The sequence below is a fragment of the Meleagris gallopavo genome, chromosome 3 (assembly GCF_905368555.1).
Source record: "Meleagris gallopavo chromosome 3, MGAL_WU_HG_1.1, whole genome shotgun sequence".
Classification (NCBI taxonomy): Eukaryota; Metazoa; Chordata; class Aves; order Galliformes; family Phasianidae; genus Meleagris; species Meleagris gallopavo.
The window spans coordinates 81,342,406-81,919,121 of NC_139406.1; the positions used below are offsets into that span (position 1 = coordinate 81,342,406).

Here is a 576,716-nt window from a genome sequence, read left to right on the forward strand (position 1 = left end):
CAAATATGAAGCAGATACATTTTGCCACGCACACAGTGTGTGCAGGCAGAGAGAAGCGCAATGAGTGCACGATCAAGGTGTATCTTAATTATGAGTTGCTGCAAATGAAAACCCTTCTTGGACCTCTGCAGAAGTGGCCTTGGACTTGTTTCCATTCTGGTGTTTTTTTCCACCAGCAGCGCTGACAAAGGGTGCTCATGACCTCGCACTTTCCATCTCAAAGACTGAATATTGCGAGAAGCGCTTTTCAGCCCCCAGGAATTCTGCGCCGCCGTCGCCGGAGGGACAAAGAGGTGCGGCGACACGGGGGCAACGTGTGAGAGCGGCCCCCGGGCCGCAGGTTGATGTGCAGGGAGCCGAGCGGCGGGAGGCAGCGGCGAGGACAGCGCGGCCGGGGGCTGCTCCGCGCAGCCCAGAGCCGAGCCATGGGGCACAGCGCAGCCCCCCCCGCAGCCGCTCCCGTGCCGGGGGCTGCCGGCGCCTCCCTGCCGTGTGACAGCCGGGGGGGGCCGCTGCTGCCTCGGCGAGCCGTGCCGCGGCGGCCGCAGCCATGTGTTTCTCTCCCCGCCCGTGACACAATAACACGGGAAGCGGGGCGGGTTTTGGAGGGGGTGGGGGGCGGGTGGGGGGAGAAGCGAACCGAAACGGCGCTCCGTCTCCTCCAGGTGAGCGCGGTGGAGGGAGGCTGCCGGTGCCCCCGGCCACGAGAAGGGGATCGGGGCTGCAGCGGCGGCAGCTGCGGCCGGGGCGGGGGGGGGGAGGGAGCGGGCCGGAGCCCGCTCCCCTCAGCTCGCGGCGCTGTGCCCGCAGGCGGCGGCGATGGAGGAGGGCATGAGCAGCATGCAGCAGAAAGCGACCGAGCTGGAGCACATGGCCGAGGTCCTGCTGACCGGCGAGCAGCTGCGGTAAGCGGTGCCGTGCCCCTGCCCGGGCTGTGCTGTGGGACCGGGGTACCGGCGGGCGGCGGGAGGGGTGGGAGTGAGGACGCGCCCCCTGGAAGCCGAGCACCTGCCCCGCTGCCCGCCCGGACGCGGCTGCTCGCAGCCCGCAGCCCCCGGACCGCTGCGATGTCGCGGCAGATGAGGGGATCCCCGCGGGGAGAGCGGGGCTGTGCGGCGCCGAAACTGTTAACAGCAACTCAGCCTGACTCAGTTAATTTTTAATTTCTGGGATGTATTCGGTTCAGTCTGAACCCATCCACTACGGAGGAGACTAGGAATTGCAAGGCTTTCGGCTTGTCAATGAATCTTGTGATTCAGGAGGAAATATTCCATTATTATTACTGCGTGTTAGATGTGTAACTAGAAAGAGAATGGAAAAAGATGTGCTCAGTAGCTTTTCCTTGAATTTTCTTTGAACTTTTTGCTCAGGTGCCGGACAAACACTGCAGAATGGTAGCAACGTTGCTTGATTGGGCAGGTGCCATCCCTGCTGCTGCTAAGGCACTGACATTGGTACTGCTAGCATTGACATGGCAAGCACCGTTGGCACTGTGCAATGCACAGCAGTGATAGCCGTATTCAGGCAGTACACATCTCTGTGGTTTGGCTCAAGTACTTCTCCATACTTGAGATTCTTCATCTGAGCAGCTTGAAATGAAACCTGGAGTGAAAGGATCATAAAATCATAGAATCATTAAGGTTGCAAAGACCACTAAGACCTATTCTATCCATCAGCCCATTACACCGTGCCCAGTAAACCATGTCCGTTGGTGCTACATCTACAGGTTTCTTAAACACCTCAAGGGATGGTGACTCCACCACCTCCCTGGGCATCCTGTTTGGGACACACCAGCATGCAGGCTTTGCAGGACGGACTTGGTATTAAGAGGTTTGTTAAAGTGCTGACAAGATTCCTACAACTTCCAACTCACCTCACAAAAAGCTGAATATTCAATTGTAATACAAAATTTCTATTGAGATCTACTTAAAACCGTCTGTATTCCTTTGAGTTAAATGTAAAAACAAAAGCTTTGCAATCATTCCCAAAGGAGAGGATGGAAGAACTTCAATAAATCTGGCTCCCACAGTCAGCTTATTACTGTCACAATCAAGGATGACACTTATAATTTCATAGAATCATTAAGGTTGGAAAAGATGTCTAAGATCATCTAGTCCAGCGTTGACTCATCACCACCTTGCTCTCTAAACCATGTCCCTAATTTTATTAAGGTAATTAAATGTGATGCTATTTTTGGCCAAGATCATCTACAAAATAATTATTCCCCATCTTGGTCCCATGAAGTTACCTATGGGCATGCCCTTATGAGTACATTGGAAGTGCCCTAGATCACACTGGACTGGGTTGATAGCACAGCCTCCATTAACGCCTAGCTACTGCAGAAGAGATCTGCTTTCCCTTCCCCTTCCCCTGCCCATGGTTCTGTAGTCCTATGCAGTACCAGCTCACATCCTTGCACCTTTCCATTGTGACCACCTAGTGAGCACACTGGTTTTGTGAGATGACGACTTCCAGCATCTCACAAAACGGATGAGGATGGTTGGTGGGAATATGGAGCCAGAAGGAGGGAAAGGAGGTGGTGGGGAAGAAGCAGATCTCCCATTCTGGCAGGAGGGATCTATTGGATCTGTCCTGGAAAACTGCACCCTAAAACATCTATCTTCCCCTACCTCTGGTAGCTTCGTTCTGTTTCTCTCTTGGGATGCTCTATGCAAGGGTTTTCCAAACAGTAACAGCTGCAGAATAGATGACAGAAAACTGGCTGGTAGACAAGTTTTGGCTAACTGTGCATTTAAAGTTTCCCTTTTCTTGTCCAAGATAAGTGTATAATTGTTAATGCTAAATGAAAACATGGAGTGCTTTCAAGATCAAAGTTTGGTTATCTCAGAAGCCTCTGGGGCAGACAAACAGACGATAGAAAACCAACACGGTCGCGCATTCAAGGAAACGTACTGTACTCTATTCTTAGTGATTCTTGCAAATGCTAGATAAGCTCTCTTGGGAGTGATGCAGCAGGACAAGTGACTGTGTGTATTTGGGTGAAAGTGCACATGGGCAGGTGTTGCATGCTGCAAGACAAACGCATAACTCGGGAGTAAAGTGTAAGATGAAACTGAACATGGTGTTGCTTACATATAAATAAGAAAATGTAGGTATAAATACTCTTCTACTAGACTAAACAACATGTGTCTAAACGCAGATGCTTGTGATAGTTGCTTGATTAAGATTCTTTACAAAGTCCTATTGCTTGTCTCAGCCCAGCCTCATGCATTGTCTCACTGGCCCATTTGTGTGGCTTGCTTGCTGTGTGACCCTCCTTGGTTGTGACTTCCTTATGCAGAGAGGGCTGAGCTCATTGCAGCAGCACCTGGTGCTGGCACTGGGCTGTCACACAGCAGCTTCCAAAAGCAGGAACTCATGGGAGATGAGGCTGTGATGTAAATCCCGGACTGTGGTTCATGGGTGAAAAATAAAGGACCTTGAGCTGTAGGTTAGCTGATATGGTAAATTTTCACATCTGATAAGGTCCTCTGCCTCTAAAGCCAGCAGCTGGCTAAGCAAATACTTAACCAACTCTTTCTGTTGGTTAATAGGAACAGATTTTTTAAGGTGAGGACTTCTGAAGTTTGGGTCTTGATAGGCCTTTTAGTTACCAGACTGGTGACCATGAAACAAAGCTGAAGACTCCCTGATCACAGCAGTGTGGCCCTTCAGGACAGACCCTATAGCAGCCTCAGAAGACTAGAATGAGAAGGTCAAGTGTTTGTATGGGCATGGTCTGGCTGAGGGCTCTCCAGGCACTGATAGCTCTGTCAGGGGACAGACCTCTGGGGCTGCCTAAAAGCACCAGCTCCCCCTACATCAAGTCTTCCCTGACTCAGCTACACTTTTGGATACCCTATAGCTATTCAGTGGTGCGCTCTTTCATTTGAGAATGGTTGCAATATGGATGTCCTCAATAGGTTATAAAAGATCTGAAGAATGATCTCCTGAAGAAACTTGTGCTCAGAAGGAGTGTGTGGTGTTTGTCTTCCTGCAGACATGGTGAGTCATTAGAAGCCTCAACCCAGCTGAGTCCCCACCTTCAGACAGCTGCCTGGGTGCAGCCCTGGGGACTGGGCATGCAGTACATCCTCCATGGATGTGCCTGAAGGGAAGTGCCTCAGCTATGGTACTTTGAGTACTCATGTAATCCTAAGATGGCTTGTCTTGGAAGGGACCTTGAAGATTATCTAGATCCAACCCCCATGCCACACACAGGGTTGCCAGCCACCAGATGAGGCTGCCCAGGGCCCCATCCAGCCTGAATTTGAATATCTCCAGAGATGGGGCATCTACAACCTCTCTGCAACCTGTTCCATCTCCTCACCATCTTCTGAGTAAAGAACTTCTTTCTAACACCTAACCTAGATCTCTCCCCTTTTAGTTTAAAGCCATTCCCTCTTGTCCTGTCACTATCAGACTGTGTAAAAAGTCAGTCCCCTTCCTGCTTGTAAGCTCCCTTCAAGTACTGGAAGGCTGCAATGAAGTATCCTTGGAGACTTCTCCAAGCTAAACAAACCAAACTCCCTCAACTTTTCTTCACAGGAGAGGTGCTCCAGCCCTTTGATCACCTTCATGGCCCTGCTCTGGATCCGCTTCAACAGCTCTGCATATTTCTTGTGCTGGGGGCCCCATGCCTGGATGCAGTACTCCAGGTGTGGCCTCTGAGGGCAGAGTAGAGGAGGACAATCATGTCCCTTGCCCTGCTGGTCACCCCTCTTTTGATGCAGCCCAGGATAGTCACAGCTAGACATGTAATCCATGGAAGGTGTGTAACAGCACTACTGAAATTGATCGTGGTTTTATCTGAAGCAGGGCAATTCTAGACTCATTTCCCTGCCAGCAGAAGGCAACATGTGGTGCCCGTTTCAGCACTGCTTGGCGGAAAGATTAAAGTCTTGCCAGCACTGCAAACCAGAGTACATGCAGAATGAGGATACAAAAGAAGAAAAGGCACAGACAGTTCGGAAGGCACCCTGCAGAGAACTGGTGTGGTTCATCACAGGAAGCTCCCTCCCATAAAAGAGCCACGCCTGTCTTCTATTCACGCAGCCAAGGATGGATGGACAGACCATGGCTGCAGGCAGAGCTGCCACTCTCCCACAGCAAGATGCTCCAACCTGACTCAGGGAAATTTCCAGTAAGTTCAGAAAGGCTTCGAAGGAAAATCACAGCCCAGCACAACTGGGGGTAGCAAGGCCCTACAGAGAGATCTGGACAGGCTGGAGAGCTGGGCTGAAGCCAACGGGATGGGGTTCAACAAGACCAAATGTCGGGTCCTGCACTTTGGTCATAACATCCCTAGGCAATGCTACAGGCTTGTGGCAGAGTGGCTGGAAGACTGTAGAGGAAATGGACCTGGGGGTATTGATTGATACTCGTCTGAACATGAGCCAGCACTGTGCCCAGGTGGCCAAAAGACCAATGGCATCCTGGCTTGCATTAGAAACAGTGTTGCCAGCAGGAGCAGAGAGGTGATTGTTCCCCTGTATTCAGCACCAGTGAGGCCGCACCTCGAGTACTGTGTCCAGTTTTGGGCCCCTCACTGCAAGAAAGACATTGAGGCCCTGGAGCGGGTTCAAAGAAGGGCAACAAAGCTGGTGAGGGGTCTGGAACACAGGCCATATGAGGAGAGGCTGAAGGAGCTGGGAATGTTCAGTCTGGAGAAGAGGGGGCTCAGGGGAGACCATATTGCTCTCTATAACTACCTGAAGGGAGATTGTAGTGAGCTTGGGGGTCGGCCTCTTCTCTCATGTAACTAGTGACAGAACAAGAGGGAACGGCTTCAAGCTGCATCAGGGGAAATTTAGGCTGGACATTAGGAACTGCTACTTCTCTGAAAGAGTGGTAAGGCACTGGAATGGGCTGCCCAGGGAGGTGGTGGAGTCGCTGACCCTGGAAGTGTTCAAGGAACGTTTGGATTTTGTGTTGGGGGACGTGGTTTAGTGAGTACTATTGGTGATAGGTGGATGGTTGGACTGGATGATCTTGAAGGTCTTTTCCAACCTTGGTGATTCTGTGATTCTGTGACTTAGTTACAGCTGGCAACCAACAGTGGTTTTTCCACCAGGGATGTTTTGATGTACTTGCTAACTGCCTGTCTTACAGCCAGAGTTGACTGATACCTCACTCAGCAACTAATTATTTCTTGATCCCAGATTGCTGTTGAACTCTGTTGTATCTTCTGAGAGTCTCTCATTTCTCTTATAAATGTACGCCATCATTCAGGTTGTCTTCAGGCATCAGTTGACTAAAGAGCAAGATTTTAAAAAGCACTTATTTTTTATTTATATTTTATTAGAAATAGCCTTTGTATACACGTTGCAGCTCTCTGAATTAGGTGTAACTGTAATGATATTTAGTGCTTCTTCTCAGCAGATTTTTAAATGTGCCTTTTTCACAAGCCTATATGTCAGGCAGCACCTTCCTAATTCACACTTCAGTTAATTGTTTTAATAAATAGTTAGGAAGCTTTAGACGGGCTTTGTGTGAGTAGTACCCATAGTTCAGCGTCTTCTTTCTTTCTGCTTAGGGAAGAATGAAACATGTTTCTTATATACTTCTTGGAGAGACAAAATGTAAGATATGGTTCAACAGAAATTTGTTTGCCTTATTATCAGAGTTTGCATGTGACTTTTGTTTTACAAAAGAGGTTTTACATGATAAACAGATGTAAATTTTGAAGCTGAGAGAGAAACTTCAGTATCAGTTCTCAGTGATCTTCCATGGGTCTTGCTTCATTATCACTTATGAAAACTTCTTAATACATCAGTGCATAACTGTCAGAGTCATTAACTTCTGCAGTATGATAGCAGTTACAGGTTCATAAACTTTTTTCTTATTTGGAGCAGTAAACAGTCAACCTTTTTCACTCTGATAAGGGTCAAAAGTTCATTGGCATTCGAAGATGCAATTAACCCAGTGGTGCATAGCAGTAACAGTTACTAGAGAAAGCAATCAAGAGATCATGGCATTAATGTATTGGTGTATCACAGAAATATATTAAGCATATAGTTACATAATTTATCAAATGCTATCACTGTCCTTAGAACAGCATTAATACTCCAGTGATGCACAACTGTGACAGTATAGAGCTGCACTAAAAGGAGGTGAGGAGTTAAGATACAGAACTACCCATTATCACTTCCCCTACAGACAAGTCCAGAGTGATCGTCAGATATTAATCAGCCTTATATGCCACTTCTGGAGATAGAATTTATTGAGATTAGATTTTGTGATCTTCCTAAGCCTATCTAATACTGTATGTACTTCTTTTCCCCCTGCCACGTTTATGCACCAACTTTAGTTCTCCACCAATTGCTGCATTTCCATTAGCGAAGAGCTTCCTAATTGGACTCAAAACTGACCCTGAAAAAATAATTTTCATTTGTCTCACTTGAGAAGGCTCATATCTGCTTACTTCTTCAGGGCACATAGGTCATGGGAGGTTATATCATCAGATCTTTGTGGAACAAAGTCCTCCAGAGCTTTCTGTCCAACTAATTTAACTAACATTAATTTGTTTTCCAAAATCAAGTAGCCAAAAAAATGGCAGTCTTCTCTGTGAAATTCCACCAGAGGAATGCCCTGAAAGGAGGACTTCAAAGTGAAGGTTGGGAAGATTGCAAAACAGAGTTATTTGAAATCAAGAAGCTTTCTGCTAAATCAGTACTGTCATAACACATGTAGTTATACATTTTAACTCAGGTAAATTAATTTTATAAATGTATACATTCAGTTTTTTTCTAGGATCTCTGATATCCGATGTACCTTCTCACGTCTTTGAATCTTGCATGTTTGTACTAACTTTAATTATGTTGGTGGTGCCATATACGTATATGATTCAATGGTCAATAACTTATGGATCCCTTCCAGTTCAGGATATTCTATGATTCTATGATACATGTGAGCATGTGCATATACATACATACACACACGCACACACACACACACACATATATGTACCTAAGGTTCCTGGGCCAGGAATGTCAATTTCTCCTGTTTTTCTGTAAAATTTCTGTTTTTTCAGCATTTCTGTAAATTCAGATGGAAGGCTGTCATTTGCTCGACTCTTTCCCTTAAGCTGTTTCAATAATTGAGTTGCTCCAGTCAGCGGCTCTGAGTTAAAGTAGCTAACAATGCATGTGCAAACAGCGATCACTCTTGCTCTATGTACACAGTAAGGCGGATGTTGTAAGAGTGGTTTGGGCTGTATATTTTGTGTATTCCATTCCAGATGGAGTGAATCATTAACCTCTGTTTCAGGTTAGCAGAGATTAGCAGGGAAGCAAAGGGTACTGTATGTGTAGCGTGTGCAAGAAAGGGTTTTATTTATTTTAGATTATAGGAACTGCCTATGTACAGGTAAAGGAGACTGTTCTGATGTCGATGCTTGTGCAAGGAAGGAAGGATTAATATTCCATAGGCAGCCTCACTTTGCTGTGTGCTGCGCTTAGTGCACAGCCCCAGCTCCTGTGGGGGCAGCGGCCATAGGCTGGCAGCGTGACAGGGGCGCTCCTATTGCTTGTTGTTGTTATTTACTATTTGTATAGCGATAGCGCCTAGGAATTCAAGCTATTCATCAAGTCCCTGCAGGGGTAGGCACTGTGTGCTCAGAAGAAAGATAAAGCTCTTGCAACACAAATCTTGGCCACAGCTTGTGGCAGGTTTTTGCAGCAAACACAGAGCCTGAGAGTGACATCCCCAAAGCACAGAAAAAAGTACTGCTGCAGTGTGGAGATGCAAAACTTATAGTGCCTGTGATGGGATGGGATGGGATGGGATGGGATGGGACGGGATGGGATGGGATGGGATGGGACGGGATGGGACAGGACGGTGTGTGATGAAATGGAATGGGGCTGGATGGGATGGCGGAAACTCTGGGGACAGTGTTTGAGGAAGAACCCACTCCTTTCCCTCTCTTGAGTCACATCTGTAGACTAAGACTTGGCTGAAGCCAAGAAAGAGGTCAGCCAGCTTTAGCTGTTGGATCAATGGACAAGGACGAGGCAGTGATCTGTGCACCGCATGCCAATCAAACTATTCCTTTTATCTGTATACTCTGGTGCTTTTTAAAGTGTAAAAATGTAAGAATTTCAGTGCTTTCTGTGATATAAAATTTAAGAACTTGAAGGATACTGTCAGAGCAGCAAATATGAGCTTCTTTGCAGTCCAGTTGACCTCCTGCCATAGGCTTCTTCATCCCCACTATCAACTGTCCAAGCGCTGAGTGCTGGCTTGGAGATACCTCCTGGCTTAGGGCCTGCTCTCAGAAACAGGCAGTCCCTCCTGAAGGGCCAGACCCTTCCACCTTTCTTACTGCTTATTCTGCTGTTTATGTTTGAAACCTCTGCTTTGTGGTTGACTCTTTTGTCTCTCTCTTCCTGGCACAGCATGTTTTTGTGGCCACATTTGCTGTTAATTGTTCTGTGTTGAGCAGGGCTTAGAAATACACATTCTAAACAATTTTGATGTGTAAACCATTGGATTTAAAAACAACTTAAACCTTAACAAGAGTCCTTACTTACAGAGGTTTGACTCAGACGTAGTATTATGAATAGTATGGTGAGGCAGTTTTGCAAAGGCAGGTTGCCTCAGCAGAAGGAAAGGTGAGGAGTTTTTAATCAATTTCATATCAAATATGAGCAACAGTCATGCTGGTTTGTTGTTGTTGTTGTTTTTAATTGTTTGCAGGATTGTCCTTTGTCCTGAACCTCACTTTTTTCTTATGGCCTTAAGAAGACATGTGAATGTGCCTTTGTTTCTTGCAGCAGAAAAAATAGCAGTGATCTTAAAGAAGGATAAAGTATTTAAAACTGCACTGCCAGGAGAGTGCTCTATACTGGGCATGAAAGTATAAAAAAGTGCAGCTGTGGTCCTTCATTTTTGGAAAATTCTGAAACGTAGAGGGGGAACAAGTTTCATGGAAGCACAGAGCAAGGGAGGAGGTAGCCCAGAGGCTCACTCAGGCTCTGAAGGAGCCCGTGAAGTTGGAGAAGCCTCCAGAGAAGGCAGTGGGCATCAGTAGTGCTGGTTCCCTGCTTGAGGCTTCACTTCATTCAGACTGGCTTAAACATCTTTGGACCGTCCCCTGCCATGGTGACCTGCACTGTGGCAGTGATCAGAAGGGCTTTTTGTTGGGTTTTCAGTTGGGTCTTCACAAACCGATTCACCACATGACCACATAAAAGCTTTCTGGAGAAGCATGGGGGGAGAAACAACCTTACACCATTTCACTCAGCTATGGTTTAAGGCTGTGATTTTCTGATACAGCAGATCTTTCTGAAGGCTGCCTCTGCCCTGCTCTTATTGCTTCCCTTGCACTTCTCACTGATGTTCATGGGATCCAAAGTTCAGGGAACTACATCAGTTGCAGAGAAGTGAGAAAAGATTAACTTTCTGAACAGGCTCAGCACGCAGTGCCATTGCTGGGGTGAGGAAGCAGACAGAAATGTGTGGTCAGAGACAGAGAGAAGGCACCATACAGCCACTGCTGGGTTTGGTTGGCCACCCCCTCAGTACTTCATATGCCTGCACACAACCGAGGACAGATATTTGCTTGATTCCTACCTCCTAACTTCAGACTCCTATGGAAGATGGACTATAAAAATAAGGTTGAGTTTAAGTGCCTGATGGAAAGAAGAAACAGGTGGCCCGGAAGCCTCTTATTGGCACTCTGTTGGGTTTATTTCTCATTCAAGGTTTTTAGCTTTACTTCTGTGCTCCTGTCAGGGTGTTGTGCATGAACAGAGTCAAATGTTGATGTATGTATTACAAATTGAACTATGCAGTTTGTAAGACCAGCACATCACAGTGCTACCAGTATGACAGCACCGCTTCAGAATGCAGCTTCCATCTTAATTATCAGCTCTATAATTTTGTAGTCTTCTTAGTTTATTTCTTATGAGTGCCTCAATCCAGTAAATGCTTTCAGGTATCAAAGGTGCACTTAACAAATAATTAAAAAATGTGCCTGTTTCGGCTTCGTAATTCAAAGCAAGTACAGAAGCTAGTTTTTGCATAAGGGAGCTGTAATTCTTAATTTCCTTGCAATTGTGTGGGTGATAACATGAGATACCGCAGCTGTGTCACAGAGTTTTGCAAGAAGAGAGCTCTCTGGTTTGTGTGGAACACCAGGGGCTGTTGGCAGTGGGTTTTACAGCAGAATTGAGCTGGTGTGTCAGGCTGCTGCCGCAGAAAAGGGCAGCGGAGTCGGGCTCCTGCTCTGCTGGAGGGCTGCACTAGTGCTTATTTGACCCTATGGTGAGCAGCCTGGGGAACTCAGCCAGGCTGCAGTGATCTCAGAATCATAGAATCGTTAAGGTTTGGAAAAGACCTCTAAGATCATCTAGTCCAACTGTCCACTTACCAGCAACATTGCCCACTAAACCATATTCCTATGTACAACATCTACACCTTTCTTCGACACTCCAGGAATGGCAACTCTCCCACCTCCTTGGGCAGTCCATTCCAATGCCTGAACATTCCTTCAGAGAAAAAGTTTTTCCTGATATTCAATGCCAATGACAGTACAAGGGAGAAATTCAGCTGGCCTGGAGTCAGAGGTGAGCAGCTCCATAGACTCCACAATCCTATTGACTCCTGATGGAGTTGAACTGTGATACAGCTGTGCCAGGCCAGGAGACCCTTTTCACTCTTTTTGCCCATTTTTACCTTGCTATGTCCTACTTACTTTGTGCCATCTTGAGAATTCATTAAACCTCTTCCTGAGTGCATTTCACTTACTAGCTTGGCAGAGGAGACCAAGCAAGAAGCAAAGATTGTTGCCAAAAAACGCTGGAAATATACCTGGAATCAGAGTGGGACCTTATTTTGCTATGTTTATTCTGACAAATAAAACTGTGCACTTTGCAAACCAATGAGTTATCCAGTCACTGGTAGTAGCTCCCTATTACAATTAGAACTTAAAATGCTAAAATGCTTAAGGTGAGATCCTCTGTGTAGGCTCAGCTGCTTTGTCAGAACTTTCCTTGAACATGAGGTTCCATATTTGATTTGTATGCTTCAAACAAATGCCTGCAGCTGGACAGACATCTTCTGGTCATGAGACACTACTGTTGGATGGACAACATATCTTTTGGCCTGTCTTATCACTGGGCTGCCAAAAGCCACATGCTGCTGATTTTCAGTACTACAAAGAATAAAGAACCCATTTATACTGGGGATCCTGAAGATGACATCCCAGAGCAGTGCAAAACACAATGCAGCAGATGGAAAGATGGCCTCGCTCCCATATTGCTCATAATCCAAGTGTAAAATAAAGGGGTAGCAAATGGATACAGGTGCGTGCAGAGAGAACATGACTTGTGAAACTGCTGGTTATTGTTCTGGAAGTACAGCTTCAGTACACCACCTGCTTAGTTGTTACGCTTTTTGGTAGAGATCACAGCAGTGCTGGGTAGGATTTGGGGCACTGCATCCAGATATCTCTGTGGATGTTTGGGTGGGAGTGTCTCCTATTGGGACAACAAGCAGAAGCTTCTTGCTTGAAGATTTAAAACCTAATGGCAAAGATGGAACCAAATGGCCAGCTAGAGCAAAAGCCAATATTGCTTGAGAGATGGTGATAGCAGAGATGGGATCTCGAAAGTAAAGATAAGCGCAGTAATATAATGTTTGATGTAACAGAAGAGGAGGAGGAGGCAATGGAAGAAGTCAAGGAGATGGGCAATGTGATTGAGATGAAGAGCTGAGGAAATTATCTTTCCAAGGGCATTCCAGCTAGATAAGAGCCAAACAAGATGACGTTTGCCAAGGGCAAAGCACAGAACAAGTCTTGAGGTATGAGATAATAGGGAGAAAATGGAACTACAAATGAACATTCTGGGGGAGAACTGTGGTTGTCCCAGAGGTGAGAAATCCAAAGGTCTTCTGATGAAAAGCAGCACTAACACTATCGTATCTATAATTTATGGATCTCATAAAATCTACCTGATTTGGAAGATTCTCCCATCCTTTAGGAACACAGCTGCCATCTTGCACAGAGGTTTTTCACCTTGCATTGTGGAGTTTTCCCTGCCTTTATTTCCTTGTTTGTCTCACTGAGAGCTATTGCCAAAACTGGTGTATTGCCATAATGTTCCCATTATTGTTCAGCTGAATTGTTGTATGATCTGCGGGCTCTGTGTTTGCACCACTTTCTTGCTATATTGGGCCAAATGTGTTTATTGGCAGGAGTTAAAAAGAAGTATTTGCATGTTGTATCTGTTGCTCCTCACATTGTGACTTGTATCTTCAAAGCACTGGGAATTCTTACAGCAGGCCTGCTCCTTTGTGTTTTCACAAGCCATTCTCAGCTCTGATGTAGCAGGCAATCCAAACTTAGGGCATAATTACAACAGGGTTCATAAAAACAATTATTTTTAATTTAATTCAAATGAGCATTGCAGAACACTCACAGGAAAGCTGAAATTGTGAGAGCTTGTCTGAGGAATCAGAGCCCAACACTTACGCACATCCACTCTGGGAAGAGAGTCTGATAGCACATGGCCAACACATCACTCAAAGTTAGGATCGCAAATAAAGGAAGTGACTTCTGAAGAGATACTAGCTAAGAATTATTTATAGTGCTGATTGTTTGCAGCAGAACAATTTCCTTTCATTTCTTGCAAAAAAAAGATCCTTCTCTTGATAATTGTACATCCTTTTCTGCAAAAGTGTAAAACTGTATAGTGTAGAAATCAAGGTGATATAATAGAAAGCTGTTAATTGTTTCCTGATTCTCAGGATGTAATTAGCTTAGACTTTCCTCTAGCTGAAATCAATTTTAATAAGACATGGAAAGAATAATTTCTAGCTTAAATTGCTATTCTGGTGCTCAGTCAGAGGAAATAGAGTGAGAGTGTGATATGAAGAAGGCATAGGTAGCATTATCACACACAAATTCAAAAAGTGATTGTACAAATACTATTTTGAGAATTATTTGTTAGGTGCTATGGGCTGCACCTATGTAAATGAAGGGTAGTAGGGAAGACAAGGAGACAGACTTCTTGGAGTTGCACAGGGATAGGACAAAAGGCAGTGAGCGCAATTAGCAAAAGGAAGTCTCATAAGATGTCTGAAGAAAACTATCTGCCTGAGGATAGGTCAAAAAATGGATAGGGACCTGGAGAAGTTTTGTAGTTTCCATCCTTACAGATACTGAAGTCTCAGCTCAACTTGTGACTTACTCTTGAGTAACTTGTACTAACTAAACCTGCTTTGAACAATGGTTTGACCAGATGACCTTGAGTCCTCCCTTCCAACCTGAATTACTTTCAGTTTCACGAAAACATGGCATGATGTCATATTGTTTTAGCTGTAGTAAATGATATTATCAAGATTTTGTTACTGTTTAATAACGAGTGATTACCATCCTATCCGTTGTACTGGTGGGAGGGCTTGAGAGAATACTTCCCGAGTGGAACATCAGTGGGGTTAGTTTGTACAAGTGATCTAGTGGTTGACAGTACCATTTCTTTCACTATGTCCAGCTTTTCAAGCAAATTTAAGGGCTAGAAAAAATCCAATTCCAAACAAACATTCAAGAACTTTTGAAATCTCTCAGTCCCCAAATCTGGAATTTCGTGATGAGTTTGAAGGTGATAATGTGGTTTCATTGACTACGCTGTCTTAATTCAGGCCAGGATTTTACCCCAGATTATGTGAGATTCATGAGGTGCCAACATTTCAACTCATTCCACTACCAAGAGAGCTTTTCAAAGTGAATATAAGTTTATCTTTACAACCATTTCTTGAGAACTTAGGAGTGGAAATGAAAGTTCACATACTTTGGGCATACTTGTTTTATATCAGTCCTTGAAAGATAGAGAGAAGAACAAGGGCTATATAAGGAATAATACGTGCTTAAAGGCTGAAACATCACCTTAATGCCAGAAATCATGTTGTCATGCTGGCATTACAAGTAGAGCAGTAATCTCAGGGCAAACCACCTGCTCCTACTGTCTTACTACCAGCACAACAATGGGACAAGAAGATCAAATGCTCTCAGATCATCTAATGTAAACTTTGTATAAAAGTGCCAATTCACTGTTTTTGTGCATGAATAAATTATTGCCTTTCCATAGTCCTGCAGTGACAACTTTGCATGTGGAACATGGAATTTCAGTCTACCTTAAAGGTAAAGGAGGTATAAGAGCTGTTAACACTTTCTTCCCTTGTCTCATCTGATAATATGTTTGCAAAGTAAAGAGACGTATTCCTTAGCCCTTATGGATACAGTGAAAAGCCTGTAAATAAATCAGTTACGTATCTCACCATTATCCTGGTTACTTTTTAAAAAATAGTATTTCTCTCAACACATGGAAAGTAATGAGATTTGTCTTTTCCTCTTTGTACTGTTTTTCTTTATCACAGTGACGTAAGGACTAGATCCTTTGAAATATTTCATGTTTCCTATAAAGTGGTGTTTTTTTCAAGTGCTGTATTTTAGGCAGACTATAATGAATCCAGCAGTGGTGTTTGCAGGATAATTGCTTGCATTCACTCTGTTTGGCTGCAGCGGGTCTAGAGCTGCTCCAAATGAACATATTAAGAACTTCATATGATTTGTTTTTTAATCTGTAAATCAGCACCAGATGAAACATTGTATTCTACATAATTTCATATGAAATATATTTGTGCTTCATGTTGATTTCTTTTCTGATGAATCTGGAACATCTGATTTTATACGAGGCCAGTAACAACAGTACTCTTGAGAGACACATTACTGGGGCAAAGGAGGAAGAAAAAGGGATTGCGTAAACTGTTCCGGAGAAAAATAATAAACATGGAAAGAAAAATTTGCTTAAACTTATAGTAGCTGGGAAAAACTTCCAGCGGACTGGAATTGAGACATTTTGTTGCAGGCTGAAGGCTGTATGCAAAAAAATCACTACTCCACCTCAGGAAAGGGTAGACTGTGGAAAAATGACTAAACCATGGCATGCTTGTTAGTGTGTCCCTGTGAGTCTGGGTGGCTCTAGTGAGATGTGCCTATGACCTACCTGCCCTGCTGTGGTCTTCCTACCATCTGGGAGCAACCATCCCCTGGCTGCCCACAGATCCTGCCTTTCTATAGGACAGGCGATGTCAAATCATAGAGGGATCAAATCATAAGGGTTGTGAAGGACCACTGAGATCATCGAATCCAACCCCAACCCATCCCCACCACGTCCACTAACCATGTTCCTCAGTGCTACATCTCCACATTTCCTGAACACCTCCAGGGTCGGTGACTCCCATCACATCCCTGTGGAGCCTGTTCCAATGCCACATCACTATTTCTGAGAAAAAGTTTTTCATAATATCCAACCTTGCACTCCCCTGGTGCAACTTAACACCATTACTTCTTGCCCTATCACTGGTTGTCTGAGATGACCTGAATAAATAAATTGGATTTAGGAGTAACTGGGCCATTCACACTCACAGTGAGCGAATATCTGAGTTTGTGTCAAGGCGGAGTGCAGGCCCTGACTTCTGGCTTGTTTCGATCTTCTTGCCCATCTTGAGGTCTATTCCAAATTATTGGCTTCAAGGCCAGATTGGATGGGGCCCTGGGCAGCCTGGACTAGTATTAAAAGTGGAATTTGGTGGCCCTGCCTGGGAGCAGAGGGGGTTGGAAATTCATGATCTTTGAGGACCCTTCCAACCTGGGCCATTCTGTGTGTGTGTGTTTCCCAGTATTGTTTTGGATTCAAGTTCAGGCCTGAACCACAACTTGGAGTACATTGTAAACATAGCTGTATTTTTGTAATCTAAATCTACTGGCATTCAACTATGGCTGAGATCATACGTACAGCCAGTGCTGTTACTTGGTGAATAAGCATCAAGGTGCATGTTCTGAGCTATTAAAGCAATAATAAGTCACAGTTTAAATTTACCGCCAGAGCACATGAATACCTGTTCACTGAGCTTTCTGCATGCATGGAGAGATTATTTAGCCTGGAATGAGAAATGCCAAACACATGGCCCACCAATGAGAGCAGGCTGTTTGCTGAAGCAAGCAGAACTTCTCTAGGCTCCTTATGTATTTATTTACTTACTCATTTATCATTTTAAAGGAAATTTTCCATTTAATTTTAAGAGCAGAGGAAAAATGCTTCTCTAATGTTTATCTTTTCAAAGCTCATCAACTTCTGAACATTTAACAAGGCCTAATCAAGCATGACAAGATCCTTCATAGCAGACTGACAGAAGGAACTGCTCATAAAGAGTGGTTATGCAGCAGCTGTTTATCTGCTTGTGTCAAGTATCTGATGTAGAAGAGTGCTGAGCTCAAAGCAATCCTGAGGCTAGATTTTTGTAAAAGTAAAATCCTTTAAATAGAACTAGTTTTTAAATTAATTGTTATTAGTACATTTTCCTTAGTGATAGGGGTCTTCATTAGCCTGCCAGAATTTAAGTCCATAAGTAACTTTTGTCATTGACTAATTTCCTTAAATTCACAACCATAACTGTTCCCTCTATGTGCTTGTATGGCCTAGATAAAGAAGGTGATTTAAACCAGATAGGAACATTCTTTATCATTGAACCATTGTTTATCATAATATGATCATTTCTGTTTTCAAAAAATAAATGCTGCAATGTTATGTCTCAGAATTGTTGAGTAAAATTATTGCTTATCATTTGGCAGAGATATGTTTGGAACGAATTCAGTGTACTCTGGAGCAATCAATAGTTTTCCAACACATTTTGCATTCTTCTCTGTAGATGGAGATAAATTTCTTCTTCATTTGTCACTTCCTGTAGAGCCTTGTGAAATATTACAAATTTCTCTTTGAAGAAAAAAATATATAAATGAGCAGAATGTTAATTGGGATTATACTGCTTTGTTGCCTCTAGCTGGCAGTGAAGGTCATATTTCACACTTAAAGCAATGTTTTTCTTAAGCAAACATGACAACTTAAGAGAACTGAAAAAGGCTGTAACATGAGTCTCCTCAGGCTTCTATCCCATTTTGATATATTTACTTTAATAATTATACACTTTATATTATTTCAGTAAATAAAATAAAAATTCATATGACACTATGTAAAATGAGACAAATTCCAGGCTTAAATAGAGCAGGGTGACAATGACTCTACAGCCAGCTAGCTATTCATGCTAGCTTCTCAGCCGAGGGCTGAACGATGCCTACAAACCCTGTGATCCGAGTCTCAGCAGGATGAGTGGGTGTTGTATGTGGAGGCAGGAAATCCAACAGGATACAGAGGCTTCACCCAAAGATAAATGAAGATTTGGGAGGTGGAGAGGGCAAAGTGATCCTCTGCCATGGCTCCTGGCTTCTCTGCTTTGATTTAACGAGAATGCAGACCTGCCCCTTGGTCATTACAGATGCTGCTGCCCAGCTGATGGGATTTCCTCACAGCAGACACCCAACCACTTTTTCCACACAGTTGTATGTCACAAAGGTCATAGAATTTTCCTCAGATGTTGAGGGAAAACATGCTACAAGTTTCATGCTGACTATAAACTAATGACAGTCCAGTTTAATACCAGTACCTCCAGTCAGCTATCTAAGGACCAGTGCATATCTGCACAGTAAAAATTAAAACCAAGTAATACTCTGCTGCAAAAACAAGGAAGCTTGCTTACAAATGCGGACATCTTTTGTCATACTGACAACTTGAGTGCTTAAGCAGGAATGGCAGGTGTCAGTGGTTTATGTGGAAGTAATATGCAAAACCCTCAAACACAACCTGTTCTCTCTTTTAGAGCAGTAAAGCATGTTTTTGTGAGTTACGTATGACTACATACCTCATCATGCACACTTCATGTATATGGGTTGTTTAGTCCATTGAGTAATGCTGCATTCACATCATTGCACAAAATCAAGAATGAAATTTAGATAGTGTGGTGTGTTATTAGTATTTGCCATGGCTTCTCCCTTGCTGTCTCGCTCTCTCTCTCTCAAGAGGTAATTCCCTGGTACACAAACCCAGCCTCCTGCGTGCACACTTCAGTTTATACACTTAGCAATTAATGTGTTATAAGCTAATTGCATCTATTAGTCCATTAAGAGAAACCACACGCCCTTACTTATGTAAAAGCCAAACCTCTATGACTTGTTTCCCATGGAATCCAGTACAAATTCTAGTGAGCCCTTTCAAGATGGTTTCCGTCTATTTATCTACATAGCCACTTCTACTTAATTTAATCACCAAATGCCTCAGAATAGGCAGGACTTGAAGTCTTTTTCCTCAGTGGAAACAGGACTTCCAATAGGCCATAATTCCTGGTATAGAGCATTCCAAGATATTCTTCTTACCTGTAATACTCCCAAGATTGTTTACAAAAATCAGCACAAGTCCTGTAAGCATAAAAGACAGGACTGAAAGGTCTTCTGACTGGATCCTTAATAACATTTCCTCAAAAGGTTGGTAAATTATTACTTCAAGTAAGAAACTAAAAATTTTGCTTCCAAACTTTGTCTAATTTTGACCTTAGCTTCCCTCAGTATCACTTAGGTAGATTTTCTTGCCCTCTGCTTTTAACTTACCTGAAAGATTACAGACAACAGTTATCTTCCTCTCCTAGTTTACTTCAGTAAGGCCACACTCATGTGTCATTGTCCTTTTTTTTTTTTTTTTTTTTTTTCTCACGAGACTGGTGTAAGATCAATACATATACAGATGTTGTAAAGTATCATGTAATAAATTAGCATACAGAGAAGTTAGGCTAGTAAGATTATCACATTGGAAAGATAATCAGAGATAAAAGAAAAGAGCTCATTAGTTTTGTAGACTCACAAGAAACTCCATGAGGAGCAATCTCCAGAGAAAGATCCTTCCTCAGTGGCAGTCAGCCCTTAAATGGGATCTAGGAGAGTGCAGCCAGGCTCCACCCCTTCTGGTCACACATGTGAATTGCCTTCGCCTGTGCTTCCCTGTCTGACTCAGTGCTCGCCTCAGGTGATCAAGCAGAGGTTCAGGCTGTGATTCAACTGTTCCAGTATAAGTGGCTAATCATTTCGATACCAGAACAGCACTGCTTCTTTGAGTCTCTTCGAATTTACAGTTCTTGAATGATGATGGCATGTAGGACATACAGTATTTAGATGGTGTCTTCCAGTATCCCATACAATGACAAGAACAATTTCCCGTCATTTTTGGAAACAACTACTGCAACCTATGAGTGCAGTTGATTTTTGTGTGGTCTCAGAGTATGTACAACTTGTAGTCAGCAGCAGTGCATCCTTCTGTGTATTCCACTGTTTATTATTCTCTGTTGCATCAGTTAAGCTTTATTTTATAGGTTAGTGGTCAACCTCTGGATTTCAACAGACTTCTGGAGGGCAGTGGAGAAAAAAATCACTTTACTCATGTCTTCTTTTAGGGCTGCAACCTGTATATTGCAGAGTTGCCAGATGTAGGAGATTAAAAAAAAAATAAATGCATAAATAGGTATAAAAATATAGTAAGGATTTTTTAAAAGAAATTTAGTTAGAACGCCATTTCTATTCGCTATTTTTTTCACTTAGTGCTTTCACAGCTTCTTTCAAAATAAAAATAAAGCCCAGTATGCAGTTATACTAAACGTGAAAAAAAGGAGGCCATTCATTTATAATGTGAAGAGAGAAACAGAATGTGATGATTTTAATACAACATAATGTATACTGAAAGAGTATTGCTTCTGTGGTTATTTTAAGCTGAATCTATTTCTATATTTCTTGGAAGTATATACGAAGTCTTGAATCATAGCCTGAATATAAAAATCTGATTGCTATCAGTGGTACATAGCACTAAGTCTTTTATTACTCTTTTTATCACCTGTCAGGTACTGGCTGTTTATGCTTAATGATGTTCATGATTACACAGCACAGTAATTGGATACCTCATTGGCTGCTATTTAGAGTTTTGTAGAGAGAGGGAAGAAAAATTGCCAGAAATTGAAATACTACAGCAGTATAACTTACTATTAACGATGGAGGCAGAAAATCTTTTGCTTACTTTCAGCAGCACTACTAGGAACTGCTAAAAGGAGTGCAAACAGCTAGTGCCCCTCTGAAGGCAGAACATAGGGCAGCCATTGGTCTGCCCACTGTGCCATTGAGGAGAGCTCCTGTAGGTCTGTGTAGCTCAGAGTGGGAGCAGCCTTGCCTGTAGGGGCTCTGAGAGCAGGGGTCACCCAAAGCAATAAAATCTCTTGGTAGAACTGTTTGTCATTCATTGACAGGGTGGGAGAGGTACCACAGCTGCACCTAAGATGAGACTAACTTCATTTCTACCACAGAGTTCTTGGATTGCTTCTGGCAGATAACAATACTTGCACGGGCTGCAGTACAGATGTGTTCGGTACCGATGGGCTTTGTGGGTGTTTTGGGTCTGCTGTTCCTGGCAGTGGGAGATAGGTGCTGGGAGGACCAAGTTTTTTGTTTGTTTGTTTGTTTTTTTGGGGAGGTCTGAAGCTTCCTGGATGCAGTAAAAGAGCACAGCAAGGTCATGTTCATCTTTTCCCCGTGAATAAGTGTAAAAAAGACCTCAGCTTTGGTATATAAGGGATTGTTGCTTTTTGATTCCCCTTGCCCATCAGAATGCAACAGGCTTCCAAGAGAAGGATTACAACCCAGCCATGTATTCTTGCACCCACAGTCCCTTCTGTCCTATTGACTCCAGCAGCATAGCCCTGCAGTCCAGAATCCTGCTCTACATTCTCTGATCTGTTTCTGCAGGTTTCTGAGAGGTAGTGATAGTAGTAATAGTTGTAGCAGGATGACATAGGCTGTTTAACCCAAATTTGCCCTATTTAGCATTTCAAAGGGTACATTCCGTGACACAGATTTCACTGTTCGTTTTTTTTTCTTCCCCACTGACCTCCCATGAATCTTACGTTGTTCCTTCCTTAGACTTCTGTCTGTGAAATATTTTCTTCATTGAGAGTGACTTTTGGCAAAGGTCCATGAGAATTGGTGAGCTTTTGATTACTCACAGAATCATAGGACTATTAAGGTTGGAAAGTGTGCTAAGATCATCTTGTCTAACCATCACCCCACCCCTGCTCTAAACCACATCCCTTATGTGACATCTACCCTTCTATGGAAGACCTCCAGGGATAGTGATTCCACCACCTCTCTGGGCAGCCTGTTTGATACTTGAGCACTCATTCTGAAAAGAAGTTTTTCCTAAAATCCAACCTGAGTTTCCCCTGGTGCAACTTAAGGCCATTACCTCTTGTCCTGTTGCTGTTATCTGGGAGAAGAAGCTGACACCCACTTCACCACAGCCTCCCTTCAGGGAGTTATTGTGTTAACTCACCAAGAGATGTCTATAACAACAGTTGTCCTATGGTTCCTGATCTGAACATCGAAATTGTGGTGATTTCCCTCTCAGTTATGGTAGAAATCTTCAGTTTAGACTTAGAAAGATAGTTTTATCCCCCAGAAAATTAGTCTCCATTTACTTTTAGATGTAGTTAGTCTAAGAATATCCTTGCAATGGAGACAGACTAATAATGTGAATAAAACCTAGTTGGTGAATGTAAGCAAAGATAGCTTGTTCTAAAGTGAAATGTGTACTGGTTCCCTTGGGAATCCACATAGCAGTATCACATGGATCTTGACCTGAATGCATTATTCCCATGCATGCATCCCACCTCATCTGCACAAGACGAAGGGGGTAGCTGATCTCTAAATGTACCTGAGAGGAGGCTGCAGCAAGGTGGGTGTTGGTCTCTTTTTTTCAGAGTTTAGCTTAGACATCAGGAAGAATTTCTTCTCAGAGATGGTGGTGAGGCATTGGAACAGACTGCCTGGGAAGGTGGTGGGTTAACCAGCCCTGGAGGTATTTATGAGATGTATGGATGTGGCCTTATGGAGGTGGTTTAGTGGTGGACTTAGTAGTGTTAGGTGATGGCTGAACTTGATCTTACGGGTGTTTTCCAACCTAAGTGATTCTATGATTCTACGATAAATGCAGTTAGATTTGACCTTCTTATGGAGAGGGAAGTCTGTGAGCTTTTGAGATTTAAGAGCTTCCATTCCAGCTAGGGTGGAGCAGGCAGATTTCCCTTTCCTTGTGACCGAGGCACGTGAAATAACTCACCTACACTTCATGTTTTTCTTTCTTGTTTGTAAAACCCAGTTTCATGCTTTTAAGTGAGGCAGAGGTGTTCAAGGCTAAAGTGTGCAGGCAGTTAGAAGCATTAGTTGTGAAAAGTGAAATGCAAGTGAAACGACTTGGCAGGCAGGGAGATTAGCAGCTTTACAGCTTCACATCGACATGAAGAGAAAGTATCATTAGAACTGTAGCTTTGCCGGATACTGAGTTTCCCTGCTTCCCTAAGAAGAAAGGAGAGGTGATTCTGTTGAACTATCTTCAGGCATGGTTTTATCACAGTGTGAGTAGAAGAGTAAGGGAGTCAGCAGTCCTCTCTACACATTCCTTTACCTTATAGGGTCAAACCAAACAGAAAAGCCTACGTAAGTTTTCCCAAATTTGACATAAATTTTATCTACAAAGCATATTTACATTCATTGTTTAAACAAATCAACAATATTATGATGTGCTGTTTTAAATGAAGACCAGGCACAAGGTCAGATTATTGCACCTTTGAGTTTTAAGAACACAGCTTTGGTTTTGTAAGCAGTCTTCAGTTTTGTGACAGATCGAGACAAAAACACACAGATTGCATTTCCCAGACACACAGTCTGGAATAATCACTCTGGGTCTGAATTTCTGGATTGAATCTGTGGGCTGAAAGAGTGTCTCCAAGAAATGCCATGTTGATTTCATCCTAGACCCTGCACCAAGCCAGCATGGGATCCCCAGAGCTTGTTTTGACCTTTGCCCATGTCAAAGGGCATAATGAGTATTTGGGACATTGCTGTGCACTCTTGGTGACCTTATTACCTTCTCAATTCATAAAAGAGGCAGCCCCAAATGCAGATTATTGTTTCTTTGGAAGCTTTGGGCTTTCCTCCTCTGTGTGCCAAGAGACAGTTTTTATCTGAGATCCCTATCTGGCTCTGTGCTTTGGCTTCTCCTCATGTTGGTTGTATGGCTGTGGGCACAAAAAGCAGAAATAGACACGGTGATAGGAACTGATAAATGGAGATTCTTTGAGGATCCCCTCTCTAACCCTATTTCAGATGGTAGTTTCTTCTCTGCCACAGCTACCAAATTAGAAATATGTTCATCTTATTTCCAGGACAACCCTGTGTTGTAAAGCGTGTTTTAGCTCCTATGAATATCTAGTAACAGAATTAAGTGATTGCAGAGCTGAAGCATAAATAGAAAGAGGAACAGCAGCAAACTGCTGACATTTCAGCTGAAGCTTGGCAAGCCCATCTGGAAATGCTTGTCCCAGCAACACAGATCACATCTGCACAGGACCTTCATGGTTGCCTCTGTGTACAAAGTTTACATCATCACTGACCTACTTCTTTTTTTATGCTGTCAGTGAAAAGGCAGAAGAGTAATGTATAGGGAATTATAATTCTTAAGTATTTCATGTTGTTCTGTATTTTCCCGTGTGTGTATATATACACAGACTTTGCCATATGCTCACTTACTTTGTATGAACAGAGTCTGCAGGTGACCTGTGAGTGCTAACTTCTAATGGGAATTACACTCCTACGTCACTGAAGCTCCTTGTAAAATGCCATTCATGAGTAAGTACCTACACTGCGCTGCAGACAGGTCATATGCTGATGTTGAGAAAGCACCTTCAGAAAAATGTCAAATTTAGTGACTTTTGAGATACAAAACTTCTCTATTTTCAACAGAAAGATTTCAACAGAAATATTTTTAGTTAGGTTTGCTAGGATAAACCTAGGATCTGCTCAGGGACATGATTTAGAGGAGAGTTGTTAGGGTAGTATGGTTAGGTCGTGGTTGGACTTGATGATCTTTAAGGTCTTTTCCAACCTGACTTATTCTATGATTCTATGATTCTATGACAATGTAGGATGTACCAGAGAATGGCAGATGAATCGTTCAGAAAATTACCAAGAAGAGCAGCAGGCTTTTTGTCTTTTCATGCTTAGAAATCAGGAGTGGGTGGTGTTCTGAAAGATATTAGCCAAGTGCAAGCTGCTGACCAGATGGAAGGAGCTGGGTGAAAGGTTTGGATTGTTGGTGACATCGCTGCTGTCTTCAGCCACACTGGCCTTCTGTGGGATTTAAAAGCAAGGTTACATTCATGTACAGTCACTGCCTTTGCAAAATCCCATTTGTTCACAGAGAGATGCAGTAGACTTCAGAAAGCATATTTCTCCTACTGAGAAACAAAATGCAAGTTTCATGTAGCTGTGAGAGCAGTTTCTTCCCAAAGGAGCTCCTGAGTCTTCCTTTCTTAAGCAAAAATTTTAATTTTTCTGTTATCATGACTTTTCAGACAGTTGGTAAAGAAAATGCCTAATGGCTTCTAAACAAATAACACTGTTTCTGGCTAGCTCTGAATACACACTCTGTGAAATGGGAGCTCAGTGCTCTGGGTTAGCCTTTTCCAAGCTACACAGAAAGGAGACACTTTCATTTGGAGCAAGAGTCCCTGCATGTTGTTCATTAGGAACAACTACTGCTTAGACAGGGCCCTGAGAAAACTGTTCTGGCATGCATATATGCAAATACAGGATGTCTTTATTTGTTGCAGGCATGAATATGAACCATCGATATCAATCTGTAAATACTAAAGGGTTGCATGTGCCTATTTCTGTTCACAGTTCTCACATTGAGTTCCATAGGTAGTGTAGACTGTGGTCTCAAGTGAAAATCTGGCATCTTACCTTGAATACCATAGGGAGTTAGGTAGGGATGTTGTACTGGTGTACACCAGATTCTTTTCTGGAGTTAAGCTCCAGACAGTAGTCCAAAGGCTTGTTGAGCCAAGATTTCCCCCATCATTCCCAATTGCTCGCTCCTCCACTTCTGCCTCCTTTCTCCTCAGACTGCTCAGGTTTGGTAAGGGAGTTAATTTTCCTAAGCAGCTCTTGAGAGAAACTTCTAGCAAGAGAAGTATGTCTGATGTCAAGTGATGTCTTTTCCAGCTATAATGTGGATGAGCTGACAAAATGTGATTAACGTTCTGTAGAAAAAATCCTGAGATCTTCTGATGAGAAGCCTCTTTCCAGATGCTAAGGGGTAAAGAATTTACCATTTCACTTGATCCTTGGTCCCAGTGTATGACTGTGTTTTCTGCCACAATTTTTTCTCCTTTTTATCCCTTTTGATTTGGCTCCTGATAAATATGGCTGAATACTGACATATTTATAGAATTCCTTCCTAAACCTTTGATTTATGTGCTGCAGTATTAGCTCAATAACTTAATCTAAGGTTGTTATATTGGTACTGTACACTAGGCACAATTTTAATTTATGGAACTACTTCTCCTCCATAAAGTTTGATTTTTAGCTGATTCATAGAGGTGAGGAAGCCCTAGCAGAGAGAAGGGTGTACACAACCAGGGAGAGTATAAGTTTTTCTTTCTGATCTTTATTAAAAAAAAAAAAAAAAAAGGAAATAGTCCAATAGGGATACAGTGGCTATAAACTGCAGAATAATTTCCCACTTCCATTTGGAAATTGTGTGTAAATATATACTTTTTGTGCTATCTTGAGGCTTATGTGATCATTTGCTGTTTGGCTTAATGATTTTGTAACCTCTTAGCAAATTTGGAACCACGTTAGCAAGTGAGTGAAGATAATTAAGAGAATGAAATTTCTGTGAGCTATGGGAATATAAGCAGAAAGGTATTGAGGGAGGCACTGTAATGCCCAGAGTAAGGAAGAAGGCTGTAGTGAAATCATGTATCTTATGGCGTGTTAGAGAAGTTAAAATAGATATGAGTCCACCAATTGAAGGAAAGTGTTTGGTCAGAATTTAAGACAGAAATACTCAGTTGTGATGCTCTCGTCTGCTGGCTTGTTTACGGAATACCATAGCCCCCTTGGCACACTCTAGCATAGAGTTTGTGCAAAGAATTTAATAGAACAGGTTTTCCCTTTTGTGTCAGATGAGCCCCGTTCATTCATACTTACAGCAATGACTGAAAGATAGGTCAAGCCATCTACATATGTATTATATTGCTACTTCCATATTATTGTTCTTCTATTGTGTGGCATATGAATTGATGAACATTAAAAAAACCTGAAACATATTTAAAATGGAAAGCTCAGTCAGAAATAATGATAATTGCGCATTCTATAATTAGAGCTGTGTAGGCTTTTCTTTCTAATTATGGCAACAGCTGCTAAAGCACATCTGGAAAATATTCTTTAAGCAAAGATATTTTAGCTCAGAGAATTTCACAATGCATGTGGCGTTTACCAGTACTTCTTTCCAGAATCCGAATCTGATTTATTAGTGTTTTTAATATAAAAGTATTCATTTTTTTAATGCTTGCAAAGTATAGTTTTGAATTTCTATTATTGATTGGACGTTCCAGTACTCAAAGCCGAACACTGCAAAACAAAAACATGGCTATTCTACTATTTTTAGGTAGAAGTCTCGTCTACTGCCATAATAACATTGTCTTTGCCAATTTCAGCCAAGTAATTTCCTTTTATTGAATTTTAAAGAGAAATGTTTGTTTCATGCTGGAATCACAGGGAGAGGACAACTGGTCTCATGGCCGGACTCCTCTGTGCTTCCTTAGACTCAAGTTGACACTCTGCTCTACTTTCCAATTTGGAAACCAGAGATAGTTGTAGTCCCTACAATTATTACAGCATTACTTGGCACTTCTTTGAAGTCAGCAAGAGTATTTGTGTGATAAGACCCTGCGCACTTTGAAATGAGTGACAGCATTTCTCTTCATGGTAGAAGTCCAGGAATTGTGGTTTCCATGTTTTCTTCATAACTGAGGAATATACAAGGCACGCAAAAATGGAATTATTAAATTTATTAACAGAAAATGAAAAGAAACAAGAAAACAGAAAACGTATTTAAACTTTAAAAAATTTATATCCATTAATTTATTGATAAAGATATTACTCATTATGTTTATTTGGAAAAAAAAAAATGGCTGAAATAAAAAGATAGAATCATAAATATTTGAGTTGGAAGAGACCCTGAAATGTCATCTAGTTCAACTCCCCTGCAGGGAGCAGGGACACCTACAGCTCAGTCAGGGTGCTTAGAGCCCTGTCCAGCATGAGCTTGCATTTCTCCAGACCCTGGGCATCCACCAAATCTCTGGGCAACCTGTGCCAGTGTTTCACCACCCTTACTGTTAAAAGTTTCTTCCTTATATCCAGTCTAAATCTCCTCCATTTTAAAAATAAAGATGTAGAACTCTAAAGGCATTACTAATCTAACCAAGGTTTTGCGTTCTGACGCAAGCATCTCAAAAACAGCCAATCTACTTACTTTGAACATGATGATGAGATTTTGCAGATAGATAGCATTTACCAACAGTTTGCAGAGTGAGATATCAGTTTCCCTTAATTATGAGTAGGAGGCAACTTTTTTATGCTAAATAACATTGTGTTGAAACAGCTTTGTGACTGAATTTTAAATCTCAAACGCTGTGCTTGTGCAGCTGGAGGCAAAATGCAGTTACCCAACCAATGAAGCAACTGAAAAAATGAATGGTGTTAAAAAAATCTGTGGCAGTGATACTGAGTGACATGGAACATATTAGTGGTAATGTGGGAAAATTAATTCCAATTTATTGACAGTTTAATTGGCAAACAGGAAGCATTTAATGGGCTTTGTATGCTCTGCTGTTCTTCATTTCCTAGTCATTTCCACTGGACAGAAATACAATGTTCTCAAGTGTGGGCTTTGACATGGTAACAAATGTTTTGTATGGATTGCCTGGCATGGATGGAAGGCTCTGTGATGCTGCACCCAACAACTGCAGAGGATTTCTGTGGAGCAAGGCCTGGGTGCGCCATCTAGGCTTAGCCCTTTTCCCAATCTCACTGGTGGCGGAAGGTCTTTGTACACCCAATTCATGGGTTGATTTTGGACCCACAGGCTCCGACTGCATGAAGAGAAGGTCATCAAAGACCGGAGGCACCACCTCAAGACGTATCCCAACTGCTTTGTTGCCAAAGAGCTGATTGACTGGCTGATTGACCATAAGGAGGCCTCAGACCGAGAGACAGCAATTAAACTTGTCCAGAAGTTATTGGATCACAGCATTATCCATCATGGTAAGTGCAATATCAGCTCTAAGCTAAGCAAGCAGAAATCTACTTTATGTTCTTCACTCAAGTATAAGACAAGTAGGTTCTGATCCCTGCCAGGAAGGGGACACCTGGCTTGAAGGGTGCTGCCCCACAAGGCCCCCTGTGACCCCAGGGACACCGAGAGGCAATTAGGGTGAAGGGTTGTGTTCCCCACGTGGGTACTGGAGGGAAACCCCTGCAGACTGTGCTGTTGCTTCTCTGCCTCCCAAGCTTCCTAAGCTGGATCCTGCCCTCACCAGTGCCTTCATCACCACTGCCTGCCCTTTCCTCCCCTCCCTGCTCCCCCTGCACAGCCCCTTTCTCTCTTTCCAGCTGAAAAACCCATCTGAAAAATAAGCCAGCAAAAAAACCCGTCATCTTTCTCACAGGGATTTGTTCTCCAGCTCTCTTCCTCGCACCAGCTGCACAAACATTTGTGCTGCTACAGCTGCAAGAGTTAGATGTCCGACTGCGTCCTGATTAATTTTCTCCTAAACTTGTTGTGTGTTTGAGACCTGTTCCATTCAGCGCCTTGAATGACAATTTACACTTATGAAAAGGAGGCTACCAAATCAGTGGCAGCATTTAGTTGCCTTTTAGTGCACAAAGAGGCTGGAAAGCACACAAACAAAGAAGATCCAAGTCCTCTATTCCAGGCGCATAGTATTGCCTATTTCAAGAAGACAAAATGTACCATTTGTTTCTTTTTAAATAGAAAATAGAGCAACTGCTAGCAGATGACTGTTGTATTTGTGCAGGGGTCACTGTCTGTGCAGGAATACTGCTGCTATCAGCGGTGCATTAACAACACCTTAATTAAAGGAAGAAATGCACATACTGAACGTGTGCCACTTCTATAGCTTCTGCTCAGCTATTAAATTAAAATTCCGGGTTGTTATGGAAACTGGGATTCACGATAGATAGTTAAAGAATAAAGTAATTACAGGGTATTCAAATCTGACTACTTAATCCTCTATTGAGAAAATGTCAGTGAAGAGTCGCATGGATGCCTGAGTGGCTTAATTTAATTGAGCGATAGATATCTTACTGCTGAGTGCTTGTTTAAAACTTTAACAGCCTTCAAATGTTCTTTGCTTTAGAATCCAATTGCACACTCTAGCTTTGATATAAATTATGTATATGTGTGTGCGTGTGTGTAACACACGTAAAGGAGGTGCCTGTTGAAAATAATCATCCATTACTCTCAAAGTTAATAAAATGGTTGGTGAAGTGAGTGAGGGCTCAGTCAGGTAGGTTTAATCAGTTCTCCAGGATGCTCAGAGCATCCTTTCCGTACCAATGCCAAATGGAAGCAGTGCCAGCCACTGCTCCTGTGCCTGCAGTGCAGCAGGCAAGCCCAAGCCAGTAAGCTGACAGCTCTTAGCAGCACCTTGCCTGGGCAGCCTTCCCTTGATGCATGTCCTTGCTTCTGGCATTTGTAGGAACCCATTGACATCTGCTTTCTTGTAAATCCTTACTTACTATTTCTCAGTGTGTTCCTATTGTACTTTCCATTTGCTAGCTGGCTTGACAACGCAATAGAGATGATTTTAAGAGGGCAGAAGGCTTTGGTTCTAACTGATCCTGCAGTGAATCTCAGCTTTCCTGCCACATGGTTTAACTAATACAAGTAACATTAAGCAGTTTGCCAATCTTTAAATTATTGGCTGATCTACAGTGGTATCTTTTAAACAGTTTACATCAAAAGTTTTTCCAGTTATCTAGCAGATGGATGCTTTGTTGCTATTGGTGTCCACACTAATACTCATGAAAGTGATGAACATGAATCCCTTATAGCTTAAAATTTTGTTTTTTTTTCTGAAAGCCTTCTTCAGTCTTTCATCATTTATTAGAACTTAAGGTTCTAATTTATTTAGGTTGTACAACCTAATGTATTAGGCTGCATCCTAAGCACAGGGAGCTGGGATCCAATCATGCTTGCTTTGAAGTTCACCAGTGAACCTGTTAAATGGATTCTCAACCCTTTAACATCCCTATGAAGATTTTTTTTTATTTTATGTTTCAGTTTGTGATGAGCATAAAGAATTCAAGGATGCCAAACTATTCTACCGCTTCAGAAAAGACGATGGGACATTTCCACTGGATAATGAGGTGAAGGTGTTCATGAGAGGACAAAGACTGTATGAAAAGTACGTTGCATTCAGTATCCTTCAGGTGTCAGTAACAGTGCTTCAGGGGGCAAATGGTGTTTGTTCATCTGATTTTCATGGAATAGAATCATAGAATTTTGAATATCATGCAGCAGTGGGGCTGTGCAATCCCATGGCTTTATTTTGTAACCCTTCTTTCTTTCTTTCCCATATCCCTTTCGGTTTTCTACCATGTTCACTTAAGGCATTTTGTTTATAATGAAATGACATTTTTTAATGTTCTCATAAAATGCCGTAGGAAATCACAATGTAAATTTAAGTCCTTGCACTATATTTTATAAAAATAGTCACAAATGACTGGCTCTGTAAAACTGTAATCACAAACCCCACAACTTTAGTACATCAAAATGTAATGAACAAGTGGCTGAATATCTGTTTAGACTTCACTGGGAGGAATGATTTTATAGTAAGTGAAATTAAACTTCACTGTTCCAGCCTGCAAAGCTTCTGCATCAGAGAGATTACACTAAAAACAGTTGCCTGAAAAAATAAGCCAAGAACATCTAATTAAGATTTGAAATTAATGATTGTTCTGGGATACTGAATATCTCAATGGATTACTTCTGTCAGATAACCAGGCAGCTGAACTATACTTCCCAGTCTATAATAAATGAGTAAGCAGAAGGCTGATACCACAGCTATGAGCCCCCACTGCACAGCCCCGTATTGCTAGTGTGTCCCAGGGTTTTCAAACCAATGCCTACCCCTTCTAGTTTCCCTGCACAAGAAGGCAGGTGCAGAACAGGGGAAGGCTGCCAAGAGCCAAGAGCTCAGAGCTGCCAGAGGATTGGGTGTGTTGTTGGAAGTGCCTTCCAAACGCTTGGCCAGCTCTGCAGCTTTCTGAAACTGGGGGCTGGGTATCTTTATTGGAGCTCTAAACGTGGCACCAAGATAACGCCAGGTTTAAAAGCTGATGATAAATGGTGTTATCAGGTTAGAAGGCTCTAAGTGGCAATCTGGTCAAAGAGCAATTAATCTGAAATATATATTAAAAAAAGCAATTGTAAATGTTGCTCCTTTTGTTGTATCTGCCATGCAGATTTTCCATAATTGTGACTATTAATGTGAAAACAAATCAGGCAAAACACAAGAAAATACACTGCTGGGAAAGATTACTCATTGGATACACAGAATCATCAGTTGAAACGCCCTTCTTCAAAATCTCCTGTGCTCAACGTAGCACAGCATTTGCTCCTGCAGACTGCAACACTCTGCCCCCAGGCACTGCCCCTGCTGTGGAAAGTTGATTGGTGTGTCTAGACTGCAACCTTGTTTTCAGTTTTAGGTTTTTGTGAGCAAAATAGTTTTTTCTTGGTGAGGCTGCTAACATGCCTTGCATGAAACCAGCCAAAGCAGGAAAAATTGTTCTGCCAGAGTTTCTACTTCCAACCCCATTTCTCTGTGTGAGCAACCATCCCCAAACCAGCACAGAGTGTCCAGCTTGCCCTACATCACACCTGCAGAACAATGTTTATAATGGTGTTCATCTTGGAAAAGGAGCTAGTGCCAAAAGCAGCACCTATCTAAGTATAACTCATCCTCATGAGGTAGTTGCTCCTAAGCAACATATCTAAAAGGTTTTAAAACTTTTAAAACCCATCCCCAGTGCTTGACATAGTGTAGATTAAAAAACACATGGCACTTCAGAACCAGTTTGTGACAGTCAAAACTAGTAAAAATTTACCATGGATCATTGGAAATTTTTGTTCTATTCATGGGAGATAAGGCTGCATATCTGGGCTGTTTGGGCTTCACCTTAGCTTATGTAGCAAAGCCTGTTGGGCATTACACTGATTTAATTATATCCTTTTCCATGCACACCTATTAGAAACACGTTTTCAGTTTCATGGATCCATTTTAAACTCAAAATCTGATGCTGAAAGTCAAACTAGTACGGAAAGAGTTTTGCAGTGAAGTATAGGCAATACATCTTTTCTTATATTGTTAGGAAAGAAAATACTAATGTAGCATAATTAAAACAGTAGTTAAAAGGGAAAAACAGGAGAAAGTGTTTATGCACAGATGTGAAATCACTTACCAGCATATTCAACTTATTTATCAAAATACCCATAGGTCTAATTTCAAGAGAAATGTGACAAAGGAAATCTGTCTGCATAAAACATACTTTAGGAGTGTGTCTCAGTCTTTCAGTTATTGCTGCCTTCATTAGGCTTTGCTCATCTAAGATAGGCATTGTAATACTGTTTCCTACACTTCCCTGCCCATCACATCAGGGCTGGAGTACTGTTACATTCAGAAGCCAGCATTTGTGCTTGCCAAAAATTGCAGATGTTACTCAACATCATTCATGCAGATTTTTACCCTAAATGAGTAATCTAAACAAAAATATTTAACAGGAGCAGCAGACTCTGTTACATGGATAGAGGAGCAGATGGCAGGTTCCTAGCATTCAGATAGCAGTGAAGATGCCCTCTCCTCTCCCTGGGACATGGGACACCAGGTCTGTCCCCCAGACAAGGAGCAACCTTTCCCTGTACCCCTTTTGTGTGACCATAGAAGTCCTTGTATTTTGTACTCTCCTCTTCTGTGGCATCACCTCCTTCACCTATTGTGAATGTCTTCCATGGTTGTACTTGTGTAATTAAAAGGTTTAAAATCAGTCTCTGACTCCATCTTCCCCTCATTTCCACTGAAAACCATAGATAGCTCAGATTCCCTGCACATAAATGCAAACTTTGGTAATCCTTTCTGTGAACTTGCTTTGAGCTTTAAGTTTGTAACTGGAGATGAAACATACTGGGTTTCCTATTGCTTTAAGCTTTCCTAAAATTCCCTGAAGAGTTTATTAGGTCCATTGACAATATCAGTTTTCATATTCTGGAGGACTGACCAGAGATTGAATATATAACATGTCTCCTGATTGGCAAAATCCTGCACGTCTTAATTAAATCCAACACAGACTTTTCATAGGTGTTTTTTTTTTTTTTTTTTTTTAATCAAGTTGTGCAGGCCCCATAGTTTGATTATGTTTGCAGTTCTCACAGGTGTAGGCCAGGTGCACAGGACTGATGTGTTTCTGGTGCAGTCAGTATTAGGAGCTACACATCATCTCATGACATTGACTTAACTGGTATTCTCAACCAGATTTCACAGTGAAAGAAATGAAATTTTATGCTTTTGGTTTCAGGAAGTCATTCACATAATTCTGAGACTGCATTCTTGACACCATTTTCATTTTACCTCTTCAGTGGCTGACTCAAATTTAAATAAAACTAAGTTGTTTTTTTTTTTTAATTAAAAAAAAAGGGTTGAATTTCAGTGTTTGACAAAGTAGATTGCTTCCATATAGGACAGCACAAGTTTCAGCAAATAATATGCTTTGACATGAACGGACTCACAGCTGTTTGAAACATGAGAAAATGGAAGAGATGGAGGCAGTTTCCAGTTTTGACCAATGAAAGACCAGGTTTTTGGCTGATGGAAATTGGTGCCGTTTTGTTGACAGCAGTAAAGTTACAGTGATTTACTTCAGTTAGCAATGGATTACTGTTTCTGGGTTTGTAAAACTGTCAATTTGTCGTGTCTGTTTGTTCACAAGCCCAAATCCTTTGCAGTGCTATTCTGGGCACACACAGAAGAGTGTGAAATGTCAAGCTGAGTGTTTTTCCACTTGATATTCTTCCAGTTTTCTTCTGTGACTCTGTAAAAATCAAACAATTAGCATCTCTTTTTCAGTGATCTTCATCTGCTGCTTCAATGAGCTGGTCAACTAATTATAGACTCATCAAAGAACAATTAGCACAATCCTCAGGATTTTTTGTTAGGTGCCCACAGAGTCTCGGTAACCAGCTTTGGGTAACCATGCAGCAGATGGTATGAAGAGGCACGAGCTTTGGGTTTGCATTTTTTCTGGGGGAAAAATGCTGGGTGAGTGAGAGACAGTTAAAAATGGACCCTTGGAGCTCTCTCTGTGTTAAATGTGGTTACTGTGGGAGAAAAAGATAAGTTTTCCATGGAAGGCATTGCCCACTTATGGACCTACAGGAAATTCAAACTTCTGATCATGATAAGGGTCAAGATTGAGAGCTTTTTAAGTTTTCATACTGTAGGTAAGTTGTGCCTTTAGTTTCCAAATACTTGGTGAGGGGAGAAGCCTTGCTAGTCTTACATGGAAAAAACCACAACCATGCCATTCTTGAACTATTATTCTGAAAATCTTACCATTGGTCTATAGTAAATAGAAAAATTAGGAACAGGAATGAAATTAGTGAATAAGGAATCTATGTTGCTCAGTTTCCCAACAACAGAAATGTAGATTTCTATATTAAAAGGATGATTCTCATTTCTTTTCTTCCCAAATGTTAACCTTACTTTTGCATTAATAAAATATTGAGGCTTTTGTTTTGTTTTTATATTGCACCATTTGTTTACATAACTTGAATGGAGAAGAAATTTCTTAGCATATTTAAGCTACATAACCTGCCAGTTGCTGGCACATACAATGTTCCTCTTCACTCTTGTGTTATGCAGAGCAGATTGAAGCATGGTGGCTCAGATGTGAAAATGTTTTCAGGTGTGCAGCTTCGCTGGTTGCAGCTGCATCCTGGAGTGCTGGAAGCCAAACATTTACCAACCACCCAGACCACAGAATTACCCTTTCTCCTTCCTCTTCAATTTTTCTGCAGCTGTTGTAAAGCTTAAGGGGAGGATTTTCAAAACCATCTAAAAGACTTAGGGGTACAGTCCTGCTACCTGTAAAAGTTAATTAGGAATTTCTGAACACATTAGTTACAATCTGGTGTTTTTAGGTTGATTTTATTTGGAAATGGGTTATATGTTAACTTTCAGAAAAGCTAAAGAACTAAATATGGGAAATGTGAAACTGAAACCCTTTATTTTCATGTAGAGAAAAAAAGGAGAAAGCTTCAACTTTGTACAGCAGTATAAAACCTTAATTTCTTGTCTAAGATGCTGCAATTCACATCCTAAGTTTAGATTGGTAGCTTGAGGAAAGATTTAATAAGTCAGGGAGAGATTCACATCTCTTTGCTTATGAAATTCTTGTGAAATTTGCCAGAAGGGATCTGGAGGAGGTTGTTTTGTTTGTTTGTTTTTGTTATTGTTTTTGTTTTTTTGTTGTTTTGTGGTGTTGTTTGTTTGTTTGTTTGTTTGTTTAAGCATCATTTTCCTTACCAATTTTTTCCCCTCCAAATCAGGTTGATGAGTTCTGAAAATACTCTTCTGCAAGCCAGGGAAGAGGAAGGGGTCAAGTATGAGCGAACCTTTGTGGCATCAGAGTTCATTGACTGGTTGATCCAGGAAGGAGAGGCCACGACACGGACTGAAGCTGAGCAGCTTGGCCGCAGGCTTTTAGAGCACGGGATTATACAGCACGGTGAGATATTTACTGCTAGGTAGCTAAAGCTATGCTTTTTGTAGTTCTTTCTTCAGGTAAAGTCATGTGAAGGTGCTTTTGTCTTGCTGGTCATATATCCAAGTTCTAGATAATTTCAAGTTGTTTAATGAAAGGGTGGATTTTTTCTAAAGCTCTTTGTCTTAGTTCTGAAAATTTTATGTCAAGTACAGAGGAAAACTAGAGTTTGGGGATATATAACAATACCAAGGATGTGGATGAAAATAAACACTTTTGTAGTAGTTAATGTGTAGAATTTGTTATCAGCAGTAAGTCTAATCGAGATAAATTGCTTTCTGAGGATCACACAGTATTAGAGCCACAAATAAGCTACATTCTCTGCATAGAGTGAAAATGACAGGTTTTGTGTTTCTTCCTGCTTAAGGACAGAAGCAGAGCACTGGGATCAGAAAACAAGCTTCTCTCTTAGTCATGTTGTGTAATCTTTCTGGTATGCTTGGGTGAAACAGAAGGTATCGCTTTCAGCTCAAGTGTTATGATGTTGGTCCTGAAGGCATAACTCCTCTGACGCATGAATCTGATACTTCATTATGGTCCAGCACAATGTGACTGCAAGTGTACTTTTATCAAGGAGGTCCCTCTATCAGTGGTGGAGGAGAGTTTTCTCACTGTGTGTCTCTGATAGTGAAAAAATGAACACCCTTGGCATTAAAATCTATTTATCTTACTGTCATCATCTATTCTCAGTGCAAGCTGTACTTCTTTGACTAGACATTTTCTCCCATAAATGCCCCAGCATCACCCACAGGAGTGATGAAAGGGGTGCTCAAAGACAGCAAAACAGACTGGTGGAAGCTGTTAGCAGTGCTGTTTAGTGCACAGCAGGAAAGTAATCAGATCCTGATGTTTTCAATGTTGTCAAATCAACACTAATTCTGACAGAGAACAAACAATTCACAGTATTAACAGGCTGATAAGTTACAAGATGCTAGATTGACTCTGTAGTCGGTTGCTTTGTGAGACAACCCAGTCTTAAGGAATAGAGAAAAGATGGGGTATAGTGGCCTGCACAGCTCCTTCATGGTTGTGATCATGCTCACGTTATCTTTGGTTTCCGATTACTGGGAGCTACTGCTGAATGTTTACAGTAATCAGCCTCCAGTTCTATAATTACCCTTCTGCTTCCTATGATTTATAGGGTGCCAACTGCTTGGGGCTTGTTGAAGAGGAAAGGTATTCCACCTCTCCTTGTTATAGCAGCAATGATTTAATTCCTATTTTTACTGGACTGTTTTCAGTGTATTATACGCAAGGTAAACCACCCTGAAAAAGATAAAGAATAAGAAAGACAAGAGTGAGGCTGACACTGTTGTTGGCATTTTTGCAGAGGAAATAAAGTCAGGACTTGATACATAGTGTGAAGCTGGATTCACTTTTCTATTGAAATCTTTGCAGAGCTAAGAAAGTCAGGATGTGACACTCATTGCAGATCAAACATTGCTCTCATTGAGCCATTGGCAGGGAAGTAGTTTTGTCTCTGTCACACAGGGTTCCTGGGGAGACTTCTGACAGTGCTGGCCTTGCTCATCATATGGGACTGCCCTAACCAGTTTTGAAGTTTTATTGCCTGCCCATCCTCTTCTAATATCAACATCATGTGCAAAGCATCCTGCTAGATCTGAAAGTCATGATGTGACGATGACAAGGGGCTCTGGGAACTATCTGACTGACTGTTGAAGGAAGTCACCTTCTCGCCCTGCAGTATTGTTGTCTTCCTCACTCAGCTGTTAATGGGCAGAGGCAGCTCAGTGGGACCAGCTGAGGAAGCTGGAAGCGTAATAAACCTGAGCAATTTCCCTGAGATTTCTCTTTAGTAGACGTGCTTTGTGCACATTTCCAAACAGATTTTGTTCTCTGCATTTCACAGAAACTTCGTCTAGGTAGCATTAGAAATATTGGTGACAGAGCAAGCTAAATAACCACTGAGCTTATGGGGGATTCACCTGACCAAGAAGATGTGATCTGTGTCTTTTGAAGGTTTATACAGTGTCTCCTTTCTCTAACAGAACTCCAAATGAGACCTCACAGTTCTCAACTGGGGATGTAAACCCTAACATGGCGGGAATGGTATTCTCTTTTCTCCATCTCTCTGAATTCTAAGGCCAGTTACCAAAATAAAAATTGTATTTTCTGTCTCTGAGTGCAGCAAGTCCACTTCACCATACTGTGTTCCTTTTGTTGGGTATTGCGTCAGCAGTCCCAAAAATGTTACTTGACACTAATTGGCATCCTTGTTGGCAGAGCCAGCAGAACAGCTCTTGACAGAACAGGAGTGGAGAATGAAACATTTTTCTGCCCTAAGGGTAATCTTTTGCTAGCAGGATTGTTTGATATGCACAATGTGGAATAAAATGAAGCTTGCTCTACTATTCTTATTAAGTATTTATTACCTTACCTAATGCAATACAAAGTAATAGAAACAGTTGTATCAAGTTGCCAGTCTCCATAGTAATTTTCCAGCCACAACTGCATTGTGCAATTTATTTTTAGTGATCCTGACTTTCATTTCAATTACTCAGAAAAGTTGTATTTTGCAGCTGAGGTACTGTATTCAAAGCAGTTTCCTGTGCATTTGCCTTCTCTTTAATTGCTCAGACACCAACCAGGTTTCACGCAGGAAACAAACAATGATGCTAATTTTAAAAAGGAAAACATTGATTTAAGAGGGCTTGTGTAAATGCTGTAAAAACATCAGAAGTTTTGGTTTAGAAATAATCCTCCTGATCTCTTTGGGCATGTATTACTACACATATTTCCCCTTTCACAAATGAAAATGATGAAATGTGCTTAAGAGCTGAATTGTTTCCTTCGAGAATTCCACTGGCACATACAAATGGTAACCCACAAACTGCTGTTTTCACAAATAGGAGCCAGATGTCCTTTCCTACAAACTGATACCCGCAGGTACCACGGAATAAAAACTTTATAGGTAGCAGGGCATTGTGCACTGTACGTTTCTTGATGGCTTGCATTGACAGTGTAATTGCCAGTAGTTATTATTCTGCATTTGTGAACACTGATGGTCTTTGCCAGAATACAGGAATGAAGATTGTGGGAGGAATTATAAACATGGCTTTGTGCTTCTGACAGCAAGGACAAAAGGGGCACAGAACACGTTTGGCAACTGTATGAAAGCCCACTTCTAGTATGCTGAGGTACACAGAGCTTTTCAGTGTTAACAGGAAAGAATTCCCTCTAGGAAGGTGGATCTTTCCTTGTTCTTCTTCAGAGAGAAACAGTGGAATGGATTAACTGCTGTGGTCAAAATTCACATGCAGTAAAAGGCAAACTCTCTGCCAGCACTGGGGTCGATTAGACAAAAGCAAGAGTGGGCTGGAGTAGGCAGAGTGTAGCAGAACATAGCACAGGCAATCCATGCACAGTCACAGCTCTTGCTCAGTCTGGAAAACAGAGACACTGAGATGTCCAAGGAGGAAAGAGGATATGCTTAGGTTTCTTTCTGGCATCATTTCTGGGTCTGTGCCAGTTGTTTATGGCGTCTTCTGTGGCACTTACTCTGCACCTACAGCCCCAGCTGCAGAGAAGTGATGATGCAGACAAAGCTCTGTGGTCCTCCTTCCAGGACTGACTGGGTGCAGACCCTTGGGAGGGTAAAGAAACATCTGCCTATCTTGCAGAAAACTTTTAAGATCTGGAATATCAAGTGATCAGTACTTTTCCATTTTTAAAATCTGATTAATAACAATGAGAGGGACTTAACTTATCCATTGTTAGCATCTTCACAAGATGGTTAATTACATTTCCCCTGTAGCAGCCACCAAACATTTTGATACCCTTTTCAGTATTTTGTGGTGTTTAGACACAGGGTGCTTATCCTGCAGGGTGCTCTGTGCAGCGTGTGCATGCGAGAGGTGCATGGTGGAGCAGCAGTGCTCATCCTCCCATGCCAATTCACATTCTGTCTCTTTTGCTGTTGCTGTTTTCTAAGCTGCTTCTTGCTTTTGAGTGCATGCGCTTTGTGTGATTTCCTCTCTGATGCACTGGATCTGACGTCTGCCCAGCACCTTCCCTAGGCAGTGACTGCAGCATGGTTTAGCAGAAGTGGTTTGCATTGCCACTCCCTACCTGCTGTAAGTCAACAGCAGGTCTAAATGCAGCTTCCCAGCCCTGGACCAGCAGAGGAACACATTTGATGGGTGTTGGAAAAGACATGGTCTTTGCTTTCCTGAATGACTGAGGCGTGGGAAGATCTCTTTTGGAGGTGACTGGCTAGCAGATACCTTGCTTGAAACATCTGATTATTACTAGGGTTTTATGATGATAGTAAATGTGTGTTAAGATGTCCCTGGCATGATATTCTCTCCCCCCCCAATAACAATTCCTTTTAGATTAAAAAAGTTTAATTGGACTCACCAGCCCTGCATATGTAGTGCTTAGCACAGAAGCAGGTGCTTGCCTCCTCTGAAGCATTAATCCTTTATCAGCAAAACTCCACTGTGCAAATTACTTTCAGAGATGAAAACAAACATTTTATAGTGGCTTAGTGAGAACAGTAAATATTGACATATGCTATCTCTCTGTCTCTGTGGAAAAGTCTTAAAGCATGTGTTGGACTTTCTCTATTCTTTGTGAGGATTGCATACCTTTATACCTTTATTTAGGGGCAAAATTGCCCCTAACAAGTTGATCACAGCATTTAGTTGTAAGCACCCAGATGTATGTTAAAAATTGTTTAAATTGTGAAAGTGGATTAGATATCTAAAAATTTATTATTTCTTTTACTCTTGCTGAAATGCTCACCTACAATTTCAGTAAATTGTAACAAGTCACATCTATTTTATATGCTCTTTTGCTTATGATTAGTCAACATTTCTTATTTCATTATTGAAAATTTTCCATGTATGCGAAACATAGATCTCTTTCTTAATTTGTGATTTCACTTTGGAACCCCTTTTCTTGAAATTACTAATTTTTGTGAGCAATTCTAAGTACCACTGAACCATCCTACAAGTTCTTGATTTAACTGGCCATAGATTTCCTCCCCCGGTTAACACGTGGATTTTTGTATATTTTTTTCAAGTTGATCTAACACCTGGAGCCTAGCAGATGTTGTATTCACACTATACAGTCCTGAAGGCATTCAGCCTATATAGTCTTTATCTAAAGCTGGAATGTGTTTGTTTCTTTGAAAAAGGCACTCACGTGTCTATATGCTACAGAAATAACGTATGAAGATGCCTGTTCATATTGACTACCAAATTCAATCTTTCTGTCAGAGAATGGGTTTCAGTTTTTAACAGCTGCAATACAAAAAAGATACCCAGATGGGCCTTTTCATCTTCCACTTCCCTTGCCACAGCCTGCACTTTCCATACTTTATTTGGAAGCAGAGAAAAGCAGTTGGCTATGTTCTGTAAACTTGCTAAATTAAAGATGATAAATCCTCATACACAAACTGAAAAGGCTGATGAAATGAGTGTGATTCAACAGCGGCTTTCCATTCTAGTGTAAGGAGCATGTATTTGGAAATAGACTGCAAACCTGCTGGAAAGAGCAGATGTATATAGAAACATTTTTTTGCGTACCTATTTTAAGGCAGCTAAAATAAGATGCTAATGCACTGAGGAGAGCACACAGCTTTAATAGAAGCCGGAGACTTCTATTTCAGCCCCCGGGGGATTTTTGAGACCTATGTATTGTAATCCTGATGTTTTGAAGGCAGCTTAAAAGTTGCCTAGATATTTTATTCATTGCATGAATATACCATATTTCATTGAGGCAGTTCAGATGGTTTCATCACTTTGTTTTTCTGGACACTTGTCACTTGCTTGACATGCTCATTGCCTTCACCCTTAGCTGGGCTGAGCTGGAACAGCTCTCTGGATTCCATATTTCAGCAATAGAATGAGCCTTACAGTTTTATACTTACAGTGGATGCAGTTCAAACTGAGCTCCTGTACTCTTCATAATCCAAATGAGAAAACAATCCCACGTAGTACAGCTGCAGTACAGGGAGCTGGGAATACAGGGTGAGTGCGTTCACTTGTGGGCTTAACTACAGTCTGCAGAGTGTGTGTACTTTGATAAAAGATGGAAATGCAAGTGCTGTATTTTTATGGTGCAGAGAATCAGTGTCACAAGGCTGCCTGCTGGCTGGGCATCATGCTGCCTCTGCCTTGACTGGAGGGAGTTCCAAGCAGGTGGAATTCATCCATGTGTAAAAGGAGACCAATATGAATAGGTGCCTTTATTAAAATGGATCTGCAGAAATCAGATTAGCTTTAGGAAAACAGGAAGAGGGGTGGAAAAAGCATTGTCCAGTGTAGAATTTATTCTCCCATCACATGTGTGTCGGTGCAGGCTGATGAGCAGCACTGGGGCCGGAGCAGCTGTGAGGCCATGCTGGCAATGCTGAGCCAGGTGAGGCTAAGGCCGCAAGCTCGGTGCTGGGCAGATGGCCTCATCCAAGCCTGAAGGCTCCCCGAGCCAAAGTGGATGTACACCTCCACTGCTTTTCTGCTAAGAGATAGAATCATAAATAGAATCATAGAATGGCCTGAGTTGAAAAGGACCACAGTGATTATCTAGTTTCAACTCCCCTGCTGTGTGCAGAGTCACCAACCAGCAGACCAGGCTGCCCAGAGCCACATCCAGCCTGGCCTTGAATGCCTCCAGGGATGGGGCATCCACAACCTCCTTGGGCAACCTGTTCTAGTGTGTCACCACCCTCTGTGTGAAAAACTTCCTCCTAATAAAAAGCTCTCCTAATAGAAACTGAGCTGATTTGTTTCTCTCCCTTCTAAACACTGCATCTGCTTAGGAGAGGGGAGTGAGGAAGCAAAGGCTGCAGGGCTGGAGGTGAGTCCTTGCCAAGGGGAAGGGCAGGGCATAGCCAGGACCTCCCTCTTGACAATCAGCAGCCCCCACTCCTCCCCATGGCCTGTCAGAGGGCTTGGTGTTGTTTCATACCATTCCACATTTTCTCTCAGTATGATGGGATCTTTTGGGGTGGAAAGTTGTGTGTTCTTAGAGGTCAAAACTGATGTGGTCTTCTGAGACATGCAGTGGGAAAGGATAGAGCACTGGAGTCAGTAGCGGGGGAGGACCAGAGCGGTCTCCTGCAGCTTCAGGCTAGGTTTATTTCCACTTTAATAGAGCAAACTGTCTCAGTGGAAAACTAAAATCTACTTCAGGATAAACTGGAATTACTGTCTTATATCAAAGGACTTGGAAGCGTGCTGTGTGCTGCTGGGAAGGGTTCAGTGCTTCTCGTGGCTTGCTTAACTGTGTCCTCCGCTGCACTGGGGAGAGCAGCTCAGCAGCTCTTCAGCTCCTCCTCGACATGAAGGAGCCCTGTCCCAGTTCGAGCCATGGGCTCAGTCACTGACAACTTCATATTTCTGGGGACAAGCAGAGCAGTTGGGTGCACTGCAACATGGGGTCTGCTGGAACTGCAGCATTCGGCTGGTAGAAAGCATTAATCACCATGCTGGAGATGTGTGTGGATTATCAGCCCTTGAAATCATGGAGAACTGAGGTTGTGGGAGGGATCTGGGGAAAGAGCCAGTTATCAAGATGGTTTGATTTTTACGGCATGAATCACACCATTTATTAAAATAGGGTTTTGTACTTTCTTAAGTCTCCTCAGTTCCATGCAATCAACTTAAAGCTAATATTTTTATCTCTGCTGTGTATCAGTCTCCTTAGAGAAGAAAAGGCCATTTGGGCCCTGTGTAGATCCCTGGATTTCATTTTGGAATCAGAAGCTGAATGAAGATTTGCGTGTACATTGCAGTTTATAATTCAAATAGTTGGACAGAAGCTGCAGAGCAGCCAGGCACAAGGACTGCCAAAGTTGCAACATCAGGTGTTCACAGTCTGAGAAATGCCAAAATAAATAGTGTGATTTTTCTCTTCTTGACGGTAATGCAAATATGGAATGGCCATCTAAAAACTTTTCTGATGAAATTTGAAAACTATGGATAAATGAGGCAGCATACAAATGATTTAACTCTATTAATTAAATGGTCAGTATTGGTCATTATCCAAGAAGAGGTTCATTTTCACGTAACTCAGTAGAGGGTAGTTTATAGGAAATGAGAATATCAGCACTGCTTGTTGGTGTGAGACAATGCAGTGCAGGGGAAAAAGGATGCACAGGGCACCTAGATGCATTGTTCTGAGTCTGTGCTTTTAGATGCATCGTTCTGAGTCTATGCTTTTAGCACAGTGTGATTGTAGTCACCATTGCTAGGGACTGAGGTGTATGAAAGGACAACTATAAACAGAAGAAGGGGAGTGATGCTGTAAGGATGAACATTTTGTAAGATCTAGGTTTTAGTTAGGATAAAGGAGCTTTGAGGGGAACTGGAGGAAGAGTGAAAAATTAGCCCTAATTTAAGGGGCAATCATAAGTGATTCATCACTGTGAAGTGATGAAGGAAATCAACGATATGTTTGAGAGTTGCTTCATCGCTTCACAGACTTCTTTACAAAGTTTTCCAAAAGGACCTTATGTAACTTTCCAGCAAAGATGTTAAATTCCAGGGATTAGAAGCTAAATGTGTTCAATCTTGAGTTAAGTCTTTATTGCCTGGCATGGAAAGTTATGAGAACTGCTCATGAGTAGCCATTGCAGGCTGCTTCAAAGGAAGATTAAACTGTATTTTTGTGAGATTAGAAGACAGTTTTTTAATTCTGCATCTGGGAGAAACGTTGTGCCATGTGTATGCGGGAGATTAGACTAGTGAGTTGTGACTGAATCTCCAAAGCTTGCCAGCTGTGACCATGAATTAATGTTCATACCCTGCTCTCTTGGACCATTTTTATGATTTTGGAGGTTGCCAGTCACCATATATTTTTTATACTCTTTGGTACAATTTCTTTCTGTTTCATAAAGGGCACATCGTAACATGAATGTGTTGACACACGAGCAGTGATGAATTAAAATGGAATGAAAAAAACCGTGAAATCACCCCACACCTTTCTCTTTACATCACCTTCTTCACGTACAAAACCAGATATTGATATTTTAAGACAAACCAGAGTGGGTGTGGGTTTCTCTGTGCTGCACTGTCAAGGGCAGCAAGCTAACTGAGGAGCAGTTAGATCAGTCTTTACCTGGCAGCAGCAGCTTCCATGGGAGACGCAGGAGCCTGGAGCACAAGCCTTGTCAGCCTCAGTAACATTATCTGCTGCTGCCTCTGAGTCAACAGTCGAGGTAACAACCTTAAAATTACCTTTAAAGAAGTCCCTTCCAAGCAAGTCTGTGCAGCCCTCCAAGCTTCCTGCAATCAGCTTTGAAAATGTTTCCACTCCCACTTTTCTGTGCTGATCTCAGCAAAATGCTGGCTGCTGCGGCAGGGAAGTGAGCACCCCTGCCCACTCTGCTGCCTCTTGGCCAGAGTGTACCAAGCCCAACAAAACCAGCCTTCTGTGCTCAGTGTCCAGCATTCACATACGTGGGGCTTGTGCCAGTTGCTTTCCCCTAAGGCGAGGGCATGCACGTGTCCATCCAGGAGCACTTCAGAGACAGCACTGCTGTCTGCCTCCCCCTCCTTGTGAATAAGTCAGAAAGCTGGCAATTCACACGCATACAGAAGTTGCATGGGTCACACCAATAAATTTTGGTGAGATATTTTATTTTATGTTGAAGTTACAACGTTTGAGTTAAGTATGCCTGTTTATTTTTTAAGATTTAAGTATTACCTTGTAGTCAAGGAATGTGCATAGTTACATAGTGCTACAAATGCATTATTTGCTCAAAATGAGGCTGCAAGCTATGTTCCAACATTCTCATATGAAATGTGAATATCAGTAGAAATGAAGAATTAAACTATGAAAATCAATGAGTGCTCCACATTGATATTACTTGTCATAAGCACTGGGGCTACAAAACATTTGTCATGCAAATTACATACAAATATACTACAATACAGAGTAATTGTTCTCATCTTTTCTACTTACCTTCGTTTACTGCATGAAAATTCACCCTTCTGTGGAGCAAAGTAGTTATAGAAGGAATGAATTATGTCAGTGTAAGATCTAAGCTTCACTGTTCTAAGTATGTAATGTTATAGTACTTGAGTCAAAACAGGTATTGTTATTCCAAGATATGCTCCACTGTCACAGCATAAAATAGACTCTGTTATGTAATTTCAAGGTCAATAAATATTCTTGAAGTTGAGTGCTTTATTATGTCTGCAACACAAGTGTGTGTTGATCTCCAGTTATCGTAATTTCTGAAGACTGTCAGAGCACTTCAGTGAATGGCACAAACAGAATTGAACTGTTTTACTTAAGAGCAGTGGTGTCATAATATCCAGAAACCATACTGATACTTGTCAGATGGCAGACAGCTGGTAGCAGTAATTGTGCTGCCAGGTGAGTGTTTGTATGGCCCCCTTTCATTATGTATTATGAACCCAGTATCAGGCTGACTGTGTGGTGCTTGTTTTTTAAAGTTTCGGGCAACTCTTTGAGATGTCAGTATAAGAAAATAAGAAAAAAAATGTGTTTTTTGAAAATTTGCATTGAGTTATTCTAATACTGCAGTGTTGTATTAGTAGAATACTTTTACTTTTTGTGTCAGTGGTCTGAAAGTGAGTGTTGGCTGGGAGGACCTTGTTATTAACTCTGCTTCTGACAGCAAATCCTTTTGTGGATGTAGGCAAGTCTCCAAATCTCTCCTCCTCTATTTCCGTTCTTCAAAAATAGTGATTGTCCATAAGTGCTGTTTTATAGTACTGTATGCTATGTGTGTCCAAAGCAAGGAGCACAGCGGCAGTGTGTGCCTGCAATAATTAATTAAGGTGTCAGAATGCAGAAATCAATTGCTTCTAGGGGTAAATGGACTTAGTGAAGCTGTGTGGCCCCCAGAGGATACAAATGGCTGATTTGAGGAAACAGCAGGTTCAGCCTTGAAATGAAGCCCAGTAAAGCCATGTGGCACTGGCTGTTCTGATGCTCTCAGAAGGAATGAGCCGGGCTAGGTACTCCATTCTGTTGTGTATGTGGTGCTTGAAACATTACAGTTTGGCTGCCTGGCACATCCTTTTGTCTTTACTCCTGAAACAAAGGTAGAGCTTCAAAAGAGGAGCAAAAGCAACATTGCTAAGAGCTATGTGCAAACTGCCAGGCAGCCTATGGCACAGACTTGGGCAGAAGGTCACTGTGGCAGCTTGGACACGAGCACATGCCATTTGGAAAGCTCCCGTGTCCTGATAATTCTTTGTGTCCCAAAGGCACAGCATCCATCTGTGCAGTGTCCTGTCTCTGGCAGTGGCCCAGGAAGCAAGAGACAGGCTCCTCTAGGCTTCTCTGCAAGATGGACTTACAGTCTGACCCCATATGGCAGCTTCTGTGTCCGTATGGAGGGCTGAGCCCTGAGCGCCACAGCAAGGTTTGGCCTCTTCTTTCCTGTCTGAGTCACGATAGCTTACTTTGCTTCCCTGGCATGAATATGGTCTCTGAGACCAGAAGCTGCTGTAGACGTCTGGGCTTTTTGCTCTTTGAGCTGTTCCTGCAGCTCACAAGTGTCAGATGATGTACTGGCAGTGCATGTCTAACTACAGCCCTTTTTCCAAGGCTCTAACGTATGTAAACAAAATTTTAAATTATTGAGAAGGGATGAATGTAAGAAGGAGCACGTTGAAGAGTGTAAAAGAAGGGATGAGCTCAGACAGCTGAGAGCTGTGGGCTGGACATCTGGTGCAACACCCTAGGTTTTGCTGCCTTTGGAGCCCAGATGCTAGCCAGATCTGAGAGCAAACTGACAGCATAGTGTCTGGCAGAAGCTGAGGCCAAATGGCTTAGTCTTCTTCTGCAAGTGTCAGGCGTAGCTGACCTCCGAGCGTGTACCTATGTTGTTGTTTATGCATTCCATGTAAATAAATACCTGTAACCCAGGTATGTGACTCCATGATTCTGTGACTCTGTAGATCCAGTATTGGAAGAGATGCAGTTTATAAACTGGGTAAATCCAGAATCTAGATGAAGTGTGTCCAACTCACAGCCTATGGGCTGCATGTGGCCCTGGGGAGCTAGTAATGCAGCCCCACACGATCATCAGCTTTTAACATTATTATGTATTTGATTAGTGTGTCTGCCAGTTCCAGGAGTTCCTTACAAGTATGGATGCTGATTTTGGGAAATTAATTGACTTTTCTGAAGTAAGTTGGCTAAGTTGGGGTAAAACGCTAAAAAGATTTTATGATTTGCTAAATGAAATCAAGTCATTTATGGAATCAAAAGGAAAATTTACACCAGAACTTGAAGATGAAAGCTGGCTCACAAATCTAGCATTTTTGGTGGATTTGACTGCTTGTTTAAATGACTTAAACATGTGTTTTTAAAGTGAAACTCAGTTTATCTGTGCCAACTTTCAAACCATAACGGTGTTCAAAATGATACTAAAATCACGACAAGCTCACTGTATGGCAAATAATTTTATGCATTTTGATACGCTTGCTAAACACAGTCTTGGGTGCTGCAAAAAATAGGCAGCTGTGCTTTCCAGTATGGTAAAGGAATTTGAGGATAGGTTTCAATATTTCAAAATATACAAAAACATTACTGTTATACTGTGTATATTATTTACTCCATTTCATAGAATCATCATAGAATCATAGAATGGCCTGGGTAGAAAAGGACCACAATGATCATTGAGTTTCAACTCCCCTGCTATGTGCAGGGTCACCAGTCACTAGACCAGGCTGCTCAGAGCCACATCCAGCCTGGCCTTGAATGCCTCCAGGGGTGCATTTTCAGTCAACAAAAATACATTACCTGTGAATTTTCAAATGGTACGCATAGAGTTGCAATCAGGCATTCAACTCAAAGAAAAAAATGATAATGTTTCTTCACCAGACTTTTATAAGCCCTTTCTTACCAGAGGAAGATATCCCTCACTTCACAATCACTCCTTATTCAGAACACCACTTTTGGCTGCATATACATTTGTGAGAAACTGTTTTCAAGGATGAAGAATAGGAAGAGTAAAATTAGGTCAAAAATCTCTGATGAACACCTTCAGAACTCACTAAGATTGTGACTACTACCATCAATCCAGATACTAATGCATTGGTTTCAAAGAAACAGAGTCAAAATGCCTCTAACTTTATGGTTTTGTTGCCTTCTTTTTTTTATGTTTTAATAAAAATATCTAAAAAATATATATTTTTAAAATGATATACATTGACTATATTATATATTGTATATGTGGCCCAAAACAATTCCTCTTCACTCATCGTGGCCCAGGCAGACTAGAAGGTTGACACCCATGATCTAGATCCTTCATGGAAAAAGTCAACTGTGGGAAGTCATTTCTGTGGAACAAGGAGCTGAATGAAGGTGGAGAAAATGCAGCCAAAACCTCTACAGCAGCTGTGTGGGATCCTGCAGCAGTAATGCAGGGAGTGCTCAGGGGAGCTTTTCCACAGTTCAGCACTGGAGCAGGCAGTGCACATTGGGACCCGGACCAGCTCCATCCTGCTGTTGCATTTCACACCGCTATTAAGAGGCAGCTTCAGATGTTTGTGCTGCTGCAGGCTGCAGGCACGCTGTGTTCGCCAGCAACCTGGGATTTGCTCTTGGTGTCAAAACAGGTTGTAATTAAGACTTCTGTTCATTATGTTAGAAATGATTTTTGGCTGAGTGCCTGTTCCCAAACTTCTCGTATCCGGGCAAAGGAGAGGAAGCGAAATGCAGGAAGCGTCTGGGACACCGTGTCTGTGGTGGCTGAGACAGAGGAAATGCACAGATCTCGCTTTTCTGCTGCCCATGGCTCTGAAAGACACAGGCAGTGTCTTTCCAAGACTGAGGCATTGGCACAGATCTGAGTGAGGGAGCTAAGTCTGCTCTAGGGACCAGCAACACCCCATGGCATACAGGATTGATGTGTTCCTCTTCTGAGCCTACAGCAGGGACAGGAGAGGGACAGGATGTTTGGATACGAGTGTCCAAGGCTCACTGCAGACGGCTATGCTCAGATTTCAGTCTCACCAAACACCTCTATTCTTTCCTTTTTCCAGTGTCCAACAAGCACCATTTTATGGACAGCAATTTGCTCTACCAGTGCAGGATGAATTTCCGCCGGCGGCGGCGGCTGATGGAGCTGCTCACTGAGAAGTCTCGCCTGGTGCCAGAAAGCCACGACAGCCCCTTTTGCCTGCGCAAGCAGAACCATGACAACAGAAAACACACCAGTTTTCTGTCAGGTGACTCATCAACCGCACTGCTCTCTGTAGAGTGACTACAGGGGTGTTAAACGTCCTCCAGCATCCTTTCTGTGCAAGGGGTTTCACTGTTAATATAAAAACAGTCGTGTATCTCTGTTTGCAGGGATTGTCTCAATTTACCCAATATTTAGCTCTTGGCGTAGCTTTTGCTCTGATATCAATAGCACCTCAGAAAATAGCACCACTGATCAAAAATCAGTGTCCGTGAGCAAGCAGAATGCATTAAAATCCCCGCAAACCCAAAGTAATTTGCCCTGTATATTCTATGCTGGTTTTGAGAAAGATAAGGGGAAGGGGGCCTGCAGTGTTTGCTGCACAGAAATATCAAGCAGGAACTGAAAGAATAAGTGGGAAATGGAATAATTTTTTTCCTATATTGAAATGCCTCCTAGAAGATCTTGCAGTGGGAGCAGTTCGGCCATCGTGTTAGCTAAGGTGTTACGATATTCATGCAGTGACCCTTCTGTGTGTAACACGTTTACCCCTTAAGAAGGTGAAAGCATGGCTTATTGCTGGTGTTTTAAAGAATCCGAAGAATTGTGTTCAGTAATTGACACCGGCTCCCTTTCCCCCTGCGTTTTTGCAGTGAGCCCCACCAAGGAGATAAAGATTGTGTCGGCGGTGCGGAGGAGCAGCATGAGCAGCTGTGGCAGCAGTGGGTACTTCAGCAGCAGCCCCACGCTCAGCAGCAGCCCCCCGGTGCTCTGCAACCCCAAGTCAGGTGAGCACCAACATCAGCTTCTGATGCACGGGAGATGGATACAGGCATCTGTTAGGGAGAAGGGGATGTGAGAAATGCTCAGCGTCTCGTCTAACTTTATCTTTCCAAGGGTAGATTAAAAATTCACTGCATTGTGAGTATGAGGGGGGACTATTAGCATCACTCAGCCTTGCTGAATGCAAGCCAGACGTCTGCCTCCTGTAATCTCAGCACCAAGCCCATAATTGTGGCTGGAGCTGCAGTTTATCTCCTAGGAGGTTGTCCTAGCCAGACAACCAGCTTCGCCTCTGCACTGCCAAGCCCTGGGCCAACCCAAACCTCCTCCTTGAGACATTCCTTTGGCGTAAGTCATGGGAGTGTTTAACTGTCCAGTGGCCACAGGAGTTGTTATGAAATAACACAGCTCAGAACACAACAGCATCTAGAGCTGGAGGAAGTGTTATTAGTGCCTGTCTGATGCCATTGCAATGCTTTCCTTTGTTTAGGTCTTACACAGGTCTGTTTGGGAAGGCAGAAGTAGTGGTGAGGCTTGCTTTCTTTTTGAAAGGATTTCCTACCCCACAAAGGAAGGTTAAATGCACCCATTCTTCCACAGCTTGGTTAAAAATGTTTCTCATTGTACATCTGTGAAGGGGAAAACAGAGTGCAATAGATTTTGTTTCAACCCCTCTGTTTCCCTCAGAAGGAGCTCTGAGGTTCAAAGCCCATGCTGCTCTTTGTGCTCCCTGTTGTTTTGGATTCAGTATGAATGTCCCCGGTCTGCTCTGAGTGGAGGCGAGCACACAAATGGTAGGCAGGAGGTCATTTTGGGGCTTACTGTGTGTTTGGATGTGGGGACACTTCTGTCACTGTGTGAGGCATTTGGGGGTTGGTCTGTCCTACAGGAAGTGGGAAGGCAGGGGTGTTGCATGGGCAGAAGCATACAGTGAAGGGCTGGCTGCTGCATCGCTGCTGAAGCAGTATGGGGAGCGTTGTGCACAGGGAAAGGCTTCATTGAATGCACATCTGTGTTACCTTCAAAGGAGTGCTGTCATTTAAAGTCACTGCTAACAGTAAACTGCTGCTGGACATTCAGTGCCACCTTTCCACATGTTTGTCACTCTATTAAAAGTGACACAGCATTATGTCTTGGCAAAATATCTCTCAGGTATGTTACCAGAAAGGCTGTGACAGTGTTGGTTGTCTGTACCCTTTGGCCGCAGTACACCATTAATTACATCCTGAAAACATTTCTGGGACAGATAAAGCAGCATTCATGTGCTCTCCATAAATGTGTGTGATATCTGAAGCATGTCAGCTATTCCATTCACTTATGGCTTAATTATATGTGAAGTGTCAACCCATGCGTAGTGAGAACAAGTTTATTTTAATGCAACTGATTCTACAGAAAGAATCAGAAAGAAGAAAAAGAAGCTGATGTTGCCCTTTCATAAATTATTGGTTTTTTTTTTTAAACACAATCTGCTTCAGGGTAAATCCTCTTGTAGCACAAGTACAGATCCACACATCACCTCACATAGGTTAGCATAAGGCTTGCAGATGTAAATGTTATGGAGGAATTCTTAATCCTCTGCTGGTGTATAAAAGACTTTTTCACCGACAGTTTCCTGCTACCCAGGACCAGAGCATGTTGCTGAACTGCATGTTAATAAATAGAAAACAGAGGCGGCTTGTCAGATGAGTTCATTGCATGGAAATCCTTTTATGAAAACAGGTCATGACTTGACCAGTCATGTAGGAAAACAATTACCAAACAAGATTTCTGAGAGTATAATGAAGGAAAGCCGCAAGGGTGTCCTGAGTGGATGGTTTATCTGATGCTGATTTGTTGACTCAGGACAGTCATCCAGGCTTTTTAAGTTGGATGGAACATGCTTTGTAAATTATAACTGGCTAAATGACCACTTGCCAAGATCTATGGGGAAGAAAAAAATGACATATTGGTTTGTACACAGTAATTCTTCCTACTTCCATGAACATCATTAAGAAACTCATGAATGTCTCAGAATACAATCTGGGAGAAATTTTAACTTTGACCTGTGGCTTAAAAGGCAGGCATCATCAATATCATTAATTACTATAGGAAATCAATCCTAATTTGGAAGCTGAGGTAGGCAGTGAACTATTTATGTCTTTCCATTGCTTTCCATCTTGTAAAGCACGTGCAGACAGATAAGAATGATATGCAGAATGGTATTGATTTGATTTGACATAACTTAACTGTTAGTTTATTTAGGGGAAAATTACACTATTGCACAGTGAGGTAGTGCGGAATCACTTTCAGAAAGTACTGGTAGATCACAGCCAGCAAGAGACTGACTGGGCTCTGTCTGGATAGGAGGGCATTGGATATCTGTGCTTACAATTGCAGAAACCTCTTTGTTGGGATAATTCCTGAACCAACCAGCAGCAGTGCTGTACAACAAATCCAACATTCCCTGTCTTCTGCCAGGGAAAATCCCCTCTCATTCCTAAATAAAACAAACAAACAAAAAAAAGGTTGGTGGAAAAAGTAGAGATTTGGAAGTGACAAGGACTTTTTGTTTTGGGAAGAGAAGGACAGATTACCAAGCTTTCTTGCATGCAGTATGACCAGTCTGAATTTTCTTGTTACTGAATTCTGGAATTCCAAACTGATTCAGATGAAATGTGTGAGAGAGCCTATAAGAAAAGCTGCTTCATGCCGTGGAGGTTGGCTACTTGTTTCAACACTGGGCACAGGAACAACCGCTTGTAATGCTTGTGGTCGTGTTCAGTGGATGCTGATTGCAGACAACAAAGTTTGTTGCCTGAACACCCCTGTTTTCCAAAGATCTCATCATTAGGTGCTCAAAGTTATTCTGCAGACTTTTCCTTGGCTCTTCTGCCTATTTCAAGTAAGACTTCAAGAACTGAAGTGTATATTGAATGTGGGACAGAAGGGCATTATGTTTCAACATTGTGTCTTATTTATTAGGAGAAGCTCCAGATGAATGTTTATATTGAATATTTATTTATGTATCCCTACAGTATTAAAGAGACCGGTGACTGCTGATGAGCTTTTGATGCCTGGAGCTCCATACGTCAGGAAAACTTTTACAGTATGTCTCTGGTCTTTGTTTCTACGCATTATGTGCCTAAAGTAATCCAAACAGACATTTTCTGAAGGGATAATTAGTGCTTATTTGCACTTGCTAAGGTTTGTACTTTTAAGTCCTGAAATGTGTTATCAGTACTGCCACACATTTCAGGTCTGATTCTGTACTTGTTTATCCTGTCATTGTAGTACTGCTGACTTAAATGGGTTGTGAAATTACATAAAGACACTAATATTTGTATTATGCAAACTCATCTAAACTTTGTGCACCTGGTACTACATCCACTGTAGGTGTGGATTAACTACCCAAACTGAAGTTTCTTACTCAGATGTACTTTTTCTTAGACTGCGATGGGAAAGAAATTTTGATTCAGTATTAGAGAAAGTCTTTGCAAAAAGACGGTTTTGTACCTGGTCAGTCATTGGAAAGCATTGCATTTTGCAGCCTCCTAGTTCAACAAAGGAAAAGTATGTTGAAAGCAAAAGGCATAGTGCCTTTCCCATATCTTATATAAGAGACTGTACACAGTTTTTGATAAAATATTATCATACAGTGTCCAATAAAAAGGAGTTGTCCTGAATTTAGATGTATCAGAGTGCTAGCAGTGCTCACCTCCTTCTTTTCTCTTTCAAGATCGTTGGCGATGCAGTTGGCTGGGGCTTTGTGGTGCGGGGCAGCAAGCCATGCCACATTCAGGCTGTGGATCCCAGCGGGCCGGCAGCTGCAGCTGGCATGAAGGTGCGTGCTCAAAGAGGGATGCTTTACTGTGGTGTTTGGGCTTCTTGGTGAACGTCTTGGGCTGCTTGTATTTGGACAGTGGGAGGTATTCTTGTTTCCTGGGCTGAGTGCCTTTCAGATTTAAGTGTTTATAATCATTCAATTCAGTTGCCTTTTACCCTCTTCATACTTCATTTTTTCTGTCCTTGAGGTTCTTCATAGAATCACAGAATGGTTTGATTTGGATGGGTCCCTAAGATCAGCTAGTTCCAACCCCTCTGCTGTGGGCAGGGATAACTTTCAGTAGAATAGGATTTTCCAAATGTCCCATCCAGCCTGGCACTGAAAAACTCCAGAAGTGGAAAGTCTTCAAGTCACTTTTCCTTGTGAAACTCAACTCTTCTTTCCAAGTGGCTTTCTTGATCTTTTTTTCTTTTTTTCTTTTTTTTCTTTTTTTCTTTTTTTCTTTTCTTCTTTTTTTCTTTTCTTCTTTGCTTTTGTTATTTTTACCTCTTTCCAACTCTGTACAGATTCTTGTCTCCCTGACCTTTACTTATTTTCCTGTATACAAAGATGGAGCCAGAAATACAAGAAAGAAGGGGAATGACTCTTTAGCAGGGTCTGTAGTGAGAAGACAAAGGGAATTGGTTTCAACCTAAAAGAGATGAGATTTAGGTTGGATATAAGGAAAATGTCTTTCACAGTGAGGGTGGTGAAGCACTGGAACAGGTTGCCTAGAGATGAAATGGAAGCCCTGTCCCTGGAGGCATTCAAGGTCAGGCTGGACCAGGCTCTGAGCAACCTGATCTAGCTGTGGATGTCCCTGATCATTGCAGGGGAGTTGGACTAGATGACTTGTAAGTATCCCTTTCAAATCTATGGATTCTCTGATTCTACTCAAATAATTTCTACACCTACTCCAGTGTCCAGGCTGCAGTGAGCAACTTGCATCATGTTTTCTTGTATCATAAAACTGAAAATGAAGGTTTCGCATGTACTCCATGAGTAGCTCAGTCTCCCCTTAATTTTATCCTGCCTTCTAATCCATCTCCTTTTCCCATCTCGCTCACTCATGTATTCCCACTCATTTGGCATATGCTTCCTGATCTGCTCAGTGCACAATGCAGGACGCACCATAGCATCCTCTGTAAGCAATGTACAATGGGAGTTTCTCCCCTTTGGGTGCTGATTTTTTATGAAACTTGCAAGAATGTTCTGTCTTTGGAGGTTTTACTTCTCTTGAATAAGGGCAGCGAAAACCTTTGGAGGCTGCAGAGCCTGTTGGTCCAGGCAGCAACTGATACATTCTGCTGGCAAACAGCTCGATTCATAAGGGAACTGGATTTTTCAATATGTTTTATAAAATACATAAATTAAACATGCATTTACAATTTTCATATGAAGGATATTGTTTTTGAAAAGTAATCTTGTCTAAAATATAGAGGGCTTAAATTTAAAAATGGTAAATGTATTCATGTGTGTGTTCTAGTTTCTGAAATTGGGAATATTAGTAACTTACATCACCTTCTAGGCTCAGAATTTAGGAGCCAGCACTAGATTAGATCTGTTGTGAAACTTGACTCATAAAAACGACACTGTGGTGCCTTAGGTATAATCTTAAAGATTTTGCTTCTGAACTTTGCAGCTTAGAGCTACATTGGGAACTGAATATAGTTACTGTACTTTGGAAGTGTTCAAGAAACATTTAGATGTTGTACTAAGGGATGTGGTTTAGCAGGAAAATATTAGTGGTAGGTGAATGATTGGACTGGATGATCTTGGAGATCTTCTCTAACCTTGATGATTCTATGATTCTATGTAGTGGGCTTTGGGTTTGTTTTTGCTTTTGGTTTTGTGCTGACAGCCCTGTAACTATGCAGTAGCTGGACATTTGAATTAAGCCAGATTTTGTTTGTGTATTGCACCTCTGGAATTGGTTTTATTTGACAAACCATAGAATCACAGAATCACTCAGTTTGGAAAAGACCTTAAAGACCATCGAGTCCAACCACAACCTAACCATACCACCCTAACTAACAACCCTCCTGTAAATCATGTCCCTGGGCACCACATCCAAATGGTTTTTAAACACATCCAGGGATGGTGACTCAACCACCTTCCTGGAGAGCCTATTCCAGTGCTTCACAACCTAAACTTACCCTGGCACAACTTGAGGCCATTTCCCCTCGTCCTGTCACCTGTCACCAATGAGAAGAGACCAACCCCACTCTTGCTGTAAGCACCTTTCAGATATTGGAAGAGAGCAATAAGGTCTCCCCTCAGCCTCCTTTTCCCCAGACTGAACAGCCCCCGTTCCTTCAGTCTCCCCTCACAGGTCATATTCTCCAAGCCCTTCACAAGCCTTGTTGCCCTGCTTTGGACCTTCTCCAGCCCACTCTGATGGGATTACAGCTCTTTACCTGATCCACTCACAACATACGAATGTAGAAGACTGCCCTGTCCTGGTGGTAATAAATGGTATTTTAGACAGTAAAACTGGTGTATATCACCCTGATTTTGCATGAAGGGTAGATCTGATTATTTGCAAAGGTGCTATCTTTGTATAAAACACTTTGTGAGAACAGAATTGTGAGTGGAACATTCTGGCCATGTATTAGAAGACACCAAAGTTGATGTTGCATTTTTAAAAATGCCTTTAGCCCCTGACAAAGATATGCCAGTTTTCTTTGAAAATTAGTTTTTTTTTTTTTTTTTTTTTTATTTAAAGTGTTTCAATTGCAGTAGATATGTAAATTATAGTTCAGTATTTGCTTTTTTTAAATCTATGTCTCTTAGTCCATCTGTTTATAGCACTCTTCAATCTGGCAGATTTAAAGGAGTCGTATGACCATGACAGCTCCTTAAACATCAAACTTCCTTTGGGTGGAAGCTGCAGCTGGGGCACTGTGAAGACAGGCTGTTGGGTATGGTAACTCCTGGTGGCCTGAAGTAGGAGGCTTTTGTCTGCCAGTCCTGCTCTGAGCATGGCACCAAGGAAGCTCTAACACAGAAAGTTGGCTATGATGAAAGGGCAAGAATTTGAAGAAGAGCCAAGTCTTAGCATTGCAGTTTGTAGAAAAGTTTTTGGCAGTAACAGCTGGGTTTTTCCTCCTAAGGAGATGAATTCAGTGTAATCATTTCTGGAAGCATCTTTGTTTGTAAAGCTTGTGATTTTTTACTTATCTCTCTTGGATAGCATTATATTCCTTTCTTTGCATTATGCTGGACAAATTGTTCCAAGAGGACTGCTGCCTGCCATCTCATTGTAGCATCTCACTTTGTGCACTTTAAAATTCACTGTAGGTTATATAAAGCAGTAACTGTTCCAGGATTAATCTACCTGAAGTACTCTGTGGTGTCCTGCTTTCAGTCTGGGCTTGGCTGGGATCCCGGCCTGTTCCAAAGCTCTGTGAATGGAAAGTATCAGCAGAAATTTCAATGAGATTGGGTTAGAACACTTAGCCACATGCAATGATCTTGTGTTCCCCATCGGGCAGAGTGGCTGGGATGCCTGGGTCTCCGTAATCATAGAATCATCAAATCACAGAATATCCCAAATTGGAAGGGATCCTTAAGGGTCATCAATTCCAATTCCTGGCTCCATACAGGACCACCCGAAAATAGAATCACAGAATATCCTGAGTTGGAAGGGAGCCATTTTGCATACATGTGCTGGTGAGGAAGCACTCAGCACCATGTTACAGCAACAGCCTCTTCAGGGTCACTGTTAGGGCAATTTAACTCTGAGAAAATTAGAAGCACAGTCTACTGAGGAGGTGTGAGCAGATAATAGCTTCGTGATGTTAAGCCTTTACAGGCTTCTTCTGGGCCTGTAAAGTGGGACTGCCTTTTACAGCTTGTGGTTACAAGTTTGAAGCAGTGCAAATAATTTAATAAATATGTTGTCAATTATCTTTATAAAAGTATTTTTAGACCTGATCTGTTGCAGTGCAGTTGCCTGTGGCAGCGTTGGAGGAGTGTAACGGCTGTAAGCGCATTAGTGAGCAGAAGCTGGAGGCGATATGGGGCTATGAAAAGAATCAGTGTTGCAATGCACACGTCCAAGTTATTTGTAGCTCTGTTTTACTGTCTGCTGTCGTCAGCAGACTGAGAAGGGAAGACAGGAACAGCAGGGGTTCCAAGGTTGCTTTAATGTTCCTGATTGGCTGGCTGCAAAATTCAGGTCTTTGCTAAATATTGCCAGCTGTTGTGAGGAGAACTCTTGTCCCCCTTTTCTCACTTTTATTCTTTAAGCTAATCTCTCATTTTAAGGTTCAAGTATTTTTGAAAAGCTATTTTTGAAAAGGCTTGACTTCAAACCGATGACTGAAGTTGTACGTTACACACTGTTATTTGGTGTGCCATCACTGCAGCAGAGTGTGAGCTGTGTAGCAACCCAAGCGTGGTGGGTGGCCTAGGAAGAAGACAAGTTTACTGTTAACTTTGCTGATGGTCTGTTTGTCCTTTTGGCTGGAGAAATCACTGACCCGTTTTAACTTTTGCAGAACGCTAAAGAATATCTAACTGCTTAGATCGATAATAAACAAATAATATTTATAGGTGTTACACGTAAGGTCTTTGTATCACATACATTTCCAATGGCCACTCAATCCTTTTTACCCTACTCTAGTTCTTCCTTTCAGTTAGTAGCAGGAGGTTTTGGGGTGTATGTGTTAGTTGGTCACCAATACTGCTTCTGCTTGGAGGGTTTTGGGATACGGACAGGGTCGTTTCAGTCTGCTGCTGATCTTTAAAAACTGGCAGAGTGAAGAGGTCATCCTCATAAATTTCAGTCTGGGCCATCATCTTTTACATTCTCAAGTGATTATTTCAAGGCCGTGTTCTCAAATGAATTCATTGGCAGGCTAAGAGCCAAATCTCAAGTGCTATTGAGTAACCACTGTTTTGTGGAATGTAATTGCTGTCAGGGTCTGTTGGGGCTATCAAGTCCATTACTCAGATAGGCACTGTCTGATTAGTTTTCAGAATCCAGATACTGCCATGGTAAAAAAAATTCACAGGTTGCTCCGAAAGTAATGCCTTCCATTTATTTCCATGGAAATACCACAGATACAAGGAGGAAAAGAACATTGGTAGAGTAAATTCTCAGCTACAAAACTCTATTTTTCAATATAGTCACCACCACCATTAGTTGTGCATTTTCACCAACAATGCAATCTGCATGCTGCATTCGTAGAAGTCTGCACCAGCGGAGATAACTCACTGTTGCTGTCACCAGTGCTGAAACGCACCACCCACCTGCACCACTGTGCTCACGTCCACTGTTTGGTCTCCATGGATGTCCAGCAAACATTGATAAATGTCAGTGGATGCTCTTTTTTTTCCACATGGAGGGATTCAGTGAAATCCCTTTGCATCATATGCTCTTACATGTCAGAGGCCATTTTTTCAACTTGCCCTTGTGACACAACAACAACATGTAATGGAACACTTGGGAGAAGGTTCAGCCTCTATTGCTATATTGTCAACATTCACCTCTGATGTTATGGACCAATGTAATAAAATAGGAGGCATTACTTTCAGAGCAGCCCTCGTATTACAGGCCTGCAACAAAAAGAACTAAAAGTTACACATTATAAGGTGCCAGCTTAGAGATGAGTGAAAAGCATGTGGCATCAGAGGAACTGCCAATGTCTTCTATTCCTGCAATAGCAAGAAATTTGAACTGTGAAATTCTCAGCATGTTGAATGAACTCTGGGCTGTCAGAAAAACACAAAACCTGCTCCATGGCCCTTGCCAGCCTGACCTCAAACTGAAAAGGTGATGGCTCAGCTATTTGACAAGATAGCCAGTCTAAAAATTCTAAAAATTGCCACTGTTTATTCCCCTTGGAAAAAAATAGCCCATCTCTGGCTGTGGCCAATCTCCAGTGTTTTACAGAATAGTGGGAAAAGTGAGAGAGGACTGATATCACAGGTGAGAAAATTCTTCATAACTCCCGAAGGCAGCCTGGTAGGAGCTTGAAGCTAGAGAAGCTTACCTTCTGAAAGGAAGCTACAATGAACTTGCCTCCAATTTAAACCTCTCCATGAAACCTAGGAGAGGAAGAATACCTTGGTGTTTGTTGCTGTGGCTCTAACCCTTTAAGCACCAGGAAGATGCTTCAGCACTAATTTAAGGTATCCAAAGGGTACTTCTACTATCTCATGTGACTGAGCTTTAAATGAGAAGATGAAGTAGATTTGGATAAATATTTATACTGTGCACTAACATATGGTATTGTTGAAGCAGATGCAATTCAGTCTAAGAATTCTTATCTTATCCCAACATGTTACTGGTTGTAGAAAAGCATAAATTACACAAGCTGCCATCTGTTTTCAATTACAGCATGAAAACACTGAGGCAGGTTGGTATTTTCCTTCAGTGGTTTTATCAGCTAGCTGCTGAATTTGATAATTAGAATCATAAAATCATAGAATCATAGAATCACCAAGGTTGGAAAAGACCTAAAAGATCATCCAGTCCAACCGTTCACCTATTACCAATAGCTCCCATTAAACCATGTCCCTCAACACAACATCCAGTCTTTCCTTGAATACCCCCAGGGTCGGCGACTCCACCACCTCCCTGGGCAGCCCATTCCAGTGCCTGACCACCCTTTCTGAAAAGTAATACTTCCTAATGTCCAGCTTGAATCTCCCCTGCCGTAGCTTGAAACCATTCCCTCTGGTCCTATCACTAATGACACGAGAGAAGAGGCCGACCCCCAGCTCACTACAACCTCCCTTCAGGAAGTTACAGAGAGCAATGAGGTCTCTCCTGAGCCTCCTCTTCTCCAGGCTGAACATTCCCAGCTCCTTCAGCCTCTCCTCATATGGCTTGTGTTCCAGACCCCTCACCAGCTTTGTTGCCCTCCTTTGAACACGTTCCAGGGCCTCAATGTCTTTCTTGCCGTGAGGGGCCCAAAACTGGACACAGTACTTGAGGTGCGGCCTCACTAGTACTGAGTACAGGGGAACAATCACCTCTCTGCTCCTGCTGGCAACACTGTTTCTGATGCAAGCCAGGATGCCATTGGTCTTTTGGCCACCTGGGCACACTGTCGGCTCATGTTCAGCTGAGCATCAATCAGTACCCCCAGGTCCATTTCCTCTACGCAGTCCTCCAGCCACACCGCCCCAAGCCTGTACTGTCGCCTGGGGTTGTTGTGGCCGAAGCGCAGGACCCAGCATTTGGTCTTGTTACACCTCATCCTGTTAGCTTCAGCCCAGCTCTCCAGCCTGTCCAGATCCCTCTGTATGGCCTCGCTACCCCCAGGCAGATCCACACTTCCAGCCAATTTGGTGTCATCTGCGAATTTACTGAGGGTGCACTTGATGCCCTCATCCAGGACATCAATAAGAAGAGGACAGGCCCCAGCACCGACCCCTGGGGAACACCACTCGTGACCGGTCACCAGCTGGACTTAATTCACCACCACTCTCTGAGCCTGGCCCTCCAGCCAGCTCCTTACCCAGCCAAGAGTGTACCCATCCAAGCCTCGGGCTGCCAGCTTCTGCAGGAGAATACTGTGGGAGACAGTGTCAAAGGCTTTGCTGAAGTCTAGGTAGACCACATCAACAGCCTTTCCCTCATCCACCAGATAGGTCACTAGATCATAGAAGGAGATCAGGTTGGTCAAACAGGACCTGCCCTTCATGAACCCATGCTGGTTAGGCCTGATCCCCTGGTCATCCCGCACATGCCGCATGATCTCCCTCAAGACAATCTGCTCCATAACCTTCCCTGGCACCGAGGTCAGGCTAACAGGCCTGTAGTTCCCCGGATCCTCCTTACGAGTTTTCTTGTAAATGCGAGTCACATTGGCAAGCCTCCAGTCTTCTGGGACCTCACCAGTCAACAAGAACTGCTGATAGATGATGGAAAGCGGCTCGGCTATCACCTCCGCCAGCTCCCTCAGCACTCTCAGGTGGATCTCATCTGGTCCCGTAGACTTGTGGCAGTCCAGTTGGAGTAGTAGGTCTCTGACTGTTTCTTCCAGAATCACAGGGAGGTTAGTGTGCTCCCCAGCCGAGATTACCAGGTCAGAGAGAGGAGTATCCAGAGGATAACTGGTCTGACTTTTAGAGACAGACGTAAAGAAGGCATTCAGAACCTCCTCCTTTTCCTTATCCTCAGTGGTCACATTCCCAGCCTCATCCAGCAAAGAGTGGATATTCTCCTTTGTCCTCCTCTTACTGTTAATGTATTTATAAAAGAGTTTCTTATTCCTTTTCACCCCAGCGGCCAGGTTAAATTCAGGCCTTTCTTCAATGCCTTTCTGATTTCACCTCTACACATCCTAATGACTTCCTTGTATTCATTCTGAGTTGCCTGTCCCTCTTTCCACAGGCGGTAGATTCTCTTTTTCTCCCGGAGCCTCAAGAATAGCTCCCTATTCATCGACACCGGTCTTCTTCCCTGCCGGCTCATTTTGCAGCTCAGGGGGACTGCCTGCTCCTGCACCCTTAAGACTTCCTTCTTGAAGAGCAGCCAGCTCTCTTGGACCCCTTTACTCGCTTTAGGTTGATTGAAATCATGAAATGTTTTCTTAACAATCCTGCTTTTCCCTTGTCAGTGGGAATCCCAGTGCAGGACTTGATGAGCTGCTAAGCAGTCTGTCTTCTGTCTCTTTACTGCACCAGCTGCTTGGTGTGGTTTATTCCTTTTCTGTGGTGGAAGAAGTACTCCAGTGTTGCTCCGACATGATGTAAACTGCAAACTTCCCTGCACAAATGAGAAGAGAGAATTTTTAATGTGATTCTCAGTTCCGTTGATTTTTAGTCTTGCTTTTGAAGAACAGGACCCATGTTAGTCACTTTGGAGACACTGTTAATCTACTACAAGAATTAAGAAAACGGGAATTACTATGTAAAAGGAGTTGGTTTAGCTTTTTTTCAGTATAAATTTCATCTTTAGCAGTAAATTTCCTTTTTCCCCCCTAACTTACAGGTTTAGTACTGGCTTACCCCAGATATGAATTTTGGTCTACAGAAATCATGAGAAGTTATTACATTTCCAATAACTCTGTTTTCTTCTAAAGACTCTTTTAACACAGAGAGGGAGTTTCACTACGTAATAAAATACGATTCTTTTTCCTTAAAACAACCAAAACCTTATGCAAAATATGGAAAGTTTCATAATATCTCAGAATTCTTTCTTCTACCTGAACACTGCTGGAGTTAACATTAGCAGTGACTGTGTTCGTAGGCTGGTGACCTAAACTGCTGCTGGGCAACAAGTGACCTACTGTACTTGCATCTGCACATTGGCTTCTTTTCATCAACAACAGATACAATTCAGAAAAAAAATTGTGTATAGTTTCATAATTGGAGGTCAGTGTATTTTCTAAATGTAGTCACACTGATAAAAAGTAGGTTTAAGAATCCTTTTTTGGAGTAAGTGGAGTCTTACGGCAGGATAAGACACCATATCTGAACACCATGCATTTATGATAGTGCTTCCTTGATTGTTTCTGAAGTCTTACAGCTGTAGCCATTCAGACAGAGAGAAAGCAGCCTTGGTTTCAGCTGCACGGTGAAACAGTGCTGTGCTTGTGTTTTGATACAGCTTTCAAATTCCAGCAGGGTCTATAGCCCATTTAATGGTGAGATTTAGTGCCAGCCAGAACATCTATGATCTTACCCTTGCTGGAGCCTTCTTAGGATCTTGCAGGTTACTCCTAGGCAGCCAGGGCTCTCTGAGGAGTGGACTTATCTCAAAAACTTAACCCACTTCTGGGTTCCTGCAGAGTGGCTAAATTCTAAAAGAAAGGCTTTTGTAAGCCTATAAAAAGACATAAAATAAGATCCCAGTACAGCAAAACATTGGCTTTTTAAACTCCTTTTTCTCTCATAGTAAAGAGCAGTTTATTGGGTTTGGTGGCAATACCCTTTCCCACTGGGGCCTTGAAGAGGTCCTCTGATGATGCTGCACTGACTGTGCCATTGCAGTGTTTGTGCCTGGCTTCTTTGGGGTGTGCAGCTGTCTTCCTTGCCCTTCTCACTGTGCTTTTTTATTCCTCTTCATGACACAAGCTGGCTTCCTTTATTGCTGTAAGCAAATGATTAGGGAAACATGTTGCGTTAAAGCCGGGGCTCTGTTTAGCTAGTCGAACACATGGAGAAACAATTGCACTGTTGTCCATGAAAACAGAGAGCAGCTGTTTGCCTCAAATGGCGCCGACCACTCGTGTTCATTGCAGTCCCACTAAAGGAGGGTGCGACGAATACTCAACAGATCTACTTGCCCTTCATTCCTTTGTCTGGCTGAGACTGGGTCTATTTTTGTTTAATGAATATGGGCCCTAAACTAGCTATGCTCGGTCTAACATTTGGTCCAACTACATTTGACTTTGCAAGTAAACTAATAAATAAAGTTTTTAACTCATCAAATATTTTTTTTCTTCTAGCTCTGTAGCTCATCTATGCTATACCTCTAGAATAAGTGTAGATATCAAGGTCACGTAGATATAAAGACTCAAGCATAAAAAGAAACTGTTTCTAAGCTAAGACATCCTATGCTTTTGCTAATGACGCAGTCTTTCACCCAGACCTGCCTTCAGCTGTTGAGTTATTTAACATTTTCATGGCTCGTCTGGTAAAAATGCTCATGAAGTTAAGGATGCAGTTGCTGGTTTGCTTTGCTTCTGCAGCTCGGTCCAGCTCTGTTTCATCCATGGAGATGTCCTGCTTGGACTCAGGCTGGATTGGCCATTTGCCACCACTGTCTAATTAGGGCCACTGATTAGACTCTAAGGATCTGCACTTAAATTAGTTTTTATATCAATGTTGTTTAATTTCTGATTTTTTATACGAGTTGGGAATGCTATAAAAAATCAGGTCCTTTTTCCTGTTTCCAAAAAAGCGTTATGCTTTCTGTAAACATCCCACTAGAGGAATTAATCTGTAGGTAGCCTGTAGCTTTGCTCAAGCAAACTATCCATATGAACAGCAGCCACAGATGGAGGTGCAGAGCCAGAGTTACATGGTTCTGTTTGCAGTGTTATAATGTGGTTGGTTTTCTCTGCCATGTGCCATCTCATGCTCTCCTGGTAACCAGTTTCTTTCGCAGTGCTGGGACAGAAAGCCAGCTTAACACTGGTGTAAGGATTGGAGAAGAAATGTGTCTCTCTGGAGAGAAAATCCCGTGTTTATGCAAGGCCTGGCCACTTGCCTACTCCCACACAACCCACTCTACAGCCAATTACATATTTGCTAGAGATATTTGCAGAGCAGAGCACACAGCTGCAATTTGTTCTGTTTCATACCATAACCTCAGCCATGTTGAAGAGGATATTGCGCTCTTTCTTAACCTTCCGGTGCCATGCAGTCATATCTGAAATGTTAGCATCCAGATTTGGTTCATTAATTCTAGCAAGAATGTATGAATTCCTAAGAGGAAAAAAAAAAAAAGACAAAACCTAAATGCAAATGTAGGACCTATGATTTCCATCTCTTTTCCTAATTCCTGTGTCCCAATGGAAAGGTTAGTGTGTGCAATATGTCAGTGCCATCTTTGTTTGGTTATTGAGGAGGTGAGTCGCTTTTGCTCTTCCATGGCAGCAAACTCAGCATCTCCACAGGCTGGGCTGTTTGCTGCACACAGCTATTCCTGTGCTTGGTGGTGCAGGATGAGCACCTGTACCAGCACCTATGCAGGCTGTGTATGTAGGGCTGTAAGAGAAGCCCAAACCCACGTGTTCCACCATTGCTCTGTGGCCTCAGACTTCCCTGGAGTTAATCCTCCTGCCTTAGCGTGCATCTGCCACTGGTTTCATTGGTTCTTAATCCTTAAATAAAGGAAATCTCTTTCTTTGGTGATGTTACCACGTGTTTTGTGTACCAAACCCTGGCTGTGTGCTGGGAGATGATAATACAGTAATTAGCTCAGGGGGTTATTCAAGAAATCCACTGACTCATGACAAGCCTGCGTGTTTTCTGCTTGTAAATAACTGGTTTTCAATGATGAATGCAATAAGTGAAAACAGTGTCACATCTTGTTCCTCTGTGACAAAATAATAGCTTTAGATAGCCTTCACTTTCCCTCGTTTTGCAACTCTTTTATATTTCATATCTAAATCTGATTTAAAACATACATCTTGTTGTCCATTTGCTGCTCAGGAGAATGGACAGCAGGAAGAGATGGGAGCTCCCAGCATCCCTGGTGGAGCTGGGGCAATGCAAGGGAGGGAAAAACACATTTCAGGCATAGCTCTGGCTTCAAAGTGTTGGAAACATGGTTGTCCCCTTCTGCCTTGCTGAAGGCTGAAATGCTGAATTCCAGATGTTGTGTGCTCATGGCAGTGAAGTGCTCCTGCTGAAATCTGTCAGCAAAACAACAAAAGCGAAGGAGGATCTGTTGCCTTTTTAAACAAGTGAAGTAAAGAATATATTTTCTTTTTTACTTAGCTTTTTCCTTTCTGGTTCAGGCAATTTTTGCAATAGCCTTTGGTGTAAAACAGGAATCAGCCAGGAAGGCTTCTATCTTAGGACTGGGTTTCGAGTTATTAAAAGTGACTGAGAAGCATCAAGAGCTTGATTTGATGGGCATCCTGCCTAAGACATCCATATGCTTCTGACCATTGCAAAACGTTGCTCCTTCAGCCACAATTTATTTAAATGCCAGTAATGAACATCACGTCCATTGATGACATGGACTGAGACAAGTACTGAGCTGGGCTCACCTACAGATTGCACATAGTTAATGCATGGCTTTCCCAGTTTTTCCCAAATTATTCTTCTGGAAGATCACAGCAAGTTGCAGAATACCATCATGAAACAATTATAAGCTTGAACTACTCAAATTGGCCAGCTGATCCTGGTCCCTGTAGGATTGGTAGCACAGGAAAAAATAAAGCATTTATTTATAGTTATTGAGGATATCTCTATAACAGAAATTTAAGCTGGCTATTTCTTTAATGGATTTGATTTTAACTTTCTTTAGCAAGAAGAAAAGCACACCCACCTCCGTTGGACTAATTTTTTTCATTCTGAAATAGTTACATTGTAAATTCTGCTATCAATTTTATTCTGTAAAATTGTCAAAATACACTTTTCTTCAGACAGCTCTGAAATAAGTTATATTTAGAAGCTTTTATTTTAGTTCTCAGGAAAATTGCTTAAGAATTTTCCAGGCTTGAAACTAACTCCTACATTTGCTTGAATTCATCATTTGTATTTGATGCTAGTAAAGTTTCAAAAACAACCCTAAACCCAACACGTTTTTCCATGTGTTTTGGGAATGGTTCATCTCAAAGCTATCTGTGTGACACTGGTGTCACCTCAGATCATAAGAAGAAATAAAAGGCAAGCATGTCCTAAGCTATCTGACACTGAAATCAGTGTGCTTACAAATCATGAGCGGAATGTTAAATCTGATAGAACATACAGTTAATGTGACTGTAACCACAGTCTTATCTGACTGATTTGAGATATGCTAACACTCTGACAGTGGACTCTGTGTGGCTGCTACTTGCTTTGCCATTAGTGATTTGCAAATGCTCTCACTGGATCTGTACAGTTAAATGCATTTTTTAGATCTATCCAAAAGAGCTTCACAATCTTCAGCCAAATTTCGAGTTCTTCATGATGTTAGGGACATGGTGTAGTGGGCAATATTGGTAGCAAGTGGACATTTGAAGTAGATGAACTTTTCCATCCTTTATGATTCTATGATCTTTCCTACTGCCCTCTAATTGTACCTAAAATAATAAAGGATTTTGGTAAGGATATTTCTTTAAGCCTAGAAATCAAGGCCTCGCTCCACAAGGACAGATGACCATACTCTGTACCACAAACAGCCCCTGAATATCTGGGGATCTAGGTGACTGCTGGTCTTATGATAACATTCAGTAGCATTTATAAATATTAAGGTCATCCTGTGGCAGATGGTAAGAATTACTGACAGCTATACTATGTTTTTATTGAATAATTTGTTTAACTATTTTGTCCCAGCTTGTATATGTCCATTGGTCCAAGCTTCATGTGTCAGATCCCATTCTCCAAGCTGCTCTCTCAGGTCTCTGACATCCGCCTGCAGCATCTCATGGTTCTTCTCACCTCAGCTTGGCACAACCAAGCGTGGGCTGACAGCCAAAGCATACCATGGAGGGAAGACAGGGAGGGTTGTGCAGCTCTCAATACAGCAGGATTCTCACTCCATACTACCATGCTTAAAAATTATGGTAACAGTAATTATAATTCCTCTTTTCACTATCTTTAGTTTGTTGCTGAATGACATGTCATATCTTTGCTGGCTTCTTTAAGCAGAAAGTTTCTAGATCCTTTCTGGTCAAATTTAAGTCCAAAGCTGAAGTTTTTCTTTTCCTGGAAACATCTAGATTTGGTTCAATCTTCTGTATGAGCCAGTGAAAACACACAGGAAGACAGAGGCATAGGTACCTTTCCTCCTGTCCATACTGCTGGGGGCTGGTGTATGTCAGGGTGGGAAACAGAAATAGGTAACAATAAATGTTTATTAATGTAAAATTTAATTTACAAAAATTAAGTCTTTCAATTTCAATTTTACCTAATTTAACTACTATTGCTTATCTGTTTTTTTGTGTTATTACATCCTGACCAACAAAATGGTTGGAATTTACTCCAGGCTTTGTCATTTCTTGAAGTCTGAGGGATAAAAATGGATGCTTATCTCCTGTCAGGCTCCTTGGAGAGCTATAAGGAAATGAGCAATAAAAGGCTCTTTGAGACTCTTTTAACTTCAGTTTATCATCTATTATAGTTACTGATGTGTGGAAACTGACAGAGAAATTGTACATGTTTGTATTTACAAAGCCCTTAGCAGCTGTAGTTATGAGCTGAGCACTTAGAGCTTTTTGAAATGTGTTTTTAAAAATGCAGCATTAAATCATTGAGATTTCCTAAACTGGCTGGCTGCCTTATGAAAATTCCTGGGATAGTATTGGGTTCCATAGTCAGCTGGACTGGGTATCACTGCTTTTGTATCCCTACCAAGAGAGCAGCACACTGTGCTGTCTTGCTTGGGGCAGGACTTGTGGTAGCTTATGTGCATGAAGCTGTGCTGGATTGCATTTCCCATCCTGGCTGCTGCTCTAGATGGACAGCTAAGATGGGAGAACACAGTGGGCTGAGTTGAAGACACTGCTACCTTCCCTCATCCTTAAAGTGTTCGGGATTATGAAAACCTTTGTCCCTGTCCTGGCTGTAGGACCTAGCAAATGGATCCACATCCCATGAGTGAACTGGAATGGGCAGATTCAGCCCTTGAGAGAAATGATGGCCATGGAGAGAGCTTTCTGTCCCGAGGGTGACTGGCTCTTTATCTCGTGTAATTTTAGGGCAGATGTGCTGTCTTTTACAACTTTTGCCTCCTTTCTACATTTCTCATCTGGCTTGGGTGGACTTTTTTGCATCTAAACCTATCTGTTAAAAATAGTGAAACTACAAGTACAATGCCACTTGGATCCAGTACAAAGGATGGTATGAAGAACACTGTTCTCAGCCCCTACAGCCCACTGCCATACTACTGTTAAGAGCATCCATTAAAACAAACACACTGGGAACGAAGCCATGTCAACTCTTGTCTTTTGCAACTCTTTGGCATTTGGATTGCTGTTCTTTGCAGCAGTGCCCATCCATGTTTATACAGTTTCAGCCCTGGTGTGAGACTCGGGCTGGTCTGAAAGGTCTGCTCCACTGCCAAGAACCTTCCTGAGGGCCCCTGAGTACCCCTCATACGATCCAGAATGCAGATTTATCCATCACACGCCTACATGCCTGCCCCTGGCCAAACACGAGTCCCATGCATTAGGATTCCAGTAACTCGAGAAGTCTGAGAATAGGCAGCAGCAAAACAAATATCAGCCACTCAATTTCCAAAACCTGCATTAAGCCAGAAGAGACAATGTTATTTCTGCAGGTCTGTTTTAAATCAAACAAAATATTGTTTCGGAGCCAGAGCTATAATTCAATAAAACTTGATACAATCTTGGAAGGTCATACCAAAGCATTAGGAAATACTGCTGGGAGCTGAGACACCTATACATATTGCAAGAATTTGCATTTTAAACTAAATAGATGCATCTCAAATGCTAATTGAGGCACCCTGAAGTGGGTGATGGGTTGCCTCTTCAGTCAAAAACCTTAAAATTCAGAAAACTTTGTATGCATGCAAAATCTGAAGTGTTTTCCCAGTGCTGTTTGCAGCTGAAATGGCATGGGAGTGCATAGGAAAGATACAGCCATATTGCCATGGAAGCAATCAAGTGGTAGAACTGACTGCCATACTCTGGTGCTTGTTGAGGCTACCAGGAAGGTGGACTTCATATCTTCAGATCTGCTGAGCAGTTCTGTATTTGATGGAGTGAGGTGCAAAACAGAGGTTTGCCATCCCTTTAGGGGCTGCTGCTGCTGACCCTGTACATAGGCTTAAAGGAGCGGAGAGTAAAAGCATCAGTAGCACTTCAGATGAAACATTTTTGGATTGGCCTTGCTTCCTCTATAATTTTCCTTAAGTGGAACACTGATAACTGCATTCCGTACATTTTGCAGAAATACAAGTTGAATTTCACCACATTAAATCCTTTTTACTTGAGGAGGAAGGTAGCTGATGTTGCACAAAAGTTAAATGAGATGATATGGGAAAGTCTGGCTTAGGGCTAGCATCTAAGGTGGCAGAGATGTTTTCCACCTTTCCCTCACTCATTTCTGTGTTGCATTTCTGCCTAAATATAAAAAGTTAAATTATAAAATATAAGAATTCCTCTAGTGAGATGCTGCTCATGACTTCCTTTATACAGGCTTGAGATCACTTAAGATAATCTTTTAAGGAATGTATTGTTTTCACTGAAACATCAGGATGGTATTATTATTTGCTTTAGGTTCTTTATTTTTATCATTAAAAACACAGATCTAGACTTCACACACTTTTGACCTTTTAAATAAACACTCTGATATTATGATTAGAGCCAGAAAAGGCTCAATGTTTTTGAGGAATAAGTTTGGATATCTTTCTTTTCCTTGATGCCTTTTTTTACAATATTGATATCTGGGGAGGAATATCTCCCGAAATTGACAGTAGCGTTTTAATCCATCTTAGTACTGACTTAATTTTCCATGGTATTATATCCTGGAATTTGGTTCCTTTGGGTTCAGTATGCACTGGTGGAGGATCTGACACCGTCTGGTGACCCAGGCTTTGCCCTGGGCCTGGGATCATGGTGCACGTTTAGTGGTGATTGTCATGAGCTGTCCAAATCATTTCAAACTAGAGATAGCAGCCTGTTTGCAATGGCCAGAGCTGTCTTGTCTGTAGAGGATAGTGTGGGGTGGATGTTCGGTCCTCATAGAGCAGAGTGATTATGTTGTTTGCATAGCACAATATAAATGGCACTGTTATCAGAAAAAAATAAATGATGTAGGACTTCAAAAGCCACAGGATTCAAAGCTGCAGTAATATATATATTAAAAAAAGAAAAAGAAGAAGGAAAACTAATTCATCAAAGTAACTCAAGGGGATACGTTTTTCTTAAGAGTACTGAATAAGACAGCACAAAGAGTTGTGGAGATTTTGCATGCCCAGCAGGGAGTAAGGCTGATGTGTAAGTGTGTAAGTAACCAGACACAGAAAGTACAATATGCAACTTTTGCTGCTTGTCTCTCTCCATAGGTTTGCCAATTTGTTGTCTCTGTCAATGGTCTCAACGTTCTCCATGTGGACTACAGGACAGTGAGCAACCTCATCCTGACAGGCCCGCGAACGATTGTCATGGAAGTGATGGAAGAAATAGAATCCTGAGAAGAAGAGATCTTTACTGGACGTTTTTGTGGGAAAACAGCCAATCACAAGGCAGCATGACACACAGAGGCACCACTTTCTGTGTCCAAGTAGATGATTTTGCTTTTGGGGAAGGGGTTTCTCTTTCATTTAACAATAATAGCCCTGGTTATTATGCTAAGAAGTGAGCGATAGATACCAGCATATTTTCACTAAGGACTTGTCTTTGCTTGTCAAAGACAAAGGAAAGGCCCTTGGGTTGTCTCTCCAGCCAGTCTGCATCCGTCAGAATGGTTTCCCACCTAAGAGGCCATGCAGATTTCCTCACAGTCCACCACTGGATCAGACACTTCAGAAGATGAAAGAGCCACATACATTGTGAGCCAGGATGTCACAGACGGTGTGTGGGACATACTGACGTGGGTAAACATCCTCTGGTCGTGGAGAGCTGGGTGACTGCTGGCTTTATTGCCACTGAACACAAAGGAGCTGTGAATGCATCTCTGTGAAACAAATGTGTTCGTGTTCTGTAGAGGATACTGTGGGGTGATGTTCGGGCCTAATAGAGCAGAGTGATTATTCAAAAAGAAAAACACAACACCATGCAAGTGTGAGAGCATGTGCTACTTTTACAAAGAAAAGCAATCTGGCCTTTGAAAATCAGGCAATTTGTGTAGATGCTGAAGCACAGATGTAGGTACTCAACTACAAAATGTTGATTTTTGTTTGTTTGTTTTCTTTATACAGAAAGGAAAGGTGTCTCAGTCTCATTGTTTGTCACTTTGGAGAATTTTCAGACACTTTTATTCCTAGAAGAAAAATAATATTTAGTGGGGTGAGGTGGGAAGTTCGCTGTGTTAGCATTAGCAATGACACATCCAGGTGCTCCAGTAGAGAAATTACACTTCAAATTGAAGCTGTGTACATCAATGTACATTAAGCTCATTAGCACTTTCAAATCATCAATGTTTTGCAAGCTACAAACTTGCCACAAGTTGCATTTGACACTATTACTAATAAAAAATAGTATTTAACTGACTCATTTTTAAACTGTAGCATTTCTTTGTTGATGAATTTATGGAACAAATCTTTAAAAAAATAATATATAAAAATTCTATGTTCTGCTGAGCGAGGTGACTTCTTAACCCTGTGGTGATTGGACTCCATGGACATTCTTTGACCTTTGAGCTGAATATGTACATCCTTGTCCACACAATTCTGGGTATACATTGCAATCTTTCTCTGCTGTCTAAATTTTGCAATTAAAGCTTGAACTTCTACATGAGTATACCAAAAATCTTTCATCTTGGGCGGGGGAGGAGAGGAAGTATTTTATTTTTCCCCCAAATAATTTTGACATATATTTTATATTAAAAATTGTTCTCACTGAATACATTGCTCCTGCAGTATGTTTTTCACTCACTCAAACACTTCTATGTAATTCTTCATAGGTACAGTAAATCTTCAAAACCACATACGCCTGCAGCTTTGAAGGTAGAAGTCCATGTATTCTTTGTTTCAGATGTAGTACAGCCACGGTTGATTTTTAACCAGGGAAACTCTTCGTATTCCACTAATATGTCCCCTTGCAGGGAGTTATATAAATGAAGCCACTGAGTTGATGCTTACCAGGCTCAAATGTGCTTGGAAGGTCCTTCCAAGTTGTCATTTAGCAGTTGTTTATTCTTAGTGCACACCCAAAACTGTTGTACACATTATGTAACCCTTATCAGATTATATTATACGGTTCATCTAAAATAAATAGTTCAGCACATCACGTTACATGAGATCGTAACAGCTGTCTACCAAGAAATGGTTGAGAAAGGTACTTTGTCCCAGAAAAACACCAGCATGCTACAGGTTTTTGGTTTTGCGAATCCAGTAGTGCTTCCCCAAATACTTTTATTTTCTCTTTTTCCTGCGTTGTTTTGGTGGCTTGGTTGGAATACTCTTTGTACCTCTCTGAAACGTAAATCCTACAAGTTAGGCTAGGTTAAATATTAAAACATGAACGATTTTCTTGGCAAAATATTACTAATTCTCTCTAATACAATCGTGAATTCTCCTGTCTTATATCTCTTGCCTTACTTAATATTCTGCTGCAAGTTCCCCGTAGCTTACAGATAATTAAGAAACTGGGTCAGAATTTAGCTTAATAATGCATTACGGAGTACACTTTCAACTTCAGTAAAGAGTGGCAATGGGGGCAGGGAGAAATCTCTGCATATCATTGTATTGCAGATTGGATATGGCGTTTTCATTTGCAAGACACATTAGTCTCTACCACAATCTGAGCACCATTACTTGCCTGCTGTTTAATGGGAATTTTCATATTGTGTTCTCAGCTTGATTAGCAATCTAGGATTTAATTTGTTTTTTCCCTCTTCAGTATGACAAAGGTATTCAAATTATCTGTGCAATGAAATGTTGTGTTTTGTAAAAAAAAAAAAAAAAAAAAAAAAGAAAAGAAAAGAAAAGAAAAAAGGATGCAAAGTTAGTTATTGAATGGTGAAATGTATCATTTTCAATTAAACTGCAGTTTGTCTACACCCAGTGATACACACCCTGCAAGACATTCCATAGCAGCCAGCACCAAATTCTGATGCATTTCAGAGGGCACAGTTTTGCAAATAATAGAAAATCATGTTCCCTGCAAAGGACATGTGGAAATTTAAGTATTCACAGACGTAAGGAATTTCAAGACATGACCATGAATATAACCAAGAAGTCAGGAAAAAAAAGAAGAAACGGCAACAACATGAACAAAAATAAATAAATAAATCCGATTTTAACAGAATAGCTTTATTTAGAAGATTTTAGTAAGACTTGCTTTCATATTTGTAGCTACAATGGATTTTGTGAGATCTTTTAATAAATCTCTGTGCTTTAATAACATAGATTAGTGCCACTCCTCTGCACATGCACATTTGTAATTCATTTATGGAACATCTTCAAGCAGTATAACAGTTAATTAAGTTCAATAAGTGTTTAAACTAATTGGAGCATTAACTCTATGCCATATTTCTCCTTTTTTGCTACAAGATGGATAATTTTGATTACCTTCATCTAGATCGAATGCCATGTGTGTACTGTTGGACACAACCTGTCCCACTGTAGGCACTGAACTCATGAAAAAATGCATTAATCAACTTCAGGTGTATTCAGGTGAGTGTGATTGCATGCTTTAAAGTCTGCACAGAAACCGAAAATAGAATTGTCAGCACTGAGGTGACATAGTGGTGCCATCTGCAATACCAGTGGACTTGTCCTGCTGCCCTCTGTTATAAGATTACATCCAGAAGGAGGTTTGAGAGGAAAAAGCCATCCTGTAGGAATATTTCTCTTCATGCGTTCTTCCTTCTGTGGTTAGTCTTCACTAATTACCACAGTGCTAGGGATGTGTCAAACAACTGCCCCGCAATGAATGGCTTAATGGTTGGCACCCATGAAAACATTGCCAGAGGACAGCTGGAGAAAAACACAGGTCCAGAGCTGAGTTTGGAGGAGTGGGCAGACTGCTTTGAGCCCCTTGGCTGTAGTTCCAAAGAGTGGTCCCTATGCTGATCTGATTTGCTGACACAGACATTGCCAAGGAGAGTATATGGGGGAGCAGGAAAGAAAGGAATGAGTGAGTGACTGCTTTCTTCATCTACACTGACTGCTACATGTGCATGGAGGTTTCTTTTTCTCTGTGGATGAAAATAGGATAGTCAGATTATGGGGAAAGGCTCTCATAATTGCAGATAAAACTGGAAATTGAACACTAATTTTTAAAAATAATTTTGCTAAGTATTCCGAATTTAGAGATAGGAAAAGATGAGGTAATACGGTTTGCCAAAATGTTTGGCTAATCTAAGACAGAGTGGGAAAACAATTGTTGCCAGTATGAGTATTTTCTTCCCAGTGTATAATTAAAACTTGTCTAAGTGAAAAAGCATGTGTACGTCACATGTACAAGTACAGCCAGACCACACTACCCTTCAAAGTGAGAGAACTTCCAACCTTCTACAATTAAACAGTCACAAAAGATTTCCATCAATCGTACTTCTTGATTTATTGATTGTTTGTCTTCCTTCATCTGGTGAGCAATTTGGTCTGTATTTCTTACTTAGACATCTTCCTTATGAAAAAGTAACTGCCAATGTAATAATTCCTTTAGTGTATGCAAACAGCAGATAAAGATATCGTTGCCATTACAGAGACCATTACATTTCTCTATGAACTTGTATGGAAATAAATATTTACACATTTATTTTTAAACTGAACCATTGCTGCAAGAAAGAATCTATCAGTGTCAGAGAGTCGACGATACAATGACTTTATGCCACAGAGACACTCTCTGGTGTATCTGCACTCAGTTTTTATACTTGCAATTCCTCACCAGAATTCACAAAGTATTCAGAAGGGAGCAGCTGTAGCTGTCAAACTGAACGCCGTGAGAAAAATGTTGTTCTGCAGTCAGATATCTGTGCACACATTGTCCATGGGGACTGTGCATTGCATTTCCAGCACTGCTGGAACTCCAGTTGCCCAAGCACACACTTACACAATTAAATACTTGGCTCCAAGAGCATGCATTGCAAGCAGGCACTGTATGCTAGGTGCACAAATGGACACAAGTTGTCCCCTGTGGAGAAATGCTGCCAGCACACCCAGCTCTACCATCCCGCAGTGCTGTAGCTCTCACTGGACAAACAGCACACAGTCACCTCCTGGTTTTTGTGTTATCTTGCCAGGCAATCACTGTCACTTCTCTACTGAATATGTGAATATTATGAATATTCATGTCTGCAGATTCATGCATGTCGCTGATGCAAAGAACACCACAAGGCTGCCTTGCTTCTGCCAGTGATGGATGGACGTAATTAATTTTCTCTCCTTTTCTTCCACTTCTTCTGCCACATGGCCAAAATGGTAATGCTTTCTGTCCCAGCTTAAAAATGGACTCCTGAAGGTGCAGACAGCCCTGCTTTCTTTGTCTCCTCATCCCATGTATGAGCTAATAAAGCCACTTTGCTCCTCTCCTCTGAAAATCTCCTTTGCAAAAAAAGTGAAGGGAAATGTTTCTTTTTCCTCCTTACTTTTCCAGTGACATTTGCAACTGACAGAACGCATGCTTTCCTGTTTGTAGCCAAGCATAACTCAGGGCTGAATAGATCTTACCTGCTCTTCTTTGGGAAACCTCCATTGCGTTTCCCTGGGAAAATTTTAACTGAGCAAAAGCTGCAATGTGGTGTTGTTTAATCAATGGATATACAGATAGTATAGATATATATCCAGAAGCTTAGCTAATAGAATTTATATTGGAGAAATAAGAGAAAGTCACTCACCCTGTCCTGGGCTCACAAGATGAACTCCTGATGGAGCGGATCTCCAGAGAGATCCTTCCTCACTGGCAGTCAGCTCTTAAATGGGTCTAGGAGAGGTGCAGCCAGGCTCCACCCCTTCCTGCAGCACAGGTGATTTGCCTTCACCTGTGCTCCCGTGGCTGACTCATTGCTCGCCTCAGGTGATCAATCAAAGGTTCAGGCCGTGATTCAGCAGCCCTATACAGGTGCCCATTGCAAGACTGCAGCTGGAAAAGACACTGTGCACACCAACTGTTGTTTTTGCATAATGCTAACTTAACAAGTTTTAAAATTATTGCTAGTGGTTTTAAATTGAAAGTGAAAGGAATACAGAATTTAGAAGAGCATCCATCAGAGTGCTGGAAACTGCCCTGCTGTGTTCCTTAACAGCATCACAGAGCAGAAAAATATTGTAGTTTTATGGCTAAATTTACAGTTTACATTCTTAACCCTGTGTTTCAAATAAACAGAATTATAATTATTATTTTTTTTTTAATTTAGAAAAATTCAGGCATAAAATGCATACAGTAGATAAGAACGTAGTGAAGATGCCTGTTTGTGAAATACATGGTTGGAATTTAAAAAGCCACCCAAGACAAAACATCTCCTTCCAAAAGAAAATTTCATTTACATTGTTTAATATGACTTATTTTCCCAAGAGTTTCAATTTCTATATCTCACTTTAAAAAAATTCATACATAAATTTATACATATAGAAATTCTGCATTTTTTTTTACTGAAAATTAATACTCAGAGAAGTGGGGCTGACAAAACAACCATGTCTTCAATGGAATATGGTTATGGAGCTAAATAGAGACCTTCAGTTTTATTAGCAAAGCCTAGGAAATATGAAGTGAGTTCACTTGGGAGAAGTGCTTAGCAGTTTGCAAGATCAGGAATCCATTTAATTGTGTTCTTAAAATGCCCTTATATCCATGCTTTACCAACAAAGTATTCCTGGAAGCAAGATAGCATTGTTTTAAAACTCTTTTAAATATTGCACATGGAACTCATTGCATTTGTGGGATAACTTGGAAAGGAAGAAACGTGAAAGTCTTTAAGATCTTGATGTTACATTTTCCTGTTGCTTGTTTTTTTTTTTTTAGGAATTGGCCTGAATCTGTGGTAGGCAACCCTGCCCATGGAGGGGGGTTGAAGCTCAAGGATCCTTAAGGTCCCTTCCAACCTAAGCTGTTCTATGATTCTATGAGAGCATTCATTGTCAGCTCAGCTGCTTTTTGAGGGTAGCTTAACGCACACTTCTAGATGTGTGTGTGCTTTGTTTACTTTTTCTGAGTCAAAAAGACAGTGTTGAAAATTTTAAAAACTTAATAATTTATTTTCCATCGCACTCCAGCAGCCAAATAGTCCGTTGCAAAATAGACTTTAAGGAAGCCTTTACAAAAGTAATGCTTATACTTCATGATAAAATCTGCATTACACTTGAAAGAAGTGTACTGGGCTATCCTCTTTAATATTTGATTTTCATGATAAAATCCACATCACACTTTTCAAAAATATGTTTCATTACCTTCTGTGCATGTATCTATACAATAGCCCAGCATGAGAAGGACGAAGAGCTATTGGAGTGGGTCCAGGGGAGGGGCACAAGGACGATCAAAGGGCTGGAGCATCTCTCCTGTGAAGAAAGGCTGACAGAGTTAGGCTTGTTAAGTTTGGAGAAGGCTTTAGGGAGACCTCATTGTGGCCTTCCAGCACTTAAAGGGAGCTTATAAATACTTTCTACGGAGTCTGATAGTGATAGGAAAAGAGGGAGTGGTTTTAAACTAAAAGACAGGAGATTTAGATTAGATATTATTAGGAAATTCTTTACTCAGAGGGTGGTGAGGCTCTTGCACAGGCTATCCAGAGAAGCTGAAGAGGCTCCATCCCTGGACACACTCAAGGCTGGATGGGATCCTGGGCAGCCTGAGCAGGTGGGTGTCAGCCCTGCCCATGGCAGGGGGATGAAACTTTATGGTTTTCCAACTCAAGCTATTCTATGATTCTATGAAGGGCAAATTGTCCGTATTTTAAAGGTTAGTTGATGATACTTCCTTTCCAGTAGTTATAATGATTAAATCCTAGAAATGAACTTATAACTGCACAGATAAGCTTTGGCATGGAGTTTAATGCACTGTTCAGTCCCCTGATCTGCAGATAATCTATCTGAAAAAGCACTGCAGCAGTGTGGTGGCATCTACTTGTATTTACTTCATTGGAATCTGAACTCAGGAACTAGGGGCTCAGTTCAGTTGCATACATGTAAATAGCAAATAACACTGAAGATGCTTTTGGTGTATTTGAAAGGATCCTATGAGGCAGAGAGGACCTACGAGAAAAGCCATGCTTCTCAAAATCTTTTCTAGAGACTAAGTCCATGTGGGTGACTTAAAAACTTCAAGTGGCATGAGACCACTGAGTGTGAACAACTGAAAGAATCACATCCCTAGTAACAACCTCTTAATATCAGCTAATCCAACTGTCTTACTGCTGGCAGTTTTGCTGGAGTTACCCAGCTGGATATTCATTCAGTGCTGACGATGGAAAAGAACTTCCTGGCCACCCAGCCAATTCTCTGGGAAGTTGTTGCACAATTGTATCATGCAGGGATGATGATGATGGTGATGATGTGCTATTACTAAGTGTCCAGTGTCTTCTTTTCCTCTTCTCTTACACCTTTTGTCAAGCTGTGGAGTACCCTCCCACCCACGTATTACTTACTTTTTGAGTTGCCTGTAGCCTGTCAAGAAGACTGGAGCCATTTCTCAGCTGACCTGTAGTCTGCATATAAATGTACAAATCATCACACATAATTACTCTCAGCATGCTTCAGCAGACTCTTCCTGCTTTGTGGCTGTTACTGTTCTTAATTGTCCTGAAAAAAAAATCATTCCACTCAGAGTCCCAGCTAGGCAGCATCCTGCTGCTGTTAGAGAGACAAAAAGAAGGAACTGGCACCTACTGCAACAAGATGAGACCAGGGGGAGAAGCAGTTGTGTGACCAATAAACCTGCATTTTGTTCCACTGCTTGCGATTACGGCTGGTATTGTGGCTCTCGGGTGCCCTGAGGTACTTACATATGCCCCATACGCTTCAGTGATTGCTGTCCCTGTGTCACAGTCAGTCAAATACCTGAGGATGTGACTGCTTAGTCTTTGGCACAAGGGGAGCTTCTGGTGACCCCCTGTAACAAAAGGGGCACAGAGGTAGTGACCAAAATTGCATAATGAATTTAAACTTAAATTTATAGACAACTTGGGAGAGGACATAAAAAAAACCCAACAAACCAGCCCATTAAAAGTACCTGCTAAGCTGCAGAGGTGTTCAGAGGACCACCACTAAAGATACCGCCTGTAGTTACTCAGAGCTGTGTGTATGTCTTACCAGCTTCCTTAGAGATCCTCGTGTTCAGTGGGTTTTTCAAATGGCAGCAAAGCCACAGCCTCCTCATTCCCACATCTGTTGTTCTCTGAGTGTCACCAGATAAATTCCTAGATCCACAGGAGGTCAAAACCCTACATAGCTGCCTGAATACAAAAAAGTCATCCCAGAATTCTGCAGAGGAGCAGAGCTGGAACTTACTCTGCCATGCCCTTAATCAGTCCATGGCCCACTGGAGTAATCTTTGCTCCATTGACTCCAGGTAGATATCAGGGCCTCTTCTGCTTCCTTTTGTGCAGAAAGGCAGCTCTCACCCATATTGACTGCAACCCTCAGGCTCTGTAGCTGTTGCAAAATATTACTTTTTCTGTACTTTAAGTCTTCTGTAGCCATAAAGTTGTTATTTGCAAGCCCACATGCTCAGTTTAGGCAGACTTTTATCCTGCTTCATCAGACACCTGTCACAGATAATCAACCTGCATCCTCAGCTTGGTAGCCCTCTCAGAGTTCCTCTCCCTTCCAGTCTTCTCAAGTGAGTAGCTCCCTTTGGGCAAGAACCAGTGCTGAGCCCTGCAGCTGTCAGAAGAGCTCACTGAGATCTGGATTCAGCCCTGGTGTTGTGCAATGTAGGTAATGCCATGCAATGATTGTGATGCTCAGCCAGATTAAGGCCCAAAGCCATAGAGTCCATAGGGACTCTTCTGTGGTCACATGCAAAACAGCAGCATGCTAACTGCAGGGCTGGATTAATACCCCACATTCCTGCACATTGCTGAATCATCAGACTTTTCCAAGGAATACACTGCAGCTGAATCCTGGATGTTGCTGGGGTTCACATTATATTTTTTTTTAGGAAAATAACCTAAATAAATAAGGAGGTATGCCAGTTCAGTACCTTTTGAATCACAGAATCATAGAATCATAGAATCACAAGGTTAGAAGCAACCTGCAAGATCATCCAGATCAACTGTCCACCCACTACCATGGCTACCACATCACTAAACCGTATCTCATAGCTCCTCATCCAGACAACTCTTGAACACTGCCAGGGATGGCGACTCCACCACCTCCCTGGGCAGCCATTCCAGTGCCTGACCATTCTCAGAGAGAAAAAGTTTTTCCTTATGTCTAACCTAAACCTCCTCTGGTAAAACTTGTGGCCATTTCCTTGGGTCCTGTTTGTTGTCTGGGAGAAGATGCCAAACCTCTCCTCATCACAACAATTGAATGGAGGTGCTAGCTGACAACTGGCTGAGGCAGCACATGAACAGAGAGCCAGCAGTCTGCCCAGGTGGCCAAGAAGGCCAGTGGCATCCTGGCTTGTATCAGAAATAGTGCAGCCAGCAGGAGCAGGGAGGTGATCAACCCTCTGTACTCATCACTGGTGATGCTGCACCTTGAGTGCTGTGTTCAGTGTTGGCCCCCCGCTACAAGAAAGGCATTGAGGCCCTGGAGTGTGTCCAGAGAAGAGCAGCAAAGCTGGGGAAGATCTGCAGCACAAGTCTTATGGGGAGTGGCTGAGGGAACTGGGATTGTTTAGTCTGGAGGAGGCTCAGGGGAGACCTTATTGCTCACTACAACTGTCTGAAAAAAGATTGTTGTGAGCTGGGGATTGGCCTATTCTCACGTTAACTAAAAATAAGATGAGAGGGAATGGCCTCAGTTTGTACCAGGAGAGGTTCAGGTTGGATTCTAGGAAAAATTTCTCCTCAGAAAGAGTGGTGAAGTGTTGGAACAGGCTGCCCAGGGAAATATTGGAGTCACTGTCCCTGGAGGTGTACAAGACAATAGATATGGCACTGAGGGATGTTTAGTCAGCATGGTAGTTGGACTTGGTGATCTTAGTGGCCTTTTCCAGCCTTAACAATTCTATTATTACAATTCTATGAATTAGAACGAATGTAAATATGGGTTTTTCTCATGTAAAAATTACAAATTATGAAGATTTCAGATGCGCAATTTTACATCCATCAGTAATTTTAATTTTAAAATTGACATCAGTCACATATAGAGAGCCAGGTAAATCTTAGATGGTAAATAGTCAAGTGAAGAAAATTAATGGTCGTTTAACAAATAGTGTTGAACTCTTTGAGGATGCAGTTGAGCAAATGACAGTAATGAATACTCATGTTTATGGAGAGATTCCAATTTGTTTACCTAGTTGAGAATTGCATTAACTGTACAAAAATGACACTTGAATGTAAGAGAAAAACAAAATTACAATCTATTTATTAGCAGAAAGACAAATATTTAGGAAATTATTTTATAAATCTGAACCAGACTTGCCCACGAATGTGGCCTTAGTAAGAAGCAAAATTCAGTGTTAAGAGCACAGCTTTGACCACAGTGATTCTCTACATCACTCTTGGAAAAAAATGATGACCAAAAAGCAAGTGGGTGCTCATTGTGCCTATTGCCAATACAGAATTTGACTGTTCTATTAAAGCCCCAGCCTTGTTCAGGCTCTTATTTTAAAGCATTATTTTAAATGTGACACATGAAGCTTTGAGCTAGTACTGCGAACGCAGAAACAAAGCAGTGCATGCTCATGGTGTTCATTTGCTTGCTCCTCAATTCAGAAAAATTTATATACCATGAAATATTTTGAAAGTTTTATGAGGAACATTTTTGAAAAAGAACAGAATGTACAGAGCAATCTGAACTTATCTGCCCTGCCTTCTGCTTGTAATACTTTCTGAACGTGGCAAAAGGCCAGGGGTGGAACTTCTTTACAAAGATAAAATGTATGAAAATTGTAGCACACTGAAGAAACAAAGTTCTTTACTTTTTCGTTTTTTTTTTTTTCTTTCTTTCTTTTTTGATTTCTTTTATACTGAGGGGAAGAGCAGAACATGATTTGATGAATTAAATCTTTGTAATTCACAGGTGATTTCAGTAAGAAAATGAATTGACACTGCTTGTTCCTCTTCTCCCAACGTAGTACAGAAAGAGCTAATTGACAGACATGCATGTAGAGGGCTCTATGTGAACTGGTAGAGAAGTGCTCGGGGAAGCAGCCATCTGTGAGAAGCTTACCGAATTTCACAAATGCTCATGATTTTAACTGAATTCTTTCAGATTCCAAGTTGCATTTATCATTAAATGGATTCAAATCACCTTCGTAGATTCCTATGGTTTGCATAGCTTACATCAAATTCTGTTTGAAGATCTGGCCAAAGAACAATGGTCCTACTATGGAGCTTCTCAGCGAGGCTCTGCAGGCTGCAGTTGGAGCAGTAAAGGAAGGTGGGGACAATAGAGGGAAAGCTGAGCTTTCACAATATTAATGCCAGCCAGAGCCTAAGCTGACTCTCCTTAAGAGGTGGAGATCAGTCATTTTTAAATGCTACTTGTGTGGGATAAGATACTGGGAGGAGAGATATTCACCTGGCTTGTGCTGGGAAGAATAATTGAACAAGATAGAATAGGATCATGATGCACCTTTAACTGCTGTCTAATTGCCTAGATCGCTAATTCTCTGTGTTCTAGATCTCTTACACACACTAATATTAGATCTAACAAATCAATGTATGCAAAAGCAATAGTGCCAACACACTTGTTGTTACAAGAACTTCAATTCTTATTCTGTATATGCTGCGTGCTCAAAGCACTCAGAGCACCAGGTTTAAAAACTGACTCTCCACACCAAACCTTCACAATATTTAAAAGATGGCAGACAATCCAAACAGCAGTAGCTCCTTTTTGTGTGCTGAAGTGTTATTACTATCAACACTGCGAGATGCCCAGCAGCCTGAAGCAGGGCTTAGGCTCCAGGTGCAGCAGCTAGGAAATTTAGAGGCATTTTCCCCCAAATTCTTCTTCAAAGACAACAGGAGAACAATGTAGCCTATTCTTTCTTCTCTCATTACCTTCCATTCTGCATTGAGTGGCAAAGATGAAGTGGTGACTTGTTCTAGCACAGTAGCACTGTATTATATTGTGCACCGCGTTTCACTGGAACAGCAGTAACCCAACTGCATGTACCAGTCCTGCAGCGTGTCCTGGGGTGCCGAGGGGTTACAATGGGAGCAGGGCAAGATGAATCTTGTGCTCCTGATGAAGCTGTCTGAGGAGGCCTATGCTAATCTGCAAGGAAAAAATACTTTTAAATAAAGCTAACAACAGCTACTACCGTGCCAGGGCCTCCAAAACTATAATAAACATTTTGCTCTTCAAGGCTTTAGTTGTTGCAAATGGACTTACCTTAAGCACTGTTAATTTAAACAGTGCCCAGGACAAGTTTTTTTTTCCATGAACCATAATTTAAAGAATGTTACTGTGGGCAGTGCCAGTATTACAAGAATGTTTAAATTAGAATTTATGAAAGATGGCATCAGTAAATTAAAGATTGCTACAGGCCCCTGGACAATGGATAATCTAATGGAAACAGCAAAAAGAAAAGAGATTACACGCTGAGTATTTTGTCAAAGAATCTGAAATGAAAAGCCAGTCACCACAGTTAAATAAGCAAAAGCTGGAAAATGGAGCTGCAGCATGCATGGTGTGTGGTTGAACATCCTATTTGCATGGGAGTTTTGTGAAGTACGTGGACTGAGGAGATGCTCACTTTATCTAGCACATGATTCAGATGCTGCAGACGTGCACAAGTGCAGCAAATGTAGCCTCTGAGTGTTCAGGGTGAGGGAAAAGCAAAACTAACCTCAGAAGTTTCAAGATGCTATCAGCTGTTTGTGGTCTGAAACTACTGCCTCTCTTTATTTTTTCAGCTTTCACATTTTTTGTCAATGCCTCGTAATACTTTAAGTCAAAAAATCAAATGCTTTGGAGCACAATCACTCCTGGCTATTTGTCTAAGACTAGTAACAGAAGCATGCTTTCCTCCTGTGTAGCATCCAGTTGTTTTTGTCTTTGTATTGAAGGCACTTAGACCACATTTAAAGAGAAGTGTCTCAGCACTTCTTAGGTGCCTATGCAACACAGAGTCAGCTCTGCTAGCAAAACCAAAACTGCACCTCCCTGGCTTTATCTCAACAGTCTTGGCAAATCCTGAGCCAGCAAATGGCTACGGCAGCCGTGGGAGGGCTCGTTGCCAACTGTCACACAGATCCTTGCAGTGCAGATCCCACTCAGCGATGTTGCAGTAACCCTGAGCAGCACCACAGCCCATCCGTCCCATGGTGCCTGCTTCCAGGAAGGAAAGCTGCCCTGGCTCTTCTCATCAGCACTACAGAGATCTGTACTCATCCAGGGAGAGGTGAGGGCTAGTTGGCTTTGGAAGCTGCTTGTTAAACAGGGCACAGCTTACACAGCCAGATTCCATCCCCACTGATCAAAAGATGAATAGGCCTGAAGAGCTTTGCAATGATTTTTTGCTTTTTTTTTTTTTTTTTTTTTAATTGAAGCTTCTTCCACTGAGAGGAGTCATTCCACAAATTGCCTTGGGCTGAGTGGAGCCCTTTTGCTCGGGAGCTGAGTAATACAGGTCTTTGTAACTGTTCATTCCTTGATGCTCACAAGAAAGATCAAAACAAGGAGAGTACTGAAGTGTTGTCTTTAAGGGACTCAGTACTTCAATGCAGATACTCAGAAGCAGAAAGATCGAGGCACGTTAACACACAAGAGAGATTTTTGTCCAAGACTGCCCCCATCTGTTATTGCTTGCTAAATGAGAAAAAACCAACTCAACCAAGCAGGTTAAAGCAGTAAATTCTGTGATAAAGTGAGATTTCTAGGATACTGATATTTAATATTGACATTTATTGGAATAATGAACTGATATTTATCTCACTTGCTTGGATGCCTTTGAAATAAGAAAGTGGAAGGCACACTGAATCTCTTCTGTGAGCATTTGAATGGGGCAATTTTATTAAACTGCTTTCAACAAATGGAAGTATTAATGTTTTTCTTGGCTCCCTCCAATTTATTTTCAATAAATTTACTCTGAAACATGAGCTATATTTCTTTAGTAATAATAGCTTCTTCTCTGGCAAATACAAAACAGAGTGCCACTTCTCTTTCATAAACTTTCTGCTAAGGTCAATTCAGTATTTTATTTGGAAAACCAGTTTCATATGTTTAACACATGCTTAAATAAGTATAGGATAAGCAAATCTGTTCTTGAAAATTCCAGTTATAATTCTTAAAAATGTGTAAAGGAGCAAAAAACTCAGCTCTGAATTTTTTCATCCACCTTCAATTCCAACAGCAGTAAACAGAAGCAATTGTTTAGAACTGAACAAAACTCCCCCCACATTTTTGGGGAATAAAATTGGTGAGCAACATAACTACTGTATTAAAAGAGAGTTTTGCTCAGGAGATCATTCAGCCACAAAATATAACCACATGTTGCCATGTGATACTCTTCCAGGGGAGCCCTAAGTAATTATTTTTAAGACTCTAACAAACAGACTTGCTTTTCTAAAAGTCACAAGTTAAAAACCTTTGAAAATTCATAATGTTTTATTAATCAACAAGATGGAAAAAGATAATTGGTCAACATTTAACAAATCTTGCTCTTCTTCTTAAGGATTTCTCTCTTGTGGCCTTGTACTAGAAAAAATACTTAAACTGAAACAGACCACAGATGTGTAATTGTAGTGGCCCAGAGTGCTTAGGGCAGGAGCTCAGACAAGAAGCTCAGCAAGACATAGGCAAGAAGCTTTGCTTCTTTTAGCTTAAGATACGTGTTATTTGGAAAGGAATTCTTGTTCCAGACATCTCTTGTATTCATAACTCGAGGTATATATTACAGAGACCACACTGGTATTGCTTCCAGCTTTAAATACGCATTTCAGCTTGGATTTCATTCCAAACAAAATTACTTTCAGCACAGACAGACAGAAACTGTTGGTGTTCTGCTTATTCAGTAAGACATGGGGAACCCCTCACTCACTGTGTGAGATTGTACCATCAGTGGTCTGCAACTTAATCTTCACCATGGCATTATCCAGTGAAAGGAAATCTCTGCTTGCCTTGCCAGCCTAAAGCCGTATCTCTGCCTGCCTATTTCCAGCTGGTGATAGATCCAAACATCACAAAGTCTGCTCTGTCTTCTTTCCTCCGCATGCCCCTGTCTCAGTACTGGCAGCATCCTAGGTTTTGCCCACCAAGGGCAGTGCTCTCAGGCTGGTCGGTGGAGTCTCAGCACTCAGTCTGAGAGCAGATGGAACCAGTGATTATACATCTTGCATGCTGACTGCAATGTCGTTTATCTTGACTTTAGTAATGCTTTTTGACACTACCTCCCATCATGTCCTCATTATGGTGATACAGTGGTGAAGTATGGACTAGAAAGGTAAACAGTGAAGAAAGCTGAAAGCAACTGCACTGCTGGGCACAGAGGATTGTGATCAGCTGTATGAAGTCCACATGGAAGCCAGACAATCGTGATGTACCCCAGTGGTTGATGTTGGAGATAACACTTGAAAAAATTCTTATTAATAAACTGTTTGATGGTAAATTTAATAAGTTTGCATATAACAGATGCCCCATGCATAGGGAGGTGGAGGGGCAGGGAGCTGGACTTCTAGAGACATGGATAGTGGGTAATATTATGGTAAGTGAACAGTTGGACTAAATGATCCCAGAGGTCTCTTCCAACCTCAATGATTCTGTGACTCTGTGATAGACAACTGGGAGGAATGGCTGATAAACCAGTGTTGCCAATCTTATCAGGCTGGAGGAAAGGACAAACAGGGACTTTGTGAACTTCAGCAAAGGGAAGCACAGTCCTGCCCCTGTGGCATCAGTTCACATTGGCGGTCAATTGTCTGGAAAGCAGAAAGCAGAAACTGTTCATTCAGACAAACTGCTCCTTGTAATCTGAAGGAGAATGAACACACATGAGCCTTCCCTTGTCCCGTGAGGTACAGTGGATTTCTACTGTATGAGCACATACACACATCAGAGAGGGTAATGTCACTTCTCCTACAGACTGCCTTTTCTCTGCTGCTCTGGGTGCATGAATTAGCCGGAGGGATGCCAGTTTCTCTGCAGGCTGAGTTCAGCCTTCCTGCTCCCTGGAACTGTAGTGTGTGGCTGATCCCTCGAGGTATTGGAATGAGCTGCACTTTTCAGAGGATAGGAAGAGAGAACTTTTAGCTCCTGGCCACGTATCCAGGTTTATACTCAGCTGAGGTGTTGAAGTGTAAACTAAGGACAGATGAACCTCGCCTCATGAAACTATGAGTATCTGATTTGACTGCAGAATTAAAAACTAACTACGAAACACTGAACTCTTTGTGCTTCCCATTACTTTCTGGAATCTTCATACAGAAAAACATGTGACTGAAAAACATTTGTATTTTTCCACATCCCTGTGCTCATCTTTTCCCAGCTTTTCTCCCTTTCCTGCACATTTGGAGGAACAGAACCATTTGTAATCATGAAAAATTACACTTCAGTACATATCCCTTTCACTTACCTCATTATGTGTAATAAACATTAGATGAATAAACCTAGCAGCTCACTAACATGCTGAAATCTTCTAGAAAGTATCAAGGAAATGAAAATGACTCATCAGACATGCCAACCAATAATGAAGCCAAGCTGGAGTACCAGGACAGTTTCTGCCTGAAAAGAGAGCTGTAAGAAGTCGTATTTGTGAGGCTGATAGTAGAGAAACACCTGTTGCGCAAAAAAAAAGTCACTAGAAAAAATATTTCATAAAGAATAGCTAGCTACTCTTTTCAGAGGTCACTTCATTACATATTCGTATCACAAAATAGCTATGAAATAGTCTTAGCTGCTAAAGACAAGAAATTTCAAGAAGCAAGCATGGCTAATGAGTTAAAGATAATGTATCATAATTACTTTTGTTGCTGTTGTTGTATTTTTAATTTGGGAAGAATACAGCCCTAAGTCCTTCTCACATTGTTCAGCATATGAATTCATAAATCACTTAATTATTTCAGGTGTTGACAGACTGATCCTGGCAAAGCACCTTCCAAAGAACATTGTATGTGCCTTCAATAAGGACTATAAAATTTAAAACAAAACTAAGTTTTACTTCAAGTGTTACCTCTGCCTTTATGTTCTTCTGTTCTTTCATTAGCAAAACGAAATTCTAAGAGCTGTTGTTAGGCTGAGAGAATTAATCTAGGCACACAAATGGATATTCTCTAGCCAACATTTGTGAATGTAACTGAACTTTGTGATTGCTGCAGGAGAGAGCATTTAAAAATATTAATCTCTTTGGTTTACATTAGGAAATAAAACCCTAAAATGTTAAATGTTAAAACATCTTTGTAATAAAATAATACAAGATCTAGTTAGGTTTTCATTATTTGCAACGTAACAAAAGCACACAAACTTGATATTTACTGAAATTTTTGTGAAAAAAAATGGCACAGTGATTAAATTGCAACCATTACTACGTTGGGGGAAAAAAAAAAAAAAAAAAAAAAAGCCAGACAAAAATTCCAAAGAAGTCCTAAAAAGCAGAGGATCATTAATTAAAGTAATTCTTCCCCAGGACCAACAAAGTTATCCATCACGTTGGTTTTCGGTTACGTTCCACAAATAATGCTGTCGGTGATTCCTTACTAGCTTCACTTGTACAGTCCTTCAGCTCAGTGCACTTTGAGCTGACCAGTCGATAATTCCATTCTTTCATTCTTTGTTTGCACTTAAGTTGGATTCACAGAACTGTTTCCAGCTGTGTTTTCAAAATAATTCCCCATGTTATCCTATTGATATAAATGTTGTGGAATTTATACTGGCCAAGCAAAGGATGTTCACATCATGTCAGTTTGAATACTTTTAAAACATGCTGGCTGTAAATCATTGTTGCTCTTTCCAAATCACAGAAGCGTGGCCAGTTCAAAATAGTGGAAGGTCAATCCATGGTACTAGTTCACATGTAGTAAATATCTTCTCAAAACTGTTTTTTTGTTTTGTTTTGTTTTGTTTTTCAGAAAGAGGACAAGAAGGAAACATTGGTAAATCACTTGCATATTAATATTGTACGTATGTACTGTATTTGTAAGTATATTTCCAGATGTGCAGCTCATATGAACTCTTTCAAAGAAGCACGAGTTCTTCCTTGTAGCTGCACAAGGATTTCCATGGTGCTTTCTAGTGCAAGCCGAGTAAAGCTCAGTGATATCAAGCATGATATACTCTGAAAGGAGGACAAATGGTGCAAAATATAAAATAGTGAATAAGGAAAATAAACTGATACAAAAAATTCAGAAGAGTTATCCTTGAAATCGTATGCTTTACATAAATGTAAAATGCTAATTTAATTCCTGATGCGTGGAGGTGGCTCAGAGTTAAAGCATTCATTCGTTTGAAGGCTGGGGAGTTCTGGGCAATGGGATCCTCCAGACTTTGTGTAGCTCCCTGCACACTGACTAGATGCAGCCACAGGATGGAGCTCATGCACTTTGTATGCTGCACCATTCACACAGGGAAGAAAAAAAAGAAGAAAAAAGAAAAGAGAAAAGAGAAAAAAAGAAAAAAAAAAGAAAAAAAGAAAAAAAGAAGAAAGAAAAAAGAGAGAGTGAGCAAGACTTTCCCTTTGGCAGACTGCTCCTTGTCATGCCCTGAAGTACATGAGCCAGAAAGTAGTCACGGATGAGACTGATTGATCTCTCTATGTTTACCAAGTCTTTATGAGTATTTCACCTTGGCTTATCCGTCTGCCTCCTTGGCTTCTGGTTACTAGTATTTAGCTAAATCCATAAATTAGGGGCTGGAAAGGTAGAAAATGGAATGGGCTGCCCAGGGAGGTGGTGAAGTCACCGACCCTGGAGGTGTTCAAGGAACGTTTGGACGTTGTGTTGAGGGACATGGTTTAGGGAGAACTATTGGTGATGGGTGGACGGTTGGACTGGATGAACTTGTAGGTCTTTTCCAACCTTGGTGATTCTATGATTCTAAAATGTATCCCATTTATCATGAATGAGCTGAACGCTTCATTGCTTCAGAAGGAACATTATCTTGTAAGTGACTCTCTTGTTAACTGGTACGAAGTGTTCATCACAGCACACATCTGGTGGTGCCACAGAATGCTTGCAGTGAACAGGATGTGCTGGGTAGATCTAGGAATGCTCCTTTACCTTTGCTCTAGGAACCAGCCAGACTCAGAAGAGTGCCTCTAAAATTTAAACATTTCTGCAGCTTCAGCAGGGAGATACTGCACACAGTGACTTGCGATGAGAGCTGCAAGACTGGGGCCCAGCCCAGTAGCAGCAGTCCTGCTTTGCTGCATTCACAAAGCATGCATATCCCTTTTCTCTCAGTTCTTAACTGCAATCCTTCCACCATTCCATTTGTAACTTCACAAGGAGGACAAGGCACATTGAAATGAATATTTTCCCCCACCTTTTAAATTCTCGGGACTTGAAGACCCCATGAGTAGTACCTCAGTTGTAAATTCAGCAGGGCCTACTGTAGGTAAGCCACAGTTTTGAACGAATGCAGGTTCTGCAATTCCACTTTCCCTTTGCTGTGTCTATATAGACAGTAAAAACGTGCTTATGTACTACGCCGCTTTTAATCAAGGTTTATAACAAAGCCAGACAAGCACTGGAACACTTTTATATAAATATTTCCCCGATGAATCACTGATCGGCACATCACAATGAGCAGCACTGGGGAAATACATTCCTTACAGCACCGTGAAGCAGGCACCTTTTAAATCATTTTAAATCATTCGCAAAGGAGTGAACGAGCGACTCAGGAAAGAGGGGAAGGAGCTGAGAAGAGCTGAGAGGAGCAGCCCAGCACCTGCGCACCTGAGGACCGCCGGGACCGGAGCGGGGGCGGGCGCTGGCTGCCAGGCTCCGCGCGCCTCTTTCCCCCCTTCTTTCCACCTTCTGCTCTATAACTGCCCGCCTCCTCTCCCGTCCCTCTCGCCTTATCGGACGCGGCGCTGTGAGGGGAAGAGCAGTCGGAGGGAGGGGAGCGAGCGGCAGCACCCCCGGCCCCGACTCACCCGCTGCTGCCCGCCCAGGTCGGTGCGAACTCCGCGTCTGTGCCTCGGGGGCCGGGGTGAGGCGGGCAGGGCTGGCTGCGAGCGGGAGTGCTGTGCGGGCACCTGCGAGGTGCGGGGCGAAGAGGGGAAGAGGGAACAGAGATTTCCCCCCCCCCCTCCCCGGAGCAGCCTCCCTCCTTCCCGCGGCTGCTGCGGAGCGCGCCCGGGCTCATCGCTTCCCCAGCGGCTGCCGTGGGTGTGAGCGCGTTGCCCGGGCACGCGCGGGAGGGGATTCCCGCTGGCTCCGACGGGATCCCGTGCCTCAGCTCGGTAGAGGGAACGCGCTGCCCCGCTGTTGTGCGAGTTGGAAGGCGCTTTCAAACGGGGTGCTCGTAGGAGCCGATAGCGGAGAGCGCCCCGAAGAGAGTCAAGAGGCGGCGAGGGTGGGGCTGCAGGTGGATGGCGCCGAGCCGCGGCCCCTCGCGGCGGGCTGAGCCGCGCCGCGAGGGCTGCAGGAGACGAGCGGGATGTGGCCGCACAGGGACTGCCGGAGCCGGGTTGTGGCGCCCTGCCGAGCCCCCGCCGCCTTCCCGCCCTGCTCGTGCGGGGGCGGCCTCCATGGCGGCGGGGCTGCGGATCCCTCAGCACGGCGGAGCGCTCGAGCGGGTCACGCTGCTCTGTTCGCCTGCGGGACGTCGACCCCACGGAGTCCGCTGCCGTTCCCAGGCCGCGGCTGAGCGCTGCGTCGGGCTGCTCTGTGAGAAGCTACCGCGATGTAACCCTGGTGGCTCGGTCCCTGTTCCTTGGCTGTATTTGAGTAGCAGCCGGAAACACGGCACTCCTCTGGCAGGTCTTGCCTACGGCACGTGGACGTACATCAGGTTTCTCCCGGACTGAGAGGCCTCAAAGCCACCACGTTCCGCTGAGGAAGGTGCCCCGTTGCGAGGCGTGTACAGCCCGTACAGCCCGGGCAGCCCGCAGCACGGAGCGCGTGGGGAGCAGCAGTGCTCGGGGCAGGGATCTTGGCTTGGCATGGGGACTGGAGTTTGGTCTCTGCTGCCAGAGCTATTCGTATAACTCTGTTACCGAATTGTTAACAAAAGGAGAAATGTGTAAAAAGCTGGAGGTTGTTTCTTCTCGTTCCCAGGTGATGTCAGTCACGAGGTGGCTGCAGACTCGTCTCTGCCTTTGTGGGCCACTCCTCCTCAAGTGCAGAAGTCAACTCGTGCCTAGGTTGTGTTTTCTCCAGCACCGGTTGCACTTCTGTCAATAAATCTTACATTTCTCTGTGCAATGGCTTTTCTCCTACAAAGTGCAGGAGGGAGTATTCCTGCACAGGATTACATGTCAGTCAGTATTTATAGCTGTTATTTGAGAGGAGGTTTTATATCAAGTCTAGCAAATGAGGAAGTGAGCCACAACTGTGTGTGAATATTTCAATATCTGGGTTATTACATGAGAAGAAATCCACGCGTAATGGTGGCTGCATCAAAGAATGAGCTGCAAGCTGTCCTTTGAAGAGTCAACATTTATGTGTTAAATGCTGTATTTCTAAGGTGAGGAGAAGCCTCAGTATTCAGTGTAAGTTGCACAAGGGATGCAGATTTTCTCTTCCTTTTTCCTACTGCCTGTCAATAGGCTGACTGTACTGGCTCATCTGGCTCCAGTCCTTGGATTTGTGTATAGGAAGCATGGGCATCTTATTTGGCTTCTTGAGGGTGATGGTGGAGTCGCTGTCCCCCTGGGGGTGTTCAAGAAAAGGGACGTTGTGGCAATGAGGGACACTGTTTATTGGGTGTGGCGTTGATGAGTTGATGGTTGAACTAGATGATCTTAGTGGTCTTTTTCCAATCTCTGCGATTCAGTGTAAGAGATGGATTCAAAGCATGGATCTAAGTAGTGCAGATCTTGTTGATAATTTGGCTAAAACTTAGTTAAACTCCTTTGGAGTTAGAACTTCAGATAATCAAGCAGACTATGTATTTCTAGGTGGTATACCGAATGTCCATGACTGATATTTGTGACATTAGACCTACCAAGTGCATGGATAACTAATGTGAATTGTAAATGTTTGGAGAGAGAAGGACATACATGTCTGTCATCTGTTGGCTGAGGTACCTCAGTCTGCCTCTTGTATTCTTAGATAGTGGTTGGATCACTTGTGTTATGCTTTCCTTAGAAGACAATGAAAATAGGGAAGGTAAATTAAATGGTGGTATTTTGAAAATATTAGAGAAAGTGACGTGGGAAGTGAAATGAAGGGACTTGCAAAACAGAAATGCGTAAACCAAAGTTTACCAAAGTAAACTTTCAGATGCTGAGTCTTTGACAGCAACAGAATTAGTGTTACTAAGCTTAGTTTAATTCTCCAGTAAAATACTAACAGGAGAGGGCAGCAAAAATTTTTAAGAAACTTGACTAAAGCTACTTGAATAGTAGATAAACATGTTCATAATATCATGTTTTTAAGTGTTTATGAATCTTCAAAGGTACATCTTTATATGTTGAGTAATTCAGCTGGAAAGTATTGAAAGTTGATGTTTGTAATGCATTGAGTTAGAGTAAATAATTTTGACCACGGCATTGCCTACACATAGAGTTAGTACTTACTCAGCTGATACCCTGCATGCCTTCTGGATAGTATCTGCTTTAGTCCATGTAAGTGCCAGATAGTACAACAGAGAATGCTGAATAAGATAAAAATAGGATAAACAGGGTAGGCTCTAGTGCACAGTGAAAAGAGAACTTGTTTATTCGGAACAAAATTCTGCCCTTTTTACAGCTGATGTATGAAATGGCTTAGTTGAACTGACTAGTAAATTAAGTCACTGGGGATATTATATATACTTTTGATATTTTATGGTAGTCTTTTTAAGTTCTGCTTTATCTAGGGATTGAGAATTCTCTATCATAGGTATCTTGTTAAGGGGCTTGCAACACTTGATTGTGTAGAGATGCCCATTTTACCTTGTTATGCATACATAGCGAGCACTACTTCCAATACTAACAAGCCTTGCAAAAAATATTTTCTCTTTGCATGGGACCAATTTTTAGGACTGTCCAGTGCTCCTCTGTCTTAAGCAAAACAGTTTGATTAGTAGCTGTTCTCAGGATGTAATCTTTGCTTCACTGATATCCATAACAAACTCCTAGCTGTACTGTGTTTTTTTGTTCAGTGGAATCAGTTTTTGGCTACACTTTCCATTGAAGTGTATACCTTAGATTTACAGGTTCATTAAATATTTCTCTTCTGTGTTCTCAGACCGGCTGATACTGTATACATCAAGTGGGAAAAGATGCTGTGTTGGAATGAGGTACAGAGCTGCTTCCTCTTGGCTTTTTTAGCTGTTGCAGCTTACTCTGTCAGTGACGCCCAGGGCCAAGGTAAGCAATCAATAAAAAGACGGAGCTTTTTACTAGATAACTCTGATGTGCAGAAATAGACTTCTTTATTCCAAATGCAGGTGTTGCTTCCTTCTGTTGGGATGTTGATCTGATATTACTGGAACAAAGCAGGGGTTTTGCTGTTGATCTTGGGAAGAGAAGAACTTTGAATTCGTGTGTACTTCTATTGAATCTTGTATCTGAAATATCATAAATCATTCTGCTTGCAAGCTTGGGCATCTCTTGTAAATAAGAGTAAAGAAAGTGTTCTGTATAACTCATTTTGAAACTACTTGTCAGAAATTGCTGTGACTGCCCTCTATGTGATCAAGAAAGTTTGAAGGACTGGCCTTGATGTTAAACTCATAGAATTTACTTTTTGTCTTTGTTGAAACAATAACTGAAGTAACACATCGTATAGTATCACACAGTACTGCTACTGCAGGTTTTTCTTCAATCTCCTTTATGAATATTAAAAAAATACTAGTGAGATTTTTAGGCGTATGTATTTGTTAGATCAGATGGATAGTGGTTTGATTTCTAGGGAACTTATCATATTGCACGGGAAAGGAGGGAGGGACAATACCAATGGGTTTCTATGATTTCTCAAGAAATAACTTTCTCTCAAAATTACGTTTATGTAATCCCTTTGATTGAGGCTGCTGAGACATAAGTGGGAGCAGAATTTGATCCTGGGGCTCTTCTAGGGCTATTGTGTACTGCATTATTCATGAACACACTCCAAATGGTGGCAACCTGAGGCTTTCTGACTTCTGATTAAAGCACGTAGCTGTGCTGTCCAGTCTGCGTGGCACTCGGGCACTGGAGAAGCATACTGACATAGATGTTTGGGCGTCTGCAAGTGTTTTACAAGCTTCTCCCAGAACTTAGGGACACGTGTTAGCAGTAATATTAAAGTGGTGATGTGAACTGAATGAAGAAATATGCTTTCCCAATGCTCAGTGCAGTAGGTCTGGTCTGAAATAAGGCACAGAATGTTTTTGAGTTGATGAGCCAGTAAAACAAAGCATATGGTCAGTATTCTCCTGTCTCTGAATTTCAGTCCTGATACATATGGTTAAGATTCGTGAAACAGGATTGAGGTTCATCTCCATGCAGTTGTATGTAATTTCTTGAACTTGAGAAGCCGTGTTCTTCCCCCTGCTTTTTTTCCAAGCTTTGGTTTAATCAGTCCAATGAGATGATGGTCAGAGAGGCTTTTTTTCCACAATCACTGCACCAGCAGAAGCCAGAGTTGGTGTACTTGCTGAGTAAAGAACAATACTTCCCTTGTTCTTATATTCTTTCAGCAAGCATCAACTACTGAATGTTGTCAGCAGTTACATACTAAGCTAAGTGGAGTATTGCTTTGGCCCAGAATGACTGTGGTGGTGTTGAATGAGGTGATATGAAATCTCTAATCCATTTTCACAGAATAAAAACGTCTCTTCTTACAGTGAAGTTAGTAAGATGTTTCTCAAATACCTTTTCTTAAGATTGCCACTCCTTATAATAACTCTGGCCAGCTATTTACAATTTAATGCATCACATACTGTATGCTTGTCTGATTTAAGAAAATGCAGGCTCTGCCAAGGTATAGGAAGAGCTGGTATTAGTCCCAGCTTGTTTTCCTCCTTTTGCAAAGATGATCTGTTAAAGGTGTGTAACTTGGTGACTTCTTGGAAAGAAGAAAATGTTTGGGACTTGCAAGTGAACATGCCTGAAGCTACAACTTATTCCTTCAGCTGAGGAGTTACTATATTGAGCTACATGGTTTTCTCATTTATTGTTTGAATGCCATATATACTATCATATTCAGTTTTCCTCAACAATGGTTGTTCTTTCATCACTGCCATTTCTTTCTTCACCATAACGTCACATGAACAACAGCCACAAAAATTCCATTTTTCATGTACTTAATTTTTTATATAGTACACAGGCAAGAGAAAGCTTCAGAATTTTCCATTTATTCATAAAGTAACTTTCTTTAGGTATTTTCCTTCTTAATTTAAAGATGGAAACTTGTCTGCTTAGCAATAATTTCCATGTGTTACTAATGTAAATGCAATGCATATTAACTTGTTCGGTTCAATTCTTAAGATGAAAGTACATTGGAAGCTGCAAGGTATAGTTAACATCCAGTTTTAGAGTATTGGATGTCCCTGAGACAGCTGCAGATATGCAGTTCATGGTGTTTTTCATTTGCATTAAAATGCTGAATAGTTCAGAACTCTCTTTCCTGACTTGTCCATAAGAATAATGCATTTGAAGCACTGATCTATCTGGTTCCATAAACCGAAGCCTTGAACTTGTCTTTAGTTTTCTCTTGGGTGACTGCTCTGATGTTGCTGACGGCCATTCACTTTTGCATTCCTGTAAAGCCACTTAACAAGCTCTAGCTACTGATTTTTATCAGTTAACTGACTCAGCTTGGATTAATTTTTTTTCCCCTCTCTGCAAGAAGTGAGATTTTGTTCCACAGACAATAAAGGTCCAAAGAAATAAAGATATCCTCTTCAGGTTGGTGAATGTGTAGTAATTCCCATCAATATTTCGTTGTCTGTTCAAGTGTTAGATTTTTAACTTCCTTAGCTGTATGTACTTCTCTGTGCCAGAACATTAGTCTTTGCACAGCTATGACACAGCTGAATTTGTTTCAGTTTGGTGAAAAATTCTTTTTTCCTTATGGTTCATTGCTGTATGGGAATATGTATTCCTCTGCAGTGCCACCCTTGATGCAAAAAAATACCCACTGAAAATTGGCTAGTTATGTAAAGACTATTGTGGCACAACTTTTCTAGTCTTTCACATTATAACTCTGTAGTAAACAGAAAAGCCTCTGGTGATTGTGTCCTTCTTTTCTTGTAAGATCTGTGATTGGTTTTTAGGGGTTCCCAAAATTTACTGGGTTTGGTGATGGCTAATAGCAATTAGGCCAGGACTATGCTTCTTTGTTAGAAAGTGCTTTCATCGATTAAGTTGAAAGCAGGATGGAATGACAGGGGAAGGAGGAAGATGGCAGAGGAAAAAATAAAAATAAAAACCTGAAATCCAAAGATGTGAGGTTTGGTTTTCTTTGTCAGTACGTGTTTTTTGGTTATGATTGCTCTCTACTCTGCCTCTTAAGCCCCATACAAATTTACCACTTAATCCTAGTGAAACGAATGCAGACAGTATGCAAGTGTAAGAAGTTTATTTGATTCTTTTCTCAGACAAAATAAATATGAAAGGAATTGCATATTTTCCAAATTTCTAGGTATGGTTTGTCACTCTTGTTCATTCAGCACCAATTCAGTATGACTTATGTATAGTTCAAAAGATGGAATGAATCTTGAGAATGAATTAAAAGCTGTAATCCATAACTGCAGTCTGCTTGGCTTTCAAAACTTTTTGCCATAGTCTCTGTCATTTTACTACAATTATAGCATGCTGAATATTCTTGCAGAAGCCTGCCCACCAAAATATTTTTGCAGTACCGGGGCCAAATTTTCAAAGAACTGATATTGCATTCACAGTGATTCCTGCACGTGCTCCTACTTGCAGTCTTTCTTCCAAACCCCTGGGAGGTGGCAGGCAGTTTGAAGGCTAGTCTGACAAGATTGTGCCCAGCAAATAAGGGAATGGACTGTTTGGGTATATGCCCAATGCTGCAAATCAGAACAATTTTGCATATATGGAATTGATTTGCTACCTGCTGCTTCTGTCCCCTTGCCTCTCTCCTGAGCTTGTTCTTTCAAATCTTTGGGAGTGCTGAGATGTTACTAAGCTGCTCTTGATGCTATGTACTCAACTTTTTCTGTGTTCTGGTGTGAAATCACTCAATGCAGAGAGGAACAGAACAAAGCTTTCCCTTATGGATTGGTGGGTTAGCACAAATATCTTGTGCTAAAGCTCCAGACTTCTAGGACACAAAATATTTTTGTTAGATGACATTTAAAAATCCCCCACTTCAGATGTCAAAAACATTACAGCTTGCCTCTTTCCTTCTCCTTTCTTCTGCAAGCTCTTGGAAGAAGAAACGAGTCGGAAAAAGTAATCAATTAAGGAGAGGTCTTTGGCTGCTGCTGTTGCCAGACCTGCATTGACTGCAGCAGGTCAAATGGAGAGGCCAGAGACTCCTGGATAGCACGTTCTGCCTTGTAGACTCAGATGCTCCATATGCTGTAGTTCTTAAATCTCAAAAATATTGTAAAAATTATTGGCATATTATGTGTAGTGCACCAAAAAACGTGGCCGTGGGCCCGGTCAGTTGAGAGCTCTATTGGGCTCTAAGGCAAAGAAACTGGCGCTTCTCCCAACTCTTTCAGATAATTTTCCTTCTTTTTTCGATGTGCCAACAGAAACCTTAAAGATGGTAGTGACAAGAGGCATGCATAAAGAGACTGAAAAATAAAGGAAAATGTTTTGTGGGCTGTGGAGGTAGTAGGAAAAGGAGGGGTAATGTCTGTGAAGGACTTAAGTAAGCTTTTCTAACCCTTCTTATTGCTCAGCCTCCAGATGGCTTCCCTGGCTGCCTTTCGCTTTAGATCAGTTAGTTCTGTATGAGCCCAAACCTATTCAGAAGTATAAAGATTCACCCTTATTGGCAGCCTTGAATATCACAGACTGCACAACTAGCAGCTGTGCATTAGTTGTCTGCTGTGAAAGGGGGATGTGGCTCCCTGGAGTAGAAGAGAAATACTCTGTCTAACAATTGCCAAAGTAGAAGGATGCTCACAGTGAGGGGCCAGTTAATGTACATGTGCACCATACTGCTGATATTGCATAGCAGTCTAGGGTGGATTTTCTGTTTGTTCCTCTGTGTGTTACTTCACTGAAATGTCATGTCTTTCATGCTTTTATTCATTTCACCTGCTCCTTCTGATTGAAACCCATGTGATGGCACAAGACAAAGGAAGGCCAGATTTGTTTGCCATTTCCAAAGTGCCCCCTACCTGAATCTTTACTATCCTGTGCATGTTTTCTGGTGATGAGACCAAAGCAGTGTTTGCAACTGGGCAAATGTTTGTCCCTGTGGCTAGGTTTGTAAACTGGGCAGCTGATGCTCCTTCTGCCTTGTGCATGCCTGTCTTTCCTCTTGGTTACAGTGCCTTCACAAGGCTTTGAAAATTTGGCCCTGAGTGACTTCAAATGTGGGGCAACACCCACAATGATGTGAAGTGAAAGAGGCTGTCTATGTAACACACACTGTCAGCATAAGCAGGGAGAGCAATTTGAATTCCGTTGTATTAACAAAGAGCATTTGTATTACCAGCTTTGCCTGCTAAACTAGAGTCTTAACATCTAACACTGTTTGTTTTCCTGTCCTCTGCTAAGTTGTTAGCTTGTTTTTGTAAACAGTTAAATAAAAGGTATGTCTGAGGGAAGTAGTGCACCTGGGGACGTCGTTTTACAAACTAATAAACTGATATGTGACATTTGGAATAACTTGCATCCTTTGTTAAAAATTTTGTGTCGTCTTCCTACATGTTTGTTTTAATGTTTAAAATTGATGATTTCCTTTATTTGAATTTAAACGTTGTTTTCTTTCCCCACTTGCAGTGTCCCCACCAACAAGGCTAAGGTATAATGTAGTCAATCCTGACAGTGTACAGATCTCTTGGAAAGCCCCCAGAGGGCAATTCAGTGGATATAAGCTGCTTGTCACTCCAAGTTCAGGTAAAATGAAAATCTGTATATTCTCTTGTAAGGTAAAATGACTGTTGGCATCTAGACCTAAGGTTAGGCAGCTTTCCTGAGGCTAATGTCACCTTTTAGGGATAAGGAACTGTGAGCAAACTGTGGGTAAGAGTATTGGCCATTCAACAGAAGAGTGAAATTCGTTGAAGCACAGGGTAGTCCTAGGCACAGAATATGGGAACTGATGGTAGCTGTACTTCATATGTAGTCCTTGGGATTGTCACTGCTCAACTTTACCTTTCTTCCACCGGGTGTAAGGAAGACTGTAGGAAGTGCTTGAAGGAGAACACAGGAATGCTATTTCAGTCAGAGCTTTGAGATGGATCTCCCTGGGCCTTCTCCCATGGTAAACTTCTCAGAACAAGATTTTAGAACAAACATGAGCATGAAATTATACTTTCAGGTTTTCATTCAAAAGCATTTTTAAAAACAGAAGATGAAGTGGCTATATAAGGCTATCTTATGGAGGTACTACTTCTATATGTATTTACATTTAGCTAAAATACCTCTTCTTGTATAAAGTCTCCAAAAAAAGGGGCAGAATGGAAGTCTGTGAAACAGCTATTCTGCTGTGTGCATTTCCATATTATTTTTCATTTTATTATGCTTTATGAACCTCATCATCAGACAGCATGTTTCTTAATGGTATCATATAATACTTCTCTTGGATGATGGGTGAGACCACCTTCTCAGCAAGTTTTGTATCAATTTGGAGGGAATGATTGACAGGCTAGAAGTCAGGGTTGCTGTTCAAAAGGATCTGGACAGCTGAGAACTGGGCTGACAGAAACCTTACAAAGTTTCATAAAAGAAATTTATGAAAATCTTATGAAACAAGTGCAAATTCAAATTTGCAGAAACCCCTGAAGGGAGAATGGAAAAAAAAGTAACTGGGTTGTTCTTAATGGTGCCCAGTGCCAGGGCAAGCAACAATATGCATGCACTGCAATGCAGGAGGTGTTTCATCAGGAGCATGAGGAAGCACTTCTTTACTGCGTGGGTGACCAAGCACTGTCACAGGTGGCCCAGGGAAGCTGTGGAGCTTCTTTCCTTGGAGGTATTAGAAAGCTGTCTGGATGTAGTCTTGGGCAAGTGGATGCAGGTTGCCCTGCTTTAGTTGTACAAAATGAGGCCTGGAAGTCCCTTCCAACATCAACCGTTTTGTGATTCTGAGAAACCTCAGAGGTTCCTTTCAGCTTGCATAGTTCTGTGATTTCATATCATTAATCTTTAGTCTGTAATTTTTGTTGCAAAAAGTACTTTCCTGCTTTGTGAGCTGATTATTTGATTTTTTTACTTTTAATAAAGTGTTTCGTCTCATTGCCCAAATACTTATCTGACACTACTATTAGAAGAAAAATGCTGGCTATTCTGTGAGACCTAGATACAGATGCAAGGACTGACTGGAATGTTTGTTGGCTGATTGGTTGATTTGGAATCTAAAAACTTGGTTTCTTTCTGGTCAGGCTGTGTGACTTCTTGCTTTTTGGTGATGTCATCTGGCCTAGTCTAGTCTGGATAGTTCCAGAAGCGGACAATAAAGTACACTTGGGTCTTAGGAGAGTTTGAGGTGGTTTTAACTCACTACATTTACCTTTCTACAAAAAAGTAATTACATCTTTGCTTTTTTTTTTTTTTAATCTTTTCTGTTACAGGTGGAAAAACCAATCAACTAATTCTTCAAAACACTGCAACCAAAGCAATTATTCAGGGTCTCATTCCAGATCAAAACTATGCCCTTCAGATCATTGCGTTCAGTGATGACAAGGAGAGTAAGCCAGCCCAAGGCCAGTTCAGAAGTATGTATCTTTAATACCTGACATGCAGAGTAGATCAACCATTCAGCCTAATTTATGAAGCTGTAACAAACTGATATTTAAAGTAATAATGGAAATACAGTTTCTTCTGTTGGTAAAAGGTTGTTTGGAACCACAGACTTCATCTGATACAGCTTCAGTTGGAAGCCTGAATTAATGCAATTGCACAGGAGTTTCTTGCTTTGGACTATCTTTGTTTCTTTTGGTTTGGAATGCCTGTCTTTGCCATTCCTTTATGAAATTAGCCAGTGTCTTTTGGAAGAGAATCTTCAGTGAGTGGAAATGAGAAGGGAAGTGTAGTAATCTGATATATCAGAAAGTTTTCCTCCCTGCTTCCAAATGTTTTTATTAAAGATTTGTGTAGCTGTACCAACTGACAAATAGTTAGTTGTTCTATGATACTATGAAAGGCTAAATTCTTACTGGTCTTAAACTGTCAAATATGTTTACAAACTAAGCTTAAGGCTCTTATCTGACTTATTCATGTTCTTAATATTTCTATTAAAGTGAAAATATAGTGTTATTAAGAAATTCAAACAAAACACTGATTTGTCTTCATTTGCATCTTAAGTAGCACTGTCAGTTTGGTCAATGAAAAGAAAAATGTGTCAGTTTGGAGGTGTAGTTGAAATCATGCTGAATTAATTCCCTTGATGCTAAATGTCTTAATAACGGTTTGTGGAGGATGTTGCTTGCTCTGATTGCTAAATCACTTTACTCTTAAAATGAACATGAGACAAAATATGCTGACTGCTTGATGTGCTGTGTATCAGAGTTTTTCTAGCTTTTTATCATTGCTACTGTGTATTTATTCTTTTAAGTACCATCCCACTTAGGAAACCCACAAAATCACAGATTACTTCAGCATTAAACCCTCAGAAAGCTATACCAGCTTCTATAAGATAGGTGTGGTTCTATTTTAAACTAGCTCTATTCCTCAGGAAATGCAGAGCTGGCAGCTTGATTTAACAATGTGGAAGTTAAGTTCTGTTTAGTATACTCCTTCTCTGCTGCCAATGAAAACATATAAAACTTAACAAGATGGGAATTTCATTTGCCCATATGAATGATGCCTTACATAAATAAAACCAGGAAAGATGCGTATACAAAAACTTCCTTCCTCTTATCCTGTATTCCATGTTTTTCCCCTTCTCTGACAAGTGGTCGTTGACTCTAAAGACGAGAAGAGAGCAAACAAATTCAAAACTTTGAGAATATCCTGGATTTTAATGCTCTGGAAATGTGTATCTTATGCACTGGAATTGTCTGATGAACAAAGAGTTCTTCTTGATGCTACAATAAAATTTTATTGTTAAGAGTATTCCTTTTATATAGTTAGATATGCTTTCTTCTTCTGTTGTTGCTTGTAAATTATTATGCAAGATCACTGGGAGATTTCTTCTTTTTAAGATGCATCTGTAAAAATGTAGTTGGTAAGTTCATTGCCTGTGTGAACATGTAAAAAAAAACCTGATGTCTTTTTGTATAACTTTCTTATGCATTCAGATTGTTGTTATTTTGATGAAAGGGCTTTCCCCAACCAAAAATCTGTCACAATGTGACTGACTTATCTCCTGGGAGAATTTCAAGACTTCTGTTCCATTTCTCTACAGACTCACTCCTCTGCAGTATTAGGATTAGAAGGGCCATCAGCACCTCCCTAGTGATGTTTGCTCGTAGTCATTATTTAAAGGAACACTCTTACTTGCTAAGCAGTGGTGTCCTTTTTGTTTAGTGCTTCTCTGCCTATTTTACCTCTTTTATTTTAATTAGAATGGAGTTTTTTAAAAAAAAAAAGTTACTTTTTTGACCAGTATCCTTAGTTCTGTATCTGGAATGATGATGTTGTTAGTTTTGGAGAGGATTTTCTTATTCAGAGATTTGACAATGGCTTGTTGTCTTCATAAGACCTTAAGATGGTCTTGTGATTGTATTTTGGATTGAGACTTGAGAGAATGCTGTTTCAGATACTCCACATGCAGTTGGTTTAAATCAGTGTAATCCATTTGGCTTTGGTTTCACTTCTGTAAAACAGAATACCCGTGTTGTCCTTTTTATATTGTGTGTTTCAAGAGATAACAGATAGTCTTTCACTTTCTCACAATGTTTTGGGAAGAACGTAGCACAGAGTGACTCTGATCCAGGCTAAGATTTGGTGCCTACTTGAATGAATGTTGGTCCTAATCCAGGTCTACATAAGCTAAGGTTTTTAACTGGGGTAAAATTTTGCTTTCTATGAAATACCTTTTTTTTTTTTTTCTTTTATTTTTCCCAAGCTGTTCCTGGCCATTGTAGATTGCAGGGATTTTGACACCAATTAACATTCAAAGAAAATTCTGTATTTATTCCTCTTATAGATAGATAGATAGATAGATATAATTCTTTTCAGTAGTATATGACTTTTGCAGTGATTTTTTGCAAAATCTTTCAAACTACATTGGAGTAGGGAGATACTGGCTATTAATAAAAATATTAAGAATAGCTAATCAAGCTAGATTCTGCTAGGCTTTTATGAGAAATCTAAGACCTAAAGAGGGAGGTATCCTACGCTCTTGAAAGACAGGAAACTATTGAAGTGTAAGCTTTGGAACAACTCTGCTGTTGTGGGAATACTTGGTGCCCTGAACACAGATTTGGGCATGGGATTTAAACTGATTTTTGCAAAGAAGATAATGTAATAGCTGGCTTATGTGATCCTGTGCTGGATGACCTGCAGTAGAACTTTGCAGTACTGGACTTTGCCCAACTAACTTTGCCAACTTCTGTAGTTATATTTCCAGTGCTGACTCTTATTATAGGCTTAGATGCTGATGTCACTGTATTTGGACTCTCCTGAATGAGAATCACTTTTGAGAACTTTAATGTCGATAGAAGGGAGTGGGGGGCAGAATCATGAAGTAATAAACCCAAAGAGAGTGAGAGCAACAGTCACTTATTACTAGGTATACTGCAAGATATTGTGTGAAATCTTTATATTTGAAAGAGGAAAACAACGTGCTTCCATTGCTCTGTTTCTGGTTTTATTGATTTATTTTTCCCCTTATTTTTCTAGTTAAAGATATAGAGAGAAGAAAAGAAACAAGTAAATCCAAAGTGAAGGATCCAGAAAAAACAAACGCGAGTAAACCAGCTCCAGAAGGTCAGATGTGACTTGGGTGATATTCTAATAACAACCAGCTTCTTTGTTTAACTTGGCCACTGCATAGATTTTCTTTAAATCGTTACTTCAGATCTTGTTTCCAGAGTGTTTGGGTTGAACAGAAGGGAAAAATCAGTATCTCCATGAATATTGGGGAGTTTCTACAACAGAGGGATCACTTCTAGTTCTGTATTCTGTTTTATCACTTTATACAGTAAGCACTAACTACCACTATGAATAGCATAAAAGCAGGCTTTGAACCTGCATTTAAAAAAAAAAAAATAAATCATACTACCTTTACATCCCCACTGGGTGCCCTAGTTAAAAAAATGAAATAAAATTGTGTGCATGTATTTGTGTGGGTGGGTGCATATTTAAATAGATCTTATTTCATATGACTGTTTTTAATGCATTTATCTGTGTGTGACATCATGTCATCTTGCCTGCAAGACAGACATAATTAGTGTTAACTCCTAACTAAAATGAAATGGATATTCTTCTGTAATTGTGATATCATAACTTATCTCTGTCCTAAGGAGGGTCTTGTATTTGAAATAATTTGAAATACTTCAATGGGAAAAAAAGCTTTTGTCTAGTTGTGAGGAGTTAATCTTCTGGCAAAACGTAATATTGTTTATCATGAGAAGCTCATCTAGAATGGGCAGCAACATCTATTTCAAGCTTTAAATTATTTGGTTGTGTCAGTGTAGTTTGTGTCAGAGCAAAATACAGTTTCATCTAGCACTTGTGGGAAGCTCTTGCCATTCACTTATTGTAATATTTTTTGCTAGAAAACTGGGAAGGCAAAATGTCTCAGTCAATGAAGTTGACAAAAAGGAGGTTAAAAAAAAAAACAAAACAAAACAAAAAAACAAACACCAAACCCAAAACCTGCCAAGAACACCAAAACCCAATTATGCTGATTTGTACGAATCCTTGCTTGTGTTTAAACTCAATCACAGCAATATTGAAATGCAATGTACTTTTTTCCTACTGTCTGGCTATTGCATATTTCTTCCTTATGCACAGCATAATGATTCACCAAAGTGATGGAGATTCCAACTCAATGACTTCAGGGAGAATAGAGTGAGAGTCCAGGCAAAAAAGTTGTGCAGAAACAACAATGTCAGCAAAAAATGCTTAGCAGTGAATTCAGAAATGAAGCATGAGCAATAATGGTATCAAATTTTTTCTAGCTTAATGTATAAGGGCTGGTCCACCTCAAACTGAAATTGGATCATTGAATTAAAAACAAAATAAATCACAAAATGTCTCTGAAAGAAATAAAAGCAAAATGTTATGGTAAAACTGTGAAGAATAACTTGATCCTCTGCAGATGTTTGACAGGAAATGATCAGAGTGTGACCTAAAGAATTAATCACTTAAATAGACCTAAAGAATTAGACACTTAATTAGTTTCATAACATTTTGATATTATGTCTGTATTTGATGCATTTAATAGCATCTCCAATACATTCTATGGCTGAGTTATATCTTTAGTTCAAGCTAGTGATGCCATAAAAGTCAGCAGTACAAAAAAACCCTCCAACAATGGGGTAGTATGATATATTACCTGAAAATGGAGCAGTCTTTGCCCACAAAGCAAATTGAAAACAACTATTGTCCAGACTGGTATTGGTGGGACATGGTCAATGCTTCCGTTCTTGTCTTAGCTGGAAGGGTAGCAAAAGCTTATTTAACCATTTCTGCAAGTACCAGAGCCAAGTTTTGAAGTAAGAAGGTGCCTTCTTACTGAGAGATGGTTCGAAAAGATGAGACTGGATGATCTTTGCAGGCCTTACAAAGGCAAAAGTCATCATTCATTCTTCTGCCTATGAAGAATTGTCTCTCAGAATTCTCTGATGTGAATGTTAGAATAGGTTTGGCATTTTAATAGGTCATGTAATCCCAACTCAGTGTTTTGGGGCAAAACTAACGCATAGCAATAAACTTGTTAAAATGTACAGAAAGTGTGTGAACGCAGTCCATAATGTCAGTGTGTGTGTTAAGATAGCTTTACCAGTTGATCCATGTGTATCATGCTATTTTTCTGAAGGGCACCAGGGGTGCCTTAACTAATACTTAACTAATAACTTTCTTCAAGAAACTCTGTCAAGTGGTTTGTGTGGCCCATGAGAAATTTTTTCAGCAGCTCTAGTAACCCAGGTTAAAATTTTCCATGTGTTTGTCCTGACTGTTCAGATAGTTTGGAAAGATTTATTTCTTTCTTTCCTGCTCAAAGTACTGTGCTCTTATCTCAAATAAATCTGCAGTGTATATCAGTAGTGTCATCATGCCAAATTAATACACCTTTTAATTTATACATCAAATATTAACGGTATGTTTGATTTCTAGAAAGCTCCTCTGTTTCTTCTGTACAAATAATTTCAAGTGTTGAATCTTCTTCCTGTATTTCTCAGAACCTGTCAGTTTTCAGCTTAGTGATAGATTTATCACTGCTGCACACTCAGTAACATCAGAAGCCTTTTTTCTTCCTCTCTGTTGAGATAAAGTTCACGGACTCACCTTCATTCAGCATGCACTGATATTTGAGTACTTGTACCTTGGCACTTCTCCAATTCTATCATGTACAAAGCTCCTTTCTTCACAATGAAAGGGATTAATACGTTCCTTGCCTTCTCAGATGTTTTATAGTTTTTTGAAGAAATACTAGGAGTGATTCTGTAGTCACATCCCTTTAGGGAGAGAAGAATCACAGTGTTTTGACTGCATCCTGTGGCAAGTACGTGACTGTATCCTTTCAAGTGCTTTAGTTAATGCCTGTAAAGTTCTCAGACAATGATTTTAATGATAACAACAAAACACAGAGGGACAATTTTATTTTTTTCTTGCAAACTTTATTTGGGGATTTTTTTTTTTTTTCTATGAGAGTTGTTGCAGGTTAGCCTAGGCTATCTGCCAAACTCTTACTTAGTTGCTTTCTCCATGAGGGTAGTGGGAGAAGATAGGAAGAACAGAAATGAGAAAGTGTTGTGGCAGGTAGCTAAGCACTGCGTGGTCATTTGTTCCCTTCTCCCTGTCTCCCAGTGGGATGGGGAGAGAATCGAAGTGGGTGGAAAGCAGAAAAAGCAACAGAGTAAACTTGTGAGATGATATCATCACAGAATGGCCAGGGTTGGAAGGGACCTCAAGGATCATGACTCTCCAACCCCCCTGCCACAGGCAGGGCCACCAACCTCCACATTTAATATACAGGCTGCCCAGGGCCCCATCCAATCTGGCCTTGAACACCTCTAGGGACGGGGCATCCACAACCTCTCTGGGCAAAAAAATATAAAATCTGTTTAGTAGGATAGAAAAGGAAGTGTGGGTGAGAATCTATAGTAATGATAATTAGATGTATGAAAATTAAGGGATGTGCAGGCAATTGCTCACCTCCCAGTCACGAATGCCCGGCTGGACTCTAAAATCAACTTTGTCCCAGCTGAAACCAGGACAGAATGCTCATGGATTGTTTGCCAGATATCATTACAGGCAAATCAGACTAGACTTGACTTGAGGAAAAAAGTACCCCATTTATCACCAGTTAAAATAATAATTAAAAAACAAAGCAAAAAAATAACAAAACTAATTGGGGAGTAGGAAACAAAACTACAAGCATTAAAACAAATTTGCCTTCCTCTCTTTCCTGAATGTGTTTTTCATATTTTTCTTCTTCCAGTGCTGTGTAAGTAATACAAAGTGCATATAATTCCTTAAAATATATTGGCGTATGAATCTGATGTTTGGATTATAATAGCTCTTGCAGTAACATCACGCTGGTCTTTAGATGCTGATAGAAATGAGAGGTGCAGTAAATTTCAAAAACACTCGGGTTTGTTTTCTTCTTCCAATACTGCTATTGCCTTTGCAGGTAATCCTTAGCATTCACCCTGTAGCTATCAAATGGCACTGTGTTGCATAGTGTAGAAATAAAATCCAGAGAAGTGTATTAAGATGCTGTTCAGCAGAAGAGACTAATGATCTGATTTACTAATTAGTCTGTTTAGTTAATGTCAGCTGCTTCAGTATGTACTGCTAGATAGTATGAAGTCAGTGTTGTGAAGTATTTTACTTAGCTTCAGGAATGAATACTTTCTGAGATACTTTTCTGTTGGCTGTGTTTCTTAATTTACTCATTTCATCCTGGCTAGCATAACTGCAGATGTTGGTTTTAGTTTCTTTTCTATGGTATTTTTAAAAATTACTTGCTGAATTGTAGGCTACAGAACTCATTAATTATGTCTTTGTTCAACCTATAATTGGTTGTATTGACAGTGTTTCACTGTGCTTTCTGCAGGGCACTTCAGCTTTTGCATTATGAACGAGCAGAAGAAAGAAATCACGACTGTTTTGCATGGGCATATTTCCCAGTGCCATTCTGTTCTTCCTAAGCACTCTGTCATCTGTTTGTTTTATGTTAGTCTGTTTCTGCAATCTTAGGCTAAAAGTAAAGGTTATTGGAAAGTACTTTCCTCTCACTGTCAGTTTGAATTCTTTTGTCCTATTTAGTGACTGCACTAAATACTACAGTCATTCAGTACAGTCAGACAGGTTTGCCATATCTCCGTGCCTCCATATTCAACCAGCAGCAAGGCTGAGCGTGTATTCCTAGTTAAGTGTTCTCAGATGCACGAACGTGTTTGGCCACAAAGATCAGCAGACTCACTCAGGGTACACACCAACAAAAACATCAGTGGCCTCTTCCTGTTTACCTCTCTAGCTGATTGGGATGAAAGCCAACAAGTGGGAAATAAGATATGACCCCTTCAGTAACTGACTCTTGGATCCCCTTGTGTCTAATTGTGTCATGCAGATAAATACACAGGCAGACAGGTCTCTCAGTTGACTTTCACAGCAGAATCTCTCCAGGCCTAGATGTCCTAGTCTCTCTTGTAGCCTACTCCTCCAGCTGTCTCATAGAGACACACAGATATTTGGCCCAGGCTAATAATTGCTTTGATACCTGGCTCCCAAGCTGCTTTCCCTATTTCCAGGTAGTTTGCTTGATATTCATTAGACTTTATATATTGATACGTGTACCCTTGCTTCTCCTGTTTCTAACATCATGGATATGTGAGAGCTCATGAATTGTCATCCCCGCTGCAGTTGCTGACGGTGTAGATCTAACTTGCTCTGGTTGTTATCACAGGCATGTGAGCTTGTGTCAGTGACTTTAGTTGCTGGCATTCGGAGCTACACACATGTACAGAGAGTATTGTGCTTCTCATGCAGAATAATAGCTACAAAAGGAATTTAATTAGAAGATGGAACAGTGTGTGATTATTGGGCATAGGAGTTTTATCTTTTTATTTTCCTATGCTAATTCTTCTACAATTACCTTGATCTCTCCCTTTCCCAACCTTTGGTTCTTCCACTAAGCATATCACACTAAGGCTTAGACAATCTTCATTCCTGCGTGAAATGTTAGGATGACTTGGGTTGGAAAGGGCCTAAAGAATCATCAAGATCCAACCCCCCGCCACAGGCAGAGCCACCAACCTCCAGATCTGGTATTAGACCAGGCTGCCAAGGGCTCCAGCCAACCTGGTCTTGAACACCTCCAGTGATGGGGCGTCCTTCTCTGGGCAGCCTGTTCCAGCACCTCACTGCTCTCTCTGTGAAGAACTTCCCCCGAGATCTAATCTAAACCTTCCCTCTTTGAGTTTAAAACCATTCCCCCTTCTTCTATCACTACCTACCCAAGTAAAAAGTTGATTCCCTTCCTCTTTAAATACTGGAAAGCTGCACTGAGGTCTCCTCACAGCCTTCTCTTCTCCATGCTGAACAAGCCCAGCTCCCTCAGCCTGTCTTTGTAGAGGAGGTGCTCCAGCCCTCTGATCATCTTCATGGCCCTCCTCTGAACCTTCTCTAACAGCTTCACATTTTTCCTGTATTGGGGGCCCCAAACCTAGACACAGTACTCTGGATAGGGCATCTCACAATAAATCTTATCCTCTGAGTGGTAGCCCTATCAGTCTGTAAAGTGGGAATCTTTCCTTTGACTCAGCATTACAGATGTCACTCCTGGAGCCTGAGCAAATATATGCCTTCTGATGGACTTGGGAGTAATCCTGTTGTTTTTTTTTTAAGAGTTTTATTCAGGTTCTCTCAACTGTCATTGTTCCTCTGTGCTCCTTTGTGTACAAAGGCAAGCATTTTATCGTATAACCTAATATAATGTAGGTTTGCTTGTATTTTAGCAACTGCATTATGTACCTCCCTCTGAAGCTGGATTGGGTGCCTATACCAAGACAGCAGAAAATACGGGTTTATTGTATGAGAGTGAATTAAAACTCCAGAACAACCACAGCAAATGGAGGAAAGGCACTTGCATTTTTTCACTGCACTATTACTTATGAGTTGTATTTCTTGAATTTGTTGTTTAATGTAGATGACTTCTTTTCTGTCTTTTCATTTTTTTTTTATTTTTTTTTTCCTGCAATCTTACAGTCTGCGAGGTGATTTTTATTTTTTTTTTGGTGATTCTAGGATTAATACTATGGCAGAATTTTGTTTAAAATGCAGTCTCCCACTCTGGATTTAACTGTTTTGCAGGTACCATTTATTAGCTCATGTTTGATATTTCTTTACAGGTCTCAAAATATATTAATTTAATATTAGACCATGTCTGATGAGCTACAGTCAGAACAATACAGAAAAAAACATGATTTTTTTGGAGGTTTTTTATTCCTTGATGTGCCATGTGGATGTTGACCTCCTTTATGTTAGAGCAGATAGCAGACCCAGAGCTGTGCTGGGAGGTGCTATTTTTCAGTTTTGAATGCTTACTCTAATATCTAGCGCCATGGAGTAAGTACAAGACCTGCTTGTTTTAGCGTATGCTATGATATTAAAGGCAATATTAACTTAAAAATGAATTTATCATCCCTGTTTCTTTGTGGTGTGGCCTCAGATCCCCGTGTGTCCCTTGAGAAGACTGGGGAGTGCTTGGATCATGCTGTAACGTACTTAAAGCATTCTGGACCGCCACAAAACCTTGGCAAGCATGTATAATTATGCTTCCCTCAACATACTCTTCTGACTACTCTATGATGGCTCAGCCCTAGGGAAAATTTATAGATCCATTTTGGTTTCAGACTCTCTCACTTTTATACTTGGCTGCTTTCTGAGGCTTTTTTTCTATCTAACGGAGAATCTGTGTTACGTTTATCTCAGCTGCCACTAGTGAAAGCAGCACCTGATCATCAGACTTTGCCAGTAAGCTTCTCACTTGAATCCAGGTGTGTCAGTGGTTTCCTGACGTAGTACTAAAATTTCTCCAATTTCTAAAGGAAGCCTATAAACAGGAGGTAAGCCAACACTTTGAAGGGGTAGATAATGCTAGGATAGGGGGAAACAGTTTTAAGTTGAAGGAGGGAAGATTTAGGTTGGATATCAGGGGGAAGTTCTTTCCTATGAGAGAGGTGAGGTGCTGGAACAGGCTGCCCAGATTGGTTGTGGATGCCTCGTCTTTAGAGGTGTTCAAGATCAGCCTGGTCTACTATTAAATGTGGAGGTTGGTAGCCCTGCCTGTCGCAGGGGGGTTGGAGCTTGATGATCCTTGGGGTGCCTTCCAACCCAAGCCATTTTATGATTCTCTGTCTGGAATCCATTTAGAACTTGCCCAGCAGATGTATCTGCAGGCCCCCAACCATACTATGTAAATGAGGCATGGCTTCTTTTTTGATAGTGATTGTTTTTCACCCGTGCTGTGCAAGAGATGACTTCTTCCTCAACTTCAGATGATGCAAATATCTGCTTAAAAATAGGACATGAAGAAGACTTAGCTGAATACATCTTTGACATACGAATTTAGGATATCCCATCCAAGCCAGGTGTAACTTGATGAGAAGTGTTTGTCAAGTTTCTATGCCAGTCTATAAACCTGTGAACCACCATAGAGAGCTTTGTACATTGGGAACTCCTTGCTAGCTACTGGATGACTTCCAGGAGGACTCTGTTGCAAGGAAACTCTTGAATAAACTCCCTCATTGTTTGGAAAGTTTAGCTCATTGTGTTTTGGATGATCAGTGCTTATTCCAAGAGTTCATCCTATGAATTTCTCTGGGGTGGACATAGCTAAACCTTTGAATCTTTTGACTACTTGCAACTTGGATTTCCTTTTTTTCGATGGCAGTGTTTTTATGGATTTGGCCACGATCCTTCGGCACACTCCTGTTTCCTGCCTCCCACAACTGGAAAACCTGATAGGATGAGTCAATACTGAGATGAACAGAGCTCTTAAATGCTTTCTCTTTGCCATCCTTCTTAGATTTTGAGAAAACCAAACGTGCTACTACATTTACAGATTTTAGTAATATATGTTTCCCACAGTTGTGAGACTCTTCTCCAGTATCAGATAAATAGAATCAGGGCACTTATCAGACCTTGTCTGTCATTTTGAGTACAGTACCCTGGATGACTTTGCCCAGGCCATTCTATGATTCTATGGTTACTGTCTTGACAGAACCCAGACTCCAAGGTCCATTGAATGTGTGATTGTAGCCGTGCATGCAGCATCAGGTTCTGTAACACCATCATCATTATGGCCACAAGAACCTTTAAAAATAGGCTTAGAAGAGGAAGAAGAACGGAGAGTTGTGTTGCCCATAATCCATTGTAATGATTGTCATTCTATGCTATTTCTGCATATTGGAAGTCTGTATGAATTATGTTTCTATTAGCACAGGTTTCTTTTGGCCACTTGGAAGGAAAGGTATGAAAGAGGGCAATTTTTATTTCTCTTCACGTCAAGGAGAAAGAGTATGCTAGTGACCCTGAGATATGGCACCTTTCAACATCTTTATAAAGAGGTAAATGGCCATGAGTTTGCCTGTAAGTGTGTTGCAGTCAACTGAATAAGAGAGAAGTATGTTCTTGAGAAAAACCAAGACGCTAGCTGGAGATTCAAAGGTTTGTTTAGGAAAGAAAAGCTTGGTATTAGAAGGTGTGGTCAGTTTCTGTTCTTCACCTAGGATTCTGCTTAACTCACGGCTTCTTGTCCTAGCTCTGTTGCTTTTCTTCTGTTGGCGTGTTATGATCAGATACATGTTTATTGTTGTGTATTACCTCTCATACAATGTTCCACACCAGTCAGAAGCTGAAGATTGGGCAGACTGCCTTTCTGTTATTTACAGTCTCCCTCTTCAGAAACTCTCTTTGAACACACCTGCTTTATGAAAAATAGACACAATGATGATAGATGTCTACAGAACCTGTAGCTCAGGAAAAAAAAAAAAAAAAGTGCAATTTATAGCTCTCTTTCTACTCAACCAGTGTAGGTAAAAACAACCTTTCAGCTTTGTCATGAAACGATCCAGCTCCTAATATCAGTGTGTTCAGTTTGTAACCCTTGAATTACACAATCTTAGGTTAATACCCCTTAGTTTATAAGCTGTGTATCCTCATATGTTAGCACAGGAAGGACTTCTTGGTGAGTCTGAACTATTTCCAATTGAACACCCTCCCCCAGCCCCATGTGGGCTCTTTGGGGTTTTCTGGTAGTTTTTCTCAAGGTACTGATTTCTTTGTGTAATCAATTCTTACCTGAAATGGGAGATTGCTCTCATACTTGAATGACTGATTAATAGAAGCCCAGGTGAGTGAACAGTCATTCTTTTCAGATTGCTTTTCAGCTCTTCAGGTTATTAGCTGTTGAGCATCCATCCAGTTGTCAGAGTGCGCTGGCATGGTTTGATTCTGCTGGCAGCAAGAGACTGTTACCTTAAGTCAGATTCAGAGTCTGTGTTGACATGTTTCATTACTTAAATACTTTCATTGCTACTGTGCAGAGACACTCCTTAACAGTTCTTAATCATGTGGCAGCATGAATTCTTTTTACTTCCATTTGAAGTCTGTAGGCTTGCTTGTGACTATGTGCGTTCTAGGTGAATACCTCTGTACAGCATAAATGTTGATTTTCTTTCAAAGAAGACTCTACCTCCTCTTTGCAACGGAACCTACATAGTAGTGCATTTAAAATTTGTGTGTCACTCTTGGAAGGGTGAGCCAAAAAAAGCAATGGTGAGGTGGTAAAAGATTGCAACAGCACCTTCTGCTGTATTAATAAACACCGAGGTGGAAGACTGAGACTCTTGTAAAGAAGCTATAATAATAAAAGACTGATGCATCAACACATTAATCTGTCACAAAGCAGCATTGTTTTGTGCTCTTGGCAACAGCACATGAGATTAAGACTAACATTTGGTATCTGTTCTCTGGGACTGTGCTCTTTGAGATGGCCTCCTCGTGAATGCAGCTAGAAGGTACTAAGTCTTTCACTTTTGTGCTGTTTTGCTGTACAAGTTCCTTTTAAGGGATGCTCCTTACGCTTTGAGAGGGAAGTCTTGTTCCACAGTTTGTCTCATTCATCTGATACTAACACTGTTGATAAACATTAGGCAGGAACTTGTAGTGAGGAGGGGTGAGTTCAGGGTCATTTCCACCGTCACTACTTATTGTAAAGGTCTTTGTGCTCATTCTGGACCTGTCAACTCTGATTCTGGCTTTGTTATCAGCACCTTTTGCCTGGTGCCCTGTATGCTTAGTAAGCCTTGGTGTTAAGCTACATCTCTTGGTATGAAAACTGTTCTCTAGTTGCTGAAACAGAATTTATTCACATGGCAGAGTAGTCCTTGTTTTCCCTCTCATAGGTATTCTCTCTGGTCTTGCCTGTCTGGTTATTGGTACTGACTGTACTTGTCTGTCAGCACATAATGAGGGAATCCTTTTTCCTTATCCAGCTGCTGGGTTTTGTATGTGTCTGTTTGGCTCATTATTCTCCAATGAATGGATCTGTGGTATTCTCATACCTTGCTCTCCTGGAATCCTTGATCAAGCCAGTGCTCCTCTGGAGTGCAACCTTAATGTCTGAGCATATTAGGTTACCTTGTATGCAGGAAGTTAGCAGAAGGAGGTCTACTGAGTGGTGCAAGCAGTTATTTCAGGAGCAAATGTTAGCTTCAGGGGGTCTTTGGGATTGACTTGTTTATGTAGTACTAAAAATTTCTTGTCTTTTGCACTGATCTTTCATAAGAATGATGAAGGGAGTAAAGCTGTAAATTTCGTGCATAGGATGGTAGCTCCTTGGAAAAGAATAAATTGGCTGTAGCCTGTAAAATATCACCCGTATCTCATCACTCCTGTCCCAGCCTCCAGCGTCTCTCAGACTCAACATTCAAGTTTAGCTCAATGCCCAGGGGGCAGACAGGTGGTGTCAAACTATGGCAGATGTTTCTGCCTTAAGTTTCGTAATGTTTAGTGTTTCTTTGTGCTGTTAAGAAGTAGCAATAAGCATCGGTTGGAAGCAATGATAATGTATCTGTCAGAGCTTGGTTGAGTTACTTTTGTGACTTAGGTAGGGCAGTTCTGCTTCCCCCTGTCTTAAAAAAAGGAGAATGACGCTCTGAAGCTCGTGTTTTGTCTCAACCAAATGGGAGATCCTTTGCAAGCCTAATATTAATATTAATATTGTATTAATCTGAGAATGGAAAACAGATGGGTGGTGAGAAACCCTAAAATTTATGGAATAGAATGTAATTATGTCTTTATGATGCAGTGATTAATGGGGGGAAAGAAAGAACAACTGAACAATTATTTATTGAATATTGAACAACTGTTGTGTTGGGAAAAAAAGTGAAAGAGATCCTTTATTGAGCTCCATAAAACTACTTGAATAACTATGAAATTTTAATTGTTGCCTTCACCCTGCTTTTCAGACTTCAAACACTAAGGTGATTTAAGTATTTATGTGCATATTGAAGAACAAACATAGTTTTAGATAAGGGCCAGGAGTTTCATTTTGATTACAGCCAAGTAATCTCTTTTCTACTACTTTACTTGTAACATTAAAGCTGTATTTTATTTACAAGCTCAACAGTAGACCAGCTCTCTATCGTGGTTTAGAGGAATTAACACACACAACTTAATTAATATTCAGGATTTCTGAGTACTAATTTTGTCTGCAGTCCCCTGATTAACTACCCTCTAGATAGGCAGAGAAAATGGTCTCAAAGATTTTATAATGCACTAAATCAAATGGAAAAAATAACCCTTAAATAAGAGAGTATTTGCTACATAGGAATGTGGATAACATAATAATAGAAATGCATCATTCTCTGTCTTAAAAAGTCATTAAAGTCATTTAAAACATTAATGCAGTCAGGTGCAGAACTGAGAGCAAACAGGTATTCTGTATTCTGCAGAATAGTTTCTTTAGTTTCATCTACTTTTGTAGGAGGGTTTGTGGAACATCCTCAGAGTAAATGATTGTGACTAAGTGGTCATAGCATCTTGTCATGTTGAACTTCAGTTTCAGGAAAGATTTCAGCAGTATGCTTTGTTCTGTATTGCTGTTGCCTCGTTGAAAGAGTTCTTAAAATAAATACATTGAACTCAGTTTAAATGCAGAGTGGTTTTAACATATTTTTTCTTTCTATGTACACAGAAAAAGGGAGTTTGTTGCTGGTATTTGGAAAGTGCTTCTGTGCTATCAATCAACAGTGATCTGTCAGCAAACATTAGTGTTTTGTTTCATAGTTATTCTTCACATTTATTCTGTCCCTCAAGTAAATTGGAAAGCCAGGGTGTAGGAAGAAAGTTCTAAGGCTTTGTAGGACGAAATCCTTGAACTTTTCAATAAGCTGGGGCTTGCTGCAGAAGTACAGCTGTTACTCAGTGTGTATGGACAGATGCATAGAAAAGAGAAGTATGACAGTCGAGAATTATTACTACTAAATGGAGACGAACATATTAATGTGTTTTATCATTTACTGCTAGTTAGTTTTGTGGCTTTATATTCAAAAGGTATACTTTCAATAAGAACATTTGTTTATGGCTGTGTGCTTCATGAAAGAAGCAAAATACTGTTAAGTATACACAGCCAAATGTGCATAAAATTTTCTAAGCATGATTAGACAACAGATTCAGGAAATGCTAATGTTGAAACTCTCCAAAATAACAAAACTGTGGGGCTTCCAATTTGGCTATAGACGTGTTCTAGAACAGAACATGGTGCATGGGAAAGGGCTGGCTGCTTTATTTTTTTGGGGATTTTTTTAGGGAGCAGAGATGAGCTTCTAACCTCATTGGGCTGCTCTTTCAACCTAATAATGTTCCAGCATTTGAGCCTTTCAAATTCAAGCCATGTTTGGATCTAGTTCAAAGAAAAGCAGCTATGTTGTATTCATTTGTCTGGTCCATAGCCTGACATATGGGATCTGTTAAACTGAGGTCTAAGTGCAATGATGATATCACCAGCACAGTGCAATAATATCAGTGTCAGAAGCGTGAACCAGTGAGCTGCTGCATTTTGGAACCGAATGCTGTCTTGAATCCCTCTATTTTTTAACCCTTTTCAAGAAAAAAAAAAAAAAAAAAGAAGTAATAATTAATTAATGTAGAATTATATTGCCCTTTTCCTCACTTGTGCTTCTGCTTGTTGGCCATTGTAGAGGACTGACTTTTCTTTGTTGGTCATGCTTTATTCACAAGGTATTTTTTACTTACTTCTATCAGTATCTTGGCTTTTGCTCTTTGTTACCTCATGAAGGAGTCTCCCCATCATACCTTGTTATTATTGACCTCCGCTTGAACTTTCTTCCTTTACATTATTTGACTTTTCCACTGTGACAAGGAATAAGAAAGGAAAAGAAGTATTGCAGACTCGGAAAGAATTATAGTCTTAACTTGTCCTAGCAGAAGTGTGTGTTTTGGCTCTTGAAAATGAGAACAGTTTCATACCAAAGGGAGGAAAAATATCAAATGTGTTTCTGCAAAATATATCATAGCTACATGCAAATGGAACTGGTTCTTCTAAGGCACTGAATCGCCCTGTGTGGCAGTGCCTGTATTTGCTGCTTCTCCCTTTGTTTTTCAAAGAACTTTCAAAGATTAGTAATATTAACTCCAAGCATCAAAGAGCCACTATGACCTAAAATCATCATTTTTCTACTTGTTTCTGATTAAGGCTTTTTGTTTTTTGACATTGCTTGTAAACTCATGGAATGCACGTATGAAAAAGATAATAATAGCAGGTTGAATAGCCATGGAGGGGTAGTTGGTAGTTGTTTTCAGAAGCTTGCAGACCCTGCTTTGTTCCATGTATCCTCACTACTGTCAGAACCCTTCCTAGTCAAACTCTGTACTCCATTTCCTTCATGGGATGTCTCAGGGGTCACATTTTGTAGACTCCAGTAACTCTCCATTTTTTCAGAAGGATCAAGCTGGATAACTTTCTCAGCATTGCCATCATTGGCTTCAATGGAAGCCAAATTCTGACATGAGTCTTGGTAGTGCAATTAGAACTTAAACAGTGGAATTGCAGGCAAGTGAGTCATCTTTAATGTCTGGAGCCTTGAGGGATCAAAGGAAGGAAACTTTATTTGGTAGATGCAAAATTATTTCAATGATGGCTATTCTTTGAAACATTTCCTTGAAACAAAGGCAGTTAAATTCATTTTTTCTAATGATGATGACATGACTGTGGGCAATACTGAAGAAGGTTTTGTGCAAATAACTTGTCTGAGCACACAAGCCTTGCAGTTCTGAGCTGGTGTCTTTAAAGGTGAAATGCTAAGCCTCTTAAAGTTTTTCCCTTCATTCTTGAGGAAGTGAGCAGATTGAGCTCCTTCCTCTTCAGTGAACTGCTTGACAGAATGGTAAGTTCCTTTTGCCAAGTAATATCAGGAAGACTGTAAATTTGTTATAGAAGGATAGGGAATTTGTTACTTTCTCCTTGAGAAACTCCCCCAGCTGATGCACTGGAGATAGTTGCTATTGTAAAATAGAGAAGCCTGCCTTCTGACTTCTGGTTGTGTCATTTCCATCATTTTCCCTAATTGAAAAATTGCAGGCTCTATTACTGTTTGGTGTGGATTGCCATACTTGAAGTAGAACTAGAAAAATGCTGTCTGTGTAAGATTAGGAGACGTACAGGATCAGGTAACAGGTCACCTCCCTACTGTCCTGCTCTTGGAACTGGTGTTCTACTAGTTTTCTTAATAAGTGGGTGAAAGGGAAATGAATAACACAACCTGATCACAATGACGATGTTTGGAGTGCACTGAAGCACAGGGTTTTGAGATAATTTTTATATGAAATTATATGCTTTCATCCTTGTTCAAGAGATGTCTTTGAGGAAAATTGCCTGTTAAAGTTATGTTCTGGTATTTGAAAGGTTCATAATTATCCTCAAACACTATAAGAATCCATAACTATGTATGGTTGTATAAAAAGATTATTGGAAAAAGACTTTTGCTGGAACTGGTAATGGAAACTGGCTGTTCTCAGTGGGGTGTATAAATTAGCCGCTACACTGTGTGTCTTTTAGAATAACTTTATAAGCTAGGATGATATGTGGTGTTTTTATTCCTATCAGGTTATGAAAATTTCTGACAGGATGTTATTCTATTTAATATCTCACTGTTGTTTATTCCATTTTAGGGATCTTTCTACAGTTCTTTTAAGTACAACAAGGAGAAAACATAAGCAAATAGTGGGTGTACAGAAGTAACAAAACCTAAATGTTTTATGCAGAAAAGATTCAACAAGTATCTCCTATCTACGAAGAACGAATCATATTTTCACATTGCAGTACAATCTTGGATCAAACCACACATGCTAACAAAAAATAATTGAATGATGCTATTTACACTGATCTGATGATGTGGAAATAAAACATTGAAAGGAATGCGGTTATTGTTTTCTTTATTCTTCGATCTTTGCTGCACTGAATGGATTTACTACAACCAGTAAAGAGTTCTGTTCACAAATCTGTAACAGCAGTATTAAACTTTGCATGCAAAACTGGTTGATAAGAAAATAATACAGCTTGGGCTACTAACTGGGTTTCACAGTTAGCATAAAATCATAGGAATTTTGAAGGGTTATGCAGCCACACAAATCCTGCTATCCTCACTGAGCTATACAATTCAACTGCTGGGATCATACTGAAAAGATACATCTGTGCTGCAGTGCAGCTGCTTGGATGTGCGTCAGGGGCTCATTCTTACTGGTGCTGAGTAGCATTTTACTTTGCCAGTAGTTATTTGAAGCTTTAGAAGCTAGTCAGGGCCAGTACAAGAATGGCATAATTGAACTTTATGGCCAATGGAGAGAAATACTTCAAGTAAGGCAGGCTCATTAAGAGGAAGTTTATTTGGCAAGGATATTTAAAACACAGATTTTGCCATGACCAGTAAGTTCCAATTAAATCACAAAAAGGCAGATCTCAGTCCCACTGAAATCAATGGGAGTTTTCCTGTTGTCTTCAGTGATAGAAAGATTTGGACCTCCTTTGGATTTATCTTCCAATTTAAGATTTTTCTGATGCTTACTAAATCTCCCCCAGTGTTTACATTTTAAAATGTGTTGCCAGTTCAAATAGCGTTGTCTTGTACTGTAAAAACTAAAATAAAATATTTATTTTGGCATCTTTGTAAGTGGAATTTTTGTCATGCGTTTAGAACTCATTCTACACTGCTAACTGCACGTAGGAAATGTTCCTTTCTTGTTTAAAGACATTTTCAGTACATGTTTAAGACATTAACTGTAACTGTATGGATTGTGATTCCCATTAAGTGAATTTACACTACAGAAAGTATCTAACTCTTAATAATTAGCAATTTGTAAGTCCTTCTGCACATCAGATTATTTTTGCCTATGAGATTATTGCTTTGCTTTTAATAATAAGATTGTCATTAATAATATGATATTGAAATGTTGGGTTGCTAGCTGTGTGATTAATTCTCTCTTTAACAGGAGCTCCTCATGAGTTAATGCTATGCACCTTTTTGATAATTTCTCACTGAATAATTTTTTTTATTTGCAGAGCATCTGCTGTCAAGATCAGCTTGTTTCTAATAATTCTGTTCTCAATTGATCATTGCTGTCAGTACCACCCTATATGTTAGCATCCTTTGTCAACCAATTTATGTAATAGGCGCTGATGACAGAAGTTGAGATGCAGCTTACTTCACTAGTCAGCATGGTTTTTGTTGTTGTTTTTTCTTTCTGTGTATTATCATGCATGATATCTCTTATGGCAAGCTTGACTTTGGCTTTTCTTCTTCCGTCCTTATTCTGTAGTCAGTCTTGTAGGTGGTTTGCTGTTTTTATATTTCAAACATAAGCTCTGGTTTGACATACCTGTGTAACATCATTCATACGTTTTTCCTCCTTCCACTTCAACCTTACTTTCAGCAACCTTACTGTTACAGTAATGCAGCCACTTCTGTGGGTTTTGGCTGTTCTGTCTGAGATTATGGAAAACATTCCTCACACACTTCCATGGTATGCATTCCAGTTCTTTTCTTTCCAGTTGTTTTCCCTAACTGAATATGGTAACATTTTCTTAGGCTTCTCAATTTGTTAACAATTCATTTCTCTAACAGCTGCCTTATTAATCTTGCAGTTTATGTATAAACTCTGATCCCATTTCCTCAGATTTCTCCATTGGTTAGCTAAACCATAGAGACTGTTAATAGCATCTCTACTGATTTTCATCAGGTCTTTTCTTTTGATTTTTTTATTGTCTTTTTGTTTACATTTTCATACATCCATAAGAGGCATCAGATTAATCATTATGTGGTACTAGTTCATATAGAGTTTGTGAATTTGTATTCAAAGTTATTGTATTTTACTTTTGCTGTATTGAATGCATCCTCCTTCAGTTTAATACAGCTTATTCAATTGGCCTTCATTTTTACTCTAGACTCCAGGGGTGAGATTTACTTAAGTTTAAAGTCTCTAATGACAGCTAAAGAAGTTTTCTTCAGAGTGGTTGAGATGAACTATGCAAATACCAGATTTTCTATACTGACTATGAAAGGAGTCTAGATAACTCCTTGGAGCTCTCTGCATTGTCCAAACTTAAAATTAAGTGTCAGAAATTCTATACGGTGTGTATATTCTTGTGAATGAAAATGAACAACTGGTTTGGTTGCATTATATGACAGTTATCTTTCTCTTTCTGAAGTACTGCATTTTCAGAAGCAGCATTTCTTTCTTGTAGATCTCCAAAGAGTAATTTTGAACAGCTGAATCAATAATGGCTGAACTATTCTATTATGGAACTTAGGACAGATACGTTTAGTGACTTTGCTTTTTTCTCACTTTGCCCCTGGAAGACAACTTAGTAGTCTAACTGAGAAGAAGAATGTATAAAACTCTGTAATTACAGTTTTATTATTTAATTAAAGATTTTGTTTTCATCTTAATGATTTACAGGAAACCTGTTTACCTGTAAAACTCCAGCTATTGCAGATATTGTGATTCTAGTAGATGGTTCCTGGAGTATTGGCCGATTCAATTTCAGACTTGTTCGACTGTTCCTAGAAAATCTCGTTTCTGCTTTCAATGTGGGATCTGAGAAAACAAGAGTAGGTAAGGTATCATGCTTTTTCATGATATTTAATTACCTTAGCACTTGAAAAGAAAGATTTTGAAAGTGAAAGGAGTTGCCATTAAGAACAACATTATACTACTGTTTTTTTTTTTAGCATCAAGCAATACAATTTTCCTGTTACAGTTGCAAGCTATTAGTAACCACATATGTATAGTACAGATAATTGAAAAAAATTGCTTTATTTCTTAATGCAGCACTTTTCTTTTGGTACATCAGGTCTTGCACAGTACAGTGGTGATCCCCGAATTGAATGGCATTTGAATGCCTATGGCACAAAAGACGCTGTATTGGATGCAGTCCGTAATCTACCATATAAAGGAGGGAATACACTAACAGGTACAGTATATGTTTTAACTTCAGCACTTTATTAAAATAAAAAAAAGTCCAGCTGCACAAACTGAGAAGTTTTAGATCTTTCTATAAAATGGATGTTTGTTTTGCAGCATGCTAATGGCTTCATCCAATGTCTGTTTAGTATTTCTGAAGTGCTTATCTTACTGGCTCCACTTCTTTCTAGTCAAGAAAAGGTCTCATAAAACAAAATATACATGAACTATTTGTGGGCGAAGTGAAATCTGCTACCTGTGAAGAAGAAAGTGCAAAATTTATTCATAAAGTTCTTGCACAAAGTTTTGTTCTGAGAAGGAAAGAATGCTGCTTTAATATCTGACAACTGGCAATAGTAACTATTCATATGTTTAGCTGGGGCTTCTAGATTTCTATTGACCTTATTGTAGTAGAGCACTAAAGCCCCAGAAGACACTCAATGTTGGATAAATGGAGACCTATCTACCTAGGATAAATACAGTTTCAATACAACTCCAGTATCATCAACAAAGCTGTTTCACTAAATAAGCTATTCTTTCATACTCATTCTTCATAGAAAGGTTTCTCAGGATCTGTAAACTGAGTGGAGATATAAACATTGTGATCTGAGGAAAAAAAATGGATATTTTTCTACCCTAAAATGTTTCTTTTTTTCAGGTCTTGCATTAACTTACATTTTGGAAAACAGTTTTAAGCCTGAAGCTGGTGCAAGGCCCGGGGTATCTAAAATCGGTATATTGATCACTGATGGGAAATCCCAAGATGATGTTATCCCTCCTGCTAAAAACCTACGGGATGCAGGCATTGAGCTGTTTGCTATCGGTGTGTATTCTGCCACATCTATATATAGTGTGCCATTAAACTTCGGTGTATTTGTATCTGTTATCCTGTATATTAAGTAAGTGCTATTTTATATCTATATCCAGTCAGTATAATCATTAATTTAAATCTTCTTTAGTATGTTTCCCAGCACATTACAACTGTAACTGGAATTTACTGGGATACATTCATTGAACACTATCAAGAGACAGTTGGGAAAATGCCAGATATGCTGGCAGACTTCAACATTTTGAAGTAATATCTTAACAATTAAGTTGTAGTTGGTTATTAAAACAAATAGAAATAACTGGATTTTATTAATTTTTTATGAGTTTCTATCAAGGCAAGATGTTTTTCTTTTGTGTTTCAAATATTCTCTTTGTTTTTGTTTTCAATGAAAGGTGTGAAGAATGCAGATATAAATGAACTCAAAGAAATTGCTTCTGAACCTGACAGTACACATGTTTACAACGTTGCTGACTTCAACTTCATGAATACTATTGTTGAAGGTCTTACCAGAACAGTGTGTTCACGAGTAGAGGAACAGGAAAAGGAAATCAAAGGTGAATAAGAATTAATCTAACTTGGTATCAACTTCCAGCTACAAATCCTTTTCTGAATATCTGCAGTTCTAAGCTGGCTTTGGGCATTTGAGTCAAGCTGTATATTCCTTTGCTCACAAGAAGGTAAATTGTCAGGGAAGTTATCTTCCCAGCTATGTTTTATGCTTGTTTTGATATCTTTGCTCTTTGGCTCTTTGATTGTGCTAAACACTATAATATTCTGTAGTAAACAAGCAAACAAAAACAACAACAACAACAAAACCCAAACCCATTCATTCTGCTATATTTATCTCCAAGTACTGAGCAGGAGGAAAAAAGTAATAATACACAGCTTTGGAGGTGAATTGCTTTAACAGCTGTGCATGGAATTATTGCATCTGTGCTGTTCTTTCCATCTCTTAAATTGCTATTTTTGTTGCCTAAGTTTTTGAAATTTGCAGGTTTTAAGATTGCTTTGTACCTTCCTGATAGTCGTTTTTCTTACTCATTTAGTACATTTCTCAAATATATTTTAGAGTGTAAGAAAAGGTGGTGGTGGATAACACTGTTCCTATATTAAAAAGAAAAAAAAAGCCTCTCCAATTTCAATATTTTTTGCTTTTCTGAATGAAAGAAATGTTTATGAGAAAATGCTGGAATTTATCAGAGTAACAGTCCTATCTGAGAAAATTCTTTCTCTATGGCTTCAGTGGAATTTGCTCATATTGCTTGGTTTGTGATTCTGTGATATCACAGAAATGCTGAATAATTTTTCAATAAGCTTCTAACATTTATCAGTATGGAAAATTGTCTTTACCACACTACCTAATTCAGTCAAAAATGTATATTAGTGTGGTTTCACTCTGTTTTTCAGTTTTGGTTCAACTTGAGACTGGAAGAAAATATTAGTGCTGTCTTGTGAAGGGAACGAGCAGTAAATTGAGAAAATGAGAGGGAAATGATGGAAAAAGCATGAATAGATGACATCTTTGTGGAGAGAAATGATTGCTGGAGAAGATGGCCATTCAGTATATCTTTTGAGTGTGCTGACAGCCAGCATATCAGTTTCTGACCTGCAGAAGAACACAGGAGATCACAGCTGTTTATGTACATGGATGTTTTTCATAACTGGGAGGAAGACACTTGGGGAGGGAAAAAAAAAAAACAGAAAAGAGGCTTGAACGTGTGGTAGGAGGAAGGACAGGAAGGCTTAGTTTTGTGTTTTTTCCTATTTCATAAAGAGCTTTTTGCAATATCAGAGAGCCTTAGTTCTACTAGGAACTCCATGTGCAGCGTTCATTATTATTATTGGCTGTTTGTTTCCATTGCAACTTACCTAAATAAATGCACAGTAGCCAACCGTTAGATTTACCGATGAGGAGAGATCTTTGCAGCTTCAGTAAATCCAGCAAACCAAATAATTATTTTGCAGAGGAGAATAAGAAATTTCTGTTGTCTGTAACCTAGGAACAATTGCTGCTTCACTTGGAGCTCCCACAGATTTGGTCACGTCTGATATAACAGCTAGAGGATTCCGTGTTAGCTGGACTCATGCTCCAGGCAAAGTGGAAAAATACAGAGTTGTGTATTATCCCACTCGAGGAGGACAACCTGAAGAGGTAAGAGGACACAAGCTTCCCAGAAGGTTTTAATAGGAAGAACTAACCCGACAGAAAATCCATGGCCTGATTTAAACCTACCACAAGATTGCCTGTATGGGCTTTGAGGCATACTATAAATCTGGTCATGTATGATGAGGCTGAAGGTCAGTGGCTATGTTGCATTTCTGTCATGTATTATAAAGTAAATGTGTTATAAATGTGTGAGCACTTTTGAGGGGAGGGGTGAATTGTGCCTTCAGTAAGGTGCCTATATTTTTATTTGCACATATAGATATTTGAAACAAACTGTAGCAACTTCCCCTGTGCTATTCTGTTTGCAAAAACAGAAGTATGAGGTGATGGTAAGCCGGATTTTGGGTTCTAAGTACAAATAATTCAGAAAAGGAAGAAAACATGGGTCTACATTTTGGAATGTCTACATTTAATCAATGAAAATGTACTGAGATGCTTATTTACATAGGAATTAGAGGCATTCTGGAGGTGGGCAAAAAATGCAGTAGAACAAGATTTTGGCTTTGGCTGACACCTCACGAAAGTAAACGGAAACATAGAAAAAGAAAAGGATTTTGCTAAGGATATATTTAATCACTTTTTTCGTTAGAAAGATTGGATTTAGCATGGGCATGCATCAGTCAACTGGTAGTACAGTGTTTATGTATGTAGTACTAAAGGAATATTTCTGATAATGTTGTAATTTCGTTAAAAAGTGACCAATACACAAAGTTAAACTGCATTGCATACAATCATCTAAGCAGCATCTTTATTCTGAATGACTACTTCCATCAGCTAAACATTTGAATTATACACATACTTTTTTCAGATGCCTCACTGTACACAAAGGTAGCAAAAGCAAATTCATTATATGAATTGGATTCGATAGCTATACAGTTAATTTGCCATATGCATATTTAGTTGAACTTTCTTCTAAACAGGTTGTGGTAGATGGAAGTTTATCAACAGCAGTTTTGAAAAACCTGATGTCTTTAACTGAATACCAGATAGCTGTATTTGCAATATACTCAAATGCTGCTAGTGAGGGCCTCCGTGGAACTGAAACTACACGTGAGTATCCTAATCATGTTTGCTACGGGTTTGACTGTCTGTACTTAATCATACTATGTAAACATTAGTCTTTGTGAAGAAGAGCTAGAGAAGGGAGTCTTTTTAAGTTTAGCTCCTTTTAATGCATTTGTTTTAAATTAATTTGTTTGAATTAATTCTGGGCTAAGTTCCTAGTCCGAATGCTCTGCAGATCTTTAAACACTGAGCATAGTTTTATTTATCTCTGGGCTGAACTTTGAAGTCAGTTGTATTGAACACTAAGTTAGAACACTCCTAAGTTTTGGCTGTGGGAACCAAGCTTTAAAAACAAGGTTCGTAGCTGAAAATTATCTTATGAGAGGATTATTTGGTGGGACCAGACATAACTGCATGTGATTCCCATATTTGAAGGTAACATCTGTATGTTACTTTCTCAATGATTCCGTTGATTTTCTATCAGCATAGGTTTATGAAGGGGAGATCATGTTTGACCTCCTGAAGTTCAAAAAAGGCAAGTGCAAAGTTCTGCCATTGGGCATGCATAAACCCAGGCACCAGTAGCTTGGTAGAGAAGGACCTGATTGTCTTTGTCAACAACAAATGAGGCATGAGCCAGCAATGCACCCTTACAGAAGTGCCTCCAGGCTGTGCTAGGCAGAGCTTTGCCAGCTAGCGATCCTTCCCCTCAGCTCAGTACTGGTGAGGCCACATGTGGAATGCTATGTCCAGTGCTGGACTCTCCAGTAAATGAGAGATGGGGAGTTACTGAAGTAAGTCTAGCAAATGACCGCAAAGGGGATGAAGTGATTGAAGCATCTTCCATAAGATGAGAGGCTCAGCCAGCCATGGCTGTTCAGCCTGGATATTAGAAGACTCAGGGGAAATCCTAGGAATGTGTAAAAATCCCTGTTGGAAAGGAATGAAGAAGAAAAAGCCAGACTTTTCTCAGTGGTGCCCACTGACAGGACAAGAGTCAATGGGCACAAATTAAAAAAACATTGAAAGAAACAAAAGAACAAAAGAAAGCACTGCTTTACTGTCATGTCAAATGCTGGATGAAGTTGTCCAGAGACTGTGGTGTCTACATCTGTGAAGATATTTAAAACCCAACTGGATGTGGTCGTCAGCAATGTGCTGTAGCTGAGCCTGAGAGAACAGAGAAACTATACTAAATGGTCTCAAGGGATATCTTCCATCCTCAATAATTCTTTGATTCCCTGTAAAATCTAATCTTGCCATTTTGAAAGTAACATAAAAATGGATCACATAAAATTATCTGAGATTTGCATTTTTGTCTCAATCAGAATTTTATCTCCAGCTGTATTTTACCCCATAATACAGTGTTAGGAATTGTTTAATTTATCGAAGCAGAGACATTTACTGAGCTAACAGGGTCATTTCCTATTGCACCTGGTATTTCTTTGAAGTCACTTAGTCAAGTTCTGACTGAGCCCAGCCCTGCTGACTTTGAGATCTGATCAGATCATGCCCCAAGGTCATGTAGCATCAAGAACCATTTTGATAGTGGGTTAGAAGTAGTAGTTTGACATGTGCAAGTATTAATCATTTCAGATGATAGAAATCACGCAGTTTAAATGTTTGTTTTTTTTTCTCTATCCTGATAGAGAACTACCAAAATTATGGTTTGCCTTCTTGCCTTTGTGTGAGAAACTGACAGGTTAAAATTGGCTACTCATATGAAGACTAGCCCACTTGCTATAGAGAAGAATAAAAATGAGTCATAGGTGTGTGAAATGTATATAGCCGCACAAAATATGCATAATGCTACTACTTAATATTTAAAAGTGACTTAAGAGACATTTCTAGCTAGAAATAAATATGAAATGCAATCACATTTTAATTTGTTACAAATATATTCTTATCTGTTCTAATTTATTCCAGTTGTTTTTCACTATACCTGTGGTTTAGTTTATCTCCAGAGCTTTATGAGGATAACCTAGAAACTGTCTAAGATGCAAATTGTCATTCTCTAATTGTTTATATTTCAGATTCTGAGTACTTTAGCTGAAAATTCCAGCAGAAAACACCCCTTGTTTAATTTCCAGTCACTGTTAATTATTATTTTAATGACTATTTATATTATAATATTACGATTATAATGCTGTTTGTATTATTAGAGTATCTAGGAGTTCCTGTTAAGACCATGAGTTATAAAGAGAATACCTCTCTTGGAGATACGTACAATCAAAATAAGCAGTAATACAGGTGGTAGTTGCTGTTTGTATGACTGTAGCAATCTGAACAGGAATTAGACAATGTGCTGGAAAGCACCTTCAGAATGCTTTATTATTTTCTTTCTATAGCATATCAGAGATCTGAGTAGACATCTAAGGAATGAAACTGAAGTAAATTAGAAAATGTTTGTGGGTAGTTTCTTCTTATAATGAAATGTAGAAATATAGAATATGAGGTGGAGGTAGACTTTAAGAGTCTAAGTATCAACAGCAGGTAGTCTGAAAAGTTTGGTAGTGAAGGTAGGTAACCTGAAAGTGGAAACCTAAAGAAATGCCTGAGCTGAACCTTTGTCCAAGTTTACCAACAAACTGTGTGAACAGCCACAATGCAGAAAAAAGGATGACACTGGTGTATGTTGTGTGCAGGAAAATATGCTCTCTGTTAGAGCTTGTTGAACATAATCTAATAGGTGTACACCTCTCAGAAGATGTAAAACAGACAGGCTACAATTTTTCTTTACACAAGGAGATTGAACTATTAGAATTGTAATGAGAATTATTTGCTGAATACGTGTTTGCATACCAGATTTCTCAGAAAAATGCAAGGTAGATTTTTCTGGAACCTTAACATGCAATTCCTTGTAGACTCTTTGAGTTTCTAGTGGAAAGGAGTAATATCAATTACCAATTGTCTTCTTTACCTGTCAAACCCTTTAATTCATTTCAGGGACTATTTTCAGTGTTTATGTTCCAAAGAAGCAGATGAAGTTCTCTTGTATCTATCCAATGAGGGGAAGAAAAGGAGGACAGTCAGAGAAAGGCTACCCTAAAAAGTTACAGATATACAAAGAAATAATCAGGGACATGGTTTAGCGCTGTGCTGCTTTACCACTGTCATAAATCCACAAATAAATCTCATAATAATGTTTGAATTTCACTCAGCCTGCTTAGTCATACTCACTAGTTTAGCATTCACCAAGAGTTGTGATGGATGATTTTGTTTGTCTTATGTGATCCCACTGACATAGACCTGGGAGTCAGTTAGTACTCTCCAGGATTTAAGCACATAGCAGCTTGTGGTCATCATATTTTGCTGTGTGCAATTTACTCATTCAGGGTTTCCTCCAGGGTGTCCTACATCAAGGCTGTTTCTCCCACACCCTGGCTTGGGAACTATTGCTGTAAAAAAGCCACCTCTGGGGGTTTGTTCATTTTAGCAACCTTGCCCATTCGTCAGTAGCAAGTGATTGTCTGAATACAAATCAGGGAGGAGGGAGCGTAAGATCCGAACAGAATGATTTGGTGCTTAAGGAACAGAAATCCTCCCACTTGAAATGTTCAAAACCAGCTAAGACAAAGAGCTGCAGTGATTTGTAAAGGCTAACTCTGCCCTTTAGAGGGCATTAGAGTTGGTTAGGTCATAATTTCCTTGTTTCTATAATTCTGCAGACATTTATGTACTAATTAACTCTTCATAGCTGTGGGACGCAGACAGCAATTCTGTGCTTGGAGATAGCCAAATTCCCTTGTGTTTTTTGTGATAAAGTAAACTGAAAACTCTCTGGTCATCCAGGTGAGACAACTGAAGTGTCTGTCTCTTTTCTTCTGTAGTTGCCTTGCCAATGGCATCAGATCTGAAACTGTATGATGTGTCACACAGCAGCATGAGAGCTAAGTGGAATGGAGTAGCAGGTGCCACAGGTTACATGATCTTGTATGCTCCCCTGACAGAAGGGTTGGCTGCAGATGAAAAGGAGGTAATGTGTAGAGCTTTCATCTGAATAATAACTATTGAAGAAATAAGTGTTCTAAAGAGTAAAATAGGTACTTGGTCTTTAACATTCAACTTTATGAGCAAATACTTTATTTTTCCATTACTGCTGTAAGTACTTTGTGTTAGACTTTATGAAGAGAGGCCAAGTACAACTGGTTATTTTTGTGTGTCATTGTCATAAAAATGCAACAATTTCAGCTAAATTGAAGTGATGCTCTTGAAATGATATATGACATAATACTTTATCATCTTATAAAGCAAACACTTGGAAGAAAGAAAGAAAGAAAGAAAGAAAGAAAGAAAGAAAGAAAGAAAGAAGAAAGAGTGAGCAAGACATTTCCTGTGTGCTATCAAAAGAATATGAAGTTTATCCTTTGATCTCATGGAAGTGAATTGAACTAGAAAATACCATATTTATTGCTTTCCTTTTAGTTGTGTACTGTTACTTTTTTAAATTTAAGAAAAATGCCTTCCCTCAGAAGTGTACTTTTATCAGGTATCTTTAGGAGACAAGTACAGTCTTCTTCTGTGAGTAAAATACTAAAAGCAGTAGACTAAAAATAGTTTCTAGTATAGCTCCAATGCAACTTTTGGGGCAGAATTTAAAAAGTTTTTATGCTTAAGTTTCCATGTATATGGTTATATATAGAAACTCTGTTCAAGAAAGAATGCTGCAAAGCATTCCAGGGCATGCAAACTTGTGGAAAGAGTGCAGCATGCTACCAAAAACGCACACACTTGTGCTTTCTGCTAAATGAGTATCTCCCTGAAACCTAATTGAATCAGGAGGTTGGAGCCACACCTGAGGAAAGACTTTTTTCCAATAAATAAGTCAGCTGTGTTTCTGTGTCTGTCACTGAAGAGGTAGAAAGTGATACACACCTTAAATAGCAAACAGAAAATCTGAGCCTTTTTGTGCGTGGAAATAAATTTAGTTTCTAAAGGACTGAAAATGAGGTAAAGTGTAGCTGGAAGTGAAGGGGCAATAATGGCTGCATGTTCTAAAGAGAATTATTGTGTCATTGCTGATGAGACAAGTTAGTTGCCTCTAAAGTCCTTTAACCTTCATGTTTTGGGCTTTTAACTATTTTGTTCTTTTGATTATTCTGCAAAATTCTAAAATGTAGGCCAAGTACTAAAGGCACAGCACCAGGAAAGTGCTCAGTAAAGCATTTGATCACATGAAATTTAACTTAATGTGTGGAAAATAGTATTCTTTACCATCATGAGCCATTTCAGAAATATTTCTCTTTTTCTTTATGGTGTTTTTAGATAAAAATCGGAGAAGCGTCAACTGAACTTGAACTGGATGGACTGTTGCCAAATACAGAATATACGGTCACAGTTTATGCCATGTTTGGAGAAGAAGCTAGTGATCCCCTTACTGGCCAAGAAACAACATGTGGGTAGTGCATACCTATAATCTCTTCAGTGTTGATAAAATTTTAGAATAGTCTTTGCTCATATTAGAAAAAACATCTGATTTTAAAATCTGATTTCAATAGTCCATAGGATAAGGCCTTAACTGTACTTTTATTTGTTAATGTGAATGCTGTGGATTTAAAGAAGCAGAGAATGTGAGTTTCTGGAAAAAAAAAGTTAGTGGAACGAAATTGTGAATTCTCTTCTCTTGTTGGTAATGGTACTATACTATGGCTATCCCTGTTCATTCAGTGGAACTAATGATAGTTTTCTGAGCTTGCTGAAGGTGAATGAAAGTTACCTTGTAAAGCTAAACTGAGACCACTGTTTAGTCTCCTACAGCCACAGAACCAGGTGTGTCTGGGGGGGGAGTATGCTCAGATGGAGAAATTCTTTCCTCTGGCTCAGCAGTAGACAGTACAGATGGAAAAGAAGCAAGAAGAGATTTTTGTGCAACCCCCACTGCCTAACATCTGGTAAATGAGGGATTGGAAAGTGCCTGTGCACTCATGATAGATGATGTGTTTTTAATAAGAAGTGAGATTTTTGCCAGCTAAATTCTGTCCTTTACTAACTGTATACAGCACTGTATGTTGGCTCTCTAAATAGCTTCAGCATTTGAAAGACAAAAGGATTGAAAATAAACAATTGTGCTGCAGGAATATCTCTGGGACTGCATTGAGTGATGCTTTTATTATTCCCAGCAGGGGAGTGATTACTTCTTGTTTTGTGTTCCTGGCTTGAGTAGGACAGTGTGAAAGTGACTTATATGCAGTAGGTGAGAGAAGTTCAGGCATGTGAGTGCTAAGATAAAGAAGGTCTGGAGCAATGGCCTTGCAGGGTCAGTCAAGAAGCTCCAGGAGTGCTGTGTGAGCTCAGTCATCTCTGAGAGTATCAACCGTTTTGGGCCGATAACAAAAAAATAAACCTATGACAGAGAGGACAGTTGAAGACAGACAAGCACAGAGAGAAATAATTCAACTTGAGTATGTTTGTGGGCTTGAAAAGAGCTGGAAGATTTTTAATGCATAGAGAATCAAGTCTTTGACTTTTCTATCTGTGTCCTTCTCTCTCCTATTGTTTGATTTCCATTCCTTCTCCTTTTTTTAAATTTATTTGTTCCTGGTTTTGATTAATATCTGCCCAATATCTGTTTTTCATTTATCCTGAACAGTAGTTTGTGTAGTTTGTGACTGTGCCAGTCTGAATTCACTTCATGTCTCATGATCTTGGAGGCTGCTCAGCTCTAAACCTGGCTAACATATTGGAAGGATGATCACATATAAATTCCAGATACATTGGCAAGAGCTGAGAATTCATGACCTCAATGATCACAGGAGCTAGTAACATATGTTAGTCAGACCATCATCATTGCTGTTACCCAGACCAGAATAAAAACGTGGTACCCTGCAACCTTCATTTATTTTTAATGTGACTCAGTGAAGACAACTTGTCTTTAGCACTTTAACAAGAAATGAGATTCATTCTAATCTTCTGTATGCAGCTATTCAAATAATCTTCTAACAGGCTTTGATTGTTCAGGCATTTGTCAGTCTGTGTGAAATGAAATCTCTTTATGAGCTCACCTCTCACAAATGGTCAGTGTCAAGTGATAGTGTCTTCTCTATCTTTATTCAGACTTTAGCAATTTTTTTTTAATTACTGGGATTATTACTGTCTTCCAACTAAAGAACAGGCTACCTAGTATTTTCTTCCTGGATCATATATATCTGCCTATAGAATGATCTGGCTAATTTGCAGCAGCATTACATTTAATATCAGATAGTCTGTATCTATTAAAAATATAATTCTACTCACTGTGTCATCTCAGTGACTGAAGTGAAGCCTTTCTTTGTGGCAAACATATTCTTATTCTGAAGTGGAGTTTTTTCAGGGGTCAGAATTTATCCAGCTGTCACTGTAAACATCACATTATTCTGGTGGCAGGACTGCATGTCTGGTTGTGAGCAATGTTGTCAGGCAATTGTGTTCCAAAAACAAAGAGCTGAAACTAAAGCATTTTGTGGTACGTCCAGGCTGGTGAAATGAAGTGAATTCCATGATTGACAGGAAATAGAAACAAAATTCAGCACATGATATTCCCTTCACTTGACTCAGAGGAATATATTGAATGCCAGAAGGTGTGGCAAATCCATCCAGTATAATTCCGGTCTGTTCCCATCTTCTCTTTCCTCATAGCCAAGTTGACTTGACAGTTCCTGAGGTGGCTAGGCATTTGATTGCAGATTCCAAGTCAGTAAATACCAAACCCATATAATATTTTCTTTCTCCCATGTGCTTTTGTATGAGGGAAACCACTTCCAAAGTGATGATATTTATCTGTCCGTGTGGATTGGTGTGGAGTGTGTGTGTGAAGGCAGGATGGATAGAGACAAATTTCACAACTCAGATAAAATTAACAGATGTTGGAGTAATACAGAGTAGCAGAGACAACCCAAATTACTTCCTTTTGCATGACGGGAAAATTAAAGCAATCTGAGTCTGTTGCCTGACTTTGTTTTCTTCCAGCTCATTATAGTCAATGAATGCGTAGTTTATAAATATGATTTTAACTGAGATTGCTGTTAAGAAACATCTTCATCCAAATACAGCCTTCACAGAATCACAGATTCTACATAGAGAAGGTATAAAAAGGGGGAAAGGGTAAGCAGATGATTAAAAAAAAAAAAAAAAAAAGTTTCTACTTTAGAAATCTTCTAAATGAGATATGCTTTTGTACAAACTTGTTTTTATGTCAGAGACTTTTATGTTCAGAAAATGTTTTGTCAGAAGGTTCCTGACAGGAAAACTTTTGATGGAACACTTATGGAAAACAACAGCATATGGGGTACAGATCTAGTAGAGTTACACTGATATACAAATATAAACATAAATGTGTTTATAAATATTGTGTAGATTATATTCATTATGAGCAGGAGCATAATTTCTTTTTCAGTTTTAGTTAAGATACACCTGTCATGGTTCCACTTCAGCAAAGAGCTAAACCATATTACCTGATTAAAGCACTCATGTTGCTCCACTGATGAAGAGAAGAATGTATCTTTTAATTAAAATTACCTTTTTTTTTTTTTTTTTTTTTTTAATGTGGCTTAGTTTAAAGATAGGAAAAGTTTCGCAACTAAAACCATGTATCTTTCCTTTTCAAGTACCTCTAAGTCCCCCATCAAACTTGAAGTTTTCTGATGTTGGACACAATAGTGCTAAGTTAACATGGGATCCTGCTTCCAAAAATGTGAAGGGCTATCGCATCATGTATGTTAAAACAGATGGAACAGAAACCAATGAGGTAAATTATTAGTTCCTCATTCTTCTTAACCAATTTCAGTCCTCCATAGACTTGTGTAATTATAATGTGTAACCTTTGTAAACAAAAACTACTTTGTGAGCTGTAACAAATGCTTTGCTGAAGAATTCTGAAAGTTAGTGCTATTAAGGGTTTGCTAGTCTTGAATTCCATTTGGAAGGAATTGTGTGGGACGCAGTGCTTCTTACATATGAGGGTAGTCATTGCTGATGTATTTTAATGGAAGGAAAGTGAATGAATGAATAATGGTTTGTAGGATCAGGACCTTGACTGTATATTTAGTAAGGAAACATTTATTCTTGATTTGGTCCAGATAACAAGATTTTCAATGTCATATGGCATGAACATAAGGTCATTCAAAAAGCTGTCTGAAGGCTTCCATATATTTTCTTAACATCTACTGCAGTAATTATGTTTTCAAAACTTGCTTCCTAGAAACAGAATCTGACTTGGACAGAATGATGGTAACAATTTTTCTAACTTAAATTTATGCATTTTAAAAGTTATGCAATAGTTAGTTGTCACTAGTTACTAAAGGTGCTTTATATTATCTTTTAACATCAAGAATCATTCATTGAAGAAATGGAAGTGAGGGATGGAATTATATTAATAGAGAAATCCAAAAGAATGCAGAAAAAGTTTTTTAAAGATCACAGTAAATGGTTCTGATTATTAAGACAGGCCAACTCCATTACGAAATAAGTGGTAGTGTATAACTTAAACCTTAAAAAAATTCTTGTGTGTCAGTATGTAATCATGTTTTCTTCCAGGGCTTATCTGGTCTTATGATGCTTGTGGGTCCCTTTCACCTCTGGATATCCTATGGTTCTGTGATAATTGTTTTGAATATATTAGATTTGTGGTAATATAATTTATAATGTGAAAATGTTCAGTAGGCTTTTACTTAACTTTCAGCTATTCCTTTGTGTTTGTTTAAAGAGCAGGTGGCAGTTCTTTTGTTTGTTCTACATTGGTTGCATTTCTCCTGTGGTGCTAAGCAAAGCTATTCCTAATGTGTGATCAGCATGTATTGCATATTCTTCTAGGTGGAAGTCGGTCCTGTTTCAACACATACTTTAAAAAGTCTGACAGCCCTTACTGAATATACTGTTGCTATTTTCTCCCTGTATGATGAAGGACAATCTGAACCACTTACTGGCAGCTTTACCACAAGTAAGTATGTCCAAACTTTTGAAGGCAAGAACAATTTTGATGCTCTCATCTTTTACTGGAAAACATGGCCAGTAAGAGCAAGTGTCTATGACTGTGGATTCACATACATGGGATGTTTTCCATTATTTTCACTGGAGTATTCAACTTCGTTACTCCTTTACTGTGGGTCCAGTTGCATCCTGAGTCGTGGGAGTAATGTGACATCATGGAAGCATTAGTGTTAATAAGGTTTATTTTTTCAGTCTTTTCAAAATCAGCCATTTTAAAGTATATTTCATTGCAATTAGGTAATAAGGCAGTTGTCTCCCAGCTTTCTGAAGTATCATTCAGTGTGATGACATTTGGCTATCTGGCTGCAGTGTGATGAATTCTGAACAGTATAGTTAGCCATCGAATTATCTCTGCAATTAAGAGTAGAAACTTTTACATGCAGAGAAAAACTCCAACACCAGTAGAAAGAAATGTAAGAACTGTAAAACTCCTGTAGTCTTTTTAGTACAGTTGTGGTTTCTGTAACAGTTTTCTGCAAATTGTGAATTAAACAAGTGGCTGATGGCACTTACTAATGTTTTCCAGCATAAGAATAGGAGAATGACTTTGAGGGAGGAAAGAGAAACGTGAGGTGGAAGAGAAAGGAGCCCATACATATACAGAAAAAGAAGCTGGTACCTACATGCAAATAACAAATGGAAATGGTGTGACAGACAGTGTGTGGAAAGGACAGAGACTAGGAGTGTAGTTTGAGGTGGAGATAAAAAAAAGGAGCATGGCAAACAGAGGTCTGGGCAAAAGAAAGGAGTTAGGATTGATGGAGCTACTCCAGTGGAGAAAGGATTGGGAAGCTTTACAGCTGGAGAAGATAAAGAACATATATTATGTGTATTTCCCACTCTAATTACAAAAAAAACTTCCCCAAGTGTACAAGTGTGCAAGGAATCTGCTATGCATTTGTCATCTATTTTCAAAGTTTTAATCTTTGTAAAAAACTACAAGTGAAATGGTGCATTCTTGATGTTGCTATGTAAGTTTCAGAGAATAATTTACTTTCACTTTTCTTTTGCCTAATATTTTTCAGGAAAAGTTCCAGCTCCCCAACATTTGGAAGTTGATGAAGCATCAACAGATAGTTTTAGGGTCAGCTGGAAACCCACCTCCTCGGATATTGCTTTTTACAGATTGGCATGGATTCCTTTGGATGGAGGGGAATCTGAAGAGGTGAGTTGCCTTGACTCTTTGAGGATATGAAACAGGACAAGAAACTTGATTCTGAGGTCCTTTGCATCAACTTTTGCTGATTAAGCCTGACCAATTGATTTGGAAAAGGATCTGTCCTGCTACAAAGCATTCAAAACTATAATCAAAGCAATATTCCACTTTATTTTTGAAGATGAAGTGAGAATATGTCTTTTGTGAATAATAGCCTATATTGTGCCACTTCCATAGAATTAGCTTTGCTTTTTGATGCTATTTCAGTTTTTAGAGGTTTTTATTCTTCATTTTGCCAGAAGATAGTGGTAACTCAGCTAGAGCTGTGATATGATCATACAGGATCCACGTTTGTCTAATAAGATGGTCACATTACAATTGACCACCAAGCCTTAGTTACAAAAGGTTTGAAAGGTTTATCTGTTTATGTTGTATTTTTTGCTATGGGCCCTTGTGCGTCTTCACAATAGTGCCATTTTCAATAGTCTAAAGTATTAAATTATTTTTCCTCCTATTAGACTGTTTTTTGTTTTATTATCCTTTTCCAAGTATTTTGCAACAGGCAGTTTATCTCCCTTACCAAAATCTCTGTTGTTTGTATTCTGACTGATTTTGTCTCTTTTATTATCTGTTCCCTCATAGTATTTGCTTCTTTCATGCTCTTCCATCTTTTAAAACGTCTCAAACACCCTGCTCTGTTGGCATAAACTCTGTGAAGAGAGGCTAGGTCTGAAAACAGTTGATTGAGGTAGAAAGCATGCTGGAAAAAGATGACCTGTGCCTAGATTTCATGCATCATTCTTTTCATCCACTAGGACACTTAGGTTAAGTGTCATTTGCCATAGATTGAGTTGAGGTCCATTATTTGACCCAGCAAGAGGTAGTCCTGCAAACTGTTGAAAGAAATTACAGGAAGGAGCGGGATAAAGAAAGAACTGGCAGGTGAGAGAGAAGGCACATTCCCTTGCGTCCTCCTGCAGTATTGGTTTGTTTGCACAATACTGAACTGATATGTTTCTGTTAAGCTCCAAAGAGTAGTTGTCAGTGAAACCCTTTAAACCTTGTGATTTTATTGGAAGGGTGAGATTAGTGGTGTCTGTGGTGTCCTTTGAGTGTGAGAATTACTAATCAGAAAACAGTTGAACTTGTATGATTTCACTTGTTCAGTGTATTAATTAAGAACTGCTGGAGGCCTCAGTAGTTTTTCTGTGTTAAAATATTAAAAATACTCAAGCTGCTTTCTTGTTCTCCTTGCATGACCTTTCTAATGGGGTCGTGCCTAGGATAGCACAATACCTCCAGGCTGTTGCCTGCCTTTTTAAGCTTCTTTCCCAGCTAAGTGATCAGTCATGCAGAGAAAAAACATGCACTCCCTCCCTTTCTCCCAAGACCCAACTTGCCAATTAGCTGAGTGGGGTCATGGAATGGTGTTGAGAATTACACACACCTCAACTTACTTCACCCACACTGCTGATGTATGAGGAGAGTATAGTGGGATGTTAGCACAAACAAACTGGAATACATTATTTAAAAGTAACCTTTTATTTGTAGGTTAAAGTAGGAAATGTATCAGGAACTATTCCTGTATTTGTTACTATTTTTGCTTCTGTTATTTGTCCTCTCCACTTGAAAGTTCAGCTCTTTGTGTTCTTTTTTTGTGTGTTCATCTCTGTGGGCTGAATTAGCAGGGAGTGGAGAGTGCTAGAAGCTATGCTGCAGAAAGTTTGCCAAAGTTATGTGTAAGATAGTTGCTATGTGTAGGATTTTTATGATGACACATATTACTGGAAGATCTGGAGAATTAGAATGAAAGACATTACTTATACCTATTTAGAATACAGCTAGACTCACTGAAGCTGATTTCTGAATTTTTCCCAGGAAAATAGATGCTAGAATGCACAGTATGGGCTGCTCAATTCATTATCTGATAGTTGTAGAAGACATGAGCCCAACTAATTTTGTTTTCAGAAAGTCTATTATTAGTTAATGAGTCCCTCTTCCCAAGATATATATATATTTTTTCCTGAACTGTGCCTATTTGCCAACCTAGGAATTCTGGGGTCGTGGATAGAATGTAGTGTGGTTTAGTATTTCTGCTAGCTGTAGTAGATGTTATGCAGCATTTCTACATTGTTTGGTTTCCAGTGTCTTATTTCAATTTCACTTATATAATGGCCACCTATAAAAACTTGTCCAAGAAAGGTTGTTTTATGATAGTATTTATCTGCATAAGCTAGTGATTATTCCCCCAAACAAGTCAACAAATTTCACTGGAATTATTGCACAGTCTCCTCCTATTCTGCTTCACAGTTCCTTTAGCTCCAGTTCCTACCCATCTGTTGACCCCTTCCAATAAAAATCTATGAAACACGAAGTCATGAGGAAAAGCCGCCTTCTTACAGTTAACATAGCACATGTGAATCTTCTGTTGCTGTCATAGATAGAAATAAGGAAAATTACTTTTTAAAATGCCATGACATATAGCCAACTTCTTAACATAAATCTCCAAGTCAGCTGCAAATTTCTTTCTGTAACAGCATGCAGTCTGCTTGATTTCTTTGGCTATGGACATTCTTTCTGGATCCAGCTTTGTTAGATGGAAAAATTACACCTTCCACCAGTTTGCCACCAATTTTCTGCAACAGATCAGCATCTCATGTACTCACATTAAATCCGTCAGTGATACTGGTTGTATGAGCAGTCCCTCACCCTGCTCAATCATTACAAAGCAGACCTAGTGAAAACAGTGAAAAGCCTCTGCTTAAACTGTCAGAGGTAACCACATTCATTCTTACAAGTGGTTACCCCAGAATGAGCTGATGTGCTGTCGCTCTGTGGCAGACTGTAGTGATCTATGGCAAATAGGGCTTGGTGGAATTAGTAAAGACCTTTTACATTTATTGCAGCTAGTTACAGAATGCATTTACCTGTATTCTTCACGTAGCATTCAAATGCATGGAGTCATAACTCAGATTATAAGACTAATACAGAAACAGCATTTTGTAAAGCTACAGAAATACTAAGCATGCTTGTCATGACAGTGATTGAATGGTAGAAATGTGGATGAAAGCTAACTTACACTGTTATATTGCTTTCCATGAGGAATGTTTTGAATTTTAAAGTTTTTCAAATGAAATACATATGTTGAGCTCTAGCAGTTCATCAACTGTATGTGAAAGAGTAAGATTGCATGTTAAGGTAATCAAGCCAGCCACAAATCAATAAACATTTTAAATTTTCTTAACACTGTTTTTTTTCCAGTCTTACTTTGTAATACTTTTTATTTTGACATAGGCAATAAATTATTTGGGCATACCTGAGTGTGGATTTATGTTGTTTTAAAGCAGAATTTATTTTCCTTCTTTGACTTCAGTGACTTTGTGTAAATTAATCGAGTGATTTTCTTTAATCTTGCTTTGCTACTTAGGTTGTCTTAAATGGAGATGCAGACAGTTATGTTATTGAGGGTTTGTTGCCCAACACAGAATATGAAGTTTCTTTGCTGGCAGTTTTTGATGATGAGACTGAAAGTGAAGTTGTTGCTGTTCTTGGAGCTACATGTAAGACAAACTCTTGAATATCATTTTTAGAGACATTTAAATTATTTAAATTTAATGTATAAACCTAATACTTAAAATACAGTCTATTTTTGGGTTGCTTTAATAATGAAGAATGTGTTGGTTTTACACCAGGACCTTGCCAACAATATTTTTCTCTTATTTAATATTATATGGTAGATGGCATTGAATCAAAGTGATGGTTTGGCTCTGTTTCTGAGCAGTGGTATAAATAACCATAGGATCTGGAAATTTATTCTTCCATCCTACATTTCAAATTTAGTCTTAGAACACAGTTTTTCATTAAGACATATATTAAATTGAGGGGAGGCGATAAATATTTTAATGTTAATACTTAACAGGAATTTTGTTGAAAATGCTTGGTATTTATGGTATGCCATATTCTTTCTTATTTACGTAATTTATACTCACTGGAGAGGTGTTCACTCCTGGTTTAAATAAGTTGAAATAAGTTGAAATTTTACATGGGTATCCTCTGAAATTAATATGGAAGTAAAAAAGATAAAACTTATATACAGTGTAAATTATAGTTGTAACCAAAACGGTAGCCAGCAATTTCATTTAGATTGCTGAAGTCTTTGATTCAGTGTCAGTCATATATTTAGGACTCACTTAGCCATATGTTTAAACCCACTGCAATTTAGTAAAGTATTCTTAACGTTGAGCTTCTATAAGTAGAATTCTGATTTAGGCCAGAAAGCCTGGATTCATCTTCTGCACTTGATGAACCTGCTAGAATAATATGAGATAAAATCACTGCCCTGAAGATTTTCATGTGTTTCTGTCCTCTGCAAGGAACTGAAAATGTATTTATATTTTAAGTCTATTTCTGGAGCAGTGTACCATTTGTGGAAATTTGCATTACTCAGTCACATGGATTAAAAAAATAAAAGTGTCCTTTCTCTCTATATCAGGTACTGGGAGATATGAAAAACATCTTGAACTTAGCTGATGGCTTTGTTTTTCTCTAAGAAATGAGAATTTTGTAGGTTTACTATAAAGATATGGATTTTTTTTTTTTTTTTTTTTTTGCAAAAGGAGGCTCTTTGAAGGTTATGGAAGAAGTATCTACTCAGTAAATTTTTTTCTGGCTTACAAACAGAGTTTTTATGGGGGATGATGTTTGATTTTCTTATTTCTAAAGTATCGGTAAATTTCCATTGAAGTACAGCTCAGGATACTCTTTAAAGTAGGAAGTAAAGGAAAAAATATTTCTTAAATTCATGTGTAGATTCTCCTTTGATGGATAGTGACTTGGTGTACTTTATTTACTTATGTAAAGTATTTATGTACTTTATTTTTCATGTGTAGATTCAAAAATATAATCGATTCTTATTAATTGCAAGCTTAATCTTCAGTCCTCTGTTAAGACGTCATTGCCCATCCTAACAATGCTGGCATTGCCTATTGTTACTGAGCATACACTCAGTTTTTATTTGGACAACAGTAAACACCTTTACAGAGTGCTCAGTTCAGTAAATGTGACAACTCTAACAAACCATCGAAGTGGAGGCCACTATTGTCAGCTAAGTCAGAAATGTGGAAGACTATAGATATCCTTGTTTAACTGTACAATTTATAATCATGTCATACCTCTAGACCTAAGGACTATTCCTGCACATCCATGTGCCTAAAATAAATAAAATAAATAGTTCCCTTGTAAGTCTCTGAAATGCCTGAAGTGCGTGGGGTATTTGTAGGTCAGAACACACCTTTTTGTTGTCATAGTTAGAAATACAAGATTAATAATGTGGCTTATCTTGTTGAATTGTTTGTGAGCTGAGTATTGTTTTCCAGTTGCGGGAACTACAGCAATGCCTACCACTGTAACTACTACTACTACTACCACTACCACAACTCCTAAGCCCACCATAGCAGGTAAATGTAATTAATGTAAACAGTTTAAATGCTGAAGGCAAAGAACTGAGGCTTTCTGCAACCTAGCACACCCAGATCTAGGGGCAGTACTATCAGAGAGTACTGAAGGGTGGTAACACCAAATCCTCGTGGTTTTTGTGGTCAGCACACTGTCATGGAAGGTCTTGTTGAGGTGTAGACTCCATGCGAGCGACATCACTGATGAAAGGTGCGTGCTGTTGTGCTCCTCCACATGCTTCTCCAGCTTCCTGTACATGCCACATGTGGGATAGGAGCCAACCTGTTATGCTGTGTAAGAAATTTGAATGGTTCCGGAGATGCTACATAAGACTACTGAAACTGAGTCTAGTTTAGAAAACTTGACTCTCTTGTCTCTTAAAAGCATGAACATAAATACGAACTTGAATATCTTCAGAATTTTGTTTATTTTTGAGGGTTCTTTGTCTACCGGGGCTTAGATAACTGAAGTTTATGAATACCAGTTCTGTGGTATTTTTGGTTTGTAATATTCTCTGCAGTTAGTATTTGGTTATTATAATGCTCCATAAGCTGAATAATATAAATAAAGCAAGTGGAATAATACATATTAATGTAAGTATAGTAGTTATCCTGTTGTAATAGCTATTATTTAATTACATTGTTAATGTATGTGGTTAAACTCAAGTATGACTGAACTGAATGGGTTTGTCTTAGAATAGACTTAGTGATAATTAGCACAATTTTAAATCTAAAAATAGAATGGATAAAATGCTAATTAAATTACTTCTGGCTTTAGTTTTTCGAACAGGAGTCAGAAATCTTGTTATTGATGATGAAACAACCTCAAGTCTGAGGGTGGTGTGGGACATTTCAGATTACAATGTTCAGCAGTTCAGAGTGACCTATCTCACAGCCAAAGGTGACCGTGCCGAGGAAGCGGTAAGAACGGTCTGTATTGCTTTTTGTGGATGGCTTCATAAACTTGAAAAGGTTGCTTAATAATTTCTAAGGCACGATAGCTTCTCACAAAGCACTCCTGTTGCAGTCAGGAAATGATTTGTACTTGGTTTTGCTTTGAGGTAGAACTTCAGAATTATAATTCTCATGGCACCTGATTCATGACAGATAAACAGTCAAATGCAGGATCAAACCTAAGAAGGTTTAAAGACTGTCTGTCCCCTTCCTGTATTTTTTTTAAATGTGTACAAGGTTGTTGTTTTTTTTAAAATTATTTATTGATATGCTTTATGTTTGTATGTTTTAAATCCTAAGCCTATAGTTTTGTTTTAATATTCAATGACTATTATTTTAAAACAAAATTATAACTGCAAGAAATGGTAGTTTAATTCTGGCTATCAGAAGGAATGGTGAATTGACTCAAAACCTCTTAGTATTAGGTAGGTGCCTTGGCACTAATTCCACAAATTATTTAATTTTAAGTACATACTCAAGTTGTATAATCTTTGGTCACAATTTAGTTTCATTTTTGAAATTAATCACATGCATAAGTACTTTACTTAATAAAGAATTACTTAAGATCATAGTTAAAATTAAGAATATTTTAAACTGAAGAGATTTCTGTCTTGTGGTTTCAAGCACCTGGGAGATGCAATATAGATGTGAAAAAAAAAAATAGTGTTCATATGTTTAACTACATTTCTTAAACAGAACCCAAAATTTTTGTGGAATTTGAGCTTAAATATACTGTAGCGTGACAATTCTATGGTGGATACTTAGTTTTTTTGGCTCTGGTTTCCAATTACTCCTCCCTCTCCATAAAAATATTAATAAACTTTTTAATCGTTGATGCAATTGGCTGAAAATCAAGGAGAAAAAATGTAATAGGATTCTTTTCCCTACAGAAGAGTCAACCCCTAAATTACATGTTTGTTCTTGGGTTTGCTGGAAGGATCACATTTTTTTTCTTCCTTCAAGCCAAGAATTTTTCAAACAGTTAAAAAGCATGTTGTCCTGTGGAAGATCTTGTTGTGAAACATGAGGATTTTCAGTGCTTGCATCCCCTCTTCTAAAAGCCTAAAATCTTGGTGGGTCTTTTCAGAAACTTGGACTGTAGGTTTGGAGTATATTTACAGAGGTCCTTAACATAGAAGGTCATGCACGTGTCTTTAGGTAGTTCTGTCCTAATATAATTTACAATTTTGGAAAACAAATTAAGTATTTCTTTGACAAGTCTCAGCACCTGGGATTACGAGATTAATGTCATTCTGTGTATCTCTTGCCAAAATTGGAAATAGTTTAAATGTGTCCTGGAGCATGGGACCTGATGAGGACTTTCTTCTTTTCTGAGTATCAGCTTCAGAAAATTTAGATGCAGCATCCTCAGGTGCATCATTTCACTTAAAAATAACAAAATACCTGGAGGCTCACTTTCTGCTTTTTCATCTTGATTTGACATGGCTTATTGTAGGTCTGTCAGCTTCTTGCCATGTATGTGAGGTTGCTAGTTCAGGTGATATTCACACAGTAGGCTTGAGATGGTAAGGGTTCAAAATAAGAGTTTGAACCTTGGGACAGTTGCTTCCAATCATACCACTTCAAAGAACAGGTTTGGTACAGGAAATACCAGATCATATTCTCTTTATTTATTTATTTTATTTATTTTTTACTGGTCCTCATGTGCCAGATAGCTGCCATTCAAGCTTCTGAATCTCTCTGAGATTAAAATGTTAGTGACAAGTACTAATGGAATCACAGTTCACGTATGATATAAAAACGTTTTGGCCCTAATCATTAACCTTGTTTCTGGTATCCTGACTATCCAGATAATGGTGCCTGGGAGACAGAGCACCCTTCTGCTTCAGCCTCTGCTGCCTGATACGGAATACAAAGTTACAATTACTCCAATTTATGCTGATGGCGAGGGAGTCAGTGTCTCAGCTCCTGGCAAAACTCGTAAGTGTGAACTTTCTGCTCTTCTTGAAGCAGAATATGTATGAACAAAGGCTCTTTCTTTTGGTCTTTTGTCCCTGACTGTACTGGTATATTTTAGTATAAACATGGCCTTACTTTGCTTGATGAATATGATTTAAGAGCTTTATATTAATCTCAATTTATTGGCTTATAAGCAATCAACCGCTTCTAATTGACAGACTGAATTTTAAATATAGTGAATCTTCAGAAAAACTTAGTAGTAAAGCTGATAAATTCTGGAGAGATAGCTCACAAAGGACAATCCAGCAAATGTAGAAAATAATCTGTGATACTGGGATAGATAGCAAGCTATTGTACTGTTAATGTGTTAATTTTTGTGGGTGTGTGTGAGATCATTACATCTATAAGGTCATTAGAAATTAGAAACAAGAGCAGGATTTATACTTGGAAAACTTCAGTGCAGTTGTGTTGAAATAAGCTATATAAATGAAAGAACATTATTTCTGAGTTACATTAGTTATTTAATTACATTAAATAAAAAACCTTGTGAATAAAGTTGGGAATTTATCTGGAAATTCATGGTTTGTTGAACAAAGGTCTTAATTAGTTCTTAGTATAACTTGATAAGAGTTTCTGAAGTACGCTGACATTAATCTATCAGCATAATACCTAGGAGGAATTTGATATAAAGCTTTCTTTCTGGCAGATCTGCCCAGAAATTTGAGAAAACTGAATATTTCATGAATTTCATGTACATGTTTGAGTTTTATGCATGTGTTTGTACAAGTCACATTTGTAAAGGCTCGATTTCATTTCCTTTTAGAACCCTTATCTGCTCCTAGAAATTTACGTGTCTCAGATGAATGGTACAACAGATTACGTATTAGTTGGGATGCCCCACCATCACCAACTATGGGTTACAGAATTGTCTACAAATCTATCAACAGTGAGTTTTTAAACTGTTTTTTTAAATTGTCATTTGCTTTTGACAGTATGTTCTATACTTTAATGCAGTATTTTTCTGAATTCTGTACTAAATCTAATAGTCACAGTTACCTCTTTAAAAAATGATGTTAATTTGATGTCTCAGTTTTTTAATATGAGAATTTTGTAGTTACAGAGTGATACAGGTTTTTGGAGATCATTCTTTCTAGCTCCCTGATCAAAACAGAGCCAACTTGGAAGGAGTATCAGGAGGTCTTGTTCAGTCAAGTTTGTAATATCTCCAAGAATGGAGAGGGAGATTTCAAAACATCTCTAGGCACTTGTTTCAGTTTTTGACTGCTTTCACTTCGAAATTTTTTTTTCCTAATATCTAATCAAAATTTCCCGTTTCAAATTTTGGCAGTTTCCTCTTGTCTTCTTCCTGTTTGCCGCAGAGGAGAATGATACATCTTTGCTTTCCCTTCCCATAATGTAGTTGTAGGCAGCAGTAAGATTCCCATAAGATTTCCTTCATAGTGTTGATCAAACCTAACTCTCTCAGTTTGTCTTTTTATGTCATTTTTTTCCTGATTCCTGTTTACTTCGGAAACTGCATTTCTTCTTTTCCTGTACCTCTCTTCTGTACTTCTCCTGTCCTCAACTTCCATCCCCTTACAAGACAAAGCTTTCATTTCTTTGACTTACTTCTGCTGCCCTACTTGTCCCAGATAATTGCCTTTTTATTCATGGATCATTTTGTCTATACTGCATCTGACCACCTGCACATTGCAGCTAGACAAGGCACCTATTTTCATTCTGAGTTCTTTAGAAAAATGTCCTCTATTGATAGCAAATAAAACTGTGACCGTTAAGGGACTAAAACTATATCTAAAGGCAATACTTTTGTCTGGCTTCTGAAGTCTATCCAGAACATCAAGGAGAGGTGAGAAAGGAGCTGTTTGCCCTTCTGATTTGGTATAGTTTTATTCTTTTCTATTTTCATTATCATTTTTGCACAGTGCTAAATGATGCTATTGTGTTAAGAACCCCTTAGGGACTGCTCTGGCTGGTGTCTGCTGTCCCCTGTTGCTCCTGGCATGCTATCAAACTGAGGAGATCTTTGGCACTCTATTTAGGGCAGTAGTAAGTCACTGAAGCAGAACAAAAGAGTTTTTACAGATGCCAATGTCTAGCCCTGCCATAATGAATCTCACTGCTGAATTTCCCAAGTGTGTTGTCCATACAAGAACTGTACTGAGCAGTGTCTTTGTCTTTGTGCATGACAAAACAAACAAACAAACAAACAAAAAAAATGGTAACTTTAGGGCTTCATCTAATTTTGGATAGGTCTTAAGATTTGTTTTTACTACTTGTTAATTGAGTGGATGAACAAGTGATTTTCTAATTTTTTTTTTTTCTAATTTTTTTTTTTTTTTGCAGTCCCTGGTCCTGCATTGGAGACCTTTGTAGGAGATGATATTAATACCATTCTCATTCTAAATCTCTTCAGTGGAACAGAGTACAGTGTGAAAGTATTTGCTTCATACTCAACAGGCTTCAGTGATGCCCTAACAGGCGTAGCCAAAACCTGTAAGAATGATTTCATGCTATTCAGATCTCTGCAGACTGTTTCTAACTATAAATATAGGTTTGTGAAGCTCCTTGAGTAAATTTTCACATGGAAGTCTTTTCCAGTTGTGTGAAAATCGTTTTATTGAAATTGAAGTCTCTTTTCTTATTGAAATACGTAATGCTTTATAATCTACTGGACATTAGCAAAATTGGAGTCTTAAACAGATGCTATTATTTATCAGCCAAATATTTTCGTAGAAATATATGCAAATCTCTTTAATGGAAAGTATAGTTACTCTTTTTTTTTTTTTCTTCCTGTAACTCCCTATGTATAGTCTGAATTAGTCTTTATATATCTAAACCTCAATTTAAAATAAAATTTGTGACAGATGTACTGCTTTTATAATGACATTTTATACTGATTTGTAGTGACTGATTTTTTAGCAATGTTCATTATTTAATCTTAGCTCCAAACCTCTGATCTAAAAATGCACTTTTTCCCCTTCCATTTTTGAGCTTTATTGTCATCATATTTGTAAGCTGCTCTTGCAATTAAAAAAAAAAATAAATGTGTTATTGGATCCCTTTAGTACAATGCTTTATCATAAATAAATCAAGTTAATGCATTATAAGAAGAGCTATTAAAGCCCCTTATTGCCATTATAAAATACAATAGTTATTCCCCATACATAGTGGCTTACAGTTAGGGAACGTGAGCTCCCTGCAGCTATGTTACAGCTCTCTGAAAACAGGGTGTTGTTGCTTCCACAAGAGACAAGGTGTTTAAAGAGATGCCAGGAATATTTGGGGCAAAATCACATCTGGGAGCTGTCTGTGTGTTGCTGTTCCCTGTGCAGCCCCTCCCAGCAGAGTGAGCGGTGGGGCATCAGCACCTGGTGAGATGCAGTGGGTTCCAGGAGCCACATGGGAAAAGGGGCAGACGAAGAGTAAGAAAGGCAGCACACTGAGCTCTTATGCACAGGGCTAACAGCAAGGGCTGCTCATATTCCTTGCAGATTGAATGTTAGGAGAAAGTTCTTCTCTGAAAGAGTGGTAATGCCTTGGAACAGACTGCCCAGGAAAGTGGTGAAGTCACCATCCCTGGAGGTGTTCAAGAGCCATGAGAAAATGTGGCACTAGGGGAAATGTTTAGTAGGCATGGTGGGGATGGGTTGGCAGACTGGATGATCTTAGAGATCTTTTCCAACTTTAATGATTCTATGATTCTCTTTTCTCTGTAATTCTTTTGCTACTTTTCCTTGTATGTCATGACGGAGGAGTAAATCTTGTTTCTTTTTTATATTTAATTTTCAGTGTACCTGGGTGTGACAAATTTGGATACATATCAAGTCCGCATGACTAGTCTCTGTATTCAGTGGCAGCTTCACAGACATGCTACTGCATACAGAGTAGTTATAGAATCACTTGTGGGTAAGTTACTAAATCATTAGATATGAATTTACAGCCTAAGCCAGAAGGATGAATTGCATGAGTTAAGAAATTGTATGTGATCAGGTTTGTAGACTGGCTCCCAAAAGAATGGAAATGATGAGCAGATGAAAGAGTTGTCTACACATTGAAAGTTTCAGGAGTAGGAGTAGCATTTCCATCCTTTTATATCAAATAGATGTTAATTTGTCCTTTTCTTTGGTTGGAATTTTTTACTTACCAGTAGAAGAAAGATGATTACATGAGATGTTCATGGTTATGAGGAACAAAAGATGGGTAAAAGATGAACAGAATGCGTTTAAGATTGTGAATAAACCCATTAGTGATTGCAGTGATTAGGGGAAGAGAGTAAAGTAAGAGAGAGCCCTCAATGAATCCATAGAACCGCAATATATCCTGAGTTGGATAGAACCCACAAGGATTGAGTCCAGCTCCACACAGGAACATCCAAAATTCAAATCTGATGCCTGAGAGCATTGTTGAAATGCTTCTTGGGTTCCAGCAGGTTTGCTGCCACGACTGCTGCACTTGAGGAGCACGTTCCAATGCCCAACTAGAAAAGACTGTGCTCAGTGTTGGAACAGGGTCCAGTTTTGTCTGATCTCATTGAAGTTATTGTTAATTATACCTCATAGTAATGTTACTCATCTAACATGAGTTAGATAAGCATGAGATATTTTTATGTGGCAACATGTGGTTGATGCTTTGAGCACAGATTATATAGACATTGATGTCTCTTCTTTTTCACTGTGTTTCACAGGTGTAGCCAGAAGAGATTTTAGGAAGTCATATTTTGTGCAATTATACTCTTATCCCCATTACATATCTTTTGAGTGGTGACAAATTAGAAGCTTGGATAACCTGGGAGAAGTGTAGTTAATAACATTTAATGACATTTATTAAAGGTATCTTGAAAAGTATTACTAATTTGATCATAAAAGATTAATGACTTTCTGTGCAGCAGTCTTTGCTGGTAAAAGACTACACAGATTTCCTATCTAGCTAGTATTCTACATTTTTGGTACCTTGTTCCTCATATTACAGAACTTCCAGAATTGTTTTATCTGAGGCAACAGAGCTTAAGTATGAGCAGAATAAGCTTAAGTGTGAACAAGTAGTTCGTATTGACATCTATCATGGAGAGTTTTGATAGTCAGGGTATTTGACTCATTCAGAAAGTCATTTATTTTCATACTAATCCAACACCTCCTGACAAGCATCAGATGTTTTTTCCTTGGCAGTGAATGGTTGGCATTTTGTGTTTATACTCTGTAGAATGTGAGATCAGTTACTTACATTTTGCTGTAATTCTTTCTGGTACAAATTATAAATTTTGCTGACAACTTGTTGTTATTAAAATGCGCCATGTGCTATTTGCAGAACCCAGGCTTTTTTCCACTGTGAGCTTGCTCCCCAGTTCAGAATTTAATAGACTTTATCTGAAAATCCTGTAAAACTCGCTTTCTTAACCAACATTTAAAGTGGTTAATGGTGGAAGCAGGAGTACAGTGTGTACTTCAGACTCTCTTGCAATTACTAAGCATGTTATATAGACTCTGAGAACCAGAGGCATAGACAAAGGATGCCATGGAATTGCATAATGCAACAGTTCCTCATTAGACTGATAATTTAGGACCAGATCCAAAGCCCATTGATGACAGTGTTAGTGTTTTTGTTAACTTCAATGAAAGGGGCAAAATTCATCATTTTTCCTGCAGATGTCTGACATAGCCTTCAGCTGCTACTTTATACGAAGGATGTATCAAAAATGTCCCCCATAGATCACTGCAGAGAGATGAATCTCAAAAAATAAGGCAGTATATGGTTTATAAGTTTCTGTCAACTACTTGCCCTTTGTTGTCTGTCAAGTTCCATTCTAATTTCAGACTTATGTTATTTGGTAAAACTGCAATGGAAACTGTGTTTTAATGATTTCTTTTTTTTTTAATTCCAGATGGGAAGAAACAAGAGGTAAATCTTGGTGGAGGGACACCCAGACATTGCTTCTTTGAGCTTATGCCTGGAACTGAATATAAAATCAGTGTCCATGCACAGCTTCAAGAGATAGAGGGCCCTGCTGTAAGCATCATGGAGACTACATGTGAGTAAAGCAGATATGAGTTCAGCCAGCAGCAGTACTGCTTGTTTCTTCTACTTTTTTTCGATTGCCTACAAATGTGGTATTCCTATGCAGTTTCCTTTAGCTGAGGTTGTTTTTTTTTTGTTTTTTTTTTTAACTACATTGTGACTCCTCCACAGAAGTGCACAAAAGGCTGCTTTCCCCAGAGGATTCTTATTCTACTGTTTTGTCTCATTTATGAAGTCACATTCCCCAGTGCTACTGGACTTTTTAATGAGAGTGAAACAGGGATGGTGGGTTAGGGGAAAAAAAAAAAAAACAACAGAAAAATAAAGCAAACAGAGAAGGTTTTATATGCTTCAGTTTTTGTCATTTAGTAACATTTTCACCACTGCAAATGAAACTTTGATACCCAATCTACTTATAGACCTAAAAAGAAGGAAAAACACCCTTTTCTTGTGTTATTTTCAGTAACATGAGACAAAAAGTCCCCTTGCGGGTGTTTCTGAAGGCAGGACCCTACTCTTGTGAGTTCAAAATACCATGAAACAAAATATGGGATTAGCAGAATTAAGTAAACATATTTTAATGTAATCTTTCCTTCTTCAAGCCTACATTTAGTCTAGATGATACACTTCTCATACTATATTGCTAAATAGCACAGGACTGTTACCCTTCTCTCTCAAATCTAATGAGTTGATAACATTTATTGTTGTGCTCTACAAGTTCACCTCCCCATACTTTGGGTTCTTATATTTGACAAACTTACACAGGTGCATGAGAAATGCATTTTGTATGCTCTGCAATTCAGGGAAGTTAGTAGGATAAGTTGAGAAGAGGACACTTTGGCCTGTATGTCGATTTCTCATGCAAACAAATTACTATATCACATCAGAAAAAGACATTGTTTCAAGATGCAATCTACCTCAGGTGCTGTGAGCAGTGCAACTTGTGGCTCCTTCTACATGGAAGCTCCTGGCCTGTGTCTATGGAGGTCCTGGACATTAGTCTCTGCTCATTTCAGAATCTTGGTCCTTTTTCCTGTTGAAACCACTGGAAAAACATCAATTTCAGTGGGGGTAAACATGAGTGTGGACACGGGGCTTGTAATGAGTCCTGTTTGCTTTAAGCATTCCCAAGGATAGATGTCTTTTGTGAAGGTGTTGTATTTAACTCCATTTGCTGCCTATTAAAGATCACATACGTTATGGCAAATACTAAGTAGTCTTACTTGCAGGCATAAAGTTTTTATGTCCTCTGTTGCTTCTTATGATTGACAAAAATTGCAAAAAATGCTATTGAGCCAAGGTGTAGAAACTTTTCCTCAGCTACTGATATCAAAGCATGTGGATGTTACATCTGAAAATTCAGCCAAAACTATATCAAAATGAACTAAATGGAGCTCTTACACGCAGCAAGGCTTTCAGCCAGTGATCATCATGTGTTTAGGTAGGTTTCTGAGAGTCTGTCATTCCAAACCTTATTTTTAGGAGCAAGTGAAGACAGAGTAACCAGTTTTCCGTATGGCAACCTTTACTAAAACTTTGCTGCAAACACTGAAGCCACAGTCCTGCAGAGTTATGCTGGGAACTGCATTTCTAGCTGTAAACATAATAAGGTGTTTCAGAGAATTCAGAAAAATGTGGCTGTGCTTTGCTCTGGATGCAGACACTGGCTTGCTCCTGCACTGTCTTGATGTTTTGGATAGCATAACTAATCTCTTCTTCCTTTCAGTGTGGGTGGAGATAACCTTCTTGATTAAGGACTAGATGTTATGAGAAAGGAACACTGACATTTTACGAAATAAATTAAGCATAATATGTCATTAATGGGGCTACCGCATGGTCTGCTACACTGGGGAACACGGAAATGAACAGTTCCTGTTGTATTTCAGCAATCTGTTGTCATTCACACTGGAGTGCACCCACTAACTGCTTTCTAGGACAGTCCTTTTTCAGGTGTCCACCACAGGAAGACACACTCACCTATCTTTCTGTCCAATTGCATTACTAGTTGGTTAAAGATAAGAGTTTGGAATGTGGAGATGAGTAGAAAATGCTCTGTTTAATGTAAGCAAAATAGGTTGGGCTTCCCTTTGAAGCATTTTTACATTCCTTTCTTTTGTTCTTCAGTACCATTTCCAACTCAGCCACCAACTTCTCCTTCAACAACACCACCACCACCTACAATCCCTCCTGCAAAAGAAGGTAAGTGCTGCATGTATGGATTTATAATAATTTCAAGATGTTTCATGATTTTCTGCTTCTGACACTACTTCAGACCTGTGGAGATCACATGTCAAAATGCATTTGCTACGACTACACTGTTAAGGCAGCTGGCTTAAATTTAATGGGCCAAAAATCTGACATCATTATTGTATTGTTGAAATGTACAGAAAGGAGGGTTAGCATCTGTGAGATTTTCTTTTTCCAGAACTCTTAAACCATACATATTTTGCAACTGAAGCAGATATCCTAGGGGTAATTAAACTTCTAAAACAGCACTATTTAAAAAAATATGTCTACTTCAGTTAATGACAAAATTGTTGGCCATGTTGTCCATGTTCAGGTTCTTTATATGCAGGCTTCCTTTTGTTTATCAGTTGAACATGTAGTGTCTTGTACAGAGTCACCTGAGTATTTCTTTGAGGGGGATTGTTACTGTTGGAAAACAAGGATCAAATCTGTTTACATCAATTGAGAATTTAATCCCTAGGTACAGGAAAAAGAGGATTCTTTTTTTTTTTTTTTTTTTTTTTAATTAGTCAAGGCATAATCAGCAGAAAACTAAACACAGATATTTATCTTTCTATTCCATTCTCTGGATTTAGAATAATTATTTTCAAGATGAAATATGCTAAAAAACTAAGCTTGCTATATTCTGATCCTGAGCAATAGAATTGGGTTCTGATGTGCTCTGAAGCTTTCCAGATCTTGTGAAAGAGTGCACAACTCATGTGAGCATGTTTAAAGCTCTGCATGCTATTTTGCTTAAGAACATGTTAAAATAAGATGATTTGGGGAAACCTGCACTGCACCTAAATACTACGGTTAAGAGGAGGAGCTAAGGTGTGGACAAGATTCCACAGAGAACCTCAACAGTGGAGTACACATTCTTGCTATGTCATGCAGAGTGCATGTATGACTTTATTTAACAGCCTAAATAAAAATTGAAGTGGCTACCTAGATTTAAATAACTGTTATGGCCTTAAAGTGTCTTCTGTCAGGGCAGATCGTTCACCTCTTGCAGAGCTCAGCTGATACTGCCCTAACACTGAAATCAATATCAGCAGGTCACTTTCCTAAAGTATTATTAACATTTAAAAAGGACTTTTCATGTCAGTTATATTTCTAAAGTGATTTTTGAGATTTTCAGAGGAGTTGAGATATTGCTTTGCCTCCAGAATACTTGCTTTTTTTTTTCTTCAGTATGCAAAGCAGCCAAAGCTGACCTGGTGTTCCTGGTGGATGGGTCATGGAGTATTGGAGATGACAATTTCAATAAAATAATAAGCTTTCTGTATAGCACAGTTGGAGCTTTGGATAAGATTGGCCCTGATGGAACACAGGTAATCAACATTTGGAGACAGAGGGGGCACCAGAAGTGAAATGAATCAAAATGTTATTGACGTAATTTCACAGTTACATAGAATGTATAATCTGCTTCATGTCAGAAATTATTTTAATGTCTTATTTTGCACACATTATATGGTAAAATTCATGGTATTAATTTTGCAAGCTTGAAGTATCACATCAGTCACCTCTGAATCAGTCTAATGAGAATTTGTTTTGTTAATGTTATTGCATAAGTGTTCACTGTGGTGGTTATATCTAAATAAGATAGAAATGTGTTGATAAGGAAAATGAAAGGTTCATTTAGTTCATTTATTGCTCATGGTGCTGCCGAATCTGATGCTCATGCTTAGTTTAAGGATGAGAGTAGCTTCTTTCACCTGAAGAGCACCATTTAGAGAATATGGAGTTTAATACGTTCTGTGTGTTGTAGAGATTTAATATACAGTTTTGAAATACAAAGTCTTGACTCAAGCATCAACATATATCAGAACGTATTATTGCACATTTCTATTGCTTGCTTCAGTGTTGCTGCCCAGCTCTAAGTTGCTTTTGTGCAGCTATTCATTCATGGAGACTGAATAAAGTCCTTGCAGTTCTGTGTGCTAGTAACTGTACACATGTGAGTATCCAAGTAGGATTTTACTTTTGGGCTGAATTGAGAGTACTTTTGCCAAAGTGGGTATTACTTTTCTCATTCTGTTTGTTGCAAAATGAAACCAGAAAGTATTAAGTGGTTGCCAAAGTTTTGGAGAGTAAACCTTATTTTTTGAGTGCTTTTTAAAAGAAGAAAGTTCTGGCTTCAATTTAAAGATGAAGCAAAATTACATGATAAATCCTTGTTTTAAATGCTATAATTCACTTGCCTTTTGCATATACACACTGGATGGTGCTCTAATAATAAACACATCTTCTGTATGCACAGGTGGCAATAATTCAATTCAGTGATGATCCCAGGACAGAATTTAAATTGAATGCATACAAAACAAAAGAGACTCTTCTTGAGGCTATTCAGCGAATAGCCTACAAAGGAGGAAATACAAAAACAGGTGAGAAAGGTCATGATTACGATGCAGATTTTGTCCCTGACTCTCTCTGTAAAGCATTTAGCCTCAGTAAGTGTGGTGAAACACTAGAACAGGTTGCCCAGATAGATGGTGGATGGCCTGTCTCTGGAAGACATTCAAGGTCAGGCTGGACAGGGCTCTGAGCAACGCAATCTAGCTGTAGATATCCCTGTTCATTGCAGAGGAGTTGAACTAGGTGACCTTTAAGGGCCCCTTCTGACTCAAAAGATTCTAGGATTCTGTTTTATTTTCCATTTGCTAAATGTTTTAAGACATTAGTGTACAAGCAGTGAGAATGCGGTATCTCCATACCGGAGATGAGAAGTTGGGCTTTGAAGTTAAAAAGTTTACAGTTTACACCCTTCACCTTCTACTGCTGAGCATGCACCCCTCTGCCCAACACAGATAAACAGTCAGGGAGGGTGGGAGGAGAAGAGGAGAGAGTTGAGCAGAAGTAAATGGCTTTTGAGATCATGGAAGGTGAAATCAACTTAGCAAGTGGAAAAGAGTGAGGGAGGGAGAAGGTGGGAGGGAGTTTGCAGAGAATATTGGGAAATAGTGGGCAAAGTGGAGGGTCTGCTTGGTTATAAGCCAGGACAGTTAAGCCTCAGTGGTATAGTTAAGACTGAGCTGGGAGAACAGGTCACTTAAGTGAATGCAGTTACGTTTTAGTTAATTTAATTCCCATCTCTCTGATGGGAAGAAATTAAAGATGAGTACTGGAAGGGTTAAAGTTTAAGTTGGAAACCATATGTTTTATTATTCTCAGACTGCACAGAAATTTCTTGCAGCTGTTGCACTGCATCAAATTTCAGTAGTATCAAAATGACACGTTTTCAGTTTACTCAAGAAAATGCTACCATGGTACTTTCAGTTGTTAACTAGATGTGCCCCTACAAGCCAGAAGGGGAATTTATTGTTACCTCTAACCTGGACCAAATACCCTTTTTCAAAGATGTTCTTCAACTTCACCTTCTGGACTGAAGAAACTAATGATTGAGGCTGTGAAGTTTTCAAAACTTATGGTCAAAATTAAACTTCTAAATCTCTATTTTAATACCAACAGAATGTACTATTTTACAAACTGCCAAGGATCCAACAACTCCTGTCGAAATCCATTTACAGCAAAGCCGTCGGCTTACTTCAGTCTCATGATAATTATTCAGGTCTTAAAATATACATCTGGGCAGATATTTTTGAGACAGAGCATATGGACATTTCTCCTTTCTTTGATATCTAACATATGATATGAAAAGCCATTGGATTTATGTCACAGAGAAAGTATATTCACATTTTTTTCTATTTCAGGCAAAGCCATTAAACATGCAAGAGAAGTCTTGTTTACTGGAGAGGCAGGCATGAGAAAGGGCATTCCAAAGGTTTTGGTTGTCATTACTGATGGGCGATCACAGGACGATGTGAACAAAGTCTCCAGAGAAATGCAACTAGATGGTAAAATGTGTAGTTTTAAAAACTATTCATATTTTCTTTTTTTTTTCATGAATTGTAACTACTTATATTTAGAGAAAAAATAGGGTAAATTTTGTTCCAGAATGTTTTCCAGCTTTAAATAAAACAGCAAACGTAGCAGTTAATGAAATTACTCCCATGGCAAAGAATTTAGAGAACACGGTCATATTAATCTGTTCTATTGTAAATGAAACGTAGTCTTATAGTTACCAGCAAAAATAGCTGTTTTATTTTGTATACAGGAGGTTCTTTGAAGTTCTCCAATATGTTCTTTTGCTGATTCTGATCTGCTCTCATCTTACAATCATTGTTTTTTTTTATTACACCAATTTTAAACAAAGAGACACACAATGTTATGTGCCTAGAGGTAAAAACAGGGTTGGATATATAGAAATGACTGAGGTTTGTATCGAAATCCTAAGGACACCAAATGTCACATAGAATGAAGCTAAAGGACAGAAGATAAAGGCTATAATCATTTGGACGTGAGGAGGTCTAAGAAGAAATTAAATATGTGCTTTGTAATTAGTCTTTAGGCTTTGGCAGCTATGAAAATACCAGTGGATACTACTGATTCCTGAAATCCAATGTAGTCATTTGAACTTAGTTGTCTGCTTGCATCATTCTTAGATGGTGAATTCGCTGCCTTTTTAAATAACATGTTACAAAATATGGCATGGATACATTGTTTTAAACAGCAATCAAGAAAACAAAAATGATATTTGACATTAAATTGGTGTCTATGCCTAATCTAAACAAAAAAACATTTATCTATCATGTAAGTTTTGCAGTTGTCTACTACGTATTACTTATATTACCTGTTAAACTGGTCATGACTTACAGAGGAGAAGGCATATGATGGGGATTCAGCTGCTGACTACTTATGTCATCCCAATTACCTTGGACAAATAACCTCCTGTCTTCCACTTCCTATTGCATGTGGTCTACTTAGACTTCAGATAAGTACAGACTTATCTGTGATAGAGACAGGCAGGAAGAGGTGGTGATGTTGGATGGAACATGTAGATGTTGTTATAATATATTAAATCTAAGTTTTGTTATGCTAAAAGTTCTGTAGAAGGTAATAAATGTCCTGGGCCTCATTCAAACTTAAAGAAAATATTGTTTGACTAGAGTAAATTTGAGCTAGAGATGTACAAGAACAGTATGTCCATCAACAATATTCAGCTTGATCTAGACAAGGTCTTTCTTTATCTTTAATGGAAAGGAAAATATAGAATAACTTTTGCTTAATTTGCTGCTCTTTGAAGATGCAGGATATGGTTCTCATTTCATTTAAATCTTTGAAGCCCAGCTCAAAGATTAGAATATATATTCATGCAGGTTGCATAGAACAGATTTGATCAGTGCAGTTAAATTACTGATGATGTAAGAATCCATTTTAGTGTTCACTCATGAAACAGTGGTAGCTTGAACATTCTGATTAATATATGGCACAGAACAAAATCTGTAGAAGACCCATAGGAAATTAATTTTTGTGCTTTGTATTTCTGATATACTTAATATGTTCTTCCTACACTTTACCTGAAGTGAGTGGAAATGTTTATGGGTGATACAGTAAAGTATTAAATTAAAAAAGAATTCAAACATATGCTAAAACTTTAAACAATTGTCTAGCCTTTATGTCTTCAAGAGAACACTTAAGCATTAAGGTTTAATTAACTTATGAAGCATAAATAGCCGAAAGTAATATTTCACAGAGAATGTATCACTTTTCTTTTTGATCATGTATGAATTGTCTTGTGTGATTGAACAGTAAGAAAACTTCCACTACTGTATTTAATCAGGAAAGGAGCCAGTGCAAATCTAGCTGTGTTCATATTTCATTTCTGTTCTTTAAATGAGTGTTCTTTTTTGTTTTACAGGTTTCAGCTTTTTTGCTATTGGAGTTGCTGATGCTGATTACTCAGAGTTAGTTAATATTGGCAGCAAGCCTAGTGAAAGACATGTCTTCTTTGTGGATGACTTCGATGCCTTTACAAAGATTGAAGATGAGCTGATTACTTTTGTTTGTGAAACTGCATCAGCAAGTTAGCCATTTGACTTATACTTATTTCTAAAATAAGTGCTAAATACTATGGTTTTTTTTTTTGTAACAATTTCCTATTAAGAGATTTATGAAAATGGATTTTCTGAATATAATTTCAAGCAGATATTGTAACTGCAATGTTATTTCCATAAAAAATAAGGAGATGGAGATCTTATAATTTCAGTATAATTAATGGTTGTTTGCTAAAAGTCTAGAATGGATCCATTGTGGGAGGGGAAAAAAAGCTTTTTCGGTTTTAAAACAGGCTCAAATTCTTAGAAATCTATCAGAATGCCACAATTGGGACTCTTTATGAGACATTCTGGAAAAACATCTGATGGTTACAAATTGATGATTCACATGGCTCTAGGTGTGTGCCCCCAGTATGTTTTCTGATACATAAACCAGGAAGTAGGCGTATATAGATGATATGAATCACTTGTGACTCTAAAGAGTATGGGAAGCAGGCACTGAACTGATGGATGCAAGAATGTTGTTTGTGTCCCTTCAGTTCTTTGTTTTTGACCAGTATCTACTTTCAGTGTTAGAGAGAGCTTAGAATGTTGAGAATATTCAACAGTAGTATTTATTTGTCACTTGTGTTTGTATTCCAAAAGCGATCTCCAAATGCAAGTGCTATGGGGTGTCATATTTGACACTTTGCATGTAGACTTATTGCTTTCCTAGGGCACCTTTCCTGAAGGAGATTAGTGTGCATTCTTCCCTTCAAGAAGAGAGATAAAAGAAAGTGATAAACAGTTATTAAATATGTGTGCATATATCTTAAGGACTGCATACAGTACTGGTCTCTCACATGAAAGCTGTGTGTGGAGTTTGAAGAGGTGCAGAGAATGCCTGCTAATGTAAATTGAACTTGAGGTAGAGTTAGGTTGAAGGGCACAGATAGAGAACTGGGGACGTTTGGTTAAAGCATAATGTAAGACATACTTTTTTACACAGCAGGCAGTGAGTTTTTGCTACAATAGGTTTTGGAGTCAGGTTCTTGGAAGGATAGAACAAATTTATGGACAACAGTTGTATAAATGTGGAACGTTCAGGGGTGTGCCCTTTGACATCTTTACTACAGCCATTGTGGATCCTGAGGAGCAAAACTGAATGAGTGGAAAGTAGCCAGACTTGCATGCTTTCCTAGACAGCATCTCCTTTTGCTATTTTTGAAAGTAGAGTACTGACCTGAGTAGACAATGTTCTGACCTGATGGGACCACACTTGTCTCCTTAAATGTATCCTTTCTTTTCTTTTCTTTTTTTTTTTTTTTTTAGCTTGTCCACTGATATTTAAAGATGGTGACAACTTTGCAGGTGAGCTATTTTTGTGTTTGGTTTTTGTTTCAGATTTATGATTTCTTTTTTTTTGTTACCTACTTTTCACAATATAAGCAATAAAGTAACCTTTATGTTAACAACTGTTTTACAGATGGTGATAGGAAACTCATTAATGCAACTGGCTTTGTCCTTTTTTTTCTTTCCTATAATGTGGTGTTAATTTAATTTAAATTAATAAGATATATATTTTGGTGTCTTCCAGGATTTAAAATGATGGAAATGTTTGGCTTGGTTGAAAAGGAGTTTTCAGCCATTGATGGGGTTTCAATGGAACCTGGTACATTTAATGTTTACCCATGTTACAGACTGCACAAGGATGCCCTGGTGTCCCAGCCTACAAAGTATGTATTAATATATAAATATTTGTAAGAACACATGAAGTTAACTGCCCACTGCAGACAATTATTCATTTTGAGGGTTGCTGTTTTTATGTCAGATGAGCAAAGATGCTAGCTCATATCTACATTATGATAATTAATAGAGCATTTGGTCAAAATTCAACTAGTCAAAAGTCAACTGGTTTCCTTCAAAAATAATAGCTGTAGGAAAAAGTAGATAAACTCAGTGGCTATTTAGGGTTTCCTATATGAGCCAGATTCAGGTACATGCAAGTTTGGCATCTAGCAATTTCGTGCAGGCTTATATCAGTAGTGCTTTGTGAAAGGTTAAGGTCTCACAGAATACAGAATTACTTATTTTTAGGAAAGTTGTTTGAAATTATTGTTAATCTAGTAAGGTTTATCTTCCTATGCTTTGTCTAAAGTGAGTGGAAAAGCAGAGAACTTTTTTCAAGTGTGAGAGTAAGAAGCTGCTTTAGGTTCCTTTCTGAGTCAGTGTATGTATGTATTAAGTACAGAGAAAGATTATTCTCCTTATGCTAAAATGAGTCTCTAAACACTTTACTGTACCTTCCTGGGAGTCAGGGTGTAGTTCAGTATCAAGGACTGTGTTCTGGCAGAGGCGTGGAAGAAACCTCCCATAGAACCTACCTTTGGTCCTCAGAGAGGAAGTGATGGGAAAATCTTCATTCCTTCTCTCAGCAATGTGTAGGTTATATTTAATTCCTTCATGTCCAGTTCCCTAATTTGTGTTACATGGCACCAGACAACAGCAATGGCTTTGCTGTATTAAGCATGAGAAGAGTTAACACTGCATTATCTTAGCTGAGACAAACAAGAAAGAATAACACTGTGAAATGATTTATAAATGTTTTAGTAAAGTTTTCTTATTCTTGTTGTGTGATTACCCTGTTGTGTCCCAGTTGGAGCCATCCTTCTTGGACCTGTGTCACATTCTACTTGTTAAGTTTCCTTCTGGCTCTACGCTGAGTGGAGATTAGAACTGCTCACTTCTCTTTCCTTTCCTGCTTCTTTCTGATTGGATCTGCTGCATTTATGTGCTCTTCTCTGGCTGCCACCTCAGCCCAATCCAGCCCAATCTTGCTACTTTAGGCTTTCAGTCTCTTTTGTTGTTCAGAGAATGCCTTTCTCTTGATGATGTACAGGTACGTCTGAATAATACTGCTTTTATTTTCTCATCTCATATGTCCACCAAGTATCGTTAATGCTATTCTCTTTCTTAATTTCTGTATCCCCAATCCTGGTGTTTTCCCCATCTGTTTATTGAATTTTCTTTTGTTGTTTCTTTTATAATGGACACACTTTAAGGCTTTGTTCTTATACCTGTTAAATTATCTCTCTCTTTTCTCTCTGGAGAAAATGTGTAATATCAACTATATATCAACTATAGTTATCTACAGACCACTGTGGGGAACATATACATTGTATATCATATTTAACTCTTTTTCCATCATGTTTCTTATCAATACATATTAAAAGTGTCGGAAAAACTTTAGATGGAAAGGATCATATTTTGAGAAAAGAAATTTATTTAAATGAGCCTACCGGGCTTCTTTCAGATCCCTTTAGCATGAATTAAGGAATCAAGCTAACTAACATTTTCAAAATACAGGCAGTCATTTCATTTCTGGTATTTTTGTCCTGTGTTGGAATTTGAGAATGAGAGGTGAAGTTAAATCATAAGGCTAACTAACAAGCTTCAGGAAATAAAATAAAATAACATGCCGGTTTTATATCATAAACTTCTGTATCTTCTGCAAGAATTCTAGGAGATTGTATTTCTGTAAGTATGGTCTCTTCTGACTACAATTTGTCGTAAGTTGCCTTTGGAATGTATAAGCTACGTACCCTATGGTTTATAAACCATCCTGTAACAGTCTTTGTTCATAATTCCTATCCATTAGTGATTTTTGATGGATGTAGATTGACATTAGTTCTTCCAAGCTACTTCCATTTTCATTGTGTATTAAACCAGACAATAATGAAGATATTGCAAATGGCATTTAATTTATTCTAAAACTTTTTAACTTGATTGATTTCAGGTTCACTTCAATCTGACCTCTGGTTTGATCTTCAAATTTATTTAAAAAAAAAAAAAAAAGAAAATTAACGGCATCTTTGTAAATTTCAAAGGAAAAGATAAACTATCCATTTTCCATGAGCATTCTTTTGATTTAGGACCCAAGAAAACAGCCACAAGTTGTGCCAGGGGAGGTTTAGATTAGGTATAAGGAAAAATTTTACTCTCAGAGAATGGTCAGGCTCTGGAATGGCCTGCCCAGGGAGGTGGTGGAGTCACCGTCCCTGGCAGTGTTCAAGAGACATCTGGATGAGGAGGTGCAAGATATGGTTTAGTGCTTGTGGTAGCAATGGTGGACAGATGGACTAGATGATCTTGTAGGTTCTTTCCAACCTTGTGATTCTATGATTCTATGATAGTTATCTAGTTGAACAGATTTTGTAAATGCTTACTCATATTGTTACTCACTCTTGATTTCCAAAGACAGATATAGATTTGTAGAAAATGTGTTAAGTGAACACTTGATATGTAAATCACATGATTTTATGTTTGTTTTGGTTTTAAAAACTTTACTTGCTTTACAGATATTTGCATCCTGATGGTCTCCCTTCAGACTACACCATTACATTTCTCTTTCGTATACTTCCCGATACACCTCAGGAACCATTTGCTCTTTGGGAGATTTTAAATGAACAATATGAACCACTGGTTGGAGTTATATTAGATAGTACGTATTTTGATTCTGTGATTTATTCCTTAACTGTATGAAAGGTTCTTTTTTTTTCTAGGTTGATTATTGCCAATGTTTTAATCTTCTGCTAGAACAACTGCCTGAATCTCTGAAGGTTGTGGTTTCTGGTGGATATTTTATAGATTGAATGTAATTGAGCCTAATTTGGAGTTGGGAGTAAAATTTTGAGTACACTGGTGTAAACTGGGATTAATGACTCTGAAAGTGTTGTTAACATTGTCATTTTTCCACATAAAATTTTGACTTTTGCACTAGTTCTTCCTGTAAGTAAATTTCAAAATGTCAAACAAAATGGAATTCAATTTTTTAAACAGTTCTAGAAAAAACTGTTTGCCTGTGGTGTTTTTTTGTCTATGTGGCTTTTTTTTTTTTTTAATATCTTCTCTTAGACAATGGACATCTTTGATTTTTTTTGTTAAATAAAAAATTAACATTTTCAAATAGTGTATCAGGCCTTTTCTTTCTCTAACAATGAATTCTTATTCTTCCTCTTCACAGATGGTGGTAAAACTCTGACTTTCTTTAACTATGACTACAAAGGAGATTTTCAAACTGTGACTTTTGAAGGTCCTGAAATAAGAAAGATATTTTATGGGAGTTTTCATAAGGTTAGTAACACTAATAGTTAAATAACAATAATAATAATAATTTCCCATTCATTCTGGATGAGAAATTTTTATGCTTTAAAATCTTCCTTCATGTGATCATCCACCACAAAAAGAAATGTATTTTGCATGTTCAGAACCATTTACTAAACTTAAGTCTCTTTGCTATATTGAATCAACAAATAAATCAACAAATAAATCAACAAATAAAAACAAATCATTGTTTTTATGATGAAAATGATGTGGTCAATTTCAATCTCATGCTTTATGCCTATGTTTTAGAGTTGATTAAAAATACCTGCCTCTAGAATGTAGAATGTAGAAATTAATTGACTTTTGCTTTTAAAGTTTAGGTTTAGGAAGTGTCAACCAAAATGTAAAGAAAAAGTAAAGCAAAAAAAAGCTATCCTTCTTTTGATCAGAATTGTTATTTTTAAACATATTTTAAGGGGTTATGATGTGTTGAACTTGTCTTGGCTGTAAGAGATCTTGTAACATTATTTCCAAAAGCAAATGAGGTAATGTTGGGATTGAAGCACGTTTGTTGCAAAAGGTATTTTTGTGGTTCAATTTTATTTCTGACTTCTGTATCTTTCTCTTAAAAAAAGAAAGGGGGGACGACGACGACTATGGATTGTGGGATAGTACCCACAGAGCTTAATTTCTCTTTAACAACTCTAGACTTCTTTTTTACATGTGAGAGCAAAAGAAGAGATGGTAGGTCAGAGCAGAAGTCCAACAATCACTTTTTAAAGTCTTGCTTTGGAAGAATGTGTAAGATTATAGCAAAATTTCCTCTTAAATATTTTCTACATTTTCATTGATGATCCTTGTTATATGAGTTTGAAAGATATGAGACCAAACTCCGTGCTCCTGCTGAGCCCAGAGCAAAGCAGTTGCAGGAGTCATTCATGGATTTCTCTCCTCCACCTTTGGTTCTGAACTTCACATAGTGTACTGATATGGAGCAGATACTACATTTTTACCAGCTCTTCATCTGGACTCTCCCATGCCAGAAAATTTCTATTTCTTTTGCCTAACTGAGTTTTGCCAGTGACAGGACAATTGTGACAAGTATTGTTCTCTCTGCTGGGGATGTTTTTGCTCATCAGTGATGGAGAGCAGAGTGCAAGTCAAGGCAGAAGGAAGAAAGTTTATATGCTCAGCTTTTCTGTAATGTACTTGATGGGATTTGATATTCTTTCAGTGTAAAAACTTCACTGGTTTTCCTTTGTGGTGATATATAATATACAGAGCAACTTTTACTGCTTAGTTTTGGCTTTGCAAGCAGCTATAAAGGTGAAATCCAATACTATGTAGAAGGATCATACAGGGCCCAGGAAATATTACTGACTACAAAAATCAAAGGTTCTGAGAGATCTGGGTGATTTGTGAACCTTATACAGTCCTTTTGTCAGTGGTAAATTATTTTCTCCTGAGTAAATTAGGGAAGTTGCCAGTTTTTACACAGATGTTCCTTAAGCAGAGAAATTCATTAAGCAGATTAGAATCACGGAGTAATTCAGGTTGGAAGGGACCTCTAGAGGCCATCTACATTAGTTGCTATGGATTAGTCTCAGTTTGGTTAGCAAACATGAAATTAGGAACTCATTTCAAAAAATGCCCAGCACGTTAATATGTTTATATGTGCTCCTTTGCTATGTTAAACCATATTTTCTTTTCTTTAGCTGCATGTTGTTATCAGCAAGACTACAGCCAAAATAATTATTGACTGCAAAGAAGCAGGTGAGAAGACCATTAATGCAGCAGGGAACATTAGTTCTGATGGCATAGAAGTGCTGGGAAGAATGGTCAGATCCAGAGGACCAAGAGACAACTCTGCGCCAGTGAGTAGAATAAGAACAATTTTTTAAACCATTTGAAAATCCTAAAAACAAGCATTTGGGATCTTTGCATTTTAAGTTGAAGCAGAATGAACTTGTATTTGAAACAGAAGAACTCCATAATTTCAGAAATTCTACAAAAGCTTGCAACAGTTCTGAGCTTGAGTAAAAATTATTTATAATATTTTACATCTCATCAGACATTCTCAAACACATCCACAAACACAGTCAAATATATTTGGTTATGGCTTTTGTTCCAAATTGTATTGCACAGAGAAATATAATATATAAATCACTTACCTGGAATGTTTGAACTTTATTTTTAATAATAACTGTGCCGTGTCCCTTATCACCTCCTACTTTTTGTCCCCATGCACACTTTCTGTTCATTAAATAGTTCAACTTATTTGACACATACTGCCCCCAGAAGCCTCTGCCTTAGTATATCTATTTCTTAATGACTTCAATATCTAAATATTAAGATATTTAAAAATGAGAAAGATTCTCCCCAAATTATGTCTTTAATTCCTCTGAAATTGTTATGCTAGAAAAAAATAGTCTTTTTTTTTTTTTTTTTTTTTTTTTGCATGACAATTCATGGGATTCTTTCCATTTTGCCTTAGATAACTTCAAGTTTTGTTTGGTCTTTTAGGTAGATTTAATTGCTGAGGGAGAACTGCCAGGCTGGTGAGAATCTTGGGAAGGCTTCTTTGCTGAGCAACATTGTTTGCTGATTTTCTTTGAACTTTGTTGATTCTAGAGAGGGGTTAGCATAGAATGTGAACCTTGAACTCAAGGCTTGATTTGAATAGGAATGAAGTTTCAAAAACATATTGACTTGTTATTATATGCAAGTGCTCTTCTAGTCAAAAATGAGCCCTCAAAATACCTCTCTGTGCACAAAAAAAAGAGCCCTTAGTGCTCAAACTTGCAGATAATAATTATATCAAGTCTGTAAAGACAATTATACAGAGAAACTTTTGTAGTCACTTCCCAATAGAAACAGAAAAAGGGCAAGCTTAGAAAAACTTGGAATTAAAGAAGGCTTTGTAAAGAGAAGTGGAAAGAAATTGTGTCTTTTGTTAGAACACAGGAATCTATAAAAGATAATTTGGATTACCCACTCACTGAAAAATTTAGTTTTGTTCACATGAACAGTAAAGCTTACGTAAAACTAAAAATGTGTAGTTGAAGATGTAATTCCTATACTCTGTGCAGCTGTAGATGCCTTGAAGTTTTACTAAGTTACAGGCAGGTCAAGAAAGCATACAAATAATATTCTTTAAAATCTCAGTTCTGCACATTGTGTTCATCCTGAATAGAACTTGTGTGGATGGTTCATATTTAAGACAAGAATGAAGTGGTATCTTCTTCAAAAATTAGAGGGCATCAAAGGAAATTAGTAGGAGTAGTAGTAAGAGAGTGACCCTTCACACAACAGGTATTTATCAGTGCTGCTTCTTTATGTAGAATTTTGTGTATGCCAAATATTAATAATTTTGGAGATGTCTTGACAAATTAGTGGAAAGGAAATAGTGGTGTTACTAACTGTGGGGAAAAAAACAAATGTGGGGCAGGGAATCCCTGATCTGAATGTCTTGGGAAGATAGTAGACTGTATGGGAGGCTTAGATCTTTGTACTTCATTGGATTTCACATGTTCCACTGTTGAAAATGGAGTACTGGGATTTAGTCTGTCCCAGTAGCTTCATAGTTTTAAGGGGCTTATAATGTCATGTGTATAACAAAAATAAAAATTTTGAAAATTGTTTTAATTTGATATGAAAATTGGAATTTTTGAATAGTTCAGTGCTTGCTTGTGACCATGTCTACGTAGAATAGTTTAACATTTTTAGAATGGTTTTAGTGTGTTTTTTTTAATCAATAAAAGCCAATATAACTGAAGCCAACAAAATAATATGAATATTGAAATTCTGAATGCTGTCCAGCAGCACATTCATAATATGATGGGTGAATAATTGACTGGTTAGGCTCAAAAGGGTTATAAGAAATAGAGTTACATCTGGCTGGGGTCCAGTCAATACTGGAATTGTGCAGAGCTCCACTTTAGGGACAGTTCTCTTTAAAGTTCTCTTTAATATTTTCATAAATTGCATGAACACAGGACTTGAATGTATGCACAGTAAGGTCGCAGGTGACACTCAACTGGGAGGAACTGCTGACTGCCTCAAAGGTTGAGAGGCCTTAACAAATTGAAGGGGTGGGCAATCATCAATCACATGATATTTAATAAGAGCAAGTTCTATATTGTGCATCTGGGATAGGACAGCCCTGGATATATGTACAGATTGGGGGATAAGAGGCCAGAGAGCTGTCTTCTAGGACCAGAACTGGGAGTTCTGGTTGACAGCATGTGAAATACGAGTCAGCAGTGTGCCTTGGCAGCCAAAAGGGCCAACTGTGGCATGGAGTGCATGAGTCCAGCCAGGACTCTGCTCTGCACTGGTGAGGCCTCACCTTGAGCACTGTGTGCTGTTTTGGATGCCACAATAGATAAAGGACACAAAATTAATAGAGGAAGTCCAAAGAAGAGCTATGAAGATGGTGAAGGGTCTAGAGGGGAAGATGTATGGAGAGCATCTGAAGTTACCTGGTTTGTTCAGCCCAGAGCAGAAGGGGTAGAGGGTGGGGCTTCATGGTAGCTTACAGCTCCTCACAAGGGGAGCAAAGGGGCAATGCTGATCTCTGCTCTATGGTGACAGCGATAAGACCCGAGAGAATGGCATGGAGCTGTGTTAGGAGAGAGTCAGGTTGTGTACTGTGAAAAGGTTCTTCACCAGAGGGTGGTCAGGCACTGGCACAGGCTCCCCAGGACAATGGTCTTGGCACTAAGCCTCTTGGAGTTCAGGAAGCATTTGGACATGGCTCTCCAAAATAAGGTTTGATTTTCATGTGGTCCTATGTGAATCCAGAAGCTGGACTTGATTATACTTGTGAATCCCTTCCAAGTCAAGATATTCTGTGGTTTGTCAAACAATTTTGAGGGAATATACCCCAAATTAGAGTTTTTTGTCCTGCTGATGAGTGTGGTATGCTACAGTTCAATGAACAGACAAACATTTATCTGAGACAGACTGAACAGAAAAGGAATTAGGCTAAACACGCATAGCCCTTTCAACAGCCCTTAACAGTGGGACATCTCTGGGTTAGAAGTTCCAAACATCTAGAGAAGAGAAACCTAACCTTGACAAGAAGCAAATACTGTTCTTTATTCCTTCAATGGGATTGAATAAAAAGTCTGGCTTTAAAACAGTTTACTTACAAATCACAACTTTTTTTCTTTACTCATGCTTCCTTTTCATCAATATTTGTCTTGTTTTACCTCCACGTGTGTGTGATGCTAAAAGAATTAAGATTTGATGTTTTCTTTTGTTGGGAATGCTTTGCAGAACTGTACCCTGATCAGATAAAGATGAGTAGACTTTTCTGTATTACTGATTTTGCTTGCAGTATTGGAGATCTAGAAAGCAAAATTTATATGAATACTCAGAATTATGAATAAAAGGCTAATGGTAGCAAAGAAAGCTTTGTTGAGTTATTTAGCTTGAGTCAGAGCAACCCACGTAATATTTTAAAATAGCAGTACTGAGTCATTCAACATTTGAATGGTGAATACAACAATTCAGAGAATGTCTATTTGCTCTTTATTTTACACCAACATATTCTATCACTATGGATCTCTGGACTGTTTGATCCAGTATATGAATGTGTATATGCTCCTGTGTAGGACTGCATAAATTTAACCAGTTATGTCAGACTTCCATTGTTTAGGATATGAGAGTAGCTTGGGACAGACTGATTTATGGAAAAAGTGGAAATACTGCTTACATCTGACCCTGAAATGATTTCTGCACAACCAGCTGAGGTGTTTCTGCAGTCCTTTTCAGAGATGTCTGATCTGCATAAGTGTAGTACCATGTAAATGCCAAAGGTCATTCTGAGTTAAGCAAATTAATGAGTCTTCCTGGAATTAGTAGCCCTGAGATGTGTAATGGAGAAATGTCTAAGTGGCTCCACGTGGAGCCAGCATGGATTTGAAACATCCAGGGACACAGAACTTTGACTCAGGCTAGATCTTTGTAGACCCAACCTATAAATGTTCAGAACTTCCCTTCATGCTGCACTTTAACAGCTAATCTACTGGCAAATAAGGAGAAATTCTATGTATGTGAAAGTATTCCTTTGTTTAAAATACAGTAGTTGACTTATGTAAGAAAAAAATGAAGCAAAATCAAAGGTACCCATTTCTATTTTGTTTTAACACCTTTAGAAGCAATGAAGTTTTAAAGCTTTTCAAATCCTTAGCTTCATTCCTCTGTTCCGGTTTTAAAATAATGCCACCAAAAATAATAATTTACAATTACTTAAATGAAAATAATAGCAAAACTAAAGATCATTCTTCTATCTCTAGCCATTCCTCAATATTTTTAACATATGGGGCTAATTTAATGGGCTGTTCTGTTCTGTTCCCTTCTCTATTCAGTATGCAAGTAAATGACGCATGGAGAAAGAATAGAAATAGAAACTGAGTAAAGCTTCATCTCTCTAGACCCATTTTTTATTCAGATCAAGGCTGTAATGGAGACACTTGGTTTTACCATTGAGTCCTATTTAGTATATTGCTTCTGACTACCTGGCAGCTGTAATTTTTACCAAATGTTTGTGTTCCTGTAGATTAAATTCTTGTCCATAGCATGTTCCCAGACATGAGGTGGGAATTTTTCTTTCTGACCACAGTTGTCATGCAGCAAGCTTTTCATTTGTAACTTTTCACTGCCTGAGGATAATATGGATAAAAGCAGGCACATTCTAAAATAAAATAGAACTGGAGAAGATGATAAATATTATCTGTGGCTCAGTTCCAGTGTAAGTAATATGCTACAGGAGATCTTGTTCCAGATAAAATCTGAGAACCAGACAAGTGGAATATTTTGAGGAGTTGAGCTCTCTTACACCTGTCTCTTCATGCCTCCTTTGCAGGAACAAAGTATTGGGAAGCACCATTGGACAAAACCAATGGGTCGGGGAGGTGAAGACAATCAAACGCCTACAGCATTTCACACTGAACAGCTTTGCTCAATCAATATCATATCTGATAGTTGGACACGTGAACATAAGCCCTTTTACAGTCTAAGTTAGCATATTTGTGACTAGCTGTTCTAAGTTGATGGCCATTTCTCTGTCTAGACTGAGTACTTGAATTAAGGCAGTTTTTCTTGCTGATGGCTCTATTTTGTGCTGATCTTACAACTAACAATCATCTTGTATATCATCCTTATTTTGAAACAGTTGCAATTGCAGATGTTTGACATTGTTTGTGCTACCTCATGGGCCAATCGAGACAAATGCTGTGAGCTTCCTGGCTTGGTAAGAAATTTATTTCATTAACTGTACAATTTACTTCTTTTCTTCCTTTTATTGAGACAAATGTTTTAAAGGAAATGTTTGGTTAAGTATTTTCAAAAAAGTCCAGGTGTACTTGGATTACTTGTCCTACTGAAAGGACAAAAATATTTCTAAATCAAGTAAGCTGTTTTAAGGCACCTGTGTATCATTATTTTTCAGTTTATAAAATTCTTATTTCTGAAACAAAGTTCTGTACATAAGTCTCATCTATTCTTGATCTTTCCATAGAGAGATGAGGACAATTGCCCTGCCCTTCCTCATGCCTGTTCCTGTTCAGAAGCTAATAAGGGTCCCCTGGGACCTCCAGGACCACCGGTAAGACTTTATTCAGGCTTCTAGCCAACTGTACCAAGTTGTCCATGTGCCACCTTTATTCCAATGTAAACATACTGAAATTGTGTAACTAATAAGATTAAATTAATTTCAAGTATCTTTAAGGTGGTACATTGACATTCTATTTAGAGTAAAGATACTAAGGAAAAAAAAAAACAACTTCTCACTCAGTCAAATTTCTAATAGTTAAGAAGAAGGCCCGAAGCATTTAGGGAATTGGAAGTTTTTCTAGCTTGTCAGTGAATGATGAGTTATACAATCTTAAAACTTCCCTGTACTTTGTGATGTTACTTTGCTAGTGTTCTTCTCAGCATTTACTGTGTGAATGTTCAGCAGGTGTTTTATGTTTCTTATGTAACAAGTAGAACTAGATAGTCTCATCTAGAAGACAAATATTTTACTTTCCAACTCAGTTGTAGTATCTTAGGAAGTATCTTAGGAAGAGTAAATCGTTCTTTCTCCTAGCTTATGGAAGAACTCAGATAATAGATCAGACTAGACAATTGAGATGTGGGTGATCTGAATTCAGATAACTCAATCTCACATCACATGGCTGATTTTTGTCAGTTTAGAAAAGTTGTTTGTAGAACGTTCATGTGTTTTTTCTTTCACAAACAGATTACTAACTCTGATTGGCATCTTAGGGCTGCTTGCTAAACTAGCTTGACATAAGGCCCTCTTATGACCAAATTCTATCTTCATGTTTCTCTGCTCATAGTCTTCTGAATGATATAAGAGCATGTTTTGAAGGGAAAGAGACAGTGAAGAATGTAAAGGAAAATAAATGTTTTGAAAAGATTTTAAAGTTCACAAATTACATAAGATCAACAATTCAGACATCACATCTTTTTTTGCAAGAACTGTGCTTCAAGGTTTAGGTACAAAAACTTGAAAAAGAACTTGAAAAGGAGAAATTTCACTGAAGATGTGTGTCTTGAACAAGGGAAAAATTACTGTGTTCTCCTATTCGAATATAGGTTATGAGTCAAGTATGGATTGAGATTTTAATTCCTTTATATAGTTTCCAGTGTGTTTCTTTACAGGGGGATAATTCATATGAGTCCTTTTACCACGTTTCTCAGAAAAATAAAAAATGTTTAAAAATTATTTGAATGGAAGGATGTGTTGTAACAGTTCAGAATGCATATAGGTCAAGAAATGCCAAAGCTTAATTCAGCAATAAATAATCTGTTTTTATTTATTGTATCTAAGATTAACAATAATTTGATTAAGATAGTTCCCTACAACAGGAGGTTTAAAATCAAGCAGAAAAGTCACAGAATCCTAGAATTGTTTATGTTGGAAGGGACTCTTAAAGGTCATTTAGTCCTCTGCAATGAATATGGACATTTACAGTGAGATCAAGTTGCTCAGATCTTGGTCCGGCCTGACTTTGAATGTTTCCAGGGAGGGATCAACCACTACCTCTCTGGGCAACCTGTTCCAGTGCTTCACTACCCTTACTGTAAAAAAAAATATTTTATCTTATCTCCAATTTAATTTCCCTTCTTTTAGTTTGAAACTGTCTCACCTTTTCCTATCACAACAAGACCTTGCAGAAGAGTCTGTCCCCTTCTTTCCTATCATTGTCTAGGCAGGGGGAGAATGTAATTCTAGAATTCAGCCTCTTTTGAATGATTTTTATTTATGTATTTATTTATTTATTTTTGCCAGACAGTTACATGGCATATGGCTCAGGAAATATGTATGAGGTCTGCGAAAAAGCAGAGCAAGAAAAAACAACTCACTGTTCTTTTCTGAGCTAACCAAGAGTCAGTCACATTGCTTTGTCTGGTCAGTAGGTCAGTACTTCTCTGGGTCATTAAAACATCATGTGACTTCTCACAAAGCCAGGGATTTTTCTGTTTTAGGGATCAGAATTCTTCTATGTAGCCAGTTTTAGATATTGTACCAAAAAAGATTCACAATAAAAGGCTTCCATTTGTTTGGGACTGTATCTCTGGAAATATTATTTGTGATTACTTAGAAAGTGGATCATTTTAGATCAGACAAAGTATTGTTTAGAGTTAAGATTATCTGGAAGTTTTCATTATGGGTTACAGTTTTTATGCCTTAATCTGCCAGAATTTGATCATGCAGTCTGAAATTCTGCATGTAGAACTAAGATAGCACACAAACCTAATGTCTGCATTGTGTAAGGAGAGCTGCAGAACTCGAGAGTGAAGAAGGAGACACAAAATATTATTGGATCACTTGGAGAAGTTTAATTGTAATGAAAAGCTTTCAGTACTTCATTGGTTTTAACTAACCAAAAAAGCTAAAGAGTTGAATTCATAACGGATGATTAAGAGTTGTTTCTTGTGGAAGTACTGACTACAAAGAAGTTTTTTAACATAACAGAAAAGACATAACAAGAAATCTTGGCTAGAACTAGAAGTCAAAGAAATGACAGATTTGATATTATTATACAATCTTATTAATGCTGGGATTTAACCACTAAAACTAGTTTATGGGAAAAATAAGGGAAGCTCTTATGATGTTTTCAACTTAAATCAATGCTTTTCTGGAATTTGTGCTTTTGCTGTGCTAGGATTACTAGGCTCAAAACCAGACTCATTGTGAATCTTAAAGCATATGATTCAGTTACAATGCCTAGTTGTACACAGTCCTTTTTGACTACAAAGAAGGGCAGTCTCTCTGTAATGCTCATATCCCAAGAGATAAAGGAATACACTCAAGTGAAGGAAGAGGGAAATTGACCTGAAAAAATGTGAAAAACAATCTTTATGCTGTCCTGGAGGATAAAGCACATCCAACATGTATATGCAAAACACATTCATGGCAGCCATCCATAGGTATATGCAACTCCAGTGTCTCAGATGATACTAATAAAAATGGCAACATTGGATTAATAAATGATTAACAGATGTAGGCACCACTGAAGAAAATAAAAAAGACAAAAATAGGCAAAATATTATTTGCCTAAGTATAACACTAAATTTGGCCATAGTAAATTTAGTAGATACTGGAGTTGTCCTTGGTGAAAAATATTCCTTAGGAATTGAAACTCACCCTTTAACAATGATCCTGAGGAGAATGGAGATATGCAGGAGGTTTCAGCAACTGAAGGGGAACCCATGGCCACATGTATGCACTTCTATCCCTATTGTAGCTTTCAGTGTTATTTTGATACTTAGTGTGTGTGCTTTCTTGGCTCTGAAAATTAGTTACATCTGCATTTGTATCTGCTCCTATGTATGACCACACTGAAGTATGTTCTTAGTTTAATTACTCCAGTGAAAGGATCTGGACAGCATATTCACTATGATTCAAGAACAGGAAAGAAACGTTTGGGCTTCTCTAGATTTTGTTTTTATTTATTTGATAGTTTTGGTTTGCAGAAAGTCCTGTGCTTCTACTTTACAGGGTGGTCCAGGTGTCAGAGGTGCCAAAGGTCATCGTGGAGATCCAGGTCCAAAGGTACAGCACTTTACAGTTGTCAGATACACAGATTCTTGGTTTATTTCTGCTGCATGTAAAACATGAAATGAATCCCAGATTCTCTACTGTTGCTGGGGAAAATGCATAGTGAAATGCCATTGGTGTTTCATGTGTCTCTTTTCATAACAATCACTTGTCATGTGTGCTTCTTGATAAAAGACATAAAATTCAGAATGCTGCTATAGTAGCATAATTTATTTATTTATTTATTTATAAAGGAGCCATGCCTTTTTAAAATGGAACACTAACTGTTCACTCAAATGCTAACTCATATTTCAGATGTTTCTGAATCTATCAGTACTTAATTCTTCAAACAGAAGCTGCCTTTGTCCATATGATAGGAGTTTAACTTATGTCCTGTGCTACTTTAGGGACCAGATGGACCTCGAGGTGAAATTGGTGTTCCTGGACCTCAAGGACCTCCAGGACCACAAGGACCTAGTGGACTTTCTATTCAAGGCCTTCCAGTGAGACCTATAAAAACAACAGGGTTTTTTTCTGTGTTTTGGACAGCATATATCTTAGATTAGACCAAAATGTCTTTTGGTGTCCTGATCAGAATCTGCATTTCAGTATTTGAGGAGAAGTTGCATATTTGCGTTTAACCTACAGTGGGACAGGTTTAATGCCAGCATTCCAGTTTGCACCTGGAGATGAACTTCTGGTTAGCTGGAGGAATTTAATCAGTTTGGTGTGACTCAGGTATGAGCCTTGAGACAAGTGAAAAAAGAATCGTGGTAGGGGAGTAACATGGCCCCGTACCAAATTGTTAATATTTAATCTTTCTTCTAGTTGTGGTATTGCTCATTGCAGATCAGTTCTGACTTGAAAGGTATTCCTAAGCAAGAACACTGTATTTGCTGCCAAAACTGAGCAATAGTATTCACTGCACTTACAGAGTCTGTCATCACAGGAGATGATTAGGCCTGGAACTTGCAAAGCTCTTGTGAAATAATATCAGAATTTCATCATAAACACAATTGGCAGAACAATGAACCAACAGGACAAATTTATTTTATATCCATCTCCAGTAGATACATACACACAAGTCCTGAAAGATATCGTAACTTTTTTTTCTGCTAGTCTTGTTTCATAATTTTACTGTTATAATACCCTTTCTTTTTTCTACTGCACTACAATAAAAATATAACAAAGTAATTTCTTAAAACTACATAATCTTGATGCTGTCATCAGGGAGTAATACAGAATACCTTAATTATAAAATCAGTTTTTTTCATAGAGGAAATGTGTTATGACAGAATTTAGTTAAAATTAGCTTATTATCTGGAAAAGTGTACCGTTGTCGTACATGTATTCTGTAGAGATCCAGTGGTTTCATCATTAGTGCTCCTGAGTACTGAAATGAAATAGATTTTGAACAGGAAAGAAAGAAACAACTACATTTTTGTGACATAATGGCTATACTTCTCTCAGCTTAATTCCGAAGTCTTTTAAAGTAAATTTCATAGTCTTTGTTTTTTTATATTTGTTAATTTCGTTTAAATTTTTTTCAAATCAAGTTTAAAGGTTTGCTTTCAGCTGGAAAAGTAGCCTTGTTTTCTGTTTGTTTGTATGCTTGTTGGTTGATTGTTTTTTTTTCCTAAAGATGCTGATAAGAACTATTATAAATAGGAAAGTAACCATATATTTGAGTTACTATGGGTGCTTCTTAATCTGCAGGGGCCACCAGGTGAAAAGGGAGAGAAAGGAGATCTTGGTTTTCCTGGCCTGCAGGTATTCTCTGTTATTGTTTGACCTGTCGCTTAGTAAGTTTGTGTTGAATTGACACCATTGTGAGTTTAAGGCACATATCCAAAACTGCTGAGAAGTGTGTTGTCATGGTAAATTCCAATGGATATTTAGAAGCAGGAATCTAGGGTATGCTGGTATGCAGTGACCAAATTGTTCAGGGTCTGAAGAACTGATTATTTTCTCGACCTTCTTAAACGCTGAACGTTGGGTTTGTAGCAACTTAGAAACTATTGACTTTTAAATTCCTGTTTATGTAGTGAATTATTGGTAACATCTGCTTATTTTCACTTTAAGAATAGTAAATTCCTCCTGGAATTATATAGGAGGACATATCAGGCAGTTATTATTTTTTTTTTAAGGTATCATTCACAAGATCAGCATATTAAAAACTGTAATTTTCAGTGAATCTTAATCTTAATTCATGTCTAGTATTTAGAAAGGGCATTCCAATTGATTGCTGCTTCCCAGGATCACTTTTCTTTTTTCAAACAGTTTTCTTCTCATTATATCCTTCCAGTATTTGTTGGTTGTTAACAGGTTCCCCCCTCTTGTTCATATATGTTAGGGACAGTAAACTCATGCAATCTTTCATAAATCAGTTTTGTCAGCCTTCTGGACCACCACAGTAATGGCTGCTCTGCTGCTTTCATGAGCCAGAGAATGAGATTTCATTTGAACAACGTGGAGCTGTGCTGGACATAATTTGTAATCATACTTAGGCCATTTCATATTGCTACAATGACTTCAAACAGTATAGTACCAGGCTTTGTTTTAGAAAAGAGAAGTAGAAATAGCATTTATGCCTTCAGGTTAAGATACTGATTCATGCAGTAAGAGTCATACTGACACAACACTGGAATGATGCAGATTTCTTTACAACTTAGCAGCGCAGGAAGGCTGATGTGACTCCATTGTCAGTGTTCTTAACAGAGGATTGTAGTGAGGGAGTGTGAATGAGTGTGCATTTTAACAAAATGTATTTAAGCATCCCTCATTTCACAGAAATACCTTCATTTCTGAACTAACTCTTCTATGGCCCCATCCATTATCAATTTTCTAGTTCCTCTCATTTGTGAAAAAGCATGCCATACAGTTAAATTGGAAAGTGATTTTGTTGCATTCTGTTGAGTTGATCTCATCATTGGTTCTCCCTTTATAATGCTTAGGGTGTCCCAGGAGCATCAGGTTCACCTGGAAGAGATGGAGCTCAAGGTCAAAGGGTAAGGTAAAATAAACTTGTGTTTGTTTTAAAAGATGCCATTCCATAATGGATATGTTTCCTAGCATGGCCGATTTATTGTAGCTTATGTCACTTAAGTTCTGTTGTTTCTGGAGACCTGTATCTCTGTGCCAGAAGAGATGGCAGAGATAGGGTGGAGTATTTTTCATCTGCTAAATCAAGGTTGACTAATACTAGGTGAGCAGTGCACCGTGTCTGCACCTAATGCCTTTTATAGGAATGGACGTTGCTTGTGTCCAGCACCACCAATTAGCTTCATTTGCTTATATGTTTAAAATTAGATGGTGGATAAGTGTTACACAATAAGCATGCAATCAAATGATCTAGCTAATTACTGAATAATGAAGACAATTGCAAAGGCATCTTACATTGAATGTGAACACATGTTGAAATTACTGATGAGAGGAAAATTTGAATAAGAATATGAAAGTTTGGTCAACCTCATTCTGCCTCTAGTAGAACAAATGAAAATAAGTCTGTCTAGGAATCAGTAAAAGACAAATCTTCATATTTATGTGTATAGTTAAACTATAAATTAAACCTTTCTGCTTGGGAAGACTTTCATTATTAGTTAGGTGCTAGAAGGCGATTGTTAGCATAGAACAAGGTTACTGTATACAGCAGAAGGTCACTATTAACTATGACTTTTCAATTACCTTTTTTCGGATATTGTAGTATAACTCATTTCTGGTAAATCTGAACCTTCTTTGGATTTCTGGCATTTACCTGTGAACATGTTATAAAAGTACATATGTATCTCTATAATTATATGTGTACTTGAGTTCATTACTGTGAATTTAAACATGTGCTTAAATACTTTCACTGTTGTGAGTTTAAGCAAGTAATTTAAGTATGTAAATTATTCCACTGAATTTGCTGTAGTTTTTAAGCAATGCATGGATGTTTTTCCTCTAAAATAAAGAAATTAATTTTATTAAGATAAAGACTTGCACAGCATTATCTTCGGATGAATAATTTTCTAATCAGATGAATAGACTTATAATTTTAATTAACTTGTAATGAAATATGAAGATAAATGTATTCCTTTTCCTACTTTATCGTACTGTAATGCTGCCTTCTATAGAGAAGCTCAATTTTTACATGATTTTAATCTCTTCTCTTTGGCTGTATTGTATCTTTTCCCCTAAGTTCCCTTAGCTTGGTATCACCTATTCATCTCCATGTTAGTAAAGATTTGGAGCCTGATGGACATTTGGATTTTTGCCACAGTACTTGGCTAATCTTGGTCATAGCCAAGTTGAAGTGATTTTGTTCTAGAAGTTGTTTATGTGAGTGACATGTACCCCCTCTTTTTCATTCCTGATCACTAGTTAAACTGAGCGTTTTGCAATTCAGGATGAAAAGTACCCAGAGTTTTTACTTTATGCTATAGCTAGCATCATTGCAGTAGAGTCACTCAGCCCTATCTGTGTTAGGCAGCAGTTCAGAATTAACCTGGTTCTCCTACGTATGGATCTCAGTGGGTTGATACAGAGAAATTATGTTTCTGAGAAAAGCATGGGGTAAGACTAGTGCAGCAAACATTTTTGGTGCAATCTGGAAGGGGCATGCAGTGCTTATTCTGTAGAAGACCCCAGCGTTGTCTACAATAAGGAATGGCAAGTAAATAAATAGCCAGTTTTTGTGGGTGAAATAATCATGCTTGGCTCTTGTGTTCATTTTCTTCTGGTGTTCATCAGAGTAGCTGGATAAATAGCTTAGGTCTCACAGAAATAGGTCCATTAACCTCTTATTGTATCTGTGTGACCTTATGCAATGTTGTGCAGCGGTAATTATTTCTACAGCAACAAACAATGGTGTTTTATTAATTTTATGGTGTTGTAACTTATTTGATTACTGTGAAGTTATGACAACATAGAATTGCTCTTGATGAGTGAAGATCCAAGCCAAAGATATTACCAAAGTCTCTTTGAAGACCAAACATTGGAGAAAGGCTTAATTCTGAAAGGCATAACTGCAGCAAAAGCAACAGGGAACTGGAAAATTCCTAAGGAGTAACTTGCCTTTTTGTATAATGTTCCCTTTGTTGGGCTTCCTCCTGTTAGCCAAGATGCCAAACTACTTTGCAGCTATTATAACTACTAGAACTGAGATTTTATACATTATTCTTAGCTTAGCCATCATTTCCTCATTAGTGTTTTTTGTTCACTGAAATATTTTAATTATAGCATGGAACCAGTGCCACAGAGCACTTAAAGAAATGACTAAATCACATCAGTTATAATGGGAGGTAAGCATGGGACTGATATTTATTGGGAGATTTCTGAAAGCTTTTTTGAACTAGGGATAATGTGATAAGAGACTCAAGAAATCCTGCAGTCAAGGATTTTTTTCTTCAGCTACTTCACTTCTATGGTACTTTCTTTTTTCTTTTGAATTCTAACATTTATCTATGTTTTTATTGTTGAAATCAATTCAGAAAATGTCTTTATTTTTTACTCTTCATATTTTAATTCAGCAGTTAATCTAGAGAAGTACTTTACTGTGTTTCTGAACTGCTTTTTAATTCCTGTTTAATTTTGCTTTTCATGGATTTTAGTAACTAGTTAAAAAACTAGAGCATGTCCACTGTCTGCTTTGTGAGCTCATACAAAGATTATTTTTATAATGAAACACCCTCTCTACAAAAAAAAAAAGAAAAAAGCTTGATGTTATAAAAATACCATGTTAAATTTGAATCAGAGGAATAAATGTGTTTTCTGATAATGAAGCAGACTTTCTGAATATTCCTGATAATATTTGTAACCCTGTCTGGTGACTGGTTTAAATGTACATCTCAGATTCTATAGTATGAGCATTCTCCTGCCCTCTCATCAGCTTCAAGTTATAGAAGAGTGATATTAAAGATTTTATAAAATACACAAACATTTCTTTTTTTTTTGTTTTTATTTTATGGCTAGTTTTGTGGTTGCTTAGTGTGCTCTCTTACTGTCCTATATTTGTAGCTGGCAATATACAGAGGTTTTTATTAAAGGGAACAGATTGTGTTTCTCCCAAGCATATCTTATTGAGAGATACAGCTTGAATAGCACGCTGGAGAATCCAAACTGATGTCATGCATCCTAGTGAATATGTAGGCTGTAATTAGATTCTCTTGTGCTTTTTGTTCGTCTTTTTCAGCCAAGAGCAGAAAGTCTGGAAACAGACTGACACTGACCCTTGTTTAGATGTGTAGGTAGAGATGGGAAAAGTCTTCTCTTTCCCATATCTCCATGGCTACTATCCAAGGTGAAGTCACAGTTGCAATCCTTGTTATTTCTTGCGAAGTTCAGGCCATTCAAGAGGACAGATCTACACAGCTGCGACAAGGGAAGTCTGATCACACAGTCACAGAACGGCTGAGGTGGGAAGGATTCTCTGGAGGCCATCCGGTCCAAACCAGTGCACGTTGTCCAAGACCATGTCCAGGTAGCTTTAGAAAATCTCCAAGGAGGGAGACAGGGAGACTCCACAACTTCTCTGGTCAACCTGTGGCTGTTTTCCACCAACTGCACAGTAAAAGAATTTTTCCTGTTGTTCACACAGAACCTCTTATGTTCCAGTTTGTGCCCATTGCCTCTTGTCCTGTCACTGGGCACCACTGAAAAGAGCACTCTCCCTTCAGGTATTTTTACGTGTTGATAACATTCCCTTTGAGCTTCCTCTTCCCCAAATGGAACAGCATCTCCTCATAGGACAGATGTTCCACTTCTTTGATCATCTTCATAACCCTCTCCTGCACTCTTTCCAGTATGTTCATATCTTCAGAACTGGACATAGTTCTCCATATGTGGAGAACTCACCAGTAATGAGTACAGGGGAAGGGTCACCTCTCATGACCTGCTGGCGATACTTTACCTGATATAGCCAAGAATACCATTAGCCTTCTTAGCAGCAGGAGCACGCTGCTGACTCATGGCCAACTTTGTGTCTATGAGGGCACCCCAGAGCCTTTTATTTCAAGCTGCTTTCCAGCTGGAGTCCCCAGCATGTCCTGGTGCCGGGAGATGTTCCTCCCCAGGGACAAGACTACAGTTCTTCTTACTGGGAAACAGCATGAAAGGCTTTGCTGAAGTCTGCAAAGACAGTATTCATTGCTCTTCCCTACATTAGGTTGGTGATTTCATTAACATAAACTTATGAGGATGGTCAGGCATGACTTGCTGTTGGTGACTCTGTGCTGACTACTTCTGATGATTTTCTTCTCCTCATGTGCCTAGAAATGGTTGCCAGCTTAATATATCATCCTGAGTGTCTGTCATGTTCTTCTTGATGACACCTGTTCTGAATGCCAAGTTTGCATCTCCTGTGCTTGTAACATTGTCACTACTCACAGCTGCCTCATAGGTGTCCTCTGCTGGGCATCTCCTTGGTAAAGTGATAGGTGTCTTCCTTATCAAGTTAGTATGTACTGGGGGAAGCTCTGTTGGATGTCTGCTGAAGGTGGGACTGGAGAGTTGTATGAAGTTATTGATTTTCCTTGCTCAGCTGCTGCAGCTACTTTGGATTCCAAGAATATTGACCAGTGCTACTTTTCCCTGCTTGCAGATATTTGTATGCAGTGAGATACATCTAACTGATAAGGAAGATGATTCAGCATACCAGGATACCACTGGCCCTCTTGACCACCCTGGCACACTGTCAGCCATTTCATTTCCAGTTTGTGTAAACACTGATTGAGTGAGAGTTAGAGAATCATCAGATTAAGGTTGGAAGGGACCTTTCAGAATTCATTTGTTCACAGCTCAGGTCCATGTTAAGTTTAATCTTGAATATCTCCAAAGATGGAGACTCCACAACTCTCTGCAATCTGTGTCAATATACAACCACTTCATTGTAACACTTTTTTTCTAACACCTAATTAAAACTTCCCTCTTTCAACTTGTATCTTCTGCCTTTTGTCCTATCACTGTGCACCTATGAGATTATTCTTGTCATGTCTCTTTCTTCCGATTAGGTAATTTAAACAGTAATAAGATTGCCCCTTAATGTTTTCTCTTCCAGGCTGAGCAAACCAATTTATTTCAACCTCTCTTCATATGTCCTGTGCTCCAGACCCTGACCATTTGGTGACCCTGAATTGGACTTGCTTTAGTATCTTAATCTTTAAGAAGACCAAAACCATACACACCTGCTGCTGAACCTGCTGGCTGTGCTCGATTTAGGTTAGATGTTAGGAAGAAATTTTTTTACTTCAAGGATGATGAGACACTGGAAAGGGGTGCCCAGGAAGGTTGTAGATGCTTCATTTCTAGAGGCATTCAAGGCCAGTTTGGATGGGATCCTGGACAGCCTGATTTAGTGGTTGACAACTCTGCTCATGGCAGTGGGGTTGGAACTAGGTGATCTTTAAGGTCCTCTCCAACGTAAGTCATTCTGTGATATTTCTTTCACGGTCACAGCAGTTTTTTTGTTTGTTTGTTTGTTTTTGTTTTTTTTTTAACAAGAGGTATTTTTAAAATTTTTCATCAGAAAAAGAAAAAAAGTAGAAGTAAGTTAGTCATAAGTTGCAGTTTGCATTTGGTTTTTAGACATATTCAAAAGCAGTATGTGGAAGTCCTTCAAGCCTCAGTAGCTTCAGTTGAGATTTTGCCAGTGTTTATCCTACTTGTAAAACCACTTCTCCGCAAATACCCCAAACAAACTTTGAGCTGCCAAAAGCTGAAGTGTTTCTAGTGAAGCCAGCAGCAGTCTCTACTGTCTTCATCAAGATTAAAATTTTACGGAGATTTAGATGGTGCCTATGTTCTATGGTGCCATTTGTATTCTAGCAAATTATATTTCTAATTAAAAGAGCAATTGTAGCTACTCTGTTTCTCCATTGCTCTTTTTCATGCTATTATCATAGCATGCTCCAATTTAAGATGACTATGCAAAACAATATTCATCTTGATTCTAAACTGCCCTCCATTTCAGGTCATACATCAAAATGCTCTTGATCGTGCACTAAGGAGATTCAGTTGGTGGCTCTGTATGCAGTTGTTCCTATTGTGGCTTTGACTGAATAAGGGATGAAGAGCTGTTGTGCTGTGCAATTCCTTCAGGCATTCTGGGGATAGTGAAGCAAAGAAGAAATTTCAATAAATAGAGTGAATTATATCTTTAAGGCTTCTACTCTGAATATAGCTTGTGAATTCTCACAGTACTCTATTTTTTTATACATTACGTAGACAAAAAATAATGGGAAACAAGAGCCAGAAGAAATACATTCCCAGTCTTTCTGCCAGTTTCCCGTTACTTTAGTAATCTTCCCTGCTCCCAAGTTCAGAACGAGTATCAGATCCATTCTGGTTCATTAGATGATCTGAATAATGTCATTGAAGCATAAAACAAATATTTTTGGTCTTTAACCTACATGAGAGAATAGGTATTGCCATACTCACCCTTAAATGCAACCTCTCTTTGTCTTAATTTATAAAAATCAATTTTCACAGTTAACAAGTATAATAGGAAGTGATTTTATGCGGCCAAGAGATACACGCACAGTGCCAGGAGAACTGAATCCTAGGAACAGATAAGAGTTGGGAGCAACCAAAAGTAAGAAAATTGCTCCTAAGAAATAAATTGTGAATTATATTCAAAGAAAATGTGATAGTTGTGATCATTCTGTTAGTTCTACACTTTCACTTGGATGGGAGAAGTACAGTGTTATTTTTATGCTATATTCTAGAAGTCAGAGGAAGGCTCTCCAATTCCTTCCCCAGTAGATAAATTAAGCCCTCATCAATGTCCAGCTAGTTTTCATCTTGCCTTAGTACTAATCAAAGATAAGTGCAGATTTAAAATCTTTGCTTTAAAAGGTGAAATATATTTTAAACATGAAGATACCAATTCTCCCGGAGGTGATACTATTTACAAAAACAAGGAGTTATATTACATAATCTTCCATGCTATTATAAAACTGAATGACACCCATCACTGAATTTTTCAAAACCTTATTCATGCAGATTCTTTCTGAGTGTCAGAAATCCTATTTCATCATTTGTAATGCAGTTCAAAGTTCCTTCTGCCATTCTGTCTCTTTAGAAATAACAATTTTGAAGAATGAATTCACTTCCCTTACTTAGCAAATGTATTTGAATTGAGCTGGATTTGCAACCTTTTCTCTGTGTAGGTCTTAAAACTATTGTGATGCAGTAACCTTATTTCAATGCCACTGATTTTTTTTTTGCTTTTGTGATGGGGTACCTGCTTTGTACTTTGAAACATCAGAAATCATCTGGCTGAATTATGAAATAGGAAAATAGTATTTCCTTATCAATCTGAAAGATGCATAAATGACAGAATACAAATTGATCATAATGGCTTATTTTACCATCATAACACTTCTGGTGTATTTTTTTTTAAACAATCCTTTCTAGGTACATGACAGATGATATTCCCACACCAGATTTTTTATTCCATATGAAAGCAGTTTTTAATCAGTTTCCAAATCATATAAAGCATGAAACAACTAGTTCATGCTATACTAACTACTGAAACTATGTCAGAAATAAAATTTCAGAAAACAAGAAAGAAACATCTTTTTCTGTAGCTTTACAGAGTAGCTCTTCTTCTATTGAGAACTAGAATGTTCTCTGTGTGTGAGCATGAACGCTTTAAAAACCTCACTTTCCTTCTACTCTTACCTCCATATTCTTGTCTTTAGCCAGTAATAAGATCATATTTCCCCTTTTGAGTTTGTATAGTAATTAAATAATTGTCATATTACTAGGCTGTTCAGAAATGTGTTTTATAGTACGTGGGCACAAAATGTGTATTTTGGTTAATTTGCATGAATACTTTAACGATAATGTATTTTCTTCTACATCTGGTCAGCCTTTCTTCTCTGATTTGCTTGCTTTCTAGTCTCCAAGTTATCTTTAGTTTCTGGCTCAAATTCTGGAAGCTCTGAAGCACGTTCATAATGTAAACCACATGAGAATCCCTATCAAACTCTCATTATGCTGCTTCCTGAGTCAGGACCTCTGTAATAGCTGGTATATATGTACAGTGTTGCTGGACAGAGAGATACATGGCAATTAGAGTCTTTCAGCACTTAATCCATGGGACTATGAACAGTCACAACCAGTGAGAACAGACCTGGAAGTGTGACCCATCCTGTGGGAGACAAGTTGGACAGCAAACCCTCATTATAGCAGCATTATAAGTGAAATTTGCTTAGAAGAGAAAAGTGCCAGTACAAAGATTTTTGCATTACTTTCTTATTTCAAAAGTACAGTAAGATCGTGGTTGGATTTTTTAAAATACTGGCTACACTGTAGCTCCTTTTAAGAAATAAACTCTCCCCAGAGCAAAAAAAGAAAAGAAAGAAAAAGCTTTCTAGAAGAAATTGAACAAATTAATAACTTATGTATAAAAAGCTGATAAAATTATATACATTTTTCTTTTCTAGGGCCTTCCTGGCAAAGATGGACCCACAGGCCCACAAGGACCTCCTGGTCCAGTTGTGAGTATTGCCCATTGACATTATTACTGTAAAGATTGGCAGAACTTTGGGGGACAGTAGTTCACTCTGTTATCTAGGAAAGGCCAAAGGTTCTCCCTGGAAGCTCAGATTCTCATGACTCACAAAGTTGGCAGAAAGCTGCTTATCCAGTGTTATTTTTTTCCATTCTCACTTAGCTCAAGAAAAAAAATGTCTCCCCTGGAGAGAAGAGAGTTGTTCCATCATTAGGTTGATAGTTTGTTCCTAGCTGAATAATGGCACTACGTAAGAGAAATTAATGTTGTTACTGCTTGGGATAAGACTTTCTTTCTGAAGAAGTTCCACTTGGGATTATTAGTTGAAGTGAATTGCTCAGTCTGCTATGACTGGAGGCTGAAGGTGAGTGTGCATATTCAAATGCTCTCATAGAATAATCAAAAAAGACAGGAGGGACCTCATTCAGCCTTCAGCGCAAGATGTAAGTTTGCTTCCAAAGTTTCATACTTCTCAGCTAGCATGGTTAGGCAAAGTTAATGTCTTTTTGACAGATTTATATTAGATAAAACCACTGATGATGTTGAGTGTTCTCCATGCAAAGATTCATAGAATTATAGATATCTCAAGTTGGAATGTACCCATGGGGATCATTGAGTCCAACTCCTGGATCCACACAGGACCACCCAAAATTCAAACCATATTTTTAAGAGCATTGTTCAAACTCTTCTTGAACTCCAGGAGGCTTAGTGCCGTGACCACTGTTCTGGGAGCCTGTGCCAGTGCCTGACCACCCTCTGTTGAAGAAACTTTTCATAATACACAGCTTGTCTGTCCCCTGACACAGCTCCATGCCATTCCCTTGGGCCTTGTTGCTGCCATCAGAGAGGAAAGCTCAGTGCTGCTCCTTCACTCCCTGTGAGGAACTGTAAGCTCCCATGAGGCCCTCCCCTCAGCTCCTCTGCTCTGGGCTGAACAAATGAAGAGACTTCAGATGCCCCTCATAAATCTTCCCCTCTAGATCCTTCACCATCTTTTTAGCTGTCCTTTGAATGCTCTCTAACAGTTCTGTTACACATTGTGGCATCCAAAACAGCACACAGTGCTCAAGGTGATGTTGCACCAGAACAGAGCGCGACAGTAGCTTCTCTTTTTTTTTGGTCCTTGACTGGCAGAAATGTCTGTGGTTAGGAGATGTAACTAGCTAGCAGGTTGTCTTGCTGAAATGACGTTTCTCACTATGTCCTCATGACGTTTACTTAGCTCATATTCAGTCCAATCCTTGGAAAAAAGATTCTTTATTATTCTCATGCAATCTGAACAAAAAATTTCTGTCAGCCCAACAATTGATCTGTGTTGGAATTGCCCAGTCTGTGGTAACCTGTTGAAAAATGAAATATAGCTGAAAGATTTGTAGCAGAGATGTATTGAGGCATAAGCTATTTTGTTTGTGATATGGAATATTTAAAAGCAACACCCAAATTTCTGCTGAATTTGTGTATAGCGCTTTTCTCTGTAAGTAGGTCAAACAAAGTCCAAGAGCATCTGAAAATAAGGGTGTCATAATCCATACCTGAAATTGCAGTTTTGTTGTTGATGTGTGTACACTTTAAATTCAAATATTGAATTATTTTGTAACAGCTGACTAGATCAGGAAGCAAGACAGTTTGCACTGATAAAAATAAATCAGTATTAAAAAGTAAAATCCAATATACAGCATCTTGATTTTTAATCTCCTTCTGAAAAATAAATTCATACATTTAAGTACTAGTAGCCTCCAAGTTAAAAACAAACACCACACACACAAAAAAAAACAACAAAAAACAAACAAAACCAGCAGAAAATGGTTCTGTAACTGTAAAAGACTTACTTATTTTTTGAGTTCTGAATGGAAACCACTCGTAGAATTATAGAACTGTAGAATGGTTTGGGTTGGGAGAGACCTTCCACACTAGACTTATTTATGAACAGCAGGCAGGAGAAGAACAATACTTGTTCTGCTCAGCAGCTACCTTGATTGCTATCAGATAACTGAAACATTTTCCATGTCCATATTTTTAGTAAGAAAGTAGAGGATGATATTTTTTTCTGCTGCAGTTAAATTACACTCATTTCTGGCATCACATAAATGTAATTAATTCTTAGTGTCTTATTTTTTAAGTTATACAACTTTGAAACACTTCCCAATTTTTTTCTACATCATTCCATCACTACTTGCATAGAATAAGTAGAACTGAAGGCCTAATGTTTGGTTCCTAGTATCTGGCTCCTTTTAGAGTAGGAGGCCAAAGAAGTCAGCTAGCAGCTTTAATATTTTTTTTCAAATTCAGAAATTGAACTTTTAATCTGTTTTTTAAATTTTGTTGACTTTTTCTTGTCTTTGCTTGCTTGTTTTGGTGATGATTTTTTTTTATTCTGTTTCAGTAATGCTTAAAAACAGAAACACAATTTGTGACTGTTTTCTACTATTTGAGTCATTGGCCGTTAGTACTTTGTACAGGATCACACTTTGCCACAAAATGTGTGTAACCTTTCTTCAAAATGTACCTGTGCTTAATAATGCAACTCTAAATGCCCTCTGAATTCTAAGTGAGGAAATATTGGACTTCTCCTGCATCATAGCTCTTGCTCTCAGCAGGCCTCATGGATGTTGATTATCATCACTAAAATTTTCTTTCTCTTTTCCATATAGGGCATACCTGGTGCTCCAGGTGTTCCAGGTATTACAGGAAGCCAGGGGCCACAAGGTGATGTTGGAGCTCCTGTGAGTATCATAAATTAATACTGATATATTTGTTATTTTGCATTCATTGATTTCTGATCCTGGCTTCACTGTTTTCATAATTCCTCAGTATTTATAGCTCATGATCTGTTTGCAGTTAGTGGTTAAGCAAAAGGTCTTTCTTTGTTTGTTTTTCATATTTAAATGTATTTGTTGATCTTGCATACCATGTTTGGAATATAGGAATTAGAGAGTCATAATTAAAGGTTAAAGTGAAAGTAAAAACATAACAGTGTAAGATCTTGTAGTCTGTGTGCAATTACTTTTTTCTTTTTTCCTTTGCTTTTTAAGTTAAAATATGCCTTTTATTAATCTCAGTATTTCAGAAATAATTTTATTCTTATTATCATACTGTAAAAATATTGTAGGAAGTTACTTTGGATTTACATCAGAGGAACTCTTTAATGATAATGGCTTTTCCTATAATGGAATTATAAATTTCAGTTGCAGGAAGTTTGACCAGCAACTTGATTGAGTGCAAAATCACACCCTTTATACCTAAAATTAGTATTTGGACCATCTAGTACTAAATTCAATGTTCAGATATTATTTCCTTTTTTATAAAATAAAACGGTTTAACTAGAAGAATCTAATCTGATTATAAAGTGAGTGTAGAAGCTACATGAAAGAGCTAGAAGAATTACAGTGGACCTCTTCTCTGTAATAATTCAGATCATATTTTACATTAATATTTTAGCATTTCATTACTTGGTTAATTATAAAATGTACTAATTTCTTTGCACATATCAAACTGAATGTTCTCTTTAATTCTTAAAGACACCTGGATGTGACACTGTGTACTTCTTACTTGATTTGTAAAATAGATTTGTTTTTTTCAAAATCCAATTTGCTTTGGAGATTAGTCTAAAGCAAGCATTTTATTTGGGTAAGTGGGAATTCAATAACTGATAATATGTAAGCAAAGGTAACAACCTAAAGCACAATTCTGCATGGTTTCTAAGTGCAATCCTGAAATCTACTAAGGAGATTTGATGAGCTATGGAAATTATTACTGTCAATGTGTTAGATATTGCCCATTCAGTTCATTCCCAAACATGTGTTCCAGATATTGAACTAAATCTCCTAGAATGTAGATATTCCTGTGAGTCATGTAAGACCATTACTACAAATGTTTAAACTCTAATAGTTCTGAAAAAAATAGCTAGATGTGTGAAAACTAGTTGAATTTCAATAACTGTCTTTCCCCATGGTAGACTTACATAAAATAGACCTAAAAATAATCTTTCCATTTTTGTAGGAGTTTCATTTTTCCTAGGATAGGAGGATAAACTAAGCTTTAGCTAGGAATTAGTCAGCAAGTTAACTCTTCACACAGACGTTAATGTGTTTCAGGTGTACCTGAGCAGAAGTCCCTGCTTGGCCTACCCTAAAAGCCTCTGCTGGCAATGTTGTAACTGCCCAGATAACTTGTTCCAATGCTTAATCATCCTTACCATTATCACAGTGTTACCATATCTTTAGTGTCATACTTAATTTTCCAAGCAGTTTAATTCCTTTGCTGTCTGTTCGTTGTTCATTGCTGCCAAGGTCTTCATGCAGCAAAGAATTCTTTTTTATCCCATCGTCCTTCTCTTTTTTGTACTCAGTACTACTGTTAGACATATTTCAGATATCAAAAGTCACCTTGGGGCCTGCCCTTGCTGCCATTTTAAACAAGATTTTTCAGTATGTGACAACCCCCAGAGATGATTACATTCTCCATGTAATTGTCCTTGTTCATTTTACCGTGATGTTGCAAGGGAGACAGTATTTAGGTTTTAATTTTTAAGATATAACAAAACAATTTTTTAAGATATAACAAAGCAATAATTAATTTTATATTGAATCTTTTTGTAGGGTGCTCCTGGACCTAAAGGTGAAAGAGGTGAACGGGTAAGTCTGTGTTCACAGGTTAGTTGTCTTTTTTCTGAGGCTGTGTATCTTGTAAAAAGCTTTCTCCATAATTTATTGTTCTTTTTGTTTACAAGAATAAAGAACAATAATTTTCTCTGTGCAATCAAGCAAACTTACTTTTTTTCCAGACATTGCCTTGTATATAGCAACACAAATGTTTGAAGGTGAGAAGAATTAAGCATGTCCCCAAATCTTGCTTGAAGGTTTTATTCTCAGACTTCTATTTGCTTTCTAAAAACAGCAATGGGGACCAATGAAATTCCCAAACTTCTTTGGGTTTGTTTTCGTCTGTAAGGATGGAATCTCTCAGTTAGAATAAATGTATTTCATTGTACTGAACACTTTTAAGACAGAAATGAGTAAAACAATAAGACACTACTTGCTTTTGTTATCCAGGGTGATCTCCAGTCCCAAGCAATGGTGCGTGCTGTTGCTCGTCAAGTGTGTGAACAACTCATCCAGGGTAAATACATTTATAGTACATAAGCTCCTATCTCTAGAATAGATCTTTTCTTGCAATAGTTGCTTATAAATATGGTTTTTCAGACTGTCCAAGTGGATCTGTTCATTTTAGGCTGGACTGTCAGTATTTATGATCCAGCTGGATTTATCTTGAACTAAAGTTCATTAGCATCAGGCAGCTTAAAAACAGCTTGTATTTTTCAGATTTATTAGAGTGTACAGAAGCTTCTGCTGTAACAATTTTAGAGTTTTGCAGATCTCAAATGCAAAAAAAAAAAAAAAAAAAAAGCAAACCACGAAAGCAAGGAAATGAAATTCTGCACAATAATTGTCCTTATTTTCTGTATACTTCCTAAGCCAGTGTTTCTTCACCAACTTCATGTCATTGAAGTTCCCTAGCATGGCAGACCACAGCCTTGAGGATCTGCTAGTGCTCTGCTCAAACTTAGCTGAATTGGATTCTCCACTGCATATTAAAAATGTTGACATTTTTCCTGACAGGTCATATGGCCAGATATAACTCCATTCTGAACCAGATACCAAGCCAGTCTGTCTCAACGCGAACTATTGCAGGACCTCCTGGGGAACCAGGTCGGCCAGGGGCTCCAGGGCCACAGGGTGAGCAAGGATCTCCAGGCATGCAAGGGTTCCCAGGAAACCCTGGTCAGCCTGGAAGACCAGGAGAAAGAGGTAGGCTTCATAATTCACTAATAAAAAATAGACCTTAATATCTTTATACATTTTGAGGTGGATTCTGTATTCTGTATTAACATTCTGTGATGATAGTGTTTTCTCTTTACTTGATTGTTGAGCTCATCACAGACCATAGAGAAAGGTCTGGAAACTCTCAAGTCACAAAAGCAATGTATACATGTAGATTGACAAGGTTATAGAATATCCCAGGTTGAATTTGACCTATAAGAGTAATCATGTCCAAATCCTTGAATAACTAAAAAAAAATTAAATTAAAAAATAAATAATAAAAAACATAATTAAATCATAAATTAACATAATAAAATAATAATTAACTTCTACTTCAAAGTCAAGTTAATCCACCACACACCCCATTTCTTTATTAGAGGCACCTGGACCAGGCCATAACCAGCAGGATGTTTTGGCTCAGCCTGGCCAAGCATACCTGGATAAGTGTTTTTCTGCCCACACTTTAAGGTGTGTTGATCTAAAGACTTCTGAGTTATGATAGTCTGGATGGAGAAAGGTTGATCAGAGCAGAAAAAAAATCATAGTTTATGAGTGGTTAAAGGGATCAAAGACAGGATATGGTGACATCAGAAGGAAGTAATGCAATTAACTGTTCAAGAATTCTCTGTATTCTTGTGGACTATATCCCTTCCTTCTTTCCTCCTCCAGCATTGTATAATAAAGAGACGGGTTCCATGTTTTGATTTCTTTCTCTGTGCAATCTTGGCAAACTTTGGTATTAACCTCAGCACCGAGTAGATGTGTATTTGTGAAAGTGCTTTGAAAACCATCACGTGAGGAAGTGACCAAAAACCCAAGAGACAAATGTGGTATTAAAGAGCAATGAATTGGTACTGCAGTCACAAGATCTGCCAGCTGGGTTTTTAAAAACAAATTGTCATGAAGGTTGTTCAAATCAGGAATTCAGTTGTTCCAGTTCTCAGTTAACATAATGACCAGAGTTAAAACATTGTTTTGAAGAAGAAATCTTTTGTGTAAGACTTTGAGTTTGGTGATCCTCAAGACTATAGTTCTAACCACCTTCTTAAAAAAAGAGGCAAGGTTTAGGGTACTGGCCTCTCAGTCATGGCAGTGCTCCAGCTAACAAAAGACAAGACATGATCCAGAAAGAATGAGGAAGGAGAGTACAGGGAAAAGAATGAAAGAAAATTGGAAGAAGCTGTAAGTTAAGTACTGTCTTTAAAAATGGTGACCCAAAGAACAAATAGAGATTTCAGGGAATTTACATCCATAGTACATTTTAAATATCTTCTCAGGCAGGAACTATTGAAACACACAGAATATACTGTGGTTTCAGGCTATGAAAATGGAAACTTGTCCAGCATTTATCATGTATTTTCCATTAGAACCGCTGTTGGTAACATTAATCTGTAGGAAAAAGCATTGAAAATAGAGTAAGTACAGAAAAGATAAAATGTACGTTAAAAAAGATGATTGTAACAAAATATTGCACCACAATGTGGTCTTTGTGTTCCCTTTTTCTGTCTCTGTAGATAATTGATGTTAGAGAGGACTGATTTTGACAGATTTTGCTTGTGGGGAGTTTCATACTTGGTAAAGAGCAAGCACTTATCGAGCTTACTTTGAGAAGTTTAATCAGTCAGCCAGAACTCTGCAGATTCTCATGAACTGTGATGCTGAAAGTTGAGAGTGCTTTACTGTATTTACAGCTCAAAACAAGATTGTTTTAAGAATCAAGAATTTATATATGAACTTAAAGACAAAATAATTAGTGATTTTACTTGAAATGAAGATGATTTTTATTACTCACATAACAACAAGCATGAATAGAACCTGAACAGAAGAGAAGGGAGCTCATTCAGAACCCAGGAAGAAAACAAACAAATAAACAAAAAACCATAAAAACAGATTATTTTACTAGTCCCTGAGGATTTCATTTCTTCAAAAGGAATGGAAATTTTAGATTGATGCATTATGGATGCAGTAGAAGGTCATTTAACTGAAAGATACATTTTAGTTTGTACAGAGCCTGGGATATTTCATAATCCTTTTTAGAGAATCCTAGAATCACAGAATCATGAGTTGGAAGGGATCTTTATCTAGTTCATCTAGGTCATCTAGGTCAAATCCCCTGCAATGAACAGGGACACGTATGATTAGATCAGGTTGCTTAGAGCCCCATCCAGCCTGGCCTGGAATGTCTCCAGTGATGGGGCTTCTTCCTCCTCTCTGGGCAACATGTTCCAATTCCTCACCACCCTTATTGTAAAAAAATTATTTCTTATGTTCAGTCTAAATCTCCTCTCTTTTAGTTTGAAATTGTTCCTCTTATCAGAACAGACTTCAACAGGCTTTTACTGACTCCTTCTTTGTTTTAGCACCTCTTTAGATACTGAATATCAGCTATCAGATCTCCTCAAAGCCTTTTTCTGCCCTAACTCACTCAGTCTGTCCTTGTAGGGTCATTTTTGTAGGTTTCCTGTGGATATGTCTCCTGTACTGAGGACTCCCCATCTGGATGCAGTTCTCCAGGTGAGATCTCACCAGTGCAGAGCAGAGGGGCAGGATCACCTCCCTCAATCTGCTGACCCTGCTATTTTTATGCAGGCCAGGATATGGTTGGCTTTCTGGGCTGTGAGGGAATATTGCTGGCTCATGTCCAGCTTGCCATCCACCAGTACCTGCAATCCTTTTTGGCAAGGCTGTGCTCAATCCTTTCATCCCTTGGCTTGTACTGATAGAGGTTGCCATGACCCAAATGCCAGTTCTTCCACTTAGATTTGTTGAACTTCACAAGTTTCTCCTCAACTCACAGCTCAAGCCTGTCTAGATCTCTCTGAATGGCATCCCAACCCTTGGGCATGTCAAATGCAAGATGCAGCTTCATGTCATCTGCAGTCTTGCTGAGGGCGCACTCAATTCCACTGTTGATGTTATTGATAAACATATTAAAGAACACTGGTTCCAGTACTGACCCGAGGGACACCACTTGTCACTTATTTCCATCCAGACATTGAGGCATTGATTACAGCTCTCTAGGTATGTTCTTGCAACCAGTTCCTCGTTCATTGAACAGTCCACCCATCACATCTTTATCTTCCAGTTTGGAGAGAAGGATGCTGTGGGAGACCATGTCAAAGGCCTTGCTGACGTCGGATAGCTGACATGAGTGGCTCTTTTCTTGTTCATTGATATCATAGAAGACCACTAAGTCAGTCAGGACCTGCCCCTGCCTTTCCATTTTCCAATAGGGTGTGCTAAGCTAACCCAAAACACAGCAGTAAAATATAATACTTTTTTTTTTTACCATGTTTGTGGAGATGGCCTGGAAGTTTCTTCTACGCTCTCAATTCTCACTTCATTCTAATTACATATCATACAGTAAATTAATAGATAAAAATTGCTCTGCTTTTTAGTTTCTAGTAAATGCACAGAGAAGGGCAAATGGACTCAAAACCTATCCCTTGCTGTGTTCTAAAGTACTGCTTGCATTTAACTTGCTCAGCAAGTCACAGTTTATAGTCCATGAAGATCTCCAGCCAACCATTTGGAAATCTTTGTGAGCAATGTGTTTATTTTTACTGATGTCGCCAGCATTTTGGATGTATATGAAATTAATTTTACATTCAAAAACAGTGCCAGATGAGTCTCCATCCTCAAGTACAGTTAAAACACTGGAACAGTGACAGTAGTGTCAGTAAAGCATACTATAATGCCTTTAGGAGGAAAAAAAGACCCACTTGTTTTCCTGGTAGAGTGTTGCTTTTATTTTCTCAGAGTTCAAACTGTTGGAATTGCTGCTCTATAATTGCTAGTACTATTCTGAACTGATTGGAAAGATGTTATAGCAGGAAGAGAAAAAGTCAGAAGTGGCTAGACATTTCCTCTTACCTCTCCTGCCCATCAACCATTCAGTCCAGGCCTGTGAGAAGTGGGAACTTCTAAAAGCAACATGTGGAACTGGTTCACATTTATGCCGTGAAGAGAGTTTTACTGGAAAATGTCAGCAGTCAAAGGTTTTGAAATAAGTGTACTTCCCTGCTAACTTGTCTGGCTGATAGCTTCTTTTCCTTGTTTACCTTGTCACTCTGCCAAGTGTTAATCCGACGTTTTTGGAGGGAGATGGATTGAGAAAGTGTCTTTGAGTTCTGATAGGAACCTCCACTTGAACTTCTAGGTCCACAGTGTCCCATTCCTGAATGTATTATCTCACTAGGAATACACTGAGCTAGTCATTCCAAGAAAGACCACCTCGATGAGAAGGGATAAGTCATTCTCTTGACAGATTCTGTTTGCAGTGTCTTTTGCCTCCTGAGATTTTTTTTTCCAGTGTAGACATTGTTGAATGGATTGGGATCACAATAGTGTGTTTATTACTTAGGTTTCTAGTATTGTGAAAAGGAACTCTCTAGCAGTCCCTGTGTATTAATATTTTAGTTGTGACTCAACAGACCACTGAATGAGTGATTAAGGAGGCAACGTTGTCTTACTTTTTATAATACCTAACCCTGGATAAATTGCTAGAATTTTTTTGCCCTACTTATTTGCACAAACGGAGGAGTACAGAAAAAACATACCTAAAGTGATTATTTGCAGCACTTACTTCTGTTATTTTTATTAGTTCACACACTGTTTTCCATTTTTATTTTATCTAATTCCAACAGCTTTTGTTTTGATTTTGTGTTTGTGAACTGGAACTTAAATAACTGATGTCTGGCTTCTGAGTGCCGATTTACTTCTAGCTTTCAGAAGCTGTGAAAATGTTGTTGTTCTACCACTCCTTGGATTTCTGCTATTGTGCTATGTGTGCTGAAATGATGCACACAACTTAATGGCTACTCATTCCATCTCATTGTTACTAAAATACCACAAATACATACACTGTCACTTGGAAAGCCACAATGCTCAAGTACAGCTTCATCTGTATTTGCATTCTGGCTTTATATGAAAGAGTTACTTAAACATGTGTTATCAAAAGGCCCATGTCTATGGCTCTGATGGCAGCTTTCCAATGGAATTAAATGAAACTTTTGCCAGTTGAGTCAAATATTTTTATTTCCAGTTTCAGCTTCCTCTAGACAAAAAAAAAAAAAAAAAAAAAAAGAAAGAAAGAAAAGAGAAAATAAGAAAATCTATTCTTATTATACAGTATGCATACAATTACACATCTTTAAAAGAGGATAACTTTAGGTAAGAGTTTAATTTTTCTCAATTGCAGTATGCAGTTCTCCTCAAAGGACAGTTTTCTCTTAAAGAGAGATACTTAAGATTTTCCTTTGAAGAGAAACATTTAATTTTCTTTTCTAGAGAATGTGCTCATGATCTTGGTTTTGTTTTTAATAACTGATGCTATCAGAGAGATCTTTAGCAGAGTTGGAAATAATTGATTTCAGTTGCTTGTGATCTCCATGGGGCTAAGCCCAAGCCCTTGCTTATTTTGGATGAGGACAAGACTTAAAAAAAAACAGTTAACTTGAAAAAGGAAAGACAGAGTATTGCTGAAGTATGTCCAGAGCACAGTATGAAAATAATTACTAGGATTTGAAGAATTCTAACTCAAATGACAATTTCTGATACGTACTTTTAACCCTCACAGTAATTAGCCATTGCAAGAACCTACAGGGAGAATGATGTCTTTTCTGGTTGATTTTCTATAGGCATGCTTTAATAAAATGCCAAGAATGCCTCAATATATATAAATAAGTAAATGTGAGGATTTTGAATGTTCAGTCATTGATAAGAGGGAGCCATTAACTGTGACCAAGAGGTCTGTGAATGCTGACTTACTTTATTAAAGACTTGTGGTGGAAAGTCTATTAGTGGAGCTCATCGCTCAATTTTAACTCATGTGAGTTTCACCTTAGGAACTGGTTATTCTTGTTTCAGTGTTTATATTCTCTTTCACTTGGATAAACTTCTCTGGAAAACAAACTGAAAGAAACCTGAAGCAAATTTGTATCCTGGCCTGCAGTATGTTTGCTTTAGGAACTAAATATCCATGTGATTTTAAAGAAAAGTTGACCCCATGCAAGATCTTCATAACTTGTTCCAGAATGAATATTTTATTATTAGCCTGAGTAGGTTTGTTCTGTTCTTGCCATTTATTACTTGAATTTCTCCTGGGAACACACGTATGGATGCGTCTACTTGTGTGTATAGAGAATAATATCTGTGTGCTTGGAAGGCTCTGGTTTGAAAATATTGTGGCATTTGCCTTTGAAGTCATTATTTAATGTTAACACAGAGTCAGATAAACAATGATCCTCTTGCTAAGCATCTGTGCAGACTCCAGATGGTTATCTTGGGTCAATCTTTTTACGTTTGAAGCAATTTACACAAACAGACTTTGCTTTTTGTAAGTGCTGAACAATTCATACTGGTCATGTATGAAAAGATGAATTTAGATGAATTTACATTGTTAAAAAACCTGCAACAAAAATAGGGAATTGCAATTGAAGAGACTTTCCGTATGTTTAAAGCAAACCAGGGCTAAGCAAATTTTAGATATCTGGAAACTGCATTTACAGTGCAGGACAAGAGGTGTGCATGAGAATGTTATATTTAAAATGGGTAGAATTCAATTGCTAGTAACAGAAGATGTGGCTTTGACAGGTTCTCCCAGGGTCATAAATGTGGATTTGAGCATATCTTTAGCACCTAGGCCCATTTCCTACATAAATGGTGCGTGGTGCAATGCAATCATTCATCAGAAGTTCTGAATAGCATTTCAGGTTGAATCTGCAATCTGTGTACTAACTAAATGCTACATTAAAAATAGGAGGCTCATACTGGACTGAAAAAGAACATTCTGAGAGCAGGAATCTCATGTATTACATTGCTAAGAACCCCAGAAGAAAAATGCTGGCAAATTTCAAGATGCCTGAGTAATTAAAACACGTAATACCCCTTCACCTTCAGTGAGATCTTAGTGATCTTGAGTTTGACCAGAGGTCAACTCATTGTCTACCTGCAAAATGGCAGGAGGGAACTATTATAGTTTTGAGAGAAAGCAGTGGTCTACAAACAAGGTGTGAGGGATATATGATAGGAGAGATGTACTCAAATTACCTGAAATGAAGCTCTAACCAGCTAGTCACTGGAGCAAAGCTAAAGAAGACATTTGAAACTGAATTCCTTTTTCACTTTCTGCTACCACTGGGACAAGCTGTTGTGGCTTTGTTTGATAATCCTCTGTGCTCAATATCAGATCTTGGAATAAAGTCAGAAACAAGGTCTCCAACTCCCTGGTAAATTTTTCCTCATCTTTCTGATCTAATGCATCCAAAATTGGCAGAAACACTGGGGAGAGGAGAACATACAGTTGTATATCCAAGCCACAGTATCAGGATTGTCTACACTTGGACAACCAGAATTTCTGGAAATGCAGTAGCTGGATTTCATATATATTCCACTGTGCACCTGTAAAGCTACAGAGCCTGCCCAGGGGATGGGTCTCAGCACAGCAGAGCTGTCTGATGCGATTGTTTGGATTTGGAATGAGTTCCTGGCTTTCTCAGGTGACCTCATATAAGCTGGAGAATGAAGGAGCTGATGAAAGGGGGAGAAACCCCATCAAGCCCTACAGATCTCATACCTGGACTGGTGATCATAGTAATTGGTGGGATAATAACACTGATGTCATGATGACTGATGTCATTTACATCTTTCAGTGTACAGATATTTATCTATATCTCTAGATAGGTAGACATGTACATAAAGTGCGTGTGAATCCTCTCCTTAGTGTGATTTAAGCTTGTCCAGTCCCTGAAGATGCTGTGTGGGAGGACTAGCTACTCCTGAAGATTTCAGCTAAAGAAGAGACTGCAGGAAATACAGATTTTGCTGTCTCACTTTCTGTTTCAATTCCTTATATCATCTCCTCAAAAAATGAAGAGAAGTCATTTTTCTGGGCCATACCGCTTGCCTTAGAGAGGAGGCACCAGACTAAACCACAGAAGGAGTGGGAAGATGGCGTTAAAGCTGCCTATGTTGTAGGCTCTGCTCTCAGTGGGGTCGGTGCTTTCAGTGGGCTGACTTCTAGTGTGCAGCTCTGTGCAGTGTAAGGAAAATGCCAGCAGGTTAAAGGGCTCTAAAGTGATTCTCAGTGTTCACACTTAGGCTTTCCACTCCCCCTCTGCTTATACCTTTGTCAAAAGCCCAGAAACCAACTTAGCAAATATGCACCACCAAATTGCTGTTCAGTAAATCCTTATTTTGGCAACTTATGGAGGGCAGTACATTGTGAGTGATGAGTTTTTATTACAGTATTTTCACATTTAAAGTTTATTCTTAATTGCATCCATCAGAACCTTGCTTAGGAAGGAAAAAATCTTATGTGGCTTCTTGCATAAACAAAGGGTCCAGACATGGTCACCTGGAGGTGTCCTCCAGTGGTTTTTCCCTAAGATGCAACAGCTACCTGAACAGGAGGGAAGGAAGCACCTTGTTAGTTGAAATTGGAGACCATGTCTCATCAAGGGTAGCAGCACTTTTTTTTCTGTCTGATTGGTTTTTATGAAGGTGCTCTATATTAGCTTTCATTCTGAGAGCATGGAAGCTGTGAAGCAGTGAGAGAAATTAGCAGCATTGGGAGGTCTGGAAAATAGGGGGTAAAGTCCCACAAACCAGCCTGGATTTTGTCTTTAAACCATCCAAATCAAACACAGACTTTATGAGAGTTTCCAAGTCGCCGGTGGAAACTCATGGTCTGGAATTTGTAGTTTTGACACCTACTTGAGTTCGATACCACTCTTTGTGATCGCTGCATATAGAAAGTGTTTTTATAGGATGCCATAATGGTAGGGTAGAAGGTGATGGAAAGCTGGAAGAATGCAATGCCTTGTCTGCATTACTTGATCTGTGCTCTTCACAAATCAGACCCAAGCATAGCAATTCAGGGCCACGAGCAAATGGAAAGTCAAGAGTTTTGTGACTGCAAAGCTTTTAGACTGGAATTCAATTGGGGGACAGATTCCATCTGTGCTGAGACTTCTCTTGCATTTTAGCAGTTTGAGGCCTTTCAGTAACCCATAATAACTCTCTCCATTTATGTATGGAACCACCTTCTGCTGAACAACTGGTGGGTGACTTCTGGAAAGGATTTCAATTGTACACATCTCTACAATTACGAGATATGAGATATGGTTTAGTGGCTTGTGGTAGCAAGAGTAATGGGAGGATGGTTGGACTAGATGACCTTGTAGGTCCTTTCCAACATTTGATTCTATGATTAAATATTTGTTTAGGGTGTTTTTGTTTGTTTGTTTGTTTTTCTGGGCCACACAGTAGTTTGTAGACAGCTTTGTGAAGTTCTGAGGATTCTTCCACTCACTGTAGTTGTACCTTGGTATTAATCCAGGAGCACTCTTCCAGAAGGAAAGTGCCTTTGGGAAATTGGCCTATGCCCCTACATGACACCTCGAAGCAAACACGATGGCAGCAGGAATGTTTAATGCCTCAGGAATGCTGTGATCCCCTTGTGGGGCCGTCAGAGAAGGGAGGAAAAAAGAGCCAAATAGGTGTTTTATTTTTACCGCCTTTCTTCTCTTGCATTTGTTTTTAAGTGAAAAGTAGTGTGTGGAACTATAGTCCAGCTAAATAATGAACATTGTAGAGCTTTGTTCAAAACGTGACTGTTGAGTGCTGTTTCATTAGGTTTACCGGGTGAGAAAGGAGACAGAGGAAATCCAGGTGTTGGAACTCAAGGACCCCGAGGCCCACCCGGATCTACAGGTAAAGATGTTACATATGTGGCATTGGGCTCCCCTGGCCCATTTGCAAAGCACCTAAGAATTTCATGGCTGTGCCCTCTGCTTCTAAGGCTTATGTTGCAGAGGAATCAGTCATTGGGCACCTTGTTGTTGTAACGTTCGTACTATGTAATATGATATTGTGACGTGATACATGACAGTATAGTCAGTCACATCAATTTTCCTTTTCAGAGATGACATCTAATAGGTAAAACTTAATCTGGATTAATTGCATTTGTCTTTTCATTGACTCAAGGTCAACTGTAACTTGACCGAAATGTGTATTAATTTAGCTCACTAATCAAAGAGAGTTATATTCAGTTCCTGAAATAACGGAGGATGAAACATGCATAAAATTGCGTTGACTTTGTTAGGATGTTCTTTCCATTACAGTATCGATATCGAGGCACAGTGCTACCGAGAAGGTGAATTCAAGCAGTGTGGGTGAAAGGGAGACCTATGCATGCAGTCCTCCCCCTATGAAACTGCCTTTCCAAACGTCTGACACTTGGTGAAACATTTGTGCTTTGGAAATACTAGTATAAATATCTGGCTAAAAGCTGTCTTTGGCAAGGAACACAAAGCAACGGCCAGAGAAGAGGCTTGTCAGGAGGAGGAAAAAGTTTGGAGCCTTTCCCTTAGCATGTGTGGGGGAGCTGGAGCAGAGAGGCCCAGCCCCTGTGCTCGAGCTATCTGCCATATTTGTAGCGAGCTCTGTGCCATCGTCTCCTAGCACCAGGCCTGCAGCACTGCCAAGGCGGTCAACCCACTGCCTTGTGAGAGATGCTAGTCACACGTTTCGTCTCCCTTTTTTATGCAGGACCTCCAGGCGAGAGCCGAACTGGCAGCCCGGGCCCACCAGGCTCTCCAGGCCCACGAGGCCCTGCTGGCCACACTGGGCCCCCTGGCTCCCAGGGCCCCGCCGGTCCCCCGGGGTACTGTGACCCCTCCTCCTGTGCTGGCTATGGTATGGGAGGTGAGTAGGCTGCGCTTGGGGGGAGGTGGGGCGAGGAAACATAGCGTGTCCTTCTAACAGCCAAAGTAAGATGGAGGCTACTGGTGATCCTTGCACTAAAACGTGATTTGCTCCATAAAAACACGCACGTCCAGTGCTGCTGAATTTAGTGGAATGACCCCACAAACCAAAGGTGCCCGCAGCATAGTGACCAGAGTCCACCATCTGATTTGGGCCTGTAAAAGGAGGAAGTGTACTGGGTTTTGTCTTGTGTGTGTGCGTGTAACTGTACGAGCCTGTTCCACCTGAACGTTCTGTGCGTTGAATCCCACGTCCTAATGTTGGTGACAGCAGAGCTGCACATCTGTAGTTTTTAAAACGTGTTTCTCCACTTCCTCTTCCGTGTGCCTCCAAATGGCATGAGAGCATGAACGTTACTAAACCTGCCCCAGTGTAACCTGGAACAGGGATGCACGTCTGTCATTAACAAATGAAGCAACCTGGAGAAAATGATTCTTTCTGTATCTTCTGTGTATTCTATTTTCCTTGTTTGTTGTAGCACAGAGGCTGTGGGAAGAAGTTAACACAGTTATCAAGAGTGATGTTGTCCAGCCTAAAATTGAAATTTGTTTTAGTAAATTACTAGTTACTACAAACATTATGCATAAGGCTTATTTGTTTGATGTTTACAATTTAATCTGCTCGTGAAGTGATTTGTATGTTTTACTTATGTGAATGTTTTTGTTGTCGTCTCTTCCTATCCTTTTTTCCTCACTTCCCTTCCCTGTTGTTCATTTCCTGTTTTAAGGCCCAATTCCTTACAATGGCTACCAATCCAGAAGGTGAAAGACTCATTCTGGTTCAGTCCTCATTTGGCTGAAGGTCAGATACGGATGCTGAACTGCTCTGTGCTTTCCATCGATATTGACTACCACTAATGAACTTGCTAGCTGCTGTACATGCACTTAGCTTCCTTGCACTGCTAAAAGCTATTGTCTGACCCATTTTGCCCGTTAATCATATATTCCAGCCCATAATTGGAATAAGCTAAAGCAGGCAGATTGTGCAGTGTATAATAAGCACAGTATTACAACTGGACATAAGACAAATTCTGGTGGTGGTTTCCAACTAACTTGGCTGTCTGTTGGTGGGTTTCCAATTGCTCCAGCTTATTAATTTTGTTAAATGTTTTCACTGTTCCTTCATGTGAATAAAAAAATGTGTATTTAAAGATTATATATATATATACACACACACACACACACACACACTCTCTATGTATAAAAGGTATATATATATGTCAATTTCCTAATGAACGCTTCAATTTTCTGCTCCCCTTCTCCTGTGTTAACCATATGAATACTCTTGGTGGTGGTGGGTTAAGGTGGATACGGTGAGCCAACTGATCAAGACATCCCAGTAGTGCAGTTGCCACATAACTCCTACCAAATCTATGACCCTGAGGACCTTTACGATGGTGAGCAACAGCCGTACGTAGTTCACGGGTCCTACCCTTTACCATCCCCATACTCCCAGTCCTCCTATCCATCACCTCATCTTGCTCAACCAGAGTTTACTCCTGTTCGAGAAGACATGGAAGCCGTTGAGCTGAGATCCCCTGGAATTAGTCGCTTCAGAAGGAAGATAGCCAAAAGAAGCATCAAGACTCTGGAACACAAAAGGGAAAATGGAAAAGAGCCCTCTCAATGAACTGTTTAGAAAGGGAAATATTTTATGTGCATCTGTATTTGGCCCCTTGTCCAAGTGCCTAATCTGTCAATGAAGATGTTTACAGGCTCTTATATTAAAGAAAAATACATGTACCAGACCAGTTGAAACAAGAAATAAAGGTAAAATTACCTTGCATGCCAGAAACTTAGTATGTTAGTGGGTCAGTGCTAGATGATGATGGAAGATCACTTTCAGATCTTTCTCCAGAGTATGGTATTCAAGCTGTATCTGAAAAAATGCATTTGGTTAGTTGGTGTAGATAGAACCGTTCAACAGAGTTTATGTTTTGTTACCCAAATTTTTGCAGCTGACTGTGTTCTGTTAGTTTTGGATGAATTGCTTTTACTAGCAGAGTAACACTACTAAATTCACGAGACAAAAGTACATTATCAGGTTTCCTTAAAACTTTTCACAAAGAAGTCTTATCTTAACAGTATTTGTTTTTAACCCACATTATGCAAACACACAAGAATGTTCTGTGGGAGTACACTGATAATTTATTGTGAACCTCTTTCATTTCTCTTTTGTATGCAAATAAAAGTGGCAAGCTTTTATGTGTTGATTCTGGATTTATTTGACTGATTTTAGCTTGGAACAGTTGTGTAGATCTTCAGGGGACAGAATGTAAAGAGAAGAAAACATATTTTCCTTTTCCAGCATTTTTGTACAATGGTTTTATTGTAAAGGTTACAGGCACTCGGCTGAAAGAATATTTAGCCTTATTTATACAATGTATGAAGAAGTGGGGAGATGAAATATGAGATAAGGAAGCTGTGCCTTCTGTGGATGTGAGATTTTGGATATTAACGTGCCAAAGTCAAAAGCCTGGAAGAAATGGTTGCAAAAGCCACTTGGATCACCTCATAATGAGAGAAAGAAAAAAAAATCCAATAGCCCAACTACTTGAGAATAACAAAGCAATTAATGATGTTAAAACAAAGCAGACAACTTCTAAACTTCAATAAACAGCTTTGAACACTACTGAGACTAAGAAACGAAGGAAGTTTCAAAGCAAAAGGTCAAAAAAGTGCGTACATTTAAAATGAAGTCATGGATTTTAAGTACCGTAAATCCAGCCCTACAGAGCCCTAGCCAAGCTGACCTGTGGGTTCCAGGACCAGGTTCCTGCTTGCCCCTGACAAAGTTCAGCCTCTTCACTCTCAGGAGGGAGATGTGTCAGCTTTTGCTTCTGGCCACTGCCAGAACCTCTCTTAGCTCGTGACAAAGAAGAGAAACTGGTGTTGAGACAGCTGCATACCTTTACTGTATTAATCTCAAGGTCTTTGGCCCAGAAGTCAGCCTCGTTAATAACATAAACAATTTACACATGCAACTAATACTCGTGGCTGCGTATATCCCAGGGCAATTTCCAGCTACGTGGCTGTATTCCTTTTTTATGCTGTTTCTGTTTTCCCACTGATTTTCCCAGCCCTAAATCTCACCACTTTTCTTGCAGAAGGATGATTAAGACTGCCATAAATGTGAGTTCCTAATACAGACTTGCATTTAAAGTATAAGGTAAAAAAGTGGAAGATGAACTTACTGACTTTACCTTTAACCAGATTAACCCCATTTTACAGTGCTGCAAGGCAGGCGTCATCTTCCTTGTGCTTCCCCAGCAGCCATCGTGTCCTCCGAGCCCCTTCAGTTGCAGGACAGGTGCCCCACAGTGCACATGCAACCATCCTCGCCATCACCACGTATGGGAGGCTACGTGCAGTGGATTAAGCAAAGTGAGAGGGTTTCTTGGGTAGGCATTAGGCATTCCCACTACAATTTTCTAATTTATATCCTGAAGGACAAGCTTTAATTATACTAGTTGTGCTTTCTGTTTTTAACGACGGCATTAGCTGCTAACCAGAGTGCTTCATTTAGCGTTGGCTCCATGTCAACTTGTTGCAGATGCAAAACTAACCTTTTAATGGCTACTATGAGATATAAAAGTAATATTCAGGATTTATGCATTTGCTAAAAGAGAGTGAGACACAGATGCATCTGCTCAATATTTTCTCCAGAATTCAGTCGCTGTATCATCAGGAGCGTTTTGCATTTTTCAGACAGCCTAAGAAACTTAAGTTCCCGACTGTGAAGTTTGCAGCACAGAGTGTATGGCTGATGTCACCTAAATCTTACCTACATGTAATGTAATGTAATGTAATGTACTGCATTCTTGTACAAAAAGTGTTTATTTTAACCTTTGAAGAATGCTTTCAGGATTGAATTAAGTTTCATTACTGTTGTGGAAGTGAAGCCTTGCATGTTCTATGGGCAGGAATGGGATAAACCTGAGCAAAAGGCTGAAGAAATGCATATAAAATCAGATCATACCTAGCGCATTGTTTTGCTTCCTCTACACTGCTTGAACAAAATGGGTGTTGGAAACACAGATTTTCCTCACCAACCACTGTAAAAATTGGAAGATAACGAATCAGTATAGAAAATATGAAGGGATTCATTTATTTACACGACTTTGGCTTGAAGACTGTCTATGCAGAAAAACAATTGAGAAATGTCTTTGGTCAGGTGGTGTTGCCCCTGAAATACACGCTGTTCTTGGTGCTCTGCAGTCCTCCAGCACTGTCTTCTCACCATCCTCTTGTTCCAAGATGCAGATTTTAACAGATTTCTTACGTCTAACAGGACTGCAGTATGCATGTACTTGTGTTTGCATATGTGCACTGCTTTCTTGGAAGATGAGTCTTGTCGGGCTGTTATAAATGCAATCTGGCTCCAGATGATGCCCACCAGCACCTCAGTCATGGCAGTGGGCACATCAGCTAAAAAGACATGGAAACTGAAGGCCTGCACAGACACGCAAGCATCTAAATCCCACCATTAATGTTATGTGATATGTGCAAACCAGGTTCTAGACAAAGCTTTCAAAAAACTGCACATGACTTCTGCAGAGATAGACAGATAAAGGTTAAACATCTCGAGCCACTGGTTTTCAATCCATAGCTATTCACTATTCCTACCAGATGAAAATAAGTTTTGCAGCTTCTACAGTGAGATACCTTCATTTCAGCAAACAAGGTACTGCTCCCCTCAGATTTAAGTATTCAAAAAAAAACAACCACAACTGTAGCCGTTGTTTAATAATAGAATAAAAGGAGTTTAATTAACAGATAACACACAACATGGAGTACAGGTCATGTGAGTAACGTAACATCCATCCTTAGTTGCTTTAAATACAACCATTTTTACAATCTTTCCCAGTAGGGTTTGCTAATACCTGCCAGAAGCTTTCTGCATTGAGGGATAGCCGAGATGCACAGATTAATTCTTCTGCCATGGAAGAATTCTTTTTCAAGGAGAACAGACATTTCTGATAGCAATTTTTCCTTTTATTACTTCATTCGAAAATCTTTAGGCCTGGAAGACACACAAAAAAAGGGCATTTTTAGGAGAATTTAAATGGAAAGTATAGCGGCATTGCTGTAAAGGTGCAGTAAGCACTGCATCTATTTTTATTTCTGTATTCTTGTGCTTTTAATGCTGCTGAACATTTTCTGGCTTACATAAAAACACAGAACAAAGCTAGACCTTTTCCTAAGGTCTCTAAGAACTACCAAGACTTAGTGCAGGCTGATGTCTGTGGTGTGCCCTGGGCTCACACCACATGTGGATGGCCGGAATGGGCGGCTACCTCACATGGGATCACTAAATAACACAGAATCACAAGGTTGGAAAGGACCTGCAAGATCATCCAATCCACCTGTCTTTCTATCACCACTGCTACCACAAGCACTAAACCATATCTCGTAGCTCCTCATCCAGATGCCTCTTGAACACTGCCAGGATGGCGACTCCACCACCTCCCTGGGCAGCCATTGCAGTGCCTGACCACTCTCTGAGAGAAAAAGTTCTTCCTTATGTCTAACCTAAACCTCCTCTGATACAACTTGTGGCCACTTCCAGCATCCATACAAATCTTATGAGACAGCAACTCCTCAATTCAGTGAGCGCGGCAAGTGCAGCATATGAAATCTGAAGCTTATATGAATTTTAAAGGGAAAAAATGGAGCAACTTCAAAGACAAGAGGTTTGTATGGTACAGAATCACAAAGGAATCACAAAGCTTCTGTTTTTTATTTAAGAAACATATGACTATTTGAATTCATACAATCGAACATAAAAGAACAATGGTAAGCACAATGTAAATTGTTTACATGCTTAATGTTAGCCTTGAAGGAACTCCATATGCGAGGGCTGCTATGCACTGGAAAATCAATTCCTGTTTCTTAGAATTCCAGATTTCAGTCCTTAAAAATATTTCATATTTTGTTAATCATATCTCACTACTGCCTGAATGAATATACTTTTAATTTTATCACAGTTAGTGCTGTAGTGGGAGAGAGGGATTTTAAGAAATTCTCAGTAGTGACTTGGAAGTGTTATCACTGCATCCATCCTAGACAGGTGCTGGAGGATTCTAGACAAGCTGCATGGAAAAGACATCACTGTCTTGCAGCTGTATTTATTACTCTTTTTATGGGCCAATTCATCCATCCCCCTGCACGGCGCTGAAAGGATTCTGCGCTCTCCTTTGAACACCACATCTAAAACTTCAGTTGGGGATAACACTGCAGTGCTGCAGAGCTGGGGATCTCACAGTACTTTTTTCCAGGGCTGAAAATCTGTGCTTTTTTTTTTCCTTGCTTGCAACCTGTATTTCAAACTCAATGCTTGTCTTAAAGTTAAATGCAAAAACCATTGGCTTCAGTTTGCAGCCTTACAAAGTTAATGAAGCTTGAAGGCAGAATTTTCTACACTGAGACACTTGTGTGAACAAACATAAAAGTTTTAAAAGCCTTTTCAAGTGTCACAGTAGGCTTTTATGCCAACTGGTGCTCCATGTCTGGGGACCACAATCTCTGCTTTTAAAGAGTCCTTGGCACCAGGAAAGCAACGCCTTGAAAAGCACCGTGTCTAGCAAAAGTTGTAAATATTGTCCAAAGAAGACCATAAACCCACAAAAACCATTGTCTACTCAGAATTATGAGCCACTTGTGAAAACCAGTGGATAACTGCTCATTGATGAACTGCATAAATCTATGCAAGAGTGTTCTTGGATGGCAGTGCTTTTATGCTTCCTCAGCAAAGCACTGAAATCATGCATTTGGAACAAAAGAAATGATATCTCCCAAAAGAGGTGAATTTAAAAATGCCCAGTGCTTCCCTAAAACATCAAAATCACAGCTACACACATCTACAATTTGTGTCTTTTTAGCCTTCATCTCAGATGAGAGAAGCTGTCGCTGACAGCAGTAACACTAGTGCTGTATATGCTCTAAGTCCTGCAAGTTGAAAAAAGCACAGTGCCATGTCACATTTCTCCTATTCAGCCATTAGACTGTGGGCTCATTACACTGCCAGTTCATGGTTCTGTAGGAAGCAGAATAAAATTGTGCACTGTATTCATTCAGAAAGGAGGTTATTCAGTGCTTAAGAGAACACAGAACCAATGCACATTAACAAGACTGAAGCAGCAGAATTCATTTCAAAATGCAAAGGATATAATAGGGGAAGTTTACACTGAAAACCCCTTTAAAATGTTACTCTCTCTCTCTCAACAGAGCTGAGAATACAAAGCAAAAGTTCTCATCTTCCTGATGTGCCTGCTGAGAACTCACGCAAGGTACCTACAGATTCTGTACAAAATGCTAGGAGGAAAATGGTAGGAAGCCAGGTCTGTCTGCTCACTGCTATAAACTATTTTCAGTGTGCTACGTAGCACAGAGAGAGCAACCTCCAAGAGATCTGTGGGCTCCCCAAGGCCCACAAGGACCCATATGCTGCTTGCAGAGTTGCATGTTGTCACCATGGCACATATGCAGCAGAGCATGGGAATGGGACTGGTTTATAAAAATTAGGAGTTGGTCTCATATTCTGAAAACAGAGGACCAGAATATCTGAGCAAGCTTTGTAAATCCAGGTAGTCTTTTCACATCTACTGTTTGAATCAAATGAATATCATGAGTTAACTACAGACCATGCATGTGAACACATTGCTGATGTCTGTTTGGATCTACTACATGCAGAAGAAAATATTCAAAGTTTGTGGGAATTCAGGATTTAAATTATTTATCCTTACGTGATTTATCCGTACACGATTTAGCTCATTGGCAGAAACAATGAGTTAAACATAAGGGACTCTGAAGATATCCTACGCATCAAGGTTACATTTAGTGATAGAAACAACAGAGCAATGAGAGAAGTCTCAGAAACACACATCTGACTCATTCTTTCTCAAGGTTAGAACCATTTAGCTAGATGAACAAACTCAAAAGGTGAGCTGGAAGGGGTTCAATGAGATGTGCAAATGCTTCAGACACCATTCACCTACACATAACTTCAATCTGATCTGCTCCAACACAAGGACAAAAATGTAACTGTGTGTGAAATCAGCCTAGACACCAAAGAGAGGCTTTAGCCTAAGGAATTAAGCCTCTTCAGGTCATCTTGAAAGAGGGTCAAGGCTCCCCTAGGGTATTTTAAATAAAGATCTATTTGTTTTCCACAGCTTAAACGACTGTGCTGAACTAACACCAAAGTTAGGTGACCACACAGATTAGCAGGAGAGTGAAGATTTTTCCCTAAGGGCTCACACACAGAGCAGTTCCTGCAGCTTCATATGACAAGGCTGTTATCTAGGCCAGTTCACCGATTCTTTTTACACCATTGCTACACAAGCACAGTGAAAAGGCAGAAGTAATGGATGTCACTTAAAGCCAGCACTTCTTGCCAGGAGGAATGCCCATGGAGCTACAAGCTCAGTCTGAATATTCCAGCTGGTTTAATCAAGCAGTACAAAGAAACCTATGTGATGCAACTCTGCAGACAACCCCCTCCCAGCATCCAATATTCTTTCATATGATGTGAAATTTCCTCCTCCTAAGGTATTTTTCTTGTCTAAGAAGACATACAAAGACCCCTTCTAAAAGTTCCATGTGTTCAACTTCTAACTCCTGTAGTGAAAATTTATTCCCATCAGGTATGAACAGCCTCACCACATAGTTCCACCTTTATTAAATCCTTGTCAGCACATTCCAGCAGAGATGTTTCCCTCTGCCTAGCAATGTTTGGAGCTAAAACATCCTTAGAAAAAGAAAAATTAAAAAAGGAGTGGAGGAGGTGGGTGGTACTGTTTGTGAAAGTCAGATCTAAGTACTCACCCATCTGTTACACTGGAACTATCCTATTTATTTCAGAAATTCATAAGCCAACTTCATAGCCTTACTTCCAGCTAACAGCCCTTGCAGCAGACAGATGAAAAATAGCATCACTTGCCTTACAGAAATAAGATTAAGGTTCTGCTGTAACATATGACATTGCTGACTCTGTATGTAGTTATTTTACCTTCCACTACAGCGTTTCAACTTATCTCTAACAGCTTCTAACACACAGTGCTTGTACTTTTTGGAAATGAAGTAGTCACACACCTGTCTGCTTTCTCAACCACATATGGCTGTTAAAGGGTCTTCTGATAACATTCTTTTCTTTCAAGCTCCAAAAAAGAAGAGTCACCTCTCCGTAAGTAATCTCTATGTAGAGAGATGAATTTTCTGTTGCACTGCAAAAAAAGTTCTACAAAATCAAATTTCAGGGAGCCACTGCAGTCATTTGCGTGACTGCAAGCATGCATTCATGACAGCCAACTCATATTTTAAAGCTGTCTTTGCAAAGGAATAAGGCTGACAATACTGAGTAAGTGACCTATCATTACCTGCTCTTGACTCAGCAATGCACACCTGGTTTGGAAGCTTTGAAGATCTCAAATTACATTTTTCTCTTTACCTGCAGGCAGTTATCTCAACATTAGGGAATGTGACCCAGAGAGACAGAGTTCCCTATATTTTCTGCTATCTCACTGACATGAAGAATGACTATTCAGAAAGGATTGAACCTTGCATCAGCACTGTGAAAGGTCAGTGCCTTAAAGCTAACCAATGCTGCACACTAATAAACTGACACAAAGATTGAAGCAGTGGTACAGGAGCAAAAGTTGAAAAGGTTAGCTTGTATGTTTGGCTTCATTCCTTCCATGGATGAGAAAAAGCACTCCAGATGCATTAAAAAAATATAAATCATTCTGCATAAAAGGTACAACCATTCCATTCACGGTGTGTGCAATGCTCTGTATTACGAATGGCTTGAAATCTTTCATGTCTGGTAGGATTCCCTATTTGCACTGGCTATCAGAAAATGTCAGAAAATAAAAAATCAGTTGTAACTCATAATTACATAGAGCCTCTGGACATTCAACAAAGGCACGAGAGGGATCCTGAACCAGGAGACGGAAAACCCCACACACCAGTACAGGCTGGGGGCTCTGCAAAGAAGGATCTGCAGATCCTGGTGGCCACCACGTTGACCAGCAGAGTGCCCTTGTGGCTGAGAAAGCAAATGGTGTCCTGGGCTGCGTAGGGAAGAACATTGCCAGCAGGTTGGGGAAGGTCATCCTCCCCATCTACTTCACCCAGGTGAGGCTTCACATGGAGCATGCTGTGCCCAGTTTTGGGCTGTCCAGAGAGACCTGGAGCTCCTGGAATGCATCCAGCAAAGGGCTTGTAGGATGATGAAGAGTCTGGAGAATCTCTCATATGAGGAGAGGCTGAGGGGGCTGGGCCTGCTTGCCCTGGGGAAGAGAAAGTTCAGAGAGGATCTGATCAATGAGTATCCAAAGGGAAGTTGTCAAGAGGATGGAGCCAGGGTCAGCAGTGCCCAGTGACAAGGGAACAGGGACACAAATGCAGCCACAGACAGTTCCAACTGAGCATGAGAAGAAACTTCTTTCCTCTGAGGGTGACTGAGCACTGGCACAGGATGCCTAGAGAGATGGTGGGGTCTCCTTTCCTGGAGATATTATTCAAAAACCACCTGGATGTGGTCCTGGGTAATGTACTCTAGGGTACCCTGCTTGAGCAAAGAGGTTGGACTAGATGATCTGCATAGATGCTTTCCAATCTCAACTGTTCTGTGACAAGTTATACAGAAGCTCTGCAGGATTTTCCTATACATATTTAAGGAATTTTAAGAGCAGGGATAAAATGTTTCCAAACTTTTAAGGTTTACAGTTTTTCAGCCAAATAAATATAGTTTAATTACCGTTGAAGTACTTCAAAATTTGTTAAGTAGTTAACCGATAGATATCCCATTGGCTCACAAATGTACCTTTTATGAGTTTATAAACACCAGTTTCTAACAGATGGTGACAGATTGGAAAAGAGCAATTAGTGAAGAGATCGAGTGGGCTGATCAGACCACTCAGTATTTCATCCTCACTTGCCCTTTGGTCCACTTACTCTCTGACAGCAGGCACACCAGGAGCAGGGGGAGCTGAATTGTTTCTCTACTCAAGATGTACTTACTAACCCAGAGTAGCTCTATGCCTCTGGTAAAATAATCAGTGAAATTGCTAATGATATTTAAATTATCTCACTCTGGCGTATTCTAAACAGTGAACTTGCTCTGTCTGGGGGCAAAATAAACTCTTCTGTATTGGCTTAGTCCTCATGCAGGCTATTACCTGAGTTAATAAGCATTTCTAGAATTACAGCTTATTTTCTTAGAGAACTGGTAATAAGCCACAGTAACAGAAGCTGCGTTTAATAACAAAGAGTAAGAAAAGGTGCCTTTTTAATACTGTTAAGCCAATAAAGTATAGAGATAAACATCCTTCTGCAAGTACAAAGCTTAAGATAAATCTTTCAGGGTCCTCAACTGCAGCTCAAGTTTTTTCTACATAAAACTTGTGTTTGTTTTGATTTTAAAAAGTATCCATAGATCACACTATCTAATCCAATGCTGATACGTATTTAGATAGTTTTAATGAGATTAGGAGTAGTTTATTAAAATTTAAAATAAAATGGTTAAAATCTCAGGTTCTCTAAAAACAAATTAAGCAAAACTTAACTAAGGTACTTAAATCTACCATCAGATTGGATAACAGGAAGAATTTCCTCTCAAAAAGTGTGGTAATGCACTGGAAAATGCTGCCCAGGGAAGTGATGGAGTCATCATCCCTGAAGGCGTTTAAGAAAAGGGCTGATGCAGTGCTTAAGGACATGGTTTAGTGGACAATATTGATGGTAGGTGAACAGTTGGAGTAGGTCTTTTCCAGACTTAGTGATTCTATGATTCTAGATACCAGTGATACCAGACTTGACTTGAATTATATCAATTCTGTTTGTAAGACGATCTAAGTTAACTCAATCAATGTTCATTTAAGTTTCATCTGAGGAAGACTATGCTTTCTACATATGTAAGGGCATTCTTTAAAAACAATATACTGTTAAGAACCATAGGGCTAGAGAAACAGCTCCGTATGCTTGGCTTTGTCCAAAGAATTACGTTATTCTTCAAATAAAAAGAGAAGCGAGTAAAGGAACAGTGAAATGCTTTCCAGACTTGCTGTCACCACCAAAAGTGAAAAATGCAAATATATCTAGACATTTATAAAAGAGAAATTAAAAAAATTCTAATTCCATTTTCATCTGGGCAAGTAGTTCAACAATGTCACATAAAACCATTCTCGTATTTCTTGTCAAATTCCCATCAATTTAGTTCCTATTTCTTCACATACGAGATTAACAGATTTTAGAGGGAAAAGGAAAGTAGCTTTAAAGCTTTCTTTCTGAGAGTCTCTTCAGACAGCTGAAGTAAAACTTAGTTACCCATTTATTAGATCTCTTACCTTCAAGTTTTAGCTAGGACATAAGCTGCCCCAAGGTAAAGTTAAGAGAATCAGTAGCATCAGCATATTTTGTACACGCTAGAGAAGAGCCAGTAATTAATTCTAACAGGATAATCCATCTAAATATGGATTTCTCAGATTTTCAAGATGATTAAGTCACTGACCCTTCTCAGTTAGTATCCAGTTGCTGCCTGTGGCTAAAACCTGAAGTAGAGGGGATCAACTTTCTCCTCTTAGAGGTATCTGTGTGCTGACTTTTGTGGCTTTTGGCTTGTTTAGATCCAGCTCTGGTAGCCTGAAATACGAGACTCAGCTACCTTCAGGTTTTTGCTAATCAACACAAAACCATGGGATATTTTTGTGCTCTTACTATAAAAAAATAAAGTTAGCAGTGATAGTTCTCCAATTTTATCAGAGGTTAATGCTTTACTGGTAATTACTGGAATTCCTACTGAGAACCAAAAAAGCCACAGAAAATGAACTTCCACAGGGATTTCTCAAAGCATACATTAGAACAGGACTGAGCGGTATTGGCAGGAAAACTTTTTCCTTGTCTCTCCAGCTTCTTTTTTAAGGAAAAACTAAGACAGGCTCAAGGCTTTCACAGAAGTTTGTGTTGGCCATCTCCACCCAGATCACCTACACACACCAGCCTCGCTTGTTGAGTCGAATGTTCAAGCTGGAGAGGCAGTACTTCTTTCTGTTAAAGAAACAGCCCACCAACGGGTGTTTCTAGGTAAGAACAAAGCACTATCACATGAGGTATAACATGCACAAATCAACTCCAGCCCCACAAAGCTGCAGACGCTGCAGATTGAAGGAACTAAGGAAATGGCTGGAGGGATATATTTCAGTGCAGAATTTTAAATCTAATATTAAGCTTAAGAAGGGTCTTACAAAAGTAGCTCAAGACCTGAACATCTTTGGAGAAAATCTTTTCTGCGCTTTCTGCAGACAGCTGGAGTAGAGGACCCCATGATTTTACATTTATAATATGTTGTATTTCATTGGAGAACAAAAAGCATTTTACAGACATAGCATTAACTGCAAGTTTTGTTTATGACAGCACATGACTGGAAATACTTCACATATCATTTGTGTATCTAATATAATGCAAGGTGTCCTTTGGTGTTGGCTTCCTTATCTGAGGACATCAACAGATAAATGATAAATAATAAGTAAATATTAAAGTAAATAAACCATAAAGTGAAACTTCTTGCATTTTACATTAATAAAAATGCTGTTTAAAACATCATTTCAGCCACATACTCTGGACATTTCTAGCTTCTACTTCAATTCTTAGTACCCAAATTATTTCTTTAATATAGTGACTAGAAGTAGGAAGTTACACCAGAAACTGTAGTACTAGGAAAGACAACTATTATTGCATCTACCTTTTAAGACAGCAAACAGAAGTGACAAAAGTGGCTGAAGAGATCTCTTAACGTGAGAAGTTTTTTGTTTATCAATGCCTTCAAATTTATTCCCTAGGAACATCAGCAGCAGACTTTAGGTTGCTTAAGGCCGGCATGACTGGCTTTGAGGAACACAGAGCCAGGGAGAAACTGTAAATAGAAGTTATGACCACCATTATCCTTGACATAGAATGTGTAAGAGGATTATCACATACATCTCCCATTCCTAGGTGTCCCAACACACTTGTGGTTCATCATACACAAATATTTCTCCCCAGAACATTGCATTTTCTTCTTTCAAAGCTATGGGATGCTGCTGATGGATCACCTGTATGCCATGCCACACAGATCCACATATGGCTGATGTTCAAGTACTGGGACTCTGACCAGCTCTCACTGCTCTGCTGAAACAGTTTTATGGCTTCAGAGTATAAACCCCCTACCTAGAATCGGCTGTGCAGAAGGGAGCCAGAAATCAGGCAGGTTACTCAAAAATAAACATTCAAAAGGTGTTTGGTTTTCTTAAATCAAGTCTCAGAGTTTACAATACCTTAAGTTTTAAAAATGTCAAAAGCCTTCAAGGACTTCTTTTCCAGAAAGACAAGTGAGAGGCTGTCTGGCCTAGGGAGGTCCATGGAGAGTTCCCATTAAGTCTGGCAGTGGAACAGGCACTCAGTATGCACACCACCACCAACCTGAGAGCTCTCCTGGAAATCAGAACTGCTCTGCTTTCTTAAGGGAAACTCATAGGAATGTATCCATCTAACTGGAACAAGACAGATTTCTTCTATATATTTGGGAACATTTTGTCCAAATTACTTCAAAATACTTCTTCAAGAGCAAATTTCCTGCCTTTAGAAGTTCACTGTCTACAAACACATCTATTCCCAGTCAGCTAAAATTTAGATGGCATGTAACAGGAAAATTCACACATAAATCTGATGTATTCCTGCCTTTAGAAGAGAGGTAGGAAACAGTACTGTTTGTTTAGTCACACAAGATTGGTGAATTCTGTGATGATTTCTGTTTAAAGTTCATTAAAAACATCCAACGTGAAACCTCAAGCAGCGTTGAAATAATGGCTTCATTCATGGTTGGAAGCAGCAAAAAAAAAATCAAAGTTGGCCAAAAGAACTGGTTTCTGATCTTCCTCCCCTTTACATCTGTATGGAAAGACTCAATTTTACCTCCCTGCCTCTACAAGGTTTTTCACCATGTTTACTTCGGATGTCTGCACCAAGGATGTAAGAGAGCAGCTCTGTACAATTCAGGAATCCATTTGGTTCAGGTTAGAATCATAGAATCTATGATTCTGTGACAGGTTAGGTATAAAAGGAAAGAATATTCCAAGAAAGTTTCTCTCACTGGAAATTTAAATAGGACATTTAATTCTCTGCTCTCATGGAGTGAGATCCATAATGACATCCCATTATACACTGTGCTGTGATGGAAGGAGGGGTGATGGGAAGGCTACCCACCCTGTACAACACACACTTTTTGCTAAGTATCCACACTAGATGCATGCTTTCCTCAAAAACCATTTCCTCACCTTAGTGATCAGCTTGGATACTATTTGTCTACAGTGTCAGTGTCCAATTGCCAGAAAAAACAGCCTTTCAAAACAGTCTGTACCAAAACATTTTGATAAGAACACAGACAGGAAGTCAAAGGAAATAATTAGCAGCACTGAGTTTTCTTCACATCCAGAATGAAAATCATTTACGTGTTATTTCAGATTAAGGAGATAAAGGCCTGTTAGCATACTCTGAGTTTATATAAATTTTCTATCTGCTTTATGACCATTTTATACTTAATAAGGCACATTTTTTAGGAATCAGTTTTAATGTAAAATTGTAAACATTAGTTTTATTGTCATAATCATGCTTTCCTTTATTCTATATCCTTAAACACTTTAACTATGGTTTTCATGTAATGCTTTCCACTAAAGGATACAACTATTTTTAAAGGGCTAACATGATTTAAGTCCTTTACTACTAGAGCAAAAATAAAATAAGTGACACAGAGTGTATGTCTCTCAATCCTTCTCCTTGTTTTTAATCTCCCACTCTCCTCTGAGAAACAGAAAAGTCACCCATTACAACTTCACAAAGGATAGGAAAAGAAAAAATCAAGTAGAAAAAAAAATAATAATAATCACACAAGGTGAGAAAATTTATTAAAGCCATCTGGAAAAAAAGAAAAATTTAACAGTTATTCTGAATTCTTATTCTGGTTTATTTTAAGTACTACAGTTACTGACTGGAAACTATCCATGTGTTCTTCTGAAGCTCACAGATCAAACACACAGGAGTGTGCTGCTCTTCATCCTCCAGTACTCTGACACACTTTTGCTCCAGAGCTCTGCTTTATTCCTCTTCTAGATCCACCTATTCCCTGGCTCTTCTCAACAAGTATGTCCTCTTAAGACACTCACGCATCGCACTGAATGAACAATATGAACTTCTCAGTTGAAAGCCTCTCAGCTGTGGCAGATGAAGGACTGCTAAGTGAGCAGCACTTCCCACTCTCTGCAACTGGCACAGAGTATGAAGCCTGCATACAGATAGCATTTCCCCAAAAAACTGATCAGGATGAGACTGCAGAGCAAAGAAATGCTAACAGGAAATTATTAGGAGACAGCTTGACAGCAATTACCAAATTATATGACATCAAGTTTCCTTACACTCTGCCACACACAGCTACAACATGACTTAACATTCACCAGATGTTTAAACTTGCTTTACCAAAAAAGATGTTGAATTCTACATACTGAAAATAAGCAGAAAAGTGCACAAGTCAGTGCTGACCATCTGGAAGACTCCAGGTCAGACTCTAGCCCACCTGCTTCATTCCCACAGATCTTTGGCTTTGACATCAGTACTACGACTCTCAAAATGACCACAAGAAAGAAAAACAAAACACTGGTACTAATCTGAGATCCCCAAATGTGATTATTTTCACGAGCAGGTTGTCTCAGTGCTGCACGTGGTAGTATAAAACAAACCACAAATACTCATTGAAATGCAATGCAGCTATGGTGGAAATGATTTTGTGCCCTGAAAATAAATTAATTATCAAAATAAACACGTGGAATAGTCCTGCCAAAGACATATTCTCCCAGTTCCAGTTTAACAGAACTCTTTCCCTTCTTCTAGAGAAAATCTGAAGACTCTTTTACACTTTTTTAAAATAAATTGTTCGGTCCCACATTCATGTTGTGTTTCTTTAAACTCTAATGATAGCATAAGTGAGTAAGCATTTATTCAACTACTTTTGATGAAGAACTGAAAGTATGACTTTACATCAAGTCTTACTGATGAAAAAAAAGGCCAGAGAATAAGAAAACGTGCAACCACTCCCTTCAAATATGACCATTCTTTGCTTAATGATTTCCTGTCAAAAAATATGACATGAAGAAAACAAATAATCCCTTTTTTTCTTATTCATATTGTAAGAGCCAACAGCCAATGCAGTACAGATTAAAGTCCAAGTGCTCATTTTAAAAGTTGAATATACTTACGGAGTCCAAACCCTTGGAAAGGCAGCGATTTCTTCTGGTGTGTATTCATCTAACCTCCTGGGGACGACACGTGGCTGAGGAATCTCTTGTAGAAGGTTCTTCTCTATATCTTCTGGGATAACCTGAGGGTAAGAACAGTCAAACCTTAGAAAGAAGGTACTTAGAAAACACTTCCTCCCTTCTCCCCAAATCCAGACCAAAAACTGTCAACACTGCTGCATTCTTCATGCTAAATGAAGTCATAATACACAAGACAATCACATGCGTATTTTAGATATTGCAATTTTGTGAAATAAAGAGCATCGACATGTAAAGTATATTTAGTTACATATTTAAGAAGTAGCTTGATTTTTCTTCATTCATCTTATGACTGAAGCTTTGCTAGTGCTCTTCACCTCCAAAGCAAAAAGAAGGAAAACCTAACAGTGTGACCACTCACATCTTCAGGGAACAGGTGCAACCTCTGCATCAAAGTTCTTCTCAGAAGGTTTTTTGGAAGCATCCTGTAAATAGTCAGTTTGACAATCTGAGGAAAGAGAACAATGTAATGACAAATCAGACCACCTACAAATAACATGAAAAAGGTAAGGTGTGCTTCCCTATTTCCTGGTCCTCTTTTTGGTCAACTTCTTCCATACTGAAGAACTCTGGCATCACATTTTAAAATTTACTGTTTTGGAAGAAGGAACGCTTACACCTCAGTCATATAAACACTCCAACAGCCATAAAATAAAAGTTTCTGCTTAGAAACTAGAGCTGTATTTTGCCCTGGGGATGACTGCATATGATCACGTGACATTAAAAGAACTGAAAATAAAACTGACAATCTACTATGAATTCCATAATATTAATCTTACATATAGATAGATAGATCACTGAAATGAAGTAGACTCTAACAAATTTTACAAGTGGTCTCAGCATTTAACACCGTAATTTGCTGTATTCAATGTTTCAATATAATCAAAGCATTGTATCTTAAGCAAGGCTGACCTGGTAAGACACTGCTTCATAACACGGTACAAGGGGGAATGGTTTCAAACTGAGACAGGAGAGGTTTAGGTTAGATATGAGGAGGAAGTTTTTCACCCTCAGGGTGGTGACACACTGGAACAGGTTGCCCAAGGAGGTTGTGGATGCCCCATCCCTGGAGGCATTCAAGGCCAGGCTGGATGTGGCTCTGGGCAGCCTGGTCTGGTGGTTGGCGACCCTGCACACAGCAGGGGGGTTGAAACTAGATGGTCATTGTGGTCCTTTTCAACCCAGGCCATTCTGTGATTCTATGATAATTTATTCCCTTGCTATTAGTTCCAGATGAACAAACCCACTGTAGAGCATCAGGAATGAACAGAATTTGTACACCCACAATAGATGACGCTTGCAGAAAAGTAACATAACATGATTTCAGTTGGACTCTAACGCAAATGTCTGTAATTTAAATATGAAACACAGTGTTATGGACTTCAGCCATGAGAACATTTGTGTATGTAAAACAAGGCACGCAACCATAGGAGACCAAAGGGGATAAAGAAGGACAGCAAGTCATTAAGAAGTAAACCAGCACGCAATTTTTTAAAGCATAAGTAAACCCACTCTGACTGTGCTCCAAGCCACTCAGATTTGAGCCCTTTCACCAGAGTAATTTTTATATTGTAAACTTACTTCACTAACAGGAAAATATCACATAGAAAGCTCAGAACTGTCAAATATCCTCAGTTGGAAGTGACCCATAAGGATCATCACATCCAACTCACTCAAGTAAATCAAGGTCAAAACAGATCCGAGCTAAAACAATAGATGCAGAAGCTCCATACTCCCTAACTAGGGACCCTTTCCTTTACACAAAAATTACTTGAAACTGTGATAGAATCAGTGTTAATTCCTTAGCTTAAATACACCTCCGTGTATCTGTAAGTCACTGGTAACACATTTGACCCTGTGCATGTACAGCTTATTAATGATTTCATTCCAATAAAAAGAAAGACTTTAAAATACTTTAATGAACAGTTAAGTGTTTAACTTCTTCAAACAACCAATGTTTGTGCCAGATCTTTCATCATCCTCTGCAGCCTCGAACAGACATCTGTTGGAACAAGTCAATGACCTGGATGAACTGCTGCTGTATTCTGGTTGTAGAACACTCCTGCCTGATGAATCTGATTCCATTTTCTTGGCTCTAGGCAGCTCGGTTTAGTGGTTGGTGATCCTGCACATAGCAGGGGGGTTGAAACTAGATGGTCATTACGGTCCTTTTCAACCCAGGTCATTCTATGATTCTTTATAATGTTGCTTAAAAAAGAAAAAAGCAACTCAGTTTTAAAAAGTTGCCTATTAAAAAGTCATTCTGGAAAAGAATGACTGGTTTATATTTTCAAGTTAAACAACAAAGAAATATTTTAAACTCCACGTACAGTCACTGCAGAACTGACAACCTCAGGAGACAACAAACTAACAAGATAACAGGATTTGGAGAATGAAGCCTGGATAATGAGATGTTCAGGAACAGTTCCAGTAGTTAAGCATGCTAAGTACAGTAAGCAAAACCATAGATATGCTTTGGTACATCCTCCATGCTTTTCAATAACTCCTTTGATCGTGTTCTGTCCCCTATGCAAGATCTACATGAACAGAAAAATCACTTTCTTGTGGAGCAGAAACCATCTTTTCATTGTTAGGCAGATGGTACCGGTTTGCCCAATACAGAGCAGGAAACTTCATGGCACAGTCCCTCCCATTTCACAGAATCACAGGATCGTAGGGGTTGGAAGGGACCTCCAGAGATCATCGAGTCCAACCCCCCTGCCAAAGCCGGTTCCCTACACATTTCAGAGCTTACATTCAGTGGAACCTAATTCTCAGAGGACACAAAGCTCGTTAACTACTCATTTCAAAGATCTCATATTTTTAATTACATCTTTTTATGGCAGAGCCTTTAATACCTGAGCCACTTGAAAAAACTGCCACCTGTACATCAGAACAATGCAAAGAAAAGAAGACAATAACCTTAGATTTGGGCATCCACAATGCCCAGCAACCCACAGTAGGTGCCAAGGAGCAAAGCCTTGGCTTCAGGCATTGCTTTATGCCCACTGGCCAATGTACCTAACTTGCAGCACTACACAATTTATCATAGAATCATAGAATCTCCAAGTTTGGAAAAGACCCACAGGATCCAACCATCCCCCTATCACCAATAGTTCTTACTAAACCATGTCCCTCAACACAACGTCCAAATATTCCTCGAACACCTCCAGACTCGGTGACTCCACCACCTCCCTTGGCAGCCCATTCCAGCTCCTGACCTCTCTTTCAGAGAAGTAATATTTCCTAACATCCAGCCTAAATCTCCCCTGGCACAGCTTGAAAGCCATTCCCTCTGGTCCTATCACTGGTTACATGAGAGAAGAGGCTGACCCCCAGCTCACTACAACCTCTCTTCAGGTAGTTACAGAGAGCAATGAGGTCTCTCCTGAGCCTCCTCTTCTCCAAACTGAAGAGTCCCAGCTCCTTCAGCCGCCCCTCATAAGGCCTGTGCTCCAGACCTCTGACCAGCTTTACTGCCCTTCTTTAAACCCACTCAATGTCTTTCTTGCATTGAGGGCTCCTTACTGGAACAGGCAAATTTATACATCCCACACACAGTTTCCAATTTAAGGGTCTAATATAGAAGGAAAACAATCTTGGGTTAAGCTCTTTCACTTTTAGTCTCCTCCCTAACAAAGTATGAGCATGGACAAGCCAAAGAACATATTTACCTGGGACACTGTATGAGGCTCCAACATAGAATCACAGAATCACAGAACCACCAAGGTTGGAAAAGACCTACAAGATCATCCAGTTCAACCTATCACCAATAGTTCTCACTAAACCATGTCCCTCAACACAACGTCTAAATGTTCCTTGAATGCCTCCAGGGTCGGTGACTCCATCACCTCCCCGGGCAGCCCATTCCACTGCCTGACCACTCTTTTGGAAAAGTAGTATTTCCTAACATCCAGGAATCCAGGGAGCCTGAGCTCCCATGCAAATTGCAGATTGTATCCGGTTGAGATCAACTTCTTTTTCTGACTTTTTCCCAGATAAAAGGTGCTGTAAGGGAGGAAATCAACAGAGCAATACCACTCCTGAGAAGTACAAAATAATCAGACAAAGAATAATATCTGCTCAAAGAGATGAAGTACAATAAACACCAGGAAGCAACTCGAGAGCTTGGGAAGGACACAGCCACTACAGAAGGATATGAAGTGGTTAATTACAAGGCATACTGAAAACACCACTTGAACAATTTCAGGTACCAGCTCCTCAGAAGCAGCATATCTGCCAAATACCAGCTGTCTTCTGTACACAACAGTGCTCTTTTTCAGTAAATGCATGATAGAAAGGTGAAGTTCTTTTACCTTCTCTGAGTTACATGAGTAGTATGACAAAAGTGATTGTACAGTTCCACAGGAACAGACATAGGGGAACTGAACTTCTACTGCTATTCAGCAGCTAAGAACTTGGAAGTTTAATTTGTTCTTTAACATCAGTAACTTGCATATTCATGTAAGAGAGGGATTAAGATTTTTTTTAATTATTTATATTTAAAGCAAAAGACCAACACAACTATACACCTTATTTAGAGTACTAAGAGCGTTTTTGTTCACTTCTTTTTGGCTTGCAGATACCAAATTCTGTAACAATAAGCTTCTCTCCATGCTACACTAACTTCAAAGTGCCTACTAAGCCAGGCTTTGAAGTTACACTTTCCTTAATGACAAATAAATAAACCTCACAGCCATAGAAGAAAACCCAATTATATCCAGTGTTCCAGTAACAAACTTTGCTGTGTACGTACCATTGTATCAGTGATCCCTTACTTCCCTGGATGAAAAGAAAACAGGCTTTCAAGATTTAAAAGTGTTTTCTGCTCAAGTTTTTCTTCAGAAGATGATTATTGTGCAGGTATAATGGCAAGCCTATACATGCAAGCAGTTGCTTACTAGCATTCAAAAGGAGAATTAGAATATTTTAAGCCCCTCCAGAGCAATGCCAGCAGCTGAACAAACCCTGACATCCCCGGAGGCTTCCTCACAGTGTGTCTGGAGCAACCCTGCCTGGCTTCATCATCTTCCTTAGTAGGTAGCATTCATTCTGAATAATTACTGCCCATTATTTCTTTGTCAAAAGCAATACAGGCTCTGAATGCTGCAAATGTCAATCCTCTCACCAAGTATCTGATACGAGCCAAACACCATTTCTTTTCTGTTTTGAGGGAGTTTCTGTTCCAGCTAAACACAAAAAGATAAAACAAGCCAAGTTTGGCTTACTTTTAGAACCAGAAACAGGAAAAAAAAAAAAAAGAAAAAGAAAAAAGAAAAAAGGCTGAAAATTTTGTCTTATCTAGATTATTATCTGGTTCTGCATATTAGATCTGTCAACACATTCTGCAGGCATTTTAATTAACGTCCCAACTTCTTCCCAGGATTTTCAAATGTTATTTGTTCCCTCTCATATCTGTGAGAGTTACAAGCACACAGGAGCATCTCCTGCTCTTCCCATACCAGGCGCTCTGAAGCCTCATCTTGAAAACGCTGGTCTCATGCCTATTTGCATTTCCTCACCCAAATAAAACATGTGCAAATGTTATTAAAAACAAAACCAACAAACCTCTATGCATCCTAAGCACATGCAAACAACTGTTTCATTCATTTCTGAAGGATTCTTCTTTGATAGAGGAGCACTACACTGATTTTTCTTAGCAACCTACAATGGAAATCAATGGTGGACTTAACATCTGTCCTAAAGGAGTAGCTGTAGCACACAGAATATTAGTACTGTATTAACTTGATGAATAGAGACTCTTTTGTACAGCAACAAGCCATTATGCTGTGCCTAAAGAACAAGTTTAATATCCTGGTTGATGGGTGGTCTGAAAATTCTCATTATATCTAAGGTAGAGAAAGAAAATGTTGAAATATGAAGCTATTTTCTCTCCATTAGATACTTCCTAGAGCAGCCTGGCCAAGCCCAGCACAAGAGAGCTGTTCTCCAACATTCTCTGGAATGTTAGACAACTGAAAACAGAAATTTTAAAGAGATTCACAGATATCTGTCTCACCGTGCCTCTCGAAGGGACTCAAAGGTGTTAAAGGTAAAAATGCATAAGAACATTTGCTTTTGGTATCTTTCTGGCCATCACTGTAATTTGTGCCTTTCCATATAACCAGCATTTTCCAAAGTACTGAAAAATTGGCACAACGAACATGGGACATCAACTATGCAGATCTCTTTTTGTACGCAGCATGTCATATAAGCATAAAAAGACATCTGAAGTGGGAAAAAAAAATAGTAACAGTCTGTCAAACTTGGGCACTAAGTTGTACATCTCAAACTAGACACCAAAAATATGCACTTTAAATATTTCAAATAAGAAGAAACATCAGGCATTGAAGAAGGCTGCCCAGAGAGGTGGTCCTTGGCAGCTTTCAGCACCAGTGTGGATCAGCTCCCGCCAGCCTTATCTGCACTGCCAACACTACTTCCAGCAGCAGGCTGCACTGCACATCTCCTGAGGCTCCTTCAAATCTGAATCATCCTCTGATCCTATAAACAAACGAACACATACACACACACATCCAAAACCCAGTATAAATCCTCCTCAAGCACTTACTACTACACAAAAGGAAAAAATAGCTCTAAATTTAATGAGATAATGCAGGTTGACATCAAAACATTCAAATGAGATTATCAAATGATCAACATACACTTCTGTCTTGATACTCTATGAAGTATAATGAAAATGAAAATGGAAGTGACTGTTCAACCCTTCTGCAGTTACATCTAAATCCTATAACTCTACTTGTGCCTTTCAGCCCCCATGCAAACATATATTGTTTTGCATCCAATTATTCACTACAGCCATTTTAGTTAGCTATGTATCATTTCACTTATAAAATAAGTATTTCTGCATACTAGGAACTGCTCTTAAACATGACTGTAATTGAAAAATATATATGTGTTTGAATTTAGACTTATCTTAAGTAAAGACAGTGCTAAGCAGTAGTGCAGTATTTACTGCATATGTATCTACACAAAAAAAACTTATCAACTTTAATCTATTTGTTACATAAACTGACAATAGTCATATCCATTTCAAAATTAACATCCCACAATTAGCAGCGGGTTTTATGTCAACATCCTTTTCCTTGGAAGGAGCCTCTTCCAAGAATGTGACAGCTTAATTTCTCTAAAGGCACTTCTTCCCAAATTGATGTTGACTCATCTAATGAAGCACTATCAAGATGAACTAGCAGGCTACAACAGGACCAAAGGTAGAGAAAAAGCACTGGCCTCCAGGATGAAAACAATGTTTTAAAGAATGAAGACTTGGATTCCATAGAAAGATGCATTCAGCTTCCTACAATCAAACTAGTTCCACTGGCCTCACAGCAATTGGATCAAACATAACTTAAAAAATAAGTCTCTATTTTTATTTAACAAAAAAAGTGAAACAAAGTAGTTGATATATGTCACCATAACATTTTGAAGTCTTTATCAGGGACAAAGGATAATGGTTTTAAACTAAAGGAGGATAGATTTACAGTACATATTAGGAAGAAATTCTTCACAATGAGAATACTGGCACAGGCTGCCCAGAAAAGCTGTGGGTGCCCCATCCCTGGCAGTGCTGAAGGCCAGGCTGGATGGGGCTCTGGGCAGCCTGAGCTGGTGGGAAGTGCTCCTGCCCATGGCATGGTGTTGGAAGTAGACAGTCTTTCCAGTCCTTTCCAACCCAAACCACTCTATGATTCTAAAAATAAAACAAGTTAATAAATTATCACCCTCATTTCCATATTTGTCATATCCCGATGGATTTTACACCAAAACAATAAACAAATGTTTCCAGCCATAAAATCCTTTGTGATTTGAAACCTAACAGGTACACATAAAAAATACATCCTGCCAAATTACTACTAAATTACCACTCGCTGCTATTAATTATAGCAATAGCCATATATCTTTGAAAGACAGCCATCCAAACAGTTCAACAAAAGAGTTAATTGCTGAGGGCTCTCCTGATTTTTTTTAATTTATTTTTAAAAAAGAAAATTTCTCTTGCTAAATTAGACCACATCCTGAGCCACATCACCATTTGCTGAGTCTCTATCCAACATGTTTTAGTTATTGGCAACACATTAAATCCAGAGGAATGCTTGCACAGAAATCCATCCAGGAGTCTGGCAAGAAAAGAGGTATTTCAGAATGAGCGCCAGAAGATCATTTATAGAACCCAATTCTCAGAGCCTAGCAAACAAGTTGTGCTATACTGCCTCCCAGTGCACAACCTCTGTCTGAAGCTCTAATGAAAACAGTTGAAAAAATGTATTTTAGACACTGAACTACCACTAATGCCCAAAGGAGTTACAACTACATTTGAGCATTTAAGTTGTTCTGGAAAATTACTGACAGAAGGAAATGTTGAAATGCAAGATTGTACTGTTTCATCATTTCAAATAAAGAAAAAAAAACACAAAAGTAGATAAACTCTTATGCAGACCTTCTTAATTGAGTACTTATACAATGTTTAGTACTGAAGTCTTGGAGAAGCTAAGATTACTGAAACAGATTTAAAAAAAAGAAGTGGGAAAACCCAATAATTTTGCAGCAGACAATTTCGCTAGGAAATGGAAGAAGTATTTTAATGTTTTGCATATAAGGTGACCTAAGGGAAAGCACCTGAGTCGGAGATAAACACACAAATTTGTTTATCTCAGTGGACCTGATGCCATGATTTGAAACTATAGTACTTAGAGAACTCAGTCCTGTGAAGCTGAGCATTCAAACCTGCAGGAAAAGCAGTAATTTCATAACTTAAGTCAACATCCCAAACTGTTCACATCTAGCACATTTTTTTAGGTTAGTAATAAATAAATCAAGATTAGTGTTCAACAGAATTAATAATGGCCAAATACAGACATTTACATTGATCATCTTTACTAACCATCTTTTCCAAATCTCTCACAGACCAGAAATACAGAGCACTGCAGATAATATCTAAAAAAAGTCATTTAACAAAACCCATGGGAGAAAGGGGCAGATGTATTTTCTATATTTTTTAATATTAGCTTTATTCCCAGTGGTTCTTAAATTGCTAGAGTTGTTAATTTCAAGTACTGCTTAGTCCAGTCTCATTTGAGTCAATTGGACAATGAGAAAGGTCAGACCTCTGAAACTCAAAGCAAAGTCTGATTTGCTCATTTGGACGGCGTGGAAGAATCATGAAAATGCACAACTTGGAATCTGACCCTAAAACATGCTGTTCACAGAAACAGTGTCATAAGCTAAGCTCCAGTCATAACATGTTCTAACTTCACACAGGTTAAGTACAACCTCTTTTGCTTAGAGGAAATATTAAAATGAAATCAGATGTACTTTACAAATGAAAGAGAAAAATGCTTACAGCAGTTGGATCTTTCAAATGGAGCTGAGTTGCTGTCACCTGTTTGAAACCACCAGGATAACTAGAAAAACAGAAGAAACATACAAGCTCAGCCCTACATGCTCAATCACGCCATTAACACAAATACCTCAGTATCTTAGAATCACAGAATCATCTATGTCACAAAAGACCTTAAAGATCACCACGTCCAACCACCAACCTGACCTACCGAGTTTCATCACTAAACCACGTCCCTTAGAGCCACATCCACACATTTCAGAGACACCTCCAGGGATGGGGACTCCACCACTCCCCTGGGCAGCCCCTTCCAATGCTGACAACCCTTCCTGTGAAGAAAGTCCTCCAAGTAACCCACCTAAATCCTCCTGCTGCAATGTCACTCTCTTTCTCTCCCTCACGTCACTCTGAATATTTTACTTATTTAAAAATTTGATTAGCAAAGTGGAAAAGCAAAAGAACTTTGAACAATGGTGTAAAATTATGTCTTATCTTAAGCCCACTAAGCAAGAAGTTATTTTCACAAGGCCAACAACTAACAGCTGTTCTTTATTAGATATTCTGGTGAGGCTGTGGATGCTTCATCTCTGGAAGCGTTCAAGACCAGGTTGGATGGGGCCCTGTGCAAACTGGTCTAGTACCAGATCTGGAGGTTTATGGCCCTGCCCGTAGCAGGGAGGTTGGAACTGATGATCTTTGGAGTCTCTTCCAACCCAAGTCATTCTACAATTCTATGATACTCAGAACAGAATCTTTCTAAGTTTAATTCCATTTGCCCTTTTCCATTCATTCACTTGAATACTGAAAGGTAGTGTTGCATGAGCAGACGTGTTCTAAAGACTGCTTGTTAAATAAATTATCACAGTTACAGAATACACTGGAGTAAGATATGCAAAATTTGGAAATATTTCAAGGCTATCAAGACTTGAAACTAGCCCACCTGTTTAAAGTCTTACTGATATGGCACAATTGTGCTAATTCACATTTAAGCACGTTGGATTCATTTTAATGCCTGGGGAATCATTATCGAGTGTTGTCACTGTATGAAGAGCAACTGTTCTTATTTGACTGAACTGAGCCATGCTGTAACAGCTCATTACATTTTTATCTATGAAGAAGTTATGAATTATGTCTGCCAGAATAGTATGTTATATGCAAGTACACCTTCAGAGTACCTAATTTCTTACTGGATTACAGCAGACACAAACTTTGTATACACTGTTAAGTAGGACAATGAAGTTAAAGCTGGCATCTGTAGGTATATCTTAAATGTCCTATATGTTGCCAATAGGAAAGTCTTTTATTGTTTAGTACATAGAGAAGTCCTGATATTTGGATTCGCCTCCACAGAAAATAATCTAGTTCACCAAATCTGTAAATTTGCTCCATTGCCATATCAATCAAGACACTTCAAAAAAAGGCATGCATCATTTTAAACACTGTGCAAACAGAATATAACGTAAGCAGGAATTCCATTTTGAAGCAACGTGCTAAGAATTTGCTCTAGCAGAAAATATGTCAGAAGTGTACAGCCAGCTCACCTGAAGGTTTATTATAAAGTAACTTAACACTTACCCAGTATGTGAGGAGTATACTTTCTGTTCCCACTTGTTACCAGAAAAGGCAATATGTCTTGTATTTATTATGACAACATGATCTCCGCAGTCATCTGTAAAGTAATCAGTAGAAAAAATATTTTAAATTGTGTATTATAAATTGGGTATATATGTGGTACTACATAAGTATAGCACATTCCATAAAACTCAAACTGAGAAGATCTGAGTATAAGTGACTCCATCCAAAACTACACTTCAATACTAAACTTAATTACTATTTTTCTTAGGAATGTCAGGTTAGAAAGAAGGTGAGTAGGTAAAACATCATCAAGCTGAATAATCAAACCATTGCAACTACTTACTTACGATCCAGTTGTCTGGCTTACAAGCAAACATACTATTTTATTCAATGTGCTGTGTTGTATGTGATCCTCTATTTCAAAAACAGCATAAAAACAGTACCAACGTTTACCAGAGGACTGAACTCTTTCAGTAAGTAACATAGTTCTACTCAGTGATTAAAGCTTAGAGCTCATTTGAGAGATGCAAAGAGGCTGCAACAGCCAAGCTAAAAACTAACCAGGATATCAACACCTATCTGAATAATGACTGTAACCTATCATTTTAAAGCTGATAAAAAAATCATGGATTGCTACTTTCTCCTTCAAAATTTTGAATTAATACATTATTAGCTACTTGTCCTTTGATAGTGTTGCTCCCATCAGGGACACCTGCTCTTAGGAGAAAGCAAAAACATTTACTACCTGCACGAACACAATTAAATTGCATCTTATTTCTGAGAAATATTCTATTGGTTACATACAACATACACATTGCACTTCTTCAGATGAAATTAGGCTGTCCAGTAATTCCTTCTGTATCACTGAATGTTTGTAAGTTTCCACAATTTCTATCTCACAAGAAAATGCTCGAGATCGTGCATTTCTCCTCCTATATTTTAATAATGGATTAAACTGTGTTTGAATGCAGGCATCATGCACTGTTAGCTCACATGACTGACAAGCCACTTGCCAGTGCTTTCTTTATAAGACAAGTTCCAGCTACTGCTTCCAGCTGTTTGAAGCTAACATTGCAGGCTAGAGTAATACCTGGGCCAGATGTGGCTTTTGGGACATTTCCATCAAGCTTGGTCTTCTTTGAGAATGCACACAACAGTTACCTGAACAACAAATCCTGCCCAAACAACAGAAGTAGCTCACTTACACTGGCCCACAATTCAGTGCAAAGAACGAGACTGACCAACACCTGAAAAAACTGGCTCACTATTTTTACTTCCATACTGTGAACATGTTCACAAAGACAGGATGCAAAGGAAAGTGTAGAAGAATTCAAGAAATCCACATTCAAACCCCATGAACATGATTCTATCACCTTTCTTAAGGCAGATGGTCTATCAGCATTTAAAAATACAGTATTTTGGAGAATAAGGAAAAATTATCCCTAAAGCAGAAAAGAAACGTACACAAAATCAGATTTCTTTCTTTCCCTCCTCACAGCTTTGTTACAGCTCCAGACAGAACAGTAATAATGATTTTATGGAAAGGTGATGACAAATTAAAAACAACTACCAGCATCATCACCACCACAAATCACACATGACCAAAAACCCACCACATAAAATCTCCACAACGTTCCTCTAAAAAACAGTTATCTCACAGACACTGTTCCTTTTGTTTTTCCCTCTAAAGTATCAAAAAGTGTTGAGCACACCAACCACAAATTCACCCCTACTTTGCTCTTACAGAGAATCAGATGTCTCCCACTCGCAGCAATCCATCAGTCTCAAGTGTAATGTGTTTGGTACTGACTGGTGGAATACTTCAGATCAAATAGAGTTAACCTTGAAATGACTTTCCAGGATTTTAAAGCTTCATGAAAATAAAACTATCCAAGATCTTTCCCATAGGGCAACCAAAACTATTTCCCCTCAGTGCTTGCTTTACTTTTCTGACAGCCTTACACTCCAGTGACATCTCGTGGATACAACACATTTTGCAACTGCAGAACTTGGGTATTAAACTTATCTTGAGAAATCTACAAAAGCTACCTGTTATTACGAAAACTGGGTCGAGCATAACCTTTGTACGCACGTTTGATGTATATGAGTAAAGCTTAATGCTTTCTTTCTGCTTCAGTAGTCTCTTGAAAGTTCTACAGGAAACATCGTGCCAACAATCTCAGCATTCTGAAAAGGGATCATCTTCCTTTAGATACATATATTATCCATACAATGCTTTTCATTGTGAGACATCTGCGATGGTACTATAAGATGATCAAGATCACGCATGGAACTGAATTTTTCCATCTACTGATAGGCAAAACAACTTCGTCTGATCAAGATTTCTTCCAACACTAATTACATCTCCTGCCTCAAGAATCAGACAGGTCCTGTGACCACAGAACAGCCGAGGCCGGCAGGGACGTGGGTGTCCATCACACCCAGAACAGGGGCCCGGGGCCACATCCAGGGGGCTTCTGAAGATGTCCAAGGAGATCCCACAGTCCCCGGGCAGCCCGTACCAGCGCTCCGCCGCCTGCACAGCACAGCAGCGCTCCTGGTCCCAGCCTACCGCAATACTCACTGAGCGCGTGGTAAATAGGCTTATGCCTGCCCTCCAGCCTTCTTACGGTTACGGCCGCTATTTTTCCCGGTGGCTGCATCTTCGCATCGAGGAGGTACCACGCCCTGGCAAAAGTAGCCCATTGCTGAAGACACAGAAAAGCGATAGTTAACGCAAGAAAAGAACGCGTTGCCAGAAATCAGCCCCGCCGAGGACCCGAGAGGACGGGGCCGCGCTCACCTGAGCCGCCTTGGTGTAGCTGGCCATGGCCGAGGGAACGGGAAGCGGAGCGAAGTCCCGCGGCCCCGCACCGGGAAGCGGAAGCGCAGAGCTGTGAGGGGCGGAGCGAGGGCGGCAGCGCGGGCCGTTCGTCTTCGGCGGCCATGGAGCGCTACGTGCTGCTCCTCGGCTGGGGGGCTGCGGCGGGCGGCGCCGAGCACGGAGCCGGCGCTGGAGCAGGTAGGTATTGCTGTAGTGCTGTATTGCTGCGGGGCGCGGGTCAGCCTTCTCGGGACTCTTTGGCTCTTTGCTGCGAGGGCACGCAGCTGCCTTGTGTTCGGTGTGGTTGACCTTTTCTTAGGTTGCGTATTAGGAGAAATTTCTTCTCTGAAAGAGTGGTGATGCGCCGGCACAGGCTGCCAAGGGAGTGGTGGGCTCACCGTCCCCACGAAGTCCCTTCACAAAGTTTGTCTTTTTAAACCGTTGCGGACCTGTATTTGACAATTTTTAGTTTACTTAGTATTAAACTGAACTTCAAGCTGCATTTGCAGTATAGTCTTAACTTTTGAAATTCATCAGATTTAAAAGCAACTTTTTTTTTTGTTTTCAGCTGTGACTGTTGCAAATGTTTATAAGCTCCTGAAAGAAAAGTGTAATTCATCTATAAAAACAAATACAATGACATTTCCAGGTAAGTAATTTACAGTAATATAAAGCAAATGATATCGAGGAATCTGCCTAAGAAAAATTAATGATCTAGGTTAAACAAGCCAAAAACTTAAGAAAATTGAGTTTTTGCAGTATGCTGAAAACTGTAGACAGGAGTGCTTTTGCTGCTTCCATTTTTACAGAGAGCTGATTTGACTAGAGCATCTCCACTGTTAGCAAATGATTAAATATACTGTACCTGAGGAAGAGTTTTGAAAGTTTTGACAGACTTAAGTCCACCTTAAGAGCAACGAGGAATAGAAAAGGTCTTGTTTCTCATACCAGTGGGTAGCTTGATATTGTCCTGCTGACCATTCTCATTACTCTTGTGATGTTTTACAATTTTTTTTCAGTGGAAGCAATGTTTGTTGGATTAATTCACTGTGTGAACTGCAATTACTATTTTTATGAAGCTTATGATTTGGTTCAGGTATGAAACAGCTTTTGCAAATGGATGGCAGTACTGCCCAGAATGGAGAAAAGGACAAAAACTTTATTAGTTTTTATTAATTGAAGGAACATTAATAATTAGACACTTAATTTTGCTGTAATATGTTTAGACCTTAAATATGATGCCAAAGGAAACGTAAAAAAGTTTAAGCCTCTGTGACACACTGAATGACTTCTCCAGGGTCTTTCAGTAGAAAGACCTCACTGTAATAGAAAGAAGGAATTGTAGTGGATTGTTTTAAATATCTGTTTTCTCTTTTCAGCATGCTCAGTGGCTGGTATTCCAGGCATAAAGAAATGGTACTTTGCGAGTCATGTTATATGTGGTTATTATCAAGTAGGTGATTTTTTTAGAACATTAAGTTCCCCAACTCTACCTGTCTCTAGTGTAAATCGAAACTGTGATGCTCAGAGTTCTTATTAGTTCTGCAGTTCTGACTGGGAGGAAGTAAATTCTGACACGCAGAAAAATGAAGACTGTCTCCAAACAACTATTGAGAAGTGTCTGGGAAACATACAGAACTTTGAAGAAGATGACAATAACAGTAGGGAGTCACTGTCTATGGCTGAGTATGCATATTATTATCTTTACTGTAGTATATTGACCTTTCATTTAACAGCAGTAACCCAAAGGAATCAAGAAAATTCAACAAGTTATTACCAAAGCTGTGGTTAACTATGAACAATCCCCTCCTACAAGTGGAAGTACTTCTACTTTTGCATTGCTTTAATTGCTTTTTTTTTTTTTGACCTATGGATGATTTTTGTAGTACAGCCGAGCAGGATCCTAACAGCTGATGGTTACATGAGAAAGCAGACTGAAATACTATTTTCAGTTTCACTGCAGATTGTTTTGAGTTTACTTCTGCCTCAGTAAAAGGGGAAATAAGTATAGCTCATTGCCTAGGCATTGTGCTTGTGTAGAATTTTGAAGACATGAATGCTACTCAATGTAAATATCAAACTTCTTGTTTCTAATTGATTATGTTTAGTTTCCAACCATGTTACTCTTCATTTTCAGTGTTTATGATGAAGCTGCGGAAAGTCTGCATCAGTTGGCTGACAGACTGCCTGCCCCAGGTAAGCTCTCTTAAAAGAGCAATCTTTGAGTTTGCTAGTTGAATTAACTTGTGTGCAAGTCTTGCAAATGGTTTAAGGAAAAAGACTATGATTGGTCTTGCAGATCAGCTTAGGGAGTAGTTTGCTGTTTCTTATAAAAAAAACAGTAGAAATTAAGGTAGTTATTTGTATAGCTGTTTTTTTCACATGAAAGAGCACTGAAATAGAAATAGTAGGCAATACAAAACTTAACTTGTAACTATATGAAGTTCTTTTGTTAAAGAAAAATTAGAAGTGTTGATGTATCAGACTTACAGCTGATGGTATTACAGCTGGCTGGTTGTGCGTGTGACAAGAAGCTCTGAGGAGCATAGATGAGAGCTGTTGGGTTCAAATTTTACGAAGTGGAAATGCATATGGCCTTCTATGTTAGGATAATCTAGTGTAGCAGTGGCTGAATTGGAGTAGGAAAGAATGAGAAATAAGTAGGTGTTGAAAGAAGATCAACACAGTGCAATTGTACTGGAGACAGGGATAGAGAACTCTGATCTGTACAACATTCAGGGAGACAGGAGAAATAGGAAACTGGTGAGTGGATGGCAAAATATTTAACTTGAGTTTGTGTTAGTCAAAGGGGAGCAGGTAGAGATGAGCTAAAATGTGTGAGAAGTATTTTAAGTCTTGCTGAAATACGTAATGTTGATCATTAAGGCCATATCAGCTCGGTTGGTGATAATCAGTACTTTTCTGTCTTTAAACAATGTACTGAATAATGGTACTTGGAGTTACATATTTCTACAGGAAGAGCAATGGTGGATATAATACTACAGGCTGTCGAAGGAGATGCACCCAAGTTAAAAGACTCCTTACCTGTGATTGGTGCCCTGAAACACCTGAGGGAATGGCACTCTGCACAAATCACCATTGCAGCAAGTGACTCTAAAGGGTATGCTGTTCATTTTGGGTCTACTCCAGCTTCTGACAGCCCCCCTACAGCTTGCCATTGCAAGTGTTTTTTGTTGTCTGACGAAGCTCTTTGCTGCAGTGTTCATGAGCCACTTAATTTACAGAGCCTGAGCTAGGATTCAGTCACATTTCGTGTTAACATGTAACAGTAAATTCACAAGGATTAATTCTTCCTTATTCTTAAAATAGCTGGCAAAAGATTGCAGACTACCTATCGGCAGACTTTGTCTCTTCAGATGATGTCATGAATGTTATCGATTTAAAAGAACTCTGGAGGGGAAAGATTCAGATATGGGAAAGAAAGGTAAAATAGCTTCAGCTATTGTTTTTTTAAGCATCTATGCATATGGTTTAAAGCATGTGTAGTACACTGCATTTTATGCTTGAAGCCAAATTTGGTTTTAAAAACGTAATTCAAAGACAAAATGTTTTTTGATATTTGGTAAAGTGTCTTGGTGATGGTGGGAACTACTTACTTTTTTAGCTTGATAAAAAGCTGAACAGGATGAAGGCATTTGGATGTGAATTTGAGAAACTGAGTCACTCTCCTCTGAAATACTTGCCTGGGAACTTCTTGTTCAAAATGAAATTGATTTGTGGCAAATACAAATCATTACCATATGACTATGAAAGTCATTATTGGAAGAACATCTAATGTTTCTGGAGAGACTGAAAGATTGGTGATGGAAGATATCCATTTATGTTTTCAGGATTAAGGTTTTTGGGTTTAGTAATTTAGTAGTTATCACCTCAACTCATGGGTGTGATGGAGAGAAATCACGTAGTAACTGCTTAAAAGAAAATTCAGTGAGATACATTATTGTCTCTTTTTTTAGTTTGCTTCAGAAGTTAGCTTTCCAGAATTTTGTATGAAGAGCACTTCAGCAAAACCTCTCAGCACTTCACATGTAAATTCTTGCTTTGCTGATCAACGATGTATGAATTCTGATGCTTTGCCAGAGGTAGGTTGTGTTCTTGATGTTTCTTTGAGCCAGCAGAATTTGTCAGATTTACCTGCTTGAGAAAATTGGTAACTGGGGAAATTTAGTCAGAATAGAAAACCAAACACAAAAGTAAGGATAGCATAAGATTGAAGAATACTTCTCATTTCATGTCTGCACAGAAAACAGGTCCTTAAGATTTCGTGTTTGCTCTGAAGCATGTGGTACCAAAACTACTTTAAAGTGGAAGTTGGAACTTAGCTCAATCTCAGTGTTTAATTTATTTTTAAATTCTGTATTAATTTAACTTTTTGAGGCATGTGATGAGCATTCTAGGAAGTGGGTCTTGTTAAACAGTACTAAATACCTTCCTTGTTTTTATATAATTCTATTTAATATGATATTGTGAACTATTTTTCTCTTTTTATTTCTTCCACTTTTTTCAGGTGTACCTGTAAGGCAAATGCCTCCAGCAGAGCACTTGGAAAAACTTTACTGAGTGAGATTATGTTATACATGATGTTATACATGGTGTTATGAATTTTCTGTTTGATCTCTTTTCAGGTTTTTCATTACTATGGTCCTGCATTAGAGTTTTTACAGATGGTTGACCTCTCTGAACTCCCCTCCTTTTTTATATCAGATCTGGAATTTGAGCTGTATCCTTTAAGGTTCTAAGCTGCTAATGATAATGGTTTATAGCAGAAAGAAGACAATTAGGAGTTAAGTGTGCATATAACATCTGAAGAATAGCAAGGACTCATTCCACACCAGTATGCTGAAATAGTCACACAGTGTATCTTCACAAGATTTTTTCATATGTTGAAATTTAAATCGCAGTAAGAATAACTAATTTTTACATTCTTGCACATATATTTTGGCTACTTGTGGATATATGTGAGGAAGAATAGAAAAATACTTATCGATTCTCAGGCTGGATGGGGCTCTCAGCAACCTGGTCTACAGGGAGTTGTCCCTGCCTGTAGCAAGGGATAGGAGCTAGATGATCTTAAAGGACCCTTCAACCCAAACCATTCTATGATTCTGTGTGTAAATGTAATAAATATGTGTGGGTTTGTTGGCATGCAGTATTTGTTGCTGTGTAAGTGCAGAGTTTAAAAAAAAACACGAGCCTTCTCATTAATGTATGTAGTGTCCTTCTAAGTTTAGAACATTTTTTCCATAAATTGTGTTTTATTGTTTAGATGCAGAACCTGTGACAAGATATGGCAGAGGAATTCTTTGTTGCATGTGCTGCAGAGATTCCAAGGTGTATTCATGTTGATTTGAGTCTATGATACCAAGACTAGTTCTAAACTACATAAAGTGGCTTAGGATGTGCAGCTGCCAAGATATAGGCTATGTAGTTTAGGCCTGCCAAGGTTTTGAATATGTGATTATCTGTTGATGGCTGCCTATGTTAAATGTGTCCTTTGTGTATTTCATCATCTAACATTTCTAACTGTCCCGCTTTGATAAGTTTTCACGTATTTTGTAGTACTGAAGTATCACCTATTAGACTTCTGCAGTACTTACTTGAAATACGATGATAACATGATTTATAAAATGCAAATGAATGCAGTTCTTTGTGACAATGAGGTTCCTTAAACTGTTCTGTTCAGGAGCCTGGCAAGAAAGGGTAGAAAACGGATGTCTGCACTGCTTTTAGATCAGATTTCTTCTCTCTCTGGGAAGGTAAGGCTTCATGTTGTGTAAGTTTAGCAGGAAAGTGAAGACACAGTATATCTTCTTCTATCTTTTATGAACAATATATAATAATAATCTCTGAGTAGGCTCCTTCAAAACTTAATTCTAGGAGAGATGTCTCTTTAAAAAGTGCATTCTTGTACAGGATCTGGCAATCTGTAAGTCCACTGCACGTTTTTCTCTTTACTTTAGCAGAATTTTATTCTCCTAAAATATTTTGTTGCTTTTAATTGTATCACAACAGATATTTCCAGATTATCATAATTCAATTACTTTTTAGCAAAAGACAGTTCTGTATACAGCTTATAAATGCATCTAGCTTTTCTGAAATGTAGGATATCCCATTTTGCAAGTGTGTATTCTGCATTTCTATTTTGATTTTGAATGAAAAGAGTTCTTGAAACATTTACAAGCCTATTTTTTTTCCTGGATATTATAGTATGTTTATTTACAGCCACGGTATTAGTTTAAAGATGTTTTTCCTGAATGCTTGAAGTGTAGATTTGATTAAGCAAGCTTTATAATGTTTAAAAACTAAAGCTACGCCAGTCAGAACAACTTGTAATGTGAAAATGCTGATAGATAAATAATAACTAAGTTATATTCTTTATTTACTGTACAGCTGTTGTTCTGTTACCCAGCAGTATATTTAATCTTCATTTGCTTCACCTAGGTTTTCAGTAACTTTTTTTCTAACCCATCACTCTGTTCTTCATTATGCTCTGTGAAAAAGAAGTTCTTTTTCTAACACTGTACCAGAAATATCTTATTAAATAGTTTCATCTGCTTGTTTATGAAGGATAATTTGACGGGAGGAAAAACACACAGTTTTCAAGTTAATGCAGGGTAGCTGATCCCAACTATTTCTTAGAGTCCTGTTGGTTCTAGATCTTTCTTTACAGAATTGTTTATAGCGAGATTATTGAAAGACTTGGGAATGCCTATTGGATGTATGAAATAATAATTCAGTAGTTAGTTATCTCAACTGGAGAAAAAACTAGCTCTGTTTTTACTGCTTGTGTGTCAAATGATGAGTAAATGTGTTTGCCTTTTAATTGAAGCACCTTTGAAATGATGCCAAACTGATGGCTCAAAAATGAAACGTGAAGTAGGCTTCAGTAATATTTCTTCTGTTATATTTGCTTTATTATTTAGGTGGGAGCTTTAGTTTCATTAGCATGCAATGTAAGCAGTGTAGTGATCCCATCCCCTGCCCAGCTGAGTACGAAGAAATGGAAGGAATATATGGCTAGGAAACCTAAGGTCATTACTGGTGAGTAAAAAGAAGATGCTGCAGGTGTATTTTGATATGGTGTCTGTATTCAACACTTGTGCTTTCTTGGGAAAAAAGAGTACGGTATTTTACAGATGTTCGTTCTTCCAATGAACACTTACCATCGTGTCAATCAGCATAGGCAAAAGTGCCTGATCTTTCCATAGTTCTCTCATCAGTGCACAGGCTCTTTTAGATACCCTTCTCTAATCATTACATACCTGACTGGCTGTTTGCTCAACTGTACGTTGTTTCATGGTAGAAATTTATCTTTGGAGAGAGACTTTCCTTTTAATAAACTGTTAAAGAACAAACTTTGATGGTCAGAGTTGCCAGATGTACTTTCTAGCCTGCATTACAAAGCTGCCCCGGGCTAAGTTCCATGCAGGTAATGTGCTAGCTTGAAGCCAGCACCATAGTCTAACTCATCTTTGCTTCTGTAGCTCATTTATTTTGCATGCTCTTCAATGTGTTTTTTATTTTTAAAGGATAAATATCAGCTGTAGTTCCTGTGTCTCTTAAAAAGATGTTAGTGAGATTTCTCAGAAAAAAAGAGCAAGTGAAAGAATTTTGATTATATCTTATTTTAAACAACATGAACACCCTGAGGGAGCCATCTTATGTCTTGCTATTTTTTAAGTTCCAGAAATTGATCTGAAAGGAGAATCTTGCCAATACTATTTCTTGCTACAAGGCAACGGTTCAGGAGGATGTAAAGCAACCTTGATTCATTCTGCTACTCAAATCAATGGTATGGCCACTCTTGCTGCTGTAAATAGAATGCTGAAGACAAATGTAGGAGAAACAGAGTCAAGTAAGCTTTATTTATATATTAATTTGTGTTGTAAGTCAGGCAACAAATGCTACTAACACATTATGTGCTCACTTTATTCATTCTGGTCTGTCTTAAAGGGAAGAAACATTATACGCTCTGATGAATAAGTTTATTCTTTTTTTTCAGAGTGATTAAGAAAAAGATCTAATTTATTCACACAACTTACTGTATTCTGTAAATCAACTTCTTGGAGTTGTAGTCAGTCATTTCTCATAACTTTCAGTAGTTGTAGCAATGCAAATTGGGGAGGTCAAGGTAAAGTGCATACAAATGAAATCTATGAAAACTTTAAGATATGTCATTGGTCTAAAGGTTGATGCCTAAAATCCAATTGGTTATTATTGAGCCTATTTCTCCCATTTAAAATAAAAACCACAAGGGAGGGAGACAAGTTGACTGAACACACTCATGAAACTCAATTGGCAGAAGTAAATATTAACACAGAATGGTTAGTATATGAGCTAGGAGGTGATTGGCTGTTTCGCTAGATAAAATCATATATCAGTTATCTTAGAATAGTTGTCCTGTTGTTGCTTCAAGATATCTATGTGAATTCATTTGTTTGCTCTCAGTAACCAACAAAGAAATGAGCACGGTGACCTGCATGCTTTTATTTTCTTCTTATCCAGACAAATCTGTGTGGGATATGACTGGCTGCTTACCATTTGTCCTAATTAAAATCCCATTACTAGGTGTCAGAAGATTGAAAGTCCTTGACCATGTGCTGGGAGAAAACTTTTCTTCCCTAGTATTAAAGTAATGATCTTTTTACGTTCTTTAAATGGCAGTCATACTAACTGCATTATCATTATTTTGGTTTCGTATAGAAAGGCAGAACTAATGGCCAATCATCTATTCCAGGTTATCCTCTTAGTGTCTTAAATGAATTTCCTGCTTTTTCTTCACTCAGATTTGATGCTCTAGTTGTTTCCCTTGAACTTGAAATTTGTACATCTAGTGTGTTTGTGTTGTCTTGCTATGCCTTTTTAGGAAGTGTCTCCCAAGAAGATAGATTCTTGTTAATGGGTTTCTGCTTATCTGTGTAGGCTTTCCTACTGATGACTTCATTGAGTCTCTGCCACGGTTTTGTGGAAAGCAAATTGTACAGAGAGAAAAGAAACTGTCACATCTCCAGGCATCTGCCTTGAAGGAGTATCTCAGTAAGTAATGGAGAAAGCACTTGAGGTTCTCAAACTAGTATCTAAGTTTTTTCTTTCCAACTGAATGTGTCCTCACCTTAGCTCCTCAGTATTGTAAGCTCACCTTACAAAACTGAGGGGAGCTGGCCAGTTTGTAAAGAAAAAAAATGAAGTTGTAAAGAAACTTCCTTTGATATATCTGTGATTATATGTCAGATAATTACTTAAATAATGGGGAAGAGAGAATGCTGAACTTTAATTTTGTGGGCCTCTGATACACTAATACTTGGAAAGTTTGAGCATATTTACCACAGAAGAATTCTGAAACTAGCATTTTATGTGCTTTGTTTTGTTGCTTTTCTTGCTGCTTTTTTTTTTTTTTTTTTTTTTTCCCCCTAGCAGAACTTACTGTGTATTAACATAATACCAGCATAGGGAAAACAGGATTTGTACTCTCTCAATGGCAGTACAAATGGCAGTGATGAGTGTGAGCCTCCTGTAGGAGGACTGGAGCTTTTCCTCTATAAGACTGGCAAGTCAAGATCTCTTTTTTAACAGAGAGAAAGAAATTGACTGAGCAGCCTCCAGTTATTTCTACTGATGAGCTCAAAAGCTTGTTAGAGCTTACAAGAGAATGCTTTTTGGACCTGTGGAACACTAATGTTCCTGAACCTGTTCTGCAGAAGACTGCCAATAAAACTAGTTCATGTTCAGTGGCTTCTGGTAAGTTCTTTATTTAGAAAGATCTCTACTGACATGTTTCCACAAACTCACTGGGCATCATGTTTCAGTGTCTCACCACTTTCACAGTAAAGAATTTCTTCCTACTATCTAGTCTAAATCTACCCTCTTCTAGTTTAAAACCATTTCCCCTCATCCTGTCACTACCTGCCCTTATAAAAAGTCCCTCCCCAGCTTTCCTGTAGGACCCCTTCGTGTACTGGAAGACCACTGTAAGGTCCTTGGTTGCTCTGTGTCCAGTTTTGTTGAGTTAGGTCCCATAAAGTTCACATGTAGTCCTGTAAAGTTCGTATGCATATATGTAGGGCCGTAGTTGACAACAAGGCTGCTGGACAGAAAAAACAACCTTGAGAGCTACAGATCAAATATTTCTGTGGCTGCTTGTATAAATTCCCTTGCATTTGGAGACAAATTACATCCTTCTTCTTATGAACAAGCTGTAATTGTTTTGCTTTCTTAGTGGGTTGTTTTTTTTTTTCTTGCAGAATCTGATTTAATGGAGCCAAATCCATTGGAATGGCCAGAAAGACATGTTCTTCAGAATTTGGAAAACTTTGAAAAAATCAAACAAAAAATGAGGTAATGCTTAAATATTGAAGAGTTTTCTCTGTAGTGGACACTGAACATCAGTATAGAGGAACTGTATGCATTCATGGCCATTTTGTGAACTGTTCTCAAATACATTGATAATTTTTTAGAGAAAGCTAAAAACTAAGTTTTTGTTACACTGTCAATTTCCAAGGTTGTTTTGGGGTTATTTCTTAGTATTTAGAGTAGTATTCTTTTTTATTATTTTTATTAACAAAACACATCTAAAAAACAGTGCAAAGTAATTTAGTTCTGAAGTTAAATTAGCAGTGTGCTTTTATAGACTTCAGCAATACTAGAAAAACATTCAAAATACTATTTTTTTTTTTTCCCCCAACATACCCATACTTTGGAGTTTAATGTTAGATATCTTCTTTCTCTTAATTTGTTGTTAAGCTTTGGCTTTTGTTTTTCAAATACGTATATATAATTCTTCCTTCTAACTAGCTCATCTTACACTTACCTGAAATAGTGTAAAACATGTTGCTTAACAGTAGAAAAGAGAAAATTTTGCTAAAGTTAATTGAGGACATCAAAAATGAAGTGGAGAGTTGTATGCAGTAGTGTCTTTATGATTCCTGTGCTGCATGTTGTATGTCTCTTTTTTAATGGGAATTAAATTTTGATCTTTGAGGACAAGAAATGGAAAAAAGAGATGAATACTATACTTCTCCTGTTGTACTTCATAATTGAGTTATAAAAACTGTGTTTAATTGCTCCGGGCTAGCAATGGTTTTGGTTGTTGTGGTAAAAACAAACAAACAAAATAACTTAACAACTAATATTTCTTAGATGAGGGATTATTATTATTATTATTTTCCTCTAGAGCTTCTATGCTTGCACATTCATCTGAGCAACTGCTTGGACATAAAGATAGCCAGCGAGAGTCGCTGACATCTCTCGATGCAAAGGAGTTGCTGAAATACTTCACACCAGAAGGGCTGCCAGTTGGTGATCTTCAGCCACTGCATATTCCCAAACGGTATGATACCAACATATTGAGATCACTGCAGCCCATACTCAGAATTGATGAATGTGTGTAATGATGAAGTGATAAAATGTGAGTAAAAATCAGGTGATGGAATCAGAGTTTGAGTTTGGAACTTGTATATCCTTGCATCACATGCCCCCAGTGCAATCAACAGTTATGGCTGGCCTTGCTGTTTATTTCTTTGAGTCTGAAATGGCCAAGATGATGATAATGTTTCTAGTATGAATTTAAATAATAAAATAAGTGCCTGATGTGTGTAGGTGTGCCACTAGACTTTGCCATGGCTGTCCTACAAACTATTGCCACTATACATTCCTATTTCCCAAACTAATATTTCTTGTACAGCAGGAGTTACTCTGACAGAACTTCAGGTTTATGGGTGTGATTTGTTTCATTCAGTCAGAAGGAGATTATGTAGGAAGATTACTCATTAAAATGTAAAAAGGACAATAGCTGAATCTATTTATTTGTGTCTCTTGACATGCTGACCCAGCATTCCTGTCATTACTCTTAACTGGTAAAGTGCTCCTTGAAGAAAGCTTGTCTACTTTGACTACTTCACAAGAATTCATTCTTAGTGTGACTGCTGTTAAGTATTAGTGCAGTAACCACTTCCATGTCAGCAGCAAGATTAGTGTAAGGAGTTAATGGAGTACTTTTCAGAGTTTAACCATCTGATAGACTAAGGCCAGCCTATCCTGCAGAGTCAGAATGTGTCTGTAGAATCAGAGCCTCTAGTATTTATGTGGTATATCAAAGACTACCAGGTAAGAAAATCTTTGCAGTTACTGCTGTTATATTTGTTGACCTTTTTAATGAGAGGGATAAGAGTACTGATAATGGAATCATTGGATACTGCCATTGATACATTTTTGAACTTCATTATGTGTTATAAATTAAGAGGGCTTGTGAGAGGGAAGGTTACAAGCTACTCCAGGGAACCTTCTGTAGCAGGCAGCTTGGACTAATATCTCCAGAGGTCCCTTCCAACCCTTAAGACCCTGTGAATTGAGAAAACATCTGTAAAATACTTAATGGAGTTTTGAAGCTGTTCTGAGCAGATAACTCAAGCAAGTTGGAAGATACAGAGTGAAGACTGAATGTCCTACAGAGTTCTTAGCTAACGAGTGCCGATGATTTAGGATTTTGGCTGTATTATAAAATATCCGCGTGTGCTGAGGGAGCTGGCAGAGGTCATTGCCGAACCACTCTCCATCATTTTTGAGAGGTCTTGGATAACAGGGGAGGTCCCTGAAGACTGGAGGATAGCCAATGTCACTCCGGTCTTCAAAAAGGGCAAGAAGGAAGATCCGGGTAATTATAGACCTGTCAGCCTCACCTCTGTCCCTGGAAAGGTGATGGAACAGCTTGTGCTGGATACCATCTCCAGACAACTGGGAGAAAAGGAAGCTATCAGGAGTAGTCAGCATGGATTCACCAAGGGGAGGTTGTGCTCGACCAACTTGGTGGCCTTCTATGATGCTGTCACATGCTGGGTGGATGGGGGAAGAGCGGTAGATGTAGTCTACCTTGATTTTAGAAAGGCATTTGATACTGTCTCCCACGACATCCTTATAACAAAGCTGAGGAAGTATGGGATAGACGAGTGGACAGTGAGGTGGGTTGAGAACTGGCTGACTGACAGAGCGCAGAGGGTCGTCGTTGGTGGTGCAGAGTCTGGCTGGAGACCTGTAACCAGTGGTGTCCCCCAGGGGTCTGTGCTGGGTCCGGTCTTGTTCAACATCTTCATCAGTGACCTTGATGAGGGGATAGTGGCCACCCTCAGCAAGTTTGCTGATGATACGAAGTTGGGAGGATTGGCTGACATGCCTGAAGGCTGTGCTGCCATTCGGTGAGACCTGGACAGGCTGGAGAGCTGGGCAGTAATAAACCAGATGAGGTTCAACAAAAGCAAGTGTAGGGTCTTACACCTAGGGAGGAATAATTGCATGCACCTCTACAGGCTGGGGGATGAGCTGCTGGAGAGGAGCTCTGCAGAGAGGGACCTGGGCGTCCTGGTGGACGACAGGTTGGCCATGAGCCAGCAGTGTGCCCTCGTGGCCAAAAAGGCCAATGGCATTCTGGGGTGCATTAAGAAGAGCGTGTCCAGCAGGTCGAGGGAGGTGATCCTCCCTCTCTACTCTGCCCTGGTAAGGCCTCATCTGGAGTACTGTGTCCAGTTCTGGGCTCCCCAGTACAAAAAAGACAGGGATCTCTTGGAAAGAGTCCAGCGGAGGGCCACAAAGATGGTGAAGGGCCTGGAGCATCTCCCCTATGAGGAAAGGAACTGGGTCTGTTTAGCCTTGAGAAAAGAAGACTGAGAGGGGACCTGATTCAGGTTTATAAATATCTGAGGTGTGGCGGCCATAGTGGTGAGGCCAGTCTCTTTTCAGTGGTACGTGGAGACAGGACGAGGGGAAACGGACATAAGCTGCAGCATAGGAAGTTTCGCACGAATGTGCGTAAGAACTTCTTCACGGTGAGGGTGACGGAGCACTGGAACAGGCTGCCCAGGGAGGTTGTGGAGTCTCCTTCTCTGGAGATATTCAAGTCTCGCCTGGACGCCTACCTGTGCGACCTGGTGTAGGGAACCTGCTTTGGCAGGGGGGTTGGTCTCGATGATCTCTGGAGGTCCCTTCCAACCCCTACAATTCTGTGATTCTGTGATTCTGTGATTTTCATTACATATGTAGGAAAGAAGTTAATAGTTCTTTTCACTACAAAGATTTGTTCTACATTCCTACTACTCAGGTGCCCTGATGTGAAATGTGATAATTGCCTGGATTTATTGAAAAATTATTTGGGGCAGTGACCTCTAAACTGATAAAAACATCTACGAGATTGTGTATTAGTAATAGCTTAGCAGTTGAACTTAAATTCTTAGTTCAATGAAGACTTAATTTCCTACTGATGCTCTGTATCACAGGCTTAATGAGCTACAGGACATGCTGTTTTTAGTCTTCCTCTGTCAAGGCATTTATTTTGACTTCTGGAAGTATAATTTATCTGGCTGCTTCTAAAATTGGTACTATATTCCTTTTTAAAATAGATGATATGTGTACATACATACTTTTTTCCTTCCAGTGAAAATGCATTCTTTTTGACACCCAAGCTTACTCCTCAGAAGCTGAGAGGTCTGCCTTTTGAAAAAGCAGCTGGATGCCATTATCATGGAATCGAGTAAGTGTTCTCACTTCTTTCCTCTAACTATTTTTCAGTTTCCAGGCATGATGCAAGTAGAAACATTTCAAGCACCATGAACATAATTAGGAAAGCTCTGTATACTTTCCCGTAGGTGGGATAACTTTGCACGTGCCACCTCTAGCTTTCTTATCTTTATTTTATTCCTTAGTTTAATTCAACACACCTACTTTGATGGTAATTTAGGAAGGTGCAGGTAGGTTCTTTTCTCCTAAGTTCTACTGCTGTTTATTATTAGTGTTTCTGAAAACTTGAATGCAGAATTGGAACTGTCAAGGGCAAGAGTGCTCATTAATGCTTGTCAAGTCACTCAAGTAGCACAGAGAAAGCTTTGTAAGTTGCTTCTACTTCCATGTTCAATTATAGATGCTTTCAGACTGACAGTCATAAGATGTGTGAGCCACCTGTATGTGTAAGCAACCTGCTCACAGCACCAGTGTGCAAGTGTCACTTGTAAGAATCTGCAGAAGGATTAATATGGTCAGGACTGTACTGAGTCCCAGACAGCCACCCTATGTTATTGACCAAAGCTTCAGGTGGATGTGCTTCGTATGATGTAGCTGCTCAAAAATTTTTTAGAAAACTGTGCATATCCTCACTGATGAGAAAAGGAAAATGACACCCATAAACAATAAAGTAGGTGGTTCAGCATAACTCCTTTGTGTGGACAAACTTTGTCTTAACACAATATGCTGTATATGTGCAGAAATGCAGTGGGTACCAAGTGGATACCAAGGTTGTTCTCCATGTAAAATTCTGCCTCCTTCTAAAATTCCCATTTAAAATCATTACCATATGACTAATTATACTGCTGTTATTTTTTCCTATCAACTTCACGCACAATTTAGTTAAGTTTACACTGAACATTTGTTATATTTTTCTGAGTGGTAACTCCTGAGTCTGTTAGCTTTCTTAGATTAGGAAAAGGCACAAAGAGGCAATTAGACAGACAGGAGAAATTAATCCTTCCAGCTGTAGGAGGAAAGCATTTGGCCATTGGCTTTGGAACACTTGCTGACCTGCTTGACCTGAGCACGGAGCGTGTGAGGATTCAAATTAGGCACAGCTTGTTCTACCTCGTGTCATAGGAAAAATGATGGGTAGAGACCAGAGGGGGAGGAGGGAGGGTGGAATGTGCTGGGAGTAAGAGAGGGAAGCAGTAGAGTGAGGAAACTAGCATGAAAGGGAAGAATATGGAGTTGTACAAGCAGAACAGATCCTTCCAGAAGTACCAGAGGGAGCATATAATCATAAAATCATAGAATGGCCTGGGTTGAAAAGGACCACAATGATCATCTAGTTTCAACCCCCCTGCTATGTGCAGGGTCACCAACCACCAGACCAGGCTGCCCAGAGCCACATCCAGCCTGGCCTTGAATGCCTCCAGGGATGGGGCATCCACAACCTCCTTGGGCAACCTGTTCCAGTGTGTCACCACCCTGAGGGTGAAAAACTTCCTCCTCATATCTAACCTAAACCTCCCCTTAGTTTAAGACCATTCTCTCTCTTGTCCTATCACTATTCACTCTTGCAAACAGCCGTTATGGTCTTTTGGAGCAGTTATGTTTTGTAATGTGCAGTTGTGATTTGTTTCTATCTGCATAGCTGCTGTATTTTTATTTGGAAGTAGAGTTTTGTCAACAAAACCAGGAGAAGCGGTTATGATCCAATCAAATTTTTAGTGTAGTGAACCTTTGCCAGCTCTTGGATCCTGTGTTGCAAAGAGAAAGTAATTGCAGGTAAAGAAGAGCGAGTTAAATGGTAATTTAACTTCTAAAGATAAAAACATTTTTAGCTTTGTAGGGGATTTGATTACTCAGGGGACTTGGAATATAAATAAGGAAAATTAAATACCTTGAAATTTGTGAGTTAAGAAAACTTATTCTTATCAGATAATGAATTTATTTCTAGTGAAAAGTCTTAATCAGCTGTAGAAATGGATTCAATGCTCTGTAGAAAAGTGAATTTCTCCCTGAATATGAAAGCACTCTGAAAAAAGAGGAGGAATCAGATCTAACAATTCAGTGTAACCCTGTGTGAGGAGATAAAAGTAAAGAATTGTATACAGTTCCTGAGAATAGGAAACATTACTACCTGCTTTGAAGAGTGGGCTGAGACAACTCGCGTTGCTCAGAATGCGGGTTAAGCCTCTTGTTCCTCCTAATCATGAAGAAAGTGAAGGGCTAGGGCAGCATGTGCTCATTCAGTGATGTTTCTGCATGTTAGCATTTCAAAAAATACGAATCTCTCATATACTGGTGCTTATCTTGCTAAATGTTATGTTTCCAAATTGTGCAACTAGGAAAGAGTCTGTACTGTACAGCCCTTATAACGCTCCCCATGTGCTGTCTTCCTCGTATTACACTCACTCCATGCAGTTTTACAGCAGCATAGTTTCTGGCAGAACTTGACTAAAATTATCTTAATATCATTGCATTTTGGGATCCCTGGAGTATGATATTAGAGTGTATCATTTTATATGTAATATCCTATTATTATCTAGGTGTCAGAGTTTCAGTGGATGCTTGCAAGGTCTGAGGTCTGGAAGATACAGTATCTGTTACGGTGTGATGGATTCTTTATGTGTTTGGTTTTAGAGCTTTCCTCTTCGCTGCTTTACTGGAGTGTCACTATACATTAATAGAGGTAGCATCTGTTAAGTACAGGCTGACAATCTAAATATAACACAGTGCCAACTATAAGGAGAAAAAATCCATTGTCAGCATCACAATTCATTGCTTACTTCAATTACTTCAAGGAAAAACATCCTGTTAATATCCACAGAAATCTTATTTGCTAGAGCATAAGGTAGAGACATACAAATAATTAGTACATAAAGCTTATATATTGGAGTTAGTCTTAAATATAGTATCGACTTACACATAATGTAAATAAATCTGTCAGGTGTGTATTAACTTGTGGGGCCAGTTTTAAGATGTCTTTCAGTCATCAGTCCAAACAAAAAAAAGTGCTGGAGATTATATTATAGGCAGAAGTAAGTTGTTCTTTTTTTCTACTTGTAATAAAGTAGGGACTGTCTCACAGATTTCTCTCAAATTTAAACTGTAGATACTGTCTAGATAACAGGAAAGCTTTAGAGAGAGACTTGGGATATGCTGAACTTCAAGCTCGTCTTATTCGCTATGAAACTCAGACCACCTGCACCAAGGAATGCTGCCCTCTGCCCGTTGTCTTGAGCCCTCTGCCGGCTGTCCTGAGCCCCCTGCCATCTCCTGCAGTCTCGTCAGAGCCTGGAAGTGTCCCCGATGGAGAGTCTTTACAAAGTGAATTCAGAACAGAGGTACTGAGGCTAAAACGCAGATCAAAAGACTTGGATTGCTTTCATCCCAAGAAAAGGTAACGCACTGAATAAAATGCATCTTGACATGAAATATTTCAGCCATTTCTCCTGAAATGCATCTGTTCTTTTATCTTGAAATGTTTCTTACTGCAGCTATCTAGACAATTGTTTGTTGTTTAGTCGTCTTTTATAAGTTCAGTTTTTCTAAAGTGTGGCCTCCTATTGATAGCATTAAATTAATCTAGGCAGTGCAGCAGAGACACTTTTTGTTTAAGAGACCCATGATTATATCTTGCAAAATCTGCAGTGCCTTTATAAAGATAACAGTTTCTATCCTAAGCAAAGCTGTCAGTGCTGTTGCAGTACAAATAAACAACTGTAGGTTTATAAAGCCAAGAACTGTACTCTGTAATTGAATTCCTAATCCAAAGGACTTCTGGTACAAGATGACCCACCAAAATCCAAACTCAGTAGGTTGTCAGCATTATTAAAATCATTTCTGAAAATGTTATTTATAGACTTTTGTTTGTACCATGTCCTTGTTTTGAAGATGTAAGTAACATGTGGCACTACTGAATTCATGTTGTGTTGTAGTGGCCACTTTCCCTTCTCTCTAGTTAATACCCCTTGCAGTCTGGTCACAGGTGTGCTACTGTGAGCCTTTTTAACAAGATGATGATTTTTGGGGCTGTCTGTATATTTTGCAGCTTACTGAGTAGTTAGAAATGATGTGCTTGTGTTAGCTTATGATAGAATCGAAGTTTTAGAATTACTAACACTCGCTAAAGCATCAAGCATTACACTGCTCCAGTAGTACTATCGTGTCTCAGTTCCTGTAGATCAATTGTGACAATCCTATAGGGACAAGAAAAATTAGGCAGTTTCAGGAAGTTTCATTTTATTCTGAGACTGAAGACCAAAAGCTCAGCTCTTCCAGCTTTCTACAAAGTGTATGCAAGAAGAAGATAACTCTTCTTAGTTATCTTGTTTTATGATGCTCTTTGTAAGAATGTGTAATGATCCTAGCAATTATACAGCAGCCTCTATAGCAGAAACAAAGCCACCAGAACACTCATTACAAAATAAAAAGTTTTTTTTCTCTTTTTTTTTTTCTTTTTTTTTCTTTTCTATCCAGGCTAACAAAATCAGAGAGTACAGACTCTCTCCTCTCCCAGGCAAGTGGGGGAAATGGGAGTCATAATGCACTGGTGGTAACCAGGAAGCGCTCTGAAAGATCAGTTTCTTTAACTTCGATGGCATTGAAGCAGTCTGGTCAGCCCCACAAAGCAGCCACGAGGGCTGGTTCAGCAAGCTGCATAAGTGCAACAGAATCTGAGACTTCAAAGCCAGTTAAGGAATCAAGATCTCAGAAACATACAAGGGTAAGGGTTTATTTTGTTTGCTTTGGGAATTAATAAAAAAAAAAAGTTTGATTTCTTTCTTTGTGACTTGAGTGGATAGTGATAGGACAAGGGAGAATGGTCTTAAACTAAGGGGAGGTTTAGGTTAGATATGAGGAGGAAGTTTTTCACCCTCAGGGTGGTGACACACTGGAACAGGTTGCCCAAGGAGGTTGTGGATGCCCCATCCCTGGAGGCAGTCAAGGCCAGGCTGGATGTGGCTCTGGGCAGCCTGGTCTGGTGGTTGGTGACCCTGCACATAGCAGGGGGGTTGAAACTAGATGATCATTATGGGGCTTTTCAACCCAGGTCGTTCTGTGATTCTATGATTTTAATGTGAACTATGAATTTCTCTCTATTTGTTACTACTAAATTTGGTTCTGTTTACTTCTGTAACTGAATCCTGAGGAGAGCATCCCAAAAGTGAGGAGTAAAAAATGTGTAAATGTTAAGCCTTGCCCAAGGAATTAAGTTTAAGAGAAGTAGCAAATAGGAGTAAAAAAAAGGTGGCAATAAATACCAATGGTTAGGAATTAAGAAATCTAGAAAATGAATATAAAATCCAAAGCCAACAAAGAGATATCTGTACTGGGAAGATGAAAGCCATTGTGAAAGAATGGACTAATCAGGGAATAGAGAGTAGTTGCACAAGTCCATTAACAGATTTAACATTTAAATACATTGATGTAATAATGTTTTATTAATTGCTTTATATATTGGGAATGCCACTTCTAAAATACAGCCCAGAAAGCTTTCTGGCTTGGCGATAATTATTTAAGTGAATCCCTTGGTACCAGAGAGGACTGCTTGAATGTAGTTATTACAATGTCAAAGGCAAGTCAGGATGACTTGAGTAGGCATAAATTGTGTCTCATTCAGACCTAAAGTCTCTCTCTCTCTCTCTCTCTCTCTCTCTCTCTCTCTCTCTCTCTCTGTCTTCCAAGTCCCATACAAATATTCCGATTCTCTATGTTGCTTTGACATGTAAGCGTTCCATTAATTTTTAAGTTGAAATAAGTTAAATAACTCATCTAACTCCAGTGGTTAGTAGGTTGATGGCATTTGTCCAGTGCATTAATGGCAGAGACAAGAGCAAAAAAGATCAGGGTAGTTTTTTTGTTTGTTTCTTTGAGTTTCATTGAGTCATAGAATCATTAAGGTTGGAAAAGACCACTAAGATCATCCAGTCCAACCGCCAACCCATCACCACCGTACCACTAACCATGTCCTTCAGTGCCACATCTCTTGGATACCTCCAGGGGCAGGTGGTGACTCCACCACCTCCCAGGGCAGCCTGTGCCAGTGCATTACCACTCCTTCTGTGAAGAAATTTTTTCCTGATGTCTTTCAGCCTTCTCACTGTACTACAACTCTTGTGTCTCCATCTTTGTTGGGAAGAATGAAAGAGAACAAGTGTGACTTATTTTTCCTTGGACAGTTTTTCATGCCAAAAATTGGGATGAACTTTTGAGTGCGTTTCTTTTGTTTCCAAGATGCTGAAGGAGGTGGTAGCCAAGACTCTACAAAAACATGGAATTGCTGAGGATCACAAGTGTTTTCCATCATGCAGCCAACGTCTATTTGAGATATCAAAGTTTTACTTAAAGGTAACTAGGAAACATTTTCTTACAATTCTTACCGCTGAGTTGAATGAGTCTGTTCCTGAATGCACCTTGGGATGGATGTATTCCAGTTTGATTGTGCTAATATTCTTAGTGCTGTGTCATTTATATGTGTAGAATATGGATAAACCTTTGGTCTTTGGTGAACAAATTTTGGTGGTTGGCTGTTTGTTTTCAAATCTTACTGAGCAGCTGTCTTTTATGAGAGTTAGATAATATATTAAAGCAATGGGCTCTTAGGCAGGGTTGTACTTATTATATATACTTCTCCTTACCACTGTGGCTATCTTCCAACCATAATTATCTCATTATTTTAATGACCAAAGAAATGCTCATGAATTTAGTTTCTCCTAATTCATTTTACTTCAGCAAGTCTAGCATATAAGATGTGTGGGCCATTGTAAGCTATGGCTGTTCTCAAAGTATAGAGTTCCTGTTCACAGAATCTGAGGTGATACTTGTGGTAAGTAGAATTGCTCTGAGCTTTATGGAAGCATAGCAAATCTGGGAGACAATAGGTGAGAAGCCACAGGGGAAAAAACCTCAAAGTTATGGGACAGAGAAGTAATCAGCAAGGCAACTTTCTTACAGCAATTTTGTTTTAAAACTATGGTGTTTTACTTCCTTGTTTGCTTTGCAAGTCCCTTGGGAATGGGTTGTCAGATGAATGCAAGTTACCTTATATCAACATTGCTGTATGGACCTGTATAGTGTAGGCTAACTTACACATGCTAATGGTTTAAAGACTATATGTTAATCATGTAAAGATGTAGATGTAGTTATGTTCGCATCCTATGTTGTCCTGCAGTTTGTTTTACATTTTGTACTGGGATTGTCTTAGCGATATCTCAAGGTAATTTTGTCTCCAAATTTATTATCAATTTAGTGCTGTCCTGAGTGCTCTAGTGCCTTGGTCTGATATAGTGAGCCATATAGGGCTACTTTATGCTTTTGCCCTTATGCATATTTCCCAAACTATGATTGCAGTGATTGCAGCTATTAGTGAAAACCATCCTTCGCTCATATAAAACTGTAGAATATGGATCACATTTCTTCTGTCAGAATGAAGATTGCATGCTGGTCAGGATACAGAGAACACTGATTACAAATAAAGAAATATTTCAGTAAACATCATGCTGAGTAATTTTTGTCCTTCACCAGGCAGCTCAGCTTCTCCCTTGTTCTAAGGTTACTGGGTAAATAAGTAGCTTATGCAATTCACTGAAAATCCAGTTCCTTAATGTGTTCATGGAAATTCTTGTCAACACACTGCAAAAGTGTGCAACTGCTTAACATACTGACTTGGCAGCACCATGTAATGCATGAGTGAATTCAGATGGGTTCATGGTTCCATCTGTGAGTGAAGAGCAAAAGAAGTGATCCTGTTCTGTAGACACAGAAGACAGTTGTGTTAGGATTTTGTTCTTCTGAGCTGTCTTGCAGTCCCAGGTCTGTACGACTTTGTTCTGCGTGCTTCAGAAGCACGATATTGTAGATAGCATTTTCCTAGGGAGTCAAGAAGTAAATAAATGTTCTCAGTTTTACTTCAGACAATGTTATGTGCTTGCTTTAAGAATGGCTTTGTGCCACAGGTTAGGTTTTTTGAAGTAACAAGGATTTTGAATGTTATCATTCATTAATAACAAGAATACGAGCATCCTAATATCTTTGGCTTTGTGCTTTAATATTTAGGATCTTAAAACTTCTAGAGGACTTCTTGATGAAATGAAAAAAACAGCAAGTAACAATGCTAAGCAGGTAAGAGCATTTGCTTGATTTGTGTGTTCATTTCTATTAAGTAGGCCAGGCTAGAACATGGAATGGTTTGGTCCACAGCTTTAGGAGATGAGGAGAAGCATTCATTCCTTTGGCTATGGATCTCATTTTGCATTCTGATCCCTTAAAAACTCCCAGTCATTGGTCCCATGGCAAAATTTCCAGTTGCATATATTCATGATTTTTGTAGCTGTAACTGGAGTGCTTCCTATCTGATATGTCAAAGTGAAAAATGTGGAAAAGTTTATTTTCCTTCAGTTACGACTGAGGAAAAATGCATATGAAAACGTTCTTCATTTGGGAGAAGTGCGGATCGTTGGGGAATTCTTCTTTCTCTGTCTTTAAGGAAATAAAATTTCTTTTTGAAGTTAAGGAAGGCATAGAAGGATCTATCACAGAAAGTAAATTTCTTCTTAAAAGCAGAGAAAATTAACAATTTTAAGCTTAGGAATAACTAAGGTGAATGAAAGTGACTTCAGATGAGTTTTTGATGTGCAGGCAGCACTTCTAAGAGCAGCAGCACAGAGCAAAGTAACTTTGTTTTAGGTTTCAGAAAGTATGCTGAATCTATTCCATAATTAAAAAAAATAAAGGGGAGGGGAGAAGGTAAAGCTTTGTATTTTTACAGTACTATTTTCAAAATCATAATTAAGTGTATGGATTTGACCTTAGTTAGTTAAATGAATAAAATTCCCTTAAACTCTTGAGTACAACTGCTAGATCCTCACAGGTTTTATTCTGCCAGGGCAGTATTGTGTTCTGTGCTGTGTTCTCTTGTGAAATGTTTTCTACAGATTACAAGGTTTCAAAAACGAAGTAGGTTTGGTGTTTCTTTTTGAACAGGTATATTGTACTAGCACACTGTTTCTCACTCTGATGTCTGTCCAGGGAGACCAGAGGCTGGGTTTGTGCATGGACATTCCAACCTCTTTGCCAGCAGCATCTTGTCTGCTGACCACCTCACCCTTTCCATATATTACAGAATATATGGAAAGAATGTACACTGTGGAGTGAAGTCACTCATTCACAGGAGCTCAAAATGACTTTTTCTAAAGACTGTGAGTTCTCTAGAATTAAATACAACTTTTGGGCAACACTTCTCAGCTTATTAATGACTCTTTCTCCTTTGGGAGGATTGCCTTCTAAATCCTGTTTAGAAGAATTGATTATATCTGTCAGATATTCTTGAAAGCAACTTCAGAACAAGAGTTAAGGGAATAATTTTCTCATTTCTTTTCCCCAGGTGATTGAATGGGTTCTGGAAAAAACTGGCAAGTAGACACTGCAGAGACACAGCACTTCTGACTGCAGGAAAAACATTATACTGAGTAACAGGTGCAAACTCCTACTCACACACCAGAAGAACTTGGTTAGTATAATGATACAGTCATAGTTCTCAAACACAGTAGCATCTTTTGAAACATTTTATACTGAAAGATTTAATTTCTTAAATGAGAAAGGTTTTATATGTTATTTATTATGTTTTATTGTTAAGAGGAATACAGCTTGGCTTGTTTTTTATAAAGCTTTGTATGTTTTTCAATGAGTGTACTTTTACTGTAAATTAAAACAAAAAATGCTGGATCTAATTTTAATAATGGGACCACTTTGTTCTACCTTTTGCTCAAAGACCTCTGTTCTATTTATTACTACTTGCTGTTGTATATATTGAATAAAACTGTTTACAGTGTGGACCTTTGACATTTTATATTGTAACTGACAACAGTTCCTGTTCTGCAATTGAAAACAATTAGAATTTGAATCATAGTTTTGTAATAGATTGGAAAAAAAAAAAAAGCATGTCTTTTGGAATTTGATGAAAGGTCCCATGAAAGGTTCATTAAGAGAAGGACTACAGCCTGAAATTCTGGTGAAATTTCATGTGTAGTCTTGCTAACAATTCTTAGAAACGGTTCAGAAGAGAATTTTTTTCCCCTCGTTTCTCCCTTACCTCTCTATAGTGTACACAGTGAGCCCTGGCTTTATGTGCTACCTCACTTCATGAGCAAGTAGAACTCAGCAGTTAATTAAATTGAAATTAGATTAATTCTGTAGACTCAAGGCCAGCCTGAAACAATCAACAGGAAGGCAGTTAGGGAACTATGAACAGTTTGATGGATCATTTGTTTGCATGATTCCAATGCTAAACTAATACAGCACTGCCCATGTCTCATTTTCACTTCATTATTATTTTGTTGGTTTGTTTTGTTTATAGCTAGTTCATAATGTTGGCTTAATAACTCACTGTGCCCCATTTGAGCTGTGCTTACTGTCCCTCTGCGTGCTCTTAGCCGACAAAAAGTACACAAACTCATTTGTCCTGGCCTACAATGAACTATTGTATATTGTATATAGTAAACAAACTATTTTGCAAGTATCATACTTTTTAATCCCCACATTTAAGATTTCCTGTGGCATGGCTGCTATGCAGTAACTTTTTTGATATGGAATGTAATGTCACTATGCCTCTGAACTTCAGAATTTTTGTTAATGGAAGAGGAACCCAGAATCTAGTCTGACCTATGCACACTTTGCTGCATAAGTTTTAGATATTTGCTGTCACGTTTCTGCACATCAAAATGTAAGTCATCAACATACAGTAGTGTCTATCCACAACCATGCTATGTGCTTACAGAAGAGCAGGGTAAAACAGCTCTGATATGGTGATGGTGAGATGATTACTTACTTAACAAACTCTCCAGTTCTTTCTTGGGAGTTGTTTTCTAATGTCTGTCATTATTTATACAAGCTTCTGATGAAGTAAACAAACTGAATGGCTGTCTGATATGGAACAGCACTGATGTGTTCACATGAGGTGGAGACTTTTTTCTTCACAGTTTAATTTGAAACTTCAATTGAAGGGGTCGCTTATATCAAGCAAGTTGACAGTTTACTGAAATTCTGCTAGTTAACCTCCTGTTAAAAATTATCAATTATTTTATATTTTTTTGTTACTTTCTGGTAAAATAGCTCCCCACTGGATGGCTAGTTAGAAATTTCTGTTTGCCTCCTAAAAAAACCAACAAAACAAACAAACAAAAAAACTTTCAAATCAACAATAGTGTAACAGTCCAGAGTGCTTTGAGGTAAACCAGAGCAGTACTAATTAGCTTTTAAACATGGCTAAGAGAACACTGAGAAGTCTCTTTGCAGATGGAAATCATAGATCACAGAATCATAGAAAGGTTTGGGTTGGAAGGAACCTTTAAGATCACCTAGTTCCAACTCCCTGCTGTAGGTAGGGACACCTCCCTCTAGACCAGGTTGCTCAAAGCCCCATCCAGCCTGGTCTTCAACGCTTCCAGGGATGGGGCATCCTCAACCTTAACTGGGCAACCTGTTCCAGTGTCTCGCCACACTCGTGGTAAATAATTTCTTCCTAATTTGTACTCTAAATGCACCCTTTTCTGTTTTTAAACTGTTTCCCCTCATCATGTTGCTCCATATCCTTCTAAAAAGTTCCTCCTCAGCTCTTCTGGAGAAGCCCTTCAGGTACTGCAAAGCCACTATATGGTCCCTCTGGAGCCTTCTCCAGGCTGACGATCCCCAGTTCTCTCAGCCTGTCCTCACAGGGGAGGTGCTCCAGCCCTCTAATCATCTTTGTGGCCCTCCTCTGGACCTGCTTCAACAGCTCCATGTCCTTGTGCTGCATTTAAATCTGAGCAGCCTCCACTTACAGTCAGCTGCACCTTGGGATGTGAAGAGCAAGCTGCAGTGAGCTCCATGGCCCGTGGGAAGAAAGGTTATTTACCTCTCATAAAAAGAAAACACTCATTTTGTTACCTGGTAAGACAAAGTCTAATGATACTCATGGTAGCAATTTACTTGGTAGTGCATTCAGAGTTGTTTCTGATTTATGAAGTACCTGAAGAGAGATGCTGGCTCTAGTTAAAGATCAGGACTCTTCAGAAATAGCAGTATGCTTCCCTGGCCAGGAGCAGATCAGCTTTATTTTCATTTATTTTTTAATAAGCACCTTGTATCTCAGTTTCCCAATAACATATATGTTCCAATATGTATCCAAGTATTCCTAATGAGGAAGCTTCTATAAAGACTTTATTTTGGAAAAAGGTGAAACTCCAGAAGGACCCCATTTTAGGATTTCTGTGAGGCTGCTGTGCTATGCCTTGGGTAACACCAGCAGAACAGGCTTACAGCCTCACAGCTGGCTATCTGGGCCGCTAGGTTAAGAATTAATACAAATGGGAAGGAAAATGTTCTTCTCCATAACCATCCCTAAGAAGGAAGCAAGGCATATGTTGGCCTTGCTCCTTGAATGCAAGGGGTTGACCAGAGGTCTTTCATGACTGCTGTAACAGCCCGGTTAAGTATAAGCAATGTGCTGCTGACACTGCATTAACACGTGCTGAAATTACTTTCAAAGTCAATACTCTATCAGTGTAATGAATAGTTCTTTCAGGTAACTGAACTTAGAACAACTGAGATATAGAACATCTCTTCCCCAGCCCCAAACCAAAGGACAACCTTCTACACGGCTTGTTTGGGTACGAAGTAAGCTCACTTCACAAAAAATCCAATAAATGACTTTATTAAATATATTCTTTTCCTCTAAAATATAAATATTCACTATACTCTTATAAATGTGGAGTAAGTCTGTATTTCATTTATCTATCCCATCCAAATATGAATCAGTCCAAAATCTGAAAATGAAGAAATAGCATCTGTAATTATCATTATTTTTTCTATAAATATATATAGTAGGAACTTTCTTTGCAAACTGTTTAGTTATTCACTTATACTTCATATAGTACTGAGCACCTTAGATTACATATTGTGTAATTTCATTGTTGGTACTAATATAGGAATTTGAAATATTTACAATGCACGTACATGTTAAGTATAACATTCCAGTGATTTGTAAATGTTAAAGGAATAAGGAAATAGTGCAGTACAGTTTACATATGCTTTTAACCTATCCCACAGAATGCAAGTTCTCATTCTAACCTATGGAATTTTATAGGAGCCTACGTCCAAATTTTTAAGTTATGCTTTGAAACAGCAATGAAATACTTTGCAAACAATGTCTTGAATGACCTTTTAAAACCATCACACAACAGTTTACTTGACAATGTCTTCTGAGTTCATATCCAAAACCCCAGCCTCCAGCATACCAACTGCTCGCAGCTTCTCAGAAGATGCTATCCCAGAAGCTTCCAAGCAAAGGAGATCCAAATAACTGCTGCAGAGGGATATGAGGATGGCAGCAGTAGCAAAGTGAGAAATGTGCATTTGGAAATTATTGGTAAGTTATGCAACGTAGCTCCTAACTTGTGACTTTACACAAGGCATTAATTTTTAAGTGCACGTACCATGACAGTAAAAACAAAGTTCACAGATAGGTAAATCACCTTCAGACTTTTCACTGGAGAGAGGCACTGGGAGCAGGGCTGCTGTTCCAAATGTCAATGTAGCTGTTGTTCTGAAGCAGCAGTTTTCACTATTTGCAAATTCAGCCCATTGTCTTAATTTTTCAATTAGCTTTGATGGTTAAGATACTTATGGAAACTACCCACCACAATCTAATTCCTACCCTGTGATAAGCACTATAACATTTAAATCTCAAAACTTAGCTTAAAAGCAACATGGAACCAAACTGTGTTTTCAGTCTTCTTCTTTGCCAGCCAAGTGATGTTACACTGAAACTCACTGGCTTTCTGAAGAATAAAATAGATGTAGTATGACAAGCAAAGTTCTGCAACTTCTGATTACTTCCTACATAATTCCTGTCCTTCAAAGTGTGAATTTAGGGCAAAACTCTAAAAGCAAACAAAAACCAATTCAACACGAAGCTGTTGTGTTGACAATTTAAGAACAATGTAAATGCAGTCCATTCTGTTCCTATTCCCACCCAACTACATGAAGCCAACTGAGTTGTTCCAGGACCACGTTGAACACACAGTCTCACAAAGAAAAGCATCTTTCCCACAAAAAAAGGTCTTCCTCCTTGCAAATAAGCAAAATCAAGACCATACAACCAGATCTGGCAGAACTGAGGGGTCGACAAAGTTGGAGCAGGAGGATGGGAAGCTCCTAGTATGACCTGGCCTTTGGATCTCTTACCTGAGCTTGGGAACCCCTTTAGGTGAAACTCCAGGTCATTGGAATCATCTGGAAAGCCACTATGAAAGCACATCCCATGTGTCCATACAGAGGATGCTCCCCTCCAGCCTATGCCTTGCTGCCTTCCCTACAGGTAGCGCTGCGTCAGATCCATCGCTAGGAATGTACACAAGATGTCTCTATCATTTAACTTGAAAGGACCCCTCAGCAGGCACTGTGCAGCTGGTCACTGACAACCTCAGTATTGCTTTGGAGCACACTACTCACAGAGGCTGTCTGCATGCTCTGCTGGGTGTGCAGCAATGTGTTCTGATGGCTTCTCACAAGAAATTCTGCAGATGCTGTAAAGGTTAGAAGAACCAACATGTGACTTCTAGGCGTTGGGACAATCTTGTTTATGGAACTTCCGCTCAAAGAACCATGAGTTTGCATCACAGCCAATGCCCACTCCTTTCTGCTTAGCCCTTTACTTATTCTGTATCAGCTAGCACATTGAAATAAGCACGATTTATGATTCTGAAATATTTACACATACACTCTTTTACTGTCTGATAAGGGATTTTAAAATCCCACTATTTACATTGTTTTCCTTGTCATGCCACCTCTTCAGCTGATCATAATTTAGTCTTGAATGGTTGACAGAAATGACCAAGCACTGGGACAGAACCCCAGTCTGCCGCAGACTGCTCGCTGCTACAGGTTGCCAATGATGACTGTACTTCAGATGAGTGTGGCTGCTCCACTTTTCTTTGAAGAAACAGATGTGTGCATCCCATTTATGCCACCAAACCAAGTCTTGTAATCTTAGCTGACAGGAAGGAATGAATGATGAACACAATTGGTTTTGGACAGGAATGAAGGTCCAGTTGCTGAAATTAAAGGAAGAAATCAAGTTGAAAATAATTAGACTAGATTACAGCTCAAGCAACCAATAATTTATGGAGCATTTACTACATTAACTGCTGTTTGGTATTTTCAACAGACTTCTATTAATAACAACCCTGTTTTTTCTTTGCATGCAGCTGCAAATATTTAAGTCGCTAAGGAAATAAGAAGCATGCTGAGAGCAGATGAGATCTGTGTGCCCCTGGGCTTATATCCACCTGGGTAAGCAGCTAACACTGACTCCAATGCTGTGAGCCCTTTTCTAAGAGTTTCAAACCCTCCGTGTTTTCAGGAATAGGGATGATGGTGTGACTCCTGTGTCCAATACCTCCTCCTTGTACTTTTTCCTATGTATCTGCTCTTGGTCACTGCTGAAGCCAAAACACTGTACCATAAGCTGACTGCATGGCTGCTCCAACAGGCTGAGAATAAGCACTTTACAGAATGTATATTATCAAAGATGATATAAAGAATTGAGCAGTCAATATGCTCTGGAACTACTAGAAGATTTGGCTAGAAAAAAAACATATTTGCAAATATAATTTATGGTATCTAAACCGTTTGTAGGAATAAAGATTTTTAGGTTATGTGACAGCTAACTTTAAGGGTTAAGCAGACTTTTTTGGGTTTGCACTACATCTGTAGTCCCCGTTTTTTCTCACAATTAGATTTTAAAAAGTGTCTAAACCACAGTTTGTCACATTAGATGGAGGGCATATGTGCACGCTGAAATTATTAATAACATCTCATTCTTCAGTTCTTCTACCCACAATCATTTAAAAAGGGCAATGAATACATATAAACATTCTAACATCTGACTATACAGAGATACAATATTTTCGTAAATATAAGTAATCTTTTGTCTCTCCTTGCATTATTTTACCTTTTCCTATTTTTAGATTGTCTCTTTCTAAAGCCATATCATCATGCTGCACTGGAAGCATGGCATTTACATATTGTTATTGGAACCACACTGGCCTGCTCCTGTTAGTGCTGTTCCATCTCCACAGCCTTAGAAACCACCAAAGAGATGGCAATGTGCATCCCCCTGCTAAATGCACTACTTACAATTTCTCCATCTTTTCCTCCGAAGTCTAAATAAAGCATCCTTATCCCATCATCTGAGGACATTTTCAGTTTTTCATAGGGGTACTGTGCAATTGTCTTAGAGAAGGCACCGTCTTGTGGTTCAGTTGTAAGAGAGAATCCATGTTCGTAATGGATGGTCAAACGGCACTCCTGGCTTTTGTATGTGCAAGCTGAACAAGGAAACAAAATTCAGACTGTAGCACTCTCAAAAGTAACACATTCAATTTGGCTGCACAAATTTGCATTTTACATGTGATGTCAACAGTATCTTGTGGAAACTAAGCTGTTGTAGAACTGGGTTAATCCTGTTCTAATGATAAACCTGCAGATTTGGATAATCAACTGGAGTTGTCCTGCTGAGCGTGGCCCAGGCAAGTTTTGTAGCTGTGGTCTACATACAGGATTACAATTCTGCTTGGTAGTAACATGGCCAATGTCAGTTTTTATGTTTACTCACTGCATTTTTCCTGTAGCAGTGCACATCTACGTGCTGACTCAAAGCAGTTTTCTGAAGATGGCTCGAGATGGCATTTCTTCCTCCCAAGCCTTGACAGTCACAGCTATTCTTCTTGTGTGACAGAGCCAAACTCAATGAATGTGTCGCACTGTGCGTGACAAAATTAGAAGCTTGAAAGGCCATCCCTGCGGAATTCTGACAAACACAAAGACACTCTGGAGTCCTCATTAGTGTCACAGTAATTGAAAAAGGGCCCAAATAATTGTATATGATAGCAACTGCAGCAGAAGTCTGCATCTTTCCCTCAGCTCTGAAACATACCATGATCCAAATTAAAATGGTTTGAGTGTTCACATCCCAAATTCTCTTTCTCTCTCTTTTCCTGTGAACTCCTTTGATAACTAAGGCTTTTTACAGGCTTTTAAGGCCTGATCTGGTGGGTGGCAGCCCTGCTGGTGGTATCGGGGTTGACACAACAGGTTTTGAGGTCCCTTCGAACCCAAGTCATTCTATGATTCAGTGACATGACTTATAAATCCTTGGGGCACTCAAGAAAAGGTGTAGCCTAAAAGCCCCAGAGCCATTCTGGGCTGGCAGCAACCAGACCACAAGGGGCATTATTCCAGAATGTCTGCAGCTAACTAACTTTTATTTATTAATTTTGCAAGTAGAGAAATGTAGAAACATGACACAAGCTCAGGGAGGGAAATGACTAGTCACCACAATCTGGCTATTGATCTGGATTGTATTTCTTTTCACTCTTTTCAAGTGGGCAGAGCTGGGTGAATAAATAACCAGTTCATGCCTGTGAATCTGCCTGTCCTCCTCTGCCTCTTCCTTTTGCAGGAAAAGCTTCTGACAGGCTCTCAGAAGTCTCCTGACTCTCAAAAATAGTGCTCTTTTCTGTAGGTTTCTGGAGAAACCTCTGGAAATTGCATTTCCATGACACAAACCAACACAACTGACTACACACTTGTGTCTGACACCATGTGAGGAAAACAAGATGAAATTTCAGAGTGACAGTGATTGTGTCCTTGTTTTGCAGTACTGACTGCAGGTACCACACCAGTTAGGGCTGCCAGGGAAACAAAGTAAGACGTGTGAAGAAGCAATGCTGTGTCTGCTACTCACACGTTGTGATCTCCGTGATGAGCTCTGCAGAATTGTGACAGCCCTGCACGATGCTCCTTGTCCACAGTGAGAGGTCTCTGCTTGTCTCCGTCCTGAACAGATGTGTTTCGATCCCTTGCCTCGTACCGGTACGGGTTGCAAAAGACAAATCCACCCCAGACTGCGGCGAGCCCTTTCCTGGACCAGAATGCACCAACCTGAAATTAGATTGGGATATACACTGGTGACTATAACACAATGTTATAAGCATTCAGCTGCTTCCACAGAGGCCATGGGACCATCACTACAGAGCACTGTAACTAAATCACTCCCTGAGTAAAACTGTTTTGTCCATTCCTAAATGCATGTCACTGGGAGTATGCAAACTCACATCTCTAAACATAAACCTGAAGTGACAGTGACGGTGGGGACGCTGCAGAAGGCCAGGACTCCAATTGTCCACAACAGTCCTGTGGATAAGCAAGTGAGAGAAATCACCTTCTGGTTGTGGTGATGGGTTTGGTGACAGATGGAAATGTTCACTCAGCCACAGCGGTTGGATACTGTCAAGCTGCTCTTGACATAAAACTTAAACATATGCAGACAAACTCTACGATAAATGGCTAAAGTAATGATTCCCATGAAGGCTGAAGTTCTGTAAAATATGCAGATGCCATGTGCTGCCTTGTGTATGCTTCTCCCATAAGGTACCTGTAAAATGCAAAACGCTGCAGCTATTTGTAACCCCAAACTTCTGTTGCATTTTGCTGCAATTAAAATTTCTTTGCCTGGCACCAGCTGTTCTTCTCCTGTGATTTTGGAAGGTTTGTCCATCACAGCCAACACTGACTGCACAAAATGTTTTTGGGAGAGAAAATCAACACCTCATAATATTTCATTCCTATTGAAAACTATCCTTGTTTTTGGTGTTTTTTTTCCTGCAGAAGCATGGGACTGTGAATACAGAATCCACAGAACTGTGGCACTGATTCAGCTGAGAGTAATGAAATGGAGAAGCTCACCACACTGTAAGCTCCAGGCACTAGCTATCAGAAGAGCCACAAAATGGGACCTGGGAAATTCTTCTGAAAACTTAATTTCTACCCCTGCTTGCTTTTCTGTAGGCAAACAATATATTTGTATGAGACTATAAAATACATACATAGCACGGCAGTAGGACATATGCTGAAGCATGGAACATTAGGCTTTATGCATTATCTACTGAATACTGTTTGCCCTCAAATTATTGTTTTGCATCTGGAAGGTTAGCTGGCATCATAAAGTAGCTGTTTTAATAGGAAAAAGAAAGGCAAAAAGGAAAGAAGAACAACAACGTTCATTTTTTCAGTTATGGAATACTAACCATAAGACATTTGAATGTTTCCCAAATTCCCTGGCAATCCATACCCGGGATCTGCATTGTGCCCAGCAGGCATCCCCTTTCAGGTCTGCTCACACTCTGGAGTCAGTGAATTTCTGCGCATTCTGAGCCTCCTCCTCCATCACCCACCACCAGGAGGGCCAGGAGGCAAGTCGCAGTTTGTTGTTAGAGATAAAGCTCCTTTGTACAGGCTTCAAGAGCTGTGCTAAAAATTATTCTCTACTTTAGGTACTGACTGTGTCACAGATGGTTCAAAGGTTTTATTTCCTTTCAAAAACACCCCAAATTCCCAAATCTTCATGCATTATCCATTGCACTCAGGCTTTCCAGCATATGAATAGAATGGAGACATACTTCACAAATCAAAGTATGTTGGCCACATCTGACATCTGAGAGCCGTTCTCTCGCAGCCTTCTCATTCACATTATCCCAAACTGCACAAACAGGCAGGGGAACATTTGCTGGTATTTCTGCAGCACCGCCAGCGTGGATGTACTCAGCTCCACGCAGGTGTCCCCGAGCGCTCCCACCCAGAGCCGCAGGGCTGCCAGAGGGCACGGGAGGTTGCTCGTGGTGTGGGCTGCTCACGTAGCATGCAGCAAAACGCAGCTCTCTGCCCACTCCAGGGAGCCAGCATGGCACCTGCTAAAGTTCTCTAATTGTTCCCTTGTCTCTCTGGGCTCCGAGGACTTTTTGGCATTACTCTTTGTGGGTGTGCGGTAGTGAGATGTATGCAGCACAGCACGACGTGCTGGGGGAGGCTCTCCAGGACCTACACTGCACTGCAAGGCTATGAGAATTTCAAACATTTGCTGCAACACAGCGAAATCCAGCGGCCTCTTCAAAAGGACACTGAAACCAGGACTGACATTCACAGCAAGTGTTCAGCTGCTCACTGAAGACTGATCTCAGGAGGCTGTGCTACAAGTGCATATACACCACTATAATCTGACCTTTCTTAGGTTGAAACCACTTCTTAACCCTTAACTTACTATTTGAAACTCGTTCTTGGGCAGCTGTCCCCTTTGGAAGCCTTTGCACATGCAGCAGTGCTTCTTTTGGTGCAGCTCCGGGTACATTTGGCTTTCTGGGCTGTGAGGACACACTGTGGCTCATGTCCAGCTTCCCATCCAATACTTTCAGATCCTTTTCAGCAGTAACAGTGTTTGTAATGACGGGATGTTTATGTAAAAAGTTGGATTTACGTAGGTAAGTCACCCAGACTGTCCTGTGCTCATAATCATCATGTTTGCAATCTATATTGGCATCAAGCATCAAACTGCTCTAATATTTTCTGGTTACAGAACTCAGCTTTGCACAGTGGTTACTTGAGATACTTGATCTCTGATCAGAGTGCAACATGTGCTTATTTTTCTTATCTGATATGATACATAATGCAATTTGATTGCAGACATTTAAGATGGAGAGGCTTAAGCCCCCATTCCCATGCTGCAGGGAGGCACTGTTATTCCTTCTTCAGGCACAAGGAAACATGGAAACAGATTACAACTAAAAGGTCCTTGGAGTCAGGGCTATGAGCCAGCTGCTGTGCCTTCTGGTGCAGAGACTTAAAGGAACAATTTACATCTCCTCATCTCAGTTTTATTTGAGCTATTATTTATATTCCACACAAACCTGCCTAGAAAATATTTTTAGATCTTAATAGCATCTGTAGGTTGAAGGCAAACTTATCAACAAACAGAAAGGGCACGTTGAAATTCTGCTTATTGAAATACTGTAAGGAGATTGTAATCCTTCTACCATTTCTCAATTTTCTCTCCTCATTATGTCTTGGGTAGATTAAGCATGACTCTGTGCAGTATCTGGCACTGAAGTTTTCCAGTTTCAGCAGCTTTTCAAATATGTATTAGCTAAGCAAAAATGTTTTCCCAAGGACTCATAAAAATCTGAAAGATGGGAGCAGCCAAGATTACAACATGTGGTCTGCAAACTTTCCAGGTGAAAAGTTCTCAATTGCACTGATCGATGCACAGAGGGGATGAAAAAACATGTCACAAGGAGGGTAATCACCAGCATGAACAGTCAATACTGACAGCAAACCATGTGTATTTTCTCGGTACCTGGTGTGACAGCACATAAAATCAGAATCCTGCAGGGTTTTAATCAAAAGCATTTACAACAGTAGGTGCAATGACTGAAGGAAACTATCATCAGTTATTGCAGACCTTGAGGATTCAAGTATTCATATGTTTTTATACGATTGTGGCTCAGTTCTAAATGTCATCTTTGGTATTTCTGTTACCTTTTTATCTGTTTGTTAAATCACAGATAGTGGGCTGGACGCTGTGTGTGTGTCAACACACTCCTGGCACTGCCATCCATTCTTTCCAGCCCCAGTGCTGAGGACTGTACATTTTTTCTAGAGAGTCTGATGCAGTGCTTCACCTGCATACTGAATTTTTGCAGAACCTCCTTTGCCTTAAATACAGCCCATCCTGTTGTATCCACCACAAATCCAGAGAACATGCTGTCTTGGCCTCTGTGTTCTACCTGTGAATACTTGAAAACTATTGGAACATTAAGAAAGTTTTCTTAAGTATTCCCTGTATCCAAGGGAGACCCTCAGCACAAGAAGGACATGGAGCTGCTGGAGCAAGTCCAGAGGAGGGCCATGAAGATGATCAGAGTGCTGGAGAACCTCTCCTTATAAAGACAGGCTGCAGGAGCTGGGCTTGTTCAGCCTGGAGATGAGAAGGTTCTGTGGAGACCTCATTGCAGCCTTTTAATACTTGAAAAGTACTTATAAGAAAGATGGAGAAAGAGGGGAGATTTAGATTAGACATAACAAAGAAATTCTTCACTATGAAAGCAGTGAGGCACGGGAACAGGCTGCCCAGAGAAGCTGTGGATGTCCAATCCCTGGAGATGCCCAAGATGAGACTGGATGAAGATGCACATGATGATGTGTGGGCAGGTAGGGGAAGGGTGAACTAGCTCGCAACCTCAAGCCAAGCTGGGGCTGATTAAGAGAACAAACTGGCAAAGCAAAGCACAGGTGCTTCCTCGCAGTGACAGAGCAGTAGGACAGGTATACACGTGCAGGGCTCATTACACTGAAATTTTAAAGGGTTATAATGAGACTTGGGCAGCTCCACAGGTGTGTGGAGGTCAGAAGGCCATGGAGCTGTAGCCCTAATCTCCTGATAGCAAAGAACACTTTACTCCTGGTAGGAGGATGATCCACCAAAGTAAACTGACTTTGCTGAATTGCCTTTTACTGCAAGCTAAAATTTAGAAATTAGTGATTGCCCCACACCTGAGACACGCTAAAGGACGTGCTCAGGCTGTTATCAGCAGCCACCTGGGTTCAGCCAACAGGAGGGGCTGGAGATCAGGACATGGCAATCATGGTGTCCCTGCACTGTGCTGACCACAGGTAGGATCTTCTACCACTTGAATGAAGAGGACTTAGATCTGCTGGCAGATGACACACTGAAGCAATAGGGAGGAGCTGCACCATGTTCTGCTGGTGGTTTTCCACGAAAAGCAGTAAAGCTTGTTTTGGGACAGAAGGAATGTGGTCAGATAACTGACACTCTTTAAAAGGATGGGGAACTCATAAAGAAACAGGTTCAGCTGAACATCCCCCGTCCTCTGTGTGGCCCATAGTGAGCAGCAACAATGTACTACTGAAGCACCACTCCCAGGGAATTCCCGGTGTTTCTTCCCCTCATGCAAGATTCATGATCCACATTATAATTCTCCAGCGGTTTAAAAAAAGAGCAGAGAAGTATGTAGAAATATTCCTATTTACAAACTCAGTTTCATCCACCTCTCACTGATGCTGTCCAGAACTCCCTTCCTGCTGGGCCAAACACATTGACAAGGCAGGATGTTGCAACAGGAGGAGCAATAAATTACTGCTGGCATTGGCACATTCTCACAGAGGTGTAATTACCATGTAGTAACGTGCCATTCAACATCACATCAAAGTCCAGTGACACACCCAGACACAATCTCCTGTTCCAACACCTCACCTAGTTTTCAGTGTCAATTGGAATTGACAGATTTCACTGGAATTGTCAACATTCAATGTCACCAGGCACAGCAGGCTGAAAACTGCAAAGCATCAGGCTCTCACCTCATTTTAAGGTAGAAGAGGGTAAATCACAACTTGGCTTCGTGTAAGTCTGAAAGTGCCATCATGGGTAGGTTGATCAGGACAAAACAACCATTAATTTACCAAATGCAACTTAAAAAAAAAAAAAATACAATGGTTTAATAGTAAAGTCTCATTTAGGGAGGGAATGAAGAGACTGAGAACAAAAATTAACTAATGAGAGTGCAGTAAAAGACCCACTGCTTTTGGCAATGTGCTATCAGCACTTCTGAAAGAAAACTCTTTGAAAATGGTATAATAGTGGCCTGTAGTGAAGCCAAAACAATGCAGCAGCAGCTCTTTCTCAAGCCCTTTGACCACATTGGCAGAGAAATGTGATTAAGATTCTTACCAAGAAGCACAGACAGTTTCCACTGTACAAAGACAACCATGGGAAAACTCCATCTGAATTAGTGTTGATGGATAGATCCAAAATATTGCAGATGCTTATTTCCAACCTTGATTCAAGAATGTGTCTTTGAAGTTCACCATTTTAAACTAAAAAAGCCAAGACTTCCTAGAGTTAGAACACATACTGAAATTATCTCTATCATACATGCAAGAGTCCAGGAGCCCCAGATCATGGACACAGTACTTCCACATCAGCATATTCAACCCAAGGCAACAATTTCCCATTTGTCAGTCTGGAGAAGTAGCTGGAAATGTGAATGCTTCTGCAAATTCCTCAGGTCTGCATGCTGAGATAGGAATCTCAGGAGATCAAACTCTCAACTATTTCAGCACTTCCAACTTGGGCCAAACTACTGCATTCATTATCTTTCCAGTGTGATTCTAGCAATCAGCTTTGGCTGATTGGAGGAGAAGTGAGAAGGAACATTCTCCCATTCAAGAAGAATCTCATTTCCAAGCCATGGCATTTTAGATATGGTCTATAGATGTACGTACAATTGCTATACCTGATCTTGGCTGATCAACCATTCCCAACGCTTTTGTAGCTGTAATCAAAAAGCACAGGTACCTGGTGGCTAGGAGGGGGTAGGTGTGCAGAGGGCTGAACCAAGCCTCCTTCATGCGTGGCATGCTCTCGTATATTAAGAGGTCCTTCTCTGTCAAGACCACTAACACTGGCTTCCAGTGCTTCTCGTTGTCTCCCGGCACCTGAAAAAGAGGAACATTTCAATGAAATGAAACAAAACTACCATGGTGCAAAGCCTGACAACATGAACATCTTGAGCCTTGGACAAGACAGTGAATGAGTTTTTCTTCTTTGGCATTTTGACATCTCCAACATGAACTCACAGCCAGATGCAGCAGAAATGGGAGTAAAGCACAATGCAATCTGCTGCTCTCATTGACAACACCATTCCAAACCTCCTTGCAGCCTTCATGCATTACAGCCTGCTACATAAAGGCAGTAATAGAAGAACCCTGAGATTGGCTGTTGTTTAGCTGTGGTATGCATGAAAAGATCTTAAATCTATATTTACAAGGAGCACCATTCATGTGCAGCTGCCACATTAACCTGAGTGCTAGACACTACTGATGTTGTTTCTGGGTTCAAAACTACCAAAAACTACATCATCATTATTATTTAACAATGTCAGGTAGTAAAAAAATACTGCTTTGGGAGCAGATGGGTTTGCTTCTTTCCCCTGCAGTTCACATTTTCATTACTTTCATTCCCCATAGTTTTACAGATGTCAGTTTATAACATGGGGTTGACCTGAAGCATTGACTCAAAGATGGATTTGCACCCACATTTCAAACACATCTGTAGACAATGTCAAGTAATTGGGACATCAAAGCCGTTTATCAGCTGCAGAATCCAGATGTGGAATTCAGTTTTGCAGTTCCGGCATGTTGTTGTCCACATGGCCACACATGGCCACATGGCTGTGAGGATTCAGGTTTTTACTCAGTTTAATCTGGTGTCTTAAAATAGATGGGAACACAAAAGGGTCTTGACTTTCACAAATGAATCACTTTTCTTTGAGTTCACATGCAAAAAAAGACATCATATTACATAGAAACAAGCTCACAATCTAAAACCCACAATCTAAAACCCAAACACCTTGGCTGTGTATTAAAGAAAACTAAACAAATTATGAGACTCTCCAGAGAATCTGGTTGTCTATGAGTCCTCCATTAAATCTGTCCAACAAAGAGAAGCAGCTGTCTAACATGTGTTTTATTCTTCATGCCAACCTATTTGGCACAGATTTGTGTCACTGGGCACATCATTTGCTAGAGGAAAAAAACCACCTTTTTTACATAAGAGATAAATCAAAGATTGGCCAGGCTGGGAATGACACACCAGGAATGGTGATTCAGATCCACAAGTACCATGTGCTTTAAATGATAGCCTCAGAATGAGAAGCACATTTGAAACATTCTTATTTTACATGAAGACAGATTCCAATGCATTTCTGAACTTTTAGAGGATCTCAAGCCAGCTGTAGGAAAGCTTCACACAAGAAAACCAACATCCAAGTCAGATATTAAGCTTAAGCCAAAGATTCTTGGCTTATATAATTTTAAAAAGTAAAATAAGAGTAAGAGGACAGAGTATGGGGCATTACTTCTTTTTTTTGTCTCTGTCTTTTTTTTAATTCTGTGACCACAATCAATCCAAAGACTTTGGGAAGCTGCTCACAGAACTATCCCACCTGCACAGTATTTTCAAACACAAGTTCTGTGATTAAGTGGCTGGTCAGCCAACTGAGAGTCCAGAATGGCTGAGAAACACTGCTCCCACTAAACCAACCACAAGAAAGGGAATACAACTCATTTTGCCAGCTGTTCACACAACTGTTTGCTGGATACCTGTAAATATCAGGAGCCAGATATTCTAGCTGAGAAATGAGTGGATGCTGCCTTTACAACCTGCACAGCGAAACACACAGCTTGGCTTTTGTCCTTCATAAAGACTATGGAGAAGTTCCTCTGCCTTAAGGAATTGAAGGCTTTTCCTCAGCTCTGCCTGAAGTGATCTGATCCAGCCTCTCCTTGTAGGATGCATCCCTTATTTATAAAGCATACAACAGGAATCTCTGAGTGGCTTGGGTTGGAAGGGACCTTAAAGCTCATCCAGCTCCAACCCTCTGCTGCTGTCCACCAGCTCAGGCTGCCCAGGGCCCCATCCAACCTGGCCCTGAACATCTTCAGGGATGGGGCACCCTCAGCTTCTCTGGGCAGCTGCGCCAGTGCCTCACCATCCTCTGAATAAAGAATTTCCTCCTAATACCCAATCTAAATCTCCACTCTTTTAATTTAAAGCCATTTTCCTTGTCCTAACACTGTCCCATGTAAAAGGTTTGTCTCCTTCCCTATAAGCTCCCTTCAAGTACTAGAAGGCTGCAATGAGGTCTCCCTGGAGCATTCTCTTCTCCAAGCTGAACAAGACTCAACTCCTTCAGCCTTCCCTTGTAGGAGAGGTGCTCCAGCCCTCTCAACACCTTTACAGCCTTCCAAAGGGAACGAGCATCAGGGAGAGAGGAGAACAATGTTTGCCCATGTCCTTCAAGGAGCACTACCCAGGAGAAGAGTGCTGTGATGCACACACTTTTAATCACATTTTTATAAACCTTGCTGGGACTATAGTGTCTCATTTATAAGGAAAGCTGGTGTAAGCAATACTGCTGCCTGAAGCAGTACCTGAAGAAGGATTTGTGCATCTGAAAGCGTGTCTGTTTTTTCCAAGTGTAACAGCTGATCTAATAAAAGATATTGCCTTTCCCTAAAACCTTGAATTGCATTACTGTTCACTGATTTCAGACGGGTTTGCATTAGCCTCTAACAGCTGATGCCATGTCGTTCGTCAGGGAGTCGGCACTTCTGTAAGGTGTCAAAAAGAACATTTTGTCCTGCAGATGGTAACAGCAAATTTTCAAAAGAAAAACAAAGTCTGCAAATTAGCCTACAGGGCACATTCAGAACAAATCAGCACGAGAAATTAATCCAGATCAAGCAACAGGGTCATACCAACCATGAGTAAAACAATAAATTTCAAAACAAGAGGAGAAAGTGTGCTGCTTATTGACAGCTAAAAGAAAGATCTGTTCCAAAAGTAAGGATATAAAATCTGAAATATAACATGAAATGGTTCTCTAAGAGTATATTTAAGTATCACTTGAGACACATTTTAGAGGCACCCTTTTAGATGATGGTTAGGACTGGCAAAACTTGGCAGAATTCTGTCACTTGTAAAATTCTTAGAATCACAGAATCACAGAATGTCCTAAGTTGGAATTTCATAAGGACCACTGAGTACTAATCCTGGCTCCACAAAGGACCGCCCAAAAATCAGACCCTATGTCTGAAAACATTGTCCAGAACTCCAGAGCTCCCTGAACTCTAAGAGCTCAGGGCTGAGCCCACTGCCCTGGGCAGCCCATTCCAAGCCCACCTCCCTCTGGTGCAGACCCTTTCCCTAATCCCCATCTGACCCTCCTCTGACACAGCTTCATGCTGCTTCCTTGGGCCTTGTTGCTGCCCTTCCACTCTCTGTGAGGAGCTGCAGGCCACCATGCAGACTCCCCTCAGCCTCCTCTTCTCAGGGCGGAACAAACCAAGTGATTTTATCCACTCCTCATACGTCTTCCTCTCTAGACCCTCTGTCATCTTTGTAGCCCTCCTTTTATGTTCTTTCTGTACTGCAGTGCCCAAAACTGCACACAGCACTCCATATGAGGCTGTACAAGTGTAGTGTAGAATGGGACAATCTCTTCCCCTGACCAGCTAACAGCACTGGGCCCAATGCATCCCAACTCCCAATTGCACGTCTGATTCAAAGCACGTTTATCTGTGTTGCAGGCCAACAGAATGACCATGTGCCCTAAGAAAAAATTCAAACTCAAAACTTTTCCATAGTCAGAATGTTAGATCCAATCCTGATGGACTGGAGGGAAAAAAAAATCAGTACTCCTCAAATCTGTCACCACAATAAAATGCTTCAGCACATTTTTCACTGGTCTTCTGGATACTGTTACGGTAGCAACAGGTACCAGCACCCCTCTCCATGGCCAGTTCAGCTCAGCTCAGCTGAGTCTGGTATCATACCAGAGGAGATCCACCTTTATTTAGGTTAGATATTAGGAAGAAGTTTTTCACCCTCAGGGTGGTGACACCCAGGTTGCCCAAGGAGGTTGTGGATGCCCCTTCCCTGGAGGCATTCGAGGCCAGGCTGGATGTGGCTCTGGGCAGCCTGGTCTGGTGGTTGGCGACCCTGCACACAGCTGGGGGGTTGAAACTAGATGATCACTGTGGTCCTTTTCAACCCAGGCCATTCTATGATTCTATGATTAGATAGATATTCTATGATATGCCACAGGCTTCCAGTGCAAAGTCAGCGTAAATGATCTGTTTCCAACAGGCAGCTCACTGGAGATATGTCTTTTTAGAAAAAGTTCGGACCTTAGCATTTTCATCTACCAGGTCTCCCTTTTGTAAGGATTTCCTTTGAATTTCAGTTTCTCATCTTCTTCAGGCTGTTAGGAATGGATGAAAGAATACCTTTAATCTATGAGACTTGCAGAAAATCACATTAGAAACCTTAGACTTTTCTGGGAAGCTGTTTTACATTTTCATTAACTCAAAAGGGACATTTCAATCACATTCTTTGTTTAATAAACAAATTATGTATTGCTAGCAGACTCCACTGCAGCAGGTACTCAGAGAACTCAGAGAACTGCAAGGCTCACACTTAGTGTCTTAATACCCTTTCCCCTCCCCTGTATCCTTCAAATCCAGAAGTTAAAATACCCCTGCACACACTGCATGGGAAGAGCAATCCAGAAGGAATTTTCTGAAACATTTTTCTTGCCGTTTTCCAGTCTCCGTACACTTAAAATCTCTCAGTGCTGTCAGAAGTCAGCTTTGACATGTTCTGCTATGTATTTCTTGCAATTTCATTGTCTTTTGATGAAGGACTACGTCCATGTTCAAAATAAATCTGATTCTCTTACAGAAACCTCCTTGTCAGTTCTTGAAAATAACAGCTGGGACTGTGAAGTATTTTTCCAAGATGAATAGCAGCAAGGCAAAAATACAATGTGCCAACAGCAGCATACACAACAACGCTTATACTTCTGCAACCTTTTTTGATGGCAGGCAATTTTCAATGCAAGAGTAGGTGTAAGTGACAGCCATAGGCAGGGGATATCACCTCCCACACTACATGCACAGTTAAGATATGTACTTAGTAGTTTTAAACAGGAAATAATAGAATCATAGAATGGCTTGGTTTGGAAGGGACTTTAAGGATCATTAAGTTCCAACCTCCCTACCACAAACAAGGTTGCCAGCCTCTAGATCAAGTACTAGATTAGACTGCCAGGGCCCCATCCAACCTCACCTTAAATACCTACAGGGACAGGGCATCCACAACCTCTCTGGACAACCTGTTACAGCACCTCACCACTCTCTCAGAAAAAAAAATTCCCTGATATCCAATCTAAACCTCCCCTTCTTTAGCTTAAAACTACTTCCCCTTTTCCTATCACTATCTACCTTCGTAAAAACTTGATTCCCTTCCTGTTTATAAACTCCATTTAAATATTGGCAGTCCCCAATGAGCTCTCCCTGCGGCCTTCTCTTTTCTAGGCTGAACAAGCCCAGTTCTTTCAGTCTCTCTCCATAAGAGAGGTGCTCCAGCCCTTGGATTATCTTTGTGGACCTCCTCTGGACCTCCTCCAAAAGCTCCCACCTCTTTCATTACTGGAGTCCCCAGACTTGGATGCAGTACTCCAGCTGGGGCCTCACAAGGACAGAGTAGAGAGGGACAATCACCTCCATCACCCAACACCACTTGTTACTAGCCTCCACCTGGACGCGAAGCCATTGACCACAACCTTCTGATTACAACCTTTTAACTACTTATTTAACCACTGAACAGTCCACTCTTCAAATCTCTTATTTCTCCAATTTAGAGATAAAGATGTGGTGAGGGACCACGTCAAAGTCCTTGCAGAAATCCAAGTGGATGACATCAGTTGCCTTCCCTTTTCCCACTGATGCCATCACTCCAACACAGAAGACAACCAGATTGGTCAGGCATGACATTCCCTTGGTGAAGCCACGCTGGCTGTGTTCGATCACTCACTCGTCCCTCACGTGCCTTAACATATCTTCCAGGAGGATCTGATCTTTCCAGGCACAGGGGTGAGACTCACTGGCCTGTAGTTCCCTTGGTCCTCTTTCCTCCCTTTCTTGTAAATGATGTTTTCCTTTTTCCAGTCCCCAGGGACTTCACCTGACAGCCAGAACTTTTCAAATATGATGGACAGCGGCTTGGTAACCACATTATCCAGCTCTCTGGGTTACATGTCATCCAGCTCCATGGACTTGTACACATTAACTCTCATGAGGTGGTCTTGGATTTGCTCCGCCCTTATACTGGCGGGGAGTTTGCTCCCTTAGTTCCTACTTAGAGGTTCAGGTTCAGGGATATGAACATCCTGGAAATAGTACGAGTGTTATTTAAAAAAAAAAAAAAAAGAAAAAAGGAAGAAAGCTAATGAAAATACGACTGGTTTTGTTCTTTTCTGTCTCTGACCTCAGTGACTACTTAAATGTGTGTTTCTCTGTTATCAGATTTGTATTACAGTTACTGCACACAAAGAAAATCCCACAAAGGGCACAACATTGCCTCCTTTGAGCACCAGGCAGCTACTGAGTGATGTATATGTTTGGCTCGGATGCTGTGTGAACAGACAGAGCAGCAGGAGGACCACACTGATCACAACCCTCTCCTCAATGCAACCTGAAGTACATCTATAACTACAGCTACAGGCACTGATGAAAATGAAAACGGTACCCATTCACGAGACAGACTTATTCAAGATTGAACTTCTTCTAGATGTCCTTTAAAATGACAAGACACAAGCCAGCTTTAGTCAAAACTAACACAGCCAACCACAAGAGCACAATGATAGCTACAAGCTCATGTTCCAACTGTAGACTAAATTTGATTTCTACAAGCTCTAGCTTGTATCTAGAATCATAGAATGGTTTGGGTTGGAAGGGACCTCAAAGCCCATCCAAGCCCATCCAATTCCAACTCACCAGATCAGACCAGATCATCCCCAGGGTCCCATTCAACCTGGCCTTAAATGCTTCCAGGGATGGGGCATCCACAGCTGCTCTGGACAGCTTGTGTCTGCGTCTCACCGTCCTCAGTAAAAGACATCCTCCTCTTTCTTCTCCTGGTACATGAATCCAGGGAAACTGGATAAATAAATGCCTAGACATCTAACTGTGGAGGACTCAGGAAGTAAGAAAAAGTAAATTGTGCATTTTAGAAATCTTTGCCATGACCTAAGATCACTTTAATGTGCATGAAGTAGAGATTCGAAGGTCCATAAGAACTCTTTTTCAGTGAGATAATGTCAAGAATACACCCAGGGCAGGGCAACAGGCAGAGAGCAGATACGGTAAATGGATCATCATTTGTTCAAGACACTGACTCACTTTCATGTCAAATGAAAGAAACTCTTTACGTTTCAAAAAGAATTCTTGTGTTTTCTGAATAAAAGATATTTTCTTCTATAGTGATTTCTTCAGACCAGAAGATGGCTGAGAGAAATTCTGAAATTAAGTAGTGGTAATTTACTAGGGTTATGATGGAAAAGCATTGCAAACACCAAAGCTCCACTCCTGAAAAGACAGTGTTGAACAAAATGACTTCTGAAGAAAAATCTGCACTTTACAATTTATCTTCCCCATTGTATTGTTTTTCAGAAATTGGCTGTGGAGAGTGGGGAAGGGAAAGGGACATTTCATCACCCAAGGGCTGTGACAAGGAAAACCTACCTGACCTGTAATATAAAAGTACAGAAGAGAAATGTCAAGCTAGACAGGTTGGAAGGTCAGAACAAGCCCAGCTGGCACTGGGAACTGAGGCTGATATAGAGGACAGGCTAGCTATAGTTCAACTAACCTTCAAGGCCGGTTTGACAGGGCAAAAACCTGTGCTCAAAGTGGTCATATTTCAAGTACTGTTTATAAAAGAGACATAGGGAAACGGAGAAAAAGGCAAGAAAACACCATTAACTCTTGGCTTTTCTTATCAGTTATACTGATTGAACAAGTGAGTGAAAAATCTGAAGAGTAGGGGTGAGCACAATGCTTCTATATTAAAGCTGAAACCGGTACAATAGTGCAGGCAATAACACATACTTACCTTGGCCAGTTAGCACCTAGATTTCAACCAGCCATCCCTCTAATCTCTAATCTAGCATGCTTGTACTGCATGTTCAGGAGAAAAGTGAAGATCATAGAGTCATAGAATCTTATAATGGCTTAAGTAGGAAGGGACTATAAAGATCATCTGAGATGTTTGCTATTAGTAAATAACTTCGCAGCTCTTGTGTGCTCATGCCTTTTGAGTACACGTGGCTTAAATCTGGGATGTCTGGATACTTCAGGCTGCAAATAAGGGTGTCTGTAAGCTTGCGTTCAGAAACATCTTTCATGAAAATATCATTGAAAGGTTGATGATAGCTGCCTACAACTATCATCAACATGTGGAATGGACTGTACCTCTAAGACAGGTCAAGTCTGGGCCATATGAGCAACTCTGTTGTCTCCAATATAATGGCTGGATCCACAGCACAATAATCCTAGTACTGGGGAAAAAGCACTACTTCTCTTTAAAATAGAGCAGTCTTCTTCCTCCAGACTTGATTTAGAAGTCAGAAGAAAAGGTTCTGCATCTTTGTCTCCAATCCATGGAATCATTTTGTGTATCAGGATCAGCTCCAAGAGAAAGAATCACAGAATCACAGAATTGTAGGGGTTGGAAGGGACCTCTAGAGATCATCGAGACCAACCCCCCTGCCAAAGCAGGTTCCCTACACCAGGTCGCACAGGTAGGCGTCCAGGCGAGACTTGAATATCTCCAGAGAAGGAGACTCCACAACCTCCCTGGGCAGCCTGTTCCAGTGCTCCGTCACCCTCACCGTGAAGAAGTTCTTACGCACATTCGTGCAAAACTTCCTATGCTGCAGCTTATGTCCGTTTCCCCTCGTCCTGTCTCCACGTACCACTGAAAAGAGACTGGCCTCACCGCTATGGCCGCCACACCTCAGATATTTATAAACCTGGATCAGGTCCCCTCTCAGTCGTCTTTTCTCAAGGCTAAACAGACCCAGTTCACTTAGCCTTTCTTCATAGGGGAGATGCTCCAAGCCCTTCACCATCTTTGTGGCCCAAAGGAATCATACCTGTGAATGGCTTTCAAGTAGAAGCAAGAAAAAAGATGGGGAGATTTGGAAGATCTACCACATCTCCTGTTTAACTGCTCAAGAATGGATACTGTTATTTAGTGCTAGAGAAAAGCAGCTTCCTCCAGGTACAGTCGAGAATACTAAGAGCAAACATTATTACGTGATACAGCAGTTTAACTGTGACAGATTTCTCTGTTCAAGTCAAGTTGCAGTGTTTTATGAGGTAGTTCATCCTCATCAGTGGGCTATAATGGTAACTGCACAGGTGCAGAATCGATTTAAAGACACCACAGTTTCAACTCACTGTCTTCAAAGATCGTTAATTTACAATTGATTCTGCCTTCAGCTGATCAAGTAGGTGCTAGATTAGGATAAAGTAGCAATAATACCCATTATCTCAAAAGATATACTCATTTTACCTTTCAATTCAATAAAAATGCTTGGATTTCTAATGATCTACTCAAGAACAATTGTCAGCAGCAGAGTCAAATGCAAAAGCAGGAAATGGAGTTTTGATTTGAAAGATGCTTGCATTTTTTAATGATGGTTCAAACAAGTACAATGTCATTTGAAAAGATTACAGTGTCTGTTTGGTGAAGGACAGGTAATCATCTATGTCTACATTAAAACTATAGTGACAGAAATCTGTCCCAGAAGATGCTTTATGCCATTCTCTATCGTGTTGTTTTTCCTAATATTCACTCTCAGAAATGATGACCTTTCATGACTGATACCTTTTCAAGACTGACAGATTCAACTACTTCACTCAAGGGTCATTATAAATCACAAGCGCTAGAAGAAAAAAAAATAGTAAGACAGCAGTACAGAAAGAACAAGATGTTTCTCTGTCATTGTTACTATGCTGTTTCAAGGACAATCGTCCAGAATACTGTGTCATTTCAGTCTATTGTGTCATTGATCAATATTCTGTAACACTGATGGACTGCATTGCAAATATTGACCTCAAGCACATGAGTGAATTCACAACATGTCTGGCACAAAAATGCATTATCTTTAAAAAAGAGAGAAAATCTATACACTATAAGCTTCATCAACTGTGATCTTGATTGGACGTATTATTTTAAAAGAAAAAAAAAAATAGAATCCTTAATAATTTAGCTTATTTTGAAACTATGGGGAGGCCACAAGTTTCTGGAAAAGTTGGTGAAAATTAGTCATAATTTGGAATCCAAAGCTACTTATTTAGATGCCTACATAAAGATCTGTGAACACAAAGCTGATACATTTGTCTTTTCTTTAATGAATTATTTATTTACCTGGTTGTCATTTTCAAAGCCATTCAATTATTAGAGTCCATATCCTTTTATTAAATGGATAAAAACAGAACATCTGTATTTGTGCCAGCACAATCACAGACCTTCACAAACTACTTCAGAACCTCATAGATCAGATCTGCTTTCTTGCCAAGGGAAAGAAACTTAAGAAACATAATTTTCGTTTCTTTATTAAAAGTCAAAAGTTTCTGAAGATGATTTTTCCCCCCCAGATCCAAGCTGGGCTCCAAGAGACCACTGCCACCAAGTAAGTTTCCAGTTGGCCACACCTTGGCAGTTAGCAGGGAGAGCTGGAGACCACCTGTAGGTCCACATGGTGGATCTCAATATTGGTGGATCCTGGGAAGCCAGTAAACGTAGGAAGCGAACAGTTACATCATTTAATATCAAATTAACCAGGACAACACTGAATTTTAGCTATACTATACCGTAATTTGTACTGTATAATAAGTTTTACCATTAGGAACTTGTTACCCATGCTGGAGGGCATGGTATTGTGATTCTGGGAATATTGTGAGTGCAGGTGTCACTAAAGTACTGCAAAACTAACAGAAAATTCCTATTTCAATACAGTCAATATCCTAACCCTCCCAAAGTAATTTCAGGAGAAGAAATGGTCAAGTGGGAAGAATGCCAGAGAGAAAGTTCAGATCTAGAGGATAACTGCAGTTTGTCACTGAGTCCTGTGATTTACTCAATAGCTGTCATCATTATGTATCTGGTGCATGAAGAAATGCACACACATCCCTAATGCTGCAAAAATAAATGCTGCAAAAATAAATGACAAAACAGCTTTAACGGGAAACCAGTATTACCAACTCTAGTCAGCCAAAGCTCCCATAGGGATACTAAGTGTGGCTTGAAAATCAGTCTGAGGTTTGCTTCGTATTTGAAATACGTTTTTAATTTTTGCTGATCCATCAAGACTTTTTGTTTTGCTGACATACCATAGTTTCAAGCTTTTCATTGCGGCCAGGAACCTACAATAAAAATGAGAGCTCAGCTTTCATAAAATCTCTCTATTCCAAATAGATGACCTATCCTTTTCAAGGTAGGAGGCTTAGAGCTACGGTCAAGATGTGAGCTGCCATTTTCCAGCCCTCCAATATCCCCTTCCCAGACCTGATACTGCTTATATTAGAAGATCTGACAAGATCACAGCCCAGAGGTTTATGGCAAAAAAACTTGTTTAATTAATCTACAATCTGTGACAAAATGCAGCAAATATTGAAGGGCATGTGTTAATAGAGAACATGAATATTCAACAGAGCCATATTTACAAGACAAACATAAAGAACCCTCTACTTGGCAGTTATCTGTGCTGAGCTTTAAATTAGCCACACAGGACAAATGGATTTAGTGCTGTGCCATGTTATTTCATCGAGATTACTAAAAGATAGACAATTAGGGCCATCAATCCACAGACCCAAATCCTACAAATATCAACAAATTACATGCTACAAGCTATGCAATTTTGAAAGCTAATGCTCTTTATCTGCTTTTAATTCATAGTGTTTCGTATTTTTGCTAAAACCTTAGCATGTAATTACTCATAGGACGATTCTATTGAGAACTGAACATTTCTTTAGAATAAATACTTTAGAGGAATGAAGTTAATTTCCAAAGTCATTATAAACAGATAACATGCTACAGGTCATCTCCTTAGAACTAACTTAATGAAATAAAGAACTTCTTGCAAACTGCATTAGACTTTTATATCTGTTTACAAACATATCACTTATCTGAAGAGAAAAATCTCTTTTTGGCACAAGAGATATACAATCTCAAGATCCTACTGATTCCATCAATGGAAGAATGTTTCCTGCTGCAGGCTAATAAATCACCCTAGCCAGCAAATGCCAGCCACTTACAGAAAGAACTGGTTGAGGGTAACACAAACTGTGGAGATCTAGTATCACTTCTGCTGCTACAGTGAAGTGCAAAGCCCAAGAGGATGAACAGCTATGAATACTATCAAGTTACTTCTTCTGATTCTACCCTCAGCATTAGAAATGTATTTACACTAAAGACATTGAGAAATTTTGTAAAGTTATTCATTCCATCTTTATTCCTATTATGAAGATAAATCTTCATATTTTATTTGAAGCTTCTTTTTCAGTTTGTGCTAGCCTTCTTATATACGTTGATACGAAGAGTAACACAGATGATAATACCAGTACAGAAGTGTGCAAAAGAAAATTGGAAACTACGTACTCCAGTGATACTGTCATATGCTAATACCCACAGAACTCCTTTCAAAAGGACAGCAAATTGGATTGCATATCATACCAGTGGTTTAATATCAAAATTTCTGGGATTTTAACTGCCGTGCCCTTGTTGGCTTATTTCCTTTAGCCATATGGAAAATAGCCAGGCACAATTAACTATTTGTCAGAAAACAATCTATTAATTAACACCATTCTGTGAGAATGAGCTGAAAATCATATTCTTTGCTTGCCAAAAAGCTTTCATTTCTGCCTGTTTGTGTTCAGAACTAAACATAGCTACAGATACGCTGCTTAGCATAACTGACCAGTGGAAAAAAGAACAACTGCTGCCGAGATTTTTCAGAAACAGCAGCCAACGAGATTTTCTAAAGATAGGTAGGGGGGTCAGAAGGACTTCACCTTTTCATCTCATAAAAATTCTTTACTGACAGATCTTTGATTAAACCAAGCAGAAATAGACTGAGTCCCAGTTAAGACGCTCATATTTGTGAGTAGGCTTGAAAGAGAAAAGAGAGCAGAGAATAGGTTGCAGCATTTTCTAGGCTTAGCCTTAAAAATATAGGACCTGACTTCAATTATATTTATACCCTTTCAATTCTGTTGAAGTCGAAGGATTTACTCCTAAATTACATCAGACGGAAATCAGGCTAGCTATTACACATTTTCATGCATATAAGCAGCACCTCTTTAAAAGCATCATTAATTCAGAAGCACATCCTCAGACAACAAGCCTCCTCAGACAGCTCAGACAAAATCAGAAGGGAAAATCAGCTATGGGGAATTTTAGGGGAGAACAGCAGATCAATAGAAGAAGGGAAAGAAATCAAAGGTGAACTCCCTTTGCTGTTATCTGAGCGTACACACAGCCTTCACTGCTGCTGAACTCTGGGCACTGAACTGATAACCTCTGAGGCTGGCACAGGATGTCACGGCTATTTGCTTCCCCCATACAGAAGCAATCTGTGATCTACGTTACCTCTGAGACTGACTGGTATTCTTGTATTTCACTTTTCCAGCAGAGTAGCCTGTAATGCTTCTGCTACCAAAACTTTGAACACTGAAGCCCTCTGCAGGTCCATAGAGGGCTACAGATACATAACAGCTATCAGTCAATGGTCAGTTCCCCATAAATGTTTTTCAGAGCTGTTCACTCGCTTGGATGCTATCCTACAACCTCAACTCATTCCTTCTGCTTGTGCTTGCAACTATCCAAGCAGCTGTTTAAAATTATTTAAAGCAAGCTGAGACTGAAGGTTTTCTCAACAGTATCCAGGCTAATGGAAATTGATGATGACATGACCTTTGATGAGCACTAACAGCCTCTTGTGTCCAATCTCAAGTGAAAGAACACAGAGAAGCCAAAATTCCCCTCTTTGAAAGTTCCTTGCAGCTGCAAAGAATCCATCTTCTAAGGTTATAAAGGGTTCAGAGAAAGGTTGTCTTATCCTTTCCAATAGTGGATTGCTCCAACACCACCCAGACCACTGAATACTTGGTACACCTATCTATGCCCCATGGTCTCTGCAGCACATCCCATGGCTACTCCTTCCACGGTGGGCGCCCTGAAGGATCCTGTTAGCTCAGCTTCACCTTACCAATGCTCACACTCTCTTCTGATGCTGTCCCACTTTTCCCTACCCCAATCTGCATTCCTCATTCATTTGGTTTAATTCCCACAGGCACTGAGATCACAGTAGAAACACAGTGACTAATGCATGGTTCCATATTTCCTCCCTGCTCTGATGGTTTGAGTTTGGAGCAGGATCTGTTTCTAGCAGTACTCTTCATGTTGCAATCTTGCACAATGGCCTTCAAGGTTTGGATAGTTCCATAGCCTTCATTAATGTAGTTACTAACCACAGCAGTCCCCACCAAGACATCTTCTTTACTTCAGCCTCTTGTAACAACAAAGGGAGAAGCAAACAGCGCGGCAGCTTATCCTCAATAATCAACTCTCCCACAAAAGATGGAAGTAGGGGGTCTCAAGACAAAACACCACATAAAAGGTTCCCAAACCATCACGTTCAGCTGAACAATTCATCTCCATGATGTTCCTCTTTGCAGTATGTTTACTACCAATAGCTTCTGCCAGCTTTACCAATTCCCTGGGCCTTGTTAACATCTGGCTGCACTTTTGGGCCTGCAAATTTAAACCTCCATTTTGAAATTTAAGGTGGGAGTGTGTTAATGGACTCTTTAACACTATGATTAGGAGATCGAAGGGACAGAGAATAACAGAGCATCTTTTAAGGGGAATGAACACGTGCATTTAAACATTAAGTTCTAATGCGTTTCCTTCCTGAAGGGCCCTGCACAGTACCTTGCACATAGGATGACAGGAGATGAGACTAGAGAGAATACCACAAAATGCTTCTTCTCATAGTGATTTACTCTTTTCATTCCATAAACAAAGGGTAATCTTCTATTTCCATAGCAGGCCACTCCTCAAAGTGAACTTTTTAGAGCTGTTTCCATAAACATCACTGACATTTCCAGCGTAAAGCACACAAAAGCAGTTGCATCCATTATTACACACTGGAAGCCCACTCTGGCCAATGTCTGCAACTATTTTTAGTACAAGATCAGTAAATGCAAGCATGCACAGCAGCCTCTACTCAGTAGAAAAGTATAAATAAAAAAAAGCCCCAACAAAAACACCATGTGCTCACACTGTGTTTCAGGAATCCTCACTGTGGCTGTCGTTAGTGTCTAGTGATTAAAACCCAGGTGTTTCCTTCCAGTCAGACTACCACTACTGTATGAGAACCTGAACTTCAGGGAATCCAAATAACATCTGAGCAAATTCTAGTAAGTCCATTTGCCTTCAACACGAACAATATTGCACTAGGAACAGAAGCTCTGAGCGCACACACTGCTTTCCTTCTGGTAGACAGATGAATAAATGTCCTCTTTGCCTTCTTGCACATTAAGTTTATTAATCACAGAATTATAGAATGGCTTAGAGTTGCCAGGTCAGACTGCCCAAAGCCCCATCCGACTGGGCCTTGAACGTCTCCAGGGATTCAGATCTTCTCTGGGCAGCCTGTTCCAGGCATACTGCACAAGCAGACACAGTCTTCCAAAGGAGGGGAGGAAACTCTCCTTAAAAAACTTGAAATATGTATATTCGAAGGTATTTCTCTAGGTCTTCGACATGATTCTCAACAGTCCTGAATTGGAGCTGGAAACAAGCTGGAACGTGCTGAAGCTGCTGTAGTTAACCACCCTATTTCACCTGCTGGAGAGAGAGCTCACTCAACAGCATGCCATCTAAGTGCTGCCATTTTTCACCTTCTGACTCTTCTCATCCCCTGTACTGAAATAAGACTAAGCTGTGCATTAACAAAAAGTGCCAGCACAAGTAGATTAGAAGAGGAAAACACATAACATGACTATTATAGCACAAGAAAAACATGATTTTTTGTGAATTTTCAGCAAGAAAAGTTCTACAATGGACTGTGTATTTTTTCTATAGATCCTATTCTGTGCTTATTTCTCAGATTCACGTACAACACCTCTAATAAAACTGCATTATTTTCATGCAATGTGGTAGCACCAAAAAAAAAAATCCAGTGTCATTCCAGCAGGTTCTGTTGTGAGGTCTGGGATGTTACAACAGCACCCAATTTCTCTACACGTACGTACATCTGACAGGGTACATTCCCCATGCTTCATGTGGGTGTGAGACCACTTTTCTTCCCTCATGCCCACTTTCCTCCAGGACTGGGTACTGCTTCACCCAAAGTCAAACATGAACATCTAAGATTGCATCTTTGTGTACTTCAGGTTTTCCCATTCATTTAACTTGATTTTCTGTTTCAAGCAGTAATGTTTCTTTGGCCTTATTGATTAGTTTTCACTGCATAAAGAAGGGGCCACAACCTGTGTGCAACCTCCGAAAATCACATTTATTCTGTCTTTGTTTCCCTGTCCCCTGCAGCTGGCTGTTTAGGACTTACATCAAAACTGAAAACGTTGCTTTTTTATGCATCCATTGTGCAGCTCTTCCTTCCTTTCCTAATCCTAAAAGTAAGGAAATGAGCCAGGAGAAGGATACTATGCACGTTGAGATTTTTGTCCACCTTTCCACATTGTTGATGAGCAACATATTGTCTCTCCCTATATTTATAATTGTAAAAAGAGATCAAAATCTGTTCCTTTGAGGGAAGTGTTACTTTTGTCAGTGATCAGAAACAGCTGCTTTCAAAATCAGCAGTGCTGGCTGTTTCTGGGAATTCAACACTTGGTCTTAGGAACTTTTACTTGTAAGGATATAAGACCTTTGCTGAAGTATTGCTAAATAACATGTCATGCAGTTGGTAATCCAAACCTTATACCATTGCTTCCAAATTCCTTGAAATGCCATGATAATCATTACATGGTAATCTCCAACAAGTTTAAATCTAGTGTTATTCAATGGCTATTCCCCAAAGTAGATTTCCTTTTGGTAGTAAAATCATTATCTTGCTGCTTAAACATTCAGGCTTTCCTCTCTATTTCACAGTTCATAAAGCATCTTTATGATGTTGAGGTTCTTTTTTTCCGAACAGACAAAAGATGTTTTGTTTTTCCTGCTTTGATTAAATCCTACATCCCACAAGCGGTGAACCTGTGATACTGTTTTTAATTGTCTGCCTCTATTAAGATGCCTGCACTGTATGTCTTTTCTGATGCCCCAGCGTGATTCTGCTACGTGCTTGGCATTAGTGCTGCCAGGTCTGAGGTTAATATGTACACCACACAACTCATTAGCTGTGCATTACTATCAGAGCCAAAAATCAACATGATTGATCCAACAATATGCTTGGGCTTGGGACTGAGACTCAAATGAGGTCTTAGCAAAATCAAAGGTCAGCAACTTGGCACAAATTTTGCTGTGCACATAGAAAGCTTTTCTTTCAAACTATTCATCAGGGAAGGTACAAATGACAACTAATACAGGCCTCATTAAAAATGAGAAGAGGAAACCCTGTGGAGAGGGCAGGGAGGCTCCCGCGCTATCAATTTGCTGTTTTTTTCAGTCCTTTGCTAAAGCTTTTATTTATGTTACGGTATAGACAATGCGGAGCTTAAAGGAAGCAGTGGGGTTTGGGGTTTAGGAGACTAGTTAGACTAATTATCCTGATGTGCACTATCAATTACTGTCTGGTTAAACAGAGAGAGTAATTCTGCAGATGAAAATAAATCTTCAGAATTGAAGAATCTGGGGGAAGGGAACACAAGAACCTTTTTTAATCAGCCCTATTACTCCTTTTAGTTAAAACTCCAATGTCAAAACATTTCCTGTCTTAAAATAATGAAAATAAAACAGACACTCACATGACAGTAGGAGAGAAGAGAAATGATAGAAGAAACCTTTTCAACCACGGATTTGTTTCAAGTACAATTCTTACAAGGATTTCGCTCATAACTCAAGCACTCTTGTCGCAGTCAGACTCAGAAATCAATACTCCAAAATACGCTATTTTACATATGGTATCATCATGTTCTTTTCTTTCTCAGTAACCAAATGCGTTGAAAATGCTATTGATACAACAATTAGGCTGTAAGAGATATACTTCTTTGCAGTCTCCAGAGTTGCTGTGTTGCAATATAATTGTCTAATGGCACATTTTTGTAAGGGCTGTCATGGTATTATGGGTATAATTTTATTTTTACAGGATACAGTAAAAGGTAAAAGGCTGGCGTTAATAGCCTCGGGAACCTATTACACAAACAGAGGTTGAGGATTAAAATTGGACTGGATTTGTAGAGTCTGCATTGGGTAAATGTCTTGCCACACTGAAAATTACAGTGCATGTAACTTATCCCTCATCACTATTTTTTTTTTTAACTCTCCTATTCTTTTAAAGGTCAATCCCTCTTTCCAACAGAGAACACAGCTTCTTCTCAAAGTATTTTTAGAGAACTGTTTATTTTTCTCTGTTAGCAGTTGTTTGGCAAAACAGGATACAAGGCATATTGCTTCTGCTTTTACCAACAGCTACTCTGCTGTGTTGCAATATCCCTCAAACATTAACTATCTAATGTGTCCTAAAAGCACTTGTGGGTAGGGACAACACATCTCTGACTGGAAGCTCAACAACAGAGCAGCATAGGGCAACATTACTTAAAAATGAAACAGAAAAAGCAAAAAAATTCCTCCAAATGGGGGCATTTTTACCAGGAACAGCACCACATTTGCCTGCATTCTCACTGAGGATTAACTGAGGGGGTTGGTGGGACTGCAGGGTAGAAGGAATAGGTTTTTTAATGACCTAATCTGCTGCTTTCTAATCAGTTTACTTATGTTATTAATCAAAAAGGCTGAAATGAGAGCGCTGTTGTGCTAGAGAAAAAAAACAAAAACTGGTGACTATGGTGGGAGGAATTCACAATGGGTAGATCCTGAAGCTGAAGGTGCCCCTAATTTCAGGCTGAATATGGGTTGATGGTTGGACTGGATGATCTTCGAGGTCTTTTCCAACCTTAATAATTCTGTGATTCTACTGGACCTTTCCATTTCCCTGAAAGTGACTTTTTAAATTCAGGAGACAGAGCAGAAAAAGAGAATAAAGGTAACACTGAAGAAAAAGAACACAGCTGGGTGGGCATCGATTTGACAGCAGATGCTGGGAGCTTTCATTAGCACTGCAGCTCCACTCCTGGCCTGAGAAAGGCACCCACTGAAGGCCAGGTTTCATATGCATTCAGGTCTCTGCCTCCTTATGCAATGTGGTTTATTTGTTGCATTTACATCACATGTGAGAACTATGGAGCACTGCTGTTCCCAATTCTTTCATTGTATTTCTTGCAATATCTACTACCAGATGCTGAGAGAAAAAAAGGCCTTTCACCTGCTTCAGGAGGAAGAGAATCAAAGCCTTCCTTCTCACCATACCTACATCACTCCTGCTTTTTTTACCAGCTGAACTTGAATGTACATACATTCAGACACAGGCTTTGGAGCTGTGCAGTCCCTAAGGTGAGCTAAACCAGCATCTGCATGAAGGGTGGTGGATCCTCACAGACAGATCCAACTGCAGCTGTCAAGGCAAAAGATGGAGAGTGGGATTACATACAAAAAAGAGTTTAGTTCCAGAGCCTTAGTGGCCTACTGATCCATGGAAAGCAACCGCGCTCAGAACCATGCCAGGACGTGCTCCTGCAGACACAGCCCTGCCAAAAGAAACAGCTCCTCCAGTCCAGCAGGCTGCAAACCTGCCCATTTCCTTATGGCACTCTCTCTTTCCCTTTCAAGGCCTGCGTTCCTTCTGACCCAGAAGCAAAGGCAGCACCTGCAATCTGAGCAGTACCTCTTGTCCTCCCCAGGCCTCGCTGGAGCAGGCGTTACAGCTCAGAGCTCACCACTCTCCTCGCGAAGAAAGGGAAAAGTTAAAACCAGAGCAGAATGTCATTAGAAATAAACTTTCTCTTCTTTTCTGGGGTTTATGTGGATCATGAAATCAGAATGAGCACTGCTGAAACAGATCAAAATGTAGAAGGGAGAACAGGCATAGTGTAATTCTGCTGGAATCTGGCCAGAACAAACTAAACTCTTGTGGGAAAGGCAAGGGGACATGCGGGGCCTCACTTTATACTTAAGCACAAATTCTGAGAGAATGCTTTTACATCTGAAGGCTAACACAGGCACAAAAGCATTCACTCACTGTAGAACCGTGCTCTGTAATTATCCAATCACAGGTTTTGTTTTCTTCTGCCCTAAAAAAACCAAGCTGTACCGCAGACTGACTTTCAAGCTCAGACCTTTCACTCTCATACTTTCAATTTACCACCCTAATCCTGTAATTTTTCATGTTTAATCAGCCCAATCTTTACACTTACTCTGCTTTCCAATCCCTTTGTACTGAGCACTTCCTCCTGACTTAAATTTATCATTTGCTCAACTCGGCTCTTATCAGCACATGGAAGAATAGCATGTGTTACATTAATGAAATGACTGCTTTTAGCTAGAATTTTTCTTAATATATCCATTTACTGAATGCACCTAAAACAACAAGAGATCGATATTACTGTTGATGAATTGACCTCACTTTGGACCTCACTGAATCAGGGAGAGGAAATTACTACATGCTAGTTCAGGTTTACGTCTTTCCTTAGGTCAGGCTGATTGCTATTCCAGATAATGAAAACTGTTAATGTAATTAAGTGCTCTGTTGTGGTGTTTTACAAAGCAAACAAATAAGTTCTGGCATTAATAAGTTATGAGGTTAAGTGACAGAGGGCAAAAATAGGACTCTTCATTTCTATTGAAGGGCTCCACAGCAAGTAATTAGAATTTAAAAATAGAATTTTAAAAATAGAAGAATTTAAAAATACAATTTCTAATTTAGGACATGCATGATTTTCCAATTTGAGGTATGTGTGAACTACAGAAGGTCAGATTAATGTTCAGGTTATGAGCATCTGTATGTTATCAGTATGACAAATCAGGTCTTCTAGCTATTCCGAACAAGCCAGGTCCAACTGCCTTGTTTGACTTATAGATGGGTAAAGAGAGACAGTGACAGAAAGAGAGAAGGAAAGAGAGAGAGATGGAGAGAGAGAGAAGGAATGCATGGATAACTACTAAAGAATACCTAGACTGAATGAAGAGAAAAAAAAAAGCTGTAAAGACTGGAAATTCATAGGAAGACCACATGAACACTACGTGAACACAATTTCCTTGCAAGAAAAAAAAGAAGACTGGAATTACAGTTTTCTTAGCAAACTCCAGTGTTTCTAGCAGGTTATTTATCTGGTTAAACAATGCGCTAATTTGCAATACAGGTTAAGACAATACAGCCCAAAGTTCACTGCAGTTTCAGACTTAACACACATAGGTTCTCAAGTCAGAATGAAGAGCTGGGGATCAGTGCAACCCAGATTTATCTCCTGCACAGCTGAAGAACTACGTGCTGCTCAAAGAGGCAGCCCCATCACCCAGCCCCTACACCTCTGCCACGTTCTCTCACTACCCTGGCATTGTAATCTGCATTTTCCCCAAAAAGTAATGAGTTTTCTGCCAGCATAACCATCTGATCTGGCTCATTACAGGGACAGATGGGCACTGCTACCACAGTGATGGGAGGGCTGGAAGAGCTAAGGGGGACAGCAGCAGCCAGCCCAGAGCTGCACATGTGGCCACGTATCTGCATCAAAGGCACCGCAGCCAGGGACACAGCCATGCCAGGGATTTCTAAATGCTGTCCAGCACCTGCTGTGCTTTTATACTGTGTCACAGGAAGGTGGTTAAAAGCAGATGCTCATGCTGTTAAATAAAGTCAAAATGCTTTAACTACACGACGACAGGCTGGTGGTTTTCTCATGCAAAGACGTTTTAAGGTCACTGTTCAAAGTCTGTTCTAGAAATTCAGAAATTATATAAAATTTTAAAACTGAAGCTTCTCTTCTCTTCTTTGAAAACTCACAGCCCTGTGATAAGAATAACAATGCGGCTCTGTTGCTGTCTGCTTGTCTTTCTAACCAATGAACATAGGTGCAAAGGAAATGGTAAAACAGAAGCATTTTTTTCATTTCATGCTGGGAGAAAAAAAAACCCTTCAAATAGGCTCTCATGTCATTTGTCTAAATCTTGTTTGGACAGCTTGCATGTCCCACAGTCTCACTGCTATCACTCCCTGCTCAGAAGTAGAGGGAAAATGGGAAGATAAATACAATGCTGAAAACAGACAGCTCCACACTGAAGATCACTGCTATGACATGTCCTACACTTCAGCTCAATTCAGTGATATGGTTATCTAAGGTCTGAGGAGACTGAACAGCCTGTAATATATTAACACATTTCTCATTTCAGAGATAGCGTCACGAGTTGAAAAACACCTCTAATTCATCATGCCTATGTGGCTATTTCCCCTCCATATCAGGTATTTTCTCCATTCTCATCTCCCATCAGATTTCTGAGAGCAGTGACACATTTTCCTGGAGTGTGCAGAGCTATGTGAATGCGAGTGAAATGCTGAAGTTAAGATCCAGCAAGAAAAACCAAGAGAAGTATTTTTCTTGCTGCTCCAAATATTACCATTATAAAAGCCAACTTGCAGCCACCTCTATTTTCAAGTTTCTCAAAGGAGCCTTGAGACCATTTTAGCAAACCTATTGTCTGCTGAGATGTTTGGCATTCAGAAAGCAGAATGTTCTCCGGCTACAGAAGTGGTTTTTCTTTTTGCCAAGTCTGCATTTAAAGCATCACCGGCACAGAAAGAACAATGAGAGGCAGAGTCATGGGGGTTTCTTTTCTGGTTGGGTTTTTGGTTTTTACTGACCTAGCTACAGGGCTGGCGCCTCACTGCAGTTCCAATGCTCGTGTAGCCAACTTCTGAATAGGAAAAAACAACCTTTGCAAAACCACTTTGTTCAGAACACCTCACTGCATTTGCATTAAAGAAGCAAAAATGGAGATAAAACTTTTTGTATTATCTTAATCTACTGGAACAGACATTATGAAGTGAAAAAATAAACCATCATTTCCTTGATAAGTTGACTCTCCAACGCAAGAGCAAAGCTTGCTTCTCACAAAGGAACTCAGCAGTAGCTGAGTAAGTTTAATGAGAAAAGCAGGAGTGCCTATTTCAGCTCCCCTCTATCCCACAGGATGCCCACAACCATAAAAAAGTGGGTGAGAAGTAGAGAAAACATTTTTAAAGGGATTTGAAAGCATTACTGGAAAGAAGAGGGGCAACTAATATGCACATGGAGAAGCTCCTCAGGATTACATTACTTCTCTTTCTGTATTTGGTCACTAGAAGTATCTTTACAGGGAGCCCTAAAAAAAAAGTTAAGATTAAAACCCACATGCAGCTGTTCCCTCCCACTTACACACTTGTTAATCCCACAAGTTTTGCTGGTTAAAGAGAAATACAGGAAAGGTTATGGTGAGTCAACGCATTTCACCATAAACCAGCACTTGCCATTTCTGTTAGTTGCAAGCACGTTTTAGGATGCCAGCATTTAACATAACTACCTAATCCTTGGCTGGCTTCAGAACCCGTTCCATAAGGTCAAGGATAGTACAAGGTCAGTGTCTCTCTAGAACAGGGAATTTGGCATCTCTAATGACTGCTTCTGGCTGTTTTTCTCCTTACATGTAATAAAGCCACACAATAGTTTGCTTTCTTCAAGTGATGCAGAGCCCTTGCTTTAAATGCTGATGGGCACATGTGCACACCTTCAGCAAAGGCAGGGAGTTCCTTGCTCCCTGACAAGGCTGACCTACAGGACGGAGCGTTCCTGCCCATAAATTTAGGGCAGTCTTATCAAATTTCAGTGAAAGTGGAAGAATCCCATTAGCATGCAATTGCATAGTACTTCAGATATCCTACTATTAATGTTAATATTACCCACCTGAGGGAGGCTCAGCTAATGAATCTATTTTTGTAGAAATGTAAAGGTTGAAGTTTAGAGCTAAGTTTAGAGCAGAGACATATATAAAATGTCAAACCAGGAAATAGTTTAATGAAAGCAGAGAGTAATCACAGCAAATTATGGTGGAATTTCTATGGGATTACATTTTGCATTCCCTAGACAGCCAAAGGAATTCATCTCAGCTAGCGTCACTCCATTTTACTGAGAACACACTGTGACAATATGCTATGTAAGAAACATAATCTGATACCGTAGAAGCAGTCTTAAAAATTATAGCCTACAAAGCTTACCAAACCTGAGTTCAGACTTCTTCCAACTGCTACCTATGGAAAAATTGCAAGATATGCCACAAAATATCAGAGAGAAATTAACAGCACCATTGAGAGGAATACAAGACACATATTTTATTTTGTGGCTGCTAATAATGAGGTCCCTTCCCTCACAATTTTGCTTTCTAAATGCTCCAGCATTTAGAAACTAAGTAACAGTGAACATGGAAGGGAAGTGCACCCCAGGAGAAGGAAATCATTGTTCCTGGTGTTGCTTCAAAAATCACTGCAGAATTTCATTTCTGGCTATCCTGGGTTCTGCACACGGAGCACAGAATGCCTCACGGTCAGCACCCAGCTGACTCGAACACCTCTGAAACAGCTCCATGTACAGTTTGAACTCTCCTCTCCCACTCTTCAGGTAATCTTTTACATCCAGGATTTACAGCCCGAAGTTCAGTAAAAAAAGCAATTGAACATAGATTTTTACCATATGTAGAGATTTTCTCTACTTTTACATGGGTATCCTAAATAAGAAGAAGCTGGGATCTTCTGACCTCACTGCATTACTATTGCAAAACTCTGGATGGTTAGTTTAGTTAAAAAAACATTAACTTTTGGTTACAAGGCTGTTACAAATCTCTCAAGGCCAGCTCTTGATGACAGCCATTCTAAATACCCTGGAACTAGATGAACTACAACTTGGTGCTATTAAAAGCAACACACATGGTTTGCCACTAAAATCAGCAACATCTTGAACTGGCCCGTGCTCAATAACATGAATCACAGACATGTGGTCTATAAGGCAGAATGAAGAGGGGAAAGAAGTGTGTGAATGGGATATCATGTAGTATCTGACAAGAAGAAAACACCTTAAGCGTATGTCCCTCTTCCACAAGAAGAAACATTCAGCAATAGGAAAAGAGAAATCTTGCATAGATTTAAAACAATAGCATGGATTACTATAAACATTTTCAGCCAAAAGAATCTTTACTGCAATTCAAATTATTCAGAATCCAGCCCATCTCCTATCCACACATCCTATTTGTGGCTGGGCTAAGAGACCACACTCAGTCTCACAGCTGCCTACATGCACCCCACTAGTGCCAAGCACTATTGATCACACACTTGATAATAAGAACAGGATATTTACAAACAAGAAGCATGTAATGTGTCCTCTTCAAATGATCTGTTAATTTATGAAGTATAAGGTGTACATAATCTACTACAGAGTGGTTACCCTTTCAAAGGCAAGGATTTTAGAACAGAAAAGGACTTGCAGACTCAGCTCTTCTTAAGTTTATAGGAATGGATATAAAGAGAAAACAAGGTTCAACACTTTACAGCTGTCCAGTTTAATGCTATGAAAATTTACTCACTGAGGCGTCTGTGTTTTAAGGAAGAGCTAAGATTATCACACTCCCTACAATACTAATCATAGAATCATAGAATCACAAGGTTGGAAAGGACTCATGAGATCATCTAGTCCAACCATCCTCCCATTACCATTGCTACCACAAGCACTAAGCCATGTCTCGTAGCTCCTCATCCAGACGCCTCTTGAACACGGCCAAGGATGGCGACTCCACCACCTCCCTGGGCAGCCATTCCAGTGCCTGACCACTCTTTGAGAGAAAAAGTTTTTCCTTATCTAAACCTCCTCTGGTACAACTTGTGGCCATTTCCTCAGGTCCTGCTTATTGCTTGGGGGCAGAGGCCAAACCCCTCCTCATCGCAACCTCCCTTCAGGAAGTTGTAGAGTGCAATGAGATCTCCCCTGAGCCTCCTCTTCTCCAGACTAAACAATCCCAGCTCCCTCAGCCACTCCTCATAAGACTTGTGCTCCAGACCCCTCACCAGTTTCACTGCCCTTCTGTAGACACATTCCAGGGCCTCAATGTCTTTCTTGTAGTGAGGGGTCCAAAACTGAACACAATACTCGAGGTGCGGCTTCACCAGATCTGAGTACAGCTGAGTCCCTGTTCCCAGGACAGCAGCAGGAGGGAGACTAAGGCAGACAGCCCCATACACATGATCAGGAGATGTAATGTAGAGAAGTCTGAGGCTGGCATCAGATTTTTCTGACACCACACACTTCACCTGGACAGGTCATGAGACTTGTGATCTCCCAGGAAAGCCTTCACTACTTGGTGTACTGAAGACTCAAATAATTTTCCAGTTACATTAAAACAAAACAAAACAAAATCAACATATTTGGCACATTAAGAAAAGAAGGGTCTTCGAGGAAAGCTAAATAAAAACCCAGAACCTTATACAGCAAGAAAGAGAACACAGAAATGAAAATAAGAACATTTCCATTACCTTTTCTGCAAGCCAGCCTAGATGTCTAATCTCTCGACTTCCAGCAATCCCTGCTTTACCCAGCTGGTCTCTGACCTCTGCAATCACCCTGGGGATGAGATCATTGACACTGGAGTGGATGGCATTGAACCAGGCCTGGGCAGTAGCTGAGTCCTTACTCCTGAGAACCACGGTGTGCTTGGCATCAGGTGAATGAACTTCAATAAGTCTAGAAAAATGGGAGGGAAAAAGATTATGTTCACTCAGATACTGCTTTATGATTACATTTATTACCTCACTTAGTGATAGCTACCAGTTAAACTGGAGGATACTAATTTCAAGACCCAGCACTAAAAACTTACCTTTACAACATCTGAACAGAGTGAGATCCTCTAACTGAAGTCAGGTCTGTTCTGATGTTACTGCAAATTACTGATCTTTGACAAGTAATTTGCCAATTACTGCCAATGCTGATTCAACCCCACACCTGGCAAGTCAATAGGAGTTTCAAATGCATAGGCAAGAGGAGCATTCATTCATTGTTTTAAAAGATATTATGAAAGTTTTTCCGAGTGCTTACCTACCCTTCCTGCTCAGCACGCTCCCCAGGCTTTGCACACTGCCATGGTACCCATCAAAAAACAGAAGAAGCTGAGGTTGAGCTGCCACCTTCTTTAGCTGTATGTTTATAGCAAACCTACAGTTTCTCAGTATGCTTATTTTGTACATACAAAGCTAAGGGAAGCGAAAAACCCTAATCCTAAACAAAGGAATTTTCTTAGGACTACACTGCAGTTCCAGCAACACCACTCAGCATGAACTAGAAGCCAAGTGTAATTGGCCTTACTCAGGAGTAGCAAATACCCACAATGTTCCATTTAGACCCTGCTACCAGTGATGGCAAGAAAGTGCTAACCACGACTGTATGATTGCTTCTGGCATGCATCTTTTACAGTTTTCCAAAGTCTTGTAAGGAGAGATGTTTTTCCCCAAAAACATTTTTACCAGACCATCCTGTGGGCTTCTACCCCACAGCTGTGGTTTCAAAAGCACAGACAAATACAGTTTCAGGGAAATGGGTTCTGTCTACTGTGGTTATGAGAACTGTGCCAACATCTTTACTAACAATAACAAAAATGCTTTGAGAGACAGTTGCTGCTATTTCAGCACTGCTCTCAGTGAAGTGAAGTTAGTAGCAATTAATTAGTAGTAGGGCTTGGTGGATCACTTTTACTTGACCATTTGCTAAATAACCCACTAAATAATAGCCTGCTTTATCTTCATGCAGTGATTATAAAACCAAGCTCTGCTCATTGCCCATCACTGAACTGCACTTACATTTGTGCTTTTTCACTATAAACACACAGTGCCTTCCCCTGAATGCTACCCAGATAACTTCAACCTCAGCTTTGAGCCCCAGTCTTCTGTCCTGTGCATTGCTGCCTGCTCTCCGGGACATACGACAACTCCTTTCTCTATTAGAAATGTAATAAGTTCAGAGGAATTTATTCAGATCGAGGTTCAAGGCTACTGTAATACAAATATTTGTTATGCAATTACAAAATCCTGCAATTCAGAGCTTGACTAACAATTAAGAGTTTTTAATTAATTGATTAAAACCAAGCAAAAGAACAGAAGGCAACTCAATCTGTGTAGCTCTCTGGGGCTGAGAGGATGAGGGCTGCTCGTCTCTTGTTTGTCCATTTTGGGAAGGGGAAGTCTCCAAGCAGACATTGCTCTAAAGATAGAAAAGGTCATGACTTTCCAAATGAAGCAACTGAACTGTTCAGGGTTCTAAATGACTGCTTATATAGTTTAAAAAGTGGGATTATTTTCCGGAAACTGCTGAGCCAACACAATAGCACACTCTCCTCAGTAAAGTCACTGGAATTCAGCACTTTCTGAATAAAACAGCTCTTACGTAGTCACTCCAGAATGCACTGAGGGTCAACTTCAGATATTGAAAGAAAAATTCCTTATTATATGATACAGATCTGGAGAATAAGAAAATTCTATTTGCAGATAAGTACTTACTTCAATGACTGTTAGCAACAACACCCACAGCCGCCACCGCACTGCTTTGCCTTCTCATCACAAACATCGCTCTCTCAGCGTCACGTGAGCTTGAGTTTGAATTTGTACATCTAAGCAATAGTTACAAACTACACAGACCTGGATTTTCAAAGCACACTGTAGTACTTAGTGAAATGCTGCTTACTCCTTACAGAGCACTTTTTGGCACAAGATCACAAGCATTTCACAAGCGAGTTCAGAGCGAGTGTCCCCATTTCACCCAGGGGGAAAAGCACCCAAAAAAGCATCCAGATGAGGCAGGGAACAAGCCAGGAATAGCACTCAGTATTTTCTGCACTCTGCCTCTCATTTCAACACTTCTTTCAAAGAAAAAAATAACTGGACAGCATAACAGTGTTGTAACAGCCTTGAAAAATGTTATTGCACAGTGTGGATTTTGTCAAACAATGCTCTTTGCAAAGCTTGTGGTTTCTATAAGAGAACTCCCATCTCCAAAGTTGCCACATCTCACATTGTAAACAAAGTGCTGAACAAGAACTGTAAAGGCAGAAAAGAATTTTCTGCTTTTGCAATTGAAAAGAAATAGCAAGCTCCTGTCATTTCTTTTGAGTTAGAGCTGTGGCAACTTGTGGTTTCATAAAACATTATCTGGAGCTGAAAGAGGTTCCAACGGCAACTTGCTTCCCTCCAGCTTAGAGTACACTTCAACTCTTACTTTAAGCAACGAGATATAAACAAACAGGTAATGTTTGATTTAAGCTTTCATCCAAGTGCATTTCCCTCGGGAGGGATGGTGGCTGTTTGCTATTTCTGCAATAGTTTTGTCCTCTAAAATAATGAGCATGTAGGCAGCTCTTAACAGTTTTTTCATTGATTCAAAACTAGGGAGTGCCATTTCAGTTTGAGATCTCATAATGTATTCTAATACATACGCATCATACTGTGATATCAATGTATAAATTCTAGTACACGTATGCACACACATACAGCATCATGCTTGCAAGAATACTTACTCTCAGTGACTTCTAATGGGGCTATTCTGGGGATTGCCTGCCAGCAGTCAAAGCTGGATGCTGACACACTAACAACTGCAGACAGACTGCCTCATTCCATCAACTGAGTGACAGGAAGATTGGACAAAACACACTACACTTATCAAAACTGAATTCAAAACAGGAGTAAATGCTGCACTGACAGCACTGAAATTGAGTCTTGTCATCCACTGCACTGGTCCAGTCTAAGGAATACGTCAGCAAGTGTCATTCCTCTGCAAGTTGCTAGGCAGGGTATCATTTTTATTCCTAAAGTGAGGATTAAAGTCTAAACCCTTAACTGCCTGAGCTCTGCTACTGACTTTTTGCTATGGGATCAGTGCACTAAACTATCTTTAAGAAGCTGACCTTACAAATTTCCCCTCAGAGATTCAGAACTGCCACCTCTGTGGCCATGTGGTGTGGAGATCCTGACAGAAATTCTCTTATAATCCTCCTGGTAAGCTGTGGGTTCCTACTGCAATCACATGCTGAAAGCACTATGTCCCTGTCAACTCTCCTATTTTCTGCCCTTCGGTCTAGCTGCTTTGTTTCCCCAGTTCTTTTGGATGACGCTTTTTGTTTAGCAGCTGACTGATGGTATTTCCATATTTTTTGAAAAGTGAAAAAAAAACCTCCAATGACCTTAGTAAACTCCAACACTAAAGTACTTAAATGCTTCCAATCAGACCAGTCGTTGTAGCTTTGATTTGTTCCTTGGCTAAACTGACCACCGCTTACTGACTTATGTTTATCTGCAGTTCAGTGATAAAGTTCCCTTAATTCTCAACGGAATTGAAATATTTAGGGCAATGCCACAGCTGTGTTTATTCTCACACTCCACCACAGTTATGTAAATACTGCATATGGAGCTGTTTCTGATAAAGCCCATACCAACCCAAAGGAATTATATGTTAGCTCTAGATGGCTGCCAAGATGCGCGGCACCTCTCCAGCTTGGCAGTGCATGTGAATGATATCACATTTTCTCAGAGATCATTTGGCAAACCTCATAATAAAAGAGTAAATTTCTCTATCCTTCTCAAAGAGTTTCTCTGAGCAGAAGAGTATTTCCAGCATCCCATTTTCCACCCATGGAACATGGAGGTGACACAAAACCCAGCGCCTCCAAATGCCATAACCTTGCTAAGAAGCCTAACCTCTCTCTCTCACTGCTTCCAGAGCGTTTGCTTTACAGGGGATCAGAAGTTGAAAGCAAATGTTTGATAGACCATGTTCATTCCACATTTGATAAGGCTTCTGTGTAGGAGCATTCATTATCTCAGAAATACTGTTTATCAAATCTCTTGAAAACACTTCTCCCACCACCATTGGCTCCAGACCAAATCAGGCACTGCTTTACACTTTGTGCCTCTTCCTGGGTCAGACTATGTATTCAGTGACTGATTAAAGCATGGACTAAATCTCTTGAAGTTAATGATAAGCTGGAGCCAGAGTTATTCAAGTCCATTATGCTACTTTGATATTGCACCAATATAGCCAGGAACAAAACAATCTGCCGTGGACTTTGCAAACTTAAAAAGGGATTGCGGGCCAAATTACTCATGGCATTCCCCTTTCATTGTCTACACAGGAAATGGTGGTAAATAATTTTTTTGACTGTAGTATGTAGTGTAGAAATAGCGGAAGTCTTCCAGCACTGGGGGGATCTGGTGAACACAATCACAGATACCATTTACATAGCTACAGTTTTTAATAAAATAAAAACCAAACCACTAAGGTTTTTGTTTAATTCTCCATGCAGCACCAGGAGATGAACTAGGAATAAAGTTTGTTAAAATCAAGCAATAGAAATATCGAGCTGAGCCGCTCAGGAAAATACTTCACAGAGACAGTAGTGCAATGAATTCCCCAGGATACAAGAAGCATGTTTGTTTGATGCGCTTAAATGGAGGTGAAAGCAATTTTACAAAGCAAACACTATTTTGCAACCAAGTAGAAATTTTCTATGTGAAAGTCTCCAGGTCCCCTTGCTGTCGCAATGGTGCTCACTATGTTAAGTTACTTGCTGACTTTCCACTTACAGCAGTCACTGCAGATGTAGCTCCTTGCTTCTTAGCAGCTGGACTAGGTTGATATCCACGCAGAGGGTGTATGTATCACTAATGAGCTGTCGCAGTTGATTTCATTTTCTTTTGCCATGAATCAGGCTTTAATAAAAGGGCTATCAATGGAGTTGCACAGCATGTAAGTAAGTGAAGGATTTTGTTCTGCAATAGACTTGCTGACATCACCATGTGCCAACACTGGACTTGCTGACATCACCATGTATGACACTGCACGTCATACAATGCCTTTTCTACTCATCATGATGATGAAAGCCATCTAATACTTACAAAATGTCTATAGATGTTACAGAGCAGATTTCTTTCCCTATATTGCACAAAAGATCTCTTACATTTTTCCTTCTTGTGTTTTTCCTTCATATTGTTGTTACAATATGAACAACAAGAATTGGGTTTAACCTCAAAATGATGCTGACTAACATGGGTGTCCAATCTTTTGGCTTGCCTGGGCTGCACTGAGTGAAAAGGAAGAGTCTTGGGCAGCATGTAAAATAGATAATTTATCTGATACATGTAAGTAAAAAAACTTCTGTTATTGTTGTTAAAACATAAAAATGGAAGGGCAACAGAAACATGGAATAACAATTCGGACATGTAAGACCAGAAGATGCTTAGTTTGCTGTGGTCTTATACTGAAGCAGTTCTCTGGCAGTAAAAGGGAAACTATTAATGCTAGGAAAATAATTGTTTCAGTCAGAAAAAGTGCACCTCTGGTAAAGCCTCAACCAACCCCAAAGCATGCTGCTCCTGCAGTCTGAGCTGAACCAGGACAAAGTAAAAAGCAATTGAGTGTGGCTGGTAATATCAGTAAATGACCCTTCAGATTGAGACAGCTCAGAGACAAAGGCAGACAGTTTCACTTGGCTGCACAAGTAAAATATCATAGCCTTAGAGAAAAATTAGATGTCTTCTTAGAAAGGACAAGGCTGTAGCAAGACCCAGGGGAAAGATGGGGACACAATCTACAAGCAGGGATGAAAACTGTGCTGCGGAAAGGAGATGAATAAGGCTGCTGTCAGATCTCTGTCTTGCTGATGAACTGTCACAGGAGAAAGTCTCACTGGCAGAGACAGGCAGCAGGTGCACCTCCATCAAGCAGTATTTGCGCGAACATTTCATTGCTTCAAGTGCCACATTTTGGCTGAGATGATCGAGAAATCCCAGGCATCACCATTTAGTTGCCAAGTGAAACAAACCAGCAGCCACTATGACAAAACCACAAATCCTCTCTGGATCAATTATTGGCCTCTGAAAGCTAAGGAAGAAGAAACACCTGGGAGGCAGCACTGCAGAAATGCTGCTGGCCTCTTCGATGAGGCACATTCACCTCCTGGCACTATTACTGCTGGCAGCACAGGCAGGGAGCTCATCTTCCCTTTCAATAGACTCAGAGATCAATGGAAAATCTCTGTGTAAGCAATGAGATGAAATAACAACTCCAGTGTAACTCTGATTCCTACCTTGGGGAAAAAGGATTTTCAATTAGTGGAAATGTGTGTTAAAGCAGGAATTGACAGAAGGCTACTTAAATGGCAATGTCTGTGCATACAACTTATGTGCTACAGCCCAGCCTCAATACCTCCTGATTTTGAGCTGGGGCACCAGAGATAGCAGCCCACAGTGGATGTAATTTGCAAGTTGCTGTGAAACAAATGACTACAGAAGTTGTAGGAGAGAGTAGCTTTGAACACAGAAGCTGAAAATCCTGCTGCTCAGTTATCAGCATGTCAGGCAAGACCTGAGATGTAAGACTGAAATCCAATTTGGAGACCTACTGGTAAGTGAGGGAAAGCCCAGCACAGAGCATAAGGTCACAGCCTGATAGAAAGGGGTTTTAAAATTGATAGCTGGCTACAAGCAGTAACATAAAGAATATGGGGACAAGGAGCATCACAGGAAATTGAAACACGTCGATTTCCTTTGTTTGGCAAACCCCTGCCTTTGTTTGGCAGATCTCAGTGATGCTAAAATTGCTCTCCAACTTTATTTAGGGGAGGCATGAATATCAGCACTTACATACCTTACATACAGATGCACACAAAACAGAACTAACTTGTTTGCCTTCCTCTGTCCTGCCCTGCAGCACTTACACAGCTCTTCCTTGTCCTTTAATTTGTGATATATTGCGTTTGTAATCTGATTTTTCTCTGTTTTCCAATAACGTCCACTAAGTAAAGCTTATTGGAGTTTTCACTCTCTTGGTTCCCTTCACTAGTTAGCTCCTTTTTCCATCACCTTTTCTTAACTAGTTCTCTCTTGTCTTCATGTATTTCTCAAGGCAGTTTCTTCTTACTGCTCCTACTCCCCTGATTCATTTCCAGTTACTTTACTCCTATTTCTGTTCCTCAGCTCAATCCTCTACTGTAGAAGCTGGTTGAAAAAATCAAAATTCTTCGACTTTTTCAAAACAACCCTAAATGACCAAAAACAGTGACCAAAACTAAAAACAAAACAGCAGCAAACAAACAAAAAATCAAACCCACCAATGCCACCAAAAACATAACACAAAATCCACAAAGTTATTTTGTTTCCCCATTAAATTCTTATTTAAGGTTTTTTTTTTTAGTTTCTTTTTTTTCCTCACAGAAAAGAAGGTATTTGGTTGAAAGTCTATTAATCAAAGATTTATCTGAAAGTGTTGCTCTGCCAGCCTCAGTCACTGCCACCTCCATATCACCCACATCCTTCCTTGCCGCCCACTCCCCATGACACACTTTTATTTCCCTCTTTCAGGTCACATTCAGTCCCTTTCACAAAACACTCTACGCACATTATTTTGCAGTAACACGTGCTGGAGCTCTTTGCCCGTTCTCTTTGTGCTGGAGACGAGAATGACGTCAGGATCTCGACTGTCCAACAGAGAAGATGGAGAGGGGAGGAAGCCCCACATCATTATGCCAGGGAAAAAAACATGCCATATTTATCAAGAAAATAAGAGATTACTAATCTGACCCTACCAGGAGCTGTAAAGAGTGAAGGTCATTCACTGCACATCATAACTATGGATTTCTACACTGTAATCTTGAATACCCCATAGAAAAACTCACTGGGTGCCTAAGTCCTGCCATGCACCAACAGTAATTTAGTTGAGCCTAGTAGAGACTAGGCTCCAGGACATTAGAAAGCTATTCAACTACTTTAATATGATTTAACAAAAATTGAACAATCTTTGTAGGGAAAGCAATCCCAAATTGCAGTAAATAAAAGTAATGAAGATCCACAGTTCAAGCTGAACTGCTGTTTTGTTTGTGTAAACAAAAACCCCTGAGGTTGCTCTGCAGGTCTTGCTTTGTTGTTTTTTCGTTTTTTTTCTTGTCAGTAAAATCAGCTGGTGATTGGACTCAAAAGAGACTGAAACACACAATTCTGCAGAAGGAAGAGGCCTAACACAGGTGTCTGATCTCAGAGGTCTGCCAGGAAGGCTAAGGAGAAACTGAGGCGTAAGCTCCTATGAGCTAGAGCAAAACCAACGACCTGTTTGGTTGCTGGAGGGTTTCACAAATTATGGAAAATAACTTTAATAATGAGAAAGAAAAATAAATTACTCTTTTTGCATAGAGCCTTCAGTGCTGCTATAGAGTTAGAAAACTGTCCCTAAGCAGGACTGATGCTTGCAGATTCCAGAATATACAGCACTTGCAAACAATTAAGACACTCGGCCACAATTTCACTCTGATTATCACTGGTTTTGAATTAGATCCTTTCAAAGTGCTTTAATCTAATTTGTTCATTTCTTCCACAGCTTAACATTAATCTAAGCATAAACACAGCCCACCAAGAAAGAAAAAAAAAAAAACCAGTAACAAAAACTCCTGCTATAAATTAGGACTTGGACTATCACAGGCTCAATGACTACTTCAATGACTTTAGTGATATTTAAACAGCAAAACACACCGGTAGCAATAACAATAATTAAGTGTTATATGTCTTTCATCCAGGGATCTCAAGGAGCTCACTGCAAATTGAGTGTTCTTTGCATTTCACAGAGATCTTGTCTAAAGCCAGAGTGCAGCTCAGTTAACAGTACAAGCAGCTACACTTACATTCCATGCAGGGTGGGGAGTGGATGTTTTTTAACTGGTAACATGACCATTGTTGTAACTGTAGCTTTGCTCTCCCCTCTATAAATATAAGTCATCATTTAGGGCAGTGAAGCTGTGAAGGGTCTGGAGCACACGTCTCATGAGGAGCAACTGAGGGAACTCATCTCCAGTCTGGAGATGACGAGGCTCAGTGATCACCTTTTTGCTGCCTACAACTGCCTGAAAGGAGGTTATGGCGAGGTGAAGTTGGTCTCTTCTCCCAGGTAGCAGCAATAGGACAAGAGGTAACAGCCCCAGCCGAAGTTCAGGTTGGATATTAGTAAAAACTTCTTCTCACCAAGAGTAGTGAGGCATTGGAACAGGCTGCTCAGGGAAGTGGTGGAGTCACCATCCCTGTAGGTGTTTAAGAAATGTGGAGATATGGTAGAGGGACATGTGGGCAATATTGGTGGTATGTGGAGAGCTGGACTAGATGATATTGAGCTCTTTTCCAACCTTAATGATTCTATAATTCTATGATTCTTTTTGCTTTATTTTGCCTATCTAGAACATAAAGTAACAGCAATAGGAAAAGGACTCAAGTTTCCTTGAGTCCTTGAGGCCAATCCTGCTAAGTATGTAAAAATAGTTCAACATCTCTTCAGCCCTGGGTCCACTGCTCAGCACTTCACCCACCTGTGCTTCTGACTGCAACCAGCACACTCTTATGTATCATCAGCTGCTCCTCACTGAGCACAGTGCTATCAAAGTACCTCCTTAAGAGGGGAAGAGACAGAAAGCAAAGTAAGATAAATGGGAATTACACTCCACAAGAGCCACCATAACTCAATCTGTATGTGTGGTCGCTCCTCCCTGCAGCACTACCCTCCACCACTCACACAGCAGCTATGTGAGTTGGGGCATCCCCTCCCTCGTTAGCAGGAAAAAAAAACATGCTGCAATGCTTCATGCTTAAATCACACCACTCCTCAAGGAGAAGGCAGCCTTCACTTTGCATACCAGTGGCTGCACGTGCCTGGCAACATCACAGCGTGGCCATGGTTTCTACTCAAGAAGCTGGTGGGGTGACACATGTCAAGGCTCTTTTGCACTGATCAACTCCTGTCTCCCTGCCCCCGTGTGGTTGCATTTAAATTACACGGGCAGGATCTTTAAGAGCTGCAGGAACCAAAAAGCTCAAGGTCTTGTAATTCCTTCCCGTGACCCTTCTGAAGTGTAAGAGTTATGTTTTAGATCAACAGTGAGACTGGACGTGCTGGAAGCATGACAGGTCCCAAACCATACACCTTTCACAGAGTTGTACTGAACAGGCATGGAATTCTTACTTGTATTCCAGACACCACACATATAAATAATCATTCAGCCTCACAGCTAAAAATGCATTAGGAAAACATTCAGTAAATTCCTTTTTATACAGTTCTGTTCTACAACAGTGTCACAACTCTCTGACTTCTACTTAAAGATGATCCTATTTTTATTTCATTTTTGTATTCTTTTGCTTATGTTTGGAATACACTCAAGTTTTTTTGGTGCTAAGTCTGGTTTTGAAAATGTTGTATTAAATCTGGTTGAAATTAAGCTTTTATTTTTAAGAAAATTTCATTTTTTGTTTTCATTCCTTACTGCAATAGAAGTAAACACATCCAAATTCACCAGTTTGTTTTACATTTAAGATTTTGACATTTCACTTCAGAATCACACACAGGGATATTTCTGTTCTTGTTTACATAATTTATTCATAAGTGTCACACCAGTTACAATTCACACAGAACGGCTTGGGTTGGATGGGAGCTTTAGGATCATTTCATTCCAACCCCCTGCTATAGGCAGGGACACCTCCCTCTAGACCAGGTTGCTCACAGCCGCATCCAGCCTGGCCTTGAATGCCTCCCGGGAGGTGTCATCCACAGCCTCACTGAGCAACCTGTTCCAGTGTCTCACCACCTCCACAGTCAAGAATTTATTCCTAATATCTAGTCTAAATCTACCCTTTTCCAGTTCAAAGCCATTTCTCCTCATTCTGTTGCTGCCTGCCCTTATAAAACATCCCTCCCCAGTTTTCCTGTAGGCTCCCTTCAGACACTGGAAGGCTGCTATAAGCTCTCCTCAGAGCCTTCTCTTCTCCAGGCTGAACAAGCCCAGCTCTCTCAGCCTGTCCTCGTAGGGGAGGTTCTCCATCCCTCTGATCATCTTTGTGACCCTCCTCTGGACCTGCTACAACAGCTCAATGTCCTTCTTGTGTTGGGGGCTCCAGAACTGGATGCAATACTCCAGGTGGGGTCATGTTCAGTCTCACCGACTCTGACACTGTTCACTGCTGGCCAGTTATTAAACAAATGTTAGGAACATTTTTTTTAAAAGAATGTGTATGAAAGGAACCAACTTGAAGAGTACCATTTTTGGAGTAAATCTTGCAAACACTTTAGTGAATCAATACTTCTTAATGCAAAAAAAACCCCACCCTATTTTAACCAAAGTAATGAAGCATCTTAAGTCTCCAGCTGCATTTGCAGTAACCAAATCCCAGTTTGCCTCACCTTCCTATTCCTTACTGTCACCACTACTATTCCTTACTGTTATCACCAGAAGTTGATGAAAAGCTTTCTGTACTGCAGTAGGATGTACTGCTTGTTGGTATTAATAGCTATGACCATTCCCACATGTCCCCTCAGTGAGGGGGGACGCTTCCCTGTGTGTCCTGACATTAACCATCAGTGCTGCCACCAAGGACACTCGTTAGTGACAACACAGGCAAACAACAGACATCAGTGGTAATTGTGTTAACCTTATTTATTCCAGACTGAAATATAACAACGACGCCTGTGTCTAGACGAGACTGACATAGATGTAACTAAAATGTTCTGCATCTTTTCTCCTGTTGCCATGTTTGTACTATCCAAAACTTCCTACGCACGAAAGCTTGGTGCTGGTTTGTATTACATGGGATTTTCTCCTGGATAAGTTACAGCTGTTTTAATCACCTAACAGAGAAAACAATCCCTATCTCACTGAAGGCTGAACTTGCATGCAGGTTGGGCAAAGGAGACATCTGAGAACCACTGGCTCCAAAGGCACCAAATCTCACTTCTGCTCTGAAACAACAAGCTCACCAAACTATTGGAGGGTAGATAAAGTAATTTCTTAACTGAGTCTAGTCTAGAAGGAGAAGCAGAAATCTAAAGCAAAGCCACCAGCTCTACTAGGAAAACCAGAAGTTTAACTTCCTCTATGCCTGCTAAACCCACATTTCAGCTCAACTTTCTAAGAAGTGAAGGTGATTTCAGTGTCAACAAACAGGCATTTCCTTCTGGATCCTGTAAAAGGTACCTTCTCATGTTGAAAGTTGAACCAGCTAGGCCCGGTCCCACCACACTGCTGTGACCAGTGCTGGAGAAACATCTACTCTGGACACCTCGTGCTTACTACATCCACACTTGGTCTTAGAAATTCCTGAAAATAAGTTCAGATGTAATCCAAAGGAGACCTTTTATGGTCAGCACATGTTTTAGCAGCCTGCCAGTGCTGTTCTTCTAAAGCCGCACCGCAAAGTGACACCATCAGTTATAAGACCTATGTGTGTCAGGTCACTCGGTTATAAAACAGAAGTGTCATAAAGCATGTAAGGACACGGTTTGGTCTCTGCTGTGAACAAAGATCCAATTATTCTTGTGGGATCAGATTACTATCTTGGGATAGATTTCAGTGGGAAAGGCTCATTGCATTATAATAGCATTTCCACTGAGAAATACCAGTGCTGGTATTTAGAGTTGTTTAAAAACTGAAATGAGTGAAGACACAAGTGTGTGGGACACTACTACTGCACTGCAGCTAGCATGATTCTAAGGTACTGTGTGCTTAGATGGAAAAATCCAACTTACACTGCCCATTGTGTCGGAATACAGTAAAAATCAGAAGTCACTCTTTCCACAGGAAATGAGAGCAGCACAAAGTGAAAACCATGACAGTAAGCAGTGTGACTCTCCCACGCATTACTTCCTGGTTACACCTAATAACGTACACTTGTAGCACACTCCAAAAAAGCACCATCACAAAAGTACTATCAGCAGTGAGCGTTTGCCTCTCTGAATCAGTCCTCCTATCTTTTACATGAAGAGAATGATAGAAGTTGAGAATTGCAATACAGACAAAAAAAGAAGAGAAACATGCTAAAAGTATCACATCGATGTGTGAAGCATCAAGACACTGTGCTGATTCAGATGACGAGACCTGCCTGCTCTTTACAACATATTCCATGCATGGAAAACTACAAACTCTCAGATTAGCAATACAGCTGTCAAACCCTGACATCTTACACGGTACAGATATATGTGAATAAAGCTGCTCTTATCAACAGTCATCTCGATATAAAATTGAGAAAGACTGGTAGCAATTACTGCTACCAGTTTTGTAACTGTACTTCTGTAGCAGTCCTTTACCACTGAATATGGCAATAACCAGTTGGTGTGATGAAGAGCAGCGGCAAAGCGAAGCTACACTGGATAAGAAAGCTGGAGGTTTTTGCACAAGGAAAAGCAAAAATCGTAAGGTCCAACAAATACAAAAAAAAAAAAAAAACAGAAAGAAAATTACATGGATACTAATAAAGTTTCTGAATTGCAGAAGAGAATACAGGGGAACCCATCCCCTCAAACCCCCTTCTGCTCTCTCCTCTTCTCATTATTATTGTCTGCAAATGAAAATGTACTTTTTGCTCATGCCTATACATAACTGTTGAGAACGAAAGGCATTCCACACTGCTTCTTGATAAGCAAGTACACAAGAAAAACAAAAAGGCCGTTATTTGAATGGAAGAATCAGTCTGTGTTACTGACTCGACTGGTCCCTTTTCTAGCACAGTGTGCAGCTGTTCCACACATGTTATAAATAAGGGTTGGTAAGCTCATCCTATTTTTAACATGAAAAAAAAAAACCAAGAAGTCACAGAAATTCCACATTAATGTCCTGTAAGTGGAACTTTTCTCCTATTCTTGACTTGAATACCCAGAACTGAATGGATAAAACAGCCCGTTCTTAAAATAATAGTCATTTAAAAAAAAAAATGAAAAAAAAAGAAAATGTAATTTACTGGGATTTGACTAAACCAGGCTGGAATAAGCAGACATTCATCAGACAAGAACAAAAACACGTGATTTTATTTCTAATAAAAATGTTGAATTACTGCTCTCAAGAGTTTTTCTAGTACAACCCGAAAGCTGACGTGCCTTTATTTATCCAGAGCTGGGCACATAACCCAGCACCATTGGGCTCAGTCACAAGGACATCATGTTCTCAAATCAGTGCCCTCATCTTGCTCCTTGCTGCAAGGTCTAGAGCCCATCACCAGCTCCTGCTCCCCAACCCCACAGATGAAGAGGCCAACAGCCATTCAATGCAAACTCCCAGCCCCAGTCCAAACCCCGGGTGGTGCATGCCCCATCCCTGGACACATTCAAGATCAGGCTGGAGGGAGCTGTGAGCAACCTGGTCTTGCTATAGTTGTCCCTATTCACTGCAGGGGAGTTGGACGAGATGGCCTTCCAACTCAAACTATGATTCTATGATAAAACCCCTGCTCACCTGTTTTCAGGGTCTGACACCGTCATGTTCCGTGTCACAAAGCACATCTTGAGCGGTATTGTCTTTTTGTCCCTGTGGATGGAGAGTGAAAGCTGTGACAGTGGGTCAGCAGACACACATCCCAGGCGGGGAGATTCTGGAGGAGGTGTCTCCCATCCAATCTCTGAAACTGGAGAGCCCTTCTTCACATAGGGAGTTGCTTCTCTCATGTACTTCACTATTTAAAACAAAAGAAGAAGAGAAAAAGAAAAGAATGAATGGATATTCAGTAGTTCCATTCATTGGGAATTCTTTGAACTGGTATCAACTCTCAGCACTGTTTATTATTTGTATGCATGTTACTCTAAAAGTAATGCTTATTCTTTATTCCACTGGAAAATACAACAGATACAAAGAGAACAATAATACTTTTTGATAGAGCAAATTCTCAGCTACAAAACACTATTTTTCAACTTAGCCACCACTATTAGCTAATTCCCATGAATGAGCTATCGAGACTTTCTATTTCATGGTGTAACAGCTGTGCACAGCTATCCTGAACACGGCCTGTCTTTCACATCACTGCCACCACTGCTGAAATGCACCACACACCACGTCACGTCTCCATAAATGTTCAGCAAGTGTCAATGTGTGCCATTTTTTCCACATAGTGGAATCCAGTTCCGCACCTTTGCTTCATACACATTTCCATGTTAGACACCAATTTATCAGACTGCCCCTCTGCTGCCATCTGTCACAAGACAACAACATGCAGTAGAATACAGGTGCAAAGCTTCCACCTCTACTGCTGTATCACCAACATCTGCCTCTGACATTGTGGGCCAACACAACAAAATAGGAGGCAATACTTTTGGAGCAGCCTTTGTATTACCAGCATCACAGCGCTGAGAACTGTGCAAATACAAAAGGTTGAGATTTGATTGCAGCCTATTTAGCACAGTACAATGAGAAAAATAAGGGAAAAGAACAGAATGGAGAAATAAGAACGTAAGGATCCACAGAGCGTAAAGCCAGGAGTGCCATCTGACCTCTGCTCAGCAGGTTCTGAACTCCCATAGAGCAATTCTTAAGTACAGAAGCGGTGAAGTGGATGAGCTACAGGAAAGTTTCTAAGAAAAACATTCAATGAAGGAACAGCGTATCTATTATGCACTTATCTAAAATGCTCCAGTGATATCCCAGTGCTGGGAACTCACATCTCACTCCTGGTTCATGCCTGTCAGCATCCTGTCACTGATCTCAAGAGCTACTTCTGCTTGCTGGGAAGCAGTTTCAGCTGATTTACTCATACGTACACGCCTGGAGTAAACAAAAATCAATTCACCTATTAGCCTTCTCTAGGGAAATAAAATTGAGTTCAAGCTTTTTGTGATAATCACAGTACCAGATTAGATCTGTTCTCAGCCTCTTTTAACCATATATAGTAGCAAATATATATAGTAATCCCAAACAATCTTACTTGTACTGAATGCAGAAATTAATTCTCAGTGGGGAGCTGCCCTTCTCTTCCACAAACCCAATGGAGGTCCTTCAAGGAAGGATCTCACCTTTAAGCACCTTGTGTAAATGAATATGTGCCACCTGCACAGATGTGGCTGCCTAACTGGCTGCTGTCACTCAACGATGCCATTCAAACAGCAACAAAATGAGCTGGAAGGGCAGGATAATGCAAAATTATTTGGGGACGTTATTAAAATGCTGTGAGAGAGAATTTCAAGGAAATAGTGCAGGTCATTGTGTCAGCTCGGTTGAAGAGGCTGAGAATGATTTAATAACAAAAAGTTGGGAAAATTAGAAAAGGGCATTGTGGTGAAGGAGGAAAGCAGACAGAACTGTTTGATGCTTGAAATGAAAGCAGTGGAAATACTCAGAATGGAGAACAAGAATGGCCACCAAGATAAGTGCTCACCACTGCAAATTCCATAAACAATCTCTTTTTCAAACGTGTTGATAATGGGTAGTTTTTCTCTGTGCCATACAGGTTTGGCTCTTAACAGCTGGAATCTCATTTGGGGTTTACTTTGGGAATCTAAGAGACTGAACACATTTGGATCTGGTGAATCTATTCTTGCTTCCTCTGAATTAATATGATTTTTCCATTAACGTGGAAAGGAGGAAAGCTAAAGCTCTAAGAATGTTCTTTTGCTAACAAAACTTTGTTTCCTTTAAAATTAGGGATTATCAATTAACCTCTTGAAAAAAGTAATCCGATTTGCTTTTGAACTCATCTACAGTGACAGGCCAGCAAATATGCTGCTAAATAAAGGTTTGGGTCACAACAGTCTAACTATTTCCTATGTGCTATTCTCATCCTCTTTCAGCTGCAGCTCTATGCATTAGACCTGAGCATCTTTTAATTATGAAGAGAGGGGCAAGAGAAGGAAGGAAGCTGAAGTGAAAAATCTGGCTCTAATCATAAGCTATAAGCGGGAACACAAAATGTGAATTTAATTCCCAAGGTGCAGAAAAGAGTCATCCCTCCCATGTGCCAATAAACCAAGTTTCCACGCGATACAGCGGTGAATTCGTGGCAGGCAGCTGCACTATTTCAGGAACTTCTGTATAAGAGGAAGTACGAGCAGGAGGAGAGAGAGAGAGACAGAGAGAGAGCAAAGTGTAATCCTCTTTCCACAAACCAAGTCCCAAATACAGCAAAAGCCAGGAAGACTACCTGGAGAAAAAGAGTGTTATGAAGGCTCCTGCCGAGTTCTGAGCTCCTTGACATCTCGTTTCCGCTGACTTTCAACAAGAGATGGATACTCAGCCCCAGAGACTTACATGACTAAAGGTCTACTGATATATGGGCAAAACACACTGTTGAACACCATCTTCCTACAAAATTCTACAAGAGAACTAAAAAAATTAAGTGAACGTATGTTTCCTGTCTAAAAAAATTATTTTAGCATATTTCTACTAATTACTTCTTAATTCCCACCAAATAAAAGCACAGATTAATTGCTGAATTCTACAGTTTTACAGAACAGGCTTTATGGTTCCTCCATTTTCAAATGTGTTTCATTTATCAAAAGCCCCCTAGATAGATACAGGCAAATGTACAAATGGAATGTAGAAACAGAACAGGTGGCAGAGCTTCAACCAATTAGAATTGTTTTTTTTTTTTATAGCCGTTGTTTTCCATTTGGTCTTGTCAATGCCTGTAATTATATGCCCACAACTAAGCTCCAGTTTGACTTTAGCTAAAATGTTGTTGACTTGATTCACACATTTTATCAGCAAATATTTCCTATTTACCTCTAAACTCTGGATGCAAATCCTGCAGAACACTGTGTTTATACCACTGAACCAGAAACCCTACTATACCTGGAAATTTATGGTGACTCCATAGGACTACATTCTGCAGTCTATCCATGTCCAGCAAGTAGAAAAAAAGTTGATACCAGTATGTACTATGGGCATATTCCTGTTCCTTGCTGCACTATCTGAGAATCTTGAATGCAGCAGTGTTAATGCACAACTGGAGTCACACCATCAAATTTTTAAACTACTAAAAATATAATACAGACTATTGCACTTTAAAGTAATAATGTTGATAATGTTCAGTTTTCAGACGATTACACTCAAGCACCAGATTTCCCTTTGGGTGTAGCAGCATTAATCCAGGTACTGACTGAAAAAGCGAGCAGCTATAAAGAACACTGTTCTCATACTTCTTAAAACTGCCAGTGATGCTACCTGAGAGAATGAGAACCCAAAACATTAAATAAAATGAAATAAGGCATGCAATTGAACAATAACTCCAAGTTATGCATGACTGTGCTTGTACGTGTACACATGCCTAAAGGATGTATGGATATATTTATATATTTAATAATTGTGTTCATCTTATATTTGTATAAAAACGTTACATTCTTTAAGACCATCAGAACGCATTCTGCAAAGAGAGAAACTTGCAGAGACTGAGAAAAAATTCAAATGCTTTCATTATTGTAACTCAATTTACTGATAGACTGTAATTTCAGTAAAGAGTTATCTAAATTCATCCGTTTGATGCTGTACCTCAACCTCAGAGATCCTTATATCCAGTACTAATTAATGATCCGTGCCCTTTTGGTACACCACAAATTAGAAACTGCGGTCAAGCAATTAGAATTCCAATTTCCGGAGCTCCCCTCCCCGTAACGAGAAGAGAAGCGGAAGTGGCAGTCAAATGAATTAATCTGCTGATACACATTGAATACTTCACATTTATTTTTTCATCTGCGAGACAGGCAATGCAGCTTCCAAAAAAGCACTTCATTTATATGCAGTTCTGCCAAGTCCCAGTCTCCACAATTAATCCTTTGTTACTCTTCACAGATGACTTTCTTTTCTTTCTTTCTTTCTTTTTTTCTTTTTTTAAGAGAAAGAATCGGGCTTTTAATGAGAGAAATACTACAGACAGATTTGGTCAGGTTCTTGGCCAAACAGTTCTGTGGAACTGAGACTTTTCTGACACATTGAAACTGTTTCCCAGGAGGGAAAATAAAGACTGCTGAAGAAAAGCCAGTACTGCAGAGCAAAGCTCTTTCATAACTACAGGAATGAGCACAAGAAGTGTACATTTACAATATGAAAATAAAGGAAACAACATGCCTGAATCTGCTCAAATAAAGATGATCCAGAATGTCTTCTTTGCAGGGAAAAAGCAGAGTCTTCTCTTCATGCATTCATTCTCTCCTAAGTAAGCAATCAGAGGCAGCTACCAACACTAAGTAGAAAATATCACACAGAAGCCTCTTAAAGCTATTTCCACATTACTGATATCTATATCCAAAACACACAGGTTTTCCAAATCTCCCACAAATCCAAATTCATCTGCTCTGAAAGCTGGTGTAGAGAAGAGGAGCTGGCCGTGTCCTTCACCATACTTCAGATCTATCAAGATTGCATTAGGAAATCATTTAAGAAGTTTCTCAAGCCCACAGTATTGAATGTGATTAGATCAATTGCTTTTATCAACTTATTCAGTATGAAGTGGCTGTCTGACTCTCGTGTGCTGAAGTGAGTGCACCAGGACATCTGCAAGCCCGTGTTAACAAGTCAGAGCCATCCAACAGCTGCTAAAGTGATACTGTAAAAAGAAGAAGAAAAAAACATAGCCAATAACAAACCTTGAAGAAATCACTGCAGGTAGGTGGGCTTTGGAAGGGTAGACTGGATGGGCAAGTCAATCCTTCAGCACAATTCTGTCATTTTGCTTGGCGAAATGCTTAAACACAGAACTTGTGGTGTAGTAGGCTTACACCCCAAATGGTTTCAGAGCTAGTTATAACTGAATGGAAAACATTTGCAAAAAACTCAGAAGTTGTGCCCAAACTATGCCAGTCTAAATGTAGAGCGCTTCACATTCCTGTCAACTGAACTGTCACAGAGACAAAGAATTACTGTATTAAAGTCAATTTAGTACCACAACTTCCAAATTTACCTACTGGCTTCCTTTTAAACTCAATCAAACTGCGCTCATTACAGTGAAGACATGTAAAAATGAGAGGAAAACCTGTCCAGGTCCTGGTAGCACCATCAAAACTAAGATCCAAACATTTGAAGAAAAGAGTTCATGGATGAGATGATCTGTGAGAATATGTCACACGACCCTTTCTCAGCCTTTAACTTGGGCATAAACTCAAAAACAGTAAACAGTACTTTTTCTGAGTTCTGCCACTCAGTTTCCTACAGAAATCTCTGTTATCACATTCAGACAAGTAACATCCAGCAACACCACTGACTTTCCTCCAAGAGATTAGATCTTCAGGGAGATGATTAATAAACACCTCGTGAGAATACAAATCCACTTTGCATTTCGGCCATTTCTCACCCTTCAGTGAGCCGAAGAACGTACCACTTTCTGCTGGTTTAAAATTAATTCAGCTGAATTCAGCAAATGTTGCTTCATTCCTTAAAGAGATAGGTTTGAGTCAGGACTTGGGAGAAAGACACATCTTTAGACTAAATTCACCAGAAGAGAAGGCATTAGCAATTGGTACCAAAAGGCTGCTGGTAAGTGACCTTCAATCTCAAGCTTCCAGTGGGCTGCAAATGGGATGGTTGAAAATGATCTACAATTGAATTTGTTTTAAGCAGCAGTGACAAGCTTCATCACACCCTTCTGTCCCTGAAATGAAGTTATTTCCTGTTTGAAGCACTTTGCAGTCTGCAGCTTTGCGTAGGTAAGAGAGCTTTGTCAATGAGGTAAGGAGACACTCAGTCCAAACAGCAAACCAGTGTCCAGGCCCCCATCTAATTGCTCTTTGCACATATGTGACAAGGTTAAGCCTGTCTTGTCATAAATAGAAACCCCAGTGCTATCCTTATTTTTTGTGAAAAGTAGAGGTATTAAATGATAAGCAGAATATGCATTTCCTATCTATTTACACCATCATAGAGCAAAAATAAAAGTAAATGCTTTTATTAAAATATTAGATTTTATTATTTTTTTATTTATATTTATTTATATTTTATTTAAAATATTATTAAAAATGCTTTTATTAAAAATAAAGTAAATGCTGCCAAGGTACATGGTAAGGGAGAAAACAGACTGCTCTCAAGATTGCAAGGGAGCAGTCTATGAAACCTCGTGGTTTTCATGACCTGAATAGGGCACAGGAATCAGTCTGCAACCAGCAGCACTACAATATCCATAGCCGATCACCAAAAGCTCATATTTTGCTACCAAAGCTGCCACAGAAGTCAAGAAGCTGTAGGAGCAAATGCAGCAGCTGGTCTTGGCCGGGCAGCCCCTTGGGATGCGTTCTCCTTCCCACCAGCACCAGGAACCTCTCTTTTCCTCTGTAATGGTGGAGCTGGAGATTACATTCCTAGGCCTTCCCATACTTTTGTGTCACTCTGAAAGAAGAGTCTTCAATGTGCCATTTTTCTTCTCTTTTATTTTGTGTAGGCTATCGTGTGGCCTGATCCAGCCACTGAATTGTTTGCAAGTTAAATGACTACTTTCTCTGAATAAAGTCCAACTTTCAGCTAACTGTACAGACACTCAAGGAAGCAAAAATACAGTTTCAATGCCAAGGAGAAATTTTTATATTTCTGTTCAAAGCAGCTCAGTGGAAACTAAACAAACATGAAATTCTGTCACAGTGAATCACAATGAAACCAAAGGCTGGACCACTGCCCTGATTCACATCTCTAAACGTAACACATTGCCAGCATCTGAGTTGACAGAGTGATCAAAAGAAGTCATGGGTTGTCAATAATTTATTATAGAAAATTTCAAAATGACAAATTAATAATAAATACAGATAGAGCCTACAGTTGATCTTGCTCAACAGTTTCCATTATGATTTCCTCTAGACATGTGTACTATACTTGAATGTGTTAAGGTTTCTCTCCTCATCCATTGATAGATTATTCTTCTCTTAAGTTTCACAGTTCCTGTTTCTATAAACTGGATCTATTTGGTTCTGGTTTAAGAAATGTCATGAATAATGAATGTATGAATTCTAGTGGCAATGGTCCATCGGCTATTCATCGGGCTTCCAATAATATTATGTTAATTCCCAAAAATAAATGCAGACATATCCACCTCTGCACTATCTGAAAAGCAAATCTGAGCTGGTAAATATTCAGTAAACCCCAGAAGTATAATGTTTGGTGATAAACAAGATGCCTACAGTTCGATCTAGAAAGAGATGCTGATGCTACCTTGAAGAGCTTATACTCAGAAGGAATAGTACCCAGCAGAGAACAAGGAACAGCTGAACTGCACAAGTGTCCCTTACCTAATCAACGACAAATTAAAAAAGATCACTGTCGAAACCTGCAAGCAGTAGCTAAATAACGTACTACATTTTTATGTAAAATGTGACACAGCTCATTTGCTACAGTATGTGACATTTTGATCTCAACAATTAAGCTATGCAAATCTCTTATGATGGAGACAGGAAGTGTCTGAAACAGGCAATCTGGGAGCAGAACATAGAAATTAGCAGTCACATTTTGAGAAAAATCATTGTAAGGACTTGTATGTTATTCACTAAAAATCAAACTGGAGCTTTTGGTTGTCTGCAAGGCAGAATGCTTCACCAGCTCAAAACAAAACCTGAGGTTACAGTGACGTGACGTTAGGACTGGGTAGTCATACTCCCTGTAACTCTGCCCAAAGTACAGAGTAAAAACATGGCATCATGTGAAGGAGGAAAATAGAATCAAGCACGTATTTTTCCAGTCAGCCGTTGCAGCGCTCAGATTCTTAAGAGTTGTCTTGCATCTACTGCTGACATACATAAACCAGTATTTTAAAATATATCTAAAATATGTATTAAAAAATATCTAAACCTCAGGAATAAGTAAACTTAGAATTTCTCATGTGCTGCTCATGCATACTGCTTACCCTCACTGTATTTATAGCTCCTTTTCCAATCTCCTACATGCTCAGATGGAATTCAAGGTGTCTGGCATCACCAGTATGCTGTAATTTTTCCTGTTTACATGAGTAATCTCAAGTGTCAGAACAAATATTTCAACCACTAGTGATTATGTGAAAAAATACATAAGGGCATTACAGTTTTAGAGAATGCTGTTATTCCAGCAGTCACACAAATCATTAAGTAGTACAAGATAGACGGAAAATGGCATTCACCGAGGGAAATTATTATGCTGTGTATGATTATACCTGTTTTACAGATGCTTATGCTCACAGAGGCAAGTTAAAATGCCTTCCTCAAAGTCACGCAGTAAGTCTGTGTCAGAGTTCTCAGCATTCAACTTAATTTCCATCCCCCTGTGACTTTTCATTTTTAATCATCTCAAAGGAATCACAGTGCAATTGAAAACTGGAGCCATACTGCCTACAATCTTTTCTCTTTGGGAACAACTTGAAATGCTTCAAAGATCCCCCAGTTTTATTGTGTAGAACAGGGCTGGAAGCACTTTCTAAATTTCAAAGATTATCTTTTTCATTCTCCAAAGGACAACACTAAAAGTTTCAAAAAATGAACAAATTCAGGACAATCATTTATGTAAGAATTCGTATCTTCAATGTTGGGAATATCTACTCAAAGGCATCAGATCATAAATAAAATCACAGAATTAGAGAGTTGTAGGGGTTGGAAGGGACCTCTGGAGATCATCAAGCTCCCCTGCTAAAGTCCAGAACTGGATACGATACAGAACTCTAGATGTGGCCTCACCAGGGCAGAGTAGATGGGGAGGACTGACCCTCGACCTGCTGGCCACACTCTTTTTAATGTACCCCAGGATACCATTGGCCTTCTGGGCCATAAGAGCACACTGTTGGCTCGTGGCCAACTTGCTGTCCACCAGAACACCCAGGTCCTTTTCTGCAGAGCCCCGTTCCAGCAGATCAGTTCCTAACTTGCACTGATGAACCTAGCTGTAGGACTCTGCACTTGTCCTTGTTGAATCCCAACTCTCCAGCCTGTCCAGGTTTCTCTTTTAGGGAATGTTTTAACTATCAACCAGTTCAACCAGGGATATCAATGGCCATACCCGGAATATTCAAGTGCATATAAATACATATAAAGTGAACGCTAACCAAGTGACTTGGAGTGCAAATTTCTGAGTGCCCATGTTCTTCCCTACCTTTCTCTCTCTTTCTCTTTTAAAATGGAAATAAAAAAGTTTGGTACATTTAGAGAAGCAATCAACCCAAGCTGTCAGCCCACAGACAGCTTATTGAGGCACTGGAAGGAAGATGAGATCCTACATCACACCATCCCTTGTCCCTAAGTGAAAAAAAAGGAGACAGGGCTGTACATTCAGGTAGGGCAACACAGTGATTAGGAAAAAAGCAGGACAGTGAAACACAAGGCCACGTGCTCATACCTCACTGCTAAGGCTTCCATTTGAACAGATCTCTTTCCTGCCAGAGATTACAGTTTTCTCCAGGAATAAACCACCAAAGCTCTAATGACAACAAGAAGTACAGAATGAACGCATTAGCCAGAAGTCAGAAAGCACTCAAGATTTTGAAGAAGGAAAATTCTCAGAACTGCAGCAACCAAAGAGACCATGACTGGAATCCATGTGTGCTGCCCCAGGACATGGTGCCACATGCTGCTCACAGCTCAGTGTCTTGTACCAAGGCTATAGCTCTCCTACGCTCATCCCTCAGAAGCTGTCATTGCTGCATCTCAGAAAGTGTCAGTGATCCCTGGTGGTATGTAGTGCGCTTGAATCTCCAGCACATAATTCAGTTTGAGAGTGAAAAGCAAGATCTGGGGTTTTCTTTGGCAGCTTTATTATTTTTAAATAGAATCATTTAAAACTGTTCTTTAAAATAGTTTTCAGAAATGAGTGAGGGAACACAGTAAACAAGGAAAGCAGTGAAAACCATAACAGAAATCCTAGAAATCACAACACAGAAACTGGATTTATTTCCACAAAATTGTTTTGTGGGATACTCTGAAAACATAAGATCTTACTCAAATTCTTTTTTTTTTCTCTATGAACAAAAAAGTACTTTGACTTTTAAGATCAAATTCCTTCTCTATAAATAATGCATGGGGTGTCTCCCGGCATTCACTTTGTTAGATGGAAAATTCATACAGTTATGATTCCATTAGGTTCCTTGCAGAGGACTGAGCATTTAATCAATGAGAGCAAAGAGCATCTAAATAGGGTTAGGCTCCAAATTCCTTTCAGTGAGAAGTTAAATCCCCATTAGCTTTGAGCCATAAGCTTCCATGGGTTTAGCATGCAGCTTAAAAGATAACTCTGTGAGGGGTCATGGCGCTTTACTGTAGTACAGAAGGCCTACTTCACAGATGTCTCTGCAATAATAATACAAATAGAATCCTGTTTCAGTGGACACTATCTTTCTAGAAAACAGGCTATGTTTTCTGTCCCAGAAAATGAAAAATAAACATTAATCTTCAATTTAAGGGCAAAATAATCCCTTGCTTCATTCAGGCCCTATTATAGAGAGTTACTGAGACTTGCCTGGTACTGCTGAGATGCAGGGGCCAGCACAGCCCCTCCACCTCTCCGCCAGACAAAGCGGATAAAAGTTGCCCACAGCAGCCACCGAAAAGCAAATGCAGTTGACTTGGCACATCAAATCACATTTCCTCGCTACCCCAAATGCCAATTCAGCCTGTTCCAGGTTAGGACAAAGCCAGGTTAAAATAGTACAACCTATTGTTTTTCAGTCTGCAAACTGCCTGCCAAGTACTTCTGTCAACTGTGTAAGGAGGCTGTACCAGGAGGCTGGTAACAGAGGTTGGAAGAGAAACTGGCAATTCCCAGCTGAGCTGTAATGAAATGCAATTCCATTTCAAATCATCACAGAGAAAAAAAAATTGTTTAATGAGTGAGAAGAATGTTGATTTGTTTGCATCTCAAATTTACTTGCCATTTGTACTGCTGGAGCACTTATCAGGATTAGTGAAGAACCAGGGCATGACAGCCTCAGATGCTGTGCAAACACAGAACAAAAAGATGGTCCCCTCCCAAGGAGCTAAGAAATCAAGTACGAGTTAAGAGACAATAAACACATGACAAGGAAATAAGCAGGCAGAAAAGCCTATGATACAAATCACGCTTGTATCTGTGTTGTTACAGTTACATTGTATTTCCTTCTAACACAGACAGCTGTAGCAGGTGCTGTTTGTAAAGAACACTGTAAAAACATGGGGAAAAAAAAATATATATGAGTAGGGTAATACACTTGCTGGGATGCATTTGTAATTAATAGCAGAAGAATTTCCCCTGTGTTGCTATCACACATTTTGCATGTAAGGATTCCATCAAGACACAAACTTTCAGCCCCAGCTCAGTGCTAAGAAGTTTTTGCATTGCAGTCTTTGCTTCAGAGTTGTGCTGATGCATACAGCACTTTGCCTGAAGCAAAGACAGCTCAGGCAAGTGGAAGTGGAGCACTAAGCCAGATGGGGCTGCACAGCAGAGTCTGTATGGACAGAACAGGACCTGAGGCACACCTGATGCATGGAGGAATCCCTGTATCTGTGCAGATCAAGTGAAGTTGTGCTGAACTTATGAAGCCGGCTCCCATATACTTTCTGCTTGTCTGTTTTGTAAGTCTTGAGAATAATTCAGCTGCAGAAGTATATATGCTTGCAGGGCAAAGACAGAAAGAAAGCAACAGATGACGTATGTGCGTGTTCACCATTAGCATAACTGGTTTCTTTATGCTCCAGTGTGGGAGTAGCTTTCAAAAGGCAAGGTGAATTCATTGCTTTCACAACCAGATCTGCTATGCCATTACAAAGGCTTGGGAATGCACACAGGGAAAACTAGCTGCTTGAGGCTTGTTTATTTAGTTTAAGGGCAGGTCCCTCCTTCTTCTTATAGACAGCACAATCGGATGATATCAGTTCTTTAATCACTATTTTTTACTGCAGTATAGATGGGTGCAGCAATATAGATATATAAAACAACAACAGAATTTCTGCCTCAAGGAGCTTCTGATACTGGGATCATCTAAAACTTCTGCCAAAGTCTGTGGGAACTTCAAGGGGAATTAGATCAGGACTAATGATAAAAGTTGAGTAGTTAAAGAATGAGAACTGTGAGAAGAATCAACACTGACAAGAAACTGCTGGAAGTAGTGCTCAACACCAGATTACCAAGAGATACTCCAGTTGGAACCAGTTGAAAGAACTGTGACCTCAGTCATATAGAACCAGAGCTAGGTGCAGCATCACAGATGCCAGCCTGTGTCCCCAGCACTGGGGTGACTCTTTTCTCATCTTGCACACCAAAGGCCAGCAGAATATTACAAATGTATCTCTCCAGAGATCACTCACATAAGTAAACTGACCTTTGGGCTTATTGCCATAGCAGGTTTGTGCTCCGGTGTTTAAAGGACAACTTTGAAACTCTAGATTTCAGCAAATGTCAGAAACTGATAAACAACTCATTTATACCATGTTCATCTCCAGCATTTTAAAAACCACTTCTGCAGCGGCGTCCCTTGCTGGGACTGCAAGACACTGAGGTGAAGTTGGTAGCAAAATATAAAGTAAAACTTTTTAGGAATCCCAAGGCCAATCTGCCTGGCTGATTCCTACATTTCAGAAAAGAAAATTAAGAGATAGGAGAGAATTTTAAGCTTGCTGACGGTGGAGGTATGCTAGGGATAATTCTACCTCTTCTAGCATAGAAAGGATCAGAAAATGATTCCCTGATGAGTACATAATGGCCCACTAATTAACAGAAGTTACCAGAAGAGAATACTGACTGCACACATAAGCCCCAAAAATCAGATCAAAAGTCTAAGAGTTTTGTGCAGGTGCTTCTAAAACTTTGGCAACCTCAGTGTCATGATCACTGGGGTGAAAAACCTCCTGATAATCAACCTGATCATCCCGTCTCAGCTTCATGCCATTCTCTTGGGTTCTATCATTGGTCACCAGACAGCAGAGCTCAGCGCTGCCCTCCACTCCCTGTGAGGAGCTGCAGCAGCCATGAGGCCTCACCTCAGCTCCTCACCTTGCTCTTGGCTGAACAAACTACATGACTTCTACTGTTCCTCATGTGTTTTCTCCTCTAGAAGATATAACCATTGCCACTGGGACAGGCTTTCCTCATCTGCTCTCCTCTGCACCATGCAGAAGGGCTCCTACAACTCTCCCACCAGAACATTGCGTTGAGACTGATACTGCAGGAGGCTCCCAGACTGAATTTTTCTGCTTGCACAGCTATTCTTTGTCCCCAGGAGAAAGTACAGCAGCAAAGACAAAAGCATCCTGTGAAGCACATGTTGAGCTATGGTTAATGACGCCAACATGCTCATGCCAGAAATTCTAACAATCTACCATTACATAGAAAGACTGCCTCCCCAACAAAATCTCTTTACGGCATTCAGAGCATTCCCTACATGTCAGTATTTTCAGATCACAGCTATGTGACACCCACCATGGTAAGATCAAGTTGCAGCAGCAGGTCTGCACCACTCAGCCATCCTCCAAAGAGAAGGCTCTGATGAAATGACAACAAGGTGTCCCTGCCAAACTGAAGCACGGCCTGCTATGACAATTCTAGCATGCATGGAGAACCAGCAGAAAGTAGAAAACAAAACATATTTAACAGTACATGGTAATATTACATTTAGAGAAAAGGATTGTGGGTTTAATGGAAAAAGAAAGCATTATCAAATGAAGGACGAGTTATCCTGAAAAAAAAAAAAAAAAAAAAAAAAGAAGAAGAAGAAAAAAAGAACAGAACAGTTATTGGAGCTGTTACAGAGACATTACCTAACAGGATGAGAAAACTCATTACAGTCTGGCTACCTGTTTGATATTCTCCACTTTCTTTACAGTACACTTCCAGAGCATTAGATGCTAGCTATATTCAATACAGTAGTATTCAATACAGTATGGCAGTAATTAAATGGTAATAAAAGTGCTAAGCTGGAATGCTGACGAGCTCAACGAGTGGCACTTTCATCAGTGATGGTCAGGGAGTCATTCTGCCGCACTCTTCTAATGCTTTAAATAATGTTTGCCAAGACCACCCCCACAAATGCTTTCTCCTTTTTGCATTGTATTGCAGTAATCAAACAGGCACCTGCTGTGCTCAGAAGGTGGAAAGCTCAATAGATTCTTCAGGAGTAGGAAAAACAACAACAAAAAAAACTCATGTACTTAAAGAAGATTTCACCTTCCAGAAAGACAAACCCACAGGGCCACCATGGCTCTTCTCCACACCATGCACCCCCTGATATCTCTGCGGCAGCTCTAACAGCCTCACTATTTCCTTCTTGTGAACATAAGTTAACATTCTTAAAAAATACACACGAGAATTGTATGACTACCCTTCACACTCAAAAACAAGCAGTTACGTTTACCTAGAAATGTGTGACCTGGGTTTTCTTGGTAGACGAGCTCCTCCTGAATGACATGGCTGAGGGGAACATAGGCTGAGCTACTGCTGCCTTGGCCTCTCCCACACTTCTGACTAGAAATTATTTCCTCTATCTCCTAAAATACACTTGCAGCACCAGGGCCTCCATTTCTCCTGAGAGAAAGGCCAAGGAGGCAGGCCCAAGAAGATGAGGACAAAGCAGCACTTCTCTGCCATTCTTCCCATCCTTTTGCTGGTCACTGGAGCACCATTTTGCCTGCAGGTCATGCGAACTCCCAAATGTTGATGCTTACACAAACAAAATCTAGAAGACTAGACTTTCATTGTTCTGCAAAGCAGATGATCAAAATAATAAAAACAATCCTTTATTCTTATCTTCCTTCCTCATCTCAATTGCTTCTCCTCTGCCTGGCTCATTGCTGTGCTCACCGTTGCCTCTGCAGGAGGCAGTTTTACAGCAGGTGACAAGCCAACATGCGGGCAAAGATGTTTTGCTCTTTCCAGTGCAAAAGAAATATCAGAGTTTGGTCTGGCTGCCCTTGCTGTGAATGAACTGAGCCATCAACTGAGCCATGTACTGAGATTAAAAACACACTCCTTTGAAGTGGGAGATCACATTTAGATGCACCATTGTTTTTCTTTGAATTTAATACTTGTTCCTAACATGTGAGCACATGGCATTTGTACCTGCACACTCCATGTCCCAGATGCCCTCACGCCTTCCTATTGACCACACTGGCCACGGATAGGGAAGTGCCTGGACTATTCACCTAGAAACAACCCATTCATTAGTGCTGCCTATTGCAGTCATTTAATAGATATAGAAATATCAGATCAGAAACATTGATTTTTTTTCCTATTAAATCTCCTGCAGTGTATCATTCACTACTCTACAGTCCCTCAGCAGCCTCAAACACTTGATTCAAATGCTTGTTCCATGCCTGTGACCCCTTGACTGTATACCTTTTTAAGGACACCCCTTTGTTCCTCTGCTCTGCCTCTGCCACAAAGCTTACACAGCTTTTGCAGCTGATAATAACTGAGGAGGGGAAGCACAGAGATTAGCTCCATTTTACTGTCTGATTTGTTTCCTATGATCAACCAATTAGGTAGGTCAAGGCTGAGTAATTCCGCAGGACTAAGTCTATGTAATTGCTTGCTCATTTTCTTTCACTATTATTCTCACCTTTCATGCCTATTTTATTCCGATCAACAGCTACATGCACTTGTCACATCTTGTCTTTCAATTCTGATCTCTTCACACACGGTTCTGTCTTCTCTGGCTTGCTTTTGCAGTACAGGAATATAAACCTTGTGTTTGCTGGGATGAAAAAAATCTGTCCTTTCTGCGTTGCACTAAACCCAGGCCTGATCCATGAGAGCACTGCAGCAGTCCAAGCAACCTCACGCAGAAAGCTGGAGAGGCAGGAGGAAGGAAAACACACCTCCAGCCTTGGACAATGTATTCCACCTCCGTGGAAACAGAGATCAGGACTTCTGATTCAGAGTGTGTTGGACAACAAGCTCAGCAGAGCCTTTGAACACTCTCCTAAAACCTTGTTTTTCCTCCAGCATAATGGTAATATGGCCATCCTATTGCCAGGCAATGCAAATACATAATCCAGCCTCTAGCCTGGGTAATATAAATACTATCACTATTAAGTTATCTCCAGAACATATCCTTCATGCCCCTCCCTGAGTGTTTCTATGGGATACTACTTGTATCCCAGGTAGCTGAGATAAATATATGAGAACAACCAGAAACTTGAATAGCAGGAAATTAAGTTTCAATTCCTACATCCCAAAGTTAACTGTCAGAAGGCCCATCACAAAATTTAGACTGCAAATTTTAGATTAACTATTCTTCCTGTGATAGATGTAACACTTGAGAAGAAAGCTTGTTCCAGTTAAATTGGTCCAAGTTTCACCATAGACAAACAATCTGCTCAAACAACAAAATCCAGTTTAAGTCTTATGAAAGTAAATTTGGAGGAAGAAATGGGGGAGGTGAATGATAGGAAGAAGAGGCTTCGGTGAGATGCGTATGCTCTCACATGTGACCCAAAGAGGAAAAAACAAGCAACGGAATTCTTTACAGTATTAATGACAAAACCTATTTCTCTTAGAGAAGACCAATGGGAACACAGAGGCTCCAAATATTTTGCAGCAGGAAAGGTTTAGATGGCTTCTGCTCAGTATGCTAGAGAAAAATTCCACCAGAAAATTCTGCCAGCATATTCCTGCACGTGCATTTCTATGTATCATCAAAACAAATAAATCAATATACCCATAATATTTAAAAGACTATAAAGGCAGTTTATAAACCTGAAGCCTCAAGCCTATTAAACATGTTCTTCTGCTTTTACCTTGAGAATAAGCAGATCGAAAAAAACTGGAAAGTCTATACAGAAATAACACTTTATTGTAAATGCACTCCCTTTTACGAATAAGCTATTTCAAACTGAAGTTTTTTTTGAAGATGAGAAAGTACAGAAACACAACCCCTGTGCTACACTGTGTGCTTCAATGCACACCGCAAACATTAAATTAAGAAAGCCATAGAACCATGGCACATCATGGGATGGTGCAGACGATTTCAATTTCTGTCTTGAAAAGCGGGACCTTTATCTCCATCTGAAAAAGTTACTGTCTTTTTATGAGATTAGGAATGAAGCATACTCTATACAAAGATATACTGATACCTGCAGTGTTTTATTGCTGTGGAAATTTAGGAATTTCTAGGTTTTAGGAAATACCTGGAGTCTTTGCCTTCCCACAGACCATCATACTACATACTTTGTTCCTCTCTAGTAGCTACACAAAGTGAAGCACGAAACTGCCACACTGCTAAGGGATGTACTTCAATTCTTCTCACTCTGCACGTGCGTTGTAATGCTATACACAGCTCAAATAAGTATGTATGTAGTATTCACAGAACTTTGTCAATGAAGCTTAACCCAATACTGAGAGTAGTTTCAACAGAGTTGAAATGCTCTGTTCTCACAGACCAGGCAGAGATTTATATTTTTTGAATGCTTGGGGATTCATTCCTAAATTGCATTTGTACTTTCCACAAAAAACATACACATCGAACAATACTGTTATGTGATTTTTAAATAGCAACTCAAACAGGTTTAAAATAGAACTTTCTCTTTACCAAAAATAAAGATGTACAAATCCATATGATCAATTAAAGTATGATCTACAGTAAAGGAGGAAGTCATGGCAAACAGCACAAAGCCAAGCCACAACATACTGCAAGTCTTGCTTTACATTCAACATCAATGTCTTTTGTTCCTTGCCTCCCTGGACAGAGCTCCTACTTCCCTGACTACATCAGGGTAAATTATATGGGATGATGGGAACTGCAGTTTGGAAAACAAAACCACTCCACGCAGGTAGTATGAACAAACACATACACCATGTGTGAACAAGCTTTAGTGTCTGCTCCATTGTATATTTTCCACCTGATTTTTAAAAATTACAGATGTGACAGTTTGGTATGTCATTTGTGACAGACAAAATAAAAGGAATACTGTATCCCTTTTAAGACAAATCTTACAAAGACTGAAGCTACTGAAACACTGAATCATCAGGCAACTCAGGTCTTGGTCTGAAATTGCTACTGAAATTGAGTCATGAGTACTTGAGTACTCGGCATGCTGAAAAGTTTTAGTTGTACAACCCCAAAATGCAGAGGTTTTCTGCAAAAGAGGCATCAATGTAATAGGCAAAGTTAAAAAAGTCTGACAGAAACACAAGGTGCTGCTGACGAAGATTTCCAAGCCCAGGGCAGTAGCTGGAGGAGAAGCTGTAATATTTTTCACAATATACTCTCTTGGGAGAACAGTTGCCAAAGGGATGATTGAATAAATCTCTTAAATTAAAGAAACCCCCCCCTGCTTTTGCAAAAACAAAACAAAACAAACAAAAAACCCAACAAAACGAGTCTTGTCTGCTTGTCACAAGCAGAAACTAGGTGAGATGGTAAAGCAGTGGTAACAGAGAAGCTGGAAACCTTCACATCCTTGCGAAGTATGTCCTGGGAGCATCAACAGCCTCGTCTCTCATTGGTCATGTAGTTGTACACACAAGGCTATGCTGAGTGATGCTAAACTCACCATGGTCCTGTTCTCTTCATTTCTGGATGGCTCATCCATAACTAGCGTATCTGCTTATATGGCAGAGGGCAGCTCAAGTGCAGCCACAGGGCACTCCCCTCCTTGTGAAAAACAGCAAGAAAAAGCAGCAAGAAAAAGCTGTCGCTGCATAGCAAGGGAGGTCTACAGTGAGAAATTTCAATATTTCAGGTAGTATTGTGTGGTTGAAGGGCTTGTGCAAACACACTATATCAACCCTCTTCTAATAACCGAGATTACTGATCAATTTTTATCAGTGTTGAAAGACTGGCAAATAAATACTTAAACAACACGGTGGAAAGACCTGCTAAAGGATACAACCTAAGGAAAGTCCTCCTTAGACATCAGAAAACCTACAGAAGGGAAACAACAAAATACTTCTTCTGTGCAAGGTTTTTGATAAGGAGTTGTAAAAGCGCAGCAAAACTTCTTCTGCATTAGGACACTATGAATGTTGTCTAGCCTCTGGACTCTGATCTTTACAAGGCATAAGTTCCCACTGCAGTCTTACAATATTTCTGCTTGATTAATTAGATTAAAAAGTCAATCAACCACAAAATAAGATTCTCTGGAAACCAGTCTCCATTAATTCTGAGCCTGTCAGACTTTGTTTTTCTTACAAATAACCAGAAAGCCCAATTACAAGAAGAGCAGAAAACCAGAACATTGGATTTCTCAAAGAATTGACAGGGAGTGCCCAACCCCCAAAATAACAGCTTGTCTAAGGAGGAACTTGCTCCTTCACAATGGAAAGAGACTGCCTTGTGTAAGGCATGGGGTTGCTTTCAGCCTGTATCAAGTCCTAGCCAAAAATACCCAGGAATAAGGAGACATCCATACTTAGCAATGCTCCATACTGGGCCAGATGGAGCTCTTGATGGAAGCTGAGTAGATAATTGAGACCTGAAGAGCAGTAAAAGCCCTCCTGTTCAGAGGCAGAGCAATAGCAGGGTGTCCAACATCACTGCAGCAGCTGGACTATCACACTGTAGGACTTGAGTCACTACCATAATCAATCCCCGTGCTTAAGCAAGCATGACGGCACAAGTTTTTTTTAAGACCAAACAATAAGAAATTCTTCTTGCAGAACAGAAATCAGGCACTGGCTGAATTCCCAAGATTTGAGGAGATGATTTAATTGTCTCTCTTGCTTTGGCACAGTTCACTTTTGGTAGACACATGCTGCTGCCATTCCTTCAGAGACCATGTTGGCCAAATCAAATGGCTAAAAATGAGAAATCGAGGAGGAGGGTGAGGGGAGAAGGAGGCCCTTAACGTGATCTAACTAATGCAGCTTAAAATCTAAAATGAATAGAACAGCCAACAAAGTGGCATAAAGGCAGAGATCTGTTCAGTTTAAATGACAGGCTTAGAAATTGGCAACTTTTATAGTTCATAGGGATAAATGGATCTCTCTGGAGGACAATTCATCCAGTAGCTATTTTAAAGTGGGAAGAAATCAACTTTTGGAACTGCCAATTTTTCTCTTTTTCTCTGTTATCAACAGAAAAGAGTCAGTACTTCGTCTCAGCTAGTTGTCAAGCATTTAACTAGAGTTCAGAGGGATTAACTGCACCCAGAAGACAAAGTGACTCCACTAGTCAAACCTGCATTTGATTCTGCATCAAATCCAGTATTTTAAATCCAAGGTCATACTAGCCAATTACAATTTGTAAAAGCTGAGTGGTGCTGCACAGACTTGGGAGGCAGGAAAATAAGAGTAAATTAAATAGGTGGTTTTTTGTTTGCTTGATTACTATATTACTATACCCAAATCACAACATGCATATACATTATTCTTTTGAGTGCAAACCATAATCAGAGACTGCAAGGCAGTCCATTATGTTTTGCAAATCCCAATTAGTGAATCTTAAAACAAGAAACTTGAACCCTTCCATTCCTCCTTTTCCCCTAAACCTATTTCAAAACCAATGTATGGATTACCTTGTTTCCAACATGGAGCTTGTACTGACAGAGATAGGACAGAAACACTCAGACATTCATTTAAGCAGGTTTATTTTGATAGTATCGTACACAGACAAAAGAGATAGATGCAAAAACAAAACAAAACAAAAATTATTTATTTTTACTTTTCTCAGCAGGTGTGAAATTGAATAGTCTTTTAATGTAACTCTCTGTGAGAGGGAAAGCTGAATGGAGAGATAAATCTAAGAGATTATAAGTATGAAAGAATGAACTATGCATTGTCTTTTCTCATACAGAATTTCACAATGCTCTATACCCCTACCACCAAGCAAATGTACACCAATCAGCAGACATCTAGATGGTCCAGGAACCACTATGTCACACACATGGTCTATAGCAAGGACCTCCTTTCCTTGGAAACCTCTCATGGAAACCTGAGTGTTTTCAAATGTTCTGCTTTTTGTCTTCCCAAAGATCAAAGATCCTAAGGGAGGTACGAACAATGTACTGTTTACCTGAGAGCTGGACAAGCAGAACACAACAACTCACTGGGGGAGGATGCTGGACTATGTAAGTTTATCTTCGCCGCATGGCTTCGCTCAGTGCTGCTTCCTAGCAAAATTACCAAGAGCTAAAACCAACAACCAAGCTGTCAAAAATACAGAGGTCAAAAAATAGTTCTGTAAAATTAGCCAAGTAAACTTATCTCGTTATTTGCTGCCAATATTTATTGCGAAAAGCTTACAGTTGAAACCAAAAAAAATATGCATTTGTACTAAACAGTGAGGATTCTACTCAGGGAAAAATTAAATTCAGAATCTCAAAAAAAATTATTTTTAAAAACACAGTAGTTAGATAGTACAGTCTGTGTTTTAACTGACAAATTCTTCTGTTCGATAGAATAAAGAGATGTTACTTATATAACTAAAACCCAAACTGTGAAGAAGCCTTCCTCAACCACTAAATCAGCTATGACTTTGTTCCATTTTTTAATGGTAAAATGACAATAATTAGCTTTATCCAGTCAGGAGAAACTAAATGGCTGTATTTCCTATTCAAAAACACTTCGGCTATTATAATTAATTTTCATTACTTCAAGCACTAACCTAGAACAAAATTATTTCAGAATTTACTTTAAATTGGTACTCAAGCATAATGACTTGTGCCCACAAAGCAAAGTCAACTCACTTTTCCTCTGAGAAACTGAAGTGTCCACATGGGAGGCACATTCTGAACAGCTACATTAGACAAATGGCACCTATACCCAAGACTTTCATCATATTAATTGCCCAGGCTTGCATTGCTGAAACATTTTCCAGTCCCACATGCACAATCACAAGGCTCAAGTTAAAAGAAAGCTACGAGTTAAGGTCTTTCAGAATTTGTTTTCTGTGAGCAAAGCACATTCATCTTCATTGTCAACCAATAGTTACTCTAAGGCTCTTCTATTTTAAATGCTAAAATGTGTATTTAGAAAAGGAGAGCACAGAACTTGATTCTTCAAATGTCAGAGTACAAATGGGTAACCAACAAGCAAAAAGTCTGATGTTACAGGAATAATATACAAGAAATTTACCTGAATGCGGGTAATGCATAAACCGAATCAAAATAAATTCCAAGATTTCCAACCCTATACCTCTAAACATATCTACCTCTAAGCTGACCTCAGCATATTTTAGTTTGCACAGAAACCTGTTTTTATTTCCTGGCAATAAAAAGAAGATATTGACGTTTCTGCCACAGTTTCATTCAAGGATGTGTGGTAAACACAGTGGTCAGGAGCTCCAAGATATTTATTCAGTACTGCAGGGGAGAAATTCAGGGGTCAAAAGTTGGTTCAACAATGAAGCAAATTCCCTCTGCATACAGACAGCCCTTTTATTGAGACAGTCTCTTGGTTACAATAGAAACAAGATCACAGTTAATCTCCAACAGAGAGCTACGTGTCTTGGCTAAATCAAAATGTATATCCCTTCCTGGTGCACCATCTGAAAACCCAGCTGACAGCAGCAGAGCTGACAAAGTATTACTTTTGAGGACGCAGTGGGGTTGCTAAGGTTGAATCCAATTTACCTCATCATCTCCAGTTTGTTTAGCCTTGTTGCTTGCAGACGCAGCACGATTTTAGAGAGAGACACTTATTTTCACGGCGATTGTTAGGAGTTGGTTATGGATGGCCTGTGCCTTGCTCCTGGTATCTCTCCCACCTTGTTCTGACTCCTACAGCACTCACAGTCATGCAGCAAATTACTGTAGTCATTTGATCTGTCATCGCTTATTGATTTGTCACTTGATTACTGATCAGTGAGCAGATGACTGAATTTTGCCCATTTCTAGGTTGAAGGGGAAAGAAACTCAGTCTCAGATTTATTAAAGAAAACCATTATTTTGTCCAAGCTGAAGAGAGGAGGTAATATTTTAGGACGTTACAGGAAACTATCGTTTCAATATAACCCACTCTTTCTTTAAATATTTTAGATTTTAAAAGTCCTCAAACTACACGAAAGTAATACATGAATCTGGTGTACAGGGATAAAAAATAGTTAATCATCAACAAGTCACAAAATACCAAATATGTTTCTAATATGAAGGACTTTGTGGTAGTCAGAGTTAAAAGGAGAAAGCTGAACTTTCCCAAGCAAACAAGTCTACAGGGAAACACTGCTTGCTGGCTTCTATGGGAATCCTCGGGTGTGCATTTGTATACTAATTCTTTACAAGATTAAAGACTTTAACTATTCTTTTGATACAGGCTGTGCTTCATACAATAGGCAGGCTGCTGCCAGGCATGGATTTGCCTACAAAAATCAGAAATCTTAAGAAGGGTCTGGACATACAGAAACTAATTACAAAAACACTTCCATTATATTGGAAAAAAAAAGAATAAAAACTGCAAATGTAAGGAAGATAATGAGTTTCTTTTCGAAGATGTGCAGTATTTGCAACAATATTCTATGATTACATTTCCAAGAGCAAAACTTTGTCTTCTACCAATTTCTGCTATCACCACCTTCTTCGTGTTTCACACACATTTCTTCAGAATCATCTTCTCTGAATGATAGTAGGATGCTTGGCTTTTTACAGAAATAATGATAAATGAATCCAAAGAACCCATATTTATCTTCCTTATCTTGGACTCACTAAGACAGTATTCAGAAGATTTTTAATTAAACACTGAACAAAATCGCACAAGATAGACTGGAAGGGATCTCCAAAGGTCATCTGGTGAGCCCCATGCTCAGAGTAGCTCCAACTTCAAAGTCGGTGCTGCCTGCTCAAGACCTCGTCCAGACAAGCTTTGAATTCCTCCAGGGATAGCAATTATACAGACTCTTCGGGCAACTTGTTCCACTGCTTGACCTCACATTCTGAAGATTTTCTACCTTATATTGAATTGGAATTTCCCTTGTTCCAACTTGCAAAATTTAAAAATTATCAATGATAGGCAATTTGATGCCTTAGGAACTGCAGGTGCTTGCAAATCCCAGTTTTTCAGCACAAAAACTAGACCTGAGAAAAGAAAAAGGACTTGGGTGAGGACTATCTCCACCAACAGGTAAGGAAAAACAAGGATCACATGCAAGTGGTCATTCCCACTTTTCACCCATGTAATTCAGCTATTCCATCTGAGGGTGTGGGACAACTGCTCCAACCTTGGCTTCCCTGTATGGGTCAGTGCTGTGAGGAACACCTTCTTCATTTGTATTTGTACGAGATCCAACCACTAATCCACATTTTGGGGAATTTTTTATTTTCATACACTGTGGATTTTCAAGATTAAAGAATCAAAACATGTTGCCTGGATACGACTGGTTAGATAAGATTTCTGAAGAAAAGATTATGCAAAGAACTAACAGACGCAATGGAATAACACAGGAAATACTTTTGCATTGTTTGCGTCATTGAATTTGTCCCTGATGTTTCTCTTTTCATGTGAAGAACTATTTCTTTTAAAAAAGCTATATTTAACATAAAAGCAAATAAACTCTGGTCAACAGCACGACAGACTGAAAAAAGGTTTCAGTTAGTCTGAACATTTTCAAAAGTTTTCTTGAATTATGCAGGCTGTAAGCCAAGTATTTCCTGGAGTGTTTCCTGGATATCAAAAGGTATCAGAAGGTCTACAGATTGCTGGTAATTTCTTATGTAATACTGTCCTAAATAAAATATGCAAGTATATTTTCATCTCAAGACTATGTCTGTTGACAACTCTTTATTTCTTGAATAAATTAAAAGACTTTGTCTTCATTGCAATAAGGATAAAAATAAGCAACACACCATTAAAAGTCATTTCCCAGAGCAGAAAGACATCATGTATATAAACTGTATGTACCAGATTGAATAAATCAACTGTAGAAAGTTTCTTATTTTCCTCATTTCCATCAGGAAGGTTGAATACAAGTCCTGTATCACACATTTGGGTTGCATATGACAGTGTTGTTTTTTTTTTTGTTTCTTCTTTCACTTGTCTCTGTTACAGATCACAGTCAGACCAGACAGTTGTATTTAGAATAAACTTAAAAAAATCAGTTGGCTCAGTCATACCACTTGCATGCTGAAGCAAAAATGACAATTCATATATGGAACCAAAAATCCAAAACAAAAGCCTTCTATCCAGCACTTCAGACTGATCAGGCTACTCTGGCAGCTTAGTGATGGCCACCGTCTCTTTCTCCCAACAATATAAGAACGCTTCCTTTTCCGCAGGAAAGCCATAAGCCACTTTCTGCAAATCCTTCTTTTGGTTTTACCAAGGAAGCTTCAGCAATACCAGCACAATGGCATCAAGCTGTCTTTGGCCTACACAGGCATCACTGCTTAAACACAGATTTCTTAGTCTGGTTACAAGGTTTCAGTAAACAAATGTAATTGAAAATGCCAATACATCAACAATCTCACTCTTACGATGAAACTTAAGTATGGAAGGATACGCTGAGTAAAAAGACATACTGAAGGGCTTCCTTGAAACTTGTGCAGCCAGGACAAGAAAGTCTATTTAGAACGAAAAACATGTCAAATGTTGACTTTTAGTGGACAAATTCTTGAGATCTCCTGGGTCATTCCTCATGATACTAAACTTCATCACAGTCATCTCGATTAATCTTCCCTCATCAAGGGACAAAGTGCATTACAAAGAGGCCAATTGAGTAATTCAAGCTCATGTGACAAGAATGTAAGAGAATAGGAACATGCTGTCTGGGACATGTTGTTTTAATACTCATGAAAAATTCACAGTGAGGTCTTAAGATTCTTGAGTTAAACATGGTACAGGAAGGTTATTGTAGAGATACATCTACTGTTAGGTGGTATGACAGAAGTGGTGGATTTTATCAGCACTAAATTGCTGGTACACACAATGAATCTATTCAGATGAGGTTCTACTCTCTGAATTGAGGCCTGTAACACAGCCTGCAGGATTTGGATTGCTTTGACAGATTGCTTGACGCTCACTACCACCAGCTCATAAGAAAACCCTTAGGTCTGTATATGAAATAGTGACAGAAGTCCCCAGAATTGAAGACAGTTTAATTTGCAGCCAAGATATGAGGAGTATCACCTGCTACTTGAACAAGGAACACCATGCATAAGAAATGAATAAAACACTAAATACACAGCAGGTAATCAAATGACTAAAGCAGTTTTGAAGGGCTTTATTATTATTATTATTATTTTTGGCAGGTGGCACTAAAGTAGTCTATCTGTTCTTAAGTTTGCGTCTCTCAGTTGGAAACACAACATGCAGGAAGAATTAAACTACATTTTAAATTCTATATCCAGGAAGAAAACTTCCTACTAAACTTTATGGGAAAAAGACTAAAAATACTTCTGTCTCTCTCAATAAAGAAGCGCTAAAATGTCTGTGATCTGTCAACCCACTGCAGATCTAAGTCTGATCACAGGTTCATGTCAAAGTTATCCAGCACCTGTAATACAACTGCCCTCTGCTATTCATCTGATCAGTGCAGCAGAAAAAGCTTGCTACTCACCTTTTGAGAGGCCAGAACATGATGTTATAAAGGATCCTAAATTTTGGTGCATAAAAGACCCTGGCAGGAAAACCCGGCAAGCCTGTAATTTTTTTAAGAAACTTGAAAGACTTTAAATGCTAGAGGGTGTACTTTCAAAACACTTACATAACCTGTTATGCTTCAACAACAGGGATTTTCTGTTCTCTGAATAACCCAGCAAGAAGTCTATGAGCAGGGAGCTGATGCAGGCAGCAAATGTGCTGCAAACAGGTCTGGAACAGGAACCTTACATCTGGCTGCCTCCTGGGTTAAAAAAGACATGGAAAAAAAGCTGTATGCCTGCATTTGACAGGAAAAGGAGCACCAGAATCAAATCCTTACCATGGTGTGATGGAAAAAAGAAAGAAAAGAAAAAAAGGAGAAAAGGGAAAAAAGAAAAAGGGGAAAAACAGTAAAAGGGAAAAAGGGGAAGGGAAATGAAAAAGTCCTCCTTCTTACTCTCTGACACTGCCTCCTGAGCTGCCTCAATGCCAGTACAGCATATTTAAACATAGTTTTAATTAAAGTCTCCTTAGACTAACATTTGCTTTTTTGGTACTGTCCTCCTTGCTCCTTTGGTACCCCTCCTGTGCTCAGCAGGGTATTATTTTTGCATTAGCCTTCCAATTTCTAGTAAACAGTTGCTTCTCCCCACTAATTTAACCAGCACTTCAGTTTGCTCTGGTTCCAGCTCAATTGCTATACAGTAACTGTTCCTGAAAGTGAGTTCAGTGCTCATTTCCCTCCAGAATTAGAGTAGGTAAAATTCTCAGGGAAGAAAAACCAAAACTCATACACCAATACCCTGAAACAACCAGAGAAGTTTCATAGATGAGTAACTCCTGCAACGTAGGTATTTATCTACTGAGAATTACAAGGAAACCAAACAAGTTGTTCATTTTGTGAAGGTCACCGAACAACCATCAGATAACAAGATTCAGTTATTACTGACACGAACTGAATTTCAAACACCAGTGGAAAGCTTTGTTTTGTACTCTTAATTTTATGACCAAACCTTCAAATGCTCTCAAGGTTGCTAGTGCACCAAAAACTGAGCAGGAAAGACCTCTGGGTTAGAGCACCTGAAGTTTTCAGTGCATTAAAAGAAAAATCTTAAAAAAAAAAAAAAAAAATTAATGTAACATTTCTTGGGGTAAAACTTTTCCTTTTCCGGGGTTGTCAAATTAGCAGTGTTTGCAAGCACATTTTAGTCAGGAGTCCTCTATTGATCCGGGCAATCCACATTGATCCACAATCCTAGAAATGAAGTTGGGCCGACACACCATCCTCTTAACTCCCATATCTGTTTTTCATAGAATCACAGAATCATTTAGGCTGGAAAAGACCACTAAGATCACCTGGTCCAATCATCAACCCATCACCACCATAATCACTCATAATCGCCTTGTCCACTAGTGCCACATCTCCATGTTTTTTCAACACCTCCAGGGACAATGACTCCACAACTTCCCTGGGCAGCCTGTTCCAATACCTCAGTGCTCTTTCTAAGAATACATTTTTTCTAATATTCAGCCTAAAGCTCTCCTGGCCCAACTTAAGGAACTCTCATCCTATCAATAGTTACCTGGAAAAAGAGGCCAGCAACTATCAGGCTACAATCTCCTTTCAGGTCACTGTAGGGAGTAACAAGGTCTCCCCTGAGCCTCCTCTTCTCCAAGCTTGAGACACCCTCCCATGATAGCTCTGGTTACCAGCACTGTAGGATTCCACTGAAGAAAAAAACTCACTGACAGCTGTGAGTAAAAGCAAAGTTAGGTGGCTTAATAAGAAAAGAAATCACAGTGCAATAGAGCTGTGAGTTTTTACCTTTTTCAGAGCTCAAGAATGTATTTGAAGAGAGCATTTACTCACTGTAATCGTGTGAAGTACAGGGAGCAGGGGTTTGAGCACTTACTCCCAAGTTTCTCTTCAGCATTTTTACAGCAAAAAAAAAGACTGTTTTCAAGGAGAGGCAATTTTCAAACTATTACTTTGCAACCACTATGAAGGGAAAAGGGGGAGGAGAAAATCCCAGAGGTAATTTCAACACCAGCATTCGGTCTTCCCAGTAATGAACCCATATGCCTTGAACAGAAAAGGAAGCATCTCGTTCTTCAGCAAAGTCCCAGATAGGCTGTGTGAGGTGCTGTGTGCAGAAGAGAAGGAGCAGGGTGGCTGCCTCCTGGTCTGCAGGCGCTGCACCATCTGTGGCCTTACCTGCTCCCATAAAAATCACAGCTGGAGAGCTGGCTGCTTTGTGGGCTCCTGCAGTCTGTTACTTCAAGGGCAAAGCCATAAAATGAGGATTTAAAAAAAAAATTATGGAGCTAACACAATGCTGAGACATACTGCTTCACTTATGCACACACTGTGTTCCTTTTTCCTCTCCCTCACTGCTGTTTTATTTAAACTATGGATGCTTTGAGGAAGGGACACTCCAGCCTATACTTGGATGCTAGCACCACAACCTCCGCTGTTTTTTTAGGCATGTATCTCAATACAAATAGGGCAGGCCAAACAGAGGCAGAAGTCAGGCAGCAGATAAGCTGGTGAGTTTTTTTGTAGGGCTAATGTATTAATTAAGGAATGTCATTAAACAACAAAGCCAAACTACTCCACGCCAGTGAGAGTTTGCTGACAAATAATGTGGTCTGTTTAAGAACAAACAGATTATCAGATTCAAATGGCTGAGGAGAAAGGTAGAGACCGTGCTAGATGCTGGCACAATGAAGGCAGCAGGAATCCCTGTGAAACCAGATACCTATTTTCTCTTTTTCTTCTCCTCTTCCATATACTAAAACTAAAGTCCCCCCATAAGCCCTTCTGCAGTGTGTGACTGACGTATCATAATGCTGCAAAGCAAACCAGCACTGACAGCAAGCATGGACACTCAGGGACCTTTTATATTTAATCCTCCTTGTTCCAGGACTGACAGTACCAGCATCTTCTAAGTCACTTCCTAACGTATCCATAATGCTCCCCTTCAGAGGGGTAGACCATTTTAATGTATATAAAAGCTGCTTTGTGATTTTTCTCATGACTTAAATCCACACACAGGAAGCCTCCATTTAAATATTTATCATGTTTGTATCCCATTTGCATTTTTCTTCTTCAAGTGATTACTTAAAGAAAGTTATCTAACAGTGAGAATTGAATAATCAAATTATATGACATGCAAGTACTTACTGGAACATTACATTTGGTACACTTCAAAGGATGGCCTGGGTTGAAAAGAACCACAATCATCTAGTTTCAACCCCACTGCTATGTGCAGGGTCGCCAGTCACTAGAACAGGCTGCCCAGAGCCAGAGCCACTTCTGTTTCTAAGAAGATAAACACAGGAAAAATTGCCTAATTTCTCTTTTCTTTAATTAATGACTTGTGTTATTCTTTGGATGGGAATGAGGATTCAATTAGAAATGGAGAAGAAGGGTTTTATATGGTGCAGACATCCGAGACATAATATGCTCTCAGCATCTGATTAATCTGATTAATGTACAGTTTTTAAGCCAGCAACCATCACTACTTCAAAAGTCTGAATTTACTTAAAACTTCTGCAAAAAGCACAAAATGCCATTTTTGGTGATTCTTATTTTAATTCCAGGAATTCCAAAAAAGCTCATTTGAAATAATTTACAAGAATAAAAACATATTTGCACAGACCAGCTTCATGCAAACAGCCTCAACAGACAGCTCACCTCTACAAAGGGAACTCTGCTCCTCCTACTCCTGGCCATGTAGCTCTCCCCGCATCCCTCCAGTCAGATCAAGCAATTAAATTTAAGGATTTAAGCTTGTCATAGCTGACCAAAATCCCTGGAAGCTGCTGGAGATGTCACCACTTCTCTGTGTGCCAGAGCACTGAAAACCCCGCTATGTTCCCAACAACTGCCATCTGCCCAAGGAATCCACCTCATCTCAAATCACTGTAACTCCATCCTTGTCACCCAAGAAACTCAGATATAGAGGGTGAAATTATGCTGTGCCATCCAATGAATTCAAAGGCAGTTTTGTTCCCCACGTAATTTAGATACAGTGGCCTAATACAGTTAAAGGACAAATATGCTGCCACATCAATGGGGAATGGGTCTGTGTCAAGATTTAAGGATTTATTAAGAGACAGAGGGACTGAGCAGCAAAATTAAAGATAGAAGTAAATCAGAAAGACATGGAAGACTACTAAAGCCTTCCCATGTGCCTTTCACCATGGCCACTGAAGTTATTCCACAGCTGAAGTGAAAAAAAATGTATTCTTTCTTGTGTAAGCAGAGCTGGCAGCAGTTCTTCAGAGGACAGATTCACTCCAGAATTCATTCACCAGCTCTCAACTCTTCTGTTCTCTCTCTGCCCAAGCCCCTCATGTTCTAGCTCTTCAGGGAGATGGTATCTGTCTCCCATTCCGATGCTGGACAAAAAACCTTTTAAGGTTATTTCAAATCAATCTGGATGGCCATCAAGACAGTCCCATAAGGGATTACTGATGAGATTAACATGAGCTATTACAATTCAGTAAAGAAATCTAAGCATGTTAGTGGAAAGGGCTCTGAGGATATCAGCTCAGCATTCAGGGGCTGTAAAAGAGAGAAACATGCTGATAATATGTTCGCAAATCCAGGACTGCATGCACTCTCAGTCACCCCATCTGAAAAAGGATTTAGAACAACAAGAAAAGCACTGAGAAGGATAAAGAGAATAAGTAAATAAGAGAGTACCAGGTTCCAGATATAATAGGAGACTAAATGTACTACAACATGATAAAAAAACATTTGGTGATAGGTATGATGGAGAAAGCAATGAGTTTCCATTATTTCTCCTACTAGAGAACTATGAGCATGCCGTGACATTACCAGCTAGCAGGCTTAAAGAAAGAGGTCTTCCTCCACATAAGGCATTTACTTGTCACATGATACTTGTGCGTGACACCTGTCACAGACATAGTCTTGGATATTCCTTGGTTTAAGAAAGGACTACAAATAAATTAATGGTGGTTGGTCGTTGGTGGTGATGAAAAGCACTGGCTGGTTACAATGCCTAGCTCCAGAGTACCCAATAGACACAAAGGGAAGGAGCATCTTGTAACTTTATTCATATTGTTATGCTTTTCTCCCTGAATATCAGCTTACAGGCCAGCTATGTGCATTCCCAGGAATGCCCATCAACTGCTGTCTCTCCTTAAGGACATGATGCCAAAGCAGGCAAAGCTGCAGGAGGAGGTCTCCCTTCCCATAAAGAACCACAATTTTGTGGTGGCCTGGTCCAGCTGCCATGTTCTGGGTTCACACAGTGAGGTTTTCCTTCCTCCCGACCTCCATCCTTCATCTCCATATTGGCAAAGCACCAAAGGCAGCCTGGCACATGGCACTCAATCCTCCTTCCTAGCCAAGCAGGAAGAAAAAGAGTTAACAGCAGAACGGCATGGTGAGAGGAGAGCTCAGGAAGTGAAGGCTGGAAAGAAAGTATAGACTTACTGTGATAACTTGGGGAAACAGGATGTTGCAAGGAGGCCAAATGCCCACGCTGTTCCCATACCCTGATGCGATGCTGTCCAGATTCCCGCACCCCCATGAAGTTTGCCTTTATTTTTATCAAGCTCAAAAACTTCCCTGAGGCAACACTGTACTGACAAATATGAGTTTTTCCATTGGAGACAGGCTGGCTAAGTAAGCCCCAAGACTAATTTTCCCTTTGGTTCTCCCCGTCTTAGAGGTAATCTCATACCTCCACAAAAATGAGATCAAGACAAAATACATCTCTGGTCTTCTGCTGGGCTGGGTCAACAAAGCACTTTGCATCTCTCAGCAGCATTGAAAACTATTCAAATACAGAACATTTTTCCATTGGTCTGCCTTGTTACTACAAGTTCTGAAAAAGTACTGATAAAAGGAATCAAACCAGTCCCACAGTTAGTATCGTTTCAGCCACCATAAAGATGATTGAAATAACAACGCCCTTAGAAGCTTCACTAAAAAGATGGGCTACTTCCCCCCCAAAAAACCTTTTCTTGAAATAATGAAGGAAGTTTATGAAAGTCCAACTATTCAAAACTTAATTCAGTTTATGTGCCACTCAAATAAGGAGTATCATGAGATCTTTTCATTAGAAGTTTAGAACACTATAACTGCTATGGAATTAGAGTGTCACATTCCCAACACTGTATTAGAAGGCCACAAGTGAAAAAAATCCACAAAATCCTAATCACCAGTTGAGGCAAAGAGGACTTAGTTCTTTTGCATCCAGTGAAAATCTTACTTGTGCCCCAGCCATACAAATGAAAACAAAAAACTTTTCAAAATGTATGTATAAAAATCTAAATCTAGGCATTGTTATGTTTGCATATTTCTAGTAAGAATGCAATTGCCCAAATGTTTTTTTCTTCTGAAGCTTCATCAAAAGAAATCCAAAGTCAATAAAAAAGAAAAGAAGTGAGCATGATGGTAACGGGCTGATGGTTGGACTTGATGATCTCAGAGTTCTTTTTCAACCACAATGATTCTATGAAATCCTTTCTACTTTATTAAATGTGGAAAATTTTGATTACATTACAACACCTGGTAGAGAATCAAGAAAACATACTTACTCTCTTTTTTTCATGATTTACAGTCTTATATTTTCTAAAGACACAACAAAAAATAGTTTTTAGAGCAAATAAAGTTTGCTAGTACTCATCGTATTAAAGATCCCATCGAACTGAGTCATAATATTTGCTTCCTTGAAATTTAAGAAGAATCATTGCATTACTAAATTCCAGTGGATGCAAAGGTTTGCTAGAACAGCTTTTGCAAACTTCATTTTTAATTGTATTTTCCACAAGAGAACTCTAGTGTGCTTTACTGCCATGATGCTGTGTCAGGTCAGAGAGGGAGACAAAAAAAAATGAACAATAGTGACCGAGAAGACATGAAGGCAGAGAGAAAAGGAAAACAGGGCACCAGTAGGCTCCTCTTGCAAATGGAGGGCTTACTTTAGAGAATACTTCACATAAGCAGACAGACCAAATGAAGAAAATGCTGTGCTGGTCTCATTGCACACCACCAAATTTAGCAGGCACTGACCTCATATTTTGCAAATAACATATTCTGGTTCCCTTTTTTTTTCTATAGAGTTTCCTGTTCACCCTCTCTATACTTTGGTTTGTGAAGCCAAAATCTCCGATCAAGCATCAGATTAAGAGAACATACGTTAGAAAAGCATTCTTTACTTCTGCATTTGAGCAAAGCTGACATCTCACACACATAATGCCGATCAACTAAAAGTGTTTACAGGGCAGATTTGCTCCCCTCAGGCTATCAATAGCTGCAATGGATTCTTTACTAGCTACAAACCAGAACAGGATGAATTGCAGGTATTTAAACAGCCAAGCTAATTACTGAAACATAACTACTTCCTTTGAAGCTTTAGTGGATGATAGCAATTTCCATTTATCTAATTTATGTGTCAATTGGAAACAATTGTGAAACTCAGCATTTCATGGAAATTAAGAATAGTATTTTCGAGCACAAAACATCAGAAGAGAAGCGAAGGTTGCTATCCTCACCACCGTGCTAGTCCAATTGCTTCACCATCGTGGAGGTCCTCTGGATTAGATGGAGAAGACTCCTCACCTCTACTAGCTTCCCCACTCCGCCCTGTTAAAAACTGCTACGCTCCAAAGTTCTGAATTTCCAATAGTTCTATTCTTTCTGAGATCAGAAATGTGTAGTCGAGACCAGGGTCTGTCCCCATCACTAAAACTCATTGGGAAGTTTCTGTAAATAATGCTCAGTTTCCATGTCAAGAATGGCTTTGCCAGAGAGCTGCTCTTGCTCCAGCAAAGTGCACAGAATAAAAGTCAGCCCAATTGGCTTTGCAAGGTACAATTTCAGGTAAGCAAAGATTTGAACCAAATACTACTCCCTACACATCAAGACCAGAGATACTTTAAAGAAGATGGTGAAGAAAAAAAAAAAAAAAAAAAAAAAGATAAAGGCCAAGTTTAAGGGAGAAGGAGGGATGACAAGTAATTGTAAGGTCTAGAGAAACTAACTTTCAGATATTTGAGAAAGAGTTTGGAAGAGCAACTACAGAAATACATGTAGAGGAAAACTGAAAGATTTGATATCATGTACAAAAGAAAATGAAAGGAAAAAAAAGTTCCTATGAGTTATTCAAGCACAATTACACAGTTCAGTCCCTTCTCTTTGCCCCGTACCATAGTTTCTTTTGCAAATGCACCAGCACCATCCCACTGTAACCCCGAACAAAAGGGAGAAGTGAGGGGAAAGAGAGGAGAAAAACACAGTATTTTCACTTTATCACTCACTAAAGTAAACTGTGACACAGTGCCACCATTCACCTGCTCCATATAAAAGTGTCCCTGAAGGTCTTCTGATTCTGATAGGGGCTGATGCAGTTCAGCCCCATTATGCATGGGAAGTTTTTGAGCATGTTTCTCACAAACCATAAAAATGCAGTGTGGAAGGGAACACATGAGGTGTCTCACTTTTTCCCATTCACCTGCACCAGGAGCTGGTGGTGAAATGCCATTTGAGCTGTTGCCAGCAAGGCATTCCAGTCTCCCTATTCTGGTGCTCTTAAGTCACTTCTGTTTTAGATGACCAAGATAAAAGAGTTAGGCACTGCTTCAGACACACAATTCCTATTTCTCATACTTTTCCAGACATTAAAATGTTACTATGCTAATATATTCCAATTAAAGGGAAAGAAAAAAAAATCCAACAGAACAGCGTATTAGTAAATATGCTTCCTCCCTCCAAAAGCGATGCGTTTGATGACTAATCACAAGCTACACATTCACACTGCAGGCTGAAGACGATTAGGCTGCAGTTGTAGCAACTCTAGCAATACAGCAGGTTTAAGAAATGCTTGTCCAGCCTCCCCGATCTACCTGTGAAGGAAGTTTGCCACCTCCCTGGCTGTGCTTTTGTCACTATCTTGAGGGAGAAAAAACAAAAAGGATCACATGAACTGGATAATCTTGTATTAACTCAGGCAGGTGCCATTCATTAACTGACTACAAACTGACACAGCAGAATGAGAGGAGCAGGAGCCAGCAAAGGGATCCAAAGAGAAGCTCAGGTAGGGAACCTTTTTTTCACCCTACTGATGAAAATAACAAGAAAACATACTCCTTCTTTGCAGTTGCATGAACCAACTGCCTGCCTGACTGCAAAAGCTCTGGTATTCGTGGAAGGGACAGGTTGGGGATGCATGGCCTGCTGCAGATAAGAGTGCAATAGCCCCAAATTAGTGTTCATTTAACTCTCCATATCAGACCCCATTCAAACACCTGGCACTCTGAGTAGGACTGCAAGATTAATTAATAAGTTGGACAAGAGGAAAATACTGGTAAAGATGCAAAGAACTAGCTTGTAGGTTGGAGTCACTTAAGAAAAGGAAGGAAGGAGACATAAACAACTGAAGAGAACTGATAAGAAGCAGATGAAAAGAATAAATTTGATACTAACAGGACAGGGACAAAAATATTTTTTAAAATCTTAAAATATGTTAGAGCATTTGGAAAGGTTTCAGAGAAAACTCATCAAACATCTATTGCTCTGTAAAACAGGTAGGAAAGTCAATGTAATTAAATGGCCTCGAGGCAGAGCAAATAAGAACTGGCCAGGTTAGCAGAAAACAAGTCATCTAGATCCAAGATATATGCACGCCTTACAGAAATCACTTTTCCACTGCTCAGTATGCACCAAATCTAGCGTGCTCAGGAACATAGTGAACTTAAGGCTTCTAAGATGTGTCTATGCATGGCTAGTAAGCACAACTAAGGGATTATTAGTATATAAACTCATTTGTGATTAAAATGCATTTATTCCCCAAGCAAGGTGTACACAGATAAAACTGCTGAACTTCAGATTACCTTCTCCCTTAATCCAGATCAGCATTTCAACATGCCAGTTCCAGTCTCAACCATATCAATGCTTTGCTCCTGTGCACAAGATTGATCTGTCCATTTCCTTGTCCAGGGTAGCTGGGGATCTAGTCTTCTGGCTTTTGCCATTCTCTTCAACTGTAACATCATGCCTTCTGCTGGCAAATCAAACCAACCTGTGCTCAGGACAGACACTTCTAACCTCTGCAGAATTTCCCACTCCCACACACAATCCAGGAGACATCCCGTATGAAAGATTTACATCAATCCTTTTGGCAGCAACACACGGCTACATAAAACCAGGGATATGTAGAATACAAAGCACATGAGAAGCACTTTAACTTGCAGGTGACACGGTTAGCACTGGAAATTTGAAATTGTCATGTAAAAGTCTAGCATCTTCCAAAAAAAAGGAGTTTTATTCAACAGTAGCACAACTTGCACTACTAAGAGAGATCCTGGCCCAGCTCCACTAAGTGTCTGAAGTTGATTTTTCTGGGCCCAGATTTTATCCACTCCATGTTGGCAATGACAAGCCTCAGTATGATGAGTGCAATTTCACAACAGCTTTACACAGACATGGAACACGAGTTGTCCCCTAAAAAGAACCTGAAGTGACTCAAGCTTCCCCTGACCCTGTTGCCATGCATGTAGACCAGCATGGAGACCTGGCCCAAGAAAAGCAATTGTCAAAGCTGAGATGTGGGGGCAGGAATGAGCCACCAAGGGCAGAAGGAGTGCTGGAGTCCACTACTCCCTTTTGCCAGCTTATGAGTCTGGACTCCAGCTCTGACAAAAACAACAAGCATTAGAGATGACATCTTTCTTGGAGCATTCCTTTAACCCACATCATTTTAAAAAAATCTGCTTCTGGCATGGCATTGCATGCAGTGAAATTAGGGCAGCTATGAAGACGTGCACTGCAATACAGGGATGGGCTATTATGCAAGCATTTTGGCCAAGACCAACACATAACGCAATTACATGCTAATATTCTCCAACAGCATGTATGCCTCTCTATACTACTTTCAGCAAAGACACACAGCATTTTCTGCTTTGGAGACTGCATTCTGCTCTGCAAAAATTCTTTGTTTCCCTCAAAATTCCAGTCTAGAGATGTAACTAAGTGAGAAGTGAGAAACAAAGAACAGGTTACAAAGAAAAAACTTCAAAAACATTACAGAGGTCTGTGTCATCTGTCATTAATCACCTAAAATATGAAGCTGGAAGTCCATCCAGTCTCCTTGTAGCTGGTGGGGAGGCAGAGTGGCATCTCCTGAGCACTTCTCCCATTTCCTTCTTTGCTGCCCATCTTGAGAGCAAGGATGTTCAGCCTAGCCTAAATGCCTAATGTGAACACCCTCAAGAAAGGCAAAAAGAAAAGAAAAATCAGATGCGCCTTTCTCTGCATATTAATTTCTAATGCTGAGGATTTGAAATTAAGATTGTAGGGGTGGCAGAGGTAACTACAAAATCAGTAAAAAAAGCATAGTGCAAAGCCAGCAGAAGAAAGTACTCAAAGATATATGCAATTGTTTCATTTTAAAATTTATTTAAAAAAGGAAAGAAAAAAAAAATGTATTCTTTCAGCCAAAATCCCAAATCAGTTTGATGATGTTCCTTTAAGAAAAAAGACCACATCCCACACATAATCCCTCAAAATAAAGACAGATGCCTTTTTACAGCTTGATGGGAGCCTAGATTAAAATTGTATAGCCTCTAGCTTTGCCTTCTTGTTAAAGTGCACTCCCTGTTAGCATGTTGCAAAATTATTCAAGAACTTCAGAAATTTAGGAGGTAAATGGCTCTTTTCTGCACTGAGCCCTAAAACAATGATATTTCCATCACCGTTCCTTACCGAAAATGAATCTCTTAATATGACAGCTGCTTATAACAAATTCAAGTCTCCCTGGAAAGTCAGACTGGGACTTTCTAGGCAGACTGCTGGGGTTCTGCCCCTAAAGGAAGAACACACCGGGACTTTGTACCTCACCATTTTATGAGCATATTTCCCCTGTTGTCCCCTCTACAGCACAGAAGTCAAAAACTGTGACCCATAAGCCAACATGACATCCAACCAGGCTTCAAAAGAGGTCTTACCTGGCTTTATTTGCTGAAGCCCAGCCCACAAGCACAGAGAAGCAGCAAAGGAGCACGCTGTAACAAGTGAATTAGAGGAAAACAAGAAGAATGGGCTTTGAATGAAGAGTGGACTGGCCAGGGAAACACTGCATACTTTGTTACAGATATCTTAAGGCCAGTTAATCTCAGTAGCTGGTACCAAGCTGAGGGGTGAGGATAGGCAGTGCCAGGTGACGCAGAGCTGCTGAGCAGTGCTCTGAATGGCAATAGCTTTTTAATGTCCTCTCTTCTTCTCATGAGGAATTCAGATAAAGGTATAACAAACCATACTATCAACAAGCCCCAAAACATCTTGATTCTCTGTTGCTGAAGGTAGGAAATGCTGCAAACTACACCACGCTAGGTAAAAATTGTGCATTAAGAACAAGAATAGAAAACCAACATGGGAAGCTCCTTGAGCAGTCCTGTGACACAGCTGAAATCCTCTATGGCCGATGTTAAACTTGGTCAAATAAAGCCCAACTGTTCAGCTGTCCGCTGGATGTCTGGTTTTAGCATTGACACAGAGAAGGCACTTGTCCTGCACTCGCTGACAGACAAGCCACAAACAGCCGGTGGCTCTGGGTCAGACCCCGTTTTGCCCATTCCCTTGGAAAGAAGAGTGGTGTTTGTGCTCGGGACACAAAGCCCACTCTGTTGCAGACTTGGCTGTGGGCCTCCTGCCTGGCTCCAGCCACTGGCTGTGTACAGAATGGAGCTGAAGGGGGAAAAATGGGGAAAATGCAAGAGATGTCCCACCTCCCCAGTAACTGCCCATATAAAGCATAATCATTTTTTATGTTGTGCTTTGAGAGCACTTATATGAAGTGCTCATCAAAATCTCAAATGTGTAAACTGGAGTTTAATTATTACATTTGACACTACCACTCTTTAAAAAGAAATTAAGCAGGCCTACATTTTTTCCAGTGGAAAATGCTACGATCTGCAGAACAGTACTTCTCTCTTTGGCTACTGTACCATTTACTTGCTTGTTTTGGTGTGGCGTATGTTCAGAAGAAAGAATGCTAATAAAAATGTTCACACTTCTTCTTTTCACCTTGAACTCTGGCAGGCTCAACAGCAAGCAACTTTATTTGGCTTAATCAGCACTCATATGCCAACAGTACAGGAATACAGAACCACGGGCCCTCCTCTTGCCTATCCTTACCCAATCCTAGCTTCAGTGAGAACAGCTCAGACATTTGGTCTTTGCAAAGATTGTCTAAATCAAAGTGGTTATAGGACTGGGGGTAAAGAGAGAGGGGCACACTGCAGCCATGGCGCACAGACCACAGGATGGGGACACAGCATTCTGGCTGTCCTCACCCCCAACCTCCCCACTCCAGCCTGGGGAGTGGAATATTTGTATCTCTGGCTCTTGTACAATCTTTATTTACCGATTGAGGAGGTGGCAAACTCCTTTGCCACCATGACTCATGCAAGTCTTCAGCAGGGCTATTCAGAGGGCTCAGCATCATTACATCTCAGGCCCGAGCAGAGTAGCAAAGAGCCGAGGCCTCAGGGCGGTGTAGTTCAAGAGTCTTATGAATCAGGCACCTACTATTTTTTCCCTATCACTTATAAATGAAATAACGTTCAAAAAGCACTGCAGACCTGTGTCTCACTTGACTTTTCTGAATTGGTTATTATACTTCAACTGGGCTCTTTCCATAATAGTGCAAGAGCCTTTGCTAGGCTCTTCCAAAGCTATCATTACAAGTTTAAAATTAGGAGTTAATTTCAACTCACTTCATTTTCTAATGATGCCAGTATTTAAAAAAAGAAAAAAAATACAAGGTAATTGGGTTGCATTCAGGCAAGGAGACCTCAGGGTTCCTGAGCTAACCCACACCCTCAAGACCACAGACACAAAACACAGCACACTGTAGTTTATGCGGTGTCAGTTACTTTACCAATTCTGTCACCTTTCAATCACTCTTTAAACTGCAGTTGCAATTTTGCATATCTTCTAAGATAAAGAAAACCATCAGGAGCCTGCCTGGACACAGCCCTTAGCCCAGCAGGAATCTGCCAGTGTTCAGGTACATCGAGCAGCCAGCAAGCTAACGTTTTCTCTATGCAATTACTAGTCCAGCTACAACTGCAGATTTTCCTGCATAATCAGGCTGATAAACATCAAACTTTTACAGCTGCTGCCTCGTATCCTAAATGATGCCATTGGAAGCCAGAAAAAAGGTGAATCATGTCCAGAAAAATCAGCATTCTGATGTAAGGACAGGGAGAAGATACTCAGAAAGGTTCAAGGCTTGGTGCACACTACATTCCAGAGTATTGTTTAATCAACTATTATTACACAAAGTGACTGCAGCAGCCAGGTCTGTTTCACAGCACTTTCATTCATTGGGTTTTGTGGAGAGGGGTGGGAGGAAGAGCCATCTTTTTTGTGGACAGGCAGTGGAGGAGCAGTGTGGAGCACAGTTTGCTAGGCCTGGGAAGGCCACACCACTGCACATGGCTTCACCTGAACCACTTGCAAGCACCTCTTTTAGCTACACAAAAAAAGCATTTTTATAGTGAAGACTATATTTATATTCTCACAGAACAATTAACTTAAACTGAATAGCATTAACAACAAACAAATTCTGCACTGCATATGAACAAATGCATGTACAACATACAAACAAGCTCATGGTGTATGCTGCATGTGTATATACAATTATAACTTGTGCCCGTGCAGTACTGGTGATTGAGCTGATAGCCTGCAACAAGGTTAGATCAGCTCTGGAGCTAAACAGCTAGATTTAAGAGCATTCTTTAACCAGCACCAGGCAAACAAACGGAAACAAAGAGAAAATAAACAAAATAATGCATCTCACATTCCCTCACAGAATTCATTTCTTATCATTTAAGTTCTCATTAACACTTCTTGATTCATTCATACACACATTCATAAGCAGCTCCACACTTTCTTCAGCAGAACAAGAGCTAAAAAGATGGTGCACCTGCAGTGAAAGTCTAATTTAATTTACAATTGCACTAAGATATTATTAAAGTTACATCTGGAATAGCTATTTTAGGCAACTTTCAGAGACTGGAGAGGTTTCTTCCTCTTCATTTCCCTCTGTATTCAAGGTTTCTACTGTGAGCTTCATAGAAATAAAGCAGCACACCCCCATTACTATGAGTAATTGAAAAGATCAAACATAAATGCATTACAGGAATTTGTGTAATACATCACTTGTGACTTCTCCACTAGAAGCCTACCTGTCTTGTTTCATACCAAATATAAAGCCTTATCCACTTTCTGCAGTGTGTGTATTGATAGAAAAGGAAGAGAACAAAGTGATTTAGGAGAATAGCGTATCTAAATACTGCACTGAGTCAGTCAAAACTTTTTAGTCAAAAATTTCCTTTTGATAATCATGACATGGTTGCAGAGATTTTCCAAGAGAAGAATATACGTTGGTAACTTTCTGCTACTCTGCTCAGAACATTCTAGTTTGAAAAGTTTTTAATAACAAGTTCACATTAACCTTTTGAAAGCAAATTGTTTTCTTTTTAAATATAAAACGCCATTTCAAGTCAAACCATCATATAGATTCCTGCAGAAACTAGCATATTCTTTTCAAGACAACCCTCCCTTCTGTCCTTCAAAAATGAAAAGGTATTTGTTCCTCAATACTTTTAAGAGTATGAACCTTGAAATCCTTCTAAGGTTTTAATACTATTTATGCACATATTCAGAACACCCTGGCAGCACCTGAATGAAAGCTAACATATTTAACACTAACATTTCAATGTATGCTCGGCAGAAAACTTCAATATATATAGAATAAGATCAACATAGTGTGGTCCTAGCATAGCAGTCCTTACACAAGCAAATCCCAAAATCAATTTAAGTTTATTTTTATAGGGTGAAATTTATAATATGCCTAGATGCACTATTTATTTCCTCAAGGCTTCACAGACAAAGTGCTACTCTTTTCCTACTCTATCCCACATGTTTATTAAAATAGATATAACACAGTGAAAGGAAAACATAAAACTGACAGAGGATCATTTTCAGTTCCAGGGATATTTTATAAGCCATCTCTCAAAACTTGAATTTATGGCTTTCCTTAATGGAGCCTTTCAGGGTTGATTTTAATGCGTTAAGTGGAAATTCCACCAGTTTGTTACTGCAGTGTTTTCTTTATGACCTGCCATCATAGATCACATACATCTGGTTTACTTATACAGACAGCTGCTCAATGAATTGAATGGGAACTTCTTAAAACTAGCTGCTTTCACTTGCATTCTTCCTGAATTAAAATGTTGTTTTCTTTTATTGCCTTTTTTGGCTGGACACTTATCCAGCATTCCATAAATATAAAGACTGAAGTTATTCTAAGCTTTTTTAACCTTTTTAAAGGCAGGAATACAGATTTCCTTCCCAAGGCTAGACAAGAGCCCTGTCTATAAGCATCTTGGCAGCAGCCTGCAACTCGACAGCTACTGCTGCGAAGAGAAGGGCACCAAACGCCCTGGGAGCAGCAGAGGCAGCATCTGCAGCACCAAGAAGTTTGTTTGAAGATTTCTATGCTGCTCCTGTCTCTCCCCACTAGCTTGCTCGGGACTTCCTCGGCTGTCTGAAGAATTTGAGCTACATGAATACTTTGACAGGTTGTTTAGCAGTATCTAATTTCTAAATGGGTTTAATTTAGGCAAATCATAGTAATAACACCTGGAGCTCTTCAAAAAGAGCTTGCTGAGATCATCTGATTCTTTCCAGCTCAAAGCTCGCATCCTTTCCCTTTCACTAACTATATCTTTCTCAGTTCGCTAAATGGACCTTGCAACCAGCCATGCCCCTTGCTGTGAAACAGGCTTTCCAATGGTGCACTACATGCAGCACAGAGTCAGGACAGCCTGTCATGCCGTCCTCACACCATAGAGACCCAACAGATAACAGGAGTATCACATCAGCTCTTCCAGCCACTGCAAAACCCTGGCAGCCTAAGGAGGGTATAGCCACACTGGCCTCAATTGCATACAATCACATGACCATAAAACCATAGAACAGCCCAAGTTGGAAGGAAGCCACAAGCATCACTGAGTCTAACTCCTTCAGTCCAGACATGACTATCTAAAAATTAGATATATGTCTGAGAGCAGTGTCCAAACACTCCTTGAACATCATCAGCTTGAGGCCGTGACCACTGCCCTGGGGAGCCTGTTCTAGTGCTGGAACACTCTCTGAAGAATCTTTTCCTAACCCCCATGTGACACTCCCCTAATGTCATTCTCACCTGAGAGAACAGCACTTGCCTCTTCATTCTGCTTGTGAAGAAGCAAACCAAGTGACTTCAGACACACCGCATACTTTGTGACCTCTATACCCGTCACCAACTTGGTAGCTCTCTTTTGGATACCTCCTAATAATTTTACAAGGGCTGCTCTGAAAGTAATGTCTCACATTTTACTATGTCGGCCCCCATCGTTAGAGGCAGATGGTGATGGTATGGCAGTACAGGTTGAACCTTCCCACCAATATTCTGTTACATGTTGCTGCTGTTTGACAGCAGCAGAAGGGCAGTCTGACAGAATAGCGCCTGACATGGAAGTGTACATGAAGCAAACATGTGTCACTGAATTCCTCCATGTGGAAAAAATTGCACCCATTGACATTCATTGACACTTACTGAATGTTTAAGGAGATCAAATAGTGGATGTGAGCACTGTGAGGCAGTGGTGGTGTGTTTCAGCAGCGGCAACAGCACAATGGTCACCTCTGATGGTGCATGAGCACGGCATGAAGGCTCTTGTTCATTGCTGGCTGGTGATTATGTTGAAAAATAGTATTTTGTAGCTGAGAATTTGCTCTATCAAACAGTATTATTGTGCTCTTTGTATCCACCGTAGTTTCCACGGGAATAAAAGGAGGCATTAGTTTCAAAGCGACTTATGAACATTGTACAGTGCATGCATAGATCCATATGTGTATTGCACATAATTCTACAAGAATTCTGCTTATTCTCTTAAGACTCCTCTCTCCATCTCAGCCATGCTTTGCTGATAGATGTCATGTAGCAGGATAGTCTTCCACTGCACAATATGTGACAAAGAGGCCAAAAGGTGCAGATATACTATGCTCTTTAGAAAGTAATGGTAATTTAGAAATTCTTCTTTTTATTTCAGAGCATCCCCAACAAACTGCAAAGGCACAGGGAAAATAAAAAAAACAATTTAAGCAGCAAACACTGAAGGCAAATCCTACTCATCTCATTCCTGGAAAATACTCCTGAACATCCAATAATTAAATCCCTCCTTTGGCTTCAAGTCAGTGACAGAAGGTTCCTGCTGGCTCCTGCCAGCACCTGCCAGCAAGAGTAAGACCAACAGGAAGCTGCCTGCTAGGAGGGCAACCACGTTGTCTGCCGTCTCCCTGCCAGCTTCACCGAAGGCTCAGCCCTCCTGCCAGGCAGTTTTGAACTGACTAAATCCTAAACCCTGGGATAAACAGATAAACTCTTACTGTCTGAGCTAAAACTATTAGCTTATAAGCAGCCTCGTAAGCCACACACGCTGGATAACACTGAAACACTCCAGCACCTTCACACTCATGCAGCTCTTCCTCCCCTCGCAGAACTTGAGCCAAAGCACAAGTGTCACAACAGTAAGCCATCCTGGAAATAGATATTACTGAAATAACTCCTGTCAGACAACAGTGGAGATATGCTGTTTCTATGGTATATCTTTCAATACTCTCTCACAACTACTTGATTATGTTAAAAGCTAAAATTGTTATTACACTGTCAGAATACGCCTATGGCAAACAGCATAAACTATAACTAATGGCTGTACTTCCCTGTAAGAGTACAGGAGGCCAACAAATAGTCACATGAGGTCATATTATCCATTGGAAGAAATCAACTAAGTTGTGCCTATTTTGCTAGAAGAGAATTTGTATCCCAATACTTGTCTTTTTTATTTATTTTTGTAATTTATATTTCTGTAAAGACATGTTTGTAACTTTCTGACACTAGGAAAAAGGATACTGCCTCTCAGATACTTATGCCATAGCACTAATTTCACTAATTTTCCCTAATTCATGCCATTAAAATGAACAGAAGCTATCCACACACGCACGTTACTCACATGTATGATGCCTGGAGCGGATCCACTGCTCCAATACATCTGAAGATTTCAACCAAAACATCCCTGAACAGTGAGGAAATAAACATCGCTGAAGCCCTATTTTCAATGACTTTTAGAGCTGTGCCAACAAGAATGACTTCCAGCAGTTCAGCAAAAAGCTGCATAACATTTTTAGAAGGAGTGTGCCGTATGTTAATCATTTCTAATCAGAGACAGTTTCTCCACATCTACCGTTCTGGCTCATTTCCTTACAATTAGGAACTCCATTTTCCCCAATTGCTACAATACAGATGTGCTACTTTGGCAGTGACCTACTGAGTCGTGCCCTTAGCATGCGCACAGTGAGAGCCATAACCAATTCAGCAGTTCATGTTCTAGACAGACAAAATTAAAGCCAGACCACAACAGAAGTGTACAGTAGCAGCAGTCAGAAATTCATGTCTGCCAAACAGTTATTCAGAAATTAGGTCCTTCCATTTAATTTAGATGAAGGAGCAAACCTAACCCAACAGCAAGGCAACAACTAGCGGTGAAGGAATTGAAAGGACTATTCACAGTTGATTAAATCTTTTTGTAAGCAAGTTTGATAACTTATGTTCTGGAAGAAAATACACTTCGGTAGCTGAGTGGATAGTGCACAGACCAACTCCATCCTTTCCCAACTGCTCCTTCAAGCAGAGCTAGCAAACAGACTTTTGTGCCCTACTTCATTACTCAGTGTTGCAGTACTCTCAGATTTTGTAGGATGCTGGATGCCTTAATTGCAATGAATTCACTTTCTTAAAAAAGTGCCAGGCACAGAGGGCAAGGAATATGTCATCTAACTTTCAAAGCATGGAGACCAAGCCTCATAGAACAGTTTTCTTGATCCTGCAAAAAAGTAACTGACAGCAGTCTATTTAAGAGCATGTGGTGACACACTGGAACAGGTTGCTCAAGGAGGTTGTGGATGCCCCATCTCTGGAAGCATTCAGGGCCAGGCTGGACGTGGCTCTGGGCAGCTTGGTCTGGTGGTTGGTGACCCTGCACCTGCAGGGGGGTTGAAACTAGATGATCATTGTGGTCCTCTTCAACCCAGGCCATTCTATGATTCTGTGATTCTGAGAAGAAGGCTCACACACCACTTCCAACGTGTAGCATATGTGACGTGCAGCACTTTCTAACCTCTACATCCTTTGTAGTTTCTCACAGACTTCCATAGCCCTCTCCTTGCAGTGATGCTCCTCAAGGCATATACTGAACCCTGCCACTCCCTGACATTTCTTCCCATCCCTACAGCACACTTTGTGCCCTTACAAAAACAGGCAACTTATTCCTGCTACTCTAGCTGTATCCTATTCACCACAGCTCTGTGTTTCTCCAGTTGCCTGTAAAAACAGATGTGCTGGTAAAGACCCTTTGCCCAGACACAGCTTATGCTGACAGCAGGACTTTTTTTCTGTTCAGCACAGTTCAAAGTTTGGAGTGGTAACATAACCAAGCAAAAAGAGCAAAGCTCATTTCACGCAGCAGCTACAGCTGCTGCATTGAGAGCAACAGGGAGTTTGGGAGGTGGTTAGAGATGAATCTGACTCACCTCCACCCACCATATCCAGGCCAGCAGCACAGTGTTAAGTAGGCTACTCACAAACCCTTTCGCAGCCTGTAATGTGATAATACAACTTAAAGATTTTCCATGTCCCCATAAATCACAGCTACTATGCGTTCTTCACCACTTATTTTTCTGAAATGCCTGAAGAATTATTTCAGACTTGAAAAGCTAGTCTCTTGTATATTACCAGGACACCTTTGTTCCCACTGCATTTTCTTTGTTTATGTATGTTATTGCTCTCTTGAACTACTGTTTCCTCCAATATCCCTTCTACTGAAGTACCTGTACCATTCTAACAAGTAGCCATGGAAACATAATTTTGCAGCATAAAGTGTAAAATAATCCTATGATCAGAAATCCAAATTAGAAAAATCAAATGGAAATAATCTGTTCTTAAATCACAGAAGTGACTACTGGAACAGATATAGAATAGATAAACTCCCCAGTGCTTATGAACTCTGATACACACAAATCAATGTTATAATTAAAATCCAATTTACAGATAAGTTACTAATAGGAGATGCTTCACACCACATGTTATAAAACAGTGAGATTAAGAAATTAAAATATAAATATATATTCCAAACCTGTATCTGAAAAACAATCAGCCTGTTGGGATCAGCACCTGTCATCATGCTGCAAAGTATGCTATGTAAAACTCCGCAGCAATGGAACCTCCATTGGGCTGTCCCAAAGGCAAACTCTGGTCTGAATTATGGGGATGCATGTGGAGTGGGTGCTTCCCATCCAAGTGAGCTTGGACAGGGACGGGGACAGCACCATTCGTGGTCACCCACCATCATCTGTGCTTCTGGGAGGCTGGGAATGACCTCCAGTGAAAAATCATACCGTGGCAAAATTAAGGAGCAAACACTCTTCCACCAACTATAGTGAAAGCTTTCACCTTTTAATTTCATTCTGTCCAACAGTTTAAAGATTCTTTACAGAATACAAAGTTTTCAGTTTAATTTTCCACAAAGGAATCACTGCTAGGATTTTAGGAATGGGTTTTGGTTTTTTCTTCCCTTGCAATGCTTAACAGGTACCTGTGCAATTGAATCCTCAGACGTATTTAATCTTCTAAGCATCCTTCAAGAAACAGTACTAACCTCTAAAAGAGACTGATTCCCAAGATGCAGAGTGCGGGGAGAACCTTGCCCCCAGCCCAAATAAATCCACAGCTGCCTTATTTTCTTTACAGTAACTGAGAAAGAGAACTTGAAGCAGATTTACTGCAAAGAGGATGTACTGATTCTTATCTGTGACAGGTGATACAGACTGTCTGGACTGCTAAATTAGCTTGTAATCTAATCTAATCAATGGAAGACACATCGAGTGCTCCCACTCAAGCTTCCCCATCAGCTGCAGGCAGCCGAGGCAATCCAAACTGAGATTTGCAGAGACTGCTCAGACCTGCTATTGTTGAGAATGAGATTACCTCCTCCTTTACCTTTCAATTTCACTTTCAAACTGATGCGTGCGGAGGGCAACTACATGGTCTATAAAATATGATACGGCCTCTAAGTACAAAGCATTTCCCTAACTGCATCTTTGCTGGAACAACAACATCAAAAAACCCCAAAGTTTTCTCCATACATTTACTGGAACTGCAAAGAGTAACTATGCATATGATTTGCAGTCATTGAGATTTACAGCCCTGATTGCAGTGAGCAGTTGTGTGAGGTGGGCACTTGCTAAGTGCCCTGCATCTCATTTTACCTCTGTACTTGCAAGGGACACATTTTCTTGGATAAATAATGTACTTTAACTCCTCCTAAATCTCCTGCTGCCAGGAGATTTTCATGAAAGAAACATGAAAATATAGATTAAGTAGACAAACACAGCTAACATGCTGCCCATGCCTATTTTGCACTGTGTCAACACACAAGTCATTCAGGCTATTGGAATCGCTTCGTTTCATCCACAAAACATTTCCAAAGGGGAGAACTGCTACAATTCTTACAGAAATACTGCTTGGAAAACAGCACGTGTTACTGCAGCGCAGAGCACACCATGCCTGTTCTGCTTTGAAGCTGTGGATTACCTCCCAAAGGGCTGTAAAAGGTAACTATGGTCTACTGCCCATATGCTGGAATTCAGTACACTGGTGGCTGCGGCTCTGTGGGAAATTTCTGCAAACCAATAGAGGCTGCAAGAGCCTCATCTCAAGGAGCTGTAGCCACTACCTTGCAATTATATTTGTTTAATTGAGAATTGCTTAAAACCAGTGAAAAGCTCAGCAACATCAGTAAGATGCTCCTTCTCCTGCTGCATACCTGCCACCACCACCATCAAAACCCTGTTTGCATACTTTCATTGAGTTAGGAAGTAATACCATCTACAAAGTATATCCTGAAGCCACCTAGCAAAAAAACACTTTTTTTTTTTTTCCCCCACATCCAAATACACCATGAAGGCCATGGGGATCCTGTCTGATATTAGCACAGGTTACATTGATTTATAATTTCTTTTCACAAAACACATTGAGAATTTAAGTAAAGCACAACTTGCTTGGTTCCCAAGCATGCCAAGGGACTGCTCTCATCTAGGATGCTTTGATAAAAAAAAACACCTTTTGCACTTGAGACTCATTTGAGTGCAACATGCTTCGTATGGCATAAGAGGGGATGTTTGATTTTCCAAAGTGCTTATTTAAGAAGACCCAATTTAACAGAACCGTAGGGAAATCATATGTTCAAACAGGAGCTGCTGTGATAATTTAAGCTGCCTTCCATGCCTGCAAACAACATCCAGCATACAAGAAGGCTGCCTGGTCTCTCATGCAGAAAAATTCTTTATGCTCCTGAATGCTACATACATCTCTCATGGACTGAACATCCGAAATCACAGCTGGGGCTGCATGAGCTGCTCTATCCCTTCTCTGCACCTGGGCTGTGCTGGGAGGCCAGCAGGAAATTAAACCCTGGAGATAGAAGAGGTCCATCCCTGCAGGTGAGGGGAAAGCAGCGTTTCTTAGAGCAGAACTCCATCCTCATCGCCACCTCTTGAACTTTCTGCCTCACGGCTCCTCCTGTGGCAGTGCATTATTTCCCTTCCACTTACCAAGTCCTACCTGCCTTCCTCCTACTGGTGTGACACCTCAGTCACACCAGTAAGAAGGATCGATGCAGCAAAAAGGACACATATATTATCACCAGGCACCAACCTGTCACCTACCCCAGTGCCAGCCCTGCCTCTCCCCCAAGGGACTCCTGAGGGATTTCTGCTCCCGTCCCCCTACCCAGGAATGCAAAAGAGGACAGTTTAGTGCTGAGCTGGTAAATGACTCGTTTCACTGAGGAAACAGTTTTAGAAGGGCGCAAAGCTGTGACCTCGGGTGCACTGACCACACTGACCACGGCCTCAGAACTGACCACTTCGGCATGCACACAACCCAGAAACCCTTTTCTGGAGCTCACAACACCTTCAGTAACACCACAGTCTCCCCCTCGCACCCTGACATCCATCCCTTGTGCTTAGCACCTTGCCATGCCTTTTCAATTGCTTTGAGCCAAATTCAGCTTTTCTGCTCTGCAAGGCACAAGCCTCTGAATCTCCTTGAAAATGTGCATGTTATGTTTTGGTAACACACAGTGGTAGTGCCCTGCTAACCAGAGCAACAGCTCAGAGAGGAACTGTGCAGGGATTCATCTCGGCCCCAGCTCAGTTATCCCTTGTAATGCACAGCTTTCCAAGAAGCCGGGAAGCAGCACATTCCTCTCGTCTGGGAGGTAAGGAAAAGCAACGCTCTTCCTCTCCTGTACTTCAAAGGGGGAAAAAAATCTTCTGGCAATTCCTTTCCTTTGTAGTAAAAAGACCATTTTAGACTGTGCCACCAGAAAAAGGTCTCTGAAGTGGGAAATTGAATCTTGGGGAATTGGTCCAAGATGCTGGCTTATACAAGTCACTCAGGCAGAAGTTCACAGAATCCCTAGTTGGAAGGGACCCCTACGGATCGTTGAGTCTAACTCCAGCTGCACAGAACAGCACCTCCTGGGGACACACCGGGGACAATCCTGCATTTGAATACTGTGCTAAAACAGCAGAAGAAAACCAAGACAAGTACTGCTTTCAGTGTTGGGAATATTTTGAACATCTAAAGGGAGGACTACTGAAAGAGATTCTCAATTTACAACTTACAAATTCCACTGTGGGAACAGCCACTGAAGCACAAGAGCTTACACCTCCATGGAGCAAAGAAATGGCAAGAAAACAGCTGCAGTGGCCAATGGAGCAGAGAGGAATCCCTACTCAAACAGCTTCAACTATACACCTACCAGAAACAACCCTGAGTTTTTTAGCAGGCTTATGCAGCAGCAGTACAGTCAGGTGCTGCTTCCACAGGCAGCGTGCTGTGCGCTCCTCCTTAGATCGTACCACAGGTCAGCTGCTGCTGGCCTGCACCCCGGGAGCCCCGCACTGTGCAAACAAACCAGTGGCACAATTCCGACGTCACCACTCCATTCAGACCTCGGCGAGTTTACATTAGGACTTCACAGGAATCTTTGCATGCAGTTAGTGGGGAGGAGACGCGGGTTTGGTCATAGAAGCGCAGGGCAAGCAGTGGCCCTCAGCTTCTTAAAGCCTCGCAGCAATCCCTCCACGGGTTTCACTGCAGTGTGGATGGCACTGAGCAGTTTCTCAGCAGCCACAACCGCAGATTTAATTTTCTCAGCTTCCCCTCCTTTACTGCACAGAATCACTTCTTAAGGCTTTTCCCATAACTTTGTGCCACAGTCGGTTGTTTGCAGCTGATGCTCATGTGTATCCCTGAACTGGCAGCAGAAGTTCCTCTGCTTCTTAATATAGAGAAGAGACATGAACTGTGCTCGAAGGGTACCTACAGTGCTCTCAAGATACCAATGTAGGGGCACTCAGGGCTTGAAGGAAGGCATGGGGATGGCACAGTAGCACACGAAAAATGCCAATGACCTGTGGTTAAGTGAACTTCTGGGCTAATGTGCAATCACTTTATCAAACATGCACCAAGGGCACTGCTGAAGCTGTTCATTCTCTCAGGTCCAGCAGTCACACAAATCCCAGGGAGAACACAAAGACTGCACGTCCATGAACAACTCTCTCCTTATAAGTGTGGTGTCCTGGGGAGTGATTCTGCCTCTGCTCAGCCCTCGCCAACAGTTGTCTCGTTTCACAGACAACTCCCATACAACACTGAGCACCATACTCCAGACTCAGTTTCTAAAGCTGCTTCTTACCAAACTCAGCCACTCCCAGAAACGAAACATTTGCAGGGATGGTTTACGTGTCAGGAGGCACTACCAGCTTCCTTTGAGCCCACTCCCCACGCCGAAGCCCGGCACAGCCGCCAGCACCAGAAAAGACTCCGCAGCGCGGCCGGAGTCGGGGCTCCGCCGTCCGATGCGCGACCAAACCGCGGAGCCCCGACAGCCGCGCGGTGCCATCCGTGGGGCTCCGTCCCCGCGCCGTCGGGGCTCCCTACCGGGAGGGCGCCCGAAGCGAGGCTCGCGGAGGCGTCCCGCATCCCCCTCCGCCGACAGCCCCGTACCTTCCAGCAGCACCTCCTTGCCGGCCCGCTTGAGCGCCTGCACCGCCTCGTCGTGGGTGGCATCCCGCAGGTCGGTGCCGTTGACGGCCAGGATGGCATCGCCCACGTAGAGGGCCTGGGTCTGGTCGGCCGCCAGCCCCTTGAAAATCTTACTGATGAGGATGGGCATCTTGTTCTCCTTGCCTCCCTTGATGCTGATGCCCAGCCCGCCCAGCTCCTGCTTCAGCACCTTCACGCAGCGCTTCTTGTTGGAGACGGCCTCGGGCACCTGCTCGGGGGGGTCGGTGAAGGCGGTGCGCACCGCCGAGCCCCCGCCGCCGCCCTCGGCCCCGCGGCACGCCGCCCCATCGCCTCCCAGCCCGTTGTGGGCCGCGCCGTCGGGGCGCTCCTCTCCGCTCAGCACCAGCGCCTCGCCGCCCAAGTTGGCCAGCACTTTGTGCCAGCGCTCCCGCACCAAAACTTCCAGCCAGCCGCTGCGCTGCGCCCGGCCGCCCCCGCCGCCACCGCCCGCCGCCGCTACCGCCATCTTAGGAGCATGCTGGAGGCGCCGAGTGACGGCACCACCGGCACGGCACGGCACGGCTCGGCTCGGCGCGGCGGCACCGGACTTCAGCCGGGGGCGGTGAGCTCCCGGCGCGGCGGGGTGGGGCGAGGCGCCGCGGCCGCCCTCCCGGGGCCGTGCCTGGGCGGGCGCACCTGGCGGCACCGCCCGCGGAGCGGCTGCGCGCCTCCGTGCGGGCGAGCGTGCGGCCGGGGGGTCCGGGAGGAGCGAGTCCGGTGCTCTGCGCTCCCAGCTCCGCCGGATGGGCAGCGCAGGCAGACTCTGCGCGTCCCGCTGTCGCCGTCCGAAGGCGCGACTCGGGCTGAAAGCTGGCGAGCGCGGGGCGGAGGCTCCCGGCTTGTGAGGAACAGAAGCGTGCGTTATAGTATGACTTTGTGCTCATGAGTGTCTCTTGGACCTAAGCGCGTTTACCACCGAAGGGATCCACTGAGAGCAGTGGTGTCAGCCCTCCCACCTCTCCATCTTTTGCCTCTCTCTTGTGTAGTAGTGAGGGGATAGAAAGCAGTGGGAGAGAGGAGGGTATAGTGCTGTCGGCAGAGAAGCTTTGGCAAAAAATACAAGTTTGTTTTTCTCAGATGCGTCTCATAAATAAACAGATTAACACAAACAGTTGGTACAGAGTTAGACTACTTTAGTTGTGCAATCAAACTTGCTTCACTGCTTTGGAGGATGAAGATGGTAAATGATTTTCATGAACCCTTTTGCAAATTTTTAAACTTTGTCCTTTGTTTACTAAGTTTTAAGCCCTGTGAAGTCCATGTGTCCTATTCTGCAGTCTTTCCCGTGCTCTCCCTCCTCCTAGGATGCAATCTGGTGCCTGATGTGAGGCCTGAGTCCCCAGCTCAGGTGTAAAGGAGAACCAGAAATGTCACTTTGGCAGTTTTGGGGCGTCATCAGCCAGCCGGGGTGTGCTGCTCTGGAGCTGGGCACTTTGCAGACCACCTCAATTTCCCCTCCATCCAGGCTGGCTCCAGATCCTCATCAGCTGGGCTGAAAACTACAGCAATTCAGGAGCACTTGGCATGTGCCAAGTGAGAGAAATAATGGCCTCAAGTTGCACAAAGAGAGATTCAGATTGGATATTCAGAAAAATTTCTTCTCAGAAAGAGTGGTGAGGCATTGGCACAGGTTGCCCAGGGAGATGCTGGAGTCACTTTCCCTGAAGGTGTTGAAGAAACGTGGCACTGAGGGACCTGGTTTAGTGGGCATGGTGGTGATGGGTTGATAGTTGGCCTAGATCATTTTAGTGATCTTTTCCAGCCATAATGATTCTATGATTCTACACAGGAGCACTGCTTCAAGAGGGGAAGGGGTTACACAAAGTGCATTCCCTTCTCTCCAACAGGCAGCAGACAGAGACCTCAGCCCTCGTGAGCAGCCTCACCCAGGCTGCCCAGGTGCCTCCTCCCCATAGGAATGCAAACTGCGCCCAGGGAGAGCTAACCCCCAGGGGATGGGTTATCCAAGGATAGGGGGTGGGTGGAGGAAGAGAAACGTGAAGAGAGGTGTCTTCACTTCTCATGTTAATTAATGCAAGGTAAGAAACTATAATTAAGTTTACAGAGCTGTGAATCCAGAGTGAGAAGAAGCATGTCCTGCTGAACCTGAACAGGGCCCCCAAGCCCCAGAGCAGACGGGCCTGTAGCACACCCTTTTCACCCTGCTGCCTAACTTTGGTACAATGCCCTGTTGGGTTTTTTTGTCCAGCGACCAGGCCAAGCTATCAAATCAGGCACTTCTGTTTCCCAAGGGATTAGCTCTAGCCATTTTTTTCATATATTTCCTTTATGAATTACTAAAGAACCAGGGATGCTGCTAATGGAAATGTGTCACAAAGTATTTTTTAAGTAATTTCATAAAATTTACCAGAAGAAAAAAAGTCAAATAGGTTTTTTGTCCTGTTATAAGAAGATAATACAGAAGAGAAAGGAAATGTTGAGTACCTCACAAATTTTTTTCAGCACACTGTGTGCTTTGCTCTGCTTTCTGAGGGTGTCTGGTTGTCCTGTGGGGTTCCTGCATGCTGACAAATGTCTGTGGCTGAGAGCCCTGCTAGCATTCATTTCCCATTCCAGCAGAAGTAAATAATAGAATTTCCCAGGGCCAGCCTCCTACACATGGTCCCTGATATCAAAGAGGCTTTATGGCGGCGTTCATTGCCTCTTTCTCCTTGTCTACCTTGGAACTGTAAGAGAACACACATGCCGTTTGAATCTTGGAAAGAAAAGCTAGGAGATAGTGTGTAGGATGCTAAGGTACAGGCCCAAGACAGACAATCCCCAGGTTCTCTCCCAGCCTTAGAACAGCAGGATTGGTAGCTGATGTATTGCTTCTCTCTCCTGAGATGTGCAGGCTCCAAATTGTCCTAGTGTATCCAAATTTTTTGAGCCCCAAGAACACTTTCTGGCTGTGAACTAAGCTAGGGGGAAGAAAAGATGCCTTGAGACTTCTCTCTTGGCACCCCAGCTGACATTACACTCCAGCAAGAGTGGCTCCTGGAATACAGGATCATGCAGCAGGACCAGGAACAGAGAATAACAGGAACAGTATTTGGTCAGGTATGCAGCTGTTGAATGGTCAGGTTTGTAAAGAGAGAAAACTGTTAGTGCAAACTCAACTGTTGTTCTCTAGTAGTTTTCAGTGCATGGGTGAGTCCAGATTGTCAATTTCAACTTCCCCTAATGGCCAAATGTCTGACATAACCTGTGAACGTCCACCCTGCAGTCACAGTATATGGTGCAGCTGTGTGCGCAAGCAAGGGGAATGGGCTTGTAGTCCATACTTGCTTTCAGGAAGAAAAATATAGGAAAAGCAACACCAAAATGGCTGTGAGCACAGTGCTAAGCATGTTCTTCAGCCTCAGCTTTCAACAGAGGGACATGCTGGAGTCTGCATGATCTTAGTGTTTTCTCCTCCTTTTTTCAGGCAGAGGTCAGCATTCATGTCTTATGTAAATAAATTGGCCTCCTGACAGCAAAAACATTGCAAGGCCACGTATACAGGCTCACTGCTCAGACAGCAGTGCAAGGAGTGCAGCTGCCAGGCAGAGAAGGTGAAGACACGGAGATTCTTTCTATAGTTGGGACTATCTGTGCTGCTCTATAGTAGAGGTAATAATCCAGGAACTTTGGAGAGATACTCAAATCCATCTACAACTGCAGTTCTTCCTTTTCCATTGCCAGTGTAGCAGCAATCATTCAAAGCCAGCTCATCTCAAATTCCTTTAGATTGGAAACAGGGTTGTAATCCTTGAACATGTCAGATGACAGAGGTTTGGCCAAATTAGGTCTGGATAATGACATTCCCATCTTGTTGCCCTGACACCAACCAGCTCAACAGATGGATCTAGATGGGAAGGAAGTCCAGAGTTGGAAGTCCAGTGCTGGAAACCTGACAAGTAATGAGAGCTGGAAGGGAGTCCATTTCCTCCAGTGATTCTAAACATTGCAGCAGCCAAGTTTAAGTAAGTCTGAGGAACATGCCTGGACTAACCCTATGCATTCCTCCATGGCAGCCCCTCCTATGCATAAGCATGCTGGGATGCAGCAGAGCAGGCTCCAGCCTTGGTACAATGTCCCCATCTCATGGGGGGGGATGTCTCTCACTGGGCTGGTGTCATACCATCTCTGGCATTCAAGACCAGGCTCCTGGGCAACCCTGCCCATGGCAGGAGGATTGGAGCTAGATGACATTTAAGATTCCTTCCAACATAAGCCATTTTGTGATTTTATGATTCTATGATATACTGCAAAAGGCATTGCTGGTGGAGGTCTGACAACTTGCTTAAACCCTTTGGGGAATTCACCCTATCCTCAGCACTGAGAGAACCTATTGGCTTTAAAGTCAGCATTCAGGAGTCATTGCTCACTTGCTGGCAGGGTAATGGAGATGTCAAGAATGCCTGAAGACCTTCATAATCTGGAGGTTACATTGTACATTATTTTTGAAACTATTAAAGCATTGTTTATCTTTTCCTTGTTTGAAGCTATCCAGGTTTTTGCACACATCACAGCATGTAAAAATAAAATGAATGCATAGCTGTTTGCCAGCAAACACTTTGTAGATTCAGTGTTACAAAGCAGGAACCTACTTGTGCCTACATGAAAGAAATATGTGTGTGAAATCCGTATGTGCACCTACCTGAGTCATGTGCTAGCTAGGCAAGCTGAGAAAGTGTTCCCACAGCCAAGGAGCTATGGGCCAGGCTGTAAATGAGCACATTTCTATTCTGCATATACAACTCTGGCACAAGTTAGCACAGAAGTTGGTGCCAGGAAGTATTCAGGTTTCTTGTGTGCACAGATCTTGAGTTAGCTCTTGCTCCAGTGAAAATGACTTTAAAAGAGACAGGACCAAGCCCAGAAACCTAGAAACGTTTGCTTTGGCTATAGGCAACTCTGTGCAAGAACTGAAACGAAGGAACTCTAAAAATAGAGGTTTGTAACTACAGTGCTGACGCTATAATGAAGTAGAGGTTTTCCTTTCTTGGTGTCTTGCATTTGCTCTGCAGATCTCTTTCAATGCATTAGTTTCTTAACTAATTTTTATTCCTAGTTTCTTTGATTCTGTCACTTTGCTGTTTCTTAATTTAGTTTTTATATCTTGCATACAAACCTCTCTCCACTCCTAACACTAAGCGCAAGGTGTTTTAAATGCCAAGATCAGAATTTTACAGTAGTTCTTGAGTATGTAATAAATAATGAGGAGAGGAGGTGATGGAATTCCAGATTTCTTCCAGCACGCCTCAGCTGTATTTCACTTTTAACCCATTTTTCAGAAACAAGTTAATCTGGTTGGGTGTCAAAGCAAATAAAACATTTTTGCTATCTTGTTCTTTCCTGTTCTTAACCTATTTTTCTAATATGGCATAGGTGTGATATGCTATGTATTACAAACACGCGGCTCTGACCCCACATCCCAAGGCTTCGTATTTGATTCCTATACCCATCAAACCCCATGTATGGCTGCAAGGCTCACGTGGAGACTCCCAGCCTCTCTCCCACTCAAGCTGTGCCATCTGTTGAGCACACTGTTCATGAGATCTCCAGGCTTTTCCAGCCCTGAGAACTCCTGTGTGATCTGCTGCTTATCTGTGCCCCAACATCTGTGCAAAGGAGTTAGGGCTAGAAAAGCTAGTTTGTCCCTGCAGTAGCCTTGGCATCTGACCTTACCCTTGCACTTGTGAATTAAGTCCACCTTCCTCCTTTCCATTGCATTCCTGCACTTAAATCAAGTTGCTAGAGTAGTAGGAAAAAAAAGATGGTCTGCTAGGGCAGAAGGCAAATGAAGAGAAGAGTTTCTAATTTGGAAAGAGAGAGTTCTCCAAGACTTGTCCTGCAAAGAACATGTTGAGCTCAGGCTATGACTGCAGCACAGATTTGTCTCTCAAGAGCAGGTTCAGCCACATGAGAAGGGAGCAACATGGACTTGGTGGTCTAATGCTCTCTGTGAGCCTCTAGGGACTTCCCAGGACCTTAGCAAGGCTCATCTACCTACATATCTGTGCAAGAACAACAGTTTGATACCCCAAAGCCCAAGAGAGATGGATGTCTAAACTGTTCTTCAGAAGCATCTTGCTTCTTCATCTCCCTTGCTAGACAGGACAGAGAGGTCAGACAGCCTCCAAGAATAAAGCTATCACTGAGCCACTGGGAACAGTTCTGTTCACCTTCAGGACCTGTAAAATGCTTTTCAAGTTTTTTTCATGCGTGTGGAGCATTGTTGTCTTCTTTTTGGTTTTGCATTTGAGTTCTGCAGGGGTACAGATCCTCCACTTGCTTCAGATGATGTCTGTGCTCTTTCTCTCCTTTGTAAATTGGGTACGGGTCCAGAGAAGGCAATGAAAGAATCAACTCAGAGAAGAGAGAATTACCTTTTCTGTATTTTTATTTCTTGGATGCTTCTTGTGGGAAGATGCACAGCTACAGTGCCTGCAGTTAGTGAGGGGAACTACTACATTCAGGGGTATTCCAGCAATGTGCTTATTTGCCCAGATCAATCTATCATCTGTGAAGGAAATGCTGCAAATGTCTTTTTTATTGTAGTGTGGGCAATCTGATGTAGCTTTTCCTGAGCAGGATTCATCTGAAAGAAAACTAGTTCCAGCCCTAAGGAAGCCATGGGAAGTGTGTGAATTAGGGTAGGAACAGATATTTTAAACACAATAGATCTGTTCACCACTAAGATTCTCAAATGGATCTTTACTTTTCTTAAATCAGAGATTTTTACTGGTAAAAAACCTGCTTTTGCACATCCATTGGTCTCTATACATTAATGGGCACAGTAACGTTGACTTTCTTTAATGGAAACTGTAATAAGAGCTAGACAGTGACATTTCACAATATTCAGAGAAGAATCAAACAAAAGGTGGAAAGTCACAGAAGATGCAGGAACCTCTAGATGCAATCTTTTCCTAGCACCCTGTACTGCCAAACCACATCCTTTTTAGCCTTTTCACATTATGCACAATCTTGGTTATGTGAAAAGGGAACAGAATGTCTCTCCTCTCCTCTCCTCTCCTCTCCTCTCCTCTCCTCTCCTCTCCTCTCCTCTCCTCTCCTCTCCTCTCCTCTCCTCTCCTCTCCTCTCCTCTCCTCTCCTCTCCTCCTCTCCTCCCTCTCCCCTCTCCTCCCTCTCCCTCTCCTCCCTTGTCCTCCCCTCATACCTAACCTGGGTACGTCCCACTGCCATTGTAATTGCACCTACCCAACTGTCACTGCATCTATCCCTTCTTAGATTTGAAACTCCTGACAATAAGAGCTTCCAGTTCCATATTTGCTCTATCTGTAGTGGAGTCTAGGTCTGTTATATGACTAGTATATATAGCATACTAACCAGATACATCTACTTTTATAAATGTATATATATAATATAATATAATATAATAAAATAAAATATATAAAATCTAATATATATATTATATACACATATATATATTCATATGTATTTTATATATTCAATTCCCCCCTACTCTGAATAAAATCATATTTAGCACGGTACATATTGAACAATTTTCTGGCAGGATGGAATAAGTGGAAGTCTTTTTAAAATCAGAGTCACGGTAAAGGCAAATTTTTTGCATCTCTTTAAAAACTCAGTCTTTTGGTAGGTGACATTAGTAGGACTGTGCAGAAACACAGAGTTAATGAAAAACTATTTCAAGATTGATCTTTCAGAAATACTGGGTATTTACACAGTATAAATAAAAAAAATTGTTGTAAAAATTGAGAGCAGCGTTAAAACCTGCACGATTTTATAACAACTGGTGAAATAGTCACCACCATTTCTAGTCTAGAACACTTCCTCGGGAATCTGATTCTACCATGTGTAATGAGACACAATGCATGCAGGAGAAGGGGGTGATTTTAAGAGAATGTGCTCCTTTATGGTAATGCAAATATAGACTAACTTTCTTTACTAGATTTGAACCGAGACAAACTAGCGTAAACCTTCTCAAATCCCACATGAGGAACACACAGAAGGGTAGTCCTGGACAGATTCCCAGTTGCCTACAGCAGAATTTCTCTCTCTTTTTTTTTTTTCTGGGTGGCAATCCAGACACTGTATGTTTACTATAAGAGCAAAAATACATTCATGATAACAGTGATAAGCCTGTAATAATTGGAGTATGTATTTGGCCAGAGAAGACAAAATTCTTGAGGATAGTGGTGTTTTGAACCTATGGGAATTATGTGGGTGTTTTTTGTTGTTGTTGTTTTGTTTTTATCCAGACTCTTTAATGTTTTTTTTTTCAGAGCTGGGAGCTGTCTGGCAGAACAGCTTGGATTCCACGAGGTGCCACATGCCATCCTTTTCCACCAATCCTGGCAGTGGGAGGTGAGTCCTGAAGCACAGTAGTGCAGACCTGAAGAAGGGGAAATGCTGCTGAAAAAACAGCTTTCCTCCACCCTCAGTTTCCCTCACTCCTCTGCGGGAGCAGATACAGTTCCCCTCAAAGCAGCATTGTATGTTAGCAGGATATTTTTTATCATTTTTTCATACAGAGTTTGTGCACAAGCTTATAGATCTTGATGGAAGTAACTAGAGAGATCTAAGGCTTCAAATCCTGCATATCTTTCCAACAAATGTTTAACATCTGTTGTTTCTTGGAGAGTGTTTCTTTTTAAAAAAAATCCTAATTTAGTGGGTCTTGGCATACATTCATGCTCTTGTGGGGAATCATGTCCTATAAATAGGAGGTTTGGTCACTATCACATGGCAGTGGGGGTCCCTTTTGCAAGGCTTCTTGTAGCAACATTTTCTGCTCCATTGAGTGAGATTCCTGAAATGCCACCCTGCTCAGTGCTTGTGGTCTTGCTGAATCAGGGTCTTACATGACCATTACAGCACATACATGACCAGTTGCTGTAGATCTTCTTTATCTATGAACAAAACATCTCCTAACTGTCTTAACTATGGGCAAAAGGCTGTTCTATGTGACTATTTCTGCATCTGCAGGAACACTTTCGATGACTATTTAGAAGTATCTCATAAAAGTTGAGGTTGGTTGGTCCATCAGCAGGAACCACCTTGTGGGAGTCCCTGATGCAACCAGAGCCTCCACCCTAGGTACTAACACAAATGATGGCTAGAACAGTCCAAGCACAGCAAGAGCTTCCTAAGGGAATTTCCCAAAATATATCAACTTAAGTTACAAAAGGAAGATCTGATTTCTTTCTCTACATCATTTTGCTTCAGGAGTTCCTTGGGTTGTCCTTAGGACTACCCATTGTGCAAGGGATGTTTTAGGGAGGGAAGGTTATAAGAACATCCTTTAATCTCACTTTCCTACGACATGATGAGCCCTGCTATGTTGTGCCTACTTCCGCATGTTTTCTGCCCTTGCAGCATTACCGGAGAGGACAAGGTAGCACAAAATCTTATTTAGGAGGGTTCAAGTACTGCCTGTCACAAACAGTAGATACTTGCAGGTGGTCAGAATTCAAGTTTCAAGCCTGTTGCAAGGATGCAGATTTAATCCAGTTATTGAGCCCTGTTTCTCTTTCAGGTTCTATTTAAAACCCAGCTTTGGATGTGGTGAACTATAGTTGAATTTGGCCTCAGTGCACAGACATGTTTGGATAAAATGTACCAGTTTTTGTTGAGACTCACTGCTTGAGCAATGCACAGGATTCATGCTTCTTTTCTGATTTGCTTGGAATTCTTCTCAGAAGATTTTCTCAAACAGAAGAAAATTCAAGGATCGTATCCATTTTGGGAATCTTTGGAGGACACAAAGCTGTCCAACAGGTGGGTGGGTGTCCAGCAGAAGAGAATCTAGGATCACAAACAAGCAAATCTCCTTTCTGTGCTTTCCTCATCCATAGAACTCATAATTTCTCTCCTTACATCTTTCCCTGTGTTTCCTATGATTGCATTATCACTAAAATTGCCAAAGTGGTGAGGTACAGTGGGAATGAGTGGATGACAGGAACTTTTCAGCAGTCTGCGGCCTGGAGGAACTGGCAGCCAGTCATTAGTGGTGTATCTCAGGGACTGCTATTGGGGCAATACTGTTAGTATCTTTATGAATGGTGAAGATAATGACAAAAAGTCCCATTTCAGTGAGTCTCTGGGTAAGCAGTTGATAGCCTTGAGGACTCAGCTGCTCTTCTGAGGGACCTGGACAGGATGGAGAAGTGGGCTGGTAGGTAGTTATGAAGTTTAGCAAATAGTCATTCTACGTATATATAAGGGTTCCTTGATACAAGGAAAAGGTTATCCTCCAAAGACAGTCAAATATTAAAACAGTGGCCCAGAAAGTTTATTGATCTATATCCTTGTAGATACTGAGATCTCAAGTAGATGCAGTCCCAAGCATCTTGCTTTACCACTAGCCATGAGTTCTGAGTAGGAGGATAGAAGACAGGCTTTCAGAGGTACTTATCTTGCTCTGTGATCTTGTGACTGACTCTGTGTCAGCTGAAGAGAAGATGGGATTGGAAAGGATCTGTTCTAGCCACATCAGGTCACAGCAGAGACACTCCACTGTCCCTATCATTTTTGTCCTCCTTACTACTCTGGCAAATGCCAGAGAATGAGTAAGCAATAGACACAACCAAGTCCATCAACACTGTTTAGTGGCCCGGATCTAATCGATCCTCCCACAGAAGCCCATTGTAAGATTCCCTTCCGTATAATGGAATGTTATGTAGGTCCCACAGAATCAGGAGGATTTTAAAAAACTTCAACATTGGTGGAAAGAGTCATGAAAACTCCGCTTAGAATTACCCCCCACGCTCCCTCTGCTCTCTATCACATACCCACACACTCACATATGAAACCACTTTTTTGATATCTGCCATTCTGGACTGTAGATAAATTAATCAACATAGAGATGCATGTTTACTGTCAATAAGAGAATGATACTCCGTTCATTACAGAAAAAAACTTTTTTAAATCTGCAAGGACAACGTGGGAAAACAAGAAGCTTGACATTATAAAAGAAACGAAGTGATCAAAGAGTGTTCGTTTCAGTGACTTATGTTATTTTGTGACACTCATAATTCAGGACACAGTGTAGCTAGTCAAGCGTGATTAACTTCTTCTGGGATCTGACATCGCATTCTCTTTTGAAGCAAGAACTGGAGTCGGCAATATACAGGGAGAAAGCTGATCAATGGAAGCGTGCCATTACCTGAAAGAATATGGTCTTTTGATTCTCCTCTGTAAATGAACAAGTGTCTTTTGTTCCCAGAACAGAACAGTGACATAAAGGGCTTTGCACGGAATACTATTCAGAAGAAATTGGCATTATATAACATACTTGTAAGAGAAACAACAATTTGAGTAGGTTGTTTTATGTTTATGCCCAAATCTCTACTAGAAACTCATCAGGGAGGAAGGGAAGAGCAACAAATGCAAACAATCAGACCCTTGTTAGGTGATACAGGACCTACAGGAACATGAGAAGCTGCACTTTTACTGAAATAATGCAGTAAAATAAACAGTGTGCAACAGTGGAAAATGAATGGGAAGTTAATTCTATTAGCATTTACAATATTTCAATAGCAATATTTTCTGAACAATGGTCCCTATTGATGCTGCAAGTGCTTGCACATTATGCCTGCTTCTTGCTCAACAGATCTGACGCTATTTGACCGGCTGTATTCTCTAATTGGACAAGGAAGGTTTCCAAAACTGATGAAAGGCTCTATCTCATCTGTGCTGAAACTGTTTGGAACTTAACTCATGCTGATTTGTTGTTGTTACTGTTGTACTGTTGTATTGCCTTTTTTTTTTCTTTTTTTTTTTCTTTTTTTTCTTATAGGATATCTGGGAAGATTTATTATTTTAAGTGGCACAGTATCTAGAGGCCAAAGGTTAATAACTTCAAGTCTAGTACTTCTGTATTTTATCACCAGCTAGTGCTTATCAGAATAACAAAATAAACAGTAGTTTTGTCTGCATTGGAAGGAGTTTGCAATTATGAGTAGGCCATTTAGATATACATCTCCTTTGCCATTAAAAACTCTATCTCCACTAAGAGGATTTGCTGGTACATCCCCATGGTTTAACTCTACTTGCAAACTTCCTCTGTTCCATAAAAGATCCCTGTATACCTTCTTAGCCTAGGAGAGCACTTAGCTGTGTTAAAATATTTGGAAATTAAGGGGCTAAAAAAAAGAAAAGAAAAAAAAAAATCCAATTTCAAGTGAGATAGATTATTACTTGCATAATTAAAGGATTTTCTATACATAGATATGCTGTTCAGCAGTATGAACTCTCCATACTCTGAAACAACATAGCTATGCCAGTAATAATTTTGACTTTAAACAAGGCAAACCTTTGTCCTGGACTGTGGGCCAAGTTTAACAGCATCTGTCTGGCTTAAAGGCCAATTCTTGCACCAGTTCGCTATAAAAATAGATTTACATTAATGCTGCTGTTCCTGTGCATTTGCCTGTTACTGTCTGTACACAAAGCTGCCTGATTTTCTCAATGTCTTGTGCTAGAAATGGGCCCCCTCTCTGGCCACAGGGACAGCAGTCTGCTGGAAACAGGCCCAGGTGCTGGGTCCTCTGTGCTGTTTGAACCAGATGCATCTGCAAAAAGTCTAGTCTAGCTTGGGATCTAAAAATTGCCATCAAAGCTCCCTCCTCTTCCCTCATCCCTTCCTTCCGATGCAGCCCAGCCCTCCTTGAATTTGAAACTGTTGCCTCCAATTTCTTAGGTCTCCAGAGGCTTACACAAGCGCCTTGGAATTCAGTCCCATCTGTGGAGCTGTGTTGGTGGCTTAACCCTTGAGGGAGACACAGCAGGAAAAGGCACAAAATCTTAGGAGGGGATTTCTTAACTATTGGAACATTGTTCTTGAGTTATGTCAAAGCAATAAAAAACCCACCAACCTAACATTTTTCCTGTCTCATTGACAAGGTCTATAACAATCTCAAAACATCACCTTGTGTGAGGGCTGCTCCAAAAGAAATGCCTCACATTTTATTATGTTGGCCCACGGTGTCAGAGGCAGATGTTGGTGGTTTAGCAGTAGAGTATGAATCTTCCTACCAATATTCTATTACAGGTTGTAGCCAAGCAAAATTTCTTAACTATGACAGTGGTGAGGTGCTGGAACAGGGCTTCCCAGAGAGGTTGTGGATGCCCCATCCCTGGAGGTGTTCAAGGCCAGATTGGATGGGGCCCTGGGCAGCCTGGTCTAGTATTAAATGGGGAGGCTGATGGCCCTGCATGTGGCAGGGGGGTTGGAGATTCATGATCCTTGAGGTCCCTTCCAACCCTGGCCATTCTGTGATTCTGTGATTCTGTGAACAGATGGCAGCACAGGGGCAAACTAACAAAATGGTATTTGACATGGAAGTGTGTATAAGCAAAGGTGTGGAAAAATTGCACCCACTGTCATTCATTGACACTGAATGTTTATGGAGACCGAACAGTGTATGTCAGCACAGCGAGGTGCGTTTCAGTTGCGGTGACAGCAATGTGAAAGACAAGCCACATTCTAGATGGTTGCACAGCTGTCATACCTTGAAAAGAAGAGTGTCTTGATCAGCTCATCTGAGCAAATCAGTGGATTATAAACTAAGAAGTGTGTATGGTGCTGAATATCATCTTCAATATGTTAATGATGATCATGACAACGTTGCAATATTGCAAATTTACATCAGATTGGTCACACAAATGTTCACGTAGGAACAGAAAGAACAATGTAGGCAAGTTTGTCAGAATCTATTGAACCAATACAAGGCTGGAGGTGGCAGTTTCCTGGGTCACATAATTACCAATGCTGAGAAGTGGTGTCATCACTATGAGTCTGAGTCAAAATGACAGTTCATGAAGTGAATTCCCCATTGAAGAAAAAGTTCAAGACATGTCCCTCAACAGGTAAAGTGATGTGTGTTGTCTTTTGGAATAGGAAAAGGGATGAACTTTCAAGATTTCCTGGAGCCCAGAGAAACCATCAACTCTGACTTCTACATCACAATGCTGACTAAGCTGAAGGTTTGAACTTCAAGAGTCAGGCCAGAGAAGAAGACAACCTTTGTCTTATAACACAATAACACCAAACCCAACACCAGTTTGAAGACTGTGGAACACACTGTCAATCTGGGGTGGGTTGTCCTACCACACCCACCATATTTTCTTGGACTTGGCATCTTCTGATTTCCATTTGTATGGGCTGATGAAAGATGGACAGCATGAACAATATTTTCCTATCTACAACACTGTCAAGCAGCTGTGAAACAGTGGGTCACCTCTGCAAGTGCAGATTTTATGAGTGTGGCATGCAGGCTCTTGTTCATCGCTGGTGAAAATGCATAGCTAATAGTAGTGACTATGCTGAAAAACAGTATTTTACAGCTGAAATTTGCTCTATCAAATAGTGTTATTGTGCTCTTTATGTCTGTTGTAGTTTCTATGAAAATAAATAGGTGGAATTACTTTCAGAGTGACCTACGTATTTTAATCTTCTCTCCTTGAGCATAGTCCCTTTAGAAATGTTCTGCAGCAATAACAGAGTGGGAGCCAAGGCTCCAGGAGGGATGTCATGTTGCCACAGATTAAAATCTGAAAATTAAGAGGAATACCTGTCATTTTCCACCTGTCCTGTGACTTTATCATCATCTTTATCCAGTAATACATTTTATACAGCTTTCGATTTTCAACACGATGGATAGTGGATTCTCACAAGAACCACAGGAATTACTTACAGAGATACTACTATCTCTGAGCTAGATGGAAAGAAATGATCTTATAGTGAGAGGACAGTTCTACAACCCCAAAAGATATTGGTTTATTTCAGGCATGTCTGAGACTGTGGACGAGTAATTTAATTTTCACGCTTCAGTTTCTCCTCCTATTGAAACAGGAATCTCGATACTCATCTGCTGCAGAGGGGCATCCTGATGAGGATGGGAAGAGTGTGAGGCTTTTGCAGTGAAATAAGCAAAAAACAAATAAAATGAAAATCTAAGCCATGAAAAGAAATGGCAGGTGCAGAAAGGCCAAACAGTATGGAGGACTGTGAAGCAAACCATTCACAGAGGCTGGATCAGGAAACCAGAGCTGTCATCATCTGCCACTCCCAGCTTGTGGCTGAAACCAGGGACTCCACACAGCCACTAGAGAACAATATATATTTTTTTCCCCACGTGTTATTTTCACAGCACTCCAGATTATACCCTACCCAGTAATAGAGCCCTCAGCCATGTGGCTTGTGACATTTTGTAGTTGGGGATGCCACAGTTAGCAAAGGGCCATTTAGTGAAGGAATGCTACCAGTTGACCTTTTGTTTGAGACATTTGTCCCAGATTGGTGCATATGCTAGTCAAAAGACAGTCACATGCTTATTTTCCTTCTTTTTTTTTTTCTTTTTTTTTTTCCTTATACTGGCCAGAAAATCCTGTGGCTTCTAAGCGATTAAAACATTGAGTTAAAAACTTTGATGGGGTTGATTCTTGAGTTATAAAACCAGAAACAGGAAAGGCCCTAACTTTTTCTAAGAATCAAAGAGAGGGAAAAGACAGACTGATACAGAGAGGCAGCACAGGTGTTAATGCTGTCCCCCAAAGCAATGTCCTGAGGGATTATGGAGGTGAGCCCCTGGGTTTCAGAATTCTCCCTGTGAAGGAAGCCCTGAGGCTTTTTGCAGCTGGTTCTCTGGGTTTGGTGTTGGCTCTAGTCAAAGCCAGAGACAGCCTCAGATTCCACATGCAGCAGGCATACTGCTGCTTGCAGTACATGAAACTTTTAGATGAAACTTCTTTTTTTTTTTTTAACTGTCATTTCAGGTCAGTGACCACTCCGGTTCAGCTGTACTTCCTTTTCTTTCCCTTTAAAAAGTAAAAGCATTGGGCATGTGTATCTCCTGCCGTGAGTTGAGGGTGTTAAATATTGCCTCAGCTGCAGTTTTGCCATAGCGTGGGCTGTGACAGTCCTCTGCTACTCCAGGGCCCACAATGGCAATGGGCACACTGTTTGCTCAGAAATTCAAGCCAGCACTGAGATGATCTTATACACTGCAATGGCAATGTAAAATCAGTGCCATCCTGATTTCACATCCAAGTTGTCTCTCCAAGGACCCAAGTCCAGCCACAGACTTTTTGCTGGAATCTAGGCAGGCCTTTGGGAGCACATCCTAAGCAAGGGTTGATGAAGAGTCTGCAGGGGCCTCTCTGGAGGTCACAGGCAGAAGCTGTTCAATCACAGCTTTAAGTCATATTTGTGACCAAAAAAAAACCAATTTTGAATAAAAAGAGTACAAATTTTCAGTTGGGAAAGGAATAAATGTAATGTGTCTCAGGTGACTGAGGGCAAAACTTGAATCCCAGAAAAGATGGTCAGTTTGCAAGCAGCTCTCAGGCTCAAGTGGGAGCAGATAAATTTCCTTAGACAAGCTATTTAAGCAGCCTTTGGTAAACAACAAACAAACACTGCTGCCTGTTTGCAGAAATGTGCCTGCATTTTCATGATTATTATTATTTTTTTTAATTTATTTTTTACTGTCAAATGTTCACCAGAAGGTATTCTTCCTTCTTTTCCAGGTTGTTTTCTTTGGGGAAAATATATGTTCTCTGTGGTCACTTCAAACGTATATCAGACCAGAGATCATTCAAATGATCTTTTAATGCTTCTAAATGAAGATATAATGTGACAGCTAAGAAACTCACACGGGAAAGAAATCCATTTTTCTCCCAAAGGCTGACACACAGCTGAGACTGATTTTTCAAAGGTTTGCTCTGAACTTGTCTGAACTATTTTTTCACACTGAAGAGTAGAACAACAGTAATAGGAATGAAGTGACATTAATAATGTAACATCAATTCTTTTCTTCTTTCCCCTTTGCCTCAATATGCAAAGTCTGATAGTTGCTGAAATATATTCAATCCTGAGGGACAAAATGGGGAGCTATTAAAAAAAGCAAGGATGGTAAGTAGCTGACTAGAAATATTGACAGCGTCTGTGAATTTCTTAAACTGTTTCACATCTCATAGTTTTCATTTCCAAAGCGGAGACAATTATTCACTGCATCACAGGTATTTGATTCATTGATGAGAAGATATGCAATTAAGCTTATGCTAAAGCACTCCTTAGCTATAACATCTATGGTTCTTTAATTATGGGGATGGAACATGGCAATCAACTACATGAGTTAATCACTGAAAATTGCTTGTCATTCCTCATCGTTTGGGAGCTCAAGCTCACAGAGTGAAAACTCGTGCTCTTTACCCAGGCAGAACTCCAAGTGAGGATAAGGTGGGCTTTGCCATATGGGATCCAGTGGAAGTGAATGGGAGATTTGCCCCATTTAGGAAATGAATGCATTTTGCCTCGGTTCAAACCTTTCACTTCCCTACCTCACTGTGCTAAACCCATCAGTGAGACCTGGCTGCTGCAGGAGGATTTTGGAGCATGGCCATCCAAATTATCTGAACAGAATGACTGCTTGCTGTCTGACTGCTGAGCATTAAGTGTGTGTGAGTTCAGAATAAATTCAAGGTTTTGCTTCTGAAATGGCTAAGCACAGCGTCAGACAGTATAGAGGAAGTTTCCCTTTGCCACATATTCCTCACACTTTCTTTTGTATCTGAGACTCTCTTTTTACAGTCCTACCCAACAGCTTTGTCAAAATGTGAGCTGGTTTTGTGCCATAGGCAAATATTTACGAAGAACAGGACTGGCAACTGAAATAATTTGTTCCATTTACCTAAACAAGTTTTTGAATCTTAAATTGCCAAGAATAAAAGAGGCTCATGCAATTAAAAGAAAACAAAAACTAGGATAAAATGAGTAGATTAGAACAGCAATAATTATCCTACAATGGTAAAAAAAAAAAAAAAAAAAAAAAAAAGACTATAAAAACCTTTTAAGCTTGGATTTTATTTTTTTTCATTAGCATTACTCACTGATGCTTTGTTCACTGCTGGCATTATTTGAATTTGTATTCTGTACTGAAATCAGCTTTTGTGTAGTTTTGTTTTGTTTCTTTCTTCATGATCTCTGAGCAGAACATTCCAATAACAAAGTTTGGGGTAAGTGATATCCCAGTGTCCTTACAAGAAATAGGTAACAGCTTTCTTTAAAAAAGAGTGGAAGCCCAAAAAACAGAGTTCCTGAGATGAGTGTTGGTGTTCCTGAGAAGTGACATGCTGATCTGTCAACACTGGAGGGGCTGTGATGTCATTCAGGTTGGTTCTCTGCTGCAGACCAAGAAAACATGGGTCATGTTTGGGGGTAAAGAACACCAAAGTAGGGGACTTGACCCAGCAGCTGCATCACCTGCATGATGACTACAGTCCAAGCAGCTTTCAATCCTGTTTTCACCAATGATGTTTCTTCACACCATGAATTTGTTGCAGCACCAGCAACCATGAATGGGGCTCTCAATGGTGAGGGCAGGAAGTGAAGACAGAAACCAAAAGGAGGAGCTGAGGCAAGGTTGGAGCTGCTGTGGAGCAGGTGATTGGGGAGACAGATGGGTCAGCAGCATTGAGCTGATCCACCAGGACCGGAGGAGGACAGGAGTGAAAGCATAGCTAGAGACAAAGGCTGCTCTTGTTTGAAGAGAGGAATAAATCCTGAATTGACACCTTGCTGAAGTCAGGTCTGTGCTTAGCAAGCCTGTGGGTATCTTGGCTCCTGAGCGTGCCTGAACATGGACCCTCCTTGGTGGCCTTAGTGTCAATGTGCCAACTGAGAAGGTGGAGGGTGGTGGAGAGAGCTGGTGTGGCTGCTTCCACATTTAACCACTCCGAAGAGTCTGACAAAATTAATAGTAGTTTTTTTCTCATTTCTTCAGCACGTTTGGAGTCAGATTATTTCCCAGCTCCTCAGAAGGCAGAACAGCTGCTGAAAAAGCAGGACATGAGGAGACACAGTAGTGTTGCTGCCAGATAAGGATAGCATGGCTGTTCATTCCCTTCTCACTCACACAGGACAGGGCTATCATTATCTAGCTTAAAGCAAACATGACAGACACTGCTATTATCACATCAGCAGATTGTTCAGTTATTATTGTTTGTATTGCAGGAGTGCCTGGATGCCCAGGCTGTGTTGCAACACTTATTTGCTATGTGCAGGACATACTTTCAGGAGACTGTTCCCATCTGGAATAGCTTCTTCTGCACACACTAAGTATCAGTAAGAAGAAAATAACTAATCATACTGTATCGGAGCAAAGAAAATGCATAGTTTACCCAAAGTTGTAACTGAGAAATTCTTCTATAGAGCTGTATAACAGTTTCATTCTCAAGCCATGTGGAGAGACAGCAAAACTAATCAGTCGATGGTTTTGCATGTAGAAAGAAAAGATTGCACATGTCTGAACCAACCTGCACTAAACGTGGTGATACAAGTGACAATTCCACTTGTTCAGAAGGCAGCCTGATAATGGGAGACTTAAGAATTTTTGTATGTCTTTGCTAATGATCCCTTTAATTACTAGCTATAAATCATACGGTATGAAAACATCACCATTCTCATTTCAAGAAGAAAGATTTTGTAATGCTTTTTCACTGTGTAATATGTATGGATTTAGTGCTCTGTGGATTAAATTTGGCAATTTCAGGCATGCAAGGTTACTAATCCGTACTTTGTCTACATAAAATCGAAAGAAGAAGCAAGGCAGCCTTGTGCCCTGGGGATGGCTGGGGAATTCCACACATGCCTGTCTTCTGTAACTCTTGTCAAGGGTGAAAACATTAATGTCAGTGTTGCAATAGTTACAGGCAGACCAAAGGAGCACACTTGAAGCAAAGCATACGTGGTTTCATTAAGTACTTCTCTGTTTTCACCTCACAGTTATTTTTTTGACATCTCTGTTCTTCCAGTTTCCTTATGTTTTAAAGTATGTATTTGTCACATTTAATTCTGTTTTCCTGTAATAGCTTCATCCGCAGAGACTTCTCTTGGAGAACGGCCCAGAGATTTTTCTGTTTCTTCTTACATTTCTATTTTCTCTGCATCTGCTGTTACATCATTTATATGGGTTATATACACATAATTTTAATTTTTATATCAGACTTATAATGCTACAGTCAGGCTGTCAAAATGACTAAGTCCTGAGGAATTTATTTAGGCAGAATTTGCACGGAATTGTCTGTGATTGCTTTAATAAGTTGAGTGCTGCAATATTTCTGGTAGGTATGCCAAAATAATATAGGTATAAGAATAGAGCATTAGTAAAAATCATTTCAGGAGCCAGTAAAGTAAATCACATTGTGCAGCTTTAACAAGGTCAATGACGAACTGGAAGGAAGCAAGGAATCTTGATTTTGGCTTCAATTTTCAACTCTTGACCACACTTCTTTGCTGTGCAATTACACCATTTACTGTTAAATTTCATTTTATATTGAACTGAGTAAATTCTATAATTACTGAATTTAATAAATTATGTAACTATTCTCCTGCATCTCATTAACAGATCCTGCAATCTTGTATCAAATACATAATTGGTGTAAGTTTCATGCTCATACTTCACTTTCCTTTTAAAGATCACCAGACTCCACACATTAGTACATTTGTCTTTTTGTCAGCTGCTCTGCTCTCCACCCATCACCTGTGGTTTGTGGAGCCCTCAGTCCCACGTGGTAATCAAATTGGGATTTGGTATAATTGGGTAGCAAAGCACAGGAAGAGGCAAACACAAGAAATTATCCAAGATTTGGAGTACTCTGCAACAGTAACAGTTGTGCAGTTGAAGATGCTGCTATTGAGTAGAAGCTGCTCAAGGGTGAGATCCTGCAGAGCCTGAAGGTAAACCACCCATCAGTGCTGGGAGCATTTTTCTTAAGTAGTGAACTGTTTCTGAAAAATGTTTGTTTGTGTTGTTTTGTTTTGTTTTTTTTCCTCCTCTCTCCCCACTTTTCTTCCCCTCCTGTCCCCTTCTGAATCTCTCTCTCAGTGGGAATTATTTGTTTTAATTAATTCAGCAAGCTGAGAGCAGATTAAGGATACTTATGTCCCTATACCCCCGAAGTAATTGGATTAGAGAGAATTACAGATTTTGCTTTCTTGTGGAGTCTCTGCCTGCCCCCCTCATTTCATCTAAAAAATACTTCAATTTCTTCCTCAGCTTCCTCTCATCTCTAGTTTAATTGGAACTACTGTTAGCAAACTGTGGAATTTATAAGAGGATGAGTTTCGTCAGCATTCCTGTCAGACTATTTATCCTAAGAATCACAGAATCCTCAAATGACTGAGGTTGGCAGGGACCTCTGGGTCCATCAGGGCCAACCTCTTCTCCAGTAGGACCACCCAGAGCAGGGGACGTGGGGCCACGTCCAGGTGAATTTTTGAGATCTCTAAGGATAAGACCACACAGCCTCTGGGCAACCTTTGCCAGTGCTCATTTGCTGAAACAATGTAGAAATGCTCCTAGTGTTCATAGACATAGAATCCATAGAGTTGGAAGGCTATCTGAAGGCCATCTAGTCCAACTCTCCCGCAATGAACAGGGATGTGTACAGCTAGATCAGTTTGCCCAGAGCCTTATCCAGCCTCACCTTGAAAGTCTCCAAGTTCAGGGCATCAACCACATCACTGGGCAACCTGTTCCAGTGCCTCATCACCCTCACTGTAAAATATTTTTTCTTCTATCTAAGCTAAATCTACTCTCTTTGAACTTGAAACCATTTTCCCTTGTTCTGTCACCACAGACCTTGCTAAAGAGTCTGTTGCCTTCTTTCCTGTAGCTCCCCTTTAGATACTGAAAGGCTGCCCTCAGGTCACCTTGGATCCTTCTCTTCTCCGGGCTGAACAGTCTCAGCTCTCTCAGCCCGTCCTCGTAGGAGAGGTGTTCCACTCCTTGGATCATTTTTGTATCCCTTCACTGGACACGCTCCAACATGTCTATGTCTTTCCTCTACTGAGTACTCCACATCTGGACACAGTACTCCAGGTGAGGCCTCACCAGTGCAGAGTAGAGGAGCAAGATCACCTCCCTTGCCCTGCTGGCCATGCTTCTTTTGATGCAGCCCAGGATTCGGTTGGCTTTCTGGGCTGCGAGAGCACATTGCTGGCCTTTCCTTTGTCCACCAATGCTGTCACTCCATCATAGAAGGCCACCAGATTGGTTAAGCATGACCTTCTGCTGGTGAAGCCATGCTGGCTGTCTCGGATCACACACCCATTCCTCATGTAATCAAGCATGTCATCCAGGATAATCTGTGCCATGATCTTCCCACAGATCATGGAACAGAGGTGAGACTCACTGGCCTGTGGTTTCTGCAGTCCTCCTTCCTCCCTTTCTTGTAAATGGAAGTGACGTGGCCATTCCTCCAGTCATCCGGGACCTCACCTGACAGCCACAACTTTTCAAATATGATGGAGAGCAGCTTGGCAACCACCTCAGCCAGCTCCTTCAGAACCCCCGGATGCACGTCATCTGACTTGTACACATTCAGTCTCGTGAGGCGGTCTCGGACCTGCTCTGTCCTCACAGTGGGAGGGGATTTACCACCCCGGTCCCCACCTAGAGGTTTAGGGATGCAGGGCTCAGGGACGTGAGAAGTACTGGAATCCTGGCTGCCAGTGAAGTCCGAGGCAAAGGACTCATTCAGTACCTCAGCTTTCTCTTCGTTCCTTGAAGCCTGTTCTCCTTTTACATTTACCAAAGGAGGTACACTCGCTTTGACCTGTCTCTTCTGGCCAATGTACCTGTAGAAAGCCTTCCTTTTTTTTCTTATTATTGTGTTTCACGTCCCTTGCCAAGTTCAGTTCCGCCTGTGCCTTGGCTTTCCTGATCCCACATCTGCAAGTCCGGACGGCATCCCTGTATTCTTCCCAGGTGGCACGCCCTTGTTTCCAGAGCTTGTACACACCTTTCTTCACCCTCAGCATGCCCAGCAGGTCCTTAACAAGCCACGCTGGCTTCCTACCTCCTCTGCCCGCTTTCTTATTCAGAGGGACGGAGAGCTCTTGTGCTCTCAGGAAGGCATCCTTGAACAGTAGCCGACTCTCCTCAACATCTTTGTTTTTAAAGACAGCATCCCAGGGGATCTCGGCCAACAGTCCATTGAACAGCTTAATGCTCATTCTTCCAAAGTTCAGGGTCCCGACGCCACTCTTCGCCAGGCCCACATTCTTCGAGATCCTGAACTCAACCAGGGTGTGGTCACTGCAGCCCAGGCTGCCTCCAACCTTAACACCTTTAATGATTTTCTCCGCATTGGTGAGCAGCACGTCCAGCAACGCTTCACCTCTGGTCAGTCTGTCCAATACCTGGACAGAAAGATTTCATCAACACATTCCAGGAGCCTCCTGGTATTAGCTCCCTGCCTTCCATATGCCTTAGTTTAGTTTCCAGGAGGATCTGTTCCATGATCTTCCCTGGCACAGGGATGAGACTTACAAGTTGGTAGTTCCCAGGGTATCCTTTTTACCCTTTTTAAAAATGAGTATGATGTTACCTTTTTTCCAGTCACCAGGGACTTCACCTGATTGCCACAACTTTTCAAATATCATGGAGAGTGGCTTCACAACTATATCAGCCAATTCCCTCAGGAATGATCTCATCAGGACCCACAAGATTGTGGATATTCAGATTCCTCAGATGTTCACAAACCTGATTTTCACTTACAGTGAAGGAATGTTGCTTTCCCAATCCCCTCCCATCAAACCAAGTGTTTGAGGGCTGTCTGGTGAGCAGTTATCAGAGAAGACCGAGGCAAAAAAGTTAAGTATCTCAGCCTTCTCCTTGTTTGTTGTTACCAGCTTGCCTGTGTCACTCACTAGGTGGGATATGCTACCCTGGACTTTCCTTTTCTGGTTGAGGTAGCCTTTCTTGTTCTTTTTGGCATCCCTTGCCAGGTTCAGTTCAAACTGGGCCTTGGCTTTCCAGACCCTAGCAGTTTCCTTATACCCTTCCCATGGTACCTGTCCCTGTTCTTACTGCCTGTGCATTTTCTTCTTGCTCTTCAGTTTGATGACCAGGTCCCAGTTCAGCCACACCGGTCTCCCGCCTTCCTTTAGCTCTTGTGCCCTGAGGAAACCCTCCTTAAAGATCTGCCAGCTCTGTTCCACACCCTTGCTCATGAGAACAGTTTTCCAGAGTGTTTCACTGACTAACTCCCTGAAGAGCTAGAAGTCAGGTTTCCCAAAGTTTAGTTTTCTAATTTTACTCTTCACTTGTGTCATATCCCTCCAGAGCATAAAATCATCTTGGGGGAAAACTTGAGTTCAGGGGGAACTGAAAAGAACCTGGCTTCAGGTATTAATATACATTGATGAGATTCCCCTCCTTAGCCTCCTTTTCTCCAGACTAAAAAGTTCCAGTTCTCTCAGCCTTTCCTCACAATAGCTTCTGGGAGGTACTTGCTCTTTCGAAGAGAAAAGTTGAGGAGAGTTCTAAATTATAGATTTGCCCACCCGTGCCAGTGTCTCCTTAAAATCATATTCCAGAGTAAGCGAACTTCCCACTGCTGGGTTGGTGCGGTTCTGCTGTCTCCTCACACAAATAAAAGCAGCAGAAAAAGAGAAAAGGCAATACAATAAAAAGACAGAAGGAAGTTTGCTGGTATGCTGTTTCCTACTTTCTAGGGAGAGAAATTGTGATGTGACAGTTCAGATTCAAAAGGAAAAGAAGACTGTTGCCTGCAGCGTCATTACTCTTGGACACTGGCACATTATCCCTGGAAGCTACACATCACTTCCCCAGCTGGGAAGGGGACAAGCTGCAGAACAAGGCTAAGTATTGCGAAAAGTTTGTCTGTCTGGTCCTGCAATTAGTTGCATAATTTGTGGCCATTTGAAAGGCATGCTTTATGCACTGCTCTCTGCATGTTCATTTGATAATGAAGATCACTGGGCAGGGTAATTTCCCATTATCTTGGCTATCCCTCTGACTCATATTTCTTCCGTTGTGTCTGCACCCACTCCATAGTACTGCAAGGACAGACATTTGCTTGGTGTGACAGGAACACACTCAAGCCAGCAGCTATTCAGTTAGCCGAATGAAGAGCTTCAAATGGATCGTAATCAAATCTTCAGTCCAGGGGCTCCATTTCTTAGAGTGAGACTTCAGTGTTTAAAGTTAAATACATTTAAATACATCGCTAATCAGGCACTGAAGAAGTTTTTGCGATTCTTTTTTCCCCAGTATGATGCAAAATGGGGATCAGGGAATAGTAACCTGGGATAGAGTCCATCATGTTCTCCTGTTCAGATGCTGTTCCACATTAATATGCAGAATATCGATCGATTCACTTCTTCTTCAAGGCGTGTTCTTGTGATTCCCACCACATTTATTGGTGATAAATTATAGTAAAAATAGCCCATGAGCTTATGTTTAGTTGCTTCCATTTTGCTAGGCTAAGTTTCCTTGTGTCAAATTACTTTATTTGTCTGTGATGGTTCCAGAGAGGCCTTTCCCTCATGCTTTTCCAGCAATTATACTTTCTTAGTTATAAGCAGAAAGGAAAGAGTTAAAATCTCCTCTGTATAAAACAGGATATAAATAGAAGTTGAATATTTGTTTAAGTTCTCCTGGAAAAAAGGCAGAAAATAGTAACAAGCACTCCTTTAGCTGCATGTGGCTTGTTGCCTTTTCTGGTCTTAGGGCACCATATGCCCTGAAAGCATCTTAGAGCGCTACTCTCAGCATACTACATAACTGGGAGTGGAACATGCCACCAGTGAATGTTAATGTTTGGCACCTGGTTAACAGCCATGAAACTGAGGCGGAGCTAGAGCAGAAAGAGGAACAGCAGCTACGTTTCTGACTCCTTCATTCTCTATCACTAACTTATGCTAGTGCTTTCATTGTGAAAAAGGAACACATTGTCCATTTGAAGCACTTCATGCAGTAGAGGATAAACAGTTCTGTATTTGTAAAGGGGAAAAATAAAGGACACTTGCAGATTGATATTAAGTAATGCTCACAAAAATTTCTCAAATCTTCTGTCTCATTTTGAATGTTTTATACCCTTGGGCACACCGTTATACACTTCTTGAAAATAAGTTTTTAAATGACTGGGCTCAGGATCCTAGAAAGTCTTAAACTCCTAAATTTTGGGAATAAAAACATCCTGAAGTAGCCCTGCTGAGTGTAATAGTTGCCTGCTGCATAGTTGAGAAGAGACTGGTGCTGGCAGCAGCACACATGTACCTGTTCCAGATGCAGTTCCTTCATCATTCAGCCCCCAAGCCACATGAACAGTGCCATTTTCACTTGAGCGGCCTTAAAACAGAGAGAATAACTGACATAAACAGCTGGATAACTGCAGTAAAGATGTTGGAGCAAAGTTAAATTTGTAAAGATTAAGTTGAATCTTGGTCTCAGAACTGTATCTTTCCAACAGGCTGAGCTGCTTTTCCCGCTGTTCACGTCAGATGTATAGTGATTCTTGACAGGCTGGAGGAATTTATGGCTTGGAACCTCCATACAGTGCTTAGGGAAGGCCAGCTTTTGGGAACTTGGATATGCTGGCCTGTTTTCTTCTCTGTAAATCACTGGGCTGGTGTTGCTGCAGTTATAGAGAAGGAGCTTTGGATCCTGGTTTCATTTCCTTCACTGAGAGCACCTGACACTTTGACTTGTCTGACTGCCTCAGCAAATGCCCATGATATAGCCAACAAGTGGGGCTTTAGGGTGAAAGGGTGCTGCTTTCCTACCTCTGAGATCACCAAGTCTCAAATGGCCGATTGCTCCAAGCACTATAGTTTTCATCCAGATCATTTGTCCCTACAAGAGGCTTAATTTATTGGAATTAATTTTGTACAGCTGCTGGAAGATATTGAAGTGCAGCAAGAGAGAGTTGAGCAACCCCAGCCCCCATGATGCCATCAGGGGGAAGCTGCCATCTGTCTCCCTGACTAGCTGCATTAAGTTTTTTTTTGCCTAGAAATCTGCTGTTCCGTTTCAATCTCAGACACTGCTCCTTAAAGATGCTCTCTTTGGCAGCTGGTGGCCAACAACACTGAGATCCGGGATTAGTAGCGCTTGTAAAAATACTGGGAATTGGCCGCCCTGATTTAAAGCTCACCTCTGCAATAATGTGGAAAGGTGCTAATGGTAGATAACAAGTGGCAAGCTGGCATCGTGTGGATGCTTTAAAATCTTCACGTACACTGCCGGGATCAGTTCTCCACTGAATTTTAGACAGTCATTTTCTCCAGGGCAAGGTGGTGTATGACACTGCCAGATGGGAGCAAAACAATCTCCAGACATCCCAAAGGAGTGACAGCCACTGTGCAACACAAGCCAACAGTGAATCTCCCTTCCAGTGGCATCTTCACCCCTTTGTCTCAGCATCTGAGTAGCTGTTGACAATTGGATCTCAAACTGTCAGCTTTGAGATTGGCAAACAGGAGTTATCCAGTTCTTCATTGCAAGAGCACAGGTGACTGCCTGGGTGCATCACAATGAAATAAAAATACGTTTCTATTTATACAGTTGAAGAGCTATTAACACTGTTTGGGCTTTAACTGGTACAATGTTATGGATGGAAAATCCTATGAGCTTTGTCACAGAATCATATAATCGCAGTATCATTAAGGTTGGAAAGGACCTCTAAGATCATCTTGGCCAACCATCAAACCACCCCCACTATGCCCACTAAACCATGTCCCTCAGTTCCACATCTACCTTGTATGAATATCTCCAGGGACAGTGACTCCACCACCTCCAAGGGCAAACTGTTCCAATGTCTCACCACTCTTTCCAAGAGTAATTTTTTCTAATATTCAACTTAAATCCAACCTTTAAACATTCTGAGGCATTTGTGTAGCACTCAGCACACAGAGTTCTGACATAATGGGGGCATGTAGACGACACTGCAGTGTAAATAATAAATAGCAGAAGTGCAGTGCCCTTCTGAGATTAATAGAAATGACGTAGAAGGAAAATGACTACTTCTGTGATATGATAACGTCACATCATGGCATACAGGCATTATAACTTGACAAATAGGTATCAGCTGTAAACAAGAGTCATCAAGAATCAAAATACTTGTTCTAGGATGTTTTACAGCCGTGTCTGATTGCCATAGTGTGTGTTGTGCTCTATCTAGCCAGAGGAAGAGGCCCAGCAAACCTCAGAGAACAACAGCACTTGCCGGTGATTTTCTCTTCCTCGTTGAGATGCTCATAACTCTCGGTGTACTTTAGGTTGTAGGGTTTAACATAAAGACAAGAAAGTTAGGAGCATGTGTGTTTGGTTTTCCCTTCAAACTGGCATCAAAAGCATTGGAAGGGGAGGGACCTTTTGAGCTTCAGGGTCCAGTCCACTCCAGCTGCCAGCTATCATTTTAGGTGATCTGGAGGATAGCCAACGTCACTCCAGTCTTCAAAAAGGGCAAGAAGGAAGATCCGGGTAATTATAGGCCTGTCAGCCTCACCTCCGTCCCTGGAAAGGTGATGGAACAGCTTGTGCTGGATACCATCTCCAGACAACTGGGAGAAAAGGAGGTTATCAGGAGTAGTCAGCATGGGTTCACCAATGGGAGGTTGTGCTCAACCTGGTGGCCTTCTATGATGCTGTCACATGCTGGGTGGATGGGGGAAGAGCGGTAGATGTAGTCTACCTTGATTTTAGAAAGGCATTTGATACTGTCTCCCACGACATCCTTATAACAAAGCTGAGGAAGTGTGGGATAGACGAGTGGACAGTGAGGTGGGTTGAGAACTGGCTGACTGGCAGAGCGCCGAGGGTTGTCATTGGTGGTGCAGAGTCTGGCTGGAGACCTGTAACCAGTGGTGTCCCCCAGGGCTCTGTGCTGGGTCCGGTCTTGTTCAACATCTTCATCAGTGACCTTGATGAGGGGATAGTGGCCACCCTCAGCAAGTTTGCTGATGATACAAAGTTGGGAGGATTGGCTGACACGCCTGAAGGCTGTGCTGCCATTCAGTGAGACCTGGACAGGCTGGAGAGCTGGGCAGTAAGAAACCGGATGAAGTTCAACAAAAGCAAGTGTAGGGTCTTACACCTAGGGAGGAATAATTGCATGCACCAATACAGGCTGGGGGATGAGCTGCTGGAGAGGAGCTCTGCAGAGAGGGATCTGGGCGTCCTGGTGGACGACAGGTTGGCCGTGAGCCAGCAGTGTGCCCTCGTGGCCCAATGGCATTCTGGGGTGCATTAAAAAGAGCATGTCCAGCAGGTCGAGGGAGGTGATCCTCCCCCTCTACTCTGCCCTGGCAAGGCCTCATCTGGAGTACTGTGTCCAGTTCTGGGCTCCCCAGTTCAAAAAAGACAGGGATCTCTTGGAAAGAGTCCAGCGGAGGGCCACAAAGATGGTGAAGGGCCTGGAGCATCTCCCCTATGAAGAAAGGCTGAGTGAACTGGGTCTGTTTAGCCTTGAGAAAAGAAGACTGAGAGGGGACCTGATTCAGGTTTATAAATATCTGAGGTGTGGCGGCCATAGTGGTGAGGCCAGTCTCTTTTCAGTGGTACGTGGAGACAGGACGAGGGGAAACGGACATAAGCTGCAGCACAGGAAGTTCGCACGAATGTGCGTAAGAACTTCTTCACGGTGAGGGTGACGGAGCACTGGAACAGGCTGCCCAGGGAGGTTGTGGAGTCTCCTTCTCTGGAGATATTCAAGTCTCGCCTGGACGCCTACCTGTGCGACCTGGTGTAGGGAACCTGCTTTGGCAGGGGGATTGGTCTCGATGATCTCTAGAGGTCCCTTCCAACCCCTACAATTCTATGATTCTGTGATTCTGTGATCTGTTCCTAGTGGATCAAGCCCTTTCTTGGGATTTTTATCTCTGTCATCTCTTTTTGGGGTTGTTTCAGATCCCCACTTCCTTAATGAGTAAAGTCTTCTGTCTAATTTCCAGCTTAAATTTATTAATGGGCAGACAGTTCATAACCACTTGCTCTTCTGCCAACATATTCTTGTAATTAAATAGCTTTTTCTCTCCATTGGTGATTAATCTCCTGATATATTTATACAGAGCAATCATATAATTTTTCTGTCTCCATTTGGCTGATCTTTTCTAGATCCCCTGGTACTGCAGTTAACAGATGCATGATAAAGATCAAGGTCCTATGGGAGAAGACATTGACCAGCTCTCTAATGGAAAGCTGAGGGGCTGGGTTGTAGGAAGGAGCATAAATTACCCATCTACTTAGTCTCCATGCAAAAAATGTGGGATTTTGCATTTGGAGATTAAAATTCATGTTTATCCAATGCCAGTAACCGGTAAGAAATTTCCACAAACTGGAGGAACAAGGACTTCTGCAGAGCTCTCTGCAGATGTAATACTAGATGCTCCCCTCCTGGAAATTTCATTCATCTCATATCTCCAGGTTTGTGTTTGTCACTGCAGAGCCTGTTTGAGGGAAGATATTCTTTCAGGGATCCTGCCTTCCTAAGACTGTGTTCACCATGCCAAGACTTATTAAATGGGTATTTCTTGGATGATGGCTTTTCCTGGATTGTGTGGTTGGCTGGTGTGCACAGATAAGGTAATCACCGCTGCCATTGCAAGGGAAAACAAAACTGCTGTAAAGAAGGAAGACTGGAAATCTACTTTCTATTATTGTTCATGTTTGTTAGTGTAGCAGCTGATTCACTTTTTGCTGACTGCTTATGGGAGACAGCTCAGTGCTGGAGCTGCTGCTCCAAATCCCTTAGATATGGACTGCCTATCTGATTGGCCCAACTCTGGAGCCAAACTAAACTCTGGCAAGAAAAAAAAAAGAACAAAGATAATACCCAGCTGAGCAGGTTTTGCAGAAGTAAATCCATCCACCTTTCCTTTTCATTATCCCTTCTCCATGTGTAATCCACTATTTTTCAGCAATGAAACAGGTTGTTTGCTGGCTGAGGACAGTGCTTTGCAGAGGAAGGTTAGCTAGGCATGGAAGAGTGTGCTACGTGCTGCAGTGTGCCCTGCGGAGTGGGCAGGGTGAATCCCACTGTCCTGAAGCACAGGCATAAAAATTGCTTATTCCATGGGGTCTTCAGGTTGCCAATTACACAGATGGGAAAGGGATGAGCACTGCAGGACAGTGAAGCAATAGAAAACTGCCTCTATTCTGAACTTTTCTATCTCATTAAGGCTGCAGCATCCAACAAATCAGCACTGTACAGTCTCACTGTTTGTATCTGTTTCTGCACTAAGACATACCAGCCATTCGGTTTCCTTCCCAAAGGCTCCCATATGCAAAGACTTTCTGTGCCACACCCACAAAGCATGAGTTTTTCTGGCTAAGATTAGTGTTGCTTTCCTACAACAAATGCTGTGCAGACTCATCTAAGAAAATAAATGTTGAAAACTCTGTGACACTCATGATTTTCCATTTGTATCTGTCCCTTTCTTCAAATCACTCCCTTTCTGTTTCACTGTTGCACAAGAAGCATCTGAGAAAATAGAAAGCAGTTTGGCAGCCTTTATACCAGTATCCAGCACTTCTGGTCATGGAGGGAGGTGGTTTGCATGTGATATTGATGACGTTATGCCAAGCATGTATTCACTGTGTTCTTAAATCAGCCTATATTCTACTGGGAAATACTTACCTTGGCTCACAGCAGGTTTGCACCCAGGCCTAGCTCAGTCTTCAGTAAATGGTGCACTGCCAAGAACAATAGTGGCAGGAGTGGTGATGGTAGACAGTGAGGATCATCTCCTGATAGTGGGGTGCTCATTCAAGTGGGCAACAGAAAAATTCCCAGCCTTGCAGTACTCAGCAGGGCTTTTTCTCCACATCCTCCCTTTCTCTTCATAGTCTGGGAATCAGCTCTGCTGCCACTAACAAAATAAATTTTGGAGCTCTGCTGAGTACATCTTTATGTTTATGGTTGGGAAAATTTAGCTATTGCTACATGGCTATAAAACTGAGTGTCCTAGCATGGTCAGGAGTAGGATTTAACATGGGATCTTACTTGAGAAAGGGTGGAACCCCTGGAAGATGAGGTAAAATGACATATCCTTGCAATGAACATGACATGTCTTTTCTGTTTAATCTTTTTGTGGGCCAAATCAGCTAAATATCAGCATTTGCATGACTAGATCGTTACAAGAGCAGCAGAACGAATGGCAAAAATTGTTAGGCAAGTGCTTATGTTTTGAGGCTATGGGAATTGCCCAGTTTCTGAAAGCAGTTAAGGTCACAGCACAGTCATCTAAATGGGGGAATTAATGAAGTTTCTCTCCTTTCTCTGGTTGCTCAGTATTTATCCAGAACTTGCCAGAAGCTTAATAATGTTGGGACCTTTCCCCCTCTATCAAATTTGGCTGCTGTGAGCCAGAAGATTCAAAAATTATTTGGGAGGAGCTGAGAGTTCAACAAACATAAAACAATGACACAATTCAGCTGGAAATTGGGCCAGAAAAGCACTGAGTTATGACCAGGAATTATGCCAATTCAGCAACAATGTTCATGATCATGGTTGGTCCCAGATGGAAAAACACAGGTGTGGTCTCTGACATGCAAATGGCCCCAACGAAGGGGATAAGAAAACTCACAAACACCTAAAGCAGTGCAGAGCTCTCTGCCAAAGTTTGCATAGCTACCTCAGCCACTCTAATGAAGATATCTTCTGCTATCATAGATGGCCTTAAATCTGATCTCTGATCATGATGGATAAGCAAAGGAAAAAGTGATCTGCAGTAAGTTCTTTAAAATACGTTGATACCTTCTGGGCTTTGCTAGTCTCTGCATGCTGTGTAGGATCAGAGAACTTAGCATAACTTCTCCTCTCTTGTGAAGTTGGACTCTCCAGTTAGTTATGCTTCACTTTTTTTTTTTTTACTTGTGTAGCTTTATAACCCCAAGTTACAAATGGCCACACCACTCCTTGTGGTGAATGTTCTTCTGTGCCATCTGCTTGTTTCAAGTGAGGAGCAACCCTGAGGATCTAAAAAATATGGTTAAGTCTGGGCAGCAATGTGATGTCATTTTACCTCTCTGTGCCCTCTTATATCTGATGTCCTGTGTTTCACATGGCTACTTAGAATAATTCTGTATGGACTATCTAGTAAATAACCTTTGAACAAATTATATAAAGAAGTAAAATGTCTTTATTTTTTCCCTAGTAGCTTTAAACATTTTCATTCAGCTGTAAAATTCCCTATTTTTAAATAGTTGTAAATTTGCAAGTCTTTTTCACACACAAAGATTTGATTTTACAATACAAATTTAATGTGTTTGTTTTTTCTCTTTCATTTAATACTCCACTGGTCTATATTAAAACATTTCCTAAACTTGAATACAGAGGCTGATACTTTACAGTGCCTCTTTTCTCTTCCCAGTGAATGCACACGTTGCAAATAGTTTCAGAGGTGATGCTCAAGGTTGTGAGATCATTGGTGAAGCCTGCTAGAGGTTGCTGTACCTATGAGTATCTGCTGGGTCATCATATACCTCATGAGAACATTTCACAGCAGCCCCTCTGCTGGCTTCATCTTCTCAACCTGGAGCATTTTGAGAAATGCCAGCTGAGATACAGCCCATCTCACTGGGCAGCAGGTGATAAAAGATTTTCTTGTTGTCCTTTAATCTTCCTATCCTGAGAATGAATCTGCAATGGGTTGTCCTCAACATATTGGATTGCCAGCACAACCCACTGATGATGAATGTAAAGTAGAGATATTAATATGTATAATTTGCATCTAGGTATTCAAATACAGATCAGTTCTTCTCCATAGTTTAGGAGTCATGTCTTCACGATGAGCTATGTTGTTTATCACCATTGTCTTACTAATGGGTTGGTAAATTTAGCTCTTCTAAAAACATATTTCATTCTCTGTGCATGCAACTGCAGCTACATACCATTTTATAAGGAAGACAGCACAGTTTGATACAGAATTTTAAAGCTTGCCACTTAATGTCAAAAATTCCTTTGGAGTGTCCATTCAAAAAGCTTGAGCCTTTGGGAGGAGAAGGAAGCAGGAAGCTTCTGTAAGTGCCCAGTGGATCTCAGTCCTGCACACATCCTTCCCTGATATGGTATGCAGAAAGAAAGACATAGAGCACAGGCATGAATCTCTTTTTTCACAGGAAATGCTAAACTTCCTGATTATCCTTTTGTCTGGGTCTCTAAATGCTGTTTTCCCATCAGTACTGTGGGCAAAGTAACAGCTTGTATGTCTCAGCCATGCTAGGAGACTGGATAAATATTTGGACAAGAGCTTTGGTAATCTCTGGTTCAAATACTTTCTCTGTGGGTAGAAGCCTTCAGCAGCTCTCTGAGGGTATAGCTGAGGTGGGGCTCCAGGAGGACACAGAGATTCTCTCTGCCCAAATGGAGCTCCCTGAGCAGTCAGCTCAATTCCCAAACAGAACTGCTTTATAAATGCTTTCATACATAACTATGCCTCCGTACATATTTTAAATGTTCACTACACAGACCTTGACTTCAGTGGTGAAATGGTATGATACATTCCAGTGAGTTGTCTGATAATCAGGACAAGAACGTAACTGGCACATTTCTGCTTCAGGTGGGGCAATTAAGAAAACATGGTGTTGAGAGCAGACACTGTTTTGACAGAGAGGAGTTGCTGAGACTGTGCAAGTCTGGGAAGAAAAAGAAGACAACACTGTTAAATTGTATAACTTCTGAAGATGGAACAGAAGTCTTTTGTTTGCCTAGTTGTTGCTCTAGTCTGAAAGTCAATAGAGTTGAAGCACAGTAATGAAAAAGAGCATGTTGAAAATACCTTGTCTCGTTCAATTCTCTTACTTTGTCTTTCCAACTTGCACTGAACAAAAATGTTATTCACTTCTGGACAGATTATCAAATTTAAAGTGTATTAGCAGGCACCAGCTGTGTGCTGTAATTATTTGGCTGAATCTTCTGACGTTAGAGGAGAAAATCTGAGTTAATAGCTCAGATGCTCTCCTGCTTGGTTCCCTAATATTCCCCACCTTGCACCTGGTACATCTGCATGGAGCGTGGATAAAGCAGCAGGAGGGCAGAAAGGGACTGCTGGGGACATACAGCACAATGGGACAGATGACTACTCATGCTGTAAGAGCTCTGTAGCAAAATATTAACCATCCTCTATTAATGGATCCATGTAAGGAAGAAAGTATTCTGTCGTATTTATTTCCAGATGGCTGTAATGCTGCAGTAGACTGGATTCAGTTGTCTAAAGAGAGTTATCTTAAGTCTTAGGAAATAGCCAAGGGGAGCAATGGATGTGCTGAGTAGGAGAGGATCAGTAGGTAAAGCATGGTTGCTCAGTCTTTATGTCTATCTTTTGTGTGATTCTGGAGATTTGCCTGAAACCAAGTTTAATGTGGTCACCTGGCCTGAGCATCCTTCTTGCCTGAGGCTTGTTTTTTTCTTTTGTCTGCAGAGCCACTCACACCTCCCTGAGAGGCTGAAGGGTGCTGATAGGTGAATGGCTTAATTTCTCCTGAAGAGTGGTGTATGGATAGCCAAGGTGTGCAATCTGACTAACAGGTGCCAAGTGGGCAAACCCAGCTTGACAGAATCTCATAACAGCACATTCTGATTTCTGTTTACGGAATCGCAGGAGTTGGTACAGACCTCTGGAGATTATTAAGTTCAACTCCCTGCTAAAGCAGGTTCCTTACAATAGGTTGCACATCAGTGTCCAGACTTAAAGTCTGTTTAGTCACCAGCCTGTCTCCATCCTGTGACGGTGCACGCTTTTCATCTTCAAGCCTTTTCTTTAGCTATGGCAGATGAAAACTCACATTAGAAATGAAAACTGAACCTGTGGGGATAATCTCTGTTCTACAATTTATGTTCTACCAGTGGGGTCTTCAGGCAAAAACCTACAGAACTGAATGAGACTAGATATAGAATTACAATGCTTGGCAACCTTTGTATGTATATATCACAGGGATACAAGAACGGTGTTTGCTAGTTGATAAGGCCAGAAGGTTTTGACACAGCAGCTCTTGACCTTTGCAAGCCATCAGAAGCATGCAATCTGCTTAGGGTACAACATGTACACATGCGGTGCTCTTTAAATAATTTCCTTTTTTGTACAGCCTCATTGCTGTTGGTGAACAAGGTGAAAAGCAATAGCTCCCTTCGTGCTGTAAGAGGCAAGGAAATATTCAAAACCATGTAGAGTACTGTTTGCATCAAGTTATTGCCTGTGAAGCCTTGCGCAAGTACTACTTTATTCCTGGCAACTGCATTACTGTAGTTAATAATGTAAACATTAGGCAAAATGGAAATCTGATATGAAAATTATTTGTATTGCTAGAACATTTGGAAAAGGCCCAACATGTTAAATTGGAAATGCTGGTGTAATTTACCACCATACATCCAGTTTTAGTCAAACTGTTGTAAAAATCCACCGGTTAATTAAAACAATGGAGCTGCAGATCAGCTGAAGCTTTCCATCACAAAAGCGAGGGAATCTGTAAATTCTGAGATAAGTTACATATGAAGAAATCTAAAGAAGATGTTATGAATGGTCCATGGATGTCAAATTCAGAAAAATCCAATAGAAAACACACAATCTGAGCTCCTTGTTCCACATGCACTAGATCATTGTTAAAGACTGTGCAAAGATCATGTAAAATTATCTTCTCCAGCAGGTACAGAATTCTTGTTATAAGCCTCTTAAATCAAACTCACATAAGAATATATTTCTGAATAGGTTACAAGGGTGGTAAATCAGAACCCTTCTTGCACTGACCTTAGAATCATCCCTCTAGTCCATGTTCACATTCCTTAATTCACACTGACTTCCTAGATGTTACAGTGTGGGTATACACCCACACCTGCTGTGTTTGGGAAGAAAAAATAGCTCATACCCTCTCTCAGTCAGACAAATCTTCCGGTAGTATTAACTACATGCCTGCAGAGTAAACATTGGTCACTCTAATGTAAAATTGTCAATTTGTTACGATGAAATAAAGTGACTCCTAGATAAGGTTTATTTCGTTGAAACCATCTTAAGTACATAAAATTGAAGTAATTTTTTTTCTGTGCAGTTCTCATGATCCGTAGCCATAATGAAAATAAGGAGAGGTTCACAGGAAAATGTATTGTAAATCAGGGACACAATTAAAAGCTTCCCAGTTTTCTTTTATCTTGCAATGTACTGAACTGGAACATAATGTCTAGTGCAAGGTGCTAAGTGGTGGGATGCTCATATTTATTCCTGGTTCTGGCATCTACTGTTCACATGTGTATGAGATGGTAATGATTAAAAAAAAAAAAAAAAAAAAAAAAGATTTTTTCCATATCCAAAAAAAGCAATTATTTTACTAGGTTCAAAAATACTTTCCAAACGTATTTTGAAATACCCCAATAAATGTTGCAATGAGATATTGCTGTGCTTCCGAGAAAGCACTACCAAGAGTTGTAGTTTAAAAACTTAACCTGTACTTTAATTTGCAAAGTGATTCAAATCTTAGGAAAGATCAATGTTTCAGCTACACATTGCTACTAGACATACATGAAAGCTGTAAATTGAGCAGAAGTCAGATTTCTTTGAAGAATTCACCATGTGTGAGATTGGCACTGCTGAACTGATTTTCCAAAAAGACTTTGACTAAGTCTTTTTCAAAAGATTTTTAGAGAAATTAAATTATCCTGGGGTATGATGAGATGGATTATTAATATCTAGTTAAACTGATCACTTTTATAATTCAGAGGTCACCCTTATAGAAATGTGCTGAAACTGCTGTCATGCCCAACCATAACATGATCTACAATAAAAGAAGGAGTCAGGGTATGAGGTGACAAAGCTTAAGGAAAATATGAAATGATTTAGGATAGTTGAAAAAGTCTTTGAAGTCATGAAATTCTTCTAATTTTGTGATACAGAGTGCTTTGGTTGTTAAATTGAACATGAAATTTAATGTCAGTAAATGCAATGTGATATGTGAATGTGTGGAAAAAAAAGAAAAGAAACAACACTAGTTTAATGCTCAGTGATGAGCTTTGTGTGACCTGCTGTGGGCTCATAGTGTGCAATCAGTTCCTCAGTCACCAGTTTCAGCAATTTATCCTCCATCCACTCTGGAAACTTCATGGATTCCTTATGCCTTGAAGTGCTGTGTTGCTGTTCCAGCAGATACAGGGCTGGTTAAAGTCTTCCATGAATGGCAGGGCCTGTGATGTAAATTTTCTTTCAGATGTCCAAAGAAGACTCCATCTACTTTTTTGTCTTGATCCCGTGGTCTGCAGCACACACCCAGTGCAATGTCATCCATATTGGTCTGCCCTCTAATCCTGATACATAAATTCTCAGCTGACCCATCCTCCCTAATCCAAAACACAAAATAGGCTGCTACTATTCGTCTAGGAAGAAATGGCATAAAGAATCACTGTCTGGCTTGGGTTGGGAGAGACAGAGACCTCAAAGGTCATCCAGTTCCAAACCCACTGCTGCAGGCAGAGTTGCCAAGTGCTAGATCAAGCACTAGATCATGTTGCCAAGGGCCTAATCTACCCTGGCCTTGGAAAGTGACAAATATAACAGATATTTTATAATTTGGATGATTAAAAAAAGATGAATGGAAAAAGTTGCTTCTCTGTTCACTGTTTCTCACAGTACAGGAACTAGAAGATAATTTGCAATTTAAAAATACCAAGAGCATACTTCTACCCAATGCACTGGCAAATTACGCCACATGAATTTCTATAGGTCCGAAATATGTACAACCTGATGAAGAAGAGAACCTAGAGAAGGTTAAGCATGATTACTAAGCACTCATCTTTATTTACTAATGTATTTATGTACCACCTTTCTGAATGCTGGAAGCTAGAAGGCAGAGCAAGCAATAATTTATTCAACCATGTCTTCCAACATATTTTCTTCTTGTCACAGCCAAATCTATTGTCTGACTCTCTCTAGTATGTATTTATATTCTTATACTAGACAAAGCTCATTTTAATAGAGTGTATCTATTGCTCTCTTTGCATGGTATATTCTTTGCAGACAAGCTAGCAACTTGGTTACAAAAGGTAAGATAACTGAAAAGTGGTATTTATACTGTACATCTTCATTTTAGAAGACTATGGGCTAGAATACCCAGATGGAAATATTCTGGCTACCATCTTAAGGATTCCACTTTTGGACACTTCAGACCATTATCTCTAACTGGGAACAAGTCACAGTTTGTCTTGTTTTCTCCGTTTCTTTGATGCCACTATAGGACTTAGCTACAAAATATTCAGATATGAAGACAAAATGGGCCTAAGTTAAATTGTAAAAAAAAGTAAAAAAACTACAGTAGTGTTCTAGTGGTTGTTTTTAGAAGCTATTCGTTCATCATGCTGTTTTGGAGACAGCCAGGGAGGGACTACCTCGAAGCTCTCAGTTGCACAATAGTTTCCATATGATGCATATGACTCTGGAATGGGAAGGCCTCATAAATCTTTAGCGAATTGAATCCTGCACAGGATTCACAGGATGCTTGAGAGGAGCAGAGAATGAGGCTAGCTTATAAACCTGACCTTAATAACCAACAGTGAATCTAAAAGCAGGCAGAATGTGTCTGAGGGTAATAAAATATCCAGAAGTGCTTGCAAACTTATTCTAAATACCAGTTGATTTCATCTCTTCGGATAGTTCTCTGAATCTGTCAATCACAGGCCAGGCAAATCTCTCTTTGTAACATACCTTTTCCAGGAGGTTTCCAAATCCTAGTCAAAGAAGCAGAAGCTGAAGAGAAAATTGGGAAGAAAACAAACCAAAATCATGGGAGAAAATTAAAATCATAGCCTCAAAAACTGACCCATTACATTTCCTGTTCAAGAACTGCTAAGCAACAAGTAATACGTACGGTGTTATCTCTATAAAAAGCTAATAATAAAGGAGAGCTGGAAGTGACTGTGGAGGGCAGCTTGCTTATATGGGAATACCTCCCCTTGCCAAATATCAGACCATACTGAGTGTGGCACAACTTAGCATTCCCTTTGACATTTTCACTGAACAAGCTGTTACTTCTTTTTGTTTTGTTTTGTTATGCATGTTTCCTCCGTTTTACAACAGAAACCACGTACAGCCATTAGGCAGAGACATATCCCTCTGAGGGTGGCTTATTGGCATAGTAACTTGCCCATCATTTTTCTAGAGCTTTCATATCCTCCAGCTCCCCTTGGTCGCAATGAACTCACTCTTTATCTGATGCCTCAATGGCTTTACACTACCTCAAACATTACTTCTGTAATGCAAAGCAGAAGGGATTTTGTGCAGCTACTGAGAAAAGTCACTGACTGAGCATGGTATTGGGATAAAGAGACTTCGGACACCAGTGGTCCTTTCTGCTGATGGGCAGATACTGGAAAGCATCTTGAGAAAAAACAGCAATCATAAACGAAGTGTCATGAAGTCCCTTTCCCTTTTACAGAACCTTACATATATTTTAACACCAATAATTAGTCCCACTCTCTCATCCCAAGCACTGAAAGTGGTTTTATCATGAACTTCGAATGTGAGACAAGGGATGAGACAGCATCTTTGGCTCAGTGAAACAAGTACAAATGGCTGGCTCAGTAGGTGCTTGTGCACTTTATACCTCGATTAAAATGAATGATTTCCCTACTGCCCCTCTGAGTTTGGGCATCTTCTTGTCCATGTTAAAGATCTACACATCAGATGGGATGTGATATCTCATCGCTTGCCTCCTTTTACAACCAGTGAGGAAAAAGGCCCATTGAAAATTTGAGATCCACTTATTGTAAGGGAAATTAACCAGACCAAATGCTCCAAACATTACCTGAGAATGGCTTTAAACTAAAAGAACAGAAATTTAGGTTAGATGTCAGGAGGAAATTCTTTACTCAAAGGGCAGTGAGGCACTGGCACAGGCTGCCTGGAGAAACTGTGGATGCCCATCCCTAGAGGTGCTCAAGGCCAGGTTGGATGGGGTCCTGGGCAGCCTGAGCTGGTGGGAGCAATCCTGCCTACAGCAATGGGATTGGAGCTCAATGATCTTTAGGGTCCCTTCTTACCAAAGCCATTCTATGATTCTATAATTATCTCATTTCCCTCCTGCCTGAGCCTTCAGATTAACAGTGCAATTATTGATAAAGGAAAAAATGCATTTTTTAGAGTAACTTGAAATGCAGTAGTGCAGCAGGAAACAGTTGGCAAATCTACTACACCAACATTCTGATAACAGTATTACTTCTGCAAGCTTCAAACAAACTATTAATTGGAAACCATTTTCAACCAGGCTAAAATGAGCCTCCAGTTATTTTAAGTTAACTACATGCTTGTATTTCTAGCTGGACGCAGACCCAAGTTAAAAAAAACCTCAGGTGACCACACTGGTTGTGCAGCTTTGTACAAACATTTATTTTTCCCCAGGGATGATGTGTACTGAATGAAGCAGGCCGTTCCGCCTGATTGCTTGTTTTACCCTTCAAGACTCTTGTTCATCTGTTCTGCAAACACCATAAGGATCTGTTCTGGTCTGCAGTTCTAAGAGTAGCTGCAAGTCCCCCTTTATCTTTCTTATAACTGCTGTAAGAACAAGAGGAGTTTTATGTATTGATCAAGGTTGTCCCATTGCATCAGACACAATGACAAGAAAAGTCAGGGAGAAAATGCCTCTTTTGCTGATTTTTGCTTACATTTGTGGAAAAGTGTAGACCCAGCTGTTGGTGTGAAAAATTACTTGGAGAAATCGATTTTACCAGTATTGCACTGTTTGAGACATTGCTCTTACCTGGCCTCTTGAGGGCCTGTGGAAGAATTTGAGTTTTCTATGCTGAGTGAAGATAGGACTGAGTTTTTCAAGTATAGAGATGTTCTCTGGGTGCTCTTCTCTGCAAATTTGAGCAGGGGTCTTCACAGTGTCCTCAGTCCCACTCAAGGAATAGTAGAAGATGGGAAGGGAAGGACCAGCCAGAGTGATAGCTCACTTCTTCCAGTCACTTTTCATCAAGTAATCACATCAGCACAGCCATCTGAACATACAGCAGTAGTGCTGGTTGTGAGCGTCTGCCTCATGTCTCAAACATTTCTGCTTGTTATCTTGCCAGAGGATAGCATTACTGAAAAACTCCTGGTTGAAATCAATACTGTTTACATCGCATTTTACCTCTAACCTGGAGTTACTTTTGTTTGCAGCTTTACATAACAAGCTCAGACAGGTTTCTCCCACACTGGAGCATTCAGCAAATGGGCACCTCTCCACTCTAAGCAGTGAAAACTACTTCTTTTTCTTTCATAGAAACTTATTTTTCGCCTGCCACTCAAATTCTACTCCTCTGGCTCCTAGGAGTCACAAGCATAGCTTATTCCATCATGGCAGGCTAGGCTGTTTCCTAGCTGAGCACGTTGCAGTGTATTCTGTCACTGTGGTTGCATATTGCAGCTGATGTGCAACTACAGCTATCCCAAGTCCTACTTTACGTACCAGTTTCCTTACTCTGGAGAGTGAAGTTGTAGGGCCCTCTTGTGGGAAGGAAGTAGCAGTCCTGCTCATTGTGAAGTGCCTAAAATTTGGAAGCCAATTTGCAATGAAGCTGTGCTGTTGTCTACTGAAGCATGTCCATGATACCTGTTGTGTGACAGTGCTCTTATTTATGCTCAAATTTGATATCTGTTTGTCAACATGGAAATGAGAAAGGGGGATATTTACAGGTTTAGCATGAACCCCAGTTTTGTATATGGCTGTCCTAAAGTGTACTTTTCTCAGCCATAATAGTGGATGTTAACTCCTGCTCCTTTCAGCCAGTTCAGAAGGTGATGGCACTCCATCCATGCATGGATGAGTTTTGTCTATGCCATGGTCATGTCATGACCTGGGGATCTGGCATGTTTCCTTCTCTCCTTCAGCTGGTGACCATGGTTCCTCAAGCCCCAAGTCAACCACACTGCCACTGAGGAGTATAGCTCTGCAGCCTTGCAGTATGCCCTCACCTTGTGGCCTCCTGGTCCATAAAGATCCTGGCACAGCCTTCTGGAGGCTTCAGGTGGCATCCACTTCTCAGCACGTGCTTCAAGGAACAGGAGGCTGCATCTTGGCCCGAAATGTCATCTGTACATTCAGAGGAGTTGTGAGCTAGCTGCAGGTAGTGAAGGATGCCAGAGGCAGGGCCTGCAGGAAGGCACCCACTTTATGTCACATCTGTGGATGGATTTTATCTCCCAAGTATGCATAAACTGTCAGTGGCAGGAACAGCTTCTGGTTTCACTCAGGACAGGCAATGGCAGGCACTGAATTTTGGAGCTTTTGTACTGAACCCCACTGAGGTGGTTGATGGAGTGGTGATGTGCAAGGCATGTTGGCAACTCAGAAATCTTTGCCCCAAGCTTTGCGTTGTTCCACAGCACAAAGCATGTCATGCTGCAAGTCATGAACATCCCAAGCATGTCTGGGTATCTAACTGTGTGTCTCTCCCAACCATGTTCAGAAGCTCTGGACCATTTCTTATAGGTCAAGACCCATGAAACACTCTTCTTTGGGAGAGGATGATGCCAATGTCTGCTACTAAGCACTCAGGTGCAAAAACAAAGTAAAAATCCACCAACAAACAATCCCTTTAAAACTCAAGTTACGGGAAAGCTCATTGCCATTATTATATTGTTTTTATATCTATATTAAACTGTTTGCATATTTTAACCTCCTGTTCTCATTCCATATCTACCTCTACTGTGACTGCTTTCTGTCCTCAGGCATCCCATCCATTTAACTGCTGCAAATAATCTCCTAAATTACAACCCAGTTACACTCTTTCTATAAAACACAGTTTCAACTTTCTATATAACAATTATCTCAAATATTAAGCTTCATAACATATAAACCACTTGAGGAAATTATTGAAAATATTTGTATATTTGTAAATTCTAAGCATTTGAACTGTACCATGGGTGTTGCTGCCATGCAGCTTAGGCTGCACAATAACAAGAAGCCAAAAGACAGAGAAGAACCTCCATTACCTCCAGCGGTAAACAATTACAGATCACAAAATGAGGAGCTAATATAGAAACTCATTCAAGATCTAGCAATACCAAAGCCAAAACCTGTTGCATATACAGCTGCAATCTGCATTGCCTCATTCATGGGGTTACCACAAGCTCAATAGAAATAAAAAGGAATGTTTAGTTTCTTAAATGATCTGCTTCACATGAGATCTTGGACACTAGGAGGAATACTATGACTCAAGAATCAACTGCTATTTGAATTAACAGCAAAGTCTAGGAAGGAGGACCAGGCAGCCTATTGTTTTGCCCTGGGGGCAATCATTCATATTACTGCAAAATCCAAAATCTTTATTGCTTTGGTAGAGCTTTACCTTTATTTTGTGTAGTGCGTATGTAGGGTATCAAAAGAAGAAATTCAATTCACCTAACTCATTTCTCTCCCTCCAGCAGAAAAAGTGCTTCGAAAACTCAATTCCTTTTTATTTCCATAGTGAACATTGACCTAAATACTACGTGAAATCTAATGACTTAAACTGGTGCAGGAATTGTACTTACAGAACCAACAGCATTTTGTTATTTCTTTCAGCAATGGCACTTCGATGTGTCTGTTTTATACCTGGCAGGCAATGATTTTATTCTGCCTTGCTGGCATGGTGCCTGATTTTCCAGGCTGCAGGAGCTTGTCCCTTTTGTGTGCCCTTTGCAACCCTCCTATAAGTTTAAGGTTGCATTCCAAATCCACGGTCGTAATGGAGAACCTGAGTATGGAGCTGTTCCAAAAGTATATATTTAGGCCCAGCTCAGCAGAGGTCTATAAATGTGTCAAAATTATAGTGTGTCAAGACACTACCATCCAGAGATACTCTTGGAGCAAGCTAATGCCATGCTGGAAGCAGTTCAACCATAGTGGTGCAGCAGTCTTCCAGGGACACTTTTGCCTGTTGGGACCGTGTGTGTTAGCCTTAGTACACTCTTCTGAGAAATCTGGCACATTCCCTGAGTACTCCCACTAATTTGTTCAGAGCAGCTCTAGGTAGCTCTATGTAATGTTGTAGGAATAATATCTATAGCTGTATTTCCCTTCCTATAGCTATTCACCGAATTATAAAGGCAAGATGAGAAATTACAGTCTTGATTTTCAGTGCTGTGGCTCAAAACATGTACGCATTTTAGTGGGAAATCTGATGTTGAAAACAAAGCCGATAGGGAACAGTCTGCAACATTCTAGTCAGTTGGGTTTTCACCATTGATTTCTACTGTGGAAAAATCAGGGATCCTAGCAGCTGTCACTGCCATATTGCTGTTTTATAGTGGTGGGTAGCTGCAGGCAGTGCTAGTTGGAAGAACAAATTAGAACAGACAGGGGTTAGATCAATATCTGAAGGATGATTATCTTGGTCAGCACAGTACTCCTCCGTAGCCTAATCCAATCTAAACAGTCTCTAAATATATCACAGACTGTGAAATTTCAATCCTTGTCCTGTCAGTTTGCTCATGTGAAGAAGGATGATATTCCTGATGAAGTCAAAGGACCTGATCCTGCTACTGCTGAAGTCACTAATTAATCTCCCATTAACTCCTGAGAAGCCAGTCAATCTGATCAATTAAGCAAAGGTAGCCTGTCCTTTCCAGGTGTAACGGGTTCACAGCAGCTACACAACCACAGGTCTTCTCCTCAAAGGAAAAGGTCATCTCTGTAAGTTTTGTAAATGAAAAACAAGTCAGCAAGAAATGGAGGTGATGCTCATCATGGGACACTGCTGTTTTAGGTAGCACCTGGCCAGAACACAGAGCACAGGGACTTGATGACAGCCACTTGTTGTAATGATTTATCGTGGGGGTCAGATGCTCTCAGATGCCTGCACATGTACACATGTGCTCCATGCACCTTGCCCAGGGCTGGGCAAGTTGGCCAACAAAATCTTCACTTGGGATGATATAAAGTAAAAAAAAGAGAAAAATTGAGAAAAGAGGTTTTCCTGGGGTTCAGATGTTGGGATATTTTTTGTAGGACGGGTGGCCAATGGGAGTGTTTTGGAGATTGACAGTGGAAGAGCCGGGCAGCTCCTGAAGTGGGACAGCAGCCCAAGGAGGCTGCAGGCAGGAAAGTGTTTTGAGACTGTGTCCTCTGGGTGCCTGGAGAGGTCCACCCACAGGCGACTTTCTGGGACAATCAAAAAAGATGTGACTTATTTACAGTCGCAGAAAAAGGCCAGATACAATTAATTGCTGTTGCAATAATGAACTTCTGCATGGACTTACATACTCCCTCCTCTTATGGCCTTTTTTTTACCTTATAAGGACAAAATTGTCCATCAGAGTAATGCCTCTCTTCACCAAATGGTACAAGATTTCACGATGGTGAGTGTATGAATAACAAGTGGAATTTCACTCCTCAGATTTGCACAGCAGGCAGTAAGCTGGGATTGTAACTCTGACTCCAACCATTTTGCTTTGCTTGTGAAATAATCAACTGCATGCACATATAAGCCTATGTTTGCTTACTGCAGTAAATAAATATTTTGCTGAACAAGCAGAAAAATAACAAAATCAATATGATAAAGATCTTAACATTTCATGTATAAATGTGGACATATTTTATAAAGGGACTTTAAATCCATTTACTTTGCTTTCCAGAAATTCATTCTGAGTGCTATTAAAAATCCAATCTTTTAATTACATTATTTTTTTAAATCTTGACTTAAACTGCTGTTATTTAGAACTCAAAAAGGCTACAATCAACTTCGAATGTTTGTAAGACTGTAACATTTTCCTCATAATTTATAATGTTCTTTTATTATTTCTCCCTTCCAAAATATTATCAAATACTGCCTAGTTATGAAAAACTTCCACCTGATGTAAGTGAGGCTATTAGGAGCCATTTGAAGCTGACCTTTTGACTGAGCAATGTGTGTTTATATTAGTTTTGAAAACTACACTTTGAAAAAATGATTCTCAGGATTCTTTTTGGCATAGCAATAGCAATTTTTTTTTCTATAGCTATAGATTCAAAAGTAAACTAGATATGTTGGCTAACTTATTAAAGAAACTGGGAAAAAACACATTTGGAGAGAAATGCAGAGTAATAACTGCATAATTCCTTTATTGACAGCACAGTGATTACTCAGATCAAACCCTGCATTAGCATAACATCACCACTGAAAGATAGGACATAAAGCTTATTGATACTAAAAATCTAAGATATAGCTAATGTAGTAAAGAAAATTATTTCAGTTCCTCTTAGGACTTAACTATAGATCAAGCATTTTTCTTTTCCTAATTGCTGAGACAGGAATACTTGTGAGGTGAGCCAAATTTATAAGGTGTCTAAGGCTCAGTAGTACCTGTGTTAGGTGCAACTTGCTCATCAGGAAAATTCAGTCCATCCAGTGATTACATGGTTGGAACAAAATATAAACAGTGACCTGAGGTTAGTAACAGGGGGGCTCATGATAGCCCATGACTTCTAAACTTGATCATTTTCCTCTGCTCCTAAGTCAGGATACTCAGGCAGCACTGCATGGTGGAACAAGTTATTGGATCCACTAATATTCGCATGATCTGCCTTGGGCAAGGTCATCATCCTGGTTTGAAATGAACTGGTTTTGATTGGAATATTGAGCAACCCTTTTAAGAAATTCTGATCTGTGCTGTTATTTAAGAACGAACTTGATGCACTGCCTGCATAACTACAGTGTACATTAGTTTTACTTGGGTTTCACAAAGAGATTAAATCAAATGGACCATATCTACCACATGTTGGATTATGCTACGATTGCTGTTATTATTACAATGACAGTTACATGATGTCAAGTCTACTATTTTTTCTTTGGGCATTTTTCCCCACATCTGGTATTTTGAGAAGATCTTAACATTCAGCAAACTGGCAACAGATTCTCTAACATCTAATTCTTTGAGAAATTACAGCTCTAATCCCATGAAGACTTATTCATATGCTTGCTTTCATGTGAAATGGGTTGTCCCCCTGAACTCGCATAGTGAATGAAGTTATGCTTATGCAAAACTGCTAGAAGGATTCGTGCCTAAATAATGAAAGTGAGCGCTGACAGTATACAATTATCTGTCAGTTTCAGCTATAAACACAGCAGAATCCAACTGCAAAATAAATGTAGGAAATGGAATGAAGTGGAAGTGAAGTCTGTGAGTGCACTTTTACTTTTCCTCATTCACAGCAGCTTTGTACTTTTAATAATAACCAAACTAGTAATTTAAATTGTGTGCTGCCTCTGCTGTGTATGAACTCTGGGACATTATTTGGTTTCTGTGTCCATTTAGACACTCACTTTTGCCAACGGATGTCAGCAGTGAAAGATTATAGGAAAAATGGTCTCTAAATTATTCTACTGCACTTTGAAGAGCCCAATTTACACTAACAGCCACCCATTACTTTAAAAAAAAAAATGAATAGACATGATTCTCATCAAGCTGCCTCTGGAGTGAATCCAGCATTGCCCTCCTTGATATATCTTGCCACTTACGTGTCCTTAGTCCTCATGTTTTAAATCAGTTCAGGTTTTATTCAGAATTGGACTAAGTTCAGAATTTTCAGTTGGCAGGCAATAATAATTGTTCCTCAGAAGGATCTAATGAACTGAGATGTTGGGGAAAAAAAATTTCTCACACGATGCAAAAGAAAATGTAATTCCTGTTTCTTTCACTACTGCTAGGAGAAGAGCATCAGTTCAGTGCATGAACTCTGAAGTCTCCCGGCTGACTATCTCAACATGTGCCCCATGTTTGGCACAGCACTCCCATGCTCCAGGGCCACCACGTTGGCATTTGAGGGCTGATGTGCTAGGGTCTGAAATTTCCCAGAGAAATTGATTTTATAGAACAGACCTAGAGAGCTTGTGCAGTTACTTCTAGCTTCAGCATCCTGACTCTGTGGTTAGGTATGGGTATGCTAACCAGAACAGATGTACTTCCACTTTTCCTTTTGGGTGTTGGATAAGAAAAAGCAACAGGGCTGATATGCTTTTCAAGCCTTTCAGTCCACATAACCAATCCATCCACAGAGCCTCAGAGACTGCAGCTGCCACATGATGGGCCAGTTCAGGGCAAAATGAAGCAGATGTGTGCTCCTCCCTAATCACCCATAACTTATGTGTACCTAATTTGTCAAAATAATCTCTGATTATCTGAATAATCTCTGATTTGTTCTTTCCTTAATATGCCATCACATTTATCATAGCGGTTGAGCTGTGTGGTAACAGCAGGGTGATCTAGTAAAGCCAAAAATATATTGCTTCTTAGAATCTTCTCTTCCCAGCTTTCTCTCTTTACTAAGAGTGACAAGTGCATTTCCATAATCTTCCTCTGACAAGCTAGAATAATTCTTTCTTTTCTTGCTACTTCTTATATTACCTGATCTAGTGGATTGCAGGAGGTTGGAATTAGGTTATCTTTAAGGTCTCATCACAGAATCACAGAATCTCAGAACTGAAGCGGTTAGAAGGGACCTCAAGAGATCGTGGAGTCCAATAGCCCTGCAACAGCAGATGCCCTACAATAGGTGGCACAGGTAGGTGTCCAGACAGGTCTTAAATATCTCCATAGAAGGTGATTCCACAACCTCTTTGGGCAACCTATTCCAGTGCTCCCTCACCCTTACCATAAAGAAGTTCTTTCACATGTTAGAACAGAACTTCCTATGTGCAAGTTTTAGGCCACTGTTCCTTGTTCTATTCCTACCCATCACTAAAAAAACCCTGGCCTCATCCATTTGCCTCACACCTCCCTTTAGATATTTCTAAACATTGATTAGATCCCCTCTCAGTCTTCTTATCCCCAGGCTGAACAGACCCAGGTTGCTCTGCCCTTCTTCATACAGGAGATGTTTCTGGCCCATTTTGTGTTGATTTTCACGTATGCTTTTGCTTAGCTTTAATTCTTATATTTAGCTTTTTGAACTATGTTTTGTTGTCTTTGCTGGTTTCTCTTTGTTTTTCAGATTATTGAAAACCTCTAATTTATCTGTTTGGCTCTGTTATTTTCCTCGGTTTTCTCTGTGTTTTTTTTTCTTTGTCTCAAGATAATTTACTGTAGTTCTTCTAATTTTTAATTTTGATATTTAATGAAACTGCCAGCTTTCCCGATCCCTTTCCTTTATACATATTCCTACAGGGAACTGACAGTTCCATGAATTTATTCTGCTTAGCTTTCTTGAAGGCTTTTATTCTGTAATTCTGTTTTCTTCTTATAAGAAGTCTCCTAACCCTCAAAGCCGCTGTCTGTTACTTTCATGATTTTTAACACTATTTCCCGTTTGGTGAAAAGCAGCTTCATAAAACACTCCACCAGATGCTTTTTCTAAATTTTATCCACAACACCTCTGCTGCTGGGAAGCCTGGGAGAGATTTCTCAAACCCAGCATAGATGGACATGAGTAAATGAATGTAAGTAAGCACAGGCCTGAAATCATGATCTGATTTTCTTTCTATTGAATAGCAATATGCAATTTGTAGTAAGTGGTAGTAAATAGTGATGTATCTTTTAAAAGTTATCATTCATTTCATCCTAAGTAGATATCTGAATAAATCATCTGACACATGCCCTATAAGAACCCAATTCTTACTACTGAGTATGAGGAGAACTTTGGGTTGGTGGGTCAGATGCAGACTTCATCACCACAGACTTCCCAAATTAAGTGCCATTAGCAGCAGACACGTGGAGAAAGTCTCCGTTTAACACCCAGCCTTGTGCTGTGTGTGGCTCCATTAAATGTAGAGAAAGAAAAACTTTAATCACTCTGTGTGAGGTTTGGTGGACAACTTTTGTTTTCTTACTGCCCTTCATGCTGGACAGCCACTTCACAAGGTCTGCTTAGCTCCCTATATGTTAGTCCATGGTTGCATTCCATTTCTTATGGGTAAGATGCTGGGCACAAGAGTTTTTCCCAAAGTCTTCATCATCCTGTTGCAGTATGAGATGGCAGGGCAAACAAATCAATTACATGAAGTTATTACCTTGTCAGATTTTCTGTCTGTCAGCAAGATAAGGTTAAGACCTCACCGCACATATTATACCACGTTATATTATACTACTCTGATTTCTTCCTTTACATTTGATTCATTTCAATGCCAGCCTAAGAGACTAACTATTTGGTGTCCAGTGGAGTCTTTGAGCTTACACAAACCTTATTCAAGGGAGGTGAGAGCCAAAAGCCAATCCAGCGTTGATCCCAAGACTGTTATCAGTGTTGGAACAGGTCCCAGATGAATGTAATTTCTTCTTAGCACAAAGACTGACATCTCAGGAACACAACCAAGTGCTGTCAGACTGTAAGACAACTGACTTTTCTACCTACAATGTAATTAATGCTATTTAAATCTAAGAAAAGAAAGCAACAAAAGTTTTCAAGTTGGGACTATGCACCTTTCCTTCACTATCTGTCTCAAGGGAAGTGAATCCATCAGAAATATGGTTACAGATGCCAAAAGCAATAAAAATGCAGACTTTAAGGTCTAGCCAAATTGTGGTTAAAGTTATTTCTCAGTGGAACACACTCACTCACTAATTTTAAGACTGGGCATTCTCAAGATTGCGTGGCTGCTTTGCAACAAGGGACATGATTCTAGTGATTAGATGCTTTATAAATCACTGTTTTTTTGAGTCGAGTGAATATTGGGATTTCAGAAGTCTGATAATTCCTGAGGGAAAGATAAGGGAATAATATAAACCTTTTGAAAATGGACTCAAGCATTCTAAGTACAGCAAAGCAGTTTAGATCATGTATAGACCAGTATTTCACTATGGTTTGGATCATGAATATGTGATGTGATCTTCCACGATTTTCATTTTAATAGTAGAAAAGTACTGTGGTCAAATGTTATTAACATAATTAAATATACAGCAAATCATTTCATTTCAATACGGGCTGTTGGGATAAGATGAATCTCTTGGAGAATGTAGGGAAGAAAGCACCTGAAAAACATGCCCCCCTCTTTGGATAAAACTTTGTAAAGCACCCTATTCTTCAGAAGTATTTGCATAAAAAAAATCAGTAAACAAGCCAGCAGAATATTGTTCTTTCAAAGCAAAAATAATCCTTTAAGAAAGCCATCCATGAAATTAAACTCTTACATTAAAAGACTCTACTGAAAAGCATAAGAATTATGGTTACTTTGAAAATATATATAATTTTTTTTATTTTTATTTTTATTTTTTTTGTTAATACAGGTCTAGAAGAAGTAATTCGTCTTTTGCATTTCAAAGGAATGAAGCAAAGCATAGGTCTCTCTGCTGTGAAGCATAATGATTTTATGACATACTTCTTTTAAGAGATGCTTTGTTAGGGAAGACCCAAATCATATTAATCTTGTATTTAGCAGCCTGAGTACTTTCCTCAGGACTTTTTACTACAATATTCTTTGACTTCTGCTTTCTGTCCTCTGTATGAGGAAATCAGCTTTCAAGTAATCTAAAGCCATTTGGTCACATTAAAATATTCCTATGCAAAAACTTCACCTTAAAATAGATAAAATTTTGAAAATTGGTCACTATAATACAAGGAAAATCATCATAATTATCATTATACTTAGCCTTCTCATACTATCTCTTATACCTTCATGGCCCTGCTGAGGTCTGCATTACAATTCTCATTCTGAGTAGCTGAGTCCTCAGGTAATTTGGGACTGCTTTCTGAATTGTCTGGACATTCAGGGTGTACGACAAGATCTGAACGCTACTGGCACCACAAGCAAGCAGCAGCATAAAATGTTGCCCACCACCCTTGAACGAGGGTGGGATCACTCTCTTCTCTCCCACATGAAAGAAAATTCAGACGTCTTCCCATGTTGCAGATGGTGTCTGTATGAGTTGCTACAAGATCTGGTTCAGTAGTTTAATGGGTACTAATGGTGATAGGAGGACGGTTGGACTAGATGGTCCTTTCCAACCTTGTGATTCCATGATTCTATGATTCTGTGCTCTGTAACTGTGCCACTAGCTCCTGTAGTAGTTGGCCCAGAAGTCTCACTTGCATGCCCACTCCCTTCTGCTTCAATAAAAATGACTTTTACTCAAATGGCATGAGTTAAGTTTGGATTCTCAGACTCCACCTTGAATAGACAAACTTCAGTCTGCTTAAAGAACACCTTTTATACTGATTTCTTGTATCTCCAGGATTATTTCCTTTGCTTTTATTTTTTAGCCTCACAGCTATTTTAAAGTTTGGAGAAAGTCATCACCATCATTTCACATCAAATAATGTGCAAGCATCCTCCACAGAGCTGTGCAAATAATTTTGTATATGTGTCAAAGGCTTGATTGATTGCTCCTTAGGAACTGGTACAGCTTGTGAAATAAAGGCTAGATATTTTTAAATCTTTTATTCATTTGATAGTCTAGGAAGTATTTTTATGTAAATCCACTGCATAGTGTTACTTTACTGGCATAATAGACTAAAAAAAATAAAAAAAAAATTAAAATTAAATTGAAGTAAATTATTTTGAGCATTAAAATAGGCCATGGACTTTAAGTTCCAGAAGGAGTTATTATAAACCCCAACTGGATCCTGTAAATTTACTGAAGTTTATTGAAGTTATAAGGCCACAAGAAGTCTAGTCTGTGGGCCCTTTGGCCAGGTTTTTACTTCCATTTTCCAGGTGGGTGAACTGCAAGGCTTTCGGGAAAATAGGAAGTCTTAAACATGTAATTAAGCTAAGGTTTTCTAAAGAAACCCATACTTCAGTTTGAACCACTTAGGAAAGGATTCAGGTAATTCAGGTTTAAGCTCCCCTCTTGTGGGAGACCCCTTGTGATGTGACTATCCAGCATTCTGGCACTTCAGAAAGGACAGTCATACCTGGAAACGTTTGGAATCACTGGTCTTTTCCAAAAGGCTTTGCTGTAAGCTATGATCCCGAATGGTGGGTAGCAGCTGTTCATCCTACTGGGGCAAGCAGTATCCCATTAGCATGAAGCATGCGATGTAGGTAATGTGTAGGTCTCCAAAAACCTGCATGGGAATGTCTTGTCCTAAATGTGCTTAGAATATTGATTTTATTTTCAGTTCTTCAAATATTATGCATGTATTTAATTATAACTATACAAGTAATTTTGCTGATGTCAATATACAGAGAATAAGATCAGAAACAGCACTGATATTAGCCTTTTTTGGTTTTACATTTGTATCTCTCTATCACTGAGCAATTTTTAAGACCCAGTTGATACCAAGTCATTTTATCCAGCACTTATTTTGTTGGTTGGAACAGCAAGACAGCGGGATGGAAAGTTGAACATCTCTGTACTACAGACTCGAGCTGGATGATTTATGAGCAATGTGTGGGGTGAGATTTTAGAAAGATATAAATTATACCTGTTCATCATGTTGACTATTTTTAATCTTTCCCACATGTTACTATGACAACATTCATGGAATATATATTTTAATTTCTGCTGCACAAAGGAAGTGTGTCAGGTCTGCAAATTTCACTTGATTTTATGGCTGACTGCTGTGTCTAATGTACATTGTAAATCTTCTTGGAAAAATACATAAGGGGGCTTTCATCACTGTGGTTTTCCTGGCAATTCTGAAGCTCTTAATAAGCATTAATTTAAATTTTAAAATAAGTTTGGCACCCTTGTGCTGTGGAGACTTCTGGAGTGGGACAGCACGTTGTCAAAACCCTTCCATCAATAAATATTGGGAAAATATCTTGTCCAATGTTTAATTTCCTGTTTTATTTACAATGGGCTCAGGACAGTTTTTAAACTTCCAACTGTTATTTTTCTCTGTGGAAAAAGCATCTTGTAAAGTTCTTCATAGTTCTATAGGCACACTTGCTCTGAGATCTGAAGGGTTTTCATGAAAACAAAGTTTTTCTTTAAACACTGGATTGGAAAACTGGATGGAACTTTCTATATTGAGTTAGACAACCTCAGTTTCTGCACGGTAAACTACACGACAATGAATTGCTTATGCATCTAAAACCAATGCTAATAAAAGTGACAGCAAGTTGTGATGATGAGGTATTGTACAGAATTATTCATCAGGGCTATTGTACAGAATTATTCAGCAGGGCAGGAATCATTAATCACAGTTCTCCCTGTAATACTTCAATGTGTTGTTGAACAAGCTTCCATTTATTTATTTAATTTTCAGTGTAATTTTTTTAATGAGTGGGAAGATTCATTGCAAAGATCAACTCTCCCCCCAAAATTAAAATCTCCTCCAAATCACGAAGTTAGAACTAAAACATAATTACTTTTAAAGACCAAAGGGTTTTAGTCATTTCCTGTCATTTCCCACACAATTTAATTTTTGCCTTGAAAAGCTGCTATACAAAACCACTGGTACTGTCTCATGTAAATTCAGTGGAACATCTTACATGAAGGCTTCAATCTCATTTTTTTTTCCTATTCTAGAACACCCGTGTTCATTAAGCAAAGGAGATAATCCACATCCTAATACTCTTCTTCTTCAATCTGTTTCTTGCTATCAGTCATATTGTCCTTATATCTGCTGTAGCTTTTGAACTTGGGCATCAAATAAGTCAGTGGAACATCAACTTGTTTAGTACAAATGGCTGCAGCTGTTCCTTTATATTCACGTATGCTATTGACATATGCAATGTTCACATGTGTTATTTTGGTGTGGAATATTTGTCTTTCTCAGTAGTGTCTGTTGACTGCAGTTCACACTGTACTGCTTCTGGGCATTGCAGATACTTGGTTCTGTTCTCTTGTAACTTTATCATTTCTTGTAAAGTCATGGTACTTTCTAAAAAGTGGGGCTCCAGAGGAATTTGCAGCTCAGAAATACCTGACAAACATAGTGAGCAGAGTGTTTTCTGACATCTCCCCACCCTAAACAGTCCTCACCTGACCTTCCACCAGTGGGAATTGACACAGCTTCAAGGTTAGCAGATGTTTCATCACCCTGAGGGCCACCTGGGGTACAGGGGACCTCCTATATGCTGCCCACTGCTGCTTTGAGAATGACTATCAGTAGGATAACAATTTCAGAGTCCAACAAAGTCCAGCTTTGGCAGAACTTTTATAAAGGATTCTGCCTTCACTGTCATTCCTGAAAGTAGGGGTGTGCTGAGCTTTTATCACAGATGCTGTGACCAGGCTGTGGTCTCCTGTTCAGCACTGTTAGCAAAGCTCCTTCCTGCAGCCCATTAGAAAAAGGCAGAGACTTGTGACCCTCATTCCTCACACAGCAGATCACTGGGACAGGCTTCTTTGTCCTCTGCAGCAGTAACACGGCAGTACAAATTGTTCCGTGGCTTTTTTCTCACTTTTAGTTTGGCTTTATTTCAGTTGTTGCAGATGTTTCAAATTCACCCTTTGCTTTCTCTGAGACTTTGACTTTTTCTTTATTTGGAAAATTAAGGAAATTCCTTTTTGCAGAAGTGACTGGCTCTGTCTGACAGAGCAGGAGGAAAAAGACTTTTCCAAGAGCCTCACCATTTCTTCATATGCATATAGGTGCTGCTTTTCCATATGATTTTCAGTTTTTAAAAATAATATTATTGAACCATAGAATCATTAAGGTTGGAAAAACCACTAAGATCATCTAGTCCAACTGTCAACCCATGCTCTAGACTTGGTCACTCAGTGCCACATCTCCATGTTTGAATATATTCTACTGGAGATGCTGCAAAAACCAACGGTACTTTTATTTGTGTTAATTGGTATAGTAAGAAAATGAGGTGAAATGAGTAAGTGCACTGATGTATTGTTTTTTTTTTTTTTTTCTGAAGAAATATGTTAAAAATTATAAATCTACATTTCTGTTTGTTCCAAAGGATCATGGCAATACATGGTAATATTGCAAAGTATTTCTCAGATGGATTTAGTGCATTTCACACAGTTTAGAATTGATAATGAAGAGAAGCTGGAAGAAGTAAAGTCCAATTATCATCATCAGTGATGATAAGAGAATTTCTAAAAGTGTGTAAATGATTTAGGTATTTTCTTCTTAAAAATCCCCTGTCTCACATTTATCATGGGAATACAAAAATAGGCTTAGAAACTTTAATTAATGGTATCTCAAAAGGTTCCTTTACAGAAATGTGGCAGGAAATCAGTGGCTGAATTTCAGCAGAGATAGTTACCTTGATGAGGATCCAGGTCTTAGCATAGACCTTTGACACAGATCTTAAATTAGCTGTCATACTTAGCATTATTGCCACACCAAGGTAAATGTTCACTGACCTTTCCTGATTCTGCCACCTCAGCAGCTCTAGGTGTACTTGATTCTTGGATAGGAAGCCAAATGGAAAAGCCAAGCACAACTTTGATGTACAAAACAAGAATTCTTTTTCAGACCATGCTTTAGCTCAAATAAACTGAATAGCCACAATGTCCATTTGGTTATGACACTGGAGCTGGACTGAAAGGTAGAAAAATGAGGAAGTTCTGATTCTAGGATCAAGAGCAAATGGAATAGGCATTTTCTGTACACAGAACTAAAAGATGATTTCCACCCAGATAGTTCCTCACATTTGTAAACAGTGTACAACTAACAGTGGGAGGTGGTAGGTAGGTAACACAGAGTCAGAAGGAGAATAAGCAATAATAAACTAACTGTAGTGAAATACCCCATCACAACCACACTGCTGCTGACCTATGACTAGATATACAGTTGTAAATGTCCTCAGAGGTGTGAAGACAGTATGACAGAAGAGTGACATCTTACCCAAGTGCTAAGATGTAAAACGTATTTACCATTTTTAGAAATCACTTCATGAAAAAGGACTTCAAAACCTGTGTAGAAAATGTATGTAACTCTTAAGGATGCATCTGACTGTAGCAGTTTTAGGCTTGGTCCTATGATGAGTCAGCACCACAAGTGAAGCAAATTGATTGGTAGTGTAATAGAATCTCCAGTGCCTTCAGAAGATTTGCATCACATGATCAAGTGATAACCTTGTAGTTTTCTGTGGATTTTGACTAAAATCAAAGTAGAAAAGAAAGCAAAGCTTGCAAACCAAGTGGAAAAAAATTGACATAATGAAAGATTGGTTACATCCATACTTAGAGGACAGGCAGAAGCATACAAAGAAGGAAGAAGATCCACCTTTGTCTGTACAGTCTAAGTGAATTTGAGAGGTGTGTTCTGGTGACCTAGACTCCTGGTTGAAGGAAACGTAGCATCAGGATTCACCTAGAAAACATCTTATTCTGCTCCCTGAGTTGTATCTGTATTGTTTTCACAGCAAAATTTTCCAGTTCCAGTCAGATGCCTACTTTGCTGCTGCAGTGCCTGGGAGATATGACTGTCTGAATAAGATTCAGTAGATAGCCCAACTGGTGTGCAAACATTTAATTTGAACAACAGACAGAAAAAATATTGTCTGTCTGCGCCCTAGATTTGGAATTAAATGGCTGTATGAGGTCCAATGTACTTCCTGTACTCTAAGGTCTAAATTGTAGCTTTAGATATGGACAAAAGACTCTTAAAATGCTGGATAATGCCGGATGCTACTATGATAACCTAGTAGTTAGAAAACATACCCGAGTATGAAGCTATGTCTTTTATTCTCTTACCAAATCTTAAGAAACATGCATTTACCACCTTAATTAAAATGAATATCTTACACACTCAGTTTTTTGGAAGATATACCACAGTGATACCACAAGCATAAAATTCCTGCAACCAAAGAGACATCTTCATTCTAGTCTCTGTCCTTGGCCTGTTTTGTGCATTTTGCATTAATAGCAGACAAGAAACTATAAATAAAAATTCTTAAATGCTTATGGAAAGTGCAAGACCAAACTTAACTCAGTGCCATTATTAACTGGATCACAGAATTATATTCACCTACAAAAGAAATGGAAAGTATCATCTCTATCAACTTCTTTATCATTCGGTAAATAGGGTTATTTTAGAGGTTTTTATAATGCTTAAAGATCCTAACATCCTCTGGACATCCTTCATTCCTTAATGAATGGTAAGAGTGAGCTTTCACTTTGTGGACATTAATTCCAGTGCATCCTTTCAAGAAAACTGGTAAAATACACTGAGGTTTGATATGTAATGACACTATTGAATGATGTCGTGTTCAGGTCTTCCTTTTTATTGACAAACTCTAGATGGCAGGATGGAGATTTCAAAGTGTTTCTATTAAACTCGGTTAGGTTTGATTAGGTTGTAATATAAAGTATCATGTCTGATGGTACTGATACTGTCAATAAGAAGGCATTAATCATAAGTTTCTTATGTAATTTCAGAGTACTTTAGTTCACTCCTACGCTATGATTCCTAAACTATGCTAAAATAGATCATTTAAATTGATATGCCCTGCCTCAGGCAGAGAGGAAATGTTGACACACCTGGATACTCACATTCTGTGAAGGAGTCAAACCTGCAGTTTCTTGCTTGGGTAGAATGTAGTATTTCTCATCTGAAAAATACTTGATTCTTCAAGGACCAAGACCTAAGCTAGACCTAGATTGCACCTGAGATTTACTATATACTTCTTTGTACTCAAAATCTTCAAAAAACCCAGCATACTAGGAATTTAAAAATCTGTCCTGTAATATTTTATAGTTTGGCAGAAAGCCAGAGCAAAAAAAGCACACTAGGGAACATCGTTAAGAAACTTCCAGATGGTTCTCTACAGGCAGCTTGGGCCTAGCTTGATTTATTTGCTTTGGCTAAGTGTGGATATTACATTCAACTGAACCAAAAATCCTGTGTAAAGCTTTGAGCACTGGAGACCACAGTACTGACATGAGTATGACTCTGCAAACCATCCCCAGTGCATGCTTTTTGTTTGCTGTACTCTCGGTCTTCCTTTGACTTGGTCATCACAGTTTCACAGAACCCTTGATATAAAACACAGAATTAAGTACGTACACAAACACATCAAATGCATTAAAAAAAAAGTAATCTCATTTCGTATTGCTGGGTGATGTACTAAATACTGTCTGGCATTGTTTCTCTGTAGGAAATTCAAGACTATGACCATTTCTCTTTTTATTGCATTTATTATCTTGTATTTCATCATGTGGTTTTATTTATTTATTGTTAAGGGTACTCAAAAGCTCCTGCTCTGAAATTGCTGGTAAGTTAAACGAAATAACTAATTTTTTCCAACTTCAGAAATGAGATCTTGATGCACTCTCCCTGGCATTTCAAATCTTCTGTGGTATGGTAGCTGAGGACGTGCAAGACAATGTGAAATACTATGAAACATCAGCCATTTGGTGCTGATTTTGGAGAAGCATTACTGAGAGGTTCAGGAACACAAGGATGTGGTCACCACTATTCACTGTTGAAAAGTCCTTTGAGAACATTTTGGGAGTAGACAATTATCATGTCTGTTTCTCTTGAGGTTTCAATGAACTTTTCAATTAACTAGAATAGTTAACATCTACCAGAAAACCTGTCAAATTGCTGGGTTGTGCTTGCTTAGAACAGGATCTGTGCAATATCCCTTCATGGTTTCTGTTGTTCTTAATCCTTTATATCTAACGCTAAGTAAATAAGAGCCATTAGGAATGAAATGCAGCCTGAGAGCCTGGACAGCAGATTCCGCTTTGATTAGGTAGAATTTAAACAGCTGGTCCAGGAAAACTTCAGTGATAAGACTGTAGCTGCATGATTAAGCATGCTCTTCATCACTTCAGAATGACATCAGCTCACTACTTACAGCTACTCCTAGGTTGAAAGTGCTAGATCATAAGAAATATTTGCTACAAACTGTTTTCCCTGCTGAGAGACCTGAAAGTGAATTTGGAAGGGATATTAACTTTCTGTGAGATAGAATATACCATTTTTCATGAAATACAATTAAATGATCCAAAGTCCTAGCCTCCCTCTTCTTTGGGTGCAGCCAGGCCCCAGGAATTACCTCAGTTACACAAAGACCTTGCAAAATTGCCAAACATACCACTTCAGAAACAGGGTGACCACTAAAATGTTTCACACTACTTCTCATTGCAATACTATATTCCTTAGAGTGGTTTCAATTGCATGTGGTGAGCCAGGGCTTGTCTGCGAGGAGAAGAAAGACTTCTGGCTTCTTTAATTCACTGGCTGCAGACTTCTGAATAAGGACCTGGTGCTGGGGCTCAGTAACTCCACGCAAAAAGTGTTATGAGAGCAGTACTGTTTGGGAATGGCTGGAACTCTACCTACCCAACAACTGAGCTCCACCTCATCTGGATGGGATCAGATGGAGCTCATGCAAACTTTCAGGAAAGAATTCTTACTGTTTCCATCTCATGCAATACCAAATATTCTTCCTGATTATTGACAGTAACAGATCCTCCAGCATTAATGTTTTTCCATCTTGATTCTTATCAGCAAATCATTCAAAACTTGAGTTTTCACTTTTTGTTCCTGGTCAGATCTGGAGAAAGGGTTTGACTATTCAAAATCACGTGTTAAAAATGATTCAGTCCAGTATAGCATCTTAATCTAACTTACATAAATACTATTCCATGGATTGTTTAATATTAAAAAATGTCCTGTCACACATAAAATATTGTAAAACAAAGTTGTTCCATTCACAGGCCTGTTAAGAATTACAAGCCAATGTAGCCATGGTATTCATTCACTCTGAGGCTTTGCAACCATCATCCATCATTATCAGGCCCAGAAGTGGAAAGCCAGCATGACGTTTAGTGGCATACAGAGACATAAAATCTGGAAACTGCTCCAGCTTCTTACAAGCCAAATAGAATAAAACATTAATCAAAGAAGTTCATAAAGTGCAAATGATAAATGGCTATGCAAGAAAGCAAGCCACATGTGTTACTACTACTTCCTTTACTCTTCTGTTTCTCTAGCAAACTAACAAATGAACAAACAAAAACAATAACAAGAAACACCAGTCAGTGCAATTAGCATAACTGCTATCAGGGCTAGTATCACTTCACAAACCTAAAAAGACTGAAATCCTAGCAAGACAGATGCAAGGTGACCAGTATTTGCGTGTCTTGTCCTGCCTGTAAGGGGACCTTTATTTTTCCTTGTTATTCGGTAGATATCAGCAAGAGAAATTCTTTTACGCTATATACAGTACTCTCAATGCTTGATGGTATGTTTCTTCAGGATAGTTCTAAGCCTGTCCCAAAGCCTGAGCTCACTGTGGAACTGCAGTACACAAATGTGTTCTTGATGCAAGTCATGCTGCAGGAGCAAGTCTCCATCCATTATAGGTCCATTATACAACCTAACCCACGGGACAGAAGGTGAAATGCTTGCTGCAATCTACTATCCAATATCATGCAGCCTCTCCTGGTAGTCCTAGAAAAGCGAAGTGCTCTAATGACATAAAGGCTGGAAAACAGAGTAAGTTAAAATTCCCTTTTTTAAATATAGATTGTAACTATTTCGCATCTTTACTGCTTCCTGGTATCCTAATGTTATAAACTGCATTTTAGTCCCATTGAGAGAATGGAGCTCAGACTATAACAGTCACACTGTGAGATTTAGTACATCTGTGTCCCAAGAGTTTACTTTTCTACAAATGCTCACTGGGGAGGGAGAGCCCTTAGACGGTGATGGGAAGAGGCTAAGTGGGAAGGAGGCTCTTGAGTGAGAAAAGATTTAAATCATAGAATCATAGAATATTTTGAGTTGAACGGGACCTTTAAAGGTCACCTAGTCTCTGCTATAGACACAGACATCTTGTCCTCGATCAGACTTGTTGCTCAAAGTCCTATCCAACCTGACCTTGAACATTTCCAATGATGGGCCATCCACATCTTCTTCGGACAGCCTGTGCCTGGGCCTCATCACTCTCACAGTGAAGAATTTTGTCCTCCTATCTAAACCAAATCTACTGTCTTTCAGTTCAACTTAATTATTCTTTGTTCTAGCAGTACAAGTCCTTATAAAAAATCTTTCTTTATCTTTCTTGTGAGCCCTTTTTAAGTACTGAGTGGCTCCAATGTGTTCTTCATGGAGTCTTCTGCAAGGTGAACAAATGGAGATTTTCCAGCTCCCTTCCTCTGCTTCAAGTCTTCTCTTTCTTTTCCAAGTGCTTCAGTGAGGACTCTGAGGGAGACTGAAGTGGTAAGAAGAGCTAAGGCAATACCAAAACAGAGGTTTCTTGATGCTTGTTCATTCCAATACTGAACCCTCAGGATAGTTCCTCCCAAGTCTTGTTCTCTCCCTCCCAAGCTATTCCCTTTTGTCTAGAAATACTGTGCAGCTGCAGTCTGTAGTCCTGACAGGCTGATTGCATGCTGTAGCTCTTAGATATATATCCTTTTCTGCATATCTTCACCTCTATGCCTAGAAAAAGACATCCTTTCTGTTTACAGGAAACATGGCTCCCATTCAGAGTCATGGCATTGTTAAACAATATTCGGGAGACAGAGCTGGCTTTAAAAGTTCCTCCCTCATGACTATGTATTTATTTACACTGTTTTCCTCCTTACTGCAATTTTTGAACCCCCCCTACCCCCATCTGTGCTGGTTACAGATGTTAATCATCCCTGCTAAAATAACTTCTCACTTCAAAACTGAGGAATGAAACTTGTAGAGACTCTGACCTTGGAGGTATTCAAAAGCCATCTGAATGTGACTGGGCAACCAGCTCTAGGTTGCCCTACCTGAGTAGGGTTTGGACTAGATGACTTTCAGAGGCCCCTTCCAACTTCAACCATTCTGGAATTCTAGGGTTCTATAAAATTAGGTTCAATTTCCATTACCCATTCAGTGATGGCAAGAAGGTAACAGAATCAGTAGGAGCAAAAGCAGCTTAAAAGGATTGTATGTCTCTTGTGTGTTGTTTAGTGAGGCCTGGCTATGGGTGAAGCAAGTTCTTGTATACAGTGTTGGAATAAATAGGGTTTTCATGAGTTTGGGTCACAGCCAGCAGATAGGCATTGGCCTGAATCCCTCGCTTGGATGTATCAGCTAGCTGTACTGGAAGCTTTGCTCCAGGAGCAGAATTTACAAGGGATTCTGATACAGGCAGGGTAGGGATTGCACCAAGAGTACACAGATGTAATTCTCAGAGGCTGTAATACACAACCTTGAAAAAAGTCTGCTTACAAGTTATCTTGGTTCTGTCATGTCAGTTTGTCTCAAGAGTTACTGGAAAATCATCTTCTGAAGTCAGTAAAATTTATTACCTTTTAAATAATTATTTTGCTGAGTGGCAATGAGCCAAGATCAAAGCTTAGTGGGTGATAAAACTGGAGATTTGAGCTGTAAAGATATCCAATGCATTAAAGGAGAAGTTTATTTTGGAAACTCACTGAAGAAAATAGTACAAAAACAAGGCTGTGAAGCCTAATTGGAGCAATTGAAGTGTGCACATAGATTTTAAAGCACTTGGAAAAGTAAGCTGGTACTTAATAAATTAGTCTCAGTATAATATTGTGAATGCTTTTGGGAATGCTTTTTGAGGCAAAGGAATGGTATTTCTTGGCAATATAATTAAGCATTAAAATCAACATAAGCCTCAGGGAAAGACAAAATAGCTTTCTGTTTATTAATCTTCCTACCACTGTATTTTGTGTCATTATGTTTCTTGAGTGACAGCAAAGGCTGTGATTTATTGCACATTGGTTTAGCTAACCAAGGCATCTTAATGAGAAGAGAGGACTCCCAGGCTGCCTTCCCCGCAGATTTAAGATGGTGTCTAGAGATACAGCAGTAATTACCACATACAACTGCATCACTTCTCACTGTTGATCTTTGGTCATCTTCCGATACAACATTAATATTCCCTTTGTTTTCTGCAGTAATACTGGCTACAAGACTAGGTGATTTACCTAGGGGCTCCTCTACACCACCTGTACGTGCTACTTGGGACATTCACTTACAGAAGAAGCCATTTGTTCATTGTGCAATGGTTCTGCTTCCCTTATATTCATCAAGAGGTGCTGCTGATAAACTTAGAACATTCCTTTTATGCTGTATTCTTAGCATAACAATGGGCAAAAAAGTATCTAGTGAAAACTGGATAAAGCCTAATAACCTTATCTCTGTATCAGGTGTGTATGTTACCTTCTGTGCCATTGAGAACTTATCTAGAAAATTCCATACAAGAAACAAAAATATACAATAAGGATTAAATATATTGGCTGTTGTACTCTTGAAAGAGTAAAGCCAAGCTCTTCAGACTCAGGCAGTCTGAAATTGGAGACACTGGATGTATCACCCTGCAATCACTACAGTAGGAAACACAGAGGAAGATTGCCTACTTATTTTCTGAATAAAAATAACTGGTAATGTTTTTAGTAATAAGATGAGGAGCAATACTGTGCTTTATAATATAACACAATATCTTTTATTCTAAATAAAAGAGGAAACCAGCTTATTTCTAAGCAACAGCAACATCCATTGGAGGGTTTCAAAGCCAAAGTGGTGAAATGACTTTGTAAAACAAACAAACAAACAAACAAACAAAACAAAAATCTTTAATGTTTAAAAGCCAATTCAAAGGGAAGTATCAGAAAAAATGCACAGTTTAATTCCTTGTTTTATTATTGGACATTAAGGCTACAATTCTAAAACTCATTTTCCTTGCATTTGTAGACACGCTCGTATTTTTTTCCTTGATATCAGTGATGCAGTTCTTCTAAATTCATTTGAAACAATAAAACATTGAATTATGAAAAGTTCTCTCACCTAATATACAACTGTAATGCAGATCATTTTAACTTCATGCAATAACAGAAGACAGAAGACAAATTTACAGTTTGTCCAGAAGATGTCTCTCTCTTCCTAAAATATACCAAAGCCATTTGCAACTCAAGGGATCTATGTCGCATTACAAATATTGGCTTCCTCACCCAGCAGTTATGACCTTGCGAGAAAGCAATACGCAGTCTGACCACTGCGTATGCTGTGTTCTGTTGTGGCATTTGGCTTTCGTTTCCAGTGCAAACGCCTCATTTTTAGGTCAATGTTTTTAAAAACCATGGGAGCTGAATAAATATTTGTGCTGAAGCCTTATTTTTTCTCATGCACTTCAAACTTATGTGGTAGTCTAACTTGCTTCCTACAACCAAGTAATTTATTGTACAATTGTCACTGTGACCAAAGAAACAGTGATAAAATGTATCTCAGGGATAGACAAAGCTCATGGGAGCCCGAGTATCTGCTATAATTCTGTTAATAACATGCAGAATATGTTATTAATATAGTGAGAATAGCAAATAATTTAACATCCTTTTATATAAATTACAAATAAATTTAACCAGATTGATGTATTTTGAAATATCTTGAGTTCTACTGCATAGAACATGCAGAATAACAAAAAGTCATGTGATACTTTCAATGGATTCAGTTTTGCTAATCGCAGAGTCAGAATGGCTTGGGTTGGAAGAGACCTCTAACAGTCATTAAGTCAACACCCCTGCCAGGGATGTTTCACTGGATCGGGTTGCTCAAAGCCACATCCAACCTGACTTTGAACGCTTCTGTTGATAAGGCATCCATGATTTCTCTGGGCAAACTATTCCAGTGCTTCACCACACACTTTGTCAAAGTGTGATTTCCCACACCCTGGAGGTTAGTGAGAGGGTCTGGGGAATGGGAGACTTCCCTTTAGTCAGGAAAGAGGATGTGCGTGAGCACCTAGGCAGTACTAAGGTCCACAAGTCCATGGGACCTGATGGGGTGCATCCACGTGTGCTGAGGGAGCTGGCGGAGGTCATTGCCAAACCACTCTCCATCATTTTTGAGAGGTCTTGGATAACAGGGGAGGTCCCTGAAGACTGGAGGATAGCCAATGTCACTCCGGTCTTCAAAAAAGGCAAGAAGGAAGATATGGGTAATTATAGGCCTGTCAGCCTCACCTCCGTCCCTGGAAAGGTGATGGAACAGCTTGTGCTGGATACCATCTCCAGACAACTGGGAGAAAAGGAGGTTATCAGGAGTAGTCAGCATGGGTTCACCAATGGGAGGTCGTGCTCAACCTGGTGGCCTTCTATGATGCTGTCACATGCTGGGTGGATGGGGGAAGAGCGGTAGATGTAGTCTACCTTGATTTTAGAAAGGCATTTGGTACTGTCTCCCACGACATCCTTATAACAAAGCTGAGGAAGTGTGGGATAGACGAGTGGACAGTGAGGTGGGTTGAGAACTGGCTGACTGGCAGAGGGTCGTCGTTGGTGGTGCAGAGTCTGGCTGGAGTCTGGCTGGAGACCTGTAACCAGTGGTGTCCCCCAGGGGTCTGTGCTGGGTCCGGTCTTGTTCAACATCTTCATCAGTGACCTTGATGAGGGGATAGTGGCCACCCTCAGCAAGTTTGCTGATGATACGAAGTTGGGAGGATTGGCTGACACGCCTGAAGGCTGTGCTGCCATTCAGCGAGACCTGGACAGGCTGGAGAGCTGGGCAGTAAGAAACCGGATGAGGTTCAACAAAAGCAAGTGTAGGGTCTTACACCTAGGGAGGAATAATTGCGTGCACCAATACAGGCTGGGGGATGAGCTGCTGGAGAGGAGCTCTGCAGAGAGGGATCTGGGCGTCCTGGTGGATGACAGGTTGGCCATGAGCCAGCAGTGTGCCCTCGTGGCCAAAAAGGCAATGGCATTCTGGGGTGCATTAAAAAGAGTGTGTCCAGCAGGTCGAGGGAGGTGATCCTCCCCCTCTACTCTGCCCTGGTAAGGCCTCATCTGGAGTACTGTGTCCAGTTCTGGGCTCCCCAGTACAAAAAAGACAGGGATCTCTTGGAAAGAGGGCCACAAAGATGGTGAAGGGCCTGGAGCATCTCCCCTATGAGGAAAGGCTGAGTGAACTGGGTCTGTTTAGCCTTGAGAAATGAAGACTGAGAGGGGACCTGATCCAGGTTTATAAATATCTGAGGTGTGGCGGCCATAGCGGTGAGGCCAGTCTCTTTTCAGTGGTACGTGGAGACAGGACGAGGGGAAACGGACATAAGCTGCAGCATAGGAAGTTTCGCACGAATGTGCGTAAGAACTTCTTCACGGTGAGGGTGACGGAGCACTGGAACAGGCTGCCCAGGGAGGTTGTGGAGTCTCCTTCTCTGGAGATATTCAAGTCTCGCCTGGACGCCTACCTGTGCGACCCGGTGTAGGGAACCTGCTTTGGCAGGGGGGTTGGTCTCGATGATCTCTAGAGGTCCCTTCCAACCCCTACAATTCTATGATTCTGTGATTCTGTGATTTCTTCCTTACATACAACCTAAATCTACCCTCTTTTAATTTAAAACCAATGCCCTTTTCCTATCACCACAGGCCCTGGTAAAAAACCTCTCTCCCTATTTTTCTTGTAAGCCCCCTTTAATTACTGAAAGGCCTCTCTTTTCCAGGCTGAATATCCCCAACAATTTTAGTCTTTCTTCGACTTCATGCCTGACTGCTATGAGTTTTGAAATACGTAGGTAACTCCAAAAGTAATGCCTCCTATTTATTTCGATGGAAATGACAAACCTACAAAGAGCATAATGACATTGTTTCATAGAGCAAATTTTCAGCTACAAAACACTGTTTTTCAGCATAGTCACCACCATTACTTGTGCATTTTCACCAGCAATTAACAGCAGCTCTGCATCAGTGGAGGTGACCCACTGTTGCTGTCACCACTACTGAAATGTACCACTCACTGGCTCACTGTGCTCACATCCACTGCTTACTCTCCATAAATGTTCAATAAGTTTCAGTGAATGTCAATGAGAGCCATTTTTTCAATAGGGAGGAATACAGTGACGCACCTTTGCTTCATATGCACTTCCATGTCTGACATCATTTTGTCAGACTCATTTGTGTGGATCCCCATTAATTCTCCTCAGTCATTGCAATGACTTATACATTCATTAAAAACTCCTGCGGGTATCTGAGTGAAGGCTAAGTAGGCAAAGGAACCTCTTGCATCTTTCAGAGATTGGTTTTCAAGGTCTGTGCAAAATCAGAGGGAAATTTCCAGTTTTCTATGTTTTTAAGGATCTCTTTTTAATTCAAGTAGCAAAAATGTTCTCATTTATCTTTAAAACACAAAGAATAAAGATATTGAGTAGTAATTAAGGTGACCTGTTGAGTACCACATTTCTTGCACACCCTAAATGAGGGCAGAGCGTCCTTTATGCTGTGGAAATGTTCCTATTACACAGCTGTCTGACATGGAAGATGTTATTGTTAGTGTTTTTGTTTTGGTGTTCTGCTTTGCAGCTGCACTCCCCCCAGGAACAAATGCGGGTGCTTCTGCTGACTCAGTCCTAGCTGTAGTCCCTTTAACACATTTGAGCCACCTGATTCTTGGAGTGCCTGGAAGTCATTTCCAGCCTAGTGTGTTTCATTTTGAAATACAGTCAAATAATACAGCCAGATGGAGCAGTAGATAGTCCTGAAGAAAATAAAATTTCAGGGTGAACTTTAAATAAAAAATGAAGAAGCAGAGCTAGAAGAAAAAGGGAGGAGGCTAACTTTGCTATGTCCCCAGAAAAGTATAAATTCCTTTGAAATAGTAGAGGGACTGGACTAAGGGAATGGTTTAAATGTGTTGGTGGAGAATAGGGGGTCAAGCAAATAGCAGGCAGCATGAGCCCACATTTCTGCTGGGATCGCCATGAACTTTAGCCTTTTCTAAAATAGGATAGATAGGATAGGATAGGATAGGATAGGATAGGATAGGATAGGATAGGATAGGATAGGATAGGATAGGATAGGATAGGATAGGATAGGATAGGATAGGATGCTTTGGGTAGAAGGGGCCTTCAAAGATCATTGAGATCAACTGCCTGGATGCTTCAGGGTTGTCAAAAAGTTAAAGTATAGCAATGAGGGCACTGTCCGAATGCATGTTGAACACAGCCATGGGACATCAATCACCTCTCCAGGAAGCCTGCTCCAGTGTCTAATGACCCTCATAATAAAGAAATTTTTTCTGATGTTCAGTCTGAGCCTCCTCCACCACAGCTATGTGCCATTCCTACACAGCTTGGCATTAGTTCCCTGGCAGAAGAGCCCAGAAAGTTGCAGAGAACAATGAAATTTCCTCTTGTCTCCTCCAGACTAGACAACCCAAATGTTATCAGCCTCTCATAGCTCTTTTACCAGCTTTGTTGCCCTCTCCAGACATTTTAAAGTAACTTAACATCCATTTTATATTGTGGAGCTCAAATCTGCTAAGTGAGTCTTCACCAAAGCTAGTTATAGCAGGAGAATCACCTGTTTTGTCAGGCTGACCATGATGTATTTAGTGCATCTCAAAATTCAGTATGCTTTCTTGCTTGCCAGTCACCAAGCCTGCTGTCACCATCACCCCCCAAGATATCTTTCTGCTGAGCTTCTCTCCAGCCACTTGTCTCCCAGACTGTGTCTGTGTCAAGCATTATGCTGTTCCAGGTGTAGAACTTAGCATTTTCCTGTTGGATTTCATGATGTCACTGGTTGCCCAGTTCAAGTCTATCCCTCTACAAGACCTCCCATGCCTCAAGAGAGTCAACAGCACCTCCCATTTTACTGTCATCAACAAACTTGTACTTAATGTTTTTCTGATACCACACAGACCATAGTCTTGGAGCTTCTGCCACAACTACATTAAGCAACCTTTGGGGTTTAATGGAGATTAAGGTCATGTACTCTGCTACCTAGGGCAGCGCAGTCCATACTCGTTCTCTGAATTCTCTTTCAAGTTATTGACTAAACCTTAAAAAAACTTATCTTTAAGTTTCTTAAAATGAGAAGTATTCAAGAATTCATCAGTAACCTTGGTATGTTTTATTAATACAGGCATTAATTATTGTTAGTATGTAGCCACTCTATTTTATATCTTGGCTGTACATAGATTGAAAGCAGAATTTTTTTCAGAGTTGAAGAAAAGATCTCACCCAAAAGGCGGTGATGTTTTCCTACCTCCATGTCAGTTTCTCTGCTTGAACATCACTGATTTCTCCCAGACTTGTTCAGGTAGAAAGTTCATTAGAGATGAGGACAGAACTGCATCTTTTAGGCATACATCATCTGCATGAAGTAGCTCGGTGTGGGTCACAAATAAATACTCCTCCCAAATTTGAGTTTCCTACTACTGTATTATCAAGGGCAGTATTATTCTACTTATACAGTGCTGCATACACCTAAGCTTCCTGCCATTAACATTTCCAATAGGTATGCTGGGTCATCACGGTCTGCAGCAGAGTATGAGGGTGTACCTGGGGTTGTGCTCACAGCAGCTGCACACAAGATTAAACGCAGACCACGAATGCTGCCTCCAAGCGTGCCAGGAGGAGCAGGCAGAGGAACATCTGGAAAGTTGTGGGAAGTGAGGAACAAATGGGATCTGTTCTAGGACATGGCACACTTCTCACATCGACAGCATTCAGACATGGGCATCTTTTCAGATCTGCAAAGCCCTTCTGAGTGAATAACTTTTTTCCTTTCCTTGTTTTTATCCTGCGTAATTGGATTTTTAACTGGTTATAAGAATATCTATTTACCTAAGCGTGACTTCTGAAATAATAATTTATCTGTATTAAACTTTCTCAAGTACTTAACCAATGGATCTAATTTGGCTACATAGATTTGCAGACACTCTCAATGTTTATTTTACAGTGTTAAATGTTTGCAGATCCTATTTTACTGTCTAATAGCACTGGATCATGTCCATTTTTCTTGCCATTCTATTTTCTCCTGAAGAAATTCACTGTATGATTTCCAAAATCTTAATTTCATCCTGATGTATTGAATGCAAGGCTCCTACTTAGGGAACAATGGAGTAGTGAGTAAAATTCAGTACACCTCCTGAATGTTTGTATTATGTGACTTCTGCAGTTTTCTACTGCTTTCATATCAGCAAGGATTACAAGCCTTTGCATACTCCTTATGCTATGCAAACAGACATGCGATCAAATTACCACGGTCTAAACAAGTTAATACAGGTCAGCTAAGAAGTAGTAATTATATGTGTATGTAGTACAAGCTAACATGAAATTATCTGTCTTATGTAATTCTTCTTCTTAAAATGCAAGCTTTAATCATAGTAGTTTGAATGTGCCAAACGTGAACATGCACATCTAGCTGGTGTCCTTTGGTACCTAGAGTCTTTTAAATCACTGCAAACGGGTGACACAGTTGAGCTTCATCATCATGTAAAATACAAGCATGTGTCATTTTCATACTTGACTAGGAGGGAGTGGTCCTTCAGCCCCCAAACTAGTTGACAATACTGTTTCTGTACATGTACACGACATGTAGGTGCTATTAGATATTTTGTAGGTTTGCTGTTGCAGTTTTATGTGATGTTTTGCAGCCTGCTGTGCAGGTATGATATTCTAGATCATAGAATTATAGAATGGTTTGGAATGGAAGGGATCGTAAAGACAACCCAGTTCCAACTCCTCTGCCATGGAGATGGACTCTTTCCATGTGACCAGGTTGCTCAAAGCCCTATCCAGCCTGGCCCTGTACAGGATAGGTTCTTACCAGCTTCTCTGGGCAGCCTGCACCTTACTATCCTTACAGGAAAGAATTTCTTCTGAATATCTAATCTGAATCTACCCTCTTTCAATTAAGATCTTTGCCACTTTGTGTATCCCTTCACTCCCTGATAAAAGTCTCTCTTCTTTTTTTCCTGTAGCCCCCCTTCATGTACTGGAAGGTTGCAATAAGATCTCCCTGGGGCCTTTTCTCTAGACTGAACAGCGTTAATTCTCTCAGCCTCGTTTCACAGAAGTACTCCATCCCCCAGTAATCCTCATGGCCTTCTTACTTCAACAGGTCCATGTTCTTCCAACAAGCCCCAGCATGTATGTGTGGGCCCAAGAGCTGAATGTGGTATTCTCAATGTTCTGATGAAGATGCTGTGCCAAGAAGCAGTGAAGTTTCCTATTTCCAGGCTGGAGAAGAGGAAACCCTTCAGTAGAAAGAGAAATCTTTTAGCTCTAATGATTAAGAGAGGTGATTTTGCTAAGAACACAGTGGGGATTACATTAACTTATTCAAGTTAGGAGAGCACAGAAAACTTGTGGAGTACTGAACATGGATGAGAAAAGAACACAAAGCACAGAGACAAATACTGGGCAAGTGAGATTGGCTTTCACATCCTTTATTTATCATCTTACCTAGAAAATAATTTTCCCAAATTAATTTTTCCTTGTGGTAATAAAACCTCATGCTAGGAACCAGGAATATCTGAATCTTTAGTATCCATCTCATGTCCTTTTTTAAGCAGTATATACTAATAACGTGGGTGCTCCTCTGTACTGTCTTAAACTCTAAACTATCCCTATCTTAAACAAAATGTATTTTTGACACAGTACCTTGACGTGTGTTTGGAAAGAATGTGTGAGTTGGTGGAATGGCTGATGAGCTTCAAATGTTTATAGTTGTACTCCGAAGAGCTGCTCATTTTGCAGTTGGACAAGGAACTATGGTAGCCCAAAAGCTCGGTTAAGGGATACACAATTGGGCACTTCTGTCTGACAGCACTTTCTTGGCCAACGCTTCTGAGCCTTCAATGACAATAAACTGAAGCATCGAGCAACTGAAGCATGAAGATGTGGAATGCACCTTTAAAGTGGGATTGCATACCCTTAGGCTGGAGAATTAGGAAGGTGAGAACCACACCGGAATATCTGGCCACAGAGGCTTGAATTGTACCATAAGCAAGATTGTGCATCATGCTCATTACCGCATTGCCATGTCTATTAAAATGGCCAGAGTGATGGTGACAACACAGAGGCCTGGAGGTGACCATCAATGATGAGAAGACATTGTGTCCTAGAGTACAGAGCAAAAGAGAAACTCTTTATCCTGCTTTTATTTCCATATCCATAGTACAATCTTACTCTAGTCAGTAGTCATGATTTCTAGTTGAGCACCAGTAATGAAGTGAAAATAGAGTTTGTGTCAGCTCCTTTACCTGCTGCATGCTGAAGTTAATTTTAGTGATTTTTTATCAGGAGATGTATAATTTTCTCTGTGCTTACTGATGTCTTTCCTCTCAGGTCACTTCTTATTCCAGTACTCTTGTTTGATGTTTGAGCTGAAATAAAGTTACACTGGTATAAAACTGTTGTTAAGTCTCAGTCATACAGTGTGTATGTGTAGAAATTCCCTTTTTTAATTTCTCTAGTAATACAAAATTGCTTTTTCTTCAGAGTAATAACGAGTTCCCATGATCAGCTGTAAGCAATTATTAAGCTGCCTGCTTGGATGATTTATAGCTTGAAGGGTGTGCTTTCTTTCAGGCTGCTTGCTAAGCCCAGAGAAAGACCCCTAGCTTGTGGTGATTATGCTATTTTATCACCTGCTGTGAACTAATTCTAGGAACTGGTCAGATATTTTTCCAAGAAAAACTCTTTGCAATGTGAAATCAATAATGTTAATACTCTCTTCCTTATTTTTTTCCTCTTTGTGTGTGGGAATAGACTTATGTGAAGAAGTGACTTTCGGGGAAAAGGTGCTTATTTTCAGGATGAAATTTCTGGTTCAAACCAGAGATGTCGGTAATATAAGGACAATAGAACAGGCCATGGTCCAGTGGAGATGGTACCCATGGGGAAAATAGCAGAATTTGAACAGAGTTCATGTTTTGAATCTGCTTCTAATCTAAACTCAGTGTGAATTTATTTGTAACCTGTGATTTGGACAGATATTTTCCTTGTCATGAAACACAGTGAAAAATCACATTACATAATGCATCATTTTTACTTAAAATTTTGACCAGTTCCTCAAGATAGGAGAATTGCTTCCTAGAGAGAGGCAATACGGAGTAATGTGACTATTTTCTACAGATTTTTTTTTTTTTTTTGATGTTTTAGCTTGTGTCTTTTAAGAGTAAAAAATTCAATGGTGAACAAATTGTGGCATGTTAATAGTTACTCTAAAGTTTCTTTTAAATCTACATGTATTAATCACCCTGGAGGTTTTGTTTGTGATAGTCATTTTGTGTGATCATCTGTTTTTAATTACCATATTGTTGGCCAACTGTCTGTCCCAGTGATTAGTGGTATTGTTATAAAAATATGTACACTCCCTTGGTCTGTGGGTGGTGGTGGCAGTTGTGTTGATAGTGTTCATGTCATTTTCATGGGACAGAGCCTTAAATGTTGTTTGGCTGCTTCATTTCAATCATATCACAACCCTTTTCATTTTTTGGATTATTTGCCACATTACACCGTTATAGGAATAAAACTTCAAAGGAAACATGGATTTCTCACCTCTTCTAATAATTGCACAGTGCTGAAGAATATAAGATACATGTGCTATCTGGAGATACTAGGAAACTGACTCACTCTCAGTAGTTGTCACTTCTAGTTTTGTGTGACTACCCTCTAAAACAATGAAAAATGGGTTTTAAGTTATACAGTGTGTTCTAAGAGACAGAATCAAGCCAGTAATGCTGGTGTCAGATGGCAAATAAAGGTTACATTAATCTTGTTTCATAAGAAATTCAAGCCATCAGAATGTTATTTCTATAGTATTTATACCATGTTCACACAATGTTTTTATGCACTTGTTTTTAAAGATTAGCACTAGAAAGCTAACTATTATTTTTAATCTGGACAGTATAACACAAAGTGAACCACTGAGCTACTGCTGAGAGTTGCCATTGAAACAGGCATACAGCTATTAACAGTGAAGCTAGTGCTGCAATTAACAAGAGTGAAGGAGAAAGACATTTCTGGGAAGTTCTGCAGGTTTTGAAATCTAGGGAGAGTTTTATAGTAGTGCGGAGTTTTGGACAGGGAGCTTTTAGCAACACTGTGAAGAAAAGTGCAATGAATGAATCATCCCATGCAAAGACAACTTCACAAAAGAATTATTTTTTCCCTGTTTGTTTACAAACAAATCCCACAGGCAAAATGTTCTCTACTGCATCAGTTCAGCAAAAATGTTGCTTTGGCTGGCCGTGTTCTATATAATACTGGCAAAGAACTGCATTTGTGTCTAACCTGAGTAACAATTCATAGTCACTCCAATGTTTATAACAAACACCTTTTGTGCATTCCAGCTAAAGCTGCCAGAGAAATTTTGGAGTACTTATTGATTTTTAAAATTGGTATGTTATTCTTTGTCCAGCAGAAGAATACAGTGATATAAAGCAGCAGAAAGCTAGTTGGAGTTTAGGCAAGAAATTCTATATTGAGCTTTTCATTGACTTGCTATAATGAAGCTGAGTGAAACTTGCTTAATAGTACTGTACATCTTTATTCAAGATGAATGCAGAAAGCAAACAAGAACCCTCATTAAATATCAGTAGAAATAATAGTCATCTTTTCCTTCTAACAGTTTTCCCTTCCTATGAATCTTGTGGTTGTCAGGATAAGCAAGGGAAGGACTGGAATGACACTGAGATGCTGCATGGATAATAATAGATGCATGCTAATAATAATAATAATAATAATAATAATAATAATGCATGCTAAACTAGTTTACTAAGATCTGTAAGGTAGGTAACACTCGGGCATTGCCAGATTCTCCATCCCAGATGCTAACACACTGAAGCATGAAGATAATTCCTGTCAGATGGTCCAGGCACAGCAGAAGCTCCATGAAGGCATCTCTGGAATAGCCTGAAATTCCCGTTTGGAAAGCTCCTGAAGGAATTGAGAAAAGGTTTTGATGTGAGAGTGGCTGGGATCTCAGGCAATCATCTTGCTGCAATCCCTTGTGCCACCTCTGCAGAGACCAGCTGACAGCTCCAGGACCACACCAATGCTCCAGCACATCCAAACACAGCTCTAACACTGCAGCTACAACTATAGGATGAGTTGAATTTAATCCTTATCTCAAAAATTTAATTAAACAGTTCTTGCCACCAAGTGGGGAAAAAAGAAAAAAGAAAAAAAAAAAAAAAAGCAATAAATCAGATTTGATAGGGTTGATGATCTACTTCTGTAGATGTATGGCCTAGGTAGGGGGCCCAGGAGAACTTTGTGATGTTCAACAAATCGAAGTGCAAGGTCTTGCACATGGATCATGGCAACCCCACTACCAGTACAAACTGGAGTGTGTAAGTATTGAGCACAGTCCTGCCAAAAAGCACCTGGGGGTACTGGTGGATGGAAAGCTGGACATGAGCCAGAAATTTGCCCTCACCACCAGAACGCCAACTGTATCCTGGGCTGCATCAAAAGAAGAATGGCTAGCAGGTAGAGGGAGGTGTTCCTGCCCCTCTGCTCTGTGCTGGTGAGGCCTCACCTGGAGTACTGAGTCTAGATGCGGAGTCTTCAGTACAGGAGAGACATAGATCTGTTGGAGCATGTCCAGAAGAGGGCTACAAAAATGATCCATGGAATTGAATACTGTTTTGAGTACAAGCTGAGTGAGATTGGGCTGTTCAGATTGGAGAAGAGAAGGCTCTGGGGAGAGCTACTAGCAGATATTCAATACCTGAAGGGGGGCTATAAGAAAAAGAAGGATCAGACTCATTAGCAGGGTCTGCTATGATAGGACATGGGGTAATGGTACCAAACTAAAGGAGGGGAGATTTAGATCAGATATGAGAAAAGGTTTTTTACCATAAGACTGGTGAAGCAGTGGAACAGGTTGCCCAGAGAGGTGGTGGATGACCTTTACCTGAAAACACCCAAGGTCAGGCTGGACAGGACTCTGAGCACCCTGACCTAGCTGTGGTGTCCCTGTTCATTGCACGGGAGTTGGACTGGATGACCTTTAAGGGTCTCTTCCAACTCAAATGATTCTGTGATTCTGTGATTCTATGATTCTATGAAGGAGGTTGGTTGTATATATTGTGTGTGTTTGAAGTGGGGAATGAACTCAATTTCTCTGGCCATTTGAAAAATGTTGAATGTTCACATGATAATATGGTTCTTATACACTAAAGTGCAATGAAAGTAAGAAATACTCTACTAAGCATTTTGTACTTAGAATCCTGATTTTTCCTTGCACTAAGGCTATTCTGTGTCAGTCCAGACGTAAACTGAGTACTTGAAGCAAGTGCTTATTTCGCTGAAGTTTTCCTCGGGTCAGGATGAAGAGACACAAGTTTAAGGCAGATTCAGTCACTAGGGGAAACCCAAGCTAGCTCTGTGTCAACAGTCTTGTTTTCTCTTGCTCTTAGGAAGTGTTTCCATTCTGGCAGGAGAAGACAGCTTTCCAGTGTCCTCACTTCTGCACACTGTATTGAAAGCAGGGAAAGTAAATGGAACAGCTGGTACATTAAAATCATGCCTTCTAAATCACTTCACTGTGGTGATAATGGCTCTATCAATATCCTCTTTCACTTGTCGGCTACATAGCCATTTTTGTTCGAGTATTCGCAGGTCTCTTTATGTCACAAGATGTCTACAGCTGAAAGCAGTATTGTCCATGTAGTTCAAGTGAAAAAGGACATTTCTATTTTTGTTTAAGATTGTTCTTCCGCTTTTAATATGAAACATGAGTGTTAATGGAAGTGTTAAAGAGGACTTTTGCATCTCTGAAGTGATTCTTGACAGAGGAAAGAATTGTTATCTGATGTCAAAGGTTTGTGCTTTACCCTTAGTTCAGGTCATGTGAATCTCTTTTTCTATCCTCTCTGTCTCATCAAACAAAATATGGTCTTTTTTCTCAAAATTTTTCTTCTTTTAGTCTTCTCCACTTGTCTACAAGCCAGTAGTGAGAAGCTAAAAACAGTGCCAGGAAAAGGAATAAAAGGAATTAAAGTAATACCTTACAGCTATCTTTATAATAACCAGTAGTGTTTCCTAGGAGGAGATGTTGAGCAGAGAAATGGTGTTGAGGATCTAATGTACAAAGTTTGTACATCATGCTGCTGGGTTTTTTCCAGCTTGCTCTTGCCGGGTCCATGAGCTGGATGCTCAGTAGTAGCTGGAGCTCACCTTCTGTTTTAGTTTGTTCAAAGGGGAGTACAGTGTGTGCTCTCTGTGACTGCTCGTGTTGTGAATCAAAATAAGTAAATGGGTGCTACTGGGATATTTGTTTCACTAACATTCTTCAGGGCGAAACTGAAGTGCCAATCTAGGCACATCCTCATTGTTTGTGTTATCTTCAGTGCAATTTGTCATTATGACATCAAATCAGCAAAACACAAAAATACTACTACAAGGTAAGACATTTTTTTCTGATTGAGATCTGAGTTATAAATTTATGTTCATCACCCTAGAGGGATTTGTCAGTAGAGGCAAGTTATTTTCTTCCATGTACATGTTCGCACATATGAGAGTAGGTTTATGGAGCTCAATGGATACAGCATTATGAAAAACTTGTAGAATAACACTAGAGTCAGGGGTTCAGTTTAAAATTGCGGTAGAAGATACTAAAATGTGCCAACCAAGAACACTCTGAACAACTTTGAAAGCTTTGCCTTATCTTTGCTCCTTGAATCATATTTTGGAACAACCTGGTATCTTACTCTTCTTTCATTATTTCACCACACCTTTGACTTATCTGAATTCTGACACTTAGCGAGTGTTGAGTGGCAATGATACTGGAGATAACAGAGGAAAAAATGTGATATCTTAAGATGACATGTGGATGGTAGTCACACTGCCATTTCATTTCGACTATGATATCAATAACTGTTGCTGCCAGCTGTCCAGTATTCTGAGCATGTGTCTCTCAAACATTTATTTTCTGTTGTAGCTTCAAAATACCCAGCAAATTAAGTGTAGATTATCCTCAGCAGTCTTGAACTGATAGTCTTCGCTTATTTTGCAATTAAAAATAATGATCCAATAGATACTTTAGTCTAATTTAAACTATATAGTATCTTTTTGGTAGAAGGACTGAAAATGGATAGCTTGTTAGTTTGAAGGCTTTAATTCAAATAAAAATTTTTTGTGAGATGGAAATAATGATCCAGTGAATGGAAATATATTATATTGACAAATATAGATTCTGTGTCTGTGTGTAACAGAATGGAAAAATGAAATACAATACATATGCATTACTTTCCAGTGCCTAGAAGACTTCAGTGAATCACAGATTTTGTGTTGAATCTGTGCAGTTTTAAATGCACGCCAGAGTGAAAACTTTAAAAATTCTCTACTTGTGAATAGACTGCTCTTCGTTCCTTTTAGGTTTATTTTCAAAAGTGATTTTATTTCTTTGTTCTTCTAAGAAGGTTCTACAAAGTAACATAAGCCTTAAATATCTGCGTTGTATGTTCCTTCTGCTACTTAAAGCATCTATTTCCATTTCTTCCTACAGATTCTAATTGCACAGAAGGGTGTGGGGATACACATGTGCATGTATGTGTGCATGTAATATCTTGCTTCCTCTTTTCAAAGCATTGTCCAAACACCAGCTAATTGATTTGACATGCTAAAAGGAAAACTCAGAGCAACGAAGTCATTTTGGTATGAAAGACATTTCCAGTCATCTCCGCTCAATAATCACAACCACAGTTTCAAAGATGATACAGATGCAAATTGAAATGTGATTTTGTTCTATCTGGATTTGATTTCTTTCCCCTTTAACTCCATAATACTCATCTTCCTTTTCCTGCTGGGATCAATGATGGCTAGAATTGGCACGTACAATGAAGCTATACAAGACCAGAGAGATTGAATTTTACTTTAGGGATAAAACTCCAGTTCCCTCTTCCTCTCCTTCAGTGGGATTGGCCCTAATTTCTGCATATTCTGTAAGTTATATCCAAAATGCAGGCCTGAATAAAATCTTCTAGGAGGAGGAGGAATCACAATTCTTACCTTCTAGCAGGCCCCCTTCTGAGATCATCCTTCTCTTATCTCTTTCCAAATTCTGTTCTTCCATATGGCAGTACAATAAATTGTTGCCGACTAGTGAATAACCCGACAACTCTTACAGAAGATAAATCACACTGCACATCTTGAAATTCCTAAGCATATTCCTCCTCTGAAACACAGCAAGCATCAAGTCTGTACAGATGGAAATATTTTTAATACCTTAACTAGCTCAAACATTTTGTTGACTATGTGAAGTACACAAGGAACTTTGAAATTTTATGTGAAAGTCTCTCGGATGCTACTTTAAAAAATCTAGAAGACTTGTGTGACTCCATCTCCTCATAGCTGTATATAATAGTATGTATCATGGCAGAGAGCTTCAGCAATATTTTCTTCCCTGCTTGTGAAACACAGAAATTATGACGATTCGTCATCTGCTGCACAGAAGGTGATGACTCTGGACCATTATTTTGTCTACTTGCCCTACCCATTTTCTTCCATATGGCTGACTTGAGAGCCAGCAGCAGCCTGCTTTAAGTATTACCAGGCACAGCATATGACCCAACAGGTCTACCTCAATGCACAACATGAGAGTAGAAGATACATAGATGTTGGAGGAGGTCATTGAGAACACAGTATGAAGGAAATGGGGAGAGTCTAGTTTTTGAGTGGACTTGGAGCTTAACAAGTCCACTCCTGAGGCTCTTTGCCACAATCTCCAAGTGGGACCTTTCTCTTCAGCAGCAGTGTAGAGGATGTTCTTTATACCCTGTCCCATTCGTACTGGCCCTAGGGACATGGCACGGGCTATTTCCTGTTTAATCTGTTCAAAAGCCTGCTGCTACTCCAGGCCCCATGTAAACTCATTCTTCATTCACGTCACATGATAAAGGAGGCTTACAATGAGGCTATAGTTTGGAACATGCATTCTCCAAAAGCCCACTGCGCCCAGAAAAGATTGTGTCTCTCTCTTGCTAGTGGGTGGAGACATGGCAGTGATTTTGTCAATCACATCTGTTGGGATGTGACGACGGCCATCTTGCCACTTTATACCTAGGAACTGAATCTCCTGAGCAGATCCTTTCACTTTGTTCTGCTTAATAGCAAAACCAGCACACAGAAGAATTTGGATTATTTGCTCTCCTTTCGTGAAGACTTCTTCTGCTGTATCACCCCACGCAACGATATCATCAATGTACTGCAGGTGCTCAGGAGCACTGCCTTGTTCCAATACAGTTTGGATCAACCCATGGCAAATGGTTGGGCTGTGTTTCCACCCCTGGGGCAAACTGTTCCAAGTATACTCCATGTGAAAGCAAACTGTGACCTACATTCTTCGGCCAAAGAATGGAAAAGAAGGAGTTAGCAATGTCAATGGTGGCATACCATTTCACTGCCTTTGACTCTAGTTCATATTGGAGCTCTAACATGTCCGGCACAGCAGCACTCAGTGGGGTTGTGACTTCATTCAGGCCACAGTAGTCCACCGTCAGTCTCCATTCTCCACTGGCTTTACGCACTGGCCATATGGGCTGTTAAAGGGTGAGTGAGTTTTGCTGATCACCCCTGACCCTCTAGTTGACGAATCAACTTATGAATGGGGAGCAAGGAATCCCTGTTGGTGTGGTACTGCCGTCTGTGCACTGTTTTTGTGGCAATCGGTACCTGTTGCTCTTTTACTTGCAGCAATTCTACAACAGACGGATCTTCTGATAGGCCGGGCAAAACAGACAGCTGCTTAATGTTGTCTGTGTCCACAGCAGCTATCCCAAAGGCCCATCGATACCCCTTAGGATCCTTGAAATGTCCCCTTCTGAGGTAATCGATACCTAGTATACATGGAGCCCCTGGGCCAGTTACAATAGGATGTTTTTGCCAATCCTTACCAGTGAGGCTTATCTCGGCCTCCAACATAGTCAATTCTTGAGAGCCTCCAGTCACCCCGGAAATATGGATTGATTCTGTCCCTTCATGACTCGAGGGCATCAGAGTGCACTATGCACCAGTATCCACCAGTGCCTTATATTTCAGTGGTTCTGACGTGCCAGGCCATCGAATCCACACAGTCCAATATACTCGATTATCCCTTTTCCCCCCCGACTGAGGGCAGGGCCCCTCTATTCATTACCTGTGATAACTGAAGCAACTGCACTGGTGGTTGATCTGTTTTGTAATTCTTTCACCCGTGCTCGTAGTACAGGAGTAGCTTGGTCGTGCCATTTTCTCATGTCTTCTCCATGGTCACGTAGGTAACGCCACAAGGCAATTTGTGATGTACTGTTCCTCACTGGAGCCGGAAAGCGTTTGCCTTTAATAGCTGAGATTTTTGATGGTGCCCGTGAGCAGGGGGGTTCATCATCATTAATTAGTTGGATTCGCATTAGTTTGATCAGCTCCTTCATTAGACTCTTTTGATTATCCTGATCTTCATTGAGCGTTTCTGATACTGCCACAGGTTTGTCATGATTAATCAGTAGAGACATTTGCTCCTGCATTTCATTCAGTTGGTCCGTTATTTGTGAAATGGCGGCAATGGAAACGTGAGTTGGGGGTAGCTGTTGTTGGTAGTTTTGGAGTGTAAGAATCAATTCAAAAACTAAGGGTATTCTCTCTTGTTCCTGGTATCTGTCATTAGCTGACAATAGTGTACCGGCCTATCTGTTTGGTGCTGTTGTTATGAGTCTCTGCCATATCTCAGGCGTCGTCCTCACTCTCTCAGGGTCGCGGTCTTGTCGTGGGTGGTTAGGAACAAAGTTAGGGTCAAACAACATTTCCACCACAGCCATTTCCCTCAAATACTGGATACCCTTTTCAACTGTATCCCATCTTTTCATCACAGGCTTCAAGCCGTCTTTGAAGCGATACCTTTCTTTCACGGCTATTAACACTCGTTCCCAGAGGGTGGCAGACTCATCCAATATCGACTAATTCCTCGGACAATAGCTGGGTCTCTGGCAATGGCTCCTAGTTGGCGAGCTTCATTACCATCTAGAAACAAATTATTGGCCCCACAGTCCCAACAATGAAGCAACCAGGAAACAACAGTTTCATTTGGGCCCCGTGTGAACTCCTTTCTTGAGCCTTGGATTTCAATCATCTTCAGAGGCCGACGAGTAGTAATAAGGACTTCCTCATCATCACTCTCTTCTGCATGTCTCTTAGTTTTTCCTTTTGCTTTTCGTGATGGTGGTGGTTCTGAGGAGGGACCCTCACCTGGATCTTCCTCCACCCCTCCTTCACTTCTTCTCTTTTCCGTTCTAGGCACGTGGACACTTGTTTCCATTTCTTGCCTTCCACAGGAGCAACTGATATTGTCACTGGTGTCTCTTGTAACTGATCAGATTTGACTTGGAGATTCTCCATTTTGGCTTGAACCTCAGCTTGGAAACTCTCTCTCTCCAGAATAGTATTATACAGGGCACGGTAAGCACAAGCCAAACCCCAAATAAGTTGTACCTCCTTAGATTTATGTAAGCCACGCTGTCCCTGACTCAAATACTGACTTAGTTTCTCAGAATCCCACAGGTGTTCAAGAGTAAAATCCCATGACATTGCGGGTCCCCTTGCTTTTAAGATCTTTCCTAAACCTCTCCATATTCCCTGCCAGTCAGCATTCTCTGATTCTGGAGGAGACTCCTTCCCTTTGTAAAGGAATACAATCCAGGAAAGCAATAGCACGCACCCCAACATGAGTATTAAATTCGAGATTCGAAAACTGTCTGACAAACCAATAAGAAAGCCTGGAGACTGGTCTGAACATCGTGCTGTTCATAAAATTAGCCATTCCATCTGCGATGTAAATGTCAAAATTCAAACCATACCACATTGCATACAGGTACCATGCAGGTGTCTCCGTCAATGCAAGATAACACAATATAATACAATCTGATTGAAATTGAGACTAATAAATCAAATAAAATAGGAGAGAGAGAGTTCCCGAGACCGATTCAAACCTGAAAAGCTTGGAACGGCCAGGAAAGCACCCTCCAGCACCTATTGCCAGGCAGTAAGAGACTGCCCCACCCGGAAGAGCCAGATCCCATGACTTCTGTAATGTATACGATAGGTGCCTGGAATTGGAACATTAACACTTTAACTCCCAGTACACTACATGATGTTTTGATGCAGAATATTGAGAACCAAAAACAAAAAAAAACATAAAACCATGACACAACTAACGAGGATAGAACCAAAATATGCAATAAAAGGGTTTCTGAAAGTACTCACCAACTGATGTTCCTTCATATTTCACAGTGGACATAAACTTTCCAGGAGCAGATTTTCTTGTATTTTGTCTTTCCAGATCGGTCAAATTCAAAATTGCCATTAAAATATCACCTTTTTGCATTTTGTCTAGTGTTCACAGGTAATTAACACAGGTATTAACATCTCTTGTAGAAACTCAAGATCCATTTGCATCCTATAAATAAAGATGTCAGGACTCTGCAAGAAGGAGACACCCTAGTTGTGGCTGACTGGAGCTGCCCAGTTGAATTGGCTTGTTCAACAGCATTGTAAGAATAAACAGTGAAATCGTACTCGTGCTCTCCCACTAGGACATCTTTGTATAATCACATTCAGGTAGCCACAATCATACAAGACTATGCCAGAATATCAAAAAAGTGAAGAAGTCAGTATTTGACTATTTGTTATTTTCCTATAAATATGTGTTATTTATTAATGCTTTAGTATATCAGTCAGATGAAAGTTTTCAGTAGGAAACAGCTGTTGAATAACCTCCTGAAGTTTCCAAATGTAGGAAAATATCCTTCTGTAGATTCCAAATTAAAAAAAAAAAATAGGGGGGAGGGGGAGAAAAGGAAAAAAATGGAGAGGGGAGAGGAGAGGAGAGGAGAGGAGAGGAGAGGAGAGGAGAGGAGAGGAGAGGAGAGGAGAGGAGAGGGAGAGGAGAGGAGAGGAGAGGAGAGGAGAGGAGGGGAGAAGAGGAGAGGAGAGGAGAGGAGAGGAGAGAGGAGAGGATGTCTTGGCCTCATCATCCTTTAGTATAGCAGAATTAACTCAGTGTCTGCCATGCAATTTGGATCAGGAGCATTTGAATGGTATCTACTGGTTGTCCTGATACTTCGAGCTCTGCTTTACGGTCTCGGGGTGTATGATGATAAAGGATACACACAGTGTTACACACAGTGTGCTTCAGTTATTACAGGCAGCCTGGGGCTGTTCAGAAGGAAAATTCATGAAAGACATTGATGCCTTCATCATCATTTCTACCAGCACCCTCTGTCCCTTCCAAAACTACCTGTCAACCAAGATGCATTTTTTCTTGCCTGGACTTGATTGTTTCTGGTTATTTCTGAATGAGGACAGGAATTGTTCCTGTAGTCTTTGAGAGGCAAATGAAAGCATAAAGAAAATTATTGATTTTCCACACTTATAAATGAGGTGTAGTGTCATGATCTACTCTGTATTTAAATCTGAAAGGCTAACAATCAGCTTTCCAGTGCTGTTCTGTGGCTGGCTGGGAAGTACTCCACAGGGATACTTCACACCGTGCTTTTAGTAGACTCATTTCTTTTTTTTTTTTTTACCCTTCCTAAGGTAAAGATTATATTATAAAGGACTTGCTTTTGTTGTTTTAGCAAGCAGAGCCGGCTGGCAGACAGTTTTGTGTTTATATCGTAGTTGTTTCTTCTCCAGGGCAGTGGAGCATTGCGCAAAACTCTATTGTTCTGTCCAGATCAGGAAAATTGCTTTCCTCTCTGCTGCAGTTGTAAAAACGACAGCTTGTGGGACCAGAGATCTGTCTCAGATGTGCACTGCTGTAGGAAACACCTGGATACAGTAGACAGTTTAACATTGATAATGGTATAAGAGTGGGAAAAAGTATGCAGGGGGAGAATCATTATTCCTTATACAGAGTACAGGCAGTATTTTGCAGCCTCCTTGGTGATGTTCCAAAAGAAATACACAAAATAAAAACAGGAGAAGAAAACTCCAACAAAAAATATTCTGAACAACCTTACTCTGTCTATGAAAAAACTAATCTAGGAGACTCATTGTCAGTTTCAACTACTTTATTCTGTGAATGGATGCATGGGTTAGGGTTTAAGAACATCTGAAACTCAGTGCATCAACTGATGATGGGGGCAAACTTCTCTTGGTGTTGCTTGTCATCCCATCTCTGTCTTGCAGAGTGTGAATACTCTTTCAGGCATTTACAAGGGATAACCTGTAAAGCAACAACCCTGGGAGATGGCTTTTCTGTCTTCTTAATGACACATTCCTAAAACAGCTTATCTGCTCCTTTGTCTCGAATACCTGAAGATGGATTAGGCTGTGTTGTTAAAATCTGTTAGACTTTTTCATCCTTTTCAGTCAAAAGAATTTTTCACGAAGTATTGTGATCTTGTATGGCAGGACTGTGTTCTCTGGTCTCCATCCTTATCATTGTTTTGACCTGATACGCTAAGAAAAAAACAGCATGAGGAGGGGAATATGTGATATTGTGGTTATGATTGCCCATCGTGCTGATGCGAACTAAAATATTCTGTTTTAGCTACATTTTTAAGACTTTCTGGCTTCAGGCCCAGGTGTTCAATCTAATAAATCTTTCTAATGAGAACATAATCAAGATCTTAAGCTGATTTGAAACACTATAATACAAAATCTTTTACTCCAGTGATCTCAGTGGGGCCAGAATGCAGTGGCTGTAAATTGGCAGGGATCCATGAAGCCTCACCCAATTTTGCTGCAGTGTAACAGTGAGCTGAATGATGCTTTCAGTTTGTTAAGTGACTGGTGTAGACTGTGTATCCATCCCAGGAACACAATGTGCAAAAGTCGCAGCTTGGCTCTAGATGAATATCAGTGCTCTGTGAATCACTGCTGAATCCCACGTACTCCTGAGCCAAGTGGGCCTAGGAAAAGCCAGGTCAGTTTTGCTTATTGTTGAGTTTCCAAGGTGTTTCTGGAATGTGGAAGTTCCTGCTCTTTTTGGACTCTGCAGTTCTAAAGCCAAGGCTAAGCTGGATATTTCCCTTTCCTTAATTTACATTTTCAGTGGTTACATGATGAATACATGAACCAGACAGTAATTTCAGAAGAATTTCTCATTCCCTTTTTACTAAAAAATGCTAGAAAACTTACAGACCCCTTTCCTAGACTCTCTGCTCCATGCTCCAATCGTGACCTCATTCTTCCTGTGAGTCCTTCCTTGGAGAGTGTCCTAGGCCTGGCGGGTTCATTTATCTTTTTTCTTCCTCCAGGTTGGTCTTCTGGCATGTGGTCTGGATGCTCTCTTTTGTCAGTCCAGTTTCCTTATTGAATATTACTATCTTTTTCTGATCTTTTTGCTAGAAACAGAATTGAATTTCAGCCACCAGATGGGCCCACTGCAATATATCACTAGCCCAGTTACTGAGATATTCAAGGTGGCTTTGATAGGAGTCATCTTGATATACCACGATTAGATACTACTCTCTGTTCTATTACCTCATGGAGGAATAGAAAATATTGTTGTTAATGAGTTTAAGCAATTTATACAAAAATGAGGTTCACAACCCAAGCAGACAAGAGCAAAAAACAGAGATGCTGCATTCTACTGTATGCTTTTCTTAATGTACAAATGAGTAACAGTGTGTCTGTTTTCACGTGTAAAAAAGCAGAGCCTCATCCTTTTAAAATTAGATATAATTTGAAAGTATATAAGTAGAGAATACTGAAGAGGAACAGCTAACTTAGTTCCTAATATAACACAAGGCTGTCCCCACTGAATGAACTATACAGAAAAAGATTCTCTTTCCAAGAAAATGTTAAATGTTATGCCTGTCCCATGATAGTAGATTTTTATCACTTCCATCAGAATAAACTAGTTCACATTCAGCCATACATACGAGGAATTAAAATTAAGTTATTATTGAAATTACGTGATAAAACGGATGCTTTGGGATATGTTACATTAGCTATTACCTTATTCATTTATGCTATTATCTTACTCTGTCCTTTAACTGAACAACCAAACACTCACACATGTTTATTATTGTAACACAACACTTAAGATGGTATCAAACAAAATGTAGTTGTACAGTATTCTACTCTTTAACCAGAAATAGCAAAGCTCTAGTGTAATATTCATTCTATCACCTTCTATCACCAATAGGTGAAGATGTGTTTTCACATGAGGTACCTGTAGTCACTGAATATCTGGCCCTTAGCCCAGAGAACTAAAATTTCTGGCCAAGTGTTTTCTGTGGCTTAATCCTAAGGATAATTGTCTGAAAGTGCTTCTGCCTATACTCAAACATCTTGGAGACACAAATCAAGGCTAAATCATATCTAGGGACCTGAACCACTTGGTCATTGGCAGAGTCAATTAAAATGTTCCCATTTGTCTCACTACATTTTGGGCCTTGTCTTCAGTTACCTTGGGGAAGTCTCACCGTGTATCTTGTTGCATCAGTAACAGAAAACTGTGTCAGAGGTCAACACCAAGGCCCAAGCCTCTAAATATCATCTGCAGCCTGAACAGTGAGGGCACCCCAAGCAAATCTGTGATGACATTAAACTAGTGGGAGTGACTAAAATGACTCCTCAGTCCAGTGACCGCAGTAAAGTTGATTGCACCAATGGAACAACTGCGAGGCTCAGTAAAGAAGGATTGTGTATCTAGAGGAGTAACCCCTGCTTTGATCAGGGAAGCGACTGGCTCAGGAATGAAAATGCAAACTTTATACTGGCATACATTACAAGGACCTTTGTCAGCAGATGGAAGAGAATCATAGAATCATAGAATCATTAAGGTCAGAAAGACCAATAATTTCACTTAGTCCAACTGTCAGCCCATGCCTGTGACCACTTTGGACCATATCCCTCAGTGCCACATCTATCCTTTTCTTGAACACTTCCAAGGATGATGACTCCACCACCTCCCTAAACAGACTTTTCCGATGCCTCATCACTCTTTTGGAGAAGAAATTTTTCCTAACATCCAACCTGAACCTCCCCTGGCACAACTAAAGTCCATTATCTCTCATCCTATTACTGTCACCTAGGAGAAGAGGCTGACCCCCACCTCACTACAACTTCTTTTAAGGGAGTTTTAGAGAGCAATAAAGTCTCCCCTGACCCTCCTTTTGTCCTCATCTATTGAGCAGTGGTGAGGCTTCACAACACTGTGCCAGACAGAGCTGCAGGTGACCTCATCTACTTGGTGATATTCCTGCTGTGCGTGGGGAGTATGGACTTCAGCGGTCTCTTCCAACCAACAGTGTTGTGATTTTGTGATTACAACTATCATACCTAAAATCATAAATTGCAAAGTATTGGATAATAAGACCAAACTAAAAACATATTAAAAAAATAAACAGGCAGATCAAATACACAACAGAAAAGAGCTGAATAAAATTAACACTGGAAAATTCATTCATACTGGAACCAAACCTACACTCTGGCTGCTGTTGGGGAATCCTGAGAGACAGGCAAGAGAAAGAAAAATGCTAGATAGGGAGAGATAAAATTAAATGAAACAAGAGGAAGGACTCCAATAAGTCACAGTTAATTAAGAGCATAAATAGCAAACATTTGTCTTATGACGATTCCCAGCACACTGCTAGCTTGAAAATCAGCTCTGGAAGTGAAAGGTAGAAAACATCCATTCCTTTTTCAACCTTTGTGTATCAAACCCACTGTGTTAATCTGTCGTTCAGTACTATTGTCTTTCCATACATATACATAATGGAGTGGAAGATACTCTGTCTGAGACCTCAGTTCCATCTCTGCCTGGAATAGTCAAGAAACTCATTGATGCTTGTATGGTAAGTAAGATGTAGTAAGATAATGGAGGCAGAAAGCAAAGGTTTCTCTTTGAAGGCAGTCTGGTATGTCAGTCCTCACACACTTGGATGTTACTCAGGTGAACATAAGGACCTCTGTCCTGGTATACCCTGCTGTAATGTTTTTAAGATTCTTGTTATCGGTATTCCACATCATAACATCATGTAAAGCATGGGGAATTAAATAGTTAATACTTCAGTTCAATGGACTGAGAACTTTATGGATACCTGGTTCTCAGAAGAGAAGAAGAACTACATACCCAGAGGACTCTGTGTTCAAAGGGGAAGATAAGCCAAGGGAAGCAGTCACAGGGCTCTCTCTCGCTGCCCGGCAGTGTGTGGCTGCGTTTCCCAGCTGTATGCCTTCAGTTCAAAGTAAAGCTTTCCGTTTCGGACACTCTGCTCTCTCATTTTCTTTGATTTATTAGCCTCAATTCCGATTAGATTGCATTATATTGTGATATCTTGCATTCCAATATCGTATTTAGTAAAATTAAGTTTCCTCCTTAGATTGTTGCCGCTTTTCTTTTTTTTTTTTTGGTCTGTTGGGCCTGCAGGCCTGTTGCCCCCTGTCACGGGCACAGATTGATCTAGATAAGTCTGTGACACCTGCTTAGGGATTGGTCTACAGAGTAAAAAGGTGACTAGGTAACATTTCCAAAAATGCCCCCTAGCCAGATTTAAAACAAGTAAGAATCAAGTAAAAATGTAAATGATTACCTAGTCAAGTTTCCAAAAGCAGAGAAGGAGATTAAGCTCTGCTAGTTCTGAACCTTTATTTTATTTAAAATCTAAGCAACATTTTCAGAAATGCCTCATGCACAGAAAAGGATGGAGACTTTGGAGAACATAGCGCCAGGCACTCCCTACCCATCTAAAGTCAAAGTCCCGACTTAGTGCTGTGCAGATCTAATTTTATGGCAAACCATGACATACTGATTGGGCCAGAGAAAGAACAGATGATTGAGAAATGGCCCAGAACATCATGACTCTGATAAATCGAATAATAGAATCATTTGAATTGGACAAACTCTTAAAGGTTGTCCAGTCCAACTCCCCTGCAATGAACAGGGATACCTACAGCTGGACCAGACTGTTCAGAGCATTCTCCTGCCTGACCTTGTGTGTCTCCAGGGGTGGGGCATCCACCACTTCTCTGGGCAAGTGCTTCACTACTCTTATTGTAAAAAACTTCTTCCTTATGCCCTATCTAAATCTCCCCTCTTTTAGTTTGAAATGATTTTCCCTTGTCCTTCCACAACAGACATCACTGAAGAGTCTGTCCCCTTCTTTCTTACACCCCCCTTTAGATACTGAAAAGATGCTATCTGGTCTTGGTCCTTAGAGCCGGGAGTTGCACTAGTATCTCAACAGGAAAGGTTGAAATCAATCAACAATGTATTTCCTATGCTCTGATGCTCTGAAGTTTCCTGGAAGGTTCTTGAGATATACAGGATTAAGGATTTGTGTTGCACCATTGAGTCAGCTGTAGACTCTTGTGAATGAGGTGGCTATTCAGCTCTTAACAGCGTCATATATTACAGAAGCAAGTATGTAGTACTGGGTGGTGCTAATACTAGAGGGTTTTTTTTTTTTTTTTTTATTTATTATTTTTTTTTGCAGAGGAGCAGGAATTACTAATCCTTTATTCCCGCTGACAAATCTTCACATATCTTAGCCAAGTGTGCTGACTGCTGGGGTCAAGCAGAAGGGGTGTAGCACCTTCTTATCTCTCTTTGCATTATGTGAGGCATTGTCTGGCAATGTGTACTCAGAAAACCACTGCCTCTGGCTGTGCTGCCAGACATAGGGGAAAAGAATAGATTATAAATTCTGACTGAGTTTATCCATGAATTCAGCATCTAGTTTCTCTGTACTGTCAAGAATTAAGCAATTTTGGGTGTGACCAGCAATACGCAGTTGGATATCTGGGGAATTTTACTGGAAGAAGACTCTGAAGTGCTAGGTAATTACAGAGCTGGGGAGCTGCTGAGGAAGGGAAGTGGTGGCCGAGGACTTACATTTTGCACAAAGTTATTTTAAATAATAGAATGCAGAGGTCTTCCTGTGAATTTGCCATTTTGGAGACTGGAAAAGTCTCAGGCAACTTGTCAAATCTCCAGTTAGAAAGCTAGGGAATTCCTCTGCTATTTTCAGATGTATCCTGCCAAAAGAATGTGAAGAGAGGCCAGGCAGTGTGGGGAATGGCTAAGGGTAGTGGTAGGACAATCAGCAGTGGGGCTTGGCAGAGCTGTGGGACACAAGCAGGAAGAATCCCCAATATGGAGGGGAAGTAGGGCATGGTGAAACTGGGAGAGAAAGAGTGAGGGGAGCCTCATTGTGAGCTGAACACAGCAGTGCATGTTCTTGGGGACAGAACAGTGAGCTGCAATCCACCACTGTTTTTTACCAACCAATTCGGCAACCGAGTGAATTTCAACAGTTATTTTTTGGAGGATTGAACACTTTGTCTTCTCTGTGGTTGAGATACGAAGAAAGCACAGTTAGGGCTCAAACCCCACCAGACTATGCCCTTTGTAGATTCTGAACACTTTTTTTAAGCTCGTTTTGTAGATATTAAATGATTTGGGCACATGTGTTTTTGTCTCTCTCTCTCTTTTTTTTTTTTTTTTTAAATGAACATTTTCTCCCTTCCCCCCCCAGTGAAAAATGACAAAAGCTGTTGACAAAAAGTGTGGTTTTTTTTCTGGCAGCTTTTGTTTGGTAGCAATTCTTCAGAAACGATAGCCTATTGCTATGAAGTGAGTAAGAATTCAGACAGCATTATACTCTGAGTATTTTCCCCAATTAAACAGATACATTTTCCCTATCAACTTACTTACCCAATTCCGTTATTATATTAAAAAGGAAGTTTGATTAAGTCCATTTGTTCGCCACAAATCATTTAAAACTGCCAGCCTTAAATAGGTGGCAACTGAGAAATATCATCAAAACAAATTACATCACCTCCTCTGAATTGCTGGCTGAGCTTTGAAATTCTTCCTTTCTCCAAGTAGGGTTCAAGGCATGGGAGCCCTCGTTCATTGTGAAGCAGACTCCATGTGCTGGATATTTCCCTCCATTCTGTATGTACACTGTTGGTGTATAGATTCACACAAAGTGAAATTTCAGCCTGTTCTGGATCTATTAGCAATATCGGTCTGGAGGGAGCACGGTTTTAGTGCACTGGTCTAGAAAAAACGGGTGGAGTGGGAAATCTGGGAGTTGGACTTGGTGATCCTTATGAGTCCCTTTCAACTTGGGATATTCTATGATTTCTGTTAGATTACTCTGGTTTTGCAGAAACTAAGCAGAGATGGGATCATACTAACTTCTCCAATTGACTCTCAATCTGCAGTTCTCAGAAATCCTCTCTGTGAAATAAACTGGAGTTGCATTGTCAGAAGGATAAAGATGGACTTCAGTGGTCCTTTGTGGGACATATCCCATGGTTAGTACATGTTCTCTGTTTTTCAGGATGAGGAAGAAGTATAAATACAAAAAATTAAAGAAACCTCTGATGCCTTATGGCAACAGGGAGTGATTTGTGTCATTACAGCAGTTGCTTTTCTGAGCTTCATAAATCAGCTTTCATCAGAAATTTTTACTATAGGTGATTCTCAAACTTATGAGGCAATATTTTACATATTGTATTTACCTGAGTGTAGTTTAGCATTGGATATCCAGTGATATCAATGAAAATACATTCAAAATATTTTAATCCTACATATGTGTAAACATCATCTGACAGGAATGTTAGACCATATGGGTGAAGTTAGGATCTGTTGCATAGGAGGAGAATATATCACTTTTATTTTGCCTTCTTGGATGTAAAATGTGTAACTATTTTTTTTGTTTTCACTTTTACTTCCAAAGAGCAGTTACAAATGAATGAAATAATAGAAAATTACGTTATTAACAACATAGCACCAATTCATCAATGAATACAATGAAAAGAAGTAAAAAATAATAACTAAGAGAAAAGAAAAGCAATTATAAAAAGCAAGCAAATGGTGAAACATCATTTGTATCATAATATAGATAAATAGTGGCTATTATCCAGAAAATTGAATCCTAGATCTGTTTTTCAGGCTATTCCTATGAGAGTTTCATTCTCTCTGGATGCTAAGCCCTGCTTGTCTCAGGCAGCGTGGCATCTCTTTCCATTCATTTTCAGTTTTACAATTAATACAGAAGTTTTAGGAACTGGGTTAGGATGTCAAAACTAAAACTAAGTGCAAAAACTGCAGAATGTTTTTATTATTGCAAGTGTCTACAAGCAAAGGAAGAGTCAAAGTAAAGCAACTCATATGTAGAAAATTTCCACTGATGTTCAAAGATGGGAATATTAAATATTACTTGACAAAAAATTGAAAAAAGTCACTGCGGTTCATTTTAAGAACTCATAAGGAACTGTGAAAGCAAATAGACTTTAAAAAGCAAGTAAGAATGGATGGCAAAATAACTGAAATCGTTGTGTTGTCTGCAAGCCTGTAATAGGTCATGATTTTGTACTTAGTGCACAGTTCTAACATTTATTTCCCAAACACAGGGGTTAAATAGAGAGATAGCAGAAACAGAGATGTATATAAACTGTTTCCCAACCCAGGAAATTTGAAATAGGCATCTAAATTGAAATCCTTATCTTATGAAGGCAATAATGGAGGTGGTTTTCACAGAAGTTTTTTTTTATAATAAGGATGATGAGGCACTGGCACACATTGCCCAGAGAGGTGATGGATTCCCTGCCCCTCGAGACATTCAAGGTCAGGCAAGACCAGGCTCTGAGCCACCTGATCTAGCTGTAGGTCCTTGTTCTTTACAGGGGAGTTGGACTAGATGGCCTATAAGGGTCCCTTCCAACTCAAATGATTCTATGATTCTATAATATTCCTTAAGAGATCTAAAAGATAGGTCATGTTTGTATTCAAGGAGCAAGCTGACTTGTAGAAACATGGAGATGCTGCAGAAGATGCAAAGATAACCTGCAGATTTGACAAGTCAAAGAAGTTCAGAAAAATATTTAAATTTTATTGCCAGCTTCTGTGGGGAATTCATCTCCCACTGAAAAATTTGATGTTTTATTGTACAAAATCAAAAACCCCATACGATTTTTTTAAATATAGATTTTAATTTCACTGATAAAATTTTCCTACATTGCTTCGTATCAGTAGGGATTTACTTGCCAAGAAAAGATAAGCATCAAATAAGCACTGTGAACATCCAAACATCCATATCCACTTCCTTTTTCTTGGAGTGCACTTTTCACTTTTTTGGAGTGCTCTGAAGTCTCTTATCTCCCACCCACTTGAGGATTCCTTCACTTTCTTCTCTGGAACTGACCTCTCGAGGTCCTTGATCAAGATCTCCTCTGTTTCCAGTGTTTCCAGTGTTTACAGCCCTAGGTTATTTCATCAGTTGAATAGGATGTCCTTCATTGAAGTGTTCCCAGGAAGCATGTCTCCCACAGACGCATTCCATATGCTGAGCAGTAAAACAGGAAAGCCCTTATGCATATGGAGAAATATACTCACAAGCTACAGTATTAGGAGAGGGAACCTAAATTCCACTCATGTCCATTTTGGGTCAGAGACCTGACTGATGCACTTGGCTAAAAGCACTCACTGTGTCAGCGTGCTCAGCTGGGTCTGGATGCTCTTGGGTAGCATTCCACATGGCTTACCCCCACTCACTTTTGCAATCTTATCTTGTGATTGAGATAAACATGTCTGAGGAGCTGAAAAAGAAGAAGGTCCTACAAAGGTCCAACAGTGCAGCTGAGAGTTTTTGTGCAGTGCCATAGTATGGCAGTTTCATTCACACTGCTAGAGCAGAAGTGAGCCCCAGCCAATGTACTTCTCTCTTTATATCTAATTGACCAGGTTCACTGGGTCTCACACTTATCCACCTGGTATCAGAGGCAGAGTACTATGTAGATACACCCTAAAACTTCTCAGAAAAGCATCAAACTGCCTTACACAAGACAGGCGTTAGAATTAAAAGAGCACTAAATCTGCCTTCATGTAATTATTGCCTTCTGGCAGTGCACACATCTGCAGGAACTTCACAGCTCCATCACATAGCTGTGAAGCTGACCTTGCAGATATTGTGCACCTCCAGGTGCCTGAGCTGCTCCTTAAGATCAGCTGCAGCCTTCCCTTCTGTAGCACAGCATTGCTGATGCAGCCGGAGTGCATGGGGAATACCCTGCACCAGTAGTCCTTTGCAGAGATGCCAGAACTGGCTTGCCCCTTGCCTAGTGCCTTTTCAAGTGCAGTACCTTCAGAGTTATCCAGCATGATTTCTTTCTGCTCTGTTCACAGCTGGAGGCCTAGACAGATATCCGTTACTATCTGTTATGCATTAGCATCTGAGCCACAATACAAACAATTATTTGCTGTCAGGTTTGCCTCTATGCAGCATCCATCCTGCTGTATCACTGGGATGAACCACATAAAAGACACAGTTGTGTTAATGTTGGTGAGGGACTGGGAGAGGATCTGTGGGACATCATGAGATAAAGACAGCGGGTTTGACTCTTTTGTCTTTGGTGCTAAAAGACTTTTTATCTGAACCTACTTAATTTTTCCTAAAATAAATTAACATAACTGGGTAGGAGGGCAACTAATAGTGTTATTATAAGCAGGGAAATCTCCATTCAAGTCAGTGCCAGCTTATGCTACATTTAATGAGCTCTTCTGCCTGGAATTTGGGGCAAATGTTATTTGCTTAAAAACATGGAAGTTGTATTATTTATCCAAGAATATTTTGTTTTAATAAATGTTGCATCTGAATTCAGAATAGACTATTTCTATGCTCACTAGCATATAACTAAACAGAAAATTTATTTTGTTTCAAGCTGGAGATGTGTGTGTTCTTATTGTTTGTTTGTTGTTTTGTTGTTTTTTAAATCAGAGAATAATTACATCACATTATCTTTTCTGCTTTGGGCTATTGCAAACCTTAATTTTATTTAGGTTATTTTATTGTTTGTGTCAGGAAACATCATAATCATATTTTAATTTTGAAAAATCAAAATTTCTATCTATTTCAACTGCTATTTGTAACTTATAGCTGCTCTTGCTAAAGATGTTTCCAATATATTCCCACCAGACTGGCTACATAAGATGAGACTGTTATTATTTCTCTTTAGTCTTCTCCTGTTGGTACTTGTACTGACCAGCACAGAGACCCATAACTGGGATGGACATCTGGATTGTCATGTCCAGGCTACTGTGGCACCTTGTCATAGAGATTAACACGTTGTGTGTTTCAGAGGAGAAGAGAAATCTGTAGAAATAAGGGAAACTTTAGAAAAAGAGTGAAACTGAACTGTTAATTGGCTGCCAGTCTGATTCTGTTGTGTCCTGGTTTGTCAGAAATAATTTCACTGAGTCAGGTGGAGTTGCTCCATTACGGCAGCAATTTAAGGGAGAAGAGCAGATTGGGAATGAGACTCTGCTTTCATTTTGTCAGCCTTATATGTTTTAACCATTAACCATTAAAAATGATTACACAAGAGAGAAAATTCCCTCCATTTGGATCAGTGAGCACACAAAATTGAAACAAATGATCCAGAGTCAGATATCGTAACACAAAAGGGATGTGGGCTCGCTGGGACACATCCCATGCACTCCCACAACCTGCCCTTTCTGTTCATTTGGAGCAGCTGCTTTCTCACTATTCTCCCAGTATGTGAGATTTCCCTCCCAGGAATGTGAAAATTCCCTAGATAAATGCTGCATGTGGAGTCTGGAGAGTGGGAGGGAAGCATTTCTGCTGCTGCAGACGCACTGCTGCTACGTGGCGTGGAGGACCCCTAGGAGACGAGCATGCTGTTTAGTGGTCACTTTCCATGTGCATGCTCATCCTCTCTGATTACTGCAATATCTGAGTATAAATAGCAGCTCTCCCTTTTTATATCCTTCTCCTGCCTGATTCATTTGGTGATGCAGCATTAGTGACATTTGATTCGCTACCATGGCGATTGCAAAACGAAGATTTCATAAACATTGGACTGGGATGTCTCCTGAATGAATCAGCCAGGACGAGGAGGATGGGCAAGCCCTGGGGGAGCTGCACCTGAGCCAGCCTTGGCCCCGTTCCCAGATGAAGAAAATGAGCACAAGGGTGATGTGATGTTAGTATGGAGCAAGAAAAGAATAAATCTATAGGGAATAGAAGAGTGCATAGGGGGCAAGTCTGCTAGGAAGAACTTCTATATCAGAGGCATGAGTCAAAGATAGGGCTGAGAGGTTTGCTAGTAAAGACTGAGAAATGCTCTACATAGGACTTTTACTTTCTAATGTGGAGAAAAATGAAACAGATACCATAGCAGAATGGGGAACCAGACTGAGCATGAATAAAAGCTTCTTTCAAAAGGCAAATAGAGGGAATAAGGGAAGTCAGAAAGGAGAATGCGAAAGGCTGACCTCCAGGCTGAAAGCACTTTTGTTGCTGTTATGAGAATGCTTCTGCTTGAATTATGAATTTCTAGTCATCTAAGTGCAATGGTAAAATCTGGAACTGTGTCCAAAGACCACAAGAATGTGCATGGGGTTATCTTGAGTATGACACACATAATAAGGTACTGCCAGTGGAGAGCACAGTTACTACTCAGCAGGTAAAGTCCAAGGATGTGCATTCAATTCCTTCTCCTTGCTAGATTAAAAACACTGGGAATACCCCATTTCTCTTTCTAGCTGTGCATCACAGCCTGTGGATTTTCTTTCAAAATTTGGTATAAAGAGATGGGGACATTTCACTTTTAACAAAAGATAAAAAATGTGTGGTGATAGTGTGCTGAAATTTAATGATTAAGGGTATTTTTAAACATAAGCTGTAATTATCTGGGCTTAAGGTTTTAACCTTAAGTCATAGACATAGGGAAGAATGTTCAGAAAAGAGAGGAGTAAGAAAATATTGCACATTGCAGTGATTTAGTGTTTAGAGGGCTCCTGTTCTTTTTGTAATGAGTGATTGGAGTTACTATCAGCATCAGCATAAGTCTCCAGGCTGAATTTTGCTTCAATATACTTTAAAAATAGTCAGTAACAATCTCTGAACCACCACTGACCACCTTCAAGAACTTGTGATAGCTGGGAAAGAAATCACAAGACTGGGAAAGCACATTTACTTTTTAAGAAGGAAACTAAAAATATTAGGAAAAAAATCCTCTCAGGCATTGGCACAGGCTGCCCAAGGAGGTGATGGAGTCACTGTCCATGGAGATGTTAAAGAAATGGAGATGTGGCACAGGAGGGTGTGGTTTAGTGGTATGGTGAGGATGCATTGGTGGTTGGAGTACATGATCTTTGTGATTTTTTCCTACCTTAATGATTCTTTGAGTCTATGAATCTATGAAAAAGAAAAAGCAACAAGGAACATATCAGTCTGACTTAATTTCTTGGAAAAATTTCATGAACAGTCAAACAAGCTGCGAATCTTTGAAAAAGCTGAAGAAGTGATAAATATCAGAGATGAGTATCCAAATGCTCAAAGAGATGACTATTACCTAGGATGTCTTTGTCAATCATGATTCACATCATAACATTCTCATTGATAGATGATAAGGTAACAGACTGTGAATGTGGGAAAAGCATGAGTGTCATATAAGCAGTGAGAGGCTTTTGAAATTTCATATGTCACGTTGATACATAAGAGGATATGATTTTTATGGAACTTCTATGAGACAAGTGGACCAATTTGGAAACTGCATTTGCAGACCTATTATCAGTGGTTCACAATGAATCTCATATTCAATATTCAGCTTTTTTGTTATTGTTTTTTTTTTTCTCTGGGCTTGGCTATGTTCAGTATTTTTGTACCTGTTTCTGTTGAGGGTGCATATTTACAGAGGAACTTCAAGTAGACTGGACGACAGAGCTGAAATTCAGAATGATCTTGATAAGCTGTAAAAATAACCAGGAAAATTATAGGACAAAACTTGGCGGAACAATAGCAAAGTATTTCTCTTCAGCAGAACAGTTCAGTCATATAAGTAGAGGAAGGAAACAATGACAAAGCAGTAATTTGGTGAAGAATCTGCTTTACATATATATATCACAAGCAAATCCTGATGCTGCAGAAAAGAAAGTATCTGAAATAGGGAATTAGGAGTAAAACTCATCTTTTCATTACACTTCACAATGACAAGCTGATGTCTCTGGTCTTAGTGCAACAGCAATGAAAGGATCAGACTGCATAGTCCATGAAGAAAGATAAACAGATCCAAGGTTATTGAGCTAAAGAAGCTTGGGCAAAGGAGGGACAAGGAATGACAGCACTCATAAACTTGTGTCCAAGGGAAGGGGATTAATCTATTCTTCATGACTTAAGGATACAAGAAGATATAAAGGGCTTAAAATACAGTACACAAGATTCTGGCTATATCTTAGGAGACATCATCTTAATGAAGAAAAAAATTATGACAGTGAAAGGTTAGCTGGGAAGGACGTTGAGTCTGTAATAACTGGTGAGATGTCAGTACAGTTACCATAGATAGAGCTGGTTTCCCCTTGGGCAGACAACTCCTGGAAGGTTTCCATTCTCTATGACCTTACATTAATTATGATACAGAGTTTAGAGTCTCTTTTTCTTCATTACAAAACCACTTCAAGTAAGAGAAGATTAATATGTTTTTAAGAGAAACTTGAGTGAATATGAGGCGATACTAGGCAACTTACAATTAGTTACTTTGTTCTTTTCTTCTTAATGCAAAGGTATGTCCAGTTTTCCAGTTCTTAATTTTTAAGATATGACCTTGTCAAATTACCCATATTCAGTATTAAGATATAACCATTTTACGCAGGCATAAGGCTGTCTAGAACTGCAGTATTTAATGTGAGCCACTGTCTGTAAAGCTACACGAAAATGAGAGGACTGCAAATCAAAATGTATGTTTTGCTATCTTCTAGGAGTATTTCAGTGTTCTGTAACTTAGATATAACTTAGATATAACTTAGATATAAATTGTTGCCAGAAACATTGAAGCTTTGTTCTTCTAGATTCTTCTTCAGTGGTTGCTAAATTTGTCATATGTACCCATTCAATAATTGTTGGGCGTAGAGATGTTATCCTAAAACAAAACAGAGTTCTGCTCTTTTATCCCTCTGAACATGAAAGAAGAGTTCTGTATGTAATATCCTTCTGTAAACAAGAACTTGGTCATGGCCAATAAAACAAAATTTAGATTGTTCTGTTATTTATGAGTGTTTGAGTTTTGTAAATGGTCCCTTGACTTATAATAAATAAACTATGAACATACACTCCTAATGGTGGTTTTGGAGAAGAAAGTTTACATTCATAATCAATTCATAATCAATGAAAAGATACAGCCGATAAAATCAAAGCTCTCTTCTAGAGAGCTCCCAAAATAACATCTGTTAGATTAAATGTAGAAGTTAATGAGGAGATTGTCACTAAAAAGGGCTTCCATTCAGACTCTCAAGATTTTCAAAAAGGAAATTTTATTCCATATGTTCCATGTTTCATATATTTCATCTGTTTCCACTTGTTATGTAAATTAAGAAGTAGGCTTTGAAAATACTCTTCATGCATGTTTATCTTATTTGTGTTTGCTTATTTTGCATTATAGAAGAAACTGTTGAACTGTCAATAAAATTTCCTTCTACATTCTCTTTGTAGATTCTTGCTTATATGCATGCAGCGAGAACACACTATTTTTTATTTCAGACCTTACATTATATGGCTTGACAGTGATGCAGCACATGTGAAGAGATTCCTCTTCGGATTTCGGATCGGTGTGCATTCTTCAGGGATCAGTGTTGGGACCAGTGTTATTTAATATCTTTGTAGGTGACATGGACAGTGGGATTGAGTGCAAACTCAGCCAGTTTGCAGACAACACCAAGCTGAGTGGTGCAGTTGACATGCTATGAGGAAAGGGATGCTATCCAGAGGGACCTGGAAAGGTTTGAGAGGTGGGCCCATGCCAACCTCATGAAGTTCAACAAGACCAAGTGCAAGATCATGTACCTGGGTAGGGGCAATCTCAAGCCCCTACCCAGGTACATGGCAGAGAATGGCTTGAGAGCAAGCACTGAGGAGAAGCATTTGGGAATGTTGATTAATGAGAGATTCAACATGAGCTGGCAATGTGTGCTCACAGCCCAGAGGTCCAACTATGTCCCAACTTGGATCAAGAAAATGCGACCAGCAGGTGGAGGGAGGTGAGTCTGTCCCTCTGCTCTGCTGTTATGAGACACCATCTGAAGTATTGTGCCCAGTTCTGGAGCCCCTCACTCAAGGACATTGAGCTGTTGTAGCAGGTCCAGAGAAGGGCCACAAAGATGATCAGAGGGATGGAGAACCTCCCCTACAAGGACAGGCTGAGAGAGCTGGGCTTGTTCAGCCTGGAGAAGAGAAGGCTCTGAGGAGAGCTTATAGCAGCCTTCCAGTGTCTGAAGAGGGCCTACAGGAAAACTGGGGAGGGATGTTTTATAAGGGCAGGCAGCAACAGAATGAGGAGAAATGGCTTTGAACTGGAAAAGGGTAGATTTAGACTAGATATTAGGAATAAATTCTTGACTGTGGAGGTGGTGAGACACTGGAACAGGTTGCTAAGTGAGGCTGTGGATGACACCTCCCAGGAGGCATTCAAGGCCAGGCTGGATGGGCTTTGAGCAACCAGAGGGAGGTGTTCCAGCTATAGTAGGGGGGGTGGAACTAGACGATCTTAAAGCTCTCTTCCAACCCAAATCATTCTATGATTCTATGATTCTATGATTCTAGTCATACTATTGTAGGGTGATGGAAAGTATCTGACACTACGTGTCTTGCTCTACTAGCAATCATGAAATCCCCACCTCAGGTACTAACCTACTCTTTCTGAACTACTTGAGGAGTTATTCCAAGTTCTTTCAGGTTCTTTAGACCTACTTAGTGTCAAACCAACTTCCTAAAAAGCTTCCTTCAAGACTGGTTGTTCAATGTGGTCCATGAAAAATAGCACAACTCCACCACTCCAAGAGGTAAGGCACGTGCTTTGGTGTTCAGAGGCTATGGCTTAGACTTTCTGAAGAGCAGAAGTCATTAAAGCTAATGCTGGGAATTCCTATTAGTTGCTTACAGTCACCCATGAGAACAAATTAATGTTTTGTTTTAACTCCAAGAAAATTCAAGCTTTTCAATCACTGCATGCTCTCTCTCAACATGGGATTAATGGAATTTGTAGTCACTAATATTGCATCAGGGTATTGATATTTCCTATTATTGGACTGAGTTTGATGTAATCCATACACATCATATTCTACTCTACGAAGATTGCTAAGAGTAGTTTGTCATTAGTAAGACTATCTGGGAACAACATTGGGAAATATGCAAATAGAAAAATTGGAAACACAGTTCTTAAGGTGAATTGCTTCAGACTGTAGCATGCATCACCATTGCAGATGACAATAAAAGTAAACACTCATAGAAACGGACAAAAGGAATGCAAACAAATACTATACCAACCAGACTATTTCCCCTGAAAAATAATTATTAACAGTCCCTTTCTTACTTGTTCCTAAGTGAGAAGTTAAATTGCAGATACTTTTGGCATATATACACACATTTAATTTTGTTGCCATTGTGTAGACTGTGGCAGATAGGGCTGAGACTCTGACCCTGACAAGCTAGGTCATCCTGACATTGTCAGTCTCTGTCCTGTAATGGTACCCTGTGAAAAGACAACTGTATTGTCTCACAAGCTCCTTAAATACGATGAAGGAAACAGAAAGTGATCCTTAAACATGACATAACAGGAAAAAGCTGAGCTGAAGTGCTCAAGATAATCTAGCAGAAGTTATATGGCTTTCTTTGAGAGACTTAGCACACTTCTTCCAGGAAAAAAAGAGATTATTCAAGAACACTAATAATATTATTTCTTTCCTCTGGTGGCCTAAAGAAAGAAGATTTTCACAGAGAGCTGATATCTTTTTTGACAGCATTGGATATAGCTGGAAAATAGATAAACTTTTGTATGTGCAGGTTCTTCTTCAGATCTAAAATGCAAGCCAGATAGAGCACATAAATCTGTGTTTGCCTTGTCATGCAGAAGAGTAATGTGAGCCTTATCAAATGGAACTGTGAGCCTGGAGTTGGTTTTAGTTCACAGAAATTTTACCTTGAAGAAAATATTCTGCTTTCTCAATTTAAGAGGGCAGTGCTATGTATGTGCAACTACTGTTTAATAATGGAAGAGTCCGTTTTTGTATGCATTAGGAGAGATAGAGAAAGAAAAAGCATCCTTTGAACATGCAGTTATTGCAAAGGCTGTCTCATAGGACAGCATGTAGCAATTTGTTTTGGAAGTATTTCAAAAATTCAGTAAGGCATCACTATGGCTATATACAGAGGGGATACCAAGTGCACCAGTTTGTGAATTGAGCTTCTTCAACCTTCAACCAGGGAACTGATGTAGGTTGTATTTACTTGGTCATTTTGTTTTGCCATGTGAGAACTCCTTGATAATACTGAAGTGACACAATTGCCAACTGAATAAAGCAACATGTTTGGCAACAATTAGGCATCTACAAGTTTATAAACTGTTGTTTTTGTGTTTTTTTTTTCAGTAACAGACTCTTGGAGAAATTTATTATGCAGTACTGCTTGATTCCAGTGTGTTCTGAAGATCAGTCTTCCTGAGGAGAAATGTAGATCATAGGCTATATTTTTAGATCTGATTTCTTGTATCAGAGAAGAGGACTTGTCCAAGTTTCTGATCATCAAACTGTTTCTGACCAGATCTGTTTCTGATCATTCCCTCACCTGGTCACAAGCCCCACCTCTGATTCACCAGCCAAACAGCAGATTAATAGATTTCTGCCAGGTTCATCACCCCTCTGGGGACTGTCTGTCTCCCAGCTGGAGGCTTGTTCACTCATTTAAGCACATCTGGAAGAGTCAGTCTCCAAATTAGGTCTGAGTGGCAGCCAAAACTTCAAAAGATACAGGTATTTGGCTGGATTCTTGCTTGCATTCACATCCCTTTATTCCTGTTTCATTTCACTTTATAGTGTTGGGTGATGTAAATGAGAATCAGGGCCTTGGCTATCATAGATCTACTGTATACCTCAAAACATGGAGAATTGTAACTTGGAGGCCTGGATAATTAGCATTGCGAGTCTGTAATCTGTTTCTTTGTTCATGTAACACAGTGTGTGATTCTCCAGATTTGATCCAACCAACGCCTCAGCCATGCATTTCTGTTTACCTGGGAAGGGGGCAGAAAAATTGAAAATTTCTAAAGCAGAAATTTTAGTCCTTTGGACTTATGACCACAGATACACGGGATAGCAGCAATTTGTAGCTTCCAGCACCTGACCACTCTTTCAGAGAAGTATTTCCTAACATCTAATCTGAATCTCCCCTAGCACAACTTGAGGCCATTCCCTCTTGTCCTATTTAATCATTAGTTACATGAGAGAAGAGGCTGACCCCCACTTCACCACAAACTCCCTTTAAGCAGTTGTAGTCAACAATAAGGTTTCCCCTTAGCCTCCTCTTGTATGACTGAACAATCCCAGCTCTCTCAGCTGCTCCCCATAAGACTTGTGCTCCAGACCCCACACTCCAGGACCTTAATGTCTTTTTGTAAGGGGCCCAAAACTGAACACAGTACTCAAGATGCAGCCTCACTGGAGCTGAGTATGGAGGAATGATCACTTCTCTGCTCCTGCTGGCTGCACTATTTCTGATACAAGACAGGATGCCATGGGCCTTCTTGGCCACCTGACCACACTGCTGGCTCATGTTCAGCTGAGAATCGACCAATACCTCCAGGTTGGTTTCCTTTACACAGTTTTCCAGCCATTCTGACCTAAGCCTCCTGATGTGAATAGCTTGCAGTTCCTGAGTGAGAGAACACACATGCATGGCAAAGTGCAGTCTGGAGTCTCTTGTTTATTTTCTGGGGAAACTTTTTTTATCCTGTGTTTCACTGAAGTAGGATAGCATACATCCCTCTGGTGCTCCCTCATGTGGTTCCTAGAACACAGCTCTCCCTCAGTGGGAGTTCGGGTCTTGGAATGCTTCATAACTAGTGCTGATAAATATATGATCATGAGCCAATCTGCTATTGCTCCTGGGGGCAGAGCTACACACTCCAGAGAGGCAAGAATACATTAAAGATAGAAGAAACTGGAGCAGGAAGACTTTGGGAAGCTCACACCTGCAGCATATGTGAACAGAGCTTTCCCCGGGCTCCGGGCAGTAGTACCAAGCCCTGGGTGGGCCAAGTTCACCAGCACTAGGATGCTGGGCTGAGGCCGAGTGGAGTCAATGGTAATATTTGCTGTGTTTTGTTTTTTAACGTGTTTGGATCAGTTCCCTTTGTTAGCACTTATGCAGGAACAACTTTCCCATCTCCTCACGGAGTGAAAGTTTACTTTTTTCCAGCTCTTCTTTGTTGCCAGATGAAAAAAAATGGATTTACTACTCCCACTAAAGGTGGCAGAAAAGCCAAGCGATTTGAAAGGGAAAGGCAGAATAACTTCTACAAAGAAATGCTTTTAATTAAAAAAATGTTTTGAAGTATTGCATAAAGAGTCACTAATTGTTGGCTCAGCAATTATGTGATATTATATCCGTATGGAACTTATTTGCTGTCACTTCAAGTGTATGGTAGGTAGTTAGCTCTAGGCTATTTCTTTTTTCTTTTTCTTTCTTTCTTTCTTCCTTCCTTTCTTTCTTTCTTTCTTCCTTCTTTCTTTCTTTCTTTCTTTCTTTCTTTCTTTCTTTCTTTCTTTCTTTCTTTCTTTTCTTTTTCTTTTTTCTTTCTTTCTTTCTTTCTTTTTGTCTTAAGGAGTAAATTAAACAACGTCTAGAAGAGGAATTTTTCTATTTCCTGTTAATTTTCTTCTTCCTTTTTTTTTCTCTCTTTTTTATTTTCTTTTAGGTTTCCAATGCTTTTTTGGCCCCTGACACCCTCCCACCTGTTCCCTTAAAAACTTCTGCCAAAAGCCTGTTCTGTAATACCAAGTAGTAACTTATCATGAATTAGATCAGATCAATCAGAGCAGAAGTATTGATGTCTCTACCTTCCCTGATCTGGGCTGTGTTTTCCCAAATATAACACTTTTTCTCCCAGTGGATGCAGCAGCATTCCATGCTGCTCAAAGAGAAGGAGCAGGCTGCTCTGTGCTGCAGCTGCAAGAAATTGCAAAATAATAATGCATAATAAAAGCTTCTTGATTCTTCCTCAAGAAAACAGATAACTGTCACATCTTTTATATCCCATGCTTGTCCCAGCAGCAAAATTCCTGAAGTAATTTACAGATCCTATTATTCTACACTGTATGCATAAGGCTAACCATGTGGTGTTTTTATCCCTACCAGACAAAAAACCACAACATTCAAAACGAAGGTGAGAATCCCAAGGGTAGTAGGGAAGGGAAGGGAAGAAATGGATGGTTTTGCTAGCACATAGATAGACTTTTAACCTTTGAAATATTCTCTAAAACACTCACATTTATTTTTAATCTACAGCTGCATTCACACGGAGAACATTGTAATGGGATGTATGGGGCAAAGTTGTAGACTGTGGGGCAAAGTTATAGATTCTCCTCGGAGTTATAGACTACTGATGTTATATGTTCTAATTAATTCTATTATGCTTGAAATTTGTGAATGTTTCTATAAATCAGGATGGTTTTGTAAGATTTTCTCAAGTGCAAGATGCTTACTGTTCCTAGCAATCTTCCTTGTATGAAATCAATGAGTGACTGTCAAGATGAAGGTGAGTGTATAGTAGTTATCACAAAACAGTCCTTCCAGAATGTCAACTGAAGTGTTTTAGGCACAGGTTGATCTTGCAAATCTTTGTGAGTGCTACATACATGCCTGGTCCAAACTGACTGGAAATAAGTAAGCATGGTACTTATCTGCATAAAAGAAGGGAAAGGATACTTACTTTCGACACACATTTGTCAAACTGTCACAAATGAATTAAGATTGGTTTGATAGCAGGATTAATGAAAAAAAGACGCAGTGCATATTGAACACCTTGCTTATTTAGTAAAGCTGTCATGTACTATTTCCAAGCAAGGCAGAGAAATTTGGTTTGGACAAAGTCAGGGTATGTCTTTAGATGAAAATCTGTATTCAGAAAAGAATTAGCAATAGCTTGTTGCCAATAGCCATCCTATGGGGCTTAAGACATTTGTTTTTCTTAGATGTGGTTCTTTTCAAAGTTTTCATAGACCATTATACTCCGTGTGGAAGTCACCTGCTGGATTTATAATGTACTAATTATAACCATATTGTTACACAGAGAGCTGTTAACTAGCATACAGCTGTTGCTAGCTAGCAAACGAATCTGCTTTGTCTTGTATATGTTGGCACAGATGTAGAGTAGTTCCTGAATTTCAATCTTTCTGTGCAAGAGTGTGGTAGCGGTATATTCCATGAAAATGGCGTGCAGGTGCAGTGATCCGGGAACATTTTCAATTCTGTGCTCTTACTGCTCCCATTTCATTCTGCTATTCCAAAGAAACTTTCTGCTGTTAGCAGGAATGAAGGTAATCTTCCAGCATTCCAGTGCCCTGTGACTTTGAGTCGTGGAACCTTTTGTCTTTCCAGATAGAATCCTAGTATCATAAATCATTGAATCATTGAATCATCAAATCATAGAAGTGCTTGAGTTGGAAGGGAACCCAAGGATCATCAAGTTCCAGCCCCCTGCCACAGGCAGGGCCACCAGCCTCCGGAAAAGACTCTTCCTCTGCCCTTTACTTGTATAATTTATTTTTTCCTTCCATCAGATATCAATTTTCTTCCACTTTTGTCACTCCTTGTATGAAGGGGTATCTAAAACACATAGTTTTTCTTTTCTTCTTGCTTTTACATGTTGTATTTTGCTCAGACTTCTGAAATAGCTAACAAAATTCTTCTTCCTATAGGCTTTTCATGCTTGCATAAGGCAGAAAATTCTGCTCAGAACCAGTCTGCCTTATAAGAGGCACAGTTTTGTGCTAATGTTTACTACACGCTTGCAGAATTTTCATAGAATTGTAAAATAGAATAGAATTCATAGAATCATGGAATAGAATAGAATTTGATAGAAACATATAATCAATTTTCAAAAGATAGGAGTATATTCTCTAGAGGATTTAGGCATTACAATCCAATAAAATTCACTTTTAGGTATGCTATTGCATTTAATGCAAGTGATACACAGTAAAGGCAGTATCAGTGATTTCTATATACTCATGGGGAAAATTCTGAGCTGAAAAAGGAGAGTACAGGAATTCAATTGGTTTGGGAAGGATATTTTTGGAAGAGTTAACATGGATCATTTTTGCAATTGCAAGAATTCAGTCGTGCTTGCTCTCCAGTGCCTTTGTCTGATGTTTGGATCTTTCACATACAGGGAACATGATGTAGGTAGATAACTCCCATAACCTGTCATCTCAAATAAGATGCCTAAATCCTTTCTACCAAGGATCAAAACTTTTATTTCCCTTCACAGATGGAAGTCACCTTTTTGACTTACTGAAGTCATTTTCATCTCATGTCAACATGTAGACTATCGGGAGGAGTGTTAGGTTTCCTAAATAATAGATTGTGGTAATGTCTCCTTCCTATTTCTTTTGTCCAATCTTCTCCTTTCAGAAAACTCTCCTAATTTCTGAACATAGTATGGACTCTCAAATCATTCTGGCAAAGTCACTCCAACTATGTAGAAGATGCCTAGCTCTTTAGGGAACCCTGAAGTGATCTCTTACTTATCCTAACAAGTTCAGTCTAAATTTTTCTGGAGAGTTACCAGAAAAGAGACATAGTCATGCACACTCATGCACAAGCCTTTCAGTATTATATCAGATGGTCTCCAGAGAAGGACTAGCTTAGAGCATTTGGGAAATGGGACAAAGGAGATGTTACACAATCTCACTTTGCGCTACATGGTTGCTTAGTTGATGAGCATCTGAGTGGAAGAGCCTGTGCAGAAAGGAGTCCTTAGTCAATCTCCTATAACAATTCACATCATTACATGCCTTTTTTTTTTTTTTTTTTTTTTTTTTTTTTTTTTTTGCCTGTATTTTGCATGAATAGTGTAGTAGCTGGGCAAGCAGAGTTAGAAGTAACTGAAATCTACCAATCCAATTTGGTCCCCCAGTGAAACTAGTGAAAGTATTCCTCTTTTACTGATGTTATTGGGGCCTAAGTGCGAGATGAACACAAAGGATGTTGTAGATGTCAGACAGAAACATAATCTTAGGCATCTCCAATATGCTAGCAAGCACTGACAGAATATCATAGTATCACAGAATCATGGAATCATTAAACTGCTTGAATTGGAAGAGACCTTTAAAGATCAACCAGTTTGAACCCTCTGCCACTGGCAGCGACCTCTTCCAGTAGGTCAAGTTGCCCAAAGCCAACCTGACCTTGAACACTTCCAATGATGCCACATTCACAACTTCTTTGGGTAACATCCTCACTTTCTTTGTATCCAATCTAACACTACTTTCTTCTAGTTTGAAATCATTGTCCCTTGCCCTCGCAACACTGCCTACACAAGAAGGTTGGAATTAGGTAATCTTTAAGGTCTCTTTCAACACAATCCATTCTATGATTCTATGATTCTATCACTGTAGGCCCTGGTAAAAATCCTCTGTTCATCTTTCTTATAAGCCCTCTTTAAGGATTGAAAAGCTGCTGTGAGGTTTACCCAGAGCCTTCTCTTCTCCATACTGAACAACTTTTTTCTCAATCTTTCTTCATGGTTATTCCAGCCTTGACTATTTTTGTGGCCCCCCTCTGATCCCACTGTAACAGGACCAGGGCTTTAATAGGTCCAAATAATACAGACTTCAACAGAGATATGCCAGGATGTCTTAAGTATCAGTGACTTCCAGGGGCAACCAGCCATCTACAAGCCTTCTCATGCATAATTTATGCTGTATATTTTTAAGAACCTGAGGCTTATTTTGACATCATTAATATTTATTTTCTCTTATTCCAGTCATATTAATTCCACTGACTATATCAGAGTTAGAGGAAATTAGGCAAATGCTATACAGTAATGGAAGAAAAAAGAAGGGAAAAAGGCTGAAAACTGAGTGTAAAATTAGTGATGGTGAGGAAAGTCACTGGCCAGCAGGGAAATAAGGGAAATGCTTGGAGCTTGGTCCTTCAGTACTCTCACAGTCATGCAGATGAAAAAGTGCTAAGTGTTCATTAGAACACTATATAGTGGATGGAAGTGGAAAAAGGTAGAAGAAAGCCTTCTTTCATAATTTTCCATGATACTTTCAGTTAAAACTTTACTTCAGTGTTATAAGTAATGAAATCTGAATGGACTGATCAGTATCTTTTCCTTGATTGCTTTAAGTTAGAGTTCAACTAGTATTTCATAACTGTAGTTTGAAGGCTGGACACATCACAAGGGATAAAATCCTCACAAACTGGCAAATGAGGTATAGGCAAGAGTGATGACACTTGCCTTGCCTGTCTGCCTACATGCGTTTTCTTTCTTGCCTGGAACCCAGGGTACAAAGGCTGTGCTTTACACTTCTGCTTCTGGGTAAACTTCACTCCTATAAGCATAGGTTTACATCTTTTTTTTTCTTCTTCAACTCCTTCTTGATATCCTTGTGTGTCATTTACTGTTCCCTTTGAAAATCACAAAAAATTGTATGCATTTAAAATTTTTGAATTAAAAAATCAAAAGGCATGTGAATCAGGTGAAAACGCAACAACAAAAAGAAGCCTTAATTAAAAAACCCTTATTAATTAATTAATTCATATTATTATAATTTAAGGATTTTCTAATAACTAGAAAGGCAGAAAATAGCTTGAGACAGAATTTTGTCCTTTTGTGCCTTACTCCTCCCAGGCAGGGTTTGAATCCCTCATAACATCTCTGGAGCTCACCCATACGAAAAACAGCTGCAGTTTAACTATGTAAACACTGTTCTCTCTCTAGATGGGAAGTGGCTTTTGATTAACTGTTGGAGGAAAAGGAAAGAGAAAATTCAAAATTTTAATTACAGTTATTAAAGCTAATGTGGGGAAAATATTATTACAGAATAGCCTAACTCATGGAAATAGGAGGAAATATGTCAAATTTAATGTCAAATCAACTTTCTTTGCTGGTTATAGACAAAGTACATGCATTCAAACAGTATTTAAATGTTCAATATAGAAAATATTATTGGACAACTACGAGCAGGCTGAGTCTAGATTGTGATACTTAGGAATGCAGAAGATGGCAATAAAAACCAGACTCTCAAATCCTAAGGTTTTACAGCTTGCATCATAAGCAGCACTCACATAGAGGAAGGGTCACTTTAACAACACTTGTCCAGAGAATGATTTCTTATTCAGGAAAGGCATTTCCACAGCATGACTGGTAATAATTGTCAAGGAAGACTAGAAGAAGTCCAAGGTGTCTAAAAATATATCTCGTCTTAAAAGCACAGATATCATACCTACAAAAATTTTAGTGATACAAACATTACATTGTCTTTCTGTGAGCTCTCTAAAACATATACTTGTTGGTCTTTGTGGAGATTCAGGCAATTTAACTATACATGGATAGAGATTTAGAGGGCCAGATGCTCAGAGGGATTTAACTGGGTTCCCTCTCTCAACAGCTTTAAAAACGTATCCCATTAAAAACATTTCATCATAAGGAAATTGTCAGAAACAAGATAATATTGAAGAGTTGAAAAGTTTTCCTAAAGTACATAATTTTAATGGACTGACCAGTGAATAACTGCTATCAGCGAGCTCTTGTGCATTGACTATACCTATGAGAGTTTTTGCGATTAATTCCTGAAAGAGGCAGCTGAAGATTGGGAATTGGCCCACTGTTAAAAAGCTGTGGAAGCATAGAAAAGGGTGAGAACGGACGTTTTATGCACTTGGTGCCCTTTCTAGGGACATGATGATTCTATTTTTTTGCTGAATCCAATTGAAATATATTCTTACTTCCACTGATTTTACTAGGATATTTTCCAATTCCAATGGGTATTTCTATACTTACCGTTCTAGTGAAACTTAATTGTATTCTATAAAGAGAAATTGATAATAAGCTCTACGAGTCTTCTCATTGATAAATATGGATTTGGTGACTTACAGAATTTCTACCACATTTTTTGTATTCTCATGATTGTGTTATGTTTTGCAATGTCTCTGTCTGTCCTTCCCAGGTCTTGATCCTATACCCATTTCTGCATCCATTTCAGGAGTCAGCTTGTTACGGGCAGATGGCTCCAATTCTGTGCTTTAATACAGAGGGTCAATATCCTGCTGCAGAACAGGTCCAGCAGCTCCCTGAGGAAAAGGGTGATACTGATTTTGGGGTTATTTGAGCCAGCTAATAGCTGTGGTTTGGTTCTTACCCACTAAGTTTTTTGGGTTTGCTTGCAGCCTGAGAGGCGATGGGTAATTGCACTTAGCTGGTGCCACTGGATTATTATAAACCAAATTATTAGCAAGCCTGTTACAGTGCTCCAGATTTAGACTCTGTAAACATCTGAAAATGTTGTTGAAATTTGTGCCTGCCTTTGATGGTTTGTAGGGTGTTCCAGGACAATACCAGATACCAGCAGCAAACATTGCTGCATCTTGAAACCACTCTTTCAGAGGGGGAAACGGAACTAATTGTTCAACGGCAGGATAGCAAAGAGGTGACTGAAATGTTGGGGTTTTTTCATGAAATGAAAAGGAATACTCCTGTCAGCAGGGCAGGCACTGGAAAAGGGGAAATCAGCAGGCTGAAATTTCACTAATTTAACTTGGCAGAAATAGATATGGCAAAAGATATACAAAAAGATAATGACAGCTATCTGGATCTGCCATAACAAGGGCACCAGTTGAAAGGCTTAATTCAAAAGAGAAGCTGAGATTAGATGAAAGAATTAAATAGTAGCAACTGAAAGGCAGTAATTTTTTTCCCATTATTGGCAGTAATCCTTTAGTAAAGGACTTAAATACAAACCATCTCAAAGTGGAGGGAGGATTGGAAGCAGATTATGAGACCAACTTGGCTAAATCATGAGATCTTTATTGACCTCAATTACAAGATAGAAGCATAGAAAAACCTCAAATTGGGTCATACAAAAAATAAGAAGTAAAACAAAGAGAGAATGAGGGACAAAATCAAAAAGGCATCTAGCAAGGAAATGAAGGAATCATCCTGTATGTGTTTTGAGAGTACAAGAAAGACAAGGAAGGGAAAAATCTCCTGTTTTACAGAAGGAAGTATAGAGGCAGATCAGACATTTATTGCCTCATGATCTCAGTCACCACTGAAAGGTTGGCTGCAAGCAGGGAGCTGGAACGATGACAATTATAACTAATGTTGGAGCCTGTAGTAAAGCAGCAGGAGGAGAGAAAATTCTAGGCCTGCAAATTATTGGAAATACTATCAGAACTATTAAGAAAATCTGGAAAAAAAAAAAAAGAAAGAAAAGAAAAAAGGAAAAAATAAATCCAAACCATAGAGCCAAATATCAAGCCTATCTTTAAAATAGAATAGAAAGAAGACCATGGAATTATGGAGCAGTCATCAGAGATTAAATTTCTAGAAAAATACTGGGAAAAAGGATCCAACTATTTGCAAAAACTGAGTCTGAAATAATAAAGATTGAAGTCAAATAATTTTAAGCACATTTTACTTTTCCTTCCTTAACAAATAAGTCTGGTGATAAAGAGAAGCTGACAATCCCAGTTACTGATTTCAATAATGTTTGGGCAAGTCTAATTTGATCTTTGAAAAAGCCAGGTGAAATACATGTTCTTGGAGAAACCGCTTTTGGATGAATGCCAAATTGGTTAGACAACTGTACTGCAGGAATAATTACAAATTGTTCGTTATTATAATGTAAATTTGTATCAAATAGTACCTGTAGAAATCTGGGGCTATGTATGTTCATTGTTTTCTTTAATGACCTAAATGACAGGATAGAGAAAACACAACATTGCAAAGACTAAGAAAATTGAAAATTAAAAGGAAATAAAAATGAGAGGCAATTTCCACATAGTATATTTATTTTGAAATAAAGTCACACAAAAAGCGGATGGGAAAAACTGGTGAGTTGGTGGCTCTTCAGAAGAGGATCAGAGGTTATAGACAATCACATACCTACTTTAATTTTAAAATGTCATGCTATTCCTAAGCCTTCCAAACAACTCATCGAGATATACAAATAGCATAAACAGTCTGTAGACACATGAAATAATCCTTCCGCTGTACACAGCATTGGTAAGGCCTTGGTTGGAACACTGTGTTCAGTTTAGGTCTTTCCACATTTAATAATTAGAGTAGTCCCTAGTCATTAAAAGTCTAAGGAGCATAATTTATGAGGAAAGTGGAAAGAGAAAAAAAAACATGTTTAGTCTAAGGGTTGCAAGGGAGCATCCTAACATTTTCAAATACATAAGGAAATGAAAACCCAGACTTCTAAGATAAAGATAATAAAACACTGAGATAACTTGCCTGAAGAGTTAGAGGAGTTTCCATCATGAAAAGATTTTAAGTATGTTTGGATAAACGTGTGGGAAAGCCAAACAGATAACTGATGCAGCTAATACAGGGAGAGGACTACATTGCCTATTGGGATTCCTTCCACAATGACATTTCAGGTACAGCTGAAAACTTTCTGATGATGTCCCATGTATTCTTGTTGTTATATAGATACAAAGGTGAAATCTTTGTCAATGAGTTCACTATCAGGAGAAAGTAACTTGAGTTTTTAGGATTGATGTCGATTTTGGCATAAATGGCCTTTAGTCCTATCTGTGACATATTTGTTCTCTGTCCTGTTTCTTTAGCTGCTCCATTTGATGGCAGAACCCAAATATCTTTCCTCTTACCTTGTCTATAGAGCTCTCCACAAATGAGTTCTCTTGGCCCTCAGACACACGGTATCCTCTTTACCCAGTATATCTTTACAGGCTGCAGTAGGATCACATACAATTGGAAGTGTCTTCAGGAAATGGGAAAATATATCAGAGGTGAAGTGGAGCTGTCTGGCTAAAATCCCTCCAATGACAAGATCCATGAGCGTCAGTGCATCTCACTGGGAGTTTTTCCAAAGTATTTCAATAAAGCCTTTTGAACAAGGAGAAGATGAAGAAAAGTTGCTACATTCTCTCCAATTCACCCCAATATATCCGCTGTCATTACTCAAAAGTCTGCTGAATGTTATTTAATGTCGGTGGCTTTATAAAACAGAGCCAATTCAAACATAAATCTCCCACTTTTCAGTGGAGTTCATTTTGTTAACTCATTAGAAAAGAATCATATTCCTGGGGAAAGGGTCCAGTCCCTTTTTTTTGCACATGCAAATCTCAAAAGAGGGGATGTGATTTGGCTTTCTCCAGTCTCACCTTTAGCACAGTTTTCTGGAAGAGGGAAGCAGTGAATTCTGAACCCCAAAAGAACACATTAGTGAAGTTTTGTGGTGCTTAAGTGAGACGTATACCTACAAAAGATGAACAAATTGTGCAATGGCAGAAAGGACAGTCTGTGGCTGCTAGGTTTTGTGTTGAGGGTGTTAAATGCCTGTGCAGTTTTGGAGGAAGAATTTCAGATGCCTCTTACTTTTCAACATGCTAAAATATGTGAGGCTTTTGTGCGTTATGGTCCTGGGTGTTTGTACTTGAATCCCCTTTACATATCACGCTATGTTATTCAGGAAGAAAATTTTCCTTTGGCTGTGATAATTTCCCAAGCTGTCCCATGGTAACTCAGCATGCTCTGGGTTGTTTGCAGCAATTTGATCCCTGTGTTTATTATGTACCTGCACACTCAGTTTACTGGAGAAAAGTTATCTTAATAAGGTAGGAGCAGAGCATACAGTTTGTTTGATTCCAACTATTGATAACAAAATATCTTAGCTGCCACAGCTAACTGTAATTATGACAACCACCAAATTAAGCATAATGAACTAGCGCTTGATTTATCACTTCAGAAGGAACAAGCCTAATAACACTTTCAAGTTATTGTATGCACATTTATTCCTATTATGCCTTATTCTTCCATTATACAGACCTATTGTTTGAGTTCTGGTTGGCTGACAAAAGCACATTTTTCAGAAAGTGCATTTTACATTTCCTTTCATTTTATTTCTATGAGTTTAGTCACATCCATTCCACGCTTTCTCTACATCTTTTTGACACAGCAGCCCAACAATAATTACCAGAGGCAAATGTATCTTAGTAACATTATTCTAAACCCACCATAGGTGCTGAGGGGAGCTGCATTGAACTGCACTATCAAGTGGGGAAGCTTGCAACAGTTCCACCACTGGCCATTTACAGTGTTAGTAGTGATCTCTATATTATAAAGTATTTAACTTTTGGAAAGGACAGTGATAATGGAGAGGAAGAGAGTCCCATGTGATTGCATCTCCAAACTGGAAAGCATGTGCCTGCAAGCACATATACCTATACCATTCTAATGTTATTTGTTGTATAACTACAACAGAGACTTATCCTATTTGCAGTTCACAGTCTGTGGAGAAGTTGATTGTTTTTAATGGATAACATTAAAAAAAGATCAAAATACCCTTCTTTAAATAATGATATGTCATAACGTTACAAGCTGTTATGATAGGGAATTGCAATAATGAGTAGAATTGTGAAATCAGGATGACTGGAAATCAGGAACAAAAATCCACAGATTAAATGTTTACATACAATTGCTTTAGACATTACCTGAACAATAATGGATAAACCTAGAGGACAGCCCCACAACTGTTCCCAATAAATACCCAAGACAAGAGAACTACCAAGGTCTACTCTTATTCTATTGTACATTTTCACATGAAGTGTTTTGTCCAAGTCACCCAAAGGCCTCATGGAATCCATATGGCTAACTGAGCAACCACTGTGACCCAAAATTATGTTACTCAGACAACTGAAAAGGCCTAAATGTGCCTGTATAAATGTGGGGAAATATCTCTTAAAGCTACCCACTCTGTCTCTGATATTTGAATCCTTATCTTCATAAGAGATCCCATAAAACAGGAACAGTTTATCTTTGGAAAGATAAATTTCCAAAGAAGATTTCACAACTGGACTGGATACTGAAACTGTGGGCTTAGGAAAGGTACAGGGTTTACTGCACGTAATTTTTCTTGACTTTCAAATTGTGACTCTCTGTGTTGCACAGACAGCTCTGGTTCTTTTTCTGTCTCCTTCCTAAAAGATCATTTTTTCAATTTCTTCTTGTCAATGCTTCCTTCTCTTCCACAGATACCATATATCCCATCTCCTCTAAGTTCTGACTGATTGATAGGTTTAATTAGTCTCAGAAAAATTGCTTTCTGATTGGAAGAATGCTTCTTCCTTTCAGAACTGATAGTCTGTGCACCAAAAAATACACAACTTCTCCAGATACAGCAGTTGATCTAGTGACTTTCCCTTCTGTGGTTCGGAAGGCTTCCAGTCCTCCTACATCCTGTCATTTTGTCCAAGGCTGAATTTTCACAAGGGTGCCACACATGATACTCTTCTGATGCTTTTCCAGTTCATTTGCTTCACTTAGGGAAACAGAACAGTAAGTTGATAATGCTGCCCATGTGTAGGATAAGCTAATTTGTAGCACAAGCTAATTATTAAACCCTAGAAAGCCAGAAGTAAGGACAGAATACAAACTGCAGAAAACATCATTGTTTAGAATCTGGCAGATACTACATTATTTTTTTGTTTGTTTGTTGCAAAACAACAGGGAAAAAAATACCTCTTTTCATATTTTCTCCAGCCTCAGTGTATATTAGTAGCTAATAAGTATGTCCTACATGATGGAGAGAATTACTATTTTGAATTACAGAAGATGTCTAAGTTTGTAAGATTGATTTAAAATTGCTTTATACATTAACCAATCTTTTTTTTTTTTATTATTTCACTTTAATTGAAAAATTAGAAGTACAAGGAAAATAATTTTAACATTAGCTTTTCCAAAAAATGCTTTAGCGTACTCAGTACTTTGTAGCAATACTGAGTTTTTGCAGCATTAAAAAACAAGGGAAAAGTAATCTTAGGTCATGATAAAAGGTTGTGTTCTTGGTGCTCCTCCAGAACAGCTTGGTTCTGACTCAGACAGAGAGATTAATGTTCTTCAAGCTGTGATACAGATTTTCAGTTCTGTGATTGAACGTTCATGATTTATAATGCCTGCTGACGTTTTTGTGAAATTGCCTCTTGGGGAATTGTTTGGGATAAGAAGAAAAATCAAGTGACCACTGTTGTTTGCATCCCCTTTCAAATGAGACTTTATTGTTGTTTTTGTGGATGGGTTTTGTGGATTTGGCTTTTTTTTATGTGTGCTGTACTTTTTTTTTTCCCTTTTTTTCTTCAGGAAATCATTGTAAAGAGGAGCTTCATTTTGGGAATACTAAGAGGAGCATAATTATTGCTGACATCTTGCAAAGCACAGTACAGTTCACTGTCACTTCATGTCAAAACTGGCTAATTGTGCAAGATTCCAGAATCACAGAATCACAGAAAAAAATCCAAAGACATACAGTTAGACTCCAAATACAGAAAAAATATCTAACAAAGAATCTAACATAGAGTAATCCTAGCCTCCCTGGATCATCGTTAGAAAAGCTCTGAGAGAGAAGAGCCATTCATTTAGTATGTTTTATTGTTTTCCAGTTTAGCTTTAAGTATAAGCAGCAGATTTCTTAGCATTTATTATAGTAGTTATATTGTGGGCTTCTGAATCGGCAATAACCTTTTTTTATTCTTAAGGTGGTTTTTCAATGTGATTTCATAGAATCATAGAATCAGTAAGGTTGGAAAAGGTCCAACCACGAACCCATCACCAACATGCCCACTAAACTGTCACTCAGTGCCATTTTGTGCTGATAGAACTATCTATTCCTGAGTTGTATAGCTGAACACCAACATTAGCAAGGGATAGAAAGGATCAGTTCTGGTTTTAAGGACTGCAGGCTTGTGTACACACATGTGAGCCTTGAAGAATGAGCCTTGAAGCATGAGTTGCCCTCCTGTGGTATCCCACGTTGGGTAACAGGGTGAGGGTCATATAGGAGAAATTTAATGATCCTAACAGATGAACTTTCATCCAGGTAACAGCAGTTTAATAACTGATACAAAGACTAGCTCAGTGAGCACTGAGTATGCAACAACATGCAGTGTTATCCAGTTTAAGAAGGCACGATAAGCTCTGAGCCATAAACCTGTGTTAAATACAGCAGTATCCAGTTATTCTAGAGCTGTATGACCCACACCTCCACATTAAATGTAAGAGCAACCAGGGTGACTCTGAGACCTTTTTGGTCAACTTTGCCTTAAGCTGGAAAAACCTTTCAGAGGCAGTAACAGGCAATGACATGGAACTTCCCAGCATTTAGTGGTTTATTTCTGAACCAACACTGTTGTTGGGATGGACGTTTTCCAAAGAGGAAGTATAGAAGCCAAACTCAGAGAGTGCAAAATATTATATCGATGAGAGATGGGGAAAAGGACAGTGATATTCAGCTCAAGCAGTGGCTTAAAATAATACCTGCACATTTTACATTTCAAAACAAAGTTATGCAAGGAGTTGAAGAGAGAAGAAGGTCTTTAGAAAGAACAGAGGAAGTTCCCATTTTTATACTTTGATCCTTCTAAAGCTTTAGTTGTGCCCTTAGCCCTTAAAATCTCAGTTGTAGTTGAGGGATCCAAATCCTCCGTCTACAAACCAAATGTTCAGTAATAAATCTCCTATTTTGATAAACAAACAAACAAACAAAAAAAACCCACTACTCAGGAAATAATGATGAACATATACTGATGCCTCTGTGATCAAATATTAGTCAAAACCAGCCCTCAGCATGACTTTCATTCCTTAATAGAAATTTTATTAAAAACTTGACTGGGCATATTATACAGCAAACATTAAAAAGAATAAAGGAAAACTGTTCAATCCATGTGTGTATATTCCATTATGTGAATGTTTTGTTGTAGTCGTGGTTTATTACTATATAATAAAATAATTATAAAAGCATTTCTTCTGTGAAAAAAGATATTCCCATGTGGTAACTTAGACACATTTGATTTTCCATTATAAATTGATAATTGCAGCTTAAAATGATAAATGGTAACCCCTGAATTGACCTAATGGAGCAAATGACTATCTTTACTTAATTATAATCCACTTGTGGTTTTCCTCTTCGGATGGTGAAACATTTTGGTCATTAACACCAGATTACCTAACAGATTTCCCCTTTGTTAGGACTTGGGGTTCTTCTGCATAGAGTAAGTTGAAATCTCCCTTTTTTTTTTGAGGAATGTTCTGTTTTATTATTTTTGACAGATTTTAGGCACATAAATCCAGATTCATAAAGGGATTTGAACATAATAACCTTAGCAGTGCTATATCAACCTCGCTTTGGTGATTGAATTTTCAATCCCACACAAAAGGCATATGTTCTTTGGAACAGTTTTTTTGCAGATTTTGAAAGGCAGGATCTTTTGGATTATGTGTCTTCATACAATTTGCCCCATATATTCAAGTTCAAATTTAAAGTCAGTTTAAGCCAGGAAAAATTGCTGAAAGACCTTGGTTCCCCCATGGTGGCAGAGAGTAAAAAAACAGCTCCAAGTATTAATTTCTAATGTAAATTCAGGTTATTTCCCAAAGTAAGCTGTTGCTGCCAGTTAAAGGTGATTAGCATTTCCTTCATTAGTATAAATGCTTGTAGTCAATATGACTACAAGCTTTTTCTACTGTCGTTCTGGAGGGACTATGTTGTCTCAGGAGACTAGAAGGATCAGGCTGGGAGCATGGTAAAACTTTCCATAGGACATCCTGATGCCCTCTGAAAGCTCTTGGGTGCAAAGATGAGCTCCTTGGTGGTCAAGACTCAGAGACTGAAAAACACACTTGGCTTAATATACAAGATCCATCCGGTAGCTAGGTGTTATTTGTATCACTAAGAATGTTCTCTGAATAAATAGGTGAACTGCTAAGAAATATTTAGAAATTGCATGTGTCTGTGTTTTAGTACTGAAATGAGACACCGATATTTTTGCAGCTATGAGATCCTATGGTTTAGAACCAAAAAGGGTTGACTGCTAAGGTACCATGTCAAGTCAATCCTGACTCTCTGACTCTCACAGAAGCTCAGTGGTTTGCCTGGTGGTGGGCATTTCATAAAATTTCTAACTTCTCACCACTCTCCACCAGAAAAATGTCTTCACAGAAAGTTGTAATGCCCTGGAGCAGACTGCCCAGGAAGGTGGTGGAGTCACCGTCCACAGAGGCGTTAAAAAACTGTGTAGATGTTACACTGAAGGGCAAAGGTTTAGTGGGCATGGTGGGGATGGGCTGACAGTTGGACTAGATGATCTTAGAGGTCTTTTTCAACCCTAACAATTCTGTGATTCTGTGACTGTGAATGCAGTACAGAGTGCATGAGACTATAACAAAAGCTATCGTTTATTGTTTTAGTTATGTATTACCCTAGAGAACAGAACTCCAGTTATTAGAAATAACCGGTCTTAAGTAAAAGGATTTTACCCCACAGATCTCTTTAAAGAAAAGTAGAGGCATAACATGCATTCTTGTAGGATTGCAACTCTGAGTCTATCAAAAGTGTTGACTGGAATACGAGAGTTAAAATAATTTTTTCTGAATCAAGTTCTAGTGATTCAGAGGCTGAAACAAACAAACAAAAAGTTCTGTTGAATGTAACATGAGCAAAATTTCAAATGTCAATACAAAATGCACTTCTCAATGTACAGTAATTGGATACTGGTCCTCTGACGTCAGAGGATGTCTGCATCTTCCATGATTCCTATTCCGTGTGTTCTGGAAGGACTTATTAAGGACAGAAACTGCTTATTCTGTGAGTATCTTTGAAGAGAAAACTGTAATCTTGGGATAGAATATATTATTCCTAAGAGGAAGAAAAAAAATAAAATAAAATAAAATAAAATAAAATAAAATAAAATAAAATAAAATAAAATAAACCCTTTGCTCCTTTAAAGCCTCTGGAAAAGGCCACCCAAAGAATTTCTGGAGGGAGATTAAGAGTCCTGAGTGGGTGGGTGATTCTCCAGGAGAATCTGAGCTCAGTCTGAGACCTGCTGAGGGGAAAAATCCTCAGTATGATACAGGCCTCGGGGGAACAGCTAAGGAGCTCCTTATCTTCTGCAGTGGGGTTAAAAGTTGGAGAAGCTGTGGCTGAAAATGTTCACCCAAAGTAGGAGGATTACAAAGTTCTCAAGGTAGACAACTTGGAAGAGTAATTGTATAGCTTGAGGAAAAGGCTATAAAAGAACTTGAACAGAAGCCAAATATAATTTAAGAGTTGGATGGCTTTGAAGATAAGATAATAGTGGAATATTTCCTGGAGCACATAGGGAGCTGTTACAGGAAGCCAGAACATAACATAGGGTGGGATCCTCTGGGTCTTCTACTCTAATCCCATCCATTTTCAATTCCATTTGATAAATGTATTGAATTATATCTTTAAAGCAGATAAAATATACGTTACAACTTTTAATGTCTTTAGTGGTTACAGAGACAACTTAAAAAAAAAAAAAAAAAAGACTTGCTAAAATTTCCCTTCTGACTGTTGGAAAACACCTTCTAATGTGTAATTCTGCTGAATTCTAAAATCAGAATATTCTGTCAATTCTCAACTAGTTTGTGCGCAATTGTTCTTGTACTGAAATTGCTTTTAATACAAGTAATACTTATAATAAAGCAAAGTATCTTTCAGCCAGGAGTGATGTATTCTTTGAGCTTTCATTTACAAGAACAAACTAATTAAGCTCTTCAGCTGTTGCTTGCTTTGTGAACTATGTGTTCCCTATATCACTCAAGTTTTTGCTTCTGTTTTTTTCCTCTCCAATCAATCTTAAAGTAAGAGAATGGGATTTAACTCTAGTCTCCTAAATGAGACATCACCAGCAACTTATTCACTTTTTATAGCACTCTCCTATGTGTTCCCAGAGTAGTCCCTCAGTTTATCCAGGAGATAAATTGCCTTTCCACAGCAGTATCTCATCAACTCATTGTTATCTACTGATAAAATGTGTAGATAGTCCCTCTTCTTCAGCTCTTTCCAAATGATGGATGTTGTACTAAATGATTTGATTTCTCTCTCTATTTGTGATTATTAGTCACAATCTGCTCCTGGTGCAATGTTTGACCTGTCCATATTGATACAAAACTTGCAGACATCAAAACTTTCTTATGATTCATTAGTGAGAATGTTAATTCTCTGATGGAGCAAATTTGCCCTGAGTTGGCTGAGAAAATCAACTGTGCTCCTTTCTCCGCTTTCAAAACTATTTTTTGCTTTTCTTTGCAGCCTTCAGATATTACTGTCACTTGCAAGTTTTCAGAGTATTGCTTGCTATCTGTGTAGATGAGAGATGTCCAGTATTGCATGAAAAATCAATTAACTAAGTATGTTATCACATTTTTTTCAAAACTAATCTTTTGTAAAACTCGTTTAGAGCTGTAGCAGATTTTTAAAATGAAAATCTATTTATGAAATAGAATATGAAGTATAGCTCATTACTCAGCATTTATTCTTCAGTTAGTATCAGAGAGGTTTTAGTTTTTTGTGATAAGTCATGACTCTACGTATGTTTGAATCCAGTATTTGGCTCCATAGCATGAGTATCAGAATAACTGCTACTTAACCATCTTCACTGTTCTCTTCTGTCCTGAATAGACAGTTTATCTCCTTTTATAAGATCTCCTATTTGTCATTATGTGCTTGCTTCTCAACTTAAAAATTGACACCTTTTGTTGTTCGTGGAACCTTTAAGGAATATTTTCAGTTTTGCACCATTAATTGTGGTAGCTGCAAACACAACAGGACGTTCTATCTAGGAGAGCTCACAGTTGAAAGTGACGTAAAGAAGGAGAATTAGGACTTGCTGTACACACAGAAAAGGTCAGTAACAGAGTCAAAAGCTGAACTCTCAAATCCCTGTTGAGTGCTCTTTCTCCTCAAGTTCGTTGTGTATCAGGGGAAATATCAGTCACACCTGTACAGAGACACTGAGACATCTGGTCTGAACAAGGCATCTTTCTTTCCAAGTCCTTTTACCAATCTACCCCCAGATTTACCTCAGTATGATTCTGGCTTTTTTTGACATTTGATCCTCCCTTCTTCCTTTTGGCACTGCTTCAGTCATAACCCCTTCTACTTTCGTTCAGTGCTGGATTAACCAAGCTTTTAAGTTTTGCAGGGGAACATTCCCTATAGAGTTCTCATTCTTCAGCTAACCCCTTCCCCATTATTTCATATCTCTTCCATCAAAATTTGCATGAAAACAGGTTTTTTTTAAAAAGGTTTCTGTTTTGTCTGCTCAATCCCTTCATATAAATTTAATTCTACAATGCAACTAACCCAAAAACAACAAGCATCTCATGAAAGTGCACAGACAGAACACAAATCTAACGCTGACTGCACTGATCACTGCTGAGCCAAGAAGCATATGTTCCTTATCCAGTCAATAACATTTTATATCTAAACATATCTCAAAGTAATTAGAACAATAAAGCACATTTACTTAAACTCAGAATCTGTCTTCTTTCCTGCATGAATTTTAAGAAAACAGTATACTTTTCTGTTGTTAAAACTTTATACTAAAATGTGCATTCAACATCTGGCTTTCAGTGAGGTCTTGCTCCTATCTTTCCCAGCTGTGTTGGCTCTTTACTTTGACGGATCCTCACTCAAGCATCCCTAAAGATCATTTTCCTACTGATTGGATGTCCCTTGGCCATCTTCCCATTTTGAGAAGAGAAAGTAGGAGTCAATACCACACATGAACTTGGCTTAAATGTGACTAAACTGTCCCCTCCACTTTCAGACACAGCTGGAACTAAGAGCTTGCAAATATCAAAAAAGAAAAAAAAAAAAAAAAAAGAAAGAAAAAACACAGGAAGCAAACAAAACCCCCAGCCAAATAGCTATATCCACTTACTGTGGAGAATCAGATCCATTTGAGTATCCTCATACAATTTCTAGAGTACTGCACTGTCCTGATCAGGGCCAACCAGGAGGAAATTAAGCCAGGTTAAAGGTTCATCAGTAAATAGATTAAAAGAATATCTGCTAAGCAAGGGACTGTTTCATTAGTCTGCTGAGTGTTATTTCACTTCCCTGCATTATCACAGAGGGTCATCGTTGGTGGTGCAGAGTCTGGCTGGAGACCTGTAACCAGTGGTGTCCCCCAGGGCTCTGTGCTGGGTCCGGTCTTGTTCAACATCTTCATCAGTGACCTTGATGAGGGGATAGTGGCCACCCTCAGCAAGTTTGCTGATGATACAAAGTTGGGAGGATTGGCTGACACGCCTGAAGGCCGTGCTGCCATTCAGCGAGACCTGGACAGGCTGGAGAGCTGGGCAGTAAGAAACCGGATGAGGTTCAACAAAAGCAAGTGTAGGGTCTTACACCTAGAGAGGAATAATTGCATGCACCAATACAGGCTGGGGGATGAGCTGCTGGAGAGGAGCTCTGCAGAGAGGGATCTGGGCATCCTGGTGGACGACAGGTTGGCCATGAGCCAGCAGTGTGCCCTCGTGGCCAAAAAGGCCAATGGCATTCTGGGGTGCATTAAGAAGAGCGTGTCCAGCAGGTCGAGGGAGGTGATCCTCCCCCTCTACTCTGCCCTGGTAAGGCCTCATCTGGAGTACTGTGTCCAGTTCTGGGCTCCCCAGTACAAAAAAGACAGGGATCTCTTGGAAAGAGTCCAGCGGAAGGCCACAAAGATGGTGAAGGGCCTGGAGCATCTCCCCTATGAGGAAAGGCTGAGTGAACTGGGTCTGTTTAGCCTTGAGAAAAGACGACTGAGAGGGGACCTGATCCAGGTTTATAAATATCTGAGGTGTGGCGGCCATAGTGCTGAGGCCAGTCTCTTTTCAGTGGTACGTGGAGACAGGACGAGGGGAAACGGACATAAGCTGCAGCATAGGAAGTTTCGCACGAATGTGCGTAAGAACTTCTTCACGGTGAGGGTGACGGAGCACTGGAACAGGCTGCCCAGGGAGGTTGTGGAGTCTCCTTCTCTGGAGATATTCAAATTTCGCCTGGACGCCTACCTGTGCGACCTGGTGTAGGGAACCTGCTTTGGCAGGGGGGTTGGTCTTGATGATCTCTGGAGGTCCCTTCCAACCCCTACAATTCTGTGATTCTGTGATTCTGTGATTATACTTATATAAATGACCTGATCATGCTATCCTTCAAATTTTTACTCTGCCCATGGAGTAGCTCCTTATAATCTCTCATGTATGGCCATCAGCACTTTTGCAGACTCAGGCAAGTTTCTCATCAAAGGATAGGACCAAATGAAAAGTATAAAAAACCTTAAGCTGAGAATAACCATTAAGATTTTTTGCTGTAATTTTTCTGATATTTTCTAGGCATAAATGTGTACTACAGCATATGTGCAGTGAGAACAACATATCTGAAAGGGGTTGCATTTAGATACATTGTTGACTGGGGGCTGCAAAGTCAGGCTTCAAAAAGGCCCTTCTGGTTTATGTGGCATACCTGGGTCATCAACACAGCATGCATGCACGCGGCCTCTACACACATGTAATGTGAATTTTTAGAAAAATTAAAAAATCCTTTCATTCCAAGTAGGAATTCACTTAATTTCTAGATGGAAAATATCACATATTCAGAAAGCATAGAAATGTGGTAACTGTACTTACTCTTCTCTAAACTGACTCCTGTAATACAGATCAAGAAAAATAACTGCATCCTATATGATAATTTTTATTTGACCTAGGCAACATTGGTAAGTAAGTTGTTGTAGTGGTTATTCTTGTTAAAACATCCAGATATTCCAAAAACTACATATGCTACATAAAATCTCACAGCAATTTTACTTTGACATCATTGTCTGCTGGCTGAGCTTACCTTGGAGAGCAAGCAACAGAAAACACAAGTGACAGCAGCATTCTTAGGCTTAGTAGTGCGCTTAGAAGTAATGTGTAATACAATAAATCTTTTGAATTGGGACTTCTTATAGAGCTGCCCATACAGTTCACCTTTGGGAAAATGGCCTGAATAATAACAGCTGTTAAGGCAACAACTTTCTTGTAAATTAGGAGTGAATAGGACAGCCAAAGCTTTTCAAAATATATCAAGTCCAAGAGGAAAATGATCATCAGGTGGATTAAATATTAACCAGGAAAAAAGTGCATAGAGATGTTTATATTTTTATATTTAGAAACAAAAGAGAAATCAATGTGAAAAGAGATAAAGAGAGATGATCATTTGTGAAGTGTGGAGAGAATCTGGAAAAGGAACTGCAGTAGCATGCCAGTTTGACACTACTGTGGATTGCTCGACCAGTATCACAGCATTGCCCTAGTTGGACACAACACCCCCCCAGGGGATATTGTATGGATCCTACCCCCATGTGGTAGGCTGGGTTGGGGCTGCACATGGGGTCCCAGATGGTGACCTCCTGTGTCTGTCCTGCTGAGATGTGGGATCAGTGTGGGCACACATGGACAGGTGCACTCAAATCTCAGGCAGGAGAGGCGTATGCCTGCAGGGAGGTGTGCACACAGTTAAGTTTGTGTCTGTCAAAAAGACCCTTAAGATTGCCAAGTCCAAACATTACCTAACACTGCCATGTCCACCAGCAGTGGACTAGTTACTGCTAGCTATGGAAGTATTCAGCAATACATATATGTGTAGAGAAGAGGTGTATATTCAGTAGGTGATAACCTTCAAATGACTCTGAACTAAATTTGGAGACTTTGAAGCATGCATTGGAGATTACAAAGTGGCCTTTCCCCTCTGCTGTCTGCTGTTTGATTACACCATGCAGGATGGGAAGTGTTCACCCTGCACTATTGCCTTATTTTTCTTGCAACTTCTGTACTTGAAATGAAATTCCTTGGCCTGTAGCCCTATTTTAGTAACTTGTTTAAATGAATGAATGTCAAGAAAAAAACAGAATGAAGAGAAATACTAAAGTAAGCACAAAAGGGATCAAGCAAGGACTCTTTTCCCTCCATGACGGCCTGTACAAATAAAGTGAGCGTTCAGTGTGAGCAATGCTTCACCGTTGTTGCTATCAGCTCCAAAATACACAAAACCTATGAATGAATGTTGTAGTGCTGCTGGAAGAATATGGGACTTGTATTCGTGACTTGTCAGGGTTTCCTGGGGCTGACAAGGGGCTGGAGCCCCATGAGTGTTGCAGGAGCCAAGGCAGGCTCTGTGAAAGCAGGCCCACATCCACCCTAGGCTACTGAACCAGGGCCAAGACAGCTCAGAGAGGACTCTACTCGTATGGGTCCTGGCTGTGGATCCTCTGCAAACCCATATCTTGTCCTGGTTCTGCCCCCTCCCAGCTTCTTGTGCACCCCCCAGTCCCTCCTGGCACAGCAGCATGAGAGGATGAAAATTCCTTGTCTCTGTGCAAGCACTGCTCTGCAGCAACCAAAACATGAGTGTGTTAGCTACGTTATTCTTATCCTAAATCCAGACTACAGCACCATACCAGCTACTAGGAAGAAAATTAACTCTATCTTAACCAAAATGGGGACAGTTCTGCACCTGTGTCAGGGCAAGAGTGTTGACTTGCATGAGAACAGCAAAGTAGGACTTGGTGGTACTGGTGAACGAAAAATTCAGTATGAGTTGTTGATGTGCACTTGCAGCCCAAAAGGCCAATCGTATCAACAGAAGGGTGGCAGTAGGGACGGGAAGGTGATTCTGCCCCTCTACTGTGCTGGTGAGACCTCACTGGGAGACTGCATCCAGGCCTGGGGCCCTCAGCACAGAAAGTTATGGAACTGTGTGAGCAGGTCCAGAAGGAGGACATGAAGATGCTCAGAGGACTGGAGCACCTTTTTTATGAAGACAGGCTAAGAGAGCTGGGCTTGTTCAGCCTGGAGAAGTGAAGGCTCTGGGGAGACCTCACTGCTGTCTTCCAATACTTAAAGGTGACTTCAAAGAAGGATTGGGGAGAGACTTTTTGCCAGAGCCTGTGGTGATAGGACAAGGGGGAATGATTTTATTTTTCATGATGAGGGTAGTAAGGCACTAGTATAGGTTTTCCAGAGAAGCAGTGAATGCCCCATCCCTGGAAGTGTTCAAGGCCAGGTGGATGGATGTGGCCTTGATCAACAGGATCTAATGGGATGGGGTTTGAACTAGATGGTCTTTTAGGTCCTTTCCAATGCAAACAATTCTCCACAGCTCCTGTCCTTGAAGCATGGGACAGGCAGCGCACCACAGTGCCAGGAGCTGTGAGTGCTTCCCTGTCATTTTTCTATGAGTACACACAAAAAGGGCAAACCTGATTCAGAGAAGGCTGAACTAATTTTCAAATCTTTTTTTCTTTTTTTAAGTCCTATGACTGTTCAAAGTACTTAGTAATATTTTTGAAGCATTGTAGCCAAGCCAAGGAGAACAACAGGTCCTCCAGCCTTGCCCTTTTAAAAGCCGTAGAGGAAAACATGTATGACCAACTCTGAAAATCACATGAAACTCAAAACCAGAAAAAGCATAACTCGTTCATTTAAATTTTCCTTGTCTTTCCAGATTAGTTCCCAGTAAGAGTGGCAGCTGGACTTCTTTATTTTCCTGAGCCTGTTTATCCACTACAAGTGGGAAAACATTTCAAAAGCTGTTCACATCATGTTTAAAGCACACTGGTGAACTCTGTTTTCTAGTAGAAAACTTATGGGAATATTTGTATCCTGTTTAGAGAAAGCCTATCATAGTATTCAATGCTGTAGTCATGGAGCCTGCCGTGGGATTCAAACAGGGAAATACAGCTGAGCAACAAACTCTAAAATGCTACTGTCTTATTAAATTAAGAAAGCAAAAAACTCAAATCAGCTAAAATCAGTGTTCAACTTGGCCGTAGACTAAGAGCAAAAAAGAACTAAAACCCAGTGAAACAAAAATGAGAGGGAAGAATATTTCTTTATTCCACATGGATTGTCTCAGTAATTTCTCCTAGTGTTGCATGATGCAAATTAATTATGGTTAAACTTCCTTTTTTGACATTTTCAGCCTCATAAGCATCTCAGAACTGAGATCTGTTTCCATATTTCATTATCTTGGCTTTGAACTGGATATCACTTTTCTGTATTTGCAATTTTGGTTTTAGCTGAGTTGGAGTTGCTGTACAGAGGTACTCTTGAAAAAGTGGTTAAGGAAATCTGATTTCTTGTTCCTTACATGAAGAGACTGTTCTAAATCAACATTCTTCCTCCAGGAGAGCGACTTTATGGGTCATTATTCTAATAGTGACTATTTATCTGTAAAATAACTACCAGTCTGTTGAGATGGCTGTTCCAAATTCACATTAAAAATACATGATTTAAACTAAAAAAAAAAAAAACCTCAGCAAATTCAGTTGCATCATTACACCATTTCCCTCTCCCTCCCATCTCCTCCTACAAAAGTCCAAATAAAACAGTTATCAATTTTTCTTGAACTTGCTTAGTTCATTGTTTATCACACTTGGCTCCATGCTCTGGAAGAGGATGTTCCCTTACTAAGTGCCAGTTGGAAATCAAGATATTTCAATAATAATCTGGGAATTATACCTACACATACGAGTACATTCACCCTGCTTAGATCTAAATCCTGAAGATGTCAGTAGGCTCCTTTTGGGGCTTAGGACAAGAAAGTCTCCTCCACATCTGAGAGATAATGAAATAAAAGATCAACTTGGCATATCTCTCCTTCATAGGCATTACACATTTAAGCACCACCTACCTCTACTCTTGCTACTTTTGCCTTCTCCTCCATAGATAACATTATGCATCAAATAGTATCCTGTTATCTGTACCAAATGGTTGGATCCCACAGAGGGATTTGGGCTCGTGACCAATAATGACATTTCAGTGCAGCAGCAGCACTGTGTGCATTGCATTGTTCGATGCTTTGCAATATGGAGGAGTTGTTTGTTATGAACTGAGGTCCCTGATGTATTTTTCTAGTGACTGTCCAGGAGAGAAGGTTAAAGCTCTCATGTGTTGCTTGTCTACCCTGCACCTCCACAGTGTAAGAGAAGTCAGTGCCCCTTTTCTCATGGAAGCAGCCTTGCTGGCCAGTGTTATCTATTTTTCTATAAAATGACTGGGCTATTGGAGGTTTCTTTTGTAAAGCGTACAATGCAAGTTAGTCAGCAAACACAATTCTTATATTTTCCCTCCTAAATACCCAAGTGAAATTTATCTAACCAACTCTGCATGAAGTGCTTTTAAGCATACTGTTTCTTCACTTGGACTGCAAGTTTTTGGTTGAGATGTGAGAGAGCATGCACTTTGATGAATCAAATCAAAGCGAAACGTAGATGGCTGAAGTTTAAATGCACATTTTATGCTTACTTTAGATCAGGAACTGGTACTCCTGGAGTCAGTGAGAAGGCTTTAGAGAATGCTCCAAGGTCACATATGCATGGATTGAGTGTGACCTCAAATGTTTGTATGCTACCAGCTGGCTAGCGAGTTGCACACGCAGCATACAGCTCAGCCTGAGTGTTTCCTTGAAGAGGGTGCTCCACCCTCCTGCTCTGCTAGGACAAAAGCCCGGTGAGAACATGGGAAAGTATTAAGTACAATGAAGAGAAGGAAAAGAGGAGCCAGTGAAAAGGAAAATCACTAACTGATATTTTGGCATGTAATGAAGATCTTCTGCATAGATTTTACATCTGTACAAAACAAAAACTTTCTTAATCCCTCTGAACTGTGTTCTCTATTGTTCTTCTCTGCAGCTAAAATCTTTGCCTTTGGGAATTAGTCCAAAAGATCAGACGATTATTGTTACAATCTGGACTGCAGATTGTGTGTGTAAACTGATATGTTAAAATTGCCAAATTAATTGATGTAATTTCTTTCTTTTTCAGTCTTAAATCTGGTGTTTGCTCTATGGCTTGGCATAACATCACGCAGTCTCTAAACACAAAAGAGAGTGCTTAGAATACAAAGTGCCTGAGTACTGATGTCAGGCTGTCGTGTCTCAGGTTGCAAACCAATGTATCTTTTTGAAGTGACCTGCATTTGGAAAAGAATTGTTCAGCATTTTAGTTGGCTTTAAATAAGTTTCTGCTACACAGAGCAAAAGGCAATTTCACAACAGAGATTTCACCAAGTCCACACTGTTAGAAATGAAAAGATCAAAACTGGCAAAGATAAACTCTTTAATGTCTACATAACATAGCAATATGAGGATATAAAATGTACAGAGAGCAAACAATGATGTTGGTGTTTCTTGTTATATTTGGTTAGGTATCTTAGGAGAAAGACCTCAATCATTTTTCTCTTCTTGTTGTAAAAGTGGTGACTGCTCAGGTATCTCCAGTTGTGACATCCCTTAGCAACGCATTATGAAAACATAAAAGTTTAATTAAACATTCCACCTTAGCTGTGTTCTAACTGCATTTGGAGGATATGTTGTCAGATTGTTATGAAAGGTGAGAATTAGATGGCCACACCTGGCCATGAAAAGCATCCTTTTTATTTCCTTAGGTTCTAAGTGGTGAATTTGCAAGATGATGGTCTTATTTCTCATGCATGAGGTTGGCTACCAAGACAATCAATTGTTCACTGACAAATCTATGACTTTGGATCATTATTCTTTGCTGAATGTTGGAGGTTTTTCATTTTTACTGATCCTTGGACACTAAATAGAATAAGGGCGGAGTGCTTTGATGGAAGAAACTTGAGTTGGGAAATGCAATGGAGCATGATGTAACCATACAGTAGTTAAAAGTTTCTCTCCCATCAAAACGCATCTGTATAGCTACAATACTTTCCTCTTTTTCTAGGTTTTTTTTTTTTTTTTTTTTTTTTTAAATGTGAACTCTGCTACAAGTATTTGCTTTTTTTTCCCCCCCTTTCCTCACATGATACTGTTGATACAGACAACTAAGGAAATGTTGCAAACATTTCTGTTATTTATGAAGAAAGAAACTAGACCAGTAACTAGCAGCATTCCTCAGGGGTTTGTGCTGGGTCTGGTCTTATTCAACATCTTCATTAATGACCTTGTTGAGGAAATAGTGGCCACCCTCAGCAAGTTTGCTGATGATACGAAGTTGGGAGGATTGGCTGACACACTTGAAGGCTGTACTGCCATTCAGCGAGACCTGCTGTACAATCAATGAACATACAGATGGTAAAATGTATCCAGGAGCTTAGCTGATATAATTATTATATTGGAGTAGAAAAAGAAAAACACTCACCCTATCCTGGGCTCACAAAATAGACTCCAGTGGAGCAGAACTCCAGAAGAAATCCTTCCCCCCAGCAGTCAGCTCTTAAATGGGTCTAGGAGAGGTGCAGCCAGGCTCCACCCCTTCCTGCAGCACAGGTGAATTGCCTTCACCTGTGCTCCCGTGGCTGACTCAGTGCTCACCTCAGGTGATGAATCGGAGGTTCAGGCTGTGATTCAGCAGTCCCATACAGCTGGACAGGCTGGAAAGCTGGGCAGTAAGAAACTGGATGAGGTTTAACAAAAGTGAGTGTAGAGTCTTGCATCTAGGGAGAAATAATTGCATGCACCAATACAGGCTGGGGGATGACCTACTGGTGAGGAGCTCTGCAGAGAGGGACCTGGGTGTCCTGGTGGACGACAGGTTGGCCATGAGCCAGCAGTGTGCCCTTGTGGCCAAAAAGGCCAATGGCATTCTGGGGTGCAGTAAGAAGAGCGTGTCCAGCAGGTCAAGGGAGGTGATCCTCCCCCTCTACTCTGCCCTGGTTAGGCCTCATCTGGAGTACTGTTTCCAGTTCTGGGCTCCCCAGTACAAAAAAGACAGGGATCTCTTGGAAAGAGTCCAGCGGAGAACTACAAAAATGTATGTGAAAGACATACCTACTCAGACTGTTTTTTATTAATAGACAGTTTTCAAGTGAAGGGCTTAACAAATACAAATCAATACTATATAATACCAGCTTGCTAGTATGCTTGCTAAAATACTGTTTTCTAGATGACAGTGCTTGCACAGTGATCTTTAAGAATGTATACAAGACCAGGGTCAAACAGATTGCTGGCTCCTTTGGTCCAACCACAACACCAACCTCTCTCCTCCAGAATGGTGAGTTATCCAGTGCACAGAAAAGGCAGTGCAATAAAGCTGCATGCAAAGAAGAAAGCAGTGAAGGTAGAATTTTGTTCTGTGGAAATTCAGAATATATATATATGCTGGAGTCCACTAAAATAAACTACAGGAAAAAAAAAAAATCACAGATTTTGTTTGAAGCAGACCGCTTCTTCATTTTTATTCAGAGCATTTTTAAGTGGAAGGTACTCACTGTTGGCATAATCAAATGCATGGTGAAAAGAAAGAGCCAATACTTAGAGGGCTGGGGGGCCACTCTGATGCTGATCTGGAGAGGACCAAGGCTGCCCATGAGAAAGTGATATCTTTGAAAAGTACATCCCTAGGGGACAGGAAACTATAAGTTGTTGGACTCCCCACCCAGTGCTCCCTCTCCCAGCACAGGAGTAACCAGCTCCGGACTCATTTTCCCTAGAGAACATGACTTAATTTTCATATGATTGTTTGATTTGGAAGGGACACTTAAAGACCATCTAGTCCAATTGCCCTTCAGTGAACAGGGACAGCTACAGCTGGAACAGGGTGCTCAGAGCCTGTACAGACTGACCTTGAATGTCTCCAGCGATGGAACATCCACTACCTCTCTGGGCAACCCATTCCAGTACTTCACCACCCTAACTGTAAAAAACATCTTCCATATATCCAGTCTAAATCTCCCCTCTTTTAATCTGAAATCATTTCCCCATGTCCTATCACAGCAGATCCTCCTAAAAAGTCTGTTCCCTTCTGTCTTATACCCTACATTTTGCCTGCAATTGAAGGTCTGTCTGCCATGTATAAAGAATATATAATGGAGAAGGTAATTTTGGAAGGTTTTTTTTCACTCCTGTGTGTATGGATGGTACCTTGTGTCCCCTATCTTTTGATCTCTCTGCCTCAAGGAGAGGATGCAATTGATTATATTGCTCTTGAATCAGAACTTTCAATCACTAAGTTTTCTCTACTACTAAGTAATAGTATCAGTATTTCTCTTATTCTATTGCCACATATCCACCTAGTAGCTATTTATATTGGAAATATTGGTTTTAGGTGGATGGTTGGACTGGATGATCTTAGAGGTCTTTTGGTGATTCTAAGATTCTATTTCTGCCTCAGTCCTGCCTACTAATCTTTCCCAAAGCATCAGACCTCTGATTTCTGATTCCCTGTAAGTGGGCACTGACAGGGAAGAGTTAATGGCCACACCACCACATTCTGGGATTCTTTGGATTGCTTCCTTAAGAAAGCTTGTACAGAGAATGTGGCCAGGATTGATAACCACATGTTATTTGTTTTTTCTATTAAAACAAAACAAACAAACAAACAAAAAAAAAAAACACAGGAAAGATTTGTTTTGATCTTTTAATAATTGTTTTTGGACTGGAATCACAAAGTATACTGCACCTTTTTTTTTTCTATGCAGGAGGTTAAGTTCACATTGCATTGTTTTTAGAAAGAATTGGTCATATCATAGAATCATAGAATCCTCAGAGTTGGAAAGGACTCTTAAAGGTCGCCTAGTCCGCCTCCTCTGCAATGAACATAGCTAGTTCAGGGTGCCCAGAGACCCATCCAGGCTGACCTTGAATGTCTTCAGGGGTGGAGTATCCACTACGTCTCTGGGCAACCTGTTCTAGTCCCTCACCAATCTCACTGTAAACTATTTTTTCCTTACATCCAACCTCTTTAAGTCTGAAATTATTTCCCCTTGTGCTGTCACCACAGACCCTGCTAAAGAGCCTGTTCCCTTCCTTTCTTTATTTCCCCTATAGATACTGACAGGCCATTATCAGGTCACCATGGAGTCTTCTCTTTTCCAGGCTGAACAGCACCAGCTCTCTCAGCCTGTCCTCAAAGGGGTCAAGTCTTTTTTGACTTTCTGGGCTGTAAGTGTACATTGCTGGCTCATGTCCAGCTTACCATCCACTGGTACTCCCAGGTCCTTTCTGGTATGGCTGTGCTCAATCATTTAAGTCCCCAGCTTGCATTGTTAGTGGAGGTTGCCTCAACCCAGGTGCAAGACCTTGCATTTGGATCTATTTAAATTCATGAGATTCACCTGGACCCACTGCTCAAGCCTGCCTAGGTCCCTCTAGATAGCATCCTGTCTCTCTGGTGTGTCAACCTCATCCCACAGCTTGGTGTCATCAGCAAACTTGCTGAGGGTGCACTTGATCCCACTGTCAATGTAATTGATGAAGATATTAAAGAGTATGGGCCCCAGCACTGACTCCTGTGTGTCACCACTCATGACTGATTTCCATCCAGACATTGAGCCATTTACCACCACTCTCTGGATTCGATCCTCGTTCAGTTCTTTGTCCGTTGAACAGCCTGCCCATCAAATCCAAGTCTTTCCTGTTTGGAGAGAAGAATGTTGTGGGGTTCTGTGTCGAAGGCCTTACTGAGATCCAGTAGAAGACATCAATGGCTCTTCCCTTGTCCACTGATGCAGTGACAATATCATAGAAGGCTACTAGGCTGGTCAAGCAGTATTTGTACTTGGTTAAGCCATGCTGGTTTTCCTGTGTCACCTCCCTATCTTCCATGTGCTTTAGCATAGCTACGGCAAGAAGAATCTGCTCCATGAAAAGCATTACAGCCTATCTAGCAATACTGGCTGGATTTCTAAGGAGATACAGACCAGGATTTTTTAGAAGTCACAGCACTTGCCCCAGATTTAAACTCTACAATCTTAGTCATGTAAATCTTGAATTGAGATGCTCTATTTTACTTTCAATTTCAGAGACATACAGAATGAGCTTCCTTTTATCTTATATTGGATACCTACATAGTACTTTACCACACATGACTTTTCTCTGGAGTTGGCTACACTCTCTTAGTGAACATTTATTCCATCTGACCTCTTGTTAATTAAAATGAATTTGACAGAGTATTGCAGATGTAGCCATCAATATTTGTTCAGACTAATTCTATTGGTAATAGTTATTGACCTTATTTTTCTTATTTGTCTAGTGCAAACATCACTGGTTTCTTTCAATGGCTGCTTCATTAATAAATGCTAATTGTAGCCCACATTTCCAAAATGTTTCATACTTCTGTTTCTCTTATTCTTTCAATCTGTCTGCACTGATCCTCCTTTGGGCAACTTCAGTGTTAAGCACATAGAGCTCTCAGCTTCATTTCTACCTGTGACCATGACAGCTTAGGACTGGCATTACTAGTGGTCATGGCTTTTCAAGAATATCCTCAGAAATCGGATGAATTTTGATATTGGGCTCCAAAAAGTGGAAGAGATAAGATAGATGAAGAAATAAATATAGCAAGTCTTTGTTCATTCATTTATGTCTATCCGTAATAAAAGACAACCTATGCTTTTCTCACCACTGACAAGTATTCTGAAGAGAGCAATCAATAAAAGCCAAAGGAATCACATGGAACAAGACAGTTACTTTATTCTAGTAATCTATACATATGGTCTTTGGATGACTGTCGCAAAAGAGGAGCAATGTTCTCAGATGGTGATCTCAGGAATTTTACATCTTTATTACCTTTTCTTTTATTATTATTATTATTTTTAATTAGTTCCCTGCAATTGTAAACATTAGAGGGAAAGTTGCATAGCACGGAAATGCACTCAGCTATTCAGTCTATAAACACACATTTTATGAGTTTTGTCTTCATACAGATGAGATAGTAAATGTCAAAGAGAACATGAACATGTTGGAGGACTAACAAGAAAATTAATTGTGGTGTGCGTATGTTCAGTTAAAGGAGGTGAAATTCACGTAATCTGAGTTCTGCAAAAATTGTTATAGCTGCTTGTATTACTTAGGAGTGTTTTATCTAACTCTGTCCCTCTCCTCACAACACATACGTACACACATAAGCATGTATACACTCCAGACACTGGGGTGACCCTGCTGTGTTTCCATTGCCTGCTTTGTGGAAGGCTGTATCATCCACAGCAATGACAATGTAAGCACAATAAACTCCTTACAGATGTTGAATTTTCTTGCTTGCTGCACTGACCTCATAGTTTGCATTCATATCAGGACCATTTTTAGTCCACCTATGCATCCCTAAAGTATGAAACATACGAAAAAAGTAGTGACTGTCCAATAGCTATCAGGTTGGTTCTTGACCTAGGAACAGCATGACCTAGGAAGAAAGGTAAGAATAGGCTTTTTGTAGAATACTAACTTAGAGTAGAATAAAATTGCAATTGGAAAAACTGTTAGGTTCAGGATAGGAATATCTGTGACAGCCTAGCAAGTAACTTTGTCCAGCAGACTGTGAGGAACTAGAATTATTACTGTGTGGCTTTTCCTTGAGCGCATATTTTTCTCTGGAGTGACTTTGCAACGCATTTCTCTGACCTAGAACTTCCATTCCATTGTTGTACAATGCTTTAAGCTGGTGGTCAAATAGACCTGCATACTGGTAAAGCTGAGATAAAGCTGTAGAAGTGGTGGATGAACCAAGCCAAATCATATTCCTTACTCTTCTGGATGCATAAGAATGTTCAGGTAACAAAGTCAGAGGCCTGAGCAATCTGTTGGGATCTTGATCTTAGATGTTGTAGTGGCAGCATCCTTTACTCAAGACAGGTATATTAACTGTTTAGAAATTTACTTTGTGTTTACCCAACAAAATTCTGCAATCTCTTTACTCTGCAGTAATAAACACCTTCATTGGAATAAGAACTGACATTTATAAATTCATCAGAAAATGTCTACATTTCCTGTTTTACTCCCTTTCCTCATCAGTGGAATGGGTCAATGCAGCACTGGCAATCTCATGCCAACATCAACTCAAAAGTGATCAGTGGATCTCTCTTGGAGTTCTCAGCAATGTGATGTGCCTAGTGTCCTAGACAATGTGAACAAATCCATCATTACTAGTGTAAAACTGCAAGAAAATATTTTTAAAAAGATGTGTGAAGTTATTTTAACTGGCCTAGCCCCAAGTCTAGTTTTAATACAGGTCCTTCTATTTATATTTTTTTCCTAGTACAAAGGTATCTGGAACTTGTCTCTTCTTGTAAGCCATGATTAAAGAAAAAACTAAATTTAGCGCATCTCCTAGGCTGTTTCTTGTGTGTTTTTTCTTTTTTGTTTTTTTTTTTCTCTCTCTCTCTCTCTCTTTTTTTTTAACTTATTATGGAACTATTTCTACAGTTACTGTGTAGTATGTACCATTTTTTCAGGAGAACTACGGGTTTATTTATTAATCAGATATTTGTTTCATGCCTGTCCCGAACATAACTGCTGCAGATTTTGACACTGTAGAATAACAGAATCATAGAATTATTTGAGCAGGAAGGGACTTTTAACAGTCATTTAGTCCAATTCCCTTGCAATGAACAGGGACATCTACAGCTACATCTACATCCTCAATGTGAAATACAATGTGAAATCTACATGTTGAGATTTATGTTTGGCCTATCTTCATACCTGTGTAGATTATGATTTGGGAAAGGTTTTAAATACCTTGATGGTCATTTATGTGCAGCAGATGAATTTCCTCTTGAATCTTTGCTCCAGTGATCAGAGAAGTGAATTCAGCAGAGGAAAAGGAGGCAGATACATAGCATATGTGCTTTGTGTCAGTGTAAATATTATCAGGAAAGGCAGGTCTGAGCCTGAATGTTCAGATCTTGATCCAGAACCCCCACATGGTTTGGAGAGTCTTCAGATTCCGTACAGCCTTTCCCATAAGGAAATGGAGAATTCACATAAATTTAATGTCTAGTAACTGTTTCTTTTCTCTGTCATACATACTGTTCTGACCAAATAACCTTTTCACGAAAGTCCAAGGCCTCTACAAAACAGGATAGTGGAAAGATATCTTAAATCTGTCATGAGCTGAAGAGATCACGGTGAATTGATCATGGGCAAGTATATAGGTTTTCATTTAGATGTTTCTTTGTGTTCTTCAACACAGTTTTTGGGAAAAGCTGAGAAGGAGTAAGAGGGGAGCTTTCAGCCGTATTGATTTACTAGCCCGTTAAAATGAGGTGTACATTACTATATTGGGTATAGCAGCTTGTAATGAGTGTATTGTTCAAGTTCAGATGGTTCAGAGAGGTTTTTTATTCCAGAAACTACAGAGGTGTTTTGTTGTTGTTTTTTTTTTTTCCCTAGTTTCTCTTAGTTATTCAATACAAATATTTGTGAAAATCAAACAAGACTCATCATGATCTGCTATAATACTCTGTTCACTGCCTGCTCTCTTCAGAAAGCGGCTGGATTCTCTGCATTTGCCCAAAGTACGCTGCTTTTAGGACACTTGATTTTTTGTTTTTGTTTTAATACAGTTTAAAATTTAGATAGCTAATGCTTCTATGAACTGAGCACAACAGGAAAGAGTGAAACACTGAGATGATCCACAGGAAGCATATCGAGAAGTTTCATGCCCAATCTATGAGTACAAGTCACGTTCAGAACTCAACAGTCCTCAGTCTGTTCGGTGCCATTCTTCTCCAGATAGTCCTGAGAGTGTAAGACCTGTGAGGGTACTGCTTATCTGAGTGCTCTCCAGCATGAGACAATGTTGGTATTGGAAAAGCCTCTACCAGTTACACATGCAGCTAAAAAGAGCACTGCTGGTGCTTGAACTTATGCTGTGTGAATTTTCTCACCTCCAACACCTACTCTGCCTAAATTCATATAGGTTTATAATGAACCATGGAGTTAGGTCTTAGTTTTTTCTTAGTCCTTATTCAACATCCATCTCTAGATCTTTTGTGGCTCTGTACATTACAATGCAAGTTGTATGTGCAGGGACACCTGAGCTTGGGTTGAACTAACTAAAAAGCTGGCTATGCCTGCCAGAGACAAATGTGGTTCTAAGGCAGATAAAGCTAAAATAGCTTTTCTTACTTGCATCTAGTGTTTCTGCACTATGCTGTGTCCAAACACCCTGTCTGGATTTTTGTTTCTCTTCAATGACCCCAGCAGATCCCCACTGCTTTGAATTTGTCATCTCCAGCAAATTTCTATTTGTTTAAGCTGGTGTTCCTAGGTCTTCCGAGTACTTAAAACAGCTAAGAAGAAATTCTGCTTCTTGAAAGGTTTTAAGAGGGATAAAATCACACATTAGTTATTCCAAAAGGTAGAATTATTACAAGCAACCTGGAAGGGGAGGGAAATGGTCAAAAGAGAGATATTGTCTATAGGAGAAAAAGATTATAGAAATATTTCAGACATTTTGACATCTTTTCTATTATTATTTTTATTTTTTTTTTACGATGGTACATTATACTAAATCACATAAATGTCACTTCCTTCTAGTCTGAAAAAGTATGACAATTTCTTTCCTGACTGCATCACCCGCAGACAGCAACACTGCTGTCAGGAATTTGTAATAATGCATGTATAAAAGAAGAGATTCTCTCCAAAGGAAATTGGGAATGGACCCTTGGGTTAGATGCACTTTACATGGTTAGAGCACGTGTATTATAGTAGCTCCTATCCTTGAGAACCTTTGCTACTGCTCATAGCAGCTCTTTAGGATACACAACTTTCTTGCATGGGCGATCCTCTGGGTACACCATTAGCTCTGCAAAGACAACATGATTGGACTATTTATTGGTGAAGGACGATGGTGAGTGTCTATGCTGTTGTATGAAATTGAAATAGAGTCCAACTTATAACACGAAAGTACAACAGAAACAGAACAATGTAAATGATTTCTCTTCTGCAACCTATTGTTTGGATGAGCAGTTACTTTTTTGTGAATGTATCTTTTACAGACTCTGGCCAGGTGGGCCTCCCACTGGTGGATCAGTAAGGAAAAAAGTCAGTTTATATAATTTTTCTACTGTAGTGCAGCTTTTTGCCTTGATGAGAACAGGAGCATAAGTAGATGTCTGCAAAGTCTTATAGTTAATACAGGAGTCTGTTCTTCCAAGTGGTGAACAGACAGTAATCATACTGTGAGCCTCTTAAATTGGCCATTACTTCAGCTGTGACATGCTATTTTTAAGGGATTTCTAAAGCTCATATGCTAATTTTGCAAAGTACTCTTGAAATAGAGCTGAAATCCAATAATTTCTGTAGATTTTGTTGAACATATAATTAAAAATGCAGAGGATAAATAAATACCTGCCTTCAGGTTTAAAGGTCTGGATTGCTGTCTCTTTAAATCTGAAAGAAGCTGCCATTTTTTGAGTGTGTTGGAGGGAGTTGTTGTGTAAGTCTGCATTTCAGTCGGGTCTGACCCTGGCCCTGGCAGTACCGTCCATCTCTGTCACGCACAGAGAGATAGATGTTTGTGTCACAGCCTTTTGAAGAGGCCTCTCCTCAAACTGTCTACACAATGTCCCCAGTGCTTTGGTTTCATTAAACATTTGCCAGAACTGCAATTCAGATATTGAAGGATGTCTTACACAATATTCTTAACATGCAGGAACCAGAAGGAGACCTTTGTAAACACTTGACTGACTAGAAGGAGAAGAGACTATGCCTGTGACAGATGGGTCTGTATTTGTGGAAGTTCTTCTTTTTAACAGCACTTCCTGAGAACATGCATGGTACCTACTGATTGTGTTTAGGTATGAACTTCTAAAGGTATAAATACTGATAGAAATCCTACTTGTTTTTGACCAGAAATATATTCCCACGTGATGATAAACATGATTGTTAATTTTATCTTTTGCAAATGTTTTGTTGTATCAGCAACTCAGTGTAATAGAGTCAAACGTTAGAATGGTGTATTTTAGACCTGTCCCACAGAGATGATTTCTAGGGTAAGGATCCAGAATGAAAATATTGGTATCATGGCGTTCTGGGTCCCAGTTGACTTAAGCCATGACCTGCATGCTGTATTTTTAGAAATGTTCAGGTTGCTGACCTAAGAATGCATACATTTAGAAATAGAAAATCAACTTGGTCCTCTTAGAAAGAGTCTCTCGCACTATGTCCTGCAATTACCCACTTAAAGAATGAAGATTGCACTTTTCCACCTCTCAATACAAAATCAGTTAGAAGGAGCTCACTTATCACTGTAGTAGAAAAGGAGGGATTACGTGTAATTTCAGAAGACATTCTGATTTATCAAGAGCATAAACCTGCAGATTCATCTCAATTGGTTGTTCTGGTTTCTGATGTACGTGTGAATACTGTAATGAAAAAGCCTAACCTCTCTTAAATTATGGAGAAAAATATTTTTAAAAAGTTTTATCTGCAGATTTTATTTGCTATTTTTTTCCTACTTTGTGTGTTGGATTTTGGATTTTTTTTTTGGTATCCTTTTTTTCTTTTTATGTAAAATGCTTTGAATCTCTAGGGAATGTGATATCTTTAAGCTGATTAAAAATTCATGTCCAAATGTGACAGAGAAGATGATTTATTACCTTAAGTTTAAAGTAAAAAATGGGCAAACAGCCCTTGTTAACCTCTTCCTGAGCTGCTTAGCTTTGGTATAAGAGCGCTGTGTGGAAAGTGATAAGAAACATCCACTATCTGAAGCTGGTTGGCCTGGGCTCTGCCTTCTCTGCTCTGGTAAGGTCTGGTCTTCTAATACAGAGCACAGAAACAGCATGTTCCTGCTTTGACAGGAAACACATTTGCAGTGCTTGGATTGCTAACACACGTTATAATCAGAGAAATTTTAAATTATCACGAAACAGATACAAGCCAGACACTAATCCTGTCTCTTTGGAAGCCTCCGGGTTGAAGAGTTTACATTTCTTTTGTGATTTCCCAGTATCCCATCTGCACCTCCCTCAGGTTCCAATGAATACCACACTTGGCATCTTTGAGCAGTATATAAGACTTAACAAGATGAAGATGAATGTGGTCCATCCTCATTAAAAGAGTTCGTTTTGAAAAAAATACAGAGAATACTAATGAACTGATTAGATCACTGAGTACTAATTTTTGTTATTCCTGTGATAGTGAATATTTTCATTCTTACTTAGAAAAAAAAAAAGTTTTTTTTTAAATAAAGCTATTGATTCATTTAGCTCCAGAGCCTTTCTTCAGCAATGACAAATATCAAGGAATCAGTAGTGGTAAGTGCAAATGATAAAACATTATCTTCTAGTAAAGTTCTTCTCCAACCCAGCATTAATTTAGGTTGGGGAGGAGAAAGTCTTTACCAGGCTGGGACCTTGACTCCAGCTGAAGTCACTGAAAATATTTCCAATGAATTTTAAATGATGATTTTATTGAGCAACTTTATTCCAGAAAGCAGAAGGTTTGCTGAACCTTATAAAAATTACTGTGGTGATCAAAACTGCAGGTACAGGCTTCAGTCATGCAAACATATTATTTTTGCCTGGATGTCCCTCAAAAAAACTTCTCATACTAAAAAATACTGTCAGAACATTTGTAGATTTTCATTAGCCAGTGGAGTCTGGAAAAAAATGAAACCCTCTCAAGAAAGGGTACAGGGAAGTTTTAAAATTGATATTCTCTTCTAAGGCAAGTTAAAAGGTTTAACAAGTGAATGTAGGCCTAATACTTGCCAAACTCCCAGGGATCATACATATAGCTCAATTACTTTCTGACAAGAGCTATTAAAATTAATTAAACTCATCTAAAAGGACCTTTACAAACTTTACAAGTGACTGGGTAAAGAGAAACACTTTTAAAATATTAACTGTTAAATGACAAACCAAGCACTTCAGCTAAAAGCTTGCTTGTTTTTTTAAGTGCATGTGCCAATGAAGCCTCTGAATCTGCGATAACACAAAGTTGTGCCAGCACTTTTCTGATAATGGGCTGTGCATGGAAGCTGCTGTTGTCTACAGATGAAAGAAAGTTGAAAGGGAAATTGCACAATGTGTCTCTTTAGTCAAAGCAAGTAGATGTGTCCAAGAATAGTACAATTGCTATTGAAAATGTTTCCAGGTACAAAGGCCTGTCTTGGCTGCCCCTTTATCTACAGCTCCTAGTGTACACAGGTGACTGCAATTCAATTGCTTGCCATAGAACTTATTAATGATGGTTGGAAAGTTTTGTATTTAAAAGATGAATAGTCTCTCAAAAACTGTGTGCCAGCACTGATGAGCATCATAACATGATGGTTAGTACTTGTGAACTCATTAATAAAGGATTTGAAGTGTTTTACCAGCTATGCTCCTTTCCAGGAGAGGACCACAAAGATGATAAAGCTCCTGAAGTGTACCCCCCTCTGAGGAAATGGAATAACCTGAGGCTGTTCAGCCTCGGGAAAAGAAGACTGAGAAGGGATCTGATCAATGCTTAATATCTAAAGGGAGGTGGGAGACAGTGGATGAGGCCAGGCTCTTCTTGGTAGTGTGTAGTGATAGGACAGGGAGTAATGACCGAAAACTTGAACACAGGAAGTTCAACAAATATGCAGAAGAACTGTTTGGTAAGGGTGATGGAGCACTGGAATGGGTTACCCACAGAGGTTGTGGAATTTCCTTCTGTGGAGATATTCAAGACCTGGACTTACTACCTGTGTGACCTATTGTAGGGAACCTGCTTTAGCAGGGGGGGTTAGACTCAATGATCTCAAGGTCCCTTCCAACCCTTGCAATTCTGTTATTCTGTGTGTATTGCAGATGAGAATATTTCCACTTTCCTGCATGAGACCTAGAGGACTCTCTTGATTTTAGAAATAAATACTCCCTGCTTTATCTATTTTTCTACAGTCTTCACCTGAAGATGGACTAATTAGTATGATGGCCATTTTGGAGGATTTTAATTTATGCATCCCTCTAGTTGCTTGAGACTAGGGGATTTCTTGCAGGGTACAGACGTGTGGTAGAGATCACCACAGATCTAATGCTTTCAGGTTGGTCAAGGAAGGCAGCAGCTAAAAACAACACTAAATGAGAGAAGATTTTTAACTGCAGTTTTGCCTTTTAGCACCTGAAGTCTACCTAGATCCTGTTATAGACATTCAAGTCTCATTTTGAACTTGCCCCTAAATTTCCTTCATGTTTAGAAGTAAAATGTGATGGCTACTTGAAACATGCTGCTTGCTCAGTAATCAATTCCTTTAAGCATTTGGTTACATCGTGTCTACCCCTGGAGAAATCTGATTTATTCTCTGATGTTTTTCATTCTGCCATGGCCATTAGAAGTAAAAGGCAGACTAAACCTCAGAATTTAACCTGGAACCTTTTAGAAAAGGAAGTTGGACATACTCCATTGGAATTAGGACAAAAACAGATATTGAGATCAGTTGGATTGCAAAACCTGCCAAAGTTAGGGTGTGCTAAGAACTATGGCTTGGCTAAAATGAGTTTCTTATCATGAATAATTCATGGACCAGACTTTTAAGATACGTCTTCTTTTCTCTAAGTCAAGTAAATTTAAGAGTTGCATTTCAGAAACTTTCAGTTACAAGTTCACACTATTCCTCAGACCAGAGATTTTCATTTCTTTTAAAGTTTAAGTTAATTAGGTCTTTTGAGAATCTGGCAGCTTTTAATGGTGCTTAAATAGAATACAATGCTCTTGTAAAATGACCTTTACAACGAAGCAAAATACAAAGGACATAGCACAAGCAATGGGTTAGATTCTGTTTTTTATGCATGTACTAAAAAGTTTGAATTCTCTGGGCTATGCTAGAATGAAACTGGAAATCTAGGTAGGGATCCAGTCCTACTGTCAGTGATATGGGGCACCTAAGCTTGGCAGCCAGGACCTCTCTCTAGAGGCTGGTGAATGCTTTCTCCTTACTTCAGGCACTTACTTTAGACCCACTTTTAGATAGACGAATGAAGCAGATTTCTTGTTAATTTACAACAATAGGCTGTGAGATCTTCCAGACACTGGCTTTAAGATTTCCTAATCCTTTTCTGATCTGCAAGCAAATCTATATATATAGAAATATGTATGGAAGAAAACCTGTTCTGTCCAGAGGCATGATTCCTGGGTCAGACGCAGTGACAGCTCTACAATAGAGCCTTTGAAGATTAATGTGTCAATGGTATGAGCATCAAATGGAGATGTGCATTCCTGACCTCATAGGTGGGGAGCTTCACGTCACTGATAGCCACACTGTGGAAATTTCTGTCTGAAATAAGGGAAGAAATACTGCTAGTTTTTTTATTTGTTTATTTTGTTTTTTGCTTTTTGACAAAAAATAAACAAAAAATCTTGGGAAAAAAGAAAAAAAAGAGACTTCTACAGGGGTTAATACAAGGATTTTATTGACTGAGTATTTACAAATTTCTGTCCTGTATTTTGGAGGACCCTATGCTGAAGGAGGGACCAGATGCCCATGCATTTGAACTCTGTATTTTATAATCTTTTTTTCTCTACTGTTTTTGTACGGAGCAAATCTGTCTGCTTTACGAAAAGTGATGGTGAGCAGTCAACTTTCTCATTACCTTTGAAAGAGGAGCAGATCTGCTGAATTAAACACAGACCTGCTGGGATAATCACATTGAACTGAAAGAGGACTGTACCCGTAAAAGCCCTCCTGCAGCTCAAGGAACAGTTTCTGGCTCTTGAGTAAGGTAGTGACTGGAAATCAAAGCTGGGGTGCCCTTAGGAGACCAGGAGGGCCATTTCTTGTGGATAAATTGCATTACTTGTAGGTGGCCTGTAACTTATTCCTGCAGCTTGCAACAGATGAATACAATATTCCCTTGCAATAACATACTGCGCTGTGGGCTGCACACATATGCACAGCATCAGCACGTATTGTGGATATATGCAATCAGTGAGCGGATCATATCACTAATTTGGAGACAGAGCATCCACTCCACTTTTTAAATCAAGCATTACATTTCTAGACATGTCTCCTGGGGTGGTTTTCTTTACACTCTGATTTAGATCTCCAGGTCTAGTAGCTACATCTAAGGATCATTTCACTGGAGGAAGAAGTTTGGGGTTTCAGGGTAAGCTGTTAGGAATTGGCTTTATGTGAAGCTGTGGGCAGAACAAGGAAGCACAGGCTGAGGAAGCTGACTGCAAGGATATTAGAATCATTGGATAGTTTGAGTTGGAAGGAGTCTTTTAATCTTGTCCAACTTCCCTTACTTACAGCTAGAGCAGGGTGCTCAGAACCCCATCTTGCCTGGCCTTAAATATCTCCACAGATGGGGCATCCTCCACCTCTGTGGGCAACATGTTCTAGTGCCTCACCACCTTCACTGTATTTTTCCCTTACCAAGTCTAAATCTCCCCTCTGTTAGTTTGAAATCATTTCCTCATGTCCCATCACAATAGACCCTGTTAAAGCGTCTGTTCTTTTCTTTCTTATAGCCCCATTTTTCTTGCAATTGGGAACTTATCTGCCTTTAGATATTGAAAGGCCATTATCAGGTCTCACTAGAGCCTTCTCTTTTCCAGGCTGAACAGCCCCAGGTCTCTCGGCCTGTCCTCATAGGGTAGTAGGTGTTCCATCCCTTGGATCATTTTTGTGGCTCCCAAAAGATACCCTTGCAGTGGTGAAGAGGTGATTGTAGAATCATAGAATCATAAAACGGTTTGGGTTGGAAGGGATCCTTAAGATCATTTAGTTCCAATCCCCCTGCTATAAGCGGGGATACCTCCCTCTAGATCATGTTGCTCAAAGCCCTATCCACCCTGGCCTTGTTGATAACAACAACAGATAAAAAGTATCCAGAAATGCTGAGCAATGTGCTGAGAGGTGCCTTTGGAACTGCAGAGCAAACATCAGCTTATTTAATTCACTGCGCTCATGTTTTTGTATCATTTTCCTGTGCATTAAAAATCGAGTTCTTAGTGTAGGTGCACTACAAACTGCTAAGAATGTCTGGAATTTCCACACATGCCAGGGGGATCACAGAATAACAGAACGGCCCTGGTTGGGAGAGTCCTCAAGGATCACAGATCTCCAACTCCTCTGCCACATGCAGGGCCACCAGCCTCCCCATTTAATACTAGACCAGGCTGTCCAGGGCCCCATCCAACCTAGCCTTGAACACCTACAGGGACGGAGCATCCACAACTTCTCTGGGCAGCCTGTTCCAGCACCTCACCACTCTCGTAGCAAAGAACTTCCCCCTGACATCCAGCCTAAATCTTCCCTCCTTACCCCTTCTGGGAATCCTCTTCTGCAGGTAAAATACTGGGGATGAAATGGCCTCCTCTTCTCTCCCTTTAGTTGTGAAGGGCTGAGAATTAATTGCTGTATCTGAAATAAGTTCCATTAGATAACAGAAGTATGGGCAAAGGATGTGAAAACAGAAACAGATCTTACCAAAAACAAAATTGACAATGTGCACATTTTTCATCCGTTCTTCAGAAATTCTGCTAGAAAAGTAACCCAAGATTCTTGCAAAACCCACAGAATTTTTATTTTTTTTTTTAATTTAAAATCAGCCTTCTCTCGATTCTTGACATTTGATAGTACCTAAAAGAAGAGGTCAGCTGTCCTGGCCACCTCTCTGGTGCTCATTGCCTGAGGAGGATTTCCATCATTGATTCAGATGATGGAGAACCATCTGAAAAATTGAGTTTTAACTCATTTTTTGCCATTTATCCACTTCTTCTCTCAATTCCTTATAGACACAAACATGCTTGCTTAAGTTTGGGTCAAACTGTAATGGGAAGAGCTAAGACTTCTCACTTTAAAAGATATACTAATCTTTAGATTTTGATGAAGAAAGGAATATCTTTATTCAATTTCTTTCATACTCAGCTATTTCTATTCTTTGTACTCTATATGAGACAACAGTTCTTTATTCAGTTCCAAAAACCATTACTGGAAATAAATGTATTTGGAGAACATACTTAAACATCAATTTATGCATTTTATTTGTATGTATGTGAATGAATGTGGTGTGGTGGAGGGGTGGAGGCAGACAGCAGATATTTACAAGTCTTACAAAAATGATCTCTTTACTCATAAAATCTTAAGAAATTCTAATTTGCTTTCAGCCCTTGAAGAAACCTTAATTAAATTCCCACATGAAATATGGGACAAATTTTATATTTCCCTCAAAGAATATAGCTTTTACATGTGAATACAAGGGTTTTAAAAGGCATCATTTTATCTACCTTGTTTCAAAACAGAAAGTGGTATGCAGACACCTGGAAAATATTATTTCCAAAGTGACACAACTAGAACTGGAAGAACTTATCATTTTGTATTTGGAGATCTTCTTTTTTCTTAAGTGGACAACAAATTTTGTTCTCATTGTCATTAAATCATGTCAGCACAATGAGCAAACCTAATTACTGCAAAATAGATTAGCAGAATAAAAGGGGAAGTTATAGCCATAGTAACAAGACAGCTGCAACCTTCCAAAGAAATCTGTTTTTTATGTCCTGTAATGTTTCTCTTTTTCATTCCTGTCATACACCCTTTTCTGCTGTCATCACTTACCATATTGTGTCTTTTTTGCGTTGTGAAATGGATAGGGCTGGGACCTGTCTTCACAATTTTGCAAGTTGCCATGGATATATGTGGGTCTGTATAAATATGGCAACGTATTTATGGCTTCTTGTACCTTCACTATTGTTACCATGGTACAGCAAGGCTATCTGCATACACACGATAACTTCAAAAGCACAGTATATAACAATAGTAATAGCTCAGGAAAATCCTCTCTGTTCACTCCCCTGACTGCAGTGACCATGCCAGCAGAACAAATCTACTTCATCCCAATGGAGGTATTTATACATCCAGAGCAGTTATTAAAATATTCTACAATAAATGCAAGCAACATTATAAACTCAAATTTGTATATACATCAGTAGCCATTCTACTGAGTAAAAATACAAAGCGGGCAATTTCAGGTCATGAACGAAAAAACAGTAGAGATAACTACAAGAAAGTGAACCTGGGAAAGTAACTTAATAAATGAATAATAAAACAGCCAGACAGATAAGAAGGGCTTTTTTTTTTTTTTTTTTTTTTTTTTTTTCAGAGCAACTCACACAACTTAATCTTTGTAAGGGAGAAAAGTGTTGCAAATGCTGCTTAACATTTTTCTGAAGCTCATGTCCTCTGCAAAAAGCCTAGTAACCATGCTGAAATGATTAGAGTGATTGTACCATGAAATGGCTTGGATTTGCTCATCTGGCTTCAAGTTCAGAGGAATGACCAACAAGCTGACTTATGTTCTTAACAGTGTAGACCCAGAAGGGTTCGAGCAGATGTTGCAGGCTTACTCCAGGCAAATACATGAGGTTTTGTGGTTTCTCTTAAGTGTTTGCTAATATCTACCACATTGCAAAGTCAAATGTCCTTTCTCAACAGAGCTGACTATTCATAATACAATACAGATGATTTAATCTGTGGTTAGGACTTTCCATTTCTACTAGAGCTGCATGAGGCCTGAAGTGCTCAAATCTACATTATATTGACTAAAAAAAAAGAGAGGAAAAAAAAGCCCCCAAAACCCAATCAGTTCCAGCCTCTCCAACTCTAACAGTTTATACCTTTGGCTTGTTATGTTATAATGCTGTCTATGGCTCTTTGCATGTCTGTGTGCTACTATCACATTTCTCCTTCAACTCCACAGCTGGATGAACTGACAGATTATTAAGAAAGACTTTTGAGTTTACAGAGCTAAAGACACTACAATCTTGACTGTACTTGATTCTGTCATTTGCATCAAAATCTTGGTCCATATTTTTCTTACTCATGACTTGCTGACACGAAAGATAAATGCTAACTTTTCACGTTGAAGGTATTATGTTTGCTAGTTTATTACCAGTAGAGCTGGTTCACTAATTTTAATATGATGATTATTTCTTTTAAAGCTAATCTAAATTCTCTTTGCAGTCTTGATCATATTAATATCCTGAAGAGATTGGTGTTGGTTTTGGCTTTTGTTGTGCTTTTCCCAAGAAATTAGTTTTACTCCAAAAATGTGATGTTCTTGAAGAATTCAAATGCATTGCTTTTGAGCTTGGTGAGTGCTTTTGGGCAAAAGCACTCAGGAACATGAAATTTAGAAAACCCTAAACAATTTGTTTTGACATCTTTAAACAAAGGCATTTAATTGTTTTTACTTGAAAAACTGTTTTCATTAATAAATGAAAACAGAAGCTAGAGAGTTTCCAGACTTACAATCAATACATTTTGTGTCACAAGAAATACCTCTGCTGAAAAAAAAATGTATTCTGAGACTTTGTTGTTTTAGCAAAGCAAACAACGGGTTTTGGTTGATTTGAGATGGTTTCACATTTTTTTCTTTTTCATTTTGGATAGAGAACCAAAAGAAAAAATGTATTACACACATATCACTCCTCTGGAGTAATTCTCAGATCAAGGGAGAATGAAATAAAGTTTATATCCCGGTTGAGCTGCTAGCCCCTTTGAAATCAATGGCAGGATTCCCATTAATTTCACTGGGGTCAAGGTTTCACCTTCATCTTTAACTCACAGCTCAGTTTTCCTTCATTATACATTGCAAAAATGAAGGAAGCTTTTTTCTAGTCAAATCACTGCTAGTGAAACAGTCCCAAGAGAAACATGGAACACACATTTCTTATTTCTGTCCTACAAGAGAACTGGAAAAAGCATATTTCTCCAAATTTTATAATGTATATGGGCGTTTTCAAATGTGTCTTAATGTCCTTGTCTATAGTAAACCCTGTTTAAGACGCTAATAATTTTTGACAAGCACTTCCCTTGTGTCTGTTTTTTGAAAGAAAAACCTAGAGCATAAAATGGCCTTGTTCTAGTCATGCAGTGGATTGAAACCAGCAGAAGCTGATAGCAAACAGCTTTTCTCAAAATGTAAGTTCAGTTTTTTCCCATGGATTTATACTTTGCTTTTTGTTGCACATAGGCAACACTGTTTAAAAAGACACAAACACAAACTCAGAGAACTGCCTTAAGTACTAGCGCACTGTCCAATTTTATTTCACTTATTTTTCTACTTATTTATTTATTTGCATCATCTCTAATCCCTATATCCAAAGAGCTAGGAAATATATACCTTGTTAAAAAAAAGTCCTTGGACAACTATGTTTTGAGCAAAGAGCAAATCAGAGGACTTCCAGAGGTGATGTTTGCACTCTGAGGAGTCAGAGCAGTGATTTCCATTGCAGAACAACCCAGCACCACACACCTCCACCTCCTCTGTGCTAATGGCAAGTCGTAGGAAATACACACTTTTCAACAGGTATCTGAATAAAGTAGGATTCATTGGCATGTCTTATTTATAAAAAGGCTCAAGACTGTGCTTGAAAGCTTTTGAAAGTTCAAAAGCTTACTGAATTTAAAATTATTTTTATGATGATTCAGGATGAAATGAATTTCATAGGATTTGCAAGTCATTACACATTGGCAAGACATGGTAGCTTAGTGAGCATGTGTGTTTGTTACTGGAACTTGACTGTATATCTGAGACCTCAAAAGCATTAGCTTTATGCATTTGTATCTTACAAAAAACTTCTGTTGTTGTAGGACAGCAAAATATTTCAAATTTGCCTGAATAAGAAAGGGCATCTCTAATGCAAGCAAGAACATCTGACGCAGTCTTTTGTAAACAGTGAGGAACTAGACAGTGTATCTGGTGAGGAATAGGGTGGGAAAAGGTGGCAGGAGACCTGTGTGGATGAGCAAGGAGCTCATGCACAAGCTCAAAGGAAAAAAGAAGGCCCATGAAATGTGGAAAAAGGGTCTGACCACTTGCGAAGAATATAGGAATATAGTCAGGGACTGCAGGGATGCAACGAGGAAGGCTAAAGCCCGCCTGGAATTGAATCTGGCTAAAGTGATAAGGGATAATAAAAAAGGCTTCTTCAAGTATGTTAACAGCAAAAGGAAAACTAGAGAGAATGTGGGCCCCTTACTAAGTGAGGGGGGGGTTCTGGTAACGGGGGATGCTGAGAAGGCAGAGATACTGAATGCCTTCTTTACTTCCGTCTTCAGTGAAAAGGCTCTCCCTCAGGTTTCCCACACCCCTGGGTGAGAGGGTCTGGGGAATGGGAGACTTCCCTTTAGTCAGGAAAGAGGACGTGCGTGAGCGCCTAGGCAGTGCTAAGGTCCACAAGTCCATGGGACCTGATGGGGTGCATCCACGTGTGAGGATGCACCCTGAGGTGAGCTGGCGGAGGTCATTGCTGAACCGCTCTCCATCATTTTTGAGAGGTCTTGGATAACAGGGGAGGTCCCTGAAGACTGGAGGATAGCCAATGTCACTCCGGTCTTCAAAAAGGGCAAGAAGGAAGATTTGGGTAATTATAGGCCTGTCAGCCTCACCTCTGTCCCTGGAAAGGTGATGGAACAGCTTGTGCTGGATACCATCTCCAGACAACTGGGAGAAAAGGAGGTTATCAGGAGTAGTCAGCATGGGTTCACCAATGGGAGGTCGTGCTTGACCAACCTGGTGGCCTTCTATGATGCTGTCACATGCTGGGTGGATGGGGGAAGAGCGGTAGATGTAGTCTACCTTGATTTTAGAAAGGCATTTGATACTGTCTCCCACGACATCCTTATAACAAAGCTGAGGAAGTGTGGGATAGACGAGTGGACAGTGAGGTGGGTTGAGAACTGGCTGACTGGCAGAGCGCAGAGGGTCGTCATTGGTGGTGCAGAGTCTGGCTGGAGACCTGTAACCAGTGGTGTCCCCCAGGGGTCTGTGCTGGGTCCAGTCTTGTTCAACATCTTCATCAGTGACCTTGATGAGGGGATAGTGGCCACCCTCAGCAAGTTTGCTGATGATACGAAGTTGGGAGGATTGGCTGACATGCCTGAAGGCTGTGCTGCATCTCCCCTATGAAGAAAGGCTAAGTGAACTGGGTCTATTTAGCCTTGAGAAAAGAAGACTGAGAGGGGACCTGATCCAGGTTTATAAATATCTGAGGTGTGGCGGCCATAGTGGCTGAGGCCAGTCTCTTTTCAGTGGTACGTGGAGACAGGACGAGGGGAAACGGACATAAGCTGCAGCATAGGAAGTTTCGCACGAATGTGCGTAAGAACTTCTTCACGGTGAGGGTGACGGAGCACTGGAACAGGCTGCCCAGGGAGGTTGTGGAGTCTCCTTCTCTGGAGATATTCAAGTCTCGCCTGGACGCCTGCCTGTGCGACCCGGTGTAGGGAACCTGCTTTGGCAGGGGGATTGGTCTCGATGATCCCTCGAGGTCCCTTCCAACCCCTACAATTCTGTGATTCTGTGATTCATCTCATCCTATCCTAAACACCTGTATATGGTTAAGGCATCCCACCCTGGTGAGCAGTGATAGTGCTGATGAGATGATTATGTATAGTGGTGGAAGCTGAAAGTCCTCACTCTCATCCAGAGGCCTACCTCTGAGAATTCTTCACACTTGGAGATTTTTTCCCTTTCATTTTGACTGCAGGAATTCCCAAGGTAACCCTTAAGCTACGTCTAGAAATGTATTTTTTACCTGAAAAAGGATTACTTGCCTGACTGATCTGCTGGCCTCAGTAGACAGTGTGACTGATAATCATCTACCTGTACTTCTGTGAGGAATTTGATATGGTCTCACATCACATTCTAATCTCTAAATTGGAAAGATATAGATTTGATGGGTGGACTACTCAGTAGATAAGGAATTGGTTGGACAATCAGAGCCAGAGGGTTGTGGTCAATGGCTCTATGTCCAGGTTGAGACCAGTGGCAAGTGATTTCCCCCAAGGGACTGTCTCTGGGCCCGTGCTCTTTAACATCTTTATCAGCGACCTGGATCATGGGATTGAGTGCACCTTGGCAAGTTTGCTGATGACAACTGATGAGCAGTTGATACAAAGTGCAAGGTGCTGCACTTGTATAAGAGACAATCCCAGATATGTCTACTGATGGAAGAAATCACCGAGGGAAGCCTTGAGAAGGACTTGGGGACCCTGCTGGATGAAAAGAAAGACAGAGCCATCAGTGTGCACTTGCAGCCCAGAAGGTCAACAATATCCTTGGCTGCAGCAGAGAGAGGGAGGTGATTTTCTCCCCCTGCTCTGCCCTCGTGAGGTGTTATCTGAAATACTATGTCCAAGCGTGGAGCCCCCAGTACAAGATGTGGAGCTGCTGGAGTATGTCCACAGGAGGGCATGAAGATGATCAGAGGGCTGGAGCACCTCTTTTATGAAGAATGGTTGAGGGAGTTATGCTTGTTTAGCTTGGAGAAGGCCCTGGGGAGACCTGTTATGGCCTTCCAGAACTTAAAGAGAACTTAGAACAGGAGGAAGACTGACTTTTTGCAAGGGCAAATAGTGATAGGTAAGGGTGAATGGTTTTAAAAAGGATAGATTTAGCTTAAATATAATTTTTTTTTTTAACTCCAGTTTGTCAGTGATGAGGCACTGGAACAGGCTGCCCAGAGATTTGTGCATGCCCTATCCCTGGAAGTGTTTGAGGCCATGTTGTGGACATGGTTTTTAGCAAACCAATCTAGTGAGTGATAACCCTGCACATGACTGAGGAGCTGAAACTAGATGGTCTTTAATGTCTTTTCCAACCCAAATCATTCTGTGATTCTACATGATTCTAAGCTTTTATTTTTAATTTATTATCTATATAATTGTGATTGTACCAATTTACTACTGCTGTTGTGCAAGGTCTTACCTGCAGTGAAGTTGTTTTGAATGGAAAAGATCATGAATTTATTGAGAAAAACACATTATCACATTCAGGCTTCTTGCTATAGATGTTAAGAGGGAATGAGATGTCCTACAAGAACAACATTTGCAGGGCTAAGCAGAATGCATCTGTAGTGTCATGTACTAAAGAAACAATTTTAGTTTTGTTAGAAGTCAGAAATTAAAATATATATATAAGTCCTTTATCATACATGTCCTCCTCCCTTCCTGCTGAGCCAGCCTAGCACTTCTTCCCATGTTGTGCTGCAGCAGTGTTGGGCTTTTCTTTTCCACTTGCTCTGGCAGCTGCAGTCCCGCCCTTGTCTCGGCACTGAGTACACACAGTGATTACATACATCGATTGCAAATGATCATTTTCCCTTCTGCCTCCCAGCTACACATTCCCATCACAGTATACCCCTCTTTAAATCTCTTCTTTATTGAGTTTCATCAGCATAAGGCCATTGTTAATACATCTGTTTGAAATAAAAAATAATTTCCCTGTCTGCCACCTCCTCTCCACGATAGAGTCTCACTCGATCCCAGGTTCCAGCCATGATTAACCAGCATGCATGTGTTTCAAATAAAAGCTATCTTCTCTTCACCCACACCCCCTCCCTTTCCCAGCTGTGCACTTCCCTACTGCATTATCCTCATTTGTAACTCCTTTGCCTCGTTTTCAGCTGTGCTCTCTCATTCGTGTGTTCCCTGTTCCTAATACTTGCTTATGGAAGCATTTAGCAAATTTATTTCAAAGAAGCAGCTTTGGAAGCTAAGAAGAGATTACAGTTTTCATTTTAGATGGGGAAATGGTAGTCTACAGAGTTGAAGAAGTGTACTATCTGCTCCAGACTGGGTATGGAATGTTTGGGAATGGCTCCTGAGACGTGATTCTCAGCTGGTATCAGCTGGAGCTGGAAATAATATCTGTGGCTCATCGTCATGTGCCCTTGTGCAGGGCTGCTCTTCTCCCCTCTTCAAAGATCTTGCTTTTTTTGGAGATGGGTGACTTTGGGAAGTACCACCTATTTGTGGTTAATGCTACAAACGCTTCATTGTGTCTGCAAAAGGAACGTCTTTTTTTAATTAACACCGAAAGCAGTGCCCTCATCTGCAGGCTGCTGTACAAGTTAACTGTGCCTATAGTCCGTGGAAAAGGTTGTGGGACAGAGCCATTTCCCGCTTTTGACCTCTGCAGAAGTGATGTTTGGCCTGTGATTATCAAGAGGCTAGGGAGACCTGTTGGCTAAAATTAAATAGGCCACTGCTGGCACAACCCAAAGGAAGGAAAGACAAATGCCTAAATCCCAGTCTTAAAAAGTGGATAATGATAAGTTATGTGTTGATCAAAACTTCTCTCATTGCATCTAGGAAGGAAGACAGAGCTCAGTGGTTGTATTCTTTTATCAGAACCCCCAAATATGGCTCTCTTGACCCTCAACTCTTGAATACTTCATTCTAACTTTTAAACCAGGATTGTGATGTTGAATAGCTGACAGCATCCTTTCAGCTGTGGATGTTATTCAGTGACCAGAGATAGTCCTGAATTTGTGGGAAATCAGGGCACAGGCCCTTCCTTACTCCCATCTGCACAGCAGATGTCTTGTGCATGTTCATAGTTCAACCCAGTGGGGCTCTGGGCAATTACCCCAGCTGCCTCTTGACTGTTATTGCAATTATTCACACCCAAGCTATGTTTCAGTCTACTCTGCAAAAGCTCTAAGCTCTCAACACTGAAATACTTTTCCTTCCTTTGTTTGTACTGCTGTTAACACAACCAAAACTTGACTGTATAGACAATACCCACACTTCCTCATGCATTTATTGTATTCCATAGATGGCATTGCCAACCCCAGCTTCTTAAGAGTTATGAGTTGTCCTCCAAAGCATTGTCAACACAGAAGAATCATTAGCAAGCAGTTGTATTCATTTGTTTGACTTCTTGCCTCTTCACTTGGGTCACAGTTTTCTTCTGTGACTGCAATGCCTAAAAATGTAAATCCCTTTTATTCTTTTTGTAGCTAGAATTCTGGTTTAATCTCTTGATTTGGGAAGATGGTGCTTTGGAAAGGAAGCACGCTCATTGTTGTGGGTCTCACTGAATGCTTAGAAGAGTTGGAAACAGACTTGCAATGTTACTTACAATGGAAATTTTATGTAAATATCAGATAACACTCCACTAGTGGTAGAAATCATTGGTCTTTTGTGTTACATACGTCACTTGCTAACTGCCAGCAGGAGCAGTGAAGAAAACCATTCAGATCTTGGTGCTGTTTTTCTTTTAAACAATATTTTCAATAAAAATGTTTACAGTATTGACAACTGCTTTATGTTCTAAATCATTTCTGTATTGTGAAATAAAGTCTATGTAATTTTAAAATCATTTCTCAAAGTACAAAGTACTGCAGGGGAGATAGCTAATACGTAGTAGACAGCTGGAAGCACAATATTGGAAAAAAGATATTTCTGACTGTATTGGTAAAAATGTATATGAATTTTCTGATTTTGCTTCTGTGTATGACCTTTGTGGTTGACAGACTTTTATGAGTAAAAATACTTGAATATCAAGGAATTGATTTTAAAATCCTCATCTCTACTTATCTGAAGCAGCAGAACTTGATTTGCCTCATCCACACTCCTTTATTCACTTGCCCTAAAATGACAAAACTGTCTTAGTGGGAACATTATGATGTAAAAGAGACTTACTCAAAATATGTAATTTATTTTGTTTTGTTTTGTTCTCACTTCTAGTAAAAAGCATTAGACACAAACAAACAATAGATAGATTTACAAGAGATAATCCTCTAACTTGCCTTTTTCCAGGTATTGACCAAAATATACAGTTTAGTCTTAAATGTAACTAAGAAATAAGGATCAAGTCAATACTCTCTTTTTCCTTTCTGTGCAAGGTACAGAAATGTATTGCTTTCCTTTTTCACTTCATTTTCTGTCAATTATTGAAGTTCTTGGCATGCACCATGAAGGTTGTGAGGACATCTTCCACAAACAAGCATGCTTTCTAGGACTTCCTTTGAAACACTATCTTCTTACACAGTTACAAAAGGATTTCAGCTCCAATACTTGCTCTTGGCTCCATCCTTCCAGTAGCAAGAATGCAGGCAGGAGGATCTGCAGTCTGCAGGAGAGGTCCCTCCCTTCCTGGTCCTGAAAAGTTTGGGACAACACAAATACAAACACAAAACCTTATTGAACTTTGGCTTCAGAGGGAATCATGGCTGAATTTGTTACACTCTCATCAAAACACATTCCTATGCATGTGCAGGTGTATGCAATCTCCTCAGCTCTTCTCATGAATCCAGCATCCATGAATGGGTTTCTCAGAGCTGCCTTTATAACATAATAGAAAACAAATCTGTGGTTTTGAGTCATTGCTTGTTCAAAGATTTGTTAACCAAGTCACAGCTGCACAGACAAACACTTTTTCTGACTTCCACCTCTCCAAGGACAGAAGGCTTCTTGGGATTCAATATAAAGGCGAAAGAGCAACACAGGACCGTGTAAGTTAGACTTTGCCTCCAACCATCTTTTGTTGTTGTTGTTTGGTGTTTTTGTTGTTGTTGTTGTTGTTGTTTTTAACAATGGATATAACTCATCATCATGGGTGATGCATGCATGCACCACACTATACTACATGGTTTTACATGGCCAGGCCACATTTGACAGCCATCAACAGCAACTTCTTCACAAGTGTAATGGTGACCTTCATAAATGTATTCCAGCCATAATTCTTAATGTATAAAGAGGTATGTCTTGAAATTTGAAGGCATGAATATTTTCATATTGAGTCATATATATTTCCCTCCAATTAGTCCCCATACATACAACTGGTTTCATGGCTGTGTTCGTCTATTAAAGGGGAAATATTTTTTCAATATTGAGCTGTTCATCTGTGTTCTTCAAAATGTATTCTGTCTGGATCTGACAATTAATGAGGGTTGAAATGTTGCTGAAACCTTTCTGCAAGTGGAATTCCTCTACTAATCTATTTTTTTAGAACTAGTACTTCGCTGCCAATTTCTCTTAACATCTGTTGTGGACTCAAAAGCTAGCTGTGAGGACAGACATACACACACAAAGTGTGATCAGGTAAACCTTATCCCTTTGGAGACTGAACTAAAATTGCATAATATCTTAGTGCTTTACTTGCACACCTTACTTCCTGCATGAGAGGAGCTATCCTACTCCCTACACCGGAATAATTTGACATATGTGCACATAGCTGTTAAACAGTGCAACCATGGGGAGGGAGTATTTTAGGCAGTCCTAGCATGTGATTTCCCTGTACTGATAGATTGTGCCATTATTTGCGTCTGCAAGAGACTCATTTTACTGGTTTCAAGTCTCCTGTGATCGAAAGCTAAGCAATACTCGTTCATTCTTATCATGAGATATTTGCAGGACATTTCACTCCCAGAAGATTTTAATGACTCTTAGAAATCACTTCACCTTTCTCAATCAGTTTAAAACTTAAGACTTGTAATCTGAGCTAAACATCCAGACCTACTCTATAGTCAATAAATAAATACCTCCAAGAAAATCTCCCACCCTAGAAAAGCAAGTAGTGCTATGAGCATACAGTGGTACATTTTAGACCGTGTATTCCCCCTCTCTCAACTGGTTGTAGTGGAAACTTGGAATACTAATATTTAAGTAGGCAGAATTAGCTGATATTGAATCTGGGTGTTCCTGACTTCACTGTGAATGGCTTGCATCCTACAGAGGCAGAGATTTGGCCGCAGGTAAAGAGAGACCACAATCTTGAACAGTTGGGTGGTTGTGCGATACAGATATGTATCCACTAGAGGCTATGATAGAACCACAGAAAATTCCTTTCTGTCTGCGTAAAAAGTGTTTTTTTTCTAAGTAGATAGAAAACAAATATTCTTTTCATGTGGTCTAGTCATCTGTCCTTCAGTCAGAAATCAGGGGTTTTACGGTGTTGCTGCAGTTACAGGAACTTTGTTTTGTCTTCATTGCTGATCTCCAACTCACTACCAAAGGTGGGCCAATAATTTCATGTTAACAACAGGAATTTTGGAGTCAAAGTTGATTTTGCTTTATTTCTCTCTATATTACTATGCACGGATGAGCAACAAACTGCACAGAAAAAATTTGTCTCAGTGTTCTCAGAAAAGGACTGCTGAAACATTTGACAAGCTTCAATCGAACCAAGCTGTTTTCTTCATTTTGAAGCCAACTTGCCAACCAATCTTTCAACACTTTGTTGTATTTTATGTAGAACTCTTCAGTGTAGGAAAGTGTAAAGTTTAGCGTTAAGTTGTACCAGTCCTCTGTTGTATTGCTGTAACAGCACGCAGTGTTGAAGTTCTCAGCTTTTCAGTAATTCATCAAAGGAACTTATCTGTCATAGTTGTGTACTGTAGATACAGATATGCCAGATATAAGACATTGCAAACATTGTATACTTTGAGTATACTTAGCATATCCCCTCAAATACCTTACCTACACTGCAATGGTTCCTTTTTTTTTCCAAATACTTTCAAGTTACTGTAATGATTGAGGTTTTGTTTTTGTTTTTCTGAACAGTCTTCTTCTTTTCCCCAAGCTTTAGCTTGCTCCATTATATGTAATTTTATTATTATAATTATTATCTTATATAAAAATATATATCTTATATACATTATGTTATTATTATATTACAATTATTATCTGTTGGGTCTTCAAACACCGTGAGAAATTTCTAAACACTCCTAAGTGCACAAAGAAAAGGTCCTAACTCCAATAAGCGGGATGAGCTGTTACTATGTTCAGTTTATCAAAATCAGGTTTCATGTCTCTCCCACCTTTCACTGTCAAATTTACAAGTTTCCATGACTTCATCCAATCTGCCTCATATGCAGACTTTAGACAACCTGTTTCTCTCACTCACTCATTTCTCTTCCCTTCACTACATTTCTACCTGCTTTTGTCCCATATGTTACTCCTGCAACTCCTTCTCATGGTAATCTGAGAGACCTCCCAGTGCCCCTCGCCTACATTTCTTTAATATAGTCATCCTTTTCCAGAGGATGCAATTCATAACATTTGATGTGGAACAGCTGTTCTAGAGCATAAACTAGCCGTCTAGATCCTACTTTTCATTTTATAAAAAACACACATTAAAAAATTGACTCCAAGGAATACAGGATTACACCTTTGCAAATAACTTTTATAACAGCTAGGGCTAGAGAAAAGAGTGCCTTGACCTTCTAGCACATTACTCCTCTGGGACTCACAGGACCTTTTAGCTTTAATCAGAAAATTGTGTTTCATAGGCAAAAATAAAAGCTTTTCACTGTACATCTCTAAGCAAGTTTTAATTCAATCTCTCTCCCAATTTTATGCCGCGATGTTGCCATCAATTCCCTTATTCTCCAAAATGACTTGGAAAGAATTACCAGCAAAGCTGTTGAAATCTAAGATTTCTGAAATTCCTTGTTAATATTGCTTATGCTTCCAAACCATTTCCATGCTATTTTGTAGTTTGAATTTAGAAATAGCAGATGATTATCTCTCATTTTCATCTCTTGCTTATTAGGCAACTCTCTGGTGCCAAATCAGCAAGCTCCTTAAATCCTGACCACTGTTGCACAAATGAGGTAACATGGACATATTACACTGAACAGAGGGCGTGAAGGTTTTATTAGGCATTGCAACCTAGCTGTAGTTTTGTATCCTTTATTCAGCCTCTCTTTGGGGGTGGAGATAAGGATTGTCCTTTTTCATCCACACACATCATCTGTCATCACAAAGCCCAGAGCTACAACTGAGGGTAACTCCACTGTGAGAAATCTGAGTCCCTTTGAGCTCTTTTCTGTACATTATGTTATGACCAAATGGTTATGGGCTGTGTTCATTTTTTACAGGATTCAAGGACAGGATGAAGAGATGCGTAACACCAGGACAAAGACTGTGACTGCTCTGCCACAGCAGTAGTAAAGACTTTCTCTTTGTGGTCCTAACTAAATACTGGTTTTCAGTGGTGTCCTAGGAGGTGTCATCCAAAACGTCTCAAAGTCTCCTTGCTGCAAAAACAGGAACCTCACTTTGGTCCAGCCTTGGCCCAACTGCTATTATGGGCTATGAATACCTTATTTCTACTCAGTCTGCCTGTCCATATGAGACAAAGAGAATTTCTTCAACAGAGAGCATTTTTCTGCTCTAACTATTGGCAAAATCTGCCTGCTGGAGTTTCTGAGAGATCTGAAGGGCTTCTTTGAACTGCGTCCATATGGGCTGGATGCTGGGAAAAGTATACATTGGTTTCAAACAATAATGAGTTTATGTGTGATTTATTATTGCAGCAGCTACTCTCATGTCATCTACTCCCATGTTCCTAACGGTTTGTCTACTACAGATTGTGTCCATGAATTCTCATTCCAGTTTGTAGCAGAATCTGCCTCCTTTCTTTGTTTCTCTAGTGCACAAGACTAAGAAGAGCAATTGATGCACTTTGATAATTGCTTCCCTATTACATGATACAATAGTCAGACTTTAATGAAATTTATAAATATGCTTGTTGATTCATACTGGAGCTAGAGAGATGACAACACAGGAAATAATTCTGAATTAGATTATCACCAATAGGAACAGTCTTCATCATCATTCCCAATTCTTGTTCATAAATCTTGCAGATTTTGGTTTGTGATGAAAATACTCTACCACCTCGGGAAGCCCTAATGTCTCCATCCCTTTCTAAATTTGACTGCATTTTTCTGCTGTCAGAAATTAGTCTGCTGTTTGCAATCAACAACATAGAGAATAAGGGCTATTTTTTTTTACTAACTTTTTGGTGCCCTGAAACACTAAGTCATAAGAGCCAGTGTTCAGTCTCAAATGCTATGCATTTTTCTGATGTGTATTAGCTGCTAGGGAAACTTTTAAATGGAGCTGTTATGATCAAGAATGCACAGGGGATTGTGCTTTGTCAATAGGTAACACTGACTGGAAGGTGAAATGAACTCGTAGGAAGAAATATTTTTCCTATAATACAATTCTAAAATGTTTTTAAAGCTATGTCCAGTTCTAATAATAAAAGCCAAATGCACAAGTCCTCAATTGCTGAATTGTTACTACTTTAGGCATCTTTGAATATGTCCTAATTGCTCTCCTATTACTTCTGCAGCTAGAGGGATGCATTTTGTGGTCTTTGCTCAGGAATAATGGCACTTAAGAGCACAGGGGTCCAATGGACATCAAAAGCATTTAGAAATGATGAACCCTTGCAGACTAGTTATTTCTACCTACCAAGAATTCTGGAAATAGAAGATGTTTGTCTTTATATGTAGATATGAAACAAGTAAAACCAAGGAACTAATCTAAAAACAGGATGCAAAGTTGATTAAGGGTAGAGGCTGTTGAAGACAGAAAACTGCTGTGTGGTGTAGTAGGAAAGAGGTACAAACCATTCTATTCTATGAGCACAAAAAATGATATTTTGTTATTTATTTGCCACACTAGGAGTGGATTCCAGAAGAGGTTAGAAATAACAGTGCTCAAGCTACTGAAGTGTCAGCATCAACACTCCCAGATCTCTGTGAAATGTCTCCACAGACAAGGAAGAACTATTAGTATGTTTAATACATCCATGAATATAATGAAATTGCATTGAGAAGAGGGGAGGAGAACTGTAGATCTGCTTCCCAAAAGCAGACATTTCAGCATATATTTTACTGAAATATCTTCTAGCAAGGTAGCTCACATTTGGGCCAAAACAGAAGGTTCTTCTTCTTCCTTCTGGAGTACAAAGCTGCTGTGATTAACTTGAAGCTACATGAAAGGATCATAATTTAGATAAGAGGCAGCAGTGAGTCAAGGCTCTTAGCAGTCAGATCTGATGTTAAATAGGTAAAAAGGGTAAATAAGAGCAGAGATAACAAATAATGTAAATTTGTGGGCAGACTGTTCTTCATCTACTACATTTTGCGTTGGCGAGTGAGCACTGTAGCATCAGCAGAACCTGGAGAGGCGGAGATATTGTGTGGGCTGCAGGCTGTGCTGCTGCTGGAAATGCACAGGGGTGCAGTGACAACCCAAGCAAAATTACTGGAACTGATGATGCTGGGGAGGCATTGGCATCGTGACAATGGGCTGTACCTTACACCCACAGAAGGTGGTGACAAACGCCAGGATATTTTTCCCTTGCTTTCCCTATAAGGACAGAAGATATTTTTAAGACTTGGAATTGGTGTGGGCAATGCTAGGGATTGTAGTATTGATTTGTAAGACAGCATCTAGAGATCTTAGTGTGTAGTCTCGCTAAGCTTATCTACAACAGTCTGCTAAAAGCATTCTAATACTTCTATGGTAAAAATATAGAGAGAGAGAGAGAGAGAGAGAGAGAGAGAGAGAGATAATACTACTACTACTAATAATAAAACATGCTTATGAGAAAGAAAAAAAAAACAAGAAGAAAAAGATTCAGAGCCTTCAGTATCCTGGGAAAATGCAGATGTTTGCTGAACTCGATGCTAAGCAGAGAATCTGTGTATCTGGGTGGAGGCTAAGAGGGAGTAAGAGGTATATGGAACCAGTTTCTCTTTACCTTGGTTTATCTCCTCAGCCCCAGAGGACTCTTTTTGATGTATTTTGTCATATATTATTTTATCCAGTATAAATCAATGCAGAATGAAACATCCATGTGGACCTAAGAGAAAGTCTGTTCATTTAATCATTCTCTGGATACAGTCCCAGGTTGTGAACCAAATGAGATAAAAACAAAGAAGATGAAAGCTGCAGAGCATATCTGTTCAAAAATTAAGTCTTTGTCTGTGGCTTGCTAATGTAAACAGAATGGACTCAAGGAGAAAGAAATAATCACCACTTTCAAAGAGTTCAGAGAAGGTCTGTTTTGCACAGACCCCCAGAGATTAATCACATTGGGTAACTGGTGTCTGTCTACAGAGTTCTGACAGTGAATGAGAAACCTTTTTTGGACAGATAATTGCTTTTATTCATAGGTATTTAGGTCTTGTCTTATTCATGGTTCTGATTCTGTCAAGTTAAAAACCAAGAATGTAAAGATAATTTCAGACTGTAGGATTATTTATTTTTCTCCAACTAAAAAGCGTCACTCACTGACAGATCTTTTTTGTGTATATCAAAAGCAACTGTGGACACTCTTGGCTGAGTCTCCTCTTCTAAATTCATATGCTCTGGAGAGTCATGATGGCATAAAACAGAGGTGTTGCAATAGGAGAGATAATGAGAGTGCCAGAATTTCTCTGATGGTACTGGAAGTACTGTTTACTGCTGCACTAAGATGGGGGTGACAAACCATACAAATTCATCTATATACCTCTATATGAGTATATGTGCATTATTCACTTGCAAGAAGATTAGTCCAGAAACGTATCATGAGTTTATATCAGCAGTTATATCTGTTTTAGCTGGCAGTGCCTATCAATCATGATGAATCGGTACAGAGAAACAGTTGGTCTTCATCTCTAACTTGTGCACATTTCAGGGGGTTTCTTTCATGTTACTTCTGGACTGACACTTTCTCTGCAGCTGAGATGTCCAGCATGTACACTTCCTGCTCAGTTTCACCCAAAAGAAGAGTGTGCACTGGGAGACTGTTCAATGGTGTAAACCAAAGCATAGCAAACTGGAGCAGGTGGGAGACTGGAATTAAATGATCTATAAAGTCCCTTCTAATTCAAGCCATTCTATGATTCTGTAATTTGCTTCAAAATTACATTTTCAATCTAACCTAGAATAGCAGTCTCAACCAACTGGACAAATGAGAGTTTCACTCCTATAGTGAAAACTATAGACACATGAGACATAAAACACAGATCACTGAGAGATCCTAACCCTGGAGTGAAATGGAAAACTACAGTTTCTGGCTGTCTGAATTATAAACATATATCTATGGAGACTGAAATGCTATATGGTGTAGTGGTGTCATGCTCGATAAGTGCAAAAAGTACCTTTGAAATATGAGAAAGTACTTGTTATGATTTTTATTTTCAGTGTATGGATGTTCAATCCTAAAAATAATAGAAGGTGATCTATGTGTCTCTTCATGTTAGGAAAACTTTGACAGTGATCCAGGAAGTTGAACAGTTACTTAAGTTGAAGCATATCACTGGTGCAGCTATCAATGGAGCTATCAGCAATTTTTCAACTACAAGGTAAATGCCATGACATTAGCTGTGCTCCTTCTCATTATAGCTAATAAAATAAATCCGCCACCAGTAAATGCATGTCATAGACCTCAAATACTGTGAGTGGCAGCCACTAGTGACCTGGTGTCAGGTATATGAATTTTGTGAATTTATTTTCCTGATTTTGAGAATGTAACCATTCATTTGCTAGAATAAACGCGCATTGTTCTCTATATGCACAATCTCCTATCTCAAATAAGAAGACAGGTAAACTGACAGATTTGGAGTATTCTTCCTCCCTTTGTATGCAGTGAGCCCATTCTAATGATGTGTAGAGATGTATAGTAGTCAGTCTCAAGCTGAATTTGGCTATTTCAGGCACTGGGATTTCTCTCTAGCCCATCTCCTGCAGTCAGTTCCAGGGAGGAGTGTCTTCTGGAGAACAGGGAACACTGTCCTCTTGGGTCAGAGTGTGCCAGCTGCTATCCTACTCATTAACTCTGGACTGTATTTCTGTATTTATTTGAAGAAGAGACTTAATTTGTTTCTGAGAGCGCTTGTCAGCATGACTTCTCATGATAGCAGGAGACTAGACATGATCCACAGAGCGACCTTAGTGCCATGTTCTTGTACACAGGAATATCTCACTGCTCCTGGTTTAACCTGAGCAGTGGTTGTAAAAACAGTTTATTCTGGTTTGGGGCTACTTGAGCCTTTCAAATAGTAATATTTTTATATTAGAGAAATACAAGAATGTCCTAATTTCAGCTAACACTTGTGTTATGGCACTGTGCAGTTGCACCGGTGTACTCATTTATCCTTGCAGTTCAGCAATTCCACCAACTGGTGGTGTTTTACTTCTCTGATCATGATTTCCTTTTATATGACTTCATATGGACTTCAGTTTTCTGTTAAAAATATTCACTTTGGTTTCCTGCCTACCTACTAGTGTGCTATGAAAAAATTCCCCTCTCCCAGAAAACCCTATCTCCAAAAGATAGACAATTTATAAACTTTCAGAAATTCTTAATTTCTACTGTTTTCCAGATAGAGTTATCAAAAATTCTCATATTTTGCCCACAAAACTTAATAATTTATGAACATCATTAAACTCTCAAAATAAATGATCTGGATGTCATATTCAAACTTCCTACTAAAATTAACAGGCTTGTCATGATTAGGCAACTTGTGTTGAGAACCTCATACTTCTAAATTTAGCATCTTTGTCATAAAGTTTGCCCTTCTGTGTTAGTTCATGTCAAGTAGGGCTCTCTAACATGATAATCAGAATTGGAGGAAGAAAACTGGTGTTAGGAGACTTTTACTTCCAGAACTTCAAAATGAATTAAAAACATCCTCCTATGTGCATGGGTGACTTCAGTCAGTTTCTGCATATTTCTGAGGATTTAAACACAAGCACCTTGGGTCTGTGCTAACTTCTTGCAAATAAGAAAGAACCTGAGCTTTGTTATATCTTTCTTTAACTCTTCCTACTACAGGGACCACTTTCTAATAGTCCAGAACTCTCCTAAGCCCTCACCTGAAGTCTTTTTATTGAATACTTGAGGGACGGATGGAGGGAAAAGGTGGAAAGACTGGTGTGACCAGCTCTCCTCCAACATCATAACTATTCCAATCGAATCAAGTCCCTTGTGACTTCTCCCAAAATTATTCCATGTATTAGTGAGTGCCCCATCTTCAGCAGACTTACTTATTGTACTTTGTCGCAAAACAGATAAGGTGTGAACGACGAACTTTTGCACAGTGTTCATTAACTCTGTTGATAAATTCCAGAAAGTTAGGTCTTCAGTTTCAAAAACATGGCTCTGAACTTGCAGGAATGACCATAAGTTAAAGAAACAACAGCTTTACAGAGGTGTATATATATTTTCAGCATCTAGGGAAAAAAGAAGCCCACATGGAATACAGGCATTGTGAATTAACTGCAATTTCACTCTGATTTCCTAACCAGCTGTGTGCTTTTATGTCATCTTTGGGATTTTTCAAGACACTTGCAAAGAAAAACTGGTTTTCCATCTCTCCTCTTTTCTATTATTGTGTTGAAGTTTGAGAAATAAGAAAAATATGTTTCTAAAAAGACAAAAAAAAAAAAAAAAAAAAAAAAAAAGCCAGCAAGCTATTAATCTCTCTATTGCATATTGCCAGCAAATGGAGTATGCCATAATTTTTTTCTGATTTGGTCACCAGCACTTTCTCTTTGCAGAAAGAAGAGTAGGTTGAATATTGTCAACCTCTCAGGGCTCCTCCAGGAGTGGGAGGAAGATCTGGAGGGTCCTACTGCTCATCTGCCAAGCTGCCAAAGTGTATTCTCTTGAATGTAAGAACTGAAAGAAATTCTGGACAAACTTAGTGTTTAAATTAATCTCTGATTCTTCTTCTCAATATAGACCTTCACAATGGGGACATGATAATTGATTTTATTTTTCTTATTCTGCAGAGAGATTCCTATCCCATGCCAAAACCTTACAGATCATCTTCAAAATATAGCAACAGATTTCGGTTGAAATGGCATAGCTGGTTTTTCTGCAGATTTCTGTTCAAGTTTTGGTGTTAATGCTGATGTTTAATGAAATTCAGAGGTTTCCTTTAGTTCCTGACTGGAAGATGTAGACGTACATCCATAAGGTGCTCATGAAGAAGGGCTATTGTAATAGCAGGACACATGAAACTAGTCAGTGAGCTTGATGCGAGATACCAACATCAGCATCAGATAGGGCTGCAGAAACAGAAAGATGGACTTGGCTTAAGGTTAATATATATCCTTGCTGTGTGAGCCCCAGGTCATTTACATTCACATGTGGCTGTATAAATCACAGAGCTACAAATGTTATACACCATTACCTCAATCCTCAAAAAAGGACTCTCAATCAACTAACAAAATAAAATTTTAGTTTCACTAAATGTAATTACCTTATTTATCATGTCCTGCAGCAAAATTTCTTGCTGTTTGCAGGAAAAAATACTGATTTCTTCAAGAGAAAACAAAAAACTTTTCATGTAGCTTGAATGTCTTCTTATTGTTTAAATACAAACAAAATATATGGCTGCTTGCTCAAGACTTTAGGCTAATAAAAGGTTAAAGATCTGTTTGCAACTGACAAAATACCCTTATGATTTCTCCGTTTGAAAATAGCAAGGAAAATACCCTGGTTCCCCTTTTGGTAAGCCACATCCCTTTGCTAAGAAAAAATGCTGACAATATGTTGTTTGAGATGTGTCTAATATAAGACTAAAATGATCCTGAGGCATACTAGTATGTTTGTAATAGAATGTCTCTTCTAAAACCCCAAACGACTTAAATATGCTCCAAGCCTAGAAGCTTATTCTGTACACTCCCCAAACAATGCATTAGTTTTAATTTTTGCCTCTGTAATTTTTTTTTCTATTAGGTACATAGTCTGCTTCTTTCTACCAATGCACTTGATTTATTGGATGTTTCATAAGTCAGAAGCTAGGAAGGATGCCCATGTTAGCCTTGCAAAAGCTGGCTGGGGTACCAAAAGGAGTCTGGCTCTGACAGCACAGAGCTCACTGCAGGATGCATTAATTCCCCAAGAAACAAAACAAATTATTCAAAGAGGAGAGAAGTTGTTCTACTTCTGATACCCAAATAATGTTATTGAAAGCAAGCAGAGATCATGTGGCATGTGCGGGACAATCGGGGGATCAGGCCTAGCCAGCATGGGTTCATGAAGAGCAGGTCCTACTTGACCAACCCGATCTTCTACGATCTAGTGACCCGTCTGGTAGACGAGGAAAAGGCTGTTGATGTAGTCTACCTAGGCTTCAGCAAAGCCTCTCATACTGTCTCCCACAGTATTCTCCTGCAGAAGCTGGCAGCCCGTGGCTTGGACAGGCACACTCTTCGCTGGATAAGGAACTGGCTGGAGGGCTGGGCCCAGAGAGTTGTGGTAAATTGAGCTAAATCCAGCTGGCAACCAGTCGCGAGTGGTGTTCCCCAGGGATCAGTGCTGGGGCCTGTCCTCTTCAATATCTTTATTGATGACCTGGATGAGGACATTGAGTGTACCCTCAGTAAGTTTGCAGATGACACCAAGTTGACTGGAAGTGTCGATCTGCCTGGGGGTAGCGAGGCCCTACAGAGGGATCTGGACAGGCTGGAGAGCTGGGCTGAAGCCAATGGGATGAGGTTCAACAAGACCAAATGCCAGGTCCTGCGCTTTGGTCACAACAACCCTAGGCAATGCTACAGGCTTGTGGCGGAGTGTCTGGAAGACTGTAGAGGAAATGGACCTGGGGGTACTGATTGATGCTCGTCTGAACATGAGCCAGCACTGTGCCCAGGTGGCCAAAAGACCAATGGCATCCTGGCTTGCATCAGAAACGGTGTTGCCAGCAGGAACAGGGAAGTGATTGTCCCCCTGTACTCAGCTCTGGTGAGGCTGCACCTCAAGTACTGCGTCCAGTTTTGGGCCCCTCACTGCAAGAAAGACCTTGAGGCCCTGGAGCGGGTTCAAAGAAGGGCAACAAAGCTGGTGAGGGGTCTGGAGCACAGGCCTTAAGAGGAGCAGCTGAAGGAGCTGGGATTATTCAGTCTGGAGAAGAGGAGGCTCAGGGGATTGCTCTCTACTACTACCCGAAGGGAGGTTGTAGTGAGCTTGTGTAACAGTGATAGGACTAAAGGGAATGGCTTCAAGCTGTGCCAGGGGAGATTTATGCTGGACATTAGGAACTGCTACTTCTCTGAAAGAGTGGTCAGGCACTGGAATGGGCTGCCCAGGGAGGTGGTGGAATCGCCAACCCTGGAGGTGTTCAAGGAACGTTTGGATTTTGTGTTGAAGGACAAGGTTTAGTGAGAACTATTGGTGATAGGTGGATGGTTGGACTGGATGATCTTGTAGGTCTTTTCCAACCTTGGTGTTTCTGTGATTTCTGTGATTCAGAGATGACTCCTTGTTGCTGTCCACTGTGTGCACATCTATAACTTTAAGGCAAAAAGACAAGTTTCCTGAGATAGAAAGACATACTTTCTTATGTTAAATCACTTATGTACTTATAGGAAATCTAAGCCTCCATGCCCTATCTATAAAAAATAGAGCCTGTATCTCCTCGGAAAGGCAAGTAGAGGATGTGTGTAGCAAGAGGGAAACTCAAATTGGACATACAAAGAAAGGCTCTTACTGTGAGCATGGTTCAGCAGTAGAGCTGGTGCCCAAAGAATCCCATTCGTGGGCTTTCACAGGATATTCTGGGCAGCAGTCCCAGGGTAACACTACAGGGCTTGAAGGTTAGCCCTTCTTGGGGTAGGAAATGTACTAAGTGATCTCCAGAGGTCTCTTCCAACTGAGTTGTCTAGTAATTTGAATCTTGCTAACACTGAATGGTTCTAAAAACTGTTTTGAGGAATGGCTTTGTTTCCCTCAACTCTGTCCTTCTGCTAGGACTTTCCCTGAGAGAAAAACCTTTCCTGACTTTCCTAGAAGAAGAACTTTTCCTAGCTTCTCTGCTAACTTCTACGTCTTAGGCACCATGTATTATTCCTATAATCCTATAATACAGTTTCTGAATGGATGAATGTGGAAAAGGAAGAGCTGCTTTGCCTGACTGCTCTGTTGGAGATCAGAAAGGTAGAAATTCCCCTGAGTTCACCAAGTATTCAGGGAAATGCTTAACGGCAGACCTAACATTCAGACTTTCAAAATGTGATCCACTCAGTGGTGGTTTTGCCCATTGGAGCAGACCCAACATCACAGTGTGTGTTATCTTTGCACCTTGTGTATATGCCCTTGAAAGCTGACACAGGGAGAAGGAAGAAGAAAGCATTATCCTGAGTCTTTTGTCTTCATCTTCTCCTTTATTCTGGAAGCTACCTTTTGAACAGGTATCTACCCTCTCAAAGAGGCTTGTTTCCCTTGCAAGCTTGCATTTCATTTAGCTTTGCACTCTCCCCACGAGAAAACAATGGGCACTCCCTTAAATACCTCAATGCAGCTAAGCAGGAGTTCCACAAAACACTTCATGGTGTCATATGAAAACCATCTGTGTCCAGCAGTGCTCTGAGTGAATCCTTTCCTCCCACGGGGAAGCCATCCCTGCTGGCAGCAGGAGGCAGCAGGGCCTCATGGGGACTCATTGGTGCGCACCCGAAGTGCTCCATTCACAGGGGATGCACGGTTTGGATTGCTATGGAAACTGACTGAAGCAAAGGGTAAACACACAGACAATAGCAAAGGACAGTTTTCATTTTCAGTCCCGTGTAAATGTCACACGGTTCTGAGCACCGCTGCAAGCAGTGCCTGCGTCTGCAAAGCCCAAGGAATACAAGCCACTCATTATTGCCAAGTTGGATCACGGCACGTAGGTCTGTTTAGACACTGCGATGCATTGTAAGAGGCCTCGCTTCAGGGATAGCCATAAAAGCCTCCTTTTTCCCCCCTTTGAAAAAAGAGCAGCTGTATTCTTCTAATGTGGACCACGCCAAAGAGCGCCTGTCGCTGCTGCACAGTGACTCTCTGGGGCGGGCTTGGAAAAGGAGATCTCATTTCAGAGCCTGATCAGGGCTTCCTGCTGTGGGCTCAGGCTCCACACACACTGTGAGAAAAGAGGTGGGGATGTTTTGGAGGCTGTATGTGCCTGTGCTGACACCTGAGGTGTCCGATAAACGCTTCGGCATCTTTGTAGGATAAACCTAGGCAGTCTCATAGATTAACGTTTTTCAGGCTACTGCTAATGACTGCTTCAAATGCCTTTGATATTAAATTCAGGCTGTGTCTATTTCTTATTATGTTGCTATTTCTTATTATCATCTTATTATCATAGCACTCCCTGTTTTTGTAGCTGTGTCTCAGCCTCCTTTTCCCTCTTTAAAGCCATTGACAAAGCACTCAATCAGTGCATAAATAAACAGGACCAAACCACTTATTCTATAGGTTCTTGCTGTTTGTGCAGCATGCTACAGATGTGAATGGGGAGCTCTGAACAGTTTACCAGCTGGTTCTTGGAAAGGAGACTTCCTGGATGACTTCCCTGCTGAGATAATGCTGCCACTCCTTGTAAATCCCTTTGTGGTTCCTGCTTCCCAGCAAGAGCAAACTCCCCATTCACACACAGGATCCTTCCTAGAATTGCTACTGGTGTTGCTAGAAGAGCTGTGGCCTGGTGGGTGGAAGACAGTGGTTGTTCTGCACAATCTCAAGAGCCCAGTCACGACACACACAACATGTAGGACTGTGGGGGCTGCAGAGCAAACTCCAGGAGCACATGGGCTGCTCTGCTGCATCTGGTGCTGAAGTTGCCTTCTCTGAAAGGAGGGGCTGCAATCAAGTCCAGCTGCCAATCAACACGCTGACAGATTTCTGTTAATTTTTTTAATTGCAATCCTGCACTGGTGTGGGTAGGAGTCTTACGGTTTAAGCATTCTTTATCTTCAAACACTCATCATTTTGCATGCAGGGACAAGTTTTAGATGTGCAGTAAGCAAATCTGGTGCTGCGCACTAACATTCCTCTTACATCATATTTATCTGAGTGTCAGTGCACTTTCTGTCTATAACTTATTGTAACACATAACAGCTTGGACAAATGCCTTCTTCATTTATGGTTTCCTAGTTTGGAAAGCATGCAGTTGTTCCCAGATATTCCTGGCAGAAAAATCACAAGGAAAGTTTCTGCAAAATGGGATTCTGAGTTAGAAGATATGACCAGCGCTCCAGAGCTGTGCTGTGAGACATCCTCTTCTCACTTGCAGATCAGCTTATGATTTACGATAAACATCAAAGGATATTTTGGTATCAAGAGATAGTAACTTCTCTCTAAGATCACAAGGCTTTTAGGAGATTGTTCAGGAGTCATATCTACAACTAATGTTAGTGAGAAGAACAATTGATTTTAATGACTCATTATGGAATCAGAAATCTTTCTGGTAGTCTGCTATATGGTCCTTGGGTTGGTTATTTTTCCAGAAAATAGTATTACAGTATAAAAATAGTGCAAAATTTTTAATTATGAATAAAAATTAAAAAAAAATTAAAAGTTTTAAATTTATCTGGTGTTACTCTGCTGGTTAATTATTCAGTTGAATATCAGGCAATCCCAGCTGTTTTAAAGCACATTCATCTACTTTTGATCAAGGTCTTCATAGCTTCACTGCATTAATGTAAAGAAAGAAGGCACTGAATGTAACATGGGCAGACTGATGTTCCGTTACTCCTCGGGGAATCTCTGTCTATGTATGTACACACCCTGACTGCAGACTCTTTAGATAATTGTTTATACCTCTCATGTGAATTGTCCCCCTCTCCTCTCTCTCAAGTAAATCTCTGTTTTTAAGGCATAAAATGTGTATGTCTGCAGGTTAAACCCTCGTTTCCTGGAAGAAGAAACTGTACATAGCTCAGAAAGATTTTGGCAAGTAACTGAGATCTTGCTAATGAGGAACTGAATTTGGCAAAATCCCTTGCTAATATAAACTGAGTTCTCTGGAGGTCAGTAGAAGAACAGAGTCTACCTGCAGAAAGATGTCTGTGCTCTGCTCATAAGACCAATGAAAACTCATTCAGATAAATGAAAAAGACTTCCCTAAAAGTGCTCCTCACCCTCCAGCTCCTTACATTTATCTGGAGTTCTGGAAGCATGGAAACTCCAAGCTGATAGTAGCAAAATACCTGTATATGAACAGACTTTAGCAGATGCTGAAGCTTTATGTGATCCCATCAGCTGCCCCTTCATTCCTTGCGGACCTCTAAGACGACATGAGCAGATTTGATAAATCAGAAGGATACAGGCATGCCCTCAGCTTGATAAGGTTAAGGCTTCTGGGAGAAGTTTGACTGTCATGGACGCACTCAGTCCACAGTATACTCCTAATGCAGTCATTGCCATATCAGCATTACACTGTCTTATTTGCACATCTAGGCCTCTAGTACCTATCAGCCTCCATTTATTTCCATTCAAGATCCTTAATTCTTCTAATTTCTTCTGAAGCAACCCTTTGAACGACTGCTCAAGATAGGCGTATAGACCTATAGACCTTAGCTCCACTGTATTCCATATATTCGAGCTTTTTATTTTTTTCCTCATTGAAATGATTACATCCTAATGAGTCACTAGGTATTTTCATTTCAGCCAAAAGCTAGATTTGGCAGCATGTCAATGTTGTGTCTGTCTAGCATCTAACCTAGCCCTCTATGTCCTTAGAGATGTGGGGGTGCAAGGATGGTGTTGCTGCTGGTACGTGCTTTCCCCTTCCCTGGCTCTTTCCAAGCAATTAACTTTGTAAAGGCTTTTAAAAATATATGCATACTCCTCTGCCATGACAAGTTAAAACAGGTCCTTCCTTCAGAAGTCTATCAGATAGTTTCCAAAGTTTGCCTCCGTCTTTGCTAAGTAATTATTTTTGCTGGCAGCCTTTGCTAGTTTTCAAATGGACTTGGTGTCTCTCTCACCCAGCATGGGGGCTTTTGAATGCATGCCATTGCGAGATTGTGCTGTCGTTGTTGCTGCTTCTGCCTTTTATCTGCTGCAGCATCCTTGCAAAACTCTGAAATCTCATGCTCCCAAAATCTTAGTGATCAGCCTTCTCAGCTTCCATGCTTTTGCAAGTTGCAGCTTCATGGATGGCAATTTCATAGATTTCTTTTCTCACGTCTAATGTTGCCATATCTGGAGACTGTATCAGCTACTAGGAAATGGACTTCTGTGATGAATTAAAACTAGTGTCTTCTCAGAATTTGCCAGTGACATTGAGATAATGTGCTTTACATTGGTTCCTATGTTTCTGTGCTCCAAAGGGGTTTCTTTTGTCTGTATGTACCATAACAAAGCATCCCTCTAAGATGACCAAGGATCAATCAATCTCTAGTAGTGCTACTTTTCATTTACTAAAGAACTGCTACCATGCATAAATATGCGTATACATATACACATGCGTATATAATCTATGCCTACATATATGTCCAAATCTACATCCACATCTACATCTACATCTATGTATACATGTATCTACTTATATATACTTCTTATATGCGTGTGTATTTATTTATATCAAGCAAAATCTATATTTCTCTTGCTGCATCAAAGCTGTCTCTTTCCTGTCAATGAATTCCCCCATACCATACATCTGCAATCTTTTCTGACTGCAGGGACACCTCATTTCAGAGGTATTTGGAGAGGTTTCTTGTGCACACCCCTGCTATGTTCTTTCTTCTGTCAGTTGAAATTTTCAGCCTTTTAGTGTTCTGAGGTGCCAGTAGGCTCAGCCTCATATTATGACACATGGACTACATATCAATCAGTGTTTCATTCCGGCTGTGTCCCTGTACAGCAGCTTTGCCATGAGCTTCTGCCACACTATGCTGGAGGCAGTTTGCTTCACTCCTTTCAAACCCATTATTAAAATGACAGCCAGCTCTTCGGAGCTACATCTATTTAGGAAAATAAATCTGTGCCACTAAATTCCATGTTTAATTCACCAGGGCAGTCACACTGCCACCCCCAGTTCAGTCTCTCCTCTCCTCCACCAGGCAGCTCCCACTCCGTGGTACAGCCCCCCTATTTTTGGTGCATCAGGCAGCTGAAAATTTAGCACCAATCCTGCAGAAAGGAGCCTGCTGATTTCAGACGGAGAAGGATGTTGCCCTAACAGTTTGATTATTCACTGCATGCAATATTTTATTTTGCTTTATTTTTTTTAACCAAGAGGTTTACTTTTCTAAAGAAGATCATTGGTTGAACCATGGCAACTATAGTGTCTGTGTAGCCAGCAAACACTTAATATGTGGGTGGGTGGTTTGGATGGCCTTGAATACATCATTAAATGTGTTTTTTTCTTTTCAGTTCCCTGTGGTGTGTTATTTTTTATATTTAAAATTATCCTGTTTTGAGGACAACTGGTTTTTATTATTAAAAGGACAGCTTAAACACATTTAGTAAAAGCAAATTTCATCGCTTTTATGTCTCAATCTGTTTTTCCAATTAAAGACAAAGTCCTTTAGTAACTTCCTGTAGCCAGAATGTTTCTCTAAACATTTTCATAAAGATCTACATGATTTGTATATTTAATGGAACAAGTTCACATTTCCTGATTCTCAAAGCATTTTGTATTAGCTTGTATGCTTTATACTGCAAAAAATAAGAATTTGCAGTATTGCCCTATCTATAGAAAGGAACATCTTCTGCATCCTGCGTCTTTTGCAGGTAAAGGGAAGAACACATACATAAAGGACCAACCCTGCAGTCCTTGGGGGATGCACCAGTCTTCAGCCAAAGCTCTTTGGTGGACTGAGTGGGAATTTGAAGTCTGTTGAATAGGGTGGAAGGTTCCAAACAGACAGATAAAGCTCTACAAGAACAAGAGTGATAAGTACCCTTCTAGGTGAAGATCCAACCCACAGATGTAGGACTGGAGCAATTGGCAATGCAAGGAGTACAGCAAATCATCACCCTCCTTGTTATAATTATTTGTTTCTTGCCTGATTTTCATTAGGAGTAATAGAGTACAGCTTAGATAGTGTACATGAGTCGGTGAAGTTCAAGTCCCTTCCAACTCAAACAACCCTATGGTTCTAAGCCTGGTGATAAAGCTTATGGAGCACATATAAGAAAAGTCTGAAGGGAATGGGTTAGTTTAATACCTAATACAATTGAAGAGAATGCTGCATACCTCTTGTATGTTAATGTTGCTGTAGGAAGAACAGGAAATAATTGTTCTCTATATTTGGTTGAGGAGAGAATAAATCTAATTATATACAAAAGTTTTATATTGAAAAAGAAGAAAATTTTAAATACATAAAGACTCTGAAATATCGGATGAAAAGCGATGTATGGAAGCTTTTCATTGAATGTTTTTCGAGAGCAGGCAGATAACCCTCTTATGAGAAGGTTTTGTTTACTTGATCCTGCCTCATTACAGGTTATTGGGATAGGTTTTTGTGTGTGTGTGTTTCCTTTTAGCCATACGGCTTTGTAATGTACACTCTCCATGGACAATCTGGGAGAAATTAGAGTTGAATCCAAATAATCAGGCTGGGACTGATACTCATGTCTAGATGAAACAACCCAAATATGAAGGCGGAAACTCAAGTAAGTAGCTACTATTAAAAAGGGACTATAAATAAATTGCCTGGAGTTTGGGACAGTCTCATTACTGTGGGAAACCATAAAAGAATAATTATTTTTCAACTCTCCTGTTGGCTTTGCCATGGCAGTTGATCTGGTGATTTACTGAAATGCATTTGTAATAATTTCACTAATATACATAAGATATGATGAAAAAATGCTATGTTGAATGAGGTTTATGTGATTTGTAACAAAATGCGTGCAAGTAAAATTATAATTATAAAGTGGGAAGCTAAATTCTGAGAAATGTTTCCTTCTTAATTTGTCATTACATCAAGAGAGACATGATCATTTTTGAAGGATCTATAATTAAATGATAGTCTATTGTAGACGGAGGAGTTGAAAGTCAGTTGGGATAAAACAAAAACAGGCAACTATCTGGAATCTGTTACTCACCGTCTCTTAGTCTTTGCCAAGCATGCTTTACTTTTACATGGCTTTTGTGTTCTGTTAAAATTAGTTCTCACAAACCTATTACATAAATGACATTATAAAAGAAAAGAATAAAATGAGTGAATGCAATGTTTTGTTTTGTTTCTGGAATGTATTATAATGATGTGAGAGGTATTTAATTTTGAGTTGTAAGTGCTACTTGTAATTGTTTTGTTTTTTTTAAAAAAACAACAGATTTTTCCATTGTACTCAGAGCCTTCATCCATGTTGGTCCTAGCTATAAGTCTACACAAATAACCCTGCTAATTGCCCTGCCATTTGTTCATCTCCATTAAAATAGCTCAATACTCAGATAAAAATAAATACGAGTGGGCAAACCTTTTAAGGTTTACTTGTTTTTTCTTCCTATGCCTAGCAGCAGACATTTGTGCTTTTTCCAAGAAAGAAGAAAAGAAGCCTGAATCTCCACTGACTAGCTTACTACAGCTTCAAATCTAAATCTCCCATTAAGGTCATTTCTGCAATGGTTTTAAGTTTTCCTATTCGTTAGCCTCTGCAATGAACTGAATATGCCTCAGATTCCCTAATTAGTTACAGTCAGAGCTTTAGTAACTTTCAAGACTTTCTTCTTTTAGCTAGAAAGAAAAAGGTTCAAACAATGGTCAGGAAACCCTAAAACCTCTTATCTCTCAGCAGCTCGATTAGACAAGAAGAGTACTGTCTTGATGGATTGAAAGTGCTCTGTACCAGATAAGAGCAGGAATGATAAGAACATTAGAGGTCTCATTTTTACAGAAGAAAAGACTGCTTTCCTTTTAAGCACTATCTTTTCTTCGTTTACACACTTCAGAATAAACAGAATGTGTTTGCAATTACTATTTCTGCTCACACACTCATTTTGCCTTAATTTTTTAACAGGTAGTACTGAAGGATAGAAGATTAAATGATTGTTGAAGCAGCTGAAACTTACTGAGCTCCATTCAATATGTTGTGCAGCCCTAACGATGCTGGAAATGAAGATAGGGAAGATGATGTTATGAACAGAAGCAAAAAAAGATATCTGCTCAATTTATTCACTTTTAGATAGCATTGAAAAGGAAAGATAGGCGTGAGAAATATTTCAGCTGCTTTGGGAAGACAGTTGTGTAAATGTTCTTCTTATTTTGCTCCATTCAGTTGGTTGGTAGTTGCTGTTCTTCCAGTTACTTTCCATTAATCATTCTGTTTCTAAAACACCATAGAAGGAAATTGTTTACAGATATTTTCCTTTGCTTTGACAGAAACATGAAGCCATTTCCAGTCAGTTCCCTCCTGCATTTGTGGCCTAGTCTCTTCTCTGTTTAAGTCAATCAGGACGTATTCATCAACTTAAACTGGAGCAGATGAAGTTCTTTAACTTGCACTGGCTAAGAAGCCAGAGAGCTGAATGTTTTCCGTGAGCCAAGGAGTACGGTAATGGCTTACATTTTTTCTTGTAGCTGATTAACTTTGCATTCTAGTGCCAACATAGTGAAAGAGACCTTGTAGCCTTCTTCTAAGGAGCCTCAGGGTTGCATTCATTCTCAGGCTCATTTTGTAGCCTACTTCCTACATCAAACAGTTCTACTTAATTTTTTTCTAAGATCTCATAGCCATATCCTGATGTACACCTTATAAAAAGCAAAAAACATCCTGATACACTGTATAGAGATTTTAACAATATGCGTTATTTTTTTTCTGGTTATTAAGAGCTATACTTTGGAGATTTCTATAGAAGATTTTATGGGAATCTATCATTACATGATACTAATTCAAATGTTTTCATCAAGCCTACATACTTTTTGCCTCTACATTTATAGTTACACAGATTTATGGTGCTGTAAAGTTCAGAAACTCGGGCAATCCAGTGCAGATGATACTGGGGCCAAAGGAGCAGATTGTAGCCATCATTACGAGTAGATTTTCCTGTAACTTTAAACAAAATAAACAGATGATATGGAAAGAGTTCCATAGTATCCAACTATATACATATGAACAGGATCAACTTGAACGTTCAGAAAGATAGGCCTGTTTAGAGGAAATCGACTAAAATGTAAGCTTGATACTATAATCTCATCTTAATTGCATTTCACTCATCAGCTGCCGCTGGCCTTCTGCGAATCTCACCAAGGAGCTGCTTCGCACGCATGTTGCAGAAAAGCTAATGGGAAATCATCAAAACCCTTCAAGGGAAATCTGGCTCTACTGAAGTGAATGGCTGGACTCCCATGACTTCAGCAGAGTCAAGTCTGGGATCCTGCCACAGGCAATTATAACAATGACACAGGAAAAATGGTTTGGCTAAGGAGAGATGGAGAGGAAGGAACTGGAGGAGATTTCTGGGAGGTGATAGAGAAGTGTCAGCTATGTGGGAGGAGGCAGGCGAGCTCAGGACAAGGAAGGGGCAGAATACGGAAACGAGGCAAAGTAAAGTAAGAGCAAGAGTTAGTACAGGCTGCATCCAGTTGGTGCAGAAAACCCAGAGCAGAGCTGAAATAAGGATGCTGCCTTTTAGACCAAAAAAGAGAGTATGTTTCAAATCAGTTCCTTAAAGAAATAATATTACTATGGTGTCATGAGTGAGATGAAAGGGTTAAAAGCCTTAAGAAGGAAAACACATCAAAAATCTTGCACTGTATTTAGGTCCAAATCATCACTGCCAGAACAGTTCATCCCACCTCTGGCCTGCTCCCAGGGAAATTTCATTAGTAGCCCTTGCAGCTGGACTGGGGATGGGTCATGAGGCAGATGAGCAGAAAAGGACAGCCCTTAGGACAGTTGCTCTAGATCCTAATGGCCATACAGCATATAGCACATGACCCACTGCATCCAATGACCAAAACACAGACTTCCCCTGTAAAGAAGGAAGACAAGTAATCGGGAGCCACCTGTCTGTGATACCATTGCTGAAAGATGAAGAACACCCGTGTGGTGAGTAGGAAATCTGGTGATGTGAGAGAAGAGGTGTGTCCCTGCAAGCTGTTGTGAGGCTTCCTGATCAACAAGTGACAGAGAACCACAGCACTGTGTGGTCTTTGAAACCAGACATTTAAGCTGTTTGTCACACTGAGTGACATCGGCTTGGGACTGTATTTGGCTGGTGTGCAATGGCTTGCACGCATACTTTCTTAGCTTTCAAAATCTACATAAAATCTTACAAAAGTGATTCAAAGAGATTCTCCTGTCTCCCAAAGTAAAGATCTGCACCCAGACTGGAGTAGCTCCCAGGTCTGTGCACCTCTGATTATTCATCACTTGGCAAAAAATCTAGCTGGCCCAGGAAAAACCATGTCAAGAGCTGGTCTACTGGCTGAACAGCTCCCACTAAATCTAGGATTATTGCTTAGTGCTGGTCAGCTCATCACTGTGGAAGTATTGATGCTATTTTCATGAGATATTCTTACTGATTTACTTCAGTACATGAGAAGGATCATTCCCAGGTCATTTTAAGTATGTGGGGCCGCAGTAATATGCATGTACTGGTAACTGGCAGTCTTGTATGTGGTGTTAGCTCAGAGCTGCAAGGATGTAGTCAGCTCTTAATATAACCTCAGGAACACCAAGATGTCCCATCATTTATATCAAGCACTAGGAAAAGCCTTGATTCAACGCAAACCCACGCTCACAGCTGTACAGCTGGCAATTACCTTGTTTTCTTGGCTGTTATCCAAAGCTAAATCTGATGTAGGACTAAGAAATACCACTTTGCACATACTTCTGTTACTGTCTTTCCATTCATAAATGTAAAAACATCCTTGATTTTTTTCTGAGAAAAATGTAAACAAGGAGACTAGCTGGCCTGGGGAGTCTGTAATGGGATCTGGGGCCTTTCGTCTCAGTGTTATGAACAAAACATCGTTCCGTCTGGTGCATGTTTGGTGGCTCGTGAGCAGAGAGCTGGTGGTCTCAATCCAGTGTCTTATGTCTGCATCAAAAAGCCACTAGATTTGGGACTAATTATGCTCTTGGTCAGCTGCCCCTGCAGAGGGACCCAGAATGAGCTGGTACCTCCTAGTCCTGTAAACTGTGCATATGTTGGCAAATGAGCTCTTGTAAGACAGTGCTTAGTGACTCTGATACACAGTGCAGTATCTGGAAATGCATCTTCTGCTGAGTAAAAAGCAGCTGAGATATAATGGTCTTTAAAACCTGATGTTGCATCACCTGTGAGCGGTGAAGTCTCTTTGCTGGCTCTGAGTTGAGATCACTGGTCTCAGCACTGATGTATCCATGTGTGAGTGAGATGAAGGACTCAAGCAAGCTGCGGGGCAAGCCCCTTCCATGGTACACAAGAGGAGCACATCCAGCCACAAGATTTCTGCACTTATAACTTAGAGGCATAATGTATCCATCATGTGAGAAGGGGCAATTCCCAAATTCAGCAGTACTTCTAGGTTACATGGGAGCCCTCTCCTTCCAGCTTTTAAGTACATGAGTAATAGCTATAAATTTTTCTTTTCGTTTTATTCTGTTAAAATTGGGTGCTCAGCCTCAGAATTCTGTTAGTACTGCTGTGTCTGTGAGTACTGCCTCAGAGCTCTGCTCTGCCTGCAGGCTGCTTCTACTTCAATGCATTTGCTCTGAATTTGATTGGATTCTGGCACACAGTACAAGTAAACATGTAAATTTAAACTAGATGTGGGAGATGTGTGTATACCCACATTGGGAATTGCAGTAACCCTTTACATGTACAAATACCCTGAAGTATGGCTAAGTGTATTTCTATGGGTACTTTTCCTTAATGATGTTGAAGGTTCCCCTACCTAACCAAAAAAGAATTGTAGGAGAAAAGACTTAAAGATAATTTTACCATTAGCTATGGTGGTGGTTCAGCTATGGTAGTTCCTTTGCAGCCAAGATCTGCTCTTTTGTTGGAGACTGCTGCCTTGAGAACATAGCCTGAAGAGCAGAAAGGGCAAAAGGTCCTCAGCTACTTCACCAGATGATCTCCTGGCTCACCTCCACCCACCTCCTGCAGAAGCTCAAACTGAGCTCTCAGGGTCAAACAAGCTATGGGGGAGAGGAGTAATAGTTTGAGCTACATCATCTGTTCACCTGACCCTGAAATCATCAGAAACTCAAAGAAAAACAACGTGCTAAAGAAGTAAAAATATACAGACTATTTTGAGTAAATCTGGAATTGTAGCTCCTCTGTGGGTCCAGTTCCAACACATCCTCTGTGATCCCCTCCCTCTTTCCCTGGTCACAATAGGAATTTGCCCTCATTTATCCAGATGTCAGGTCTTGTCTTCTGTTGCATGCAAGGAAACAGCAAAGACCACGTAACACTAAGCACAGCAACTTGCAGAAGTAAGCAAAACCTTTCACCAAACCAGAAAGAGATTGTTAATGAAAAGTGGCTGATGTAGGAGTATTTGAGTGGTACGGATCATCAGACACAGGATATAGATATCTTTTGCTTTTAGTGGTGTTCACTGGATGCATTACATGATTACTGACGGAACAAATGTGCTGATAAACATCAGCCAACCATCAGCTCAGACAAGCTGATTGAACTAAATTAATCTGGAACCTTGGAACAGTGCAGCCAAAGGATTTCCCAAGGTGTCCATGGCCTCTTTGCAGGCTCAGCAAGTTCTTCTGTTTTTCCTGGTCTAATGAAGGTATACAATCCCAAATCCTGTCGAACAGCCCCTTCTGTGCTGCCAGCATCCTGACTGGGAATGTAGGATGTCAAAATCCTGTAAAAATCCCAGTCCTCTGGAGATTTCCAGACTCTACCTCACTTTTTTCAGAAAAGTCATTCCTAACCATCTACTTCTCTAAACAAGTCTGACATTCAGGCTTTCATATTTATTTAGTCTGATCCCATTCTTATTGCCCACATTGTAGACACCAAGAATTTGAAGCAAGTAAAATAAACATTTGTAGATATTTTAATTGCAGTAAAAATCTGAGTTCTTGATCAGTTTGGAGAAAGCAACAAAACCAGAAGAATAATGATCAGCCCTGAGACAGTTTGTAACAAGCCAAGTCCCAGAGTGCCTTTGGTAGCCAGTTGTGCATGGCAATACCAAAAAATCTCAGAGTACCTTTCTGTTCAGCCTTAATCTGTGACATTTCATTTCCAACAGAAAGTCCTCTCTTTGTGGACTTCAAGGTACTGCATTCTATTTTTACCTGGGTATAGACCCCACTGAGATCTTACCAAGCTAGATGTTTTAGATATTTTCTTGTTAGCAAAATTACGGTTTTGAGTCCTCTCAATCTCAGCCATAACATGTGTTAGTGCCCCATTTACATATCTGTGATATAAGAGCTGGATGTTCCATCGAGGCTGGAAATTTCCATGTCATGAACCTTCAGACCTAGTGGAATGGGACTGTGGCACATCTTTCACAACTTAGTTCAGAAGGCAGTCTTCATTTCTCACATCAAAAAGTGAGAATGCAGTCATGCTTTTTGCGTGGTGTTTTATACTGGCTAGCTCTAGGTGCTGGTTTAATCTCACTCTGCTCAGGTACCTCTCTGATGAAGAGCAGCAGAGTGATATTTGAGGAAAGCTGTTTAAGATGTTGCTGTTCTCTACTACTATTGACCTCTGATCTGTCAATGCTTAATGAGTAAATCAAAGCTCTAAAAAGAATATCTGCTTGGATCCCTGCCATATCAGTGAAAATTGTTTAGTTTATTCAAACTCATTTTTTGGCACTGAGTTGGGTTGTTATTTCAGGAATGGAGCAGAGAAGACTTGGATTTAAACTGCAGTAGTTGGATTTGCTAACCTGTTATTACCTGCTCTTTACCTCTCTCCAGAATTCTTCAAGATTTAGACCCTGAAGGTCTAGTGCTTAAATATGATAATGCAGTGCCTACCTTGTACTCCATGATCAGATAATCAGCAGCGTACTCTGCAATACTCCTTCATCAAAATATTCCACTAACACAGCAAGCAAGATAAGCACTGTGTTTACTTCCTCGAAATGCTAGGAGAAAACATAAATAAAATTTCATTCTGCCTTCCCAACCAATCTCACAAATCTTGCAGACCTTAGTTTTGTTTAGCTTCAGTTAGAAACTTTCCACTGCACCTCTCCACCTGCCTTTTCAGTGTATGATTCAAATCCAGTCACTGCAAACAAGAAATAGCCATTAGCCTCCGTGTCTGGCAACTCAATGATGACTGCTTGAGTGAGGGGACAGAATACACTTCAAAAATCAGAGAGAGGTTCGATAGTCATGCCCTGCCGGATAGTTCACCCCTGTATAGCTCAGTGTTCTACAGTAGTCATGAACTCCTGCTGCTGTTTGGGAAATGTGAAGATTCACTTTTCTAAGGTATTCATAACTTTGGGAGGTGTTAATTGATTTTGAGCCTTGTATCTGCCACCCATCTGTTTTACCTCCTGTTTGTTAACACAGCTGGAAAAAATTGATGTGCAGGAACCCATCTCATCCTAGAAATCTTTAAAATCAAATCTCTACTCCTGGATGTCCAGCTAAAGCAATTACCAAATGAACAGTTAAAGCAACAAAAGCCGTACAGCATCCTTCAGATAGGCAGTGCTAACTGGTATGCTTTTGTGACACACGCTGATTTATTTGGATATACAGTCATGATAAGATAAAATTGTAATGGGCCTGGCAGGGGACCAGGGGTCATGATCTCTAAAGTATGGCTGGATTTAACTGATCTATATCATGAGGTCTTAATGGTAAATTGTTTTTTAAAACAATACCTTTTGTTCTCAGTTAATGTGCTTCTTGTTGGCTTTGGGCAGCGATCTGAAGTGTAATAATCACCTGATGATAAGCGTTGGCAAGGTGATAATCAGATTGTTTGCCTTTTAATCCCTTCACTAACAGATGGAGTAAAAAAATCCCAAACTATGTTATAAATTACAGTCTCACTAATGATGTTAGTTCAGTTGCTTGTGATGAGTGACAAGTTTCGTAGGAAGAAACAATTTTTTTTCTAGACTAACTGGTACACTTGCAAACAATGGAAATTTTTTTTTTGGCTCACACCCTTGTATCTTTTGCTCCTTTTGCCCTGGAAGCATGGAACCTTTTCATTGTTGGAGCAGAAGGAATTTGTTTTCTGTCTCTATTATTAATATTTTGAGCCTCCTGGCCATCAGCCAATCCCTTTCAGACTGTCAAAAACAACAGGCACCAGTTTGTTTTTCTCTTGGGAGAGTTTATTACTCTCACTACTTCACATGACTTTCGTGGAAATGAAACCTACCGTGGTCCTACAGTTGCTTCGTTCTTCTGAGATCTGAATGAAGGACTTCCCACTGACAACAGTCTAATACTTTTCTTCTCCTGACTGCAGCCCTGGAGAATGAAGTGCTTTGATCCTGGCATGAAGGTTTCAGAAGTTTTTTCCTGTACTCTGCTGTGGCCAATTCTAATGCTAAAACCTCAAGCAATTGCATATCTCACTATGTTTAGAAGACATTGGCTCCTATGTTTATTTCATGTGTTAATTAAAAAAAGCAATTGTTTTTACTTCCTTATTGCAAGTGTGCCGGATGACTGAAACATAGAGTGTCAGAAGTCAGTGTGTGGTAGCTCCTACCATGTATATTGGCCATTTGGAAAGGGAAGCCCATGACTGTGTGATAAATGATGTTAGGGCAGCTGGAGAGTAAGACACAACAAATGCCCTGTTAATGGTCACCTGCCATCTGATCAGATTGAAAGTTTATAGCTACAAATTTGTGTTTGAAAATGGGCGAGTTTCCAGTGATTACAGTTCAAATATCTGTACATTGTGGAGCTGTCCTCAATGTAAAAAAGGAAGTCTCCAATGTAAACAAGGAAGATTCCGTCAGTATGATCAGTAAATGCATTACTAGCTGCATCCTAAAGAAGATCCTTGCTGTTCTATTACCACAGACCCTGCTAAAAAGTCTGTCCCCTTCTTTCCTGTAGCTCCCCTTTAGATACTGAACGGCCGCTTTCAGGTCACCTTGGAGCCTTCACTTCTCCAGACTGAACAGCCCCAGCTCTCTCAGCCTGTCCTTGTCCATCTACTGAGGTCTACCAACTACAGCTCAAGATCTCACCGCTGAATAAAAACAGTCAGCTCATTTTACATGCAGTTAGGATTGATTTACCCCATATCAATTACCTTATTTTTTAACTTAATTGAATTTATTTTTGTATTTTATCACTCAGTGAAGGTAGCCAGAAAAGGACTGCCAAAAAAAGACAGCAAAAGCTCTGCCAATGACGGTACTGGAGGCTGTCCCAGATTCTGCTCCAAAAGGCTTCAGCAGTTCCCGGATCTTATCTGTCATCCCTGGGACATTTTCTGGGTCATACTCTGCCTTTGACAGGAGAATTGGAACCAGATGATCTTTAAAGATCTCTCCCAGCTCAAATATTCTATGATTCAAGGATCTGTCAGAGATATGTGGGCATTCCACTTCCTCAAGTGTCTCAGATAACATTATGACCCTGTGTTCAGAGAATTTTGCCTTCAGACTCTTAAAGTCTTCCCATGATTCTTTGCTATCAGTCTATGCTCAATAACACTGAATTACCATCACACTTCCTCACTGTTCACTGCTCAACCAGGTCACTCAACCAGAAATATATCCAAGCTGTAAGTACTTGCTTTAGACATCAGATTGGAGAGACCTGAATATCCCATTTGTTTGATCGTTTTCAAAGATATCAAAATACTGTTTTCTACATTTCCAGTGCTTTAAAACAAGGTAACCTCTATGCATTTTAATAAGTAAATAGGGTTTATTCTCACCGATGCGATACAGGTTACTCCTTGCAAATGAATGCCAGTGTCTTTTACTATCTTATATTAGAAGATATTCATATTTCTGCATAGATTTCCTTTCTATTTCTTAATATCAGCACAGTAACACAGAGAAGGTGTGAAACAATTCTTTTCAATTGTATGGATAGAAGTATTTGACCTGATAATTCAGCAACATGAGATGGAGTTCCTCACACCAAGCCTTCTAAAAAAGAAACATCTCCGTACTTTTAAGGACATGGTGGTGTCACTAATGGTTAAGGCACTGTATAAGACCTGTATTCTTTTACAATCTAAATGGAGTACTAGTTATACAAGGAGGCTTTCAGTATCAAACAATCTCTTCAATAGATGGAAAAACATAATTTTAGGATGTCTATGAAGAAAAAAAAAAGCTTTTATAACATTAAGTTTGTATTTAACAAAGCTTTAGAATCTTTCAGAGACAGGAAATTTAGGTGACTCAGAAAGAAAGTAATGCATTAGGTTATCCTCCACTATTTCTTATAAATTCTCAGTTCAAATTCAGCCCTGGAGCAGGAAGCTAGATTAAATAACTTCCTGAGATGCCTTTACATTTATTTCCTGTCATGGCTGTGCAAAGCTTATGAGAAATGAAGATATATTGAAAGGAACTCCCCCATGTTGTCTTTCTTCTCGACAGTGCCTAAAATATCTTCTTTCTTTTCTATTAGATTCCAAGTGATGAGCTGGTGCAGCTAGGGTTTGTGACCAGATGATGATTTAAGAAAAAAATACTAACAGATATAAAATACTTCCCATAGCAGCAGACAGAATTGCAACATTTAACTTAACTGTCAAACAGTAAAAGATGGTATAGGCAGTCTATATAAATCGTTCCTCCATTTACTTTGCTGCAAAATAATATGCAGAAAATACCACTCTTAGTGTGAAGTATAAATAAATGTGTTGAGTGATGCACCAGGAACAGACGTAGTTGCAGTTTATTATCTTCTAAAGAAATAATAATTTCACCAAAAATATTTGAGGGGATATGGACAATGAGCTACACTGCAGACTTGGAAGCAGCAGTGATTTTCTAAGGATGAAAACAGTTAAGAACTGGAACGGACTGCTTGGAAAAAAAGAAGGGTGATCACACTCAGTGAGGAATCACATGTACGTTTGAAGTTGTACTAGTACCAGAGGATGGGCTAGATGTCTTCTTCAAGCCCATTTAGCAGTATTTTCTGTGACTGCACTTTGGCCATCTACTCTTTCCTCCAAAGGATGATTTGTGAGGTTTCTTTCTCTGAAAATCTAACTGAAAAGTTGCAGAAAACTCTCATGTCACTGATATCTATCGTTGATTGGTCTCCCATTACCATGAAGGCCCTTGTGAGGAGTCAGTGGTGCTTCATTTGAGCAATCACTGCCAACAGAATTAAGACACAGAAGGGAATCAGAAAGCTGATTCACGAATGGTAGCAGAAATGACATTATCTATATTGTATTCCAGGTCTGGAGGAGAAGCAAACTAGTAGAGATAAATGTCCTCAGGAGTGGACTGTCCTATAGAAAAATGAAGATGTAGACTCAAACTGCAGCTTCAGTGTATAAGTAGACCAATTTAGACAGCAATTCAGGAACATTGAGAAAAGAGCAAATTTTGCAAAGTGACTGCTTGCAATATGAGAAGTCCCTTTAGTGCTAAACACTTAAAACCAATTTAAATATGTACTGTTAAAAATGTCTGCAGAAATAATATTCACAAATTGTAGGTATACCACAGCAGAACTGGAACAAATCGCTTGATCCCAAAATCTAACGTGTTTATTTTACTAAAATCTGCTGTGTAGAAGACCTGTAACTGTGCTGGTGCTCCACCTGGGTGTTGGGCAACTTTCCTGGAAGCTCTGGCTGCCTTTTAAGCCTTGACTATCCCCTCTTTTACTGTCTGTGTGACTCCCTAAAATACTCCTTTGTAATAGCAGCAGCAATTGCAGCAAGACTTTTGAAGGTTAACTTGAGTTAAATAGCCCAGCCCAGCTCTGCAGAGCAGCTGTGAAGGATGTTAAGTGCAGAAAGGCAGCAAAAATTGAGAATAGGGAGATCCAGCCCCTTTATTCTGCAGAACCTGATCTTGTTAGAGGGCTGGGAACTCCTTTACATGAGGGATTTCTGGGCTGAAGAAGACCTACACTGGGGATTCTAGGTCTTTGTGACTCTCACTAATAACAAGAATAGACTGAGGGACAGGAAAGGAGCATTTGGGAATTTCTTTCTCCGTCCTACCCTACATCAGAAGCATATCCACGATCTAACGGTAATAAGGCAATTCTAGTTGTTGGTGGGGGCAAAAACTGGGGTCACTAGTTTTACATCATAGGAGTTCAAAGGTGAGGATTACACCCTGCCCAGACCCAGGCATTTAACCATAGCTTGGCAATTCGTGATGATACGAGGATAGAAAGAGCAGTGGCCAACATTTCCTAAGCAATTCTTGCTATGTTCCCTCCGGGCCTGCAAGGAACATGTACTTCCTGAGGCAGGGGGTTGTGCTGGGGTGCGGGGGAAGTCCCCTGCCTAGGCACCTTCCAAGGAAGGCAGAGTTCATGCTGCACTGAAGTTGAACTCAAAGAAGTCTGGAAGTGCTGAGCAGTTCCAGATGCTGTGCCGTGGGGCACTTTGGGGCCAGCACGCAGGCAGATTGCTGCTTGCTTTTGGCAAAACTCAGGAGGGCAAAGCCAGCCTAACTGCACGGAAATGTTTTGTCACACCATTGCAAACCTTGCTAATGAGCAACTCGGCTTCTCGTGGCTTTTGCTAGATTAATTCACTGATGTGTATTTCAGGTTTTGATCCACTTTTAGTCTGTGTGTTGTGAGTATCGGTGTGCTGTGCTTTATCTCCATCAGCATGAAGGCAAATTAGCCAGAATGGCAATGAGCAGAGCCAGCACCGCTTGGTTCCAGCTTGCCTTCAGCATTTGCTTGAACCCTGGTAAACGCACTGTTCTCTGAGACCTTTCAGAGCTCCAAATGGTTGGCTATCATAGCAGTGAGGCGACAATCATTCCCTGCAGAAATACCTCCAGGAGTGCAAGTGATGAAGCACCTAATTGCTGCCAAAAGTGCTTGCAATTGCACCTCTGAATATCTGGGCTTCAGTTTCCTTGCATCACAGTTCTGTCTCCCCTCAACAGATGGGGCTTTGCTTGCAGTCCCCCTCCATGTGATGCTTACCCCTGCACTTCAACTGATCCTGCAGGTTGCAGTGTGTAAATGAACTCAACAAGCAGGTTTGCACTCATGCCATTTACTGCGTATGCGTAATCTGACTTTCTGAGCTTTTCTGCAACAATTTCTTGGAAAAATCAACCACATGGAAGAACATCTGAGCTCTGCTCACTGCTCCCTAAGTTCGAGTCAGGTATGTCTGTAAGTGGTTGCTGCTGCATTTATACACAGCAAAGTCAGCTCCGAATGCGTAATGAGCCAGGCCTTGGAAATGAAGGACACCAGTTTCTTTCTTCAGCTTCCTGCCTGCTCTGCATCTGACACACTCCAGCCAAATAGACACCATCATGAGCATTCACACACTGGGCAACAGGGCAAGAAGCAACAAAGTGGCATTTCACAGCCTGAGCTGCTGCCATTGTTCTACATGAGATCTATAAATTAAATAAGGTCTCCAAGCTCCCCAGCAAACAAAGGCTTCTATATAAACATAGTTAATAAAAGAGGGTCTCTAAAATGAGCAAATTTAGCTTTCTGTGAGAGTCCCACTGTATGTTGGCCATGAAAAATATCTTTGTCTCAGTCCTTGCTGGTTTACAGATTGATTTCTATGTGCCAAGAAGTATTTGAGATATTCTGTTTTGGGAAGTCTATAGGGGAGGTCAAATTAGGTAAATGAGAGAATCATCTTGAGATTTGAGAGAAAGAAAAACTAGAGGTCCCTATGCCCATGCTATTTTTCTTTAACAACCTCAGCTGAGGGCAGATTTGAGAAAATTTAAATGAGGCCTGTAACTGGGACGAGTCCAGAATGACAGGTTTTGGCTCTTCCCGTTCAGTACAACAAAAAGGGGTAGGAAAGGTGTTGATAAACAGAAACGAACAGAAATGAAAATGCTGCAGCTGGCTGACATTTAAAAACTGTGATCCACGGTTTTTTACTCCAGACTCACAGTGATGAGGAGTTTGAGGAGCCAGATTCTCTACCAAACAAATGGAGCAATGCCCAGGCTGCTCCTCTACACCAAAGGCAGGCACGAATCAGTCTCTGAAAGGAGAGTCAGGCAGGCTGTCACACTGGGTAAGGATGTATCAGACATATCAGTATGTCAGAGCTGGAATCAAGCTCCACACACTGCACGGGGACCAGAGACTCTCACACATCTTGCATGTGTTCAGACTTCAGATTTTGCTCTTCATGTCTGAAAATGCTTTACATTTATTCATTTCAGCATTTGCAGAGAAGCAGTTCCTTAGCTCTCCTTCTTTTTGAGGGATGTGGTGTGACAGGCAGGTCTTAGAATCATAGAATCATTTGTGTTGGAAGGGACTCTGAAAGGCTATCTCGTCCAAGTCCCCTGCATTGAACAGAGACACCTACAGTTAGATCAAGGTGTTCAGAGCCCTGTCCAGCCTGTCCTTGAGTGTCTCCAGGGATAGGGCATCCATCACCTCTCTGGGCAACCTGTTCCAGTGCCTTGCCATCTTTATTGTAAAAAACCCATTCGTTGTATCAAATCTAAACTTCCCTTGCCTCTATTCCCATCTACATCAGACAGAGCCATGCACTCGCTGACTTCTCCGGTGCTGAGCTGACTCTGCAGCCACCGTGCGTGGGAACAGGTTTATGAACTGCTCAGTAATAGAGGCAAGCCATCCTACCCACACAGGCAAATCTGACACCATCTACCCAACGCTGCATTCCTTTGGGCTGGGAGTCCTCATTCATTCCTTCGTAATTTTAGCTCATGCATTTTTTTTTTTTTTTTTCAACTAAAGCAGCCATTGCTTCTTCCCATAGAACCATTAGGTATGTGACATTTCCACTGAAACAATAATGTTTTCAAGTGGTGCCAGTGAAATGCTGGAGGTTTGATTTAAGATGAGAAGAGAGCAGTGAGCAACTAATAGGCTATTTCTCCAGCCCCAGACAACTAAACCAACTCAAGCTTTTGTATCAAAGACAAAATCAGCTTTTGAACATCTTTATAAGTACTCTTTGAAATACTTTTAAGTGAATATGTACATATTCATTAGTGTATTTTATGAATTATTGTGCTCTGCTTCACACTCAAAATAACCAGTTGATGCTGTAGTTCAAGAGTAGTCAACTGAAAGAGGTTGTTTTCTGCATGCGTGGGAATGTGTAATGCAAATATAAATAGTTTCTTCTTTCTGGATTGCTCGTTTTCCTAGGGCTCATTCTTACAGCATGAGCATCTGAGCTCTGAGCATTCCTATGTCCTGGTGGCTGTCTTTGTGACGTTATGGATTTAAGGAGAATAGCCCAGACAGAATAACTGCTCTGTGTGCAAGCTACAGCCAAATGACCTAAATAATACCAAAAAACCTAACCATGTAAGTTGTCAGAGCTAAGAGGTATAAAACTCACGGCTCAGCTTATTTTCTCAGTAGAATTATTACAGCAGCAAAACATGAATTGTGCTGGAGACACCTCTTCACAGCTTGTAGGCAGAGCAGAAGAAACCATCATCTTTGAGTGAGGAACACAGCTGACATGCTTCTGCTTGGTTTGAGGTTCAGGGAGATGCGAGCTTTTCTGAACACCTTTTAGACCCCGAGGGCTTGATTAAATTGCCAGACCATAGATAGCTGGAGTCATTTAAAATGCCTTATTTCACAGAATGGAAGATAGGACAGCAGTAGAACAAGTTCCAGCCAGCAAAGTTTGAAAAATAAAAACAAAAGTCATGCATATACAATTACACTTAAATTCTAGGATCACATAATCTGATTTCCATTCTGCAAGATATAGGGTTTCAAAGAAATTGTATGAAACTCCTAAATTTGTGTTTCAGACATCAGACTGAACTCAACTCTTTAAGCCAGAAGAGCCACCACTTCTCCTGCTAATTTGCTCCATGAAATTAATCACATTTATAGGTTAATAAATAAGTAAATAAATAAAGCTCATTTGAATCTCATTTACCTATTATTGAAAATAAAGTCATGCCTCTGGCTTGTCTGCTGAAAAATGTTGAAAATTGCTTCAATTATCCTTGCTTATCTAAGAAAAGTGCTCAAGATATCAGATAAATGAAGGTAGTGCTGTTGGCGCTGAGCCTGCAAAATGAATGATGTTTTTCCCCGTTCCAGAGTACAATCTTTCCTTTTCACATATTTACTGCTAAGTCAGCAGTGTTTGTTTAATCCGTTTACCTTGATATAAAAGGAGATGTGTTAGAAACAAGGAAAAAGTGTCATTAGACAAGAGAGGTGGGAGTGACAGAGGTAACATTTATTCTTTAAAATTTATGGGTACACATCTCCACAGGTCTGATTTACTGTCTCTGAAGAGTTATGCTGCATAGAAATATTTCATGCAGCCTAGGGGCTGATTTCAAAACTCCTAAGTGTAAAAATGTCTCCTGGACTAATGCCATGTAAAAAGAAAATAGCCAAGCCCAACTGTAAAAAACACCTTAAGAAGAAATTGGTTGGAACTTATATGTGAACCCCGGACTAGCTGTGCATTTTTTTCTTGATTTCAGCTCACCTACTCTGCTGCAGGTCCACCAGCAGCACTCCAGAGTGGAAAATGTGAGTGCTGCAGTATCTACTCTACTTTTCTTTATTAAGATGTAAGAAGGTCACAATCTGCTTGTTAAAGACAGTCTGCTAAATCTGGATCCTCCTGGAACCATTCACAATTCTACTCTCTTCCACATTGTATTTCATAGCTCCCTGACAAAGCAGACACTCTTCTGTCTTATTTTTTTACTATTTTCTCATGGTCACTTTAGATTTATGAGCTTGTGCTGAGGAAACAAATCTCCAGCCCTGAAGACAAATGACTAAGCAGGAAAACAGCCTACTAGTGACTCAGAAACATTTTTTTTTTGCATTTATTGTGGGGTTTAATTGCATATGACTTGGATTTGTGCATGCATGCTGGATGTTGCCCACCTCTTACACTTCCCTGAGCCAATTGTGCTAAATCTTCATAGTAAGAAATCCCTTCTTTCTCCCCTTGCTCCTGGTTTTGAGGACTACACTGCCCACTAGTTTTGTGATAACTGTTATAGGTGGAAACAAAAAGATCTCAAAGGAGACAGAGAGGAAACAAAAGTTCCTGTGAGAGCCTTGGTGTGGCTGACACCACGGGATCTTCTCCGTCAGCATCCTGCCTGCATCAGCATCCCACGGAGCTCAGCCTTGGCACAAAGGAGTTAATCACAAACTGATCAACACAAACGACTCTTGCTTATACATTGCTGGGGCTGTGCTAACATACATTTCCAGGCTGGACTCCCCAGGGTTAGTCCAGCTGTGTTAATCTACTTTTACCCAATGCAGCCAGAAGCAAGTTAATCTTTTTTGTCCATTTGGCTTCTAATGCACAGCCAAGACAAAGGCAAGAGAAGCTTTTAGACAAGAACTAAAGAGCTTTGAAAGGAGCTGAAAGCAGCCCATTTTGTATGATTGCTAATTTGAGTTTCACATTTTTCAGTGCTCAGCTTGCTGTGCTTGTGCTGACACTGCGTTCCTGGGGACAGTGGAGGAGAAGGGCAGCATCTGAATCTGTAGAAATAAGCAGTGTAAATATGTTTACCATTTAATGGAAGTTAATGGCAACAAAAGGATTGCAGGGTGGATCAGGTGGCTGTGGGATTTATATATCCTCAGAGGGAATAAGGCAGGACATATCTGACATAAGAATCTGAACTACTTGAAGTAGCCATATCCTTCTGTTTCTGTGCAGAAACTGAGCACTGGTCCCATCCTTCAAAACAAATTGAGAGTGAAGATGGCAGCTGGTGGGCAATGTTGGAGGGGAGGATGGGGCAAGATGTCAGTGATGTCCTTTCCAGGGAAGGAAGCTGATGTGGGGCTCCTCTGGCCCTACACTGGTGCTGCACTGTCCTGCAGTTTGGATTGGAAGCATGAAGTAATTTCCATGTGTGCTCCTTGGATAATGAAAACGGCAGTCTGTGTAAGGAACTGTCCTACAGGCAAGCTGCAGTCATAGCCCCTTTGAAGAGGGGAAAAGTAAAGCTGCTTGCTCAGTCTCTCTCCCAGTGCACAGTGATAAAACCTAAAATTGCACAAGATGTGATTATTGCCTCAAACTGTGCCGAAACAGAGTTTACAAAAAAGAGACTTTTTCCCCCCAAAATATGAATGCATAAGCTTATTTTCTTTTTTAAAGCAAATTTATCTCTGCATTCTTCTCTACTCTCGGCTCTCCTCTGTTACGATTGGGGATGCATGAAGCTGAAAATTTCTATGCAGAAATCCATGAGTTGTCTATGTACTGCTTAAATCTGGTGTAAAGGAATAAAGTAGAAATCAAGCTGTTCAGAAAAACATTTAGAGGAGATTTTCATCCTCTTTTCTCCAGATTCCAGACTCAATAATGCAAGGATCCCTTTAGGAGCATTTAAAGTGTCATTTTAAGAAACACTCTGGGCTACTCAAGGAAGAATACATGCATTTAAAATCAATTCTTGTCAGCCTTGACACCTTTGGTGATGCTCTGCACCCAGAAGAGCCATACTGAGAGCATTTCCATAGGGTGACAGAAACACTTTCCCAACCTCACAGGTACATAGCTGTGGGATCCCGTGTGTGGATGCCTGTTCCTGTTGTATAGCCCTGTGTGTGTGGTGGTTCCCAGTCTGGGGTTCATGTAAGATGAGAGTTCTGAAATGGTACCATTTTTGAACTTCTGAATTCAGCCTGTGGCTTTTGTGCTTTGGATCTTTGGAAATGATTCAGCTTATTGGCACAGGCTGCCCAGGGAAATAGTGGAGTCACCATCACTGGAGATGCTCAAGAAACATGTAGATGTGGCACTGAGGGACATGGTTCAGTGGGCATGAGGGGGATGAGTTAATGATTGGACTTAGAGATCTTTCCAACCTTAATGATTCTATGATCTTATGATTCCGTGAAAAAGAAGGCACCACATGTCTTAGCTATCTCCTGGGCTTGGGAGTTTGACTGGGGAAGGTCTGGAGACAACACAAACATCTCAACACTGGGAAGATGTGTTTAAGATAGCACATAATGAGAAGCAAGCTTTTGATTGGGACTCCGTAAGATGAGAGACAGGAAGGTATTTCTGAAAAGCATATTTGGCAAGAGCCAGCAAACTAAGTCCTATTGTAAGCAGAAGGAAAGAGTGACAAAGGGCAAGTTAGTTAGATAGGGATATAAAGAGTTGCTTTGAGGCTTTTGAGAAATATAAACAGTTGAGAAATGAGAAGCACTGGGAGATCCTACTGAAAACAAGCCAAAAGAAGGTAAAAAAGCTTTCATATTTAGAGTAGTAAAAAGAAGCAGTGATCATGAATTTCAGTAAATGTTTCAACCAACTGTAACAGAATCTTCAAAAAATATTTGCAATAGAGCAGGGGGGGAAGAAAAAATATGCTCAGATATAAAATGGGAAAAGAGAAGACAATTTGGGATTGAGCAATGGGAGAAGGAAAGGAGATGTATTAAATTGTTCATTTGGCTTCTTTATTTACTTACAAAACTGGGGAGCTGCTTAAGATATTGGCAAGCAGTGGTAGAGGAAGTAGGAGGGAGAATGGAGAATTAAAGGTCTGCCAGGTTCGGCAGACAAGGCTGCCTATCCAGAAACACATCTCTTATGTAACAAGAGGTTTAATTTCATGAGGGTTTCTTTCCTCAGCAGGGCCAGTGTTAGCAACTAGGATCTCCAGCCACACGTGCTGGTACCGGCATGGCTGTCTCTGCTGGACTCTTGAGATGGAGTGGCTCCAATAAGGATGTTTTAAGATCCCATTAGGTTGGAAAAGAGTTGGATCAGGGGGATACAACAGTGATTTATGAAATAGGCAGTGTAACAAGAAGGTGAAAGGGGAAAATGTCTCTTTTCCTCTAGTATGAAAACCAAAGGATGTGAAATTAAACTATAGGGTACCACTTCCGAAACAAACCAAAAAAGGTACTTCATTGACTACACAGTGCATAGTTGAGTTGTAGCACATTGCATTGTGGAGTTCAAAATTTTCTGTGGAAAAGGAAAAATCCAGCTAGGACTGTTAAATTAAAAAAGAACTAACTTTGACTCAAGATATCCCTGAGTCACAAGTCACAGGAGGCTGGGAACGCATTCCTGGGATGAGTTTCTGTGTGCTTGCACTGTCCTTACATCCTTCCTCGGATAACATCTGCTCTTCTGCACTGCTGCTGAGGGCAGGACAGAGAGCAAATGGACCTGAACTCAGATCCAGTACAGATGTTCTTGTGTTAAGTTTATGCACTTCTCTATGAACTAGCTGGGGAATTGTTCTGGAGAATAATAAGCCAGCAGGTTTTGTTTTTTTGTTTTTCAACCCTGATCAGTTCCTGAACCTGGTTCACTGAATAGTCAAATAAATGTTTTGATGGGCTGTGTTGATGGAGCAATGGGAAGAAGGATGAGCAGCCCAGCTCCGGGAGGGAATTGAATAGCAAGGTGAAAGGGAAAGCCTGATGAAGCTATCTTTGTCACTGGAAGAAATTCTGGTGAATGGCCAAAAGTATTGCCTGAGAGCTGGTGTAATTCAGAACACGCATCACTTTTGTAAAGATGGTGTATGGTCAATAAAAACCTCATAAGGCCACAGATCTACTTGTATTAATGCAAAGGTCATTCAGGCAACCTGAGAAACTAAGATTTTCCCCTATACTGGAAGGACCAGTCCAAGTGAGAAACACAGTCCTTCCTCCTGTTCCTTGCAGTGGTAGCTCTGCCTCAAGCACATTGCAGCACACCTTGAAGAGAGGGATTTGTGCCTTTCCTGGAGCTGTGGGCAGTTTTTGGCTCTCAGTTTCTGAGGACTGCATTCCATGAGTAACAGAGCTAAAGACAGTATTATCAGTTTGACAGATCTAAATTCTCTTTCCTCTTCTCTGTGCAGAGCATTAAGGATAATTTTTGCTCCGCACTTAGAATCATAGAATCATTTGAGTTGGAAGAGATCTCTAAAGGCCATCTAGTTCACTCCTCCCTCAATGAACAGGGTTACCTACAGCTAAATCAAGTTGCTCAGATCCCCATCCTGTCTGACCTTGAATATCTCCAGGGATGGGGTTTCCACTACCTCTCTGGGCAACCTGTTCCATTGCCTCACTGCCTTTATTGTAACTAAACAATTCATTGATTTTTTAAAAAATAACAATAAAAACAAATTTACTAAAAGTTCAGCATTTCTTCTCATTTTGTAATGCATGTGCTGATGTATTCAAGCTAAGAAGTGAAAGGAAAGGACTGAAGTAGAGATGACTATGCCTTTGGAACATAATCTCAGGGCTCTTTCTCCTTTCTCCTTTCATTGAGACTTCATGGGAATACTAAAAACAGGAAACGCACCCATCTATACATTTTACAGATGTGATCTATCCTATCAAACAATCCCTGCTGCCTGCCCTCTCTGCACACCACTGATCCTGGTGATCCTGGAATACAGTTTCCCCGATTTCCATATTTTCCTTTCAGAAAGAACAAGACCTACACTTCAAGAATTAAGAGCAGGAAACTCAGAAGTCTTTAGCAGCCTCAGCAACAAAAATCTTACAATCTTCAGGGTAGGCATAAGAAAAGCTTTTCTCTCCCTGACAGCTTTGGTAGTAATATGAGTCATCATCACTCCAGCTGCTGTTACATACCCTTTGTATCTCTTTACATGACAGCTTAGCCTTACTCATCTGCCACACATTAACCAAGTGACCCTGCAGAAGATGTTTATTCTTTCTTCATTTTTCTATAATTAGACAGTAAAGTTCTCATGAAGAATTTCGCTTTCCTTTATGTCTGTGTGCTGCATCTCATGTATTGAGGTCCTGATCTCACTTTCTATCTTCAAGTGCAGCTAACATTCAGACAGAATGCTGCTGATTCTAATCTGTTAATAGTCGCCATGCATTTGTAATATTTGACAGCTGTAACTGAAGATGAAAAGAGTATTTCGGTATCTTTGCACTTCTGACAACTCTCAGTAAGTTTTCCTGGTGCCAAGAAGAACAAATTAGCTGAAAGAAGCCATTCAGTCATGCCAGAGAGACATCCTTACCAGACTCATCAGAAACCTCTATCAAGATTAATTTAGGACAGGAAAATAGATCTGGAAAGGACCATGGGAGATCCCCTAGTTCATAATTCTCCTCTGGGCAGACCCAGTCAATCCTGAATCATTCACGTACAATGTTTATGTAATTCCTTCCTATAATCCTCCAGGAGATGGGACTTCACAGCTTCTCGGAAGAACCTACTCTATGCCTCTACTGCATCACTACAATTGAAGTATTTTTTCTAGTACTTAACTTAATCTTCAGTGTGTGATTCCCATCAGTGTGTGGCAGGTGTGGATAGAAGAATTCCCTCTTTTCATTGTCATCTTCAATATTTGAAGATATCACAATTCCTGCAGCTCCTCTTTTTTGTAAGAGAGTTTGACTGAGTTTCTACGATTTGCCCTACTACTATCACGTGTCTGCTGGATGCTTTGGCTTCACCTAGCCATGAAAGTGCAGCCCATGCAAACTGTGGTTTGTATAAGTCTGTATCCTCAGCCTCAAGCTCAGAAAAAGCACTGAGATTTTTTGCAGAAATTTTGCCAAAGGCACTCAGCCTGGGCTTCAGCAGATCACTGCTACAGAAAAATTACATTAACAAATGGTTTAATTTTGACAAGATTGCAATTAAAATACAGAATTGTATAAGACAATGTTAACAATAGTGCCATTGCTTCTGCTTGATTTTTGAAGGCACATGTGCAAATACAAAGATGTTAGTCTTCTCTGCACTTAATTCTCTATCTCCAATTTTTCTTTAAACGTTCCTGAAGCATACATCTCAGATAAACAAGAAAATGGAGAAAGGCAATTTGTTTTACT

At 40.0% G+C, this 576,716-nt stretch overlaps 5 protein-coding genes, 1 long non-coding RNA gene and 1 pseudogene across 14 annotated transcripts; 4 read left to right on the forward strand and 3 right to left on the reverse strand.

Annotated features, from left to right (window-relative positions):
• The first annotated feature begins 274 nt into the window (after nucleotides 1–274).
• Nucleotides 275–74,541, forward strand: DEPTOR (DEP domain containing MTOR interacting protein). Of its 2 annotated transcripts, none has more exons than XM_085221619.1 (10): nucleotides 275–293; nucleotides 811–905; nucleotides 28,920–29,098; nucleotides 31,140–31,263; nucleotides 36,462–36,640; nucleotides 50,671–50,856; nucleotides 51,464–51,598; nucleotides 54,608–54,678; nucleotides 55,309–55,413; nucleotides 73,043–74,541. In XM_085221619.1, the coding sequence occupies exons 2-10, from the start codon at nucleotides 820–822 to the stop codon at nucleotides 73,169–73,171; spliced, it is 1,194 nt and encodes a 397-aa protein (XP_085077745.1). In that variant the 5' UTR covers nucleotides 275–293; nucleotides 811–819; the 3' UTR covers nucleotides 73,172–74,541. The 2 variants fall into 2 exon arrangements, with proteins under 2 accessions (XP_085077745.1, XP_085077744.1); XM_085221618.1 differs by lacking the exon at nucleotides 275–293 and adding an exon at nucleotides 560–665.
• Nucleotides 74,542–93,633: 19,092 nt separating this feature from the next.
• On the forward strand, nucleotides 93,634–210,534 carry COL14A1 (collagen type XIV alpha 1 chain). 7 transcript variants are annotated; one of them, XM_010709271.4, is made up of 49 exons: nucleotides 93,664–93,800; nucleotides 97,024–97,145; nucleotides 102,687–102,803; nucleotides 104,480–104,623; nucleotides 107,694–107,780; nucleotides 126,009–126,164; nucleotides 126,403–126,522; nucleotides 127,171–127,335; nucleotides 127,734–127,895; nucleotides 129,342–129,493; nucleotides 130,429–130,558; nucleotides 134,344–134,489; nucleotides 135,779–135,908; nucleotides 139,096–139,235; nucleotides 140,300–140,426; nucleotides 141,502–141,641; nucleotides 145,060–145,192; nucleotides 147,008–147,088; nucleotides 147,864–148,015; nucleotides 149,851–149,980; nucleotides 150,783–150,905; nucleotides 152,324–152,473; nucleotides 153,770–153,886; nucleotides 155,859–156,005; nucleotides 158,117–158,191; nucleotides 159,413–159,552; nucleotides 160,482–160,605; nucleotides 161,932–162,075; nucleotides 163,980–164,144; nucleotides 165,427–165,465; nucleotides 165,692–165,830; nucleotides 168,453–168,595; nucleotides 169,118–169,227; nucleotides 170,913–171,071; nucleotides 176,378–176,455; nucleotides 176,723–176,809; nucleotides 180,215–180,268; nucleotides 180,661–180,756; nucleotides 181,970–182,023; nucleotides 183,208–183,261; nucleotides 191,677–191,730; nucleotides 194,396–194,467; nucleotides 196,343–196,378; nucleotides 196,796–196,862; nucleotides 197,363–197,551; nucleotides 207,200–207,277; nucleotides 208,115–208,270; nucleotides 209,634–209,726; nucleotides 209,820–210,534. In XM_010709271.4, exons 2-49 carry the CDS (start codon nucleotides 97,058–97,060, stop codon nucleotides 209,957–209,959), a joined length of 5,583 nt encoding a protein of 1,860 aa, XP_010707573.1. In that variant the 5' UTR covers nucleotides 93,664–93,800; nucleotides 97,024–97,057; the 3' UTR covers nucleotides 209,960–210,534. The 7 variants fall into 7 exon arrangements, with proteins under 7 accessions (XP_010707571.1, XP_010707573.1, XP_010707574.1 ...); XM_010709272.4 differs by having other exon boundaries at nucleotides 147,864–148,006; XM_010709274.4 differs by lacking the exon at nucleotides 209,820–210,534 and adding an exon at nucleotides 209,058–209,131 and having other exon boundaries at nucleotides 209,634–209,757.
• A 2,534-nt stretch (nucleotides 210,535–213,068) lies between these two features.
• On the reverse strand, nucleotides 213,069–239,544 carry MRPL13 (mitochondrial ribosomal protein L13). 2 transcript variants are annotated; one of them, XM_003205255.4, is made up of 7 exons: nucleotides 239,426–239,543; nucleotides 239,207–239,330; nucleotides 236,623–236,716; nucleotides 235,051–235,111; nucleotides 226,051–226,137; nucleotides 225,612–225,733; nucleotides 213,069–213,352 (listed from the first exon to the last, which is right to left on the reverse strand). In XM_003205255.4, exons 1-7 carry the CDS (start codon nucleotides 239,450–239,452, stop codon nucleotides 213,328–213,330), a joined length of 540 nt encoding a protein of 179 aa, XP_003205303.1. In that variant the 5' UTR covers nucleotides 239,453–239,543; the 3' UTR covers nucleotides 213,069–213,327. The 2 variants fall into 2 exon arrangements, with proteins under 2 accessions (XP_003205303.1, XP_085077748.1); XM_085221622.1 differs by lacking the exon at nucleotides 226,051–226,137 and having other exon boundaries at nucleotides 239,426–239,544.
• MTBP (MDM2 binding protein) lies at nucleotides 239,493–263,796 on the forward strand. Its single transcript, XM_085221620.1, has 22 exons — nucleotides 239,493–239,644; nucleotides 240,015–240,095; nucleotides 240,826–240,899; nucleotides 240,987–241,132; nucleotides 241,584–241,642; nucleotides 242,423–242,567; nucleotides 242,777–242,891; nucleotides 243,424–243,549; nucleotides 244,093–244,187; nucleotides 245,151–245,223; nucleotides 246,391–246,508; nucleotides 247,149–247,322; nucleotides 248,390–248,503; nucleotides 249,041–249,205; nucleotides 249,709–249,802; nucleotides 250,638–250,793; nucleotides 253,887–253,982; nucleotides 257,073–257,360; nucleotides 258,440–258,686; nucleotides 260,198–260,311; nucleotides 262,019–262,084; nucleotides 263,346–263,796. The coding sequence occupies exons 1-22, from the start codon at nucleotides 239,569–239,571 to the stop codon at nucleotides 263,379–263,381; spliced, it is 2,658 nt and encodes an 885-aa protein (XP_085077746.1). The 5' UTR covers nucleotides 239,493–239,568; the 3' UTR covers nucleotides 263,382–263,796.
• A 2,839-nt stretch (nucleotides 263,797–266,635) lies between these two features.
• Nucleotides 266,636–373,427, reverse strand: SNTB1 (syntrophin beta 1). Its single transcript, XM_085221621.1, has 7 exons — nucleotides 372,731–373,427; nucleotides 319,638–319,854; nucleotides 304,888–305,095; nucleotides 278,205–278,344; nucleotides 271,746–271,942; nucleotides 270,137–270,327; nucleotides 266,636–269,052 (listed from the first exon to the last, which is right to left on the reverse strand). Exons 1-7 carry the CDS (start codon nucleotides 373,254–373,256, stop codon nucleotides 268,960–268,962), a joined length of 1,572 nt encoding a protein of 523 aa, XP_085077747.1. The 5' UTR covers nucleotides 373,257–373,427; the 3' UTR covers nucleotides 266,636–268,959.
• Nucleotides 373,428–380,420: 6,993 nt separating this feature from the next.
• Nucleotides 380,421–387,207, forward strand: LOC104910446 (uncharacterized). Its single transcript, XR_014882656.1, has 3 exons — nucleotides 380,421–381,128; nucleotides 382,300–382,541; nucleotides 383,675–387,207. It is a non-coding gene; the product is annotated as an uncharacterized LOC104910446 (long non-coding RNA).
• Nucleotides 387,208–441,580: 54,373 nt separating this feature from the next.
• Nucleotides 441,581–457,052, reverse strand: LOC146544789 (uncharacterized; annotated as a pseudogene).
• Between the last annotated feature and the right edge of the window lie 119,664 nt (nucleotides 457,053–576,716).

Excerpts from the sequence above, each read along its gene's own strand:
- MRPL13 (XM_003205255.4), bottom strand. The coding sequence starts at position 239,452 with ATGGCCAGCTACACCAAGGCGGCTCAG. Across the intron at positions 239,331-239,425 it reads GCTACACCAAGGCGGCTCAG|CAATGGGCTACTTTTGCCAG; the intron begins GTGAGCGCGGCC and ends CTGTGTCTTCAG. Across the intron at positions 213,353-225,611 it reads TTTCCAAGGGTTTGGACTCC|GCCTAAAGATTTTCGAATGA; the intron begins GTAAGTATATTC and ends TGTGTCTTCCAG.
- DEPTOR (XM_085221619.1), top strand. The coding sequence starts at position 820 with ATGGAGGAGGGCATGAGCAGCATGCAGCAGAAAGCGACCGAGCTGGAG. Across the intron at positions 36,641-50,670 it reads GCACGGGATTATACAGCACG|TGTCCAACAAGCACCATTTT; the intron begins GTGAGATATTTA and ends TCCTTTTTCCAG. Across the intron at positions 51,599-54,607 it reads GCTCTGCAACCCCAAGTCAG|TATTAAAGAGACCGGTGACT; the intron begins GTGAGCACCAAC and ends GTATCCCTACAG.
- MTBP (XM_085221620.1), top strand. The coding sequence starts at position 239,569 with ATGGAGCGCTACGTGCTGCTCCTCGGCTGGGGGGCTGCGGCGGGCGGC. Across the intron at positions 249,206-249,708 it reads TTCATGTTCAGTGGCTTCTG|AATCTGATTTAATGGAGCCA; the intron begins GTAAGTTCTTTA and ends TTTTTCTTGCAG. Across the intron at positions 250,794-253,886 it reads CCACTGCATATTCCCAAACG|TGAAAATGCATTCTTTTTGA; the intron begins GTATGATACCAA and ends TTTTCCTTCCAG.
- COL14A1 (XM_010709269.4), top strand. The coding sequence starts at position 97,058 with ATGCTGTGTTGGAATGAGGTACAGAGCTGCTTCCTCTTGGCTTTTTTA. Across the intron at positions 129,494-130,428 it reads GAGGAGGACAACCTGAAGAG|GTTGTGGTAGATGGAAGTTT; the intron begins GTAAGAGGACAC and ends TCTTCTAAACAG. Across the intron at positions 141,642-145,059 it reads ATGGAGGGGAATCTGAAGAG|GTTGTCTTAAATGGAGATGC; the intron begins GTGAGTTGCCTT and ends TTTGCTACTTAG.
- SNTB1 (XM_085221621.1), bottom strand. The coding sequence starts at position 373,256 with ATGGCGGTAGCGGCGGCGGGCGGTGGCGGCGGGGGCGGCCGGGCGCAG. Across the intron at positions 305,096-319,637 it reads GTGTCAGACCCTGAAAACAG|ACTTATTGAAGTTCATTCAC; the intron begins GTGAGCAGGGGT and ends CCATTTTTCTAG. Across the intron at positions 278,345-304,887 it reads TAGGCTGGCTTGCAGAAAAG|GTGCCGGGAGACAACGAGAA; the intron begins GTAATGGAAATG and ends CCTCTTTTTCAG.